Source organism: Chanodichthys erythropterus, chromosome 6 (assembly GCF_024489055.1).
Source record: "Chanodichthys erythropterus isolate Z2021 chromosome 6, ASM2448905v1, whole genome shotgun sequence".
Classification (NCBI taxonomy): Eukaryota; Metazoa; Chordata; class Actinopteri; order Cypriniformes; family Xenocyprididae; genus Chanodichthys; species Chanodichthys erythropterus.
In genome coordinates, this window is record NC_090226.1 from 18,872,501 (window position 1) to 19,355,000 (window position 482,500).

Here is a 482,500-nt window from a genome sequence, read left to right on the forward strand (position 1 = left end):
AAATGGCGACGCCCCGGCATGCAACGAGGTGTGACGTCGGTTCGTATTCTCTATTGCACTTTTGTTCATACAGCAGTACTTTGAAAGAATAAAATTACGCAATACACTACTTTTGATTTCATTATTAATGAAAAATCATGCGATTAATCGCGTTGCCCAGCACTATTATATATATATATATATATATATATATATATATATATATATATATATATATATATATATATATATATATATATATATATATATATATATATATATATATACATACATATATACATACATATATATACATACATATATATACATATATATATATATATATATACATACATATATACATATATACATATATATACATACATATATACATATATATACATATATACATATATATACATATATATACATATATACATATATATACATATACATATATACACACATATATATATATATATATATTACACTTTTTTTTAAGATTCTGCAAGTTTCACAGTATCTCTTTTTTCCCCCCATTGGACCTATATGATGGCTTATTTTAGTGTCAGGCTTGTTCCCAAAAGTAAAAGCAATGTTACATCACGAAAATGCAGACTTGTAGGAAGACCGCAAGTGTTTAGGGTGCCATTTGGGACAGGACCTCTATGATACGACAAATGTCAATAGTTTTATCAAATTAAATGGTGAAATGTTCATGAAGTGGCTCTAAGAGCAGCTCTGCAGATGAAGTTCACGTGTTCATATATAGTGAGATGGCAGACACTGAAATCATCGCAAGCGTCACACGTACTTCAGTAGCCCATGTGTAGTAGATGAAACTGCAGCGCTCATTCACACAGACACGGCAGAACGTACAGACTTCGGATTTCAATAGCAGTCTTTTTGAGCTTTTATATTCACAGACACTAGTCTGTATCAATATCTGATTCATTGTAAAGCCCTCTTTTTGATTTATTTATCCAAAAATTGCCATATTCCATGACGTTCTGCTTTATATAGTAAGTTCTATTTGTGACTTGATTCTCTGATTTCATCTGTTTTTTCTGCATAGCGGAAATCATGTGGCTCTACATGGTATTTGCAGTTTTAAAGAGAGTTTGTTTTCTGAGTTATTTATTGTTGTGTTATAAAGATATTACCATTCGTGTAAGAGGTTCGCGCTCAATCCACTCTACATAGTGCTCTTCATGGCCATTTAATAGATACAGAAGCTGTTTCAGCTAGTACGCACCGGTATGGTGGTTTTTGAAAAATAGGCCTACATATCGGTCACGAAACTGATACCGGTTTACCGCCTAGCACTAGAACTCACCCTCACGTTAAACCTCAAATAGGTACAAAAGTCTTAAAAAAGTCCCTATAAAAGCATCATAAAAGTGGTCTTATATGCCATATATTCAAAGTCTTCAAAAGTCATATAATAGTTATACTGAATGTGTGAGGAACAGACTTGTATGTTATTAATTTCAATGTTATTCATGAGTTTGTTGAACCCGAGAACTGAATCGGTCTGTTTAATAAACAAATCATTCAAACAGGTTTTGTGGAATGGATCAATTGACTCATTGACTCAAAAGAACAATTTCATTCACAAATCAGATGTTGCTACTCTCAGGACCACGAATATGAACAGGCAGATTTATGAGAGGGGGGGGGTGTCAAGATTTTTAGTGAACTTAAATTTCTATTAAATTGTCTGTTCATCACACAAAACTACTGAAACATTTTCAGAAGACAGGGAATATTGGGCTTAATTTTTATGGACTACCTGCTTTTCTGTATGTCTGAAGCTTGAATGCATAATTTCCCTTTCATTTCGAATGCAAAAATGACTGGTAAAATAGTAATAAATTCTCTGTTGTACTCCATGGAAGAAAGTCAGTCACAAAGGTTTGGAACAACATAAGTAAATAATGACCTTTTGTATAACATGACCTTTTTATGAATGCAAGGAGCATTTCTTATTTAGGGGTCTGTAAAATTTCAAGAGCCTCATAGGATTGCAGAAGAATACAGCAAAAGCTCTGTGACAAATGTACATAACAGTGAAGATAAAGTTTAAAATGTATCAGCAATAACACAACACATTTTTCACTGCTCCAGCACAAATTGTAGGATTACAGAGAACTGTAGCGTTTCTGATCTCTCCATGACTCAAAGGAAATGCCACCCTATTGGGCTTCGGTGGAGAAAAATTTCACCAGCAGCTGTAGAAATCAACACAATTTCCTTAACAAGCATGAAATGACCTTTAGATTAAAAGAAGCATGTCCTGTTGACCATAACCTTTATCATTAATCACTCTGTTTGAAATTTCCAATAAACAGTCATCATTTATATGCCATCCATTCTTATCGCTTCTGTTTAAACGCATTCAAATGACATCTTAAAGGTTCTAGTACAGAGACAAACTCAAGGTCATCTCATAGCTTTGAAAAAGACAGAGGAGTTGTGATGGCAGCTGTGAGGTCAAAGCCAGCTCATCATTATGCTAATCATCTCCAAGACAAAAGCTCCTCAGCATTGATCCTTTGTTCAAACATAGCGGTGGACACTGATTGGACAAATTTACACTGTAGATGTGAACGTTCAGCTGAGAGATGTGTGATAGAATGATAGAACAATAAAACGACAGACAGACAGATCGATAGAGCGCACCTCAATTCTCTCTATCAGCACAGTCATAGGCAACTACTTAAATGGCCACCATAAACAAACAAACATGAAAGCGCGGTGGAGTGGGATCATGGTGTCTGCAGAATCAGAGTGATCATTAGGCAAATTAATACCAAAGAAAACAAGACTTCTGTAGTAGTATGGGATTATTTTGGCTTCAAAGTGATAGATACCGAACAAAAATAGGTAATTTGCAAGAGCTGTCGTAGAATTTTTGCCACAACACGTGGGAATACAACAAACCTCCAGTTGAAGGAGAGACTTCAACAAAGGAGTACACTGCTAAAAAGTCAACTGGAAGTACTGCCAATGACACTACGTCTAGCAGCAAAGTACAATTTCAGAGTTGTTTGTGGCTGTCACACCATATGAAAAGACCTCACGAAGGCACCAGGAGATTACTAACGCCATAACCCACTACCTCGCTAAAGACTGAGGGCCTCATTTTAACGATCTAAGTGCATGGTCTAAAGCGCATGGCGCAAATGCGCTTCTGGGCGTGTCCGAATGCACTTTTGCTAGTTTAACGACAGGAAATATGGTCGCCACGTCCAGCGCATGGTCTAAAAGGTCATGAGTAATGGGTCTTTTTTGGGCATAACGTGCAATAAACCAATCAGAGTCTCATCTCCCATTCTCTTTAAAAGCCAGTTGCACTCGTGCCATGGCGGCTTCGCTATTTACATGGCGGAATTTGCAAGCGGAAAAACTGAACGCTTCTCTAGTGAGGAAACAGATCTGCTTGTGCACAAGGTTAAAGCACGCGAGCAGACCATCTAAGGGAAAAGTGGTTATGCACCAAAAGCATTCTACCAAAGCATTTTCATCTTTATGCACACAATAATAATCTTTTACATTGTAATCCTTTTATTTGTAATATTTGACATGTTTGAGTGCTGCTGCGTGTCCTTAAAAAAAAAAAAATATTGAATAGAAAATAGACTGTGCCATTAACCAACTAAAACCAGGTCTAAAGTCAATGGTGCAGTCTATTTCGGTTGCCTTTTAAATAGCAACGCGGCATCAATGCGCCTGAACATACCTCATTTTCAGACCAGCACGTCCATGGCCGCACAAATGGGTGCAAATGCATTTGCTATTTAAACAATGTGGTGCAGGATGTGAAAATGATAACTGCATTGGGCTGAAACTGGCAAAAAACACGAGTCACACCAGCGCCACATTGCGCTGGGTGTATGATAGGGCCCAGAGCGCCTTTTAATGCAGTGACCAAAGAGGGGTTTAAAAACCTCATCAGAATGCTAGACAGAAGATACACAATTCCTTCTCGCACATATTTTAGCCGAGCTGCAATCCCACAGTTGTACACTGAATGTAAGAATAAAGTTGAGACAGAACTGACAAAGTTAAAAGTTCTTTACTAGATGGCACAGGCTAATAGGTTCTTTAACTCAAACTGCTCATAATCACAACATTATCTATAGGACACAGCTGTTTGGTTCCTGCTGTTTCAGTAGCCATGAGCTCACATGCTCAACTTTCACATGGGTAACATCTGCCTTAGCAGTGCAGCGTGCTTTCAGAAACATTCACCTTCCCCAGCTCCACCTGTATAGATCTGCTATGGGTAATTCATGTACACTATATTGTACAGCAGCAGCATGTCTTACTTGCTCACAGTAGCGTGTTGTGTATGTATTGGCAGTGGCAAGTCCCGTACTTGCTCTGCAGCAATAACCTACAGCAGCGGCAGCAATAAAAGCACTAGCAGTGTAGCAGATTTATTCCACCAAGACCAAACATATCAACATTGTCATACCCATTACCAAGCCAAACACTCAAGAGTTGTCATGACATAAATGTGGAATATTATGCCACAACAACAGACTTGTGGTCAAGCAGGACGACCGAACCGTATCTTAGTTTCACTGTGCATTTTATCAATGATGACTCTGAGCTGAAAGCTGTCTGCAAACAACATGCTTCCCTGTACCATACGGGACAGAATATTGCCAATGGACTAAGGGAATGTTTATCCAGTTTCCATCTGAATGAAGAAGAACAGACGTGCATAACCACGAGTTAATGAGTGGACCAGATTTCAGCGTTTTGGCCACAGGCTGCATCTTGCCATTGGCAAGTTGGCAAAATGCAAACACAGCACACCACCCAAAACACACCATACCTACTGTGAAACATGGTGGTGGCAGCATTATGTTGTAGGGGTGTTTCTCTTCAGCAGTGACTGGGTGATTGGTCAGGATTAAAGGAAAAATGGATGCTGCCAAGTACATCCAAATTCTTGAGGAAAATCTACATCCCTCTGCTAGACACCAGAAGATGGACAGGTCATTCACCTACCAACATGTCAATGATCCTAAACACACCACCAAGAGAACAAAGCAATGTATAAGGAGAGGAAGGTGAATGTCCTTGAGTGGCCATCCGAACTGTGGATGGACTTAAAGAGCGCAGTCAATTTCCGCTCACTACAGAATTTGACTGAACTTGAGCAATTCTGCAAGGATGAATGAGAAAATATTTCCAAATCTAGGTGTGCAAAGTTAGTACAGATATATCCAAAAAGATTAATGGCTGTAATTAAAGCAAAAGGTGGCTCTATGAAGTATTAAATCAGGGAACAGATGACTTTTCCAACCATGTTATTCTACTTTTTCAATTTTTAATAATCCTCTAGAATGATTAAAAATGATATTTTCACTTTGATGATGAGGGTTGTGTGTACATAACAGCTCAAAAAAAAAAAAAGGTTGACTTATTTGACTTTCTATAGACAGACAGACAGACGTACTAATTGTGATATGGAAATAGAGTAAGTAGCCCTCAGTGGACATGCAAGCCTGTCAGAGCTTCTCTGGCAGGCGCAGAGAAACAACGGAGCATGTGTCCCGGCAGAGAACCTGGGAGCGCAGAGTTACAGCATAATGCTAAACAGCTCTGCATGTCCCAAATGCCTGCAGCAGAGCCTGAATAATTGATGAAGCGCTGGGAATGTCAAGACCCAGCAAAATCTCTGTACTTGTTCCGTGATCAATGGGAGAGCCCATATTTCTTGACACCCAACTTATCATGTTTACATTAAGAGTCTCAACTACAACTAATGCTGTTTGATGTTGCTCAGCAAAATCATCTGCTTCAATGGTTGCCTCTGAATTAAGGAGCTCCAGTTCCAGGCTGGGAATGTAAAGTGGTCGCAGCAAGCCTTTCAAATGTATATTCCCCCCGGAATGTATGCCGCGGGACCCTGTTGCATTATCTGTCAACGCAAGCAAAAACAGCAGGATTATACAGAATTGGTGGCATAGGTGATCCACCCCCTGGGATTTATTAGACTATTTCATTTTATTAGTTGGTGTTGGATAAGCCAGCTATTAAATTGAGAAACAATGATTCAGCACTGTAAAAGAAAAAAAACAAAACAAAACAATGTTCTATTTAAAGCAGTACATACCCATGCACTTCTGATTGGGACCCGTACAGAGGAGTCCATTTTTTTTATTTATTTTTTTTATTAATTATACAACTGAAGCTGAGAGAAATGTTTGTAAAAATGCAGTGTTGATTAATTTGCTAGAAAGAGAACATCCTTGAACACTATGGAGATTTCAATTACATAATGGCACAAACAGAAGCCCATAGAGAACATGCATTATTTTATCTTTTGCTGTGTGATCTCAACAAAAGTTACCTCAGCATCTGAAAAAGCTCTCAAATTTTTTGTGTAAACAAGACAAAACTGTATATACAGTTTTGCCTCTAAATAATTGTAATTAAACATTATTTAATTGCACATTCAATTATATTTATTGCAATATTTATTAATTCATGCACAAAAAAATAATTGTATTAATATATTTTTTTATAATCAAAAATGTGTGTATATGTACACAAAGTTCTGTCACGAAACTCTAGATGGCGCATGCTAATAGGTCCTTAACAACCTGCTTGCAATCACATCATTCTCTATAGGGCACAGCTGATGATGGCTACTGATACAGCAGGAACCAATGAGCTTACGTGCAACCTTCAAATACTTGGCTAGCATTTGCTGTAGCAGTGCAGCAAGCTTTCAGAAATCCTGTATAGGTCTGCTATGGGTAATTCATGTACGCTATATTATACAGCAGCAGCATGTCTTACTTGCTCACAGTAGCATGTTGTGGCAGTAGCAAGTCCTGTACTAACAGCATATATTATATTATATTATATTATATTATATATATATATAGAATGTGACCCGTCACGGAAACCAGGGACACAAGTCGGCAGCACAACTCTCGAGCAAAATGAGAAAGAAGCTATTTTTTTTTCAAAATTGGTGATTTTCGTTTTTTTGCAGAATCTGTTAGTTGAGATCATGAAGAAGCCTTTCCATGTTTGAGATAGCAGTATTGGTATATTTAAAAGCGTACATTTTGAGGTTGAAATTGGCTTGTTTTTCGGAGATTCTAGCACGCAGTAGGGGCGTGTCATGTCTGTGTGTATTTCCATACTGGGAAGCGTGGCTACTTATTATGCAGCGCTCTGGCCGGCTCTAGCTGATATCAAAATTCAATGAAGAACCGTAGCCGTTAAACCGAAAATGTTTTGAAGTACTTCTTCGACAAGCCGGATGCTTATGAACAAGCGCTCACTGATTCTGAATACGATCTGAGCGACGATGAAAGCGGCATAATAAGACATTTCCTCTCTGGAGTCGGGTAACACGCCGGCGCATTTTGCAGGATTATATATATATATATATATATATATATATATATATATATATATATATATATATATATATATATATATATATATAAAATTATATAATATATAAAGTTATATAATATATAAAGTTATATATATAAAATATATATTGCAAAAGTTGAGCAGATATAATAGTATTACTAGTAATAATATTACTCCGTGCATTGCACGTAAAGCCTCATTAAATTAAAGATTCATGTTGTAAGTTCAAGGAACCCCTCTGTGTATTTGCAGAATATATTTCAAGATATTCCAGTGGGAAATTCAGTCTTGTCAGCTTTTACTGACCAGCTCTGACAACTTTCTTTTACGTACATGTTCATCTGTTTGCCCTGTCAGCTGTTTTCTGAAGAATGAAAAATGTGTTACAGCTCCCACTCCTTCCTAATGCCATCGTGTTTTGTTTGCTGTTAGTTTCTCCTCCACCTGTCTTGCCGTACCCGTGCTGCCATAATTTTCTCTTCCAATGCTTTCAGCTCTAGGGATTCATCGGCTCATCTGCATAATCCTTGCCCATACTGTGTAGCTCAAAAAAAGACAAGCTCCCCAAATTACATCAATCTCAAAACTGGCCGGCACTGACTCAAGCACATTACCTGTTATTAGCCTGTGAGAGCCTGTCTGTTAACCAGCATGCAAATGAGCACATCAAAGTTTGTCCAACACGTCCGGTCCACAAGACCGTGGTTTCAGGGCAGCTGACCCGTTGTCTCATAACATGCAGTTCCTCATAACATCCCATGAGAAGGATGTAATATATTCCTTAAGATGAAGGCTGCTGAAGTAAATAGTGCTGAGTCACCACCTGCTTCAAAAGACCGGTGCTCTGCAAATTCGTATTTGAATAAGGAACAAAAGTTCACTTTCCGGAAAGTACTTCAAAAGTCGCCTTTTCAGTTTTCTTAAGGTTGAACATGTTAACATCTTTGTAAGGTTGAAGACATGGTGCCCATTTACTCTCGATAAAGTCCAGAATATAAAGACGGACGAAGCTGATTCAGAAGTGAGGATTTGGACAATGTCTTTTGGGAAATAATATCAGATTAAGAAAATAGGTGATTTGTGTTATAGCAAAAATTCTGATGTATATTATGGTAAAAAAAAAACTTCCAAAAATGGGAGTGCAAAGATCCTCATAATCTTTGCAAAGCAGAAAATATCGATTGCACCGTCAATCATGCGCAGTGTCCAAATGTTTTACTGAAGTCTCTGGAGTGGACCTGCACTGTAATCATTTTTATAACCCAAACTAATAGAAAACATCATAAATAATAAAAAGATAATTGTGAAAATAGATTTTCCTAGTCTACCTCTCCTTTATTCCCCATTGCAATAAGATGAGCCCCACCTTCAGTCTCAACTGTAATATGATATATTTTCTTCCAATGCTGTTGGATTTAGACCCTTTTTTCTTGGACAAAACTGTTTTTTTCTTCTCTGATCGATATCACTATCGATTCATTCTTCCTCTTATAATGAACATCCCCCCAAAATGTTCACCTTTTCTTCGCTCACACTGTACGGTGGCGCCTGAGCTTCTTATCTGACACTGAATCTGTCTCCAGTGCAAAAGGTGTCGCCGTATCGATATCTGACCCCTCACACATATTTCATCTCTACCAATGTCTATTCATATTTGCTCTCCCTGTCACCTTAAAACCCAATAATAAGGCAGGCAGGTCAGGTCTCGCACATCCATCCATTTCAACCGACATCTCGTCTTCCCCTGGACTCTTGCATTCAATGATATCTCTGAATAATGAATGGATCTCAGCTGTTTTAAGCAGTGCTCAAATGGTTCTGACAAATATTGACCCAAAGTAATACAGAGAGAATTCATAATACATTCTGATTGGCAGACTCATGGCTTCCATCACAGTCAAGTCTCCAACGGCTGAATTATACCATCAGACAGAACGCTTGAGGATGAAGAAAAAAAAAAAAAAAAGATGATGGATGCCAGACTATATTTATCTTGACATCAGAAATATGCGCTGGAAATGTGAGATCAATATTTCACACTAATATTATACTGATAATACGTGATGAATGTTACTTAATATCTTACTTAATACTTAATAACAGTGCATGAACATGCTCTGACCGGAGGTATTCAGATATGTTTAACTACATTATAAGGCAGGGATGGGCAACGTCAGTCCTGGAGTGCTGCTGTCCTGCAGAGTTTAGCTCCAACTCTGACAAAAAACAAAAAAAAAAACAAACAAACAAAAAAAACTCCTGTCTGTAGCCTTAGTAATCCTGATGACATTGATTAGCTTGTTCAAGTGTGTTCGATTATGGATGGAGCCAAACTCTGCAGGACAGCGGCACTCCAGGACCGTGGTTGCCCATCCCTGTGATAAGGCTTTTTGGATTTCCCACTGTTGACTTTTTGTTAGTCAGATTCAGGTAGCAATTAGAGCTTTAGATGAATAAAATGCTTGCTTCCTTCTGCACAACTTTTAGGATTAACTTGTTTTTGAACACCAGTTTCTCAGAGTGAAAAACAACCAAAACACCTCATTGAACTAGTGATTGTTACGGACTTCTGAACAGGATCTTCTGGCAACTGCTGCATATTTGCAAAGGTAAAACAAGTTTTGACAAGGCAGTTAGAACTGTAATTGATTCAAAATTGTCCTAATAGATGTTCAATTGTGACAGCACCATATAGATGAGAAAAAAGGCAACAGTTTTATTCAATATTGCTCCCTATTCTATATATAATGTTTAGTAACAGCTGTTTTCTGAGTGAACAACTTCATCCTCTCCATAGCACACTCTTTTATAGGCACTCTTTTATTATATACATAATAATAATAATAATAATAATAATAATAAAAAAATACGATTCAAAAGATCGGGGTCAGTAAGTTTTTTTTTTTTTTTTAAAGACATGAATACATTTATTCAGCAAGCATGCATTAAAATTATTAAAAGTGACTAATTTTCTATACATCAAAGAATCCTGAAAAAAATGCATCAATGCTTCCACATTAATATTAACAAGCTCAACTGTTTTCAGTATTAATAATTACAACAAATGTTTACTGTATTTAGCACAAAAGCAGAATATTTAGAATGATTTCTGAAGGATCATGTGACACTGAGGACTGGAGTAATGATGCTTTACCATCACATGAATAAATTACACTTTAAAATATACTAACAGAGCAGTTATTTTAAGTTGTAATAATATTTTGCAATATTACTGCTTTTGCTGTATTTGGTCATATAAATGCAGCATTGGTGAGCATAAGACACTTCTTTCAAAACATTAAGAAAAAAGAAAAAAAAAAATCGTACCAACCCCAAACTTTGGAACGTTAGTGTATACTTACAAAGTAAAATTATCGTATTGCTATGATAAAGGATATTTATGTCAGCATCTGAATTTTCTTAGTAATTGTGTTCACTCCACGCTCACCAATGAACGAGTGAACAATTTTGGAAGCAGCAATTACAACTTCATTGTTGGTTAAACTAATCTCTCCTGCCTATTATTATACAATGGATTGATGCATTACCCTAATTTATGACCTGATGGATCAGTGTGTTCATTAAAACTGCTGCACAGGATAATAGTGTGTCGTTTGGTACCAGCGTTTCTGCTCTTGAATGTTGTTCTGACCAGGGAGGCAATGTGTGACCGTCACTGATTCTGACTCATATCACCATTCGAGCATACCCAATATGTAACAATTAAATGTGAGAAAAATAATCTGAATATCTATGCTGTATTTTAAGTGACCACCTACACGTCCACCTCCTCAATGAATGTGCTGCCATCGGCTGCTGTGAGAGTTGTTTTTTGTCCAATTTAATAGTGTCACTAAATTGTGGAATAAAGTGAGAACATTCTCCAAAAAAAAAAAAAAAAAAAAAAAAAAAAAAAACATGAAAAGAACATTGAACTGCCATAAACAACTACTGTTGTGGATTAAATAAATAATATATAAAATAATTAAATATATAATTTATTAAATAAATTTTATATATATTGTGAAAATCATTATATAAAATCACAAGATTCCAAAAGATTCCCACCCCTAATATCTATCTTTTGGAATCTCACGATTCGATTCATATCGATTCTTGGGGTCATCAATTCTCAATTTTGAATCAAATTTTGATTTGATATAAGCATAGACTAGATCTGAATCTAAACTTTAGATTTTTTTATTTGAAAATAAAATGAAACTGAAAAAATAACAGGAAATTATTAATTTAAAGAATTAGATCGATCAATCAACATGCAATGGTGTCAGTGTGCCTTTGTGGAAAGATTGATGAACTGTGGTTGTCCTTCACAGAAACGAGTGATCTAAATTAGAGGTTTCAGAACCTTTGTCATTGCCCCCAACAGATTGAATTATTATTATACAATCTCATCATCAATCAGTTTATAATATCTAAATATTTTATATTAAACTATTTTATTCATAATTACATTTCTGGCCTTTTAACTTTGTAGAAGGCTTGTTTTAAGGCACTTGTTCTGCATTTTTGTGATATTTTTGTGAGCGACTGGGGGTAAGGTGCCTTGCTCAAGGGCACCTCAGTGGTGGGTATTGAGGGTGGAAGAAATTGCTATCAATCCACCAAAAATTTTCTGCTAGTATTGAGGATTGAACCCGCAACCTTCGGGTTACCAGTCTGAAGGCCCTTTCACACTGAATGTGATGCGAAAAAGTGTGGCGAATTGCAGAAGAACAGAACTTTCACACCCAAAGCGAAACGACTGATCATCTTCTGCTAATTCATGCCTGCACGCTAGGTGGCGCCGATCAACAATGCATTTATATGTGTATCGTATATGACTTTAATATCGCCCGCTGTATAATATAGTGTTAAATTAAGATGAATAAAGTTTGGTACTACATTAGAAACACAAACTATAATGCGTACAAGAATACATCATAAAATACAATGAGAGGTACAATTAGGATCAAGCTACATTTCAAAATGTATATGATTATTAATGTCTATGCTCAAAACACACTTCATCGAGTTATAATCTAAAGTGGTTTTTGATTCGATAATGGGCAAGCATGCATTCTTTGTATGTTTTCTCTCAATTTCTATATACGGAAGCTATGATTGACAAGATTACATAATTCAGTGGAAAATTTATATAAATGATATTCTGTAAAAAGAACAGAAAAAATATGTTCTCAGATAGAAATAATAATCTCCTCATGGATACTCTTCTTTGATGTTTTGTAGTTTTCTAAACAGTGCCACCACGCGAAAAAAAAAACAAAAATTGAAACCGGTCGTGCTGCCAATGTTCGCGCCAAGTGTGAAAGGCTCCATAGAGAACAATTGTTGTGATATCAGAGTGTCATCGTGGCAAAAGTTCGCACCAAATTTTCGTGTTCAGTGTGAAAGGGCCTTGACTCTAATGGTTAGACAGTTGACTCGCTAATCACCCCAGTCTGAAGTACTTGCCGTTCACCAGCGAGGGCAAACATAGGTAAAACCACCAACCTGTTCACGCACCTCCACATCTGTTATCTTGCAGATTTGGCCACTGTATAAAGAGTAAGTTGCCATAATTTTGCTACTGTATTCAGGAAACAGGAAATATAACATTAACCCTTTTACTGTTGACACCTTTTTGTTTTATTATATTTACAACCCTCGTGATTTTTAGTCCAAAATTGTGCTTATTTGGATGAAAACTATGGATTATTGTGTTTACTTCAAATATCTTCTGAGAGCAGTATATTTTTTTCTATTTTTACCCAAAATAGGATCATAAATATTATGATAAATAATCATTGCTAAAAGTCAGACAATTTTGTATTTAAAAATCTTTCACAATGTAGCGACCTTTCATTTGGAGCAAAATTAACTGGGGGAGTGACATGTGTCGCTTTGCTCACAGCTAATTGGTCCAATTTCGGTTTGAGATCTTTTACCCCGAACATAACCTGCCCTAACCGAGGGTTGACACAAACTAAACTGAAACATACCTGGCTATCCACCTAAACCGGCTTCATGGTATAGGCCCCAGAACTAACTGGTGCTGGGCTTCTGTAGGTGGTTTGCAGGTAAGCAGCTGTTGCTGGTTGAGAGAGAGTGGTAAAACACCTGTACATCATGTCACTAACTAGAGAGTACAGTGACTGAATCCCCACTGAAGGGCAGTTTTGTAGCAGTGCACACACTCAAGCACTCTGTGGTGTATAATAAACACACCACATGATAGGGATTAGAGGTGGGCTAATTATAGACTCTGTATAACGCACTGACGCTACTCTGGTACAGTAGGCCTCTCATGGGGGGGGGGCACTGGGCGTGTCAATCACTCATCTGGAACTCTCACTGCTTCAAAACCTCTATTTTCCTGTCACTCTCCTGGCTGTGTGTCAAGTAAACTGTTCTAGAAAGATCACATACAATTATGTTTATGTTTTGGGTGGTTGCTTTCTTTAAAGAAAAAAAAAAATCCTTGTTCTGTTGGTTAATAATTACTGCAGCAAATTTATTATAAACTACATGTCTTCTGACACTGTAGATTTTAAATACGATGCGGTTTGGTGTCAGCAACATTTATAAGTGTCACCAGATAAGTGTCAGTTTTCAAAGGGTGAAATTAATTAACAAACATGAATTTTTTGACTACAATTTTACAATAACTTTTTTTTTTTTTTCATGGTTTATTTTTCATGTTTTTTCAACTTACAATTGAGGAACATCACAAGTATTATTACTGGTGTTTGCTAAGGCAGATACATGAATTATATTTATATCTCATATTGTTTGACTTGTTGAGCAGAAGTGTTTTATTATTTTTCTAAGTGAGATAGAATTCTCACTCATGAAAAAATAAAATAGGCAAAAAACAAAAATAAAAAACAAAACTGACTTTCACTGAAATTGGACCATTAAGCAACCACCTAGAAATGCACTCACAGCTTGGGTTCGGAATCGGATACTTAATGTCAATGTCAATGTCAATTTTATTTGTATAGCACTATTCAAACAACACATGTTGACCAATATGCTTTACAACATCTAAGTATAAAAATAAAAAAATAACATTTTAATAATAGCAATACACACATTAACAGTAATAATAAAAAAAGGTCACTTACGGTCAGGAATCAAATACTTGTTATAAAATTTAAATTTAGATTCATCTTATCAATTTCTTTGTGTACTTTTTTAATGACTAAACCTTTCAAGTGCAAGAAGACCCGCAAACTGTTTTCTGTATGTATAGAAACAGTGATTTTAAACCATTTCTTAAATGTCAAAATATTCTCGTAAACACAGCTGGTTATGTGAATGTAAACTAGGGCTGCACGATTAATCGCATGAGATTGTCATGCGTGTCTCGTCAGTAAAGCCGGTTCCCTGATTACCGCTAAATCGCCATCACCTGTTTTTAAACGGAGCGCCTTTTAATAGACGGAGCCGTAGTTCACGGACAAGCCACGCAATATCGCGTTCATTATCGAAGGCGATTCATCTATGATATGAACGCGATATTGCGTGGCTTTTCAGTGATCTACGGCTCTGTCTATTAAATGCTGCTTCATTTGAAAGCAGGTGATGGTGATTTAGCGGTAATCAGGGAACCGGCTTTACTGACGAAATGCGTGTGAGAATAGCATGCGATTAATCGTGCAGCCCTAATGTAAACAGTTGACAAAGAAAACACATAACAGTATGCTATATTTACTGCACATGCCATTGAAAAGACAGAATAAATTAGAGTGCGCTGCAGTTCCATTTTAGACCAAAGATTTACATTGGAAAATTGTGGGGTGCTGTAGAGCTGGGGAGGGCTCAGACACCCTCTGCCCCGTTTCGTATCACAATACATGCCTGTCAAAGCTATACGTTAAATTTTAATATATCCTGCTTTAATATATCCAGAGACTTAAAATAGTTTAGAAAGTCTGGAAAATATTATTTGCAGAATGCTGAATACATTTACAAATTTATTATTGATTCAGTTTATATAGAGGGCTATGATCTGGATGAATATTTTGGTGGGGCACACCAAACCTGACCTTACAGATGAGCTGCGGCTGGTTGCTGGTAATCTGGCCACCCTGATTTCAATCGAGGGGGAACCACACATCCCCCTGTGGTAATCAGGGCAGGGCCGAGAGCTGTGGGAACACAGCGAGTCAGGTGACGCAAGTATTACTGAGTGTCACCTGCATACCACACTGGCCTCGAATCCCACGGAGGCACTCCAGAAAGATAAAATGAGGAGTGATGAGAGCGAGATGAGAGAGGACCAGGCTTGGGACATTTAAGTTGTGTCCATGAGGGGCTGTCACTTTACTTTCGTTTTGTTCGTTTACGTTCGTTTATTTTGTTATTAAAGTTATCGTTCACCCATTCCCTCGACCCCGGCCTGCTTACCACTCTTATTTTGTATGTTTATCCTTTATTGTAATATTGTTACATTTTAGTTTTTTTTATTACTTTGCACTGCAGTTAACTATTATTAAATGAAATTCTTAATACATGTAACATATCTTGGTGTCACTTTTTAGGGTAGATGTATGCATATCACTCTTTGATAAGAGATATTTACGCTAATGTAAACAGAAGGTGCTTTGGAGGTGATATCCAGCACACGAACAGCCAGACACCAGATCTCGTACATTTTCATAAGTAGAGCTGGAGTCTTTCCTCACAAAGGCTCCTTGTAATACAGCACATCTCTGTGAGGCGAAGCATGAAGGTTGCACTCTGTGCAATGCAAATGTCACAGGGAAAGCGGGGACGTCGGAGCTTGAAAACGTCCTCAAAAGAGTGTGTGTTCTGCTAACCCAAACGTGACAGCATAAAAAGAGCAATGTTTACTAACTAGGGTGATGAACCCCCTGTCGAGCCCCCTCCTTCCTCAGGCAGGGCGGCCCTGCTCAGTCTAAGGCAGAAGCTGATGATAAATACATTCCTGTTCAGTTTATTTCATTTTTAACCTACTGTTTTGAGAATGAATGATATGAATGAGGTAATCATAACAGCCATCAAATAGGAAAGATTAATTTGGAAGGCAGCCAGTGAAGCTACAGCACAGTGAGAAGTGGAAATGTAGTAACTCTGTAAACAAACATCCAGCTGATGTACATGTGGCAGCCAAGTGAATGTAATGGGTTAGAGACATGGAGCTGAACTCTAAAGTTGTTCTGATGGTGCACATTACCCATAACACCACATGGAAAGCTTTTGAGAACGTTTCGAGTTGAGGCTGGGATCTTTGTATGCTAACAGATTGGAATGGAAATATTTAGCCTCATTACAAGGTTGGTAAGACTCAAGCAAACCAAGAGGAGTGCCAAGATACAAGAGTGCGCTTGAAAATATTTAGTCATGCATTATTCATTATTGTGATTCCTCTCCTGCCTCTAAGCTCATTTCCAGAGTACCGGCCATAGGCACGAGACACTGCAGAATGATTTTTCACACTTGAGTTGCAACAGTATTGCCAAACACTGTTCACAAGAGAAGGGTTTCTCCCTAAGGGTAAGGTTGTGTCTTTTAGTTCATTGCATTATTTAAAGAAATGGCTCAACCCCAAATTAAAATTCTGCCATTATTTACTCATCCTCATGTTGTTTAATTTAAAGGAAATCATCATGAGATTAAATAATTAATTAAATAAGGACAATACCAGATGGTAGGGCTGCACGATTAATCGGACGGTTAGACAAAAAAACATTGAAATCGAGCTTAAACGATTTGGCTTAGTGTTATTATGAAATCGCAAAGCTGCGATTATTTTTATGTGCGGCTTGTCAATGAACTATGGCTCCAAATGCTAATCCATCTGAAATCCATCAAGTTTGAATCACTTATAATGTGCATTTGAAAAAGCAACATGTGTCAAACATCTTTCCAGACATGAGAAGCATTTATTAAGATCTTGTCCAACAAAAGACAAAATTTAATAACGTTTTTACTCCAGACTCACTTCATAACGACAGTTGAGCGTCCTTCTGTGAAATGATGTGGCTTCTTACACAGAGTAAAGCAGTCGTGTGTTTATTAGTCATGCTTAATCAATCAAAACGTTTCAATCTTCTGTTTATTCAGCTACAGCGATAGTATGGGATTTCTTGGAATGATGCGTGTTCTACTTCGGCAGCAGGGCATATTTGCAGTTTCGGCCCGAGAGCGCCCTCTGGCTTTCAGATGGAGAAGCATTTACTACTGATCACAGAGCCGTACAGCTCTGACAAGCTGTGCATAAAATAATCGCAGCCTTTGCCAAATCGCGTGTGATAAAATGGCGATAAATCGTGCAGCCCTACCACATGGGTGAAATGTGAAAATTTTTTGACAGGTTTTATGAGATTAATTCGAATAATAACAGAATTGTAATACTGTTTATATATAAATATTAAGTTAAAATAACATTAAGTTATTTTAACATAATAACATAAGTTATTAAGTTATTAAGTAACATAAAACTTCTGTGGGTTTGTTTTTATGCTTCACATCCTCTACATAGAGATGCTCAGCATCAAAATGCCTTGGAGCTACTCTCTTGTAAAGTGATAGAATGATCCTAAAGAGAGAGTTAAAACAAAACACAACTTCAACAAATCAAGAGGTCAACAGCAGACATCAATAATGATTCAGACATAGTCCTCACATACACATCTGATTGGAGCATCTCAGGCCTCTCTTACTTGCAAAAAAAGTCAAAAAGCACTTTAAAGTACATGATATCAGAAAGCCCCTACAGTCAATGTTTTAAACACAGGAGAAGCATCTTAATATTTACTTATCATTTAGTATTTATTTTGCTTGCCTTGGGACACAAAAGGCATTTTCTCAGTATAGTCCTATGCTGTGATTGACAATAGAAGCATAAAACTTTGAAACTTTGAAAGTCAAAAAGCACTTTAGAGTACATGATATCAGAAAGCCCCAACAGTCAGTGGCTTAAACACAGGAGAAACATCTTAATATTCTTGGCCTGTCATACATACAAAGCACTACAGACATTTTCATCCATTTCACTCTCACTGGATTACAAGGTTTGTAAAACTGGATTTGAGAAGAACTGGACACTGAATAGAAGATGATTTTATTTACCTTGGTTAGTGGTATCGTCGCAATCTCCCCTGCCTTTCCTGAGCTGCAAAGAAAAAAAAAAATGTTCAAATTAACAGTGGCATAAAGAGAATAAAATAATCTGATAATGTACAATCAGAAACACTATTAGAAGTGTGGTATAAGTGTAGTAATGTGCATTACTGTCAAATGAGTGCTACTTTGACTCTACGACACTAAAATCCAGTTCTTTTATTACTCCAGTCACATTGAAGAACATTCTAGTTAAGCGGTCAAAAGCCTCAAGGCAAGGCCGAAAGGTTGCTGCATGTGGAGCATGGAGTGAATCCGTTAAAGCCTTGGTTAAAAACTTTTCTAGGTTTGGTCCACAGGGTAAAATGTACCTCCGATCTATCAAACAGTCACCCCTCTGGGAATGTGTGGACTGATTCTCCATTCCATTTTCATTCACTGTTGTGTCTTATAAAGTCCTTGCTTTTGGCTCAGTCCCTGTGTCTTTGAAATTCAAATAATTTTTGTCTTTTTTCTTTGTGGCTTTGTAACTAGAGGGCTGCATTTCAGAGGTATTAATCTGCTTTTGGAGAGAGGAAGCCTGCAGTAACACTTGATGTCTGGCCAGTTTCAAATCATCCGGGAGGTTATGTCTGAAAGCAAATCAACGGAAGAGATTTGACCACATACATGGTAAAAATGGCAGAACTACCCTTAAATACATTGTTTTGTTCCTTGTTGGCCAGAAAATCGTTTGTCAAGTGCTTTGCTTCAGGCCAGCAATGAGGGACAGAACTGACTTACTGCTTTCACTTCATCTCAGACATGTTTCAACTTCAACCAAAGGGGTGATACATGTCAAATAATAAAATAGTAACTCACTGCTCTTTCCTTCCATATGGCACACCTAAGGAAGTCTATAATACCTGACTCCAAAAAAAATAAAATAAAAAATAATAATAATAATTAAAATGACCACAAATTCAAATTTTATTATAAAATTTGAAACCTTTACAACCTGCCTGCATTAAACAAGAAATATGCCACTGAATTGCAACTAGGCTCTAATATGATTAAACATTACTAAATGTGGAGAGAAAAAAACAATTGAGGAGTGAAAACTAACAAAACTAAACTGAATTAGTTTAAAAGACAAATAATAAATAATAAAAGCATGTCTATTTCCAGTTTGGTCATTCATATGTATTTTTACATAAAGTGTGATTCTACCACACGTACATTTACTTGCAACGTACTATACTGATGTTGGCAGCAATGTCAAGCAATATTTCAGGGATGCAAACAGGTAGGGGGAAAAAGGTGAGAACATTGCTTACATTTGTAGTTATTTTTTATTACCCTATATGTCCAAAACTGTAATTTTTCAAGAAAATATCCACAAAGTGCTATGCAGGATATTTAAGACAATATTGGCTGATTAGACAGCAATACTGTTTGCCACATCTCAGACCTCAAATACATAAAATATTACCCCTTATAGACAAAGTCATTTTAAAGTAAAGAGTAAAGGAAACACTGTACAGTACTTACTGAAACAACCAGTTCTTTATTTACCCTTGTAAGTTCATAAGTGCCCTTGTAAGACACCCCGCTTTGTAAATCCATATCTTTAGAATCCATACATCTATGAGGAACACGCTCAAATTCAAGCCTTTATTTTAATCTCCATTTTTAGCAAAGACCGTAAAACATAAATTTCCAGCACTCGTTACAAATACAAATATTGCTGCGTCAAGAAGCTTTACGACGCGTTTTATGGCAGTGATATCAAACGCTCATTAGCTCTTACCTGCTGTGTCACAGATTGCAACATGCTGTGTTTTGTGTGCGTTCGAACGAGAAATGCACACCTTCACGGAGTGGATCGGGATAACATTTTCAGCGTTTAGACGTTTTATATTTCAGCATTTTATATTTTCTATAAAATGGCTATGTTTGGTGTGAGGTAGGGTTAAGGGATCTAAAATGTATGTATAAAATAGTAAAAGAGCAATTATACAAATATTGTTATGATATGAAAGTTTCATAAATATTTTATGCTTTTTAGCTGTAAATATGTAATGTTTACAATTAAATGTTGTCAGTATGAACATATTGTACATTAGAAACAATTTTGTTTCATCAAAATACAAAGCTAATTTTGAATGGGTGCAAGTGGAGAAAGGTGTGGGTAGTGCTAGTCACACCCACAGACCGTTGACTGAATGTCTGATGCACTTAACTGGAAACACTTCAGGATTTTCAAAGTCATAATCTGGTTGGTCGAATTCTACAGGATGTCCGGGAGACATGCGTGTCGCGTTCTTTAATAGTGGAAAAAAATGCTGTGACATCAAACCCCCTCGCGGAAAAAGAACGTTGTCGTGTTTATGACTGACAATGAGCACTTATCAGGATTAATTAAACGCTGGATTTTCACAAGTATGTGAAGTTCGCGGCTTCTGTTGCGGTAAACTTGCACAAAGTTCTTGAATGAATTTATTGTAGGGACATCGATTTTATATTTTCACTCCCCTAAACATGACACGGAACAAAATGAACTGATTTGTTGTGTTACATGTCAATCAGACGTCCTCTTGGGTGGTCCTTGGCCTCTGCCGTCAGTCTGAAGGTCTGGCTACACGAGACTAGGGTAGTGCTAACCAACTAAGCCTTGAAAACGTGAGGGCAGGTTGCTTAATACATCCTTTAATTGTGTTTTTTATTAATACCCTTTTAATCACCCGATACATCCTTAAGTCCATCGACAACATAAACTGGCACAGACATATATAACAACCAGGGTAAGGACAATAGATCAATATGAACAATGGCATTATCAAATTCAGACAAAAATAATAAATAATTATAGAAAATACCTCTAGTCCAGTTGTAAAAAAGTCTTAACGACTGCAGACAAATCAATCGCACGACTGACAATATAATTGCCTGCGTGGAAGAAATATCGAGTAGCTCCACTATAGTGCTTTAATTGAATTGAAAAAGCAAAGCTCTGAGTCAGTGCTTAGAATCCATCAGCTGTATATAATCAATGAATCCAGAGGTTATCAAACACAAGGCCTTTTAAAAGGCAACATCTGAGGCAGGCTGACCCTCTAGCTGCGAGGGTAATGCCTCTGCCTGCTTAAGGATATTTCAGTTTCAATAATGGAGGCTGCCGGATGCCGGATGAGAGCCAGTCAGGCCTTTAAAATATTTAACCCCGGCTTTTGTAAAAGAGACACATAATGCAGTGGAAATGACATTCTCTGTAACTGTGGCGCAAATGAATTTCTCTTGGCCTTAATTATTTCTTTCTTCCCACTCCCCGGAGTCCTCCTCTCTGCAGCCAAAGGATCGTGTGAAATGTTTAGTTTCTGACCTCCATTTTTCAAAAAACTTCAACAGTTCTGCCAGGAGACAGAATGCCCCACATTTCCCACCGAAATCCCTTGCGTCCTCACACCCAGGTGTGGACCACATTGTCCCCAGGTCTTTGTGACATTTTTGTGGTGCAGGCAAAAACCTAGAGAACTGTGCGCACATTTGAATAAGGCAAAGGAGTCAAATGCACAGACCGTTCTGTTGTTAGGGGACTATATGAAACAGCTAATTGAATCGAATGGGCAAATGAAAGCCTAAACTGAATGTGAAGCATATTATGAGATGAAATCTACCATTACAGCTTTTGGAGAGCCTCTAGAGAATCTCACTACACATGGCAGCCCTGAGGCGAAGCTTTTACTCATTAGTGAGTTGTAGCTTTGGCGCTGAGAGTGAAAATGATAGCAAGAGAGAAAGCAAAAGAAGGGTATACGGCCACAGTAAAGAAAGACAGATGATGAATAAGGTACTTATTCCTGGATAAACTCATAAACAACCACTCGAAACCCATAAACAAGCAGCTACACATTGATTTATGCGTAATTGCAAGTTAGATGACATGCATCCACAGATGCATCTTATACTATGTGCTTAATGCAAGCAATAAGCAATAACAACGTACTTACATGCAAGCAATACTTTACAACATTGATCACATTTGCTGTGAAGTTCAGCAGATTTTATTTTCAAGGTACTTATGCACCCGATAATGAAGCTTAAGCAGACCAGGCTCATGCAGTACATGTTTTAACCTCCAGGGGCCACTGTTGTTCTGCGGATCTCTCACTCAGAGTCCCATCATTCCCTCTCATAACTACCGCCGACACCTGTCATCATTAAGAAAACATTCACATATTCAAAAAGCAGGGGTGTGCAGACAGCTAAATTAAATAACTGTCAAAATACTGACATGAAAATCTGTTTCACTGCGAACATAAGGGAAATATTTTGTGTTGAAAAAAAAAATCAAGTGGTGGGTGTGTTTAAGAGCAAGCCTTCAATTTTCCCCTTGATGTTGTGTTTTCTAAATTACGGTTGATACATCACCTTTAGATACTGTTTGAATAGTTCAAATAGTGTTAGTGTTCACCAATTATTTTAAGAGTGCCAACAATGGCTTTCAAAGTAAATTACAGAGTAGGAGGACCTCAAGTACAATTGCAGTCTAGTAAAGCTTTACTAGACAAAAAACCATACAGATGAGTGAACTGAGTTATGCGGCTCAATGAATCCCGACAGAGTTGCATCTGAGTAGCACGTACGGCCAAAACACACTTTCATTCTATTCCAGAAATCCATTTCCCTAACTCCATCTTTCCGCTAGTTTGGAGCTGGCCGGATTACCTCAACAAACCCGACTGATATAAACACCGGATGGGAGGGGATGCGGAAAGCAGAACTCTGCAATCTCCAGGTGGCAGAATCCATCCGCAGAGTGCTCGAGGTGGAGGGAGGGGCCTAAAACAAGATCATTTCTGAGGGAAAAGCTTATTTACAGGGTCTTCACCTGCTTAAGTGCTGCTTAGTCAATCATACGACGCTCGGCGCATCACTCGAGGTGTGTTCCGGGGTGAAAATGGCTGCATGAGGAAGCATCTGGGAGCAATGAAACAGTCTCTGCGCTGACTGACGTGTCTAATCATGCTACTCTATCCACCGTCACACAAACAACTCTGAATCATTAGGGCCAGAAATCTATCTGGTTGTATTACACATGACACCCATCCGAACGGAGCTCATTTAAATATTAATACAAGCCTCATACATAAACAAGTACTGTAATGTATGAATCTCTAAAAAAAGACTCCTGCCGAGGATGTTCTCCATTTCCCCCGTCACAGATGAAGCCAAGGAGACAACGATTAAAAGAGCGTGAGCGATGTTCGCATTCAGTCTGACTTGCGTTGTCATTCATTGTGTGACTTGTTTTATTGAGCTGTAATTTTTCGTGACTGGAACCGAACGTGCTTTAATTCGTTATCTGCCGTCTTGTATTACAGGGAGAAGATGTGCTTTTAAACGCAGATACCACATCTCACTGAGTAAAACTAAAGTGGCACAGCCAACCTCAGCTGTTTGAGAAGATTTTCTAAGAGAAACTAGAACTGGCATTCATTAAAAAAAAAAAGACTTTGGCCCATGAAAAACAGCACCTGGTACACTAACTAAGGAAATCATGACAGCAACATGTGAGTATCACATCTCCAGAGATTGTATAATAACCTCAATGCATGAGCATATAATGTTTGTATGTTCATGTGCATGTATGCACTCACTCCTCGAGGGAGATGTTGGAGTAGATAAATGTGTGCACTGGATGAGTCGCCTCTGTTTGTCCTGCACTCCTATTTAAGAGTTTCTCCTCCAGCACTGACTCCACAGCCATCTGGGGAACAATCTCTAAAACTGCCCAACACCTGCAAGTGAGTGGGGGAGAGAGAGAGAGAGAGAGAAAAGAGAGAAGACAAAAGGTGGATTTTCAAATGATGCAAACAGTACATAATATAAATAATACAACAAATATATGGTATGTTATATTAAAGGTATAAATACATAAAATAAATGCAATGTGAAAACATAAAATATTAATTATCACATGCACGATACACCAGCAGCCAAGTGACACAAATAATGAAAAATGTTAGTGCTGTCAATTGATAAAAAAAAAAAAAAAAAAATAATCAAACATTTTTTCTGTGATTAACCACGATTAAATTATTAATTTCGCAATTAAAAACATGTAAAGTTTTTTATACGTTTTTAATATACTTTATAATGTAATAATTTCACAGTTAATCTCCAAATTAAAACAACAAAGAAACAACAAAGACAGTAAATTTAAATACATGTTTAATGACATCTTTTTAGTTTCGCTGATACTAACACTGCTTTTTTTTTTCTAACTTTTAATTTAAGTGACCTGTCTAATAGGAATGTTAGATAGGAAAAATACAGAAATTGAATAAAGATACCAAACAGTCTGCACTGCTTAAGTTATAGCCTAAATTAAAGAACTTTTGTAGCTTTAATAATGATTATCTATATTTAGTCAAGAGCAGTGAGTTATTTTCTCTGTTACCTTTGTTCTTTCATTAACTTCAATGACAGACGGCATTAGTGGTTGCTGTCACTTTAAGAGCTGCCACTGCTGCACGACACGGATCTCACATGCGTCCCACTCTCTCACAACTCTTTAGATTCATTTAAAGTTTAATTTAACTCATTTAAGGCTGCCCTTATGAGGATCCCCACAAAACTGTCATTTTTGGCATTATTTTGTGTGTTATTGTTCGTTCAGGCGTGACGGAGAACTTGATTCTGGCGTGCCGTCCATGCGCACAATACTGGGGCGCATCTTTCTGTGCATTGTGTGTGACAGGACATTCACAGCGCATTCTCTTTTTCTCTTTTGGTGCGCTTAAATTGTTTAAAAGCATTTGCGTTAACTGCGTTAAATATTTTTAACGTATTTTGTAATGTTGACAGCACTAAAATATATACGTTGATGTTAAAGGATTAGTTCACTTTCAAATGAATTACCCCAAGCTTTACTGACCCTCAATCAGTAAGTCTTCTTTCTGATGAACACAATTGGAAATATTTTAGTAAATATCCTGACACATCCAAGCTTTATTATGGTAGTAAACAGTCAGTTCAAACCACGAGTTTGAACTGAAGAAAGTGTTTCCATCCACATCCATCCATCATAAACATATTCCACACAGCTTCGGGGGGTTAATAAAGACCTTCTGAAATAAAGCGTTTGTGTAAAAAAATATATCCATATTTTACAAGTTATTAAGTAAAATATCTAGCATCTGTCAGACCGCCTTCCGTATTCAAGTTATGAAAAAAGCGTAAAGTGCCGTTGCGTCAGTTGCACTTTTTCCATAGTTGAATATGGAAGGCGTAGGACATAGCGTAAGCTTTTTGAACAGCGAGAGTTTTACACTTTCTTCATACCATGAATCTGGCAGAAGCTTGATATTTTACTTTATGACTTGTTAAATATGGATTTTTTTTTTTACACAAACGCATTGCGTCACTTCTGAAGGCCTTTATTAACCCCCCGGAGTCGTGTGGAGTACACGTTTATGATGGATGGATGCACTTTCTTCAGCTCATACTCGTGAACCCGGTTCACTGCCATTATAAAGATCAAATGTGTCAGGATATTTATTAAAATATCTCAGATTGTGTTCAACATAAAGTCATATACACCTAGGATGGCTTGAGGGTGAGTAAAGTAAAATTTTCATTTGAAAGTGAACTAATCATTTAATGTCAATATACTAGTAAAAAAAAACAATCACTATAAAATACATATACTACATACACAAAAACAAACAATCCTCTTACTGTATAGTCTTCACTTAGTTTTTTTGGAAAGGAAATTAAAACTTTTATTCAGCAAGGATGCATTACATTGATAAATGACAGTAAATACATTCATAATGTTACAAAAAATCTACTCATCATAGAATCCTGAAAAAATAAATTGAAAAAGAAAATGTATCACAGTTTCCACAAGTTCTAAGCAGCACAACTGTTTTTAACACTGATAATAATAATAGTAATAAACATGTTTATTGAGCAGCAAATCATCATATTAGAATGATTTCTGAAGGATCATGTGACACTGAAGACTGGAGTAATGAGGCTGAAAATTCAGCTTTGCCATCACAGGAATAAATTACATTTAAAATATATTAAAATTACAATTTAAATTGTAATATTTCACAACTTACAGTGCTCAGAATAAATGATTATTTCCCATTTGAAAAGTAACATTTTAAACTATATCAGTGAACACAAAAACTTCCAAAATGTTGACAAGACTATACGTTTCATATAACATCTGTTTAACTTATAATATAAAAGTAAGGTTAATAATATAACTTAGATACAATTTTCTGTTTTACTGAATTAGTTTACTAATTAGGGTGATGCAAAAATGAGTACACCCCACTGAAAGTCTCTGGAGCAAAGCTACATTTTAGACTACAAATGTCTAATTTAACAAGAATTTTACCACAGGTGAGACTAATTATTAATTACACAGGTGTCCGGCAGACGGTTGACTATAAAAGGGTGTTAAAACCCCTTCCTATTTCATGCTGTCAGCAATGGTACCACATGGAAGAGAAATTTCACAAGACATGTCAACAAAATAATTTCTTTACACCAGAAAAGTGAAGGCTACAAGAAGATCAGCAAAGCTTTACTTGTCAGTCAGAATACTGTAGCAAAAGTGGTGCAAAAATTTAAAGATGGAACTGCAACCATCTCACAGAGACGTCCAGGTCGTCGACGGAAGTTAACACCTCGACAGGAGCGTCTTCTTATAAGAAGGGTTGAAGAATATCGTCATGCAAGTTCACTGCAGTTATCTAAAGAAGTATAAAGCCAAACTTGGGTGACTATGTCCCATGACACAATATTGCGTACACTGCAGTGGAATAGCATGCATGGATGCTGTCCATGAAAGAAGCCTCTCCTAAAGCCCAGGCACAAAAAAAGCCCACCTAGAGTTTGCTAGGGCCCATGCTAACAAAGATGAAGTCTACTGGGACTCTATACTCTGGAGTGATGAGACCTAGATAAATGTTTTTGGAACTGATAGCTTCAAAACTGTATGCTGTTGCAAAGTTGAGGAATACAAAGAAAAATGCATGGTGCCTACAGTGAAACATGGTGGTGGAAGTGTCCTTATGTAGGGCTGCATGAGTGCTGCTGGTGTCGGGGAGCTGCATTTCATTGATGGCATCATGAATTCACAGATGTACTGCTCTATATTGAAAGAGAAGATGCTACCATCACTTCGTGCCCTTGATCGTCATGCACTTTTGCAACATGACAATGATCCTAAACACACATCTAAGGCCACTGTTGGATTTCTAAAGAGAAAAACAGGGTGAAAGTGATTTAGTGGGTCCTGATCTGAACCCAATCGAACACCTATGGGGAATTCTGAAGAGACAAGCTGAGCATCACTCTCCATCCAGCATTCAGTCTCTAAAAGAGGTCATTCTTGAAGAATGGAAAAAGATAGATGTTGCAAAAAGTCACCAACTTAGAAGACTTGGTGCTGTCATTAAAAATCATGGAGGCCATACAAAGTACTAGATGTAGTAGTTTTTGTTATGTGGTGTACTCATTTTTGCATCACCCTAATTTGAGTAAAACTGAAAAATGTGTAATCTAAGTTATATTATTAACCTTTCATGTTATAAGTTAAACAGATATTATATTAAACAGTCTTGTCAACATTTTGGAAATTGTTTGTGTTCATTGAGATATTGTTTAAACTTACTTTTCAAAGGGGGTGTACTCATTTAAGCTGAGCACTGTATGCATTATGTATTTTTGATCATATAAATACAGCCTTGAGTAAAAGAGACTTCTTAACTATTTCCGTGGATATACCCATTTATATACCATGTTTGCATGCCACAAATGCATATTACATGCTAGTGGAAGAAAAACAATTCCATACATCATACAGGAAGATGAGTCTCTACAGCCAGCCATGCTCATTTAAACAGCAGATAGAACATCTTTCTCTCGAATGCTTTGATAATTAGTGCTGAAATACTCAACACACTCTTCAGAAAAAGCTCTGTGCTTAATCAGCATGTGCATCCAACATGTTTTCACAAATCACTGAAGGTTTGGGAGGAGTGTGTTCATGCCAATCGCAACACAGATGTACGCATATATAATTGGTTGCTTGCACAGGATCGCTCCTGTGACAACTTATGCAGCATCCCTCCATCCCACCAGCATTACATTTTTTAGGATTCTTGAGCCCTCCATCATGGGCCACAAGACAAATCTGTCCATCCTCTTCCCACTTAAGGATTATATTAACATGTGAATACAAACATCTTGACATTTTACATATGCACCAAATCTCATGCACCCTCCCTTCTTACTATGTGTGAATCTGCAGTTATGTTCCATCATGTGACTTCCTGCTATTAGCACATTTCATATGCTGGTCACATTTGTGGCAGGGGGACCTGTTTAAATGTGTAATGACTTTGGATTTTGTTGTTATCAGTTCTGGAGGATGGACGAGTATTTCTGAACTCCTGTAGCTCTCATAATCAAAAGTGTGCCGGACACAGAGGAAGTCATTATCCCAGGATATGAGTGCTTGTGTTTTTAAGCAGACCCCCCGTTACCTGGGTGTTCCACGCAAAGCCGATTATGTGCAGGTCTGCGTCTCTCTCACACCGTGAACCTTGCGGTGATATTTCAGTGAGAAAATGGGTCAATGCCAAGCATCAGCAGGCTGCTGTTGCATATTAATGATGAAGCTTGGCTGTGACAGATGAGATTGGCCCACGAGGGTCCTCTCTCTCTTTCTCACACACACAAGAATGCTCATTCTCTTTGACTGCTCTGTTCCGAAAACTAGAGAGCTGCCTCACTATCTTCTGTCTAGTTGACTGTACTAAATGACAAACATATATTGTACGTGACTGTTTTGGAACACACTACATGTGCTCCACAAATAACGCTCCTCACACAAAGCACACAGGAGACTCGACTCGCGACTGATTTGTTTGATCAAAATTTCTTTAAGGTAAATCATTTCACTCTGCGGCCAATTGTTAGAGCAAAGTTAGCAATGTTCATGCAAAAACATGGTATTTACATAAAGACAAACTGTTTCCAATAAATTTCAGATCAAATATAAAATATGACATCCTAAAAGTCTAAAAAAATGTCTGAAAAAAAAAAAAAAAATGCTGAAGAATTTGCAGGACCTGGTAGATTTTTTCTGAAGAATGTTGGTCAGTTTAACTGTTCAAACAAGAGACTCATGAACAACCATCACAAAACATAACAGTTGTGGATCATCCAGGTAATCACACACAGTATTAAGAATCAAGGGTATGTGAATTTTTGAATGAGTAATTTTTATAAATTCAGCTATTTTTTGACTATATGTAAACATCTTTTATGCAAAATATCTTATTCAGGACAGTAATAAATAAAAAAAGAGCACATTTTGCATTATCCCTCTTTTGTTAAAATAATTAACAATTTGCAGATTCTGCAAAGGGGTATGTATACTTTTGAGCACTAATATATATATATATATATATATATATATATATATATATATATATATATATATATATATATATATATATATATATATATATATATATATATATATATAAATAAAAGAAATACTGACCATAAACTTTTGAATGAAAGCGTATATTTGAAAAGCAACCTTTTCTTGCTTTATTCGCCATCATGAATTTTTTTTTTTTTTTTTTTCACTTAATCACATACTTTTTGTCGCAAAGCATTCTGGGATTACAGTCTTCTTAAAGAATGCATTTAATGTTGCTTTAGAATTTGGCATAATGAAACACACCTATGATGCCTTAAAGGTGCTGTAGAACATCTTTTTAACCCTCAGGGGTCTGAGGTTTTTTGGGGCCCTGGAGAAGGTTTGACATGCCCTGACATTTGTGCTTTTTTCAGTTGTTCATAAACATATTAATGGAAAAAGTGTCATTACACTGTATTCAGCACAAACTAGGCTACAATAATATTTGAGGAACATGTACATGTTTGTATTTTTGAAGGAATAACGTTTACGCGTGGTTATTGAAAAAACAAAAAAAAAAACTTAAGTCACTAAAATAAAGCCAAAAAATATATTAAATTTGTGTTCACAAGACTTCTGGGTATTGTAGGCTGTAGACTAGAGTTTTTGCTTCAGAATGAGGTAAAAATTATGCTGCCTGCTTGTTCATATAAAACAATAGAGAGATTTAAATTTTCTAAATCATCTTTGGTCAAGAAACACCGTATGCGTGGAGGCGTGAACCATCATGAATAATGGGTGATTCTCACCTGAGAAGACAAAAGAATCACATAAAGAGCTCTAATGAGCTGCATAAATAATGAGCTTTTTCAGTCAGGTAGGCTGTGAAAAAAATCATGTCTCCGCTCATCATGGTGTAAATCAAACATACAGAAAAAACTGCAATACTGTGAAATATTATTACAATTTAAAATAATGGTATTCTATTATATTCTTTAAAATGTAATGTATTTCTATGATACAAAGTGTCTGAACAGTTATGTTACCTCTATGGCATTTCATATAAGCTTTTAGCTTAAAAGCATACACATTTGGAGAAATATTGATGGATTATCATATGTTTGTCAATTTTCTATACAGAGGAATAATATTTATTCAATATTTATTGTCTTCACTATGAACGCTGGATACTGTTGTCAATTCATACTTGCAGCCGGAGGGCACTCTGTACACCTTTAGTCCACAAATCCATATAAAGAAGAAGAAGAACCAGGAACTAACTGCATGTCTTCTAGAACTCGCTAACCATGGCTTTAACATCCAGACAAACATTAATTAATTAATTTTTTTAACTGCCTATTTTGGGGCATCATTAAATATGAGCTGATTCAGGCTGCGGCCCCTTTAAATGCTCACGCTCCCCACCCATGGTGCTCGCACTTGCCTTTAACAGCATAAACAAAGTTCACACAGCTAATATAACCCTCAAAATGGATCTTTACAAAGTGTTCGTCATGCAGCATGTCTAATCGCGTAAGTATAGTATTTATTTGGATGTTTACATTTGATTCTGAATGAGTTTGATGGTGCTCCGTGGCTAAAGCTAACATTACACACTGTTGGAGAGATTTATAAAGAATGAAGTTGTGTTTATGAATTATACAGCCTGCAAGTGTTTAAAAAAATGAAAATAACGACAGTCTAGTCTCCGTGAACACAGTAAGAAACTATGGTAACTTTAACCACATTTAACAGTACATTAGCAACATGCTAACGAAACATTTAGAAAGACAATTTACAAATATCACTAAAAATATCATGATATCATGGATCATGTCAGTTATTATTGCTCCATCTGCCATTTTTCGCTGTTGTCCTTAGTTGCTTACCTAGTCTGATGATTCAGCTGTGCACATCCAGACATTAATACTGGCTGCCCTTGTCTAATGCTTGAACATGAGCTGGCATATGCAAATATTGGGGGCGTACACCCCGACTGTTAAGTAACAGTCGGTGTTATGTTGAGATTCGCCTGTTCGTCGGACGTCTTTTAAACAAATGAGATTTATATAAGAAGGAGGAAACAACAGTGTTTGAGACTCACTGTATGTCATTTCTCTTGTTATTTAACTATGCCAAGATAAATTCAATTTTTAATTCTAGGGCACCTTTAAAATGCGGTCTACATAGGCAGCTCACTAGGATTTGGAAAAGAGCATATATATTCCCTTTTCTGAGGTTGCATTTATTATTTTTTTCTCTTTCATATCCATTTTTCACTTTATATATCTCATACTGGCATTCACTTTTTATCATCTGGTTCTGTTTCTGTCTCATTCTCCATTTCAGTTTCCTTCACTCCTGCTCTTTCTTTTTCTCTCTGTCCCGCTCTCATATGGTCTCAAGAGAATAAACATAAGATCGACTCTGCTGTCTGAATGCACAGAAAGGCTTTTGGAGTCAGTTCAGAGGAGACCTTGCTATGACTGAGGAGAATGATGGCACACAGTATAAAGCCGTTATGGCTGCTATGCTTTCAATCGTTCCGGCTTTACAGGGCTATCTGCCGCTGTACAGAGTTCAAGGATGAGGTCAGGCCATGAATCGATATCACCACACTGTCTGAAATAAACTACACCTTGTGTGTATCAGTCAAGACCTGTGATGAGTAAAAACTGGTTACTAGATTTCAGAATGTTAATATTAAACATCACACATCTTTCCATTATGTTAAGCCTTCCTAAGTCAATTGTCTTTGTAAGCAAGGTTGTAGATTGATTTAGCTTGTAGAAATCATCAAACTCAATTTCTACTAAACTAAAAAAAACAAAAGGTCTATTTTAGGATGCAAAACATTACTGCAATTCAAGTCACATTTGTGTAATTTCTTCTATGTTAAGCTACTTTTCTCAACCTAATATGAATAGACCACTGTAACACTATAACTAAAGTAGTGTGGTTCCTATAAGGGAGTGTTCACACTTGACAGGTTTGTTTTGATTAACGAACCTTAGTGTGATTACTCTTTTAGTGCGGTTCATTTGAATAAGTGTGAACGCTACCATCCGCACCCAGGTAAACACCAGATAAGTGGGCCGAGACTGAAAATATGGATCCATGGGTTAAAGTGAAAAAAATTCAGGCCATTTTTTTTTTTTTTTCAGGCCAAGTCATATTCCTTTTAACCGACACTATTTAAATAGACCTATAGCGTTTAAAGGGGAGAAGTTTTTTTTTTTTTTTTTTGCCATTATTGCCATATTGAAGTGTCCTGTGGCTTTGGCTACTGTGCAAAGATATATGGAAGCCCATTTCCTCCACAGTTGATTAAAACATAATTCTGTAAGTCATAATAATGAGAAACTATCATAATTAGAAAGTCGTAGCATCTCATAATAATGAGAAACTATAATATGTTAATATGTATCATATTCGGGGGAGAAAAAAAAATCTCATAATAATGACTTAGTTTCTAATAATAACAAGAAACCCCCTTGTAATAATGAGAAACTTTTTTCGTAATAATGAGTTAGTTACTCATAATAACAATAATAATGAGAAACTTCTACGCATGCGCAAAGCAAGGGAGCAGAAGGGCGTGGCATGCTAGCGACATCAGGTGGTCAAAGCTAGGGGTATTCGATTCCAGGTTTTTTGGAGTCGACTCCAACTCCCACTGTATGAGTCGATGGATCAAAACAGGGTCATAAATAAGCCAAGATGGCAGTCCTTACACAATTTATTTTTCCCCAACGCGAAGCCTTAAAATCCCCTCATTAAAACAACACACATTTATCGAGACTGTCCAAATTAGTCCAATTTAGAGATGACTTGATGAGTAGCCTATCAATGTTACTAATTGCCGATACCTAATTTTACTGAGAGAAAAGTGACGAAAAAAATCTGTGGTCAAATATTATGTCAGAATTAAATAAACGAGAAAACAGGGATTCTTTAATGAATTCTTCTCACTATAATGGTCGGGGGAATGCGCTAAACGCACATGATCATTGTCTTAAAAGTGCTTGGACACAAGAGTTAAAGATGCTAAAATTAATACAATACATAAAAAATTCATACAATGTACACTTATTAATGTGTTTATTGTTGATGTGAGTTTTTTATTATTTTTTATTTATGGTTATTTTAATGAACACTGTTAACTATGGAAAATCAAATCTATATTTATTGCAATAATATAAGCTACCATCAATACTAAAGCTGACACGGAGGTATGTATAATTACAAACTAAAGTCACTATGACTTATCTATTTCTAAAGTAAGCTACATAAATGTATGTGACAAAGTTTCTGCGACAGCTCTCCGACGCATGTCCGAATCCCTCGCTTCATTTCGTTCACTCCTTTCTCAGTGCACTTAACCATAGACATTATGCACTTAACTGCCATGCATTATGTAGGCTATGGATTTGAGAATCAGTAAACAAATGAGCGATTCTGGACACAGCAACAGAGTTGACACCGAGAGTCGATTCCTGTGCTGGAGTCGACCCTGACTCTGGGGCTATTCAGAGTCGAGGAATAGACTCTTTTGGAGTCGACTCCCCATCACTAGTCAAAGCCGTTTACATGCGAGAACACAAACATGGCACGTTCTGCAAAAGTGTAATCTATATATCATAAAATAACATTAATAATAAATTATCAGTGTATGAGGCGGGATATAGCCTAGTCTTTTATTCATTTGTAACATTCATTTGTATTTTTGTGTATGAACAAGCAGTAACACAGAAAGGTGATCCATGGATTTCAAACAGATAGAGGATAAGACAGCACACATACATATCCAAGTCTGTTAAAGAACGCGTCATCAGGAAAACTGTCAACAAACACCTGCTAAACATATTTGCAAGCAGTTTTGCATAACTTACAGTCTAATAAGTCATAGACATCTTAAAATGTGTTTTCTGTATGTTTAGGCTAACCTGTACATCAAATAGACTAGACGCATCCGCGAAATACGTGTTAATACATATAAACCAAAACATTTTATGAAGACATTACACAACGAATAAATGCCATATTCCTTTGTTAATCTGATAGTTTTTTTGAAATTCATGCAAGTTTCCACCAGTGACCACAAGCAGGCGTCGGTCATTATCACGGTAACCACTCTGCTTCTGCTTTCCACCTTCTCGTGCGCATGGAAAAGTATGGAAGATATACTGATAATTTATAATTGATGTTATTTAATAATAGGCCTACTATAGATTCCAATTTGTAGATTACACTGACTTTAACAAAAACAACCGTTTTGCAGAACGTGCCATTTGCGGTGTTCTTGCAGCGTGCCACGCCGTTCTGCTCCGCTGCTTTGCGCATGCGTAGAAGTGTCTCATTATTATGAGAAAGTTCTCATTATTATGATTTACAGAACTATATTTTTTACTCAACTGTGGCAGAAACGGGCTTTAGACATATCTGGCTGTTTTTTTTTTGGTTTTTTTTGCCCACGAACTAAAAGCCTTTCTATTCTCACCCGTTTCGCTAAGCCAAGCCCATCTCAGTTTATTTTTTACACTTTTATCGATCTCCAATACATCGGAGCCTTCCTGCAACTGTGTCCATGCTAGATAAAATAAAGTTCTACCTCAGAACGTAACCTGACATGCACTTTTCCATTACTAAGCGGGAATGGAAAACCCAGAGTGGACCAGGAGCAGAGTTATTACAGAACGTATAGAGTGGAGAGAAGAACATGCTTTTGCTCCACTCCAGGCTTTGATCACATCGCCCTTAGCATGGTGAATACGCCTCGTCTTTCCTTAATTTAAGACCCATTAAAACTAAAATTAAGACATTTATCCAGATATAAATCCAGATAATTGGTTGATGAAACATTGATTAAAATTAAGATACAATTTTTACAAAACTAATTCACTTTGAAGAAAGGCTTTCTACAAAACAAAACTTAATGAAGTGGTCAAAATCATGTCTGACCCACTCAATGTTTCCCGATATATTGCACATCTTATGATGTGTCCTATCTTACTCATGTTGTTCACTTGTCATAATCAAATAGATTAATTTAAAACATAACATAGGCCTACTTAAACAAATATTTTTTATTTTATATTTAAGTATTGGGGGCATCAAAGTTAAAAAAAAAAAAAAAAAATTAAGTAACAGTTACTTTCCCTGGTAATTAATTACTTTTATAATGATGTAACTCAGTTACTAACTCAGTTACTATTTGTGAGAAGTAACTAGTAACTATAACTAATTACTTTTTTAAACCCAACACTGGTGTTCATGGTGTGTACGTGTTCAATACTCACTGCTGTCTGTGTGCACTTGGATGGGTGAAATTCAGATCACAAATTGTGAGTATGGAACACCATACTTGCCTACACATCACTTTCAAAAAGCAAAACCATCTTGAGATCTTTGAAAAACTCAGTGTCTCAACTGTCCCTCTGAGAAAGACAGAGCAAGCGAGTTACCTGATGGTGAAGTAGTCTGTCAATCATGTAGTCTAGATTGCGAACACAGTCACTCAGGGTTAATGACACTCCATGAGTTTTGGATGATTTAGAAAGTCCTTACACTCCACACGACCATAAATGATTACAAGCCGTTGCTTACTCTAACGAGCGTTAATAATGACAGCGCCGCCATTCATCCCCCTCGCACTTCCATCAGGACTATGCTGGCGTTTACGCAGCAATGCATTCATATCAATTGCGGTGTCGCTTTTCAAACGTCGTCCGATTTATGGTGCTCCTCAGACGTGATGCGTCACAGCTTGATGGTTTTGAGCTTGTTTTGAAGACTCAATCATTTGACAAACAGGCTGCGTGACGTTCTTGATGCTCTGTCTTACAGGAGTCGGAGTGGGTTCTCATTTTGGTGACAAATCTAGCATGGCGGGATCCACCAGCAATCACTCATCAGTCATAGTCATCACAGCCCAAGCTGCACTGGCTGCAGGGTTCATTAATGCTGTGCCCGCAGGCCAGCTCCACTCCGACCGCTCAGTCACTGATGACTCAATTACGATAGGACAGCAGCCACCCAAAGCAAACTAAATCAGAAGCAGGAGACATTAGCAGCGCCATTCCTCAGAGATGACAAAAGAGTGACTTGTTAAATGACAGAATGGCGATATGTAACACATAGGCTGACAAGAGAGGCGCTGCGGTGGTGATGTATACGTTCGATGAGCCCTATCGCAGAGGATGACATCAGCAGCTGACAAACAACTGTTTCAGAGCAGATACCTGCTTTGGGGTTTAGATGGGGATTGAAGCAGCCATGACTTGAGGTGAAAGTCAATAGGTGCGTCCCAATTTGCATACTTATGCACTATTTTATGGCGTTTTTAAGTATAAATAGTGCAAGTAGCGCATTCACACTGAAAATTCCAAAAATGAAAAAGTACACTTTAAATACCCGGATTATGCACTAAATTAATGGAAAAAACAAAGTGTGGAATGTTGGACACTTCATGCACTCAACTGTTGCAGCTTTAATTACGTAGTGGAGAGGAAGGGGCTGTCAAACTCCGATGTTAAATGACAAAATAACCTTATACAATTCACGCACTACATGGATAAGTACATAGTGTATATGTGCATAGTGTAGCGAGTCATTTGGGATGCAACTAATCATTCTGTACTGTATTAATAAATAAATTCAATAACATTATATATACCATATTATATAAATTACAGTGCTCAAAGCAGATTAAAATTAGTATGTGGTCTTCAACAAAAAGTATTTGACATTTATTTATTTGTAAAACATTGGCTATATTTCAAACAAAACAGTGGCATGAATGTTGCCAGGACACAGAAATTAGTTGATATATTATAGGTAAGTTATATTGCAGGTTTTTCAGTTAGATTAGGTTAAATTCCTAAAAATCACAATGTTTCTGTATAATATTCATATACACTACCATCCAAAACTTTGGGGTTGATAAGATATTTAATGTTTTTTAAAAGAAGTCTCTTATGCCAGACCTGCCAACCTTGGAAAAATGAGTACCAGCGTGACGGGATGGGACACAGGGTTTGAGGGGGTCATACATATATTTTCAAAATTATGAGAATGCAAGACACACACAAACACACGCCTATCTTCAAAAGTCTAATTTCGACTGTTAAAGTTTTTTGGATTTGACCCAATTCAAAAAATTGTACTTACACTGCTGGGTTATATACAGTGAAAGTCAAAAATTTCAATACACCTGCTCAAAAACATTATTTTTTATTTTTTTTCATGATTAATATTGCATTGCATAATGTGTGCTTATACAAACTGACAACCACAAGTGAATTGCATTCAATTATTTAATATAAAATAATTTTTTGTTTGTTTGTTTGCAACTTCAATTATTTACATTAGGGATGTGCGCTACAACTAACCTGACAGTCATTTAATCTGAGGTTTTGTAATGACTAGTCAACTAGTCTAAAATTAGGAAACTCTTAGAAAACAGTAAAAACATTGTGTGTACATGTCATTCATTTAAAATAATATATTATTCAAATATCCAAATATGATACTAAATCCCACAGAAAAAAGGGTTTCCATTTGTGACTTGCTGTCTTTGAATTTAATCATTGCACATTATGAACAAGACAAGCATTAGCAAGCATTGATAACACTGATCTGAACAAATATAGACAAATATCAAACCTCCCATTAGTTGCTAAATTACTTGAGAAGGTAGTTATAGCACAACTGCAGTCACATTTAGAGAGAAACAATCTTTTTGAACCGTTTCAATCTGGCTTTCGTCCCTCTTACAGCACAGAAACAGCACTTTTAAAAGTGGTAAATGATCTCTTTTTGATTTCTGATTCAGTTGCCCATAGTATCCTGGTCCACCTTGATCTCAGTGCAGCATCTGATACTATTTTAGATCTGTACTTCTTTCTCGACTATGTGCAATAGGTATTACTGTCACTGCTTTTCAGTGGTTAACTTAATATCTATCGGATAGACAACAATTTGTTAGGATAGGTAAGAATAGATCTCGTACTGTCACTATTTCACGTGGTGTACCCCAGGGTTCTGTACTTGGTCCCTTTTTCTTTCTCATTTATGTGCTGCCACTGGGTCAGATCATCAGATGTTATGTTCTCAATTTGCATAGTTACGTTGATGATATTCAAATTTATTTTACGGTTAAACCCAACTCAGTCTGTCCACCCCTTTCTGTTATTTCTTGTCTTCAGGAACTTAAAACCTGGATGTCTGATAACTTCTTACAACTTAATGCTGATAAAACTGAAATCCTGCTGGTTGGCCCTAAATCACAGAGCTTTTCCCAGCACGACAACTTTATTGATATGAGTGGTGTCCAGATTAGGCCTTCAACAAATGTGCGGAATTTGGGAGAACTGTTCTACTCTACACTATGTTTTGATTCACATATTGGTCAGATTGTTAAATCATGCTTTTACCAAATTAACATTTGGTTAAATTACAAACATTGTTTGTGTACGTCCCTCACTTAATTTTAGAGATGCTTCAGATTGGACTACTGTAACTTCTCATATAGCAGCTTACCTGCCAAAACAATTAAACGCCTTCAAATGGTACAAAACTCTGCTGCTCGAGGCCTTACATATAACAAAAAATCTGCGCATATCACTCCCATCCTTTACCAACTTCACTGACTTCCTGTGGTAAATCATATACAGTTTAAACTCTCACCCTGCGTTCCAATGTCCATACTATCCATCCTAAATAGTATGTGAGATTAAAATAAGTGTGTCCCAAAGCATAGTATGTTGAAAAGAGTATGCCAAAAGTCCCCGGATGGACTACTATTTCCGGTAGATTTTCGAAGTGTGGATCCGTGCACAGTATAGAGGCTAATATTGCCCACAACCCATTGCGCATTGGACGAGGATTCAGTTCAGAACTACAAACACGAGTAAAAAGTGTTAAAAAACTACAAAACATGGCGGAAATACGCAATTGACGCTGAGAGATTTGAGTGACTAATAATCAGTTTAACCTGATAGAAAATATACATTTAATGTTACCCGTGTTATTTTTCATCTGCAAATACCAATGTGAACTTTTATAAAGATCCGAATGGCCATTAACTTTTAAATGCATCATTATGCATTAATATGAGGAGAGTTCTCCACATGAAAGACCGGCGACTGCAGATCAACGTGCTGTATTTCTCTCCGATACGGTAGGAAATTAACTAAATGAAATGTGGAGGATGTAAGATGATTGACAGGCCAGTTTACGGTGACAGGATGCGACAGAGAGAAAAGACGCGATTGTATGACGTGTTAGTATGTCCCAAAGCTTGTCTACTCTTTTACTACACACTCAAAAGTAAGTACTTTTTGTTCACAGAAAGAGTACATACTTATAGGGCGAAGTATAAGTAGGCGAATTGGAACGCAGCAACAGTCTTAGTTTATAAGGTCTGTCACGGCCTCGTACCTCAATACCTTGCTGAGTTAGTGCAACCATATGTTCCTGCCCAGACCCTCAGATCTAGCAATGATAACTTGCTTGTCGTGCCCAAGTATAAACTCTCTACTGTGGATGGTAGGGCTTTCAGTATTATAGGCCCTAAGCTATGGAATAAGCTGCCCCATAATCTTCGTGCTACCTCCTCTCTTCAGACCTTTAAGTCTCAACTTAAAACTCATCTATTCACTTTGCTCAGTAAATAATTCATTTTCCTTCCTGCTTCTCTGTCTCCCTGTTGTCTGTTTGTATGTTACATAACCACTCTCTTGATATACAGTAGGCTAATTGATGTTTATCATCATTCATAATTGATGTTTGACCTCTCATGTTAATTATCTGTAGTTATTTGTCGTCAACTTCTGTTCTTCTGAATGTCTCTTCAGACTGTTATATTTTTTTTGTTAATTGATTGTATTATGGTTTGTCTATTGATTGTATTAATTTTGTGAAGCGACCTTGGGTTCTTCAAAGAAGCTATAAAAATAAACATTATTATTATTATTTTATTATTAGCTGAATAAATGTTAGCCAATACAAACATTTATAGAAAACTGATTTATAGAAAACAAGCAAAAACCAATTTTAAACCTAGCACTTCAATTTTCATTTTCAATGATCTTCCCTCTCTCTGTGTGTCAGCGCCTTTGTGTTCGCATGAGAACTCGCGCAGCACTGAGACAACAGTACTTTTAAATCCATAACTGACGTGCTAGTTTTCATACAAGATAAATATGTAACATAATTAGGTACTTTAGTTATTATTAACACAATAATGCAACATGTAACATTAGGCTAAGTTTCTCAACACTGAGAATGAATAAATAAACGCCAGACTTGCGCTTGTCAGTCATCCACAAACCACAGCTCTTTCATAATCACTAAGCCATAGCAATTTCAATTTTACTTAGATTTATTGTTCAGCATTAATTGAGCATTTTATACCGTTTACTAGGGCTGCACGATTGGACGATTAGAAAAAAACCCTCAAAAAACATTGAAATCGCACTTAAATGTTTTGACTTAGTCTGATTATGAAATTGCAAAGCTGCGATTATTTTTTATGCACAGCTTGTCAATGAAGTATGGCTCCAAATGCTAATCCATCTGAAAGCACTGAGTTTGAGTCGCCTATAATGTGCGTTTGAAAAAGCAACACGCATCAAACATCTTTCCAGACATGAGAAGCATTTAACATCTTGTCCAACAAAAGACAACATTTAATAACGTTTTTACTCCAGACTCACTTCATAACGACAGTTGAGCGTCCTTCTGTGAGATGATGTGGCTTCTTACACAGAATAAGGCAGTCGTGTGATTATTAGTCATGTTTAATGAATCAAAACGTTTCAATCTTCTGTTTATTCAGCTACAGCGATAGTATGGGATTTCCTGGAATGATGCGTGTTCTACTTCGGCAGCAGGGCATATTTGCAGTTTCTGCAAGAGAGCACCCTCTAGCTTTCAGATGGAGAAGCATTTACTACTGATCACAGAGCCGTACAGCTCTGAAAAGCTGTGCATGGAATAATCGCAGCCTTTGACAAATCTTGTGCGATAAAATGGCGATAAATCGTGCAGCCATACTGTTTACCTTAAGGAGTTAGAAGTACCGTGAGTATTGTACGGTCCTCGCTTGAGAGATTAGTCAGACAGTGTGAGTGGAAGGGAGATTGAGTGGGCGGGATTTTGTGTTGCTGTAGAACAGCAGTCTCTTTTTAATGACAGGCCTTACGCATTTGTTAATCATCCCCGCTTGCTATTTGGGGAAATGAACCCAGCGCTATGATTGGTCGAACTGATTTGGAGTACTGCGCATGCACAGAGCAGTACCAGGTTTTTGTGTAGTTTAGAGTGACAAATTGTACCAGTGGACTTTGAGGTCAAAATGCGCACCTGCTACGCAAAATGTAACATTTTTTCCCCTCAGGATCCTTTGATGAATAGAAAAGTACAGTAAATTTATTTGAAAAAGTACAGAATTTATTTTAAATAGAAATATCTTGTAACAACAAAAGTCTTTACTGTAACTTTTGATCAAATTAATGTATCCTCACTGAATAAAAGTAGTGTTACAGATCCCTTGTCTTCCTGGACTCCATATCCCATGATCCTCCTGTTTCCACACCTGCACTCACTTCCCTCGTCTGCTCCTCATCAGCACTCATCACCTGCACCTGGACTCTATTGTCAGCACTCCCCATATATTGCACTCACTCCCTGCACTCCTGTTCCGTTCTCTGTTTATGTTAACGTGTATGTTTGGTGTTCCTGCTCTTTGTTCATTAAAGTATTGTATCATTGTGGAAATCCGTGATCTGCCTCGTCTCTGCACCAGCTACCGTAACAGAAGAACGGACCTTTACCAACTGGATTTCCACAGGAAAAAAAAAATGGAGACTTTCCCCAGCTCCCTGGATCCAGCTCCTCCATCGCCTCTCACCCTAACAGCCAGCGAACGCCTTATCGGGCTCCTGCAGGTAGGACATTCGCTGGAGAGGTATGTGGAGGAGTTCGTTGAGCTTGCTTACTTGACTAACTGGCCCGACGCTCAGTTGATCTCCCTGTTTTTGGATGGATTGGATGACGACACTATCCGTTTTGATGAACCTGTTTTTTGTTTCTCCTTAAGCGAAACTATCAATTTAATTTTGTGGTTGAATGGCTCCAAATTCTTTGTGGAAGAGGTTCAGGATCAGTGTTGTCGTCCAGTCCATCCAGAAACACGGTTGGCCGGGCCAGTCAGTCAGCCTCCGGCTTCCTCCGCACACCTTTCCAGCGAACTCCCTGCCTGCCCCATGCTGGACCCATATTCCTCTACTGGGCCCAGTAAGCGGAGGAGGAGGAAGAAAGCGGCCCCAGTGTCTCCAGAGCCCGCTCCAGTGTCTCCAGAGCCCGCTCCAGTGTCTCCAGAGCCCGCTCCAGTGTCTCCAGAGCCCGCTCCAGTATCTCCAGAGCCAGCTCCAGTCCCCACAGAGCCAGCTCCAGTGCCTGTGGGGATTTTAATTGTATTTGAGGGGATGAAATGGCCCTCAACCCCAGTCTCCGCCGCCGAGCCAAGTTCTCCAGCCGCCGCCGCCGAGCCAAGTTCTCCAGCCGCCGCCGCCGAGCCAAGTTCTCCAGCCGCCGCCGCCGAGCCAAGTTCTCCAGCCGCCGCCGCCGAGCCAAGTTCTCCAGCCGCCGCCGCCGAGCCAAGTTCTCCAGCCGCCGCCGCCGAGCCAAGTTCTCCAGCCGCCGCCGCCGAGCCAAGTTCTCCAGCCGCCGCCGCCGAGCCAAGTTCTCCAGCCGCCGCCGCCGAGCCAAGTTCTCCAGCCGCCGCCGCCGAGCCAAGTTCTCCAGCCGCCGCCGCCGAGCCAAGTTCTCCAGCCGCCGCCGAGCCGAGCCCTCAGCTCCAGCCGCCGCCGAGCCGAGCCAAGTTCTCCAGCCGCCGCCGAGCCGAGCCCTCAGCTCCAGCCGCCGCCGAGCCGAGCCAAGTTCTCCAGCCGCCGCCGCCTACGAGCCCTCAGCTCCAGCCGCCGCCGAGCCGAGCCAAGTTCTCCAGCCGCCGCCGAGCCGAGCCCTCAGCTCCAGCCGCCGCCGAGCCGAGCCAAGTTCTCCAGCCGCCGCCGCCTACGAGCCCTCAGCTCCAGCCGCCGCCGCCTACGAGCCCTCAGCTCCAGCCGCCGCCGCCTACGAGCCCTCAGCTCCAGCCGCCGCCGCCTACGAGCCCTCAGCTCCAGCCGCCGCCGCCTACGAGCCCTCAGCTCCAGCCGCCGCCGCCTACGAGCCCTCAGCTCCAGCCGCCGCCGCCTACGAGCCCTCAGCTCCAGCCGCCGCCGCCTACGAGCCCTCAGCTCCAGCCGCCGCCGCCTACGAGCCCTCAGCTCCAGCCGCCGCCGCCTACGAGCCCTCAGCTCCAGCCGCCGCCGCCTACGAGCCCTCAGCTCCAGCCGCCGCCGCCTACGAGCCCTCAGCTCCAGCCGCCGCCGCCTACGAGCCCTCAGCTCCAGCCGCCGCCGCCTACGAGCCCTCTGCTCCAGCCGCCGCCGCCTACGAGCCCTCAGCTCCAGCCGCCGCCGCCTACGAGCCCTCAGCTCCAGCCGCCGCCGCCTACGAGCCCTCAGCTCCAGCCGCCGCCGCCTACGAGCCCTCAGCTCCAGCCGCCGCCGCCTACGAGCCCTCAGCTCCAGCCGCCGCCGCCTACGAGCCCTCAGCTCCAGCCGCCGCCTACGAGCCCTCAGCTCCAGCCGCCGCCTACGAGCCCTCAGCTCCAGCCGCCGCCTACGAGCCCTCAGCTCCAGCCGCCGCCTACGAGCCCTCAGCTCCAGCCGCCGCCTACGAGCCCTCAGCTCCAGCCGCCGCCTACGAGCCCTCAGCTCCAGCCGCCGCCGCCGAGCCCTCAGCTCCAGCCGCCGCCGCCGAGCCCGCCGCATGGCAGCCCGCTGCACCTGACCCTCCATGGCAGCCCGCTGCACCTGACCCTCCATGGCAGCCCGCTGCACCTGACCCTCCATGGCAGCCCGCTGCACCTGACCCTCCAAGGCAGCCCGCTGCACCTGACCCTCCATGGCAGCCCGCTGCACCTGATCCTCCATGGCAGCCCGCTGCACCTGATCCGCCATGGCTGCCCACGGCTCCAGACCCGCCATGGCTGCCCACGGCTCCAGACCCGCCATGGCTGCCCATGGATCCGCCCTGGAGGCCTCCGTTCCTGTCCGCTCCTCTCCCTGCACCTGCTTGAGGTCTCCAGGGTGCCCGCCGGGAGGGGGGAGTACTGTTACAGATCCCTTGTCTTCCTGGACTCCATATCCCATGATCCTCCTGTTTCCACACCTGCACTCACTTCCCTCGTCTGCTCCTCATCAGCACTCATCACCTGCACCTGGACTCTATTGTCAGCACTCCCCATACATTGCACTCACTCCCTGCACTCCTGTTCCGTTCTCTGTTTATGTTAACGTGTATGTTTGGTGTTCCTGCTCTTTGTTCATTAAAGTATTGTATCATTGTGGAAATCCGTGATCTGCCTCGTCTCTGCACCAGCTACCGTAACAAGTAGCTGAATAAAATTAATTTCGTAATGACCCCCAATAGCCCAATGCTATTTGAACAATAGCATATAATTATTATTACATTATAAATTACCATTATCATTAATGTTATTAAATTAATAATAATAATAATAATAATAATAATAATAATAATAATATTTAATATTATTGTTGTTCTTGATTTAATAAATTGTTATTTTCTTCTTTAATAATAAAAATAAGTTTTTAAAACATCAATAATTACAATTAGTATGTACAAAAAGTTTCATCAGTAGTTTTAACCTGAAAGTCCTTTTTTCACCCTGAAGCCTGCTAAAGTATCACCTGGGGTAAATGCTCCCCTGGTTAAGAATCACTGCCCTAAACAACTACATTTATAAGTCAAGTGAAACTAGGTTGATACTGTGATTGTAGATAAAAAAGGAAAAAGATAAAAGATCAGCCTGAAACAAAGACTTGAAAAAAGTTGACAAAAATCAAAGGAAAAACATTTGCTTCAAAAGGCAGCAGACAACTTTTCCCTCACTCTCCAGCAGCCACCAGAGATTTATCTTCTAATCTGTACAAGCTATGCTTCAGAAGATCTCAATGCAAACCAGAGAAGCTCTCCTCCTCTGCTCTCTCAATAGATGATGTAAAAAAAAAATTATGCTCAGTTCGATAATTAGATGTTAAAATTATGAGCTGGCAAACTAAGAAAAAGGAAAATCACTCTGCAGTTGACAGGTCAGGCGTGAGAGCACTGATGCAAAGTGCTGATAAAAGCACATTAAATATGGCAGATTTGCCTATAAATGAGTGTATGGGAGTCAAATTTCTTTGGGAAATCTAGAAGATGTGTGTGATATTGAGGCAAATTATGCTGAAATGAATCTACAGTGTTGTGGCCAAGTCATCTATTGTTTCAGAATCAGGTTACAACAGAAAATCTGTACTACTGACTTAAAGAGCTTTTGCTTGGTTGAGTTTTGTAAGAATTTGGTCATAATTTATGCAGTGTTGCAGATACAGTATTACATTACACTATAATTTAAAGTGAATTATGTCTGCATCTGCACTTCTAATATTATCAAGTGGAAATAATCATTTACAGATAAGTTTCCTAAACACTGCCAAAACTGTCACTGGTCAGTCGAAACCGATGGTCACGTCTCCAAACTCATACCATTGGCTAAGACAATGTGGCTCGCTGAAGCGTCCTAAAACGCCACGCCCCTTACCATTAGTTGTTACATGTGCTTCATTGGAAATTCAAATAATGGCGTCTATATTGCCATAATGACACGTAATGCTGCGCGACATGGCCTCGCCCACATGTTGCATGCAATTGTCTGAAATTTGTAAAATCCTTAATATAATGTTAACTCATTAAATTTAGTCCTGATAAGGCATTTTTAAAAATGCTGGTGTTTACACATCTCACAGGAATCAACGAATTATAGTGCCACTGCATATTAAGATGGGATAAGAGAAAGTATTTTAACATCAAAAACTGCAAGAACTGCATCGATTCTGGGCTTGATCTGATGATTATATCCACACCTGTTTAGAAAAAGAAAAATATAAAAGGCTGATAGAAGGATGAAATGTGCAGTAGCCGTCTAATATCTAAAAAAAAAAAAGACCACATGATGCCAATTTGAGCCATAAAGGAGGAAGGCTAAATCTGTCAAGCTTTAGAAGAGAGAATCATTGAGAGAATCATTGAAGCTACAAGAGGAGAATCATTGAAGCTACAAGAGGATCTGCATACTGTAAGTGTAAGTGTTTTGCTGTCGTTTCTAGTTGATTTTAGTGCTGTATAGTTGCTTTACTGCTTGTTTACTGAGGTCACGTGGCAAATCGCGTTTGGTTTCGTTTGCTCTGAGTCAGTAAGGCGTGGTCAAAGCCAGCTTAGTATATAAACAGTTGTTATTTAGCATTCATTAGAGAGAATCATTGAAGCTACAAGAGGATCTGCATACTGTAAGTGTTTTGCTGTCGTTTCTAGTTGATTTTAGTGCTGTATAGTTGCTTTACTGCTTGTTTACTGAGGTCACGTGGCAAATCGCGTTTGGTTTCGTTTGCTCTGAGTCAGTAAGGCGTGGTCAAAGCCAGCTTAGTATATAAACAGTTGTTATTTAGCATTCATTAGAGAGAATCATTGAAGCTACAAGAGGATCTGCATACTGTAAGTGTTTTGCTGTCGTTTCTAGTTGATTTTAGTGCTGTATAGTTGCTTTACTGCTTGTTTACTGAGGTCACGTGGCAAATCGCGTTTGGTTTCGTTTGCTCTGAGTCAGTAAGGCGTGGCCTGCTGAACTAACGTTGTAATAAGCTGGTATAAGTGCACAGTGTACCGCGGCAGCGGACGCGGCAGCCCTCATGTGAAGCCCTCCTCGTGTGAAGACCGAAGAGTGTAAAGACCAGCGACTCTACCTGTGCGACTCCACCGAGCAACGACACCGACAAGGCACTTGAGTATTGCTCTTTTCTTTCTTTCCTCTTTATACCGTGTGTTCTTGTCTGTCTTTTGACTTGTTTTAGATATGTGCTTCCAAATTCCCACTATTACTAACCCTCGTAAATCGCATGCTACACGCTGTAACCAGCGCAACCATAACAACCTGCGTTCTTTACCCATGTCACCTAGTACATTGTTTTCTATTTCGATTGGGCTCTGGAATTGTCAGTCTGCTGTCAACAAAGCAGAGTTCATCACAGCTATTGCTACTTATTCAGATCTCCATCTCATGGCTCTGACTGAGACATGGATCAAACCAGAGGACACTGCCACACCAGCAGCCCTCTCCTCTAATTTCACTTTCTCTCACACCTCACGCCAGATTGGGAGGGGTGGTGGTACTGGTTTGCTTATGTCCAATGAATGGAAGTTCAATCCTTTACCATCTCTCTCTGAAAATGGCTCATTTGAATCACATGCAATTACCATCACCTACCCTACCAAAATTCATGTTGTAGTTGTCTATCGTCCCCCAGGTCAGCTAGGTAACTTCTTGGAGGAGTTGGATGTGTTACTCTCATCCTTCCCTGAGGATGGCACTCCTCTGCTAGTACTTGGTGACTTCAACATCCATCTAGACAAACCTCAGGCTGCTGACTTCCACACGCTGCTTGCCTCATTTGATCTCAAGCGAGTGGCTACCTCAGCTACCCACAAATCAGGTAACCAATTGGACCTCATCTACACACGCTGTGGCTCCACCGACAATACACTGGTTACTCCACTACACACCTCAGACCACTTTCTCATTACTTTCACACTCAACCTGACCCCCAACTCATCACACACCCCACCACACGTCACTTTTCGCCGAAACCTACGCTCCCTCTCACCATCTCATCTATCCTCTTCGGTCTCATCCACACTTCCTCCCGCTAACCAATTCTCATCAATGGACACTAACACTGCTACTGACACTCTCTGTACCACTCTATCATCCTGCTTAGATGATTTCTGCCCCCTCTTAACCAGACCAGCCCGCGCCACCCCCTCTGCCCCCTGGCTCTCTGATGTTCTCCGTGAGCATCGGTCTAGACTCAGGGCTGCAGAGAGGAAGTGGCGCAAATCTAAAAATCCTACTGACCTTAGCTTATATCAGTCACTCCTTTCTTCTTTCTCTACTAATGTCACCAATGCTAAAACCTCCTACTATCACACTAAAATTAACAACTCAAATGTCTCCCGAACACTTTTCAAAACCTTCTCTTCTCTTCTTTGCCCTCCTCCCCTCCCTCCCACATCAGTTCTTACAGCTGATGACTTTGCCACTTTCTTCACACATAAAATAACAACCATCAGCGGCCAATTCTCCACACCACACACTGACAAGAACATCTTAATTGAAAACACACAAATTCTCCCCTCCTTCTCCATGCTTTCTGAGGCAGATGTTTCCAAACTCATTCTTTCCAATCACCCTACTACCTGTCCGCTAGACCCTATCCCCACTCCTCTTCTTCAGGCCATCTCCTCCTCAATTCTACCTGCACTCACTCACATTATCAATTCCTCCCTTCACACTGGAACATTTCCCACAGCTTTTAAGCAGGCTAGGATTACCCCACTGCTTAAGAAACCCACTCTGAATCCAGCTCTTTTAGAAAACTACAGACCAGTATCCCTTCTTCCTTTCATTGCTAAGACACTTGAGAGAGTTGTATTCAACCAACTGTCTACTTATCTCTCACAGAACAACCTCCTTGACAACCACCAGTCTGGTTTCAAGAGTGGCCACTCTACTGAGACTGCCCTGCTCTCAGTCACTGAAGCCCTGAGACTGGCACGAGCATCTTCAAAATCATCAGTACTCATCTTGCTGGACCTGTCTGCTGCCTTTGACACAGTGAACCACCAGATCCTCCTGTCTACACTCATGTCGAAGGGCATCACGGGAACCGCGCTCCAGTGGTTCGAGTCTTACCTCTCAGGTAGGTCCTTCAGGGTATCTTGGAGAGGTGAGGTGTCCAAGTCACATCATCTTGCTACTGGGGTACCTCAGGGCTCTGTGCTTGGTCCACTTCTCTTCTCCATCTACACGTCATCACTAGGATCGGTCATTCAGGATCATGGTTTCTCCCATCACTGTTATGCTGATGACACACAACTCTACCTCTCATTCCAACCAGATGATCCGACGGTTGCTGGTCGCATCACAGCCTGCCTGACAGCCATTTCTGCCTGGATGAAGGACCACCACCTCCAACTCAACCTTGCAAAAACGGAACTGCTTGTGATCGGTGCAAACCCAACACTTCATCACAACCTTTCAGTTCAACTTGGGTCTTCAACCATCACTCCTTCCAGGACAGCCAGAAACCTTGGAGTGGTGATGGATGCTGGTCTAACCTTCACAGATCATGTTGCAGCAACGACCCGGTCCTGCAGATTTGCCTTGTACAACATCAGGAAGATTAGACCCTTCCTATCTGAACATTCCACACAAATTCTTGTCCAAGCTCTTGTTCTATCCAGACTGGACTACTGTAATGCTCTCTTGGCTGGCCTTCCAGCATGCACTATCAAGCCTCTACAACTGATCCAAAATGCTGCAGCAAGACTGGTCTTCAACGAACCGAAGAGAGCGCACGTCACTCCTCTCTTCATCAGTCTGCACTGGCTGCCAGTAGCTGCTCGCATCCAATTCAAGGCTCTGATGTTTGCTTACAGAACGACAGCTGGCTCTGCACCGCTATACCTTAACTCACTACTTCAGACTTACGCGCCCTCCAGAAACCTGCGTTCTGCAAGTGAACGGCGCCTTGTGGTGCCATCACATAGGGGCACAAAATCACTCTCACGGACCTTCTCCGGGACTGTTCCTGGCTGGTGGAATGACCTACCACGCTCTATCCGAGCAGCCGAGTCTCTAGCCATTTTCAAAAAAATGCTAAAGACGTATCTTTTTCGTCAGCACTTGACCCAGTAGTAGTAGCACTTACCTTGACTAATATTCTTCTCCTATCTGTGTATTTATTTATTTAAAAAAAAAAAAAAATAATAATTCGCTATGAGCACTTTACTGACATAACTGTGACTTCACTCAGCACTTACACACTGTTGTTCTCATGTTGATTTAATTGATTCTACTACTCTCATTTGTAAGTCGCTTTGGATAAAAGCGTCTGCTAAATGACTAAATGTAAATGTAGAAGAAAGTGGATGTAACAGCCTTTTAATAATATGTATAATTAAATAATAATATGGATGCAGCGGATGGCTAATAATAAAATAAATAAATAAAAAGAAAAAGAAAACCTTCACAGTGCCTGCACAGTGCTGGAACACGACCTTAAAGGTGCCCTAGAACTTTTTTTTTAAAAGATGTAATATAAGTCTAAGGTGTCCCCTTAATTTGTGTCTGTGAAGTTTCAGCTCAAAATACCCCATAGATTTTTTTAAATTCATTTTTTTATCTGCCCATTTTGGGGCATAATTAGAAATGAGCCGATTCAGGGTATGTGGCCCTTTAAATCTGGTGCTCCACGCCCCAAGAGCTTGCGCTTGCCTTAAACAACATCAAAAAAAAAAAAAAAGTTCAAACAGCTAATATAACCCTCAAAATGGATCTTTAAAAAGTGTTCGTCATGCAGCATGTCTAATCGTGTAAGTACAGTGTTTATTTTGATGTTTACATTGATTCTGAATGAGTTTAATAGTGATCCGTGGCTAACGGCTAATGCTACACTGTTGGAGAGATTTATAAAGAATGAAGTTGTGTTTATGCATTATACAGACTGCAAGTGTTTAAAAGACAGCTCTTGTCTCCGTGAATACAGTAATAAACAATGGTAACTTTAACCACATTTAACAGTACATTAGCAACATGCTAACGAAACATTTAGAAAGACAATTCACAAATATCACTAAAAATATCATGTAATCATGGATCATGTCAGTTATTATTGCTCCATCTGCCATTTTTCGCTATTGTTCTTGCTTGCTTACCTACTCTGTTGATTCGGCTGTGCACAGATCCAGACGTTCTGCCCTTGTCTAATGCCTTTCATAATGTTGGGAACATGGACTGGCATATGCAAATATTGGGAGCGTACATATTAATGATCCCGACTTTTACTTAACAGTCGTTGAGATTCGCCTGTTCTTCGGAGGTCTTTTAAACAAATGAGATTTATATAAGAAGGAGGAAACAATGGAGTTTGAGACTCACTGTATGTCTTTTCCATGTACTGAACACTTATTTAACTATGCCGAGGTAAATTAAAATTTTGAATCTAGGGCACCTTTAAGCGCATCTGGCCAGAAATGATGGCGTGCGAGTTCAGTCGGTTAAATTGGGTGACACCGAATGCAGTTAAATGAAATGAGCATGTTGGCTGAGGAAAGAGAAAATACGTTTGGATTAGATGCAGCAAATCAAATAAAATTAAAAAGAGACAGGAGGACATGTAACCAGGGCATGGGAAGCTGAATTAAATAGCCTGTTACTGTGGCGGCTCAAACTGTGCATCAGAATTAGGCCTGAAGAAGCATGCCAGAGAAAATGCCGGCTAATAATGTGTTTTATGACATAAAAAAAGAAAAAAAAAAAAAAAAGAAAAAAACTGGTTTGCTTAGCATTCATTCTATCATTTTTATGGCATGTATTTTGCGACAGAACTTACCGAACATCCAAAACAATGATGTGTGTCCATATGATGGCATTTTTACCAGATGAGAACTCACAAAAGCTTATAAAATGTGTAAAGGAGTCAAAACAGTGCCAGGAATTTCTTTGTTGCACACACAAATAAAGATCTGCTGCAAGAAAACAGCATTTCCGATGCCTGTACAGAACTGTAATGGGCAACAAGGCTCCAACGATGAGAAAAAAAAACAAAAAAACAGGTATGCTAGTGCATTCTATTTTTTTTTTATGGTTGCATCTTGTGACATTACTCTGTGTTGGGTTTATATATTTCAGGCAAACTGCACCAGATTTCATTTGGAAACAGACCAAAACCTACTTCTTCAGGGGTCTCGGTCCACTTGTTTGGTGTGCACCAAGGTTCTGATAGCAGTGTTCACACTTATCAGGATGTTTTCACACCTATGGATTGTTTGCTTTGTTCCGAAACAGGGACTACATTTGTTACAATGTTGCATTTTCTTCTTGGTTCGGTTCGCTTTCACATGGCAACATTTCAAAGCGTACCAAATGTGTTTATGCAACTCACATGTGAGTACAACTGTCCTCTTATTGGTCAGAGTTTTCTCTGCGTCATCCATCAAAATAATGATTGAAAAGTTCGCTCTATGAGCTTATTGTGGCTTTATATGTAACTGTCGAGACACACGCAAACACTATATGGAAAGTAGCCGTCATTCCTGCTGGTAAATTATATACTGCATTCATATTAATGCTGCGGCAAATTCAAACGCATACGCTCTCTCTGGATCTCCCAGCGCTGTCTAGTATGCTGTGTCAGTGTGTCAAGACCATATATGAATGTTATAATGCAGCAGAGCGGGAATCAAGGCTTTGTCAGGGCAGCATTCTTGCACGGAGAAGTGCAATAACAACATTTAAGATGAAGAGGTGCTCTTTGGTTTTCAGCTATGGTAAATAATGTGCTCATTCATAGAATCAGACACTACTGCTATTTATATAACACATTTCCCGTTATGAATTATGATATCGTTTGGTTCGTTGGTCCGTCGGGTCGGATTGCTTTCACATCTCAAGCGAACCGCTCCAGAGTTCGTTTGAAAGCGTACCTCTTCAAGGAGGTCTAGGCACGCTTGTTTGGTCCGCTTTTGGTGTGCACCCGAGTGCGATTACTGCTTTCACACCTGCCCAAACGAACCGCACCAAAGGGGAAAACAAACTCTAGTGCGATTCAACCGAACTAAATGAGGCAGGTGTGAAAGCACCTTCAAATGAACCATATTAACAGAGCAATTTTAATTGAACCAAACATGCCAAGTGTGAACACACCTTAAGTGGACCATCCCGTCTCTGGTGTGATCATGTGTTGACACAAGTCTTCAGATAACAACCGATTTAGTCGGAATGAATAATGCTTTCCATTCTCAAACACAAGTTGAAACATTGTCTGCCATCAGCAGATGAGCATAAATCTCAGTGATACGAGGGATAGACAAAGTTCTTCCATAGTGGCAGGGCTGCAGCAGTGCATTCTGGGTCTCTGAAGAGGCAGACATGAGATCTCATCTCCTGTAGCCGTCTCCTTTCATCTCATCTGCTCCAACATAATTGCTTTGGGTCTCCTGAGTAACATAGTGCTGATTGGTAACTCAATAACTTCTTTACAGATGATTATATGAAACGTCAGTGTGTTGGAGTTTTTCAGGGTGTGCTAAAATCAGAGAGACATCAGGGATTGAGGACAAGTGGGCAGCTCAGGAGGGAGACGAGCCACGGACGTCTCCTGTCTGCATGTACTTGAGATGGAAGTCGTTCGGTTCAGCTCTTACTGGGTCATTTTAAAAGCGGTAAGTGCTTTTGCAGTGACAAATGAGCAGGGAGGGCTTTGTATTGTCAACTTTGAACTTGACAGTAGTCCTACATTTAAATTAAACGGAAGGACACATCACCTTTGTAACAAAAGATAACTTAGCTGGCTTCATATTGACTCCATCTAGTTGATGGTGCATAATATTAAAAAAAAGCATTATAAGGATAATTCTCCCAAAATCTTTTCTGTCAGATCCTCACACAAAAAATATTATTAAAAGGCTTGGAATATGGAATACAGATGGGCTGCTTTTTTGGTAATTATATGGAGCTTTTTGTCATTTTTGGAGCTCCTTTCATTGAATGGAATAAAAGATGTGTCAATATTCCTTTTTAGTCATACATGCGTGTAACGACATGAGAGTGAGCACATGGTGACAGAATTTCTTTTCTTTCTTTCTCACCGTTTCTTAAAATGATATACATTTAAAATGATTATAATTAAAAGCTAATATATTTGTAATAAAAACACATCAAAACTTACCATAATATATTTAAGAGTGTGCATGTGGCAAGTCCTCCTAGTACAGCTCTTCTGAACCATAAGACCTGTCCAAAATACTTTAATTACAATGTAGAATTCTCATGACACACAGTTTAGTGTACAACAAAAGGGATTAATATGATATTAAGCATAATAATATTACCTGTGTTTTAACATGGGAGATTTCTGAAAATAAAAAAGGCATGACGTTGACAATCCCACCTGATAGAGAGAAACATATTTAGTCAAGATAATGTTGACATTTCTAAACCAATGTAAAATGATTTTAAATAAAATGTTTTAGCTTAATGAACAACCTAAACTTACCATACATTTTTTTTTTTTTTTTTGAAAGCATAACCTATTCAAGCTGATTCTGTTAAATTAAAGATCATTTTTTAATTTAATAAAACCAAATTTAGATGTAACAACATGAAACATTTTTTGTTACCTCACAAAACATTTACAGGGATTTATCAAATGTATTTAATGGCTACAAGGTGTTAACGGGATAGTTCACCCAAAAATGAAAATTATCCCATGATTTACTCACACTCAAGATGACGCTCTACGCACTGTTCTTGAGCTAATCTGACCCTGCTCTGTGATTTTACATGGCCTACCAGTTCATGGCTGAGTTGCTGTTGTTCCCAATCGCTTACACTTTGCTATGATACCGCTAACAGTTGACCGTGGAATATTTAGTAGTGAGGAAATTTCACAAATGGCCTTATTGCACAGGTGGCAACCTATCACGGTACCACAATTGAATTCACTGAGCTCCTGAGAGTGACCCATTCTTTCACATATGTTTGCAGAAGCAATCTGCATGCCTAGGTGCTTGATTTTATACACCTGTGGCCATGGAAGTGATTGGAACACCTGAATTCAATGATTTGGAGGGGTGTCCCAATACTTTTGGCAATATAGTGTACATTCAGAAATATCCATGCTCTCCAAAGATTTATAATAGTAGTGCTCTGGGGGCCTGTTTTGAATCCAAAAATAAATGCATCAATCCATCATAAATATAATCCATCCGGGTCCAGGGGGTTAATAATGGCCTTCTTTAAAAAAAAAAAAAAAAAAAAAACCTTTTACAAATTTTAAACTTTATAATCTAAAAAAAATAGCTTCTGCCAGACGACTGTACGCATACTGCACAAGTCGCATTGCGCCAAATGAGTACCCTGACGCAATGTGTGACGTAGGATGTAGGAGTATCGTAAGCTTTGATGAATCTTGCGGTTTAAACAAATGGGGCTGTACAACAAACTGAAGCGCTTCTCTTTTAATCCTCTTTAAATCCAACATTTCTCTTTAAAATTTCTCGTTTTAAACTTCTAATTCATGACCGGTGTTTTGTTTTCCTCTATCCTCTGTGCGTCCATGTTTGTCATCGATCAGAGTTCACTCATCTGCCGCAAATCGATGCATATGCTTTATTAATACCCTGGAGCTGTATGTATTATTTTTTTATGCTAGATGGATGCACATATTTTGGGCTTCAAAGCACGCCCCCCATTCACTACCATTATAAATCTGATATTTTTAAAGGATTTTTTTTTTTGTTAGTCTGAAAGAAGGGAGGGTGAGTAAATCATAGGATCATTTTCATTTTGGGGTGAACTAACCCTTTAAATAAACACCATTCCAATTCATTCCTCTGGCTGGCTTAATAAATGATAATTAAAACAAAAATACTGCACACAATTATATTCCCTGAACTGTGAATAAGCTTTTCAGGAACAACTTGTCACTAATAAGAAATTGTCCTGTAAAGTACTATTGTTCATTAGACGAACTGTAGGCTGTTTACAGTTTCCATAAAGAAACTTGCCACATTAATTTAAAACGTGTGGTCACAGTTGTGAGTTCACTGACATTTTAAAATGGCTTCAAATGAGGCTCATCCAATCAGAATTGGTCTAAATGAATCTGTCCATTTTAAAAGTCTACTCTCAGTGTTAGTAATAAAAAAAATCTAGGGAATTGAGAGCAGCTCTATAAATGTTCTCTTAAAAGTGCTGACAGTCACAACTGTGTTTTCTCTTGCACCAAATGAAAATCATCAGTAAGATAAATACGAACGAGGAGCAGGGGACTAAACCCAGTACATTACAACAGATGGCGCACAGCGAAAGGTAAGAGCCCTTGTAATTGCAGATGCTCCCAAGAGCCCAGAGCCGGATTTCAGACAAATAAACCAAACGGTAGGCCCTTGTGAGACTGCTCCACTTTTTGTACCTATTCTACAGCATCTGCATTAACCAAGCAGTTACTAACAACCTTGTGACCGCCGCACAGTATGCTGACATGTGCATTGTAAGTGTTTTTTTTTTTTTTTTTTTTTTGAAAAATGCGCTCAGTTTGATACCGGGCCAGCTCATTCCCTTCTTGTCAGCTGGAACGGAGACAGATAGACTCCCCTAGCTGTCACTATAAACAAAGCCTGGCCTTGTGACTCCTTAAAAGCAGACGCCCATTAGGTGCCTGGAGGTTCCACAGGGGCGTGTGCTGGGCCCTTTAAAAAAAGCAGTTGAGCAAGCAGCTGTCTATTCAAAGGTGTCACAGTGGCTTTGGCTGTAAATGAGAGCAAGGAGATGTGTGAGACTCTCGCAGGCGGATTTTGTTTGTTCTGTTGACAGGAGCCTCCTGCAGGCCAGCGGGGTTTGGCTGCCTCAGGACCTTACAGCTCTGAGTGTGGCAGCCAATTAACAGGATTAGAGAGAGGGACAGAGAGAGAATTCCCTGGACTCCTGGCTAACATCTACATTGTCACAGTGATAAGGTTCGAGAGGTACTTTCATTAACTGCTCAGCACACCAGCTGCGATGAACACACACTGGTGTCTCTAGGTTTCAAATCTCTTCACTAAACCAAAACAAACTGACTCGCCACTGCCCACACACTATACGAACAGAGAAACAAAAGATCTTCCTCCTGGAATATACTGGCATCAGAAAGCATTTGGATACTTCAGTTCAACTTAAAAATGTATGAATACCATTCCATTACATAAAATACTAATCAAAATAAGTGCCTATAAAAACTATAATTGTATATAAGTGGTACTAAAATATCTCATGTGAGTGACAGATTGCTGGAGGGGAGGGATTATTGCCTAGTCCTCGCACTGGTGCACTTGTCTTCACAGTAGATAAATAAAATAATGATAAATAATTTATAATAAACACTGCAAAATTGCATTACAAAATAATAAGAATTTTTGATTTTTATTTGATGATGTCCTTAAAAGCCACTTGATGTTTTGTTTCTGATGCAATGAAACTAAGTTTTTGTGTGTGACATAAGTGTCCAAATACTTTTTGGGGGAAAACAACAAGAGAGGTTTGTCTTACCGAGAGCGACTGTTCCCATTAGAAAAGGTTTCCCGATTTGGCTGAAGTCATTCGTGGTCTCATGGTGAACTTCTGAACCCACAACAAATGTCACGGCCACCTTGGGGCAAAGAAATTATGACAGGCTGTAAGACGCACGGCACAGAGCTTCCGATGTAATCCAGCCCACCAATAGATTCTCATTTCAAATGACATTTGCAGGGATATACAAAAGCAAAGAAAAAGTGCAATGACAAATGTCTTGGTAGTTTCTGTCAAGGGTTACTGTGGAAATGCCTTGGGGGAGCACAACCAAAAAGTGTTTTACCACAAATTGATAGTTTTTAATGTCATAACCACTGAAATTGAGAAAGAGATGAGATGCAATATATAATGTGATACAAGATACAATGTGAAAGATGAGAGAGAGAGAGAGAGAGAGAGAGAGAGTGTGAGAGAGAACAACAATAGTCCTTGACCTGGATATTTGTGGTGCATGTCTAGCTCACAGCTGAAATAATATTTACAGACACTATGTGATAAACATGCTGCATCATTGGGATAATTTTTATTAGCTAAATGATTTGAGGTGACACAGCCCTGTCAGTGCAATTTTAATCCAGTACAATTAAATCTATTTGTTTAGTATTTGGGAACACACAAAATAAGCATTCATTTATGCAGCCAAGCAACTAGAAAAGTTGAATGAGATTTGAATCTAGATTTTTTTTTTCACCTTTTATTTATTTATTTATTGTTTTGTTTTTGTTGTTTTCATTCAGAGGGCCAATCATTTAAACCAATGCAATTGTTGATAAGTTAATTCAAAATAATGCCATGTTTTCCAAACTTTTATTTATTTATTGTTTTGTTTTTGTTGTTTTCATTCAGAGGACCAATCATTTAAACCAATGCAGTTGTTGATAAGTTAATTCAAAATAATGCCATGTTTTCCAAACCGTCAATGAATACAATGTGAATATACATTATCATTTTCATTTATAATGCACTAATATAACAAATAATAAAAGTAAAAACCTTTATGCATTTTTTTTAAATTAAATAATAAATAAATAATAATAATAATAATAATTTAATATATATGAAACATGACACGAGAAAACTTTCAATTTTAGGTTGACAATGAAAATCACGACATTTCTGAAACGATTCATCAAGGGACAGTATGAACTGATTCACATAAATGAATCAAACTCTCCAAATCTAACGCAACTTTTCTACTGAAGACGACGCTATTAAACTATCTCTTTCTTAACACGTTCATACTAGTGAGTTGGCATACTAGGAATTGTGGTTGCACTCTCTTTAGTAGAAATAAAAGGCAAATAGAAAGCACATTTCATTCACACTATGCACACCACGCGATTTTAAGAACTGCACGAGTGTCTCAGGCCTACAACCTACATCATTTCAATATGCATGAAATTGATATTTATTGACATTTCAGATAAAGTATTGGCAATTACCTTGTCTATTTTTGCTCCAACAAAGAAACCACAGCAAAATCAACTGTTGCGCGTCTCTGAGCAACACGTCGTGTATTGTTCCTGAATGAATCAGTATCAACGAATCACTTGAGTGAATGATTCCACGATTCTCCTATAATACTCTTGCCGCCACCTACAGGCGAAACGAATAATCACCAGTATTATACTATCGTATGAGACATATTCTAATAAAAGTCTATTATTTGCCAGTTAAATAATAATAGAAAACACATAACTAACAACACTTCTGCGACTTTAAAATAGACTGTTCAAAATGCATCATGAGAATGCCATGTAAACGTGTCTCTTTCCGGTGATATGCAAAATGAGAGATTCGAATCTTATTTGGCGCAGTTATTATTGTGTTCCAGGAAATCACAGGACCTTCCTGTTGTGTTAACCCCAATTCTCACTATAGTCTGATTGCCAGAATACCCTACATGACTGCCCACGGGAGGACGATAGTACAGAGCAGAGGGGCTGCTCTTCTATCGGGAGATGACAGCCCACCTGCGCGGCCAGACTCAGTGTGCAGCCGCGTCCGAGCTGTGAGATTGTTAATGGAATTTTGCAGCACTACGTGCCCGTGAGAGAGCAATGAGAACCTCCTCAGAAACAGCCTGCCTACATCTCACTGCCCACACATGCAGGGCCAGGAAATTACTCCCAATGAAGGCGGACATTTCACTCCCTCTGTAGCTCACTGAAAGGAGACCGACAAATCTATACAGGCAGACTTGTATACACACAAGTCTTAAATTTATACAAAAATAAACTTTATAGGCCTATACACATACATGCATTTAACATATTAAGCAGGCTATTCCATTTGGTTCATGTAATTTATGATACTTTATGATTACTAAACTTTCAAAAATATGAGCAAGGTTGCATGATTTTGATCAAAATACTGTAAAAAAAAACAAAACAAAAAAAAAAAAATCTATTAATATATTTTTAATTGTTTAAAATTACTCCAGTCTTCAGTGTCACATGATCCCTTAGAAATCATTCTAATATGCTGATTTGCTGTTCAAGAAACAATCTCTTGTTCAAAGTTGTGCCACACACACACACACACACACACACACACACACACACACACACACACACACACACACACACACACACACACACACACACACACACACACATACATAGTGCACAACATAAAATGAGTACACTCACTGAACAAATACAAAAGATGTATTTTCTTAATGATTCCTAATACAATTCATGGAAAGATGGTGAAACTGAAATGTATTAAAAATAATTTAATACAAACAGAGAAATATATGTCAATAATATCCATAAAATAAGTAAATTTGTCAAATTTGTTTAGTTCTCCTAAATGGCAGCTGTGAAGTGATAACTCTCTCCAAAAGAGTTTGAAATCTATAGAATGTACCCTGGTTGTGTATTTATTATTATTATTATTATTATTAAATTTTATTTTTTTAGATAAATGCCAAGAAGCGGAATTATATCAGTGTCAGTGTCATTTAAAAGTTTGGTATTGGTAAGATTTTTAAAATGTTTTTGAAAGAAGTCTCTTTAGCTTATCAAGGCTGCATTTATTTGATCAAAAATACATTAAACATAGTAACATTGTGAAATAATATTACAATTTAAAATTATGGAGGACCTACTAGAATATTATACATTTTTTGCATTAAATCTCATTTCTGCAATGCCTCATTTAAACAAAATTGACTAATTTACTTATTTTACAGATATTCGTGACATATATGAAGGATTGCAGAAATGAGTAAACCCTAGATTTGTCACATCTGTCCTGTTTAATTCCTGGAGGATGACCTCCTTAAATGCTCTGGGGCCGTATTCACAAAATATTTTACCACTTATCTTAACACTAAGAGTTCTCCTAAATGGCAGTAAAATTTCTTAGCTAAGAGTTTTCTATTAAAACCTATTCACAAAGCTGCTGAGACCAACTTTTACTAAGGAATAGAGATGCCCACAGTGATTGGCTGATGGGGAGGAGTTTCTGTCAGCGATTTAATCATAGAAATATTGTAGAATAAGGTATCATGTTGCCATATACAAATAAAGATTTTAAAATAAAAATGTTGCCATATTCAATTAAAGGTTTTAAAATGTAGGCTAAGTGTCACTAATTAAACTAGTATATGTTCAGCTAGTTGTCCGCCTCTTACATGTTTGCATCTTGAGAGATTGCAGAATTCGAGTAACAAATTATGTTTTATAAACAAAGTTTTGGAGGAGCGCATTCAAATGGTCTATCTAATCAGCTTGAGTGGAGGTATATATACACAGATGAGAGCCGACTCACATAGTTACCTCGACAGTTTTCTGCATCCGTCCACCACCTCACTTTCGGCTGGCTGGGGATATGAGGAGAACTCTTGATTTGAGCGAAATTCCAAGCTCTGATCCCTCGATCCCCTTGGACAGCACGCCAAATACGCTTATTATATAAACTTTTTTACTTTTACTATTTGATCATTTGTAAATGTGAACTAGTGAAAACAACTGCCACAGGTTATCAGGCATTATTATTTATTTATTCATTAAAGATTTATTTTTGCCTTTTTATAGATTCAAATCTATAAATCAAAATATGTATTGCATTTATGAAGAAAAGGCTTAGCACCCAACGCTCTAACGCTATTGCCTCAATGGTATACAGTGTCTTTGGGTGGATTACTATGGCGGATTGGCACCAACAATCATTTTAGGACTGTTTTTGATTTTGTCTTAGTGACTTAGGATTGCACTTGACTACTCCTAGCGTTTCACAGATTTAGGAGCTAGTTTTAGCGCTAAAGTGCTTTGTGAAATACTCTTAGAGCAAAACATTTAGAGTTTACACGCCCATTATTTTTAAGAGTTTCTCCTAAACCGGCAAGTTAGGAGCTACTTTTAGCCTTAAGATGTTTTGTGAATACGGCCCCTGATCTGTAATGGGGAGTGTTGCTCAACTCGTCTCTACAGAATCCCCTTAAGACTGAGTGAAATACATGTCCACAGAAGGGTTTTCACTTTGGGAAAATTCATATCGTCATTGTCATGTAAAAAAAAAAAAAAAGCCCAACAATGCAGGGAATGAGGATAGGGTAGCATCTTCCATTTCAAGTTTATGTATTTTTTTTTATATACATTCTTGGTCTCTCTCTCTATATATATTTACACATAAACATACATATACACACACATGTGTGTGTGGGAACTTTTTCAGGATTTGACAAAAAAAAAAAAATATATGAAATTGTAATCTTTAACATTATAAATCTTTTACTGTTAGGTTTGATTTAATCCAACCTTGAGGATTAAAAAGTAAAAAGTATTAATTAAAAAATACTGACACCCATCTTGATTCTTGAAATCTTGATTGATTGATAACATTATGTGACGAGCAGGGCGGGCAAGAGCCGTGAGGGAACGGCGCGAGGCCGGTGACGCAAGTGATAACGAGCATCACCTGCAAGGCCTTGAGTCTCTCACGGAGGAGCTCCGGGAGCATAAAGGGAGGAGCGACTACAGTGAAGGACGAGAGAGGACCAGGCCTGGACTTTATCCAATGTAACACAGTTCGTATGTGCGGGAAGGAGGCGGCGGAACCCGGCGAATGTTAAAACAATAATCTTTAATAAAATAAACAAAGAACCAAACGAAAGTAATGCCGACAGACCCTCGTGGACATCTGCCGGCCACACAAACATAATAAAACAAAAAAAAGTCCAGGTCTGGTCCTCTCTCATCCTTCATGGCACTTCCGGTTGAGGGCAGCCGGCAGCGAGTCCGCCGTCCCCTGCTCCTCCCCTTCATGGCGGATGGTAGCAGGCTCTGGCCCACGGTGGACGACGGCACTCCTCTGTTACCTCCAGGATGGCAGCCACCCCACCTCGTCCCAGGAGCACGGCATCCGGGTCTCTGTCCCACATTTCACCAGGCTCCAGTACCACCGCCGGGGGCAGCCTCTCACGGTCTTCACTCCCGCGCTGCCCCGAACTCCACAGCACTGCGATCCCCCTCAGCAGCAAGTGCTCTCAAAAAGCATGTCCCTCCTTCCTCCTGGGTTTCGGCATCAATGCAACACAGTTTGTATGTACGGAAAGAAGGAGGTGGGAACCGGCGAACGTTAAAACAATAATTAATCTTTAATCGTCACACATCTGTTCTGCATTTTTAACGTGTATATGGCCTTAAATTATCTAAGTGGAATTTACGGGTGACAAATATTTCTATAACCATATATTTCAGAATATGAATTAGCTTTTTTTTCCCTGTGAAATTGTAATTCACAGAGGTTTTGAATGAAAACAAGAGGAAAAGCTGGTATAGAGAGTATCTTTTGTTTGTAAGAAATCATTTCACTTTTAAGGACCAGAAACGAGTGACCTGGTTTACTGAGAAGATATTCCATTAGATGCACACATGTGGCTTTGTGCTCTGATGGAAAAAAAAAAATAAGATGACATAAAAGTGGCTTTCTTTTTCCTTTTAAAAGGCTTGGATGGTGGAGGGAGACCAAGCAAAGACTGTGATTAGCCCCTTTCTAACTTGACATTGTCAAAAATCTCAATTGAGGTCTGAGAAAATGAAGTGTAAAAGCACATATTACCCAACAGAGGCTGTTCACTCAAATCTCATGGCTTTGTCTGAGAGTGCCCATCTACCCAACCCTTCAACATCTCTCCTCATTCGCTGTTCACTCCTGTTGTTTTGAGCACTGCTGGAGTCGCAAATAGGGTGGGAAAGGGCAGAGGTCCTTTATCCCGTCAGGATTAACCCCTCATAACTAAGGTTATGCATTAGTGGAAGAGAAGAATGCAATTTCCTTCAATGTTTGAGATAACATCCATAAATACACAAACATTCACTCTCACTATGATAATAGACACAAAGTACACAAACTGATATAGTCAGACAACAATACGCACATCCGTCGACCAAACACCTTTAGCGCTTTCTAAGTAAAGCAAATCCTCTCTAAATGCATGAAGGCCACTTCAGCGGCTCCAATCTTCTAATGCACACAGGGGACCAGATGATGGACTGAGTGAATCCATTTCACGGAGCATCAGACTAGAGGGAGAGATGGTGGAGCAAGAGGACAGGTGGTTGGGGAAGCTGACATCTTAACCCCCTCGTCTGGTACATCGCAATCTTCTCTCCCTCTTTTGTCTGCACACTTTTGAGCGAGAGAAAACATGACACAAATTTGCTTTCGCTCTTCAGCTGAGCCGATATATACACCCTGACAGACCGGAGCAACAGAAGTTGTTCTTCATCATGCAAGTCAAATTACGGTAGTTACACTCACTGAAAAGTTCTACATTGCTTTGCTGTACTGACGGCTGAACACAGCCCGCTGTGAAGTGATAATAACCCTCTCCAAAAGAGTTTGAAATCTATAGAATGTACCCTGGTTGTGTATTTTTTTTATTATTATTATTTATTTTTTTAGATAAATGGCAAGAGGGGGAATGATACATATCAGTATCAATGTCATTTAAAGGTTTGGTATCGGTAAGATTTTTAAAATGTTTTTGAAAGAAGTCTCTTTAGTGAAATAATATTACAATTTAAAAGAGCTGTTTTCTATTTTAACATATTTTAAAATGTAATATATTTCTGTGATGGCAAAGCTGAAGTTTCAGCATCATTATTCCAGTCTTCAGTGTCACATGATCCTTCAGAAATCATTCTAATATTCTTGCTACTCATGAAACATTTATTTTTTATCAATTTTGAAAACAGTTGTGCTGCTTCATATTTTTGTGGAAATCTTGATAAATGAATTTCATATATCAAGGTGAACATTGATAAATTTTGATGAATACAAGTTCAAAAGAACAGCATTTATTTGAAATAGAAATGTGTTGTACCAATGTAAAAGTCTTTACTGTTTTTGATAAATTTAATGAAACTTTGCCGAATAAAAAAGTATTAATATCTTGCTAAAAAGTCTTGATTTAAAACTTGTTCCAAGTTTGTACAACAAGACTAGAACAGGTTCTTACCTTGAAGTTCTAACAGAATTAAGAAAACCCCAACAAAATTAAACTCACTCAAATTAATGAATTTCTTTCTGTTACTAAATGTGATGTAGGCATTCAAACCTCCACTTCAGCACAAAGTTAGCCACAGAAGCTCCAGCATAACAGAAAGTCTTATAAACTGAACACTAAACCATGACTATTAAAATAAAATTTTAAAAATAAATATCAGGAAAATAACAAGAACTACAAACAAACTGTCTAGCTTCAATTGTCAACAAAAATGATTCATTATGGATTAAGGTAACTTCCATTTCACAAATTTAAGTGGATTGAATTTAAAGTCGTGACAAAATGTTTAGGGATTGTGACTATTTAACTCATTAATCAAGTAAAGCAGCAAAAATATTTTTTTTAATTCTTCAACTGTGCTCATGAAAATAAGTGAAAAAGTGACAAATTTATTGTAAAAATTCTCAGCTTGATTATTTTATGAATAATAACATTTTGACTGATTTGCAATATCATGCTTGATTATATTCCAATAAACAGAGACAGAGCAGAAAAAAAAAAAAAAAAAAAAAAAAAAAATGTTCCTAAAAGTGAAAAATGAATGTGGCTTCCCGCTGAGGCAGTGATGCAGTGTAAATGGCCTATTTTATCTTTGCCTCTCAAAGGGTGAGGTATAAATACTCTCTTGACCATCTTGCAAAATGGGACACAAACCACAGGTAAGAGGAAAAGAGTGGATGTTATTTTGAGTTTTTGAAAGAAGCAATACTAAAGAGTGTACAGCTCTCAGACAAAGAAGTCATTTCCGATCTCTTCAAATGATAAAATAAGCAATAAAAAGTGTAGTGAACTTTTCGTGTGTCCATTTTAAAGGACAGCGATTCAGCTATTGCACATTGAAGGCTTTGATGTTTTATTAATAGAGCTGCACAGAGAAACGGGTGTACATCTACTCTACTGGGGCATGTGGGCTGAGCCAGACAGCTGACAGCACAGCAGAGAGTCTGGTCTCCTGACATTGATCTGTTTGGTTTGTGCAGTCTTCTCTACAGAACCGTATCAGCACAGAGCTTCTGTCTTCGCTCCAAAACCAGCACAAATCAATGAGATAAAATGCAAATACATGTAAAATCAACTTTGTTGTTGGTCATAAACAATAGTTTAATGTTGGACTTGTTACTTGAGCTATAAAAAAAATTAATAGAATCACAATTTTACTACTTAACCTTTAATCTGAGTGGTCAAATATTTTTTACTGAAAAATTTTATACATTTTATAGATTTCCATGCCAACATACCTTACCTTAATGAATCCATAAACCTATTAAAGTCGATACAAAATCTGATTCATTCTGAAGTTTTTTTTTATTTTTTTATACATTTTATTAATTTACTGAATTTTTTTAATGTAAAGTTCTGAAATAGTATCAAGTATATATTTTTTTTCAGATACAATTTTGTATTGTGAGAGGGGAAATATAAGTGACTTATATTGGTCTTATATTATCCAGTATTTAATATAAAGGTAATAATAGTAGTATTAATAATAAATACCATAATGCTTTTTTTTTTTTTTTTTACAGTGTTATTAACTGCATAGTCTCAGCCTCAGTCGTTAACGTCCATGGGCAGTTGTCTGAACGTCTAATGCATATGGCACACAAAATTGGAAACACATCAAGAGTTTCAAAGTCGTCATCTGATGAATTTAATTCTACGGGATTTCCGGGAGACGGGTGTCGCGTTCTTGAACAGTCCGCCTGGAAACGATGCCGTGACGCCAAAAGAAAGCCATGCTTGTAATTACTATTGTGTACAGATTACCTTGACACTTCAGTGTATTCAATCTGGTTTAAGCTAGGTAGCGGCGTTTCATCACTTGGCTTTTAGTGTTTGTTTCCCATGCACAAGAGTAAATAACAGCACTTAATATGTGGGGGTGTGGTAGGGTTTTGCCTATTGGCCCAGCGAGAAAGTTCAGGTGCTCCCGATGGCCAGTCAATCTAAGCCTAATCAAAGGCCCCCCTCCTTGCTCGGGCACTGGCACTTTAGCTCTCACCTTCATCTCTAATGAATCCCTCCAGCTCCTAAGCTCTGCCTACGGTGGCCCAGCCCACCTTTTCAGTTCCACTTTTGCCGGTTCCCTTCAGCTCCTCCTTGGGCTTCCTAGTCTCCAGCCTCCTCGGCTCCTCCTTGGGCTTCCTGGTCTCCAGCACCGGCTCCACCTCAGGGCTCCAAGCACATAACTCCACCTTGGCCTGTTGACCCATTGACTTCACCTTGGCTCCATGCTCCCTCGTCTCCACCATGGACCCTCATCCCTCAGGCTCTGCCTTGGTCAGACATCACCCTGGTTTCGCCAAGACACTCCAGGCCTCCAGCTGTCCCTCTGCCTTCCACCCCTTCGATCTTGTATTTAAGACCTCGGGTTTGTCCAGGTCTTTGTGCAGTATTATCTTTGTCTACACTGCATTGCAAAGCTGTTACATTTTCTCCTGCACCTAAGCCTTGTTCTTTATTGGAGAACCTGCTTTGTTTGTGTTTTTGGTTATAATGTAAACTGGCTGTCAGATTCATCTCTCCTCCTCTTCCTTGCCTGACCCACTGTAACACTGATGGCAAAGCTGAATTTTCAGCAGCCATTACTCTTCTTCAGTGTCACATGATCCTTCAAAAATCATTCTAATATGCTGATTTGGTGTTTAATAAACATTTCTTAATATTATCATCAATGTTAAAAATAGTTGTGCTGCTTCAATTTGTGGGGGGGAAACTGTGATACATTTTTTCAGGATTCTTTAACTAGAAAGTTCAAAAGATCAGCATTTATTGAAAATATATATATTTTAACATTATAAATGTTTTTACTGTCACTTTTGATTTTACAGCATCCTTGTGTCACAGTTATGTTCAATTTGTATAGTTATCATGGACTTTGGTTTGTTTTCATTTGTCACTATGGACACCCGTGACACCATGCTGAATACAAGTATTAGTTTCTTAAAAAAAATAAAAATAATCTGACCTCAAACTTTTGAACGCTAGTGTAAATTTACAAAAAAAATTGACTTTATGTCTAGAAAAATTTCTAGAAATGCCCTTGCTTGTCTGAAATGAGAATTGAACAGAAAGGTGTACTGTGCCAGACTTCCACTGAATCTCTCTTCAAATTCCAGTATGGTTAGATTATTTACTGATGTATCATGCTGTGGTGTTAAAACTTCACTCCATACACTATGTGTTTGCTGACAGATGTCATGCATCAATTCTAGGTATTTCTAGGTGTTCTGCTGACAAACTGCGAAAAACACATAACCACGCGAGTTACTGACGGAATAGATTAAAAAAAAACACTTATAATAAAAAAATAAAAACTTATAATAGCAACATTTGCAGAAAAATGTCTCCATATTTTAAGATATCTTATAGTTATTGCTTAATTTCAGAAAATACCCCTAATAGTGTTGTCACAATAAAAAATTTTGACTTCGATATGATACCCAACTTAAATATCACGATACCGATACTTAAACGATACTATGGAAAAAACCTAAAACAGCAGGAAAAGTAAATAAATAACATATGACAGAACTTCTTTCTTCACCAGTGGGCAGGCTGATAATTCTGGATTTGAGCTTCATTGCCATGAAGTTAGAGTTAGATTTAATATAATTTTTAATCTTTATTATTTTCATGCTCAATAAAATTGTTAACTATTTGCTGTTATGCTTTTTTATACATTTAGGTGTTTTAGACAGTAAGATTATTATACAAATTATATTACTGTAAGTAATGTTGTGGAAATTTTAATTTATCATATGCTTTTACCTGTATTCTTGTGAAATATGATGCTTTTGGAACATGGTATGATGTTGGCTTAAGTGGTAATGTTTAACATAGTGTTAACATAGATGTTAGAAATGGAAAGAGCAATATATGGTATGGGGACATGCAAGATGTATGTTAAAAACATGTCTGTGCTAACAATGTGTGGAGTTATAGCCACTAAGAGATGTTCCTAATATGGCAAAAGGACAGAGGCTTCGGCCTTGGAGGTTAGATATATAAAAGTGAAGGGAAACTTTCGTTCTTGGTCTTACACTCTGCAGCTACTTGTGTTTCTGTATGACCTGTCTGACCTTTCTTGCAAGAAATAAAAGCTTTAAAGACATTTGGACGTGTTTGTCTCTTATGCAGCAGAGTCGAGTTGATTTTTTGCCACAACAATAATTAGAGCAATGTTATTAAAGCATAAATTGGTTTAAAATAACTGTATATACCCTTCACATGTTTATGTTTTTTTAAATTAATTTTATTTTTGCAACCAGATATCACTTATTAAACGTACTCAATAATACACCTCTTTGCGAGTTCCGCTTGCACAAGTAAAATAAATAACACTAATTTAATGTTTGAGAGCATAAACATAATGCTGGTATGACACTAACCTGTCGCTCTTTAAATTCTTCGTACAAATTGTGATGTTTTCCAGCAAGATGCTTTTGACTCCCTTCGCTTGCGTTATTTTGTAACATCTTTTGCAGACGGGCTTTGTGGTGTCCGTAGGCTTGCCCTGGATGTCGGCAATGTAAGCAAAATAATGTATGTCCAACTGCATTCATCACTCGATTCGTTTGGTCTGATCGCGCTCTGACAGCGGCAGTGATGTCTCGCTCTCATTGAAGTATATGCGCAAGACATCACTGCCGCTGTCAGAGCGCGATCAGACCAAACGAATCGAGTGATGAATGCAGTTGGACATAGTGGTGTATTAGAGTTAAAAAATTATATAAATACTGTTCGGTTTATCACACAAACCGATCGTTTAGTGTCTTAGGACATCAATGTGTCGTCACGAGCCACAGGGTTTAATTAGGACTTGTCTATGCAAGTTTTATTTACTCTTATAGTAGAAGTTCCCATCCACTAGTATTATTTGACTGACAGATGACAACGGTTAAGTTAAAAATCATCATTTGTGTTCTACTGAAGAAACAAATTCACCTACATCTTGGATGTGCTGGGGGTAAGCAGATAAACATCAAATTTTCATTTTTGGGTGAACTATCCCTTAAACAATTTGTGGACGGTCTGCAAGAGCACCTGTATTTGCAACCATACCTCTCGTTTCGTCACAATGAAAGCCGCTGCGCAGTTGAGAGGAATAAACATGCACTCAATGTGCCTTAGCAGCGCGCTGCACGCACATGCACGCACATGCACGCTGGAAATGCAGCTGGAACTCAAAGTACTGGTACTAATAAAATGAAGAACCAGACCGTTTTTAAAAGCAGGGTATCGCGATACCTTTCTAGTACCGGTATATCGTGCAACACTAACCCCTAATTAATAATTTAGAATGAGACAACATGTTAAAACTTCATGTTCAAAATATAACCGAATGCATAAATGGTTTAATATTCATTTTCACTCAACTCAAAAGACTTGCTAAATAAAATAAAATGTACAAAGAATTGTCTTTTTAAGTACAATGGATTTAAAAATGCAGCACAATTTAAGTGAACTGTGTGGGTTGGTCAAGGATAAGTATTATAATAGAGCCTCACTCTTCTTCTGCGTCTCTCTGTGTCCTTCAAAATTACCTCAATAATGAAAATGATCGATTTCAGATTGTCTCGACAGCAGCTACCCTTGTGTAAAGCTAAGCAGCAGATAGATCTATTGCTTCTTCATATTACAGCTTTATTGTTTCTATTCTTATTTTGTCTGCGGCATGTATGGCACACTGGGGCAGACGGAAAGTCTACTAGTTGGAGGAATTAGCACATCGCCTACAGATCTCGTGTTCGGCTGCGAGACAGGCGGTAGTTGAGCTTAATTGCTGTGTCCTGAAACCCCGGGCCATGAGCCGACAGGGTGACATTTACATGCTTTGAGAGGCACTTTTGATTGTGGTTTTATGAATTACATGATTAGAGGAGATTTTGCCAGCTATTCTAAGACACGCTCGAAGCAGATTGCGCTGATTAGCTAGATAGTGCCTCCCAAAAGTCAGGCCTCATGCTAGCTGCGACATTTAGGAGAAGTGATTTACCAGCTTGGCAGTGAATTGTTATGATGAGGTTACAACCTTATGGATTCCTGGAGTGTGTTTGTGATGGAGTAGTGGAGCTCTTCAGCAGAGACAATAAATAAATCATCATGGAGGGAGAAAATTGATTTTTTTCTCTCTCTCTCTCTGTCTTTCTTTCCCTGACATATTGTGAAATCAAAAAATCATTGGGAATTTTGAGGAAGAAAGAACCGTAAGTAATCAACATCTCTGACATGAGACAAACTTGATTAACCCTGCTTCATAATGCATTTAACTACACAGAGTGGGCAATCATGGACTACACAGGCTCCGTTACAAATCAATTCATTTTCAGCATCTAAAAAAAAGAAAAGAAAAAATGTTATTGGCCTAATGCAGGGCCAGTGATAAAGTTAAAAGGGTGGGCCTTATACTGCCCCCTTCCAAGTAGTAGGTGCAGTCACTGAACAATAGCATAGAGTTAGTTGTAATGAGAAAACTGTGGTGATACAATAGTACATTGATGCCAATAGCATGCCACTGAATCCAAATTTCTATACCTTGGCAATTACATGGAACTTTCCGCAAAGTAGGGTGAATTCAGGTGGATTGGGACACTTTTTCCAATTCTCAATGGCAAAAAGTGCCCCAATCACTCTGAATTCACCCTATTAAACAAACAAACAAACAAACAAACAAACAAACAAACAAACAAAAAACCCACAGTATTACCATAGAACATACAGTATACAAATCATATGTTGACAAGAAAGTAAACTTGTGTGTCATTCTTTCATTCAAACTGATTGCCAAATCAGACTGAATCGGTCATACAGTCACACACCTGACTTCCTTAAAGGATTAGTTCACTTTCAAAAAAAAAAAAATAAAAAAATCATGATAATTTACTCACCCCCATGTCATCCAAGATGTTCATGTCTTTCTTTCTTTAGTCGAAAAGAAATTAAGGTTTTTGATGAAAACATTCCAGGATTATTCTCCTTATAGTGACTTCAATGGCCTCCAAACGGTTTAAAGTCAAAATTACAATTTCAGTGCAGCTTCAAAGGGCTTTAAATGATACCAGACGAGGAATAAGGGTCTTATCAAGCAAAATGATTGGTCATTTAAAAAAAAAAAAAATAAATAATGTATATGCTTTATATAAACAAATGATCACCTTCCAAATGCTTCCGCCAAAACCACACTTTCGTATTCTTCAAAAAGCTTATGCTGTATGTCCTTCGCCTTCCCTATTCTACTTACGAAACAAACGCAGTGCCAGTTACATTTTTTCCGTAAGTAGGGAATGTGTAGGACATACAGCATAAGCTTTTGAACATCTTGGATGACATGGTGGTGAGTAAATTATCAGGAACATTTTATTTGAAAGTGAACTAATCCTTTAATGATTTGGCTTGGATGAGTCACACACTCACCCAACTGCAGGTTATCATGTCCAAATAAAGAAAGAATCATTACTTTGATATCTGTACTTTTTAAAAGCAATAGCTACGTTTACACGGACAGCTTGTATTTGAATAATTTCATTCTGATAGATTGAATCCAAACATGGTGTTTACATGAACGCTATATAAAATGATTGGGTTGATGTGCGTGTTCATGTCACAAGATTTGATCATTTGACGTGCGCACTGCATGAATATACAGTTTCTCACTGATTCAAGATGCATATAGCAGTCTTCCTACCATTGCTTCTTTTCTTTGATTTAAAAAGCAGATTTTATTTTTATTCAGGTCCTAATTTGGAGACGATGAGCACATGAAGATTTATGCCGTGCTGCTTATATTTATCAAGTAGTAAAAATGCCACTTTCCTTGCCCAAAACAATCTGTGGATGAGAGTCTGAAGCAAGGACTAGAGGGACATCGTTGCCCTGCACCACTTCGCAAATGATGAGTTCTGAGTGTCATACATCATTATGCCATTTCTATGTCATTGCACATGTCCAGTTCCAGTTTTCAGTGTTTACATGTCCTATTGAATGGATTAGAAATGGTTCAATACAAATGAAATTAAAATCGAATTTGGCCAATTTATTCCGAATGACATGGTTACATGTGATTTTTATTGGGACTGCACATCTGTAAGATTAGTGAAACTTGAATATAATTACTCATTGGTTGTTAAAGTTTGTGGTGAAAAATATATAAATATATGTGGATTTTCAGATTTCGTTGTTATAAATGATTTGTCATATAAATGTTCAAAACTCATCTAGTAATTATTTATAGTATAGTAACTACTCAGCTGTGCCACAACAAACTAGACAAGGTTACTATTCAACAGCCCTTCAGAAGCAAACTGCAAATACCGTTTCCATTAGCAGGAGATGGAAGGAGGAGTTACTGTAGTAAAACGTATCATGTCTGAGTGTGTGCAACAATCCTTAAGGCGTCTCACCCAAATGATCATTATGGAGAGTGAAGGCATTAATGGATCGTGAGCCGGTGGAGTGTGATAGCCGACAGACTCACATAGCCCTGCAATGCCATGTGCTCTTAGCTTTGTTTCCTAATGTCTCTGACACAGACGGTGATGCAAAGAATCAGTGACCTGAAAAAGGCAGGGCATTCACACACAGTGAGCTCCTGTGCAAAATCTGCCATGCCTTCCCAGCACTCTTTTTGTCAGAAACCCCACAACAGAGGCAAACTGATTAGAGGTAATGGCTATATCCCATCAGCCAACACAAGCTGGCAAAATGCCATTTGCGAGAGTGCCACAGAGGCCTGGCCTACAAACCAGTGGACTTTTCTTCAGCTTTTTGGTGTGATGATGATGCTTAGACATTTTATAGGCTACATGTTTTAGCACAGGCAAATGAAGATCTTTCTCTAAGAACTAAACATGGTAAAAGTGCTCTAAAGCTAAAATATGTAATGCTCTCCCAATACTGATTCTAGTCTAGCACTATGAATCATTTTAACAACAATTGTTCATTCAGCCAGGAATTGTCTTCCAGATGAAATATTTCATGGGCCCATTTGAAAGGCGTGCCATATGCATCCTTAATGAATCTATATTTCAGGTTACAATTCTCTCTCAGGAGTTGAAGGAGGTTGGTCCAACATTAACAATAAATCCTTAGCTAGTGGCAATTAGGGAACAGCATCTGACATCCTCACGCGTAATGCCCACAATCCCAACACACACGCGCGCTACACCTGTTCTTAATTACTGTCGGTCTGCTTTTTAACTTTTATTCATATTATATTGGAAACTTGGCACACACTTTCTAAAACTATTTAACACCACCACAGAAGGGAACCATGGGAAATCTTAATAATCAAAGCCATAGGGTCAAACTTTGGCTGATTAGCTTCCATGGTTTGCCCGTGCTGGCAGAAGTTGTCATATTTCGGCTCAGATGACTGGCTCCAGGACATAATGCCAAGGAAGCAAATGGGTTAATGAAAAAACAAAAGTATGCATGATAAAGAAAATATAATATATATATATATAATATATTTTCAATAAAAGTTGATAGAAGATGTCATGTGATGTAACCATGTACTAAAAAACCTTGTGTGTATATTATATTCAAATATATATTAATAAATAAATATTCAGACCCCCAATATTCAGATGGTAAACTTTGGTGGACAGCCAGTTTTAGGTCTCTCCAGAGATGCTCAATTAGGTTTAAGTCAGGGCTCTGGCTGGGCCATTCAAGAACAGTCATGGAGTTGTTGTGAAGCCACTCCTTCGTTATTTTAGCTGTGTGCTTAGGGTTATTGTCTTGTTGGAAGGTAAACCTTTGGCCCAGTCTGAGGTCTTGAGCACTCTGGAGAAGGTTTTCATCCAGGATATCCTTGTACTTGGCCGCATTAATTTTTCCCTCGATTGCAACCAGTCGTCCTGTCCCTGGAGCTGAAAAACACCCCCACAGCATGATGCTGCCACCACCATGCTTCACTGTTGGGACTGTATTGGACAGGTGATGAGCAGTGCCTGGTTTTCTCCACACATACCGCTTAGAATTAAGGCCAAAAAGTTCCATCTTGGTTTCATCAGACCAGAGAATCTTCAGGTGTTTTTTAGCAAACTCCATGCGGGCTTTCATGTGTCTTGCACTGAGGAGAGGCTTCCGTCGGGCCACTCTGCCATAAAGCCCCGACTGATGGAGGGCTGCAGTGATGGTTGACTTTCTACAACTTTCTACAACTTTCTCCCATCTCCCGACTGCATCTCTGGAGGTCAGGCACAGTGATCTTTGGGTTCTTCTTTACCTCTCTCACCAAGGCTCTTCTCCCCCAATAGCTCAGTTTGGCCGGACGGCCAGCTCTAGGAAGAGTTCTGGTCATCCCAAACGTCTTCCATTTAAGGATTATGGAGGGCACTGTGCTCTTAGGAACATTAGGTGCAGCAGAATTTTTTTTTTTTTTTTTTGTAACCTTGGCCAGATCTGTGCCTTGCCACAATTCTGTCTCTGAGCTCTTCAGGCAGTTCCTTTGACCTCATAATTCTCATTTGCTCTGACATGCACTGTGAGCTGTAAGGTCTTATATAGACAGGTGTGTGGCTTTCCTAATCAAGTCCAATCAGTATAATGAAACACAGCTGGACTCAAATGAAGGTGTAGAACCATCTCAAGGATGATCAGAAGAAATGGACAGCACCTGAGTTAAATATATGAGTGTCACAGCAAAGGGTCTGAATACTTAGGACCATGTGATATTTCAGTTTTTCTTTTTTAATAAATCTCATGTCAATCCAAAAATGTCAACAATTCTGTGTTTTTCTGTCAATATGGGGTGCTGTGTGTACATTAATGAGGGAAAAAATGAAAAAAAAACAAAAAAAAACAAAAAAAACAAATGATTTTAGCAAATAGCTGCAATATAACAAAGAGTGAAAAATTTAAGGGAGTCTGAATACTTTCCGTACCCACTGTATATTATATATGTATGTATGTGTATATATGTATGTATGTGTATATATATATATATATATATATATATATATATATATATATATATATATAAAAAATTAAAAAAATTAACTCGATTAACCACACATTTTTTCTGCTATTAATCACGATTAAGACTTTTTTAATCACGTTTTTAATAAATTTCATAATATAATTTCACAGTTAATCTCCAAACAACATGAAGACAGTATATTTTAAATACTTTTTTATGAAGGCCACTGATCACTGATGCTAATACTGCTACTGATGTCATTCACAGACAGTGCATTCTCTTTTTCTCTTTTGGCACGTTTAAATGGTTTAAAAGCATTTGCAAGAATAAGAGTGTGATCATATATTGTAATACTAGCAAAAGGATGACAGAAAAAAACAGATGCTGTGTTAATTGTGTTAATATTTTTAATGCGTTAAATGGGAAGCACTAAAATTGTGTGTGTGTATATATATATATATATATTTATTTATTTAGGGCTGGGCGATATATCTTGTCACGCGATATATATTGTCACGCATTTCGTCAGTAAAGTCGGTTCCCTGATTACCGCGAAATCGCCATCACCTGCTTTCAAATGGAGCGGCATTTAAAAGACAGAACCGTAGATCACTGACAAGATACACAATGTCGCGTTCATATCGCAGATGAATCGCCTTCATTAGTGTCGTAGTGTCAGTATTTTATATTTATACACGCCTCACATGTACTAAAGGTTTTTTTACATGGTTACACCACATGATATTTTATATCAACTTTCCTTGAAAATGTGTATATGTTTTTCAATATATAAACTTGACAATACTATATGGTTACAACTTTATTTCAATGGTCCATTTTAGCACTTTAGAAATTCTATAATTCTATAAGTAACTTTGCAACTACATGTTGTCAAGCTTAGGCCTGGATGCATTTAACTGCAAACATGAGATTTGCTCTAGTAACTCATGTCTCACGCACTTTATATCCACGAACAGCCACAAACAAACCACACATGGGGCTAATTAAATACCTGAAGCCGCTTTTTTATTAATGCCTTTATTTTATTCTAACTTCTTCAAGTGCTGCAGTGATACACAATGACATGTAAATGTTCCACTCCATTTCTTGTGAAGTGATTTTTGGATGTTCCCTTGTTCCATATGCCATTAGCAGTGTTAGCTGATCATGTACACTCCTTTCGGATTGAAATCTCACTTGATGGCAGAATACCCTGTGAAGCCCACTTCGCAGGGAACTTATGGTCAAATTAAACAGACCTCTGAACTGATAAGAGATACAAAGAAAATGTGCAAAGCAGGGGGGCCTGAGGAATGGGGAGTAGAATAAGTTGACATGTACAGTGCTCAGCGTGAATGAGTACACCCCCTTTGAAAACTTTTTTTACGATACCTCAATGAACACAAACAATTTCCAAAATGTTGACAACACTAAGTTTAATATAACATCTGTTTAACTAATAACAAAGTAAGGTTAATAATATAACTTAAGATTACACATTTTTCAGTTTTACTCAAATTAGGGTGATGCAAAAATGAGTATACCCCACAACAAAAACTACTAGATCTAGTACTTTGTATGGCCTCCATGGTTTTTAATGACAGCACCAAGTCTTCTAGGCATGCAATGAACAAATTGGTGACATTTCGCAACATCTATCTTTTTCCATTCTTCAAGAATGACCTCTTTTAGAGACTGGATGCTGGATGGAGAGTGATGCTCAATTTGTCTCTTCAAAATTCCCCATAGGTGTTCGATTGGGTTCAGATCAGGATCCACTAAATCACTTTCACCCTGTTCTTCTTCAGAAATCCAACAGTGGCCTTAGATGTGTGTTTAGGATCATTGTCATGCTGGAAAAGTGCATGACAATGCCAAGGGCATGGAGTGATGGTAGTATCGTCTCTTTCAATGTTGTAGGGAAGTGGATTTTGTCAACCCACTCCCTGGACGTGTTATGGCCCAAGTTGGGAAAAACAGAAATGATGGCCTAACTCGCAAAGCAGTAATGTGCAAAAAAAGAATAGGTGTTTTAATATAAAGGTGTGCAGTATACAAGGGAGTCTACAACTGCTTAAAAATAGTTAACTCTTCCACCGGCAAAACCAAAAATTAAATAAACAAATAACAATGTGATAACGTATTCACAATACACTGTTTCACAGAGGGAATTAAAGGGTTAAATCGTTTGCGGCACTACAACTGCACGCTCACCCATCGGCCTACCAAAAGACCCTGAATGAATCTTCAGATACTCTTTTATACTGTTGGCTCCTCCCTATTAGAGCCAACCATTTACAAAAAATCAGGGGGAGTATTACATTTTATGGTGCTCGAGTACTACATCAACTCACACCTAAAATCCACATCAAATATAAATAAACCCTTAAAATGCATATCATGATCACATAATATTCTTTAAAGACATAAATTAATACAAACACAACACCATTTCCCACATCACACAACACATAGTATCCTCCGTTCTGTGTGGCGCCATTATTGCAGAGACGTGACAGAGCGCTATAAATAGCCCTCAAACCCAACAACCACGTTTGATCCCATCTCTTCCGCACCCGGATTCACTTACCCCATATCGCCTAACAGGTAATTATCCTTAAATGTATATGTATGCTTGTGTATGAAAAGTGCGTTTATTATAGGGCAATAAGTACGCTGTGTTTAAACCAACAAATGCTATGAGTCTCGTGTGCACCCGCACCATAGCGGTAACAGGAGAGGAGCGGCAAATTAACGTGTGTGTGTGTGTCAGAGCCAGTGCCACGCTGCCGACAGATCAGGTCTCCCTCTTTACAAATATAGAGCAGTACATCTGTGAATTCATGATGCCATCAATGAAATGCAGCTCCCCGACACCAGCAGCACTCATGCAGCCTCACATAAGGACACTTCCACCACCATGTTTCACTGTAGGTACCATGCATTTTTCTTTGTATTCCTCACCTTTGCGACGCCATACAGTTTTGAAGCCATCAGTTCCAAAAACATTTATCTTGGTCTCATCACTCCAGAGTATAGAGTCCCAGTAGTCTTCATCTTTGTCAGCATGGGCCCTGGCAAACTCTAGGCGGGCTTTTTTTGTGCCTGGGCTTTAGGAAAGGCTTCTTTCGTGGACAGCACCCATGCATGCCATTCCTCTGCAGTGTACGCCATATTGTGTCACGGGAAATAGTCACCCCAGTTTGGCTTTCTACTTCTTTAGATAATGCATTGAACTTGCATGCCGATATTCTTCAACCCTTCTCATCGGAAGACGTTCCTTTCGAGGTGTTAACTTCAGTGGACGACCTGGACGTCTCTGTGAGATGGTTGCAGTTCCATCTTTTTTTTTTATTTTTGTACCACTTTTGCAACAATATTCTGAATGATAAGTAAAGCTTTGCTAATCTTCTTATTATTTCTAATTATTTTCTTTCTCAGGTCTTGTGACATTTCTCTTCCATGTGGTGCCATTGCTGACAGAATGAAATAGGAAGGGGTTTTAACACTCTTTTTAGTCAACTGTCTGCTGGACACCTGTGTAATGAATAATTAGACTCACCTGTGGTTGAATTCTTGTTAAATTAAGACATTCGTAGTCTATAATTTAGCTTTGCTCCAGAGACTTTCAGTGGGGTGTACTCATTTTTGCATCACCCTAATTTGAGTAAAACTGATCATTTTGTTCTCTAGGTTATATTATTGACTTTACTTTCATGTTATAAGTTAAACATGTTATATAAAACTTAGTCTTGTCAACATTTTGGAAATTGAGAAATTGGAAATTGTGCTAATTGAGATACTGTTTAAAATTATACTTTTCAAAGGGGGTGTACTCATTTACGCTGAGCACTGTAGTTGTAAAGTTATTTATAGTCAGAAGAATGTCAGGTGGGGTACCATCAAAATAAAGTGTTAGCAGATATTAAACAGGTTATTACTAATACTCTAATGAGAGTTAGTTGACACGTAGTTGCAAAGTTACTTATAATTAGTAGAAAATCTAAACTGTACCATGGAAATAAAGTGTTACCTAATATAATGACAAGAAATTGAACCGGTGTAGTCGTTCTTTCATTTTTTTCATTCAGACTGAACTTTTGAAAGTTCAATTTAAATAAATACATTTCTAAATAAATTGAGAAAAAAAATGTGTGTCAATGAATCAAAGATCACTGTACATCAACCATCAAGGCAATCACCATTGAGATGAATGGGAATGCTAACAGTTGCCCAAACTGGTCACATGATGAAGCCATAAATAATACTATCATACCAACACTTTGGAGCATTTGAACATGTAGGCCTACATTCTGCTATCAAAAATTACTGGCCAATAGCATAATTCAGCCACACCCCACAATTAGCACACAATCAACCCCTCCACACAAGAGACATGAACATTCCTGGCCTCATTTGAGCAGAAGAAGAGCAATTATCTTCTACTTATAGTAAAGCGCTAAATTACACCCACTTTAACTGGTGATTTCGTGGAGGGCATTTCATGGATCACTGTAGCATTGGGAGTGTCATGAAAATATGTCGCCCGCTGTTAAATGGAAGAGCCAGTCACAGATGATATCTCATCAGGGGCTCTTCTGCGGCGTCTAGGTGGCATGATTCACAGTGCGATGCAGGAGGGGCTGTCCACGCACCATAAAACCCTAACTCATAAATGATAACCACCCAAATTATAGATAAGCATGGACATTTCAAACAGGGATAATACATCAGCGAGTGTGATTGATGGGCTAGAATTTGACCACTGATGAGACAGGGCTGAGAATTACTGTCAGCTAGCTTACTGACCAGAGCCTGGGGGCATTCGTGGCACTTGATGAATGGCTGCTGTGATTATACAAAGCATTGCAGTGGAGTGCCAGCCTGGCAGCATAACTTAAAAAGTGAAAGGATTTTGAGGTGAATTTGAGATGCATCCCAAACGAGATGCCCACAGGCCACTTGCAGTCCAAAACTGGCAAAGATTCTCTGAAAATCAGAAGTAACAATCTGGAAATTACAATGTTTTCAAAAAGTATTATATAACAAATGCTTTTGCAAGCTTACATTATACATCTACTATGAATATATAACATTAATACAAGAGAGCTTATGTGTGTGATTTAAAAAAAAAAATGTTGTGCATTTAAAAAAAAAAAATATTAATAAAGTTTGCTGTATGTTTTACAAGAAATTAACTCATTCTAAAAGGAAAAGGAAGTGCTTTTGCAAGTCAGTGACATGCCAATAAATTGTACATTATCATCCAATGCAATGAAAAAATAAAACAACATCATCATTGTGTCGCTATATCATTGTGATAATATAGTTCCCTTTTTAAGTGGAACTCAACTGTCTTGGATTGACGCTATGGGAACACAGCATGAACGGTGTCTGAAACATGCCAATAAACCATTGGCAGATGACAGCCCATAACATCACACATGGAGCGCCAATGAGTATAAAGGGGGCACCTGAATAAACGTCATCATTTTTTTTGTCTTCAGGAGATGCTTGTTTGTATGCTTATTATTATGCATTTGTGAGACTGAAAGAAAGAGACTGGTAAGAATTGATTCTTACCTGAGGGATAGTTGTCAGTGTTTGCACGAGCACGTTTGGCCCTTGAGGGAGTTGAGGACACTCATAGCGATGCATTCGTGGTAGCAGAATGTTCTTGCTTGATTCTCGATAGAGTGATAAGAATCTAGCATTTGAATGGAGCGTGTTCAGCTCTTGGGGAAGCTGAATGCTTGCTTTGTGATGCAGTCGCTGTGAGAAGCTCCACCTATGCTTGACTCTCTCTTGAGAGATGGGAGTTGAGCACCTTGATGTTTGGACCCAGTTCATGACTGAATTGGCACAGGATAAGGGCAGGTTTTTGGCAAAACAGGAATCTGAAACCTCTTTTTGTCAGCCTGTTTCATATGTGTGCTGAGCAGTGCTTAATTTTGATTTACACATGCTGGCACATTTTCAACAAAGACACTTCAGTTTAGGTAGAAGGATGGGCACATGTCTGACATCCTGCCCCCTTCACATACCCCCTAAAGTGAGTGTGGCATGGGACAGTGGCTATGAGCGGAGGTTGATTGTATCTGACATCTATCTTACCCCACTCTGAAGTATCTTGTTTCCGAGGGTTGAGCAATATTCTCCCCTATGTTAGGGTTTAAAGTAAAATTGTCCCCTACAGATGGTTGCTTGGTAGGTATCACCTTTGTGTTGATGCAGGTTGAATGGAGTACGTATGGCACTTACTTTCCCCTACTTCATTACCTCCCTCCCCAACTACTGCTGGGTCTTGATGTAGGGGTATATGCTCCCCTTTGGGTGAGTGCTAGTAAGTGCTGGGTAGCAGGTCTTAGAGGAATGTTCTACCAAAGAAGGTAACATAAGCTTCCCTTGCTTCCCTTTTTAAAAGCAGGGTTCGAGCCACCTTGAAATAAGGATAGGTTCCTCTGTGGCTCCCTTGGGCTTGAGCCTCTCTTGCGTTGAGGCTTTCCCTTGGAGAGGAAGCAACATCTGAGATTGTAGCCACTCAGATTTTTTCTAACAACATTGCAAGCACCCTTTGGTAAGCTGCCCTTTGGGCCATAAGGTTGAGGGATGTGTTATACTCCCTTGTTCCCTTTTTTAAAAGCAGGGTTTGAGCCGCCTCCCCCAGACTCCAGGGGGCTAGGCTCCCTTGTGGCTCCTTTGTGGTTGAGTCTCTCTTGTATTGAGGATCCCCCTTGGGGAGGCAGCAACATCAGACATGGAAGCTGCTGAGGATTTTTTAACAACATTGCTGGCTCCCTTTAGTAAGCTGCTCTTTGAGCCATAGGGTAGAGTGGGGTGTTTACACAATCCCCGACTGTCTTCGGTTTTAAAGTAGGGTTCTTTGCTTCCCCTTTTAAACCCCAGTTACCCATGTATACGATCCTAACAAGCAGAGGCACCTTGCTTAAGTAAGCGGTCCTCCTTGTTATTTCACACTTTTTTTATATAAAATTATGGGAATCGGCCTGAATTCTGGGAAGAATGCAAGCAGAGTATGAGCAGAGTGCTTACCCCTTGTTGTCTTGGGGTGATTAAGTAGAGCTGCAGCTCCCCTGTGGTTTCCCAAGGGGTTTAGTTTATTGCAAAAATCTGTTGCATTAAGAATATATGCAACTCTTCTACTGCATCTTTTTGTATGAAAATCTCCCCCCTCCACTTCAAAAGGGAACGTCTCAGGTTACAACTGTACCCATGGTTCCCTGTTTCCTTTGGGAATGCCTGCATGTCTCCTTCAAACAAAAAAAGATGATGTATATTCAGACACCTCCTTTATACTAAGTTTACTAAGTAAGACTAAGTAAGACTGCCATCTGCCAATGGTTTATTGGTGTGTTTACACTTGCTTCAGACACCGGTCATGCTGATGGCGTTCCCCCCATAGCGTCAATTCAAGATGCAGTGTCTTGTTCCAAGATGCATCTCATTGGTGGATTTACTACAAGCAACCCCGCACAGACTGGAGTAGTGGCTGCTGAAAATTCAGCTTGGCCATAAAAGGAATAAACTATATTTTAACATACTGTACATATACTGAAATAGAAAACGGTTATTTGAAATTGTAATAATACTGTATGTCACAATATTGCAATTTTTACTGTATTTTGAATCAATTATTGCAGATTTGGAGAACATTAGAGATGTCATTCTGAAACATTTAAACATTTTACAGACCTCAAACATTTTAATCATAGTGTGTAACTGTGAAATAATCATATGCTAATTATGCTCACAAAATGTACACACATTATAGCCATTTCTTTTGCAGACTGATTGCATATTGATACTGCACTTTTTCGCAGTTTCGCAGGTATCCACTATTTTACACAAACCCATGTAAAGGCCATGTAAAAATAAAACAAATTGTGGATGGTCACATAACATGTTGGTCAGACAGTCTCTTCCTGTCCAAGTGGGCAGTTTTTGGCTACAATTAGCTGTAATGTGGACCAGACTTCCAATCTGGCTATGTGAGACTAAAACATTTGAAGTGTAACATGTTTGCTCTAACTTTTTACTTCATCGCTGGGTCAAATGTGCTCATTATCAAGGGAAAACTGATAGTTCTTCCCTTTAGCTCAAAAGAGCTCTGGGATCGTTTTCTGCTGTCCCGTGAGGTTGGTGTAAACAGGTCACCAACTCACTGAATAAAGCACAGAGCTCCTCATCTTTAAGGGCAACACATCCCTGGTAGAGAACTCTCAAGACATTGCACTGAAATATGTCAAGGTAAAACCATCTCAATTTTAAAAATTATATGTATAGTAATAAACATTTTTTTTTTTCTGTGTTTTAATAATCCCTCTTCTCCTGCCCTCCAAGACATTTCAATGTACCCGTTTATTGCAGTTCTACATTTGAATGAAACCTCTTGAAGTGTGAAGTGTCACTCACGGATCAGAGTCAGTATATTAAAGGGCATATTGCAGGTTACAGCTTTAGTGATTCAATGTATAGAAAAATAATGTATGAAATAGATTTTCTTGAAAAAACACGCATAAATACACTACATAGGCTTCTGGAGTCGTTTTTTGTGAGAGAATTTTACTTACGCATCTGAAAAATGCCAAATCGGACGTGACGTCATTGAAGGGAGCGCGATCAATATAAACTATAAGAAAACGTACTCCGTTACTAACGTAACCTCAGTTCCCTGAGATACGGAACAAGTACTGTGTATGGGGAAAGGTCTCCTTTTTCCCCGTTACTGAAGCCTTTTTCAATAACGCAGTGTAACTGCATCGTCATTGGTTCACTCATAGACAAGTTGTTGAACCAATGACGGCGCGGCATAGCTGCGCGACCTATGGCGACAGAGCGTGCGAATATTCCCGCCGAAATGGGCGGGGTTTAGGGATATATAAGCGGGCGTTTTGCCATAGGATTTCAGGTCATTCAACTGAAGCGACGACACTGAAGCCGCAGCCTCGTGGCACGGCATATAACGCAGTACTCGTTCCGTATCTCAGGGAACCGAGGTTACGTTAGTAACCGAGTACGTTCCCTTTCGATACTTCACTCGTACTGCGTATGGGGAACGAATTCAACCGCGCCATGCCACGGCAGGGAACAACTGGACTTGTCTTGGGCACCGTGAGGGAACCTGAGGACAAGTGAGAAGGCTGGAGCCATCGAACCCTCTTTACACTACAAAAAGGGAGTTCGGGGAACTACATGAAGCGGGGACTACATGAAGCGGAGCTCGATAGAGGCCGCTGGATCATACCGAGAGGACCCGAGCTTGTAAGGTCGGAATGTCCAAATGATAAAATCTGACAAAAGTAGACGGCGAGGACCAGCCGGCCGCCTCACAGATGTCTTTAATCGAAACTCCACTAGACCAGGCCCAAGAGGAAGCCATTCCTCTAGTAGAGTAAGCTCTAACTCATATGGGGCAGTCGAGGCCCATAGAGGAGTAACAAAGAGCAATAGCGTCGACTATCCAACGCGAAAGACGTTGCTTTGAGACCGAAGACCCCTTGGTGCAGCCACCAAAGCAGATAAAGAGCTGATCAGATTGCCGAAAAGGCTGTGATCGATCAACGTAGGTCCTTAATGCCCTGACAGGGCAGAGTAGTTCCAACTCTCACTCGTCCGACGAGGAAGGAAGCGCTGAGAGGGAAATAACCTGTGCTCTGAATGGAGTCGAGAGCACCTTAGGGACGTAGCCATGCCTAGGTTTCAAAACGACTTTGGAGTCGTTGGGCCCGAACTCAAGGCATGCAGGGCTCACGGAGAGGGCCTGCAAGTCACCAACTCGCTTAACTGATGCTAATGCAAGTAGCAGAGCGGTTTTGAGCGTCAGGGGCCTGAGGTCAGCTGAACGCAGTGGCTCAAAGGGAGGCCCTTTAAGAGCTCTGAGGACCAAAGAGAGGTCCCAGGTGGGAACAGTGAGAGGACGAGGAGGATTTAATTGCCTAGAACCTCTCAAGAAACGCACGACGAGGTTGTTTCGTCCCACTGACTGGCCAGCGATAGGACCGTGAAACGCTGCAATAGCTGCTACGTAAACTTTGAGCCTTGAAAGGGTGCGTCCCAGATTCAAACGCTCCTGGAGATAAGACAGTATCGGGGATACGTCACACTCCACTGGGTCTATGTTGCGTGTAGAACACCAGTCAACAAAGACCGACCATTTCTGGGCATAGAGGCGTCTTGTGGACGGAGCTCTCGCCTGAGAAATGGTATTCAGCACGTCCCCGGGGAGGTTGGCAGGCTCCCGTCGAGGGACCAGAGGTGCAGAGCCCAGAGTTCTGGCTGGGGATGCCAAATCGTCCTGTTTGCCTGAGAGAGGAGGTCCCGTCTCAGGGGGATCAGCCACAGAGCTTTTGTGGAAAGCCTGAACAGCTCTGAGGACCAAACTTGGCTCCTCCAGAGCGGGGCCACCAGGAGGACTCTGTGCTCGTCTTCCCTGATTCGTCTGATGACCTGTGGGATCAGAGCGATCGGGGGAAAAGCGTAAAGGAGGGTGCTGGGCCAGACATGGGCCAGCGCATCCTCCTCCTTCGAGAAATATGTGATGCCCATTCCAGAAGACGCTTCGCCAGAGCGCATAAGCGGCTGGACGAAAGACCGCCCTGGTGATTTATATATGACACCACTGTCATGCCGACTCACTCGAATCACTGCCAACATCTCGAGGCAGTTGATGTGCAGATGGCATTCCTCGTGAGACCACGAGCCGAAGGCCGGTCTGCCCTCGCAAAGAGCGCCCCAACCTGTGTTGGAAGCATCCGTTGAAAGCACCGTCCTTCTGGACACCCCCTGTAGGGGTACTCCTTGGCTGAACCATACAGGGTTCATCCAGGGTTTCAGAGCTGCCAAACAGGCCTGATTGACCCTGAGACGCAGGCGGCCGTGCCGCCAGGCGTGAGGAGGGACCCGGAACTTCAACCAGTACTGCAGAGGCCGCATCCGAAGAAGGCCGAGCTGCAGAACCGAGGAGGCGGAAGCCATCAGCCCTAGCATCCTCTGGAAAAACTTCAGAGGGAAATAGGCTCTGTTCCTGACCGATGCCGCGAGCTGCTGAATGGCCAGAGCGCGCTCTGGAGATACTACAGCCGTCATACGGACTGAGTTGAAAACTGCACCCAGGAACGTTATACGCTGGCTGGGGAGCAGTGAGCTCTTGGCAAAGTTGACCCTGAGACCCAGGCACTCCAAGTGGCTGAGTAACACGGATCTGTGAAGCTCCAGCTCGGCTCGTGACTGGGCTAGGATGAGCCAGTCGTCGAGGTAATTGAGAACCCGGATTCCCATCTGTATCAGTGGGGAAAGCGCCGCGTTCATGCACTTGGTAAAAGTGCGAGGAGCTAGGGACAGTCCGAATGGAAGGACCGTATATTGGTAAGCCACACCCTCGAACGCGAATCTCAAGAATCGCCTGTGATGGGGGGCTATCTGGATGTGAAAGTATGCATCTTTCAGGTCCAGCAAGCAGAACCTGTCCCCGGGGCAAACCTGCGCGAGGATCTGCTTCAGCGTTAGCATCTTGAACTTCCGTCTCATGAGGGAGAGGTTCAAGAGCCTGAGATCTAAGATGGGTCTGAGACCGCCATCTTTTTTGGGAACTAGAAAATAACGGCTGTAGAACCCCGAATTGTTCTCTGAGGGCTCTTTTAGAGCGGCAAGGGCCGCTACAGCAGTGAAAACCGCTGTTGGAAAGCTCTTTTAGTGTGGCAATAAACCGCGGGAAAATCGTTCTTTTAGGCGCGCCGGATGGCGGCAGGAGACGGGCTGGCAGGCGGCCGGAAGCGGACTTCCTCGGCGAGCTCAGCAGTCCGCTGCGGGAGCATCTTCGACGGCGGCGAGAGCTTCTTTCCAGGCGGCGAAGGGTTCAGCCGGAGATCAGCGAGGAGCGATGTGAAGTCGTCGCTGAAGGAGAGAGAACTGAAATCCTATGGTGAAACGCCCACTTATATAGCCCTAAACCCCGCCCATTTCGGCGGGAATATTCGCGCGCTCTGTCGCCATAGGTCGCGCAGCTATGCCGCGCCGTCATTGGTTCAACAACTTGTCTATGAGTGAACCAATGACGATGCAGTTACACTGTGTTATTGAAAAAGGCTTCAGTAACGGGGAAAAAGGAGACCTTTTCTCATACGCAGTACGAGTGAAGTATCGAAAGGGAACAATGGATCGCAATGACAGTTCGGACGCTGAGGAAATTGTAAATGATTATTTATACTCGTATAACTAATCACAGCCATACAATTAGCCTGCTATGTGGTCAAGAGAGCAGGGACAGGCCAGAATTAGACAGAATAAGGGTCAAAAGAAACAAATTGAGCTGTTGTGTGAGGGGAAGCAGTGGAGAACAGGACAGAGACCGGTTTTAGCTTATAGATATAACGTTAGGTAACGACATGTGCTCAGATCACAATATTGTACAGATTATTATCATGAATCAGGCAATAGCAAAGCTATTGGTCATCTAGGGAGTAACTGATTACTAATAACAGAAAAGAATAAACTTTGATCAAGCGTATGTCACACGCGTTAATATCCGTCCACACTAACGTTACGTGATATAGCCGTTTCTCTTCACGACTGATTTGGTAGTTAGCAAATGTAATAATCAAACACAAAACTTAAAATGTGCACCGTAAGTCTTCATCGAGCTGCATCTCTGACGGATCCGTGATCACGTCTCCCGCCGGCGGCCAAACAGTGTTACTGTATGTGTTTCATGTTATCCTTTATTCATTCTGTGTTATGAGTTTATTCCGTGCCCATTCACTGATAGTGTGAGGATGTATATGACGCCGTGATTATGTAGTTGTGTGAACTTGAATGTATAGCCTATATTTTTACATGGCATGAATGAAATCGGAGTATTTACATTACCAGCACATAATTCAAAACTGTTTTGTGTAAGTGTGAGACTGTATGCATGTGTACATAATTTGTATTTATCAGTGATGATATTGATTCAAGTAAAAACGGTGAAGAAGCATAGCATGTGTAAGTTTATTAATTTAATATTAACATTTACAGAAGTATTACAATGTTGAACTCCATCATATCGCCAGGATGATAATCCTCCAGTCTATAATGAACGCGTTTTTCGAAGCAGATGCAGAAGTGAAGTCCCGTCTCTTCACCTGCACAAAACAAACCCCGGCACAGAAGATAGCAGCGTAGTTCTTCTTGTAAGTAAACCTCTGTACTCGATGTCCTGACAGGCTGAAGTTTGTGAAACCTCCACAAACACAATAATTTACCATTACGATGATAAATATAATACAAAAACTACCGAAAACACACTGGTTCACGGCCGCTGCTGCTAAATACCAATATATTCTGCACTGAATCAACACAGAGCTCTGCGAACATCTCCCTGTAGTGACGTAAAATGACGCGACGAAGTGAACGAAGTTGGACATAGTGGTGTATTAGAGGTAAAAATTATATAAATAATGTTCGGTTTCTCGCACAAACCGATCGTTTCGTGTCTTAGGACATTAATGTGTCGTCACGAGCCGCAGGTTTTAATTTTGATTTGTCTAAGCAAGTTTTATTCACTGTTATAGTTGAAGTTCCCATCTACTGCTATTATTCGACTGACAGAGGGCAGCGGTTGCAGTTAAAAATCATAATTTGCGTTCGACTGAAGAAAAAAAGTCACCTACATCTTGGATGCACTGGGGGTAAGCAGATAAACATCAAATTTTCATTTTTGGGTGAACTATCCCTTTAAAGCTTATTGTATTAGCTATGTAGAACTAGAAGATTACTGTGAGAAAGAGATCGATTGAGCGAGTTTATTACCTGCATTCAGATTTAGCATTTTCCTTCAGGTCAGTCCTATGTTCATACTAAAAAAAAAAATGTTTAAAAGTCAGATGTATTATCTTGTCCTTTTTAACAGTTAAGGGGTCTTCCTGTGACTGACAGCGCTAGTCAAAGCATTTGTCAGTTGCGTCTTGTTCCGTGTTCACAACAATTCAATGTAACAATTCTTTTCAATGTAAAAGTCGCTACTGACTGACACACTCATAAAAGACAATATTTGCCACCATCTAATGGCGTAATAATGTAACTTCTGTTCATGGTCAGGGACTATTTTTTCCAGTGGAAGGAATGCTTTTAGTAAAAGTTCACTTCATGAAAGTTGCATTGATACATATTTTTGGCTTTAATATTTGTATTGTGTGGTAACTGTTTCATAAAGCCCGGAACACACCAAGCTGATGGTCAGACGTCGGGCAGTTTTTGTTCGTCAACCGACTAATTTTTCTCAGTGTGTTCCGCACCGTCGGCTGAAGTTGGTCCTCGTCTCCTTTTTTCCGGCTGATTCGACATGTTAAAACGTCGTCGGAGCTCGTCGGTCAGTCGGGCCATCTGATCATTCTGATTGGCTGTTCAGCTACTGCCACCTGCAGGTACGGAAAAGCATTTCATCTTACGCAGGCGCAGAACAGATGTGCTACTTGGCCGTCGGGTGTTGAGCGTCGGTTTGGTGTGTCAGGGCAACTTTGGACCCAGACGCTGCCGACGTCAGCTTGGTGTGTTCCGGGCCTAAAAGCGATAAGGTACTCGAGGCTAGTGCTGTATCATGAATAAGTCACAGCTAAAGGGGTTGCAGGCACTCTGCTTCACGTTGTGCCTAACAACGTCCTTCAGCCGTGACTTATTCACGATACAGCACAGCCTCTCATACTTTATTGCTTACATAAAAAAAGTATATAAATAATTTCCAGATTTTGTTAATCGTACAAAAGAATAACACTGTAATAAATGTGAGCACAAAATCAAAATACTTACTACCAAAAGTAGTTTCATATGTGTAGTTCAAGCAAGATATATATATATATATATATATATATATATATATATATATATATATATATATATATATATATATATATATATATATATATATATATCAGTTTATGACTATTAAACTTACGGTAATAACCAGCAGTATTCCTTTAAGGAGAGTCAGCAGTGACGTGATGGGCTGAATGATGATCTGGGCCAGGAGAATACCCAATGAGAGCGTCCATGTAAATGCAGGGATCACGTAGACATGACTGCAGAATCAAAAATCAGGCAAACAGTCATCTTATCCCCCATTGTTTTAAATTACAGCTTCAGTAACTCTAAATAATATGAAACACCACCTCTCAAAAATGTCAGACTGCAGTGAGAGGAAATGACAACAACACAATACAATTGTAAGACAAGTATTCTTTATAATTTCCCTGCAAAATAGAGACTTGGTATCTCTAATTCACATCCTGAATGAAGAGAGGCACATTTCTCCTCTCTAAAGAAAACAACAGGGGGCAGGTAATTGTTTTGAAGTGTCTGTCTCTATCTGATAAGAGTGCCGTCTGATCCAGAATTCCATAATAAATAAATAATAAATAAATTCACAAATGCTTCTACTATTCTTTTATTGCAAAAATATGCTCAGAAGACTCACACTGTCGAGAAACATATGCATGATTACAAAAAGGGACTCAAGGGCAAGTCTACAGTATTTCTTAAAGTAATAGTTCACCCCAAAAAAGAAAATTTCCATCTTTTCCATATAACTAATTCATAGTGAACAGTGGATGTCAAGCTTCAAAAAGGACTGGATGGATGGGTAGGTTGATGTCAACTACAAGTCAACTAACACTCAGAGTATTAGTAGACTGCAGTAGGATGTTAGTAGAGTGTTGAGGTAAGTAAAATTAGTTAACATAGTTGCAAAGTTACTTATAGTCACTAGAAAGTCTGTTGGGGACCATCAAAATAGTGTTAGCAGATATTAAGCAGATAGTCTACTAATACTCTAATGACTGGTAGTTGCAAAGTTACTTCTTGTCAGTAGAATGTCTGAAGTGGACCATAGAAATCTTACCATATCACTAGATGATAGGTATACCGTTTTACATACTCAGTCCATTTTTATGTTCCCAAAAATGATTAGATGTTCTTTTCATTTCCTCATCACAAAATCTTCCCAGCATGCTTTCATATGATGATATCTGAATTGTTTCATCAATACAATCTTAAATCTGGGGTTTTGAGATATTTCCAGTTGCATATCATCTCCCTAGCTTCCACAATAGAATACATTTTTATAAGGGTAACACATTCTTTGCTATGAAGAAGGAAAACTATGGCACTAAGGGCCTCAGCTACTTTATTAAGTATTTTGAGAGTTTTACACCAGTCTTGTACCCTTGTAACATTACTATCTATGTTTGTGAACAGAGGTCAAATTCTATTGTCCTAAAGCAAAGCAAACTTATTTATGAAGTAAATTCGGCAAGACCACCATATCCCACAGATAAATATGGGTTTTATAATGGATTAAGAGAACTGCGAATACTCTACGAGGGCTGAAATAACCTATTGATTTGTCCTTGCATGATCACTTTACAGTCTCTCTCTCTCTCTCTCTCTCTCTCACTCTCTCATTCCATTCTTGGTCACAGGCATCTGCCTATGATGTGTTCTTAATGAAGCATTCAGCCATTGATGTGATGCAGACCGTCTTGAGTGGATAATTTTCAGGTTAAGTATTTACTGGGGTGTTGCAAAATAAATGACTTTTGTGGCAATAAGCGCAACTACACAGAAATTTTGCAGTAGAAACAAAAATCTCTCTGTTTTCTGCTGACCACTATCAGTTCTTATACTTAATCTTATATGCTTACATAATTGTAAAATGTTTTAATGAGTTTTAAACATTAAAGAAAAAACTATTTAAACAGAGCAAAATAGTAAGAATAAACTGATAATATAATAAAATATAATATTTGGAGTGGTTTATTTGCATGAAATAAAGCACTGAAAGCACTATAAATTGTGTGAAATAGCACTGAAATAATCACAGACAGATGTGGCACAGATGTTCACTAAAGTTGCAGGCATTCGTATGTCTAATTTTTTGAGGTATCTGTGATCTGAGGTAAACAAAAATGCTCAAAGAATGAAGATGATCTGGGGTAACACTTTATAATAACGTTCAATTTTAATTCACTTGTAAATTATTTGTTAATGATGGATTAATCATTTACAAAACATGATTATATGTTCATAAATGATTGTGATATGTTAACATTTTATGGATGTTTTATTAATTCAGTTATAGGTCTGTGACGAGCAGGGCGGGCGAGAGCCGTGAGGGAACGGCGCGAGGCCGGTGGCGCGAGTGTTAATGAGCTTCACCTGGGAGGCGCACCGGCCTTGAGTCCCTCACGGAGGAGAGGGCCGCGAGGGTCTGCCGGCATTACTTTCGTTTTGTTTGTTTATTTTATATTAAAGTTTTGTTGAATGTTCGCCGGTTCCCGCCTCCTTCTTCCCACATCTACTAACCTTGTTACATTGGTGCCGAAACCCGGGAGGAAGGAGGGACATGCTGTCGGAGAGCCCTCGCTGCTGAGGGGGATCGCGGTGCTGCGGAGTTCGGGCAGAGTGAAGACCGCGAGAGGCTGCCCGAAGCGGTGGTACTGGAGCCTAGTGAAAGGTGGGACGGAGAGCTCGAGGCCTTGCCCCTGGGACGAGGTGGGGTGGCTGCCGTCCAAGAGGGAGCGGAGGAGTCGCCGCCGTTCGCCGTGGGCCGGAGCCTGCTGCCGTCCGCCATAAAGGGGAGGAGCAGGGAACGGGGGACTCGCTGCCGGCTGCCCTCAGTCAGAGGAGCCATCGCCGGCCGCCAGGAGGCGGTCGAGGATCGGGCCGTCCACCGAGCGTCCAGTGCCACCGCATGGCACCGCGAAGAAGAGCCTCTCGGCAGGCTGAGGACCAAGCGGCAGTGTGTCGGGGAACCGGACCAAGAATTTTTTTTTTTCTTTTTCCTCTCTCCCCTCTCTCGTCCTGTCGCTCCCCTTGCTTCCATCTCCTTTCTCTCGACTCGTCTGTCCTTACCCCCAGGTGCTGCGGCCGCCGAGACAGGCCCCGGGGGGGAGTAGAGCGCAGTCTCGGGAGTACCCCCCGGCCTGCGAGGGGCGATGGGGGTATGTGACGAGCAGGGCGGGCGAGAGCCGTGAGGGAACGGCCCGAGGCCGGTGGCGCGAGTGTTAATGAGCTTCACCTGGGAGGCGCACCGGCCTTGAGTCCCTCACGGAGGAGCTCCGGGAGCATAAAAGGAGGAGTGACTACCGTGGAGGACGAGAGAGGACCAGGCCTGGACTTTATTTTATGTTTTATTATGTTTGTGTGGCCGGCAGACGTCCGCGAGGGTCTGCCGGCATTACTTTCGTTTTGTTGTTTGTTTATTTTTGAATTAAAGTTACGTTGAATGTTCGCCGGTTCCCGCCTCCTTCTTCCCATATCTACTAACCTTGTTACAAGGTCATTTATAAATTATTAGATAATGTTCAACAAATCATTTACAAAACATGAATATACATTCATATATGATTAATAAGTGATATACTAACATTTTATGAATGTTTTATTCGGCTATAAGTCATTTATAATTTATTAGTTAATGATCAGTGATTAGTTAATGAGTTTCAGTAAATTAGTAAACGATCATTAGTAAATGATCAGTATATGATTTATTGATTTCACTCATCAGCACAGACTTGTGTTCTGTGTGGAATGTGTGGGGTCTAGTGCTGAAGTCAACCTCTGAACCGGTTTTACCTTCCACTGAAGCTCACATCAGGTGCACAGAGTTAAACACTCCATGTGTCAGAGAAGGCAGCAGTCTATACCCTCACCAGTCAGCGCTTACACTGCAGTACACACTACAAAGTGTTCAACACCTGTTATAGATGATGTGTAAATGCATGAATAAATCATTTACAAAGCTTTCGCGATGAACAATTTATACTTTAGAATAGGGGATGCAAAAAGTGTTATAAATGACTTGTATACATATACAAATAATATGTAACAGGTAGGAAAAGTTTACAAATGATACGTAACATTTACAAGTGATGAATAGTTTACACTTTAGCACATCATCTGTAATAGGTGTTGAACACTTTGTAGTGTGTACTGCAGTGTAAGTGCTGACTGGTGAGGGTACAGACTGCTGTCTTCTCTGACACATATGAAGAGTTTAACTCTGTGCACCTGATGTGAGCTTCAGTGGGAGGTAAAACCAGTTCAGATGTTGACTTCATCACTAGACCCCACACACTCCCCACAGAACACAAGTCTGTGCTGATGAGTCAAAGGATTTAATATAATCCACTGGAATCACCCGACTGTAAAGAATTTATAAATGTTTATCCACTTCAAAACAAATAAATTACTCTTCTTAAAAATAGTGCTTTAGCATACCTGCATGTTTGTGTTTTTGAACACAGACCAGCTTACAACTTCATCAAGAAATCATATACTGATCATTTAGTAATGGTTTGTTAAACATTTATTCATGATTAACAATTGTTTATTGAGATAATGATACTAAAACAATTTTGTCAAATACTTCAGTTATTATAAGTAATAATGTCTTAACTAATAACTTATAAACCATCTACTAATGATCTGTTTGATTTAATTTACTTACAACACATTTGTTAACTGTTAGCATAACACGTATTAATCATTTATGCACGTATATTGTAATGTTTTGTAAATTATTCGTTCATCATTGACTAATAAGTGTCTCATAACTGAATTAATAAAACATTCATAAAATGTTAACATATCACTTATTAATCATTTATGAACATAATAGCCATGTTTTGTAAATGATTTGTTCATAATTAACAAATAATTTATAAATGACTTATAACTGAATTAATTAAACATTCATAAAATATTAGTATATCACTTATCAATCATTTATAAATGTGTATTCATGTTTTGTAAATGATTTGTTAATCATTAACTAATAATTTATAAATGACTTATCACATCAGAAAAAAAAAAAAAAAAAAAACTAATTGTATCCAACTGCACATAAATTTCTAATGCTTCTGACTGCCCTCTGATATTTAAGATTCTAGGCTTTTAACTTTTTCTGGCTGACCGAATCAATTTTCATCAGTCCGTCACCTTTGTGGCCCGCAGTTCTCTTAACACCACAAAAAGAGGATCAAATGAATAATCGATACACTTCATCTCTGCATTCTCTGAAGTTTTGAGAACTTCATTAGCACGTTTACTTGGGTGGATTTGGCAATGAAGTGCCCCTGAAGGACTGTGGGAATGGCTTCTTATTATGCTATGGGGTCTTAAAGCTGCTGAGGGAAAAAAAAGACAGACAAACAGGAATGATTCAGAAAGAAAGCAAGAATGAAAGATACGGAATGACAGTATCCTGCCCCAGATGGGAGTACTGACAGTACACATTTGTCTGTGACATCCCCCTCCCTGCAGGCTAGAAACACCCACCCCACCATCCCGACATCATGAGCCAAAACATAACAGAATGAGACTATGATTTTCTGCACACTGAGACTCCATTTGATGCTCTAAAATAAAGCTACTCGATCTCCCTAAAGAAAAAGCTATCTGGCATATTAATATTTTATTATAACGCAATTTTATGTAGTTTGATGCAACCCAATATATTTACTCTCATGATATTCAAAACTAATTTTCCAGCTGCTCTTTTCAATGAAAGTGACTGGTGACCAATGGCTTTCAAACTCTGAAAACAAAAAGGCATAATTAAATTTGCGATTGATTTTTTCTAGTTTTCGTTAAATTTTTTTTTTTTAAAAACGGCAAAGAGGTGGGAAGTGGTTGGAACTAAGATGCCTGGTTGCTGAAACCATGCCCACCTAGCACGACATGATCATGTTAGCAGGCTAAAGAAGCTATCTGTCTTAGACACTATCTAAAATATTATTAAAGATAATTGTACCACCAGTAATTGTAATTTGTGTTGGGTGTGAAAATGACACGCAAATTCAAAATGGGACTTCATACCTTTGTAATGAAATAGCGATCGCGAGATGAATCCAATCCATCACGCTTGGGTTAAATGTCCATGAGCGTCCATTGAAAAACAAACAACAGCACTTTTTGGTCCACAAAACCATTAAATCCATTGTTTGCATCACATTATTTCTGAATGATCTGCTCTCTATCATCGTTCTTCAAGAAATTATGCAACCTGAGCAGCGTTTATATGTTGTAAAACCGTATATGATTGTATACATTAGACTCTCACAAACAAATGAGTCTGCGTCTAAAAAGTAATTTTTTTCAAAATAGTGCAGCAGTTTTAGTTATAATATCCAAGCAGTACTGTGGTGTTACGTGTACTGGTAGAGAGATGAGGCAGATGCGGATTTCCACAATAATATAATGCTTTTAATGTAACAAAGGTAAGGAATGCCAACATACACAGTAAACAACATTCAGAACGGACCAGGAGTGAAGGGAGTGAGTGTCATATAAAGGGAGTGCTAACAATAGAGTCCAGGTGCAGGTGATGAGTGACGATGAGGAGCTGACGAGGGAAGTGAGTGCAGGTGTGGAGAACAGAAGGATCTTGGGAAATAGAGTCCAGGGGAACACGGGATCTGTAACAGTACCTCCCCCTCCCGGTAGGCGGCGCCCTGGAGACCTCAAACCGGAGCAGGGGGAGGAGTAGACTGGAGTGGAGGTCTCCAGGGCAGGCTCAAAAGCCATGGCGGGTCAGGAGCCGTGGGCAGCCATGGCGGGTCAGGGGCCGAAGGCAGCCATGCAGGGTCAGGGGCCGAAGCCTTCGAGGCGTTGAGCCCAGGCGGCGGTGAGGGACCGGCGGGTGATGGCCGAACTGTAGGCTCCGCCGACCGAAGCGCAGCCGGGGCTCCAGAAGGCCGCAGTGGAAGCAGGAGGACAGCCAACAAAACGAACACCGGGGGGAGTGAGGAGGCCAACTGGAACTGAGGGACGGAGTGACGGAGCGGAGACGGAGGAGTGTAGTCCAGAGGGGAGGGCAGGCCGACGAGTGAACAAGGTGTGAGTGGAGGCAGGATGGATACTGGTGAAGCTGGTGGACTGATGGACAACGGTGGAGCAGAGGGAGGTTGGAGCCGGGGTGAAGGTAATCGCCCAGAGGTCCGAGGTGGAGATCTGGGCGAGGGGGCTTGAGGTGAAGGTTCAGTGAAGAAACACATGGGAGGCGGGAGAGGGAGGCAGGGAGGGAACACAGTCCTTACAAAGTTCATAACAAAGGGCTCGGTGGTGGCAGGAGCGGCAGGCTCGGCGGCGGCGGCGGCTGGAGCAGAGGGCTCGTAGGCGGAGACTGGAGAACTTTGCTCGGCGACGGAGACTGGGGAACTTTGCTCGGCGGCGGAGACTGGAGAACTTTGCTCGGCGACGGAGACTGGGGAACTTTGCTCGGCGGCGGAGACTGGAGAACTTTGCTCGGCGGCGGAGACTGGAGAACTTTGCTCGGCGGCGGAGACTGGAGAACTTTGCTCGGCGGCGGAGACTGGAGAACTTTGCTCGGCGGCGGAGACTGGAGAACTTTGCTCGGCGGCGGAGACTGGAGCTGAGGGCCAGTTCATTCCCTCAAATACAATTAAGATCCCCACAGGCACTGGAGCTGGCTCTGTGGGGACTGGAACGGGCTCTGGAGAGACTGGAGCGGGCTCTGGAGAGACTGGAGCGGGCTCTGGAGAGACTGGAGCGGGCTCTGGAGCAGGTTTTTTCCTCCTCTTCCGTTTTCCGGACCCAGCAGGAGAGTCTGGGTCCAACGTGGGGCAGGAAGGACGTTCACTGGAGGGGTAAGCGGAGGAATACGGAGGCTGACTAACTGGCCCAGCCGACCGTGTTTCTGGACGGACTGGAGACCAACACTCATCCACATAGAATTTGGAATTATTCAAAAACAAAATAAAATTGATAGTTTCACTTAAGGAGAGACGATAATCAGGTTCATGGAGACGGAGAGTGTTGTCATCCAGACCGTCCAAAAACAGGGCGATTAAATTAGCATCGGGCCAGTCAGTCAGATAAGCCAGCTCAACGAACTCCTCCACATACCTCTCCAGTGAACGACCAACCTGAAGAAGCCCGATGAGGCGATCGCCAGCAGAAAGGTGAGTGAGAGGCGTTGGAGGAGCGGTAGCCAGGGAGCCGGGGAGTGTCTCCATATTTCTTGACTGTGGAAATCCGGTCGGTTTTGGTCCGTTCTTCTGTTACGTGTACTGGTAGAGAGATGAGGCAGATGCGGATTTCCACAATAATATAATGCTTTTAATGTAACAAAGGTAAGGAATGCCAACATACACAGTAAACAACATTCAGAACGGACCAGGAGTGAAGGGAGTGAGTGTCATATAAAGGGAGTGCTAACAATAGAGTCCAGGTGCAGGTGATGAGTGACGATGAGGAGCTGACGAGGGAAGTGAGTGCAGGTGTGGAGAACAGAAGGATCTTGGGAAATAGAGTCCAGGGGAACACGGGATCTGTAACATGTGGTGTCTTGAGAGGCATATTCTCCAGCCAATGTCATAGTAAATCTCACGAACAAAACTTTTAGCCAATGCCAAGACGATCCAACATGTGTTCTGTTTATCTTCCGCATGTGTGCACATGTACACAGGTGCACATCTGTCTCAACCATATAACCGCACAACAAGCCATATTTAATAACTGTATAAAATATTCCCTAAAAAAGCAAAAAAAAAAGATGCCAAATTCAGCAGCAGGAATTAGCTGAGGTAACATGACGGCTCACAGACAGCAGCTGCAATCCACCTGTCACTCAAGTGACCACACCCTTAATTATGCAGAACTTTAAGGCTTAATATAATTTAAATGAATAAAAAGTTATAAAAAACAAACAAAAAAAAAAAAAACACAATTTGTACCAGCTGCAAACAAGTTTCTTTCTGCTGTAAAGTTAGGCATTTTAACATGAGGGTCAATGAGATTCTGCTCTCTTTTGGAACCTGTCCCTAACTGCCAGTTGATGAATTGCAGTTTAAGTCACTTCCGTATTGGCTTAAAAAAAATTGGGGAAGGTTGCGTTTGGTTGCACATTCAAATATGGCATGCCATGTCATTTATGCAATGTCACTGGTTACAAGACACATGAGGATCAAAATGCACTAAATTTGCATACAGCACAGAGAGGCAAGTGATACTTTCTGGTGCTTTTTTTTCTGTCATTTTTGGAGCTTGAGAGCCCCTGGTCACCATTTACTTTCATTGGAAATGTAAGCATAGACATCAGTTTTTTTTTTTTTGTTTGTTTTTTTTTCATTAGAACCATCTAATGTACTCATCAAACTGAGCTTTTTCTTCACTTTGTTGCCAGTATAAACTCTGGTCCCATGAGTCCTTTCCAAAGTTCACCTAAAGCATGATGAATGTTAAGGCAACATTTATATCCTGATAATATTTTTTTTCCCTCAAAGCACCAATATGTAATTTAACTTTAAACACGGTGATTCATTATTTATGTGAGGGGGAGTTGAATGTACTAGATTTTGGAAATATAAGATAAATTGATTTCCTTTCTCACATAAAGCACTGAATGATAAACCTTTTTACTACTGAATTTGTCTCAAGTGGGTGTTTTTTAAAGAGTGTGGTGTGTTTTAATTAAAATGAAAAACTGTCAGGTTAAGAGGTTCAAATAGCTCAAGGGCAAAGAAAACAGCAACAGCGGCTTGGATCAAATTATAATTTCTGTATGGAAAATGTATGACTAGGATAGACGGTCTGTATCCCATAAATACTTGTTTATAGCATACTTTTCAATAATTAATATGAATGATATTCAAATTATTTTCTTAAAGGTTTCTTATCATATTGTATTCATGTTTTTATTGTTCCAAATGCAATCATACTTTGTAATAGACCATTATCTGACCTAATAATCCAAGGATTTTTGAACTTAAGCAAATTTCATTTCTCTTTCAATTTAAACAATTAATAAGGTGTGGAAAATTGAATTTTTATTTCACAAAAGACATCAAAACAAAATGTCAGAGGTATCAGAAACAAAACTTACTGAAAAGAAAAACAGCAAAATTATGGCCATCTTTTAATTTAATTATGACACCGTATGCTTCGTTTGGAGAGGATCCCATGTCTGCTTATTTAATTTTTCATGTTTACTTCCTGTTCTCAAACTGAATACTAATGTGCACATTTCTCATCACTCAATGAATAGGTCATCTGCACTAATGCAACAATAACAAAAACAGCTTTGCACACTGTTTAACTTTATGAACGTCTACCACTCTCTGTAAAATAAAAATAAAACAAAATAACTCATCACTGAATGATAAATAACTACTTTTACTTTACAATCTTAATAGTCATAAAATGAGAAGTGTCACATTGTTAAGTTTTAGTTCTGTTTTGGTTTCGTTTTAATTCCTTTCCCAGTTCTCTAGTTAGTTTACTCATTTGCTCCTCACCTGTTCTTAGTTCTGTTGATTACTGTTTGGTCTTGTTTGTGTTTACATTGTTGTGTTTTTCTGAGAGTTTATATTGATAAATAAAGTGTTTCTTTGAATCGTGCGATTACTAAAAAATGCTGGGTTAAAAACAACCCAAGTTGGGTTAAATATGGACAAACCCGGCAGGTTGGGCACCTATTATGCCCTCTTTCACAAGATGTAATATAAGTCTCTGGTCTGGTCAAGTTTCAGCTTAAAATATCACACAAATTTACCCCTATTTGGGGGTGAGAAAAAAACATGCCTTTTACTATATTACTATATTGCTGACTAAAAAAATAAATCCAAAATTGGTTGAAAAAAAAATGGCTGGGTGAAAACAACCCAATCCCTGGGTTTGTCCATATTTAACCCAGCATTTTTTAGAGTGAAGGTACGCCTGTCTGGTGATGGTCCACGGGAGAATTTCGGCACATTTGTGGAGTAGGTGCTGGTGAACAACGGATCGGCGTTCACAGTCTGCCCCACTAAGGAGGACATCACCAGCCCCACTCCAGATCCAGAGCCCAGCCAGCCGCCTCCCTCTCCCTGCACTGAGCCTATGTCAGAGATAATCGCAGACACAGAGCCTGAGCCTACCGCGACAGTCTTTCCTGATCCCGTCACTCCCCCTTGGCCCATCACTAGATATTGTTGAAAAGTCGTTATTTTGTTTTTTTGATGCACAAAAAGTATTCTCGTCGCTTTATAAAAATCAAGGTTGAATCACTGAACTCACATGAACTGTTTTCAATATGTTTTTAGTACCTTTTCTGGGCACTGAAAGTGTAAATAAACTTGCTGGCTATAGAGGCCTCACTGAGCCATTGGATTTAATTAAAAAAAAATCTCAATTTGTGTTCCGAAGAAGAATGAAGGTCTTACGGGTGTGGAACGACATGAGGGTGAGTAATAAATGACATTCTCATTTTTGGGTGAACTAACTCTATAATGTTCACATAAGTGCCATCATTCAGGCTGTTCACAATTTGCTATAATGGGTTTAGGCAGCCTAAAATCATTATGGTTTGAAGTAGGCTTGCTGAGAAAGTCGGCGTTGCCGGTGTTACCGGTGCGTATCATATCATCACTTGCCCGGTGATGATACTTTTTATATTAATAAAAATCATTTAGTTCAGTTAGAGAAAAGATTTAAAATGAAATGTGTCTGCTCAATTCAGCATGAGCCAAACAAGAGTTGCAGCTCAGATCAGCAGGATCACTTCGCCTCACACTTCACTGACAAGACGATGGCGGAAGATTTGGTTTCAAAGCTAAATGTAAGCGCTCATTTAAGCGGGTTTGTCATTGTACTGTTTTGTTGTAGTGTTTTCCATTTAGAATAATAATGAACCCACCATTCAAGCAATCGGCGCTTCAGAATTGGTGCTAATTTGAAAGTTAAAGTAAAATGTGCATGGCCACACGGCATTCATAATGGTGCATGTCCACTGGTGCAGAGTGAGCGTTTCCAGTTAATTCCTATGCTCGCTCTGCTCTGCGCTGTTATGAATGGCAGTGCACATTTTACTTTCGCTTTTTTCCCACTTTCTGTTTATATGTGTGTAGCCTATAGATTTGTGCGTGCATGTGGGGAGGGGTGCGATTTTCAAATAATAATCGAATTCCCAGTGATCATCGATTATTATTTTTGCTTGAAATGCCCATCCCTAGTATGCACTAAAAGTATAAAAGTGATGGTAAAGACATTTGTTACAAAAGATACACACACACACACACACACACACACACACACACAGGTATGTTGTACTATCAAAGTGAGGACATTCCATATGCGTAATGGTTTTTATACTGTACAAACATTCTATCCCCTACCACACTACCCCTACCCCTAAACCTACAATCACAGAAAACATTCTGCATTTTTATATTTTTAATAAAACATTGTTTAGTATGTTTTTAAAGCTATTTTTAATATGAGGTCTCATGAGATGTCCTCATATTTCATGTTTACGTCGTAATACCAGTGTAATGCCCATGTCATTATACAACTTTGTGTCCTCATAAATCACAAAAACGTGCGCGCACACACGCGTTCGTTTTTGTGAATTGTGGGGACATTCCATAGGCATAATAGTTTTTATACTGTACAAACCATAATTTCTATCCCCCTACACTACCCCTACCCCTAAACCTAACCATCACAGGAAACACTTTTGTGCACATTTTTACTTTCTCACAAAAACTCATTTTGTATGATTTATAAGCCTATTGAAAAGTGGGGACATGGGGTAATGTCCTCATAAGTCACCTCTTTTTGTAATACCTATGTCATACCCATGTCATTATACACATTTGTGTCTTGATATGTCACAAAAACGCACACACACACCCCTCTACTTGCAGCTAGACAAAGCCATGCTGCTTACACAGGGACCTGGATATTTGGGTGCCAAACTAAATATGAATATATCAACAATTTTCTAGATATCAAAAGTTGTTTAGTTTAATCTTCTCACAATACATCACAGAGAAGAAAAATTTTGCTTGTGTTTTTGCAGAGAAAAGTATTAGGAGATCAAACACCTCACAGGCACGATATAATGAGAGAATTTTCCAGCTCTACTGTAACTGCATTTATAAACATTATTCAAACTGAGGCCATGATTTGACTGACAAGCAGTGAAAAGAAAATCTGGGTTTGAAATTGAACATCTACAGAATAAACAATATGATTGACTAGGTGTCTTTCTTTGAGATAACATAAGAATAAAGAAATAAATGCCCTAAAGTTTAATGGAAGTATAAATCAAAGAAAAGCATGTGCATTTCATCTGACTGAACAAAAACAGTTCTTGTATGCAAGCCTGCTCTTAACATTTATTTTTTGTTTTACATAAAAGATTGCACACTAAGGCAGCTCACCTGGTATGAAAAAGTGCAGCATAGGCCTCACTTCCCGCCAGGACATAACTGATCCCGATGGACACACTGTTAAAGACACAGTAGATTATCAGCACTCATTACAATAATGACAGTTCATATTAATGAGGAGTTGTCACAAGGACAAATCAAACAGTATCTTCCATTGTGCCAACTCAAAGTTGGACAAAGCCAGATATTTCATCTTCATAAGTGCCAATGTTCAATCTTTTGACTAGTGAAACTTGTCTAACTTCTTCAAACTTGTTTCATCAATGTTAAAACATGTATCACATTCTGGAATAAAGATCAACCTCAAAGTGGATTTTGGTATAATTTGTGATGTTCGTGTAGTACGCAACGTGTTTAGCATGTCACACTAGTATAATATTCAATATGGGCCGGTTGATCAGAAGAAAGGTGCGACTACTGGAGAGAGGAAGGTAACACAGCAGGTGAGTAAACAACCAACACTGAGCCTCTTTACTGAATAAAGCTGGATTTTATATTAGAAAATGTTTTTCTTGTTTTTCTTTGAATAAATGAATCACCTATGATTACAATTTGTCAGTGTAAAATGAATTACAATGTTTCCTCTTATTACTCTTTGGAACTTTCTAGGCACTTGGAATTTGCAGGTTGAACAGTTCAACCAGTTGAAACAATTGTCATGCAATTGACATAGTAAGGGAAATCAAATGAAGAATCTTTGAATAGAAAATAATTGAATAGTCTGTAACCCAAATGAAATAAAATAAAATGTAACTTAATACTCAAACAAAATATTACAATCAATAATTCAAATATTCAGATAAACACTCAATATGATTCAATGTACAGAATGTGATTCAGTAAATTATCTTGTAAATTCGATCGATCACTTTTCCCTTTGAAAAATCAATAGCTTTTCAGCTGTGTAAATACTCAATGAATACTCAAGAACCAGTGAATTGGTTAAACGACCAGAGTCCATGAACTAAATGATTCAATTCAGAGAACCGTTGATTCTTTTGAAACAATTTGAGTTCAAAGTTTATGTCCTTTGATTGTGAATCCAGAGGGAAAATAATGAAAATAACAGTTCTCAATGAGTTCAGGTCCCGTTTTTCAAAAAAAATGAAAAGGATTCTCCTACCAGTTTGGTGGTTCAAAACCATAGACTGTAAAAAAATATGGACGTAGCGTCCGTGACGTCACCCATAGAGTTCTGAACAGCAGTTTTGAAGCGAAAATGAGGCCTCGGCCATCTTAACTGCGCGTCACCGCACGTCACTCCCGGATAACTGAAAATGGGCAAAGAGGCGGGGAGGTGGTTTGAGCTGATGTGATTGGTTGCTGAAACCACGCCCGCCTAGCTCGACGTGACCACGTTAGCAAGCAAAGGAGCTATCTATCTAGATACTATCTAAATGATTAATAAAGATAAGTTTTAACATCAGAAAGTTCTAAAGGTTTACTGTCAATTTACGGTGTTTTTTTAAGATATAGATGCTCCAACACCAGTAATTTGTGTTGGGTGTGCAAATAACAACATGGAACATCAAATGGGACTTAATACCTTTATAATGAAATAGAGATCGCGAGATGAATCCAATCTGTGGCACTTGGATAAAATATACATGTCCATTGCAAAAAAAAAAAAAAAAAAAAACATTTCACATTTCTTCTGAATGATCTGCTCTCTGTCATCGTTCTTCAAGAAAGGATGCAATCTGAACCGCCTTTATGTTGTAAAACTGTATCTAACAAACAAATGAGCCTGTGTCCAAAGTATATTTTTTTCAAAATAGTGCAACAGTTTTAGTTATAATATCCAAGCAGTGCTGTCAGAGTTGTATATCCTCCTGGTACTGTCATTGTAGTAAATCTCGCAATCAAAACTTTCAGCCAATGCCACGATCCAACAACATGTGTTCTGTGTCTCTTCTCCATGCATGCGCACAGACACACAGTAGTCTCGAATATTATGCAGCAAGCCATATTTTATAATTGTATAAAATAATCGAGAAAAAAAAGCACAAAAACGGCTGAGATGCCAAATTCAGCGGCAGCTGAGGTAACATGACACCTCACAGACAGCAGCGCAATCTACCTGTCACTCAAGTGACCACGCCCTTAATTATGCAGAACTTTAAGGCTTAATATAATTTAAACAGATAAGTTATAAAAAAATTCACCCCCCTCAGAGTTGTCATGAAGGGCAAAAATAGCAGTATAGACCAAAACCACAATTTGAACCAACTTCTAAACATGTTTTTTCTGCTATAAACTTGGCCAATTTAACATGGGACTCTATGAGATTCTGCTCTCTTTTGGAGCCTGTCCCTAGCAGCCAGTCAATGAATCGCAGTTTAAGTTACTTCCGTTTTGGCTTCACGGGAGAAAGGGGGAGGTTGCCGCTTGTTCAAAACACAGTTCAGCAAAGAAAACTGTTCCGTGGGCGGCTCGCCATGTACAAATTGCACTTCGTGCATCCAGCATGAATTCAGGAAACTCGTCATAGAAGAACTAAAATCTCCCAAAAAAAAAAAAAAAAAAATTGATATATTTCTAAATAAGGACTTTCAATTGTGGCACTTTGATGCTCCGTGCGTCTGCATCGGTCTCTATTTCACAAGCCCCCCGTCTCATCCGCTTCTTAACCCGGCGACAGCTTCTTCACGTTATAGCATCAGCTCAGAAATTCGGGTTTTCTGTTGCATCCGAACACTTTCGTCTCTAAATTAATTATTTAATATGGAAGGGTTTGAAGATCGCTTCGTGCAGCTACCTCGTCTCACTCTCTCCTCTCTTGGAAACAAAGGAGAACTCTCTCTCATGCTGACGGTGCAGCAGCGCCGGCGCAGCCTGTGGGCGGGACTTAAGAGAGTGCTGCTAATACTGGCTCTTAGAAGAGTCAGTCACTGGAGTGAGAGCAGTGATTGGTCCTTCTAGAACTTCTCTCTTTTTTCCTTCTTTGCTTTCTTTAAATGATTTTTAAATCATCCTTTTAATCATCAACTGGTAACCTGATTACCCGGGTTACATTTGGATATTATATATTGTGTGATGGTAAAGTAGTTGTTTACTTTTTTGAAAATAAGTTAGATAAGCCTTGGGCTTGCTAACATAAGTTAGATAGTAGTTAATTAACTGATAAAACCTAATAATAATAATAATAATAATAATAATAAACTCACAAAAATAACTAAAAACTTAACAGGGGAATTTTAAAGTCAGATAGCAGTTTAGTTTGACTATTTTCAAAATAACACCTACTTTACAAACAAACATTAAATTAATAAATAGCATGATGGCAGTGATTTAAAAAGTACAAAGTGTACTCATAAATACAAAATTAACTAAAATTTGATTATAGAGGGGAATTTTTAGTCTCAAGATAGATACAACCAAAACACCAAGAATATAATTTTTGGCGAAATGCAAAAGTAATAAGAGATATTTTAAACTAGAATGACAGCATGCATGCATGCATTCATTCAATTAAAAATGTGACCTTTCAGAATCTTTCAGTTGTGCATTTTGGTACTAACGTATAATGCTGAATGTTACATGTTGAGTCAGGTGGTCTAAAAAAATGTAGCTGTGTGTCTATGAAGTAACTACAGAAGGAAACCTTGAGTTGCACCATCATACGGGATAATGCTGTGTGGATCTGTGATCCTTGACTGGTTAGATAACGCAATCTGTCATGGAAGCACATTGATCAAGCGTTTAAGCCTCTTAAATACAATGATGGAAATCAATTGGATGTGTGTTAGCCAAACCTGTCTAAATGCTGATTACAAGGCTTTATTCCGTTCAGCTGCATGATTGAGCATGCAGAGCACTGCAACAAATGATGCCGTGTTAAGTGTCAAAGGCATTTCTCAGTAATGACCACTGATGCCCTCAGTGCCTTGTTACTCCTTCCCAGTAAAAACCCCCCAAAAATTCATGCATTTTGAATTCTGTATTTAGTTGTGCAATACCATCCACATAGAGGACACAGGTATAGTAGTCACAATGCCAATCGGGGCAGAACAAATCCATTTTGCTTGAAAATATACCAAAGAAATTGATTTATGCTTGTTAAAAAATACTTTATTCAAAAGTACCTCAAAACTTGATATTTGGCTAAAGTAAAGAAAAAGATGAAAAATGACTGGGGAGAGCTAATTTTCTAACATGGGGTAATTAATAATGAACCATTTAAAGAAGAACAGATGGGCGGCCATATTGTCAACTTGTACAAAAAGTGGTCGACTATTATTCCAAAGGTGAATTGTTAAAAATGTTGTTCGAGGCAGTGCTGCTGACATTGTCAACACAGCAATAACACTGCGTTTTATTGTGGCCTAGAGAGCATAACATGGATTTAAACATGGATTCTTACTTAATGCTCAGATCCAGTGAGGATGTTTATGCATGTACCACTTCAATGGAGAGCAGCTCTTAACTACGTTCTCAGTCCCAATGACTTCATTAACCTTTTTTGTTGATCAAAAACTGAACAAGATGCTCTCCTCAGTCTAACTGAACGGGTTCAGTGACATTTTAGTGGATTGCATTTGTGACATTTATTAAAGTGTTCTTCACAAAATCTTCTTTATACTGAACCCTAAAATGAACTAATATCTGAGAATGACCAAGGTCATGTGGCATCAGCTGGTAGTGTTTTTTTTTTTTTTTTTTCAAAAAGAAAAGACTTGTAACATAATTGGGCTTTATTATGCTTTCTGTTGTTGTTTGCAAGCTCTTTATGGGAACATCTATTATTGCCTCTGGTAAAAAATGATAATAGACAGAAAAACAGGAAGGCAATGAGAAAGACAGATTGATGAAGTTCAAAGCCTTCTAATAATGTGAGTGTAGAGTACAAACAATTTTTATGCTATTTTAGTTAGACAAGTCCTCTGTGACTGAATTAATAAATAAGCATTTTACATTTTATAAAGAAATGAGAGCTTTAGCTTAATATCTACTTGGAAGACTTTAATGCCATGTCATTCATTCATACTAATAGGTCTGGCCAATCACTGCTTTACACCTGGAGTACATAGGCACTGAACTCTCCGTTTCACATTTGCAGATGATGACCCTGACATTCCCCTCCATCCTCCCCACCACCACCAGGTTGGCCCTGTCCATCCATTGGGGGTAGGCTCCACCCCTGCCTTAAACTTAAGGCAGGATCAGCCGAATCTGCATCCCACAGGATTCGGACTAAGGACAGGGCCTACGCCAAAACATTTATCTTTATACAATTAAACATGAATCATTGTCGCTCACTACCTCTGTTAATACTTTATGGAATAAATACCAAGCAAACATTCACCTGCGTCTTTCTGGTCAAACTATTTATATTATACTTTTTTATATTTATTTATATGATTATCACTTTATTTCAAAATACTTTGCTGCATCTTGTACATCTATTATAGTCAGAGGAATATTTAAGAATATATATATATATATATATATATATATATATATATATATATATATATATATATATATATATATATATATATATATAGTTTTTTTTGTTTTTTTTTAACTGTACTTTTATATCATAGAACACCTTATATAATATGCATAAATATTTATAACACTTAAACAAAGCTCTTTTCCTTTTACTAATAAAGAGCACAGAAAATAAAACAGGGAAAATACAAGCTGCTTCTTTCCCTCAAGCAGCATCTCTATGAGTTAATGATCGTGTCTGTTTACCTCAGGGCACTCTTTTACAAAAAGAGGTTTTGATTCGGTGCCAGTTCACCATTAACGTGAGCTCACGAGGCCAACATCATGTTAGAACACAATTTAAGAGCCCAACAAAAGTATAATAAGTTTACAGTTCATGGCAAATTACAACCCATAATATCAAAGCTATATGTGAAATTTATGAATGCTGTCCAGTGTTTCAAAGGCTATAAGTTGCGTGATGTCAATACACTGGACCTCTATATAGCCCGATGGCAGCCAACAATGTATGATTCATGATTGCTTCACTGGGAATAATGCTAAAAGGTGAATAATTAAATGAGTGGCTAGAGGTTTTACCTAAATTGGCGAAGGACAGAAACTACATAACACACAATGAAAAAGGTATTTTTGTTTACTATCTAGGATGTACAATATGGACCAAGGAGTAAAAGTTAGCTTGAACCAGGCTGGTTTATGATAGTTTGGTTATGATCTAGCTGGTGGACATCTAAATTAACTGGTTTAATTTACACACACACGCACTGGCGTAGGAACCGGGGGGGACGTGTCCCCCTCAATATTGGAAAATGCTGCATGTGTCCCACCCAAAAATTAGCCTATACACCGCAGGAACAAAAACTGTACATTTTGAACTTTTATTTTGAATACGCGACGGTTTTTGTCAGTCAAACCCAGAGTGATTTCATTCATGTTTGAATAATCACCATTCGCCAATCACCAGCTTCATATTCTTCACTTTTCACCTATAGTCGGACTCGGAGCATCTGATTGGTAGAGAGAAGTCAACATTACACTACGAACATTCAAATACGTTATTGGTGCGCACCAGCTTTGAACGACTCGACTTTGTATGAGGTAAATTAGTCTCAGTCAAGCGGTTTAAATTAACAAGCTTTTTAAAACTGAATTATGGATACGAGGCATGACATTAAATCAACAGTGGAATTTTGTATGGCACGTATGTTATGCTTTGCGAGAGGAGGTTAACGTTACGTTAGGTAGATAGCCATATAGCGGGCAATCGATTTCTCTGTGTTAACCTTAGCAAAAGTAAAACGTTCTGTCATCTCTTTTCAGCATAATGCCACCACAGAAAAAAATAAAACCAAAGGAAATAACGTTGCTGAAGTTTTTTACAAAGAGTAAGGTTAGTGTAAATAGTTATAATACAACACATTTTACACAAGGACAGGGCGACATCATAACCTTCATTTACCAAGCCTATATTTACATTAAAAAATTATATAATTTGTCATCAGGAGAAGGCTGGTATTATCAGGAAAGAGGCAGGTGAGGAAGGAGTGGCACATGAAGTAACAGGTGGAGGTTGTGAGGTGAGGTCTTAAAAGGAATTAATGATGACTATGAAAGTTTTTGCCTTTTATAAATTTTTCACATACAGAAGAGCCCACGATAAACATAACTGACCATGTATAAGTCCACTATTACTTTGTTTGCAATATCATATTGGCTACATTTGTTAATTTATTAGGAGAGCCATGATGCAGCCATGGACGAGACAAAAGGAGAGGCAGGTGGCACAGCAGGGTCATATATGTCGTACCATGTGACGTCACCATACTGTATGTTACTATTATGGTGGCGAGATGGACGTTGATTCATAATGGCCAAAATGTCCCCCCCAATGTCAAAGTGGTTCCTACGCCCCTGCACACACACATACATTATACACACACACACACACACACACACAAACCTGATTCCAAAAAAGTTGTGACACTGTACAAATTGAGAATAAATACAGAGTGCAATGATGTGGAAGTTTCAAATTTCAATATTTTATTCAGAATACAACATAGATGACAAATGTTTAAACTGAGAAAATGTATAATTTTAAGGGAAAATATGTTGATTTTAAATTTCATGGCATCAACACATCTCAAAAAAGTTGGGACAAGGCCATGTTTACCACTGTGTGGCATCCCCTCTTCTTTTAATAACAGTCTGCAAATGTCCGGGGACTGAGGAGACAACAGGCTTCTAGTTGCTCAACTGTCTTAAGTCTTCTTTGCCACATCTTCCTCTTTATGATGCGCCAAATGTTTTCTATGGGTGAAAGATCTGGACTGCAGGCTGGCCATTTCAGTAACCGGATCCTACTTCTTCGCAGCCATTATGCTGTAATTGATGCAGTATGTGGTCTGGCATTGTCATGTTGGAAAATGCAAGGTCTTCCCCGAAAGAGACAATGTCTGGATGGGAGCATATGTTGTTCTAGAACGTGGATATACCTTTCAGCATTGATGGTGCCTTTCCAGATGTGTTAGCTGCCCATGCCACACGCACTCATGCAACCCCATACCATCAGAGATGCAGGCTTCTGAACTGAGCGCTGATAACAACTAGGGTTGTCCTTGTCCTCTTTAGTCCAGATGACATGGCATCCCAGTTTTCCAAAAAGAACTTCAAATTTTGTCTGACCACAGAACAGTTTTCCACTTTGCCACAATCCATTTTAAATGAGCCTTGGCCTGCGCTTCTGGATCATGTTTAGATAGGTCTTCTTTTTTGACCTATAGAGTTTTAGCCGGCAATGGCAAATGGCACGGTGGTTTGTGTTCACTAACAATGTTTTCTGGAAGTATTCCTGAGCCCGTGTTGTGATTTCCATTACAGTAGCATTCCTGTTGGATACAGTGTCGTCTAAGGGTCCGAAGATCACGGCATCCAGTATGGTTTTCCGGCCTTGACTGTTACGCACATAGTTCCAGATTCTCTGAATCTTTGGATGATATTATACACTGTAGATCAGGGGTACTCAACAGGCGGCCCGCGGGCCTCATCCGGCCCGTCAGCATTAAATTTGTGGCCCGCATCATGCTACATATAAATGTATATTTATTATAATTTGCGTCCAAAATTAGCGTGAATATTACTTTGTTTTTTTTTTTACACGTACACAAGGGTAGGCGTACAGTGCGCGTGACGCTGTAATCATCAGCAGAGAACGCGTCTAGTGTACACGCGCAGCACAGTTTTTCTAACCGCAAAGAACAATATAAACTGAAGGCACTTTGCACACGCGCATTGAATAGTTTTTGCACTAATTTAGTTTGTCCACAAGGTGTCAGCACTGAAACGGGCTGTTGTTTCAGTCTGAAAAGAAACGGATAAGACAGAACAAGAGTAACAACAAACACAATAGCCGACCGTGTTGAAGAGCGCTCGTTTGAGGGGATTAAAAGATATCAGCAACTGTAATTTTAAACAAGTACAAAGACATTTTATTGTAACTATTTGAGCGAAAAAGACTAGACAAGCATGAATCTCTCTAGTGCGCATGTGTCAAGCACTTTGTTCGTGAACGCCATCAAAGGCTCGAGACTGTGCGCGCAAGTAAAAAACAAAGTAACCTTATTTTCCCATGATGAAATGCAGTTGACATTCCTCAAACTTTGCAGTGTGTAAGTTGCCGAGCATCATGAAAAACAAACCTTTTATTCTTAATGTCAATGCGTTATAAACAGAAAGCAAGCAGCGCTCCCATTAAAGATCTGTCATCACATCATTGAGCTCACGGAGAATATCTTATTTATCATGTTTACAACGTTGGTTATAGTTAGGTAATTCATGAGATTGTGATTGAACATTAAAAAAAAAGAAAAAAAAAGATTTTTGGATTCTTACCAAATAAAAGGTAATAATAATATAAATAATAAAACGTTTATTCTCTGAGTATAAATAGGTGCTATAAAAAGTGTTAAAAAGGTGCAATGGAGTATAAAAAGACTGTAAAAAAAGTGCAATGTTTTCATCTTATGGACAAACTCTTATCAGCCAGTGAACAACAGCTACCTTAAATTTCTTGTGAAAAGAAATGAAATAAGGATGAATAAGGAATGAATAAGGATTTCTTTTCATCAGTTCTTGTTTTTCTTTATGCATTTGTACATTAAGAATACAGCAAGACAAGCTATTAATCATTTTTTTTTAAATGCCATTTATCATGTTAAGTGACACTTTAAAAAGGACACCATACTATTAAGACTTAGCTAGATAATAAACTGCACTTTTAGTAAATAAACAGTAAAACTACAAATATTGTCTTAAGTAGGCCTAAAAAGTCTTACCATCCAAGTTATAACTTGTGGCCCTTCGCGTTTCATTTGGTTGAAATGCGGCCCTCTTGGCCTCTGAACTTGAGTACCCCTGCTGTAGATGATGATAACTTCAAACGCTTCGCAATTTTGAGAAACTCCTTTCTGATATTGCTCCACTATTTTTCGCCGCAGTATTGGGGGAATTGGTGATCCTCTGCCCATCTTGACTTCTGAGAGACACTGCCACTCTGAAGGCATCTTTACACAGCCGATTTATGGCTGTTCTGAAGCGGGTCTGTACCTGATCAGAATTCAGTGTAAAGACGCAATGCCGTGTTAAAGAAGACCTAAAATACGCCGGGTCTGACCCACCTCAGCCCCTAGTATCAAAGGCGAGTCTGATGCTGTTCTGGTTCAGTGTAAATGAACGCGAAATATAGCCGCTCTAAACTACGTCATTGTCATGACAACCAAAAGCATTCCAGTCAGCTCAGGCGGCGCGAGATTCAAGAAGCAGGAGACGAAACATATAACTTAGGGCAAATAATAAAAATAATGTCTTCCAACAAGGGGCATTGAAGTAAAAGAGTCCTGTACTCACATCGTGAAGCAAACCACCAAAATAACAGCAGAGAATCGTCGTGTGTCATTAATTGGCTTTCGCCGTTTGTAATCTTCCCATGAAGAGACTGTCAGATCAACGCGCTGCTACATTTCTCTCAGATAAGGTAAATGCTTAACACAATCGGCGTCACTTTGATTGTGTACTTTTATATTATATTCCAAAAATCATCTCCTTGAGGACGATATTTCTCCCACGTACACACGACGGTCTGTCTGGTGATCTGCTGCTGCCTGATACACGCAAATGCTAGCATCATTTGTTATTTCTGTCTCTTTGAAAAAAAAAAAAAGTTCGACCTCTTTTAATCCTGTTGTGAACTACCCGGTGTAATAATGAATATTTTTTTGTTGCATCGTTCAATTTTTATTATGACAAACATCAAAGCGTGAGATATAGCATGCAGTTTACTAACTTGTTACTTTAAATGTTCGTATTTTTTTTTTTATTTTGAGTTATATTTCATTGTTTATTATTTAATTATTTTTAAATTAATTTTGTTAAAACTGTTAGTTTTGAAATACTTATGTTCAAAGCATTGTTTCCCGCGATTTTAATTCCTGTGTAAATGCGTTTATGCCGCTTCAGAACAGCATTAAACGTTCTGTGTAAATGCAAATTTTTGTGGTATTATGCCGCTTCAGAGTTGGTTTCTGTGCCGCTTTTTCTGTGTAAAGATGCCTTGAGAGGCTCTTTTTATACCCAATCATGTTGCCAATTGACCTAATAAATTGCAAATTGTTCCTCCAGCTGTTCCTTATATGTACATTTCATTTTTCCAGCCTCTTATTGCTACCTGTCCCAACTTTTTTGGAATGTGTAGCTCTCATGAAATCCAAAATGAGCCAATATTTGGCATGAGATTTCAAAATGTCTCACTTTCAACATTTGATATGTTATCTATATTCTATTGTGAATAAAATATAAGTTTATGAGATTTGTACATTATTGCATTCCTTTTTTATTCACAATTTATACAGTGCCCCAACTTTTTTGGAATCGGGTTTGTATATTACATACATACAGGTGCATCTCAAATTAGTATGTCGTGGAAAAGTTCATTTATTTCAGCAATTCAACTCAAATTGTGGAACTCGTGTATTAAATCAATTCAATGCACACAGACTGAAGTACTTTAATTCTTTGGTTCTTTTAATTGGGATTTTGGCTCACATTTAACAAAAACCCAGCAATTCACTTTCTCAAATTAGAAAACTTCATAAGATCAATAAAAAAAGGATATTTTTAAACAGAAATGTCAGGCTTCTGAAAAGTATGTTCATTTCAATGCACTCAATACTTGGTTGGGCCTCTTTTTGCATGAATTACTACATCGATGCGGCGTGGCATGGAGGCTATCAGCCTGTGGCACTGCTCAGGTGTAATGGAAGCCCAGGTTGCTTTGATAGCGGCCTTCAGGTCATCTGCATTGTTGTGTCTGGTGTCTCTCATCTTCCTCTTGACAATACCCCATAGATTCTCTATGGGTTTCAGGTCAGGCGAGTTTGCTGGCCCATCAAGCACAGTAACACCATGGTCATTGAACCAGCTTTTGGTACCTTTGGCAGTATGGGCAGGTGCCAAATCCTGCTGGAAAATGAAATCAGCATCTGCATAAATCTTGTAAGCAGAAGGAAGCATGAATTGCTCTAAAATTTCCTGGTAGATGGCTGCGTTAACTGTGGACTTCAGAAAACACAGTGGACCAACATCAGCAGATGACATGGCAGCCCAAACCATCACTGACTGTGGAAATTTCACACTGGACTTCAAGCAACATGGTTTTTGTGCCTCTCCACTCTTCCTCCAGACTCTGGGACCTTGATTTCCAAATGAAATGCAAAATGCACTTTTATCTGAAAAGAGGACTATGGACCACTGAGCAACAGTCCAGTTCTTTTTCTCCTTAGCCCAGGTAAGACGCTTCTGACATTGTCTTTGGTTCAGAAGTGGCTTGGTACGTAGAATGTGACAGTTGTAGCCCATTTCCTGAAGATGTCTGTGTGTGGTGGCTCTTGATGCACTGACTCCAGCTTTAGTCCACTCCTTTTGAAGCTCTCCTAAGTTCTTAAATCGGCTTTGCCTGACAATCTTCTTAAGATTGCGGTCATCCCTTTCACTTGTGCACCCTTTCCTACCACACTTTTTCCTTCCAGTCAACTTTGCATGAATATGCTTTGGCACAGCACTAGCTCTTTTAGCAATGACCCTCTGTGGCTTACCCTCATTGTAGGGGGTCTTGATGATCGTCTTCTGGACAACTGTCAAGTCCGCAAACTTCCCCATGACTGCTGTTGGGATTACTGACCTAAACCCAATATTTATACCCTGAGAAAGGTAATTTAATAGAACTTGAAATTAAATATTATAATAATTTGAGATACTGATTTTTTTTATTTTAATGAGCAGCAAGCTGTAATCATCAAAAATGAAAACAAAAAAGTCTGGAAATATTTTACTTTATGTCTAATAAATCTAGAATATATTACAGTTTTACTTTTTCATGATATTCTAATTTATTGAGATGAACCTGTATATATATATATATATATATATATATATATATATATATATATATATATATATATATACACACACAGGGGTGGAAATGGGGGGTAACGCGGGGGGACAGCGTCCCCGGAGTGAATTTCAAGGGGGGACGGCGTTCCAGTTCAAATTGGTTCGGTTTTTTTTTTTTATAGAAATGAAGGGATTTCTGTATTTATTCACTCAATAGCCTACGAAAACGAAACCAATTCAGCACAAAAACATAGCGCAATAAAATTGCATGATTATTCATAAAAAGATCGCAATCTGAATTCAAACACCCACACGATCTTACTCAGTGCTCGAAGTGGGCCGGTACGCACTGGCACTTTAATCTGTAGTACCCACGCTTTGTCTTGCATACCGGCACTTCTCACATGTTGCCGGTACTCGATCTAACCACCACACCGAAACATAGAATCAGGCTATTAATTAATTGTATATAATCGCGCGTTCTGAGCTTTTATAAGCATGAGTGGTGCACCGCACGTGAATCACCGCAGGCGTGTTCACCAGCGAGCTCCAAAAGTGTGATAAGATTAGCGCGAGCCATTCCTATGATAAAATAGAACGTTCTCAATAGAATTCAAATGGGTTTCAATTGAGTTCTATTCAGAATGTAGTAAAACTTTATGGAGAAAGTAATCATGATCTAAAAACAGCCAGTAAAAAGATGAAAAGAGGGGAAAACATGATGATGATGATCTTGCAAGCTTTTTAAACTTCTCATGACTACCTTTACTAGAATTTATCACGTTCTATTGTATTTATTGTGGTACATTTTAACTAACTTGCTTGAAGAATTTAAAATATATAATCTATTAAGGCAATAGATTTTAAAAAGAGAAAAAAAGTTAACATTGCCCTAAGCATGCAATGAGGAGCCATCAATGGTCTAGCTGTAATTATATCCTTATTGTAACAATTACAAGAACTAATTTTTCATAAGGTCAAGTACAAGTTAGAATCATGGATCTTCTTGAATTATTGACTAAACTTTAGTTTTCCTCATGTGTAAAAATGTGTTCTGCTAATATGATAGATATGCCCATTAGGAAAAACCTGGCTGTATTCCAAGAATCAACAAGTTCGGTATAAGAACATTTTAAGTAGATAGTTTGACTTCTCATGGTACTTTGTAAACAAGTAACTGTTAACTATAGGCTGTTACTTTATTGCAGTGTTATCAACCAACTTTGCATGTGTGGACCATTTTTCAAAAATAAAGCAACAAACAAATAAATAAACCTCACGAGGGAGCAAACCCAAACTCCTTGCAACCAAGGAAGACAACCAGTCCCCCATCCCAATTGGAAGTGAACAAAATAGAGTAAATTACCCATTGAAAGTAACTTGATACTTCAAATAAAGATTGCATCAATTACGTCGTTACACCAGTAGGTGGCGACAAATGGTTGTTAAAAATGTATTCGTCATTGAATCATTCATTAAAAAGGATTGTTCAAAAACGTTGATTTATCTATGAAACAATTGACATTTCAGCGAATATTAGAATAAAACTGCATGTTCAGGTAGCAATGTTTAAAAAAAACAAACAAAAAAAACAAAACTCCATGTCTATGGTAACATCCTCATAACAAAAGGTTTTATAAAATGATAAACATCACATTTCAACCCTTGTAACCATTGTTTAAGAAAAGGGATGAGTGAATATTATTGTATTTACATTATTATCCAAATTATTTTGCTTTTTAGAATGCACATCAGCTTCCTTTTGCATTAAAACTGGATTCCCTTTTAAATGTGTAATTGTTGATTTTCAAAGTATACTAAACTGAGCGGTAGCCATCCAAAACATTCAGTTTTTAACCTGAGGACAAATGTATTTAAAATGTTTGTGACCTGTTCAATTCAGTATGCACCACATATGCAAATTCCTAGACAATGTATCTTTAATTTGGCCAAAATCAAACAGGTTATTTTCTCCAAGCAAAGATTATGTTGAATTAACATGTTTGTGCCACACTCAATTCATAAATGTTGTTCATTGACCTTTCAATGTGCTTACTTGATAATTAAGAAAATATTTTTTTGGAGGAAACATGAAATAGGCCTGTTTAATGTTAGCATATTATATAATTGTATAATATTTTATATTTAAATATATCTGAAAAGTCATTGAAAGTAAAAAAAAAAATCCTTCCCATATTGAGTCCCCCCAGTGAATCTCAGCCATTTCCAGCCCTGTATATGTATATATATATATATATATATATATATATATATATATATATATATATATATATATATATATATATATATATATATACAAACTGGAGCACAATTTTCTGGAAAGTTCGCTTTAGCAAGCTGCTTCGAACTACTGAAACAAACTCCAAACATACTTTATTTTTGCCTGATTTTGTTTGAAATGACGTCACACCAGTTTGTTTTTTCCGTTTTGCTTGAAGTATATGGGGGCCTTAAGGTAACAAATGCAGGTTACCACTTCTTACAGTGTAGTCAAGCAGTTCTTTAACCATTGTCTTTCTGGTGAAACTTGTTAAAGGGTTAGTTAACCCAAAAACGAAAAGCTCAACCAAACCTGAATGACGCACAAGAACAAACCTCTTGCAGAAGCTCAAACGTGCAGCGTAACCAATGAGGTTCATTCTCGTGTGTTACGGAGCATGTTTGAGTTTCCGAAAGAGGTTTGTTCTTGCGCTTCATTCAGGTTCTGTTGAGCTTCTGTTTAGGTTCGCTGATCAATGTAAAAGCCTAAATTAAAGGATTAGTCCGCTTATAAATAAAATTTAACTGATAATTTACTCACCCCCATGTCATCCAAGATGTTTGTATCTTTCTTTCTTCAGTCGAAAAGAAATGCAGAACTCAAAGAAAAACAAATGTCCTACACCTTCCCTATTCTTCTTATGGAAAAAAATTTAACTGGCGCTGCATTCATTCCGTAAGTAGAATTCAATTCAAATGGATTAGTTTTCTGATCTCTTTATGAACTTTTTGAAGTGTCAAAACTTCAATTGTGTAGGTTGTCCATGGAGGTAATTCGTAATTTGAGTTAAGTCTTACAGGTTTGGAACGACATGAGGGTGAGTAATTAATGACAGAATTTTCATTTTTGGGTGAACTAACCCTTTAAGCAGCCTTAACATTAGCATGCTATGCAGAGACAAGCATCCAAAATGACAACATGTGCTGGTGGTTAGCTATGCTTTTTAGCCCTCATAAAAGGATATGAATGAAAGAGACTCACAACTGAAAGAGCAGAACAAAGTTGAAGGCACGGCTGGTGTGCTTGCCCAGGAAGAGAACTCCCAGCATGTGCAGATTTGGCTGGAGGTCCTCATCTTGCCTCCGTGCTGTGATACCACTCTGTAGAAGACCTGCATCTACAGAGAATACCACACAGGCAGACATTTTATCACCATCCATCTCAGAGACATAACCACAGACAGAAAAAACAGCAGTATAATTTCAGTTAGCATGAAACAGTTACTGCCCTGATCTCAGAAGTTACATGAAAGTTGAGAAATAGCTATAAACAGGACACAGAGAAACATATTATATCATCTTATATGCTACGTAAACTACCATTCAAAAGCTTGAGGTCGGTTTTATGCTTTATGCTCACCAAGTCTGCATTTATTTGATAAAAAAATATGGTAAAAACTAAAATATTGTGAAATATTAATATAACTTAGAATAACCGTTTTCTACTTGACTATATTTTAAAATATAATTTATTCCTTTGATGGAAAAGCATAATTTTCAGCAGCCATTGCTTCAGTCTTGAGTGTAACATGATTCTTCAGAAATCATTCTCATGTGCTGATTTGGTGCTCAAGAAACATTTCTTATTAACAAGGATAAACAATTATGCTTTGAGCATAATTATGCAATTTTTACTTTTTATTTATTTTTTTTTTTTTTATAAATAGTTTGTACCAATGACCAATCATGGTCATTTCAGATTACAGGAAAAACATTTTATATAATTTTCTAGCAAGAAGGGTAGGGGTTGATTCCCATTTGATCTCAGGGGACAATCTTCGGTAGATTCTTAGGTCTTTAGTATCTCAATCTTAAGTAGATTCACAGAAACACTTTTGGTGCACAAATGTTTGACAAATACTAACTTAAAATTTCAATCCAGTACAGTGGAAGATTTGACCTCTGTAAGTGTCCGCAGAACCTGATTTCACTAAGTGCAACATGTTCCAGGATCAACATTCCAATCACCCAATCAGATTTGAGAGACAAGTTTACAGCTAATGTCAGGGTTAGGTGCTTCTATATCAGCGTTATTCACCTATCATTTCCCTCTGATTTTAGGGATAAGTTATAGGTAAGGTTAGGTTTAGGGGTAGGGATATTGTTAGCCTAAATTTTCCAGACAGGAATGTTGTTCCAGGATCAAACAAATATATTGACACAGGAACACGTCTAACTCAACAAAATTAGGACATGCATAAGTGTCCCTTAAGGAAGGCCACTTTGTTTCCCAAAGGAAACTAATAAATGTTGACAGCATTTGCTGCCCAGTGGCCAGAACGGATGGGCCTGACAAGCTCCAGTGTCTGCAACAGATGAGCAGAACCATCCTTCAACCCCTCTGAGGTGCCACACATCACTCCCAATGTGAAGTTCTGCCACATCGCCACACCATATAATGCTCCACTGTATGACTTTCACACACTAAATAATGAATCTTTGGAGATTTAAGTCTGAGAAATGGAGGGAAAACAGAAGTGAATGAATAAGGACAGAGATAAGAGACGTATGCAGCAGCGAAGAATCAAATCGGAACAGCAGGTATAATTCATACTGCAACCCCCTTTGGAACTCAATACAGCAGGCTGCAGGAGCAGACAGAGGCAAACCCTTCACAACACTAACACTCCCATTATGCTGCACACACAGAGATTAACATATATGACTCTCCTCGTAAGGCAGCTCTGCTCTGTTCACTGGTAATCAAGAGAGTCTAAATGTTGTATAGAATAACAAGAGTAGCTTACGTCAAGTGGAAAACAGAGAGGTGAAGAGAGACAGGGAGGGGAGACTGAGGCTAGTCGTCACAATTTTTACTACACACTCTAAAAAAATCTTGGGTTATTTTTTCCACCGAAGTCCTGGGTTGAGCCTTTTGGGGGGTGGGGTGTATTTTTCCAGTGTTTGGGTAGTTTTTGTGTTACCCAGATCCTGGGACAGACAACAACCCAGGAGTTATTATCACAGGCTTTTTACGACCTCTTCAAGAGAAAGCAGTCAAAGCGAGTCATCTCCGGCATGAGATCCAGCATCATTGCAGTGGAAACAGGACAACAGAGACTGGTCGAGTACACTTATTTTTTCACTTCTAATATCTGTTAAACAAGCTTAAATATAGCTAATATGTATTGAAAAATGATATAAAATATGCTATACTATAAGATATGAGTTTATAGAAAGGAATTATCATGCAAATCAGTGGTTGTGTGGAGTACTTGAAAAATGTTTAGAGGATTTAAGTTAATTTCCATAAACATTAATTCATATATGGGGAAAAAAAGCTATTATTATAGTAAAAATGAATCAAGCCATTATGCTGGGTAAAATTAACCAATTAACCCAACGTGTTCCATCCTATAGTTAACCAGCCCCTATATTATATACAGTGGTGATCAGAATTATTGGCACCCTTGGTAAATATGACCAAAGATAACTATACAAATAAATCTGCATTGTTTACCCTTTTGATCTTTAATTCATAAAATTAGCAAAAATCGAATCTTTCATTGAAGGAAAAGAATTGAAAGTGGAAAAAAAAAAAAAAAAAAAAAAACACATTATGAAATAAATGGTTTTCTCCAAAACACGCTAGCCACAATTATTGGCACCCTTTTATTCAGTACTTTTTGCAACCTCCTTTTGCCAAGGTAACAGCTCTGAGTTTTCTCCTATAATGCCTGACGAGTTTAGAGAACACCTGACAAGAGATCAGAGACCATTCCTTCATACAGAATCTCTCCAGATCCTTAAAATTCCTAGCTCCATGTTGGTGCTTCTTCTCTTTTGTTCACTTCACTCATTTTCTTTAGGGTTCAGGTCAGGGGACCATGGCAGAAGCTTCATTTTGTGCTCAGTGACACATTTTTTGTGTTGGTTTTGATGTTTGTTTTGGATCATTGTCCTGATGGAAGCTCCAACCATGGCCCATTATTGGATTTCTAGCAGAAGCGGCCAGGGTTTGATTTTTTTTTAATCTGATGGTATTTTATAGAAGCCATGTATCTGAACAAGATGTCGAGGGCCTCCAGCAGAAAAATAGGGCCACAACATTAAAGATCCAACAGTATATTTAACTGTGGGCATGGGGTACTTTTTATCCATGTGTGCACCAAACCCATCTGGTGGGTTTGCTGCTAAAAAGCTCTTTTTTTAGTTTCATCTGACCATAGAAGTCGGTCCCATTTGAAGTTCCAGTCTTGCCTAACAACTGAATATGCTGGAGATTGATTCTGGATGAGAGCAGAGGATTTTTCTTGAAACCCTCCCGAACAACTTGTGGGGATGTAGGTGCTGTTTGATCTTGTTTTTTTTTTTTTTTTAGGCTTTCTGAGACTCAAGACTCAACTAATCTCTGCAAATCTTCAGCTGTGATCCTTGGAGAGTCTTTGGCCACTCAAACTTTCCTTCTCACCACAAATTAGGACGATTTAGACACACGTCCTCTTCCAGGCAGATTTTTAGTTGATTGAAACTTCTTAGTTATTGCCCTGATGGTGGAAATGGAGATTTTCAATGTTTTAGCTATTTTCTTACAGCCATTTTCTATTTTTTGAAGCTCAACAATCTTTTGCTGCACATCAGAACTATATTCTTTGCTTTTACTCATTGTGATGAATGATTAAGGGAATTTGGCCTTTGTGTTTCCTCATGTTTGTACTCCTGTGGAACAGGAAGTCATGGCTGGACAATTTCATGTTCATGATTACCTTGGTGTGCTAAAAAAAAAATGTAAATATGAACAGGAATATACTTCAGAGATATTTTACTCATAAATATTCTAGGGGTGCCAATAATTGTGGCCAATGTGTTTTGAAGAAAAAAAAAAAGAAAAAAAGAAAAGAAAAGAAAAAAAAAAAAAATCATACAGCCACTACTGGAAAGGGTTAAAATATGCAAAAATGCTTGAAAACTGATGAATCTGCAGGAGCTGGAGGATTTTTCAGAAGAACAGAGCTCAGTTTAACTGCTCAGGACAAACAAGAGACTCATGAACAACCATCACAAAACATAAAAACAGTCGTGGATCATCAGGTAACCACACACAGTATTGAGAATCAATGGTACACCTACTTATGAATGGGGTTATTTTAATAAATTCAGCTATTGTTTTGTCTTGTGAACTAAATGAAACATCTTTTATGTAAAATATCTTACTCAGGACAGTACTAAACAAAAAATAACATGCATTTTTGCATATATATTATTTATTTATTAATTTATTACACACACACACACACACACACACACACACTCCTTGCACCTGAATAGTCAAATACACACACATACAGATGAATACAGTCAGTCATGGCTTAAGTGGACGTAAACAGGTGGGTAATAACTGGATGTGTCAGTATATTACGTCCATGCATTCAGCAGCCCAATTAAATACCTGTCTGTCATTAACGTTATTCAAAAAACAAAAGATGTATGTTTTTTTAATTTACTATTGTTTTTGTAATTTGCTAATTTGCTTCTGTTCTTTTATATAGCCTAACAAAAATAAATTATAAAATTTCTCATGTTAGCCTATGCTCATATTGCCCACCCCTTGCCCACCTGTACATACCCGCTGATATACAATACAGTCTTGATTTTGGTGGTCAATCTGCATTTGAAAGTGTTTTAAATCTTCTAAATCAAGTAAAATGACTCAAAATCAAGTAATTTAAGCATGGCAAAGTCAACTTTAATCATATAAAATGTAATTTCCCAACAGCAAAATTGTGGCCAGTGAAAATGCTGAGAGGCTAGTAACTTTGGAAAACCACTAGCCACAGTGGCTGGTGAGCTAAAAAGTTAATGTTAAGCCCTATCTCTCTCTCTATTTTATATTATATATATATATATATATATATATATATATATATATATATATATATATATATATATATATATATATATATATATATATATATATATATATATATATATTCCACTTAAGAAGAGACTGATGGAAAGATAAGAAAAACACAGGTTGTTTTTCTGGAAGTAATAAATGGTAAAACTCCGTATTACATTCACCTGTCTGAGTTGATCCTGAGGGAAAAATAAACACAGACCCATAACAGATGTTACATATAATTCTGTTGACACAAGCACCATCAATATGATTATATTTAGTCAGAAATAGATGTGAATTAGAAATATATGGTGCAGAAAACATTCATCTGGATAAGTTTCTAACTCCATCTAAAACAGAGCGCTCAAAAGTATAGCAGAGTTTCTACTTTTCATTAGGATGACGAATCACTTTCCAAATCGTTTATGTCAGTCAGCCACCAATCTCCTTAATGATGCTTTGGCACGCAATCTGATTGGATTTTTTACATTAAGTTAAGACTACTGTACCTGTACGGCACAAATGACAAGGGAATGGGCTGTGGAGAGTAGCCGGCTAGAACATTAATTTCTGAGAGGGACCCATCTGCTTGCAGAAAGGGACGGCCAAGTAATTAGGATCGAGAGCTGCTAGAGCTCAACACCTGTCATGGATACGTTGCAGCTCTGGGTGTGTGTGTGAGTGTGTGAGAGAGAGAGAGAGAGAGAGCGAGCAAGAGAGAGAAGCACAGAAACATCATTATACCAGAGGTGAATTTATGAGGGTGAATCTGCATCATGACAACAGTCTTCAATACTGCCAGCGTGGTCAGACATCCACCTATTGTTAGACAATGATTAGAGAAGCGCAGCACTCGGTTAACCTGCACACACACACACACACACCTCTTAATATGCCATTTCTCAAAGCAACTGTGCACCATAAAATCAAAAGTTGGAGTTTAGTGGCTTTCAGCTGCAGTATTTATTATACATGATTTATCTGTGCACATCATTATTATTATTTTTTATTCATATGCCATCATAATCTTCAATTAAAATAACTACCCCTCCCTCTTGCAGCAACATCTCTTCTCTTCTCTGATGATGTGTTCAATGGCACGAGGGCAGGACAACCTGTCACTCACATGAGATCACAGCAATATCAAACCACAACTATCCTATCAATTCCTGATGGACACAATTATGTCCCAGCCTACAGTTTTTTCTTGTGTGAGAAGCCATTTAACTCGGATATACTTCACAATAGAGAAGAAAAGATTATTGCAACTTATATTTCATGCCAACTTTAAAGATGCTATATGTAAGATTTTCACTTTAATAAAGCATACAAATACCCCAGTATGTTTGCAGATATTTTGGAGACTTGCTAAGTTCACCTACAGTACATGTTTCTCAGAAAACAATGCTACAGCCAGATATTCTACTTTGAAATATGCTTTCCGTGTCGGAATGTCTGTCTTTGTTTTGGTCTGTATCAAACCCCATGCTGCCATTTTATCCAATAGTATTTAGACATCACAGGTTGCCAGTTGGCGGAAAACACTGCGTATTGCAGCCATGGAAACCAGCACACATACTAGGTCAGAGAATCGCAGATTCTACCCGACACAGATAAATCAACTCATTAACTTACAGTGTTCAAGTCTCCTCGGCTTTCATTGTCAATTGCACTCCCTTTTGTTGCGTGTCCTCATGCTGGCAACCCGCGTCTTTGAAGGAGTGGGCAGGGCAAACAATATTTTGAATTTGGACTGCAGTACCTATTTCGACCACTGGGTGTCATTCCTACATATAGCCCCTTTAAGAGATGCAAATACCCCAAAGAGTTTTTGAACAGTTCAGACACTTAAAGGGATAGTTCTCCAAAAAATTATCATTTACTCACCCTCATGTCATTCCACACTGATTTTCTATTGTCGGTGGATTTTTCTCATGCATCCAAGTAGTTTAATGCCATATACCAAAGCACCAATGAGGTATGATGTTATTAATTTGGTGAATTTAAATGGCACCTATTATGCAAAATCCACTTTTACATGGTGTTTGGACATAAATGTTGGTAAGTGTTGGTAGTGAACATAATAATTATTCATAACTCATTATGATTATTAATTAGGATTAATTATGAATATGTAAATCCGTTAATCCGATTAAATGGACGTAGCTACATTCAGATTAATATTACAATCAGTTACCCTGTTCGTCCAGTGAACACTCAGTGTTGATTGTTTATTAATTCTAAAAAATGTTAATTTCCAAGTTATGGAAATATAACATTCTTACCATACTACTCAGAGCACCTAGTCAGGGTCTAAATCATTTAAGAGGCAGTTTATTAGCAGATGTAGTCAGAACCAAACCTGTATTGTGCACAATCTTTATTAACTAACTCACAAACACATAACTAAACTAACAAACACATAGAATAACATACACAAAGGTCACACACATACTGTAGGTAAGAATGAGTAATGATAGGGTTGAACCGGAAGAGGTACTGTTACTAGAGCTATAGGAAACGTCAAAGACAATCTGGAAAGGAATCATCAGTTTCTTCCGCAATAGCAAAGGTAAGTCTTACAAATTAATACTAAATCGCTGTTTAGTGTTAAAATGTACGATACTTGCAAGATGCCCTTAGGCCGAGGAGCTTCGGATCTGTAGGTTGAGGATAAATCTTGAGGTTTTCATCTGAAGTATGTTTCATCGTGTGTGTGTGTGTGTGTCTGTGTTTGTCTGTGTGTGTGTGTCTGTGTGTCTGTGTGTTATAAGATCTAAGTATATGAAAGGTGTGAAAATGAATGTTTGTACATACATTTTTTTTTTTTTTTTTTGTAAATTTTATTACTTATGTATGTTTTGTATATTGTAGCTTAACATCAGCCTGCCCAGGGACTACGGGTGAAAATTAGCTGCTGAGCTAAAACCCGGTATTATGCATCTCTCCCTTTGAGGTTAATGGTTATTGTACGCTATCCCTGTTTCTTTAAATAAATAAATAAATAAATAAATAAAAGTTGTTGCCAGTCTGTTGGGTGATGAGCACATGGCTGGGTGTTGTAGGCCGGGGCCTAGGCCGGCCGCAAGGATATCTGTTCGGTCGTCCAGAAGCAAGGGAAAGAGAGGGAGTGGCATTGTTCGCTGGCTTTTAACCTCTGGTCAAAGCCCAACCTCTTAAGGTTGATGCAGCCAATGAAGGTGTTGTATTTCCGGGTGACAACACACCTCCTGTCCGGGCTTTTACGATCAAGAAAGATTAACAAGCTGAGTCCCTGAATAAGAACTATTAAAGATTCTTGTAATACTGATGTGTTGCACAGGTATGGACATAACATAAATTACCAAATAGGAATCGAAAGTTGGAGTCCGTAGATACCAAACATGATACCCATGTGATTCCAGTTAACTATACATTGCAGCTCTGGAATTTTAATACCAAACTAGTTCAAAAGAGAAAATGATTACATAGAATAAAGCCCATGAAAGAAAAGTCATGAGATGGGAAACTTGGTTACATGTTTATACATTTCCCAAGTGGTTATATAGAGAACACATAGGATTAAAGGAGTTTATTTGACCTTCTCAGAAAGAATGAGTCAATGGTCTCTGCAAAATTCTTCCTGATCGTTGAAGGTCCAAGTATCTGTAACATGACACCTAGTTCTTCCTGTAGTTCAGCTAGTTTGGGATGCTAGTTGTAGTTTTAGGGGGATGGGTTCACAGAGCTTTGATAGAGTGAGTTTAAAACTATTGGTGAACTAACAAATAATTACACATTAGACATGCCGTTTTGATTCTCTGAGCAGTGACATCACACTACTCAGGCCCTGCCCACGGCAGCTGACTGACAGTCCTGCATTACCACAGTTTCCGCTCTCAGAGAGTTGCATCCAAGCCACTGAGGCCGCACTTTATCCACTAACCCTTCAGAAATGTCCAGTTATTCTAAAAGTTGTAACATCTTCCTGAGTCTCTCCATCAATGTCCGATTCCAGTTTGAACAATGTAAGGCTGAATACCGTTACTGACAATCATCATATTGGCTGCGTAAGATTCTCCAGCTCTCCTCTTCTGAAAAGGGGGCTGGAAGGAGAAGCTCATTTGCATTTAAAGGGACACACACAAAAACGGTGTGTTTTTGTTCACACCCAAATAGGGGAAAATTTGACAAGCAATAATAAATTATCTGTGGGGTATTTTGAGCTGAAACTTCACACATACTGTACATTCTGGGGACAACAGAGGCTTACATTACATCTTGTGAAAAGGGGCATAATAGGTGCCCTTTAATCAATTTATAACACTGTACTTTCACTGCATTGGCATTAAATTACATTCTCTCTCTCTCTCTCTCTCCCCCTCTTTTTTTTTTTTCTTTCCTCTTTTGTGAAGTCACAGAAATGCTATTATGGATTTTTATATTTTGTTATTGGGGAAAATGGAAAAAACAAATATTATATTTGTTGTAGTTTCTGTTCACCAAGTTACCCAACTTTGACTTCCTCTTCTGAGAACCCAAGAAATGTGAAAATGGTCCATATTTGCAGTTTGAGAATATTGAGAATATGGACCAAAATCAGTCTCAAATCCTTCACTAGTGACTTTCCTGACCTGTGACATGAAAGGCAGCAGACAGGGGAAAACAAGTTCATTTAACTTTTTTTTCCCTTACAGAAATGCTTTTTGCCAGAATACAAGGCTACTTTTGAATGTCTGTCAGAGGAGAAAGGAGTCTTTTTTTTGTCCAGATGGTGTAGACATGGAATCTACCAGCATGAGTGAACTGCGCAATGATGTAAACTAGGCTTTTGGCTATTTAAAGACAAGAAAAAAAAAAACCTTTTAAATGCTTCAATGTCCCATTTCAATTGGAATTATGTCAACACAGAAAAGGAAATGACATTTGTCAAACCATTTCGAAGTTTGCTGAGGGATCCAGCATCCAAACATTGCTCCTGTCAATGTCAATTTACTGTCCATCAATTAATAAAATTTAGAATGCAATTTTCAGATTAAAAAAAAAAAAAAAAAAATGCAGGTTCTTCACACAAATTATTCCAAAATACCCCCTATAAAACTGAACCAATGTCCTGCTGTAAACATGGAGCAAGACTTAACATTACTTCCCTTCTCAAAAACCTTGTACAAGATAGAAACAGCAGCATGCAAGTCACACCAAAAAGAAACATGAATATTTCAAAACAGTTGTCATCATGTCTATCCCTGAAAATGTAGGATGACAGCAAGTCTTGAGGGAGAGACTGTGATAGGAAGAACGAGAGAAAGAGTGGGAGAGAGAAAGAAAAGTCTAGCTAAAAAAAAACAAAACAAAAAAAAAAAAAAAAACTTTGTAACTTGATATACACTCCATATCAGAGTTGTTGATGCTCCTTGTGGAATATAACACCGTGTGACAAACCTTCCAGATCAGCAGCAAAGCTCTTCTTGGCTAGGTGGCTTTCTTAGAAGGTGCTTTTCTAGAAGTCCAATGGTCAGGATCATATGACCATATATAGAATTGTAAAATAAACTAAACTTCCTGTGGAATTATCTTCCTGTAAGATGCATTTAAGTAGAATTATGACAATTGAAATGGACATAGAAATATGGTTATCAAAATTCAGTAAGTGACTGCAGATGCACTAATGCTGCAATGTAACAATAAAATTCATCTATACATAAAACATATACATAAAAAAACAACATATGTATAAATGTATCAAGTTGTAATGTTTAGAATTATATAAAGAAAATATAAAATGTTTTAAATAAAAGTAAATAAATAAACTCAAGTTTAAACTTTTGCTAGTGATGTAAAAGCCAGAAATGATATTGAAGGAAATGTCATGACAATTTTAACGCTTACAAGCCACAAGACAATGAGGGATTGCAAAAAAGTAATAGAACTTTGAAATTAGTGTGATATTTTGTATCATCAGCAAAATTCGCAGTGGAAAATGCTGGGAATATTAACTATACTGCCAAGCTCTAATGCATACTAGCTGATACTTGGATGAAAATGAGTGGCGAGTCCAATAAAGTGTCCAGTGGGAGTGCTAAAGCAAATGGCACATTGACATTGCATTTTACATTTGGGCACAGTCTGCTTTCAGAGTCTTTCCTGAGCACAACTGTCTTTCTCAAACCAGCTATAGTTTACTATTGCTTAGTATCTATAACAGTTGTTGAGCCATTTGGTGATACATGGCAAGGTCAATGCAATCATAAAACCATTTTATGACAAAAATGACGGCCAAAGTTTCATCAAATGTAACCAAGCAACACTGTGGTAAAGAAACAAACACTTGTACACATTCATGTGAAGGTAAAAAGGCAAAACATTATTTTGTAGATTGTTTATATGACAAAAAGTAATGCTCAAGAAGCAGCCATTGAGAATAAGATCTTAGCGGTGGTGTGCCATTCTTTAACAAACCAAAAGTCATTAGAAAAAAAAAGTGAAGTATTTAAAAATGAGATTACCCAAATCATAGTTCACAGTCATGTATATACTGAAAACCACTCGCACAAACCAGTAAAACAGATTATGTGAACAAATAACAGATCTTTTCTTTTTTCCATTAACAAACGCAAAATATTTGCTCTTAAAGATGAAAAAAAGTGTGTATTAAAGTAGCATTTCATGCTTCATGTAATTTCATGCTACACAATTAATACAAATATATATTTTTTAATTTTCTCAATGTGAATGTTTGATATTAAGATCTGCAATTCCTTACATGTACAGCATACAAACACTAAATACAGACTAGCAGCTATTCTTCACTCTCTTTTGCCTTGAAAATCTGAACTCATAAAAGCTACTGAAAGAATCAAATTAGCAAAAATCAAATTCAGTCGCACAGCTGATCACACCAAACTAACCCTGCATGTCTGGCAGGGCATACAGAAAATGGTCTGAAATGTTACTGTTAAATTTCCTCCATGATGAATGCATATCAGCTCTCTATCGTGTTTTCTGGAACACAGACTCATATTCAGCACTAAGCAGATAGTGGTGTGGAATCATTTACAGTGCATTTCTATGCTCAGAGACATCTATCTTTTTAATGGGCTTCTTATCAAACGCCAGCGAGCCAACCGTGCAGCCCAGGCATGAAAGCCTAATTGAATCATAGAATGCTAGGGCATTGCAAAACCTATCTGATGACACTGTCAACCTGGCATATAAATTAAGCAGGGCTCTAAGAGGAAATAGTGCTCTACACACCCAGCCTGCAGTAATAAAGCAAATTTTTAGCATTAATGCTTTATTTAAAAGTGCATTAACACAGATAGGTTATTAATTTCAAGCATTTTATGAGTTTAATAGCATAGATGGCCATGAAAGGCACCTTGATCATGTAGTAAAAGAATATACCACTGGGCTCAATGTGGGCCTATGGCGGATTTGCCAGGATATGAGCAACTCTCTCTCAAAAAACAAAAAACAAAAAAAAAACAACAACAACAACAACAACAACAACAACAACAACAACAACAACAACAACTCACCAGACCTCAGAATCTGACAATGCATCACCAAATGTATAATGAACGTTAAGCTATTTAACAGAGATTTTGAGTTTGTAGGCCTATTCTTTTCTGCAATTTCTCTTACAAATGTTCACGTTGCTTGTACTATTTTTTTGTCCATTTTGGGTGTTCTTGCTTATAAATAAATGTTAACCTTTTTTATTAATCTATTTCGTTTCCCGTTTTTCACTGTAGTAATTTTTCTGTGTGAGTTTAATTTCCAACTTATTTTTGAGTTCCCTTTTTGACCTAGCTCAGCTGTGTTGCCAAAATGACTCAAATTGGGTTTTGTTTTACCTCACCATTGTTTAGAGTGAATTGTAAATTGAAATAATCACAAATGTACTGCATGCATTTTTTTTACAGTCAATGGCTGTAAAGCAATTTCACAGAACACTGTAGAATTATAGTATATTGCTGGCGACTCTGTTTCCAGTATTTTACTATAAAATAAAATACCGTATTTTGTTTTTACGGTAATAAGCTGTAAAGCAATTTCACAGTATTCATACCGTAGAATTACAGTAGATTGCTGGTGACTCTGAGCCCCACCCACTCTCCCACCTATTGAGTGTGATTGTTTGGCAATCTCACTGGGAAACCGTTTTGATTTTGAAGAGGTTAATTTTCTACCACCTGAATCAATCGGGTATGTCCTGAACCTGCTGGTCCCGCCCAGCCTCCCTCTACCACCATGCAATTGACCCCTTTATTTTTTGTAGTTTTTTTTACTGCCCTCCAAGCTCCTCTATATTCTCCAGCTACTCCAGCCACCAATCATCGCTACCTCCCATCAGTACCTTAATGCCTCCTCTCAGTGGCTAGTCAACACCTCAGGCTGGCTGGGAACCATCTCTTCCTGGATGTGGGAAGCCCATGACTCCAGATTGTACCTCTGCATGCTCCACCACTCCTCGACCCATCACCCCGACTCCTGCGCTCCTTCCTCCCTCAATGCCGGCAGTGATTTTTGGGCATTTGGCCTTGCCGGACCCCCTCAGAATGTTGCCTCCAGCATGCCAGGCATCGTTATGCCTATGCAGCGGACTTGCGGGCCAGTCATTGCTCTCCGGCCCAACACCCCTCCAGCTTCGGACAGCTCCTCCCTCCCTCAGGCTCTGTCTCTGCCCTCGGACACTCCAGCTTGACCTCAGCACTCCGGATCCCTGCCACCATCTCATAAGAGTCCCTTCGTTCCAGCTCTCTGGCTGTGTGGTGGGCTCCTCCCTCCACGTCATTATCACCTCCAGTCATCCTCATGGTGGCATCTGTGACAACATCTCCATGGCTCCTCCCACTGCAATGCCGCTATGGGGCACAGTCTCAGCCGTGGCCTGGATCAGCAACCATCTTCCTCTGCTCAAGGCCCTCCCCTGGTTAGTTCCACCACCTGCGCAACCTTGGACTTTGTTTGTTCATCCTTCTCCCATATTTTTGTCCTCATCAAAACCTCCCCAATCCATCTGTTGGCGCAAGGCCACGCCTTTCGGGAGGGTGTGTACTGTCACAATCTCACTCAGTTAAAACGAACAAAAAAGGTCAAAAGGAATTCAGACGAAGTGACCTATTGTCATTGTAAGCTCTTCTCGATCACTGTGTGATATGTAAAAATTTTTCTGAGCTTATGAGGGGTGCTATGTAGGTTACGTTGTTGTGAGTGCACCTGTTACTCAGCACAAGGTAGTTTGCCAACATCTGCACATCACTAGGACTGCATAACACCAGGACTGCACAACTCAGTCCAGCGTTGTTGCGTTTTCCATAAGGTTCCCTAGTGTCAGCATTCAACACCACGTCAAAGTGACTGACACATAAGGAATTTCTCCCTGATGGAAGGAATGAGACAGGGTGTCCCTCCTGCCACAACACTGGACTGCCCTGCTGAAATAAAAAAATGAACTTATTTATTGCATTTTAAAAAGAAAACGTGCAAATCTAACCATTTTCCTCAAATTATATCCTTCAAATACAGTGGTAATTGTTTGAAGATGCCTTTACACGACATCAACTCCTCCGTGCAGCTGCGGTTATACAGTCAGCTATTATCATTGGACCTTTTCAAACTGCACAACGGACCGTTCAGCCACCAAATTCAGCAGTGTCTTCCATAAAATCCAAGTTAAGTGTGCATCGCTGATCTCGCTAAAATATTTTGTCATAAAATCTGCAGTTTAGTTTAAAGAGGAATTATTGTGCGCCTCTCACTCCTCGCTGTCATTAAAACAGCGTGTCACAAAAAAGTGATCGAAAGTAGCACATCTATCTAAATTCATATTATTTTTTGTTTAACTTGTTTAACTATGACTGCGTGTAATTTCAGTGCTTATCGCCATTAGTGAAAGTGTAATAATAATGTAAATGTGTTTATCAAAATGAGTTTCCATGCGAGTTTAAATCTTTTTTTATTTTTTTATTTAAACTAGGCCTTTAAATTAGGCCTCATAATTAGGATTTAAAGTGGTTTTCTTTCATCTGCCGTCAGTCCCTCAGCTCACCATCGGTGTCACCAAACTGCCCTGTCTCCAAAATGTTCATACGCATGGGTCAGAGTTTGTGTGGAGGTGCACAGATTTTCCAGTCAAGTTTGTTTTTTATAAATAACTTATGCATCGGAAGTGGCAAAGTTTTATAAATAAGGCCCCAAAAGACCACCACAGCAACATGGACTGGTCTGAAAAACTCCACAGTGGACCAGAAGACCACAGCTGTTCAAAAAGGGCTAGAGACCACCACTGTGGATCTGGCGAGGCTGGTGGAACTACAAAAGAGCTCATAAAGGTTAGTGATGGCCCCAGAGGCCAAACAGACAGGCGGCATCTGCCTCCCTGGCCAAAGAAGGGTTCAAGAGTGATCTCTATGGTCCTGTCCAGGACAACAGGATATCAGTGCAGACAGGCAGTTCAGAAATGACCTCAGTGGTCGCATCAGGATAGATAGGAAACTCGGGGATAACCTCTATGGTCGTATTAAGACAGACAAAGTTCACAGGCTGAAACGGATACATGGCTCAGCTTTGGGGCAGGAGTGGGCTCTGAAGTAGACACATGGGCTATAGAGCAATGTGCGGCCCAAACACACAAAATGGCCATGGCTATAACAGACAGCACAGAGGATAACAGCACAGCCTCAGAAAAAGGCAGTGTTACAGTAAACAGGTTTAAGGCTGCAGGCCTTAGAATGCCAGCTGCTCTTGCTGAGATCAGCTGTGGGTCAGCCAAGTTGGACATCAGCTTCTGATGGCCTTGAAAAGCCTGGATGTCTTAAATTGCGACATTCATGAAGGCTGAGGACTCTAGCGTGGCGGCCATGATGGCTGAGGACTCTGGCAGGGCGGCCATGACGGCTGAGGACTCTGGCAGGGCGGCCATGACGGCTGAGGACTCTGGCAGGGCGGCCATGACGGCTGAGGACTCTGGCAGGGCGGCCATGACGGCTGAGGACTCTGGCGTGGCGGCCATGACGGCTGAGAGTCCAGACTCTGGCGTGGCGGCCATGACGGCTGAGAGTCCAGACTCTGGCGTGGCGGCCATGACGGCTGAGGACTCTGGCGTGGCGGCCATGACGGCTGAGGACTATGGTGTGGCGGCCATGACGGCTGAGGACTCTGGCGTGGCGGCCACGACGGCTGAGGACTCTGGCGTGGCGGCCACTACTGCGTTCCTCCTCTGTGACTCCAACAATAAAAAGCAGTAATGCTAAGTTGATGTAAAATGTCCAACCAGGATCATGCAACAGCATAATTGAGCCGAGCGGCTCAGATATCTAAACTGCAGGAAGTGCTTGATATTAAACAATGTTATTAAAAGCGAATTAAGCTACGAAAGAAATACGGTTCCCTAGGCGGCTTTCTATGCACGCACTTCGAGACGGGACGGAATGCACACAAGCAAAGTAGCCTATACTGTGTACTTAGGATCCACGCGTACACAGTCAAATAGCCAATACACAAAGCTGAGGGGGTAAAGTTCATCAATTAAAAGGATGTTCTGAGAACAATCAATTCAATGGTTTATATATAAGATTAAATGGGTTCTTAGCTTACAGGCTTATAAGCAACAATAGGAGTCAATAGCCCTTATAAGTCCATTTGAGAAAATGTTATATTTATACGTTGCACACAGAGCATTATTTATTTATTTTATTTATTTATTTTTTTTTTGTTCAAGAAGCTTCTAAAATGTCTTCATTTAATATAGTTTAACAGTATTTATTTTTATTTTTGATTGTTGTACTGCATTTATCTTTGTGAGCATTACTCAGGCAGTCATAAAATTTATCTTTTCATATAAAAATTACTGCTTTAAAATGCAAAGAAAACAAATCATAACAGGTTGCATTTAATTTAATAATCTCTTAATTTTAAAATTATGATCAAAACCACTGCAAGTTTTATCAGCAAACTCTACAAAAAAAAAAAAAAAAAAAAACTGCTAATAAAGTTGATGCAACTTCTACAGTGATATCCAGATAATAACAATGTTATGGTATGATAGATAATGCATAGAGTTTGTATTGGCGGTATGGTTCTGTTCTGGGCAAGAACTCCCTGTGCATCCATGCAGCCTAGCATGGATAAGAGCAGGGAGAGCAGCAATAAACCCCCCAGGGTAAACAGAACCGGACCAACATGCAGATATCATTAAATGTCATGATTTAACATACACATTTTTCGAGAATTAGTCTGATTCAGGGGAAATAATAAGGACAATCCTGACTGAAGAGAGGAGGAGCTGGGGATAGAGGAGGGTAATTTGCTCCTGAGAAATGCAATAGCTGCTGATAATACTGAGGAGCTTATATATAGATGCCGTAATAGGCGTCGTATTCCTATAGGTAGACGCAAGTCACCTGGGAGTCAGCTGATGCAAGCTTGACTGACGTGACCTGCCAGAACTGACGCTAATGCTAGATTAAAACAAACACGCATTGGATCCAAAATAAAAAAAATAAATAAATTTGAATCATTTAAATATTTTTGAAAAAGAGTTATCATGCTTTGTATATTTTTATTTGTATTATATTTCAAAATAAAACAATAAAACCCCAATTAATATGAATTGAGTGTTTATTATGACTTCATATTAATTACACACATGGAATAATTGTACACATGTAATTGATTTGTCACTGCAGAACTATATTTAAAATGAAGTAGTGAAGGCAAAAAGGTGGTTTAAAAAAGTGAAAATGGACCTAAAATACATTCCTTTATATGCTCATATAAATCAGCTACCCATCTGAAGGTGTTTTGTTTCCTCTTTCTGATGTCTTGCATTACTTTTTTTTTTTTAAACCAAATTCAGTATATTTACAGTAAGTTTGCCAGCTTTTTACATCAGTACCATGTGGGTCAGTCACTTGGAAATGAGCCTTCAATTAGTGTGCCTGTGTCAGATGTCTGTGATTCTCACTGACGTTCACAGGAAGGCCTTTCTCGCCCATCATCCATTCTGACAGGACACCCCCCACTCTTTGCCTCATTCATCTTCATTAGCTGTCTATTTCCTCCATCTCAAGTCAAAAATACTTAATGTCTCTGTTGTGTGGACCAAGACGAGCCCTGATTAGTTAGCGCTAATACTGACGCATTTCAGCATATCCTCTGTGTTCCTCTCTGATCTGGCTCCATTAACAGTCCCTGTAGTCCTTTTAGCAAAGAAACAATACAGCTGCCATCTGTTTCCTGCTATACTTCCTACTGTTTTACGTGGCCCACCACCTCCTGCCTAACCAGTTAAACAGCGGGGAAAACAGCAAGAGTGAAGGCAAATACAACACAAATAAAAATATGTTTACTTTAAATTAGTACCAGTGCCACATTTACCACTGAGCCTTGGCCTCTAAACAATAGTAAAGTAATACAAACAGAAATAGAAAATTTAAAGGATACATAAATCCATTAAGTTATTAAAAACTTTTAGGCTATAAAAATATTATTAGACCAAGTAAATATTTCTAAAAATTGAATCATGTAGCCAGATTCACTTACTATTGAACAAGCATGGTTCTGTGGTTCAGTCCCATTTTCCCATAATTATAGTTGCCTTGTTTGACGGTTTACAAGTTTAATTTACACTGTTGCTGATTTTTGTCACGTTTACTTCTGATGTCAAGAAGAGTTTAGTCTGTACTAAATGATCAGTTTGCTGATAGTTACCGGTTCAGAAAAGACATTTAAAAAAAAAAAAAGTACAGTACGCTGTACTGAGTCTTTCCGAAAACATCGGAGTGCCTGGAGGCATGTCGTTGTGAGCGGAGATGGAGTGACAAGCTATCACGAGCAAACGCAGCTTTTGCGTAGAGATCGGCTGCAGGCCATCAATGGTCAGCTAAACAAAAATATATTTTAAAACACACGCAATACACCATCACGTTATCCATGGATAACCTTTGAATCACTATAATGAATATAGCGTATAGTGAATAATGAATTTATAAATTCACTATGTTCGTATTGTTTACATTATACGCACTTAGGCGCCTATAGAGAATACGAATCTGATGTCACGCCACGTTGAGTTCTGGGTAACTTCTTTGTTTATCCGCCATATTGACAGGATCGCGCAGCCTTTCCGTCATTGAGTTTAGTGCAGTAATTTGTTTTCTGTCATGATTTTGAAAAATGTCACCATTGTATGTCATTAATGCTGTGTCGATAATGACGATAGTAACTCTGATAATCATTCTGAGAGAAAACTGGACAATGAACAACGTTTTTTGCCTTTTCTAAGTGTAAAAACACCAAGGGAAGCAGGTCGAGGAGATGACGAGAAGACGCCGGATGGCAAATCTTTTAGTAATGGCACTGATTAAACCCACTGCTTATCACTCAATAAAAGAATCACATTGCTAAGTGTTTTTTGACAATTACATTTTGCGAGTCTAACTGTCACTCCGCTCGTGAATTAGTAGAACTAGAACGGGGACATTAAAATGCTTAACAAGAATGAAGAAACGCTTAATGCACCGAAACAAACACAAAATTCTGTACATATCTGTTAAAGCATACTGTGTGGAGAATGCGCTGCGTTCATATTCAGGGCTTGTCTGCACATCTTTTAATATATTATTTCACAATACACTAAGCAAGCGTTTTTAAAATGTGCCCTTGCAGGGACTCACTACTTAACTAACTACTAGTAAACAAGCTCCTAGGGTTTTCATTTTGGTTGTCATTTTTTAAATAAATATAAAAATACAGTGTGTTCGTGTCCGTCTGTCCGCTGACTTTGACCCATAATCTCTGATTCTCTGTGATCATGGAAAAGGGGAATATTTACAATGACAACAGTTGTAGGCCTACTCAATATGCTCGTTTACACATCATTTAAACGTTTCCAACAAATAAATTAATCGACTTGAACACATAGATTTATTTGGAGATTCATATGATGGCTGAAGCAACAGCGAGCGTCCAGCGTGCGACACGGTAAACAGATGAACATTGTAAACGAAATTCTACAAAACTTCAGTGATGAAAATAAAAATAATGGGGAACGAAGTTCGTGAGGATTTGGAAGAGTATTTTTGGCACAGAAATATCATATCAATGTCATACGTCCAACTTGTGTTTTGAAACTTTGGCCATGTTTAGCATGATAATCCAACTCTTTAACAGTGTAAATAAGTCAGAATGCATGAAATAGCATTATACCCACAGATTTATTATTAGGTAATTGTGATGTTACTTCATTTATTTCTTCCGATGTAATTTCTTTGTCTAAGAATTGCCTTGCTTCAGTGCTAAGAGTGGTAAGGTTCAAATCAGAAAAGAATTCTTCAATTGCCTCTTGGCTTGCTTCACATTTTGATTCATAAACTTCAATAGAAATCAGCAAAGCAAAGATTAATTTCTTTGGGGTTGAAGGAATGAATTCTGGAATCCACTGCCGCTTCTATATATATACATATACATATATATATATTATATATATCTTTTAAGTTATTAATCTATATATATATATATATATATATATATATATATATATATATATATATATATATATATATATATATATATATATATATATATATATATATATATATATATATATATATGTTAAATTATTTGAATGCCTTCTTCAACGTATGTTAAAGCATTCATTTTCCATTTCAAACACTGGAAAAATTTTTTGGATATTGTCTGTAGCTTTCACTGAGAGAAAATAAGTATGTTTTGGGAAAGTTTCCTGCTCAGAGCAGAGCTCAGATCAACTTCAGCCTTGAAGAAGCTGTGAATCGTGTATCTGTGTATGTGCGCTAAGTGTTCTGTGCAGGTCCCTTGTTACTGGTGGACAACTGGCACTCCAGCAGACGCCATGTCATGACCCCAAAAGGACATCCAGTACCAGCATCGTGACAAACATGCTTCTGACTATCTGTCCATATGTGGAAGATTACCATATTTGTCTATTTTCCTTAGCCAATCAGAATCATTCAACCTGAAGTAATGACGTAGTTAGTTGACTCTGTTAAGAGTATAATTGTTATGAAAATGTGAATGTACGCAGAGCAGCCTACAAACTCCTTGTGAGACTTGAAGCTGGCTTCTGCTGATGCAACTGCAAACTATTCTTTATTAAATTTTTCTTCAATGTATTATTTTTTTTAAACTTTGTCTCCGGGTCTTTATTCGACATATCTGGTCTCAAGGGTCCTAAACTGTTTATCCCCAACAGGGTAAATGGTTATCTTCCCATTATTCAATTTTATTTCATGTATTGCACGGGTTGCCTGAGAATGCTTCAGTTGGCGTGCAAGTAATTTTTGGGGTCTATCACCCATTTCAAACTGCCTCTGTTGTCTTGAAACATTCTTGGAAAGAACCGAGTTGTATTTGCTTCAAAGTGAAGCTATTTCTTATTTTCTAGAATGGTCTCATAACTAGTTGATCTGTATTCACTCTCCAAATGTGTTATTTGTGTATCAATTTCATTCAGTTTGGCTCTATTCTCTGTTTTTAGCTGTTTGATATGCTATAATATCGCCTCTGATAACTGCCTTCGTTGTCTCCCAAAGGACCGAATCAGATACATCTCCTTTATAATTATTTTCTAAAAGCCATGTAAACTTGTTGGAAAGATATTCATAAAATGTAACATTGTTTAATAACATATCAAATTTCCAAGCAAAGTTCCCTCTACTAAATTTTATTCTTAAATTAAGAGAAACTGAAGCATGGTCTGATAACAATCTATTGTGATATTCAGCTGAAAGTACATATTGCAACAATCTGTAATCGATTAGGAAAAAGTCAATCCTTGAGTACGTTTTATGGACTGAAGAATAAATTGAAAAAAAATCATGATCTGTGGGATGTAAAGTTCTTCAGCTATCTATTAAATTTAACTTTTGCATATAGTTGTTTAGTACATCAGCCGATTTACTTGTAATGGTTCGACAGGGATGCGTGACTAAGCATTTAACACACAATTATAATCACCAGGCATGATGACTTGTGAATGCATAAAGTCTGGTATGATCTTGAAGACATTTACACAAAATGAAGGATCGTCTAAGTTAGGACCATACACAGTCATTAAAGTGATGGGTAATGAATTTATTTCACACATACGACCAGGTACCTGCCAGTCCTATCTTTATTAGTTTGCTTAAGTATAAAGGGGACAGACTTAATAATTGCTACTCCTCTCGCTTTAGTGGAGAAATCTGAAAGATAGACTTGAGACATCCATGGAGCTTTAATGCAGAACTTCGCTTAGGGTTTCTACAGGTTTCATCAAATCTAATTTAATGCTTTTTAATGCTTTTTTAATGGCAATTTTTTTTTTTTAATGCCATATGCCCCTAAATGTCGATAGATGACGACATACGGCAATTAGAATATTTATCATGTCATTGTTGCATTCGCATTCTGCCAAGTGTCAGCCCTTTACATTTGTTTGCTTCTCTGCTGCTGGGGGGGGGGGTGACGTTTTAATAAGGTCCTTTTGTGGTCGGGAAAGTAAAGTTCAAGCCCTGACATGTTAATCGAGATGTTGCCTGACAAAAATCACCATACACATAAGGTAAAGACATTTGCTGTGATTTTGGCTATATGTACACGTAAAATGATCACTCAAGTTAGAAGCAATAGTATCCATTTTATTTGTTCTCTGACAGAGCGCACATCCTCAACGATGAACCAGAGAGGCTGAACAGCTGCGGCAGGAAAGCATTCTCGCGCTCGTGCGGCAGTACCGGTGGGTCTCGGAAGTCGCTATATTCGTCACAACGTGCTTTGTTAAAAAAAAAAGTCGCAAAAGGGGCCTAAGTTGGCAACACTGATGCAGCCTTCTGTCTACAGGTCCCAGCCCGCCGCTGTCCAAACCGGCGTTACGGCAGTTTTTGCACTGGCCGGAGGCAATTACCAAATTGGTTCCATGTGTGTATCACACCAATGTACATATTTTGCAACAGCAAATCAAAGTTATTAATTATTTAGGCTTTATTCAAAATAAACTGGTAGTATTCTTTTCCTTCAAAATGATCTAAAAAATGCAATGCCTGTAGAAATGAAATTTAATGCTTTTCAATGGCATTTAAGGCCTTAATTTTCGCAAAATCCATTTAATGACTTTTAATGCTTTTTAATGCCCCGCAGATACCGTTTAATATGCATTTCTTGGAGGAATACTATCTCCACACCCAATTTCTTAAGATGTGCATAAACCTTTCCTCTTTTGACTGGAGGACCATGTCCATGTACATTCCAACTTAATAAATTCAGTGTGCCACCCCCATGAGCATTCACTCCGTTACTCAGTATATGAAATAAACCATCTTTTGCCTGACCCTTTTAAATAAAGACTGTGTATTAAACCTTCCAACTCAAATAAAAAAAAAAGTAATCTCCCCATGAACTTGAACATTACAAACATTGTGAATTAGAACAGACTCCCACTCCCAGCCCCCCAAACATTATGGATGCTCATCATAGAGAAAATAACATTTGCATCTATCAATTCACCCTCGATGCCACCTGGCATTCTTCCGTTAATATAGCCCAACACTCATCTTACAAAATACACAAAATTTATACTTTGCAGTCTTTCCAATATATCAAATAGGTTTGTATACACGAGTCTCTTCTGACTCCGTTGTCCAACACAGTGGTTTGACCATTTCACCAGTCTTCCACAGCGGCCAATAGATATGCTTCAGCTGCCTCAGGTGAGTCAAAAGTCTTCGTTTCTTTATCCCTCACAGTCACAATTAATTTGGAAGGAAAACGGAATCTGCATCTCACTTCATGCTCCCAGCATTTCTTTCATATGCTGTCAAACTTCTGTCTCTGTTTCAAGACATCAGCGGCGAGATCTGGAAAGAGACGTATCGCTTTTCCCTCATATTGCAGGGTTTTTGATCTTGCCAGGCGCAAAATTTGTTCTTTCACTTGCTGGTGATGAAGTCGGATAATAAATGCCCAAGAGTGGCCTTCTCATAGGGGTTGTGGCGAGCGGTGTACCCTGTCAATCTGAATTGGATGGTCAAAGCTCTCCTCGCCCAGCATATTCACCAGATTTGTTACAGTAGGTTTACCGTTTTTCGCGCCTTCCTTTATGCTGACAATTCTAATGTTTTGTCGTCGAGATCTTGATTCCTAGTCACAGGTCTTTTCTTTAAGTTTTTCACATTCGGCCTCCAGGTGTGCACACCGTTTCTCCAATGATTCGATGCGGGTTTCGCGAACTTTTGCTGCCTCTTCAGTTGCCACCATTCTGGTGGAAAATTAGCAAGTGATATGTTCAACTCTGTTAAAGGGATACTCCACCGTTTTTTCATATTAAACTATGTTATTCCCTTAACTAAGACGATTTGATACATACCTCTCTCGTCTCAGTGCGTGCACTAAATCCCTCTGTCTCGCGGCAACACTTTATTAGCACTTAGCTTAGCCCAGTTCATTCAATAGGGGCCAAGCAGAGAAGCTACCAAACACCTCCACGTTTTCCCTATTTAAATACAGTTACTCGAGTAGTGTAACTCGACCTAGGACGGTGACACAAAACAAAACGTTGCGCTTTTCTAAGCGTGTAAAATGGATAACTATTTTGTATGGCGGAATACCATAGCAAGTGCTTGTAAGCACTTCGACTTGGCGCAGTAATATCTTCACTCGTGAAAAGTCCTCTCACCGGCCCCCGCTCCCTCCATAGACAGGCTCCCTCTGCTCCTCCCTCACATTTCCGTCAATAGAACCAACGTGATTTTTACAGGAGAGGGAGCGGAGCATAGAGGAGCGGAGTGAAGATATTACTGCGCCAAGTCAAAGTGCTCCCGATCACTTGCTATGGTATTCCGCCATACAATATAGTTATCCATTTTACACGCTTAGAAAAGTGCAACGTTTTGTTTTGTGTCACCATCCTAGGTCGAGTTACACTACTCGAGTAACTGTATTTAAATAGGGAAAACGTGGAGGTGTTTGGTAGCTTCTCTGCTTGGCCCCTATTGAATGAACTGGGCTAAGCTAAGTGCTAATAAAGTTTTGCCGCGAGACAGAGGGATTTAGTGCACGCACTGAGACGAGAGAGGTATGTATCAACTCATCTTAGTTAAGGGAATAACATAGTTTAATATGAAAAAACAGTGGAGTATCCCTTTAAAGTAGAAAGGACATCAAACTTTGTCGAAGAATCCGTTCAATTTCGCTATTGCTTCCATAATGTCTGTGTTTGCCGGCACCATTGCTTCAACATTAGGTTGATTAGCATTAGCCGGCGGCACTTCATGAACATTATCTGTGCCTCCCGCCTCTTCAGTATTTGATTTCTCAGTTTTCTTATGCTTTGTCGGCATAGCTTAGGACGGTCTGAGTTAACAACTAATGATAATTAAGTGACTGAAGATGTATTGACAAAATATTGCAGACTCATTGAGAGCTATAAAAAAAACTAACAAAAAAAAAAACTAACAAAAAAAAACCTGTTCACTCCATCCAGTGCAGTGGTATAGTTTAGTTTAATTATGGTTATAACTTATATCGTCTTGTTTTTATCCACTATATTAGTACAAGCCTGTTTACCAATGAGTTTTATGTTTATTGTACTTCACACAAAATATGAAGCGTCTGTTTTCACTCTAGAAAAATCACTGTTAGAGCTTAAAACACGGTGAAAGTATGCATTAAAACATTATCCATAAACTCTCTCTCTTTCCCTTGCATTATCATCAACATACATAGCGAAGTACACAGAAACACTTATATAAAGACCTTATGCCTTTTAGGGTGGTGCTTAACCCCCCTCGAGTCGGAGGTCGCACCAGTGATACCACCTTGCTTTTTTTCTTATCAGTATGAAAGAGACTCAAAATAATCCATCAATTTTGCACATACAATTAAGAGTTATACTCCATTTTAATCTGTGAAATATATTCTTTTATTTGTGTACACTCAGAGTAAAAACAAAATGTTGTGCTTTTTGCAAAATAAAACTAAGATGATGCGTGATCTGTCATCACCCTCTGAACGAAGTCCAAATCTGATAGTTGTCAGAAAATGAACTAAAAACACAAAAAATGACTTATGTCTAAAGAAATGTTGACATGTCAGGTTTTAAATTGTGTATGTCAAATCAAAAACAAATATTCTCTGTTTATGTAATTTGGATGAAAAGAGTGACATGTCAGATGTCTGTGAGTCAGCTCATTATCCACTATTCCGGCCATGCCCACGGAGCGAGCGCTATTCAGATGCAAATTCTGCAATACATGTATACATTGTCGCAATTGTGTATTTATTATCTTCAAAAGTGTCTATCTGCATGTTATAACCACAGTTAGCGATCTCTGGAAGCCTCTGTTAGTTCCTGGAATGTCATGTGGTATGCCTGTTCTTCTAACAAGTCATTTGTGGACTAAATGTGCACAGAGCACCCTCCGGCTGCAAATATGAATTGAAAACAGTATCCAGTGCTCATAGTGTTGACAAATATTGAATAAATATTACTCCTTGAGTCTTAGATCTTTTTAATGATGTATAGTTTGTCAACTGCACATTAACATTTAGGCTATATAATATAACAAATATAATAACCTATATGAAATGCCATAGAGGTAACATGAATGTTCAGATGCTTTGCATCACAGAAATATATTATATTTTCAAGTATATTAAAATAGAAAACCATTATTTGGTTTGAGACTTGAGACTTCTTTTAAAAACATTACAATAGAAATGCGTCCAATCTTTTGACTGGTACTATAATTTAAACTATAATAGGCCTATACAAACTTTTCTTCACATTATGTGCAATAATACGTGCATGCATGAGATCACAAAAAAATCATGTTTTTTTGTCAAGAGTGGACATTATATTAACGTTAATACAGCTAATATAATCCTGTTATCAGAGGGTTTTTTCACATGGCATACCTGACTGAAAGGGCTCATTATGCAGGTCATTATGCAGCTTGTTGTCTTCTCAGGTGTGAATCACAGCATTATTCATGAAGATTCATGCCTCCATGCATACTGTGCTTCTTGACGAAAAGTGTCTTACGAAATTTAAATCAATATATTGTTTTATATGAACGAGTAGGCAGGAAAATTTTTACATCATTTTGAAGCAAAAACTAGTCTACAACCTCCAACACCCAGAAGTCCTGTGAACACATATTTCGTATTCATTTTGCGGCCTATTTTCAGTGACTTTTTTTTTTCTTTTTCTTCAATAACCACACATAAACGTTATTCCTTCAAAAATACAAACATATACATACATGTTCCTCACATATTATGGTAACCTAGTTCATGCTGAATATAGTGTAATGACACCTTTTCCATTAATATGTTTATGAACAACTGAAAATGGCACAAATGTCAGGGCATGTCAAAAGAAGGTTAATAAACTGGTAAACTTTATATCCGTTAATCAACTCCAATGAACTGTAATAAAGTGCTGTCTCACTTTCATTACTGCCATATACAGTACCACTCTGGAGGCTGTAAGCTGGAGTATGAACAGTTTGTACAGATCTATCCTTGAGTAACACATTTTTAGCACAACCTCTGTTTTGTATTGTCCCTTTGTATTGATATTCGTTCACAAAGCAGTCCGGTGTGAAATGATTCACGCAGACATAGATTTCAAGAGTAGAGTTGAGGGAGAAATTTCTTCGAAAACAAAATTAATCCACCTCGTCTTCAGCGGCTCAGATTTAGGGAGTAAATGGAGAGAGCTATGTGGATTAATCCATATAGCAACAGAACACCTAAAATGCTTGGGAGATATTCTCGTCAGTGCAGCAGTGGTGGACTGTGTACAACTCGCTGTGAACTCGCTCAGGGCGGTTCTACGTTAAAACGGCAGTGTCTGTCAACATTCCTGGGCGGGGCCTGTGGCTAATGTGACGTCACATTGACAGGAACCTGCAAACTGCTTTTTCTGAGACATTGCTTATGATTTGAAAAAAGGAATGGTTGGATTTTTATTGTTATAGGGTGGTTGTGTACACACACTGCCTACGCACATTTATGTCCAAACAATAGGTCCCCTTTAAGGGAGGGGTCTTTTTCTTACCAGGTGTAAAGTATATTTATGATACAAAGTTAATTTACATAGCATTAATTATTTCATTCACGCATCCCCGCATACAGCCTTCTTACACAAAACATGTCTTACAAATTTATTTTAAATTTATTTTTTATATATTTTTTCATGTCAATGAGTGGGCAGGATGATTTTCACATCGTTTTGAAGCAAACATTATTTTAACTTTTTTCACTTACCTGCTCCTGCACTGCTCTTAATATTTATATAGTATCAACAGTGCAACAATGTCTATACCAGTGGGTCCCAAACCTGTTTTTTTAGAATCCCCAGTCCTGCACATTTTGTATGTCTCCCTCATATATCACACCTGATTCAACTCAAGCGCTCATTAGTAGAGACTGCAAGACCTGAAAGGGGTGTGTCAGAAATAGGGAGACATAAAATGTGCAGGGCTGGGGGTCCTTCAGGACAGGTTTGGGAACCACTGGTCTATACTATTATGAATTAACTTATCTGACATACCTGCCTCTTCCACTTCCTCCCCATCCTCTTCCTCATCTGCATTGAGTGTCGGATGTTCTTCAGAACCCACTTCCTCCATTAAGATCCTCTCTGTCTCTGCAGTCTATCACAGAAAAGCAGAATAATTATCTTCATCAATGCATTTAACTCATTTGGCATTATCATTCTACTAGTAACCTAGCCATTATGCATTTGCCTTATTTGTGATTGCAATTAATTTTTTCATCCTTCGATATAAGACATAAATCAAACATTTAATTACAAAGCTTTAATCCATATACATTACCATTCAAAAGTTTGGGGCTGGTATTTTTATTTTTTAAAACGTATCTTATGCTCACCAAGGCTGCATTTATTTGATCAGTAAAACAGTAAGATTTTACAATATTATTAACATTTAAAATAACCGTTTACTTTTAAATGTATTTTAAAATATACATTTATTTTACATCATCTTTCAGAAACATAAATCATTTTAATATGCTGATTTGGTGCTCAAGATACATTTCTTATCATATGTTGAAAGTATATATGTTGGAAACAGTTTATATTTTATTTTTTATTATCTTTGTGGAAACTAGAATACATTTTTTTTCAGGATTCTTTAATGAATAGAAAGTTCAAAAGAACAGCATTTATTTGAAATAGAAACAATAGAAATGTCTTTACTGTCACATCTGATCAATTTAATGCATCCTTGCTGAATGAAAGTATTATTTCTTTTAAAGAAAAATAAAATCTTACCATCCCCAAACCTTTGAACAGTAGTGTATATTTATAAAGACTGTCATTTTTACCTTCAGTGCCTCAAGTTGGGCTAAACGGCATCGCTGCAGCAAATCTACAAACAGGTATATGAGCAGAGCCTGAAAGAGAATGAATCAACATACATTGTGAATCACTCATTACAGACACAATGCAATATAATTTTGTGAGAAAATCTGGAAAAAAATTAGTTAGTTCGAAAAAATGTTAGTTTTGAAGCCATTCATTTGCCAGTGTGCTCTTAAAGGCTGGCTGATTAATTTCAATTTATACATATTTGTGTAGGTCTTATGAATAATTGTCATTCCAAATCTGTTGAAATCTATTGAACATATTCTTTGGAGTTCTGTGGCCATTGGTTTGGAGTCAGAGTAAACCGGTTTGACGTCAAAGCATAATTTGTTGCCACAATAAACCTGCCACCAAACAATTTGTGTTAAAATAGAACAAAAACTCTAAAAGAGGAACTGAATTTTGAAAAGAATCAAAGACAGCAGCATAAGGAAGTTTTTCAAAGCAGCAAGCGTTTTGATTCAGACATATTTTACAATAAGTCTCTCTTAAATGTCAAACAAGACAAATGTCAGTCGCAATGTCATGTTATTATCAAAACGAAAGATCTGCTTTAGAACTAGATACTGTGAAGTCAAAATCAACTTTATCAAATGTCAGAAAGCAGTTCAATAAAAGAGGATGAAAATATGAATATAAAAAGGAGTCACCTTATAATTTCCAAAAGAAATAGCGCTGTTTTGAAGAGCCATGTCACTTTTGAAATGTTAAACTAGTGTGAAATTAATCTAAGAATGCAAAACTGCCAAACAATATCAGAACAAACTAACACAATAAGGGGAGGAAAAAAAAAAACTTCTTACCTGCACTAGAAAGCCTATAAGAAAGGAGATCAGGAAAGGCACAAGACCTGCCCGAGCAATCGTTACCGGCAATCCTGCAAAAAAAAAAAAAAAGAAACCACATTATCTGATTAGTTTGTCACAGCAGAACTTGCTATATTCTAAATTTATCAGCAAGGCCTTATATTAAAGCAAACATATTCAGTCACTCATATCAGATATTAACCTAGACTGAATTTTTTTGATGGTGGTAATTTTATTATGGCTAGAAGAACACTTTAAAATGATTTAACTCAGATAGGAGGAAATGAAAAGAATAATGTCTTTTTTAACAACTATTAAATCTCACTGAAAATAGAACAATTAAATTCAATGCACCATGTAATTGCAGTGTCTTATAAATATATATATATCTGCTACTGTTCAGACCATAAAGCCATGGTATATCATTAAAAAAACAGAATATAGTCTTACTGAAATAAAAATTATGTTTAACTTCATTTTGCCTGCTAATGGTCTCATGCATGGATTTGTTCCTTCCTCTCCCATTCCAATAGTTAATTAAAGAAAATAAAATCTTCAGCAGTCCTTTTTTGAACTGCTGTGTATCAGAGAATGTCAGTGAACATCTGTCTTATGTGCTGTGCAAAAAACAACGACTCAATGAGATTTCAGCATATTTTTAATTGCACACTGAGCTTTTACATACCCAGGATCCCGGTCCCCAGAATTGTAGCTATCGTTAAAAAATCTGTGGAGAGATAACATGTATTATTTATGTTGAATATAAGAAAACAAAATGAATGTATGTATTTATAACACACATTACCTATGGATAACAGAGAAGCTGGTTTTTGCGTTGTGAACAAATGAACATATTAACAGAAATGATCCCTCTTGATCTAAGGTGAGAACTTTATTAAATAAATCACAGAATTTTCATATGATTATCTAATCTATATTTTCTTTTGGTTTTGTGTTTGTTGTGTTGTTACGGTAAATGTAGTGCTGTGATAAACTATGGTAAAACATACTGTCAGATAAAATTGTTTTAGTTGACAGTTGAACAGCCTTCAGTGTCACATGATCCTTCAGAAATCAATCTAATATGCTGATTTTGTGGTCAAGAAACATTTCTTATTATCAATGTTTTTGTGGAAATGTAATACATTTTTTTCAGGATTGTAGATTAATAGAAAGGTCAAATGAACAGTGGTTATTTGAAATATAAATCTTTTGTAACATCATAATGGTTTTACTGTCACATTTGATCAATTTAATGCATAATTAAAATAATTCTTATTGATCCCAAACCTTTGAATGGTGGTGTTATTTCAGTTATATATTTTCAGCATAAAAGTATTATTTCAGTTTGGGTTCTATTTTGAATGCACAAAAATGAATGAATGAATGAATGAATGAATGAATGAATGAATGAATGAATGAATGAATGAATGAATGAATGAATGAACATTTCTGAAGACTCTATCTTGACTGATCTAAACATGGCAAAATAAGGTCAATTAAGCAGAGAATAATCCACTCTTATTGGTATCTGGACGCATGATCAAATTAGTCAAACACATACGAAGAGAGAGGATATTTATAAAACTTGTGCGCAAAGATTCTGCATGGGTCCAATAATGAGCATGTAGTGAACAGCACATTCCAGGGCCCAATTTTAGTATTATGGAACACTAGAGATCTTAATCCCAAGTGATAGCGTTCTTAGGGGGCGAGATGTCATCCGACGTTGATTAGGAGACACGCTAGATGATAAATTTGTAAGTGCTGATCAGGAGATTTTTAGGGACGTCGATTAGGAGACTAACGCCGACACAGTATTGGCAGACGATGTACACATGAGCAACACGATGCATGCTTGTGATGCTGATGCAGGAGCTGTCCAATAGTGAATGTAGAACCTGGAAGCGCTGCACTACATTTACTACATCAGCAGTGTTGGAGACTGACAGTGGAGAGAAGAAATTGTTGAATAAAGTTATTTTTGTTTTGTTTTTGCGCACAAAAAGTATTCTCGTCTCTTCATAACATTAAGGTTGGACCACTTTAGTCACTTTCATTTTTGGGGGAACTAACCCTTTAAGTCAGGTGTGTACGGGAATTTCCACCACACCTTTTTAGTTCCCAAACAACAGATAAGATAAAGTAAGTCTACCATAGCAACACCCAACTTAATCACTTGATAACAGTAAGAGGCTCTACAAATTAGCCAATAGGTGTGTTCGACATCGGCTGCGGCCGGATGCAACCGATCGGAGTATCTGCGTGCAGGTGGGGAGGAGCTGAAAACGGAGACATGAAGTCAGACACTTTCTGCTTCCCAAAGTGACACTCGCACTGCATTTGCATACTTTATCACAGCTGAAGTGAAATAAATGCAATATTTGACTAATACACTGATGTTTCAGAGACATTTTCATTCAATACTTTATGTACTGCTTACAGCGTCTGTTTATACAAGAATAAAGTTCAACATAAGCATATATTATTTAAATGCCAATGTAGTGGGGTCTACGTTTTTTTTTTTTTTTATCAGTTTTATTTTGATAAACATGACACAATATAACATCACGACTACATGAAAAGAGCTTTAACTGTTATAAAAACAGATTTTTGACTCATTACTGGAACTGAAGGCGTGACAATAAACACGAAACACATGTGATCGTTGTCATGCGGTGAATCCGGCCAATCGTGAAACAGCTGTGTCGTCATCAGAGCTCATGCAGCTCCTCTTTAGAAACTGTGCTGGCTGCCTCAGGCAGCTGATCTCGAATCGCTCTTGTGGTACTTTGAAGCCATACGTCACAGTCACATGGTGTTGGCACTGTCTCAAGTCGGACAAAATTTCTTACCGGCATGCACTGCTTCAAGTCAGCCGCCGATCGGTCTGTGCGGCGCTGTATGAGCTCGAACACACCTTACATATCGCAAAACCATATTGGTCATATGACAAACTCCCTTCAATTTGCAAAATTTTTATTTGTTCAACTAGAGTTGTCAAAAGTACCGACCTGGGTACCACGTCGGTAATGAAATTTTACAAATTTTCGGATTCATAAACATCTTTGATTGGCCATTGTATTCATGGCTCATCGGATATGTCTGTGATTGGCTTCATTGATCAATGCTTCAAAAATGTTGCAAATAGTAAGCAATACCACAGATACAGGTGCTGGTCGTATAATTAGAATATCATCAAAAAGTTGATTTAGTTCACTAATTACGTTCAAAAAGTGAAACTTGTATATTATATTCATTCATTACACACAGACGGATATATATTTTAAATGTTTATTTCTTTTAATTTTGATGATTATTACTGGCAACTAAGGAAAATGCCAAATTCAGTATCTCAGAAAATTAGAATATTGTGAAAAGGTTCAATATTGAAGACACCTGGTGCCACACAGCTAATTAACTCAAAACACCTGCAAAGGTCTTTAAATGGTCTCTCAGTCTAGTTCTGTAGGCTACACAATCACGGGGAAGACTGCTGACTTGACAGTTGTCCAAAAGATGACCACTGACACCTTGCACAAGGAGGGCAAGATACAAAAGAGGCTGGCTGTTCACAGAGCTCTTTGTCCAAGCACATTAATAGAGAGGCAAAGGGAAGGAAAAGATGTGGTTGAAAAAAAAGTGTACAAGCAATAGGGATAACCGCACCCTGGAGAGGATTGTGAAACAAAGCCCATTCAAAAATGTGGGGGAGATTCACAAAGAGTGGACTGCAGCTGGAATCAGTGCTTCAAGAACCACTACGCACAGATGTATGCTAGACATGGGTTTCAGCTGTCGCATTCCTTGTGTCAAGCCACTCTTGAACAACAGACAGCGTCAGATGTGTCTCGCCTGGGCTAAAGACAAAAAGGACTGGACTGCTGCTGAGTGGTCCAAAGTTATGTTCTCTGATGAAAGTAAATTTTGCATTTCCTTTGGAAATCAGGGTCCCAAAGTCTGGAGGAAGAGAGGAGAGGCACACAATCCAAGTTGCTTGAGGTCCAGTGTAAAGTTTCCACAGTCAGTAATGGTTGTTGGTTGTCATCTGCTGGTGTTGGTCCACTGTGTTTTCTGAGGTCCAAGGTCAATGCAGCCATATACCAGGAAGTTTTAGAGCACTTCATGCTTCCTGCTGCTGACCAACTTTATGGAGATGCAGATTTCATTTTCCAACAGGACTTGGCACCTGCACACAGTGCCAAAGCTACCAGTACCTGGTTTAAGGACCATGGTATCCCTGTTCTTAACTGGCCAGCAAACTCGCCTCACCTTAACCCCATAGAAAATCTATGGGTTATTGTGAAGAGGAAGATGCAATATGCCAGACCCAACAATGCAAAAGAGCTGAAGGCCACTATCAGAGCAACCTGGGCTCTCATAACACCTGAGCAGTGCCACAGACTGATCGACTCCATGCCATGCTGCATTGCTGCAGTAATTCAGGTAAAAGGAGGCCCAACTAAGTATTGAGTGCTCTACATGCTCATACTTTTCATGTTTATACTTTTCAGTTGGCCAAGATTTCTAAAAATCCTTTCTTTGTATTGGTCTTAAGTAATATTCTAATTTTCTGAGATACTGAATTTGGGATTTTCCTTAGTTGTCAGTTATAATCATCAAAATTAAAAGAAATAAACATTTGAAATATATCAGTATGTGTGTAATGAATGAATATAATATAATATAATATAATATACAAGTTTCACTTTTTGAATGGAATTAGTGAAATAAACTTTTTGATGATATTCTAATTATATGACCAGCACTTGTACACATGGGAGCATTTGAAAGCAGGCGTCTATCACAGACCAGTCCGCTGATTGATGCCTGCTTTCAAATACTCCTGCTCCCGCTTTCAAAACGCTTTCATATTCAAACACTCCCGTGTGCTTTCAAACGCTCCCATGTGTTGATCATTGTAGCCAATCGCAGACATATCCAATGAGCATGCCAACACAACGGCCAATCAGAGGTGTTTATGAATCCGTTTAACAGCGCTCAAAGCATCACACTTTTAAAATGTCAGTACTGATTGATACAGAAGTCGGTACTTTTGACAACTATATTCAACAATCCCTGATTTTTCTAGATGGTTAAATTCCTAGCTGGTGCCCCACAATCAGAGGAGGAAAGAGTCATCTGACACTCTGATGCACACCTTAGGTGATGTGTGACCAAAACGCAAAACATATTTGGTGCCACATCGTCCCTTTGGAATTATAAGGTTCTATATGACATTTGTCAAAATTAGTTATTCACATATTTATATTCTGTGACAATATATTTACATTATGTGATGTTACTTTTTTAATTTGTGTACATTTTGGCACTTTTTTTTTAGAAAACAAAAAGGTTCTAACTTGGTTCTATAAGGTTCTATCTGCGTGAGCCAACCAGCACTTCGAATGCACACACAAGGACCAATCAGGATCAGAGTTCTTTGTCACCACGATAGCGGAAGAGTGTGCAGATAAACCCTAAATCAGTGAAGAGAACACTAAATAATTTCACACAACACAATGTTTATTAGAAACCTCATGACTATTTTACTTATGATCATGACAATGACCGCAGCCCAAATGACATTATTTTTTGCTGTATCTGTTGCTGAAGAGTTATTTTCAGTTAGACACCACGCTAACATTAGCCAGCAGCGCTATTATGAGGATAGGTTTGGGTTTTGTAGTGTATTTGCTTTTTTCCAGACATGTCACTGTCATATGAGGGAAAATTATGTATATATTAGGTTATGTTTTAACCTTGATCCATCCTGTGTGCTTGTATTGAGCTGTATAGCTATAAAGCTCTGCCCTATGGCATACTGGATTAAAGTGTATACTAGATTAAGTGAGATGAAATGTTAAATTTTACATTGTTGGTAAAAAATTGAGTTGTTGCATAATTTAAGTAATTTAAATATTTTAAATGTGATTTTTTTTTGTTTTTATTATATATGGTCAGTGAAACATTTTTCAATATTTATTAAACTTTGTTAAACACCTTGGCTTTGCTGAAGCATTGTTTGTTTTCTTGCAGTTTTTCAGTCTTAAAATGTCTTAAATGTTTAAAATTGACAATATTAAGTTAATTGATGGGGTCTTGATTACTACAATAAAAGTTAGCATGTTATTTCAGCAATACTGATGTCTAGAGAAAAAGCCATTTTACAAAGTCCCACTTTCTGTGGAATAAAGTCCTGCTCAGTTGTATTACAGTAGCTGTTTTCTGTCTAAAAAAAAAGGAAAATTAAATTACCCATCAAATTCCTACATAAATTTAACATCTGCACTGGACAAAATATTTAGAACAGCCTTTTATGCTTAACTTGAACAAGAAAAAAAATATTAATTTAAAATATGAAAAATGTCATAACCATTCAATTTAACTTTCTCATGCATGTCAACACATTGTTACGACACTAATTTTGTTTTGAAACAAATTATAAGCAAACTGTGAACATTACTGTTTCAAATAATTTTTGGCAGAACCTTATAATTCCAAGCAAAAAGTTTTTTTTTTTTTTTTTTTTTTTTTTAGAATTACAAGGTTCTATCTGCATTTGACACGTTCCAAAAATACCCATTTACAAATATGAGAGGATTTTGCTATTGTATATTTTAGACGACATTTAGGGTCCCTGTCACTTTCATGTTTGAAAGAAACTTGTTCCCCATATAATTTTTGCTATATGGAATGCAAAAACTTTGAAGCTTAATATCTCAAAACTGCTCAGAACGCAGATAGAACCTCATAATTCCAAGGGGACGACATGTGAAAACCTACATAACTGGTGCACTGTATGATGTTAAGTTAAACTGCTACAAGTATAAAAACTTTAATATAATAAAACATCCTCCCTATCAAATCATCACAATGTTACCTTGCCTTATAACAGCTCAACTCTTTCAGCTATAACCTGAGGTGGCAGTCAAGATTTACATGTGTGCATTTATACAGTGTAATGAGAGAGAATCTCACCACAGGTATTGCTGGAAGAACTGTGCAGCGTAGACGAGCAAAAACCCTAAGCATAAACACGCCTCCTCTGGCCTAATTACAAAAATTACACCACGGCTCTTTGATGCATATTAATAAGATGCTTCTGATTAGCCTCTCACAGAGAAATAACAGCGGCAGTCACGAATGAGAAGCCAAACTGAAAAGTTCAAATTGACTTTGCTGACACTACAGATAGCATTTGATTTTCCAATTACAGTGTAAATGTTTGGGCAGGATTAGTTACAGATGCATGAATATCATCGGGGAATAAACACTTATTGTTAAAATGGAAAAATTATCCTTGAAGGCTTTTTATCTGCCTCAAAGTACATCAAACCAGGTATTCTCGGCGGCGAGGAGTGATATTAGCATTTCGAGTCTAAAAATACCACAAAAAAAAATATTATCTGTAAAGCACCATGGCCCATATCATCAGGCCCCTGAATGAACTTTCAGCTTGAGATATGAGTTTGTTGTATAATAATATGACAAGCCAGGAAATGAAATTTGAGAGATGAAAGAGGTTCATCAATGCCATAAGCTAGCAAATAACAGAAAGAACAGAAAGAAGTCCTCCTCATTTCGGTAAAGCTCATAAATGGACAAATTTGATTAATTGACAAAATGCCTGAAATACTGTATACAATCTTTGCAGGCAGAATTATGGGGCAGCTATTTGCAGATTTAAATTACGCCCACACTCACAGTCAAGATGATGGATGACAATAAGTAAGTACAGAAGTAGCAAAGTAACTATGATGGCATTTTAATGACACTGATATCAGTCGCTCTGGCAGCTGGCCAAGTCAAGTAACATTCTTATACGGACGTTTAATCTAAATATCACTCTAGTTTTGCTGGAGAATGCACTTTCCTTCAGGTCTCTTATATTAGGTCTGATTAATGGATGGTTGTTGAAGTTTTATGTACTTGCACTATAAACCTCATTTCTGGAAATCGCAATGCAGACATTAATTGTGTTATCGGCTTGCTAAAATCCACTTAGGGATATAAAACAGGAGAAAAATTGAAGACACAATGAAAATTATACCTGATTCTGTACAAACAACAGGAGCTGTCAGTATATGCATGCTTCTGCTTGATGGCCTGATCGAGCTACAAATTCAAGCAGTTTACACATAAAATAGGCCTAAGAGGTTTATGCAGCTGTCACATAATGCTGCTACACTGCCAATAACAACATCTGCAGGCTTTCTACTAAAACAACAACAGCACGTGCAGCTGTAACCAGAAACATAAAGCAGGGTTAGGCCTACTTTCTATTGCCGTTTAAAAGAATAGTTCAGAAACTAAAATAAACCCCCAAATAAACCTCTATGATTTACTTTCTTGTGATGAACCAGAGAAAATGTAACGGATATTAACGCTTCATTTTCTCACAATGAAAGTAAACAGATACCAGGCGCTATCAAGCTCTGCAAATTACAATCAAAAACCATATAATCACCATATATATATATATATATATATATATATATATATATATATATATATATATATATATATATATTTTTTTTTTTATATATATAATGCTTCATTTAATATTTTTATTAGTGATGCACCCGATTTTTTTTTTTTTTTTTGGAAAGCAAATTAGCCGATTCTGATACTGATTTCAGATTTATTTATTTATTTTTTTAAGCAAATTTATTTATTTGTTAAAAAAAAATGTGTGTAGCTCTTTGATATTAGAGGCAAACACTGCATTTTTATCACAGTCCCAACAAAGATGACACGATGCACATGAGCATGAGCAGTATAATTTCAAGATTAACAGCAAAAACAGCATGGTCTGACTTTAGGTTTGTGAAATTATGCTACATAAGACACCTGCACAAAACAAAATCAGCAGACAGACTGAATAAAAATGCAAATTCAATCTCTGACAGTAGGTGGCGCTTATGGAACAGCAGTGAAAAGACGTTTCCATGGTTACCGCTATACACAAAGCGTCTGCATTGATAAATAGGCAACTACTTTATACAGAGATAAGAGGAAAAGCCATCAAATTTTTTTCCGAAGACAGTTCTCTAAAGAGATACCTTCATAACAACCTCAATTTAATATTATTCTTCCTATTTTTCGCAAACAGTGAACTTGTGCATGGTAGGCCTACAGTATATTCTCTGCTGGCGCGTCTGTTCTCCTCTTTGTGTCCGTATTTAGCGTGTGCCTGTCCTGTTTACAGACATCGTAAATATTTCCAAACAAATGAAATTTTGGGAAATTATTACAAAGCACTTTGTTTGCAAGCCCAGAATAAAGCTTGACCAAAATAAAACTAAAAAACTTTTGGATTTATGACCAGTGGACTAGTGCATTTCTATTTCTTCATTATAGTCAAAGACTATAGAATAACACAAGATGTGTCACTGGTATTATTATGAATGGGAGAAAGTGCAACGGGCAATATGGCAGAATAAGTCCCGCCTTCTAAATAAGAGCCAATCGGCGATTGTTAAAGTCATCGCGTCACTACAGCGTCCGTTAGAAGCTCCAGTTTCTACAGAAACAGTGAGATTCATGCCTCAGAAATTGGACACAAGAAAAGCACATTGAGGACTGAGTATGCGCATTAGGTTGATCCAGCCTGAAAAATACAGCTCGATTCATGACAAAAAAAAGAAAAGAAAAGTATTTTCCAAGCTGGATCAAGCTAATGCACAAGCGCAGTCCTAAATATGCATCTCGTGTCTCATTTTGGAGTCGAGTGTCTGATTGTTTCTATCCACCTGTTTCCGCGGGGCGCTACTGTAAAAGAGAACGTGGGTACAACTTCCGGTAAGGCGGCGGAAGTAGCATACCAATGGTATTTTGTGTGCTAATTAGCGAAGAGGTTAAGTGTTTTTTGGATCATTGTTTACTTTGTAAAGTTGCAAATCTTTATGAGAGATGTCGTTACGGTGTTCAGGGACAACATCTCAGTTTAACAGTTCAAGTTCACACAGCAGCAGAATACCGTTGTCAGTCCTATATTTGAGTCACACACACACAGTATGGTTATTTACGGGTGTGACAACCGCATTTTATAACCGAACTCACACCCATAAATTTTCAGGACTCACACTCGCATTCTCGGAATTTTCGCACTGTGTGAACGGAACCGGACTGGACAACTGGTAGTCTGTCACGTCATACAGTGAGAGAGAGACGGTGTTTTGTGTGTGGTTTCATTTTCGGTAACTTACAGCGACAGGGATATGCATCATCTAAGGCAATGGTTCCCAACCACATTCCTGGAGTACCCCCAACTCTGCACATTTTCCATGTCTCCTTTGTCTGACACACCCATTTCTGGTATTGGAGTCTCTGCTAATGAATTGATGACTTGATTCAGGTGTGCTTGATCAAGGAGACATGCAAAATGTGCAGTGTTGGGGGTACTCCAGGAATGTGGTTGGGAACCACTGATCTAAGGTGTTGGATCCACTGCTCTCCACCAGAGCGGCTCCCGTCAGTTTTGTATTTCTTTTCCAAACTTAAATGCCGTGCCATGCGCGAGACGTCGTAAAGGACATGACGCGAGTTCAACAGTTAAACGCTAGCGCGCGTTTACATGCTGCTGTTGAAGTTTGAATGGATACACTCGCGGTTCAATTGGACTCTTGTCATGTCAAACGTGATGAGACTTTTCAGTTTTATGGACGTCGCCATCTTTAATATTACGTTGGTCACGGTATGGTTACTAGTAAGAGAATACAGACTCTCGTTGCACGTTCATACAGACAAGTTCATGTAAGTTCCTGTGTGAACGAGACATTTCGAGACTCACACCTGTAAGTAAATGCGGTTGTCAATCCCAAAAACTGACAGTGTGAACGTGGCCTATGACTGTCACTGCCGAAATTTTGCAGCGTGTAATTGGTCGTCGCATAAAAAAACTAAACTTTTATTCAGTGGATTATTTAGGGCATATCTCATGCAAAGGCCGCTCCATTTACAATCACTAAAAACCGTCACTGAATCTCTTACTTACATTACATCGTGTCTTTGTTTCTTAATGAAAGTATTCACGAGCGTGCAAAACTCAGCACTGAACAAAAACTCCGGCGTTTTGACCGGTGATCACTCGAGTGGACTGTGACTAAATTAAACACATCTGATTGGCCATTGGCAAGAGATCAACAAACGTCTGTGATTGGCTACATTTCGCCACTGGAAAAACATGGAACGTTTTCTCTAATCCAGAGCACAAACACAAAAACACACTGGAGCATTTGATTTAGCTGCGTTCACGCCATGTCGTAATTACCGTAATCTCAAGATGACAACACATGACGTTCAATTCGGAGCTTTTCACGTCCTTTGGCAACATCCAAAGAGCTTAGAACCCAAGAGGTGACACTTTGATATTTTTTGGGTAACAACCACTAGATGGCGCTCCGGTAGCGCGGCCACCATTATGGGATGAAAATGCTAACTGGACCATATAATCTTTCACATTTTACACACCCAAAATCGGCGAATTTCACTGCCAAATCAGAAGCGCAAAAGAAGTTTTTTTTTTTATTTATTTTTTATTTTTTATTAAGTCACCAGTAAATTGTATGGCACCTACAGTAAATGTTATATTGTCTTATATGTTTTATTTTACCAGTTGTGGAATCCAACCATTCAACCATTTGAGGCAGCGTAGTTAGCCTACTTTATTAAGTATCATCATGTTTGCAGCAAACAATATATTTCAGACCTAGTGGAGTAATAGCAGCCTATAGGGTGACCAGACGTCCCCGTTTTCCGACGGGTGTTCCGTCCCCGACTGGAGCGGTCCCCGGAAATGTCCCTGTTTTATATCTCGTTCAAAATAATCCGCGAATACATTGCAAAAAGTCTGGCCAGTATACAGCATAGAGGTTTCTTAATAGTGCTGTTAATATATATATATTTTTCTAAACATATCTCTCTATTAAAATATGTTAAACGGTTTAATACCGCTTTTCTACAGTATCCAAATACACCGGCAGCGTGCCTGGTTCAAGCACCTGTACAGAGCCAGGCCTCCTGTCACTCAGAGCAGCGGCGGTCTCGAGACTCTCTTTCGGTCCGGTTGAAGGGTTTTTGTTATGATATAACAACTGATATGACAACGTTAGCACATGTGTCAGCTAAACATTCATTCAGTGTTTTCCATTAATGAACCTGTGCGCCGCCACCGTTTCATAATGAACCGAAAATGTAAAACACAAATGGTCTCTACGTTGTATTTTGCCAACGAACTAAAATCGAAACCGTGATATGGCTTTGTGCCTTTATAAAACAGCAAAATACAGTGATTAAGTATATATACAGTCTGTTTGTGCTGCGTGTTTAAAGAGAAGTGCACACATTTGCTCACGCGATCAGCTGGCGATTTGGTGATCATAATTAAGGATATATCTTAGAAATTGGCTACAAACTAGTATTTTAATTTCCCTATACGTTGGGTAAAGTAGCCTAACCAAAAAAATAAAAAATAAATAAATAAATACAAAATATTTTAGAGTGCATTTGTTACAATAGCCTATATGGATATTATTGTCATATGCATAATTATATAGCTAGGCCTAAAACATTATTATATTATTGTTTTAATTGTTTGGCATCCTAAAACACCTAAAACGATGTAGACTTTTTATCACAACTAAAAACATGTTTGAACCCTATTTAATGTCCAGGTACAAGTTAATGCTGCTATTTTTTTTGTTCAATGTGCATGGGCTTAAGCTCTTAATTTTGAGCTTCCAAAGTGCACCAGATTGATGCATTTAACCTTAAAATGTACAACATTTTCTTCCGGGGGTGCATGCCCCCGGACCTCCCTAGAGGAGGTATACCAAACATAGATTTACACATTCCGGTGGGAAATAATGTAGCCTACATTTTATGAACTTTTCTCAAGAATACTACACAAAGCTCCTTTCATGTCAGTAAAGCTGTTAACAGAAAATTAAAATGTCATTGGACAAAAGTTATTTCGTACAGTATAAACAGCTTTTGAAAACTTAAATATTCAATTCAATAATAAATGTATAATGAATAATAAATAATAAATGTCTAAATATTTTGGTGAGTTGCATTAAAACCAGACCAAAAATCCTAATAATAAAATTAAATCATAATATTTATTAATGTAAAATGTGAAACCCACAACAATAAAAAAAAAAAAAAAAAAAAAAAAAAAAATACTGTCCTAATTTTTTAATTAATAGATTATAACAAATGAGATTTTGGTGGTATTTTGACCACTCACATAGGAAATGTCCCCAGTTTCCATTTCAGAAATCTGGTCACCTTATAATAGTAATAATATCTAGGTCTGAATTGAAATAGGCTATATTGTACATTTTAATGGATCATGCTACAATAATAATGATCTTATAATACATGATGCATTGCTGTGTCTGTTATAATTTCCACTTTTGCTTCAATGGACATTAGACAACACTGCAAAATCAAGCTATTCATAATTTTATTGTCCAACATTCCCATGCATGTCCTTAATTTAAATTCAAATGTTGGTAATAATTCAGTGTTTATAAGCCTTTTAAAGAATTTTAACCCAAACTGACTGGGTTTCTAGAGAGCAAAGGTTTTGTGAAAAAAGTGGAAGACTTAAACAGAAATTGTGTAAAATAAACTGTTAAAAGGATTTGATGATCACTAGTGATAGTATTTTATTCTGTGTTGTCATCATTCAGGTTGGATTTCAGCTTTAATGTACATTTTGGTTTAACAAAGCAGCTGATATTGCCATAATAATGGAAATGCAGGGCTGCTGCTGGGCGCCGGTGTTGCAATGGAACGTTCTGTTAAAGGTGCTCTAAGCGATGTCACGCATTTTTAGGCCAATTTTGTCACATACAGCAAACATCTCCTCACTATCCGCTAGCTGCCTGTCCCCTGAACACACTGTAAAAAACGCGGTCTCTGTAGTCGCCACAAGCTCCGAAAACGGCAATAAAAACAAACTGGTGCAGCCTGGACCACCAAACATAATAAACATGCTTCAGCCAATAACCAACAAGAATGATTTTAAATGCGCGTTCATGACTGTTTCAGGAAGCGTGGAAGGGAGGAGGGGGGAGGGTCTAGCTAGCCTCTGTTTTGTTTGATAACACTTCGAACGTCAACAGGAAGTGACTCTGCCCAGGATCGCTTAGAGCACCTTTAAGTGTCGCTTGTTAAGGCAGGAACACACCAAGCCGACGGTTGGCCTTCAGGCAGTTTTTCCTCGTCGGCCGACTAAGTTTTCTCAGTGTGTTCCGCACCGTTGGCTGAAGTTGGTCCTCGTCCGCTTTTTTTCAACCGATTCGAATTGTTGAATCGGTGTCGGAGCTCATTGGTCCGTCAGGCCATCTGATCATTCTGATTGGATGTTCAGATACTGCCACCTGCTGATATGGAAAGGAATTTCATCTCACGCAGGCACAGAACTGACGTGCTATACTTGGCCGTCGGCTGTTTAGCGTTGGTTTGCTGTGTCAGGGCAACTTTGGACACAGATGGTTCCGACGTGAGCCAACCCCGCAGTCTGCTTTCGTCGCCACTAGTTCGTCGGCGTCGACTTGATGTGTTCTGGCCTTTAAGGTATATTCTTTGACGAAGCTGCAGTGGCCAGGTGGTGCAACGGTCACATGGTACAAGTAGGAGCTCTCAGAAATTTCCCATCTTACAAGCTGTAATTATGAGTGATGTTGGCGCCCTCTGTTGGCATTTATTATAAAAATGTACATAAGTTGATTATGTTTTTATATGTGCATATTACATTATGTAGCTATTTTCAGCTATGTTCAATAACACAATATGATTAGGCTACTTGCTTTTGATACTTTATTTTCACCAATTATTATTGCCTCATTGATTGCCTCATTGTTATCATGTGTTTTAAGTCATTTTAATAGCTATATTGTTCACTTATGTCTATTTTAATTACAACAAAAAATCGAATTACTCAATTAATCGTCAAAAAATTGCACAATTATTTGATTACCAAAATAGTTAGTTTTGATTACCAAATCGTTAGTGACAGCCCTATAAATTTCACAAATAAATACAAATAAACAGCATTGAACTGAAATAATTAAATGTGTAATTTTGAATTAGAATTACTGAAATAGTAGCCTATTTTCATGTAAAACATAACACAATATCTTTGTTTTATTTGAAGTTTTTTATTTTATTTTATTTATTTATTTATTTTGTATTTTAGAGTAAATGTTTATTCTTTTGAGTCGATTATTTTCAATTACCTTTCACAAAACCGATCTGAATTCGTTCACGAACAGGACTGATCCGGTTCTTGAGTTCAACTCACTGACTCACTGATCCATTCGCAGTTTCTCATTTTCTTTTTAATGGAAGAAACAAGTCACACGGATTTGGAACAACACAAGGGTGAGTGAAAGATGACAGAAATGCCATTTTGGAAGTACTCTTTTAAATGGCTCAATGGCTGGATTTAATAGAAATCTAATCAGATGCTATTTAACGTTTTATGTAATTTATGAACAACACGAGCTTCAGAAAACAACCATTCATTTAACTTGCTCTGTGACAACAAACACAAATGCATCGAAATAACACTGGATAAGATCATAACTCTTCTCCAATTAAACAGAAAACATGCTTCTCCCATGCAATGTGTGTGATGTGCACGTGAACGGAGCATTCAGCGGAGGAGAATGACGTCATGGTACTGTATCTCTGATCTGGACCCGAAGAAGGCAAATCAGGAGAGCTCTAAAGATATAACGTGATCTGTCCATGATGTAAAATTGTGTTAAACGTTCAATTTAACGATATAGTGCGGGGTGGATATTTTAGACCTCTGCGTTGCTATCACACATCGATCTCTCCCCTTATACTCACAGCACTGCAGATAAATTAGACTCAGTTTCCAGGGTCTATCATGGCTTTTCCTTGCGCTTTTGAAAGACATTGGTGTCTCAGTGTTTTCTGAGATCTCCTCTGCAGCTGTCGCCATCACTGCATTTATATATTCCATCTCTCTCTCTTGCATTCCTACTGGAAGCTCGTGATGCTGCGCGTGCGCGTCGAGTAGCAAAGCGTGCACGTTGTAGTGTCTGCTGCTGTTGAAACAGTAACGTGATGGAATCGAAAAATAAGAATAAAGGAAAAGTGGAACTAAAATAAAATGAAAATATATGAATGAAATCTTTAAAATTTAATTGCTAAATGCAGTTGCTGTGGAATAACTTAATTCATATTCATAATAGTTAATAAAAATAACAATTCATGTAAAACATAGCCTACAATATGTGTACATTAGAAAACAGAAATGGTGTGTTATTGTATATCAAGATTTACTACAGATATTCCAATGAATACATGTATTTGACATTTACATTTATTCCCAAAATAAATGCCTATTTACATTTATTAACAGAAATCATTAAAAAAAATTCTACTTTAAGAGAGTTTCATAGTGATTGTTTGACATTCCTGAAAATTATCATAAAGTTTTGAAAAACTTTAGTGGTACATGAGCTACATCTATATTCCACAAGCATGCTTTCATCTTTATTCCCTTGATTTCTCTTTATAAACTTTACCCTTTTATTAGAGCAATTTGATGTTATATCAATGAGCTTTACAAGTCAGCTTTAGTGTTTTAATACTCTCCCTGAAGAGTTTTTAGGGAAGGCGGTGACCTTTTCCCTTTTCTGTTTATGTCTGCAATGATTAAAGGCAATAATAATAAAAGAGATTAGAATAACTCTCTCCAGGATTATCAAATAACAACAAGTGATTATTATTATATGTGCATGAAACAAATATAATGGAATGACAGCATCTGCATGGAAATAAGGAAAACTTTATCTAAAGAATCATACTTAAATGGCTCGAAGCCAGCATGTCAACAGATATTACAAGACAGAACTTATCATTAAGAGGGTGTCAGAAGCTTATTATGGCAATTTTCTTTCAAAAACTTGTTCCTAAGAGGAAACAAATGAACTCTTGAGGATAATTATGGAGATTACTTTAGCCTAAACACTTATGAAGACAGCATGTGTGCGAGTGCACTAGAACCCAAGTGCCGGTTGCTGAAGTCATTATTGTTTTTATTAAGTGGCCCTATTATACTATTTCAAAGTTTCCTAATTTTGTCTCCTACAATATGTTTACATACATTCAAGGTCAAATAACACTTTCATTTTCTCATAATATATTTTGCTGCATCACCTCTTTTCTCACAGCGTCTGAAACGGCTCAATCGTGGATCCAATCTCTCTAAACCCCTCCTTTCTGAGAGCTTAATCTGCTCTGATTGGTCAGATGGCCCAGTCTGTTGTGATTGGTCTACGGCTTACAGTGCGTGTTGGAAACAAAATCATTACCATATCTAAATTTCATCTCAGGAAGCTTCCTTAGCACTTGTATACACAGTAGCCGCTTTTCCACTGTGAGACCAGTGCAGGCCAGGGTATAAATTTATACCCTGGATAAAATTAAGTTGCATTTCCACTGTCGGGCCAGTATCCCCACAGCACTTCCCTAAAACCATTGATATTTGACCAGTGTTTTACAATTAAAAAAAATAAATAAATAAAAATAAAAAAAATTACAGTGACAGTAATATATTAATTTGTGTCAGTTGTGCACATCAATCATGCTGAATCAAACTAGTATTTAGGCTACCATTTCACATAAAAAGAGAACACATACATATTCAGTTGCCCCTGCTTTCATTTATTTACGATCACAAAAACCCAGTTGAAAAAAAAAGTACATTTCTATAATGTACTTAAAGTGCTCTATTTTTGCGCACTAATTTTGCACTTAATATACTAAAAATTCTTCTTTAGTACTTCTTAAGATCATCTTAAGAACATCTAAGTGTACTCAACTGTGCTATTTTGAGACACCATGAAATATGAACTAAAATGTGCTTTTAATATACCATCTCTGTATTTAAAAAAATGTATTTAGTTACCATTTGTAGTACATTAAGGGCTCAAATGTACTATAAGTAGTATCTAAATACATTTTTTTAAATACAGAGATAGTACTTTAAGAGACAGAGCACTTTAAGCACATTATTGAAATGTACTTTTTTAACCTGGGAATGCACAAAACAACTCCATTAAGGCTTTTAAATCCAAAGGCTTACACATTTAGAAAAATACTGATAAAATATCGTATGTTTACGTCACATTTCTGAACATTTCTATTAATTTTCCTTGAAATTATGTCATGATAGTGATCTGAGGAGGTTTGAGCGATCTCTTCGTCTCTCTATACTGTTATCCTTTCAGCCAGAGCAACAGAAGGAGCTCATGAGAAGAAAACAAGAGTTATAAGTTATACGAGTTCAATCATGACAACTATCGGAGTGAATAGATTCAACCAGCATTTTATTAGCATGGAGCATGGAATGTACATAGGCTTGATTTTGGCGGACGAGATCTGCTTACGCTGCTGCTGCTGCTGAGCAAATACATAATTGTTCAGCTTAGTCAAATATACAAGAAAGGAAAAGCTGCTGCAAAATGTTCAATGTTCAATGTTCAATTTATTTATATAGCACATTTAAAAACAATCGTAATTGACCAAAGTGCTTCACAAGATCCAACAGAAAAAACAAAACAAAAAACTGATTATTATACAGACAATAATTTTACACAAAGTGCAAACAAAATAACCAACAGGTCAAGATATCAAAGCTCAACTAGAATTGAAAGCCAAAGCATAGTAATGCGTCTTAAGCAAGGACTTGAAAGTTTCAATAGTCTGAGCTTTTCTTACATAAATTGGTAGACTATTCCATATATTAGGAGCAGCCACTGCAAATGCTCTGTCACCTTTGTTTTTTAGCCTAGATCTTGGCACATCGAGGAGCATCTGGTCAGAAGACCTCAGTACCTTGGCAGGTGTGTGGACATGTAGAAGCTCCGTCAAATATGGAGGCGACAACCCACTCATACTTTTAAAAACAATTAATGCAATTTTAAATTTAATTCTAAAACAAACAGGAAGCCAGTGAAGTGAAGCCAATACCGGTGTAATATGTTCACGTTTTTTGGTCCCGGTTAGAAGTCGAGCTGCTGTGTTCTGTACTAACTGTAGCCGTCGGAGTGATGACTGATCCAAACCGGCATACAAAGAGTTACAGTAGTCTAATCACGACGTAATAAAAGCATGTATGACTCTTTCAAAGTCTTTACGTAGCATGTATTTCTTGGTCTTAGCCAGAAGTCTCAAGTGGAAGAAGCTAGTTTTAACAACTGAACTAATCTGTTTATCAAATTTAAAAGCACTATCAAAAATTACACCCAGATTCCTGGTAAAAGGTCGAATATGGGAACATAGAGTACCAAGAGCATCTGCACAATCACTTACATGTCCCGCACGACCAAACACAACAATTTCAGTCTTTTTGTCATTAAGACATAAAAAAATTCTGATCCAACCAAATTTTGAGATCACTCAAACAGTCTAACAAAGGTTGGATATTGTTCTTCTCATTGGTTTTTACAGGCAAATAGATTTGTACATCATCAGCAAAACAGTGGAAAGAAACGTTATGTTTTTTAAAAATGGACCCTAAGGGCAGCATGTACAGAGAAAAGAGCATTGGTCCCAGAATGGAACCTTGGGGAACCCCACAAGAAAGAGGTGCAGTAGATGAAAAACAATTCCCAAGGTGGACAGCAAAACTCCTATCTATCAAATATGATTTAAACCATTTCAGGGCCGTACCCGTGACGCCAACACTTTGTTCGAGTCGGGATAAGAGGATAGAGTGGTTTACAGTGTCGAAGGCAGAAGTCAAATCTAAAAGGACTAAAACAGCTGATTTTCCTGAATCAACTGCTTAGAGAAGATCGTTATATGCTCTTAGAAGGGCGGTTTCAGTACTATGGCGAGGTTTAAAACCAGACTGGAACTTTTCATAAATGCAAAAATCATCAAGAAATGATTGCAGTTGATTAAAAACTACCTTCTCCAAGACTTTAGATAAAAATGGGAGTTTAGAAATGGGTCTAAAATTAGATAAAACCGAATGATCCAGATTTTTCTTTTTTAAGAGGGGTTGCACGATTGCATGTTTAAAAGCTACGGGAACACACCCTGAACTAAGAGATGTGTTAACCAAGCTTAAAATACTGGGACCAATAATGTTAAAAACATCTTTGAGTAATCGGGCAGGGATACTATCCAACAGGCAGTTTGTAGGGCGGAGCTGTGTAACTATGTCAGAAAGAACATGTGCATGAAAATAAAGTGGCGCTGGGGAGGAGGTGGGATTAGGAGTTCTCATATTGTGCGGCGTGCTGATCGCAGCTAGGATACGGTATAAATGAAGCCACGTAAATGAGGAAGTACCTCCGATTGGTTGGTGTCGCAGTACTAAAAGAAACAATCAGCGATAGAGTTTCATGACTGAACTTTGTATTTAACCAGAATGTGTGACAGATGCGGATGCATTAGTCTGGTATCAACAAAGGCACAGAGAAGAGACAGATAAAACATTAAACCAAATAAATACACGGTTATAATCTTATATCTTATCATACATCATTATCTTATTGTAAAGTGTTACTGAAAATTGTTTAATGTTTTAAATGTTGAAGTTAGCTGTTAGCCTGATATGGGAAATAAGCAGCGGTGTTGAACATCTCCTGACTCTGGTAAACTCTTTGGAACAAGGTATTCAGTGGGCCAAAAAACCCTGGCTGTTGGCCCTGAGGAAGCACTAAAGAGGCCCGATCACGCCCCGGAAATGACAGTGGGATTGCGACTGTCCTTGGCATGCACTAGCATGCTCGCTTTTGGCCCGACAGTGGAAACGCGGCTAGTGATATAAACAGTAATGATGGCATCAGTTTTACCTGATCAATTCAAGCCTGAGTCCGATAATTAAACATTGGAAGTAGTTGATCAACCTGAACCACCATTGGAAGTGGAGTTGCTTTCACAGCACGAAACAAAAAACTATTTGTTTTTTTAACATAAAAAATAATGTCAAGTCCAGGCCTGGTCCTCTCTCGTCCTTCACTGTCGTCGCTCCTCCTTTTATGCTTCCGGAGCTCCTCCGTGAGAGATACGAGACCAGTGCAGCGCGCACCACCGGCCTTGCGCCATTTCCTCAAGTTTCAGCTAAAGAAGCATGCAACATCCAGTAGGTGACACTTGCTCATTCTCATAGGCTATTGCAGGTATCATGTCAGAGGCAGCCCGATCAAGAGTCGTACATATCAAACATGTTAGATATATTTACAATTTGAGATTCAGGACACTCTGTTGCAATCAGAAGCAGTTAAATAATCCTAATGACACTATACAATAGAGGATTTTTTGGACAAAAAATAGTATGTAATAAGCCTCGAATCAGGCCAAGCCCCCAGATCATTCAGGGGCGCAAATCGGTCTCATAATCGGGCTTAAAATCTTCAAGTGTGTGGCCACTGGAATTACTGAAGAATCATTTCAGGCAGTTCAGAATCGGTTGTTTCTTTTGGGAGAAAATAACACTGTTTGAAACTTTGCAAACCTTTTAAATTCACAAACAGCTATATAACATCACATAAAAAGTAATATCCAAAAAAGCATAATAGGGGCATTTTAACACCGGACATTTCCAGCTGCCATCACAATCACATGTAATACATCTTTACTTGACAGAAAAAAGGCAGATTATCATTCTAAAGGTATTGAAACGGTCTTTCAGTGAGAAATGAAAAGAGACTGAAGATCAAACTGATGTTATTCCAGCACTGGTATTTATTGCTTTAGGATCAGCTTATGTTCAGTGGCATACAAATTAAGCAGAAAAAAATAAAATAAAATAACATGCATTTGAAATCCTCTCTACCCTTATTACAGTTAAGTGCATTTTGAATATCACACATCCTCCATTTTAAATATTCTTTTCTCCAACATACCGTGAATTAAATGAAACCTTCCACCCATTTAAACAGCGACAGCATGTTCACATTGTCCATTCATTAGGTGCTTTCTGACCCATGTGGGTCCACAAGACATCAAACTAAAGACAACACAATTATATTTAATGCCCCACTGGGTACAAAAAGTCTGGATTCAACCTCTGTAGTTGATTGAGACAAAACATAAATGTCATTTAGTGTAGGACACTGAGTGCACTAAAATGTCATTTAGTACGTGTCACCAAACACACTCACATGAATTATGTTCAAAAGTGTCCTTCTCCAAAATGAGTGTTCTCAAGCTTTTGACATCCCATATACAAGAATGATTTTACATGCACTGCATTTACAATAGTACTCATTCCAGTATAAGGTGATGCCAGAACATGGAAAAATACTGGGAAAAACTGTGTACAGATCTACGCTACAACGTGTATTTATTAAACGGCTCTCTGGAATACTTGAATCTGATTGGCATCAGCGGTCAGATATTTTCTTTCCGCTATAGCAATGCTGTATATTAGTCCGCTCATCTGAGTAAAGGTTTTTTAACATTTATTGTCGTTCAACAAATTTCCATGTACCAAATCCAGTAATTTCAATAGGAATCCACAACCCAATCTCACAACAATTCGTACGTTTTTTACGAAGTGGCTAATTCGTACAAATTTGTATGACCTCACTCATATGAAGTAGTAAGTTTTTTGCTAAATCACTATATATATATATATATATATATATATATATATATATATATATATATATATATATATATATATATATATATATATATATTATAATATTATTTATAATATAATATAATATAATATAATATAATATAATATATATATATATATATATATATATATATATATATATATATATATATAATTTATTTATTTATTTATTTTTTGGTACGAATGACCTACCCCTAACCCTAACCCTAAACTCTGTCACTGGGGTTTAGACAAGTCCTATGAATTTGTACGAGTGAGGTCGTACGAATTTGTACGAATTAGCCACCTCATAAAATACGTATGAATTGGTCATGAGATAGCGTTGGAATCCATGAAATCTGGACTTTTTTTTAAAGGCGAAAAATTCCCCACGCAAATTTTGCAACAGGTTTACACAAAATTCAAAAATTGCATGGATTCCTATTGAAATTAATGGATTTCAGAAATTGGTGAACAATAAAAGTGACCGCAACTTAACTTAAACCAATGCCACTTTATTGTTTCATGCAAAACTTGCACCATCTTGTGTCTGGGGGCTGTTTACGTGACACCATTTTCAATTGAAAATGGAAAACTTTTTTGGCCGTTCATTTACACAACAACAGAGTTTTGGTGGCCTGGAAAAAAAACTTTTGAAAAAGGGTTTCAAATTTTTTTGAAAACTATACCGTTGTTATCTCCATGTAAATTGCAAAAACGTGAATCTGTGTAAACAGTGACGGCATGCAAATGCATATTACGTGTTTAGTCTATCCACCTTATTTGTCAATGCAAAAGTAAGATATTTCTGTGAATGTGCGAGACTTCCGATTTATTAACTACTGGAAATAACGAGAGGATATCAAAGTGCAGTAAACTATAAAAATAAGGTGGATAGGCATGCGAGCGCTCTGAATGCTTATGTGCAAAGCCGCGTAATCTTTATTTACAAAGTGACATTGCCAACTACTTGTCTGGCATGCGTAATACAGCGTTTTTAGTCATTTGCGCGGATCCGTGTGAACGGGGATAGTTTTGATAACGTTGTCATCTGTACAAAGAAAAAAACTTTTTCCATTTTTAGTACATTGTTGTTGTGTAAACACACCCTTAGTTGTAGTGAAAATTACATCAGATGACTCAAATACTATTAGTAATAAACTAACATCTATTTATTTATTTGGCTAGTAGCCACGTAAAAAATATGGTAAACAATGTATAGTCAGACAGTCGTTTTCGCATAACAAACCCCTTCCGCTCCACATACAGTAGGGGTCCTGATCACCCTATCAAGGTTTATTTATTGATAACAGCTGGCTGATTTTTTTTTTTTACATTGCCCCTATATATGAGATATTACACTGAGAAACAACTGTATGTGCAATTTCAGAGCCCAACCCATTATTCAGAATGATTAGCCTACTATTCTATATCTAAATAAGTCTAACTTCTTTATCCTAATCTAAATAAAACATTTCATGCAACTTGCAGCTGCAGCTTGAAAAGATTTCACATGATATAAAATTCATACAAATGCTCCACAATACAAATGATTGCAATTCAAGACATAACTGAACCTGAAAATTCTCTTGGGCCAACAGAATATGAGCCAAATTAAATTATCAGTATTTACATATATTTAGAAAATAAAATAAATAAATACAATAGCACGCAAACAAACACACAGGCAGGTTGACAGTTTAACAGTTCATTTTAGTGCAATGCAAATGAGCTGGACTCTTCTAGGTTGTTCAGAGTAGTAATCAGGGGTCCACAGCATTTCTCCACGTACAAATGCAGTATCTGTTTAAAAGGTTTGTCATAATAACTAAGTAAAATGCTGACTACGCTAAATCCAGAAATAATTCACAGCTTTAAATGGCTGCTCTCTAAAAATATGCTCCAGGGGCTTACTAAACAGATTAGAAACAATTTTAAAAAAGCAGAAAGAAAATCATTTAAACTCTACAAACCTTTCAAATAATATCTCCACAACTAAAAAAATATAAATAAGCACAACCACAGTACAAAATATTTTGGTAAATGTTTGGTATTTAAATCTCTGAGTGCAAAATGCTGCTCTAAAAGCATGTATGACTCATTTGAAGGCACGTAAATAAATTAAAGCTGGGTCAAACTAGATTCCCTGAATTTTGTATTTCTAATTGAGCTGTTTTTCGTACTTAAAAGGCAAGTGAAGTAAAAGGGAAGTTATTAGTTGCTCTCAAATCTCTTATTTCCCCCCAAATTGTTACTAGAGAAACAACATTAGTGCAAATGCTGAGAACAAATACACCGGCCACCAGAATCAAAAAGACATTAACATGACATTTCCATGACCCCACACACTCCATTATGACATCACACACCTGCACTGTTTGTCTAGCTTATATATATGCTTTCCTGGCTCCTCATTGGTGAAATATCACCCAATGAGATGCAGACGCATTTCACACCTCTTGTTTGCCTATGGACTATAAACTAAAATTCTAACCCATATCTATGATTATGAGTTTCATTCACAAAACTATTTGTACTTTTCTAATTCTACCACTACTGTATTGCCAGAGAGTTTCAGTTAATAATTACCCTGAATTCATGTTTCGTTGACTTGACCTGTCTTAGTTCAACTTTAATTGGTTTACCTGTTCAAAAAAGAAAAAAAATAATTATTTTGTTCCGTTACTATTTTTCTACAGATTCTGAAACAAATGCTCCTGAGAGACTGTCACAGTAGCACTGGTGCTTCCTTTCAGCTTTTTGTTTTTACCATCAGTACGTTTTGCATTATGAAGTCTGACTCCATGTTGATTGCAAGTCACAGCATTTCCCCTTTTCCTAAGGTAATTGCTTGCCATCTGTAAAAATTAGCAAACAAACAAAAAATATGTTTTAAAAATATTTTGAAACTTTTCAAACATCAAGTTGTTTTAATTAAAAACCTGTTTCGAGTCCTGACTTCCAGTCGTCCTCTGGGGTTTATGTGACCGGAAATGTTGGTGATAAACCTGCTGGTGTTTTTTTTTTTTTTTTCTCAGAACAAAAAGCCTCGACCCTGCAAGTTATAGAGTTTAGCTCCCTGACTCATTTCTCATTAATCTTTCTAGCCTGATGTTAGAAACCACAAAGTCTGAACCTTTGAACAACATTAGAGGAACAAAAACAATAACTTAGTATTGGCCTGAAGAAATTCTTCTGGTGAACATTAGGTTAATAGTGCACTTCATAAAGATATCATCTAGTTCTCAAAGTGTCTTTAGATCCCTCTGAAACGTCTGTGTCGACCAGAAGATCTCAGGGTTTGCATCATATTCTGACAAAATGTGGTCTCTTTCCAGATGTCATTGTGGGATGTCATTTTCATTCTCAAAAAGGTCGAGTCCACTTTGTACGAGTTTCTCAGCTGAACTGATGGCCCTGGACACCAGAGTAAGGGACTGGTTGATGCTGTTGTGCCAGGGGACCTCCAAGGCATCCTTCAAAATAGAGAATTGTGGAGTTTGTCTGCTCAAGCAATAGAGAATGTTCCTGAGAGAGAGAGAGAGAGAGAGAGAGAGAGAGACTGAGACTGAAAAAATCATTTAATTCACAATTAACATTCCAAAATCATCATCATTATTACATTAATCTTACAAAATATTTTAAATTATTAACAAGATAAAACCATCTCTCCATCATCATCAACAACACAAAGAACATTTGCAACAGACCATTTTTCAATAAAGACCTGCAGATTATTAGTCAATTTATAATAAGCATATCCAATTTTAAGACGCGCCGCTAATAGAGAGAGAGAGAGAGAGAGAGAGAGAGAGAGAGAGAAAGAGAGCAGGGTTTTTAAAAGTGTTTAAAGAACACTTTAACCTCCACAAATGGTTCACAGACCTATTTCTCCTAATGTGAATTGATGATTCGCGGTTAAAGGCATTTATTAGGGCTGGGACAATACATAGATTCTCGATTGGATCGATCCTGAACTCTGTTGCGTTAGGTCCCGCGGGAGTGCAGGTCTCTAGGCTAGTGTACACATAAAATAGTATACTTTGGGCTTCAAATGGAACACAAAGTTACAATACAAACAATTGAAATTCATATGACATTAAAGGTGCCCTAGAATTGAAAATTGAATTTACCTTGGCATAGTTGAATAACAAGAGTTCAGTACATGGAAATGACATACAGTGAGTCTCAAACTCCATTGTTTCCTCCTTCTTATATAAATCTCATTTGTTTAAAAGACCTCCGAAGAACAGGCGAATCACAACATAACACCGACTGTTACGTAACAGTCGGGATTATTAATATGTACGGCCCCAATATTTGCATATGCCAGCTCATGTTCAAGGCATTAGACAAAGGCAGCCAGTATTAATGTCTGGATCTGTGCACAGCTGAATCATCAGACTAGGTAAGCAAGCAAGGACAATAGCGGAAAATGGCAGATGGAGCAATAATAACTGACATGATCCATGATATCATGATATTTTTAGTGATATTTGTAAATTGTCTTTCTAAATGTTTCGTTAGCATGTTGCTAATGTACTGTTAAATGTGTTTAAAGTTACCATCGTATTATTACTGTATTCGTGGAGACAAGAGCCGTCGCTATTTTCATTTTTTAAACACTTGCAGTCTGTATAATTCATAAACACAACTTCATTCTTTATCAATCTCTCCAACAGTGTGTAACGTTAGCTTTAGCCACGGAGCACCATCAAACTCATTCAGAATCAAATGTAAACATCCAAATAAATACCATACTTATGCGATTAGACATGCTGCATGATGAACACTTTGTAAAGATCCATTTTGAGAGTTATATTAGCTGTGTGAACTTTGTTTATGCTGTTTAAGGCAAGCGTAAGCTCGGGGGGTGGGGAGCACGAGAATTTAAAGGGGCTGCAGCCTGAATCGGCACATATTTAATGATGCCCCAAAATAGGCAGTTAAAAAAATGAATAAAAAAAATATATGGGGTATTTTGAGCTGAAACTTCACAGACACATTCAGGGGACACCTTAGACTTATATTACATCTTTTAAAAACACATTCTACGGCACCTTTAATAAAATCAATAAGAAAATATAGCTGCAAGAAGCAATGTCCGGCCCAAGCCCTGGTGCCACCGCCACTCCGGAGGCTTTAGGGAGACTGTGCATGACAGGCAATATGCATTTCAACTGGGTGAATTTAAAAGGATTATGTTATGATATGAGACTCTTCCTGTTTCACTTTTTTGACATTAATTTAATCCCTCGCCATGGCAATACCGTTCAAGGTATCCAAAATCCGTTCACAATTTAGCATATTAAGTGTCTTGTTAGTTGCCTTGCTCAAGGGCACCTCAAATGTGAACCCCAGTTTGAGAAATGCTGCTTTAGGAAGGTCTTCTGAGGATGAGAGGTAAGCTACTACAATAAGGGGGGAAATGTATAATGCACTTATATGTCATCTACTGTACCTATGAGAACACATTCAGATATAACAGAGAGCATAAATACATCACAAAATCAATACCAATGTGTCTTAAAACAACCTTGAAGCAACCTCGCATGTTTTCAGCTGTAATCTGCAGAGAAATCACCTGAACTCCTGCATGGCAAAATCAACAGGCTCTGGTCCATTTTCTTCATGGTTCAGGGTCACACATCGATTTCTGTTTTCGGTGTTTTAACCAGCTTCACACATCTAACCTTAATAAATGAAGCAATTCTTTATCTGTAAACAGGTCTAAAGTTGAGAATGAGCCTATGACCTTCAGAGACCAAAGCTTCTATGAAAACCTTATCATGAACTATATATAGCTAAGTGAAAGGTAGAAATCACATGAGAACAGAGCTTGTTCTCTCTTTCACCGAGTGATAAATTTATATCTGCAATAAATGTGTTAGGTTACTGTTTGTTATCATTTTAACAGCTTTAACAGTTATCAACATTATGAAGCTTTAAAAAGACAGAACTGAGAAAGGCCTTGGAGCCTTTCACTGGTATGATTTATTTAAAGTTAAAAACTGAAATGTCCAAAATCAAATCTCAACCATCCTTCTTAAAGAAACGTTCTGAGTTCAATACAAGTTAAGCTCAACTGACAGCATTTGTTGAAAGTTGATTACCAAATGACATTTTGCCTGCCTGCCTGCCTTCTTTAAAGCACATTCTGACCAGTACCCAAGCTTGCGGTCTTGGCCAGAGAGCGCTTGCACACAACTTACAGTGCACAAGATTGTCCCAGATCTAAAAAAAAAAAAAAAAAAAAAAAAAATTATCACACTATCGCTAATACAGCTTCAGAACGGTATTTAAAACTATGCGTGTCCCATCATCCATCGTGTTATGGAATTTACGTGCCTTGAACATTAAGAGATGTCCTACTTAAAGGGGTTCTTCACCACTGGCAAAATGGGCTTTCAAAAAAACTTGGCTGCCTATGCAGTAGAAAGGCTTTTTTTTTTTTTCAGTGCTACCTGACTATAGAAAACAGAGAAAAGGAGCTGTTTTCTCACCTATTTGGCCAAAGGGAAGACAACTTTAACAACCACGATGCACTATGCATTTTGCTGTCTAAAGCCACTCCCAGTCTGCTATAGATGCACTTGACTGGAGTCAAATATCGCCTTGCTTCAGTAGGAAATACTTCTTAGCAAACTTTTAGTCATAATGGTGTCGACTTGTATTGTTCCCAGGTGTAAGAATTCAAAGATTAAACGCTTAGCAGGAGAGAGTTGTTTTCAGTTTCCTGTAAAGGAAGGCAGTGGCTAAAGGCTGCAAAGAATCATAAAAATTGACAGAATGATGTGATGGAAAATCTGAAAAATCCTTGTGTTTGTAGTTAATATTTCAAACTGGACCTCAATGAACACAGTGTTTATTTGTCTGCAAAATCTTCCAGATGGTTTAAAACGCCTGTTCTGGTGGACTTTTGACAGCTCCAAGGTTTTTGTGAAAACTACAAATTGTACTTTAGCATTTTTTATATCCCCACCCACAGACAGTCGGATTAAAAGAGGATTATTAATGGAACTGTTATAGGAAGAGTGGGACAGAGTGGTATATGTAAGAGTGGGTTTATCTTTGAAAATTATATTGTACTTTGTCTACTCTTTAAACAGCAAATGTTTGGTTAAATGGAACACTATGGTAAAAATGGAACACTATGTCATCAGCTTTCTTGTATGCGGCAACCTTTTGCTTCAGGTGGAATTGACAGTACAACATTTTCTTTTAGTTTTTCCCCCTCCATTTGGTGTGAAAATGTGAATTTCTCGGTCCATGTAACCCAGAGAAGGAGTAAACATTGTTTATTTACACATACTACTGACATTGTATCAATACAAAGCGGGTAGAAAATAGGTGAAGTTCCACTTTAAGTGGGTTAAAGGTGCAGTGTGTAAATTTCAGCAAAATCTAGCAGTGAGGTTGTGAATTGCAAACAATGGCACTCAGCCCTCCCTTTCGAAGGACAGGGAAGATACGGTGGCCGTCTGGCCGACACAAGACAGATGTCGTCGTCTGAGACAGGAGAGTAGCCAGTCAAGCAATAAGGTTTCTTCTTCTAACAAAGAACGGTCTCTGCTTCTAATAAACTGGACAACTACTACTACTTCTTCTTCATGCGTATTCAATGTAGTAATGATGCAAGCTGCCTCTAAAAACATGAACAATTTAGAAGAACAACATAGTGACGGAATACACTTTGTAGAGCAGTTTGTCCGTTCAGGGCCACTGTAGAAACATGTCGACGAAAAATGTCGACTTAACATGTAAGGGGACCCGTGGTGTATGTAGATAGAAATGGATCATACTAAGGTAATAAAAACATAATGGTTCATTATGCAATTGTGATTGTGACTGTTAAGCAATCAGTGATTGAGTCATGTCTGTGATGAGAAGCTACACCTGGGAACTTTGTGTGGTAGTAATATTTAACGATTCACTGAAGAAGGCAATTAGCCGAAACGTCTACTTTTTATGTGCAAGGAAACTAGTATAGAATATTGTATTTCACAAGGGAGTACTGTTCTGTGTAAACAGCTGCAAGTTACATTTCCCTCCTTTGTTCCATGCACAAACTTTATGCAGAAGTTACCAGGTTTACAGGTTTTGCGACTTTGCATTGTAATGGCAATGAAGTTAAAACACTTTCACCAAAAGCACAACTTCCACAATCCTGACCTTTAGATGCAACAACAGACTTGTTAAACTACTGATCCACACTATTAAGTAGTGCAGGCTGTTAAATCAAGTTCACTTTCCAAGTCTTGTCCCTTTTTATGATTTCAGTCATATCCTCTCTACACCAACTGTTGCTGGAAGTCTTTTTATAGAACTCACCACGAAATCTTTGATATTGATCTGGGCTCCCGAGTAACACCACATACTTTGTTTTTAATGGAGAAAGAGTTCTCCTTCTCAGCAGCAACAAATCGAGTTTAGCGTACGCAGCAGAGTCCCCCGCATGGGTCCAGATATCATCTGTTCCAATGCCTACTGAATATTGGCGTTTGTTTTATCTGCAGGAACAAACTCTCCAGAGTGTTTGTGAGCTCTATTCTTCCTCTTTCAGCCAATGCGGCCAAACTCTTACCTGATGCCTGACTGCATGAGGAACAGTTACGTTTGACAAGCACGTTCAATAAAGGCACAACAAAAAGTTGATAAAATGCTAATTTTGAAAGATTTACTTACTCTTAAGATTTACTTAAGTAAATCTTACATTTTAAACCCTTAAGATTTTATTGTTCGCATTCATGACATAAAGAGGACATCCATGAAGTTCCAAAAGAGCCAAAAAATACAATAACAACAGCCCATACAACTTGTGTGCTAGACTCCAAGGGCCCTATTTTAACGATCTAAGCACATGGTCTAAGCACATGGCACAAGTGCACTTAGGGCATGTCCGAATCCACTTTTGCTAGTTTAACAACAGGAAAAATGGTCGGCGTGGTCTAAAAGGGATGTTCCTATTCTCTTAATGAGTAATGGGTGTTGTATAGGCGCGTTGTGCAACCGCCTATAGGCGCATATTACTAATGCGCTCTTTAAAAAACAACAACAAAAAAATATTTCAAGAGTCTATTTCAGTTGCCTCAAAATAGTAACACGCCAACAATGTGCCTGAACACACCTTGTTTTCAGACCAGCATGCCCATTGGTGCACGAATGGGTGCAAATGCATCTGCTATTTAAACAACGTGGTGCAGGACAATGATAAAATGATAATTGCGTCGGGCTGAAACTAGCAAAAAACGCATAGCGCCAGGGGTATGATAGGGCCCCAAGTATCCTGAGGAAACAACTAAAACTTTAGCTGTCAAATATAATTTGGTCATAACTCTCGGATAACCAATTTTTATGTTATGATCGGTTATGAAACACACGAGAGCCAATGGAATTTGGCATAAATGTGAAAAGTACATGGCATGACACAGATTGAGGCAATATCTTTGAATATACACAAATGTAAAGGAGACTTAAGGAGAGTTAATGTGCGAAATTTCAGGCGAAAAGGTCCACCGTCTATTGTAAATAGTGTAGCGATGTACAGTATGAAGCTCAGCTCACACAGAAGTCACATTCAAACCAAGCAGCTTTCTCTTAGTCAATGAAGCTGCATGGCGAACTTGAACTTGCTGTGAAATCTGTGTGGGGAAATGTTTCGCCATCATGTAAAATTCCAGATCACAAGGATTGCTATTGAAATGACTGGATTTCACCCAAGAAAATTTGTAGAGCAATAATAAATGTGACAGCACCTTTTCAGTGTTACATTTGGTCTGTGTTTGAGTTGACTTTGAGTTGGTTTTGCATGGTTTTCTGTTCTGTTTCCTTTGTACCTTGTCAACCACTGTGTGACAAAGTGGAGGGGAAGATTTGTTTTAGTGAATAATTAATTAAATTTTGATCTGTTTGTAATGTACTTTTTATCAAATTACTTTGGAATACAGTCATATGGGCCACTTTTTATAGTGTTTTTAATTAGGGCCTGAGCACCGATGGTGTGAGGACCCTATTGTAATTGCTGTCAATAAATCTTCTTCTCCGAAATGAATCGCATTTTTGAGGGCCTAAACATGCTTGAGAACTCATGAAACATGCATCAGAACACACGTCAGAAGTGTTGAATATTTACGTCTGATATGGGTTTCAATTAGGACATCCAAGAAGCACGTATCCATTTTAAGTTGTTGTAACTCGGGCATACAATGTCCGATCTGTCCCAAACTTCACATGTTTTATTAGAGTCCTGACCTGAAGACAATATTCAGTTACAGTCATAGCGCCACCTGTTGGCAATAGGAAATAACATGTTTTACACAGTGAATAACTCATCAAATAAATCATATTTGGTCAGTCTAATCTTAAGGCCTTAACCATGTTAAATTGCAAAGATCTTGAGTTTTCGCTGAAGGGCATGTCAGTGGCGGCCTGACAAAGTCTGATGTTTTACCATGAAAGAGGAAGCTGCTGTAAATCAGGCATACAGTATCCAATCTGCTCCAAACTTCACATGTGTGATAAGAGACCTGGCCTCAAGACATCTATATGCCAATATTCAGTTAGTCATTCAGAGGAGTTCAGTTAGTCAGTTAGTGCTGGCAACAGGAAATGGCATGCTTTGCACTGTAATTCACTCACAGAAACAGTTTAATTATGCCATGAAGTACCAAACATAATAGAAACATGTTAAATCATGCAACACTTGGCTAAGTGCTCAAGTATGCCATTAACGCCACAAAACAGGAAGTTGTTGTAACTCAGGCATACAATGTCCGATCTGCTTCAAACTTCACATGTTTGATAATAGTCCTGGCCTGAAGACATCTACATAGCAATATTCATTTATAGTCAAAGCGCCACTTGTTGGCAGCAGGAAGTGTGGCACGTCGAAATGCCATATTTCTCTTGATTTTACTCGCTTACATGCATGTCACCCACTCCCGGGTGCGAGGGCCCTTTCATCACTGCTTGCAGCTGTAATTATTTTTGAAGTTAGACAACCCTTGGTTACCATTCATTAGCTATGTTTCAATCCAAAATTGCAAATTTAACATGCACAACTTTGGAATACCGCATAAAACAATTGCGAATAAAGCACTGTTTCCATCCAGTGAGTTGAAGACAACAAAATCGTCACTTCCTGATTAAATAGCTCAAAATAGAAAAATGGAAGAAAGATGCAGTAGAAGCCACTGTATATAACAATTTTTGTATATAATAAATTACTTGCACCTCAGAGCATGCAGACAAAACTACAGAATGACCAAAACAGCATTTAGGATGCTGTGCAATGAGATCGATGCCATCCCATCCTAAAGTCTTTTTTGATGTTCATTAAAGAATTTATTTAGTAATAGTTTATTTATTTATGCTCATTAGTTTATTTATTTATGCTCATGTTTTTGAATCACATAAAAAAATGAATTGTGCATACTGGCGTTTCCACCTAGTGTTTTTTTTTTTTTTTTTAAGCAGTATCCCAAAATGTGCATAAAAATAGGTGGATGGAAACAAACCTATTGTCACTACTGAAAATGAAAAACAAGCGAAAAAAAAACAGCATGAATGTTCTGCTGAAGGTCATACAGAGTTGCAGTGACATGAGGGTGCGTAAATGATATCAAAATTGTAATTTTGGGACGAACTACGGTTCCTATAATGGCTCATCCGACACTTTCAAGTTGCTTCTGTGAGTGCCTATTTCGTACAGAGTGACAAAATCTTTTTCCAGTTCATTTTCAATTGCACCATTTCACCGTAGGTTAAAACTGATTAATAAACAGAGAGGCAAGTGTATAAAACAGGGGGTGAAACAGTGAAGATCAGTGAGAGGGTGTTAATTCTCAGGCCAGAACCCAAAGAGAGATAATGAGCAGGTACCCTGACGAGTCTCTCGCACTTCATCCGTTTGCTTCCTCTTCTGTTAATTTAATAAAAACCACTCCAGGACATGCTGATTGCCACTGATTACAATTGCATGATGCTTTGATAATAACAGGGCCCTCTTTCAGTCCAGATTAGCAAAACCAACAAACGTCGTAAGCTGCGTCAAGAGAAAAATCAAAGCAGAAACGCAGCACCCAGGGTGTGTCGTAGACCTTGAAGATTGATGGAAGATCAAATTAGCATTCACCTAAACACAAAGAGGAGAAATAATCAGAGTCTCCATTTCGATTGCATGCTGCTTTGCCGGCCATTCCATTATAGATCCAGTTGCAACACAATTCCCATCAGACGCACATCTGTAAATCCCTGCGGTTGAGGAGTGTGTGAGGACACTGGCTGAAGATCAGCACTTTATTCTTTTGAGCTGAGGACTGAATCACAGTCGACTGAGGGATTTACTTCTATTCCCTGCAAGATGATGATGTGTGTGTACCTGCAATAGTGTTTTAGCACATAATTCTGGCCAAAGTCCTGCAGTATTGAGATCTAGATCCCCTCCACTGAGAAGGTCATAAGAAACCATTAACTCAGTAATACAGGCCTGCACTTCTTAATATTGTGCTTGACCCTTTTTCACTCCTCTTTGCATTTTCTTGCCCCTAATCATGGCCATTGTCAGGAGAAACTACCAGGAACATTTGATTTAAAGAAAGAAGTTGTTTGTTCCTTTAATTTGCTGACCTTAATTGCTTTTGTACATATAAATACTCTTAACTTAGGCTTCACTATGTATTGACCTGCATTGTTGAGTCATGGAAGCCAAGTGCTGTTCTCTGAGATGGCAAAAGCTGATGACATCAGCACAATGGCTAAATGATGGTTACTTCAGTCCATCGACCCATGAATCCCCCTTAGGGGAATCATGGGACTATAGGCTAATAAATTCCTATAGACTCCTATAATCTAATTATGCTAATTATGGTCTTTAACTATGAACAGCCAATGATCTTTATGATCATTCATTTTTTATGAACCTGAAGGCAAATTCTTTAAAAACTATATATGTAGAAACTATATAAATAGAAAATATATAAACTAATATATACAAATACACCATAAACACTCTAAAAAATGCTGGGTTAAAAACAACCGAAGTTGGGTTGAAAATGGACAAACCCAGCGATTGGGTTGTTTTAACTCAGCAGTTGGGTTAAATGTTTGCCCAACCTGCTGGGTAGTTTTACTTAACTCAACTATTGTTTAAAAATTACAGTATTGCTTACTTAAAATGAACTCAAAATATCTTGAAAATGAACATTTATGAATATGTTTAATAAATTAACATTTTAACTTAATTTTAGATTCATTTTAATTCAGCCATATAGTCATTTTCAAACAATAGTTGAGTTATATAAAACTACCCAGCAGGTTGGGCAAACATTTAACCCAACAGTTGGGTTAAAACAACCCAATCGCTGGGTTTGTCCATTGTCAACCCAACTTGGGTTGTTTTTAACCCAGCATTTAGAGTGAAGAGTCAATGCAGCCTTTTCTAAATGCAATATAATAGTCATACTAGGAAATGAGCATTTCTATACTGAATAATGCAACTCTGAGAGGAAGCAGACAATTTTATTTTTCATTCCTTGTTTGTTTATTTATTTATTTTTTAAGTTTCATTTTCAGAATGTGGCAATCTTCTTGGCACTTGCGTCTGGGATAACAAAATTTGACAGAGATGGAAATTAGCATGTCTCTCAGTAACATCTGTCCCAGTAGACTATGGGAACGTAATGTCATCATTCACTCAAACATAAGCATGTTCCTTTTGGAATAGCTCACCCCAAAAAAACATTAGTCATTAGGTGCATTTCAGATAAACAGTCTAACACACTGCCAGGTGCATTCTTATTAGAAATGCAGTCCAACATCCCAAAATACATCAGTATGGCCACTGTTTTCAAAGCAAGGCGCTGAAGTTGCTGTACTCTAGGGGTGTGCAGCTGAGCCAATATTTGTATCCGTATCTGTATCAATCTCAAAATTATTCATACCTGTATCTGTATTTGGATAAAACCAGAAGTGGGTGGGGCTTTAACCAGAAGTTTGTAGAATTACTTGAGAAGACCGTTTTAAATGTATATCTGTTCCCTTTTGTAGTTATCATTTAACAAATATGCCGTGCATAACCCATAAAATAATTACTTTTTTATTAAAATTCTAACATTTATTTATATATCTTCTAATTGTCAAAAATGATAGCCTTGTAGGCAGTGCTTCGAGATGTAGTGTGGTTGTGCTTCGGGTGACCCGAGTTCGAGTCCCAGTGTTGTGCCGAATTCTGTAACCCACCGAATTATGTGACCGTACACATAATATAGTGACAGTAGGGTTAGGATTGGGAATAGGACTAGCTCAATACAGCACCTACTAGGGTCACAGAATTCGGTGGGTCACAGAATTCGACAGCACCGGCTCTGGGACCTTTCCGATGCAGAAAAAAAAATATTTTAAATATCTTTACAAGAACTTTATTTATTTTTTTTTTCCAGAGCAGCGGTTCCTAAACTGGGGTATGCGTACCCCTGGGGGTACGTGAGGTGACAAAAGGGGGTACGAAATGCTGAGTAATTCTACCTTAAAATAATATTAAAATCGAGCATGTATTTCTAAATGCCAAAATGTCGTAAATCCAGTACATTTAATCAAATTACCTCATCATTTGCAGTCAAAAACGACTGTATCCACAGAAGCAGCATGGATATGATAGATTGCGTGCAGATTCTGCTGCCTTAAATCACGCTAAATTACTGCCGTTCTCGACAATGCACCTTTGTAAAAGTGGGGATTTAGCACTTACTCACATGAAGAACAACGTCTCGGTTACAAAGGTAACCCTCGTTCCCTGAAGGAGGGAACGGAGACGTACGTCGGACAGACCGACGAATAGGAATCTCGCTAGAGAGGCCAATCTACTTCGAGTGTAACTAAAACGAGCCAATGCACATTGGCATGCAATCATATGCATCAGCTGCTCGCCTCGCAGCGCGGGCATATAATGAGCAGCAGGTGCGTTGCATCTTCAGGTTTTCGCTGAGGAGCTGAACCGGATAGGCGGCAGCATCAGCGGGGTACAGCGACTGTGGCGACGGGATGTACGTCTCCGTTCCCTCCTTCAGGGAACGAGGGTTACCTTTGTAACCGAGACGTTCCCATTCAGTCGGTCACGTTCGACGTACGTCGGACAGACCGACGAATAGGAATCCCTACCAAAGCGCCACAGGAGCTGCCCCCTTCCAGCGCTCTGTTGTAAGCCACCTGAACCCCCTTGCCTGAGGATGGTGGGACAGGGCTAACACAGAGAGAGTCGATCACTGCTGTTCCCCAAAACCCATCCAGTGAGACTATTGGATAACGCTGGGAAAGCGTACCCTTCGCTGGGAAAGGAACGCTGCGGAAGCAACATCCTTCCCCGAAGGAGTTATGTGGAGAAGTACATATGGACTAACCCTGTAGGGCTGTGCTACATATGGAAGAGTTGGGGTGACTCCAACCCGATGAAGGGTAGGTTCTCCCAGAGGGAAAGACACGGGCTTCGTTTAGGAGCAACCGTGGAACCAACCATATGGGATCCCCGTAGGGTCACACATATGGAACGCAGCCTAAACCCGGTTCTCAAGGATACAACGGAGTATAGGCCTGGCGCCAGACGCTCCGCCACGTCGGCTGCCGAAGGGATATCGGAGGACTCGACAGGGTCTGCCTTGTAGGGACTCTCTGGAGAAAAGAGGCGCATGTAGCGCAGCAAGCAGACACTAAGCCGGGGCCTCTCCGTGCCGCTGACCTGTGGCGAGAACACGGGAGGAGACCGGCTCGACACAAAGGCTATAGTATCTAGCAAACGTGTTAGGTGTCGCCCAGCCCGCAGCTCTACAAATGTCTGTCAGCGAGGCGCCACGAGCCAGCGCCCAGGAGGATGCGACACCTCTCGTGGAGTGAGCATACAACCTGAGCAGGCAGGGCACTCCCTGAGCTTGGTAAGCCAGGGCGATGGCATCCACTATCCAGTGGGCCATCCTCTGCTTGGAGACAGCCTTTCCCTTCTGCTGGCCTCCATAACAGACAAAGAGCTGGTCTGAGGTCCTGAGGCTTTAGGTTCTGTCTATGTACAGTCGCAAAGCGCGGAGTAAAGCCAGGGCTGGGTCTGCCTCCTCCGAGGGCAGCGCTTGCAGGCTCACCACCTGGTCCCTGAAGGGAGTGGTAGGAACCTTGGGCACATAGCCAGGCCGGGGTCTTAGTACCACGTGGCTATCACCCGGCCCGAACTCCAGGCACGATTCGTCGATCGAAAATAACTGCAGGTCCCCTACCCTCTTGATGGAGGCCAATGCCACCAGCAGCAAAGTCTTCATAGACAGAATCTTTAAGTCTGCTGACAGCAAAGGCTCAAAGGGAGCAATCTGAAGTGCTCTCAGCACCAGAGTGAGGTCCCAAGAGGGTATGGAGGGGGGATGAGGAGGATTTAACCGTCTCGCCCCCCTAAGGAACCTGATGACCAGGTCGTGCTGACCAACAGATTTGCCATCTAAGTGGTCGTGGTAAGCGGAAATAGCAGCAGTATGGACTTTGAGGGTGGAGGGGGGACAGCCTACGCTCCAACCCTTGCTGCAAGAAGGAAAGCACGACTCTGATCGAGCATCTTCGGGCGTCTTCCCGGCGAGAAGAGCACCACTCGATGAACAGGTTCCACTTTGAGGCATAAGCACGTCTCGTAGACAGTGCACGTGCCGAAGTGATGGTGTTAAGTACCTCAGGGGGTAAGTCACCTAGAACCTCTGTATCCCGTCCAAGGGACCAGACATGGAGTTTCCAGAGGTCTGGACGCGGGTGCCAAAGAGTGCCCCGTCTCTGAGAAAGAAGGTCTTTCCTCAGAGGGATGGGCCAGGGAGGGGCTGTCGCGAGGAGTGAGAGTTCTGGGAACCAGGTCCGGTTGGGCCAGTAAGGCGCAACTAACAAGACCTGCTCCTCGTCCTCCCTGACTTTGCACAGGGTCTGTGCAAGTAGGCTCACTGGGGGAAACGCATATTTGCGCAGGCCCCGGGGCCAGCTGTGAGCCAGTGCATCTGTCCCGAGTGTCCCCTCGGTCAGAGAGTAAAACAACTGGCAGTGGGAGGTTTCTGGTGAGGCAAACAGGTCTACCTGAGCCCCTCCGAATTCTCTCCAGATCAGCTGAACCACCTGGGGGTGGAGTCGCCACTCTCCTGGCAGCGCAGCTCGTGATAGCTCGTCGGCCACACGGTTGAGCACACCGGGGACATGAATGGCGCAAAGCGACCTCAGATGCTTCCGACTCCACAGGAGGAGATGGCGGGCGAGTTGCGACATGCGACGGGAGCGTAGACCACCTTGACGGTTGATGTACGCAGCGGTCGCAGTGTTGTCCGTACGGACCAGTACATGCTTGCCCTGGTTGAAGCAGGCCTTTGAGGCGGCTCAGAGCAAGGCGTACTGCCAGCAACTCGAGGCAATTGATGTGCCAATGCAGATGGGGTCCCGTCCAAACCCCTGAGACTGCATGCCCGTTGTACGTGGCACCCCAGCCGGTGGCAGAAGCATCTGTGAAAACCACAGCATGCCGGGACACTTGTTGTAGGGGCACTCCTGCCCGAAGTAACAAAGGGTCCGACCACGGACTGAAGGTTCGGTGGCACTCCTGAGTGATTGGCACCCGGAACGTGCCGCGTTGCCACGCCCATCTTGGGACTCGGTCGTGAAGCCAGTGCTGAAGCGGTCTCATATGAAGCAGACTGAGCGGTGTTACAGCCGCTGCAGCCGCCATATGCACCAGGAGCCTCTGAAAGAACTTAAGTGGGACCGCTGTCCTGCCGTTGAACGTATTCAGGCAGTTCAACACCTACCGAGCACGTTCCTCTGTGAGGCGTGCTATCTGTTCGACCGAATCCAACTCCATACCGAGAAAAGAGATCCTCTGCACTGGGGCGAGTTTGCTCTTTTCCCAGTTGACCCGAAGCCCCAACTGGCTGAGGTGACTGAGCACCAAGTCCCTGTGTTCGCACAACTGATCCCGAGACTGTGCTAGAATGAGCCAGTCGTCTAGATAGTTGAGAATGCGAACACCCTGTTCTCTCATGGGAACAAGGGCTCCCTCCACGACTTTCGTGAAGACGTGGGGAGACAGGGCCAGCCTGAAGGGTAGGACTCTGTACTGATATGCTCGACCTTCGACGCGAATCTCAGGAATGGCCTGTGTCGCGGAAGAATCGAAACATGGAAGTACGCGTCCTTCAGGTCGATCGCTGCAAACCAATCTCGGGGACGGATGCACTTGAAAATGCGTTTCTGCGTGAGCATTTTGAATGGTAGCTTGTAGAGGCTCCGATTCAAAACTTGCAGGTCCAAGATCGGTTGTAACCCGCCGCTTTTCTTGGGTACAATGAAGTAGGGGCTGTAGAACCCTGACCTCAAATCGGCTGGAGGGACCGGCTCTATCGCGTCCTTCGCCAGTAGGACTGCGATCTCCGCACGCAGGACAGGGGCATCGGCATCTTTCACTGTAGTGAAGAGGACGTCCCTGAACTTGGGGGGGCGGGCGAACTGAATCGCAAAGCCGAACCTGATGGTCCGAAGGAGCCAGCGAGACGGACTGGGGAGCGCTAACCAGGCTCGCAGAGACCGTACAAGCGGGACCAAAGGGACCACCGGTGTACCCGCAGCAGGGCAGCGAGGTGGAACACAGGGACGCGGCTCGGGGGGCTCTCTTTGTGAGGCGGCCCGAAGCGGCGTCACAGTGTGCTAGGCAACACTTACCTGGCTCCACGGATGGACAGAGGGAGCAGTCGAGGCTTTGGCTGCCCGCTGCTGTCCGCTGGCGACAGAAGAGGGGGATGAGAGTGGTGAGGTTTTTCTCCTCCCACTGCTCTCCAAACCCTCTTCAGACCTGGAAATGGAGGAACTGCTCTTTTAAATTTGGGTACCGCTGCCTCTTGGGTTAGTGGCGGAACAGAAACAAACCTAATAAAAGGATTTACCACCCGGCCCTCCTCCAGGGGTGAGAGAGCAGCCCCACCCATCTCTGGGTCGCCCGTCTCAGGGGTGATTCTCACCAACCACTTAAACAACTGCAGAGACGGGAGGAGTCATCTCCCCGCAATGGATACAGCAGAGCCGACACCCTTGGCGACGAGCAGACTGAGGGGCGGCCCAAGAGGAACTCAATGGTTTGTCATGGGAAGCTCCCCGATCCGCTACTAACTGAAGAGAACCGCTGGGCTCAGTCCTCGACAGTGTCACAGAAAAGGCCACCTCGTAAGATAGGAGCATTGAGAAAGCATTTAGCTTGACAACCTCTCACACCTCACAAGGTAAGCCAGGGGGCACTTCTGGACCACTGAGGTGGACATCGTCTGGCTGAGGGCCTGCGCTGTGACTTTGATCACGGTTAGTCAACAAGCGCAGCTCAACCCCAGCACAGAACTACCCTCATGCAAAAAGAGTGCCTTGGCCTCACATGCAGGGTGGGTGTGGTCTGTGTACAGCCACCCCATCCAAGAGGGTAGTGAGAGAGGAAAAACTTATGCAGATTTTGGCACCTTTGGCATTCCATATTTATGGCACCAATATACCCCCATACTGCCAAGTTTTCCATGCACATCTGGAAGACCCAGGAAAGCATGGCTGTAAACTCTGAATCTGAGTCAGCATAAGCACACACCATTACAGTGGGCAGCGTCACCCTCATTTCAAGAGCATAACAGCACTCTCTCCGATGCTGCGCTCAGCTGGAGCTCTGAATGAAATGCTAGGTTCCCCTATGAGAAGGACCAGCAATCCAATCCAGAAACTGCACAGCTTGCAATGCGCTAGAGAGGGAGGGGCCCTAGGGGGTTGGTTCCCCGAAGGAACCCCTCAAACTCATGTCACCCAAGCCATATCAGCAAAGTAGACCTCTTCTGGTGCACCAGAGAGGGCGCTACAATGGAAGGGAACCGCGCATCTAGAGCGCCGAGCGAGCGCTGGGTTGCCGTGACAACCCGCGCTGCAGCCCGGCAGCTAGACGGCACACGACACGCAGAGGAGCGAGAGGTTTGCTCTCGTTGATCTCCACGGTCTCCCAGAGTGTCGGGCAGACCCGCGGCTGTGCTTTTACACACAAGCGGCAGCTGGCCAACAACAGAGGGGACTCAAGCTTCCCGGAGAAAGAAGAGTCACGACCGGCGTGTCGACGTGATCATGTTCTCATATGAAAACATGAACACCCAAGAACATCATTTCAGCACGCGCCCAGACATGTGAAACGGTGATCGTGGCCATCAGTGAGGACAGGAACGACCGCATCCAGAAACACAAGTAGGATGTCGTCTTTAAAAAGACGCAAATCTACTTGTGTAAGCTCTTTCAGGGACTTTACTCTTTTAGAAGTGCTGAAGCACGCAGGGGAACGGCCACCGCAACACAGACAGGGATTGTGTGCAGCCTGTCGTGTGCTCTCTCTCTCTCTTTGAAGGCGCTCACTCTTACCAGCCGTAAAAACGGCTTTTCAGCGCTCAAAAGCGCACCATACCGGCCGTGAGAACAGCCTTCTGACGCTGTCAAACAGCTATTTGCTCAAAAACGGCAAACGAAACAAAAACAGAAAAAGAGAGGACTTCGACCCCGCTGCTGTGCTGTTCGCCCGCACTCGGAAAAAAAGAGAAGTTCAACCAAAAAGCTTGACTCGTCTTCTAGCAGACACTCGCTTGCAGAGAACAGGAACAAACACCGTTCGGCTCCGAAGCGAAAAGCTGAAGATGCAACGCACCTGCTGCTCATTATATACCCGCGCTGCGAGGCGAGCAGCTGATGCATATGATTGCATGCCAATGTGCATTGGCTCGTTTTAGTTACACTCGAAGTAGATTGGCCTCTCTAGCGAGATTCCTATTCGTCGGTCTGTCCGACGTACGTCGAACGTGACCGCCTGAATGGGAAATATAGATACAGATAGTGGATAGAGTCAATGATTCAATGATTCATTCACAGCCACTTGCTTCGTTACTGAATTAATGACTCGATGACTCAAACAGTGACTTGCTGCCTCCTGCTGGCGGTTTTAGTTTAATAGTTAAAAGTTTTACTTAGTTTTACCATCATTGCATATTTCTCTATTGAACATTTTTTATTTAAAACTTTATTTTATAAAATTATTCATAAAGGTAAAAAAAATGCACTGGAAAATCAATTTAGGGGGCAAATATTGTCCCTTAATGGAAAAGGTGTAACTGCAGTCGAAAAGGGGTACGCAGACGGATGGTAATCCCTTCAGGCCAGGGGGTACTCCAAGCAAAAAAGTTTGGGAACCACTGTTCCAGAGGAACTTTGTGTACAGTTATGTCAGGACAATCATCCACAACTTCAAATAAGAGGAGTCAAACTCTATAAATAGTTGATTAGAGAACATGGAAGATGAAAGAAAATATTGAGTGTTTTTTTGCTAAAACAACTTTACTATGCACGCAGATACAAATCTGAACAAATGATAAAGAATCTATAGCCTAAATGCTTGATGTTTCAGAAAGAGAGAGAGAGTGAGACCGAGAAATAGGTAGACTATCATATTCTACAAGGTTTAAAACATTTAATTAGACACATCAAGTAGTAGAAAATGTATATTATTCAGTATCTTAGTTGATATTACTCTTGACAGAGTTGGAGATGTGCAGAGATGGCATCATGGCTATTAGATTTGCAGCTGTGCTGTGCTTATTTCATTCATTTGTGTATCATATCAAACAAGGTTTAAATAATTTAAATAGATACTTCAAATAGTAGAAAATGTGCATGATGTAGTACTTTAGTTGATATTACACTAGCCAAGCTCTTTTTAAAGACATCATTTTACACTCATTCACTTCACACCCTCATTATTGGGTAGTGGTTTTAGATGTTTATGTATAATACTGTGCTCACCACTGGCTCACTTGTTATCCACCAAACATGAGGAGTGACTGAATTTGATATTCGTTTTGAAGCCATTATCCGTGCCTTTCTGAATAACATATTTGGTGTCAAGCACATCCCTGCTGTACTCAAGCCGACAACGTAGCTTAGCACTCGTTGGTTTAGAGCCTTAGCCAACAACCAGGCCAATTTGTTCTAAATTCTAAAATTAACTGTCATATCATATATCATGTATGTCATCTTGTAAAATGGCAGATTTTGAGGGAACAGTAATTAGAATACTAGATTAATAAAATATTGATTAATTAGAATACTATACTGTTTCATCCCAATTTCTCTCCGTAAATGCATTTAATTTCATCAGCAACAAAAAAGCACAGACGTGACATCTGCCTTTGATTGCATAGATTGCTGGTCCACTGTGAGAAGTGGTATTGTCCAATGTAACAGCTCATTTTTTGTTCCTCTGAATGCAAACAACTTCTCAAAATAAAAGCACTTGATATCTGCTTATGCATATGCATTTAGCTTTTGAAGATGGGGGGGGGGGGGGGGGGGGTTGACTCCTGTTAAACTTTATATTGTGTTTTGCATTCTAAATAATGATCAACAAACTCAAAGTTGTAATGACAAACTTTTTGGGTAAACCTGTGTGGGGAAAAAGTTGGATAATCAGTCCTCTGAAAAAAGGTATTTGTGCAATAGTTGATGCTTTCTTTTCTTAAAGTAATGTGACACTTAATTGGCATGTTTAGCACGTACCATTTTCTTATCTCTTCTAACAAAAAACTTTATTCAGTTTTCATTCACCCCAAACACTCAATAATTGATATCTCTCTGTTTTCAGGTATATCAAAGGTTCCTCCAAATGTTTCACCACTTTTCACTTCCTTTGAAACTTAAGGGCTGTGTGTATGAATATATTATGGTTCTCCTGAAAGACTTCATGTTGTAAAAATGTATGGATTCATTAAACTTTTAGCAACAATGCTGTTTTACACGTTCGTGATCTTGTAAGCCACAGGTGTAAAACAGTTACCTGTAAAAGCCTGGTAAAGGGTTCGGGATAAGGAAGCTTTTTTCCAGATCTCGGAGGACATCATTGAGCATGCGTACATGGGCTGGATCTCTCTCCTTGGGGTCATTGGCAGGACGCATTACCTCAGATTGGAAGAAGGTTAAGTTGTCCCTCAAAGATGCAGCCATGTTCAGCAGGTCCGGCCGACTCAGTGGGTCATCTAAAAATATAAGACATATGAATGATTTTTATATATATATATATATATATATATATATATATATATATATATATATATATATGTACACACACACAGACACACACACACAGCAGTTTGTTCTGGTTCTCAGAGCGAGTGTCATGGGGGATGAGCAAACCCACCATATTTTTATAGATACTACTGTTATTTTGTAATGTATATTTTTTTTAAGTGAGAATATAGTTGCTTAGACCTCAGATATGTGATTTATATGTAAAAATAGCCGTATTTGAAAATTTGTTTAGATGCTTTCCGAGATATGAGCTCCAGGCCGTCAGCGACTGTTCAGCGCTCATGTACCCACAGAGAACAGCTTCATCTCGGCCAGTCCTTCGGGAATTTGCACATGTGGTACTAACTGCAGTGTCTATGATGGCCAGCTCCACCTCTCTGGACGTCCAGTGGGGTGGAAGGATAGAGCTCCCCACCTTTCTGTATTTGGAATGTATTGGAGAGATAGAGTTGTGGGTAGGGTTAAGCCCGGAACACACCAAGCCGACGATCGGCCGCCGGGCAGTTTATAGGGCCAACTAAGTTTTCTCAGTGCTTTCCACGCCGTCGGCTGAAGTTGGTCCTTGTCGGCTTATTTCCGGCTGATTTGACATGTTGAATCGGCGTTGGAGCTCGTCGTTCAGTCAGGCCATCTGATCATTCTGATTGGCTGTTCAGCTACTTCCACCTGCTCGTACAGAAAGGCATTTCTTTTTACTCAGGCGTAGAATGGACGTGCTACTTGGTCGTCAGGTGTCAAGCATCGGTTTGGTGTGTCAGGGCAACTTTGGACCCAGACACTGCCAACGTGAGCCAACCCCGCAGTCTGCTTTCTTTGCCACTAGTTCGTCGGCGTCGGCTTGGTGTGTTCTGGGTTTTAGGGTGTGGTTGTACATTCCTTTAATAACACTGGACATTACACTGGTTAAAATAGCTGATTTCTGTGGATTTAAACATTGTTGGAAACATTTGGAATAATGTAAGTACACAAGTCAACAAAATATATAACATTTAGTGGTTTTTGGATATTTTATTATATAGTGTTATATATAGTGTATATAGTATAGTTATGTTTTTTTTTTTGTCTCTCTCAATATCAGCTCTCTCTCTGTTTTCACACTTTATATATAGTATATTTTTTGCATTCAGTTGCATATTATCTCTTTTCTATTTGAATAAATTTTAAAATGTAATTTATTGAATTCCATTACATTTTTTGTGTCATGGATTTTTGATGAAAGTTCAAAAGAGCAGCATTTATTAGAAATTTTGCAACAATGTAAAAGTCTTTGTAACTTTGGAATAATTTAATGCATTCATAAAAGTTTGACACAATTGCTCCAGGCATTGAACGTCATAATTTTAGTCATTTTAAGGTACAATAACATGGACGGCCAAATTGGGCTTAATGCATTGCAGCTGTTAACCACACCTACCCATCACTCAAAGCAGCTTTTATCCAATTTCACTTCATCCTCATAAACCTAATCGTCTCAGACACACCCCTCGGCTTTGTACTTGATTTCACTTGTAGTTAGCAGCAACTGTTTTGACAGCTTAAGTGCAACCCTTAAAACTCCAGCTGAGCACTGGCCCTCAAAATGAAACAGTCTAGTATTTAACAGCAAATCTTTAGGCTAAATAAAGATGCACTCCTACCATACCTCCATCTGCCCGGAATCAAAAGCTAACAAATAAGTCAAAGCCATGCATATTAATTCATTTCACAAGTATGTCTAAAAATGTGATGTGATGGCAAATATATAGTTTACTGTCAGTATAGCATGACTCCTATTCTAACTCCTCTATTGTAGGTTAAACTAATCCTCAGTTTAAGGGTGTTGAATTTAAAAGAATACATCAAAAAATTCTGACATGCTTCTGCTCGGTCTTTCAACTTGCTTACTCAAGCATGCATTAATCATGTGTTGAGCTGGAGCTGTTAAGAACTCTACATCCTCTCGAAGATAATGCCAGGGCTGTGACAGGTGGGCGTGCATTTAAACAGGCTAGTTCATCGTGTCGCTAAGTTTAAGATTGTTTCACACAGAAGAGACTTTCAATAAAATCTGAAATTTGCTGGTTACAAAAATGTATTTATTTATGGGAAGCCATTCTACTTAAACATATGCAGCGCACCACAAAAATAGTGCTTGAGACTTTTGAGGTAATAGTTCACATGTGTATGTTGATAAGCTAACCGTGTGGTACACTAATAAGCATACCCTTTTTTTTAAAAAAAGAACTTTATTGACTGTGCACTTGTGTACTTTAAAAGTTTATTTAAAAATGTAGATAATGTAATATCAATGAAATAAAAAGACCAATTGGTACACTTCATAAATGTTTCTTAACATACTTCAGTACATTTAAAAAGAGCAGTGTTTTTTTTTTTTTTTTAAATAAAACCACATTTTTATTGTAAAATCATTATGCTGGTGCTCCTCTTCTTGGATTCTTGGATTATTACAATTAATGGCAAAATTAATGTTTGGAAATATAAACTGATAGTTCCTATTGACTGTGTGTGTGTGTGTGTGTGTGTGTGTGTGTTTGTGTGTGCGTGTGTGTGTGCATATGTTTTTATGGTGGCATTTACAAACAGCTTGACAGAGCTCAAAGGAATGCATTTGATTGCAGGGATCTCAAGATCTTTTTAAAAAGATGGGCTATGTATTGACATGCTGTTTTAAAGCAAAAGCTTAAAACAGTGTGAGACTTGATGCAATACCCCAAAAACATCAGTTGGCCTTGTGTGGCTAAAAAAGCAGTGTCTTACAGGAGATTAATTATTTTTCAGAAAGGATTTTATTGTGCATCATATGGCTAAGGCACAACAGGCTATTAGCTAACTGAAGCTACATCTCTACAAATACAATCTTAAACCCTAAAATATTAAAAAATACTTTAAAAGTAAGGTGTTTAATGTTTCCCTTTCGAAGTGGAACTCAACACCACGTCTTGGATCGACGCTATGGGGACGCCATCAGCGTAACCGGTGTCCAATTTTATTGGCTGGCGACAGTCCGTGACGTCATTAGAGGAGTACACAGAAGTATAAGTTGGCACCTGTGATACAAGTCATTCAGGAGTCGTTTGTTTAGCTGACGCATAGTGAAGAATCCTAGCAAGCAATTCAAAAAGTGTGTGCCTCCGTGTCCTAGGTTTCTGACACTCGAGGACAAACACAACCTGTGCATTCAATGCTTAGGTGAGGAGCTGAATGCGCCCATTGTGAGAAGCTCCGTTCCGTGTCCTTATTCTCAAGTGATGCAGGAGAGGCATCTGTGCCTCGCAGCTCGGGCCTTGCTGTTGCCGAGGCACGACAAAGGCTCAAGTCGTGGGGATCACAGGTTGAGCTGGCTGAGGAGTTTGAGAGAGGTATGGCTCTCAGTTGTGGACTTGAGCCATCTTCTGGATCAGGATGTGCTGTCTTTAGCCATCAAGCCAGGAAGAGGCGGATGTGGTTTAAGAGGCCGAAGATGTACATACAGTACAGTCCAAAAGTTTGGAACCACTAAGATTTTTAATGTTTTTAAAAGAAGTTTCGTCTGCTTACCAAGGCTACATTTATTTAATTAAAAATACAGTAAAAAACAGTAATATTGTGAAATATTATTACAATTTAAAATAACTGTGTACTATTTAAATATATTTCACAAAGTAATTTATTCCTGTGATGCAAAGCTGAATTTTCAGCATCATTACTCCAGTCTTCAGTGTCACATGATCCTTCAGAAATCATTCTAATATGATGATTTGCTGCTCAATAAACATTTATGATTATGTTCAATGTTGAAAACAGTTGTGTACTTTTTTTTTCAGGATTCCTTGATGAATAGAAAGTTCAAAAGAACAGCATTTATCTGAAATACAAAGCTTCTGTAGCATTATACACTACCGTTCAAAAGTTTGGGGTCAGTAAGAATTTTTGTTTTTATTTTTTTGAAAAGAAATTAAAGAAATGAATACTTTTATTCAGCAAAGATGCATTAAATCAATCAATCAAAAGTGGCAGTAAAGACATTTATAATGTTACAAAAGATTAGATTTCAGATAAACACTGTTCTTTTGAACTTTCTATTCATCAAATAATCCTGAAAAAAAATATTGTACACAAATATTTTGTACAATTGTAAACATTAAATGTTTATTGAGCAGCAGATCAGCATATTAGAATGATTTCTAAAGGATCATGTGACACTGAAGACTGGAGTAATGATGCTGAAAATTCAGCTTTGCATCACAGGAATAAATTACTTTGTAAAATATATTCAAATAGAAAACAGTTATTTTAAATTGTAATAATATTTCACAATATTACTGTTTTTACTGTATTTTTAATTAAATAAATGTAGCCTTGGTGAGCTTGGTGAAACTTATTTTAAAAACATAATTTTTTACTCTATTGTATGTGTACTCTCAGCCTGCCGGCCCTGCGTACGGGGAACTGGTGGACGTCATGGCCCGCGCCACAAACAGATTGTATCTGGCTTGGAAGCGTAAGAAACGAGAAGTCAATCCTGGCAGGCTGGACAAGCGTTTCCAGTCAGGCAATAATCGCCATTCCCTCATGAGCCTTCCCACTTTTTGTTAGTAGCTTGTTTTGTAGTGAACTACCTTTTTAAAAGAGAATAGCTTAACTTTGTAGTGGCAACTACATTTTAAAGTAGCCTCCCTTCACCAATAACAGCCTTATCAATTTTATCTTGCAGCGAGCAAGTAACTGTATGATTTCAGATGTCTGGCAGTCTTCATTCTTCACTCTGCTGAGTCACTCTAAAATCATCTGAACATCAATGAGCTGTCTGAATCTGAAGGGAACAAAAGATCTCAAAGGTTTCAATTAGCCATGACTCTTTGATCTCACTTGATTCATTATTCCTCACGAATACTGCATTTTTATGTTCCTCTGAAACTCCTACCATAACACAGCATGAGGACAGAAAGAATGTCCCAACCGCAAAGCATCCTTCATTTACTTGACCCAGTCGCTACACACTAGTGTACACTACAAATCAAAAGTTTGGACACATTCTGTGCTGAATTTGTTTCTTTTGATCTTTAAGACCTTCATCTAAATGCTTACATACTTCAAATCACCGTCATCATCATCATCATTATTTAATAATAATATTTAATCAACTGTCCAGACCAGGATGCATGGAAGAAGCTAAAATATAAGACTTTAATTGTTTAAATGTTTTGTTGTTTGGGGTCATTACATTTTGTAATGTCTCTTATCCTCACCAACACTGCATATATTTTTATAAAAAATACAGTAAAAACAGTTACTTTGTGAAATATTTTTACAATTTATAATAACTGTTTTTATAAAAAAAAAAAAAAAAAAAAAAAAAAAAAAGTAATTTATTATCGTGATGGCAAAGCTGAATTTTCAGCATCATTACTCTAGTCTTCAGAGTCACATGATCCTTCAGAAATCATTCTAATATGCTGATTTGGTTTGATGTTGAATAAAATTGTGCTAATTAATATATTTGTAGAAATTATGACTGTTTTCTCATGAATCTTTGTTGAATAGAGAGTTCTAAAGAACAGCACTTATTTAAAATATAAAAAAATAATATTTATGTAATATCATCATGTCTCTACTGTCACTTTAATGCATTCCTGCTAAATAAAAGTACCAATTTCTTTAAAAAAAAAATTAATAAAAAAAAAAAAAAAAATACACATATACTGACCCCAAACTTTATAAAGGTACAGTGCAATATTTATTATAGTCAGGAAATTCCAGTTATGCTTCTCGATTGAATCGGTACCCTTGAACAATCACAGCTTTATAGATCAGCATCTACTGCGTAAACACTGCATTTACCTGAAAAGAGACATTTGGAGTTGACTTCATTCCTTCAAACTCCAAATTACACAGAACAGACTGAACAGAACAGTTATATCTGTCAGGAAACAGCTGGGAGTGCCAATCACCAGTACGCGAAATAATGAGAATATCTGGGATGTTATCCTTTCAGAAGAGTGACAGTGAAAATGACTTCACAAAACATCTGTGGATGATATGGGATTTTCTCAGGCATGCAATGCCGCTGCAGCCAAGACAGGAAAACAAAAGATCGGACACAAGTGTTTGGTGCGTGTCTGATGAAATACCAATACTGTATAGCATTAAGGGCTTTGGAGTCTTCATGTGGCAAGATTATGTGGCAATTACATTTCTCACCTGTCCTCTTCTGTGCGTTCATGAATATTTAAACACAAAGTGGCGAAAGAGAACAGATTCAGAGGGGACGCTTTGAATGTCTCTGCAGTAGTGAAAAACTGGCATACCTGCGAGCCACTGTATAATAATTTAATGTTATTTGAATATCTGAAATACAGTTCTGCAAGTGTTTGAAAATGTATAGAACATTTGAAAAGTAAAACCTGTCAAAAGCTCATTACTACCCCTGGGTTTCTTTTGCTCTAATGAAGTAGAAAGTGTTTTCCTCACATGTTCTCCCTTTTTATTCCACACCTAGAGTTCACACCTTTTTTTTAGTGAAAAGTGCCAGAATGATGGCCAATCAGGTCTGAAGCTTATAATCCCATTTGATCTGAGCACCGGGTCAAGCTGAGAAATGATTCACACCAATTTGTATTTAACAAATGCAGAAATCAAGGTCATTATTCCAACAGCCATATAAACTGTGATAGAAGGATCAATATGTCTACCCAAACAGATGATCCCTCCATAAATCATCTTAATGGGAAGAGTGAACGGTGACACAAAGCTGACCCAGCCTGTAACGCTGAGTTACATCCTCAAACAAACTTCCAGAAAAGTCCTGCCAGCTCTAAATTGATGCGGAACACCATTTTAATTGTGAAATAACTTATGAAAGGTGCATTCTTACCTTTAAGTTTGTTCTGAACATCCAGAGCGATATCCAAAGGGTAAAATGGAAGAACAGGATCCGTAGCAAGTCGCAGGATGGTCTCAGCTGTTATCTAAATTAGCAAAAGACAAAAAGGTCCATCAACATTCTGCTAAGTCAGTTTAGATCCTTGTTCATTGAATAAAATAATAACATTGGATTGTATTACAGCAAACGTCATGTTTTAAATGTTGAAATTGTCCATGAATGCTCCCAATGCTTCTTTCTAATAGGCTCAGATAACAAGAGCATTTGCCAGTCCTTCAGTGCTAAACTATAATTATTGGTTGCATTCAGTCTTATCTTTCTGATGCCATTCCATTGATTTTTACTCCCTTGTTGGATTTCGTTGTTTTCCACCCCCGACACTCCACATTGGCATCTGATGGGTGATTGTAATTGTGCAGACAGTACGATCTGTACTGAGCTTTTCCTGCATTCACAGCGGCCATGGATCAAACATTATGGATTCGCCTGATGTCCCTTCATGTTCTGCATGAGGTTAACACGTGGGCTGGGAAACTGCACAGCATGAACACGTATCGACTGTGGTTTTATCATATAGTGTTTCTTCTGCTTGACCTCTCCTGACCTTTTTGAAAACTACAGTTTGCTGGCTGGCGATATGGGGGTGATCTTCCTCTCAGGACGGACCAAATCTTGACCTGTAAAAGTTCACTGTTACGCACACCTCAAAGGAGCATTTAGTGTCTGACCAATCCTGAATATTTGAACACAAAGTAGCGAAAGAGAACAAAGTGGCGAAAGAGAACTGCCTAAACTAATCAGACCCAGGGCAGGAGTTTGCTGGCTGTGGTCGCATTACAAAACATTAATCAAAACTGTATCAGATTTAGTACCACATATGGAAGTGGCACAAATCAGAATTGAAAAGATCAGATTCCATGTGGTTTGTACTGTTCACCCTGTAATGGGGAAAACATATGCAAGTCACAAAGGCTGCATTTACACTGCAAATCTTAATTCATAGATCCGATCAACATTAAAGCTACCTTTCAGTGAGTAAACGTATCGCCCTTACCTTGTAGTGGCTTGGAATTCCAATGGTAATCAGATATGCGTGTTTAGACGTAGGTCACATGTCCAGAGATCAGATATGTATCGGATTTAAAACCACATTTGGAAGTGGCTCAGATCGGATGCGAAAAATCCAGATCTTGAGTGGATTTTTGTGTTTACACATGTACAACTAATTCCGATCTGTCTCAGATGTGAGCAAAAGATCAGATTTTTGGTGCCAGTGTAAACGTAGCTATACTGTATTGGCAAAAAAAAATCAGATTTGGGCCACATTTATCTGCAGTGTGAATGCAGTCAAAGAAACATAGCCAAAACAGAACATAACTTAATAGGGTAGGTCAGGTAAGTCTAACAGTAGTATTCAGGTAAGAGATACTACAGACATTGAATTAAGGAATCAAATGTAAAATAGCATGGTATAGTCTTCATTGTATAAATTAAATATAGATACATTTTTATTAAAGCTACAAAATGTACTGACACACATCCGATTTTCTCCCAATTCTAAGACCATTTAAGACTTTTTGAGCAATAAAATAACATTCTATATGTGTGTGCACAGAAAGCTGCTTCACAGACAGCATTTCTAAAAACAATGAACATTGAGACATCGAGAGCCATACTTGAACTCAGATCTCCTACATGAACACCATGAACAGACGGACGAGAGCAAGGACCGGGATTGTATCATTATTTTTTATGAATTTATCTTCAGTATATTGTTGAGACATTTTAATGAAGTGCACAATGCATAGTGCGATTTTGATTGATTTAAAAGTGTTCCCACCAATGTTAAAGCCAAACTCTTGATGCTGAAACACCTTAACTGCAATACATCAAAATCATATTTTTTCTTGTTCTCTCTTTTTTTTTTTTTCTAAACAGATTTTTTGGTTTCTTATTAAAGCCCCAAAGTGTAAGTTGGAGTGATGTGGAATCAATCAGAGACTGAGAGATTCCAACATTGATTTCAGCAGAGAGAGCATTAATCAGCACTGCAGAATGTGCCTGAACACAAAAGCTGAATTTTTATTTATAGCCTCATTTCTGGAGTTGCTCTTTAGTTCTTTTGCTCTCTCTTTCTATTGGGTGGCAAAAACTAATACCAAAATAAAAAAAGGCCATGGAGGCAAGAGGACTATCACACATTCAGCTGATTCCAACAGAAGAAACATACATATTTTGTATATAACACATCTACAGTACATTCTATATTTGTTCTAATTAAAGGTACAATTTGTGATATTTTTTTTCCGCTAGAGGTCGCTAGAAGCCTATTCAAAACAAAGGCGTAGTTTGATGACGCCAAGTTTTAGAGCGGAAACTTGGGACATGTGGTCTCCATCTCAACGGACGGTGCAAAAGAATAGGGATTGGAGTCTGGAAGAACTCATGTTCGTGGATGCGATTATTAATGTTACTGTAGTATGAAGCAGAGCAGGGCCGAGTGTTGCGGGAGCTGAACGAGGAGCTGGAGCGATTGATCAACACACGCCTCACGAGCAGCGGGACTTCTATTACTACACAGTCGCCGGCGCCGCTTCCGCTTTTCCGGTCATGAGTTTACGGGAGCTGTCTTTGTCGACAGAACCAGCGGCAGATGGTAAACAGTAATTATGTTCCATAAATAAGTAACACAATCCACCATAAAACGTGCAAGAAGTAAATAAGGAACTGCTTGAAGCAAGCTTGTGGTTTGCTGGACGCTAGACACTACTTCCGCATTTGTCCACGGCACTGTTGTCATGTGGTTTCTACGTCAGTAAAGGCGGTAACAAAGGTAACTGACGTCATTGACAGGCGACTGCACTGCCCCGTGTCACTGTTTAGAATGGGAACTTTCTCATGATTTACAAGTAGTTGAAAACATTAGAGATATTGTTTGTAATCAGATGGACAAAATATATAACACTAGCCTAGTAGTTTTTGGATATTTTACTGCAAAAATTTTACATATTGTACCTTTAATGTTGTTTCAATCCAGAATTTCATCATCAACAACATCAATTGTTATCTTTTGACAAGTGACGAGAGAGAGAGAGAGAGAGAGAGAGAGAGAGCAAACTGAGGCTTTCAAAATGTGCTGTAAGCAGTTACAGTCTTAGCATGCAATAAAACAACATGAACAAGAATCACATTTTCATATAATTTTTCTTATATTTTAAGATAATTCAATTTGATAACTTTTTATTATTCATTTACAGTATCACACAGTTTAATTAATTAAAATGAGCCATACTCCTTGTAGAATGGGCTCTGACAGCTAAGGTAAAGGCTGGCCAGAAACCTCATAAGCAAGATAAGTATCCTCAACTATCCACTTACTGATTACTGTTTGGCCGCAGGGAGCCCCTTCTTAGGCTATCTAAAGCAGACAAACAGCTGATCAGGTTTCCTCTACAGGGCAGCTCTGTGGACATACGTATTCAGCGCTCTCACTGAACATAAGGTTCAACTTTTTGAACCGTATGTCCTGATCTCTGAAGGGAGGAGGGCAGGAGGCTTGCAAGACAATAGGTTGTGGTACATTGGTCAGCACCTTAGGCACATAGCCCGGCTTTGGGTTAAAGAATGCCTTGACCATCCCTGGTGCAAACTTAAGGCATGTAGTGGACACGATAGGGCTTGGAAGTCTCCCACTCTTTTAAGATATGTTATGCCTAGAAGACACACTGTCTTTAAGGTCAGAAACTTTTCTGGAACAGTCTTGATGGGCTTGAAGAGAGCCAAGGATAATTCTTCTAGCAAAATAGCCAGGTCCCAAGCTGGAACTCTGGTACGACTTGCAGGCCTTGCAGGAAATGTGTCACCAAGGGGAGAGCCAAACTGGATTCTGTAACCTTTTTCTACAGTCCGCAGGACCCATTGAGATAAGTTTGGCAGAAGCCTCCACTCTGCCAGATGATTTACTAAGGTAACCAGCCTCTTGAGGCTGGCCTCTGGTGCCCGCTGGAAACCGCTGTTCTCCTAAGCACCGGCTGAGAGTGTTGTCCCGATCCCCATGATTTTTGTGGAGGGACATGGGAAACGACACTCTTTTTGCTGCGCCCTGTATGAGGAGCTTGACGGCTGGGGCTGCTCAAGCCCAGTAGCCCCAGAGGCCTAGGGACGACGAGGGAGGTAGTGCTTAAATGCTGCTGCCTGTTTCTTGGCCTCCTGAAACCTCTCGACGACCGTGTTTATAGTGTCACCAAAGAGGCCAGGAGGTGAGTGTGGAGCATCAAGCAGGAAGGCTCTGTCTTTCTCCTTGATCTCAGACAGATTTAGCCAGAGATACCTCTCCGTGGCCACCATAGGCCACCCAAAAGCTCGGGTGTTCTCCCCAGTGGCCCAGAGAGACAAATCTGTGGCCCGACACAGCTCTCAAACAGCATCCGGCCCTACCCCCTCGCCTTCATCCAGGTCCCTCAGCAGGTCTGCCTGGTATGCCTGCAGAACACACATGGTGCCGGACATGCACCAGCCTGAAATGCTGCTGTGTACGCTTTATCCACAAGTGCTGAAGATGTTCTTAGAGGCTCTGTTGGGGGCTGCATCATTGGGGCCTTCAGGGATGATGCCATGCTAGGGGACAGGTGACATACTATTTTATCTGTTTTTGTCAGTAAAGGGAAAGACATGTTAGTGTTTAATGATCAGTTACATTGGGCATCGGGCATGGTTTTAGGCTCAATTTTACTCACCGACAGATTTTACGAAATCGCAGGCAAATCAGCGCTCATTCATGCGAGTGACAATCACGCAGTGTGAATTATCAAAGATGCGATCTGAGAGAATCGAAGATGCATCGCCGACACCCGTTAGATATTTGGTGTGCTAAATATCTGGACCTGACTACAATTCAAAATCCTGCAGTGTGAAATGTGACTAATAATGACATGGGCGATGACCTACAGCCAATAAAAGAGCAAGATACAGGGCAGCGGGAAGTTCGGGGAGGAGTTATAGACCCGCGTCTCCCCAACCATTTCCTACTCCATAATCTTTTTTTCGCTGCAAATTAGCGCACAGACATTTGGATAGCAAGATTCTTGCAGGCTAACATTTTTTAGTAACAATTCCAGTCTCCTTGCATTGACCTTGCATTTTTTTTCTTCATCACTTCTCGCGTGTTTGGTTGTGAAACTTAGTTTGCAGACTATACAGCATTGTAGATGATTCTTTCTACTGTAAAGTCATGCAATATGTAACCCCCTGTTGCTGATCCATCATGCAATGTTCACACAGCAGCGACAATGCTACACCAGATAGTAGTGCAGTGTGAAAAGAACTGTGATCTGACAACTGAGAGTGTGAACTGCATTATTAAATCTGCAGATACAATGTTTACATTTTGAGATCAAAACCCAAAAATCTCACATAAATGCTCCAATTTTCATAAACAAACAGGTTTATGAGACTTAGCAGCATTTTCCTCTTTAAATCCAGGTGTTATTTTTAGCATTAGAACCTCTTTTTGTCCTCTGTAATCTCTTGTGGCATTTACAAAGAGTGTCAATGTGTATTTGTGTGTGAGTGAGGACATATGTGCACGGGTGTGCACTCTTGTTTTTCAATCTTCGGCTTGCCTTTTGTTCCAGGACATGTTGGTACTGCAGAGCTTTGCAGGGGAATATATTTGTGTACATTAGAGACAGGTGGGTGCATTGGAGGCAGGGGGTTATTGACAGCAGAGGGCTCCCTTTGAGCAGCTCAGCCAGACTGATGAATCGCTGAACACTGATTCACAGCACAGAGACAGGCCTGTGTCTGATCTGAACACCAGACTGAAGGGTATTTGTTTCCCGTGTCATGTTGTCTGTTAGCGGGGCGAGTATTAAGGCATGTATTAAAGCATGTCGTGATTTGGAAGTGCACATGTACTGTGGGATTTGCATGTCAGATTTGACAGACAAGAGGAAGATTTGAAAGCTGACTGAGGGGAAAATACACATGCATGTACAGTGGATGTACAGCGCAGCAATGACAAATACACTACAGGAGGAAATTACAGTATTTAGGAAACAAAAATGTCTATTGCATGGGTAAAAGTGTCCAAAATGTCCAACTGTCCAAATGAAACCTACTTTACTGATTTTGAAATAAAATAATTATGATTCAGACTTATTACTGTTTTAGAGGGTCTGCTGCGCATCTCAGAGCAGGGTTTCGTTAAAGGGGAGGTCTAATGCTATTTCATGCATTCTGACTTATTTACACTGTTAAAGAGTTGGATTCTCATACTATTTTTGGTTGTGAGGGAAAGATAACCTTGCTTCCCAAAGAACCCAGTGTTAAGTGGAGTTGAAAGATTTGTGCTCATGCATTACATTGATGCGCTCTCGATATTTGTCATTAAAATAACCACAGAAATCGCCTTAAATTAACTATTAAAATAAGGATAAAGTCGTGTCTGATAGTTGTTGATAATTTTGTTTTTCTGTGGCTGCTCGAGCCCTCAGGATCCACGCTTATGGTTTCATAAAGGCCCAGTTCGATGCTGGATTTACAGATCGTTTGAAACTGAAAGATGGAGCAGTCACAGCGATAATGATCCCGGTCATGAGTCGGAACAGCAGGTGGTGAGTAAAACTGCATTAAATGTCTGTTTTGTTGGCAATAGGCACCTAAGTGCATATAATGTATACAAAACGAACATAGTGAATTCATAAATTCATCATTATTCATCATTCACTATACACTATATTCATTATAGTGATTCAAAAGTTCTCCATGGATAATGCGATGTTGAATTGTGTGTGTTTAGATACATTTGTTTAGCTGACCATTGATAGCTTGCAGACGATCGCTACGAAAAAGCTGTGCATGCTCGTGACTCTTTAGCTTTGCCCAAGGCACGCCTCCAGGTGCTCGGCTGCACAGGACTTGCTCGAGAAAGATTTGTTACTTTGTTTTTAGACCATGAAATCAACAATGTCACCAAAGAAGTGTGTTTTTGGTTGTGAGGGAAAGATAAGCTTGCTTCCCAAAGAACCCAGTGTTAAGTGGAGCTGAGAGTTTTGTGCTCACGCATTACATTGATGCGCTCTCAATATTTGTCATTAAAATAACCATCAAAACTGCCTTAAATTAACTATCAAAGCAAGGATAAAGTCATGTCTGATAGTTGCAATCACTTTTTTATTGGTTAACATGGATGGAGAATATTTTGTGTTTTTCCGTGGATGCTCGAGCCCTCAGGATCAGTGCTTATGGTTTTATAAACAAGGCCCAGCTCTACACTGGATTTACAGATTGTTTTAAACTGAAAGATGGAGCGGTCACAGCAATAATGATCCCTGTCATGAGTCGAAACTGCAGGTGGTGAGTAAAACTGCATCAAATGTCTATTTTGTGTCCTTCTTTGCCACCTCTTCAGTGCAAAGATGAATTTTGTTGATACTGATTTAATTTGATTAGTAACTTATTCTGCCTGATTGTGTCTTACTATTCTAACTGAATTTATTGTTTCAATTAAAATTGTTTAATAAGTTTTAAGAATGACATAAAAGATGACATAGGCTACTGAAAAAAGAACCTGGAAATCAATTTAAAGACTCAAATATACTCAAATATCAAGATTAATTTTTGTTATTGATCAGAAGGTGCTCCTATTTTTTTTGACTGTGCCCTAAGAACAAATAGAGACAGCCCTGTCTATAATATGCTGAAGGACCCACATCTTTTAATAGCTTCAGACTCTAATAAAGCCAGGAAATTATATTAATTAGGTCTCATGAAGTATTCCAAATAAGATGCCCCAAGGTTAGGAAGTCCCAAGTTCCTTTAAGGTGACGCAACTTTGACGCAAGTTTTATTTAAAATGATGACGTTAAAAATCCATGTAAACGTAAATCATCTTAATTGACAGTGCTGAGATTTGTTTTAATCTAATTAATGAAATTAGTGATGAAATTTGTATTATTATTTTTAAAATTATATTTTATCAATGATAACAAAGACCAGATGAAAATGTGCATTGTGATGATAGTTAAATTATTTTAATTAAAACATACTGTTGACAAAAATTTAAGAAAAAAAAACAAAAAACAAAAACAAAAAAAAAAACACTGCAAGATATTTATAATAAAATAACAATGTTTTTGAAGAAGAAAAAAAAAAAAAAAAAAAAAAAAAAATGGTTTTAATGGTTGTTAATATTGTCAGCGACTGACTCGCTTAAGATGTGAGAGTTGAAGCTAAACAGATAATCTTCCAAAAATTCACATTCAATTATAACAACTCTTGGAGTAGTTTTGGCATGTTATTGAATTGTAACAGTTATGCTCAGTTTTGGTTTCATTTTCACTGTGTTCTGTTCCTGTTTTACCTGCCTTAGTTATCTTATTAGTTTTCCTTTGTCTCATTTTCCTGCCACTAGTTAGTTTCCAGTTATTCACTATATGATAAATTAGATCACACCTGTTTGCATTCAGTTCATTATCTTGCGTATTTAAGCCTTTCAGTTCTTTGTGTTTTGAGCATGGATGAATCTGATGTTTTGAGGAGTATGTGTAGGCTGTCAATCACCGTACCAGGGTGGATACTGTACTTCAGAATTACAGATACTACGTCTTGGAAGTATGACCAAAATAATACGTTTTACCGGAAACGGAAAGTAACATGTCTGCCACTTTTGTTCTGACCAACTGAAAAAAGTTCTACAATAAATCTGATCTTGTTTGTTTGTTGACTTCCATGGCTGCAATAGACTGTGTTTTCCGCCAACTGGCAACCTGAGGTATTGAAATACTATTGGGTAAATTGGCAGTGGGCAGACTCACACAGACCAAAACAAAAACAGACATTCCGGCACGGAACGCATATTTCAAAGTAAAATAACTGGCTATAACCTTGTTTTTTTGAGAAACGAGTATGTGAACTTAGCATGTTTCCTAAATATCTGCAAACACATTTGTGACAAGCAGGGCGGGGCGAGAGCCAGGAGAGAATGGCACAAGGCCGCTAGCGTGATTGCTAAGGAGCGTCACCTGCGCACTGCACTGGTCTCGTATCTCTCATGGAGGAGCTCTGGAAGCATAAAAGGAGGAGCGATGACAGTGAAAGACTAGAGAGGACCAGGCCTGAATTTGTTATGTTTTTATTATGTTTGTGTGTGCTGCAGTCCTCTGTCTGGGACTGCCGCCATTTTACTTTCGTTTTGTATTTGTTTATTTTGTATTAAATTGTGTTGAACGTTCGCCAGTTCCTGCCTCCTTGTTCCCGTATATATAAACTCTGTTACAATACTATTGTATTTTATAAATAATATATAAAAGTAACACTTTTATTCTCTATACAAAGAGCCAACATGACAGATGCTTCTAGAGCTTCCCCTTTCACTGTTTCCTATGAAAGAACAGCCTCACTGACCCTCACAATTCAAGCAGCTCTTAAAGATTTGCACAGCAATGAAGCACTAAAACTCAAAATCTGACCACATGGCATTTAATGAATCAATGCCTTAATGACCTGTGTCAGTCAAATTTATTTCTGCAATATGTCTGGGAAGACAAATCTCTCATCAAGCAGCCTTCTGCTTCAGTCATTAAGCTTCCAGATGGTATTGTGTGTCAAGAGTTAACTGTGAACAAAAAACATCTCAATATGCAGGTAGAAAGAGTCTAATGTGAACATAAAACATGCTTACTTTGGGTATAAGAGTATGATCTTGAATAATCAATATATAAAAATGAAAGCCACTTACATACCAATTGTTATACAGCAACTTAGTGACATGCATCATTGTGTATTACGAGTCTTGAGGGTGTATGAGACATTTGCTTTACATTATCTTAAATTCTCAATGACCAGAATGATCATCAAGCTGTAATCAGCAGAAGCGTGTTTGTTTTGAGCCTGTTGTACTGGCGGGTTATTCATCCATGTTGTTGTGCATGAATTCAGCCGTTAAGCCTTCGTTTGGCTAGGAACTGACAGATTATGAAAATTGTCACCTATGAATTGAAGCTCTGTGATTTCATATGTAAATAGGTAATTAGAGGGCATTGAAAAGGAGCTTAAGTAATGTTTTATTCAGCCAGTCAAAATTTAAACAAACACACAATGAAGGTCTTGACTGAAGAAGTGCAGAAGTGACCAGCGAAAAGTGTGTAGGTGTGTGTGCGTATGTGTTTACTGAACAGTAAACTGAGGAGAGATTAATTCATGACAAACATCTGCCAGATGCTGGAACCAATTAAACTTTCTGCTAGCAAAGTTTCATTTCAACTTACAAGCTTGCAATTTTCCCATTCTGCAAGCATGTTTTTGATTATTAAAAGCTAATTAGGGCATTGTACGTTTAGTGGAGTGCTGTGTTTGGATTCAAAGAATAAAAATGGGCTTAAATGATCAGACTGGTTCATCAATGTTACATGTACTGTGTCCTGTGACCTAGTTTTTCCCCAGTCTGTCTGATTAGTTAATTTCATCCACCTGTGTCTCGTTTATTATCCCATCACCTTGTTTAGTTCCTTTGTTAGTCACATGTATTTATACCCTGTGTTTGCCTTCTCCTGCTCCAGGTTTCCCCTTGGCTCCTCCCTCTCTCCCTCCACTCCCCATTGGACTGTTTTTGTTTTCTGTGGACTTTTGATTATTTTCTTTGCCCTTCAAGTACGCCTCCAAGTACGCCTCATCTCTCTAACATACACCAACTGTAACAATCAATAAACTAAATGTGCTGTATATATTAATGCCCTTGTTTATGAACCATATACAGTTTTAATATACATTTGAGGCATTTCTTAGAAATAATAATAATAAATTTATTGCTCAAACTGAAAAAAAACATTGTTTGCTTTTTATCATTTATTTAGCAGAGACATAATCCAAACAGATGCAAATACTGATTGTTTCTGTTTGGGTTTGAAGTCAAAAACAAACAAGCAAAAATTTTTTACAGTGTCCTTGTACTTAACGTTACAGTAGCTCACAAAAGTGAGTACACCCCTTACATTTTTGTAAATATTGTGGCCAGCGGTTTAGACATTAATGGCTGTGTTGAGTCATTTTGAGGGGACAGCAAATTTACACTGTTATACAAGCTGTACACTCACTACTTTACATTGTAGCAAAGTGTCATTTCTTCAGTGTTGTCACATGAAAAGCTATAATACAATGTTTACAAAAATGTGAGATACTGTACATGTACCTACTGTAGTAACAGCAGTAAATTATGCATAATTATATGCAACTAACCTAAACCAGTCCCTAAAACTAATCCTAAGCCTATAGTAAGTACATGTTGCTAATTAATATAACTTGGTACATGTATAATTACACTGTAAATATGACACCTTAACAGGGTTTCCCTTTCGATACTTCACTCGTACTGCGTATGGGGAAAGGTCTCCCTTTTTCCCCGCTGCTGAAGCCTTTTTCAATAACGCAGTGTAACTGCATCGTCATTGGTTCACTCATAGACAAGTTGTTGAACCAATGACGACGCGGCATAGCTGCGCGGCCTATGGCGACAAAGCGCGCAAATATTCCTGCTGAAATGGGCAGGGTTACGGGCTATATAATCAGGCGTTTCACCATAGGATTTCAGTGTTTTCTCCTTCAGCGACGACCTCTACATCTCTTCGCTGATCTCCGCCTGAAGCCGAAGAAGCTCGCCGCCTTCCTGACAGCTCTCGCCGCCGTCTGAAGAGGCTCCCGCAGAGGACAGTGCCGGCACCCTCACTGTCTGCAGCTCCAGCGCCGTCGTTGTTCCGCCGCCTCCCGCTCCCGGCCGCTTCCTGTGTGTCCCCTGCCACCATCCGGCGCGCCGCCTGAGAGCTTCACCCGTGGCTTAAACGCCGCACTAAAAGAGCAATTTCAGCGGTTTTCACCGCTTCTAAAAGAGCTTCCGCGGTCCTCGCCACTCTAAAGAGCCACCCAACTGCCGTTTTCACGGCACCGGCGTCTCACGATGCCCCGTCACTCATGTGCTACATGCAGGGCCCCCCTGCATGATAGCGACGGTCACGCCGAGTGCGTCACCTGCCTGGGCAAGCCCCATGCGGACGGCGTGCTTGCTGGGGACTCATGCCCGCATTGCGAGTGCATGAGTCTCAGTTCCCTGCGCTCGCGGGTCGCCTTCTTCACGGAAGGCGATCTTGCCGCTCATGCCCTCCCGTCTGGCCAGGAAGAGACAGCGGGGTAGAGCGACTCAGCGCCCGGAGTCAGACGAGCTCACGCCGGCCCAGCCCCCGCGTGCCTCGCTTTCTCCTCCGAGGGAACCCTCTCCCGCCCTGAGCAGTGTCCTTCTGCCGAAGCAAGTGACCTCGTCTCATTTGGAGGAACAGACGACGAGCAGGATGACTCCATGTCACTTGCAGCTTCCGAAGCGGAAGCATGGGCTGGCGAGCCGGAAGACATTGCTCCGCCTCCCTTGGAGCCCGTTGAGCACGGCCAGGGCATGGATGCCGAGCTTTTCCGCGTCCTGTCCAGAGCCGTGGAAGAGCTGGACCTCGAATGGGCCCCCTCCAGAGGAGCCGTCTCGCAGCCGCCTGGACGAATGGTGGCCTTCTTAGATGCCCCGGTCTCTCCCTCTGGTCTCTTCGGGCCTGCAGTGGACGGCTTCACTGAGCGCTTCACTGCTGCGCAGAAATCGTCTCAGGCTATGAGACATTTCTTGCCGAAGCGCTCCAGCTCTGCTTCTGCGTCCAGCCGCCCCAGGACTGCGCCGGCTCAGCAGAACAAGCCAGCCCCACCCGTAACACAGGCGGCGCCACCCCAGGAGAATCGTCAGCACTCACGCCCTGCGAAGCGCCCTCCCTTCCCGAGACGCCAGGGACCCCGGCCCAAGATTGTGCTGGACCCGGTGCCTCCGAAATCGTCCTGATTCGTCAGGAAGGAAGAGGGTGGGGGATCGTCCCGTTCCGACCGGACAGCCCCAAAAGCTCCCACGAGTAATTTCCCCTCCGCCTCGTTTAATTCCGGGCGTGGGAAACATGCTCCAAGTGATAGATGGGCCCACACCTGTTGCGCCCACCCCAAACGCCGTTTTCACGGCGAACATAATTTTACCTCATCTCAAAAAGAGCAAATTTCCTCTTCCACCCCTCTCGGTGTACGACCCCCTCAACGGCGGTCTGTCACCGGATATCATTCAACCCCTTGCCACTCGGGCCGAGGCCTGGTGGGCCATCCCCGATGTGTCAGATTGGGTTATGGGGATCGTAACCCAGGGCTACTCGCTCCAATTTGCAAGACGGCCCCCTCGCTTCGGCGGGGTGCTTCAAACCTCGGTCAATCCGGACGACGTGCATGTCTTCTGGGCCGAAGTTATGACATTGCTAAAGAAGGGAGCTGTGGAAATAGTTTCCCCGACAGAGAGCGAGTCAGGCTTTTACAGCCGCTATTTTCTGGTCCCCAAGAAGGATGGTGGTCTCAGACCCATTCTAGATCTCAGACTTTTGAATCACTCCCTCATGAGACGGAAGTTCAAAATGCTGACGCTGAATCAGATCCTCGCGCACATTTGCCCCGAGGACTGGTTCTGCTTGCTGGACCTGAAGGATGCGTACTTTCACATCCAGATAGCCCCCCGTCACAGACGATTCTTGAGATTCGCATTCGAGGGGGTGGCGTACCAATATACGGTCCTGCCCTTCGGGCTGTCTCTGGCTCCTCGCACTTTTACCAAGTGCATGGACGCTGCGCTTTCCCCTCTGAGGCAGATGGGAATCCGGGTCCTGAATTATCTCGACGACTGGCTCATCCTAGCCCGTGCGCGAGTCGAGCTGGAACACCACAGATCCGTGCTCTCAGCCATTTACAATGTCTGGGTCTCAGGGTCAACCTAGCCAAGAGCTCGCTGTGCCCCACCCAGTGAATTTCGTTTCTGGGGGCAGTTTTCGACTCAGTCCGTATGACGGCAGTAGTCTCGCCGGAGCATGCTCTAGCGATTCAGCAGCTCGCGGCCTCAATCAAGAACAAAGCCTGTCTCCCTCTGAAGTCTTCTAGCTCTGAAACCTTGGATGGACCCTACGTGGTTCAAGCGCAGAGTGCCCTTACAGGCGGTCTCACGAAGGATGGTGCTCTCAACGGATGCTTCCAACTCGGGTTGGGGCGCTGTGTGCGAGGGCAGACTGGCCTTCGGCTCGTGGAGTCACGAGGAAAGCCATCTTCACATCAACTGTCTAGAGATGCTAGCAGTGATGAAGGCCCTTCAGTCTTTTCAGACTCACTTGACAGGACGTCATGTTCTAGTCCGGTCGGACAGTATGACGGTGGTGTCATACTTAAACCACCAGGGCGGTCTCTCGTTCAGCCGCTTATGTGCTCTGGTGAAACGTCTTCTGGAATGGGCTCTTCCGAGGCTTCAGTCGCTCAGAGCGACTCATGTTCCTGGCAGGAACAATCTGGGCGCAGACATGTTGTCACGGAGCAACATCCCCTCCGACGAGTGGATGCTCCACCCCCAGGTAGTCCTCAAGATTTGGGAGTTCTTCAGGAGGGCAGAGATAGACCTCTTCGCCTCAGAAGACAACTCTCATTGCCCAACATTTTTCTCGAAGGAAGTCGAAACTCTGGCCCATACATGGCCCAGCACACTCCTTTACGCTTTTCCTACGATCGCACTGATCCCTCAGGTTATCAGGCGCATCACAGAAGACCAACACAGAGTCCTTCTGGTAGCCCAGCTCTGGAGGAACCAGGTTTGGTCCTCGGAGCTGTTCAAGCTCTCCCTGAGAGCCCTGTGGCCTATCCCCCTGAGACGGGACCACCTCTCTCAGGCAAACAGAACGATCTGGCACCCACAGCCGGAGCTTTGGGCTCTGCACCTCTGGTCCCTCGATGGGAGCCGTCCAGCCTCCCCGGGGACGTTCTAAATACCATTTCTCAGGCTAGAGCTCCGTCCACGAGACGCCTCTATGACCAGAAATGGGCGGTCTTTGTTGATTGGTGTTCCTCACACAACATAGACCCCGTGGAGAGTGACGTATCCTCCATACTGTCCTTCCTCCAAGAACGCTTGGAAATGGGGCGCACCCCTTCTACTCTTAAGGTTTATGTAGCAGCCATTGCGGCTTTCCATGCTCCCATTGCTGACCATTCAGTGGGACGTAACGGCCTTGCGATCCATTTCCTGAGGGGCGCTAGGCGATTGAATCCTCCTCGCCCCCTCACCGTTCCCACTTGGGACCTCTCACTGGTCCTCAGAGCCTTAAAGGGACCCCCCTCAGACCCTTGACGCTGAAAACCGCTCTGCTGTTAGCACTAGCATTGGTTAAGCGCGTTGGCGATTTGCAGGCCCTCTCTGTGAGCCCTGCATGCCTTGAATTTGGGCCAGGAGACTCGAAGGTTGTTCTCAAACCTAGGCATGGCTACGTTCCTAAGGTGCTCTCAACCCCGTTTAGAGCTCAGGTCATCTCGCTTTCTGCTCTTCCTCCCTCGGTGGACGAACAAGAGCTGGAGCTACTCTGCCCAGTTAGGGCATTGAGGACCTATGTGCAGCGATCGCAGCCTTTCAGGCAGTCGGATCAGCTCTTTGTTTGTTTTGGTGGCCGCACCAAAGGGTCTCCGGTCTCAAAACAGCGCCTTTCCCGTTGGATAGTGGACGCTATTAACCTGTGCTACTCCTCACTGGGTGCAGACTGCCCCATAGGAGTCAGGGCCCACTCCACTAGAGGAATGGCTTCCTCGTGGGCTTGGTCCAACGGAGTTTCCATTCAAGCTCGGGTTCTTTCAGTGTAATTTAGCGGCCTCTAGTGAGTTCCGCCTCACACAACCCCAGGAATTATTTCCTTAAGTGTAACCAGAGGGTTCGATTAAGGCTTTGCCTTCTCGCTTGTTTTTCTTGGACCCCCTTCCATGTGTCCAAATTCAGGCTGTATCGTTCCCAGCCGTGGCACGGCGTGGTTGAATTCGTTCCCCATACGCAGTACGAGTGAAGTATCGAAAGGGAACGTACTCTGTTACTAACGTAACCTCGGTTCCCTGAGATATGGAACGAGTACTGCGTCACTTGCCATGCCACGAGGCTGCAGCTTCAGGGTCGTCGCTTCAGTCGATTACACTGAAATCCTATGGCGAAACGCCTGCTTATATAGCCCGTAACCCCGCCCATTTAGGCGGGAATATTTGCGCGCTTTGTCGCCATAGGCCGCGCAGCTATGCCGCGTCATCATTGGTTCAACAACTTGTCTATGAGTGAACCAATGACGATGCAGTTACACTGCGTTATTGAAAAAGGCTTCAGCAGCGGGGAAAAAGGGAGACCTTTCCCCATACACAGTACTCGTTCCGTATCTGAGGGAACCGAGGTTACGTTAGTAACCGAGTACGTTTTCCTGGGTCAAAAATGGTCTTCAGTGGTGGCTGACAGACATGGCCATTGACACAAACAGTAAAAAGTACCCTAGCCACGTGATCTGCGAGCCCAATACTGACAATAAATTACCTGCCACACTCACTGTAATCCTTTCTTGCCCTCTTTGCAAAAAAAAATCTGTGATTTCATAGCTTTGTGAGAGAAGATGCTTCTTTGCTAGGAAATTATTTTGGTATATAATAATAATAATAATTTATAGGCATAGTCAGTATTAAAAAGTAGCATTAAAAGTTTAATGTAACTAATAGTGTAATTTTCTACCATATACAATTGAATGCACCTAGCTAAAAACAACTTTCTTTGTTCTGGTTTCACCTCACTCCAGTCTAAACTAACTGATGGTTAGTTTATAACCTGAAAATACTGATTTTTATCAAGGCTAAATCTTACTAACCACTTTTGCTAAATGGGGTAAGCACACTTACGTTCTCATTTCAGAGGTGTTCTGAGTAAATGATTTGTTATACACCAATTCAGACAGTGACATCTTTTTTTGAGTCTATTGAAAGTGTGGTCTATGTCAGCTGCATGTGCGGGATGCCTCTCAGGGAAGCTGAGGTGACGTTCTTTTGAGCACTATTCACAACCAACGGTTATTCAGGAAAAAAATCTTGGAATGCGCCACGTGAAACATGGATTCGGTCTTCCGAACTTTTAGCATCATGCCAGTTGTGTTAGAATAATATGTGTGAAGGAGAGAGAGAGAACAAAGACAGTGCTTAGTTTGAAGACAGAGAGAGTTTGTGTGCACAAGGGAGGAGCTCTATGCTCGTTCTCTCCGTCAGTTAACATGGTGCCTTATCACAAGCGTCATTCATAAATCACAATAACTGATCAAATAAGGCTTTGGTGGGACAAAAATTTGTTTTGGTAGCTGCCAAAATGTTTTCAATGTAGGAAAAACCCTGCTTAAAATAAAGTATAACCATATATTTATACATATTGTTATACCAGCATATACTTTTTTTTTGTGCTTTCTGACATAGAACCCAGAAGTGCTGCACTGTGTTATCAAAATTAGCAGCATAGGAGAATGACAGAGAAGAGAAGACATTGTTAAATAAGGTCATTATTGTGATCCGAAGATGATTGAAGGTCTTACGGGTGTGGAACGACATGAGGGTGAGTAATTGATGACAGCATTTTTAGTTTTGGGTGAACTAACCCTTTAATCTTTGTTTCCACACACACACACAAAATGTATATGCTGGTATAAAAATATTTATAAATATTTGGTTGTACTTTATTTTAAGGTGTCTGTTACATAACTACCCGTCTAGGGGTGGGGATAATTAATTTGTAATATATAATACAATGAAGAATCAGCCTTTAAACTAATCTGATCTGTATAACTGAATAACCAATTCAAATTCACTTTAAATTTATTTATCAAAATTATTTCTATAACATTTTTATCATAAGGGGATGAAAACGATTTTAGTCCGACATCTAATATCTGGAATCAATCAAGTAAACATTGAAAATTTCTGTGATTGCATCCATATTGTGTTATGTTTAGTTATGTTTAGTGTCTTTGTGTTTTAATTTAGATTTGGTTATGTTCCTGTTTGCCCGAGTTCCCTGTCATTGTTAGTTTCTATAGTTGTTAATTAGTTAAACACTTGTTACCTGTTCTGTTGATTGTTTTCCCTTGTGTATATATACAAGCCTTTAGTTCATTTGGGTATTTGTCCATTATCGTCTTAGTTGTAATGTGGTTATGCTATTCTGTTTTTGTGGTTGATCTCCTGTTTGTTATTTTTGTTTATCTCCTTCATTGTATGCTGATTGCAGCAGCCACACTGTAAATGATTTCTGTTGTTTTCACAGTAATATACTGTGTTCTCAACAGTTCCCTACTGTTGAATCTGAGTACAGTATGTTACTGTACATTTTGTCTTTTTTACATTATTACTGTATTCTTAACATTTTCAAACTGTATAAGCCATGTACAGTCTATGTTTCTGTAGATTTACAATGTATTCTGGGAAAATATTAGCCTATTGTAAATCTAAATACAGTACTAAATGACATCGAAAAACAACCAAACACCTCATCATATGCAACAGCTCTGTGACAGACTCGTGAAGATTAAAGGTAACAAGATTATGGTAGGTTAACTTTTGATTTTTCCTCTTTTTTCGATATGTTTTATTCTGATGATATTTGCAAGATTTAAAGCTGCGTTTTAGTAAATACATTTCTGTAAAATCTGAGCAAATTTTCTGGCCTTTTCCTCCCGCAGCGTCGTGAAGATAAAAAAATTCAACTACAAATACATTTGAGTTAATAAATATCTGTACGAACACTGGAGCGGGTGCTCAGACCAGCTGGACCATCGTGAGACAGGCGGGAAGACTCGCTGTGAAGACGAAAAGCCCACTACGTGAAATTGGTAGGTCAGTGTTAAAACACATGTAATCACCGTTTTTGTTTTGTACCAATGTTATTTGCAATTAAGGTATAAATACGTTTCAGTTAATAAATGTCGAAAGTGGGTGTTCATTTCACATTTAGACCGCACTAACTAGCACTTTTCTTCCCGCAGCGGCACTGGCAGAGACCGACTGGACCGTGAGACAGGCGGGAAGATGTGTCGCAGTCCATAATGTGGTTTTATGATATATATGTGCTGGTTTATTAAGTACTTTAACTCTTCAAACTTTTATTTTTATATTTCCAACAATTATATTCCACTGGCACAATGTGTTACTGTGTATTTTGTTCATTGATGAAATATGGTGAACATGCTGGAAAATCTGTATATTCTATTGAAGTTCAGCTATGAAATGTAATGATGACACCAGAATAGCTGCTGATGTGAAGCAATAACTTGTGTTATTGAATATGTAACAGTAAAATAAAGAAAATAAAAATAAATAAATAATAATAATAATAATAACAACAGCATAATACTATGTTTTATTTTACATTATGCTTAAAACTATTGTAGTTATTTTTACGGTAATTTTACTGTGGTATGAAATACAGCAACTACTGGATAACTGTTGCCAGTAAGTTACTGTTAATTTGACAATAAACATTTTACAGTGCACTAAATATGATGAACCAGAAATTATGAACCCTGTGCCAAGTAATACTGAATAAATTCTTTTGTACTGATGCACTGTGAGGACACATCAATAGGATGTGATGTTAAAGCAATGTTAATAGCTTTCTCAGAATTAAATTGTCTGTTGACATGCCTGTGATAACTGTTCTTTACAGCTCAGGAAAAGACAGGTACTTAAATGCCAGAACTGCTATTCAGTTTCATATGGAAATAATTTGAAATTAAAAGGATGAAATGCACTTTGAGGTTTGCTGATAAAATTAATGTACTATTTATTTCTCAAAACCATGGTATTAGGAATAATGTGTAAAGGTTTTGGGTGGGGGGTAGGGGCATTAAGGCCTTTAAAAGTTATGATAATCTTTGTTACAAATATAGAATGTTCTATGGTAAAAGCATAAACCAACCCTCACTATTATGACTGCTGTGACCCTTCTCAATATAAGATAATATAATTAGCCTATAATGTGTCTAAGACAGTATGCCTAGAACACAGATGGTGCCTGTTTCACTATAGGGTAAAATGGTAAACGTGATTCCAAAAATAATCTGTTACAAAGACACAGATTAGCTGGCTCGGTGTGTTGTGATGTGTTAATTTTTAATTACTGACGTTCTCAGAAATTGTGCATGCCTCAAAGCTGTAAAGACAGTGAGAAACTGCTCTCCCTACGGAGTACACGGATTGCATACACTCATGACTGCATTTTAGATTTGCATTTGTTTTCTAACAACTTCAAATTACGTGCCATTTTGCTTCATTATAGATGCATATCATATGCGCTTAATTGGCTTTTGTGGGACTTCAAAAAACACTACAGGGTCCATTTCCAAAATGACTAACAAAGTAAAAAAGGACAGCAGAAAAAAGACAGAAAAGTTCTAGTTTATCCTGCTTCAAAGGGCTTCTCTGCTCAGAAATTATTTATACAGCATGAAAAAAAATATATATTGGTAGACCTGACAAAATACAAGATGCAATGCTATGTGGTTGCATTTGAAAAAGCCCCCGAAAAAAGTTGAAAATGACATTTCAAACCAGAACTACTCAGTATGAAGGTCAAGTGAGGTTTCCTGAGTTTCTGCTTGTAAACAGCATTGAAACTGAACTTGCTTGTCAACAGTAATAACATTACTATGCTGACAATTGTTAAGGTCCCTCTAGCCAGAACTGCATGCCAGAACTGTCAATATTGTTTGAAATTTTACCTTCTTTTATATTTTTCTGTTTATGATAAAATGTCACTTCAAGTAGTATATATATAATTACTAGTATAAAATATATACTGTATGCTATTACTACTACTGCAAGAGCCATAGGCCACAAAGAACTTATGAAGCATCAGTGGCATTCATGAAGCATTCTTTGTTGAAAGATATTGCTCAGGTGAGAGCTACAAAAAATAAATATAGCGGCAAGCAGCAATTACAGGGCCAAGCACAAAGAAGGTACAACAAGTCAAACCAACATGTTCGGGAGCAGCAGACCAACTGCAATAATGAGCAAGTAAAGACCTATTAAAGGGATAGTTCACCCAAAAATGAAAATTTGATGTTTATCAGCTTACCCCCAGTGCATCCAAGATGTAGGTGACATTTTTTTTTCAGTCGATCACAAATGATGATTTTTAACTGCAACCGCTGCCCTCTGTCATTCAAATCATTGCAGTAGATGGAAACTTCATCTATAAGAGTGAATAAACCTTGCTTAGACAAATCCAAATGAAACCCTGCGGCTCGTGATGACACATTAATGTCCTAAGACACGAAACGATCGGTTTGTGAGAGAAACCGAACATTATTTATATAATTTTTTACCTCTAATACACCACTATGTCCAACTCCGTTCAGCTTCCTGCTAGTGAGGTCAAAAAACACGTTCTGAAGACGGAAGTGATGTCTCGCCCATATACTTCAATGAGCGCGAGACATCACTTCCGTTGTCAGAGCGCGATCTGACCTCACTCACCGGAAGCTGAACGGAGTTGGACATAGTGGTTTATTAGAGGTAAAAAATTATATAAATACTGTTCGGTTTCTCACACAAACCGATCGTTTCGTGTCTTAGGACATTAATGTGTCGTCACGAGCCGCAGGGTTTCATTTGGATTTGTCTAAGCAAGGTTTATTCACTTTTATAGATGAAGTTTCCATCTACTGCAATGATTTGAATGACAGAGGGCAGCGGTTGCAGTTAAAAATCATCATTTGTGATCGACTGAAGAAAAAATGTCACCTACATCTTGGATGCACTGGGGGTAAGCAGATAAATATCAAATTTTAATTTTTGGATGAACTATCCCTTTAAGATCATTTAGACCCAAAATAACTGAAAAATCATAAATACAGTTAATAATAAAGATTTACTGGTTTATCACTTTCAACCAATAGGTGGAACTGTGACCAAATTAATGGGGTATGGTCAGAGTGAGGTGGCAATGACACTCGCAAAGTTTGGTGTCAATATATCAAAGCACTGCAGAGCTACAGCTTTAAGAGTCATTTTGGCATGAAGCCTCTACTTCATTGCTGTGGTATATGAAAACGGTTTTGTCTAACAACACGAAATCCATAACTATTTGCAGGCATGGTCTAAAGATATGATATTTATATAAAGCTATAAGCATTTTTTTTGTTTAAAAATTCATTATAACATTTCACCACAAGGAGGCACTGTCTCTAACTTTTTAAGTACTTTCAGAGCATGGTGCCGATGGCTTATACTGAGTTTAGTAATGGTACATCAATGCATTCATAAAATTTTGATGTTTTGTTCAATTATAGTGCCACCAAGAGGCACAATCCCACCACTTTTTTTTTTTTTTTTTTTGTCCTCAGAGTGAGCCCATACATGTGTGTCAAATTTGGTGAAAATTTTTCATTTTGGAGTTACAGATTATATGTATGAGAACATAAAAAATTACCCATGAGCGACTTTGATTTTATTTTTTTGTCACTTCCTATACAAATTTTGACATTTGGGCATTAGTGTTTAGTTAACCAACTATGGTTCTCTGTTTCCTATGCTGGTTTCGTCTCGATCGGACTAGCGGTTTCAAAGATATCTGCAAAAGTTTTTTAAGCGCTAAATCACAACGTTGCACAAACCATAAGGCATGTTTGGTATCGCTGGACTTGGCAGGGATTCAGGAGTCTAAGTAGATGACTCCTGTATAAATAACTCAACCACATCCAAAGTTATAAGCATATAACTATTTTTTTTCTCCACTAGGTGGCACTGGTCTGAAACTTCTCAGGCTCCTTCAGGGTACCGTGCTGATGACCCATACTGAGTTTTGTAACAATTCGCTAATGCATTCATAAAACACAGCATTTTAGCACAAAATTAAAAAAAACCCAATGGCCAAAATGGCCGACATGGGAAAATTGGATATCATTCGACTCGGTATGACACCCCGAATCTAACGAGACCAGATTTTCGGACAAACCCTTCAGAAGTTATAAGCAAAATAGCCATTTTTTAAAATCTCCAGACTAGTAGGTGGCGCTGTCCCGAAACGTCATGCCTCAGGTCATGCTTGTGACACGTACCAAGTTTGGTCTGAATACGATAAAGCATTGCAGAGATAAAGCCTTATGTCTATTTTCACAAGTGCTACGTAAAATTGGTTTGTGCGTTTTCCGACAATGGTTTGAGAAATCGACTTGAATTCCATAACTTTTTGTTGACATGGTCGAAATCTGATTCCATTTTCATGAAAATCAGAGCAATGGCCTAGGAGGAGTTCAAAACAGAAGGTTTTTCTAAAAAATCTAAATGGTGGAAAAATGTTCATGATGGATGATGACATAGACAATGGCAATGACATTTGATTGGAATTGTCTTGAGCCAAGGAATCCAAGGAAAACATTTTTGTTTCTAGCCCTTACGGTTCAAAAGTTATTAGCATAAACGTGAGTGAAAATTTGGACAGCTGGTGACGCTAGAGGGATTGAGTTAGAGATTCCAAATTTGCTATGGCCACAGTTCAGACTAGCCCCTAACTGTGTGCCAAATTTCAGAAGTTTCCCACAAGCGGTTCTGTGGGCTACCATAGACTTCCAGAGCGGAAACGGAAGAATAATAAGAAGAACGCCAACGGATAGAATATGTGCCTATGCACCTTCAGTGCTTGGCCCCTAATAATAACCCCAAGGCATTAGATATACCATGGTGTGAAGACAGCCATCAACAAGTGGAGAAAGTATTGCACAACAGTAGTATTATCAAGAACAGAGAGTCCGTCCAAAACTGATGAGAAGACAAAGAGAAAACTGGTCAAGAAGGCATTTAAGTGGCCTACAGTGGTTGCTCCCTACATATGACAACTATCTCCCATATTCTCCATCTGTCTGGGATATGGGTCAGGGTGGCAAGACGACACAAGCCTTTTCTGAGCAAAACCAAATCAGGTTAAACTTTGCAAAACATATATCCCAAATATATTCCCATGTGGGAAATGTGTTATGGTCTGATGAGACCAAGATTGAACCTATTGGCCAAAATTATAAAAGGTATATTTGGCGTAAAAACAACACAGCACATCAGCAAAAGAACACCATACCCACAGTGAAGCATGGTGGTGGCAAAATCATGCTTTGGGGCTACTTTTCTTCTGCTAGAACTGGGGCTTTAGTGAAGGGAATCATGAATAGCTCCAAGTACCAGTCAGTTTTGGCACAGAACCTTCTGGGGTCTGGTGACTCTCACATTTTAGCATTTCAATAGATCTCTAAATCTATCTCTCAATCTATTAAATATTATTATATAATACATAAAATTCCTATATACAAATGCATTTAAGATCCATAAACCAACTTTTTGGAAAAGAAATAAGGTGAAATGGGGGCAGTCAGGGCAATAACATGCTCAAATTTGTCCTCAAAAAGTGTCAGGCAGGATCCCAGATGTTTTGCTGTCTCGATTTTAAGTTTTCAAAGTTTCAGCAAAAAGGCCTCAAAAGTACAGAGGGCTTTTTAATCAGCAGCAGTGATGGATGAGCTAAGAGTCCTCACCACGCTTGGGACGAACCAGCCAATGTGAAGCAGAGACACTCGGACAGCTTTCGCTCTATGGACAAATTACACTCCCCTGTTAAAATGCGTGTCAAACGACACTCACGTCAGCTCTCATACAATGAGACGCCAATTGTGTAAGCCAGGTGATAAAGGAGTATCTCTGGGAGAGCGCCATCCAAACACGGAGTTAAACCCAGGAGTGTCTGGGAAAATTACTCCTTGACATCTCGTCATGTTATGTATTAGGCGGCGATAAACTCTTCCTGATGTGCTGCCAGTGTTGTTGGGGTGTAGAAAAGGCAGATGGAACCAATAACACGCCTCGATTGTGGAGATAAAGTGGAAATGTCTGCATTTTTTTTTGATCCACCAGTGACAGCGAAAATGCAGATTTCTCCAATTGGTCTAGCTGTACTGTAAACCATCCATTTCAATACATTCAAAAGTTAAAGGCAAACAGATGAAAAGTCCAGTAATTTGCCCTTTCATAAACTTCCAAAGAAGAAATCATTCATATTTATAAAAGAAACGTTTAACACATCAAGTTCATCTGCAGGTCAACAATTTATTTGTACAAAAGAGGGAAAAGCACAGTCAAGTGTGAAATTCCTTTGTATGTCTAACTATTCAGAGTCGCCCTGACTGAGAAACCAATTAATGACAGCAAAAGTGGTCAAGGAGAGCAGATGTCCCATGTTAACAGAACCCAGAGAACCTGAGTGAAAGACGTTTTGTTGCTGTCTACACGAGAGACTGCTGTAGTCTACAGTATGTTTACTGAGATGGTTTGCGACAGTGACTAGGTATTATTAAACATCCCGAAGGGAACTTCAAATAAATACATTGCATATTTGTGTCATACAAGAATCTAAATGCCAACCCAGAAGAAACTTGTATTACTCAGGGGTTGATTTATTTTAAATTAATTTATAAACATTATAAGCTGTTTTCTTCGTAGGGACTGGAATTTTTTCCCCAATGTCCTTTAAAATGTCACTTGTGAGCAGAATATTGTTGTACTTAATTTCCAGTCAAGCTGTATTTGTCAAATAATGGCATACATATAAAATGCTTGAAAATTTGCCCTAATGGGACAAAAAAGTTTCGAATTTCAAAAAACGTAATTTTCATCATTATAATTTTCATGAATCTGTGGACATAAAACTGTGGTGGGAATTTTCAATACAAGAAAAAAAAAAAGAAAAAAAAAAAAGAAAAAAATCTAAAACTCTAAAGGACCAAAAGTGCTCATAAATTAAAGCCACAACTTTATTTTTGGCATGTGGCAAAATTATAGATATTTTACAGCAGTGTTAATATCGTTAACAAAAACTATGACGGAAAATGTTTGTTTTCCATGACTAAGACGAGATGATGAGAGACAACACCAATGTCATTAAACGAAAACTGTGACTAAAATAACATACGCAATATCGTCGACGAAATTTTGTCGAATAAAGGATACAAAACATTACAGACTGTTTTTATGAGCGTTCATGCTTACTGTTGCCAGATTTTCAGAATTTAAACCCCAATCAGAGCCTTTCTGTTAAAAGAACACGTTTTACTTAATCTTTGCAATATGGCACACAAACGCGCACACTCTACACTGAGGAAGAAGCGCGGATGATCTGAAAACACAGACAGGTAAGCTGGAGTTCAGCGATCCTTATTTGAGATTTTCTACTTAAATTAAAGTTGGTCTAAATTGCGCTGCTAGTTTGCTGACTAAATCTGCGACCAAAGTGCAGGCTGATATCCAGCAGTGGCTCTCAAACTGACGTACGTGAACAAAATGTTGAGTTTTGCTATTCATTTTATTCTACCCCACCTTAAAATAACATGAAAACTGAACATGTATTTCTAGCAGGTAAAATGCCGTAAATACACGACATTCAGTCAAATTACTTCATATTTTGCGGTCAAAACTGACTGCACCCATGCCAGCAAATCGTGCTACATTAGTGCTGTTCTCAACAATATATCTTTGTGAAAGTGGGGATTTACCACTGCATAGAGATTTAAGATTAACAAAATGAATGATTCAATGATTCATTCGTAAATACAGCCGCTGGCTTTGATATTGAAAGAATGAATGACTTGATAATTCACTCATAAAGACAGTAGAGGTCTTCACGGGTCCAAAAATTCATACCCGAACCCGAAGAGACCCGTAAATGTGCTACACGGAACCGACCCGGCCCGACTATTATTTTGAAAGTTGGACTTTCAACGAACCCGTGCAGAACCGAGAAATGCCATAAATGTACTACCCGGACCCGTCTAAACTGGACCCGAACCCGACCGGACCCGTCTGGACCCGATCAGCACATAGGTCTATTCCACATCAAATTGCTATTAATAAGTCAATAAACAAGTTGCGAAAAAAAAACGTGTCGTCTTATTAGTAGGCTATAGCTTTCTCCCTTGTACCTGACTGTGATGCACTTGCCAAGAAAGTTCATCCGTTATTCCTCTCTTGAAATGCTTAATCCACTCATTATTCCAGCTTTAAAAGTTCACTTGCTGTCACGATGACAAATGCGACTTTGCAGTTTTGCATTATTTCGTTGTATCTCGAGACTCGAGTCAACTCACATAATAAAATAACTTTGACTGTTTGCCCTTTTGAACTATAATAACTATTGCTTGTTCAGTGACATGGCCGCTGACGTTAGCATTACTTATTTGCGGTCATTTCTGTGCTTTCTGAGCCGAGTCTGACCAAAACTTTAGATATAACAAGACGGCATAATGTTATTATAAAAACAGGAGAAAGAAAGTGCGCTCGCATGAGACATGCGCGTTAGCTGGAGCAACCTGAAACATAAGCTTTAAGCGTCACAGAAAACATTTGTTGGATAGTTCATATTTTGTTAATGATTTGAAATAGCTAGGCTATGTTATTTAAATGCGAATGTGCAAGGCTACAAGCAGTTCTTGAGATTTGAAGTTTGTTTGCATTACTGTTGCACACGATAGGAATAGTAAAACTCGATGATCACCGTTTGCTTGCATTAACTCACTCGTGATTTTTCACCTTATTTCCCGGTTCATACTTTGCAAGTTACAAAACACACACAGCGCTGACTGACTCCCAACACGGCCGGGTGATCTCCGAATCAAATCGGCTCGGGTATACACACAATGTTAATCAGACCCGGGAACCGAAGTAATAGATTAGGACCCGACCCGGACCCGGCTGACCATTTAAAATATAGTCCCGAACCCGTACAGGTCCCGGGTCCTCGGGTCTTCTTTGTAGACCTCTAAAAGACAGTGATTTACCACCACCTACTGGCGGTTTTAATTTAATATTTAAAATAATCACTTCATTTTTATCATTGAATTTCTTAAAACAATTTAAGCATTATTTATTTTAAAAGGGTATTTATAAAGGTAAAAAAAAAAAAAAAAAATGCACTGGAAAAATCGATTTAAGAGGGCAAATATTGTCCCTTAATGGAAAAGGTGTAACTGCAGTCTAAGTGGAAAAGAGAGGGTACGCAGAAGGATGTTAAATCCCTCAGGGGGTACGACACTAAAAAGTTTGAGAAACACTAAAAGAGGAAATGTGCTACGGCTAAGAGTGCAAAGTCCATACAGCCTGTTACCTTGATTGAAATTTTTCATAAGCAAATGAATTGGTCTAAAGAGAAAAAATATAATGACTATTTTGTCTAAAGACTACATATAAAATAGCTATCAAAATTAATGTTGGTAACTGTAGCTTGACTAAAAGTAATGACTAAAACTTGACAAAAATGTAATGACTTTTCGTCGACTAAAACTAGACTAAAATATGAAAGACAAAAATGACTAAAATGTGACTAAGACTAAGGAGCATTTTCGTCTGAAGATAAAGACTAAGACTAAATGGCAAATGAGTCTGTCAAGCTACCATTTTCAGCAAATTATTACTTAAATTTCGATTGAGATATTAAAGAGATCTTATTTGCGATTTGTGTCTCCTGGAAATAATAAAAGCCCAGTTCAAAACAGCAGAGCAGGACAGAAGATACCGACCGACTGAGGTGTTAAGCAGTGTTGGGATCTTTCCATTACCTCATCACCTCATCCCTCAGTCTCTCACGCCCTGTCTCTCATCCCTGTGGACAAAAGCCACATCTGTTACAAATGGAGTGAATGCAGCTATACAGGGACTGCAAAGCTGAGGCTCAGGGCAGTGGACTCGAGTTTGCACATTGTCTTTCATGATTAAATCATCCCAATGAGCTTTGAAATGTCCTGTGCTGCAGCCTTTCCATATGTAATTCATTAACTTATGGTGGCCTTTTCTAAAGAACCAGAATAACATCTCTCTCTGTATTCACACTATTGGTGTTTAAAGATGAAAACCTCACAAAAGAAGATATTCTGATAAACTGTTTTTGTCCATATTGTTAGTCAGTTGGGTCCAAAACCACCACAATAGTACATTTACAACAGTAAATGAATATTAATTTTCTGTGAAAGATCAGAAAGTCCACTTTTTCCTTCAAGATCTTTTTCCTCTTTACATATCTAGAGTTTTAAAAACACAGAATTCTCAATAGCACAGCTTAATTGAAGTTCAATTCAAAATCGTTTGCTAGTCTAATTCTACAAGATACGTCAAAGCCAGTAATTTCTGGGAAATTAGTGCTATCTTATCATTTCAGACCTTATATTAGGAAAAAAAAAGAGCTTTCTCTGGCAATTCTTCTGTGATTCTTTATCCTCCAAATGGTGAATTCATTTTATTACAACTGCATAGAGCAGATGGTCCATTTAAGCAATTAAAAGGCTAAAACATTAGGAACTGAAATGAGGGTGAATTCCGACAATAGACAGCTGATGATCCCGTGCCACCGCATTAGTGCTGATGGACTCAGAACAATGCGATCCATAAGTCATTCCCAAATGAAACACCCACACTCATTCATAACTCGTTCGTCTGAAGGTCTCTGGATGGGGATCTCTGGACACCCTTTTAACAGATGAGTTGATTCAAGGGCAGGAAATGTAAATTGAGATGCTTCTCAGGTAGACGTTCCCCGCGGAGTCCATCAGCAGATTTCTGCCCCTTCCAGGTGCCATGTAAGCAAAGCTGGCAGAATCTTTCGTTCACCCTTCTTCCCCTGCCCGGCTAGTGTCACTCAGCCTGTCAGAGTACAATACCAAGCCTTCAGTCTTCACCGCCACCACTGTTTCCATCTGACACATAACAATGGCTGTCCTGGGACATTCAATCACACCAGCAGCTGCTCTCAACCTCACAGCTTCCTCTCTCTGGCAGCTTGTGTTCTCTCATGCTTCCTACTCTCCGCCGTTTCTGGTTGACTGAATCCCAGGGCAAGCGACGCATGGCAGGTTAATTTTGAAAGAATCTCTGGGTGGCATGAGTCTATCTCTATTGTAAGTTCTGCCTAGAACAGAGGCACATTTCTTACAAGTACATCTGCAATCTTTCCATTAGTGAACGTTCCGCTGGGCATCATACTCAAAGGTCTATTCTAGAAAACTTCACTTGAGACACTTGCATTTAACACAGTTGTTATCCAGGTGAGATGAACAGTGAACTATCAAACAATCAGATGATACCCATTATGCACTGCACGCATGTATGAGGATATCAGTTAAAGTATGTGGTATGCATGTGGTAAGTCTAATTTCACTTAATCATCCAATCAGGAAATATTATTATCTCATATAGACTAAGGGGCAGGATCATTCACGCAAACACAAATGCCCCATCAGGGCAGTACACATGGCACTAAAATTAATTTATAAACAATTTATATATACATAATAATTTAATAAATAATATTGGAAAAATTGAACCTTAATGTCCATACAAAAGTTTAAAAGTTTGGGGTCAGTAAGCTTTTAAAATATTTTTGAGGCCTTTCATTTTTCACAGCTGCATTTGTACTTTTTCAACACATATTGTAATGTATCTTAGTTTTTGCTTTATTTTTTTTCCCGTTTTACGCTTTAGAAATATTAACGTAATTAATATAGTGCCTGTTCTTTTCTGTTATCCTTTGGCTAGCATTACAATATATGATCACACTCTTATTCTTGCAAATGCTTTTAAAGCATTTAAACGCACCAAAAGAGAAAAAGAAAATGCACTGTCTGTGAATGTCCTGTCACACACAACACACAGAAAGACGAGTGCCATCGAATCGCCAGAATGAAGTTCTCTGTCACGCTTGGAAGAACAATAACTCACAATAATGCCAAAAATATCTGTTTTGTCGAGTATCCTCAAGATGAGTTAAATAAAGTCTTAAAACGAAAGTAAAGGGGGACGCGTGTGAGATCTGCGTCATGTGCAGCAGCGGCAGCTCTTAAAGTGACAGCACCCACTAATGCCGTCTGTCATTGAAGATAATGAAAGAACAAAGGCTAACAGAGAAAAATACTCACTGCTCTTGACTAAAGAACTTTTGTAGCTTTAATAATCATTTTATTTAATTTAGGCTATAAATTATGCAGTGCAGACTGTTTGGTAACTTTATTACATTTCTGCGTTTTTCCTATCTGTTAGACAGGTGGAAAAGGACCAGGTAAATATGACATATATTATGGGTTTATGTGAGGATTGTTCTAAGTTCACTTAAATTAAAAGTTATATTTTTGAAGCCTAATAAATGTAAAAATGATTTAGCTTTCAATTACACTGTAATGTTAAATGGCTATAATTCATGTTTAAAATTGGGGAAAAAAATCAATTTCATCGAGACATCAGTAGCAGTATTAGTATCAGAGATAGTGGCCTTCATTCATAATAAGATGCCATTAACCAAGTATTTAAAATATACTGTCTTCATGTTGTTTCTTTATGTTGTTTTAATTTGGAGATTAACTGTGAATTTATTACATTATAAAATATATTAAAAACATATGCAAACTAAAATGTGATTAATCGAGTTAATTATTTAAGCGATTGACAGCACTATATATATATATATATATATATATATATATATATATATATATATATATATACACACACACATTTTGCTGTTGTTTTTACAGTGTAAAGTTTCTACAACTTGCATAACCAGACTTGGCATTGTCTTGTTTATAACATAAAAAAGTAGAAAAAGGGGAACAAGGCAAAAAAAAAAAAAAAAAAAAAATCATCACAGCGCTACAGTATTGCAAATGGATCTGCAATTCTAAAAGGAGGGCAAACTATCCTATTAAGGGAATGAGCGACTTTAGATCTAGATCTTTAAAGCAGTGCTCTAGGTAGTCAGCATAGAGGCTCTGAGCCCTAGAGAGTTGGTATGCTGCATGTGGGCCCTGTAGGGGTGATGGATGTACAGTATGCATACTTGTGGCTCAAATGATCGATGCCAGGCTTCCATGCCAGGCTGCGTGGAACTGACTCAAGTACTACTCGGCCCCTCTGTCCTCCCCGTCAACCCAGCCCAGCTGTGGTTGTATAGGTGGGGTTGAAAAATGAGCAGAGGATGTGATAAGCTTCGTGGAACGAACTCCCAAGGCTCCTCAGCCTGCAGAAAAAGAGAGTTCGGCCCGAGCCAGAGGTCCTATGGGACCTGGAGGCGTAGAGAAGCGTGACACCACAGATACAACAGCGCTAGCCTTACAGAGGGACCTGGGGATTTCATGTGTGCTTGTACTGCAGCTGGAGACTATCAGACAGCGCCGGTACCCAACTCTCACACCCCATCAATTCACGTCTGCCTCTACCGATTTAAGCTGGCATCGGGGGGCTACTTGAGTTTAGTTTTCGTATGAAATCTGGATCACCAAACTAACGATGTCGGTAGCTGTTATTTCACTGGACCGCCAACTTGGGAAAGGCTGGCAGGTGACTACAGGTCACGTGATATTAAGGAAACTCTCAAGAGGCATTAGCATTCATTAATATTGGCTTAAGAGTCACGCCGAGCTCATGGCAGGCAGAAAACGGCAACCCTTACGGCATCATTACAGGGCCAATGTGACTAAGAACTCATACTGAAAGTAGGGCATATTTATACAAGACGTCCTCTAGAGTATTAGGTGACTGTAAGTGTGAAAGTTCTGAATGTTGTCAGAATAAATCAAATTTTTTATGCTCTATAACATACATGACAGAACTATGAATTATTAACAATCAGCTATCCTTCCTTTTGTATTCACCAAAGAATATTTCACTGTATCAACAAATCACTGCATGCATTTACAAATGACTTTTTAAATGTACAGTATTAGTTAAATTGTCAGAATCACACTGAATTAATCAAAGAATCAATTAACTGACTCAAAATGCTATGTGTCTTATTGATGGAGTGCTAATTTTAAATTCATGAAAAGTAGATTTCTGCTTGTTTTAAGGAAAAGAGAAATTTCATTTTTATAGTAAAGAAACATTACGTCCCAAGAGCTGTTGACTGAGCTTAACTTGTATTAAACACAGAATTCCCCAATTCATTTATTACATGAAACATGAAATACCAGGTTCTGTCATTAAACTCAAAATGATGCAGGTCCTTAAAGCAACCTGCTGACAATCACATTGTTAAATACATGGCATAAGCTGATTGGTTCCTGTTGCATTTGTAGCCAATGATTTTAATAATTAATTTAACTTAATATTAAAATAGCTGGTCAATGTTTGCTGTAACAATTTGCGGCACACTTACAGATTTCTTCTGAAACCCCCCACCTTCCCCAGCTCCACTTTCATAGATCTGCTATGGGTAATTTTATATATGCTATTTGTGCAGCAGTAGCATGTCTTACATGCTCACAGCAGCGTGTCTATATATAGGCAGTAGCAAGTCTCTGTACTTGCCGTGTGGCAGCATCAATAATCAACAGCAGCAGAAATATCATCAGCAGCAGAAAATTCTTGTTGTGGACAAGAAACATGTCAGACTACATGTTACTTCACGACCAATCATCACTTGCCATCTTTAACAAAGTGCGTGATGTCATCAAGTAGGCGGAACAAGGTCTGACTTACTGTATGGAAGCAAGAACGTAAACAAACAGGCTACCGAATTGGTGTATTAGCTTAATGCTGATTCCAGTACTTACTGGGTTTCTGTTGTGCCTCAGCAATCATTCACCAGCATTTATCTTTTTTCACTGTCATTGTAGTCCCTCAAGGAAACATCATTAAGGCAGTACTATTGTTGCCATAGCTTCACTAACCTTTCCTCCATTGCACAATTCCACCTAGCAGCACCAATACCATCATATCTCTTTCATTTGCCACGTCTGAAAGCTGTGTACAGATTAGTTTCTGCGCTCCTATTGGTCAGCATCATAGATGTGACAGACCTCAGGACTGAAAAATATTAAACATGCTAGTTTTTCTGTTTTGACGTTGAGAAGCTTTGTAGATGTGGTGTTGGTTGTTGTCCACAATGACACACTATATGGTATAAAAATATTTTTTTGCATCCTAACACCCATTGTCATTTACGAATCATCATGACACCCTAGGTCAAACAGATCATGCCAAAATGGGGCTGATATTGTGTAGTTTGTACCTGGCATAACATTGTTATATCAATTACCATGCTAAACTCTTGGTAATGGATCTGACAAAAATCCTGCTGAAAGAGGCCACAGTCACCAGGGAATACCATTTCCATTAAAGGGTGTACATGGTCTGCAACAATGCTTGGGTAGGTGGTACGTGTCAAAGTAACATCCACATGGATGCCATGTGTTCCCCAGGTAAGTGAGGCACATGCACCAGGCCATCCACGTGATGTAAAAGAAAACGTGATTCATCAGACTAGGCCACCTCCTTCCATTGCTCCGTGGTCCAGTGCCCACTATTGGCGCTTTTGGTGGTGGACAGGGGTCAGCATGGGCACCCTGACAATGCAGCCCCATATGCAACAAACTGCAATGCACTGTGTATTCTGATCCCTTTCTAACAGAACCAGCAATAACTTCTTAAGCATTTGAGCTACAGAAGCTCGTCTGTTGGATCAGACCACACGGGCCAGCCTTGGTCACCCATGACACTGTCGCCGGTTCATCACTGCTCCTTCCTTGGACAACTTTTGATAGTTACTGACCACTGCAGACCGGGAACACCTCACAAGAGCTGCAGTTTTGGAGATGCTCTGACCCAGTCGTTTAGTCATCACAATTTGGCCCTTGTCAAACTCACTCAAATCCTTATGCCTGCCCATTTTTCCTGCTTCTAACACATCAACTTTGAGGACAAAATATTCACTTACTGCCTAATATATCCCACCCACTAACAGGTGCCGTGATGAAGAGATAATCAGTGTTATTCCCTTTACCTGTCAGTGGTCATAGCTGACCTACCTCTCCCACGACAGTTTTCTAGCATCCCTCCACCATCCCAGCTCATCACTCTTAAAAAAAAACCTCTGGATTCGGGCCAAATTCTGAGCTTGGAGTCCTTCCCTAGGACAGCACCCCGAATTTGCAAATCTGACACAAGTGTGTGAGAGTGCGTGTGTGTGTGTGTCTTTGTATGCTTTTCACAACCTGAGATCTTACCCTTTCTATCTTGTTTTGTTATTCAGGGAAGTTTCCCAACCTTTCTGCCCATTGTTCTGAGAAATATGATATTTTGACACTTCCAAAACTGCTCACTGAATTCAAAACCACACTAAATATTTACCTTCTCAGATTCTGCAGACGCCGTATCTAATGTTCCTGTATATATTGTTTCGAATGTGTAGTTAGAGGAGACAAGACAATGAACGGACACTTTGAGAGCCGTTCATCTATTGTAGCATGCGCTGTTGTGCCACAACTCTTTGTGTCATTGCCAGTGTGTCTTCAAGCGGCCTGAATAATTCATGGTGCAGAACAATATTCTCCTTGACTGTGATGAGGAACTTTAATGATGCTCATATTTCTTTCTGCCGTTAATGCTGTGGCCATAACTGGCAGAGAGAGAGAGAGAGAAATGTTTATAAAATCTTCAGCCTGTTTCATCTATATTTCATAACATTTTCACAGGGTTTGTTGTTGAATCTAAGCATGCGTGCTGTTCCTCTACAGAGTGCCGGGGTGGGAAACAGGCTGTCAGAAGCCATGCAATCAGTGTCTGTGGACTGAAACACTTCTGGGGTTTCATAACGTGACCCAGGAGAGCGCAGGACACTAAATTTTTGTCCTGTCTGGAAGTCTCACTTCTCCATATGATGATTGGACAAGCTCTCCAATGAGCAATACTTTGCAAAAGGACATCAATGGACGTCAGTGCAAATTGACTTTCTTCATACACATTCCTCACATAATGTGAATGATTAATCAGTGCATAAAAATGTCTGACTCCATTATCTTCACTTCTTCTTTCTGTGCAACAAATTACTAAGTTGCTTAGACTGCGTGAGTTTCTGGATAATATTAATCATTAGCCAAATAGCTATTAGCCAAAACACATTCAGTCTGGATTGTAATGCCCATTTTGTGATCCAATCAATTCCTGAATTTTTAAACAATCTAATTTAAACCTAAATTCAACACAAGTAACAGTTAGCAAATCAGAATTCATGTTGTCTACGCATTTTCAAGGTATAGTAGTAGTGGCTTTTGAGAGCAACACTGCAGACACCAAAATAAATAAACTAGATTTACATTTTAGCATTGATAAGTGACATCTTTCTTTCTTCTATTATTTTAATGTAGTGCTTATAAATTATCACACAGAAACTTTTTAAATTATTAAACAAATTCAACTTTCAATCCTGCCACCAAAATGCATACATTTATTGAGAGAACAGAATGTTCAGGTTAAAAATTAATATCTTAAAGGAATTAAAGCAGAGACTAAGAAAGGTTTGTTTATTTGCATAAACTTGAAAAATGCAAAAGATTAAGCATAAACAACCTTCCAATAACCAGAAAATATGACTTTTGAAGTTATTTGTTTTGTTTTCTCACTGCATTTGTCTCTTGAGTTATGATTTTTGTAGCTGTGCAATTAACACTTGAAAGCTGAGCAAGAAAGTCTTCCACTCAAAACGAAATCCTAATGACAATTATAGGCATACAACACTGCAGTACCTGATGAACCAGCCAGCCAACAACAAACAAACAAACAAAATAATCACTATTGGACTTTTGTAGTGAAAGGAGGAGGATAGTCTTACCTTGGCAATAGTCTCATGGAGTTTGAAGGCTGGATCCAAGGTCTCTCCTAATGAAGACTCAGGAGGGAAAAAGGCCTCAGAGAGAAAAAATGCTCTCTAGGTTTAAAAAGGAGACAAAAAACATGAAGAATCAAAAATTAAAACATACACCCATACAAGGCTGTCAACAAAGGTAGGCTTAACTGTCATCATAATACACATCTGAAATAGAAATATTGGAGTAGAAGATCCTTGAACATGTCTTTTAAAGTCAAGTTTCCTGTCTAACAAGGATGACTGTAAAACAAATAGGTAGCACTGACCATTTGTTGGCTGGAATACAGTTGGCTGATTATTTTATTCAGTGTGAAATAATTGAAGGCTTTTCGGTCATTTTTGACCATTTTCATTTTCTTTTCTTTTTTTTTTCTTTTTTTTAATAGAAATGATGTCCTCAATCTGAGTGGTGCAAAACAGTGCACAGTTCATTTGGAGAAACTAGGAGGAACGGGCTTTTTGTTTTATGTTTATTGTTATTATTGTTTACCCTTTGCTTAATTAGTGTAAAATCACATAGGATTCTGTGAGCTGCTGCATCCCTGTAGGTAATGAAAATATACAGGGATAAAGCAGCCCTGAGTAAGAGAAAGAATGACACTCAAATATAAATAAAATATAATCTATTCTAATTAAGTTAAGCAAAAACACTTTGAGCTGTGGGAAAAAAAAAACAAAAAAACAGATGCCAGCATATTAAGTCATAAAATTAAGAAACAGGAAGGCAAAATACTAAATCCCAAGGATATCAATGACTGTTTAAGACAATTTTATGAAGGACTATTTGAATTCAAGCTCTATACTCAGCCTGCAGCAATTTCTGTCTTCCTTTAATCAGCTTCCCCTTCCAAAACAGAGTAAATCTGACCAGAAAGCACTGAAATCTGAAATGACTATTCAAGAGATACCTGATGCAATCATTGTCATTCCTATTGGGAAGGCCCCTGGGCCTGATGGATCTGGAATTGAATTTTATAAAAAAATATGCACACAAAAACTGCACCTCTTATGCTAAAGATCTGAAAGACAGCAATTGCCTTTATCTACACACTCTGTCAATATTTTCTTACTTTCAAAGACAGACAAAGATGAAACTTATTGCTCTTCTCAAAGCACATTTAAAATCACTAAAAATAAAATCCATCAAGAGATACTCAGTCAGATCAAACAGGCTTTCACTCAGATCTTTAGGCTTTGCTCCTAACATTAACATTTGTAGAAGTATGATTATTCAATACATTTATTAAAAATTGGCAGCGGCTATTTGCACTAAGTGCAAATAGCAATAGATGCTATTTACTCTAAGTGACAATAGTAGCATTTTCTTAGCAATATGCTATTTACACTAGGTGAAAATAGCAGTAGATTTCAATAGATAAAGTTCTTTGCAATAAGAGTAAATAGTAATTAGATGCTATCTATACTTTATATTGGCAGATACTATTTGCACCTCAGTATTTTTGTACATTAACAGGATGCAATAATACCATAGAGTGTAAATGACTATATTTATTAAAATTATTAAATGGATGCCTTATTGGAAGAATAAAATCCCTCCCTACACCTTCGCCTAACCCTACCCAATAAATACTTTTAATATTATTAAACAATTGTTCACAGTTTATTTCTACTTTTAGAACATTATTTTAATTTTTATTGAAAGTGAATGCAGGCTCAGCAAAAGGTGGATTCGAACCCGCGTCGATCGTGTTAAAAGCCAGGTCTGCGAGCCTACTGCTGCACCACTGAAGACATTGAATTCCATGCGTCTTCTTTAAAACTTGAGTGGCCCAACCAGATATTGTTGGGTGGAGCTAGCGTAAATAGCGTTTGCCAACAAGGGACGCTATTTGCACTTAGTGTAATGATCCAGTTTTTTTTTTTTTGTTTTTTTTTAACGTAGAAAAAAACTGAAAAAAAAAAAACAAAACAAAAAAAAAAAAAAAACGTTAACTTCTATGGATTTTGGTTTGTCACTTGGGTAACAAATTAGCCATTCTATTTTATACACTGACACTTCCGAAAATTAAAAAAAAAAGAAAAGAAAAAAAAGAAAGAAAAAAAGAACCAAACAAGGTAACACTTTATAATAACTGCAGGCTGTGAAGCATTAGTAAATAGTTAATACATCATTTATAAAGCATTAATAGACATTATTAAGCAGTTTATAAATACAGCTATACAAGGTTTATTCTTGATTTATAAGCATATCTATAATGTGTTTAATAATTGTATTTTAAATCCCCTTTGTTTACAAGGCATAAATTGTCTACACTTAAGATGAGCTCACAAAAATAGTTAACTGACAACTACTAAATGTTTTATAACTATCTTAATCATGAATTACAGTAGGAATACATTAATAAAGCATTTATTACTGTTTAATTATTAATATATGTCTAAATAAGATGTATAAATGTACATTTAAATAGTTTATTAATCATTTAGTTACACTTTCTAAATGATCCTATAAACCACTGACAACTCCCAATTAACTGGTTTTTAAATAATGTAACACTTAATTTAGAAATGCTAAATTGATCATTAATAAAGTATGAAAATAGCTATTAAACACATGATAGATATGCTTATAAATCAAGAATAAATCATTTATAGCTGTATTTATAAACTGCTTATTAATGTCTATTAATGCTTTATAAATGATGGATTAACAATTTACTAATGCTTAACTAATGCTTCATAGCATGCAGTTATAAAATGTTACCTAAAACGAAAATACAAAACAAAAATATAGCTGCAAGCAGCAATGAGGTGTCCAAGCCCCGGTGCCAACACGATCCTAGTGGCTTTAGGACAACTGTTTATGGCGGGCAATGTGCAGTTAAAGCGGTTAAATGTAAAAGAACTATATCCCACATTTACTGCAGCCAGATGGTGCCATCTCATGACCATAAACCACAACAGCCACACCCATGAGATTTAGATGAATTAATTTAGATGAATGTCATGTCATAGGATGTTCAAATGAGTGTGAAGTGATGATTATAGTTTATAAAGTTTTAAATATGGATATTTTTCTTACAAAAAGCCATCACTTCGCTTCAGAATGCCTTTATCAATCCTCCATAGACATAGTGATTTTTATACTGTACAAACTGTATATTTTATCCCTTAACCCTAAGGGGCCGTTTACACAGAACCCATTTTTTCCATTACAATGTACTACTTTTCCATTATTTTTATATGTAAACATGCGCTAGCTAGACGGATGTTTTTGACCGGTGCACTGACATCTTGCGTCTTTTGCGGCATCTTGTGCATGACGCCATTCTAAAAAATGTGGCACTAAAATTAAAATAAGTTAACTTCGAAAAGACGCAGCCCAAGTCTCGTGTTTTTCAATGCAAAAATGGATTCTGTGCGAACAGGCCTAACCCTACCCCTAAACCCACCCTTCAGAGAAAAACTGAATTTTTACCTAAAAAAAAAAAAAAAAACAAACAAAAAAAACTCCTTTTCCTAAAAGGAGTTAGATATTGCCATTTTTGTGGGACAATGTGTGTGGTTCAGGTTTTACACACACACACACACACACACACACACACACACACACACACACACACACACACACACACACACACACACACACACACACACACACACACACACACACACACACAGTTTACCGATGGATTTGATTACCCTTTGTTATATATAATTTCACAAAGTGTGGCTGAGAATGGTTTGAAGGCCATCAGTGAAAAAAAAAAAAAAAAAAGGAAGGAAGAAAAAAACATCTAAACCCATGCAGGCCAAAAGTGAGAATGTCATGAATGTCATTGTCAAGCTGATGGCCGCTGTTTGTGTCTTTCTCTTTATAGTAGCTGCACAGAGAGGCACAACAAAGACTTATTCGCATTGAAGATTAGAGCCATTACACCCAGAGCCTGTATTCCCACACATCTTTTCATCTCACTTGAGAGCAGACCCTGCTGTTTTGAAGCACGGTAGCCTCGCCAGGGGTTATTACTTTGGCAATTGTGTGGCAGTCTTCAGTAAGTTGGTTTGGGGTGAGCTCACACAAGCTAAATGTGAATGTAGATTATTTTCATCTGTGTCTCACCACTCTTCACCAGTCTAATGAACAAAAGTCATTTTCCACACAAAGTGGGTCTTCTAATACAGGTGTTCGGTTACAAGAAGACAAGCTGGGCTATTCATGTAGCCATCTGAATAGAACCCGGCAATTTTGCTATCTGACAGTAGGCCAGCGCTCTTCACATAGATAAACACATAGCTCTCAGGATAATAACCTAACCTCCAGACCTTGAGTACATATGAATGTGGCTGTGCTTAGGTTACTCAGGAATGATTTCTCAGGCAGGTGAATGGGTTTCTCTTGACTGGGTGAGCAAGAAACCTCAAGGCTCACCTTGGGAAGAGTCTACAGGTTTAAATGTGATCTGACAGTCAAACCCCAACCAGCTAAAGCTACCGTACGTCAGGGAAAGGCTTCCTGTTTATTCTACACACACAAAACAACCTTGTTACGACTGGAGTGGCCAGTCCACAGGCAATTCTGAAACAAGCAATTAAAATTCAACAGCCGCATATTACTGTTTAGAGACCCAATAAAAGTAATTTGCAATACAAAATGCTTTTCTCACAAATAAGATAATAAAAATTCCTGGATGTCTTTATTCAGTCATTAAAACTAAACAGCAATAAATATGTGAACAAGGTCTATTTTAATCCCTAGTAAAACTTTACAAATAATTAGCTTAGTTTGTGCTGGAAGTCTTAAAGGTTATTGAGTTAAATAAATAAATAAATAAATAACACTTTAGCTTACTGTAGGGTCCAATTCTCACTGTTTACGTGTTGCTTATTAGCGTGCATATTACTAGGATATTGGCTGTTTATTAGTACTTATAAAATAATAATGCCTTATTTTGCACGACCATATTCTACATCCCTTAATCCTACCCAATTACCTTAATAACTATTAATAAGCAGTAATTAGGAGTTTATTGAGGCAAAAGTCGTAGGTAATAGTTAGTTAATGAGAACTGGACTCTAATCTAAAGTGTTAAATCACTATCCACCATTTTAAGTCAAGTCAAGTCAAATTTATTTATATAGCGCTTTTACAATTGGTAATTGTTTCAAAGCAGCTTTACATATTAGAAGCACAGAAAAAAGGGAAATGGTTAAAAATAAGCTGTACAAGCAAGCGTGGTAATATGTAACATATACAAGATGGTGCTACATTAAGCCAATGTCGGCTGACTCCCAGGGGTGGAAAAAAACCCCTAGGAGAAAAACCCAGCGTGCTAGCACTGGGAAAAAAGTCCTAGGAGGGAAAAAAACCCTTGGAAGATATATATAATATATGTAAATGGATATGGAGATCAAAATCTGAATTATACATTTTATCCACAATTTATCCACCCAAAAACACCCACATAGAAAAAATAAACAGCATGCACATTATTTTGTAGCGTTTTAAGGGAAGATCATATAGACATTGAATATATATATATATATATATATATATATATATATATATATATATATATATATATATATATATATATATATATATATATATATATATATATATTATACACACAAACACACACACAGAGGGTGGATTAGAACCCAAACCTCTCTGACATGCTTAACAAAAATTCTACCATGAGGCCATTGAGGCACACAAGCATCCATGTGAATCTACTTATTTATTCACAGGCGTGAAGAATCTCAGGACTAAAAATATATTAAATTATAGAAGATGGTAAGGTTACCATGGGTAAGTTAGTGACAGGTTTCGTAGTATGGGTAGGTTTAAGGGTGAGTTAAGAAGTGAAGGAAAGCTCAGCAGAGAAGTACAATGTAAAAACATGTATGTACGCAATAAGTGCATTGTATCAAATGATTAATTTACAGTAAAAGTTAGTACAAAGTAGTTAAAGACACCTAATATAAAGTGGGACCAAACATTTTTATTTCTGTCATGACAACTCTCTGAGTGTTTGGCTTGGTAATGGGTATGACAATGTTGATATGTTTGGTCTTGGTGGAATAGATCTGTTACACTGCTGCTGCTTTTATTGCAGCTGCTGTTGGTTATTGTTGCTGCAGAGCAAGTACGGGACTTTCTACTGCCAATACATACACAACACGCTGCTGTGACACATGCTGCTACCGTATAATATAGCATACGTGAATTACCCATAGCAGATCTATACAGGTGGAGCTGGGGAAGGTGGAGGGTTTCTAACAGAGTTTTGCACTGATAAGGCAAATGCTACCCATGTATTTAAGTTTGAGCATGTTAGCTCATTAGCTACCGATACAGCAGGAACCAATCAGCTGTGTCCTATAGATAATGATGTGATCATGAGCAGGTTGAGTTAGGGGCCGTTCACATATCGCGTCTAAAAACTTGTGGAAAGCGCGGCCGTGGCGCTTTTTCCTTCTTTCCAAAACACTTGCGCCCATGGCATCTGTTGTTGCTAGGCAAATATGAACTGCGCTCTCCACGATGATGAGGAAGTTTCAGCAAAGGATAAATTGATTTCTAGCCCTCGCATTAGCTCTACTACTAAATATATATATATATATATATATATATATATATATATATATATATATATATGAAGATGAGATATAAAAACCACCCTGTACAGCTATGATCAGCTGTTTGTCTGAACTTACAATGTTTTGTTACAGAAAGGCCGAAGTTGAAAATACACATTTTTCATCTTGATGCACCTGGAAAATGCACTGCATGCGTGTCGCATTATGAGCATGCCTGCCGTGCGGTTACATTTGAAATAACGAATTTGAGTGTGCAAAAGACGCAATATGTGAACGGCCCCTTAAAGCACCTATTAGCCTGCACCATCTAGAGCAGTGGTTCTCAAATTGGGGGGCCACCAGATGGCTCCGGGGGGCCCTCACAAAAGTCCTAGAACTTTAAGCTATTTTGAAAAAATAACAATAATAATATTTTTTTTTATTAAATATATGTAAATTAAAAGTTAAGGGCTGTGCCGGTCACCATGGCAACTTGCCCACCGCAGTAGCTGAGCACCACCGGCAGTAGTGTACCAATGCTCATTTTTGCACACGTGAATGCTGACAATACATTCTTACATATCTTTCTATCGCTCTTCCACAACAAGCAACTGTGTATTTACAGTTTATACATAACATTTCTACAAAAACAAACTGCTGCTGCTGTTTAGGGATTTAGGCATTCCTGCAAACTCCATATATATGGGCAAACTCAATATACAGTAGCCTACTGTATGCTTCCAAACTTGACTGGTTGATTGGTAAGATTGTTATTCCTACTTCCTTATAATGGCAGGCCATTTGCCAATTTAGCAGACATTACTAATATTCCATATCATAGGCATTTATGGAATTTCATGCATGTCTGGCAGATTTTGATAACTGAATGGATCATTTTGCATGTGGAGGCTCACACGATGAAAGAATCAGTTTCACTGAGAATCAACTCATCAGTTTTAATCAACAAGCCATGTGCATTGTGCAAATTGATGCCAATTGTTGCTTTTTTTGACACGAGTAAAAACACATACAAATTGTTTAAATCAATAAGAAATCCAAACCTGATGTGAACAAGAAACAAATTGTTATTGTAACAAACTTATTATTTTGAGAAAAAAGTTTAAGTCAAGAATTGAGCCAAAGAGATTGTGAAAAACTGTAATACTTTTATTCAGCAAGGATGTGATCCAAAGTGAAAGTAAGGGCATGTTTTCTATTTCAAATAAATGCTGTTGTTTTGAATTTTCTATTCATCAAAAAATCCAGGAAAAAATGTATCATGGTTTCTACAAAAATAATAAGCACAACTGCTTTCAAGATCAATCTAATAATAAATATGTCTGGTGCACCAAATCAGTATATTAGAACAAACTGCTACTTTAAATTGTAATAATATTTCAATATATTACTGGTTTTCTGACTTCAAGAATTCTTGACAACCCCAAATTTTTGGACGCTATGTACAGTCACAATATCCACCATTTAAAAATTATCCATTTAAATGATTGAGGGGAGGGGACAACAACCAAAGCACATATACTTGCGTGTGTGTGCTTGTAAGAGAGAATCCGACAGAAAGAGGACTAGTTTGGCAGAACGCAGGAGAAATAATCACAGTCTCACTGTCACTGCAAGAGGGACACACGCTGTTTATGTAAGCTGGAAAATGAGGCTTTGAATGCAGTAATCAGCGTGTGGCTGGATATCTGCCTGCTCTGAAAAGCCCGGCCCTGACGTGCGGGACAGTCTCTCCGAAATCGTTCAGAGCTATTTAGTGTGCCATCATCTCCCAGTAACCAGAACTAATGGTCTATTGTTGGCAAGGAGCAATATGAATATTCATTGACAATGAGCGAGCGATAATAAGACACAGTAAAATGCAGCGACAGGCTGAGGGCTGACAGAGGATGATCTCAGCTGCGGTTTCGCACATCTATCACTGACTTAATCAGCCATGTACCTCTCAGGAAGCTCAGGTGATGGAAGGATTTCACTGTAGAGAACACACTGGAAACGCCAGTTATTGTACAGCTAATTCCCAAGTATACTCATGCAGAAATGCATTCAGTAAAAAAAAAAAAAAAATTAAACACATTAAAAAAGAGCGAATAAATTGACCGGACGATGTGTGAATGAAACGACTAATCTGCTGTGAGCAAAAACACAACCGCAACCTAAACCAAAAAAGTCAGTCAAATCATTACAGGCAAACAGAGTGTTCACTGCTGCCAAATGCATCTGTTTGTGTGTGTTTTTACAGCAATGAAGGATAAATGGAGGATCTGGCAATGCTACAAGGGAAGGATAGCTGATGAAATGTCCCTATTTGATGAGGAAAAGCGATTTAACCAACAAACTTGTTTTGTTTGTCACAGGCTTGGTACACACCGAAACTATCAGCTGACAACCATCACAAACACCAATCAATCCCACATCACCAGATCCGCCCACTCGTTCACTTTCCCCGGAGTTCTGATTCGTCACACTTTCACCTTCTCATCAAGTCACCCCATATAAGCCGTCACATCCTGCACTCCATTGTCTGGTCTTGTCGTTCATACGCACGTACCCCTTACCTGCTACTCACCCGAGTACTTACCTGATCCTCCGCGTCCCGTCCTCAGTCATCCGCCTTCTGTCTTCTGCTCAAAGCCTGCTGTGTGTCCATTCTCCTCTGCCAGTGTGCATCCTTTCCTGTGTTTTCTACAACCCTGTTCAATAAACGTTTTTTACGCTACTCACCTGTCTGTAATCTTCTGTTCTGTGACATCAGCGAGTCAGTCAAAAATATTTGCACATGTGCAAGTTAACAAGAACTTCGGAATTTATTCAGAACATCACTCGTTAGCTTCATAAACAGACACTTTTAATAGTCGATTCTTAATGCTTTTCAACAATGCTTAACTTCCAATACAGTTGTTTGGTCTTACCATCTAAACGCTGCAGCAATTATAATAGCCTCTCATAAATACTAATTAATCATAATTAATTAAATGCCTGTTAGTTCAATCACACTCAGAAGTTGTGAACATGGGTGTGAAGAATTCTGAAATAAATCAGCTCTCTTTGATTTTGCTCGTCTTCATGGAAGATGGGCTGTGTTTGTGCTTGCACATTTTAAACAAGTGATAAAAAGAAAGAAATTGAAATCATTAACTGACCACAGGACGCCATCAAAGATGACTATTAACTGTTTATTATCTGATCAATAGAAGTGAGAGTGTAGCATTTCAAATGATTTTCTATTGGAACAGATGAAACAGGGTGTCATTATTGAATAAGCCTGTGTGGGACTTTTGAATCTGATAAAAAGGTGATAATATTTCAAAGCGCTACACAAGATACTTTACATGAACAAGCTGCCAAATTAATGTTATCTCACTATTATTTGAATGTAAAATGTGGTTCAAATATATTTTACAAAAAATAAATAGAATTAGAAAATAAATTGAATAAACAGAATTCTTTGAGGTTCATAGACACTTTTTTTTAAATTAAATAATTAAAAGTATAAATTAGTTTCAGGTAATTTCATTCTTTTCTGTGATTTCTAAAGACTGGTTGGAACAATTGTGACAAAAATCATTTACAAATCAGTAAATTATTAAAATCCTAACACAACAAATCCTAAAACTTAAAGATGTAAAAAAGACGTGTTTTCTCTCTCTTTTTTGATTCTTTCTTGGTTTGGAAGCAACAAAAGCCTTTTCTAAGCACAACTTATTGGATGAGTGGATTGTTCTTTACTTCAATCCGGAAATCAGGAATTAGTTCTGTCTGTGAGTGACAGACACTTCCAAATCAATCCCCGACATGTGAGATAGAGGATACAACTTTATCATTGTAGACAGTATAGTGAGTGTGAACATGTGTTTAATTATATTGCCAGCCATCTCAAGGGACCAGGACATCTGCAAGGTAACAAAATGATATTTGACAGCTGCTGGTTAAATGATTTGCAGCTGTGTCTATACAAAAATCAATGTGAATTTTTTTTTTTTTTTTTTTTTTTTTTTTTTACAAATTTCGAAATTTTCAAATATGAACAAGTAAATCCTATAGCGACATTGAATATAAGGCAGAGTTAAAGGGTTAGTTGAAAATTATGTCATTAATGACCCTCATGTCGTTCCAAACCCGTAAGACAGAAACACAGTTTAAGATATTTTAGATTTAGTCTGAGAGCTTTCTGTCCCTCCATTGAAAATGCATGTATGGTAGACTGTCCATGTCCAAAAAGGTAATAAAAACATCATCAAAGTAGTCCATGTGACATCAGTGGGTTAGTTAGAATTTGTTGAAGCATCAAAAATACATTTTGGTCCAAAAATAACAAAAACTACGACATTTATTCAGCATTGTATTCTCTTCCGGAATCCTTTCCATTTAATTGATTCCAATGAACTGATTCCACTGAATCATTTCATCTTTCTGTGTTGGTAATGCACTTTTACGTCGCTGTGGTTGTTTTTGGCGATTGGGACATCCGCAACATGCACACTTATGCACCATTTTAAAAAAATATAGCAATACCAAAATACAAACAATGTAGAATAGCTTGAATACAGCGTGCGTCTCCCTCAGACTGTAAACGAAGCTCTGGCGCACCGGATAACACGTCAGCAGCGTCTTACGTCAGCAGCGTCACTGCGGAGTCGTGAACCACACTCCGGAGCAGAAGGGGGCGGTAATGCACCAATAAGCTGGATGCCAACCGCCATAAAACAGGAAAGAGGAAGAAGCGGAGTTGTGAACACGAATTGACAACAGACCCAGAAGAGAAGACAATGCTGAATAAAGTCGTAGTTTTTGTTATTTTTGGACCAAAATGTATTTCCGATGCTTCAAATTGTTGCAGATGTCCTAATCGCCAAAAACAACCACGGTGACGTAAAAGTTTATTACCAACGCCGACAGATGAAAGGATTCAATGGAATCAGTTCAATGGAATCAATTCAATGGAAATGATTCCGGAATGCTGAATAAAGTCAAAGTTTTTGTTATTTTTGGACCAAAATGTATTTTCGATGCTTCTACAAATTCTAACTGGACTACTTTGATGATGTTTTTATTACCTTTCTGGACAGTCTACCTTACATACATTTTCAATGGAGGGACAGAAAGCTCTCGGACTAAATATAAAATATCTTAAACTGTGTTCCGAAGATGAACGGAGGTCTTACGGGTTTGGAACGACATGAGAGTCATTAATGACATAATTTTCATTTTTGGGTGAACTAACCCTTTAGCCTATTGGGAGATGCACAAACCAAGTGAGATTTCCACTTGGGACACAGTGCCATGGGTTATCCTGAGCCACTGAATTGCCAAATCTATTAGCATCCAGCTAGGAGCAGTTTTCCTCAGCAGAAGTCTTCACTCTAGATGAAGCAGATGCAGCATCTGCATTTCTCAGTTTACAGCATCTGACAAGCACACCAACAGTCTAACACATCTGCATGCGATCACATTACATTCTAACTAATAAGTTTATATTTAGATTTTGAAGTTTATGCAACGTAAGTGTCAGGTTCAATGTGTACTCTGATGTTAAGTTGAGAATTTCTTGCTTTTCAAGTACCATATGACAAAAGATGAAGTAGAACTTTTAAAAATCAATGTGACATGAAATATTCAACATACTCATTTGCCAACACAGTTTTGTATAGACTTTATTTTCTCTCAGCTATAACAGAATGATACCTCTCAAACTAGTCTCTCAAACTTCAGTGTCCCCTTTGTATGTGTACCAACAGATCCCTGTCATCATTTCAGCAAAATGGTCACAATTTAAAAAGGGAGAAAATGAACAAAAAGCACCTTCAAATGAGAAAATAGTAGTATTACTGAAAGGATTGCACTGACATGAGTACTCATCCATAAAGACAGGACCTTGGTGAAAAATGAGGACAGGTGGTACAAAAAAAGAGAAGTTTTTCTCCAGACACCAGTGTTGAAATGCAAACACAGTGCATCTCGTCACTATATCAAGTTAACTGTTTTTACAAAAGTAGTGATATACACTACCGTTTAAAGGTTTGGAGTTTTTTTTTTTTTTTTTTATATTTAGTCTCTTATGCTCACCAAGGCTGAATTTATATACTCAAAATACAGTGAAAACTGTAATATTGTGAAATATTATTACAATTTAAAATAACAGTTTTCTATATTTAATATATTCCTCTAATCATATGGAAAAGTTGAATTCTTGGCATCCATTACTCTAGTCTTCAGAGTCACATGATACTTCAGAAATCATTCTAAAATGCTGATTTGCTACTCAAGAAGCATTTCATTTTTTTTTTTTTTTTTTTTTTTTTTAGAATTCTTTGATGAATACAAATAAATCAAAAATTGTTTGTATTTTGTAATATTTTGTAACATTCTAAATGTTTTTAGTGTATCATTTGATCAAATATATTACTCTTAAATTACTATTTCCATTATGTCTTAACTTTTAAAAACATTATTAAGTTAATAACACTGTAAATGTAATCTTTAAAATCTTAAATCTTCATTTTTCATACTGTACATTATAATGTATTGCCTATATTCGCTTGAAGTATTTAAAACAGTGTTTTATTTTTATTTAATTAAGTGTCTTGGCAAGATCTCATTTATCCTTGGTAACTTGTAATCTCTTTAACCCCCACACAACTATTAGTAGGCTTTTAAAAGCAAATAATATATTGTACATTACATGTGACTTGATCTTAGACCCTAGATACTACTGGCACACAGAGATGTCATGTTGATGAGGCCTTACTATATGCATGTGCATGTTACACCCAACATTTTTTTTTCCCCCTAAACAGTCACCGCCAACGGCAGAAACCAGATGGTGGGCTTGTGTAGGCTAAGGCAAGCCTAGCATAGCTGTCAGTTGTGAGTAGAGAGTTAGCTAGCAAAGGGAACTGCCATATGATTTTGAAGCGTAGAGACCCTACGGATCTACCACATCCAGCTGCCGCTGCTTCACACTGCTAATTAGATTAGTTGTGCAGACACTAATACAGCACCTCGGGCCAAAAAACTTGAACATGCTGTCTGTTCACGGCCAACAAACCTCCGACTTTCCAGGACAAGAACCGGATGGTAACTCTGGGTCGGGAAAGCTCCCAGTAAACAACTGGTGACAGATTTTTGCATGGTCAGGCAGATTTCTGAGATAGCGTTCAATTTTGACCCTCAGCCGCAGGGCTGGAGACAGAAACAAGACATGAAGACCATCTGGAGAGGGAGTTGCATTATCATGGGTGGAGATAGACTCCCTGATCTGTCACTCTGCATTAGACTACCGTCTTTAGTGCCCAAAACCAGAGGAGATTAAAACGTAAAAACGTTTGATTTATGAAGATGGTAATTTCTGCTAGAATCTGTATCGGTCTAGTTTAGTTCCCTTACTCTGCTTGGTACAGATTCAACTGATGTTCAGTTGAAACAATGCACCGTTATTTCAGGTAAATCACACAAATACTCTACTCAAAAATACAGTGTCTAAAAAGTATCTACAAATTATATTTATATAAAATTATTTACAGTAAATTAAAAATACAGTTAATAAACACCAAATATAATTACCATGGATTGGCTGAGGATGAAGACCAGGTGAGGTGATGGTTGTGATCTGGGGTGGTAATAATTTGCCCTCCTCAGATTGGCTGAGGATGAAGATGAAGTGAGGTGAGGCAAAGCATATCTATTTAGCAGCATAGTCCTTATTTAACAAAACAAAAGAGAGTAATCCAAATGAGAAGGCAAAGTAACAGTGTGCTATGCACAGACAACACCAGACAATGAGGAACTGAAACTGAGGGGATCAATACACAGCAGCTGATGAGAAACAGGTGAGAAACAGTTGTGTGATAATCAATGATAAAATGAATAATCATAGCAGCAAGTGTAAACACAAGGGAACACAGGAAATGACAAAATAAATAAATAAATAAAAGTCCTTGAAAACGAAACAGAAAATACATCAGATTGTGGCATTACACCATAATAGCTCCATACAATGAGGGTGAGAGTCTGGACCAGCAGAAGAAGACACCATCAGGGTGGAGCAGGTGGAAACCAGGTGACACTGAAGGACCAGGAGGCCTAGGTGGAGCCATGGTGATGATTGCCCGAGGTGGAGCTAGGCTGTCGGAGAACTGAGGTGGAGCCAGTGTGAGTGAGGACTGAGGTGGAACAGGAGGGAGGGAGGAGCCCGATGAAGCCAAAGGGGTAGGGGAACGAAGTGCAGCCAAGGGTCCGGAAGTCTGTGGCGGAGGTAGAGTGATGACTGACCAAGGTGGAGAGCCGGAGGGACTGGTTGACAGGCCAAGGTGGAGTAAAGAGCTCGGAGGACAGAGGCGGAGCCAGGGGATCATCACACCAAGGCAAAGCTGAAGACTGGGAGGCTCAAGGCATTGCAGCAGAATCAACAGAGGGGGAGGAGCTGAACGGTACAAGAAAAGCTGACACAGAGGAACTGGATGGTTTACTTGGAAGAGGATGAGTGAATGGGAAGACTTGAGGCTAGTCTGAACCAGCAGTGACGAAGAAGACTTGAGGCTGTGTGTAAACAGTGGAGGCGAAGAAGAAGACTTGGAGCTCTGCGTAACAAGCAGCGACAAAGAAGACTTGAAGCTGGGCGGAAACAGCAGAGGAGGAAGGGCTTGGGCACTGGATGTTATCAGAAAATCGCACACTTCAGACTGGGGAAGAGATATCTTCAATGCTGGAGAATGAGGGTGACCACTCACTTCATCATACAGCTCCACGAGAACTCCCATTGGCATGATGTATAAATCAGCTCACACACCTGGTCGGCAGGTGTTGTTTCCAGGATGGATGAGGCTGCAGGCTCTGGCTCTGTTGCAGGCATTGGCTCTGGTACAGGGTCTGTGGCTCTGGCTCTCGGTCTACAGTGGGCCCAAGCTCTTTATCCACGGTAAGCGTGATTCCTGGATCTGCGGTGGTTTTGATTGACAGTGGGTACAAACATTCCAGACACCGGAGAATGACTTCTCTCCATGTTTCTTCATTCACATTTTTTCATATTTATTATTATTATTATTTATTTATTTATTTATTTTTTAAATATGTCTACATGGTTAACTATAATAACCCTGGTTTAACTTACATTAAAGTTAACTGACATTAAAGAGTCTTTCTCTTTTTACAGGCACTGTAAGTATTGTTATCATATGAAGGCCCAGATGTCATTTTGATTTTGCTAGCTGGGAGAGCAACGGCTCCTGGGGTGGAGGCACGTGGCAGAGAGCAGAAGCAGGGATGCTGGGAGCTGGATGTCACAGCACAGACCGTGTTGTTCCCAAACACACCAGCCACCCCCAGTGCTAATGTAGCCTGATGGCTTGAATGCCAGGAAAAGGTTACACTCACAGTTTAAGGCACACCAGCATTGCACTGCAAATGCTTAGCCAGGCATGTGTGCCGGATGAGACAGATGTACAAGTCAGCATGTAGAAAGTGTCAACCACCACAGCGTGAGAGAGAGGCTGAAAGATGTACAGAAAGAAGAAAAAAGTCACTTTGTGTGTGAAATGTTTAACTCTTAAATTGCTACATTGTGTTCATGAACCCAGGGACTTGCAGTGGATCTAACTATCTCCACTGTGGTGAGGAAGTACAGTACAAAGATGCGCCATAAAAAACTTGATGATGAAGGATGCTCTCAAATAAAGTGCAGTGAAAATGAGGACACATATGTATGCAATTTAGCAGGCAAGCTTCCTGAGTGTTTATTTTAAAGGAAGAGAGAGCTTGTTTATCTTGGTATACGCTCACATATGTCATCTGAAAAGACAACGGATAAGACATCAGGGCCGTGACAGATGGAACGCAACATTGATGCAGCTTGTAAAGGAGTCCTGGGGATTGACCGTGCTTCTGTGTGATGGAGGAACATGGAAGGTAATTTTATATGACAGGAGACTGTTCCTCACGTATCATAATGAGGCAAAGAGGGTGCAGGGGAACAATGTGACAGCCTGTGCTGAACCAGAGAATCCACATTGAAGTGTAGGAAAGCATTAGGGTCACAGTGAGCGAAAACTCATCTTGCGGGTTTCTGGGAATGCATGATTTATCCATGAGTGAAACCTGTTTGAGTTTTAAAGTGATCCCATTGGACTGGATCACTCAAGTCAAAAGCAAGAATTGTAGCACTGTATACATACATATAAAACAATAAGGTTTCAACATTGGTTTGTATGATTTTTTTTTTTTTTTTTTTTGTATAGGGCAAACGTGGCTAAAGGCACACAGGGGTAAAAGGCGCATTTGAATTAATTTTGCTCTAAACTTTTTACTCTAGATGACACAAAAAACATTTTTTAAGCATCCAAGTTTCACTATGCGAGTGCACATTTGACTGATCCTTGACATGAAAAGAGAAAATGGAATAGAATGGAATAGAAAATGAGTGTTAAACTTGCCATACATAATTTAAGACTTTAATTTAAGGTTTTGTTCAAAGTAATCAAATCAACAGTTTTTAATAACTACAGAATATGTAAAAGGGTAAAAAATGCCCCTAGTGTTAGGGCTAAAGGCACAATATTTGATGTGATAATAAATAACTGGCAAACTTTTCCATTTGTTGGCATGGTTAGATTCAAATGTTCAGCATAATTTATTAAGTTGGATGTCTGAGATAATCACCATACTGTATCTTGAAAGCATATAAAATATAAAAGACATGTCCTGATGCTCGTATTGGAAATTGTTGAGCATTTGAAACATACGGGGCCCTATCATACATGCTTTTGTGGAATCCGGCTTTTCCCGTAGATGGTCTGCTCATTAGCTTTAACCTCGCGTACGAGCAGATCCGTTTTTCAGCTAGAGAAGCATTAAGTTTTTCCGCTTGCAAATTCCGCCATGTAAATAGCAAATCTGCCATGGTGCGAACGCAACTGGCTTTTAAAGGGAATGGGAGATGAGACTCTGATTGGCTTATTGCACGTTACGCCCAAAACACACCCGTTACTCATTCAGAGAATAGGGACAACTCTTTTAGACCATGCATGCGCGGGGCGCTCTGACCATTTTTCCCGTCCTTAAACTAGCAAAAGTGGATTTGGACACGCCCTAAGTGCACTTGCTCCACTTAGATCGTTAAAATAGGGCCCATGTTGTCCATTAGGCTATTATTTGTCGGCCTCTTGAAAACATTTTCCCCATCTGTGGACAGTGGTGCAGGGAATGCCTGCTCACTGTTAACATCTTCTAGACTTACAGTTCATGTAATAAATGATTGGATTGTCAATGTGCTTATATTGCACACATTTGCATGTGTATGTTTCATGTACCTCTGTTTTAGGAAACTCTGAGTATGTGAACTCCACTGTGGGGACAGCAAGCTGATTAGAGAAAAAGCTGGCATCTCCAGGTGTCTGCAGTGAGCTGACATTCGGACCAGGACAACCACCTCCCCGACTGCAACTCATTGAATGTTTCTGAAAGATAAACATACATGCATGATAACAATTTGACATTGTGAAGATATACAGCAATCTACAATGTGATCTTGTCGCCTACTATATTACTATATTAATCAGAATAACTCGAGTAGACCTTCAACAATGATCTATACAGATAAATACAGTTATGAACTTGACTTGAGTGATATGTGAGGAATGCATTTAAGTGAGGAGCTTTTATTAAAATGTTCTCACTATAAGAGATGTATTGTGAGAGGGGAAATGTATGGGATTGAAAAGAGTTTTTCACTGGCATGTGATTTGAATGTGTACAAGTATGTGATGAGTATTAAGGTATTCTAAATATGGTCTTCATTAAATAGCTAAGCATCCCACCAATAGGATTGTTCTTGTTTTCACACAACAATAATGTGCTTTTAAATCTCATTTGTAGTTGCGTATAATTGTGCATCACTAAAGCCCTGCCTAAATCCTAAACCGATATTGATTTCTCATTGAGTGATGGTTTAGGATTAATCTGTTTTGGTTGAAACTGGCCCTTGGCTATTTAATAACCTACAGATTGAACTGCATTGATCGCAAAACTGCTGTTAAATGAACAGATTCTGTTCTGTTGTACAGCAACTGACATGTGCTGCAATATTGTGTATATATATAATACTGTTTGTCAACGTTCACAGAAATACATGCAGCTACGTAAACCTCAAACAAGTGCAAATGATGACTGGCAGAGCCAAAATCAATGTAAATCTACACAAACATAGGTTGAAAGCATAATGCAGGGAAAAATACAGTCTGCAGTGTTACAATCAACTGTGACCAACAACAGTCATCAGTGTAATTCATATCAGACAGGCCCTAAAAAACAAAAATAAACATAAAAAGCAGCTGCATTTGGACTTACAGTGTCTACCCTTGAGGAACAAAGAACATTTTTGTTACATGCTTCACAACACATCTTTTTAACACACAGTCACACACAAATTGCATCCAAACTTCTTGGTGAAAGAAAGAGGCCAGACTTGGGTTCCAGGTGTAGAAATAAGAAGAGATTTGTCAGAGGTTTAGGGAATATTTCTAATAAATCTTTCACTATGAAAAAGGCATTTTGATACAATATTATTTACATTTTTAAAAAAATAAATAATATTTTATTAATAAATGAATACATACAGTATACTGTATTTATTAATTTCTAAAAATTATTTATTTGGGGAAAATATGTATAAGTAAAATTACATCATCAGGAGAGTGTTGTTTAAATCTTTCTGAAATCAACTGTAAAAAAGTGGATATGTATAACCTAATTTCCACTGAAGGAATTTTCACCAGGAACTGGGGACTTTGAGATGGTACTCAGCGTGTTTCTACCGCAGGGACCAGGGTCTAAATGAAGTTCCGGGTAAAAATTGTTCCCCCCAGAAAGTCCCTGCTCGCGAGGTACTACTTATTCAAAGTTCAGGAACTTTCGGGGGTGGGGCTTGGGTGCTGAACATGCTGATTGGTTGAGTTCATGCAGCATTTTATTTCCAACACCATTTTTAAGTCTGTTGCGGTGTGTGCAGTAAGAGTTGTTTGCTATTCAAATCAACAAAGGTGCTTAAAAAATATGACCGAAGGACCGACAACGAGGTTCAGGCTTTGTTAAAAGGTTAGTTCACCCAAAAATTAAACTAATATAATTTTTTACTCACCCTCATGTCGTTCTACACCCCTAAGACCTTCGTTCATCTTCGGAACACAAATTAAGAAAATTTTTTATTAAATCCGAGACAACAATGGTTCTTCCTCTCTCAAGATCCATAAAGGTACTAAAAACTTGTTTAAATCAGTTCATGTGAGTACAGTGGTTCTACCTTAATAATATAAAGCGACGAGAATATTTTTTGTACGCCAAACGAAACAAAATAATGACTTTTTAACAATATCTAGTGATGGCCGATTTCATAACACTGCTTCATGAAGCTTCGGAGCTTTATGAATCAAATCAGTGAATCGGAGCATCAAAGTCACATGATTTCAGCAGTTTGGCGGTTTGATACGTTTTTTTTTGGCGCACAAAAAATATTTTTGTCGCTTTATAATATTAATATTGAACCACTGTACTCACATGAACTGATGTAAATATGTTTTTAGTACCTTTATGGATCTTGAGAGAGGAAGTACCATTGCTGTCTATGCAGGCCTCACTGAGCCATCGGATTTAATCAAAAATATCTTAATTTGTGTTCCGAAGATGAATGAAGGCCTTATGGGTGTAAAAAGACATGAGGGTGAGTAATAAACAACATTCATTTCATTTTTGGGTAAACTAACCCTTTAAGCTTATATGCGGAGGACGAAATCCAGCAGGAAAGCTGCGTGGAAAAGTAAAAAAAAGCTACCGGAAAGTAGCGTGTAGTCTTAAGTCACCAGACTAATTTGTCTAATGTTCACGGTACTTTAGACTGCAATGGAAATGCAGACAGCAACAGGTCTGGGGGAAAGAAGTTCCTGGGACAAATTGTTCTGGGTAATTTTGGTGGAAACGTGGCTTACAACGTTTTTTTTTAGTTTTTTTTTTTTTAGGAGTTACTCCTACTTTTGTGTAACTCAACAGACTCAAGTTTATTTAGTAATATTAAGCTTTTTTTTTTTTTTTAATTTGATCAAAACGAGATGTTACCACACAAAGAACTTTTCAGTTACTAGACAAAACATTTTAGTGTACTACAATTATTTTAATTCAACATAGTCATATTTTGGCCTTAAGCAATCAGTTCAAGCTATCATGTTATTCATTTATATAAACGTTCGAGAGGTATAACTATATACTATATAGTTATATATATATATATATATATATATATATATATATATATATATATATATATATATATATATATATATATATATATATATATATATATATATATATAGTTATTTGTAATGTGCTGAATTTCATACTTGTATTCTCTGATTGATATTATACCAATGAAGATCCTTACCCAACAGATTAGTATGCCTGATTAAAGTTCAACCAAACAAAAACAAACAAACAAAAATATAAAAACAAAGAACGGGAGCAAACCCACTAAACAATCAAGTAACACATATTTATTGTTCCAAAAAATAAGAACAAGTCTCTGTATTTGAACAATAAATGGAATACAGTATATTCAATGCAATCTATTCAGATGTTATTTATTTAACTGTTTTAATTCTATAAATCCTGTAATAAGATGTAAATAATATGATATACCTTATAATTGTTGTAGTTGTATGTTTTTGTACATAGTTTGCCTGACTAAACAAAACACTTGTTTTTCATTCATACATGGTTTGGGCCACAGGAACAAAGTGGCCTGAAAAGTAGGTGGGGCAGATTATAAAGTGCATTATCAGCTTTGACTTATTAATATTACTTATATGACATAATGATTTAAGCAATAGTTATACCTGCCCTAGAATATAACACATTATTCTTCCTTGTGTGTCTATTTCTGCGCTGTGCATGGATTACTGTAACATCCGGTGCTTCATTCTGAAAAAAGTGGACTCCTTCATCTTCATAGGCAGCAAAAGCCATTAAAGTCAAAATTAGCCACAAATTCCTGAGGTAAAATGTGACAGCAGAAACAGCTTGGGAGCAGCAAGAAAGAGGGAGAATAGGTAATTTCTGCACTGCAATTCCTTTTCCCCGTGAGGAGAATCAATATTTAATTTCTCTGTCTGCAATGATAACGAGATAGCAAAATCATTGTTTATATATTTGAGCTTGAATAGACCTGTGGGTACTGAGGAAAAAGAGATGCACTGGCAGAAAGCCACAGCAAATGAAGCTGCTCGTCCACTCAGCTGATGTGAAACAAACAGCATTGCCTGCTAAAGACCATTAGCAAATGAGCAGGCTTTTACCATGCCATTGTAAGCACTGTGATCCAGTGAATGAGAACTTCCACATCACATTACATACCACCCCACATGATCAGAGGCAGCAAAAAGAAAGATTGTACATGTGCTCAATAATTTGAGAAAGATCAGAGGCATAGACAGAGTTTCTTCAACAACGGGCAATAGTCCTAGCATTTCAGGCCAATTTAATTTCAATTTAAACATTTTGTTATATGTAGACATTTTTTATTTATTTTTTTACTGTGCCTTCATTTATTTTTAAGCTTATAACTGTGCAAAAAATAAAATAAATAATAATACAACTAATAATAATGAAGTAATTATATTATTATTATTATTATTATTATCAGTTGTATTATTATGTTTAATTTTATTTTTACACAGTTTGAGTTATTTCAATTTTGTTCACTATGAACAACAATTGTGCCACCATTAAAGTTTTATTAAAAGTTAGTGGATTTGGATACCAAGTTTAATTATCAGTGAAGTGTATGAAATACGAGATATGAACATGAAGCACATAAAGAAAAATTACGTTTTTTAAATAATGTCCAATTATGCAAAACATGTAAAAATATTTCAAAAAAAAAAAAAAAAAAAAAAAAAAAAAGGAGATTGCCATTTTATTACAAAAATGATTTTAAAATTCAATTTCCATAACCAAATGCCATGAAACTCTACTACATAATTGTAAAGGGTTAGTTCACCCAAAAATGAAAATGTTGTCATTTATTAATCACCCTCAAGGTGTTCCACACCCGCAAGACCTTTGTTAATCTTCGGAAGGCAAATTAAGATATTTTTTGTTGAAATCAGATGGCTCAGTGAGGCCTGCATAGGGAACATTTCCTCTCTCAAGATCAATAAAGGTATTAAAAACATGTTTGAATCAGTTCATGTGAGTACAGTGGTTCAATATTAATATTATAAAGTGACGAGAATATTTTTGGTGCACCAAAAAAAAAAAAAAAAAAAACGACTTATATAGTGATGGGCGATTTCAAAACGCTGCTTCAGGAAGCTTCGGAGCTTTATGAATCAGCGTGTCGAATCAGCGGTTCGGAGTGCCAAAGTCATATGATTTCAGCAGTTTGGCGGTTTGACACACGATCCGAATCATGATTCGATACGCTGATTCATAACTCTCCGAAGCTTCCTGAAGCAGTGTTTTGAAATTATTTTTATTTATTTTTTTATTTTTTTTGGCGCACCAAAAATACTCTTGTCGCTTTATAATATTAATATTGAACCACTGTACTCACATGAACTGATTTAAATATGTTTTTAGTACATTAATGGATCTTGAGAGAGGAAATGTCATTGCATCAGGCCTCACTGAGTCACCGGATATATATATATTTTTTTTTTTTTTTCTTTTTTTTAATGAATGAATGAATGAATGGAAAAATCACTGCATACAGTAAAAGGTAGTAATTATCAGTTCACATCTGTACTTGACAAGACATGCCAACAAAATGAAATTTCTCACAGTACAAAAATAAAATGACAGCGAACAGAGAGAATGCTGTATAGAGAGAGAGACAGAGAGAGAGAGAGAGAGAGAGAGAAGGGTCAGCAAATATGCGAACAAAACTGTTATCTCGTTCTGAATGCGCTGGAGACGGAGAATGACCTTGCATTGTGGAGATAATTTATTCTCAGAGAAGGTGACCTTTGGAAATTACATTTGCAGAGAAGTGGAATTGGAACTGCTGATACATTTATAAAAAGAAGAGACAAAATAGATGAATAAGACTGAGATTATTTAAAAAAACAACAAGATGGGTGTCACTGTGCATAATGTGAGCTGTTTGCAGTCGCTGCACAGATGGTGGCGCACTGGGGCCTTTTAAAATGAGAGGACATACAAATGGATGAGCTACTTTCTTGCCTAATGCATCCATTTAAATTGAAATAGTAATACTGAAATCATTTGAAAGTGTCTCCAGTGGCAATTACACATAAATAAGACCAGGGGTGGCGTTTATATATGACGGAGTATGGCACTTGCAATACCCTGGCATTCAGACAAGATGGGGGGAAGCTCATGATGATGCTTGTTAAAGATCTAAATATTTTTTAGAAGAATAGATCTGAGCATTGGTAGGTTCCTAGGGACAATTCATAGGAATATAGGAGGTTTCTCATGATGGTGTACTTCCTGGTGTAGCACAGTTGCATTTAATTTCATCACTTAATCACATGTCTTTTGGATTAGCTGTCAACATACTAAAATCACTTAATGTTCATGTCTGTGGAGAAAGAGTTGGTGAAATGTTTTGATTTGAATGAGCTTGTCACCGACTTTGCACTGCTCCGGCCTCACCACTATGCACTTATGGAATAAAAACTGTAATGCGACAAAAAGTAAGACATATGTTTTTATTTTTAATGCTCTTAACTTTGTGGGCTTTCAAACCATTTTAAAAATCTGTCATGACAACATCTGGCTGGTGGGTTTGGACCATAGATATGTATTGTATATGTAGATGCCACATTCGACTGCTCCAGACACATCGACTTGGAATGGTCAGCGTGTCATCGCTCACAGTAAGAATCAATGATGCCAATTGGGCCACACTGCACAGCTTCTGGTTGTGTAACCACTGAGATTTAAATTCCTGAAGAAATGGGATAACCTTTCACAGGTGAGAATGTGTTGGTTCCCTTTCAAAAGGGAACTTGCGCTGCACCCCCTAGGGGTCACTATGGGGAATGCCTCTGGCATTACCTGTATCTTAAGCATGAGTCTAAACACGACAATATACTTGATATTGGCAGGCGGCAGCCCAGGACGTCATCACCGGTGCGACCGTGAGTGTAAAAGGGCACCTGGGAAATACATCATCCTCTTTCTTGTCTTCAGGATACCTGTTTGTTTGAGGTGATTATGGCTAGAACTAGCACTAAGTCTTTTAGGCAGTGTGTTCTTCTGTGTCAGCATTATCTGACACCTGATAACACACAATATGTGCATTATGTGCATGGGCGAGGAGCATGCGTGCTCAGCCCTTGAGGGGAGTGTTTGTGTGCATTTCTCATTCATCTGCGTCAGATGAGAGCAAGCTAGATTGTGATGACGTGTTGACTCTCAAGCCATCCGATCCGGCAGCGAGCGTGCTCCTGGCTTCAAGCCATGACGAGCAGGATGAGGCTGATGAGTTCAATGATATTCCTGAGCGCTCTCATCCTGCCTGCTAGTAGAGCATGGAGGAGGTGTGAAGCCAGGGGGAGAAGAAAAGACCTGAGGGAAGTGATCCAAGATAAACACGATCAGTTTAGGGTCCCAGAGGCGAAATAACATCTGCCTCCTTCCCTGTCTACTAACCTTCAGTATGGAGTGTTGCTAAGCCTCCTCTCATTTTGAGAGTCATTGTATGGAGACCTCCACTCTGTGGAGTTTCGCGAGCCATTATTTTGAGAGAGCTTAGCTTTTTGAGCCTTCTCGGTTGCCTAGGCCACCCTTTTGAGGCCTCCATTCTTCGCAGTAGTCCAACACAAGTTCCGAGTGTTAGGCCTCCTTCGACGCTGGCCCAAATTTGAATGTAGTTAGGCTTCCTCTCTTTAGAGTCTTCCTGTTGAGGCCACTGTTCTTGAGAAGCTCTGGTCTGTAATTGTTGCTGGTGCACCTTAGGGATGAGGACTCCTTCAAGTCCTTTGACTTAGCTAAGCCAATAAGGCACTCATCCCTTCTGCATGGCAGCATGGGCATTTCACATATGCCGTTTTATACTCACGGTCATACCAGTGATGACATCATAGGCTGCCGCCTGCCAATGTCAAGTTCATTGTCTTGTTTAGACTGATGCCTCAGACACTTGTCATGCAAAAGACATTCCCCATAGTGACCCCTAGGGGATGCAGCGTCTCCTTTCCTATTCACAGGGAACCATGGTTGCATGCGTAACCTGAGACGTTTGTGTTTTTATGTGTATTAACACAATATTACAGGTTTTTACTATGGTAATGTTTTTACTTTTACTACGGTAACATTTAAAGTCTATTGCAGATATAGATATTATAAATCTGTCTAACTACAGTTTCAGACACTCAGTCAACTTGAATGTTTACAGACAGGGATTTGACCATTCCAATAAATAAACGGTCTGTCACAATATGAATGGCAAACAGTTTTGTGAAATGGGTTGATATTATCAGTAGAGATGCATTAATGTATCGGCCAACAATCGGTATTGGTTTTAAAACCGCAGATGATCAGGGCCGACTATATCCTGTCAATCAAGAGGGTGCTGAAAACCGTGTTCAGACTGCAACTCATACATACTGTGTGTAAAGAAAATCACTCGTGTTGAATTTTAATGCATTAACAGTTTAAAAACATTGAAGTTAAAGCAGGCTCTTTCTGACTCTATGAATCACCCGAAGTTCAAGCCAGGGTTGCCTGGTTTGCGTTTTTTTCCCTACATCAAATATTGTTTGTAGTGCCTCCCATCCAATAATCGCAAAAAGCTTTGTGCTTTGTTACTGCTGATGAGAATAAAAATTTCAGTTTTCAAATTCTGTCCATTTTATCATGAAATTCAAACAATAAATGGTGTTTTGAACGACACATGTCAGATCGCTGTAATATCTCAGTTCAGGTGGCAGTCTTTTCTTCCTCTTCAATACAAGTTACATCTCGAAAAACATGCATTATCATCAAAGGTATGTTGAAAGATATAGTACAGCTTACCCAAATGTATCATGTCTCATGTAATCACTTTATTTGTGTTTCAACCGCAGAAAGACGTCAATAAAACAGCTTGTGAACACTGTCAAATCATGTCACATTTACCTCAGGAATGTTTTCTAATGTTCATAGCTTGTGTTTGTGTACATATGCTATGAAGACAACAAGTGTTGAAAATTACCTTATGTGATACTTTTATATTCAATTTTTATTTGAGTGTATTTATTATATCTGAAAATAAACAACAGCTGAATATAATACCTCTGTTGTAAATTGTAACCTCTAATATTGAAGTGTACCAAATGAGAGGGTTCCCTGTATAGTTTGCAACATTATTTGGGAGAGATTTTTTTTTTCCCTTAAGTAAAACCAAACTGTCGGTATCGACATCGGCCGATATCATTCTGAAAATAATCGGCTATCGGTATCGGCAGAGAAAGTTAGTATCGGTGCATCTCTAATTATCAGCTTAATGAACTGTCTAATTTTAGTAGTTCTGTTGCTGAAGTTGGACTTTGGCAGAAATTGCAGCTTTTAAATCAAATTTTAAACAACTTTATTGTTGTTATCTGTAAGTCTGTGCATGTCCTTGGACTCTTTTGCATTCTTTTAGTATGGTGGATTTTTGTACACATTTTGTTAAGATATAATGTGGTTATTTGGGAAACTTGTTGTTGTATGGTCAGAGGGAATTATGCCATAGCCTAGTGAAACGCAGCCACCGAATAAGACCTTTTGAAATATGATCCTGATGCTACGAAGCTCAATTTCTCCTGTTTTACAGCAACTAGTTATTATATTCGAATGACAGAAATTGATGTCACTGCTTTCTAAATGAAAACCAGTAATTAACAGCTTTTAGCGTCAGCTCTGTTTTGGTGCCTCTGTCATACATCCCTCTAAGTGACCCTTTTTTAACACACAAACATCTATTTGTCTATTACTGAAAAAGCTCAGATGTTTTTTCTCTTAAAATATTTGGTTAACACTGTATAAAAATGTAAAACTGTAAAATTTAAACTAAATTCTAATAAATTAAGTGAACGCATTAAATTAGAGAAGCGCAATAAAAGACCTAATGTATTACACCTTAACCAAATTATTATTGTTTAATTAGCTCATATGTAAAGAGTTAGATGATGCTTATCCATTTATTTATTTTTATGCTTTGTTAACATGTAAATAGTTTTTTTAGATTAGGTCACGGAAAATGGGAAAATGTCATTAATTAAGTGCTGTAAACCAACCTTTATGAGACATTAATTGTATTAGTATTAAGTGCCCCTTAAAAAAAAACAAACAAAAAAAAAACATAATACACACACACACAAATTTACAAAAATAAATCAATGCTAATATTACAAAATGTGACATTAAAAAGTGTATAAATCACACGTTTTTATAAAGTAACACTTTCCAACAGCGACACTAGCAGGTAAAGTTACAGCAGGATGCCGCTTCTCTCATGCCTCTCCTGAGCCCACTGACTTTTAACAGACCCCCTAAAGTGTGCGATGGGTTAAGTGGGGGGTAACTGAGAATGAATTAACACTGTAATTGTGTTAATTACATTGACAATGAATGAAGAACTCAATATTTGTATATAGCCTATTAATATACTAACAATGAAGAGACTACAGTATATTAACTATGAATTAACTATAAACATAGTTTATTAATGATTTGTAAGTACTTTATTACTGTATACTTCTTATAAAGTGTTACCAATATTTGTTTACTTAAACACCTGGATACATGTGGCAAAACTTGCCAGCGGAGCAGGTTAGATTCCTGATGAAAAAACAAGTTCACAGGATAAACAAGTGTAGCGCGAGTGGGGAGAAGCCGCTAATTTGTTGCCTGTTGGCCAGCGAGAGGCTATTGATTGGGAACTAATTGATTGCCAGCTGAAGTGATAAACCATGTGCTTGTGCAGACAGCATTACTAATACAGGAATGGAGCGCCTGAAATCACATTGGCCTCCAGTGTGGGAGAAGAGCCGGGCCGTTCCGCACATGCTACGGTGATGAATGCTCTCCAACATCTGTGATCAGGGCCTGTGCTGTGCTCTTTATTCAATCGATGAGATCTCTGTGTGGTTAAGCACAAATCTAAGATGGTTAATGCAAGGAAATTATTTAATCTAGTGAAAGGCACTGTGGTGTTTTGAATCCAATGCATTTGGCTGGAAAATGGTCCACAAATTGCTACAAAACTCATTATAGAAGTAAAACATGTAAATTTTTTTTTGGCCAGTCATGATTATAGTGAATGTAAGCAATCAAATCTCAGTGAATGCATGACTGATGTAACACAATGTGAGCTGCATTTACTACAGAAGTCATTTCATTTCATTCTGCGAGGAAAACACCCTCGGTTTAATGACTACATTTTAGCGTTTAACGCTTGCAACTCATATAAGACACAAACAGGGCAGAAGCTCTTTTTTATTACTGAGAAATGGGTACTGGATTGTTTTTAAGTGAAGTTAGACACAAAAGTGAAACTCTTATATGAAAGATTTTTTTTTTTTTTTTTTTTTTTCTGCCAGTGGCGAAACGGCAGAACTCTGTTTTTCAAACTAAAAAGTGCTAAAACACAAAAGACACAATTAGGAATGCAAAATGAGATGTTCAGACTTCAACTACAGTAACTATATTTGTGAGTACTATATCTCAAAGTTATTGGTAGAACCAATCAAATAGCATAGTCGAGACTTCCAGATGCTCAATAATTTATGATACTTTTTCAGTGCTCATAATACTCTCATAGACTTGAACAGAATCACAGTATATATACATATGTACAATATAGATACAAACACATATACTATTGCACAAACACATATAACACATATTTTATGTTACACTTCAAATGACAAGGGAATTTATACCAATTTATAGTGTAAATATTACAGTTTTTTTGTATTTCTTACGCACAGTTTCTGAAACTATGGCTCCTTTTCTCGAAACTCTACACTCAAAACATGCACAAATTAACATGCAAAAGGAAACACTTATTTCAAAACTATGTTAACTCTTCTAAAACTGGTGTTTTTGCATAGTAACTCTACACACAAACCATCAAATGATTAGCCATTTACATACCAAACAACACACGGATATGACAAATATAAAATAGTACTATATTCTGTCTTTTGCTTGTTCAGTGAGTCCACAGGAGTTTGTCATAGCACTCACATGTACATGTATGTGCACAAAAGCACTGTATATACAGTATGTATGCACAGTTGATTACTTTACAGTTGATGAACTTTACAGTTATTGAACTGAATCAACACTGGACTGTCTTGAGCTGAATAATGACATTTTGAATAATGACACTGGCTTGATAGAGCTGCTTTACTGCAGAATTTGAATTTGTTACTACTGTGAAGCTGCTTTGAATCCATCTGTATTGTTATTATTAAGCACTATAGAAATAAAGGGGCTTAGACTTGTATGCATATTCAGTAGACTATACATTTACAAAATATATATTTACAAAGCAGATAATGTGCTTGTAGTTTTATAGACATGGGGCCAGATTTACTAAATGGGGAAAATTAGCATGAGAGCGCAATTCCACAAATGTGCCGTTGGGATTAGCAAGTTTTGCGCATGATCTACAAATCATTTACATAATGACCAGTGCAAATTAGCATTGGGTCACAAATAAACAGAGCTGGTGCTCATCAGGTGCATATACACACACACACACACACACACACACACACACACACACACACACACACACACACACACACACACACACACACACACACACACACACACACACACACACACACACACACACACACACACACACACACACACTATATTGGGATCCTTGTCTTTATGTGCACATGAACTTCAATGACATCTCATTCTTAATCCGTAGGGTTTAATATAGAGTTGGCCCACCCTTTAACAACCTCAACTTTTTTGGGAAGGCTTTCCACAAGGTTTAGGGTGTGTTTATGGGAATTTTTGACCATTCTTCTAGAAGCGCATTTGTGAGGCAGTGTGTCAGGCAATGATGTTGGCGAGAAGGCCTGGCTCACAGTCTCCACTCTAATTCATCCCAAAGGTGTTCTATCGGGTTGAGGTCAGGACTCTGTGTAGGTCAGTCGAGTTCCTCCACACCAAACTCGCTCATCCATGTCTTTATGGACCTTGCTTTGTGCACTGGTGCGCAGTCATGTTGGAACAGGAAGGGGCCATCCCCAAACTGTTCCCACAAATTTGGGAGCATGAAATTGTCCCAAAATGTTTTGATACGCTGAAGCATTAAGAGTTCCTTTCACTGGAACTAAGGGGCCAAGCCTAACCCCTGAAAAACAACCCCACACCATAATCCCCCCTCCACCAAACATTACACTCGGCACAATGCAGTCAGGCAAGACAGAGGATTGCTAGACAGAGAAGAGTGATTCGTCACTCCAGAGAATACGTCTCCACTGCTCTAGAGTCCAGTGGTGGCGTGCCTTACACCACTGCATCTGATGCTTGCATTGCACTTGGTGATGTGAGGCTGCAAGCCTAGGTGCTTGATTTTATACACCTTTGGCCATGGAAGTGATTGAAACACCTGAATTCAATGATTTGGAGGGGTGCCCCAATACTTTTGGCAATATAGTGTATATATTGGCAAACGATATATTCAGATAATGTCTTCCTCTGGCATTCCGAAGAAATTAATACGAGTGGAAAATATTTTCTCCCTTCTACAATGAGCTATCTGTTCCCTGCAGTGTCTTCTCCTAGCAGCAACAATTGCAGCCATATCGCAAAATGGGTTAAGATTTTTTTGGGTGTTAAATAATGGCACAATTGCCAGTAAATCAGGGGTCTCAAACTCAAACTGGCGGGGGGCCATTTCTGTGATTGACACCTCATGGGAGGGCCATATTAACATTCAAGCGCAAGAAAGCGCAACATTTCCGAAAATGTACTTTCCTTTGCATTATTTCTCACTTACTTTCATTAGGCCTACTAAAATATTTTTATACCTATACTATAAATATTTTATTTACCATACTAAATGTAAACAGCAGTGTCTCTCTCATTGTTACAGAGTGTAATATAATTATATAATACTATTACTAATATAATACTACTAATATACTAATACAATACTAATAATTGCAATAGTCTGGTGCAACTTCTCACATCCAACAAGGTGCATGGAATAAAAAAAAAAATAGTAATTTAGGAACAAAACCAGCAACACTTGTGGCGTGGAGGGGTCAGAAATAAACAAAAAACTGGAGCTATATATATCTATATATAACTTTATTTTGCTATAAAATAAAAATATCTCATTGTTACATACATTATTAGTTTTTAACATTTAGTGGTAGTATTTTCCCTTACTTTATGTTAGCTTAAATAACATTAAAATCTTGCACTGAACAACACTGTATTGAACAAATACAATCCCTGAATAAATTTGTGCACTCTTCTGTTTCTTGACAGACAAGTGGCAGTGCTTGTGCTCACACAGCTGAGACACATTTGTCCAAGATGCCGTTTGAACATCGGTAACGTTTAATGGTTGCATCGGACGTGTTTCGGTGGTTTTTTAAAGTCGAGTGCTTTTACTGTAATTTAGGCAAGCACGCTCATAATAGAAGCGACGCGGTTGAGAGCGCGGCTCATGGTTGCATAACAACGACAGACGCCACTGGAGCAAAAGCGCATTGGAAAGAAGGAAAATGTGGCGCGGCCGCTTATGTGACGCAATATGTGAATGCCCCATAGAACGGCGACTTTTTCTTTGCATATCAGACAGGTAGCAACTAGGGAATAATAATAATTTAGCGGGCCGGATTATGTTTTATTTTTTAGATCAGTTGCAGGCCGGGTAGAGGGGGAGGGCGGGCCGTAAATGGCCCGCGGGCGGCAGTTTGAGACCACTGCAGTAAACTGATGAGCGCAAATATTAGTAAATTGCATGATTCATTTAAATACTCTCCTAAATTTTGCGTCTGAAAGGGAAACACCTACAAATGCATATGCAATAAGGTCAGCCTCAGACCACACCTTTTTAGCGCTAATTTTGCGTGTCTTTAGTAAATCCCGACAGTAGTTTTTTTAACACCAAAAGAGGGTTTGCACTGGTGCAAGCTGTTAGTAAATCTGGCCCTTGGTCTGAAGATTAGGTATATGAGTGAATGGTTTCATTGAGCAATAAAAAAAAAAAATTGACATGATGTCCTTCATTAATCACAAAAGAGTAATCTATCTTCCTTTCATTCAAACAACAAATACAGGAAGATACAATTGTTGGCAACAGGAAGCTCCATTTGTGTTGAAAAGAGTGGGGTGACAATGAACTCACTGTTACAGAAATCTAAGATTGTATGCATAAGACGCCTTCCTCTAAAGCCTGCCAAATGCTTTCACTAATGGCTTGCAATTAGCGTGTCATGGCACGCACACAAGACATGCATTATCTTGATGAAATCCCAGTGAAAATGGTTTGATCTAGACAAAGGCGGATGATGTTATCGTGCTGGGGACCCGACCGGGTTTTTATGAAGTGTTGAGTGACAGAACCATGGCGCCACAGGATGAAGAGTTACAGCCCAAAGGACTGCTGGGGGCAGCTGCGCATTCGGTCCTGCCACATGATTTCCACAGAAGAGTCCACCCTTGGTGGCCTTGCCTTCTGTTCATGTTTGTATGTGTATGATTGGCTATACTGGGAGATTAATTCAAGTATGATCTGTAGCTCTCGGTCAGTGCAGAGGGAGGAATTCAAGTAACAGTATGTATGACAAAAGCATGCTGAGCTGCATTATACGATGTAGGGGTTATCAGATGAAGGCGAGTCTAAAACACAATCCTTGGTTCTTTCGATTGGTTTTTTAAAGTATTGATCACAGCTTTGCTAAGGTCAGTAATCTATCATTCACAGGGTTTCCAAGAATGTCAGACTCATGTTTTTCAGCTACACTTATTTTGTTGTAGTCAATCACTCAGATGTTTTGACCAGCATTTATAGCGAGTCTGAGGCAAAGCTGAGCTTTTCAGACCATTTCAAACAGCATAAACACTAGTTTGTTTTTAATCCTGAGTCTTTCAAAGAGTATTTCATCTTGACAAGTCATGAAAAAAGCCAGTATGCATTGACAGAAAATTAAATGCAACACATTTAGGTGGCTTGTATTCCAGTTGTAAAATGCTGAGATAATGTTGTTGTGTATGATATGTGCAGGGCAACAATTCACCTTTGGCTAGATTATTTTTTTTATTACAAAAGTCTAAACAATAAAACTAAATGTACTTGGTGAACCCTGCAATGTGAGAGAGAGAGAGAGAGAGAAAAAAAAATAGACATTTACACTATAGAGATGAAGCTCAGATAAGATATCTACTACTATAACGAATGGGAGAAAAAGGAATGCCTAAAACCCAATATGGCATCTCTAGTAAAATAAGTCCTGCCTTCCAAATAAAACAGCCAATCCCCAGCCTGCAAAGTCATTGTTTGATCTTGTTTGGCGAAACTGGCTGCATCCAAAATTGCATACTCTCTTTAGTAGGTACTTAGTTTGAACCACTAAAAAGTATGTTCTATATAGTATGAATGTGTGTAGAAGGTAATCTGGACATATTATATACGGCATGTGACCTACCAGCATCAGTTACGTTGTCCATTGTTTACACACTTCAGAATCTCATCGGAAGTAGTAGGTCTACCTTTTTGTCTACTTTTCTATGAGTACCGTGAGTTTCATATACTGTTTTTCGCCTATTATATAGAAGGAAATGCGATTTCGAATGCAGCCACTGCTCTTGGAGCTCCAGATAGAAACAGCCATAATATGGTTGCCATCGTGAAACTTGTGCTTAGCTTTCATTCTTTTTTTATTTTTTTTATACCTTAAGTTAAATGAAATTAGATAGGAGCTGCACTTGCATGACTAAAAATAGCTGCCCGAGTGCATTCCCAAGATGGGAACTGACTTGCTCTGAAAAGGGACTTTGGCTCTGAACCTGCACTTGAAGCGAAATTAAAATCAAGAGGGAATTGAGCCTTCAATTTATGGATTATCACTGCATTGCATTTTTTACTCCATGTCGTTGAGATGCAACATCCATTGTAAACTCTAGCATGCATGGGGCATAAAAGCACAAAAGCAAAAATGGTTTCCAATCTCAAAGATAACCTTGGCTTTGATAAACACACTCTGATTGCTTGTATAGCAATCTGGATTTCTCTATAATCAAAATGTACTTTTTCGAAGAGGATTACATGCTTACTGATTTTCTCTAAAATATTTTAGATCTGAATACAATTCTACTGTAAGATTATATATAGGTCAGATTTATGTGAACTAATATGAGGTGTAGCATGGGAGGGAATGCAAGGTGGGCCAAAACAAATCCCAAGGTTATTACTAAGAGCACAAGATGTGGTGTCCTTTAACTGTCAGAGATAACAGTATGTGTTGATGTATAATACTTAGGACAAAAACCTTTATGATCATAGTGAAATCCAATTTAAACTAAAAAAAACAAAAAAAACAAAACAAAAAAAAAAACATTATGACATTCTGTTTGTGGCATAAGTTGTGTATGTGAATGTGACCTACATTTGGAGCTCTGCGCTGTCTGAATAAATTATTATATGAAAGAGACTACTGACTTTTACTTGGGTGCAGTAGACATGGATTTTAAAGAGGATTACTCAAAGCTTAACAGGTTTTAAAACACCTAATCTAGAAAAAAAAAAAAAAAAAAATTACATAAGAGTCAGCTGGTTATGAGAGCAGGTTTGAGATTAAATAAAACTATTGAGATCACTACCAACGTAAATCATACTATGCAATTAATTTTCTTAGATAGTACAGTGCATTTTCATAATAAATTGAATAATCTCAATTCTTAAAGATGAAAATTATATTAGTTATATCACAATTAACTTAACAGGGATATATATATTTTTACAATATATATATCCCTTTACAACTTGTTTTGACGTTTTTGGTGATGTGAGCTCCAGGCCGTAAGCGGCCGTTCAGGGGTCATGTATGCGCCAAGAACTGCTTCATCTCGGCCAGTGCTTCGGGGATTTACCGCTGGCACTTATAGTGGTTAAACATGAGACATAATTCAATTTGAGTACATAAAACGGGCAATCTTTGGTCTTATTAATCTATTATTTGTTCCAGAGCAAGTCGAATTGTGCTATGTTAAATTTGATAATTAATGTTACCTTACACCCTTTATTTAGCATAATGGCTACAACTAGATGGGAAATACCAGACGAAGACTCTTTTCCGCTCTTCAAATACGTAAAACATTAAACTTTATAGACAGTGTTTTTTGAGTAAAAAATAAAACGCTTTACATTTTTTTTCAAACAGATCTTTATTTATCTTTGCATTGCATAGACGATATGTCCAAACTGTGTGTGCGCTTCTTTCATGAGGTGATTGATTGAGGTTTGACTGACAGTTTGAGGATCCAGTGGAGTTACAAGGTTTTGGCACAAACTCTTTAAAATCCTCTTCATTCGTTAAATATTTGTAAAAACCCACATACAAGCGTAAAGGGTGACCTATAGTTTTTTTTTTTTTTTTAAACAACTAATGCTTTACGATTGACTGAACTGTACAATTGTGTTTATTTGTTGTTCAATAAATATTATTTTATATAATTATGTCCATTAGTGCGTAATATGGATTAAGTGAAAGTTACATAAATACGCCATTAGATGGCGGCAACACTTTACAGGAGAATGAGTCTGTCAGTCACTAGAGACTTTTAAATTGAAAGGAACTTTTGCAAAGGAAGTTGTTTTAGCGCTGTGGTGTTATGGATGTTTTGGAAAATTCCGATAGCTGAAAAAAAAGGACAAATACAAGATCGCTTTCCTCAGCGGACATTCAAACTGACTTTTATTATGGATATAATATTATGGAGATCGACTTGAAGAATAAATGTAATGCAATATATCAGACAGGTAATACTCTCTCTCTCAGGCGATCTCTCTCTCTCTTTCTCTCTCTCACTCATACTGTACAAAATTCAATGAGTTTCAATGAAGCGACTGAACATTCCTTCGTTACTAGTTCTAAAGTGACGTTTTAGAATTAGTAACAGAGGCTTGGTCAAACTGTCAACTTGAGATTTGAATCCGTGGCGAAAGGAAGTAATGCTGCACGAAAGAGGGTTTTAAAGACACTCCATTGTTGTTTTTATTTGTTTACACACTCGTGCCGTTGAACTGTTGTATAACCCAATATCACACTCGTAGCCGTGCGATATGGCTGTATATCAGCATGCTGTGATTACCTACGGCACTCAGCCTGCGGCCTCATGCCTACGGACGAATCACAGCCGTGCTGATATACAGCCATATCCCATGACTACGAGTGTGATATTGCTCATATATACTGTTTGTTTCCGTTAGTTCCTGTTTCCCAACACTGTTTAGTTTTGGATTCTTTGGTTTCTAATTATGAACTTGTTTCTGTAGTTTAGTTCTCAGTGTATTTATACTCTCCGTTTGGATCGTGTCCTTTGTCGGTTATCATCATAATTTAGCCTGCTTAAGTAAAACCTGTCATCCAACGTATTCATTAAAGACATGGTTTGTTATTTGTGCCCCACGTTTGGATTTAGACAAACATACACATTACAAAAATAGCCTCTCTATTTAAATGTTTCAAATGAAACATTTTCTTGGGAATACTATTGTACATTTAATCCTGTTAAAATAATAAATAGGTATATTACACATTTTAAAACGCTAAAGATATGAACATTTACTTCAAGATAGTATATAATTTTCATGAAATTACAGGCAAAGACATATTCAACTTTAAAAGTTTCAGAGATGAAAAGGCACTGAATATTTTATGAATTTAAAAAAAATCACTGAAATGCGGGATGGTCAAATAAACACGCTTTCTTCAAAATCAATTTACATCAATCAATATCATGGCAAAACTTGTAGGTTACTTACAGCTCATTGTTTGTCTTTTCTCTCAGTGTAATTTCAGTTTAAAATAGACAGGCACGCACACCCTGCTACAACAATACCCAATTAAACAATGAAAAGTCTCTCAATTTACTTTGTGTTTCACTCCGTAATCCCAAAAGAAGTACTTCCTTTATTCTAATTGGTTCCAGAGCACCCATTCAAAACATCACCGCAATGGCATCTCTATTCCAAAGACAGCTGCAAAGCAAGATAAGTGGAAAGTATTACCTCCATAGCTCTAACATGATTTATAGTGTTGTTAAAATGTCTCAAAATATTGAAAGTGTTGTGGATACCAGATGCCTCCAAGAGAGCATCTTCAAACGATAAATTGCACAATTGCAGCAATCCAAGATGACTGGAAAAAAACTGCATGTACAATTAGAGGCAAGAGGTCACATAACAAAGTAAGTGCAGGCGAGAGATTTAATGGCACATAGGGACAAACAGTGATGACTGCAATGAAAAACCTAACGTTTGATCCATTTAGTTAATAATATATCACTGAAGCACTGGGATAAAAGCCTGTGATACTGATTTGGGCAGAATAAAAGCTGGTTTATATATATAAATCAGCTTTAATTGTGACTGTTTAATCAGTCAAAGTTTAACAAAACAGCACAAAAAAGGAAAACAATCATAAAAATAAAAATGAACCTTTCTTTTATCGTGCCTGGCAATTGGAAGTCATTCATCCAAGTCATCCGCAAACAGTCCCTGTGCATCTTTGATTGGATGGTATTCCATTCAATTAGCATGCTAATGAGGGCATCTTGTGTCTCATTGCGCTGAAGGCTCTGACAGGACAACACCAATTAGCATGAGCCACTATCAATTTACTGAGAGACAGAAAATGATTGGTGGGGAGGTATAAGGCCACAGAGCTGGACTTTTAGACAATGTGGGAATGCAATGAAAGGGGTCAAGAAAAGAGCTGATGCTAAACAGTTTTCTTCTTTGTTGTGATCACACTGCAGGATAGGGGATAGAATAGATTTAGCATATCAGAGAAACAGGAGGTTGTGCATTCACATTTAAGGTGCTTTGGATGTAGGATATTATTAATGATTTGATTAATATTTACATTTTCTTAAAGGATCTTGGGAGTCTCACATAACCAATATTTTATTTTTTATTTTTTTATGGTCATTCAAGCATTGTCCATCAATTTTTCACAAACCACAAAAGTGTTTCATGGACCTTCAATGGCGTCTGAGGTGAATAAACATGATCATTAAAATGCTTCAGCATTCAAAATCATCTCAGATTTGTCTCAAAGAAAGTACTTTATTTGAGTGTGGATAAAAGATATATAAACTAAAAGATTATGCAATAATAAATGAACAGAATCAGTTGTTTGACAAATTATTTGTGATTGTCACGATCACCATCGGCCCCTGTCAAGTTTCGACTACATTTCCCATCATCCCCCCTGCCGGTCACATGCTCACACTCCTCTCCAATCATCATCTGCGACATCCACCCTTGCACACCACACTGATCACCACACCCAGCTGCAGCTCATTTACAGGACTATAAAGGACTGTCACATACACCACCTCACCGCGAAGTCTTGATTACATTGTGTGTCATTTCCGAGCGTTTATATCCTGTTTACCTGTTGTTACTGTTCCTGTCTGTTACCCGTTCTTGACCCGTTGCTGCCTGTCCTGACCCTTGCCTGTTATACTGTTCTGTGAATGATATCCGCCTGTCCTGACCATTGCCTGTTTCCTGATTACAATTCTGCCTGTCCCTTGCTGTTCTCGTCTGATCCTGATTGACCCTGCCTGTATGACTATGACATTCCTAATAAAGCTGCAAATGGATCTTACCATGAGTCCGCATTCGTTACAGAAGACTTCGCCGCCACCACGATCCAGCAGCTTTCCCGGAGGATCTCTACACGGTATGGACATTAATCAATTGTTGTTGTGGAGTATGCAGGGCACACGATCACTGGAGGATCACATCACAGAATACCTGAACATTGCATATTATTCAGATCTGCCTGACTGTGCACTTATTGACTTTTTCTGCGAGGGTGTTAACCAACCACTCAAAGAACAATTAATTTGTGAGGGACCCCGTTCTTCTCTTAGTCATTTCCTGGACTATGTGTTATTGACTGTTGGTTCTCCGTTTATCGTGGGGGTCGCGGAGGAATGCGACACCGAGGTAAATCACGTAATGGCCGCCGCGCCAAAGGACATTCACAAAATGGCGGCTACCACCATAACAACACCGAGCCACATCTTCGATGATCACCCAGAATCACGGCACATCACTGGAGAACGGAGAGGATTGCTTTCCAGTGTGGCCGATCCATCGCTGATTTCAGCGTGAGCGGCTGGTATTCCCAAACATCAGCCGGCCGCTTCGCACTTCAGCCTGTCAGTCACTTCATTCTCAAGCCAGCCGGTCGCTACGCTCTCAAGCCAGCCGGCCGCTACACTCTCAAGCCCGGTGGCCGCTTCACCCTCAAGCCCGCCGGACGCTTCCCTCTCAAGCCCGCCGGACGCTTCCCTCTCAAGCCAGCCGGCCGCTTCGCTCTCAAGCACAGCGGTTGCAATGCACTCAAAGCTGCCGAGGGCAACACATTCTAATTCACCGGTTGCTACGCACTCAAGCGCCCTGGACGCGAGGGACAAGATGGCCGCTCCAGCCAGTGAGACCGTTCCAGAATCCGCTCCAGCCAGTGAGTCCGCTCCAGAGCCTGCTCCAGCCAGTGAGTCCACTCCAGAATCCGCTCCAGCCAGTGAGTCCGCTCCAGAATCCGCTCCAGCCAGTGAGTCTGCTCCAGCCACGCATGCGCTTCCTGTCAGTCCCGTCATGGCCAGAAGGGCTGTGCTCACATTCTATGTTCTGGCTGTTTTGCGGGCCTGGAGGATGCACTCAGGCTTCTTTGACCATGGACCAGTTTGCCAGCCCGAGCCCGCTGCCGTCCCGGAGCAGCCCGAGCCCGCTGCCGTCCCGGAGCACCCCAAGCCCGCTGCCTTACCGGAGCAGCCCGAGCCCGGTGCCTTCCCAGAGCTGTCTGCTCTCCCTGATACGGCCATGGAGGCCGTCACCGAACCGCCCGCTCTCCCTGATACGGCCACAGAGCAGCCTTGGTCGGCCCTGCCACTACCGCCTGGACCATTTGCTCTAACGCTGCCGCTCCGGTCATCTGCCCTGCTGGCGCCACCCGAGCTCCTTGCCCATGAACCCGCCAATGCCTCCCTTGATTTCCCCAAGAACTTTTTTTGGGGGGGGCAGTATACCTAGGGGTGGGGAGCTGGGGGGTGGGGACCCTGCCCAGCCACTGCTGTCATGGCCATTCATGGACTGTAGGCCACTAGGGCCATATATGGACTCTGACCCCCTGGGGTCACCCATGGACTCTGCCCTGCCGCGGCTGTCTAAGCCCCCTAACCTGCCGTGGTTACCCAAGCCGCCTGACCTGCCGTGGCTGCCCAAGCCGCCTGACCTGCCGTGGCCGCCTGACCTGCCGTGGCCGCCTGACCTGCCGTGGCAGCCTGAGCCACCTGACCTGCCGTGGCCGCCTGAGCCACCTGACCCGCTGTGGCTTTCTGACACTCCTGACCCGCCGTGGCTGCCCGTAGCACCTGACCTGCCATGGCTGTTCTGGAACCTGCATTGGAGATTCCGTTCCTGTCAGCTGTTTAATCTCCAAAGCACCAACCCCTCCCTTATTGGTGTCATCTACGGCGTGAGGTCGCGCCTTCCGGGAGGGGGGCGTTATGTCACGATCACCGTCGGCCCCTGTCAAGTTTCGACTACATTTCCCATCATCCCCCTGCCGGTCACATGCTCACACTCCTCTCCAATCATCATCTGCCACATCCACCATTGCACACCACACTGATCACCACACCCAGCTGCAGCTCATTTACAGGACTATAAAGGACTGTCACATACACCACCTCACCGTGAAGTCTTGATTACCTTGTGTGTCATTTCCGAGCGTTTATATCCTGTTTACCTGTTGTTACTGTTCCTGTCTGTTACCCGTTCTTGACCCGTTGCTGCCTGTCCTGACCCTTGCTTGTTATACTATTCTGTGAATGATATCCGCCTGTCCTGACCATTGCCTGTTTCCTGATTACGATTCTGCCTGTCCCTTGCTGTTCTCGTCTGATCCTGATTGACCCTGCCTGTATGACTACGACATTCCTAATAAAGCTGCAAATGGATCTTACCATGAGTCCGCATTCGTTACAGTGATGTTCCTTATCTGTAGTGATGTAAAAAAGTACACACATTAAGTAAAAGTACAAAAACACTAATAAAATATTACTCCAGTAAAAGTATACTTTTGAATTTGAATGTACTTTTAAGCTTAACTGCTTTAAATACAAATATAATTTCACTCACCTATTGTTGGCAATCAAATCAGCGCAGCGGTCGCAGTTCAAAACTAATATCACATTATTCACGAAATGTACGTCTCTGTGATAATTGGCTAATATACCAAGGGAGGCTAGCCTCCCCTGCGATGTATCTTTTCTCAGGCACTTAATGTAAAGCACTTGATGGTGATTGGCAATTGTTTTTACAAACCCTTCCCTTCCCCTTCTCTATCCTCTTCATGAAGGAACAGCAGTGCTTTCGATTTCAGTAACATATTATGGTGTTACAGCGGTGAAATTACAAACAAAAAATACACACTCTGAGATATGAAAATGAAACGAATAACTGTGAATTAAATCATCCTTTCTCCCATTTTCTAGTCAAAATTTTGGGTAGGCTGTGCCTTGCCTCCCCTGATGAGCCGCCACTGGGGGCAAACCACTTTCTTCAATATTTTGAATTTGATTTAATGATTAAAAGTAGGAGGCACTGATTGATGAGCCATGCTTTTATATCACCTGAAACTGCTATGGCAGCAAAGAAGATAATTTGCATTATTATAATGTTATTTATCATTTTTACCTATTCACATTAAAGAAAAAAAAAAAAAAGGAAAAAAGAAAAAGCTCATTCATGATTCCCACAGGTTAATTGAAAAGAATCAGTTCATTCATGAATCAGACATCTCTTTTGTGTCTTAGAGAGGATGTCAATTTCTTCAGTTTGAAATAGCATGGAAAAAAATTATATTTTTTTAGGACAGGTAGTGGAATAAAAAAGTATAATATAAGCATAAACAATAAAAAAGTCAGCAACATAAATAAATGTACATTTAAAAATGTTAGCTGGGACATTTTCTAAACACGTTCCACTTCTTTTGTTATGCATATTAAGATTTATGACGAATAAACTAAACCCAAAGCCCCCTATTTCAAAGAAGAGCTATAAGTTCATCCATAGAAATTCCATTTCTACTTTTCAAACATGTGCTTAGTGTTATGCAAAGCATCCCGAAGCCATTTGCAAAACTCCATCCTGAGTCCTCTCTGCCTATTCACTTCAAATCACAGTCTCATCAGTTCTTCTTTTTCTCCCATTGAACTACTTTCCAAACATTATGGCCAGACTGCTGATGATAAGGGAAATAATTATTCCAATGAACTTATGCCATTTCTCTCTTATAAGTTTTGCAGGAGAGATTTCGATAGCTGCAGTGGTGCAGGTCAGAGCTTACTTTATTGGGCTGAAATGTCACAGGAGGACTGGCATTTAGGTTAATGAAGAAAATTATTGTCTGGTTAAAAATAACAGGACACATGGTCATCGGATCAGGGCCTCTGACCTACAGGATGCTATACAAAGCAAACGATACACTGGCAATATTTAAATGTATTAACCTTTACTGTTGCGCCATTTGCATCTTGTACAATTATCTGAAACTAAAGACGCTGTCAGTTTAAGTTAAAATTAACCGAAAGTTGCCTTAAAGTTACACAGAGTAATAAGCAAGGTGATCCTGATGTGTTAAATAGTTTAGTCATAACTTCAGACAAATTACAATATAGTCACACAAATCCAAAATGAACCTGTCAGAATGAGTAAGGCGCTCTACATATCTGGAAACTTGAGCAGAACACAAGAGCTATATTAAGGTTAAATAAGTTAGATGAGTTATATCTCACATTATTGGAAATGCCATTTGAATGCATAACTCAGACTCAGTGTACATTGTAAATGAGATGCAGCAGAGAGGTTTTATGCAAGACGTGGTGTGCAAACTGCTCAAATACCAACCTCTTGTTGAGTGAATTAACAGTCTAGGATAAGTCTCAATTCTGCATTCACTGGCGGGGACATTTAAACTGAAATATTCTCAACAACTTCAAAGAGTTCCAGTAAATCATATGTCAGTTAAAATATAAACAAAACAAGATAGCACCCTTTACCAAGAAAAAATAATTTTCTTTTCTGTTAAAATGCTTGTTATTGCTATATAAAATACTGTACTCGAATATTTGGGCTCATAAAGAAGAATATTTGAATATTTGTTTATTAAAATTCCGTGAAATATATATATTTTTTTTATTCGTTAAGTTTTTGTCACCATTTCCGAACAAGCTTACAATGAGGCAATATATACACAATAAGCTTACGGTATATATTATGGTTTCCTTTAGTTGAAAACATTAAACAATATGTCTAATCAAAAATATAAAGAACAAAAGCATTTAAAGGGATAGTTCACCCAAAAATGAAAATTACCCCATGATTTACTCATCTTCAAGCCATCCTAGGTGTATATGACTTTCTTATTTCAGACGAATACAATCTGAGTTATATTAAATAATGTCCTGGCTCTTCCAAGCTTTGTGAATAGAGGATGAGATTTTGAACCAAAAAAGTGCAACCATCCATGATAAAAGATAACCACACAGATCCGGAGGGTTAATAAAGGCCTTCTGAAGCGAAGTGATGCATTTGTGTATAGTGTATAGAAAAATATACATATTTAAAACTTTAAAAACTAAAATAACTAGCTTCCGACAGACGGCCGTACGCACGTCGATTCATGCCAAAAGCTGACATGATGTAGGAGTAGTGTAAGTTTTGACGTTAAACAGCTAGTAAGATACTCTTCCGCATCATTAGGGCCTGAGCACCGATGGTGTGAGGACCCTATTGGAATTGCTCAGCCAATTATTCTTCTTCTCCAAAATGAATCGCATTTTTAAGGGCTTAAACATTCTCAAAAACTCATGAAACTTTGCACACACGTCAGAAGTGGTGAAAATTTACATCTGATATGGGTTTCAGAATTAGGTGTGGCAAAATGGCTCGATAGCGCCACCTACAAAATTTCAATTAAGCACCCTTCGTGCTACGTTTCACGTACAGTTATGAAACTCGGTAGACAGATGTAACAGCCCAATACCTACAAAAAAGCCCCTGGGGGGAAAAGTTTGTAAACCCAACAGGAAGTGAGATACTTTGAAATTTCTCTACAAAATTTTGGCAGTTTTTGCCATTTCCACATGTTGTACTTTAACGAACTCCTCCTAGAGCTTAAATCAGATCAACATCATATTTGGTCAGTCTAATCTAATGGCCTTTGAGACGTTAAATTGCGAAGACAAAGTTTGATGTTTCGCCATGAAACAGGAAGTTGTTGTAACTTGGGCATACAATGTCTGATCTGCTCCAAACTTCACATGTTTTATTAGAGTCCTGACCTGAAGACATCTATATGACAATATTCAGTTACAGTCATAGCGCCACCTGGGGGCAACAGGAAATTACATGTTTTACACTGTGATTAACTCCTCATAGAGATTAAACCAGATCAACATCATAATATGGCCAGTCTAATCTTAAGGCCTTTGAGATGTTAAATTGCAAAGATCTTGAGTTTTCGTTGAAGGGCGTGTCCATGGCGGACCGACAAAGTCTGATGTTTCGCCATGTAAGGTGAATCACTTTTTTGAGGGCCGAAACATACTTGAAAACTCATGAAACTTTGCAGATGCGTCAGAAGTGGTGAAAATTTACGTCTGATATAGATTTCAGAATTAAGTGTGGCGAAATGGCTCAATAGCGCCACCTAAAAAATTTCAACGAAGTGCCCCTGACACTACGTTTCACGTACAGGTATGAAATTTGGTACACACATCTAACAGCCCAATACCTACAAAAAAGTCTCTTGGAGTGAAATCTGAAAACCAACAGGAAGTCAGATATTTTGAATTTTCTTTGCAAAATTTGTGCAGTTTTTGCCATTTCCAGACTTTGTACTTTAACGAACTCCTCCTAGAGCTTTAATCAGATCAACATCATATTTGGTCAGTCTAATCTAAAGGCCTTTGAGACGTTAAATTGCGAAGATCTAGAGTTTTCGCTGAAAGGCGTGTCCGTGGCGACCTGGCAAAGTTCGATGTTTCGCCATGAAACAGCAAGTTGTTGTAACTCGGGCATACAATGTCTGATCTGCCCCAAACTTCAAATGTTTTATTAGAGTCCTGAGTACATCTATATGACAATATTCAGTTACAGTCATAGCGCCACCTGCAGTCAACAGGAAATGACATGTTTTACACTGTGATTAACTCCTCATAGAGACTTAACCAGATACACATCAAATGTGATCAGTCTAATCTTAAGACCTTAGCAATTTTAAATATCAAAGATCTTCAGTTTTCGCTGAAGGGCGTGTCCATGACGGACTGACAAAGTCTGATGTTTCGCCATGAACGATGAAGCTGTTGTAGCTGAGGCATACTATGTCTGATCTGCTCCAAACTTCACATGTGTGATAAGAGTCCTGGCCTAAAGACATCTATATGACAATATTCAGTTAGCCATAGCGCCACCTGCTGGCAACAGGAAATGGCATGCTTTACACTGTAATTCACTACCAGATTCACATTTCATTATGCCACAAAGTACCAAACATGCTAGAAACAAGTTAAATCATGCAACACTTGGCTGAGTGCTAATTTATGCGATTAACGGCACTAAAGAAACAGTAAGTTGTTGTAACTCAGTCATACAATGTCCAATTTGCTCCAAACTTCACATGTTCGATAAAAGTCCTGGCCTGAAGACATCAACATAGCAATATTCAGTAAGTGTGGCATTTCAAAATGACTTTGGCATAATTCTCCTGTATTCACTCGCTTACATGCATGTCGCCCACTGATCACTGTTCCTAAGGCCAACATGTGGCGGTGAACCCGGGTGCGAGGGCCCTTTCATCGCTGCTTGCAGCTTTAATTCATTATTAGTATTCCTTTATTTAACCAGGGGAAGTCATATTGAGACTATAGTCTCTTTTTCAAATGATCCCTGGCCAAGAAAGGCAGCACTTAAAATGCATCAGCACCCCATAAACCATACTACAACACCTAACAAGGACAAAAGTTAAATACAACAACAAACAAAATATGACACAATAACATAACCAGGGCAGGCAGAAAACAGAACAGAACAGAACAGAACAGCAACCTATATATAATCATACTTATAGTTGAAGGTTTCTGCGACATATAATTTAAAATTATTATGTGGGATTATATTGCCTAGCTTCAACTGTTTCTGCAAAGCATTCCAGGTTGAAGGGGCATTGTAACGGAAGGCAATTTTACCAAATTCAGATTTTACAGCAGGTACAGTAAAAAGAATGCTATTTCTTGACCTGAGATTGCATCTATTGTTTTCTACCAAAGAAAAAACTGATAAATAAGAAGGCAACAATCCTATCACTGCCTTATAAATAAAAATAAGCCAGTGATGCTGTCTACAAATTGAGAGTGGAGGCCAACCTGATAAACTGTACAAACTATAATGATGTGTAAAATACTCAGCTTTAGTAACAAAGCATAAAGCAGAATGGTAAATAGAATCCAGTGAGCATAAAACAGACTTTGCTGCATGCATGTACAGAATATTTCCATAGTCTATAACAGATAAAAATGTAGCAGCAACAAGTTCCTTTCTTACTTTTAAATTAAAACAAGCCTTATTTCTTATTTCATTATGGGTAGAGATGATCTGGTTTTCTGTAGGTTTTCAGAAAGTGTTCTGTAACATGTGAATCTACTCTATTTAAGTCCTAATTGCAAGTATCTTGTTGAGTGATATACAAGATTTAAAAATAAATAAATAAAATAAAATACCTTTTGGGTGTCAGTTGCCAGTTGCAGAAGAGAAGGTGATGCTATGGACTGAAGGGATCCAGGGGCTCTGACAGGACTGTGGAGGCTGACATAAGCAACTGCCCTGCTCTGAAGAACCACCGCGTTTTCCTGTACAGAGACACGGAACACAACTGTCTGCTGCCAACTGATGAAATGCCAGAGCGTTGATTGATATTTTGACATAAAAGCCTGAATAACCCCCAGTGAGACACTACAATTTTATGAAATCAGCATTGTGAATAATAGGAACCATTATTGTCTTATTCATACTCAAAAACTATAATTGTATTGTGACATTATTTGGGGCTTTTTAAGATTAATGATGACGTTTCTATTGTACTGATTAGAATAAAGTCCTTTGCCGAACAGAATAATTTCATTAACACTCCAAAATCATCCATCTGTCTGATTGAATCTTCATGGCTTGCTGATCATGTTAGCAAGCTTTTGTACGGCTGCTCAAGGCTAATCTGTACTATTTTTGTTTTTCCTCCTTCACTTGAGCTGTCAAACCGAGGAAGAGGAAAAGATAGTGCTTATGACCTCCTGCTAAACTCAACTTTGGGTGTTGCCAGAGATTTCTATAAGCTATATTGTTTATGTTGTGTCAAAACAAATCAAGTAGAATTTTTAAATATAAATATGCAAGTTATATACATAAATTGTAGACTACAATATGACCCAGATGCCATGTAGGACTAATACTCATTCGTCTTGTTATTACACCTGATTTAATGAGGCAATATGATAACAGGCTGATTTCCATGTTGAAATTAATTGAGGATATTCAAATACCTGTAGGTGGAATAGTCCAACTGCAAAAAATTACCTACACAATTAACTGCAGTTTCCAGCTGAAATGAACAGTAGTGGCTGTAAATGGCAAAAACTTTTTTCGTTTCCACACAAATTGTGATTACAGGGGCAGATTATCTATTATGGAAGACTTATTTTTTGCGTGCTTCCTTGCACCATACTATGTTATGACCTCAAAACACTTTTACCATAGTGTAGGATTTGTAAACAAATTCACTGTTATGCATCACATAACCAGATCCATATGTACGGCTTTTCTGACGTAGTAAACTTGCTTGGAAGCTCACCTGGTACAGCACTGCAATGCAGAGTGTTTGGCCATGAGTTCTGTAAATCTTGAGTAACGGTAAAATAGCTCAAGGACTCGTACAAGCAAGTGAAAATAGCATGGTTGCTTCAGCAAATGTGTTTTTATGTCATTTTTGCTTTTGTTATCTAGTGTAGGTGATACATTATTTTTAAGAGTAATAAAGCCTTAACCTTTTAGCACCACTCACCCGACATTCATTTCCGATCTGACACAATATGTCCAACAGCTAACATAATAAAACTAATTGCTAAAATCAAATTCATTGGTTTTAATTCCACTCACTGGACGTTTCACTTTGAAAGTGTTGCGAAATGTGCAAGAAGCAATGTAATATCATTTAGCAGAAATGTCACCATAGAGATGTGGAATAGTCAAATATTACCTTTCCCCACTCATATGAGCCGATGTTGCCCAGTGAGGTTCCCCCCCAAGAACAGAAGACAATGGTGCGATCGGGCAGCCAGCCTGCGCGGGTTTGAGCCGCCATGGAGGCGATGATCTGAGTCATAACTGCAGAGCCGTTCCCCCAGTCCGCCAACGCACCTTCGTACCAGCTGCCATGACGACTGCCAACCAGTACATATCGATCTACAAGGGGAAACAGAGCAGGAACACTTACACACAAACAAGAAACAAACAAACACTCACACACCAACAAACATGTTCACACAGGCAGAGGGTCAATCAACTGTGGGGTAAAGACTATGTGCAGTGTATGTAGACAATGAATATTTTTTTTTTTTTTTGTTTTCTATTTTAAACTATTTCTTAAATAGATTTCCTGTCATCTGGATCCTTATGTTCCATAGGAAATGTCTTAAATATGCAGGTGGATTTTAAAAGAAACTTGTTAATTGTGTACTTTACTAAAACAGTGTAAAAAGAATGTGGTAAAGCAGCTATTTCTACTTAATATGGTCCTAAAATTTAGTTTGGTTGGAGTAACGTATGTGTCATTGACGAATAAGGTTTTTTTAAAAGCGTTAAAAAAAAAAAAAAAAAAAAAAAAAAAATATATATATATATATATAATGGAGATCTACTTAATTTTGTTTTATTAAGTGTTAACAATGAGATTATGTGGTTTTTATAATCAATTAACACTGCTTTTGTCATTTTTTTACAATATGGACAAAATTTGTCACCAAATAAGTCATTCGGTTTAACCAAAAATTTTTACCGAATGACACTTTTAGGTTTTTTTTCAAGTTAAAAGAGAGTTAGTTATTTTGCTTCACGATCATGTGGTCCTTTATAGGTGTCTGAATGATGTCACATCCTGTCACATGATACTGACCGCATGACTTGATCCAAAATGGTCCCTTTGTATTGGTTACTCCAAATTAGAGCCCTGCGCGGGACTGTTTTCTTCATCCCGCTCCCGCCCGCGCCCGCCGAATTTCTGACCATTACCGCCCGCTCCCGCAACGTATGTGTTACACTCCCGCCCGCTCCCGCAATATGTGTGTCCACTCCGGCCCGCACCCGCAAAACTCTGAGAATTTATTCACGCACAATAATAGAGATGCATTGATTTTGACATCAATGAAATAAATTTTTCTGGACATTGTTTCTCATAACAACACAATGACTTCTACACATAATTTTAATACCATTTTGCATTATGTTGATATATATATATATATATATATATATATATAAAACATTTATTACATGTTTAGATATTTTAATCACAAATGAAATGGCTGTATTGGCCTTTCGACTATTAAACCGAATGACCTTTTGACATTTCAAAATCTTGAAAATACCTTTAAATGTAGCAAAATATAATTAAAACCTTTTGGATTCAATAAAAGAGATCTAGCTGTACTACCTTACATACTTTGGATGTCATAGCTTTGTTTTGCATTATTATTAAGGCCTATAGACAAAAAAAAAATTACCTGTCATGTCACTGACCCATATATTAATGTTGATTCAGTGAAGTTAAATAAAATGTATGACTTGAAAAAACAATTAAAATATATATTACCACATGACGCACAATTTTAGGTTAACATTTGCACTGCATATACAATAAAAAGTTTAAGGTTGAATTACAATTATTTATGTATAAAATCTATATTATTTTCACATTCCAACATGTACAATTTTAAATCAAATTATTTGAAACCATAGTGGACGTTATCGAGTGCACTCAATGAATCCCATAATGCACCACTATAATGAGTGTACAACTGATGTGCACTCAACAGCTAGAGAATAGCTATAATGCACTGTAAGGGTCACCGCCGAATGAATTCCTGTCTCGCCAAAAGATGACGCCCACAGCTGAATCATCCATCCATTTTCCAAACCACTGGTCTAATGTGGGTACAGCATAATATCATACAGACTATAAATTCCTTTTTAATTGATTATTACATAGTTTAATTAAGGTTTGTACATAGTTTCCACGCCAGAGTTCAAGATAAATCAGACTATGCAAAAGTGGCAGCCCTTCCGACGCATTCAGTGTCCGAATTCGCTCTCTCGTTTTCCTTCACTCCTTCAAGTGGACTATATTAGTGGACTTATGTAAGGAATAGTGAATGAGGGAATGGGGGAGATTTCGAACACAGCCTTTGACTCTGGTAAGTGCATCCATAGCAAACTGGTGGGAGTGGCCTTGGACAGCAACATGCCCAGTGCATTATGGGTATTGAGGTTTTACCTACCTATTTGGCAGAAGGGTGTCACGGTTTGAGTTGTTTCGTTCTGTTTAGTTCATGTTTAGAGTGCTTTTCTTTGATCACATGTTCCCCTTTGTTCTCAGTTTCCCGCCACTTGTTTGTTGTCATGGTTTCTGATTTGATTAGTGTTTGAGTTCAGCTGTGTCTTGTTAGTTAGTCTCTTTAGATCCTTCTGTTCACCTTGTATTTAAGCCCTGTGTTTGTTCAGTTCCTTTGTCAGTTCTCTGTTGCGTATAATTTGTTGTTCTGTTCTGGTTACGCGAGTTTCTGCTTTGTTACAATAAAAGTACTGCTGCAATTAGATCCATCAATCTCATCCTTTGCTGCAACCAACTGTTACAAAGGGAAGACAACAATCTTTTTTTTCCCTGTTTTCTCTAGCCAGGTAGCACCAATTTCACTTTTTTCTTTTACTGTACAGGCACCCAAGTCTTATTGAAAGCCCATTTTGTCAGCGAAGTACCAGTTTAAAATAGAAAACAGTAATTTTAAATTGTAATAACATTTCACAATATTACTGTATTTTTCAATTAAATAAATGCATCCCTGGTGAGCATAAGAGTTTTTTTTTTTTTAATTATTATTTTATTAAAAAACCTCACCGACCCCAAACAGTAATGTTTTTGCACAGCAGAAAGTCATACTATATGCACACATGATCACTGTGGCCAGAGCAAAGTTACACTTTTTCCTGATTTAAACACACTCTGCCTTACATACACAAAACAAAATCCCCCACACACATCCCCACCAGAAAAGAAGCAATTTCTCATGTAATTAGCCCTGGGCTATAAGTGGCACTGGGTCACCTTTGACTGACAGCTAGCGAGGGTAGAAACAGACTCATCGAACTGACAAGAGCCAAGAACTAAAGAACATTGTAACCCACCTGTACTCGAGTGCCGCAGCGGTCTTAAGGGAAGTTATTAAAATTACATCAAATGATAAACAAGACAGCCAACTGCCAGATAAATGAAAGGTAAACACATTATAAAAAGACAAAAGTCAAGGAGAAGAACGCCTCCGTATGATTTGTGATATGTAATTAGTGACTGGGCGACCAATTATGACAGGAAAAGAGGGCTGTAAATCTCGAAAGTAAATCATGGAGGACTTAAATGCATAGACACAGTGACTTTTACAGTCATAGGGGCGGGGGTGAAAGATTAAACGCTTTCATTACATCCGATGTATGATTAAATCAACCTGAAGGTGAAAATAGTGGTCCGCAATTAAAAGCCTATTTTCGGCAGCCAAGTGACCTGCATTTGGACAGTGGTGCAAGACGTTGTTTTAAGAGATTAGTTTGTCATAGCGCAAGGAGGAAAAAGGGCTGGTTCAGCACGTGGGCTCAGATTTGGCTTTATTCACCCCCCGGACTCTTACTTTTTCAGCGGATGAAGAAGAGAATGCTTAGATTGCACTCCTGTTTCACTCTACTATCACGAATACAATAAAGCACTGTGACAAAGTACTGTGTCTTTGTTATGTCAGACCGAAGAGCACAGCAGTTTAGGACCATGCCTTGGACACACTGCCAATATTGCGCAGTTAAAATGTGATGTGATTTGTAATTTAAATTAAATAATCCTGCATTAACAATGACAAAAAGCCCTTTGGGTTTGTAAAATGATAATTTGGTTTTATGTAAGAGCTGTCTTGGTTTTGTGCTGACCTACCTGGATTTGTCTTGCCTTTGAGATATCCCATAACATTGGACACTGTCTTGAAAGATGCTTGGTTTTCAATGGTGAGATTTATGATTTTTCTTGCTGAGGAACAAACAGAAATTTCAAAAGAATTAGTCAGGGGCATGAAATATTGACAAAAACATAGCTCTAAGAAAATGGCAAAGAGATGGAGAGGCTGTGTCTTTAGTCTATCCAAAAGGAAAAATAATGTGTCATTGTTTTTCAGTTTTAAAATATTGGTACTGAATTCAACACTAAATATATTTTTATTTAATTAAAAATGTATAAAATTAAAGGAGGTATTACTAAAGTTTAACAACAACAATAAATCATTCAAAATTAAAACATGCATTTTACATATTATGCAAAAATCAGATTTTCTTTTATTTACAAAAATAATGTGCTAATAATTTTGTGCTTATGTTTTGATAACATTATTAAAGACTAAATAACTTTGAAAAAATGTTCTAGTAACATTACTGGAAGAACATTTGTTTAACTTTGAGAGAACCTTGCCAGAATGTTAGCCAAAGTTCTGAGAACATTCCCTGTTAGTTGGGTTTAAACTTTGAAATGTCAGTCTTATTCGAAATCTTAACCACTTAAGTATATAATCAACATTTAAACATTAAAGGTGCCGTAGAATGAAAAATTGAATTTACCTTGGCATAGTTGAATAACAAGAGTTCAGTACATGGAAATGACATACAGTGAGTCTCAAACACCGTTGTTTCCTCCTTCTATTGTAAATTTGATTTGTTTAAAAGACCTCAGAAGAACAGGTGAATCTCAACATAACACGGACTGTTACGTAACAGTCGGGATCATTAATATGCAATATTTGCATACGCCAGCTCATGTTCAAGGCATTACACAAGGGCAGCCAGTATTAACGTCTGGATGTGCACAGCTGAATCATCAGACTAGGTAAGCAAGCAAGGACAATAGCGGAAAATGGCAGATGGACCAATAATAACTGACATGATCCATGTTATTTTTAGTGATATTTGTAAATTGTCTTTCTAAATGTTTCGTTAGCATGTTGCTAATGTACTGTTAAATGTGGTTAAAGTTACCATTGTTTCTTACTGTACTCACGGAGACAAGACTGCCGTTATTTTCGTTATTAAACACTTGCAGTCTGTATAATTCATAAACACAACGTCATTCTTTATAAATCTCTTCAACAGTGTGTAATGTTAGCTTTAGCCATGGAGCACCATCAAACTCATTCAAAATCAAATGTAAACATCCAAATAAATACCATACTTACGCGATTAGTCATGCTGTATGATGAACACTGTGTAAAGATCCATTCTGAGGGTTATATTAGCTGTGTGAACTTTGTTTATGCTGTTTAAGGCAGTCGCGAGCTCGGGGGCGGGGAGCACAAGAATTTTAAGTGGCCACAGCCTGAATCGGCGCATATTTAATGATGCACCAAAGTAGGCATTTAAAAAAAAAAACGAATTAAAAAACATCTATGGGGTATTTTGAGCTGAAACTTCACAGACACATTCAGGGGACACCTTACATCTTTTGAAAACTTGTTCTACGGCACCTTTAAGCTTTGAGTAATAATAATAGTAATAGTAGTAATAATAATGCATTTTATTTCTAGGCACTTTTTATGATTCTCAATAAGGACACCTTATAAGCAAATGAACATATTAAACATAAAACAACAAAAGGCCACCAGTTTGCCCTAAAAACACAGAAGCCCTAAATGCGAGCTTAAAAACACCATAAACAATAAAAAATACATGGACAGTCACAAAAAGGTACATTTTGAGACAAGACTTAAAAACAGAAAGATTTTGTATATCCTGTGGATCCAAGTTTCATAGAAGAAGGCCAGCGTAGCTGAAATCTCGAGACCCGATGGAACTCAAATTGATGTGTGGAAGAACTAAAGTGAATTCAGAAGATGATCTAAGAGTGTGGGTTGGAGTGTATAGTTGGAGTTATAGTGCAGTGCCTTATAGTTTAGCTTTGGAGCACAGGGGAAACGTATTCTACCGAAGGAGATCTGAAAATTATTTGTGCAGTTAAGTTCTGGACTAACTGAAGTTTATGTAAGAGCTTGAGAAGAAGACCATAAAGAAGAACATTACAGTACTGGAGCATTACAATGCATGACGTGACTAGAGCATGGACCATAAAGGCAGAAATTGAATGTTATGTATATGGAAGTAGGCTATCTGAGTAACATTGTTAATGTGTGCTTCAAATGAAAGAGTATTATCAAAGATAACAGCTAAGCTTTTGACCTGCATAGAGAGGGAGACTGGAGAATCATCGATACACAGAGAAGCCATTAGACTTTTCCAGATTATTTTTGAACCCATCAAGATAATTTCTGTTTTGCTCCTATTAAGTTTAAGAAAAATACTTGAAAACCAGGACAGACAATTAGAGAGACAAACAGAAGTAGGCTTAGAGGACAAGTAGAGCTGGGTATAATCAGTGAAAATGAATGCCATATTTTCTGAAAATGCTTCCAATCGGAAGTAGATAAATGATAAATAGCAGAGGGCCCAAGACTGATCCCTGAGGGACACCAGAAGTGATTTGGGATGTCTTTGATCGAAACTGCCATAATTGCACAAATTGAGTGCAAGATTTAAACAAAGCCAAGGAAGTACCAATAATTCCTACACATTCCAACCTATCTAGTAGGATATTGTGCAAGATAAGGTCAAACGCTGCAGTTAAATCAAGAATTATTAATATAGATAGAAGACCCGAGTCAGCCACTACCAGTAAGTCATTAGAAATTGCAACAAGGGCAGTCTCAGTACTGCGATGCAAATGAAAGCCAGATTGAAACTGTTCATATAGATTTTTGTCAGAGAGATGGTCATGTAACTGAGCCACAACAACCTTTTCCAATAGTTTAGATAAAAACAGCAAGTTGGAAATTGGACAGAAATTATCAATTAGAATTTAGTTACTTTGATCAGCACCTGGCTTCTTGAGTACTGGAGTTATTATTATTGCAGTTTTAAGTGAATATGGAACAATACCAGAAATAATCAAATGATGAATGATATCACTGATTAACAGAGAAAGATGAGTAGATCAACAAAAGGGTTTTAGATACTGACAAGGCTTTGGGCCCTGAGAACATCCCTCATTAAACCCCTCTCATTATGGAACTGTAGAACGGAGAGCAGATAGCCTTTGCTTTCACCGGCCATTTGCGTGTTGCAGAGAAAATGTACACTAACAGAGCTCCAAAGCCACAGCTCAAAAAGGTGACACCACTATTCCCTCATACTCTTACCAATTACACATAAAGGCTCAGTGTGATGGAGAGAATATCAATGAGGCTGATATCCCAGCAGATAAAAAGAAGAAACACCTGGTCCTGATACACATCCTCAGCCACTCTATCTCCCGCTCGCTCTGTCTCGCTCTTACAGCGACATCGATGAGCCAACGTGGAGGTGTGGAAATCCCGCAGTGGACGTGCTCCTGGTTTAAGAGATAGAATTGAAAATTCCTTTTCAAGAAAGCCCCGGGATCACAGGCAGATGTGCCGGCCTTGGGGTGCAAGGTATGGAGTTCCTGGAGATGTGAATATCATTGGAAAATAAAGATGAGGTTTGCTACCTCAAATGTACTAAGATGTAAACACCGCTGATGTTTACAGATGTGTGTTTTTTACTCTTTGAGAGTAATCAAATTCACTCTTTAAATTCTGTAGGCTTCACACAGCCCCCCAAACTCCATTTATCACTCTTGACAACAGCACAAATGACTTTGGGTAAAGAGCAGAAGATGTATATGCGGTTCTAAGGGAGTGTTTAAAAGTGCTGCTGTGCACATGGGTCATGGTGTGACAGATTTGCCCATTAATCATCAATAGGTATGAGAGGTTACTGGCTATTGAGAGAGGTGAGCGCCTCTGTATGAACAAAGTGAAAAAGTGATCTTGTAGGAAAAGAATGAAGAAGTTGACATCTGCAGTGGCTCATGATTTATAAATGATCCTGAATACAGATATTCTGTACAAAAAAGAGCACGTATACCACGAAGGACACAATCTACAGACCAGAGAGGAAGTTGATTCACAAGCAGGGATACATGTACACCATGGCCTATTTAAGCATGTTCTAAGGGGTATTAAGAGGGGGAAAAAACAAACAAAAAAAATCTATAAATTCATAAACACCCTTTTAGCTAGAAAACGATGTCATTCAATGCAAAACATTACTAATTAGTTTGTAGTTTGACACATTCACAAACTCATCTATTTTATTCAGCTTCAGCTTGGAGACTATCACAGAAAACCAAAAGTTTGGCTTCAAAATGGATGCACAAGATCAATGAATGTAAAATTTCTCAGTGGGAAAGCAGCACTGGCAATAGAAGCAAAGATCACATCCATTAATTGGCCAATCAGGCTCAGTTACAGCTGTGTTATAGTCCCTAAAGCTAACAAAAGCAGCACACAACAAGTAAATTATTATTATTAAAGTGCAGAACATTACTTCATGCCATATTTCATACCATAACGCCATCATTCAGAGTTTAGATCACTGCATGAATGTGTTTTATTTCTCATGAGTTGGGAAAAGGAGAGAGCAAAACCGATATGGGATGGGTTACCTACGCACCTCAATCAATAGCGTCATAATTAAAGGAGCGGGTGTGTTTCGATAAAGCTATTCCACACAGTTTTCTGCCAGCCAGCTGTAATTGCATAGAAATTTATTATACTATGAGTTTTCATCTGGAACACAGCGAGGAGGGGAACACGAGCTCAGAGACATTCATAGAAAGTACTAATGTATTTGGACCCCTTTCGTTCTCTCTCTCGATTAGATTTCTTTACGGTGAATAAATGGATGATGAATCTGGCCGCCTGATCCACTGGAACAAAACACACACTCACACACAATAATGAATAAATACCCTTCAGGACTATAGAGAAACATTCAAGACCCTTTCAAAGCCGTTGACAATGGATTAGTCTCCTAAACATGGGTGGTACAATGCAAGAATTTGCAAAAAGATGTGGGAAAGTTTGTGGCTCACAAACGTACTTTTGCGGCTAATGTCTCATTTCCCTGGCAGGGAGATGCTGGTGCAATTAGAGCATGTTGGAGAGATACAGTGAGCCTTAATTGAAAGGGAATGGAATGAAAGAGGGGAGACAGATGGAAACAAATGATTTGAAACCTCTGGAGTGGTCAAAGCTTGGCCCAATCAATAGAGCACAGATTACTAGCTTCGAAGCGTTTGATCCGGTTAATGGAAGAGAGGTGCAGGCTTGGGACCAGGCTGAAGCGGGTCACGGCTGGGAGCTTTCAGACCGTGAAGAGATCGGGAGGAGGGGGAGAGTACCGGGGGAGTCTTGCCTCTCTGCGGGATCGATGACGTTCGTGTTGCCACTGTAGGTTTTCAGTGGACATTGATCGCTGGACATTGGGCTGGTGACAGAAGACAGGTTGTAGTAGCCAATGTTCTAGTCAGTGCTGGAGAGAGACACACACTTATACACACATAATGTAGGGCCCAAAATGTGTTTTCTAATGTACAACAATTTTATTAGAAATCTAAGTGAAAAGTTTAATTGAAAATTTCGTATTCGTTTCACGTCATAAAATAATGTAAGGTTCAAAATTATGTTTATAGTTGGCATTTTCTTCTGTTATTTAGTTTTTTAATTATAAATCTAAATGAAAAGTGTAACTGAACAATTAGAATTTATTTTAGAAAGTATTTATGTTTCCTTATTTTGAAGTAGCGCTGAAACAAATATTTTAGATATAATTCCTACTTGTTTAACATCTGAATATGCACAGATAATGTAAGGTCCAAAAGTAAGCTTATAATTAGCAAATGTGTTCAATTTTTTATTTTAAATCAAAGTGAAAAGATAAACAGAAAAAAAAAAAAAAAGCATGATTTTATGTCCACTTACTTTGAAATAGCGTAGATATATTGTAAATATTCATAAATATTCCTTATTCATTTTACTTCATGGAATGTTTTATTTAAAATTGTTTTAAATACTAAAACATTATTTCCAAATTAAATTATATCTTGAAATCCACTTTTTTTTTTTCTTCTTTCCCAGAAAGTCAGGTGATAATTTGTGCTAATCATTTGTATAAGAGAGTACTACTTATCAAGTAGGGTTATCCTAACCTTAACTCAATAAAACAAATGTTAGCTCATGAAAATAACTTCAATATGATTGTCTTACTATATATTAGCTCTCTAACTACCTTCAGAGATCATTAGCAAATAGAAAGACATTTGACACTATAAGCCTATAATCATCCCAGTATTCCTTTTAAAATCTCTTTAAAGGGAAAGTTTAAATTCTGTTATTATTTATGCACTCTCATGTTGTTCCAAACCTGTATGACTATCTTTCTTCTGGGGAACATGAGAAAAATGTAATATCGTACTTGTCAGTTATGGAGACAGGAGCTTTTATGATTTATAAATGATCTTTCTTTTTTCTTTTTCTTTTTTTTCAATTGGTGGATCAAGTTTATAAAAACAAGTCTAAATGATTTATTCACAAATTGGACGGATCTAACACTTGTGTTCAACTCAATGACTCATGATCTAAAGATTATTAGTGAATAACAACTTAAACTTCTGTCTGTTTACCACATAAAGCTATGATATGAATTCTGAAGACATGGAATACAGCGTATGAGTCATATTATGCACCACTTTTATGATACATTTATGTGCTAGTCAGTTTTGAAGCTTGAAAGCAGTGGCATATTTTTTTTTGTGGGTGGGACAGGAATGTGTGTGTTGGGGTGGGGTGGGGGGTGTATTGTATTTGTATCATTACAATAACAAATGCACAAAATTTATTGACATAGACCTCATAATGAATATGATAGTTTTGTCCTTACATCTACTAATACAATATATTGTTAGTCTTGAGAGTATTTACATTAGCCAATAAATACATGGATCCGCATTTAATATTAGATTGTCTTGATGGACTAGGGGTAGAACTTTTGTTCAGCGTGCCAGAGGTTCTGGGCTTTAATTTAATTTTTTCTCATTCAAACCAAAGATGTTCATCAGTGATTGTATATAAAGAGCAGGGATAGGTTTATGTGCAGACTTTCTACTGACCAGACTTTCTACAAAATTTCTCCTTGTGTTTCACAGCAGAAACAAAGTCATACAGGTTTGGAACAACATGACAGTGAGTACATGATGACAGTAGTCTGTTTTGGAACTTGAAGATTTCTCTTTAAGCCCATTTCCTTTCATTTTGTCACTGCGGCTGTAAATCCTTTACTTATCAAGCCAAGACAATGGCTCAGTCACAGCAACGGGGTCTCCTGGGAGACCATGCAAAGATAAGAAACGATTTTCACTCAATAGCAGGAATTAGAGACTAACAGCCCCTATTAAAATTTGTAGCAAAAGTGTCACTTTACACACATGCGGAGCTGAGGGAGAGACTGAGAGCTGACTCGGAGCTCAGTGTGTTTATACGTGCGCATGTGGGTCGGATGTCTGCGTGACTGTGACTGTGACAGTGACTGTGCGCGTGCACTCGTGCATAGGCATGTTCTATATGGACAGAATTGCAGGATCTGACACCTATGACGTGATGAATCTTACACACAAGTGTCGGTATATTCACACACATCAGGAAACATCACAAACATTCTCTGGCATAATGCCACTAATTGTGATACTGGTATCTCATAACACCAACGGTGAGAAATATTTTTCCGTTTTTTTTCTGACAGCGCAGGCAGAGAGACATCTACCTTCATTTGGGAGCATGTTGTACAGTGTGTTCCATCATTCCGTCACTGAAACAGAAACTGATGCCATGTCTGATTTACAATGTATCATATATCAAATGCTTGTCTTTAAGCCCACATACATATAAAGTAGTAGGATGCTTGCAGATAGTTCAATACCATTCAGATCTAATGCTCACCAATTCTGCATTTACTTGATCAAAAACAGTAAAAACAGTGAAATATTATTACAAATTAAAATAAGTGTTTTCTATTTTAAAATATATTAAAATGTAATTTACTTATGTGGTGGCAAAGCTGAATTTTCTTACAGAAATCATTCTAATATGCTGATTTAGTGCTCAAAAACGTGTGAGCCGTAATATTTTTTTTCAAGAACCCTTGGTCAATAGAAAGTTCAAAAGAACAGTATTTATTTGAAATGGAAATCTTCTGTAACACTATAAATGTATTTACTGTCACTTTTAATGTGTCTGTGACGAGCAGGGCGGGCGAGAGCCGTGAGGGAACGGCGCGAGGCCGGTGACGCGAGTGATAATGAGCGTCACCTGCGAGGCGTGCCGGCCTCGAGTCTCTCACGGAGGAGCTCCGGAGGCATAAAAGGAGGAGCGACATCAGTGAAGGACGAGAGAGGACCAGGCCTGGACTTTATTTTATGTTTTATTATGTTTGTGTGGCCGGCAGACGTCCGCGATGTTTATTTTATATTAAAGTTTTGTTGAATGTTCGCCGGTTCCCGCCTCCTTCTTCCCATATCTACTAACCTTGTTACATTGGTGCCGAAACCCGGGAGGAAGGAGGGACATGCTGTCGGAGAGCGCTCGCTGCTGAGGGGGATCGCGGTGCTGCGGAGTTCGGGCAGCGCGGAAGTGAAGACCGCGAAAGGCTGCCCGAGGCGGTGGTGCTGGAGCCTTGTGAAAGGTGGGACGGAGACCCGGATGCCGTGCTCCTGGGACGAGGTGGGGTGGCTGCCGTCCTGGACCTGGAGGGAGCGGAGGAGTCGCCGCCGTCTGCCGTGGGCCGGAGCCTGCTGCCGTCCGCCATGAAGGGGAGGAGCAGGGGACGGGGGACTCGCTGCCGGCTGCCCTCAGTCGGAGGAGCCATCGCCGGCCGCCAGGAGGCGGTCGAGGATCGGGCCGTCCACCGAGCGTCCAGTGCCACCGCATGGCACCGCGAAGAAGAGCCTCTTGGCAGGCTGAGGACCGAGCGACAGTGTGTCTGGGAGCCGGACCCAGCATTTTTTTTTTTCTTTCTTTTTCCTCTCTCCCCTCTCTCGTCCTGTCGCTCCCCTTGCTTCCGTCTCCTTTCTCTCGTCTCGTCTGTCCTTACCCCCAGGTGCTGCGGCCGCCGAGACAGGCCCCGGGGGGGAGTAAAGCGCAGTCTCGGAGGTACCCCCCGGCCTGCGAGGGGCGTTGGGGGTATGTGACGAGCAGGGCAGGCGAGAGCCGTGAGGGAACGGCGCGAGGCCGGTGACGCGAGTGATAATGAGCGTCACCTACGAGGCGTGCCGGCCTCGAGTCTCTCACGGAGGAGCTCCGGAGGCATAAAAGGAGGAGCGACATCAGTGAAGGACGAGAGAGGACCAGGCCTGGACTTTATTTTATGTTTTATTATGTTTTTGTGGCCGGCAGACGTCCGCGAGGGTCTGCCGGCATTACTTTCGTTTTGTTTGTTTATTTTATATTAAAGTTTTGTTGAATGTTCGCCGGTTCCCGCCTCCTTCTTCCCATATCTACTAACCTTGTTACAGTGTCATTGCTGGATAAAAGAAGGTCTAAAATCTTACTAACATAAACATACAGGGGCGCCGCTAGCAATTTTGGGCCCTATGGAAGAATATGAGATTGGGGCCCCTACTGCACCAAACATAGAAGTCAACCTAGCTATCCAAAATCTTTGTCTGCAATTTAATAATAATGACCTATTACTTTTGCTATTGCTTTTGACCACTATCAGTATTTAGTCAGAGACCTCCCATGGCTATAGCTAGCAGATGATTTATTATCCAAATGTAAATGTAATAGAAAATATACAGTACAGTAATCAAATATTCATTTTCATACATTCTAAACAAAACCAACTGTTTAGACAAATATTCAAGAAGGTCCATATTTTAAAGCTTTTTCTAACTTGTACTCGGCCTTAAAATAACATAGTTCTTGTAATTGTCAACTATAGCATTTGATTACAATAAGGATATGATTACAGGTAAGACCATTTTTCCATTCTTTCTTTTTATAGCATTTGTTATGTAAAATAGCTACAACATGCCCCAGTTGTAATATAAATCTTTAATGAAAAATATATTCCCTTAACAGATCATCTATTATAAATTCTACAAATAGTCAATTTATACAATAGAAGACATTAGATAAATTATGATAAATTCTAGTAAATGTGGTCTTCATGAGTTTAAAAAGCTTGCTGGATGATGTTTTCCCCTCTTTTCATCAGTCATTTTAGTGGCTGTTTTAGATCATGTTTGACTTTCTCCGTAGTGTTTCGCATCCAAATGGGTCGCACATTTTATCAGCGTCGCATAGAAACGGCTTGTGCAAATCTTTACACTTTTGGAGCGCGCTGGTGAACGCGCTTATTGTGATTCGCGCACCACTCATGCAAAATTAAACAACTGGGCTTCAGTCACAGTCATATTGCGCAGAAAGTTGATCCATTCAGTTCGTACAGCTTATAAAAGCTCCGAACGCGTGATGTATACAATTAATTATTAGTCTGATGATTGTATGTCTCGGTGTGTGAGAGTACCGGCAACATGTGAGAAGTGCTGGTGCGTAGCGGCCCACTTCGAGCACTGCCTGTTACTACTAATAAAACCAATCTCTGGGGGCCCCAAAAGTGCGTGGGCCCTTAGAATCATCCTAACCCCCAAGCCCCCCACCCCCTTAGCAGCACCCCTGTAAACATATACAAATTTTGTTTCAATTGGTTTAACAAACTGATGTCAGTTTGATTTTTAGTCAGTTCACAGATGCATTACAGGTGAAGTTCATTACATAAACTATAAACATCAAAGGGCTGTATAACTGTAATGACACTCGAGACTGAGCGAGTGAACCGCTGCAGAGGCGGTGCCACGCTCGGTGCGTCATCGACAGTTATATAGTGTTACGGGAGGGGCTATGCTCGGGGGTCCAAGTGTGTCATCAGACCCCCATTTTAGCTCCTCCCAAAAAATCCTGAGCAGAGACTTGGTGAAAAACTGTTTAACGCTCTAACTTCACAATTAAGCATTACACAATTCATAGTCTTTGTTATGTGTTTCAGCAATACATTTGTAACATTTATAAAGTGTTTAAAAAGAATTCTCAGAATTGACTTTACAGGCACTTTAAGTGTGAAAATGCATTCCAGCATAAACAAGCATTTTCAAATATTAGAAAACAAATGCAAGGTGCATGGCAGACTGCTCATGATATATGCTCAAACATCTCAAGGATGCATAAAACACATTAGTTATATAACTGTTGTATAACAAAGTTGCATAAAAACTTTGGCCATCTTCACTTGAATCTTAAAAATGTGAGTGTGCCAAAGACTTTTACTCTCAGATGAAGGTCAATGAGTAAAACTACATTTGTACATTCTTTGTTGGTCGATGAAAAACATCATCCCACTTGAATGACCTTTCCCCGGAGGTCTGTTCACATAAATTCAATTATCTTCTGATACATGTCAACTCCTCCATCTGTCATCTTTATTTAGCCTGCAGCACTGTGGCTCATGTGACCACATTCAACGTTACATCTGACCCCCCTGAAAGCTTTACATGAGAGAGTGCTGTAAGATGGCTGACCAGCTTTACTCTCATGGTTTCAATTAGGTCCCATGGGCACCCAATGACTGATGTGTGTAATGGCCTTGGATATGGGCGGCCATAGCGAGGGCAACCTTAAGATGATGTGTAAAGCCTGTGTAATTTACCACACTCAGGAGTTACACTCGCACCACAGAGCATAAATCAACCAGCCTTGGCTTTCTGAGCACACAACCCTTTCATCTGGAGCTAAAGAGTGTCATACCATCTGCCGCCAGCAGGTGGAACACTGACGTCATGTGCTAAGAGCTGCTTTTTATGGTAAATCCCCAGAAGAAGCATGAGACTGAAGAGAATAATGAATATCTCAGGCACAAAAGATTCTGTTTCAGAGCTTAGTGGAGACATAAGGATTAACTCATATAAGGAAGAAAAGGAGAACATCACAAAGCATGAGAGACACTAACAGGATGGAAGAATAATCGGTTTCTTGAAATAATGAAAAATGCAATCATATGATTCATTGTCATTAAACAGTTGAAGCATTCTTCAAAATACCACAGAGGAAAGAAAGTTATGTAGGTTTGGCGTCTTAATGCGTTTATTGCAACTACATTCAATCTCTTTCTCATTAAACAGCCAGATTAACGAATGGCTTGACACATACCGTACCAGAGCCTAGACAAGGTTTTCTTCTGTGTGTCTATAAATTCGGCAACCTAAGCGTGTTTATCTCAGAAATATTATTATTATAGCCTACTAGTTTATCTAGTATAAGTAATAATTTACTTCGCACCTGCACTCACAACTACCTAATAGCAAACACCTTTCGCACACTGCCTGTTTTATTATTGCTGACCACCTATCAAAATCTGTGTGGCAGTGTTGCACATATACAGTATATAGTAGTGAAACCCAGACCAATATCAATTTAAGTAATACACAGAAGTCATAACTTTTGTTTTAGGCAATACGATGAGATTTGGACAATGGAGGAACTTGAAATAATATGACAGATATGAAAAGAAATGTCATCGTATCGGAGTTTATGTTCACAGCACATCTATTATAGCTCTATTATGATTTTTATTCATACAACACTTTGTTGTATGTGTCAAGCCATTCATTAAAAAGAAAAAGGTGCGTTTTTTTCTTTTTCCGATTTCTATATTTTATCAAAAAAACGAATGACCAAAAGATACAGGGACCGTTTGGAATGCCTGCCGGTCAAAACAGAGTAAATGCAACAAAACCCCAGGCCAAACGTACATAAAACATCTTTTAAAAACCAATTTCAAGTGTTTTATTGAAAATATAATCTATCAAATACAATTAACTAATCATCTAATATCATTAAATATTAAGTGTCTGTGAATTGTGTGTATTTTTTAAATCAATTTTCAGGTCTTGTTTTGCTTGTTCTATGGATGGCTCAGCTTAAAAGGAACAAGAGACCATTAACTTGAATCAATGATTTGAAACAAAAGAATCATAAAGGTTTTGAAGCTTCATGAAGCAGTGTTTCGAAAGCACCCATCACTAGTATGATCTATTGGTATGTTTTATCAATTTATCATACCAATAGATCATATACATTATAATCATGACATTTCTAAATGTATAATGATCTAATGATCTGTTTTGTATTTTAAGGGAGTTGAGGGATAGTTGATCCTGCCACGAAACAGCCTATTTATAATATTTTTTTGTTTGTTTGTTTGTTTTTTTGACAAAATATATATATATATATATATATATATATATATATATATATATATATATATATATATATATATATATATATATATATATAATAAGTTAAAAACATCAAGAAAACACTTGAAGAAAAATAAATGTAAAGGTAAGATACAAAAATAGTAAATCATTAGCTTACCAACAGCAATTATATATATATATATATATATATATATATATATATATATATATATATATATATATATATATATATATATATATATATATATATATATATATATATATATATATATACACACCATAAGCAAAATAGTATAATGAATAATAATTTAATTTATAATTTTAATAATTATTTTGATTGGTCAATAGCTGTTTTATTCACAATAAAACATGGCTATGACTGCTTCACCCAATGGTTACCCCCTTGCAACCACTCTTAGCAACGTAAACTGTTCTCAGTTTATATTGTTCATTGAAGCTTACTGTATTAAGTAGAAGAGTGTTGTGAGAAAAAGATTGAGTGAGCGAGTTTATTACCTGCATTCAGATTTAGCATTTTCCTTCAGGTCAGTCCTATGTTCATAATAAAAAAATTCAGTTTAAATGTCTGATGTATTATCTTGTCCTTTTAACAGTTAAGTGGTTTTCCCGTTACTGACAGCACTAGTCAAAGCATTTGTCAGTTGCGTCTTGTTCCGTGTTCACAACAATTCAGTCTTTTCAATGTAAAAGTCTTCGCTACTGACTGACACATTCATAATGCCATCTAATGGCGTAATAATGTAACTTCTGTAACTGTTCACGGTCAGGTACTATTTTTTTTTTTTTTTACGGCGGAATGAAGACTTTTAGTGAAAGTTTACTTCATGAAAGTTGCATTGATGCATATTTGTGGCTAGAAAATTAAAACAAATTAAATATGACAACTTGCCCTGAAATAACATTTCAGACAAATAAGGATCAATAATAACGTATCACTATAACAATCAGCCCCGGGTGTCCCATATAATATATTATCATTTAAAACACTGTTGTAAGTCTGTAAGTCTGTGCAGCAGGCATCGTTTCTAGCCTTGGGCTCACCTGCGGTTGAGGGCATGATCATAGGGACACAGGGTCTTCCCTGCCCCATGGCGGGGGCAGATAGCAGCATTTTTGCTAAGGAGGCAGAGATGGGCTGAACTAGCAATGATGTCGGGTTGTGGCGACTGTCTCTCTCAGCTGTAAAAGAGGGAACAGAAACAAAAAGTATTTAGAACAGCTATATCAAAATTAAAACACTAAGAACACAATTCCATTCTCAGAATTCCTTCCTCAGAATTTCACCCTCAGTATGCCATTTCCATTGATCATTATTTTGTGAGCATTTAGAGCACTTCATGGGGATGTTAACGCCACACATGAGCAAACCAATTACCCAATCAAAGAGATGTTCTATTGGTTAACACCTCCACTGAGTCTTCTCCCACATCTTCATCTACGAGGGCAGATGAACAGCATTACTCTGTTACGTGCTGCATAAATATAGTTGCAGTGGGGCCAGGCAGAGATGCATCTAGTGATGTGAGGTGAGTGAGAAGGGGTGGGCAAGGAGGTTCTTAATGTGCTGTAAATCAGATAGAAAGAGAAAGAAGAGCGCTGAGAGGTACCTGCACAGCCAGGCAGGGACGTATCAAAGCCCTTCCTCGGCACTGATTGCAGCTCATGGGCGGCAAACTAATAGGCCCGGAGATTTTAAGTTTGAAGAAACGGTTTCTAGCAAGCCAATGGGGATTTATATGGACGAAATGCTCCATTGATTCAGCCTCATTAAAACGGAGAAACGGTGAGCCTAATCCTGCTTTAGGAGCAAATTTATTTAGGAGCTTCAATTTTCCAGCAGTGCTCCTGCACCGGAGGGATGGGGTACAGTCATCCACGAATAACAATCAGTAGACCTTTCTGTTACACAACACTCTATTACCTTCCAAAGATAAACGTATTCACAAGCCGCAATTATTTTACAGCAGTTATGTGGGAATGAACGCAGAGGAAGGTCCCCTTAGAATGAGCTTTATTTTTTTTCTTGGTCATAGGGGGATACAGGGAGTGATTATTGGGCTTAAAGTGGGGCTTTTGAAGTAACATGGTATATGTAATTATCTGCTTAAATGTCACAAGGGCCAAGGTTCTGTTTAGAGAGAGTATATTATCTGAACTCATTATCTTTAACCTTTTAAATGTGATTTTATCCAAACTTTAAAGGTGCCCTAGAATTAAAAATTGAATTTACCTTGGCATAGTTGAATAACAAGAGTTCAGTACATGGAAATGACATACAGTGAGTCTCAAACACCATTGTTTCCTTCTTTTTATATAAATCCCATTTGTTTAAAATACCTCAGAAAAACAGGCGAATCTCAACATAACACTGTCTGTTACGTAACAGTCAGGATCATTAATATGTACGCCCCCAGTATTTGCATATGCCAGCTCATGTTCAAGGCATTAGACAAGGACAAGAAAGACAAGCTGAATAATCAGACTAGGTAAGCAAGCAAGAACAACAGTGTAAAATGGCAGATGGAGCAATAGCAATAGCTAATGTACTGTTAAATGTGGTTAAAGTTACCATTGTTTCTTACTGTATTCACAGAGACAAGACTGTCCTTATTTTCATTTACATTCATACACTTGCAGTCTGTATAATTCATAAACACAACTTCATTCTTTATAAATCTCTCCAACAGTGTGTAATGTTAGCTTTAGCCTGTTAGCCACACATAGGCTACTATCAAACTCATTCAGAATCAAATGTAAACATCCAAATAAATACCATACTTACGCGATTAGACATGCTGCATGACGAACACTTTGTAAAGATCCATTTTGATAGTTATATTAGCTGTTCCTATACCTTGAATACTACTTTTGCATTCGTAACTGAATTGCAATTCTGCATCCTGTTTTCTATCTCAAATTAAATGCAATTCACATTCATGAATAGTGAATCATGGTGTTCAGTGCAGAACTGATGTTGTAGTACTGCATATCCAGACACAACAGAATCTGATAATGGCTGCAGAGTGAATTGAATAAAACGAGAGACATGAAGTGAGAACTTTTCAGTCTAATGCTGTCAGGACATGTTTAGACCACTCACTTTTTTTTTTTTTTTTTGCCATCCTAAAAGTACTTTTATTCGTCTAGATAAATAAAACACAAACAAGGTTGTGGTCAATAGCGCTCATACTTTCCTGTTAGTTCTATCTGTAGTACAGCTAAAAATGAACAAACAACACATTTAAAGGTACAAGATGCCCTAAAAACCCATTAGGTTGCGCTCCATCTGGAGATATTACAGGGCTGGAAATAAAGTAGTCCTGACCTTGATGAACTCCTGGAGAGGGTATGCACTCACTGTTTCAGCCTTGTAGATACTGAGGAAAGATGGCTGATATAGTGGAGTCCATACTACATGGGTGCAGGAGAGGAGCATTTAATACATCATGTCAACTAACATGCTAAGCTCTCGGTAAGAATGATTCATGGTGCCAGTGAAAGACACACCCCTTTATCTCCAGAGGACAGACAATGCTATGCCTTCTATAATGGATCCAACAGGAATGGCGCGCCACACTTATGCAAGTAAAAAAAAAGTTTGGTAACACTTTATTTTAAGGTCTTTTAATTAGTTGCTTATTAGCATGCATATTACTAGAATATTGGCTATTTATTAGTACTTATTAAGCAAATATTAATGTCTTATTCTGCATGAACTTATTCTACACTCAATCCTACCCAATACCTAAACTTAGCAACAACCATACTAAGTATTAAAAAAGATTATAACACAAGACGCGTCACTCGTACTGTTTTGAATGGGAGAAAGTGCAACATGCAATAAGGTGGAATATGTCCTACCTTCTAAATAAGAGCCAATCACCGATTGGTAAAGTCACTGCATCACTGCAGTGGCCGTTAGAAGCTCCGGTTCAGTTAGACGCGCGTCTCCAAAATGAGACACAAGAGACGCGCATGTAGGACTGTGCATGCACATTAACTTGATCCAGCCTGAAAAATGCAGTTTTTTTTTTTTTTTTTTTTTTCATGAATCCAGCGTTTAGAAACAAAATTTATGGGACAGTTGCTGTCAGATTTCGTTGGTGATTGCAAATATGAAGTTTAACCGAAAGCTTGGCAAAAAGCTTTGGAGAATTTGATATTTCCCCATTCAAAGAGATAGCTGCACTTGAATGTCGGAGAGGCATTTCAAAGATGACCGCCGAGTGAAATGACTTGTCTTAAAGGGACTTTGGTATTAATAAGCAGTAAATTGGGATTTTATTGAGGGAAAAGTCATAGTTAATAGTATACATGTGTTCCCTATACTAAAGTGTTACAAAACGTTTGATATGTATGGTTTATGTATCTAACCAAAATCACCAGTGACCAGTGATTTCTGATACGTAAAGATTCATGTAGGCCTACAGTCAGATGTTCTTTGTCACAGAATTGTTTATTGTCAGTAAATCAAACCAGTACTAAACGGTCAACTTCACATAGTTTCTTTTAGTAGGATGAAAATAATCTGTTATTTAAACTGTGATTAAAATGTATATCGAAAGCGATCTAAGAACCCTTTACAATCGCTGTAGCTGTCAATCAAACGGTGATGTTATCAGTGACTAAGTTCTGGACTCTTGCCAAAACTCCCATTAGAATCAATGAATCTCTTATTTACATTATTGTGTTTGAACTGTTAGTTATAATGAAAGCATTCATTAGTGTGCAGAAATCGAATTACAATGACGAGATCACTACATTCATGTGCTCAACATGTTTGTGATCAGCTACATGCTCATCACTGCAACCTTTCATGCCACAAACACATTATAATGCTATAATCAACACTTTTCATGATTAGTAAACCTTGAGAACTGTAAAAACGTACTAAAAGTTTGAGAGCTCCATATGCAATAATTAGCTATTTTCATATGTAATGATGTTAGCCAATCACAGCAGTGGGCGTTTACACTAAAATCTCAAAGCAGAGCATTCGAATCAGAGGACTAAAATCAGGGCAGGAAAAATTATAAATCCTCAATTTAATACAGCAATTCACCTGCAAGGCTAAAATCTGTCTAGCTCACTTGTTTACAACCCCCTAATTGCAAAGTGTCTCTATTTATTGTCCAGTATGAATGGTTGTTTTTATTCATTTATGTCACCATTTATTGCACTAACAATAACCAATTCGACCCAATGTGTGTTGCTAGGGCTTATTGTGTTTAATTTCTCCTAAAATCTGCAAATAACTCATTAACATGTTTGTTTAATTGTCCTTTTTTTGACTTGGTTGTGGTATTAGTATAAGTATTACATCAAATTTCAGCATACACATTCACAAAATGCAGAGCTCTCTGGGGGAAAAGAAAAATAGATATATCTATATATAGATATCTAGATATATTTTCCTGGATGATATATGCATGCACAGTCACACTCACAGTGAGCCTTTGCAACATCTTGACATCTTGTACTTTACTTGATCTTTTTTAAGGTTCAAGCAATGTTCCTTCTTCACTGTAATCAGCACAAACAAAGCTCCCTTATTCCACACAGAATTACTCACCTGAGCTCCCTGTGAACTTTGTTCAGTAAACAGATTCACATCACAAATCAATTAGATACAGCATGCTCAATGCCATAGATGCCTCCCTGCTGATGCAACGGGCTGCGTGTTTAATTTTAGTATACTTCATTACATTTCAGTAAGCAAGATAAATTTAGACAAAGATTAACTAATGGCCTTATGATTAAAGTAGAAGACAAGGTAGTGCTAATAGGACACAGTCACAGTACTACACTATACAGTACAAACATCAGCACTTACAAAAAAATAAAAAATAAAAGAGCTGAAGATGATCCAAAATAACTGCGAGAACATCAATTTTTTTTTTTTTTTTTTTTTTTTTTTTTTGAGCAAACAAGCCTCCCAGGAAGAGTTATTTGCTGAAGTGCGATTACCCACAGGGCTTAGACTCATTCCCTCCACACAGAGATGCTCATGAGATATATATTACACGCCTGTGGTGGTGCCATATGTGCAGTGTTCAGATTACAAACACGTCAGTAGCTCACATACAAACTTATTCATTCAGTCTCGATGTGTTACAAATCATATCTCTGAGAATGACTGTATTTGGGACAAGCTCATGTTGATAAACAACAGGGGTTGCTTTCATCCTGAAGAATGTAGCGTAAGATGCACACATATATGTGCTGTGTTCAAAATATCATTATATCAAACTACTGGATGTGCACTTCATTATAAATGTTCATTATGCAGTACAAAGTGTACACACATATATTCTAGAATATTGTGTGCTCAAAATTCAATTGTATTCTATTCAGAAAATCATGTAATATACAGTTTCCACTTAAGTAAGCAGTATGCAGTCCAACAATATTTTATTTACAATACAAATACAGACTTTATGTTTGTTCTGTGAGTCATTTAAAGCAAATTAAATTGATCTCGCCATATTTGTTTTTTTATTCGCTTTAAAATATGTTATGGAGTTGCACATTTAGATGCAAATTGATTTTCAAAAAAGCAGGTCATTAATTTCCATAAGAACAATGGCAGCAGTTTTCATGACGAGAACTCACTCATCTCTTTTGAGTTCAAGTGATTGTACAGTCCTGCTTACATCCCTTCAAGTCTTTCATGTGTTAAACCTGAGGTCACACAACCATAAATTTGTTTACTTTTTTGCAGTGAATATAGCAGCTTAACACTGAAAAAAAAAAAAAAAAAAAAACTAGCCTAGTATAAGATCATGGGTAAATTACATTGTCTTTCCTGGAAACTGAATAGCAAATTAAGTATGCTTTAGTGGAGATACTTCTTATTAATTAACATCCTTCCCATCGTTGCTTTTTTTCTTGAGTATATTTTGTTTCAGAGAAGATGAAAAGGTGTTTTATGATAATTGAGGGGGCTTGAACTACTTGTTGCATAATATTGATAATCTTTGAATATATTATCAAAAAAGCTGCATAATTACAACATGTCAGTCTAACGCGATATTAATAACATGATCAATTAGAAAACACTAAAGTAAATGAGATACAGTACCGTTCTGAGGCCAGAAAGATGTTGTTTTAAAGACATTAATATTTTTTCTTCAACAAGGCTGGATTAAATATATCAAAAGTGGCAATAACGACATTGACTTTTGAAGGATCATTTGACACAGAAGACTGGAGTAATGACTGGCAAATATTCAGCTTTGCCATCACAAGAACAAATTATACTTTAAAATAAATTATGATAGAAAACAATTATTTTAAATTTTTAGTAAATAATGGTAATATTGATATTGACTTGGCGAGTGTAAGAGACTTCTTAAACATCTTAAACTTTTGAACAGTAGAGTATATGACAAATATGTGTCATATTTTTCTCTTAAAAAAAAAAAAAAAAAAAAAAAAAACCTAAGCTCCATCGCCACTTTGCTCTCTTCTCCTCAGGGAAGTCAATCTATCTTTGAAAGAGGCAGAGAGGGGGATTAATGTATGTATTACTGTAGCAGTTGAATTCAAGGTACTAATTTGTGAATGGGTGGCTGGTGAAATGAAAAGAAGAAAGAGCAAAGGACAGAGTAATGAAGCAGAGGTGTCTGTAAAGGAAATGCAGAGATCAGCTCCAATGATCAAAGGTTTCATTTTCTTTGAAATGCACTAAGACAGAAGCCATAGAAAAGAAGCTCATAATAGTCTTAATGTATATATGATTGATGTCTAGTAAATAACTTTACAGAAGGCTTTTTATCTATACAGAAGGCTTTTTTTTTATAATATGTCCTTGAGAAAATTTCTGATGTTGATACTGTAACTATGGAAATGCGTCATCACAGTCTGTGAAAAGTCCGTCAACTCATCAATGCTCATTTTTATTTCTTACAGATGGCAGTTTGAGTGTCTAAGGCAACCTTATGCTGTTTGCATGTTTGCTGTGTGTGTGGGTTTGTGAGTGATGTTTGGATTCGCAAGTCGTTGACATTCAGTTCCACAGCTGATAAAGAAGGTTGGAACCAGTAAATACAGTAGCACAATGTTCTTCACCAAAAAGAAACCTGTTATAAGGTGACAGTGTTCCAATCTCCTTGGGCCTGCTAGTCAAGTTCCCAAAGGAAATGGCCGATCTGACACAACAATACATTATGGAATAATGCTGTGTTTCAAAATAACCTCAAACCTTTTGTAGCTGAAACCAAGCTTTATTTGTTAGACGAATGTGTGCAAGTGTATTTGTTCAGACCATCCTTTATATCTTTCCCCAGTAACAAAATCACACTCTAGATATGACCAAACCAATATATTATCTGTTATCCATTAGACAGTATTCAGTGAGTGTGTGTAGCTCCATTGCTCTGCATCAAATGAAAAATTCACAGACTGCATCCATGCAGATGGAAAAGTACACAAGAAGCCAACAGTCACCCACCACAGACTTGTGGGCCAAAAAAATAAATAAAAACGGAGGCATCCAGAGTTTTTAAAATGACATAGTTGCTTAATTGACCTTTATTATGTTTTTTATGATTAGTTGCTGGAGTATCAGCAGACCAGGGGGATGGCAAATTTACGTTTAATGATGATTAGGTTTTAATGACAGCTTAATAGCTTCTCTCTTTGTGTTCTCACCTGCAGGAGCCTTACATAACACACAGATCATTACAGGTCCTCAATGTCACAAATTTCCTCATATTTTCAATAAACAGAAAAAAAAAAGAGTAACATTTCAAGTTTGGCACACTAAACAGCAACTTTTAAATATTTTTCTCAGTAGGGTATGGTTGCTAGCTGCTTTACTACAGATAAATTAAACGTTAAGATTTCAGTTAGGATCAATTTTGTCCTCAGACAAACCCAAGTATCAGAGAAAGTCCTGCAGCTGTGATTTCTCTTCTTTCCCCTAAAGTTATGATATACAGTGCTCAGCGTAAATGAGTACACCTCCTTTGAACAGTAATATTTTAAATCTCAATGAACACAAAAACAATTTCCAAAATGTTGACAAGTTTATATAACATCTGTTTAACTTATAACATGAAAGTAAGGTTAATAATATAACTTAGAGAAAAAATGTTTCAGTTTTACTCAAATTACGGTGATGCAAAAATGAGTACACCCCACTGAACGTCTCTGGAGCAAAGCAAAATTTTAGACTACAAAAGTCTAATTTATCAAGAATTAAACCACAGGTGAGTCTAATTATTCATTACACATGTGTCCAGCAGACAGCTGACTATAAAAGGGTGTTAAAACCCATTCCCATTTCATGCTGTCAGCAATGGCACCACATGGAAGAGAAATGTCACAAGACCTGAGAAAGAAAATATTTTCTTTACACGAGACAGGTGAAGGCTACAAGAAGATCAGCAAAGCTTTACTTATCATTCAGAATACTGTAGCAAATGTGGCACAAAAATTTAAAAAAGATGGAACTGCAACCATCTCACAGAGACGTCCAGACCTCAACAGGAACGTCTTCTGATGAGAAGGGTTGAAGAAAATTGGCATGCAAGTTCACTGCAGTTATCTAAAGAAGTAGAAAGCCAAACTGGGGTGACTATTTCCCATGACACAATATGGCGTACACTGCAGAGGAATAGCATGCATGGATGCTGTCCACGAAAGAAGCCTCTCCTAAAGCCCAGGCACAAAAAAACCCGCCTAGAGTTTACCAGGGCCCATGCTGACAAAGATGAAGACTACTGGGACTCTATACTCTGGAGTGATGAGACCTAGATAAATGTTTTTGGAACTGATGGCTTCAAAACTGTATGGCGTCGCAAAGGTGAGGAATACAAAGACAACTGCATGGTGCCTATGAAACAGGATTAAAATGTTACTGTAAAAGTTTATGACTTTCATCAAAATTACTGTGTTTTTGTTCATTTATTAATTGTTTGGAGACCCCTTGTGGTGACATTAAGTAATTAGTGGGTCATTTGTCTTACTTGTGAAACCACGCCCCATCCCCAGCTGAGCGGTGGTAGGTAAATGTGCTCTGGTAAAATGAGATTTCTTTGCAACTTAGTACTTGTTAATTTATAATATTAAATAATATTAAGATTGAAGTTCAGTGATATTGTGAAATAAGATGTTAAGTGACTGTGATTGTATTTAATGAACTTTGTAGAGTTTAGATGCAATTTTCTCACCATGTGCATTGCATGGCTGACACCATCTTTTTGAATCAAATGCAAGTGAATCTCTCATTTCTTTTGCTCTTTTAGATGCATATGAGTGTAAATGCCGACTGTCTACGTTTCTCCTTGTCTCCTTGTCGTGTTACAGGTATGTTTATTTGTTTGAATCTTGACTGTTAAAACTGTTCTATTGAGACAGATGCGCACTTCGTCGTGTTCAGTTGTTTGTTTAAAGCAACAGCAGAGAAGTTTATCTGATGCTGAGAGGTGATGCATATGAGTGTAAATGCCCACTGTCGCCAAAGGATATATGTTTATCCTTGTCTATTTGTTGTGTTACAGTAAACAACGCATGAAACGCAGTTCTCTATGTCCGCCTGTGACTTATGTGCTGTCATATGAGAAGCGTTACACCTAGAGTGAAACATGGTGGTGGCAGTGTCCTTATGTGGGGCTGCTGGTGTCGGGGAGCTGCATTTCACTGATGGCATCATTAATTCACAGATGTACTGCTCTATATTGAAAGAGAAGATGCTACCATCACTCCGTGCCCTTGGTCGTCGTGCACTTTTCCAACATGACAATGATCCTAAACACACATCTAAGGCCACTGTTGGATTTCTGAAGAAGAACAGGGTGAAAGTGATTCAGTGGGTCCTGATCTGAACCCAATCAAACACCTATGGGGAATTCTGAAGAGACAAGCTGAGCATCACTCTCCATCCAGCATCCAGTCTCTAAAAGAGGTCATTCTTGAAGAATGGAAAAAGATAGATGTTGCAAAAAGTCACCAACTTAGAAGACTTGGTGCTGTCATTAAAAATCATGGAGGCCATACAAAGTACTAGATGTAGTAGTTTTTGTTATGTGGTGTACTCATTTTTGCATCACCCTAATTTGAGTAAAACTGAAAAATGTGTAATCTAAGTTATACTATTAACCCTACTTTCATGTTATAAGGTAAACAGATGTTATATTAAACTTAGTCTTGTCAACATTTTGGAAATTGTTTTTGTGTTCATTGAGATATTGTTTAAAATTTTACTTTTCAAAGGGGGTGTACTCATTTATGCTGAGCACTGTATATAGACATTAAATAATAAATTATTTCAAGAAAATATATAATATAATATCATATAGCAGGCCAAATATTTATAAACAATGCATGCATAACCATAAAACCACATAAAAAGCCATTTAGAATAGTTTTAAATGGAGTATAACATATCACACTGCTGTCACATTATGATTTGCTTGCCAAATGCTTGTTCATGTTTATAGATATAGGCTGTTTCTCAATTCCAAGAACGCAGAGAACAGACTTGCGTTATCATGGAGTCCGGTCTTGCCAGGTGACCTTGAAAGAACGATCTCGGAAGGACGTGAGGACAGAGAACGCATCATTTGAGAATTGAGATGTCCTGCGATCTTGTTGCTCAACTGACCATCCCAACATATTATAATTGGCTAATGCACAATAAATACAACATAACATCACAAACAATTGTCATAACCTGTTAAAAAAAATCTTTCATATTATTATAGACATTGTTTCATATAAATTTATATCTTTTTATTTCACCGCGCGTATTTGAAAATGAGTAGCCTTTGGCTGTTATGCTTTGTCAATGTTAAGATTATTTTTTATATGCCAATAAAAATACTGCAGGCTTTCTGGTTATAACTTTATTAAAATTAAGCAAAACAAACAGTTTACTTTCACGAGCCGTCTCGTATTTGCGAGCTTGTAGCTGGAATCTAATGAGAACTTTAAAGCTTACAGGCTTCTGTACGTCGACCGCCGCAGCGTCTTCTGGGATTTTTAATGGTTCGATCCCTCAAGTTTGCATTCGATGGATCCTCGATATCAAGAACACATCCGGGTACTTTCATGCATCTTCTGTTCTTGCGTTCTTGAGTATTGGAATGAACTTCGACGGTTGATGATGACGTAAAGCAAGAACACAAGGATGCAAGATCGCTGAAGAATGCATATTGAGAAACAGCTATAGACTCTAGTGTTGAATACAGACTCTATAAATGTTGAATACAGCTGCTCGAGGGCCAACCCCCAAAAACAAAAAAACAGTTGCAGTCTGAACTTAGACCACAGGGCATCAGACCATAAGGCTTCAGTCGATTGCACATCTCACACCAATGTCGTTAAAACTCCCTCTTTCACACAAACACATACTATCTTCTTCATTACTGCCCATTTGTGAGATACAGGCATGTGTAAATTCTGCTTCTGGCTAAAGCCATAATCGCCACACACACTCAGCATGCTAAGAGAGGAATGGATTCAAAGCCAGAGGGCTTGCAGAGAGGCACAACTGTAAATTCTTGTCTGGTAAAATTATTCCCTATTTGCAGAGGCTAAACTGTGGCCATGTCTCTTAGGATATATGGCAAGGGCCAGGCCCTGCAGGGGAGGTTCATGAGTGAGAGGCGGCTCGACAGCAGCAGTGCTGGACAAAAGTAAATAACATTAGGATTAGGTGATTCTATAAATACTGGGCCAACTTTTGCGCTAAAAGCAGAGAAAAATTGTTACCAAGAGCAAGAGCAGGGTTGTTCTCACAGATTTATAACATTAAAGCAATGTTCGACAAGACCAAGTATATATTTTTCTACTCTGATAAGCTTGAGGCAATTTGAACTATAACAGCCAAATGCAAGAATCAATCAATCAATCAATCAATCAATCAATCAATCAATCAATCAATCAATCAATCAATCAATCAATCAATCAATCAATCAATCAATCAATCAAATCAATCAAATTGAAAACAAACAAATAAATAAATGATTATTCATCAATTATTGATTAATTACTGATTAATAAATACTTATTTGAACTTTGAAATTAATTGTCCTGAATGCTTAAAATCGAAGATTAACAGTAGTCAAGATATTTTACGGTTAAATCTTTCTTATTAATCATCAAGAAAAAGTCAGCATTTGATGGGTTTGTAACTGTGATAACAAAAGAAAAAAAATAAATAATTGTGCTTGAATGGCTGCTATCTGTAATGCTTTTGGACAATTTCTCATTACAAAGTGACAAACACTTCTAATTAGTTTTTATGTGAAAACTGTGAATGATAATAATAAAACTCTGAAATGTTTGACATCAAGTAGTGTATGTCAAGAAAGTAAATTAATATGAACCTCTTATAATATTAAATATATTAACCCTCATGTGTGTTGAAATTTACTTTATGTTAAAGGTCCAAGAGACCCTAATGCTGCATGTTTGAAAATATTATTATTCAGTCATTCAATATTAAGTCTTTTTCTCTATCTCATCTCTTCCACAAGCACTTAAATCAAAACTCATAGGCACGTACAATAATCAAGTCTGGATGGATGGATATTTGGAATATTTGGATGGACGGACAGACAGGCATATACTGTGGATGGAAGGATACTGCAAATAAATCAGTCAGAGACTGTTAGAATGTTAGATAATTCATTGCATTTATTTGTTTTCTACCTGGGGTCTTTAAGAACTCAGATATACATAATGTAACATTTGTCATATTGTATTATTTATTTATTTTGTTTATAAATAGTTTTCAAAAGATGATGAAAAATCATAAATAATCAATCTGATGCTTAAGTGCAAGTGTGTTTTTGAGCTAGTAAACAGGAGTCTTTCACAGTCCAAACAGAACATGAGAGTTAGTTTTCTGTCATTACTAATATTTTCTTGTGTACCCCTATAGCAAATCTGCAGCACTAGAGGATCTGGCTTCATTTAAAGTCCTGGGTGTGTGAACTGTGTCCATGGTATATGTGCTAAATACAGCTATTTATATATCATTACGTTCCTTTATCTGTGCAATAAGGGCAAACTTACAGCCAGCTGACAGGGGCCACATTTCTGGCACAGTGTTCAACAGCAGGGGTCCGAGCAACAGGACAAACTAAGCAGCCCTCCCACCCTCTGCAGATGAGAGAAGACAGTCCTAGCCGGCCCAGGCAGGGGGCAGCCCCGACCTTCTGAAAGAGATGGCAGGAAGCTTATGGCCTGCAGTGCTGCTGCCCACCCATCCTCCATCAATAACACATCTAAACCTCCAAAATGTCATTCTCATATTCTTAAATGTTGTGAGTGACAGTCCTTTATTTCAGTAGAAACCTTATAAAAACTTTCTCATGATACATTGAAATTGTCACCACTTTCACACCTCTACTCAAAAACGCATTACATCGACGATGACGGCAGGACATGCAGTTCAACACGAGACTGACGTATTAATCACGCCAAATGGACAGAAGTGCCGCTATAGAGAAAACGTAGACAGCAGAGTAATTTCCTCAACTTAAGGCCCTTGTGCACTTTGGCAACAGCGATATCAGGCTCACACAAAGAGCTGAAGAAGTAGAAGCAACATTTCCATAATGTTATTGACCAAGTGCCACATTTCTGTCTGAAGTGCAATGCACCCTCTGTTTTATTTGCATGTCTATTAGCTGGAATACCAATCAAATGATAGCGATGGTAGAAAAGGCAATTTTCAGCCTGAGTGCATTCCAAATGCTCATTGGTTTTAGGGGTAGAAAGGAAAGAGAACACATGAGGATCAGCTCTGAGATGCGGGAAAGGGCGTCACTGCAGTAAAGCATTCCTATAATGAACGGTGCCTTAAAAAGCGCCTCGAGCCCAAGTAATCAAGCTACTCATCAAGTAAACGAACCACTGCTTGAAGTATAATTACTATACAAAAAAGTTCCTCAAATGTAATCATACGTTGCAGCGCTTTATTCTTATTCTGTTGTGATGGTTTGTGTCTTTCTGCATGGATGCAAGGGAAAAAAAGTACCTAATAGGACCGTACTAATGGATGCAAATGATCAAAAGTGGTAAGTCAAGTTAAAGACTGAGTAACTGTAACATGAAGTTGTAAGCTGTAACTTTAGTGAATAAAAACCAAACTGTGCCATCAAATTAGTTATATTTTCATGGCACAAATTCATATCTGACACATTTACAATATATACGTACCTTTTTAGGCACAAAGGTTTTGTGCTTGTTCAGTTTTGCAAACTAAACCACTGGTGAAAGCATTCATAATTAAGGAGATAAGTACAGTATAGATATATTCAGATTAATATATCCTGGTAAGGAATATTTAGGCTGCCGTTCAAAATTTGGGGTCTGTAAGATGTTTTATTTATTTATTTATTTGTATTAAATGAAAGCAGCTTATGCACACCAAGGCAGCATTTATTTGATCACAAATATAGTAAAACAGTACTGTGAAATATGATTAAATATGACCAAACTATAAAATGCATAGTTCTGTCATTAATTACTCACCCTCATGTTGTTCCACATCCGTAAGATCTTCGATCATATTTAGAAAGTTTATTCATGCCTTAAAATAGCTTGAATGTAACCCTACACCATTGCCTAATTTAGTATTCGGGGATCTATGGATATGCTAATTAGCCTCGCCTCCACTCACTCACACAAGCTCAGAGGTCAACTTACTGAGGTAAATGCCGCACAATTTAATCACTCTTTACAACATCGGACACAGAAGGGTAATTGCTTGACTATGTTATCAAACAGCACCAGGTTCCCGTTTGCCATCTCAGAGTCAGACAGCTGACGTCTAACAATCAGTATCCTTACAAACGCTTGGAACAACTCAGAATGTCGGTGGAGAAAGGCATATAGTTCATCAAAACATTGTAATATACATCATACACCTGCCATATTGCTAAATCCACACGATTTTTCATATCAACAGAAAAATATACCAGGATAATCTGGCTTCTCTCGAGACTTGCTGACATTATTGGTTACAAGGTAGTTTGTGATGTCACAGACACCAGCAAATTCAAACCACGGGTTTGAGACTGTCTTTTTTTTGGGGGGGGCTGCAGTTTTAAGGAAAAAAAATACTCAGCAATGGTGTTGACATATGAATTTGCACATGTTTGTATTAAAGCTTATTAAAAACACCATATAGACATATATATATACAACATTAAAAACTTGATTTTCACTTGATTCACTTTAAGTGCATTTTTCTGCAGGTTACATTATTATACCAGTAGGTGGCAAAAAATGATTGTCTTTATGATTGAGTCATTGAAACATTGCAATGACTCAAGCAACTCAGCAACTGGTTCAAAAGCACTGATTAGTTCAGGAACAAAACATCACCAATGCGTGTTACCTGGAAGTGCTGCTGTTGCTTCATTTGGAAAATTTTTATAGTTGTTCTCAATCGATTTGACATATTTCTCCAAAGTAGGGCTGTCAAATGATTAATCGCGATTAATTGTATACAAAATAAAAGTTTGAGTTTGCATAATATATGTGGGTGTACTGTGTGTAATCATTATGCATATATAAATACACACAAATTAATGTATATATTTAAGAGAAATATTTTATTTGTGTACAAAATATTTTTATTTATATATAATATAAATTATATAAAAATATAAATATATACATATAAATATTTCTCAAATATATACATGAATGTGTTTGTATTTATATATATACACATAATAATTACACACAATACACCCACATATATTAGGCAAACTCAAACTTTTATTTTGTATGCGATTAATCGCGATTAATCGTTTGACAGCCCTACTCCAAAGTACTGTAACTGTTCTCAAAACAGTTAACACAGTGATCTAAACACACTCTTACCTGAGCCAAACAGTTCAACTTTACTGTAAAATAAAACACTGCATTTTTTTCTAGTAATGCATTTATTAAAAGTAAATACTAACATCAAAACTACAGGCGTATTGTCTATTATTTTTAGAACATTTTCAGCTGCTGATGTACAAATACACTTACAAGAATACAATGTGCAATGTTTTTCCAACAGTTTTTGTTGTATGGGTCATTGACAAATAAAGCTTCAAAAAAAGGGCATTTAAAAAAAATTAATTTCAAAACAGATGAAATTCATATTTCTGAGTCGTGAACAATATGTTTAAACAATTGTCAGTTGTTACATAACATTTCAAAGTGTGTAAATTCATTTTTTACTTTTTTGACAGACAGTACAACCAAATATATACTGATATTTATATAAAAAAAAATTATATTCAAACATAAAATGATGCCAAAGTATTTTATTTTGAATTTCTTATAAAAAAAAAATCACCATTCGCATATTCTGTTCTCCCTCTATGTATGGTTCCCTTTTATTACTTCCCTGTTACATTATGCAATTATGATAAATGTATAAACAGATAGGAAAACTGAATTTCTTGTGTTGTGTGAAATTCAACAACACAATTCCCAATTTATTTATTTATTTATTTTTTTAAGAAATTCAAACAATAAAACTTGTTTGTGACTCTTTATTGTGTCGCGACCATGGTCGTGACAGATTGCTGTAGCGCCTCAGCTAAAGAGGCTCATAAACCGATCATCTCTTCCGACTAGTTTATAGCATCAAATAAACATGAATGAACATGAGAAGGAATGTTGTTTCAAATGCGGAAAGACCACATTTTTCAAGTTTAAGTCCACCGAGGTTAATCTTCTAACTCCTGACTGCTTTGTCGGACAAAATGGCGGATTCGGCATTCTGATTGGTTAGATCGCTTGTCAATCAAACTCCCAGCGAAGGGTCAATTAAAAACATTATTTTAAAAACATTTGCATTTTATTATATGACAAATCCCAGAGTTTTGTTTATTGTGTTTGGACAAATGGTACATAAATGTTTGTGAATTGTGTAAAGACAATTTTTTTCCTGATTTATTAAAGTTTTGGTTGGATGTATCAACTATTATGAAAACATTTGAGAACTTTGTGAATGTTTTGAGAAAATGATTCACATGATTTGCAATTTGAGTGAAATGAATGAAAACGTGCAATCTGGGACAATTACAAAGTGTTCAGATCACGGTGTTAACTGTTTTGAGAACAGTGATCCGAGTTTGGAGAAATGTGTCAAATAGATTGAGAAAAACTAATTGCCAAAGCACAAAATTACTGGTAATATGAATGAACAGACAATAAATTACTGAACAAGCTAAAGATCAAGCGAAAAAACAAACCAACAAACAAACACTGAAATCTGTAACACCTGCATTTCAGTGAGTCCTGCTGTCTTTCCAAAGTAACCTTGTCAGTTTTTCTTCAAACAAATCAGCTGCTATCCTTGTAGGACATTGTTCATTGTTTACATCTATTGATGGTTTTTTTTTTTTTTTTTTTGACGGTAGGTGTGACTCCTGCATAAATAGAAGCAGCAGGAAAAGTGGGCGTAAAAACAGAGATACCCACAGGACAAGCCAGACCAAGGGGAGAGATGGGACACATTGTGATGGTTTTGAGAGACATTGCGCAGAGGACGCTTCTCTTCTTGACAGCAGTGGTAAGCATTTGTTCATAAAAGACTCATACATGGGTCCCATAGCAGTGGCGTATTTAAATAAATATGCAAATGACTACATCTCTATTCAGGCTTCTTTTCACTTCAACAAGGTTTCTAAATAACCCAGAGGACACAATTCGTTCCATGTGAATAAAACCACCTGTCAGCAACTTGAAATTAACATGTAAAAATTATTTGAAGTTGCCCACATATTTCACATACCTCTCCCTCAGATATGTGCCCGCTTTAAAGGTTAACAAAATTATGTAATCAAAAAAAAAAAAAAAAAAAATGCAACGAGCCAGCAGTGCATAAGGCTAATAAAGAAAGCAATGCTTTTAGATGTCAGTGCTCCCTTTATGTCCTCCAGTACCTTATTGACTCATTTCTTAACCAGGAGGATGGGAGAATTTATCCAAAATAAACAAAATAAATAAGATAGAGTCATGGCTCAATAAAACTGCACAACACTTGTTCTCCAGAGGCCACAATTTAGGTACATAAAGCATTTGCTCTGATACAATCAATGCGGTTGACCTCCTCTTTTACTATTTGAGGCAGATGTTTCCACGAGAGCCTTAAAGGCATCACGTTATTTGTTTTGTACACAAGTCATAAGTAAACAAGATCCTGGAATGAATCTTGATATCTAAAGACAGGTGCACACAATTTTGTTTATGTTGTGACCAATGCCGTCACAACAATTCATCGAGCCAGGTGCAATGAGTAGGCAATAGCATGGAGGATCTTATGAGAGGGTTCTTGTCTTGACTGCAAAATAATGGCAAATAATAAATAAATTAATAAATAAATTAATTAATTAAAATGAAATTTAAAAAAGCCGGGAGTAAAAGTAAGTACAAGTAAAGCTCATTTGACAGCATTTGTGGAATAATGTTGATTGACAAAATATTTTTTGTTTCGTCCTGTTTTCTTAACCCCCCCCAAAAAAACATAAATTTTATGAATTACTTTTTTCAATTCTATCTAGCTTTATTTTTATTTTAGTTTTAGTAATTGTATTATTTCAATTTTATTTCAGTTAGTTGCTGAGGCAACATTTCATCTAATATTTATATTTTATTTCTGTTAGTTCACAATAACAAGTAAAGCTCATTTGACAACATTGGCATAATGTTGATAAGCACAAAATATTTGTGTTTTGTACTTTATTAAAAAATTATGCTTAGCAATTTTGTTTTTTATTCTATTTAGCTTTTTCAGTTTTAGTTGTAATAATTTTAGTACTTCAACTTTAACAGTTAGTTGCTGAGGCAACATTTTGTTTACAGTCTTATTTTCATTGTTTTGTGTTGAAGGACTCTTATGCTGAAGTGTATTCTCCGTTCCAATTGTTCTGCTGTTTCACTACCTGTGTTCAGTTTCTGTTTGCCTTTGTTTCCTAAGCTCCCTCATAGTGTTGTTTTTGGCGGCCTGTTTTAATTTTAGTTTTAGTCTAATCTTTGTGTCAAGCTGTCTTTTTAGTCTAGTCAAGTTTCAGTCGACTAAAAGTCTGAGCATTTTAGTCTTATTTTCGTCAGAATTATCCATAACTATTTTCATCCAGTTTTAGTCAACGAAAACTGATGACATGTAGTCTAATTTTAGTCAATGAAAATTGTATTTTAGTCACTTTTTAGTAATGCAATTCTATTTATCCCAGTCAATACAGTATAAGTACCTAGTGGTATAGACAAAACCAAAATGTTCTTTAAGCCAAACCCATTTCAAACAAAGTTATCTTACTATATTGTTACCTTATAGAAAATACCTTATAATGCCTTGAGATTTCCCTTAACCTTTTAAGACCTGAAGGCTTTTTTTTTTTTTTTCTGAGCGACAAACACGAAAGTAAAGACTCATAATTCCAAAACTGTAGAAAGGAGAGTCAATAGGTAGGTATCATTTGACAGAACAGTTTCTAATGTTCTAGAAAATATAAATTGTATTACATTTGGACATTTTCATGCTGAAAACACACACACACACACACACATATATATATATATATATATATATATATATATATATATATATATATATATATATATATATATATATATATATATATATATATATATATATATATATATATATATATATATATATATGAGCTGCATCTTTTTCAAATTTTGTGGCGATAAATTGTTATTCATTTTTTCACAGCTAGATGGCGCCCACGGGCGGTAAACTCTGATTTAGATGCACCAGAGTTTTTTAAAATGATTAGATGCATTAAATAGCTGAGTTTCTAAGTTTTAAGATGAACATGGATGGGTCCAGGAACACTGGATACACGCATCCCGGAAAGATGAGAGACATGCTTTTAACCAAGTATGTTACATCATTCCATGAGTAATAACTTGTGATCAACGCAATATATTATGTTGATTTTGGATTCATTTTAATTGTAAGAATCTGCTTTAAATAATGATGTGCATTTTCTATGATCTGTATTTTTCATGCACGTGAAATCTACATATTTCTCTACATATCGGTCTCTTTCTCTGTGTCAGAGGAAGTGACGTCGCCTGTGTCTGCGCAGTGCAACCTGATGCAGCCCCTGAAGTGAGACACAGGAAACAGAAATACTGCAAAATAATGATGATAATGCGACTAAACGAGACAAATAACAACCTTTCGTCTCATCTCGTTTTGGTTAACGAAAATGAATAGACATTTTAGCTATAGTTTTTATTTTGTAAACCACATTAAGTCTCGTTTTTATTTGTCAATAATATTGCGTTATACATTTAATTATAGTCATCATCATATGACCAGCATTTATGTTGCGTCTCGTCTCGTTTTCATCACGTGATAAAAGGTCAGTTGACGACGATATTTAGTCATAATTTTTGTTAACGAAAGCAACACTACTCCCTCCTTTGTTTCCATATTTACCCTTGTTTGTCCCCATAACGATTAATTTCCCTCACCTGTCCCTTGTTAGGCCAAATCCAGAAGTCACTGTAGAAACAGACGCTAAGAAGAAGCATGCCATACTTCTTTCTTCTTCTTTTGTTTAATGCCAATTTACAATTTTATTGCATATCGCCACCTACTGGCCAGTTGTACAATCATTTTTCAATCTTATATTTTAATCTTTAATTCTGCAAACAAGAATAATATTGTTTGTTTCAATTATAAAAAAAAAAAAAAAGGACTGAACTAAAAAACAGTATGTGCTTGCAAATATAATATGATTCTATATAGAGAATTTCTATAGAGAATTAAACTGAAGGGGCTATAGAGAATTTAAAATTTAGACGGGGAGTTTTGGTCTATGGAGTCTGAGCCATACTCTTCAGACGTGCAGGTTCAAGATGCTAACCGTCAAACTAATAGTGCAACAGTTCAATTTGAGGATTGATTTGTGACTATATATCGGAAAGATGCATATTTCACATTAAAAGTTTGCCAGAAAACAGGAACTTTCTCAAGTTCGCTATCGGGGGCAAAGCATGCCAATATTGAGTAATTCCTTTTGGCCTAGCTCTGTTCTCATGCACATTTAACAAGTGCATGATTCTCTCTTGCTTCTCTGTGACTCCAGGCCATCTGTATATATAAATCATTCATTTATATCGATGACAGGTTGATAGTAGCCAATTCGAAGGAACAAGTAGCACAGCATCGAAATGTTGTGCTTGCTCACACAAAGTGTTTGGAACTCAGGTTGATCCCAAAAGAGGTCCACTTTTCTAGGTGTAGTGTGGTATTTGACTACAATGCAGGCACATCTGTCTCATGAATGTATCAGTTCCTTTCTAACTATGGTGAAAGAAACATCAGGCTAGGCCAGAATCTCTCGGTTCTGTAATTCAGAGACTGTTAGGTCTAATGGCATCTTCAGCTAGCCTTATTCCACTGGGCCTGAAGCACACAAGACCTTTCCAGTTCTGGCTCAAGAGGTTTCCGCCCTCTGTATCTTTCTGCCAGAGTTGTAAGGGTCACGCACCATGGGCTGCATAGGCAGTGTTCCTCAACAGAGGCCTGGCTCTAGGGGCACTTGCTGTTGCCAGTCTATCATAGCGAACATCTTCCTCTCTGGCTGGGATGCGGTTCTCGATGGCCAACCACCCCGTGGCTTACGTGGTTTGTCTTGAGATGTTTGTCTTTTAAGTTGTCTTGAGATGAGAACAGTGTTTCTAGAGCTGAAACACTTCCATTACATTCCGCACGGACAGCACTACAGTAGTATGTTACATCAATCACCAGGGCAAACTGTTTTCACACCCCCTTTTTAGGCAGGCACAGCAGATCCTGCTCTGTGCAGAAAACAAATTTCTGTCTCTGAGAGGCTCTTTACATTCACAGGGCATGCAAACATGGGGGCAGATATCCTGTCAAGGCAGGGGCTAAGGCCCGGGAAATAGTGACTCCATCCACAAGTAGTGGAGTCCACATGGCAGAGATACGGCCAAACGGAAGTGGACTTGTTCGCTTCCAAGGAGAAGACCCACTGTCCCCTCTGGTTCACCCTCACACCTCCAGCTCCTCTGGGGATGGATACCATGGCACAGATGTGGCCGAGGCTGCATCTGTATGCTTTTCCTCCGATAGCTCTGCTTCCAGGGGTTCTAGCTATGGTTTGCCAGGACCGAGTCTACCTTCTCCTAGTGGCTCTGTTCTGGCCAGCCCAAGTATGGTTCTTGGACCTTATATATCTCCAAGATAGCATTCCAATGGAGATTCCGTTTCAAGGAGATATTCTGTCTCAAGTGCAAGGGATTATACCACCCCAATCTAGATCCTATCTAGGTACTTTAGGTCTGGCCCCTGAGGGGAACCAACTTATAGACTCTAGGCTCTCAACCAAGGTTATTTAGACAATTCTGAGTCCTAGAGCCCCTTCCACTAGGAAGCTGTATTCCCTAAAATGGCAACTCTCTGACACATATCATAGTGCGAGCAGCGCCACCTGAACTCAGTCAACTGCCCTGTTGATTCAGTGAATGAGTTTCAAGAACGGCTTTTAATTGGTTTGACCCCAGCTACACTAAAGGTCCATGTGGCCCTTTGAGGGAGAGGAGCTTATTATAAATGGTAACATAGGCTCAAGACTGAACAATAAAGAATGGCACAAACCCACTTAAATAGGGGAAAACACAGGTGTCACACATCAGGCATAATGAGTGGTACTGTTCAGCAGGATCTTGGTGAGAGGCGCCACCTGCCTACCAGGAGGAAAATAGCAGTCCAGTGATGAGTTCTTACAAAAACAAACAGACAAGTAAAACTGTCTGGAGGCCAGGTTGAGTTCCAGGCTGGATAATAAGAGACATCTAAACTTCTCAGAGCTAGATGACTGTTTCATCGTTTAATTTCACATAGTTAAATGCAGCCAATAAGACAACCAGATGAGTATGTAATGGTCTGGATGATATAGGCTGAATATAGCATATTAATATAGATTACAGTCAAATGTACATTTAAAAGAATCTTGAGATTATCGCTTGCAAACACACTTTATCCATTTGTACATAGTCGGAAGAAAGATAGAGAAATGGAAACTACCGTCTGCTAAAAGTTTCCCCCGGAATTATTTTGTTGCTGATGCAGACCCGTAATCTACGGGATGCCTTGGCAAACGCGAGATCCGAGCCACAAGATACTTTTGTTCCGTATGACTTTCTTCCCTCAAGAAGGGAAAGGAGCAGAACTTAATTTGAAACTCCTGATAGTGCATGTACTGTACACGTTGGGACATTTCATTCACAGCTCGCTCCTGAACATATTGTCACAGGACGCAGATATCTGACTCTCATTCCTCGAGAAGAGAGCCAGACGGGAGAGGAGCTTATTATTGATGCACTCACATGAATACAGCCAGCCCCCTCAAGAACTGACAGAATGTGCTCCACTACGCTCCCAAACAAACAACACAGAGATGGTGTGAATCGTCCTTGCAATATAGCTGAGGCACATTCTGATATTCTGATTCCTGTCATTATACAGTCTACCCACTGTCACTAATGTCATTCACGTAGTTTTACAATTTTTTTGTTTTTCACAGACACATGCTCAACAAACATACGGATTCTGAAGACAAAGAAGCTGACGACATGCAATTCGGACGTCTATGTATGGTTTCGGTGATGCATCACACTATGTCACGACGTCCATATGTTCGGTCAATCACAGATTGGCATGTATAGAAGGTGGCGTGCTTCAGGCACCAGCTTATGCAATGTGTTCCCTTAGCATCAAACCATGACGCAGCATTGAGTTCCACTTGAAAAGGAACAATCAATTAAGTTTCTATCACTTAAAATGTCATTTTTGCAGATGTACTGTAGCTGATTCTTTCCATAGAAAATGTTTATCTCAGTGGAGCTACAATAATTTTATCTAACAGGGGACTAAGTAAGAATCTTATCAAAGGCCTTCGCTTTAATTTAACTTCTTCTGTCTCAGTAGAGTGCCAGTACAACAAAGATATTTCAAATTAAAATGCAAATAACACAGCTATTACAGTACAGCAGATAATTAAGCCTAAACAAAGCAAAGATCAACCAAAAATCAAGCTGTTACAACCAAAACACTTTTCATCAACTAGGTCTGATCGATACAAGTTCACCAGTAGGGGGTTTGAATAATTATTATTCATAATTAATTCATTTTAGAAAAACCAAGAAAGCAATATTTCAGGAAATTTTATCAACATCTATCAAACCTCTTTATGATGAAATCTTTGTTTTTGATTAAATGTTACAAAGTCATGGATTACACCTACAGCCACTAATTATGCTGCACTAAAATCTGCAGCATATCATATAATAAGCACACAAACAGACACAATAGTGCCAAAAGTACTAAGCAAAATGTGAACTTACATTATAGATCATAAAGGCAGCATAAAAAAATAACAAGAGTCTGACCTCTGCTGTTCTGTGTATTGGTTCACCAGGACACATTGAATATATTATCTCATTGCCAAACAAAACAATTGCAAGGACAATAGTCCAGCTGAATAATTTATGCTATGCTGAACCATCACAGCAACTTCACCAGGTTCTCGTTTCCTGCAGAGTGCTCTGACAAAGGGCTTTGCTGAAGAGAGAACAGGCAAGAAACATCTGCTAAGACATCTGTTTGCAGGCCCCGTCGTGCCCTGACTCCGCGGCCTGCTGTAAGCCCACGCTATCACTCCAGTAATGACACGTCCCAGTGATCCTGCGCTGCAGAGAGCCAGGGTCAGCCAGTGCTGCACTGAGGTCTTCTGTCATGGGCAGTACTCTTAAATATAGTAGTTTCGGTTTCAGCACCATGGACAGCTGCACATACACAGTTTACTTTCAGCACCATGGACAGCACACACTATACGTTTTAGATTTGCTTGATGCTACACTCTACAGTGAATTTTAAATACAGCAAAACATATAACTTCTTTAAACTGTAAGACATTTGATTTCAGCACCATGGAGAGCACCACAGCTGCATGCACGTAGATGACTTTGAGCACCATGGACAGCACACACTGTTGCTTTTAGACTTGTGCAAATGTGCACTGTATATATACTATATGTATACTTTAAGTTATTCTAAATTTCATAAAAAAAATAATAAAAAAAACTAGTTATGTCATTTTTTTTCATCATTTAAAAAAAAAAAAAAAAATTCTGAAAAGTCTGAAATGGAACATTTTTAATTAGCATGGAGGTCGTCCAAGTACAGGCATCATAGATGTTCAAAAACAGTAATTATCTTTCGCTTACTCACTGTAGCCTTATGTGATTTCTTTCTTGTTGTGAAAATTATCAGCATAATTAAAAGTATTTGCCTTGAAAGTAAATCTGGACCACCTGAGTACTAAAGATATGAGATTCTATTATTATTTTTTACCATTGAAGCAAGACTCTAATTTGAAAAGGAAAAAGGATACTCTTTTATTGATTTATGAGTTTCTCCATAACCACTCTGGAAATGAGTTAATGACTGCACAGTCAAGCAAAATGATGCAATATAACAATCTATTTCTCTCCACTTGTCTAACTGCCCTATGCCATTCATTGAGACTGTCCTCCTCCAAAAAATGACCCTATAGGTCATTTTTTCAAGCACCTTATTATGGCCTATATTTACGTTTTAAAGTCATGCGCCCTCTAGCTGGCGTAAAAATAATAACAATGTTGTGTTACGTCTGTCGTCACCTACACCTACACCTACCCCAACCCTAAACCTCCCTCAGTGATTTATAGTGCATATACAATACGTTCCCTGGGATCGAACCCACAATCGCATGATCACATGATTGCAATGCTCTACCAATTGAGCTACGCAAAATACAGCAAGGGTACAATGCATTAAAATGAAGTGTCCTGTTGCCGATAGGGGCGTAACTTTCATAAACACTCCTATGGGGCGTATTTCATGAATTAAAATGAAAGTGTCCTGTTGTCAATAGGGGTGCAACTTTAGTTAACGCTCCTATGGGTCGCATTTCAGGGAAGTGACAAACGACCTATATGGGCGTATTGGTTGGAGGACATGTTGCATTCATTCATTGCAACCCCTGATTACTTTATGGATGATCTATATAAAGTTGTTTTATGATGAGAGTCTAAAGTGTTAAAATCTTAAGAAGGTTAGAGTGTCACAGTATAAGATACACTGTTGAAGATACTTACCACTTCCAGGGTTTTCTTGAGAAAACAGGTTCCCACCTGGGTTCAGGGTCACTCCAAAAGTCTTATTCCCAAATGGGGCATCACAGGGATCCACATAGAGAAGAGAGCCACCAAACCCCACCTCTGCCAGCAGAGAGAGCTGTGGAGAGATGAGCAAACTCTAAATGCAAGGTCAACAACTGTTTGAAAGTTTGGGGGCAGTAAGATCTATTAATGTTATTGGAAGAAGTCTCTTATGTTCAACCAAAGCTGCATTTATTTATTGTACTTATTTGAGTAATTACAATGTAACTACGGCACTGTAAAATAAAGTGTAACCGTGTTTTCTATTTTAATAGAAAAATTACAATTTTAATATATTTTAAAATATAATTTATTCCTGAGATGGTAAAACAGAATTTTCTGCTGCATATATATATATATATATATATATATATATATATATATATATATATATATATATATATATATATATATATATGATAGAATCATTTTCACTAGTGGTTGCAGACCTTTGGACCCCACAGGTCATGAATATAACATTTGGCACTGTGCTTCTCTCAGAAAAAAGAAAGAAAAAAGAAAAAAGTGCATTCCAAATAGTTTGTGAGAGTCAGTGAGTCAAAGTCTCTTGAGGTTACTAGTTCGCTCTGGCCCCTGGTGTGGGTGGACAATATCATAACAGCCAGAGTAATTAATGATTCTCCCTGTGCCATCTCAGTCTGTGTGAGTATTTGATTTGAGTGTGTTTGGTGTTTGGTGTAACAGCTGGGAGTGCTGGGCAGCTCTTCTCACTAGAGCTTCCAACTGCTCTGCCAAATTAGCCAAACCACAGTATCTATCACATCAACTCAACTAGTCACGAATGGAGGAATACAAATTTCTTTAATAAAGCTGCAAAAACCACAATATAACATGGCATATTTATACAGTGGGTACGGGAAGAATTCAGACCCCCTTTAATTTGTCACTCTTTGTTATATTACAGCCATTTGCTAAAATCATTTAAGTTCATTTTTTTCCCTCATTAATGTACACACAGCACACTGTATTGGCAGAAAAACACAAAATTGTTGACATTTTTGCAGATTGATTAAAAAAGAAAAACTGAAATATCACATGGTCCTAGGTATTCAGACCCTTTGCTCAGTATTTAGCAGAAGCACCCTTTTGATCTAATACAGCCATGAGTCTTTTTGGGAAAGATGCAACAAGTTTTTCACACCTGGATTTGGGGATCCTCTGCCATTCTGCCTTGCAGATCATCTACAGTTCTGCCAGGTTGGATGGTAAACGTTGGTGGACAGCCATTCTCTCCAGAGATGCTCAATTGGGTTTAAGTCAGGGCTCTAGCTGGGCCATTCAAGAACAGTCATGGAGTAGTTGTAAAGCCACTCCTTTGTTATTTTAGCTGTGTGCTTAGGGCCATTGTCTTGTTTACTTTTGTCTGTCCCTGCAGCTGAAAAACACCCCCACAGCATGATGCTGCCACCACAGTGCTTCACTGTTGGGACTGTATTGGACAGGTGATGAGCAGTGCCTGGTTTTCTCCACACATACCACTTAGAATTAAGGCCAAAAAGTTCTATCTTGGTCTCATCAGACCAGAGAATCTTATTTCTCACCATCTTGGAGTCCTTCAGGTGTTTTTTAGCAAACTCCAATGCGGGCTTTCATGTGTCTTGCACTGAGGAGAGGCTTCCGTCGGGACACTCTGCCATAAAGCCCCGACTGGTTGGTTGCAGTGATGGTTGACTTTCTACAACTTTCTCCCATCTCCCGACTGCATCTCTGGAGCTCAGGCACAGTGATCTTTGGGTTCTTCTTTACCTCTCTCACCAAGGCTCTTCTCCCCCGATAGCTCAGTTTAGGAAGGGTTCTGGTTATCCCTAACGTCTTCCATTTAAGGATTTTGGAGGCCACTGTGCTCTTAGGAACCTTAAGTGCAGCAGAATTTTTTTTGTAACCTTGGCCAGATCTGTGCCTTGCCACAATTCTGTCTCTGAGATCTTTAGGCAGTTCCTTTGACCTCATGATTCTCATTTGCTCTGACTTGCACTGTGAGCTGTAAGGTCTTATATAGACAGGTGTGTGGCTTTCCTAATCAAGTCCAATCAGTATAATCAAACACAGCTGGACTCAAATGAAGGTGTAGAACCATCTCAAGGTTGATCAGAAGAAATGGACAGCACCTGAGTTAAATATATGAGTGTCACAGCAAAGGGTCTAAATACTTAGGACCATGTGATATTTCAGTTTTTCTTTTTTAATAAATCTGTAAAAATGTCAACAATTCTGTGTTTTTCTGTCAATATGGGGTGCTGTGTGACCCTTCGCAGGGTCTTTGACTGACAGACGATCTAACCAATCATAACGTCGAATCTGCCATTTTGTCCAACAAAGCAGTCAGGAGTTAGAAGATTAACCTCAGTGGCCTTGAACTTGAAAAATTGTGTGTACTTACGTCTTTCCACGTTTGAAACAACATTCCTTCTCATGTTCATTCATTTTTATTTGATGCTATAAATTAACTAGTAAGAAGAGATGATCGTTCACGAGCTGCTTGAGCTGAGGCGCTACAACAATTTGTCAAGACACATTAAAGAGCCACAAAACAGTTTTTATTGTTAGATTACACAATTTGAAAGCTAGGACTTTGTTTAATATCATAAGTAACCTGTTCTGTCTTGTCTGTCGATGTGTTGTCAGTGTCATCTTTGCTCCGCGATGTATTTTTCACTGTGGCATGTGGCGTGACAGCACCACGGCTTGTCAGGCAAAGCAACAGTAACTAAGGGAGGCAGGTCTTTGCGACGGGTCAATTGATATTGTTCATTGAAGCTTACTGTATTATGTAGAAGAGTTTTGTGAGAAAAAGATTGAGTGAGCGAGTTTATTACCTGCATTCAGATTTAGCATTTTCCTTCAGGTCAGTCCTATGTTCATAATAAAAAATCAGTTTAAATGTCCGATGTATTATCTTGTCCTTTTAACAGTTAAGGGGTTTTCCTGGACTGACAGCGCTAGTCAAAGCATTTGTCAGTTGCGTCTTGTTCCGTGTTCACAACAATTCAGTCTTTTCAATGTAAACATCTTCACTACTGACTGACACACTCATAAAGACAGTCTTTGCTGCCATCTAATGGTGTAATAATTAACTTCTGTTGCTGTTCACGGTCAGGGACTATTTTTTTTTTCCTGGTAGAAGGAAAGCTTTTAAGGCCGGAAACAAACCAAGCTGACGGTCACTATAATCTATATAACGATCGCGTCAACACAAGCTTCAGACACACCCACTGTCAAGCGTTGACGCTGAATATTGCCAAATTATGCAAAAAAAAAAAAAGCTGTTTTTAATAGATAAAGGTTTTAAAACTGTCACTTATTACATAATGCCATTAAACATGATACATAATTTAGTTTTTTTTCAACTGCTTACACACATTTTTAAATCTTTACCTTTTTTTTTTTTTTTTTTCAAAATTTTACACACAAATCCAATAACTGCACACACAAAATGCCTCACATCTCTTTGAAAATGAAGCACTGCATTCCAAATATCACAAACACTCTCAAAAGCATTGTCTTGCATTGCAAACAATGAAAACTGAGTTGAAAGCTGAGAATTAGTGCATGGTTTTGCAGATTTGGTGTGTGGTTCTGGTGTAAAGTTTCAGAAATTGTGTGAGAAATTTTGTGTGTAAGCAGTTGAAATAAACTGTAAGATGGGTTGAAATGACATTAAGGTAGATATGTTCATCATGTTTAAAAAAAAATAAATAAAAAAAAAGGCAGAAGTTTCCTATGATGCCTGCATATCCACTATTAGTAGACAAATGAAATAAAATAGGGAGAGTGAAAAGAGTTTATTTTCTAAAAGTCCACAGGGCCAAAAGTGCCCATAGTTGAAGAAACGCCTACATAAAAATCAATGATCGCAATGTAGTGCAAATAATTTCCAGCTTGACTAAATTTGAACTGCATACTACTTCAGTAAAGAATGAGGATCTTGCCTTTACTTCGTAAAGAATGAGGATGTTGCCACCTTACATGGCAGAAGACATTTATATCATCTGAGTCACTATTCAAAGGTCCCTGTTTGCCCTGAACATATAGTTGACAATCTCACTGTGACTGCTAATGGCGGCGTATACCATATGCACAGCGACACATCATTTATGCTGATCGTGCCAGCCGTGTCAGCGGTTAGATTGTGTGTCAAACAGACTTACACATTTGGTGCGAAGGCAGATGCACCACTGGGTGTTGTGCAAATGAAACTCCCTAGCACCTGACATCCATATGAAAAGTCAGCCAGAACCCGGTCCCTATGCACGATAAAGATAAACACTCTTGTAATAGGCTTGGAAATTCTTTTCTTTTCAATACGGGAGTTGTTCACAGATAGCAATCAACACTTGTATGTATTTCGGTTGCTTGGGAGCATCAGATGATGTTGCTGCAAGGATCATGCCTTTTGCTAAATGCCAACAAGAGCCAACAACTTGTCCTTCACGGGAATACAAAGGAGCACAACTAAACACAGCACTTGACATTTACTTACAGTCTCCAATACACATGTCTCAAAGAGGATAAGAGGAAATTAGCCAATAATCTTCCTGCTACTAATTTTTTAATTACTTTTTGTAGGATTGCCATTAATAAATTAACTGAAATTAAATCCATTCATGTTAATTTGTTGCATTATTGCTTTTCCCAAAATGTAATGACAACTGATCACTAGTACAACCCAAACAGATTCTTAGAGAAACTAAAATCGTGAGTATGAGATTGTGCTAATAAATGTTAAGGAACTATATTTAAAGAGATAGTTCACCCAAAAATGAAACTTTTCTGTTAATTTACTCACACTCCAGGCCATCCAAGACATATGTGACTTTTTTTTTTTTTTTTTTTTTTTTTTTAAGTTGAACGGTAAAGAAGATTTTTGGCTGAAGCCATGGTCCTTGGTGATTCATATAATGCAAGTCAATGCCTAATGTCACTTTGAGAGTCAAAAATAAATAAATTAAATAAATAAATATTACAGGCAAAAAGTTATTACCGGTGGCTCCTGATGATACATTAAGCAAAATTTTAATAAGCAAAAAGTTCAATCTGTGTAAAAAAACTACATTATTTTCAACATTATCGCCTATAATCCACAGTCTCAGCAAACAGTCCTGAGTATGAGCTTCCTGTCACATGATGATGTACATGCAGGAGCTCAAACTTTAAGAGTACTAGTATCAGTATCGGTCGATACCAAGCTCATGTACTTGTACTCGTACTTGTAAAAATACCCCCGATACCAAAGACCAATACTTCACGTGACGTAACTGACAGAATGTTCCGTGCACAGAGACATCGACGGCAGCAGCAGAAACAGTGTGGAAATACTTAAAAATTAATGATGACAACACACACACTGCGAACTGCATGCTTTCAATCAAAATGTATTATTGATTAGTGAAGGCGGGATAGGCGGAATCGCGCTGAATGACACAGACCAGAAGTGCTCTCTCTCTTTCTTGCGCGCAATCAGTTCTCCTTGCGCCTGAATGGTCAAATGCACACATAGTTATCAAAATGTCCATTGTGTGGAGTATCTCATGTAAATACAGTCAGTTATGGCTTAAATGGATGTAAACATTTGGGTGAAAACAGGACATGTGTCAGTATCCATGGATTCGGTCTTAAAGGGACCATAGCCTCTATTTGTCATTAATGTTAATAAAACAACAAAATATGTTAAATAAATGGATACATTTACACAATAAACCTACTGTATCTGAAAAACAAGTTTATTTAATTTGTATCTCTATAGCATTTGTTGTATTGTTTGTAATTTGTTTGTAAATTTCTTTTTATATAACAACAATTATATATACTAGTAATTATGCCATTTGAAGGTTATTGGAGAATTTTTTTTATTATTATTATTTTTTTTTTAGTTTGTGACAAGCACATAAAATTATTGGAAATTACTTGGAAAACTGCAACATCACCAAAAAAAAAAAAAAAAAAGAGAGAGAGACAGAGAGAGAGAAATTAATAAATGTATAGGCATCAGTATCGGTGAGTTAAATATCGGTACTCGTCCTCGGTCCTTAAAAAATGGTATCGGTGCATCCCTAGTTAATAATCTGTAAAAAAGTCAATCTTCCCGACTGACATCATGCATATATAGGTTGCTGCATCCAGTATAAGCACAAGTCAGTACAATTTTGATGAACAATAAAACACACGCGTCCTCCCTCTCTGTTTTAAACAAACAGAGTCAGCTCACAAGAGTTTGCTACCACAAAAATACATCATTATGCAAGAGGAAGCTTGAACAGACCGATCATTTCAATTCATAAGACCTCAATGTATCATCAGGAGCCACAGGTATTAATTTTGTTTTGCCTATATATATTTTTTGACAATCAAAATGACGATAGCCATTGACTTGCATGTTACGAATCAACAATGACCACAGTTTCAGCTAAAAATCTTCTTTACTGTTTTATCGAAGAAGAATTTCTTGATTTATTTTTACTTAAAATAAGAATTTTAAGAATCTTAAAAAACATAAAAATATCCATATACATTTCCACAATTATATATATATATATATATATATATATATATATATATATACACATTTTTTTTTCTTTACTCTATTTACATTATTTTATTTTTATTTGCATTTAGTGCAAACTGTTTCTGCTGCCCTAATTGAGACTTTTTGTCCTATATATGTACCTGTACTTTCTATAGCCTTGTTTCAAAAGCTAATTTTGAGGGTGACAGAGTTATACGAGAAAAAAAAATCAGTTCATATCTGTTGATTTACTCTGGGGAGATATTTACAAAAATACAGTAAATGTATATACTCCTAAAATATTTCCATTTCAGCACCTTCAGGGAAGGACAGGAACTTTCGTGCACCCTGGGGAAATCTGCTGGGGAAAGTAGGGAAAACAGAGAAGCAAATAGAACGACACCATCAGAACCAAGACAGTGACGTTGAAAAGGCTTGAAAAAGGCTGTTCTCTGCTACATATATCCTTGTTGATCACATTACGTTAACGGCAGCATCTCACTTGGACACATTCAAAACCTGCACTGCACACATACACTACGCAATTAGTATTATTTATTTATTTTTTTTCATTAAACAGCCTGTTTTGATGCTATATGTGATTTTGAGACAACATTCTAAGGATTTTAAGTACAATTCTGAGATCAGGATTTAAAATTGAAAGGGTTTTTGAAGCTACTTGAGATATTGTCATATTATGCTGTTTGTTATGAATGTTGCATGCTGCAAAGCATGACATCATGAGTCATAATTCTTGTTTTACTGTGAAGGGAGACAAAAAAAAAGTACCCTATAAACCTTTTAAATCTTTATAAAAGTGTTTCTGCCAAAACTGAGCCGAATGCTGTGAGTTAAATTTGCATTATTATCTACATTTGGACTGTGAGAGAGAGAGCTGCGTCAGCACAGGAGTGTGCGTTGCGACAGAGATGGTAGATTAAGGTCTCGGATCAAAAGTGCCATCATTCTCTAGGCTAATTATCTGAGGAGGAGCAGTCAAAAAGCTTGATCCTCGCAGACTGAGAGTAAGCACTCGCTTTAAAGAAAATCAATAACTCTTCCCAAACAAATGACAGCTAAGAGTGCCTGGTACAGGGCTAGAATTCAAATCGAGTCTAGTGGTCCCAAAGGTCACAGTTACCTTCATCATACAGTCATAACAATTGAAACCGATGAACGTACATGTACAAAAGGCACGTTCTGTCGACATTCAATGAGTTTTAATGAAAAATAACGCAAATAATAATAATTAAAGGAATATTTCACCCAAAAATGAATCAAGTGAATCATCAGTTACTCACCCTCATGCAAAAACTGTAAGTACACATGCAGTTTTGATAGTTTTCTTTTGTATTCTGCAGACTAAATTATTAAAAGGTTTTAACAAAATAAAAAGTTACACTCTTGCATGTTTTGCAAAAGAAATGTATCAGTGCATCTTTGTGAATTATGAATTATGTGGTTTCATTTTGATATGAGATACTGTACGAGAATATCACTGATGATCCATTTAAATGAATGCACAAGAAGTCATGGACACTTACTATTTTGCATTGCTACACTTATGTAAAGATGTCAACAGCAAATTGTAGATGTAATGTCAAAATGTTCTTCTCTGTATTCAGATTCTAAATGCTTTTATTCTTGTGTCCTTGAAGATGGAAAGCAGATTTGTGCCATTGAGTACATTGAGTTCAAATCATTCATCATTTACAATTATTCATTTAGCTGAATTCCACAACATATATTATATACAGGGCAGAATTCAAATATTTATTCAATCGTGTGTTCAAAAAGTGCAGTTTGCGCATTCAACTCCATATAAGGACGAGAAGGCAGAAAAGAAACACGGTACTTGCATCATCAACAAATGAACAAGATTTGAAAAACAAGTGAAGTCACTTTTACAACACAGACTTTGAAAACCCCTGCTAAATCCCTGAAAACGATTGAGGGAAGAACATTCTATTGAGAACATGAAAGACCAGCAGGTGTCTTTCTTCAAATAAATGAATTATAGGGCATTACCTTTTCTTTACCCACTATTAAATATCAGTGATCCCCATTACTCTAAAGTATTTGTCTTGATGGAGGTTTTCAGAGATGGTTTACATCATTAAGTAATTATAAAAGATATGACTTGAGCTGTACCATAATTGTTTACACATTAATCACATATAATTATTTCCCTAACAGCTGCACAGTGACTTATTTATAAGAAATAACTTGCTTAAATTTCTGTCATGATTAAATGCAGATTTAATAATCATGGTTATTTGTTGGTTTAATGAGACTAAGTCAATCTAATTTAGTCGTTAATGAATGACTAGCATCTCTTTGAAGGAATTAAATGAATCTACTTAACAATGATCAAGAATGAATGTCAGAAAATTGTTAATTCCTTTGTCCTTAAAAGTTCTGTGATTTGTCATACAAAAATTGGTATGTGACACTTTGATTTAATGGGGTCAATAAGCAGCAAATAATTCCACATACACACTACTATTTAAAAGTTTGAGGGCAGTAAGTTTACTTTGTTGTTGTTGTTGCTGAAAAAAGTTTTTCGTGCTCACCAAGGCTGGATTTATTCAAATCATTCAAAAAGCTTATGCTGTATGTCCTACTCCTTCCCTATTCAAATTAAGGAATGAACACATTGCCAGTTACGTTTTTTTCCGTAAGTAGAATAAGGAGGGTGTAGGACATACAGCGCAAGCTTTTTGAAGAATACGGAAAGCGGAAGCAAGTGCAAGGTGATCGTTTGTATTTATAAAGCATATAGAGTTGTATTTTTTTCCGAAAATGACCGATCGTTTTGCTAGATAAGACCCTTATTCCTTGTCTGGTATCGTTTAAAGCCTTTTGAAGCTGCACTGAAACTGTAATTTTGACCTTCAACCGTCTGGAGGCCATTATAAAGGAGAATAATCCTGGAATGTTTTCATCAAAACCTTAATTTATTTTCGACTGAAGAAAGAAAGACATGAACATCTTGGATGACATGGGGGTGAGTAAATTATCAGGAAAATTTTATTTAAAAGTGGACTAATCCTTTAACAATGTAAAAGTCTTTCATTTCACTTTTGATCAATAGGTTGTTTGCACTCTTAGCCCGGATTTTATATTTACTTAAACTATATAATTACAATATACTTAAAATATTTAAGTTTGATTGCATTACTTATAAAATATAAGTATATTCTACTAAATTGTGGATGTAATTAGAATGTTTTAATAAATTTAAGTTAAATGCACTTAAATTATTAAGTTTTTCTCCTGACCACGCCTCTTACACATTGGTTTACGGCAGGTAATGACGCCATTTTGTCGTGGTGTGTGTGAATTCAAGGAGCTGTTGATGAGAAGTTGGAACATTTGTTCTACAGACATTTTTTTTCCAAACATTTGCCTTTTTATCTTTGTCTTCCTCTACTAGGTTGCAGCTGACAAGGACTCATACAGGCAAACTTCAGTGAGAATCCTCTGTGTTGATCTATAAAGTGCTCAGCTAAACCCATCATGAGTGATCGTCTTGGAAGGATGTTTGGTGAAGGATGAACCGACCAACCTCAGGACTTCTGTGTCCTTTTTTCTGACTGATTTATGCCCTGCAACTGGACTACCCTAACTGTATGAAAAATACTTTATATTTTATTCAGCAGGTAATGCTCAACCTAGGAAAATGTGAGCTGGCACCTAAAATGGAATACTGCCACTATTGTGAACTCAGGAGTGTGAACAAACCATATAGTTTTGATGCAATTTGTTGTGATTCTGAGATAGACTATTTATGTGCTTAACAATAAGCTGATTTGTTAAAACTATTTTTTTTTTTTTTCACGTTTTATAAGGAAATGTTTTCAGGACATAAAATGTTGTTGTATTTGGAATTGAATTAAAATAAAACATAAAATTGAATTATTGTACCTTTTATTTGCTTTTTTTGTTATAAATTAACTTGCTTAGTACATTGAACTTACCTATACTATGTGTAATAACTACAAAGTAATTAATATTACAAAAAAATTTAAGTTAAATGAACTTTAATTTTTAAGTTCACATTACTTAATCATTACTTAATTTTTTTAGGGCAACCAGTTTCCTGAATTTTTTAAAGTAAATTCAACTTATCAGGGCTAATAGTGTGCAATCATGTGGTTCTGGTGACGTGCAAAGTTCCGGTGAAGGGCAAGAAGCGAAAATTAGATCCATACTGTACTAGTTTAGAAAGGTATAAACAGAAAATCACAACATATGTTTTCTACTGAATTAAAAGACTTCCCTGCCATCGAGACGGTAGACATAGAGAATGTGAAGCTGCCGTCATGAGTTCTAGTCTGGTTTGTTTATATCGCGCTGCCTTTCTCCTAGTGACGTTAAGGGCAGTATTTAGATTTTCTGTCGTGATTGTGAAAAATGTCACCATTGTAGGTCATTTATGCTGAATCGAGAATTGCAACAGGAGCTCACATCATCATTCAGGGAAAAAAATGGATGGTGTAATACAATTTCCGCCTTTTCTACGTGTAAACACACATTAAGGGAAGCAGGTTGACGAGAAGAAGCCGTACAGCAAATCTAAGAATGTCACTGATTGAACCCACTCCCTATCACTCAATAAAATCACATAGCTGAGTGTTTTTTGAAAGTTTTATATTTTGTTTTGGTTTAATGATTAAAGGTGCTAAAGAGGATTTTTTCGTCGACTGAGAAACCAAAGACTGTTAGTGAGTTTTTGAAAGGAGCGCATGCGTAAGAACAACCCCCCTCCTTCACAACTAATTTCAAGGGAACGCCTTCCAAAACTTGTGTATTGGAACACGAGTATTGGAACACAAGTGTTTACCACCGGCATTCGCTGTGTCGTGTTAGTGGATTCATTATGTCGGACTCACCGCAGGTAACTCATAATCTGCAGTTGTTACTCCTGTCTCCTGACAAAAACATTGCATGCGGCGCCTGTGGAGTGTGGAAAGTTACTGGAGCGCGCAACCGCGCACGTCCCTCACAAGGAACATAATGGCAGTGATTGACAAACCAGAGGGCCAATCGTTTACACGATGATCGTGTAAACGATTGGCTGATGTTTTTAAAGCCCTTAAGGCCTAGATATTGTTGAAAAGTTATTTTGTTTTTTTGGTGCACAAAAAGTATTCTCGTAGCTTCATAACATTAAGGTTGAACCACTGTAGTCACTGAACTGTTTAAAATGTGTCTGTAGTAGCTTTCTGGGCATCTGAAAGTGTTAATTATCTTGCTAGCAATAGAGGCCTCACTGAGCCATCGGATTTCATCAAAAATATCTTAATTTGTGTTCCAAAGGTGAACAAAGGTCTTACGGGTGTGGAACGACATGAGGGTGACATGACAGAATTGATGACAGAATTCTAATTTTTGGGTGTACTAACCCTTTAATTTCATCAAGCATAAACATTAATTTAACAACATACCTTGTAAAGCAAAGGTGCTTGTCCAAGTTTTAGCAGTGCGATTTTATTGGTCACATTTGTACTAGCTCGAACTTGTTTCAAATCCTCAGGGCTCCCATACTGAACGTCCACTACCTCCGCCTGAAAAAAAAAAAGAAACATTTTTAACCATTTACATTTTAAAAATGGTTCAGGGTAGAGTCTGCCCCAGCCTTCTGACCCCTCTCGCTATCTGTGTGTGTGGAATAACAAGCCTCTGATTTGTAATGTTGTGACTAACGTAACTCACCCTATAAAGATAGTTGTCACATTCATTACAGATAGCAAAGCATGAGTGAAAACAAAGTGAACATGTCAGGCTGTGTATAATGGGGGGCAAGTACATATATTAGCCACTGTGCTATAAATCAAACATAGACGCAGCATAGATGTCACAGCTCTGAAAGAATTCAAGGCAGATTCATGGCAGCTGCAGGCCGTGGCATCCTTTTTGTCATTTCATTTGCACTATTAAATTAGAACCCGGTTTGTGAGTTTAAGAAAAGTGAGTACGTCCAACTGACAAGGGCTGATGAGGTGGGGTCAAACTAAATGCTATTTAAGGCCTGGAGACACAAAGTGGAAATACATTACCTGAGCTTGATTCATTTTTTAGTGGGCTTGGAGGAAAATGAAACATGATTCCGGGCAGGAGAGTACATCTCGCCGGTATCACAAAACCAGTGAAAGATGGGATTCATCACTAATGTCTGCATTTGCATTATAAAAGTGTTCTGTCTAACCCGAAAGAAGTGGCAGAAAATTGGGAATGGATGAGATTTTCACTGAGAGGCTGTCATTAAGGTAATGAAATTAACGAAGGCACGCATTGTGGAGAACAAATCGCTCCTCTAGACGAGCGAAGGCTCCTTTCACGAGTCATCTCACCCCCGGCGACTCGAAGCAGCTAGAGGAAAATAACAATTGTTTTCTCATCTACGTGATTGAGGAGCACCCTGTAATTAAACATTATTTTGAGGAGAATGTTAAATAACACCCCGATCACATGGTGCGATTAGAGGACAAACGGCGAGAGCGGCTACATGTCCTGTGTGTATAAAAATTCAACACTTCTTCAACGCTCAAATTAATTTTGCATTTCAAATTTAAGTGTTATTACAGTGAGAACCTTTTGAAATTTCAAAGGAATTTAAAATGCCCTCCTTGTGTCCATTTGATTGAACTTTTTGTAAATATCCATGTAAGATAACAATTCGAACTATGTTAACACACAAGCTTTATCTTTGTCGAGGTGTTGCAGAAACGTTTCATCATTTCACAGCTTTACTTTTTATATAACAAAATCAATGTTAAATGAATACAAATGACCACTCCCAACAGTATAGCTCACGTATCAAAGGAAATGCTCAGAACAAGATGTTTCATGCAATGCATATAGAGCAGGCATTTTCCCCCTCTCTCCACTCCATTATAGAGTAGCTATGGGATCAAATCCACTGCGTGGCTTACATGTTCTAAAACTGCAAAGTCTGAACAATATGCAATTCTTTATTTATCAAAATGGCTTAGTGAAGAGGGGTGCATGGGAGCGCTGAAGGGTGTCTGACAATTATTATTTGATCTCAGAGGTTCAAAAAAATCAACAAAAATAAAATAGCACCTTCAACCAAAGCTAAAGTCAAGAAGCTGAAGTATGAAGAAAAATGTATCATAAGTCATGGAAATAAATAAAATCTTAAAACTCTTCTTGTGGTAGACTATTGTAAAGCTATTTATTGAAGTTAATATACACCGATCAGGCATAACATTACGACTACCTTCCTAATATTGTGTTGGTCCCGCTTTTACAGTTCTGACCCATGGAGGCATGGACTCCACTGTAACGAAATGTAGCGGTTATTAACCAATTTATGGATGAAATATGAATATAATAATTCATAAGATTATGAATAAATTATGATTCATATATCGACCCAACGGGGAATTAAACATATATTGTGAATCAATTACAACGAATTATAATCAATTACATATATGATTAGTTCTGGTATAATAATTATTTAGTTTGTCCAGCAAACTAAGTCCCTCACAGAATATTATAAACAGAGTTATTATCTGGCCATGAAAATAACTTGCTATTATAACATCAAAGCATAAAGCGATCGAAAAACGTTAAAGTGACTTGGTTTTCAGCTGAAAGAACAAACAGAACAATCAAACGTGAATAACGTTTTAATATATGCAAACTACGAATACAGAGGTTATACATCTAAATATGTATACACAAGAAAATACACACCTATGTACAAGAGTGGAAGTAGAGAAGGAAAGAGAGAAGGCAAGTAGCAAACTCACAACCAGTCCTAAGCCAGCACGGAAATCAGTTTCATCATCTAAGATATGTATACAGTATACTTGCATTGGTTGCGTGTGTCGAATTTCAGGTTAGCGCTGGTGCAGTTCGTTGGCTTCCTCCGTTCAGCGGGAAGGTTTGAACTGAGGACGAGAGTGAGTTTCGCTGGAAGATGGCGATCCTGAAGCTGAGCGCGATGGCAGCGCGTGGTCACCGGAGAGGTCCGGGAAAAACGTGCACGAGATGCTCGTGAGACAATGCTTTTATGACAGATAAGCCGACACACCTCCTTGAGGTGGGGTAGCCAATAACATGGGTGCAAAGTTGGCGGGAAAGTTTTCCCTTTGTTTGGCCTCACGACTTAATCCAATGATTTATGACTATCAGATCAGATCTCCAAAGGGAGTGTGTTCTTCACAGTATCATTAAACACATAGAAAAATGCATTTGTCAGCTGTGTGACACATCTCAGTGAATAGCTCGTGTCCGGAGCTTTACGGAGAGACCAAACTCGACAGATCACAAAGGCATAGACAAGAAATTATGGTTTACAGACAGAATTCCACTATTAAAATGCACACTAGCACAAATACACTCATTTAAACACTAAGAAACATGCATAGGCCCCTAAAATATATGAAATATATATTTCAGCATAGTGGTAGTTTACAAATACAGTTCAAAATGTATGATTGTGTGTTTCTGTGTGTGTCTGTGTGTGTGTTTTTGTGTGTCCCTGTGTGTGTGGGGTGTTGGAATGTGGATCTGGTCAGTCTCTGGGGGGGGGGGGTCACCAAAGTGAGGAAGTTCCCGTTTTCTGTTTACTCTCTCAGGTCCACAAACCTGCCCAAAGTCACAGTCGTCCGGAGCCGAGTTAGTGATTAACAAACAAAGTTCATCAGGTTAAAAGCGTTCTGAAAACTCCAAAGTTTGATTATCCTGATACGTGTGCATACGCTACAGATTCCCCCTTTCGGCCAACGAAGTTCCTGTGCGGACTTCGTTGGACGGTAACCAAGTTCGATGGCACATGGATCCGTATGGTCACGCAGCAGGTGGTTCCTACTGGTCCTTGAGGGAGAGCAGATAAGCACCTGTCCATGGATTCTTGCATCCCTTTGATCCCTTGGGATAGGATGAAGGCCAGGCCCAGGGCGAGTGAGTACTTGATTGCCATGGAGAGGCAACGGGTTGTGTTGGCAGGAGTCCAAGCTTGGGCTTTAGGTGAGCTGGTCAGGACAGGCAGTCGTGAGAGTGCTTGGAGGGCTGCATCAATAGGAGTACTGTCACTTAGCTGGGACCCCCCTTTGTCAATCCTCAGTTCCATTCCTGGATCTAAGGTGTGATGGTGATCCCTGGGGGAAGATGGGATTTCCAGTTCTGACTGGTCCTCTTTGCTTGAGAGACAGTGCACCGCCAGATGGCTGCGGTGAAGGGTGGAACCCAGGAGTGCCTGGATCCACTTACCTGGATTGGGCAGGTTGACACGAGTGGCGGTGTTGTGTTGATTGTAGGTTAGGGTGGCAGCATGAGTGGGGGTGTGGACGAGCAGTCGATCACCCACAATCTCGGCTTGTGTTCCGATGACTGGGGTGTGAGGCTTGGCCTCGGCAGGGCAGCGTGTGTCGCTGGTCATAAGCTGCAACCGGCCCATTCCTTCAGTGGGGTTTCTGAGGAAGAGCTGGTTTGGGCAGAAGGACTGAAAGTCTTTGGTGAAACTACGCCTGCAAAAGTCGGGAGCCAGGCACAGCCGTGGGTTGCTGTTGTGGTGGGCTACCACATCTGAGGTGTGTTTCTTGGCATGGGTGTTACATTGCCACCACCTGATATTGACCTTGTCTTTGGGTCTGGAGATGTTATCTTGTTCACCGCTGGGTAGATTGAGAAGGGCGGCCACCTCATTCTGCTCAGGGTCGACGTGCAGTAGGACGGCAGCACCAAGGGAGTCAGTGAAGTGGGCTGGAACAGTCTTGGTGGGTCTGCCAGTAGCAAAGTCCAGCACACTTTGTGTAGGATACTGAGGGATCCTATTCATAGCCACTCTGTCCATAGAGACTCTAACTTCTCGCAGCAGGTCTGTCCGAGCTATGACCAGCTGATTTTGGGCAAAGTCATTTGGGAAGGCTGTAAACAGTTGCTTCATTGAGTTCGCCGTTTGGATCAGCAGGAAGCTGTGATTACAGAGAACCACCACAATACCTTTCCGGGATTTGCAGGTGATTTGCAGGGTTTGGCTCTGTGTTGCGAGTTGTTCTTTCAGTTGTAGGCGGACCTTGTTGCGATGCTGATGAGGGGAGCAGGCTGTGATGAGACTCGAGTCTCCTGGTTGGTACAGGTGCAACGACAGTGGCACCTGCCGTGCCATCAGTAGTTCCGTGGGGAACACCTGAGTTGACTCCTGTATGGTGTCTGTGATGGCCATGAGCATCAGAGGAGGTTTTGCAGTCCAGTCTTTCTGGTCAACTGACCGTGGAAACGTGACTTCTCTGTTTTGCAGTGGAGCTCGATGATTTGCGTTTGCAGTCTGGACTTGACAGCAAACCTGACATTTTCTGACATACTCTGCCACATCTTTCTGCATGCTGGGCCAGTACGGCACTTGTTCCAACATCTCATAAATAGTTCTGGTGCCATGGTGTTTGGCGCATGGTGTGTCGTGGGTGTATATCAGTTCACCCCCCTTTTGGCCCTGTGGCAGTACAAGCTTTGGCGCTGTGAAGACATCAGGGACATATTTTAGAAAGTTCACTCCCACACGCAGCATGTGGTTGGTCTCATGTAGTCGTTTGTGGCCAGGGGCCGTCATGGGACCAGATGCCGTGAACGGGAGGTTGGAGGGGTATGAGTGGTGGTGCAAAACATTTCGCATGGAAGTGTTGGCAAGTTTGGTTGTCCGTGGCAGTGGCAGTGAGGCGGGAAATGTTGCAGGAACAGTCCGCTGGCTGCGGGTTGTTGTTGCCACACTAAGGGTGGGTGAATGGGGTGGGTGTGACCATAGCTTGTCATGCAGGGTGCCAGTCTTGGCAAGGGCATTAATTTGGTCGTTCACGCCTTTGTCACGCCCTGGTTGCTTTAAGCATCTTTTCACCTTTTCCCAGTAAACGATCATGTCGTGTGCTTGGGTGAGGTGATCACGTGTCTGGAACATGTGTTGATGTTTCACTTGCTTGTTGCATTCAGTCTTGAAACCAGTTTGTTTCCAGCCCAGAAGATGGCATGTGAAACAAGGTCTGGCAAAGTGTGAGTCTGTGCACATGAGTTCTCTGATGTTATGGACAGAGGAGACTTGAAGGGTTTTGAAGGTCGCTGCTGCTTCACCATACTGATATGACTGGGGACCCCACCTGCTGTTCTGTGGTTGGAAGGGTTGGTTGTTTAACCATCGTGCCCCTGCACTTGCCTGTGGGATGCCCTTGTGGATGTAGAAACGTCCATCACCGTAGGCCGTGGGCATTCCTTGGCACGCATTCTCTTTGAGGTACCTGTGACAGGTTGGTTGCTGTTGTTGGGGTACCTTTACCTTAAGTATCAACGCTGGTGTGTTGTTATAGCAGATTTGACAGGCAGCTGAATCTCCGCTCTGTGCAGACTTGTGCTTTCTGGCACGTCGTGGCAGTGGCACCTGCTGGTTCAGCCTCCTGAAGTCGCTGGTGGGTCACCACTTGCTGTCTGGTTTGACAATGGACCAGGTAGGGATTGAATAGGTGCTGTTGCATGGGCAGATAACACCTTTTCCTTCTGTTGAATGAACAACCTCCTGTCCTGGTTCATGTGGGGCGATGTGACCTTTGTACTGCCTGATTAAGGTGGGAGGAGCATTTGGGTGTGTTGCACTATGCACTGTGTGAAGTTTAGTGAGACCACAGCATAAAAGGTCTTTGTCAAATGTCACTTTGAATTTGTGCAAGACGTTTCTGAGTCTTTGACAGTCTGCATCATTCTTTAGCGCACTTGCATCTTTCTGGATCTGTTGGCCTTTAGAGTCAAACCTGGGGAATGGCTCCTCTGTTGTGGTGACAGCCGTCAGGTTGGCTGTCAGAGGTGAAAATCTTCCTCCATCGCTGGCTGACCACGTGCTCTAAAGCAGGCCATTTGCTGTTGGCTGTAGCAAGTGTATGGGTTATTCAGTCTGCCCCGTTTTAGGTCCATGGCAGCAGGGAGCCCTTGATCTGATGCAGGGTCAGAAAGCTTTTGGATCAGAGCCTGTCGCAGGTGCTGGCAGTTGGATGTGACAGCTGCTGGCAAAGGTTCTTGGCCGCTGGACATTTTGGGCAGTGGACTTTCAACCCCATTTTGAATTAGGGCTTCTTGACTGGTTATGGGAAACTCGGTGATGTGTGTTTCCCCTCCCATGCCACTTTTCAGTACTCTGTAACCAGTGTCAAGTTCATTCACATAGTCTCTTTGTTGTTTCGGAGCCATAACTCCTTTCTGGGCCTGTTTGAGATGATTTTCACAGGTCAGGGCTTTAGTGTGTCTGTCTTTCAGCTTAGTTTCTGCTTTGGCTAGGGGAGCTTCGCTGTGTTGGAGTTTTCCAGTCAGTTTTCTACGCTCCACCTCCAGGTGGAGCTCTGCAAGGGCTTTTTGAAGTCTTTGCAGCTCCTCCTGCAGCTCGGGTTTGGATTCGTCCGCTGTCCAACGCTGATCCTGGGTCTCGACGAGTCGCTGATCGTGGTGACGATGAATCTGGGCCTGATTCCTCCGGGTATCCTCCGCCTGGAGCTTGAGGTTGTGGGCGATGGCTCGGATGACTCTCGCCCATTCTTTGTAGCTCGGCGTTGGATCGTGGGCCATTAGTCGATTCAGGTTGTCGTCCAGCTGCTTGTTGCTTAGGTGCTGGGGATCCACAGCGTCGTTGGGCAGGATCGTGCTGGTCAGGGAGCCCAACCCGGTCTTGAGTCCGTCCCCATGGGTGCTGGGGCTGGCTGCTCTGAACACGTTAGCTTGCTGTTGGCGAGAGAAAGACAGCACAAACAGAACCAATGCAAGCACGCGCAGGGCTAACGACTTATAATAATGCATGATTATATAATTCTTTGGTTTGGTTCCAGTTAACTGGTGCAGACAGTTAGTGGAATGTAGGCTAGACACTTAATTGTCGATAGCCAAAAGGACCACGCGGGTCAATTTGTGTGGGTGAGTGCCGGATTTGAATAAAGATTTTGACAGGCGGTAGCCCTAAGAGTCCTTTGATGACTCTCGCTGCTCGGTCGTCTATCTATTACTCAGTTTTCCGTGATGGCTCTCACAAGCTCTGCTTTTACATGAACTGAAAGAAACACAGTAGAGAAGCAAAACAGAACAGGGTGGATGCAATTAAATGAGAAATAGAGCAGTAAACAAATAGAAAGGAATAAAAATAGAATCGCAATAAACTAAAACAGAAGGGCTAGAGGGGAGAAGTGAAACTTAAACTTCCTATTCCAGCTGGGTTTATGACGGTGTCAGGCGAGTGCACTGTTGCGTCATAAAACCTAGAGGGATGGTATGGATCGAGAGCCTAAGGGTTGGCCCACACCTGAATAATTGAAGAATATGTAATATTCTGTGGCTTTCAATTAGGTGAAGTGACTGTATGTCACTAATTTAGGCCTGGGTGAATCGTGGGTGCTCAGATAAGAACTCAATGGCAGGCAGCCTTTCCTAGACGTTCAAACATTCTCCTGCGGTGTCCGTGGCCACCTGTCCCCTTTGTACCACGGTGCAACCTCTCAAACGGGGAACACCAGCACAATTGCGCACTTTGGCAAGGTATTTGCGCCAACGGCCCGAATGACCGGTCAAAATTGAGTTTTCCCTAAACTCAGAGTCTGTCCCCTTTACGGGCAGTTACTCCAAAAGGGCGGTTCTGTCGTGCAGAAGCCTGAGCCGGGAAATTAAACGAAATTGCCGTTTGGGGTCAACTTGGACTCGTTGCCTCCCTTTACCTGATACACAACTCGCTGATGTCCTTGCATGTTGCCCGTAATACGAGGCCAGAATGTCCCCGATTCACACACAATTAATGCAAGACCCGCCAGGCTAGGCAGTTCCACTCACTGGAACTCACTGGAGCAACCGTCAGCTCACCACAGTGAGCTGCAAGTGCACAAACATTCAGGTAAACACGACTTAATTGTAAATTTAAATCTCAATTTAAATCTTGTCTAAATAGAATTTAAATAATTAAGTGTGTAGGATAAAAGAGTAGGGGTCTAAAATGAACTAGCTAGAAGCAGAACAAAAGTAAAAATAAAATAAAACAAAAACAAATCAGATGCACTTGATTCAAATTTGAATTAAACTCTGTTCAATTAAATTTAAATGAGTGCATAGAATAACAGAATGGGAGAAAGAAAAGAGAAAGCCTTCCCTATTTGCAGATTTTTCCTAAAGAGAATTGCTTGTTGATAGCAAAATGCCAACTGATTGACACTACTTAATTTTAAAATTGAATTAAATGTTATTTAATTAAATTCAAAATAAGTGTATGAAATAAGGGAGGCTTGGGTGTGCGTGAATATTATTGCCAGCCAATAACACACAGGACCCAGAACTAAGAGTGAATAAAATAAAACATTAAGTAATAAAAGGGAATGAATTTCCAAAGTAAAACTAAAGAAATAACTTGAGAGAAAGAGAGAGAAAAGACTAAAAGGGAATGGATGAAATAACACAAAGTAGAATAAAAATAAAATAAATAAACTGAAATAAAATAAAATAGAGTAGATCTGTGAATACAGGAAAAAGAATACAAGGGAAAAAGAATTGACTTATCTGGTAGTGTCCACCAGGGGCGCACTCTCAGAAAGTGAATTCCCTTGTTGGAAGGGAAACTTAATTTAAATTAAAAATTTAAATGTGTTTAAATTAAATTTAAATCAGTAAACCACATTCCAACAATGATTGGAAAGCATAACCACCAAAAGCAAATTACTTTTACAACTCCCCGCAGTATAGAGAAGCAAAAGATAACTTGGAGATAATTTCAGTTCAAAGTATGGAGCGGCTTTAACTCAGAACGTCCACGCGGTGGCGTCACTGAGTCCACACACCCGATAAGTAGGGAGGGGTGGCACACCTGAGCAGACTGCCCTTTGGCGTCTGGTCAGAGTTACTGCATCCCCTTTCTTTAATTTGTGATATAAAAACGAGCGCTTTGTGGGGTTCTGACCCTTACGCTGTTTTAACTGCACGGTCACGATTACAACTATAGAACCTCAGCGGATTCTTTCATAAATATATGTGTACCGTTTTACTCACGGGTACACAACTCTGGGAATCAGTCCCTTTGGTGCAAACTTTAATGCACGCGAATATGTAACTTTTGCGGGATTGCTTCGCCGCTGTTACTAATCAACATTGGATCAGAATGCTGATATGAGCTCCAAATTATTACACATCAATCGATAAACCAGGTGAACTGCTCTCCGATTAGATTTGTAAGGGGGATCACGTGGTTTGGGTAGCTAGGCCAAACGGCGTAACCCAGGAGCGCCAGCTATACTATGAATTTTTGGACGACACAAATAATTCAGATAAATAGTGGCAAATATAATAAGGCCTTTTTTACAGATGGGAGAAATAGTCCCACAAATCTTTCAAAGCGCTGAATACGACTCAATTAGTTTATTCAAGCGGAAATTAATATTCAAAACTGTAACTTACTGCAAAGATTGTCGTCCTTCACAGATACGAGCTTGAAATATCAATAGACTGCAGTGTATTTCACGGTCAACCAAGGCTAGGCCTGCAGTGTTTTTAGACACAAACAGCAGCTTGTTAACGGTGCGTAGAGTGAGGACCAGTGCGTCTTCTCACTGAATAAAGCGCGCATGTACATTAAGTCACACACAAATTATTCTACATTGCTCTTTTACCAAAAGTTTAAAACGTGCCCGCATTCTCCACCAAATATTATGTAACGAAATGTAGAGGTTATTAACCAATTTATGGATGAAATATGAATATAATAATTCATAAGATTATGAATAAATTATGATTCATATATCGACCCAACGGGGAATTAAACATATATTGTGAATCAATTACAACGAATTATAATCAATTACATATATGATTAGTTCTGGTATAATAATTATTTAGAGAAACTGTTCGTTTGTCCAGCAAACTAAGTCCCTCACAGAATATTATAAACAGAGTTATTATCTGGCCATGAAAATAACTTGCTATTATAACATCAAAGGATAAAGCGATCGAAAAACGTTAAAGTGACTTGGTTTTCAGCTGAAAGAACAAACAGAACAATCGAGCGTGAATAACGTTTTAATCTATGCAAACTACGAATACAGAGGTTATATATCTAAATATATACACAAGAAAATACACACCTATGTACAAGAGTGGAAGTAGAGAAGGAAAGAGAGAAGGCAAGTAGCAAACTCACAACCAGTCCTAAGCCAGCACGGAAATCAGTTTCATCATCTAAGATTGAGAAACAGCAGTATACTTGCATTGGTTGCGTGTGTCGAATTTCAGGTTAGCGCTGGTGCAGTTCGTTGGCTTCCTCCGTTCAGTGGGAAGGTTTGAACCGAGGACGAGAGTGAGTTTCGCTGGAAGATGGCGATCCCGAAGCTGAGCGCGATGGCAGCGCGTGGTCACCGGAGAGGTCCGGGAAAAACGTGTACGAGATGCTCGTGAGACAATCGGGAGAGAACACACAAGAAAATTGTGCGTCTTTGCTTTTATGACAGATAAGCCGACACACCTCCTTGAGGTGGGGTAGCCAATAACATGGGTGCAAAGTTGGCGGGAAAATTTTCCCTTTGTTTGGCCTCACGACTTAATGCAATGATTTATGACTATCAGATCAGATCTCCAAAGGGAGTGTGTTCTTCACAGTATCATTAAACACATAGAAAAATGCATTTGTCAGCTGTGTGACACATCTCAGTGAATAGCTTGTGTCCAGAGCTTTACGGAGAGACCAAACTCGACAGATCACAAAGGCATAGACAAGAAATTATGGTTTACAGACAGAATTCCACTATTAAAATGCACACTAGCACAAATACACTCATTTAAACACTAGGAAACATGCATAGGCCCTAAAATATATGAAATATATATTTCAGCATAGTGGTAGTTTACAAATACAGTTCAAAATGTATGATTGTGTGTTTCTGTGTGTGTCTGTGTGTGTGTTTTCGTGTGTCCCTGTGTGTGTGGGGTGTTGGAATGTGGATCTGGTCAGTCTCTGGGGGGGGGGGGGGGGTGGGGGGGGGGGTCACCAAAGTGAGGAAGTTCCCGTTTTCTGTTTACTCTCTCAGGTCCACAAACCTGCCAAAAGTCACAGTCGTCCGGAGATGAGTTAGTGATTAACAAACAAAGTTCATCAGGTTAAAAGCGTTCTGAAAACTCCAAAGTTTGATTATCCTGATACGTGTGCATACGCTACACACTAGACCCCTGAAGGTGTGCTGTGGTATCTGGCACAAAGATGTTAACAGCAGATCATTTAAGTCCTGGAAGTTGTGAGGTGGGGACTCCATGGATCGGACTTGTTTGTTCAGCACATCCCACAGATGCTCGACTGGATTGAGATCTGGGAATATGGAGGCCAAGTCAACACCTCAAACTCGTTGTTGTGCTCCTCAAACCATTCCTGAACCATTTTTGCTTTGTGGCAGGGTGCATTATCCTGCTGAAAGAGGCCACAGCCACCAGGGAATACCATTTCTATGAAAAGGTGTACATGGTCTGCAACAATGCTTAGGTAGGTGGTACGTGTCAAAGTAACATCCACATGGATGGCAGGACCCAAGGTTTCCCAGCAGAACATTGCCTAAAGCATCACACTGCATCCACCAGCTTGCCTTCTTCCCATATTGCATCCTGGTGCCATGTGTTCCCCAGGTAAACAACACACATGCACCCAGCCATCCATGTGATGTAAAAGAATATGTGATTCATCAGACCAGGCCACCTTCTTCTATTGCTCCGTGGTCCAGTTCTGATGCTCATGTGCCCACTGTTGGCACTTTCAGCAGTGGACAGGGGTCAGCATGGGCACCCTGACTGATCTGTGGCTATGCAGCCCCATAAGCAACAAACTGCAATGCACTCTGTATTCTGACACCTTTCTATCAGAACCAGCATTAACATCTTAAACAATTTGAGCTAGAGTAGATCGTCTGTTGGATCAGACCACACGGGCCAGCCTTCGCTCCCCACGTACATCAGTGAGCCTTGGCCGCCCATGACCATGTTGATACACCACTGTTCGTTCCTTGGACCACTTTTGATAGATACTAACCACTGCAGACCAGAAACACCCCACAAGAGCTGCAGTTTTGGAGATGCTCTGTCCCAGTCGTCTAGCCATCACACATTGGCCCTTGTAAAACTCGCTCAAATCCTTACGCTTGCCCATTTTTCCTTCTTCTAACACATCAACTTTGAGGACAAAATATTCACTTGCTATCTAATATATCCCACCCACTAGCAGGTGTCGTGATGAAGAGATAATCAGTGTTATTCACTTTACCTGTCAGTGGTTATAATGTTATGCCTGATCGGTGTATGCTGAAATATTATATGTGGTAGTTTTACAAAATAAAAGGGGCCTGTAGAAAACTCCTGTCTTTGAGTAGGCCAGAAACAAACATTCTTAAACAAAATGAAAAGAAATTGAACTTTCATTCTCACAGACTCACACTGACCAGATTTTCTTCTTAGAGAAATTAAGGGCAGTAATTGCCCAGCGCCTGCACCTGATCATCACTAATATGCTGTGGAGAGAAATAGCCAGGGAGCATTGAGCATTGAGTATTTAACTCATCAAAACTTATTACCCTCGGGGGCCCTCTCAAACTTATTACTGACCAGAGGTAAAGCCTCCACTGAAATGACCACAAACTATCAAATTACCCGATTTTTTTTGTTTTGTATTTTTTTTGTTGTTGTTGTTGTTTTTAGACTCTAAATGATTTTGCCATCTGAATTAAGCAAAGAAAAAGGGAACAGAGTGGCATTTGATCTTGAACTGAAACTGCACAATGGGATTGCTTTGTTGATCGAGCTTTAGTATATATAAAAATGCCATTCTTTGTTGGTAAAAGTGATCATTTTCAGCATCATTTGATTGATAATTATCTGTTTCCACATGGTTGACTCAGTGAAGATGTCAATATCTTTACTACTGTTTTGGGTAGAAAACATAAAAGATATGCATTGATGCGATATGCATGAAATGCTCCCCCATTTATATACAAATTCCTGGTATTATTGTGCATTCATCAGTGCATGTTAATCCAACAAACAAACAAACTAACTAACAAACAAACAGACAGAAACGTATCAGATTACAGATGTAATATAGGTTGAGAAAAGCATTTTACTCTCAAAAGATGTAAACAAAGAAGATCTAAATCAATAAATAAGTATTATTTCCAGCAAAATAATAAGTGTAGAAGACTCAATGTCATTTTCAATTAAATTAAGTTTTATACATCTCAAATATTAAACCTTCAGTTTGTTGCTTCTTTGATTATACTCAATTCACTGGCTTATCGGGAAAAGGACACATTCTTAAAATAGGGCTTGATTAAACTTTTTTTTTATTACTTCATTATTACTTTTCAATTAGTTATTCTGCTCTGACCACGTCAAACCTGCCTGTGACATTTACAGCCAAACATCTGTGGATATGTTACTGTGGTATCTCTGTGCATCTATATGTTTTCATTGGAAAACAAGGTGAATTTTTTAGCCCAGCTGTGGAGCTGGGAGTTGGTAAAAGTACATAATGTAAAATGCCCAGTGACCCATGAGTGTCTCAGTATAGCTGGATGAATCTCTAACGCCTCAGCACGAGATCCCCAAGCATTTCATCCATCAAGCCAGTCATATTTGTTTTTCCCTGCTGATTTTTAGACATTGCAAATGCAGTTTAATTTACATCTGAGCCTTGAGTATGTGCAGCCTTATGATGGATGACTTTGACCCCCCTTGTGGAGGACGACATGAAAGACCGACTGCGACTAACTCTGAGAACTTTTTACAGAAGCTTATCCCTGTTAGATACAGTGTGTCTGTCTTGAAACGGATAATGGCAATGCATCTTCCTTCGACATTTCCTGTTCCCTTCAGAGACAGAAAGCATAACCTCTAAAAATAACTGGAGAATATATCACACATGTGTGTGAAATGGGTTCAGTCTTGCATAATGGATTTGTTTTAACCTTCAGACAGGATGAAGCGTTCAGGGCTGTGAAAGTATAAGTGTGTTTGCATAAAAATTTCTGACGCTAATTCAGCTGCAGCTGCCAATGCAATGCATTTATTGTGCAGTACAGTCAACAATATAACAACTTTGTGTTCAATGATAGTCAATTGATGTGATTACATTTATAAATGTATAAATTACTACATTTAGTGTACGTTTACACGACAACGATATGCTTAAAATGGAGAACTTTTTCCTTTGAGTTTTCCTCGTACAGATGACACCACTGTCAAAACAATCCCCATTCATACAAATCCCTGAAAAATGCTGTATTCTGCTGGCAGGCCATTAGATGGCGAAGAAACACTATAAACTGAATGTGTAATGTGCATGTGCATGATATCATCATTTTCACAGATTCGTGTTTCTGTTGTTGTGTAATGGCAAGTTTACACTACAGGATTTAAAGTTCGATTTAAGCCCGATTTGCAAGTTAATGAGCTTGCCGAGAGGTCGGGCTGTGATCAGGGGAAAATCAGCGAGTGAACGGCGCATGTAACCCTTCTACCCAGGTCCAACCCACCCCACTCTGCGCGGGCCTCAAACCTGGGTCTCTGGCATGGGAGTAGGATGCTCCAATGAAAAGGCTAAAGGCTGCAACCTCTAATGTCAGTTGCTAGAGCAACTCTTGAAATCAGAGGAGTGAGGTTTACTTGTACAGTGACTACTAGCTGGCCTCCATAACACTCACCCCCCGAAACCTCACTCCCATCTGGGTCACGGCCCAATGTAACCCCTCTACCCATGTCCTACTCGCCCCGCTCTGCACGGGCCTCGAACCTGGGTCTCCGGCGCGGGAGTAGGATGCTCCAACGACGAGGCTAAAGGCTGCAACCTCTAATGTCAGTTGCTGGAGCATCTCTTGAGATCAGAGGAGTGAGGTTTACTCACACAGCGACTACTAGCTGGCCTCCGTAACACTCACCCTCCTAAACCTCACTCCCATCCGGGTCACGGCACCAACGTAACCCCTCTACCCAGGTCCTACTCGCCCGCTCTGTGCGGGCCTCGAACCTGGGCCTCCGGCGTGGGAGTCGGGCGCTCCAACGAGGAGGCTAAAGGCTGCAACCCCTAGCGTCAGTCGCTAGAGCATCTCGAGTTCGGAGGAGTGAGGTTTACTCGCATCGCACAGTGACTACTAGCTGGCCTCCGTTACACTCGCCAATCTTTATGTGTGAACTACTCAACGCATCAAAGAGGCTCGCTGACGCATCGCCGACACCTCTCAGACGCCAGACAAATATCTAGCATGCCAAATATCTGAAGCTGTCGGCCGACTCGATATCCTGTGGTGTTACGTGTCGATGAGCTTCAGCCAATGAAATATACACTGATGTCTATGGAAGCAGCAATAACAATCAATTCAAATATAATTTGCCAATGTTTATTCATATCAGATACACACTGTGTAAGTAACTCTAAAGCTCACTCACTCTATTGTTCCCCCAGTTCACTGGCCACATGTATTTCAGGACAGATGGATGAATTCACGTTTTTTAATATATATATATATATATATATATATATATATATATATATATATATATATATATATATATATATCAAGGTCATTACATAGGTTTTTAAATGACAAAACACTCACTTGTACATATTTGAGAAATGGAATATCAGATAGTTGATGACATGGTGAGAAAAGCAATACATATGTCATAACAGTCGCCTTAACTCTGGGAGGTCAGCCAGAATATTTTAAATTTATGTGTAAAAGGGTTATTTTTATTTTAATTAAATTGAATTCAAAATTTAATCTAATTTCCTCCCAACATCTATTTTCAAATAAAGTCATTGGGTGACAGTTGTCGTCAGCTCGTGTAGGGTGTAACCCCCTGTTGTGGATCATTTACATAGTGTCACATAGTTTGAACACCACAATGACTTCAAGACTCCACAGCAAGTCACGTAGTCTGAACAGCACAGCGTCATTTAATTTTATTGTCTGAGAGGCATTCTATCAGTGCTGATATTTATTATAACTGATATTTATTTATTTGGTGTTTGCAGACAAAATGAAAACGAGGGCTATAAACACACAGGGAAACACTGAGACTAAACGAGAAAATTAACTAGACACAGGTATAACACATGAGGGCAAATCAAAAGCCATGGCAACAGATTAATTAACACTTTAAACTGAACTGGGAACAGAGCAAAACTAAACACAAAGTCCAACTCAAGCAAAACATGAACAAAGATCAAACAAGACAGTGAGTAGTGTGAAGTGAAGCAGAGCAGGATTTTTTATTTATTTGTTTATTTTTATTTTATTTTTTTTAGAGTGAGGAGCAAAAATGTGAAAGTTTCACCTGTAGTGTGGGGTGGTTGGGTGATCACTTGGATCAGGATTTCACTCACCATTGGGCGGGAAATGGAAAACCAGGAATGGAAAAGGAGTGAGTTCTTTAAGCGTAAATATTGCTCTTGTTCCATTCACATATTCTGTTCCAGTCCATGTGTTGCAAACTTGCAAAACTTGATGCTTTGACTTTTTTTGCCATCATTTTCATTGGGTAAAATTTGGTAAAAAATAATTAAGAAACAGGAACAAACTTAGGTCACTAAAACGTACACTACTACTTTTATTCTCAGTTTGCATTTATTTGATCAAAAGGTACATTAAAAACTGTAATATTGTGAAATATTACCAATTAAAATATTTAAAAATTGCTAAAAATTTTTTTATATATATATATATATATATATATATATATATATATATATATAGAAAGCTGAAATTTCAGCAGCCATTACTTCATTCTTCAGTGTCATATGATCCTTCAGAAAACAGTATTATTCAGTATTATTATTATTATTATTATTAATTTATTTACTTATTTACATGATTCTTTGATGGACTAAAATGTATATATTATATATATATATATATATATATATATATATATATATATATATATATATATATATATATATATATATTATTTTATTTTATTATTTTTGTAACATTATAAATGCCATTACTGACAATTTTTTTTTTTTTTTTGCATCCTTGCTGAATAAAAGTATTAATTAATAATAATAAAAAAATATTAATGACCTCAAATTTTTGAACAGTAGAGTAAATTTCACTTCTTTTTTTGACAGTACAAAATATTTTTTAGGTAACCTAAACACAACATCTAACATCTAAATTCTATCAAGTGGTTCTGTCCCTGCCGCTCACTCCGTGCGACTCATCTTCCTTGCCTCAGGCTTCACCTTCACCAGATTGGCTTGAGGCCGAGTCCCCACCTCCACTTCGGGCCTCCAGAGCCACGTCTCCACCTCGACCTGTTAGCCCGTCACCATCGTCACCATCGCCTCCTCTGCCCATCTGCCCGGAGACTCTGCGTGGCTCCCTCGTCACTCCAGGTTGGCCTCTAGCGGGTCAACGTCCAGCTTCCACCATGGACTTCCGGGGTTTCAGCTATGCCTGCATCCTGCACCCTTACACCGTCATTGGGCTCCTTCCTCCCTACGACCTCCCCGTCATCCTCACTCACTCCAGCTTCGCCCGGTCATCCAAGTCATCATCGCCGCTTCTGTCCCACGAGCCAGCAGCTCAGTACCAGGCTTCCAGGCATCTAGTCATCGTTTAGTAGTCATCAGCTGTGTATTTAAGTTCCTGTCTGTTCTCAGTTCATGGTCAGTAATTGTTGTCGTAACGAGTTATGTTGTTTGATGTAAGCCTTCTCTATTTTTATCACCAGTAAATGCTATTTCTATCGTATCCTGTGATCACCATCTTCCTTCTTGGACTAAATGTTACAATTATCACATTATAATGTTTTTAATTCTAAGTTGTCAAGTCATCTGATATTTCTAGTACAATCGTGAGTGTGGTATTGATCTTTTGAATAGATAGATACTTGAATAACTCACCACTAGACTTCCCACAGCAGAGTAGGCTGCAAAGGCAAAGGGTTCAGTCGTGGATGTGGATGGCTGGCCACACCTCGCTCCGCTGGGCAGGTAACACTGGTTTCCAATCTTATCGACAATCGTGCTGAGGGCGGGTCCGGGATAGCTCAGAAGAGCCGTGTGATTAGTCACCTGGACATGTTTTAATCCGAGCTCCTCCCAACGCTGAGCGATGTACTTGACCTTGGACTCTTCTGTGAGATCAGACAAGCTGTCAAAGTCCCTGTGTCAAAGCAGACACAACAGGAAGGAAACATAAATAAATGCATCTAGTATTTTGCAAAGGCACCCCTTTACAACCTCAACGACAAGAAGACACTTAACAAAGCATTGATGAATATGTGCACAACTCATTATCATTAGTGTAATTAGCACATTGTTGACTTTAGGTTAACATTTGTTTTCCTCAAAGGTATTTACATGGTCTATTGACATGAAGCTGCAGCTAGAAATGTGGGACAGAAATGGAGAGAAGGCCTTCATAATTCATATTCTGGACAAGCTTCAGTTAATGTAACTGATGAATATGGCGGTGCAGGGAATCAATTGTCTTCTGAACAAACGGATGCACTATTAAAAAAGGATTGCCTGGAGAGAAAGTAAATTAGCAACAGACGGTTAAACATGAGAGTGAGAAATGAAGCGCTGCTAAGGTGCTCTGGCAGCTCGGCTTCGCTTATTTCTTACCCGTCACGGCACGAGGAAGGCACAAAGAGAAACACATTGTTATCTTGTAACTTGAAAACTTTGAGAGCTCTCAAGCCCATCAGCATGCCAAAGCTCACTCAGTGATTTTATAGGAGAAACACAGCAGGCCTGCCCATTCTCTCAATCTTCAAAACAAAATTAATTGAAGTGTAAAAGTAAGCCAAGAGCCTCCCGAGACTATAAATCATTCAACTGCATTTTTCCTTTTTATCCTCTATGATGAATTTGCAGACGTTGATCATTGCCACATGACAATAACAATATCCGTAACCTAAACACAAACTGGGACAGATTGTTCCTCTTCTCTGCTGACAAACAGATCTCTCATTATACTACTTTTTCAGGTGAAAGAGGTTAAATATTTTACAACAGTTCTAATTTTGACAGCACAAAAAGAAAACAAGAACATCTTGTCATATTTGTACTGCCTAATATGAAAAGTACACACTAAATCAACAGTATCTGGTCTGCTTCATGCTGAGAGATGTTTTATATGCACAACAAATATTCTGTATTAAATTCTAATCTGTTTTGTATTTGTATTGTTTATTTGCAAAGTGCACTGTGTAAAAAAGGGGTATTCATTGAATCTACAAATGAAAGCAACAATATGCATGTTATTTTAAGCTAACTTTATTTACTTAAGTACATTTCTTGACTGAACTTTGACCAATTTATTATTTAGATTTTACGTATTATTTCTTATTGAGTAATGTATTCATAAAAACAATGGAAATTAGTATATTGTTAGATTCATCTAGTGTTTTATATGAGAAACATACATGAAATATTGTAGAGTCACATACAGACCTCAATGAAACAACTGATAACAGGATCACAATTCAACAAACTACTAAACTTGACAGCAAAATCAACAAATAAGTTATGTAAATATTTCTGACAAAATATCAAATTACCATAATTATTCATGCCCCAGCCAAAACAAAACAAAACAAAACAAAACAAAACAAAACAAAACAAAACAAAACAAAACAAAACAAAACAAAACAAAACAAAACAAAACAAAACAAAACAAAACAAAACAAAACACAGATAAAACACAGATAAAAGCAGACAAAAGATAAAAAGCAGACATCTGATGTATGGTAAATGTCTTGTATGCATAAGGAAAACAAAATTCTACCAGACATTTAATCTAAACATCTAGACGCTTCATAGTAAAGGACATAGATAAACTCTAGACAATGTTCTTTCATATGGACAGGGTGGACAGAAAAGTTTTAAATTCCAAATTTCTGTCCAAAAATACTTCCGTTACAGAAGCAAGTAGTTTTTCGAGTTTTCTTCTAACATCTCAAGCACAAGACTCAAGCAGTGATTCAGGAGAGCGGACAAGCAGTCCAGCCCCACATTGAGCCACTATGACCTGACAGAGTGTGTCCAATCCCTCACGGCTGTGCTTGGGTGCCTGGGTAATCTAATTAAAAGCGTGCTCTGCATGAGTGGAGAGGATGATTCCTAACCTCTCTCAGGTAATGCTTCTCCAACCTCCACCCCCACTACAGCTGGCACAAGACTTAAATAGTAACCCAAGACATTACTTATGGACGAACCGTTCCTTCAAATGATTGTGTGACCAATTTTAGAGTGACTAGTTCGAAACAAATTACAAAGAAATGTCACTTTGTGGTGAATTAGAATGGGCCTACACTTAAAAGTCTAGGATAGGTGCTAAATAAAATGGGCTCAGTATAGAATTACTTTTATCATTAACAGCTTTTGCAATACCTTTCAAAAAAAAAAAAAAGATCTGCAAATTAATGTAAAAATAAAAACAGATCATTTGTTAAAAAAAAGGAATACATAAAGTATTAAAGGGTTAGTTCACCCAAAAATGATAATTTACTGACCCTCATGCCATTCCAAACGTAAACTTTCAGACCTTTGTAACACAAATGAAGATATTTTTACTGAAAATCTGATTGAATTGAGTGGTTTAGTCCAAATTTTCTGAAGAGACTTGATTGCTTTATATGATGATCAGATTTAATTTAGGCTTTTATTCAAAAAATCTAACATTTGGACTAAACCGCTCAATTCATATGGACTAGTTTTAGGATCTCTTCATGAACTGTTTGAAGCATCAAGTGGTAGTTGCAAAGCTGTCAATGGAGGGACAAAAATAACTTTATACATATGTTTCGAAGATGAACTAAAGTCTTACGGGGTTGGAACGATATGAGGGTGAGTAAATGATGACAGAATTGTCATATTTATGTGAAATATCCCTTTAAAATTCATCAATTCATGTTTAATTGCATTTCTATTTGAAATTAAAAACTTAAGCATAAAGTGTTATCTTTGATCTTTGAATAAAAATAAAGATAATTTAATCATTTTAGTTTTAATTAACATTAATAACCCATGGGCCCAGAACAAATTTCTCAAATGGAGTTTGAATGCAGTCTGTATGGAAATCAGGCTCAATTAACTGCAGAAGTGTAATACTCAGGAAAAAATGGTTTAGAACAAACCAGCGCAGAATGATTGAATAATATCAATATAGCACTGCCTTGCAACCACTATAATTGATGTAGAAAATGAACAGCTACACTTTAATTAGTGTTAACATAAAACTAACCAAGTTTTCCAGAAATCTATATTGCCATAGTTACATGGCTACCATTTATTCCAGCAACCAAATCAACAGAAAAATATTAGGATTGCTTTGTGGCAAAGCTCTGAAAGGAATATGTATTTACTATTTACTTTAAACTCTTCAGAATGAGCCTATTAGATGTACTTAAGATATTGAAAAAATAAATAAATAAAGAAAAACAAAGGAAACTCTGCCTGGATTCATTTCAAGTTGCCTTACATTCATTTGTGCGGCATGTACTTGCATAGCAAAACACTTGACTTAAAGGTGCAGTGTGTAAATTTTAGCAGCATCTAGCAGTGAGGTTGCAAACTGCAAATAACGGCGCACACCCCTCGCACCCCTGCTTTCAGAGAAGCTACGGTAGTCTGATCGACATGTCATTGTCTGATAGAGCAGAGAGTAGCCTGTGTGAAGCAATGAGGTTTCTTCGTACTTCTAACAAAGAACGTTCTCTGCTTCTAATAAACCAGACGATGACTACTACTACGTGCATATTCAACGTAGTGACGAAGCAAGCTGCCTCTACAAAAACAAATTTTGATTTAAAAGAACAGCATAGTAATTAAATGCACCCTGTAGAGTGTTTGTCCATTTAGGGCTACTGTAGAAACATGCCGGCACAAAATGACGACTTGACATGGAGGGGGACCCATGGTGTATGAGACAGAAATTACTCATTCTAAGCTAATAAAAACATAACGGTTCATTATGTAGGTCTTTATGTACCACTGAAAACGTAGTTGTATATTATATTGCATTTCTGTCAATAGTTCCTCCCAAATTTTACACATTGCACCTTTAAATGATTAGTTCGCTTTAAAATAAAAATTAGCCCAAGTTTTACTCACCCTCAAGCCATTCTATGTGTATATGACTTTCTTCTTTCTCATGAACACAATCAGAGTTATATCAATAAATATCCTGACGTGTCCAAGCTTTATAATGACAGTGAATGGGAAACAATGGGTATGAAGCTCAAGAAAGTGCATCCATCCATTATAAACATACTCTACATGGCTCCGGGGGGTTAATAATGGCCTTCTGAAGCGAAGTGATGCATTTGTGTAAGAAAATTATCCATATTTAACAAGCTCTTCCGTATTCAACTCTCACAGTTGGAAACGCTTACACTACGTCCTACGACTTTGTCAGTTATGCTTTCTTCCTAAGTTGAATATGGAAGGCGGTCTGGAGGAAGCTAGATATTTTACTTTATAACTTGTTGAATATGAATATTTTTCTGACACAAACAAATTGCTTTGCTTCAAAAGGCCTTTATTAACCCCCCGGAGCCATGTGGAGTACATTCATGATGGATCGATGCACTTTCTTGAGCTTCATACTCATTGTTTCCCTTCACTGCCATTATAAAGCTTGGATGCATAAGGATATTTATTAATATAACTTTGATTGTGTTCATCAGAATGAAGAAAGTCATTTACATCTTGGATGGCTTGAAGGTGAGTAAAGCTTGGGGTAATTTTCATTTTAAAGTGAACTAATCTTTTAAGCAGTACAGGTGAAACAAATAAGATGAGTGAATCCATAACACATGGTGGCATACATTACCTCATTACTCAGTCACTCAATATTTTCAATAAAAGATCAAACCAGTTAACTCTGGGTCCATTTATAATAAGGACATATCCTCTACTGTCTCTCCACTGACCAATCCCAGGAGAGATCAGATCAGAAGACAGTGAAGATAATCATTGCTCCTACCGTTCACAGCTTGACCAAATCCAACCTCTTGCTGAGCAATGTTTGTTCATGCTCTTCACAGCACAACCCAATGACTGATGCTGCTTCTTCCATCTGGAGAAAAGATCAGTCACTACCTTGCACAATCCAGGCTCATGGCTGACGCCGCTGGCTAGGAACAAGAGAAGTCTGCAAACCCTTAGACGGCAGATCCTTAACTCAGCACCATCTGTTATGGAGACTAATACAGACATCAGGAGAGAGGCTCTGCTCTCCTGTCAAGCTACAAAAATCAGCCATTTCCACACAGGAAGCCTGTCAACAAAGCAGCCAGATGAGGCATTATTTCTCCAAGTTTCAAAGCAATTCTGCTATCAGAATGAATAAACTGGTGTCAAACTACTACAATTTCCTTTGTTAGAAATATACCTCTAAATTGTGCTTTTGTGCAAGTGATTCAATCTTTATGTTGAGCAAATATAAGTAGATGAATGAATCCCTAGCCTTTTTAATTAAATACGGTTGAGTGGAGATGACTGACAGCTGATGCATCTTGTCTAAGACTGCAGGTGGCCACCTGGGTTTTGCTTGGGGTGAGGCCAGTGTGCCGCCAGGATGGCTATTGAACTGTGGCGGTGCTATTATGGATGATAATAGTGGCGGTACTGAGTCTCAGACCATATAAAGGTGCTTGGCTTTTTTTTGTCCCCCAGGGTCCTTCAAGGGGCTGTAGTGTGGTAGGTGAACAAAGAAAAAATATAGATAAATATCTGTGGAAGCTTTCACACCATTGAAAATGTCTGACCCTTCTGTCCTTCAAAGGAACATTTTAAAAGTGGTGATGCAGGGGGAATATATATTATATATATATATATATATATATATATATATATATATATATATATATATATGGGCCACATTTGACTCTCGAGTTAGGGGGGGCAAGAATTTTTTTTTTTTTTTTTTTTGCAGGTAAACATCTTTTTGTACCTGCATCAGCAAATTATTCGCGGAAGTTTTAAGCAAACAAGTTTAAGTTTGCTTGTTCTTTTTTTTTTACTTATTTATTTAATAATTCACTTAATTGTATTATCACAGGAAATGACGCGGACGATATCTGGAATCAGAGTTCATCATTTTGCGAGCAACTGATGATAAAGAAAAATGTCACGTCGCAATATTGATAATAGGTATTACGATTTTAAACCATGAAGCCGAGCCAGTTGATATCACACAAACAATGAGCAAACTTTGCATGAGAGTTATGCGGATGAAGTCTCACTAGAGAACAGTAGCGGCTCCTTGCCATAAATATAGGTAGGGCAGATTCTGGGTGTTAACGCTAGTTTATTATAAACATTTTGCAAGCTTTATATTCTAATCGCTGAACACATCAGACACACTTTTGGCAGAATTCGAATGTCCTTGCGTTATTCAGCCTGAGGGTGGCGCTCTAATGATGATTGACAGACTTTAGTACACACAACAACACATAAAATCTTAGAATTGTATTTATTGCTTTTGTTTTTAGAATATTGTTTTAGAATAGTTATGTAGCAATTCGAGAAATGAGCACGTTTAAATTAAAGGGTTTATACCCTTATTAATGTTATACGCTACTCCACATAGGAAGAACAGACATGACAAACAGTTACTGACCTGATGACACATATCTGAAGCGGACTGATATCGTCTTGGTCTGGAGCGAGGTGTACGTGAGGTGTGTTTAACCTGGAAATAAGCGGGGCAGCCAGAAATCTGCCACTATGGCTCTCTATGAGAGGGTGCTGCAATTCCATTTTTCACCACAGATTTACATAGGAAAGTTGTGTGGCGCTGTAGAGCTGGGATGGGGCTTCCCCGCTTAGTATTATGAATCCATGTGCTACAATTTAATATATCCAGCACACTTTACGACTTAAAGTAGTCTAGAAAATCTGAAAATTATTTGTTGCAGAATGCTGAACACATTTATAATGTATTATTAATTCAGTGTACATAAGGGTAGGCCTATATTTTAGGATTAATAATTTGTAAGGCTCTGCCCCACCTGCCCATACAGAGCCGCGGCTGGTACAGAAACTGAAAGTAAAAACCATAGACTGTGGTAAAAACTGAGCTTTTGGCATCTGTCGGCACATATCCTCTTAGAGACTATTAATTTATTTTCTTAATATTTCTCTTGTGGTCCATAGTGAGGAAAAAAAATGTAAAATTTTACGAAAATAAACTAGTTGTTTTTTAAATGAGGAGTATCCAACTAATCTTTTATCCTCACTCACAGCGCATCGGTTATGCGGTGATGCGCTATGATATTGTGGGGAAAATTAATTACAATATTATCTGAATAATAAAAGTAGCATAATAATAATAAGAAGAATTTAATAGCCCTGCGTGCCCCGTCCGATATACGCCACTGTGAAGGGATAAACGGCGTTCGGGCACGGCATCAAAGCGATTAACTGTTTTATCCAAATCCACATGCATGGACCGTCCAATGTTCAGTACTGCATGTCTCCTGTATCTGATGTTTATCATGTGTTTTCAGAAACGTTTACTAGACGGTGGACTAGCTTTGACTCTCTGAATAGTGGCCGCGTTTTTTGTGACCACGGTCTTTCCGCGCTCACGGGCAAAGGACTCGGAGTAGGCTATCTTTGAAAAGCTCGCGCTCAACTGTGTGCGTGAAGGAGCGATGGAGCTGTAGCCTACCCGAGAAATTTTTATATATATATATATATATATATATATATATATATATATATATATATATATATATATATATATATATATATATATATATATATATATATATATATATATATATTAACCGCTCCAAATTGTAGTGGACGAGCTGACGGCTCACATCGGGAAAAATTATGGGGGGGCAACTGTGTATATATATATATATATATATATATAATCCATTTGATTTGCTCTTTCAGTCCCTGAGAAACTGAAATCTAATTTGCATGTGGCATATCAATTACAAAGACAATGATCAGCGACAACATTAAAACATTGATGTTTCTTGAGCACCTAATCAGCATATTAAAATAATTTCTGAAGGATCATGTAACAATGAAGACTGAAGTACTGATTACTACTGATACATTAAAATACAACAGTTATTTTAAGATGTAGTAATATTTCACTATATATTATATATACATATTTATTTTTATTTTTTATTTTTTCATCAAATAAATGCAGCCTTGGTGAGCATAAGAGACATCTTTCATAAACAAAAACTGCACTGACCCCAAAATTTTAAATGGCAAAATTCTATTAAAATCAATCAATCAATCAATCAATCAATCAATCAATCAATCAATCAATCAATCAATCAATCAATCAATCAATCAATCAATCAATCAATCAATCAATCAATCAATCAATCAATCAATCAATCAATCAATCAATAAATCTTTTTGATGCTGTGTGATGCAAATTTGTTTGCCATGGCTGGGAATATTTGGCACATGTGGCATATCAGGAAAACAAAAAAGAAAATACAGATTAAAATTTTTATAAAGCAAAATGAAAACATGAAATTAAAATACTATGAATATGCACAAACAACATTTACAAATGCATTTAGGTCAATGACTCTTCAACATCCATTTAACACAAGCTCTCATGTAAAACACCAAAAAATTAAGCATAACATCTAAACAACTCCTATAATACATTGTTGTTGAATTTCTGCAGTTATGAGGAAAACAAAAGATGCTGAACTTTCCTTGAACTTAGAAAGGAGATAAAAGAGACGTTTGTCTGGCAAGCTGGAGGCTCTGAACGGATTTCTGATACAGAGAAGACATCTGCATCAGTAATGCAAAGTGATGCTCAAGTACGTCGGTGATCACTCCCTCTCTCCAAGTGGATCCATCCTAAAGGAAGCAGTGATATATAACTGGGTAGCTAGCAGCCCCGGGAGTCTGAGACACACGTTTAACAACTTACAACCAAGGCCTACAAAGCACTGTAGGATGAAAGGAGAGTGAAATTAATAAACATCGGACACCATTTTTTAGTTAGGAGTGTATAGTATTCAAGAACTGAATACACATTTTAAGTCATTGTTTTTTAAAACACCTACTCCTAATTCTACTGCCTCTTACCTCTGCAGTCAACAAAAGCATTGAGAAAGGCACTCATGGATTGCGTTTACTACAAACAGTACACAGGAAATGTGCAAGTAATACAAAATGGCTCAATGTATTGTGGATTTGTGGATTTAGTGCCTTTGTATAAAGCAGGGTTTCTCAAAGTGGTATTTGCAAAACCTTGGAGGTTCATGAGGAACTGCAGGGGATTGTGAGCTAATGAAAAGCTAATAATTAATGAAATCATAAAAAAAGCTAAATTAAAATAAATAATTTAAATATAAAACAATCAAAATAAAACACTTTAAATAAGATTAAATATTTTAAGAGCTTACCAGCATTCATTTGATCATTTATTTATTTTTATTTATTTATTTATTTTATTGAAATATTAAAGGGAAAGTTCACCCAAAAACATGTTTATCTGCTTACCCCCAGGGCATCCAAGATGTAGGTGACTTTGTTTCTTCAGTAAAACACAAATGATGATTTTTAACTCCAACCGTTGCGGTCTGTCAGTCGTATAATGCGTGTCAATGGCAACACCATCTATGAGAGTCAAAAAGCAGCTCTTGATGACATATTGATGTACTAAGACACGAAACGATCAGTTTGTGCGAGAAACTGAACAGTATTTGTATAATTTTTTACCTCTAAAACACCACTATGTTCAGCATCCAGTTAGTAAAGTCAGAAAACACGTTCTGATGACGGAAGTGATCTCTCGCGCTTATACTTCAATGAGTGTGAGATATCACTTCTGTTATCAGACCTCACTAGCCGGATGTGCAGGGCAGTTGGACATAGTGGTGTTTTAGAGGTAAAAAATTATATAAATTAGGACGTCTTAGGACATCAATGTGTCATCACGAGCCACAGGGTTGAATTTGCATTTGTCTGTACATGTTTTTTTTTTTTTTTTTACTCTTATAGATGGAGTTCCCATTGACACGCATTATATGACTGACAGATGGCAACGGTTGGAGTTAAAAATCATCATTTGTGTTCTACTGGAGAAACAAAGTCACCTACATCTTGGATGCCCTGGGGGTAAGCAGATAAACATCAATTTTTTTTATTTTTTTTGGGTGAACTTAAAATCTCAGGGGATTCTTTAAGTATATATTTTTGGTCAACATGTGTTCGCTCACAAAACAATTTGGCAATCCCTGTTGTATATTTTTTTTTTTTTGTAAAGTACTTTTAAATGATACATGCACACAATCACCATTAATATTTAAGAAACTTTTCCAAGAAAGTACCTAAAAGAACAAGATGGATAAGTACATTATTTAAATATAAAGCCTGAATAAAATAACAATAACTAAATAATTACAATTATTTTATTAAATATTCTAAATAAATAAATAAATAAACAAATAAATAAATACTGCATCCTTCAGAACTATGCAAACTGTATAAATTTTTTGTGTGTTTTGCAGCATTATTTCATAAAGCAATAAGCCCCAAGAAGCCGTGGTTTACAATGAATTTATAACAGCAAAGGGGGTTTTAACAATGCCCCTTATGCCGAGTTCAGACTGCACGATTTTCAAAGTAGTCGGGTCACTGTTCTTTTCACACTGCATGACTATCTTGGCCAGCATTCAGTCGCTGCAGTGTTCAAACTGCACGATGGATCGGCGACAGAAGGTTTCACACTGCATGACTTTACAATAGGAAGAATCGCCGACAACTCTGTCTGGCACGCAAACTACGTTTCACAACCAAAACACACGCGAGACATGACAAGGAAACAACGCGCGCAAGACCAGAGTTCTCACGTGAGACAGGCTCTGCGTCTCAATCAGCTCCCTAGCTCCCTAGGTAGTGAATCAGTACATAATAAAAGTGAATGTGGCTGATACCCTGATCAGTGCCTTGAACTAGGGAGCTGATTGAGACACACGGTGGGATTATTATTAAAAATAGTAGCCTGCATGAAGCTTGAAATACGAATTGCCTGTGCGCTGATTTGCAGCGAAAACAACAAAGAAAAGAAGAATATGGAGGAGGAAATGTTTGGGGAGACGCGAACAAGGATTGTGTGTTCTGCAATGACAGTTGGAGCTGCCAACATAACTTTTCAATGTGCTGCTGTTGCGGATGGTCAAGCAAATGTTTGTGCTTTGTTTCTGTTTGATAGTAATGTTTATGTGAATGAAGCCATGCTTGCTGATATTGTGGTCTATAACTCCTCCCCGAACTCCCCGCTGCTCTGTATCTTGCTCTCTCATTGGCTGTCAGTCATCGTCAATGTAGTTTTCAGTCAGAACACTTTTCACACAGCAGGATTTTGAATCGCCGACAGGTCCAGATATTTAGCATGCCAAATATCTCACGGGCGTCGGCGACTTGTCGGCGATTCTCTCAGATCGCGTCTTTGCTCATTCACACTGCGTGATTGTCACTCGCGTGAACGAGCTCCGATTTGCCTGTGATTTCGGGCATTTGTCGGCGATTTCTCAAAACCTGTCGGCGAGCCAAAATCGGGCCTAAAATCGTGCAGTCTGAACTCGGCTTTAGCTGTTATAAATTCACTGTAAACCATGGCTTCACGGGGCTTATTGTTTTTATATAAAATGGTTACCATGCAATACAAATATTAAAGCCAAAAAATATGTATCAATGCAACTTTCATGAAGTAAAATCATTAAAAGGCTTCCTTCTGCTGAAAAAAAAAAAAAGTGAACCTGACCGTGAACAGCAACAGAAGTTACATTTATTATGCCATTAGATGGTGGCAAAGATTGTCTTTATGAGCAAGTCACTCAGTCGCAAAGACTTTTATTTTGTATATTGAAACTTGTTGTGAACATGGAACAAGATGCAAATGACAAATGCTTTGACTAGAACTGTCAGTGTCAGCAGAGCACGGGAAAACCCATTAAATGTTAAAAGGACAGGATCGCAGCAGACATTCAAATGGATTTTTTATTATGAACATAGCACTGACCTGAAGGAAAATGCTACATTTGGATGCATGTAATACACTTGGTCACTAGATATCTCTCTCACAATACTCTTCTACATAATGCAGTAAGCTTCAATAAACAAAATCAATAGAGAACAAACATATGTTTACGTTGCTAAGAGTAGTTGCTAAGACAGACGCAACATACACTTTCAGTGGCGCAGCTATACTTATGTAATGCAGTCAGCTGTATGTTTTCAGGAGTTTTACAACAGCTTAGAATGTGGCTCAACCAATCAGAATCAAGGGGCGGAACTATTGTTTTATAATTTTAATTATAAAATAATAAACCAGAGGCAAAAACAGCATGTGCAAATAAATGTGCTACCAGTTGATGGAACTCATTCTTAGTAAATCCTCCTTATATCAACCTACGGTCTTCATTCATCTGGAGCGTCTTGGTAAGAGGGGACAGCTTAACGTAAGCACAAACAAGAATATAAAGGAGTCAAACAATAAAAAAGACAGAGAAAAGGAGATTAGAAGTTGAGTAAAGGACGAGCAAGAAATGAAAAAATAAAGAGCAAGAACGATGTGAAGTAAGAAGATAAAGTCTGAATGTGACCAGTATAATGAGATTCCTTTAAAGACTCAGCACTCTCTAGTCAGTTGATGGTTAATAGATTTATTTTGACCTTCTTCTACTCAATACCACCATTACACAGCTGCTGAACGGCAGGTGTCTTTAAATTACATCTAACGTTCTGAACATGAGAGCAAGGCCATGCGAAAAACACAAAGCCACTGTGAGAGTGTTCCAGAGTGGCCTCCTCACCTCACAGCCTCACACTACCTGGCCTCCTTAACAAACTCCTTTTGGCAAATCAATCGTTTTTCAGTGAGACACTGTCCTTTCACACAGATCTCACTGTTGCTCAAAGAACAGCCTGTACTGGCATCCAAACAAGCCAGTGTGTGAAAGGAAGAGGTGTTTCAGACCTTAATCCAGGGATTACTGGAGCTTCTGCCCTTTGGCTGAGCTTTGGCTCACAGCTTTACTCTTGTCCCGTTCTCTCACTTTCTCCCATATATTGTTTTTATAGAGCCCAAACAACTAATCGATAATGAGAATGATCGAAAACGAATGTTTTATTCGTATAACAAACAGGTCTTTAAAAAAAAAAGAAAAACAAAAAAAAGTAGTTTACTTTTTATTTTTTTTTATTAAATTTTAAATCAGTTTTAAAATGCATAGCATACATTTTATTCATACATACACTAGCGTTTAAAAGCTTGGGGAGGTAACATTTTTAAAAAGTTTATGAAATATAATTACAGTTTAAAGTAACTCTTTTGAATTAAATGTAACTTCAGCAAAGCTGAATTTTCAGCAGCCAATAATCCAATCTTCAGTGTCACATGATCCTTCAGAATTCATTCTAATATGCTGATTTGGTGCTCAAGAAACACTATTATCAATGTTGAAGCAATGTGGAAACTGTGACATGTTTTTGTTAGAGATTTTTGAGGAATGGCAAGTGGATAATGAGGTGACTCGCAAACGACTGACATATCTCTCTTTTCAAACTACACAAACATAGATTATTTGTTTTCGATTTGACTTGACGTTTTCAACGTTTCTTTGGACATATGTCTCATGTTTCTGAGGGAACATCAGAATGGACTTCATTCAGATCACACATCATGCTAGTTTTCTTTATTTTGCAAAAAGCACAACATTTAGTTTTTACTGTTAATGTGCACCAATAAAAGTAGACATTCTGTAGTTTCAATCGATGTATTACTTTTGTCTGTATGACAAAAAAAAAAAAAAGTATTTTAAGTCGATTTTGCTGCTATGTGAAGAAAATCCAGCAAAACGTGCCGGCGTGTTTCCCGACCCCTAAGTGTTAAAAGAATAAAATTGAAATCTTACTGCCCTCATGGACAAATGTACAAAAGTATTGGGGTACACCAGGGGTAGGCAAGTTCAGTCCTAGAGAGCCGCTGTCCTGCAGAGTTTAGCTCCAACCTTAATCAAATACACCTGAACAAGCTAATCAAGCTCTTCGGGATTATTAAGGCTAAAGGCAGGTGAGGGTTTTTTTCAGGGTTGGAGCTAAACTCTGTAGGACAGCGGCTCTCTAGGACCGGACTTGCCTACCCCTGGGGTACACCAATACTGTGTGTATAAAATAAAAAACAAAGTTGCATATTGTTTGAATGGAATAACTGACAGATTTTTTCAATTATCAAAAAAAAACTTTTCCTCCAAAAGTTTTTTTTTTTTTTTTTTTTTTGGTCATGACCTATAGCCTTTGCTTACAGTTTGACACTGAGAAAGTCTCATGGAAGCTTTTGAATCAAGTCAACTCTGTCTCAGTATACTGGCTAGTAAAACTGGGCCAGTGTCCTTCAGTAGCGGTACAGCCGTAACATTGTGTCCGGCCATCTATAACACCAACAGTAAGAGTGGATAATGGAAAGGTATAAACCATTTTTGAAACATAGAACATTATATAGTATATATTTATATTATATTATATTATATTATATTATATTATATTATATATCACACAGATTTTATTATCTGTTCATTAAAGTAAAAACAAGAATCTATAGTTAGAAATACAAGAGGTCATGTAATTGTATAGGTGACAGAGTAAAAAAACAAACCTCAAAATCTGAACATGGGTCTGGAGCCAAAAGTCATGGACATCATTGGCATCAAGAAAATATTTTTTGAAGAATGTACAGGTGTTGGTCATATAATTAGAATATTGTGAAAAACTTTGTTTTTTTATTGTAAATTATTTAAAAAAAAAAAGAAACTTTCATATATTATAGATTCCCTACATGTAAAGTAAAACATTTTAAAAGTTTTTTTTTTTTTTTTTTTTTTTATTAGAGTGTACAGCTCATGAAAGTCCAAAATCCAGTATCTCAAAATATTAGAATATTTACATTTGAGTTTCATTAAATGATCATCCCTACAGTATAAATTCCGGGTATCTCTTATTCTTTGAAATGAGTAGAATGAAGCCGGAGTCAGCACATCAAGAGTCACCACCAGGGCCTGAAGTTAACTTTTTTGACCACCTGCCACAGTAACTTTTTACTAGCCAGTTTTTTTGTTTTGTTTTGTTTTTTTGCCTCATAAAGGTGAAAAATAGAAAATCACACAAACATTGTTCTTTAACTTGTAAGAATACACATTTAAGTGCTGTCAAGTTATTAACGAAATCATTAAAAGTAATAACTCAGACTATATTTTTTAAAATCTTTTTAATTAATTGATTTGCTGTGTCACACAGACATATTCATATGTCAGTCATATATACTGACTCCAGCGCATGCACGCACGTACACACACACACACGTCTGGTTCACTATCTTTGTGGGGACTCTCCATAGACTTAATAGTTTTTATACTGTACAAACGATATATTCTATCTCCTTACACTAACCCTACCCATCACAGAAAACTATGCATTTTTACATTTCCAAAAAAACTCAGCTTGTGTACCCATGGGGACCTCTATTTAGGTCCCCACTGTGACACGACTCGAGTCCCCATGAGTCTGTGTGCATTCAGGTTGAGGTCCCCACCGGGATAGAAAAACGGGCACACACACACACACACACGCACACACACATACACACATACACACACACACACACACACACACACACACACACAGTGCTAACTCAACATATATAAGTTAGACCTAAATTACCGCAGCTCGTATGTAAACAAATCACACACGGCTGTGTTGATGGCTGATTTAGTCAGTAGACAGTTCCTGGCAACTGTTAATTACAGCCTTCAGGAACCGTTAAGCAGAACTAAATTAATATTAATATTAATATTAATATATTAATATTACTATATTAATATTTCTGGTAAAGTTACCGGGTACCGGACATTTTCTCACTGGTTCTCAACTCCCAATATACACACGCACACACATCTGTGTAACTGTCATTGTACAGCAGGGATGGACAACTCCGGTCCTGGAGGGCCAATATCCGGCAGAGTTTAGCTCCAACCCTAATCAAACACACCTGAACCAGCTAATCAAGGTCTTTAGGATTAGTAGAAAGTTATAGGCAAGTGAGTTTTTATCAGGGATGGAGATAAACTCTGCAGGACACTGGCCCTCCAGGACCGGAGTTGTCCATCCCTGTTGTACAGTAACCAACGTCCACTTTGCTTTATCTCATCTCATCCCATCTCACCAACAGTTTAATACTTCCTCGCACATCCAAACGTAGTCAGAGAAGGGCCTCATCTTCTTGCAGATCGCGTGAACGTTCCGAAATTGGAGTCGCATCCTCTCAAACTGCGCTGCTTTCATGGACGTCAGTGCCTTGACCGCAGCGGTCTCCTCCGGAAGTGCAGTCTTTGCTATTTTGCAACTTATCGTGTGTAGGTGGCTTTTTGATGACTCGTGTTCCTTAATTGCTTCTAATTTTAAGTTTTTAGTCCCGATTACAAAAGGATTTGACTTCGCTTTCTCTTTCTCATCAGACGCAAAAAACGCAAAAAACAACAACTAATGAACCACTCAATTCTCACTGGATACCCGCCAATGGGGCAGGTAGATTGACAGTTTTACCCGCCAATTGCAAAATTCACCCGCATTTGGCGCGTGGTCGGGTGTTAATTTCAGGCCCTGGTCACCACACTCGGACATCTTCAGGAAAAGGACTACCAAGCCACTTCTGAAACAGAAAAGACGTCAGAAGCATCTTACCTGGGCTAAGGAGAAAAAGAAATGGACAGTGAAAAGTGGTCGAAAGTCCTCTTTTCAGATAAAAGTAAATTTTGCATTTCATGTTGAAATCATGGTCCCAGAGTCTGAAGGAAGACTGGAGAGGCACAGAATCCAAGCTGCTTGAAGTCTAGTGGGACGTTTCTGAAGTCAGTAATGATTTGGGGGGGCTGACGTCTGCTGGTGTTGGTCCATTGTGTTTTATCAAGTGCAAAGTCAATGCAGCCATCTTCCAGGAGATTTTGGAGCACTTTATGCTTCAATCTGCTGACAAGCTTTATGGAGATGCTGATTTCCTTTTCCAGCAGGACTTTAGCACCTGCCCACAGTGCAAAAACCACTTCCAAGTGGTTTGCTGACCATGATATTATTGTGCTTTATTGGCCAGCCAACATGCCTGACCCCTGAATCTATGGTATATTTTCAAGAGAAAGATGAGAAATAGTTGATCCAACAATATACAGATGATCTGAAGGCTCAATAGTGCCTCAGTAGTGCCACAGGCTGATCACTTCCATGCCACACTTCACTGATGCTGTAATTTGTGCTAGGAGCAAGTCATTTGCTGTAATATGTGCTGCCGACCAAGTATTGAGTGCACAGATTAACATACTTTAAAGAACTTGAACTTTTCTGTTTTTCAAATCCATTTTTTGATTGATTTTAGGAAATATTCTAATATTTTGAGATACTGGATTTTGGACTCATGAGCTGTATGCTATAATCATCAAAATAAATAAATAAATAAATAAATAAATAAATAAAACTTTTGAAATGATTTACTTTACATGTAGGGAATCTAGAATATATAAAAGTTTCATTTTTTTTTAAATAATTTACAATAAAAATAACTTTTTGAAGATATTCTAATTATATGACCAGCACCCTGTATGTTTTTGTCCATAATATGCAAGTCAGTAACATAACTTTTATCAAACGTAAACAAGAACCACTGAGGATTAAACTTGGTTGTTTAATGACCATGTCGTCATATCTGATTTTTGAATGGATTCATTGATCAATGATTCGATTTGAGAGTGCGTGAAGGTGTACATTTTGATCTGTTCATCATACAAATTGATATTGCTACTTTTAAGGTTTTTTGGAGCTTGAAAGTTTTAGACCCCATTGACTTTCATAATATGGACATAAAAAGATGAAGCATTCTTCAGCATTTTAGAAAGTCAGAGGTTTGAAACAACACGAGGCTGAGTAAATAATTAATTATGCCTTTAAACTGCGCAGATTGGCTTTGTGCACACAATTTTCATAATTTCAAAACTATTCTTTAAAAGAAAAAAAAAAACATCTAAAAACAATATATATATATATATATCTATATATATATATATATATATATATATATATATATATATATATATATATATATATATATATATATATATATATATATATATATATATATCTATATATCCATATCCATGAACTCATTGCTATTAGGCCTACATGTGACAATACACACAATTCTGAATAAACAAATGAAAAAGATTAAAATATGTCTTTTAAACAATCCAGGCAAACGTTTAGAGCTTAATCGTTCGTTTCTTTTCTTAGAACAGTTATCTGGCACAGCTCAGATCAATAAAACAACCGTCAAACCAGCAAAACTTTTGGGCCTCTAATTACTATTATAAATCAATTGTTCATGAGCAAAAGCTCCCTCCACAGTGGGTCCCGTTCGGCCCTTCCTACATCTTCATTCATCTTTATAAGAATGCTGTAATTGGCTTAATTTTGGAGCAACTTTGCAGTAGTTTCAGCCACTAATCACAGAGAACTGTACTGTACTGCACACAAGGGGATAGAAGGGGCAAAGGAGGACAAAATAAATGAAAAAAAACATTTATCCAAGCTCATATCTTCAACAGCAGGCTTACGTTTCAATGGCTTCACAAGAAAATTAAGTTATTTCTAAGTTACTATGGTACATGGTACACTTCCTTTAATAACAGTCATAAATTATAAAAAGGTTATCAGAAGTGTGCCATTGAGAACTATAACAAACTTCATCATCATGAAATCCATGAAAGCGCCACATGCACAGAATATTACACCATCAAACCCTCAGAGAGCTTAAGTGCTGATGAGAATCCAATGCATAGACTTGCAAACAATGTTATAAATCATTTTGCACATTCTTAATCATGAGTATTTTCTTGGGAATAAGCAGTGTGAACGATTGTAGAGTTAATAAGATATAAATTTTGTATTAATTGTCTTAATTGCACAAACAAAATGAAAGGAAACACTGAAAATTGACTGTGGTAAGAGGAGTCACGACTGGTGCATGTTGATGCCTCTATAGGCTCCCACAGCATGTTAATGTGGTAGAGGTGGGTGTGCGTGTGTGTTTAAGTGTGCGTGTGTGCATGGGTGATTGATGGTCTCAAAACCATAGCCCTGTGTGCAATGCCCTGGGGACCCAACCATAAACACACAACCTCGGCTCAGCAATGTATCTGAGCCTCTGACAACCCTCTTTCCCTCTTTCCCAGAACTCCTGCTAACCTTCCCTTTCTTTGCCACCATCTCATTTTTTTCTCTTTTCTAAGCTTAAGTACAGGTCTCCACCGCAAATATGCAGTAATTGTCCTCACTTTCCTGCATTCTGCCACATTAGCACCAAGCACCACATTAAACCCGGTATGTGTAACAGAGAATGCATTATGGATCAATGAATGCAAAAGGGGATTTGTGAGGCTATTAGCACTTCAAAGGGCCAAACAGAGGAGCGGCGATGCGGTACAGCGTAAACACAAAATGGCGGTGGAGATCAGACGACCAGGTGAGGAACTTCCAGTGTAAAGGGTCACCGTTATCACTCCCAACACACATTGGCGGTCTTTGTGATAAGTGAAATATTATTTGCAAAGAACTGACTGACTGAGAGCAGAACTGGTTTTTACAGAGACTGGCAGAGAAGGAAAGGGACTTGAACACTTGAGATTCTGAGGGCAGCTGGAGGATGGAGAGGTCTTTTCTCCCTGAACTCACAGCTGGTCTTCCCAAGGGCCTTAAAGTGTGGAAGTGACACTCCATTTAAACTCTACACTGTGAGTGTGTGTCTGTGGTCATTCAGTCTCTGTAGGAAAGGCTGAAGATTATTAAATGTGAGTACAGAAAACAGTGGGCCAGGATTCTGAACCCTGACGGAATGTGAAATTAGGGTTAAAGAGACATTTGAAGATGTAATTCAAATCTCTGATGAATGATTCTTTGTAGGGATACACTGATATTAAAATTCTGGCCGATATTCAATCAATGAATCAATGAATTAATTAATTTATCAATGAATCAATCAATGGTAAACGAAAGTTCAAACAGGTTTACTTGAGACACAATAACCAATGAAGTTGGTTGAAGCACATTTGAGTTTCAGTTGACCATGATGTGCTCTATGTATGTGTGTTGATCTGTGTTTGTAATGTATGTTAAATGTTACCCAAGGTTAAGCATAATATAAAAACCCAACATGTTTATTTGTAGACTTTGTGGTCTAAATTTATGGCCATTCAAAATATTATTTCAAATCCACTGATTATTTCTAAATCAAAAGGGCTCGTTGTTTCAAACTGGTATGTTGTAAACACGACTCCACTGGTGCTCCCTGAGTGCCAGAAAATTGTGTGGAAACCACTCAACTGGACTGAAACTTTTGATTTGTGGATAGTGATTGCCAGTTTTGTTTGCAGTTTTGATGATTAATAAACAACTGTGGGCGGTTTGTGGGCATGAGGAGACACTAAACTTAACCTTGTTAGCAGCAAATGCAAATATATAATCTAGACCTTACCCTAGTTCACCGCTCTGAAATAGAGAAAAAAATTTGCCTTCCTATAATGTTTATTAAGATGTATTATTATTTAATTAAAAGCATAAACAAAAGGTAATGCACTTTGCTCTATTAAAAGAAACACACTTTCTTGATAAATGTGCATTTCATATAGAATTTGTTTTGTATTTGTTTTCTTATGCTCAAACGCCTCTATTAGTTCCAGATACTGTGTGCTAATCTCTTCATCATTTTAAAGGAACTCATTTGGCTGGGTTTGCGGCACACTACAATTGCTCAGAACCCTCTGGGAACCTGCTCCAGCATTGCAGAGGATTAATCAATGTCATCATCAGGGGGAAGCAATTAAAACCCAGGGCTACGAAAAGCAACTGTGTAGCCCAGATGCAGAGATATAGGGAATAGAAGAGAGGGTTCACTACAGTTAGATATGGACACAATTTCTCTGTCCCAAAACATAGGCAACATTTAAGGCATTACATACTCCTGACAGAGGCTTATCCAAATAGTACCAATATACCTAGTTTAAAGCTGCAGTCCATAACTTTTTTTGGTTAAAAATGATGCAAAATCAATTTTTGAGCAAGTACTTAACCAGCCAGTACTCAAAACTATCTCCTCACCTTAGCCTGATTCTCAACGGTAAGCTTGTAATAATATTTTTTCAGCAGGAAATTCGAGTATGCCGTCGTTCGTCTTTGCGTCATTATGTCACGTCTGTTTACATAAAGGAGTCCCAGCTAGTAGGCTATATCGTGAGGATGCTGCAGGTGACGGATCATTTTTAGCCTTTTCTCACAGCAGCTAGAATAATTAAACTTTTTGATTGCGGATTGTATGGTATGGCAAATTAACGTTAGTGATTACACTGTACAGAAATTGAAATCTACAGGTAATGTTAATACACACTAAATACACATAGGGCCAGTTTCACAGACAGGGCTTAGGATATTTAAGTAGCTTTTATAAACACCCTAGAAAAAACAAAAAACAAAAACATTACTAGTGTACATCTTGACACAAAACAATGGCAATAATGTTAACGTTAACAATTTGAGAAAAAGTATGAAAATAATAATTGCATGGTTTGATGTGATATGAGCTAAGCGATCGTTAGATTTAATCACCATTGGTAGCACGATTTATTGTAATGCTTTTTTTGTTTTTTCCTCAATTGGTCAGAACAAAAGTGGCAGATTTTTTACTTACTTGTTCAAATGATTTCTGGTGAAAATTATTATTTTGGTCATACTTCCAAGACTACAATCTGTAATTCCGAAGTATAATATCCTGACAGCCACACATTCTTCTCAAAACATTAGATTCATCCGCGCTGAGGAGACATGCCGATGCACAACCCACGTAAAGATGATGGCCTCATGGGCAGCGCGCCGACATGTAGCGCCAATGCGCTTCGGGCGACCCGAGTTCGAGTCCCGGCTCCTGTTCCTTTCCCAATCCCGTCCCCCCTCTCTCTCCCACTTTGCTTCCTGTCTAATCACTGTCCTATCTTAATAAACGGCAAAAATAAATCTTTAAAAAAAAAGATGATAATTCCGCAACTTCAATTGCAGGTTTCAAAGAGAAATGGTGATGAAGAGGAAAACCTTACAGACTGCAGCTTTAAGCCAAAGTCTTTATTCTAAGCATCCCATGTATACTTGAAGAAGGCAATCCCAGAAAGCAGTGTGAAATTTCGACAAAATGCAGGCATTGTCTATTATCAACAGTGTGAAGCACAGCTCACCCACAAGTCGATGAAACCAAACAGATTTCTGTTTATCAACACAGCAAATCCATGTGACCAACTTAAACATGAAATTTGTGTGGGGAAACCTTTTCCATCATGCAAAACTCTGGATAGCGTCTATTGAAATTCTATTGATGCCTATTGAAATTACTTTGCCAAGCAACAGTTAATATTACCACACTTTTAGAAGTTTAAAAATCAACTGTGAATCAAGTTTCTTGTGCAGTTTGCCATTTGTTTCTCCCTTTAACATTCCAAATAAATCACTTGTAAGGTTCCACAATGTTTACAATGGTTTCTCAGAAGGCAGCTGCCAATGTATGCAGCACGCTAGCTTTCCGAACAGAGCAAGTATGTCCTGTGCATTATAAAAAACAAACAAAAAAAAAAATCTCCAAGGCCTTTATGTCAATATCATTAAAAACTACAGAAACAACATCCCGTGAGCCGAAGGTCCAAGGTACAAGAAAAGACCTTGCACGCTCATTATAGCTTTGCCTAGCCAATGAAATAGCATCTACGAGGCTAATGAGGTCAGTTCTGGAGCGTTAGACCACATCTACAATCTTCGCCTCTCCACACTGTTTCATCTTCAGCCACTTTTGCATTAATGGAAGTAAGCATTCACGCCTGAGCCCTGCTTGTGCCCTCTCCATCATAAATATGATTTGGGTTTTGTTTTTTTTTGTTTTTTTTCCATTGAAATAAAGGTCAGGTGGTCTCTAAGACATACTCATGCTATGTTTTAGAGGGAGAGGGAGCAGCTGGGGAACGTACGTGGAAACACTGCATGCTCTTGCGCAAATGACACTGTAGAAGCAAAACGCTTATGGAAGGTTCTGTCCAACAACACAACAAGGGTGGTGAAGTGTCTGCTTGGTGATGTAACAAAAGCGTAAGTCTTGTTAAAATGACTGTCTTGGAGCGCAAGTCTTGTTAAAATGACACTGAGAGGTACAGTTTTGACCTCATTATGCCTTTTGGATGCGATCACTCACGCCCTGATTCGTACAAGGCTAGATGAAAGCATGCTTTCTTGGGCTAGTTATAACAAGGAGAACACTTCTTAGTCTGGAAGCGTACAGAAAGTGTGACTTTGATTAAATGACTTCTGAGTAAATCTGGGCTGCTGAGGGAACAAGTACTGGCTTGTCTGTAGTTTTGGATAATCAAATTAACTGTCAAAGCTATTTCACAAGCTACAGTTTAAGGTAGCATCCCATGTTTTGTATCTCAAAAAATAAATAAATAAATAAAATATTAATAGGTGAAGGGAATAACACTAATTATCTCTTCATCACGGCACCTGTTAGTGGGTGGGATATATTAGGCAGCAAGTGAATATTTTGTCCTCAAAGTTGATGTGTTAGAAGCAGGAAAAATGGGCAAGCGTAAGGATTTGAGTGAGTTTGATAAGGGCCAAATTGTGATGGCTAGATGACTGGGTGAGAGCATCTCCAAAACTGCAGCTCTTGTAGGGTGATCCTAGTCTGCAGTGGTCAGTATCTATCAAAAGTGGTCCAAGGAAAGAACAGTGGTGTTCTGCCCATGTGGACAAATCCATAAGATGAGCTACTGTTGCTCAAATTGCTCAAGACGTTAATGCTGGTTCTGATAGAAAGGTGTCAGAGTACACAGTGCATCACAGTTTGTTGCGTATGGAGCTGCATAGCAGCAGATCAGTCAGGGTGCCCATGCTGACCCCTGTCCAGCGACGAAAGCGGCAACAGTGGGCACACAAGCATCAGAACTGGACCACGGAGCAATGGAAGAAGGTGGCCTGGTCTGATGAATCATGTTTTCTTTTACATCACGTGGATGGCCAGGTATGAGTTTGTCACTTTCCTGGAGAACACATGGCACTAGGATACACAATGGGAAGAAGGCAAGCTGGCGGAGGCAGTATGTTATGCTTGATCAGTGTATATATAACCAACATCTTTAAGTCTGTAGTTTTATATTTAACCATTGTTTGTAATTCGATTATGTCTTTCACAATGCCTCAAGGGAGTGTAATTCTTTCCCTCATTGAAGTTGTTAAGTACACAGTCTTGTATTTTTGTCAATTTCCAAATCCTTTTTTTTTTTTTTTTGCTTCAATTAAATTGTAGTATGTTGTAATCACCTAACAACTGGTCATCTTGGTTCATGGCTTATAACTTCCTATATGAAAAAAAAATCCTATGGGAAACAACAAATGGGAAATATACTTCTGGAACCAAGGCCACTGAAATAGTCGGTGTGGTAGAGCACAACAAGTAGGGCACCATTTAGTTTAGTAATCTACCAAAAATGTGGACAGTAACTGAGTGAACAAGTGCCAGTTTGTCTGTAGCTTTGAAAAATCAAAAGAAACTTTCAAAAGCTATTAGTTCTACAAACAGGGCATAGAATGTATTTAGCCATTATTTAAATCTAAATTATATATCATATCTCTAACAAACAGGTTTTCAAGCATGCTTACACCCTCCGTCTTACTCAAATGAGCAATGCTGACCTTTATTTGACAAGATAAGGCAGAGAATACTTCCTGCCTTGATGGCCTAGATAGATATTTTTGTGTGTGGCAATCGCTATCAATCTCCACAGCCCTTAAGCAATGCACACTTCAAACGAGAGCGCTACATGGGGTTTGTCATTGTAGGAGCACAGAGGATATTCAGGCCCTGAGGTGAAGGTTGCCTCTCTAGAAGTAAGAGAACCACCAAGATGTTCATTTGCTTCAGGCACCTTAACAACATTTTCTGCAGATACAGAGATCCCAACCTTCCACACGTGTGATGTGGGCGAGTTTTTTTTTTTTTTTTTTTTTTTTTTTTTTTTAAATCCTCGGTAAGTCTTTGCACTTATGGAGAAGTTTAAAAAAGCAGATTTTAAATCGGTTAATGCCATTTGTGGGAAGCAGCTCAGAGAATGATAAAAATTCGATTCCTCGTGTGTTCTTCCTATTTGCCAAAATCAGAATCAGGCTTGCTACTGTCTTAAATAAATGATAAAATAAAAATAAAATAAAATAAAAACTAAAATAAAAGAGTTAAAATATTAAAATTATGTCACAATTGTATTGCCTGTATGTCTTTCCAAACACATGTGATTTTATTTCTTCTGTGAAACACAATGAATGAGACACTTTTTATCCATGCAATTACAATGAATGGGGCTGGAGCTTTCAAGCTTCAGAAATAATGTAAAAAACAACATAAAAGCATAATAAAAGTGGTACATATATCTCTCGCACATTATATTCCAAGTAAAGACGTATGATAACTTTATGTGAGGAAAAGACTGAAATTTAATTATTCACTGAAAATCTAGCAAACCATTGTGAACAGATGATTGAGTCAGTAAAATGAATTTGAAAACAATCTGACTTAAATAATGATTCATTTACAAATCAGGCCATTTGTCACACAATGGCAGAATCATATGGCTTCAGAACACTAAAATTGTTGTGCATATTGGCTGCTTTTATGGTTCTTTTGTTTCATTTTTTAAGCTTTAGAGCTCTATTTATTGTATTGTTTGGAAAAGAGCAACTAGCACATTTTTCAATATATATAATTTTGTGTTCCACAGAAGAAATAAAGTCATAAAGGTTTGTAAAAACTATTTCTACTGAACTATTTCTTTAATTCATATCATGTATTCGTTCCAGTTGGCTGGAGAGTTGTGTCCGTGTGTGTTTGTGTGAGCCAATCTGTGTGGAAGAATGGCAAAAAGAACCTCTCAAGCAGCATTTTACAATTTTACTTCTCAAGACAATCCCTATTCTCTTCCTCATGTCTCCCAGGTACTGAACACAATCAGACTCTGTCCTGCTGCATTTCACAGCAGTGGCTCTGGGGATATCTAAATATCTCTCTCCAAATCTCCATTCTCCAACAACATACAAGAGAATTTGATCCAAACTCCTAAATCTACCTCTTTCTTTCCAATAATACTTGTTAATCCCAACTCCCAAAAACATGAATTGCATCACTTAAAAGCACATCCCTGCTTAGCACATATCTAAAATTTAAAAAAGGACACCTGCAGTAGAAAATATCCTCCACACCCTGGCAGGATTCACCATAGTGCCCTCTAGTGAGTTTACCACATAATACAGTTAAAATTTAAGCTCATAAGCCTAATGTGGGGCATGAGAGATGTTGCCTACACAATTAACATGGGCAAAAGTAAAATATTTTATGAGAACGTGTATATTTAAAAGCAACATATGTGATACCAATCAGTCTGTGCTCCCTAAATTCCAAAAAATAAATATAATTCATGTAGAATAAATAACCATTAATTAGATCCTCAGAATGTGCCCTTGAGGACTGGCTTATCAAAACCTTTAACATGTAGCTTTCCCACAAACAGAAAATAAATAAAATAAAATAAAACTAAAACATTATTGCACTTTTGTGAGATCTAATTAGCAGAACCCAGCAGCTCCACAGAACTTTAATAAAGATGATTAAGAAATGCACCCTGCCATGAAACCGTTATAAATAAACAGTTTTTATGGCATACCTGAGATTTCTCTGTAGAACAAATCCTCAACGGCCATTTTTAGTGTAGTGTCATACGTGCAAATGGTTTGCATATCTCCCTCTTTTAAACTTATAAGGAAAATAAGAAATATAAAACAATTGCCATTGGAAAATAATGGAAATCAAATCATCGCATTAAAGTACTAGGAAATAAAACTTAAAAATAAAAATTTCCTCACCCCACACGCATTGCACATCAACCAGAATTGCTAAATAAAGTGACGATTAACATCTGTGAATTAGAAATGAAGAAGAAGAAGAAGAAAAAAAAAAGCGAAGAGCCTTTAGTTGGTTAATATCAGTGGACTGTTGTCATGTGAAATGTAATAAATGCATGTTGGCCTGGAGCACGTTGGCTGGGTGCAGTGGCTCGGCAACTGTTAATATGACAAGCCAGCGATTCGGCTGACATACAAGAGCAATGAAAAATGGATACACAATCTGTTTGTTGCTGGCGAAGGTCCACCGGTCCCTTGTTTCTCTCATTTCTGTAAGGACAACTACCAATGCTTTGTGGCACAACGAAAACTTGGTTTGATAAAAAAAAAAAAAAAAAAGAAAAAAAAAAAGAAGAAGAAGAGAGCAAAGATCCTGCTTTTCTTCAGCAACCTTTTGACCAGCTTATTAAGACTATACCACCAAAATCATGTAGCTGACTCACTGGGGACAGGGAGTGATGATTCTATTAGGATGACCTTTAACCTGTGTTTCCCCCAGCCAGCAGTAATCCCAAAGAGGGTAATCAGTAGAGAACTGTAAATCCAATGTGTCCATTTTCTGAACCAGACATCTCTCAATCACCCAGTGAGGATTTAATGGGGTGATGAGAGTAGGGCTGTCAACTTCAGGAAAGTAATGGACACTGATTTCATAAGATAAATGTCACTGTAGTGACCTTTATCTTGGACCACCAAACAGTGCTCCTGTGACATTTTTATCTTAGAATGGAGGATTCTGTTAAAGGCTTGACAATCTTCAGATATTAGCATGTGTTTGAAAACAAAACGTTATTAAAGGGTTGTTGCAAAGTGTTGCAAAAATTTAAATTTGTTCATTATTCTGTCATTATTTACTCACCCTCAGGTCATTCTAAACATAAGACTTTTTGTTCATCTTCAAAACAAAAATGATGATATTTTTAATATTCTCTTATAATTTTTTTTTTCCATTCATTGAAAGGGTAAAAACAAACAAATAAATAATCCAAAACAAAAATCAAAACAATAAAACCTTGATTAAAGTGCAGTCCTCTGAGGCAATCTGAATAAGGCACAAGAAGCACATCTGTAAATTGGCACTAGAGTGACATTTTCTGATTTGAGATTTAAGTAAACCATTGATGGCAGGAGACTGACCACAAAAAACAAAACCAGAATACAGTCACATTGTAGTCTTCCAGCTAAGTATGTGTATAAAAAGTATGTATACAACTGCTTGGCTGCATTAAATGCTAAATTGCATTATAAAACCAAACCAAAACAAAACAAAACTTGAGTAAAGTGCAATCTTCTTAGACAAGCTGAATAAGGCACAAGACATACATTTAAAATATGGCAAAAAAAAGTGATGTTTTTGTGGTACAGGAGGAAAAATCATTAGAATGACGTTTGAGATTTAAAGGGTTAGTTCACCCAAAAATGAAACTCTCATGAATTACTCATGTCGTTCCACACCCGAAAGACCTACATTCATCTTCAGAAGACAAATTAAGATATTTTTATGAAATCAGCTAGTTTTTTTTTTATTTTTATCCTCCATTGAAAGCAACAAAATGAGTACATCAATGTCATCGACATTGTTAAAACCATAGACATCATATAGGTAGACGCCCTATCGAACGCTACTGCCTATTGGCACGGACGAGCCGTGGAGCCGCCATCTTGGACCGGTCGCCAGCTCCACTCAGTGTAACTTGTTTGACAGGTGTAATGAGCTGTCAGCGCATTTAATTAATCATATCTCACTGAATACCTAACTGATTTAGACGCGGGTTTTTTTGCTGTAAAGGTCATTCATGTAGCTATGATACAGGACACATTGTTCAGTGTATTTTAACATTCATAGTAGGCTTAACAGTTATATAATATTCTGATATAAGATATAAAAAGTGACCAGACGTCCAAAATCAAAATATGTGATGTAGGATAAGGTAATTTATAAACCACACACTATAAATATGATAAAGAAGAAGAAACAGATAGTTGCAGATAAATAAGATTAGTAATATTAGTCAGTAATATTAGTCAGTAATATTAGCAGAAGTGGGAGGGGTAACTCGATTTGCGCTTTGCCGTCATGTGTGTATACATTGCTTCCTGATATCACGTGCACAAATAACAGTTATGTCCGGTCGAACAATGTATGTATAATGCTGCGTTCACGTCACCTCGTATTTACCGGATTCTTGAAATGACAACACGTGATGTTATATTCGGAGCTGTTCACGTCCTCAGACTGGGAGTTATGCGTTTCCATGGCACCACTATCAACGCCTAAATGAATCTACAGCGGTCAGGTGGTACAGCGGCCACGTGGTACATGTGGGAGCTTTCAGAAAACTCCCAGCTTACAAGCTGTAATTACGAGCTCTATGAGGACGTGAATGCTTTTTACAAGCTAGAATCTCGTAACTACAGGAATTACGAGGCCACTTGAACGCACCTTTAAATTCAGATTGGATTGTATTGATAATAGGCACTTAATGTTACCTAACGCTAAAAGAAAGTTGTGCATTGAGCGCATTCTAACAAGTGCTTTCGAACTTCTTTCTGATCTGAAATAGTAAGTTATGTGGAAAACACTTGCGAGGTCCGACGGTTAAGATAAAGGGGCTTGAATAATTAATAATCAATATAACCTGACGAAAAGATATTTATTAGCCTAAATGTTATCCACATTATATGTCATCTGCAACAGCATTGTGTACTTTTATAACTTTTGGTCATTAATTTTTAAATGCATTATGCAAAGATGAGGAGAGTTCTCTGCATGAAAGACCCATGACTGGCAGATCAACGTGCGACTACATTTCTCTCCGAGACGGTAGGAAAATAAATTTAATTCAATGTGGAGGATTTTAACTGTGACAAGATGATTGACAGGGTAGTTTAAACAGTTACAGTTTGAGTAAATAAGCGACAGAACGTCCGTTAAAGACGCAGTTATGAGGTAGTATGTCCCAAAGCTTGTCTACTCTTCTGCTACACACTCAAAAGTATGTACCTTTTCTTTACAAAAACAGTAAATGCTTTTAGAGCATAGTATAAGTAGGCGAATTGGGACGCAGCTTAGGAGTACGACCGGTCTAAGATGGCGGCCGCAAATCTCATCGCCCAGCGGCCAATAGGGCGTCTACCTATATGATGTCTATGGTTAAAACCGTCAATGTGACTATGGTGGTTCAACCTTAAAGGGGACCTATTATCGTCTCAGGATATGTATGTAACCATGGTTCCCTGAGAACAGGGAATGAGACTTTATCCAATAACTCCAATGCCCATTGGCCGGCGACAGCCTATGACGTCATAGGGCGCGACCCGGAAGTATAAAAGCGCACCTGTGAAAGCAGTCCTTCATCCATCGTCTTGAAGGGACTGCCCAGCAGGCAGCCCAAAGCATGGCAAGGAAACGCAGAGTCTCGTTCCCTGTTCTCAGGGAACCATGGTTACATACGTAACCTGAAACATTCCCTTTTTAAAGAGAACTTCAATTCTGCATTTGCAAACACTATGGGGAACGATATACCCACGCCGCCATGCTTGAGAAGAGTGCCTGCCAAGAAAAATGGCTGAGACAAAGGCTCCAAAAAAGTTCGGGAACTGCTTGGCAACTTCCCCCTCGGGTCACACCAGGCTGTCAGTGACAGCATTCCCTTTGGCCAACAGCCCAAACTGAACCTCAAGAAGGCCTTCCTCAGAGGGCCTACAGAAGATGCTAAGGCATCTGGAACAAACTTTTCCGCACAAAAAGTGGTCCCTTTAAGGGAATGTGGCCAAGGAACTAAAGGGAACCTCGACCAATCACTTAGAAGGGAACGAAGTCACCCTCAATGCCACCAGGGAGAACGACCTGGTCTTGTCATGAAACAGACTTAGTTCTGGCCAACCCTGTCTGAATACAGAGCCTCTAAAAAGCATTCTTCTAGAAGATAGTGAATAAGAGTGACTGCAAAGGGGCAGAAACCAACTCAAACCCACGTGTAGAGATGGGCATCCTGGAGAGCAGAACTCAGCTGAGTGCTATGGACCCTCATATCGAGGGGAGATAATCCGCTCATCCTAGGATCTACTCAGTGCTTAATTAACGCACTGAGGATGTGGATGAATTCTGGCCGAGTATGGGTTCTTCAATGCCTTCTTGATCTCAAAGTGCAGATTGGGAAGGAATGGAAGGCTCACCGGAGCTACGGGGTTGTGGTCAGAAAGAAACCTTTCGTCCAACCTGCCGCAAATGGGCTCTTTCCTCATGCGCTCCAATGGCAGCTGGAGCCTGCTGGGGGTGTGCTCCACAACCTCCAGCAACTCAGCATATGCTGGGCAGGGAGGCTTGGAAGAAGCAGCAGCCTCGACCACTTCTTCCTCCATAGCCATCTCCTGCTCATGGGGGCTAGCAGCCAGAAGAGCACTTGCTCCTGGATGTGATGATGTCAAAGATAAGACATCCTTGTCATCCAGGAGCTCATCCCCACCAGCCGCCGCCTGAGGTTGAGAGTCTGTTGCACCTCTCTCAATCTTGGTGCCCCATGAGTGCAGCCGCCGCTCTGCCTCAGCACGAACAGGGCCGGACCCACCGGGCACAGATGCTGACACCTCTTCCCTCAAGAAGAGAGCCAGGCGGGAACGGAGCGTTTTCATGGGACACAAACCTCACAGCCAGCGGCCTCAAACGCTGACCGTGCATTTGTACGCCTCGGGCAAACTTTCTAAAACGCTTGCTCTTGTCCTCAGATGTAGCTTCAAGGATATACTCACAGTATAAGTGGAGTGAAATTGACAATCATCAAAATTGTGGCAATCGACTCAAACAGTGAGATGAGATGAATGACTGCTTCCACAGGTGTGCTTTTATACTTCTGGGTCGCGCCCTATGACGTCATAGGCTGTCGCCGACCAATGTGCATTGGAGTTATTGGATAGTTGGCTTACAGACATAGAGTCACATGACGTCCCCCATAGCGTTTGCAAACGCAGAGTTGAAGTTCCCTTTCGAAAGGGAAGCCCCCTTTTACAAGATGTAAAATAAGTCTCTTATGTCATGAGAGTGTGTATGTGAAGTTTTAGCTCAAAATACCCCACAGATACTTTTTTTATAGCATGTTAAAATTGCCACTTTTTGGGGTTGAGCAAAAACACGCTGTTTCAGTGTGTGCCCTTAGGCTGTGCTCTGCCTAAGAGGGTAGAGCTTCAAGAGCTCGTTCTCCCCTGTCAGGATTTAGTCAGGATGCACTATAATGTCAGAAACTGTGTATACATGCTACATGGAGATAGAACAGGTATAGTTTAGTTTATTTATGATTATAACTTACATTGTCTTCTTGTTTTTATCCACTATATTAGCACAAGCCAGTTTACCGATGAGATTTATAACGTTTATTGTACTTCACACAAAAGATGAAGCGTCCGTTTTCACTCTAGAAAATCACTGAAAGGGCTTAATAAAACACAGTGCAAGTGTGCATTAAAATATTATCCATAAACTCTCTCTCTTTCCCCTGCATTATCATCAACATACATAGCGAATTACACAGAAACACTCGTTACAACTAACAGTAACACCTCGTCTTCAGCGGCTCAGATTTAGGGAGTAAAGGGAGAGAGCTATGTGGATTAATCCATCCAGCTACAGAACAACTAAAACGCTTGGGAGACATTCTCATCAATGCAGTAATAGCAGACTATGTACAACTCGCTGTGAACTTGCTCAGGGTGGTTCTATGTTAAAACGGCAGTGTCTGTCAACATTTGTGGGCGGGGCCTGTGGCTAATGTGACATCACACTGCCAGGGATCTGGAAACGGTTTGTTCTGAGACACTGCTCATGATTTATGGGGATTAAGCATTTGTAAATTAAATGTACATCTAGGCCATCAATTATTTCATTAGTTCATTTCGATGTTCTGCATATTTTATTTGAACCTGAATTTGGCACAGCATAGTAAAATGAATTGCTCTTTTTATACGTATTTGTTTATAAAAGAAAAATGCCAGTTTTTAAAGGTGCCCTAGAACGTTTTTTCACAAGATGTAATATAAGTCTAAGGTGTCCCCTGAATGTGTCTGTGAAGTTTCAGCTCAAAATTTTAATTAATTTTTTTAACTGCCTATTTTGGGGCATCATTAACTATGCGCCGATTCAGGCTGCAGCCCCATTTAAATCTCATGCTCCCTGTCCGCCGAGCTCTCAACTATAATACAGTGCATAAACAAAGTTCACACAGCTAATATAACCCTCAAATTGATCTTTACAAGATGTTCATCATGCATGCTGCATGCATGCTTCGGATCATGTGAGTATAGTATTTATTTGGATGTTTACATTTGATTCTGAATGAGTTTAATGGTGCTCCGTGGCTAAAGCTAACATTACACACTGTTGGAGAGATTTATAAAGAATGAAGTTGTGTTTATGCATTATACAGACTGCAAGTGTTTAAAAATTTGTTGAAATAGCGACGGCACTTGTCTCCATGAATACGGTTATAAACGATGGTAACTTTAACCACATTTAACAGTACATTAGCAACATGCTAACGAAACATTTATAAAGACAATTTACAAATATCACTAAAATATCATGTCAGTTATTATCACTCCATCTGCCATTTTTTGCTATTGTTCTTGCTTGCTTACCTAGTCTGATGATTCAGCTGTGCACATCCTGCTCGTCTAATGCCTTGAACATGAGCTGGCATATGCAAATATTGGGGGCGTACTGTACATATTAATGATCCTGACTGTTACGTAACAGTCAGTGTTATGTTGAGATTCGCCTGTTTTTCAGAGGTCTTTTAAAGGTCCCATGGCATGAAAATTTCACTTGATGAGGTTTTTTAACATTAATATGAGTTCCCCTAGCCTGCATATGGTCCCCCAGTGGCTAGAAAAGGCGATGAGTGTAAACCGAGCACTGGGTGTTTTGCTTTGTGTTTGAGAAAATGAAAGCTCAGACGACCCAATCTGGAATCTTCCCAAAGGTTAGAAAGGTTACCTCCCCTTTCTCTGCTTTGCCCGTCCATGAGAAAATGAGCTACTACAGTGAGATTCGAGCACAATATTTTGTTTCCCCTCGAGAGACACATCATGGCTTGCAAACAAGCGAATCATGGCAGTAACTCAGTGTCTGGATGTACAAATGAACACCTTTTTAAACATTTTTTTTTAATTCCTTCATTCGAGCCTATGAAGAAACAGTGGGTTAATTTTATTTTCACCGATACAACTTCCCAAAGTTTTGTATGTCTGCGCCACACATTTCACCATCACTGTCGCTAATGAAAAGGTGGACAGCATCAAGTATGTGTGTGAATACACACACTGTAACGCGAGTGTTGTTCATTTCTTTGTTGTTTGAATAACCGTACTGCTGTCATGGCGCACACGATATCCAGATTTCCAGAATGCAGAGCTTGATGTAATTATAAAAAGATTGTAAAAACTTTTAAGATTTCTGAAATATAAAATATGTAAACAGATAAATGATGTTGGCATGGTAGCACATTTTCCACAACGACACCTATCCGAAAAAGGTATTTGTAATAATGGCAGAGGACTAATTTAGTTGATCAGATTCTCGGTCAATCTGAAAACTTGAACGACTGCATGTCTACAAGCCATTGGATAAATCCACTGTCAACATTAGTGCATGGTACCATAGCTGCAAGCTGGTTAAGACCACACCCACCCTCCACCTTGCCCCACCTCTCTCCTCCTCATTTGCATTTAAAGCTACAGACCCAGAAACGGCATGTCCTAAGGAAAGCTCATCGTGGGACTGGCTTGTAGTGGCTGAAATTCTGCACCAAGGCTGAATTTCGGGAAAGAGACTTCAGATACAGCACCACGGACCACTTAGGCCTATATAAAAGCATCCAAAAAGTAGCATGTCATAGGACCTTTGGTCAGGTTGGTTTATGGAACATGGTGGCTGATCAAACAGCTAGTGACCAGTTTGAATTAACTGCTAATAATTAACTGCTTTTTTATATAAATTTGGTGCACTGTGTATATTATTTTGCAAGAAAGTCTATCTGGTCTGCTGATTCAGTCTGAGTGTTAAAAATTAAGCTGCAAATGTTTTATCAGTGTCTCTCCTCCCAGGTATACAGTCATTCATGGAGGCAAACATCACACACACATAAACACACACGTATGTGCCTTCGTTTCTGTCAGGTCAAACCATACATAGCCCCTGTTCTCTAACACTGTTACAACTTGACAAGACAGACAGGCATCAGACAAAAGGTCAGAGCCGTGGGCCAGCAGACAGCTGAGTGGAAGTGATGTGTCCTGCAGGTGGCTTTGAAAGAAACTCCCCCACAGAATCTCTTAAATAGCCTAAAACCAACTGCTCACACAGGTCCACAAACAGACCGGTCAACAACACTCAAGCAAGCTCCCCGCAGGCCCCATGACTTTACAGAGGAGCTCAATAATACCTGGAGAAAGTTATTCATTAGCATTTCTGTTCCTCTCAATGGCAGTTGCTCAGCTGGTGTGTGACCCCTCAGAACTACGCAACCTGCTCGCTGCCATCTTTCATCATAAGCGCTGAAGAAAACGTGAGTGCTGTTTGATGTGAGGATGCTGTGGCCACCAGGTTTAGTTAGATTTTTAGTTATGGTGTTGTGTGAAGGACTAAGCTAATCTTGTGTACATTGTAAACCCTAACACTCAAAATAATTAATTGGTTTGAGTAGGACAAACTTAAATTAAACAAATTAGTTAAGTCAAATAAAATTAACTTTTTTTTAAGTATTTAGCACTTTCTTTTTTTTCAAGTTCACAGAACTGATATATTTTAAGTCAACTGAACTGTTTCGAGTTTTATGAACTTGTTTCTTTTAATTTAGACAACCTTAAGTTTAACTGAAACTGGGCTGGGATTTCTATTTCCCAGCATGCTTTGCCCATGGCACACAAATAGTACATGTGTTTTAGTTTTCATTTTTATTTTGTGCCAGATTAATGTTAAGTGTGAGATTTAGTAATGAGTAATGTTTTGTTATGCTAATTTAGAAGCATTTCTGTGGGTTTTTTGGTGAGTTACCATTATGGTGACAAGTGGCACATGCAGCTTGATTTGAGCAGGTGCTATACCATGCTATTGTTAACATGTTAGCAAATTAGCATTTTCTGAATTAGCCTGTTATAGTTAGCTATGTTTACACTAACAACATTGAGGTTACATGAAAATTAAGATAAATGTATGCATTAGTGTCCTCAAACATCTCAAGTTAAGAACAATTAAAATGTATGAGTACAAAATAAAAATCTGCCAGTTCTGCTTACTAAATTTTCAAATATTTTGAGTTTTTCCAACTTATTCAGGTTTACAGTATATGTACTTCAATTACATCCAATTAAATGGTCTTGCCTTTTCTATGATAATGAATGTGCAATTTTCACATGGTGGACAATAAAACAGTTGAAAATAAGCCTTTTATCTATATTATACTGTAGATGTGACTCAGGCCCTTCTTTCATTGTAAGTCTTCTGGCATTTTTTCATCCGTTTTATAGTCCATGTAAAAATCACACATTTTGTATGTTTAATCCATAGTTGGTGGCTATCATATTGAGGAAACTGCATTTATGAGTCTAAAGGCTCATGTTCTGCATGTTTGATTCAACAAACACTGACGCAGAACCAGGCAAAATGTCTCTCTGGTGCTCAGCTATGGTCTGTCATTACATACGCTGGCAAATGCTACACTCTTCAACCAAGATTTATACCACTAACTCACATTACACAGACACACACATTAACACACCCACAGATGAACACCTGCGTAAACAGATGTTTCACAGCAAGAGAACTGGTGCAATTCCAAAAAGTTATTTTTGAAAACCTCCACTCACAAACATCAACATTTAGTCAAGGACAATTGAATCGCTCTCACTAAACAAACTGCAATTACCACAAAAGTATGTAATCACAGTAGGATCAAAAAAGATATCTCAGTGAGTTCATTTCCATTGCACTTTGAGGTTTTTACAGAGCCTGAGGGTCAAGGATTCAATATGAAATCTGTTTAATTTGCACAAATAACAAATAATATGTTGAGTAATGTCAATGGTTCATCTTATAAACATTTCAACAGTCAAAATTCCAGTTGAAGTCTGCAAAAACAATTTGGAATAGACGGGAAACGTGTGATACAAGCATCAAACTGACATTAATTTGATATGAAGGTCGTAAAAGGAAAAGAGATAACTTCATGTTGTTGAAAACATTATACTGTTATCTGGGTGCTATATCCTGTGCACTTCTGTTTATCAGAGATCTGTGGCCACAGCTAAATAAAGAGGTAAGTATAGGGATGACATTGCCCCGGGCTGATCTGGGGAGGCTCTCCTTATCAGAACACTGCATATCTGATCGCTGTTTCTGACTGCAGGAAAACCACAAAAACAAATGATTAAAAAAAAAAAAGTTTCTTAGATGTTCTTGTTGGTGGAGAAGGTACACAAAAGGAAATATATTTAGTTAGGGTGATAGTGGGTCTAGATCTTCTTTATATCAGTTTTTTGGTTAAATTATTCTGATAAACCAGTTGCAACCAAATAAGTTCCGACAGTCAGGAGGAATTTCACTAAGAGTTGCACTTAAAGATAGCAACATTTTTTTTTGCTTAGTTTTAGTGCATGATTGATTTAAAAACTGAAAATCAGGTAATGGCACAATTCATGCATTCCCTACAAACTAAACACATGACCATGTTATTGCCATGCCTTATTGTTTAAGCCATTTTTTTTTTTTTTGCCACGGACCCCCAAATATGATGATTTCCTCATGGGACACTCCTAAAATGTAAATGCAGCTATATATTTTCATGTACAAATAATCATTTATACTGTGAAAAAGATTTTTTTTTTTCTCCCCTGTATTAGGGTACTGTTGTATGTTTAAACTTTAAGAGAAATATAAAACCATATTTCTGACAATACAACAAAATAAATGTGATTAATCTTATGATGTTAACGTCTGTTCTGGGTTTGTGTTTTTGTGTGAGTTGTGATCTTGTTTGATTTGCACTGTTTCCTGTTCAGTTGTATGTGTTAGTTCATGTTTCCTTTGTCTTTTAGTTGCCATGGTTTTTGATCTGCCCTCATGTGTTACACCTGTGTCTAGTTAATTATCTTGTTTTGTCCCTAGTGTTCCTTTGTGTGTATGTATATATATATATATATATATATATATATATATATATATATATATATATATATATATATATATATATATATATATATATATATATATATATATACACATACACACACACACATTATTATATGTGTTACTACAACAGTTCTTTCTATTTCTCGTATCTGATTGTCTGAGAGGTCTTTCCAGCCATGCCATATTCAACCAATATCATCATGGGAACGGTTTCAAGGTTTGAATCACTCCGCTGTCAGCATTGACACAGCGAGTGTCATGGCCGACGAGCAAGCCCACCACATTTTTATAGATTCTATTGTTATTTTTTTAACAGAATAAGAGTTATATTTTAGGTGAGAATATAGTTGTTTAGACCTCAGATATGCAATTTATAAGTAAACAGTGCCTATTTGAAAATATGAGATGAGAGCTCCAGGCGGTCAGCGACTGTTCAGCGCTCATGTACCTGCAGAGAACAGCCTCATCTCGGCCAGTCTTTTGGGAATTTACTGCTGGCTCTTATGTACATAGTGTTTAAACATGAGGTATTATTTGTTTTGGGTATATCAAACGGGCAATCTTTGGTCTTATTAATCTATTATTTGTTCCAGAGCTAACAGATTTGGTTTAAGCGCTATATTAAGTTTCATAACTTTATATTTACATTGAAATTAAATCCTGTACTAACTACAAGCACTGGTTTTGTATGTTTGACTGAACTATTTGCTTGTGTTTATTTCCGATTTCACTTCTTATACTGTTATAATGGCTACTGTAAATTTAAATGTTATTGTTCAATAAATAATATTTTATATAAATTAGGGCGGCACGATATATCGCACGATACGAAAAATAACACTGAACTTGAACGTGATTATCACTTAAACACGATTCTTAGTGCGATTATGAAATCGCAAAGGCTGCGATTTTTGTCAATGAAGTATGGCTCCAAATGCTAATCCATCTGAAAGTAAATGTACATTTGAAAAAGCAACACGCATCAAACTTCTTTTCAGACACGAGAATCATTTATTAACATCTTGTCTAACAAAAGACAACATTTAATGTTTTTACTCCAAACTCACTTCATAAAGACAGTTGAGCATCCTTCTGTGAGATGATGTGGCTTCTTACTGTCATGAATATGGCTCCCTCGGCTCATCCTCCGGACCACCGGAGGGAGCCATCACCCGAGTATTGACGGGTTACCATTCGGACTCCATTACCCATAGGCCCTCATTCCTGGGACTGATGAACCTTGCACCTGCGCCATATCACACACACACACTATTTAAGATGCTCACACGCACTCACACACCGCGAAGTCTTGATTTGCTAAGGTGATCATTTCTGAGCGGTTTTCCTGTGGACTGATTCTTGTTATTACCTGGACTGTTGACTCTGTTTGATCCGTCGCCGCCTGCCCTGATTACTGCCTGGACTTTGTACCTTGTTTGCTTGCCGCCTGCCACGACCATTGCCTGTGACCCGACTCTGATTCTTGCTGCCAGCCCTGATCCACTGCCTGTCCCTGACCACGGTACTGTCTTTGCCCATTGTATTATTGTATCTTTAATAAAAGCTGCAAATGGATCCGCACTCCTCTGACCCTTCATTACACTTACACAGAATAAGGCAATCGTGTGTTTATTAGTCATGTTTAATTAATCAAAGCGTTTCAATCTTCTGTTTATTCAGCTACAGCGATATGATACGTGTTATCTTCTTCTACTGCAGGGCATATTTTGAGTTTCTGCGCAAGGGCGCACTCTGGCTTTCAGATGGAGAAGCCTTTACTACTTTGCCATATCGCGTGCGATTTTATCGCAATAAATCGTGCAGCCCTAATATAAATAACATGCTGTAATTTTCGGTATGAGAAAGAGTCTGTTAGTGATTTCAACTTCAGTGAAAATTACATTAATATGCCATAAGATGGCAGCAAAGACTGTCTTTATGAGTCAGTCAGTCAGTCAGTCACAAAGACTTTTATACTGAAATGGACTGAAACAAGGAAACTAGGTTGTTGTTTTTACTTTAAACATCTTACGAAACACAACTGACAAATGCATTGACTAGCACTGTCATGGGAATGTCTTAAATGTTAAAAGGACAAACACAAAAGACATCACTTTCCTCAGTGGACATTCAAACTGATTTTGTGATTATGAATATAAGATTGACCTGAAGAATATCAGCTAGAAGCAGGTAATACTCGTTCAGGCAATCTCTCTCTCATAATGCTCAACATATTACAGTGAGTTTCAATGAAGTGACTCAACGTTCCTTTGTTACTAGTTCTAAAGTGATGTTTTAGAATTAGTAACGGAGGCTTGGGCTCAACTGTTAAACTGTCAACTTGAGATTACACACGTGCCGTCAAACTGTTGTATAAACGCAATATCACACTTGTAGTTGTGCGATATGTTTCCATTTGTTTCAACTTCTTGCTGACACGGTAATTTGGTAAACTTTTAAATTTTAACTTTTATTATTATTATTATAAATACATTTAAAAAAACAATCAGTTGCACATAGAACTGAGTGTTGTGAATAGCACACAATCTATAATGAGCCTAATTTACATACAAAGATGGCGTGTTTGTGCTGAAATAAATTAAAACTTGGTAGTTAGTATTTCAGGGCCTTTAACAGATACAATAGAGAGGCAACTGTTTAGTGAATTTCTCCCTCAAACTTCACTAATTTACATTTATGTAGCATGATAATGAAGCAGTTGCACTCTGTCAGGGTCATTGTGGGTGAGAACTTGTGGAGGCCAGCATGAATTATGGGATATTTGCCTGCATGTGGCATCCATTTGGAGCCTGTGCCTGTGTGTCACCTTCCTCTTTAATAACTCCCACGACCTGTAGAGAGTCACTTTGGTAATCCTCTGATAAATCAGTGTTAAATGTCATGCGCCTTACAAGCAGAGGGTGGTTGAGTGTGTCTGTGACTTCTGATAGCCCACAATGCTCTATTACACCTCCTCGCACACTCCATGTCACAAAAATTAACTTTAAGCATTTTTTTTTTTTTTTTTTTGGTGGGGGGGATAGAAACGCTTTGGTTTAGGCCACATGCTGAGTCTCATTCGCACTGCTGCTCCAGACATAAAATTTTTAAAAAGTTCATTACTTAAAATAGCTGTTCCCCTGCCAGGCTGCCAGCCATCAAGATATGAAGGAAATCAACTGCACTGTAGTGCCAGAGATGTGAGGAAATGTGAGAGGGTGAGCTTAATATCTAATTTAATAAGTGCAGAAAGTCGCTAACCAATCATTTCTGTTTTTCTCAGGTTATTTGTGTATGACTGAAAAAGATTTTGATTCTTTCAGAGCAATTTTACAAATTGGTCCAAATGCTCCATCCCTCACAAAAATGACTTTTCCTATTAACGGCACATTCAGTCATGTTGTTTCTGCCCATCAAATATACATTTTTGATTAGTGTTAAAAATGAAAAAGCTTTCTGTTGCTGTGGTTAACAGTCCCCTGAACTCACACCATCAGTACTGTCTCAGCCCACAGTTCATCTGACACATAATGAAGAGGTGGGGGCACTTCTGATTGGATGGCTTCACACAACATACATGAGTAAAGCAAATTTGAGTAGTATTTTTACTTTTTGAATAATTTATCGCAAAAGGAGTACCCGAATATTTGACTAGTCATGCCCACCCCTAGTTTATTTATTGTGCTAAGAAGAAAATTGGCTCATAAGGAGCATTTGAGCAAGTTTGCAAGGTTAGTGGCTGCATATTGCATTGTTTTCTATGTCTATGAAATAAAGTTATGTTTTTCTATTTAAAGGGATAGTTCACCCAAAATGAAAATTTGATGTTTATCTGCTAACCCCCGCGCATCTAACAAGTAGGTGTCTTTGTTTCTTCAGTAGAACACAAATGATGATTTTTAACTCCAACCGTTGAGGTCTGTCAGTTGTATAATGGGAACTTTGTCTATAAGAGTAAATAAAACTTGCATAGACGATTCCAAATTAAACCCTGCAGCTCGTGACGACACACTGATGTCTAAGACACGAAACGATCAGTTTGTGCGAGAAACTGAACAGTATTTATATAATTTTTTACCTCTAAAACACCACTATGTCCAACTGCGTTCAGCATTCGGTTGGTGAGGTCTGATCGCGCTCTGACAACAGAAGTGATGTCTAACACTAGACAACGTCTAACAGTGATGTTTCTCACACAAACCGATCTTTTCGTGTCTTAGGACATCAATGTGTCTTCACGAGCTGCAGGGTTTAATTTGGATTTGTCTGTAGATGTTTTATCTACTCTTATAAAAGAAGTTCCCATTGACACACATTATACGACTGACAGATGGCAACGATTGGAGTTAAAAATCATAATTTGTGTTCTACTGGAGAAACAAAGTCACCTACATCTTGGATGCGCTGGGGGTAAGCAGATAAACATCAAATTTTCATTTTTGGGTGAACTATCCCTTTAAGACAGGATTCTGTGTAGATTTCTGTGCAAATAATCTGATATAAACAAAATTAACCATTTCTTTCATCTGTTTGATTGAATTGACACACCATTTCATTTCATCCCCCTCCATCCCCAAGTGCTGAAAATATAGCTAGAAGCAAGCAACATATAAGCTTAATTTGTACTAATATTAAGACATTCAGACTTTTTTTTGCTCAGGGTAAGTACAGACAGAGGCACCATAGTCTTTGAATGCCAGCGCACAACTGTAAAGGGTTAGTTCACCAAAAAATGAAATTTCTGTCATTAAGTACTCACCCTCATGTCACTCCACACCCATAAGACCTTCGTTCATCTTCGGAACACAAATTAAGATATTTTTGATGAAATCCAAGGGTATCTATCTGGCCGGCCAAAAATATATTAATTTGTGTTACAAAGATGAACGAAGGTCTTATGGGTGTGAAACGATAAGAGGGTGAGTACTTAATGACAGAAATTTCATCCGGTTCCGTTCACACAGCACGAAAATTACAAGAATGTGGTTGTGAGTCCTGAAAATTTACGGGTGTGAGTTCGGTTATAGAATGCGGTTGTCACACCTGTAAATAACCGTACTGTGTGTGAACTTAACCGTATTAATGACTCAAATACAGGACTGACAACTGTATTCTGCTGCTGTGTGAACGTGGCCATATATTGTTTGTACTGTAAATCCCCTTATGTGTGTAACAAGGTTTATAGATCAGGCCTGTCTGGTCAGCACAAATTTATTTTGTGTTACATGTAGGAATTAAATTATGAAGAATGACAGATAGATATAAATATTAATGTCACATAGTCTCTTAAGGCCTTTGCACACTGAGTCCGAAATTCACATGCAAAATTTCCGCACGTTAAAAAATAAATTCGACCTTGCGTTATGTCAATCATGTTTGTACACTACCTCCAAAACTTTCGTCCATCAAAAAAATATGCAGATCAGGTTCGTTTTTCTGCGTTTTTCGCATCCGTGGCACGCATTTTGAGAGACGTTTTGACAATTCAGAGCCACCGTACGCGAATGCAAAAATCCTGAAGGCCATCTGTCAAGTTGATCCACGTTGCCTACAGCACAAAATAGCAGCACTGAATGACAAACAACGTGCGGAATACAAAGACAGATTGTGCCAGTAGCAAAGCATCAAACTGAGCCACTGACATCCTGAAGTAAACTTTGAAAGGCTCGGGATAATCACGCAGCTCCTTGATGAGGTGAAACTCTCCTTTCTCTCTATGCAATCGCGAAATTGGATGGACTCAATATTTCCAATATTTTTTTTTTTCCGCAACGCATTCATTAATACGCATCGGACTCAGTGTGCAAGGTCTCTGTGTGTGACGAAGTTTTAGGATTAAGAATACGAAAAAAAAAGCATGCAAAAATTTCGGTCTCAGTGTGCAAAGGCCTTTACTGTCTAAGTGGGCAGTTCTTGAGCAGTAGTAAGGACCTATGAAATAATCAGGTTTGAGTTTTGGACCTGGAACAACATTTAAACCCTTAACCCAACCTTAAAATCAAACTGTTGGATAAGAATGTTGTTCCAGGACCAACAAGTATACATACTTTGGTAAATCAATCGTTGTGCCCTGTCAGATAAAAAAAAAAAAAAAAAAAACAACAGGAAGATGTCAAGAAATCCTGAACAGTCATCAAGATGAGGTTTTTTTTTTTTTTTTTTTGCCTTTAATAGGTTTGTAAAAGAGGCAGAAAGCACCCAGAGGAACCAAGACGAGAACGTTGCAGACCACTGTTATTTCACAGCTGACTACACTTAGAAAAGGATCAAACCTGCTTGGTGAAAACAAGTGAAAGCCACAACTACGAAGCATAATTCAGCTGTCCATTTGAGTTTAACTCCACCTTTAACATGGGGAGACCAGCATCCTATTTTCCGGGAAGTGACAATGGGAAGAGGTTACAGTGCTACTTATTAGATGGCTGTTGTAGCACACAGTTATTAATATTGATTTCCTCCTCAGGGAATATCAATTTTGTTCAGCCGCTGCATACATATCGTAATGATGGGACTTAGCCTTCAGAGAAAGGCCTGTTGCAGAGTCAGCAAACTGCAAGGAAAACAAAGACATACTCTTATATAAACAAGATAATGTTGCAGCACAATCATCCTGCCTGATACACACATACACCGCTTGTGACAAATCCACACCGGCTATATCTCTGTGTTCCCTTATTGCATTTCCTCTTTACCCACAATCATTCGCAACAGCAAACATGCAATTATTGATACTTCTGTCACACAATAATAGCATTGTTCTGTCTCGAGAATGGGACATGTTGACACCCAATTGTATCATTATTCAATTCCCATGGTGTTTCCCGACAGAAGTAATGCAGGCGACAGCAATTCTTAAAGTTGGGCGCAATATTCCCAAGACGGTGTGCGGCGCTATTTATTCAAAAGCATTCAATCATAATGTCACGGGTGTTATAGTATGCGTTATTTCTCGAGGTTTCCAGTCTGTGTTAGAATGAGAGGTATTCCATATTTTCCTTACAGATGAGAGCAGTTTATCTCACTTTATGAAAATCATTCTGAGGGGAGAATTTTATCATATGGAGGAAAGGTGATAACTGCTCTGAGGAGGCTGGAGGTTATGATTAGCTGTGGTATTTACTTGTGGCTATATGTGTATCTTTGTGTATTATATTTTAAGAGATAAAGTGATATTATAACACTTTATCATCACAATTACAAAAAAAGCACATGGGTAGCATACTCAATACCAAAAGCAATATCTAGTACTATATTTAACTCAGTCAGAGGGCACAGGCTGATAGGTCCTATAGATGCAATCTGGACGTAATCACAGTATTACTGCATGGCACAAGTTGACTGGCCTCTGCTGATCTTGCAGCCAATGAGATTGCTTGCTCAACATTCAAACGGTCTGGTTCAGTGTTTACTTCAAGCTAGTCCTGTGAATCAGAGTTCCTGTGAAACCTTCCACCTCCTCCAGAGCCACCTGTCTAGATCTGTTACAGGATTTATGCATGTCTGTTTATCTATCTGCAGTAGCAAGTCCATGCTTGCTCTACAGCAGCAATAATCAACAGCAGAAGCAGCAGCATAGCAGATCTAGTCCGCCAAGACCAAGAAATTTTTATTTAATAATACTTATAGTCTTATACTTAATACTTATAATACTTATAGTCATATTGAATATGTCAAAAACAGTGGGAATGTGTACTATGAAAACTAAATAAATAAATAATATATGCTATGAGCAAGTGCTGTTACTTTGATTACAAGAAATAATAAAGAATAGACTACCGCTCAAAAGTTTTGATGTTTTTATTTATTTATTTATTTACTTACATACTTGTATTTCCATATATTTTAAAATGTAATTTATTCCTGTGGTGGAAAAGTTGAATTTTCAGCATCATTACTCCAGTCTTCAGTGTCACATGATCCTTCAGAAATCATTCTAATATGCTGATTTGTTGCACAAGAAATATTTTTTTATTAGTATCAGTGTTGAAAACAGTTGTGCAGCTTAATATTTTTTTGAAAACTGCTAAAACTGTGTTTTGTTTTTCTCCAGGTTTCTTTTTTATGTATAAAAAGTTTAAAACAGCATTTAGGTGAAAAAGACATTTTGGAACATTATAAATGTCTTTACTGTTTTCTTGAATAAAACTATTAAAGTATTAAATTTCTTTTAAAACAAATACTGAATGGAAGTGCATTTCTGAAATATAAATTCCCTTCTAAATAAATGACATTATTAAGGTTATCAGTTGTTGGTTAGTTTAGTTCACAATCACAGCTTCTCAAAGTTTCTGTAAAAATTTCATTAAGATGCGAAACATCCTTTTAACATGCCCTCATGACCTCAACCATAGTTTTTATGAGTGTCTATTCCACATTTTAGAGGGATATAATGATTTCTAAAAGCAGCCCTTTGTTCTGTTTCATTAATGACTGGCACCCCACCAGCAATGCTAATATGACTTAAGTTGCATTGATTAATGGATGATTGCATACATAAATTCAATTTGGCAGAGACCCAAAACAGATTTGATTCTCTAGTGCATGTATTAGGTTCTACACTGTCCTCCAACAAGAGTAAAATGTGTTAACTCATATATAGAAACTACAGTACAAATAAATTCAAGACAAGTGATTAAAATGTGTGGGGGAAAAATTCACTTTATGGACACTTTATTTCTTTTATATATTACTAAAGTCATACAAATGAAAAAAAAAAATAATAAATAAAATAATAAAGTCCATCTGCATCATGTATAATTCATGCTTATTTACTAATGCAGCAGAATGTAACAACAAAGAAGTCTTTGGGCCTGTCCCAATACTCACATATGTTGTCTTGGCCACCTGAGAATGGACAGGAAGTATGTGTGCAAGACTGTCTCAGGTCAGGAAAAAATGCCAAAGCTCAGTGCTAACATTTTTATGCACACTTGTGGTCTTTTCACCCACTTGAACATTTGGTCCAAATACAGTCATGTAAGTAGACAAGTGGTCAATTGCAGAGACCGCAAATGTGGATATTGGGACAGGCCCAGAATCTTTACCTACAATACTTTGCCTGTCTAATTACTGTGCTTTTACCCCTAATGACTGAATTGAAAATTGAAAATGATGAATCTGACCCAAGATGAAGGCTGCATCACTGTCTTCACAGAGACTCACCTCTATGCCATGGTCCTAAATCTGACCTACCTCTAGGACCCTAGATTTAAGCAGTCCTGGATAAGAGTGTGTACAATACGAATTACATCCAGCAATTAAGAGTGAGTGTCAACAGGAGATAAAGAGCACCATTAGAGAGACGCAAACAGTGGGAAACACACTTCTTCTTCATGGGATTTTAGGCTAATCTCATTTTACTGGAACTGTTCTTCCCCCGCACTCACGTTTGATGTGTAAATTATGCCAGAATTGAAGAAATAAACATGGTCACAAGCCAAAAGAAAATGGAGGCTTTGGCAGAGCATATATTTTTTGGGGAAAACAAAACATAGCATGAGTACAGAATTTTTGCTTCATCATGATTGAATGTTACTTAAAAGGGATGATTTTCAGCACCAGCACAATGGCTGTAGCAGTTAGAATGTGTCTCCCAGTGGCACCTCCAGGAAATGTTTTATGGGGCAGCCAGATGGGGAAAATAATAAAAAAAAATCATAGGGTGGCACATCAAAAAGACTATAGTGTGGCTGAATCTTAGGATATGCAACTGCAGGCTGAAGTTCTGACAAATATCTGCATGTAGTCTAATTGCATTCCCACTTTACATGCAATCATTATGCAACAGCAAATATGTAATTATTCATACTTCTGTCACACAATAATAGAATTGTTCTATCTTGAGAATGAAACATGTTGACATTCAATTATAGGTGGTGCTGATTTGCAAAATGAATTTACACAAATTTAATCGCAAATAATAGTACGTTTATTTGCCTGACAATTGAAAAACTATAATTTACTATTAATATAATAAATGTAAAAAGAAATTTCACCTCAGAGTGATTCTGTACAGATGCTGGTTGAAGTGAACTAAAAATATATATTCATGTGACCCGTGCAGGCAAATGCGCTCGGAATGCGCAAGGGTTAATTTCGAGCTACAGGCAAAACAAGTGAAAAGTGTAAATTTTGGTCGAAATTGAAGTTTTTACAAAAATGTTCATTAAGCCCTCGTCTAGCAATCCCAATGCTCCAAATAGCAATAAAACATCTAAAATTATCTTTACTTGTAGGTTTTCTGAGAGGAGTACCTTTCTGTGGCGACCAGGGCGGGCGAGAGCCGTGAGGGAAGTGTACACAAAAGAAAGATGATATTCCACAGATTAAAATGGTGTATAACTCTTAATTGTATGTGCAACATTGATGGAGTATTTTGAGTCTCTTTCACACTGATAAGAAAAAAACCACGGTGGAATCGCCGGCGATACCGTCAGACCTCAGAGTGTTAATGAGCTTCACCTGGGAGGCGCACTGGCCTTGAGTCCCTCACGGAGGAGCTCCGGGAGCATAAAAGGAAGAGCGACTACAGCGAAGGACGAGAGAGGACCAGGCCTGGACTTTATGTTATGTTTTATTATGTTTGTGTGGCCGGCAGACGTCCGCGAGGGTCTGCCGGCATTACTTTTCGTTTTGTTCTTTGTTTATTTTACATTAAAGTTACGTTGAATGTTCGCCGGTTCCCGCCACCTCCTTCCCACATTTACGAACTACGTTACATTGGTGCCGAAACCCGGGAGGAAGGAGGGACATGCTGTCGGAGAGCCCTCGCTGCTGAGGGGGATCGCGGTGCTGCGGAGTTCGGGCAGCGCGGGAGTGAAGACCGCGAGAGGCTGCCCGAGGCGGTGGTGCTGGAGCCTAGTGAAAGGTGGGACGGAGACCCGGATGCCGTGCTCCTGGGATGAGGTGGGGTGGCTGCCGTCCAGGAGGGAGCGGAGGAGTCGCCGCCGTCCGCCGTGGGCCGGAGCCTGCTGCCGTCCGCCATTAAGGGGAGGAGCAGGGGACGGGGGACTCGCTGCCGGCTGCCCTCAGCCGGAGGAGCCATCGCTGTCCGCCAGGAGGCGGTCGAGGATCGGGCCGTCCACCAAGCGTCCAGTGCCATCGCATGTGGCACTGCGAGGAAAAGCCTCTCGGCAGGCTGAGGACCGAGTGGCAGTGTGTCTGGGAACCGGACCCAGAATTTTTTTTTTCCTCTTTCTTTTTCCTCTCTCCCCTCTCTCGTCCTGTCGCTCCCCTTGCTTCTGTCTCCTTTCTCTCGTCTCGTCTGTCCTTACCCCCAGGTGCTGAGGCCGCCGAGACAGGCCCCGGGGGGGGGAGTAGAGCGCAGTCTCGGGAGTACCCCCCGGCCTGCGAGGGGTGATGGGGGTATGTGGCGACCAGGGCGGGCGAGAGCCGTGAGGGAACGGCGCGAGGCCGGTGGCGCGAGTGTTAATGAGCTTCACCTGGGAGGCGCACCGGCCTTGAGTCCCTCACGGAGGAGCTCCAGGAGCATAAAAGGAGCACCAGGCCTGGACTTTGTGTTATGTTTTATTATGTTTGTGTGGCTGGCAGACGTCCGCGAGGGTCTGCCGGCATTACTTTCGTTTTGTTCTTTGTTTATTTTACATTAAAGTTACGTTGAATGTTCGCCGGTTCCCGCCTTCTCCTTCCCACATTTACGAACTACGTTACACTTTCCTTTGTCCATGAAAAATTATGTTTCATGACTGGCGCTTCCTCTCAGCACAAGTTAGGTTTCGTTTTAAAGCGCAGCATTCCAACTTTGTGAATATTCATAGCGAATTCTTGACGGCATGAGTCTGTACCAATGAAATCTGATTTTCAAACTCATACTGATGTAAACAAATAGATCTTACTCGCGCTGACTGACACATCCGAAGCTTGCACACAAAAACGCCTCAGACAGCGCGCGATCCCGATATACACAGAATTACAGTATTTCCAAAAAAATCAGTCTTGGCGAGCATTCATGCAAACATTATGTGTTATGTCTTAAAGGTGCTAAAGAGGATGTTTTGTTTTATACTTTTTCGCAATATTACTTGAAACTGTCTTTACTAACTGATAAAAGACTATTTATTAGGTGCACTGAAAGGAATAATATTAATATACATCATCTGTGCACGAGGTAGGGCCTTAAAAAATATCAGCCAAACGTTTACGAGATCATCGTGTAAACGATTGGCCCTCTGGCTTGTCAATCACTGCCATGACGTTCCTTGTGCAAGACGTGCGCGGCTGCGCACTCCAGTAACTTCCCACACTCTACAGTGATGTGTAACACTATATACACTCACATCTGATGTGTAACAATATATTAGATTCGTGCAGGACAGTAGGTCTTAATATATCTATAGGCTGTCTGTTTCAATAATGTTAATCAAACAATTGTGGAATCATGGAAAAAAAAGTTGAATATATATTTCTTCCTCAAAATTACGGGGTTTTGACGTGGTTTGCGCCAAATTTGGTGGTATTACCAGGGATTTTAAGGTATGGTTGCTAGGTGATTTTGTTTTGGAACCTTCAGAAAACTTTAACTTGATTTTTCTCAAAATTGACTTTGCTGACTCTATTGAATTCAAACAGGTGTAGCTCATTCATTTTTTTGTCAGATTCCAACAACTGATTTACTGACACCTCATTTTTAAAAATTTGCTCACTGAGACTCATTTTATCACCATGTGTCTCTCTCTCTCTCTCTCTCTCTCTCTCTCTCACACACATACACGTTTCCTGATTTTTTTTTTTTTTTTCCTCCCCAATGAGCTTATTAGAATGTGTATTGAAGCAGTTAGCAAAGGTCTTCAAAAGATTTTCCAGGGCTCCATCTCAGACATTCTGAAGGGAGGCCTCGGCTTAACATGAGGGACAAAGAGATTTACAGTGAGATTTGGAGTTTAATTCAACTAGCAATCCCATCTTCTTTAATCTCTGCACGCCACAGAGCTTTCTTCTATAGGGCAACCATTTTCCAAAGTCGACTGAAACAATTTCTGCTTCATCTAAATGGTAAATAATTATCCTCACACATATTCTTTTTTCCTCAAGCTTCAGTGTGAATATTAAGAGGCTGCATGAATGTGAGGTAAATAAAGCCATCAAAATGTTTAGACTTCTCGCATTTGCAGCCTCGCTGCATTGTAATATCGCCTGCTCTTCCCCGCTCGAAAAAAGATCTGAGATGAGCTGTTGGTGCTGCAGTCTGAAATATAAATGTGACAAAATAAATTATAAATTGACACTACCGCAAAGCCTGTTTCAGGAGTCAGGCAGTTTTGGTTCAGAGGAAACAGAGTTATCTTTTTTGACACGAATATACATGCTCGCCATGATCCGTGCTCCAAAAACAATGTGTTATCGCTTGAGGTTTGTCTGCATTTAATTTTAACATCAGTACCTGCTTGCGACTTTAGTCTGCCTGTCAGAGACTACACAGCTGGGCTCAGAGTGAACAAGGCAGCTTTGTCACTATGGGAATAAGCTGTGCACAACTTTGGCTGTAGGACTGCTTTTTCAAAGATGAAGGTCCCAAAGAGCCTGTCCCAGGAAACACTGTCCCTGCATCTGCTTCCTCAGTATGGTTCACTTCTCCTCACAGGCTGGAACGCCCTTGAAGTTTCAGTCTGATTCCTCACCTCACCCTCTGAGTGTCTATTAAAAGATCTCGATCCACCTGTACAACTTTATAGTTTTCAGCTCCCTGACATACCTTCTCTTATCAGCCAATGCACACATATTGTATATACGGTGTGTATGTGTGTGTCCACAGCTAGTGGTGCATTAAATAAATATATATAAAAACAAACTGTTTAATGTAATATTTTGTGAAAAACATTAATTATGACCAATAATTGTGTCTGTGATGATGATTTTGATTTAAATTAGTCTTAGATTAATGATGATGGTCTGACCACAGTTCTGAAACTGCCCATAGTCAAAGAAACACCCTCATATGTTCATATATTATAATGTTGACATAATGGAAAATCTGTTGTCACCATCTTCCTCTGAGTACAAACCATTAGAGCAGACATTTTTGGCAAACTATAGTGCAAAACCTTTCTGCAAAACCTGTTTTCCTTAATTCATTTATTACTGTAAAGGATCCACTGTACATTTCCACTTTCATTATTAAAAAAAAAAAAAAAAAAAAAAAAAACTGAGTGTACACTAGATGGAAAGGATGAAACATTTACCTCTGCAGTGCTTGTATCTTCTCTGCTGTGATTCCCTGAACAATCTTCTCCAGCACGTCTGTGTCTGCACTTGGCTCTACCTTCACTTGCTCCCTGCTGAATGCATATCGTCCAACGAGCAGCCCCAGAGCAAACACACCCACCCCTGCTAGCAGGTATTTGGCCAGGCAGGTCCCATTCCATCTCTGGCCCTTGGGTACTGCCCGGCTGAAACGAGAAACGTAATTAGGGTCCTCCTGGAGACGCTCAAAACGTCCGTGAGGGGAGACGGAGGGTTGAATTGGTTCCAAATCTGGGTCCATGCCCCCGCCAGAAGAGCTGCTCACGGGTTGATGCTCCACACACTCCAGCTGGAAGCGGTCCAGGCCCGGTTCCTCCAGCTCCTTCTCCATGTCCCATTCCAGTTCCAGGGAAGCTGTGTGAAGCTCTTCACTCTCCAGATCCCGCACACGGAGAGAACCATGGCCAGCACGCACTTTCCTATATGCCATGTCTGTTACTGTAGAGAAACAGAGAAACACACACAAATTTAAATAAAATTGATCAATGAGTTTATTTTTGGAATTCATTTTCTGTGTAGACACCTTCAGTTTTCTGCATACTACAGCTGCAACAACTAATGGCCTAGGTCGCGGGTTCGAGTCTCAGTACCAGCAGGAAATGGAGGTGGGGGAGTGCACGAACAACGCTCTCTTCCACTCTCATTACACACAACTGAAGTGCCCTTGAGCAAGGCACCTAACCCCCAATCACTCCCCAGATGGCGCAACAAAAATGGCTGCCCACTGATCCGAGTGTGTGTGTGCGCTTGGGTGAAATGCAAAACACAAATTCCAAGTATGGGACAACATTATGTAATTTTGCAAACAGGCTTCTACTGACGTCAAGTGGTTCTCTGTTAAACTTCATAGACGTCAGCACTTCAAACAAATGGAGTGCAACGGTCCCTCAACAGACATTCTACTGATTAAAAGTAATTTTGCAACTACGTCAACTTATTCTACTAGCCCAAACCCTAACATCTAACATCTTTTCCACTGCTGTTACTATTCATCTCGGCTCCTCTTTCAATACGGCACAGCTCAGCTCGCTTTATTTCCGGGTTGCTTTTCCATTTTCCATTTTGATTCAAAGTGGGTGGGATTTTATAGACTGATCGTTATAGTTGTGCCGCCTTATTGGCCTCACCTCTCAGTGAGTCTGCACCTCATCTACTGACCACAATAAAGCCATTTATTTTTTCAAGTTGTGTGTGACAGTCCTTTAAAGCAAGTCGTTTCGCAAATAAATGATACTGCAGTGGCTGTTACTGACTATTTAACTCCAGTGGGTTTGGAATCTCATGTTTCAAATCCAGTGACGTGGGTATTTCCGATTCTCTCTGACCAATCAGTGATCTGCAGTGTTTACACGTCACATTTAGAACCTCAACCAAGGTGGTACTACTTAAGCGTGCCATACCGTTCTGTACCGAGCCGTCCCATGCAGTGGGAACACTCCAAAACGTTATTGAGCCGTACTGAGCAGTGAAAAAGTGCCATAACAGTCTACTAACATTTGACTACAGTTACTACTAATGCTCTGAGAGTTAGTTGACATGTAGCTGCAAAGTCACTTAATTGTTAGTAGAATGTCTAAAGAGGACGTCAATATAAAATGTAAATGACTTTACATAAAAATTCTACATGTAACAAGTAATTCGTTCACACTCGCTCACAAATGTAATATGTTCACACAAGTTTGAGTTCCTGTACCTCTTACTGTGCTTTTGTTTTTCTTTATTATCATTTTTAATTAAGTGATTTTACCTTCTACTTTCCAATAGTATGCAATTAAATTTTAACCCCTTTTTTACACATGATGGTTTACTGTACATAGCCTACACAGATGTTCACTATATTCCACATGTTTAGAGATATGGTGGACAACATGGGAAATTTTGTGAATAATGACTTTAAATTTATTAATCTTTTAAGTAATTCAATATTTGAAATTAAATTAAATTAACAAAATATTTGAAAAATTAACTTTTTATCAAAATAATCGTTAGTTGCAGCCCTATTGTCTACAAAGAGCTTTTGAAAATTTCCAACTGTATTGTCCATGAACGTCTTTAAAGGTTTCTAGTTATTCAGCTCATTATAAAATAAATATAAATGGCCAAAAGTGATTTCCTAATAAAATTATCTTTATTTAAATACTATTAAAAATAATTGTTCAAGATTTTGCATAGTTGTCTCAAATTGTGCAGACATCATTTTTGGCTAGGCTGTCATTCAAATAAATTATGAACAAAATGCAAAAAAAAAAAAATGTTTGTTGGGTTTCCAAGTTTTATGGGGACTTTGCATAGACATAATAATTTTATACTGCACAAACTGTATAGTCAATCCTTAACCCTCAACCCACCCATGACAGAAAACATTCTGCATTTTTATGTGTGTGTGTGTGTGTGTTATTTTATAATATATATCATGTGATGGCAACCGTGGAAACCATGATAGATTTTAAAAGAACAGTGTGTATTTTATATTATTTTTAACAACATAAAAGTCTTTACTGTAACATTTGATAAATTTAATGTATCTTGCAGAAAACAAGTAATTTCTTTAAATAAAACCACAGATATCCCAGACTTTAAAAGCACATTAAACTCTCCATGGTTGTTATTAGCCAGTGTTTTGTGCCAGTTGGACACACATCACTCTCTACACAGACACAGGACACTCTCAGGGAGGGATGTACAAGCTCACAGTTTGAATGTTGCTGCTAAAAAAGGTCATTAAGGGTGATGACTTGGTTCAAATTCATAAAAGAGAAGCCAGTGTCTCAGTGTACCATCAAATTTAACTATCCCTTTAACAGACAACGGCATCAAACTCAAAACAGCCCAATCGATAATGACAAAACTCCAAACCGCTCAGAAATTCCAGACTGCACGAAGGACCATTATCCAGTCAAACCGAGTCCCTGAAATAGGTTGCCTTTAAAAAAAATTACTGAGAGAAATATCTGCTGTCGGCACTAGGCAGAGCGAAGGGAGCTGGAGAAGCCTTTGATAGTCACACTTAAAATAGTCATTTGGAGGTGGGGAGAAATTTGCTCTGATAGAGGGAAATAACTTTGTAACTACTAAACATTACCATTCGACACACGTTTTGTCGAAAATGGCGCCGCCAAGGATTTTGCAACACATTTTGCACATTCACTTTGAGCATTTGCGCTCCCCCTAGTCTTTTTATATCAGATGCAGAACCAAATTTTTGATCATCTCAGAGTTTTATAGGAATGAAGGGACTTGAATGATTTTGTCTGCTTTCACTTTTAAATAGGCCTCACAGAATGTGAGAAGGTGGAAATGATGTGCTGTTGTCTCTCAACATTAATCTTCAGTGATCCACAAAACTTCCATTATTCCAGGCCGCCGTTCAGGAGGAGCGATCCGTACCGGAGCTTCATTTACTCTCTGACCCCGGCAATGATATGGGTTGTCAAACTCTCAGGACAGCGCTAACCCTCATCTCCTCTCCACTCCTCCTACACCCGTGCCTTCGGCTCTTTGCTCACAGACTGACAGCTGACGTTCAATCACCAGAAACATCAGTAATTTAACGCCTTTCGACTACCCAACAGAGCCATCAATTAAAGTAGAGGGGAATGCACCATCTTTGGCTTTTCCTCTGTGATTGATGTCACCGTGAAAGTGGAAAAGATGCTTCTTCACATCCTCCGCTCCCACTCTAAACCTGCACCTAATGGGTCAATAACATGATGTGCATTTTTTGAGCCAGGTTTAAAATTATATACATTTCTAAGAATTTGTTACATGTTTTAAACTGCAATTTTAGAAAACATTTTCCTTTTTATTCACCATGGACACTCTTATTTGTTATTGACCCATTGCAATATTGACAATACAATGAGTCTCACTGACTAATAATAGCTTAATAGTTCTCTTGCTTAAATTCAGACTGCATTTCAGCTGGATTCACAACAGGACCATAACCACATTAGTTTGTTCATGGCCTCATTCTATTTGATTTAAGTAAGGACCAACACTGTTACTCGCTGAACTATGGCTAGTGGATAGCAAACACCTTGTGTTTCTCGATTTATCTTATCAATATTTATGAAACCTGTCAAAACAGCATTTATGTTTCCCTGGAATATGTATAGACAGGCTGAGTAGATCATGTCACCCCCAGTGGTGGAAAGCCCAGGTACTGCTTGGGGCAGCTGAGAGAGCATGCAGGGAAAAGCAAGAGTAATGGCACCTATCAGAAGATGCCAGAAGTTTCTTGGCCTTACTCCCACAAGAATCCTCCAGCATGGATGGTGTCCTCTCCATTACAACCCCTAATATACCATGGGCACCTCATAGATGTCACAAGTTGTTAGACCAATAGCAAATTGTCTGCACAGAGCACACTGTACATCGAGTTAAAATGATCTGCTGCACTGGGAGCGAGAAATAGCCAAAAATCAATATATATCTGCCAAATTTGTTTTTAAACCACAGTCTAATTCACAGTCTAATATCAAAGATGCATTAAAATTCTATATTTATTTTAGATCTAAAATACTAACTTTACACCACTGTCTATGTGCACATGTAGATAATATTCTCAGACAATCATATTTGCAAGGATTCTAAATCTAATGACACCAAATCATATTAAAGCATTAATCAAATTATTAGTGACCATATTTCTCTTTTATTCTGGATAAAAAAACAAACAGATCATTTGACCAGATTATCAAAACTTTCTGTGATATTAAGGCTTTTTTTTTCAGAGAATGTAACTTGAATGTGTATTTTATCAAAAAAAAAAAAAAAAGATTGTTTTCCCACTTGTTTATGCTTAAAAGAAGTGCAAATATCTGCTGTTCTCTGAAAACAAGCCATATCATATTACACAGTTTTGCTTCTCAAGTAAATTCATCTTGTTTTATGGATGTTTAGACATTTTTACTGGTAAACAAGACAAATATAGTCATTAAGAATATGATTTTCTTTTTTTCTCTCTGTGTAGTGTTGATAATTATAAGAAATAGATATTGTATGCGCACTAATTAAACAACAAAACTAAACTGCAACGGCACAGCAAATAATAATAATAAAAGAACACAGATGTATTTGCACTCAGTGCTTATTCTCATTTTCTTTTGTCTTCACAGGGGGTGAAGACGAGGGAATGTACAGAATCAACGAGCAGGGAATGAGAAGCGAGACATCTCACAGTGTTGTCTCGCTTACCTGTCATCACTTCTGACATAACCTTGTCAGTTACCTTAGTTAGAAGGCATGAAACTAGCTGTCAGTCATCTTGCATTGGGCCAACAACAAGTCCAAAAGAACAAGTTTGCAGCTAATGAAAACAGACATCCTCCATCCTCATACACACCTCACAAAACACTTATTTTACAAATAGTTTGATCAAAGAAATTTCTTGGAAATAAAGTAAATTACCATTCAAGATTACCAGAGTTTACACCATATTTCAAATTCTGACAGTTTTCATAAGGATGACAACTTTAACCATGTCAGAGATGATGGATTTCGACTATACAGAGCTAGACATTGACAAAACTTACAGAGATGTGTCGTCATTACCCTATAAAGATAATTCTGAATTCATACAAGTTGAAACACAACATAAGCCTGTGGCAGAAATGGGCCATGCCACAGAAAGCATCACCAGGCCCTAGACACCTTAGAAAAGCACTATTTTCATATGACATATGAATAAAATATGCATCCTCAGGGGTACATGCTACATGTCTCACAGACCTCATTCAAATTAAATTCTAAAATATACAGGCATTTCCAGGAGGTCAGACAAGTCAACAGTGATATAGGAGCAGATGTGTTTTTTCTGGGTACTGCAAGGTGAATGTTCAATATTGCTTTACTGGTGACCTCCTCCAGCAATTTCTGTTAAAACAACACTTCTGCATGTTTTATGTTTTCTCAAAAGGGAAAACTGAAAGAGAGAGAGGGGAGAAAAAAAAAAAAACATTGAGAGAAATTAGATATTATTTGTAGTTGTTACAAGTTGCTTGCGCAGGAAACACACGACAAAGGAGATAAGCTACAAAATAAGTCTTTACTTCACAGATCCAACAGGTACAAGCAGAAACACAACACAACTCACTAAAGACGAGACCGGACAATGAACATAGGGAAAACAGGAACTTAAACACACAGAGCAATTAACCAAGGTGACAAACAGTTGTGATAATCAAGTAGTGTCCATAGTGACTGATGATGGCGGGAAAACAGAACAAAGGAGATCATGTGACACATGACAACAAACAGAATGTGACTGAGTCCGTAACAGTAGTACTGAGGAGAATTTTCTATTACAGTACATACTAGAATAGATAGCTCACCAAAACATCTCCTCCTGCCAGAGACGGGCTGCATTCCAAAAACTTCCCCAAGCACTTCCCTTTTGGGGGAATGCCTGCCGAGGGAAGCGAGGGATGCTACCTGTTTCCTGTGTTCCTTTGTTCCCACCAGTCCTTAGTTGCCATGGATATTCATTTAACGATCAAACCTGTTAGTCACTGATTTCATTATCTTTGTGTATTTGAGTTTCTCATTTCCTTCTGTTCGTTGTCCAGTACTGTTTGTGCTATGAACGCTGTCGCATTGTGTTTTAACACTTTTGGATACCTGTTCGTCTTTATTTAATAAACCTCACTGCTATTTGGAACTGCCTTGCCTATCTTCATCATCTTTGGACAGTAACAGGTACACAGTATCTAAAATGTGAACACTGTATGTACAACTTTAGAGCTATACAAACCTTATTGAAAAAGTTCATTTACAGGTTTATTTTAATTTATTTACAATAAACTGGATTAATATTATAGCAGTATCTATTCATTAAATGCATTTAACACATTTAGTACTTTAATTTTATAATGGTTGCATTCTCTTTATTAAGAAAGCACATCTCATTTTATTTATATTAAAGTGTTTCACTTCAATAATCCGTAATTGTAGACATTTGATGATAATTCAATTAATCTACAAAAAGTAAGACAACTTACTTTAGTTCTATCTGGATTTCATTTATAAATTTGCCATTTAACGAGTTCTTTGAAGGCCCATCTTAATACATGTGAATAATTATTTGATAAATTTTAACAGAAAATAATTACATGTTACTATTTTTACTATTTAACTAGTAAAATTACTTTTATAGGTGTAACTTCATGTAGACAAAAACATGATAATTTTCTAAACACATTTTACAGTGTACTGAACTTGTTCAGTGCTTCCCTCGTGTCAGAGGATTTGTAAAAATTTCAATGTAGTATATACACAAAAACATTTGCATTTTAAATATTGGATTGGATTGGATTGAACTTTATTGTCCAGTCTGTTTTCACAGAGAGGAAATTTTTCTTTGACACTGTAACATACATTCACTGCTTAGAAATCACATCACACATCAACAACACAATTCTATAATTAAACACTGTAAGAAAGAAAAATTAAAAATATCAACAGCCGTTCTATTGTTTCAATTCAAATACTGTACGATTCAAGATAATCACTGCCAATGGAAAAAAAGATCTTTTATAGACATTTTTTTTTTAGCCAAGGGAATTTTTAGTCTACGTCCAGATGGGAGCAATTCAAAAGCAGAGTGAAGAGGATGTGTGTTATCTTTAAAAATCGCAATTGCCATTTTACCCATGAAATGATCAAACAAGCTCTGAAGTGGCTGTTGTTTTTGTCCAGTAATCTTATTTGCTTGATTAATTATTTTTGAGAGTTTGTTCTTTTGTTTTTTGTTTATGTGAGAATACTCTCGATCATTGATCGATATAATATAGTTAGGGTTTGCTGACCGATATTAAAACTTCTCAGTTTCCTGAGGAGACCCAGGCGTTGCCGTGCTTTTTTATGAATGTACTCCACATTACTTTCAAAATTAAGTTTCTCATCTATAATTGTACCCAAATATTTAAAATTTGAGACCTGCTCTACAGTTTTTTCCTTTATGACAACTGGTTTATATTCAGATACGGTATCTACTCTTCTCAACTGATTTCTCAAACATAGCTCTTTTGTCTTTTCAATATTAAGATGTAAAAAACTACTCTCAAACCAACAGATAATACTGTCAATGTACTCAAAATATGAGGTGCAGTTCATTTCTTTCTGACATGAAACCAATGCCATATCAAAGGGTAAGGTTATCGTCATTGCACTTCAGTTCATTTATGTATACAAAAAAAAAGTATTGGAGACAGTACACATCCCTGCGGTACCCCAGTATCTAAAACCAAGCAATCCGACATAACATTATTAACACAAACTCGCTGAGGGCGACCTTTTAAAAACTCCTTAATCCATAAAATCATCCAACTACTAGCACCTAACTCATAGAGGCGCTTTAAAAGAAGATGAGGTTCGAACATAGGAATTTGAATTATCTAGATGATTTTGAACCTTATTTAAAAGAGTGAGAGGCGCATCCACAGTGCTCCTATTTGCCCTATAGGCAAATTGCATGGGGTCTATGCATGTCTCGATTTGGGATAACAGTTCCGTACATACTATGCGCTCCATACATTTACACAGAATAGATGTGAGTACGATTGGGCGAAAGTCTTTGAGAGATTTAGCATTAGGTATTTTCGGCACCGGGATCATGTAAAACCTATTGTGTCTCTGTCTATCTAAATGTATAACATTATGACCACTAACAGGTGAAGTGAATAACACTGATCATCACTCATCATCACAGCACCTGTTAGTGGGTGGATATATTAGGCAGCAACATTTTGTCCTTAAAGTTGATGTGTTAGAAGCAGGAAAAATGGGCAAGCGTAAGAATTTGAGCGAGCCTGACAAGGGCCAAATTGAGCTACTGTAGCTCAAATTGCTCAAGAAGTTAATGCTGGTTCTCATAGAAAGGTGTCAGAATTCACAGTGCAGCACAGTTTGTTGCGTATGGGGCTGCATAGCCGCAAACCAGTCAGGGTGCCCATGCTGACCCCTGTCCACTGCCGAAAGCGCCAACAGTTGACACGTGATTCATCAGACCAGGCCGCCTTCTTCCATTCCTCCATTCCTCCAATTTTGCAGTAATCAGGGAACCGGCTTTACTGACAAAATGCGCGTGACAATCTCATGCGATATATCGCCCAGCCCTAATGTGAGGGACAGAAGAATGTGTACATCGTTAAATTTAAGTCCACGGAAACTCGTCTTCCCTCCGCTGCAGCTGTCAATCATTACCTGTTCAGCACTCAAACAGCGCATCACATTCGGTAACGACAGTCAGCATGGTAAAACTCTGTTAGATCGCACAACACAGGGACTATGAATTGGCGTCACACACACATTAACTGGAATGTAAAAGTGAGCAGAAACATATGATCAATAAACTGTTAGATGTAGATATAGGCTACACTGGGTTTCTCATTGTGTTGTGAACTTTTCAATGCACAAAAACAAAAAAGAGAAAAAAAAATTTTTCATTGATCTAGTCTCTTAATTTTGCTCTCAGAATGCACCAGATTTATGCATTTAAATTTAAAACATACAAAATTTTCCTTTGGGGGGGTGGGGGGGGGGGTGCATGCCCCCGGACCCCCCTAAAGGGACCCATGTCCATCCACCACAGTCTCACAAAATGCTGTGGGAAACACTGTGGTATCAGTCTGAAATGGCACACTGTAAGTTAAAAAAAGATGTTTTTTGCATTATTCTGCAACATTCTTAAAACGAGGGAAAACACCAGTGAAACTAATGCTGCCCAGCGGTGAATCTGTGAATAAGGTGTCATTTGTGCAATCAGATCAATGCACACAGTTGAGAAGGATACCGAAACAATGAAGATAAAGACAAATCAAAAAGACAAATCACTTGTTGCAAAAACACATCGGCCCCCAAGCATCCAATCAATTACCCATGTCTATTACGTTCACTACAAAGAAGACGAAACAGACAGGGACCATTTTTTTTGAATGGCTCGAAAGCAGCATCAGGGTTATTGAGGACATCTATCACACTAAAGTACACAGAGATATTGTATCTGCCCGTATTGGCTGAAATGCTGGATCAGAAACATTTGCTAAAAAGTCAGGCAATACAGCTTGTACCATTTCAAATGGATTATGGCTAACACTCAGATCATTAAAGCCAGAATTAGACTAACAATCATTCATTACAATTCTATGAAATGCAGAAAGAAGGAATGGTTGTCTTCCATAGAGGCACTCTGCTGCTAATGGTGGAGGCGGAATGACCAAACGTCCTCTGTTTTGTAGGTGTAAATCAATAGCACTGTAAACTGGAGCATAAGGCATCTAAGACCTCTATCTAAGACCAGGTGATCCAGAGACTCAAAGTTTTCCTCTTTCTCCCATAGGTCCCTATTATAAACAGAGACTTAAACTGGGAATTTGAGGAGACGCACTTATGGGCTTAGGGTTTTATAGGATATTGTAGTCACCAAGTGTTCCTTGAAAAACAAACAGTAAAAAGCCATTGTTTAGCTAATTAGTATCATGGGGCACAAAAGGACGAGAGCTGGTTTTTCAAACACCTCATCTGGCCAAGAATTAGCCCTTAGAAATGACAGTGTGTGCATACAACTTCAAAGGAAAGATTAAAAGTATTTAGTCTGTGTTTATCTGGTAATGTGCAATTGCTAAACAGAATAATTTATCAAGGCTAAGAAATATACAATGTAAACTTAAGGGAAAAAAAAAAAAAATCTCTCTCCAAAAGCCTGCGGCTGACTTGTTTGAAGTGCTCAAAGCCAATGCGTCAACAGAGATGCAAAGCATGTATGCGGGTGTTTGTTAACCCTATTTCGAGTAAGCCACTGACTCCTACAGGATCAATCATGATGCATTGCGTTTTAAAAGAGCACATTATTGATTCTGTGCTGATATGTTGCTAGACATGAAAAACATGTGAACTTGAAGACAATGGTAACACTTTATTTTAGGGTCTTTTAACTAGTTGCTTATTAGCATGCATATTGCTAGAATATTGGCTATTTATTCGTACTTATTAAACACATATTTATGCCTTATTCTGCATGACCTTATTCTACATTCTTAATTCTATCCAATACCTAAACTTAACCCTCTGGAGTCTGAGGCTGATTTGGGGCTTGGGGAAGTTTTGGCATGCCCTGACATTTGTGCTTTTTTCAGTTGTTCATAAACATATAAATGACAAAAGTGTCATTCCACTGTATTCAGCAAAAACTAGGCTACAATTATATGTGAGGAACATGTATGTAAATGTTTGTATTTTTGACGGGATAATGTTTATGCGTGGTTATTGAAAAAACAAAAAAACTTAAGTCACTGAAATAAGGCCAAAAAATATATATTAAATCTGTGTTCACAAGACTTTTGGGTATTGGAGGTTGTAGACTAGAGTTTTTGCTACAGAATTATGTAAAAAATTATGCTGCCTACTCCTTCATATGAAACAATATATTGATTTAGTTTTTGTAAGACACTTTTTGTCAAGAAACACAGTATGCATGGAGGTGTGAATGATCATGAATAATGGGCCCTTTACATCTGAGAAGACAAAAGAATCACATAATAATGACCTGAAATGACTTGCATATTAATGAGGCCTTTCAGTCAGGTAGGCTTTGAAAAAAACCCTCTGTAATAATGTCTCAGCTCATCATAAACAGCAATACTGTGAAATATTATTACAATTTAAAATAATGGTATTCTATTCTATTATTTAACATATAATGTATTTGTGTGATGCAAAGTGTCTGAACAATTATGTTACCTCTATGGCATTTCATATAGGCTTTTAGCTTAAAAGCATGCTTTTAGCTTAAAAGCATGCTGGATACTGTGTTTTTAATTCATACTTGCAGCCGGAGGGCGCTCTCTGTGCACATTTAGGCCACAAATTCATATAAAGAAGAAAAGGAACTAGGAACTAACGGCATGTCTTCTACAGATCACTAACCATGGCTTTAACATCCAAATAAACACTTTTCAAGACAATAAATACACGATTGAGACGATGTATGCATGTATTGCCTCTGAATTTGCGTCTGAATAGCGCTGGCTCCGAGGGCGTGGCCGCATTAGCGGGTAATGAGCTGAATCACGGACTTCTGACATGGCTCTCTTTTCATACAGATTACATAAACACAGAATGTTTGTTTTCGATTTGACTTGCACGATTTAAAACCTGACATTTCAACGTTTTTTTAGACATAAGTGTCTTTTTCTTGTCATTAGTATTCATAAGTTACAGTTCATTTTCTGAGAACTATCAGATTGGACTTCGTTCAGAGGGAGAGGAGAGATCACGCATCATGTTAGTTTTCTTTATTTTACAAAAAGCACAACATTGTGTTTTTACTCTGAGTGTACACAAATAAAAGAAGACTTTTTTTTGGTTTCAATTGATATATTACTTATGTCTCTATGACAAGAAATGACGGAGTATTTTAAGTCTGTTTTGCTGCAATGTGAAAAAAATCCTGCAAAATGCGCCGGCGCGTTTTCAGACCTCAGGGAGTTAACAACTACCTTACTAACTAAGAGTTAAAAGTTTGAGGGAAAAGTCAGTTAATAGTTTATATGTGTTCCCTATACGGTAACACTTTATAATAACTCACGCTATGAAGCATTAGTTAAGCATTAGTAAATAGTCAATTAATCATTAATAAAACATCAATAGACATTAGTAAGCCATTTATAAATACTGCTGTAAATGCTTTGTTCTTGATTTATAAGCATATCTATAATGTGTTTAATAATTGCATTTTCATACTTTATTAATGATCAGTTTGTCATTTCTAAATTAAATTTCTAAATGCTTTATTAACACATATTCCTAGTGTCAAATCTACCTCAGTATACTTTAAAACATTAGAAAACAGCAGTGCAGAAGATCACTGAACCTTTGAATCTCATTTATAAAAGCTTTACAAAGCATAAATAGTCCTCACTTTAGATGAGCTCACAAAAATAGCTAACTGACCACTTCTAAATGTTTTATAATTACCTGAATTAATCATGAATTACAGTAGGAATATGTGTTAATAAAGCATTTATTAACACACCAAGTAACTATTACTATATGTCTAAATAATAAGATGTATAAATGAATGTTAAAATAGTTTATTAATCATTTACTTACACTTCCTAAATGATTTTATGAACCACTGACAACTCAACCCAAATAACTGGTTTGTAAATAATGTAATACTTAATTTAGAAATGATAAATTGATTATTAATAAAGTATGAAAATACAATTATTAAACACATTATAGATATGCTTATAAATCAAGAACCAAGCAATTATAGCTGTATTTCTAAACTGCTTAGTAATGTCTATTAATGCATTATAAGTGATGAATTAACTATTTACTAATGCTTAACTAATGTTTAACTAAGTGTTACCGTGACAGTATCTAGTCATCAGAGAGCACAAATCTACATTTACAACAATTTATCATTTTAAGCATGTTTGACCAAACACTGAAACGGCGACCTTGAATCCCATTTAATCTGAAGGTCATATCCCAGCTCAGTTATCTGCCAAAGAACACACTGCGGTCACTTCTCATTGTGATTTAGAAAGGGTTTGATCTTTGCCATTTATGACAAATGGACACTGGTACATTAAATGGAAATACAAAACATGACATTGGGCTTCATTCTTCCAAATTGTATACACACATGTCTGAGATGAAGCCAGCCTATATATACTGCTTATTAATCTCAATAGCTTCATTAGTTAGAACTGACCAACAGTATAATAAGATGGCACTGTTTTTTTGTTTGTTTGTTTTTTCTCGAGACTCAATAGCTAAGGATGGATGCCTAATTGGGCATCCAGTCTGTTTATCACATAAATTTGGTTCAAGTGTTGATTTGTATAACCAGGTTTGATGTGAAGGCAATTATAAAGACAAACAGAAAATGCTTCCTTTCCTCTCGCCCAATCCAGTCCAATTCAACAATTGCTATCATCTCTGAATATTTATTAATGACCATAGATAGACCACTGATCAAAGAGGACAGCACTTGCATTGCCTACATTTGCCAAGAATTCAAGTCTTATCAAGTTCCTCTTTGTTAAAGTCACTCAGAGCCACGGAGAGAGTGTCTATATATAGACAAAACCATGCCGCTGTTCCTGTGTACACAGATCAGTCATTATCTTCCTACCCTGTCACAAACAGAAGTCACCTTTTGGTGCAAATAAGGTCTTTCCCATCTGTAACACACTAACAGATGGACACAGAGCCTGTCAAACATCACTGGCAAACACATACAGAAATAATGAAGGAGCTTTTTGATTCAGCAAGACCAACCTCTAGGGTTTTTATAACAAAAATATATCTTACACCCGGGCAATCATGCACAAAGACAGTATACACAAACATGATGGACATGACACACAGGCAGTTGAGTCAACTGTGATGTGTTGGGCAGGTGTAATTGGCCGTCATCTTACGGTGCTCACTGGTGACTGGTATTTCAGGGTTCTGACGAAGAGATCGGACAAGCTCTTCTCGTCAGAGCATACGCTACGTGTCCCAGAATTGTCTGAGGCTAAATGGAGCAACGAGACAGCTTGGTCAAAAGCATCAATGTCTCTCAACTTTGCAAGCATCTTAACTTTAACTTTATTTTTATGCTAATTTCTCATTGATTTCCTTTTATTTGTTTAAATAAGTGCACTTAAACACAGCTACTTACAAAATAAATAACTATCTTGGCATGAAATATATAATTTTTGCTGTATGCTGCCATGAAAAAAAAGTATTATAGAGTTTAGTGCTTGTAATGTAATATAAAGTTTAGTGCTTATGCGAAAATATTTTATTGCTCAATGCTGTGCTTGTTGGGACTTAGAGAGGTATAACAGCTTGTCACTGGGGCAGTATCCTTAAAGGTTCAACCACTGTACTCTTTAACATTCATAAATATATTTGGACCAGACTGCTGTTGTAGCAATAAGACCGGACTCTGTCTTGAGTCCTTCTCAAGTCTCAAATCCATCTTTTCATAGTCTTGTCACTGTTACGTCCAAGGACGTAATTTATTTATTATTTGAATTGTTTGCATTTGTGTATCTTGTGTTGTGTTTTCCTTTGTTTTTTCTGTTTCTCTCTCTGCGCTATTAACAGGTTGAGGGGTACCACCTGTGCTTCATTAGTCATGTGAGAGCTGTGTGCGCACTGATTGGTGTATTTCCTGATTACCATCGTATATAACTGCAGAAAGTGCCGTGATGAAGGAGAGAGACAACACGGCGTGTGAGGATTTGTTTACTCTTCAGTCCCAGACGGTAGCGCTGGTCGCGCTTCTGTTGTTCTTTGTTGCGTTGGGTTGTAATATATTATGTGTTTTGAGTGGATAATTTTTTTTATATATATACATTTATGGGTAAAGTAGGGTGGAGGATTCCGATATCTTTTCTCCTGGTTGTGGTTTAGTTAAGGAGGGAGGGAAGTTAATTGTTGTTTTGTTGTTTTCTTTTGGTGACAGGTAATTTAGTATTAATTCTTTTAGGTAGAGGTTTAATTCTTTTTCTTTTATATGGGTCATCCACCTGAGGTAATGTTTTGTTTGTTTTCTCCTATTTTGTGTGGAACATTTCTTCATGATTATTCTTTATGTCATAGCCTACTCCTGCATTACAAAATAAAAGGCAAACCTGCCACTTAAACTGCAACCCAGCATTTAGTATTTTTTTTCAATTGTGACTCTGGGAGTGAAGAGTAAGAGATCCTCCAAGTCTCTCCACTTTTATTTGTTCGTTCGACCCCTGTTTACCGGGGATAGAAAAGGGAGAACGTAACAATTGGGGGCTCGTCCGGGATTTGAACCCGGGACCTCTCGCACCCCCAGACCCAAAAGCATTTAGACTGTATCTTGAATTGTACTTTATGTTGTGTATTTGCTCTCTGCAGTCATCTCATGGTTGCTTGAGGTTCACACAAAACCAAGTATCATTCACCACAAATGAAATCATATGTACACTGTCTGAATCAGAATTTACACTGGCTGAATTCAGACCCTCTTTAGGTCTCTGTCTTGACTTGGACTCATCCTTCTTCTGGCCTTAGTTTTGACTAGGACTTAACCTACTCAGATCTCAGTCTGGACTCTGACTCAAATACACTGATTTTTACTTTATCTATCCCTAAATGTTCATAGTAGTTCCTTACAGATGGCAGAAAAACAATGTATATAATAAAAAGTAGCATTTTAAGTGTCTAAACAGTAGTACAATAGGATTTGCTCTGAAAATTTCCTTTCAGCTCTGCATTTTCACCACAAGAGTTGCAACCTATCTTTAAAAAAGCTCCTGCTGAAATAGACTGAACTCTGTATTTATATTTTGAGAATGCACTCTTAAATATGTTCAGGGCCATTTGGCAATGTGAGGAGGCTGGCGTCCCTGGCCATCTGGTTAGTGGGCACACTCCTCTACCCCCTTCTACTCTTGCCCTGCATTACAGACCCTTGCGTTTCAATCCAATTCAGTGCTCCAGCTACCTGGCAGGCATCTCCCTCAGACCTTGCCAACAGATGGCTCTGCAGCAGGTAATAATGACCCAAGACAAACTCTTAAATTGATTATGCCATCGTTAGGGCATAAATACAAAGTATCGGCCCTGCAGAGTGGAAAGATGGCTCAGAGTCAACAGGCACTCACATCAGAGGCAGATACTGATTCTGAAGTGCACATGATGGGGGAAGACATACAGGAAGATGAATGTAGACTGATTGACCTAGCTCACAAAGGGTCCGCTGAATAACCATGTAAGGGAATAATTAGCAATCCTAATCAAAATTCTAAACTTCCAAATAAAAAAAGACCTTGAAATGGGATTTGTGTTAATGGTGGCCCTCTGAGAGGTTCACATGGGCATAAGGCTCAGCCACAGAATGTTCAATAACTGATAAGTACCTCCTGCCATTTATTGAAATGCAAAAAAGCTACTGTATTTTCTACTTGGATACCAATCTGGGCTGGTAGCCAAAGGGTTACTAGTTTGAATCCAACATAGAGTGATCCAAAGTTTCTCCAGGGGGGACTGAGTTTATGAAATTTACTTTGGGGAAGAAAATTGACTACTTCAGAGATGTCCAATCCTGCTCCTGGAGGGCCACTGTACTGTATCCTGCAGTTTTTAATCCTAATTAAACACACCTGAACTGAACTAGTGGGTAGGATTAAGGGATGTAGAATGAAACATTAATATGTGCTTTATAAGTACTAATAAACAGCCAATATTCTAGTAATATGCATTCTAATAAGCAACGAGTTAAAGGATTAGTTCACTTTCAAATAAAATTTTCCTGATAATTTCCTCACCCCCATGTCATCCAAGATGTTCATGTCTTTCTTCAGTTGAAAAGAAATGAAGGTTTTTGATGAAAACATTCCAGCATTATTCTCCTTATATTGACTTCAATGGCCTCCAAATAGTTGAAGGTCAAAATTACAGTTTCAGTGCAGCTTCAAAGGGCTTTAAACGATACCAGACAAGGAATAAGGGTCTTATCGAGCGAAATGATCGCTCATTTTCGAAAAAAAATACAACTGTATATGCTTTATATAAACAAAAAGCTTACACTCTATGTCCTACGCCTTCCCTATTCTATTTATGGAAGGAATGCATGCGCCAGTTCAATTTTTTTCCGTGAGTAGAACTCGTAAGGCGATCATTTGTTGTCATTTTTTGGCAAACAAAAATTTTCTGCATCGCAGAAATCAAAGGGCACTTCTGAACCAGCAACGTCTTCGGGATTACAAGAAAGAATAAAATAAAGGCAAGTGTGCTGTGGTAAATTCTCCAGGAGCAGGATTGGACACTCCTAGACTACTTAGGGCTAGCAAAGACCAGCTTGGTTGCTACAAAGCAACAAAATGGTCACCATTTTCACACTGTTTCCTGGCAAAGCCATTTGCTGAGTATTTCACTTAAAAACAAGGGTTACAGCACTATGATCCCAAGAACCATCAATAGGTTTCAGTATTTGCATAACTACCTTGTAATATGGAACAATGATAAATACTTTGTTGTATGAGAGGGCCCTGTAGGGAACGTACAGCTTTTCTTTATCACTCCTCTAAAGCCCCTTATGTGTCACAGTTCTCTCACTGCTCATACTCTTAGAGATCGAGAATGATACAGGGGACAGTCATATTTCAGAGCACTAAACATGTCTTTAATCATGAGGAGAGTCCTTCTGCTTGGAAAGCCATGATTTGAAGCTCCAGTGTCAGAGCTGATAGCTCCTCTCTGGGTGAAGAGTGTTGGATCATTTAGAGAAATCTATATTCTCTGGCCATTCATTTTGCTCCAGGAATGAAGCATTTCCCCAGAGGGAGAAAGAGAGAGCACTCTCAGCAAATAATCTCCATGCAGCCACTTCCTGCGCACAAGCCCCCTTGGAGTATTTATCTTCTTCTGAAGGAAATGTTTGCATGGGTGTCATACTGTACATAACCTGACAGCATAACCTTTGGTATATATTTCTTTCCCACCTGTAAAATATTTGCTAGTCTAGTCAAAATTCAAGATGCACTCAGTACTTTTAAGTTGCGCTGGTCATCATGGCTTCTTGGACTTATACTGACACCTAGTGGTGTGGATGTAGCATCATGAAATCTAAAGTTTTCAAATGTCATTATACTGTAGATTATCTACTAGGTGTTTGGAAATTAGCCAAAATGAATGTATTCCGTGACAAAAAGTGCTCAGCAACTTGGATGTTACAAAGATAGCTTATTTGACAAGTCATGTGATCTCAAAATGGCCGCCCTCACATGGAGACCTAGTCCATGTCCAAAAGACAGCTTTTATTAGGCTGTTGATCTGTTCATCTCATATGAGAGTATGTCATTTAAAATGTATCCATCAAAAGTAATATTCATCTTATGTAAAACTTTTTAATAAAAAAAAAAAAAAAATCTGATTGCACCTTTCAAAAGAAAATGGAAAACTAAAAAGGACATATATGAGGCATATCTACTCTATTAATTAATCCTGACAAATTCTTTATCTCTATCTTTTTTTCTTAATTCCCCCAAGGATTAAACAAGTTGCTGGGGTGGCAATGAACCCATGTTGTGCAAATGAAAGACGGCAGTGGGAATAAAGAGCTGCCATGGGGCTTCACTGACCTTGCGTTTATTCAGAAGTACATAATGCAATAATCACCTCCGCATGTGTGATAGATTTTAGCCACCTCGCTCCATTAATCATCAGCCACGGATGGGAATAAATTGAATTAGTGCTATGAAAAGCTCACTTCTCTCAACTGCAAGCAATGAAAAACAATTAGTGCGTTTGAAAATGAGCTTGAATCTAATGCAATTGATTAACAGATTAATAAATATTTGATCTCTGCAACTAAGAGCTTCTTGTTCAACGTATTATTGTGGCCGTTTTATAATTAACCTCTACACTGTGATTAATGTGAATGTGATGAATTTCATAGCATTTACATTGTTCTCATGTACATCTAAAGTATAATAGTATAATAATTGAAATTATTTGATTAATTCTAAAAATATTACAATATGAAATAATATGTTTCTGTCATTTAAAACAGGTGTAGACGTTAGGTCTGAGCAATATACGAGGGGTCAGAGGTAACCATTATCAGTGTTGGGGAAAGTTACTTTTAAAAGTAATGCATTGCAATATTGCATCATTTCCTAAAATAAGTAACTAATCAAGTTATTTTTTTTTTTTATTAACTTTAATTAATTTGTTAATTACGTTTTATGGAAAGTAATGCATTACTTCAAAAGTAATGCATTACTTCAAGGCCATACATAAAGGCCATGTCACACCAAAAGTGAAATGAATAAGCTTCCAGCTGAAGGAAATGCCAATTCATGCCTTTTCAACTCAAACAAAACTTTCAGCTGTGCTGCCATTCTAGGTCGCAGAAGAAGAAAGTTCAACACTCTTACTTCAGTAATGAAAAAAACAAAAAAACAAAATGAAAGACACGTGGGATGTTTATCTAAAGTCATTTTTGCTTGTTGCTATGGTAGAATTGGTTCATCGAAGGTCAGCAGCAAATACATTGGTTAATAAATTGAGATTAAATACATATAGTATTTTTGTATTATTTAACGTTTGATTGATTGATTGAACTTTATTGATTGAACTTTATTGTCCAGTCTGTTTTCACAGAGAGGAAATTTTTCTTTGACATTTGATTATTACAGCTTTAGATAATATTCTAAGTTTTCATTTCACTGTTTTTATTCATTTTGAGGAATACTGAATGTTTTTGTGCAAATGAGATGAGTAAATGCATGCTCACGTCTAGAACTACAATAACCATCATGTTCATACAGCACCTGCATTATGTATTTTAAAAAGTAACTCAGATATTTTGTCGTAAATTTAAAAGTAATTTGTTACTTTACTAGTTACTTGAAAAAGTAATCTGATTATGTAACTCAGATTATGCGTTATCCCCAACACTGACCATTATTATTACTGCAGATATGATGACATGAATAAGAGCCAGAATTACTTGATGTTTGAAAAATGTCATCTTGCATCAACCTGGTGTAAAACCCATCATAACATCATATGGGCATAACCTAACAGTGTTATATCATCATTTCAGACACAAAGTTTATGTGTTGGAAAATTCAGAGCATCTGTCTCAATGAGATGTGAACGCAGAGAGGAAACCATAGTATTTAATTTCATGGCTCCTTAACTTTCATACAGTTAATTTCTCCAGCACCTTGCAGTGTATATGCCCACTCTTTGTGTGGATTTTTAACCCCTCAAATTTCCAATGGAACAATTACTAATAAATAATGAGTTAAAATTAATTGTGCCTGAACAAAGTCATCCAAAAAGTGAAAAAAGGAAATCTGCGAAGGAATGTATAAGGTGGGACAACTACAATGAAAGGGGGGCTTCGTTAAAGTTTCACAATGTAGATTTTAGGCTAGTCTTTTTTTTTTTTTTTTCCCAAGTCTGCTACCATAACGACTACAAATTGCTTAATCTATTCATGATCATAACATCACAAATGGAACAAAGGTGGAACCGCAAGCTGTACATTTTCAGAGGTGATAATGAGATCCCAGACAAAAACTTTTTACAGCAGAAGAAATAAATGATTGTACTCCAAAGATTGTTTCAGAAAATGAAAGAAAAGAGAATCTATAAGGAAGGTGCAGATGATAATAAAAGCAATATATACCGCAGTCATGCACACTATATCTTCCAGCCACAATCCACATGCATTACTGAGTTCAATCTTTGTATATTAAAACATTTTGTACCTCGGTCAGTTGAGCTATTACCATCTTCTGTCAACAAACCAATCCAGGCATGACAATTTCTTAAAGAAATTCAGACAGATATGATTTGATGATAGTTATGCTTGTTTGTTTATTTGTTTGTTTGAGTATTAAATTCAAAAACATTTCTAAGTATTTCTGAAGTATTTTTAAAATTACAAGTATTGGCAGCCTAAACAAATACATTGTAAATTTTTTAGGGTGGCCAAGGCTCATTGATGCACATGGGGAGTGAAGGCTTGCCTGGTGTGGTCCAATCCAACAGATGAGCTATTGTAGCTCAAATTGCTTAAAGTTAATGCTGGTTCTGATAGAAAGGTGTCAGAATACACAGTGCATTGCAGTTTGTTGTGTATGGGGCTGCATAGCCAGGGTGTAGACCAGTCAGGGTGCCCATGCTGACCCCTGTCCACCACTGAAAGTGCCAACAGTGGGCACGTAAAAATCAGAACTGGACCACGGAGCAATGGAAGAAGGTGGCCTCGTCTGATGAATCACGTTTTCTTTTACATCATGTGGATGGCCGGGTACGTGTGTCACTTACCTGGGAAACACATGGCACCAGTATGCACTATGGGAAGAAGGCAAGCCGGCGGAGGTAGTGTGATGCTTTGGGCAATGTTCTGCTGGAAAACCTTGGGTCCTGCCATCCATGTGGATGTTACTTTGACATGTACAATACCTAAGCATTGTTGCAGACCATGTACACCCTTTCATGAAAACAGTATTCCCTGGTGGCTGTGGCCTCTTTTAGCAGGATAATGCGCCCTTCCACAAAGCAAAAATTGTTCAGGAATGGTTTGAGGTGCACAACAACAAGTTTGAGGTGTTGACTTGGCCTCCAAATTTCCCTGATCTCAATCCAATCGAGCATCTGTGGGATGTGCTGAACAAAAGTCTGATCCATGGAGGCACCATCTCGCAACTTACAGGACTTAAAGGATCTTGATGGGTCTAGTGGAGTCCATGCCTCGACAGGTCAGGGCTGTTTTGGCTGCAAAAGCGAGTCCAACAAAATATAACGAAGGTGGTCATAATGTTATGCCTGACCAGTGAAATAAAGTGAAATAAATTTTACAAATAAATAAATAATACAATATTTCACAAAACAGGTTGTTTGTTACAAAATGTAATAGCAATACTTTGTAAAACTATTAACAATTATTATTAACAATAGATTTAGAAACTCAAAATTAAACTTTATTGCATTTTAAGCTGCTAAGATTTGTAATATTTATGTATGCAAAAAGTGCGATACAAAACAGGCGAGGAATTGTGGATTTAGATGTGGGGGAAAAAAGCCCTATCTGACCCTAATTTGTGAAGGTAATTTACATGTCTCAAAAGAGATGCTGTGTCGCATGAGGGGGGCTCATAAATTGGTTCGCTATCACCAGACTGCAAAGCTCAAACAGGCCACTGGGAGAGACCAGAGCTCAGCATGGCAGCAGAAGGGGGGTTGAAACGGTGTACAAGGCAGTCGGCAGCAGAAAGGCCAGCGAATACTGTACTGCAGTTCTGCGGTCTGGGGGTAGATTGCGATCTGAGGTGTATGCCCCAGGTACGGGAAAAGTGGAGCGTGATGTTTATAATACCTGACTGAAGCAGCCGTGGCTAAGAGACTTTCACGGTTGTCTGCCTACAGCTGAGACCACACGTCTGATATTCAACCATGGCCTGATGCTAAAAGAAGTTGAGAAGTAAAAAAAAAAAAAAGTGGCTGACTTAAAGAGATGGTTCAACTAAAAATGTTGTTTTTTTTGGACCCCAATGACTTTCATTTTACGGGGCAAAAACAATTGAAATATTTATTTTGTTTTCTACTGAAGAAATTCAATTATACAGGTTTGAAATGACACAAAGCTGAAAAAAATATGACATTTTTATTTTTTTGGTGAAAAATCCTTTTAACAGTATAGTTATTGGATTTTTTTTTTTTTTTTTTGGTTCAGATGACAATTTTAGTGCTTTCTGATAGTGTCAAGTCTCTGAAAACCAACTGCATCAAGTAATATCTACAGCTCTTTGTGAACAGATAAACATCTTTAAGTCCTATATCACATTCCTCAGATCTAGTAGTGGCATGTACTTGACATTTAGCAGTGATAAGTCAAGTGAAGCATTTACGAGAAAAAAAATGGAGGATCTAACAGGCTTCTGAGGTGGTTCATGTCTTGTAATACAGCCGCCATTAAATACGTGTTGTTAATCACGCATCAACACTGCACCCTGTTTATTACCAATCACGAACAAATGTCTTGGCGCCTCTGCTGTTGTGATTTAAATATTCCCCTTATTAACTTTATAGACAAAAGTAATTGCTCACTCAATAGCATTTTGCTGACTCATGCAGAAGACAGGGACCACTGGTTCACACCAGGGAGTTCCTAACTGCAAACAATCAATTAACTATCCTTGGGGGATGAAGAGAACTGGAAGAAAAGATGGGCTATTTGAGACACTTTTCAAGACTTTTTCCCTTTTGGTTTATCCCTCTTTTATTGGCGTTTCTTTTGTGATTAAGACCCACAATTATGTGCAGGAAAATTCAATTAAAAGATACTGGATGAGGTAAATTGTAACTAGGAACACGCAAGCACTGCAGTGTAAATATACTGTATACTGAAGACTGATCAAATGTATTATTGATCAGGAAATGAATGAGCATGGCATATAAAGCAATCATGTTCATAAGGAAAGTTCATAGTCCAGCATTCTCACACACACACACACACACACACACACACACACACACACACACACACACACACACACACACACACACACACACACAAAAGTGTGTTCAAGGAGAGTCATTCATTTAGTGTGGAGCATAAAGGACCATTCACACAGAACAGTGTTTTGCTTTGAAAAAAAAATAAATAAATAAATAAATAAAAAATAAAAAATAAAAGCAAGATGCACAGCATTGGAATGAAACAAAAAAAGTTTTTGAACTTGAGGGCTTGTTTTTTTAGAATGTACAAGATTCTGCAAAAGACAAGATATGCAAGCACAAGTGTCAAAAATGTTTGCCCAGCACATGTTTGCATAGAAAAACAATGGACAAGCAGCACAGCAGAATTAAAAAAATGTGTGAAAGGACTTTAAATATCCCTAAGAACTTCTGCAATATGCTGCTTGAAAAAAACTGTGTCATGGCTTTCACAAATATACGCACACACCAATGAGCCAAAACATTATGACCACCTGCCTAATACTGTATGTTGTTGATCTTTAGAGTGCTGCCAAAATAGCACCAACCCACATAGTGTTACAATGGTATACTATCAAAGACGAGGAAGGCAGGATAAGAAACAATAACGTAGTTTAATCTCAGAGAGGAGTCAGGATTCATAGAAACACGTAACATCAAACAATACCGGACGCTGGACTGAAGACAGGGAGGAACTTAAATACACAGACTAATAACAAACAGCTTAGGGTGTAATTAGGGATGCACCGATACCGATACCGGTATCTGGTATCGGCCTCGATACCACATTTTCTAAAGTACTCGTACTCGTTAAAAGTCCCCCGATACCGGGGACCGATACCACGGTCTGAGAAATGTCTATGTTTGAGCGGCGTGTAAGGGGTTAATCAAAGGCGCCGAGTGCCCGCCCCCAGGCTCCGCCCCGGCTGCAGCTCAGAGCGGGGAGAAGGCGAGGCGAGACAACATGTCAGCCGTGTGGAACTATTTCAAAGTGAATGAAGACGACAAAACAAAGGCGGACTGCAAATTGTGCTCAGCGAAATTGTCCAGAGGAGGCTCAAAAGGTAGCTCATTTAACACAAGTAATTTAATCAAGCACCTAAAATCCCAACATGACAGTTAGTACAAAGAGTTTACCCACGCTTCTAAACCAACACAACCCACGCTGCAGCAAACTCTTGCAAGACGAGAGAAAATGTCCAGAGACAATCCACGTGCTGTGAAAATAACACAAGCAATTATCGAGTACATTGCATTGAGTGACCAGCCACTCTCAGAGGAAGAAAATGTGGGATTCCTGCGTCTCCTCCATGTTTTGGAGCCCAGATATGATGTCCCAAGCCGCCGCTACATGACTGACACAGAGCTGCCTAAACTACACGACTCCGTGAAAAAACATATCCACAGCCTACTGCAAGCCTCCTCTGCGTTTAGTTTCACCACGGATATTTGGACAAGCAGTGTTAGCCCCGTGTCGCTAATTAGCCTAACCTCCCAGTGGATAGACGAGAGTTTCACGCCGCAACAACATAAACATATTTATCCAAATATTGTGCACTAAATAGCTAAACATCACTAAAAAGATGTTTATGAATGCCCCTTGTGTTGTCCAAAGCGGCAGAGTTTACAACAAACTGAAAAAAATACTTGAGTTGCACTGTCACTTTTTAATTATTTTTTTATAATTATTTATTCTGTAATATTTTGCATACAACATGCTTTTCATTTTAAATAAATGTTCTTAATTCCAAACTAGTCCCTTGTTTTTTTGTTAAATTTATATGACTAAAGCTGTTACCTGTAAATTGAAATCATGTTTTTTTTTATTAAGTACTCGGTATCGGTATCGGCGAGTACTGAAATGCAAGTACTCGTACTCGTACTCGTACTCCAAAAAAGTGGTATCGGTGCATCCCTAGGTGTAATCAGTGTCCATGGTGAGTGATGAGTGGCGGGAACAGAACACAAGGATCACATGACAGTGAAAGACAACCTAGACGAGACGGATATGTAACATTAGCTCCCCCCTCCGGCAAGGCGCGTCCTCACGCCGTGGAAGAACATCATAGGGGTGGCCGGAGTGATGGTGATGGAGTGATGAAGGGAGGATGACGATCCCCTGGCAGCGTAGGTGGAAGACCGCTGGCACAGACCCAGAGCTCCCCAGATCTGACAGTCCACGGCCGAGTAGATAAAGGGCGGAGTCCAGATGCTGAAGGGCAGACTGACGGCATCTGGAGGACGACCAGCGGAGACTCGGCAGGTGGATTCCGGGGCACAGACGGAGAGCTGGCGAACTCCCGCGACGTCGCTGGTCTAGGAGGCCCCGGCGATGTACTGGCTACGATCGGCGGAGGTGGAGCTGGAGATCCCGAGGGCTGCGGTGACGTCGGCTCGACCAAGGACAGAGGCAACTCAGAGGGGAAGGAGGAGCCCTCGGTAGCTGAAGGGGTGGAGGGACTGAGTGTAGACGAAGTCTCGTAAGTCCGTTGCGGAGGAGGAGGGACGACTGACCAAGGGGGAGCCGGCCGGACGAGGGAGACCGGAGGAGCCGTCAGCCGGAGGGTCTCCGGCGGAACCGTAGATGGGCGGAGCCTGGACGGAGCCGGCAGGTCGATGGGCCGAGATGGAGCGACGAGGACGGCAGCTGGAGGCGGAGCCACCGGAACCTCTGGCTTACGTGCTGCTGGTGGGAGTGTGACCTGCGGCTCTACGTCACAGGGGTTCCCCGGAGACGGCGCAGGACAGATGACATCCAGCAGCGATGTTGTAGGAGGACTGGCTGAGCGAGGTGTTGACAGCGTCGATAGGGAATCTGTAAATAAAACACAGTCCATCGTAATGTCTCTGTTAGATGACAAAGGTAAACATGACGGGTGGGTTTGGGTTGGAGTCGACTCATCGCTGAAGTCAATCAGCCAGTCCTCCCTCTCCGTAGTCGATTCTCCCTCGTCCGCAGATGTTATGGGCTCACACCCCTGGTCAGACGTCAGTTGGAGTTCCACTTCCTGGGCGCAGGTCACCTCTGTCCTCGGGGTCTAGGGATCTGGCTGACCTTAAGCTGCCGGTGGTAACTCTCCGTCTGCGGGGGGCTCGCACGAGTGCTCGTGGGGAAGATACAGGCTCTGGGTCTGGCTGTGCTCTGGATCGGGGACGAACACTCTCCATACACCTGAGGATATGTTCCATCCAGCTGAGTCCGGAGGTGTCTGGGAGGTCCACGGGATGATGGTAGTTTGCCCCGATCCAGAACAACGACTTCAGGGTTTCGTCGTTGTAGGGGCAGGCGAGTGCAACACTGATGAATTCATTGGTGAACGAACAAAAATCGGGGTTATTCCTTGCAACGAGTGTGAACATGCCGCCGAAATCCATTTTCAGTATTTGGTCCAGTATTCTGTTACAGTGGTATACTATCAAAGACGAGGAAGGCAGGATAAGAAACAATAACGTAGTTTAATCTCAGAGAGGAGTCAGGATACATAGAAACAAGTAACATCAAACAATACCGGATGCTGGACTGAAGACAGGGAGGAACTTAAATACACAGACTAATAACAAACAGCTGAGGGTGTAATCAGTGTCCATGGTGAGTGATGAGTGGCGGGAACAGAACACAAGAATCACGTGATAGTGAAAGACAACCTAGACAAGACGGATATGTAACACATAGGTATGGACTCTACAAGACCCCTGAAAGTCTCCTGATGGATCTGGCACAAGAGCCTTCAAGGACTATGTAGGTTGCGAGATGGAACCACCATGGATTGAACATGTTGGTCCAGGACATTCCTCAGATGCTCACTTGATTGAGATCTGGGGAATTTTGAGGCCAGGACAACACCTTGAACTCTTCATCATGTTCCTCAAACCACATGAATGGCCGGACCCATGGGTTCTCATCAGAACAGTGCCCAGAGCATCACTTTCCTTCCACCAGCTTGTTGTTATCCCACATCTGCAACATGCCAACCAAGTCAACATTGACCTCTAGTTTCTTTCCATATATTCTTTAACAAATTTCCTCCTCATATTTATTTGAGCATTTTTCCCCCTGGAAACAACCTAATATCTTCAAATATGTTTGATTTATAGTGATGTCTACTGCCACAAAAAAACACAAGTAAACGGTTCAAATATAATGATAGAGAAGACAGGTATGCATATATTCTCTTTACTGCTTTCAAGGGTAGATGTTATCCTATTTCAGAGACGCACATTGTACAGGATATTTAGGCAAGTCTCTAAATCATCTTGGGTCTATGCCTCAACACTTTTATTCTCAATTCCACTGCAATGAGAGTACCACATTGCATCATGGGAGCTTGTCTGTGTTTACCGTCCCTTTAGACAGACCATTCACTTGGCAACCATCAGTCACTGTTGAACTCCACTGACTTTATTCACAGAGGTCTAGCTGCACTAAAATACACAACACAGCAAGATTGAGACTTCTCTTCAGTGAATATGGTGGAATAATGAGCGGTGCGTGGCATTTGATTGTGAGAAACCTTGTGAGGCAAGATCTGCTGATAGATGGTACGTGTGAAGGGAAGTGTTGCTGCAGCTAAACACAGACACTGTCACTAAGTTCTGTTTCATGTTACTGTGTTACCTTTGAGGCGCTGGAGTCTGTCAGGAGATTATAAGTGTTAGAGCGCCACTTCAGCTACGTTCACACTATCACTGTTTGGGATTGACAAACGTATTTGCTAACAGATGCGAGTCTTGGCTTGCCGAACAACTTACAGAAGGGGATTGAATGCTGAATCTATGAGGATCAATGACAAAGATCTATTATGACATTATGACATATATTATGACATAACAGATATTGATCAATGACAGATCTATTCATTTCTTTAAAAAAATAATTTCATACATACAGTGATTTGGAATTAAAAATCATTTGAATGTTTTGTTTTTTTTTTTGTTTTTTTTAATGTTTTTTTTATGTTTTTTTTTTTTTTTGGCATTAAAGTGATAGTTGACCCCAAAATGAAAATTATCCTGTGATTTACCCACCGTCAAGCCATCATAGGTATATATGACTATCTTCTTTCAGACAAACACAATCGGAGAAATATTTAAAAATATCCTTAGTCCTCCAAGGTTTATAATGGAAGTGAATGTTGTGAATGGAAGCACAAATTTGGAAGACAAAAAAAACAAAACAAATAAAACAATCCATACGACTCCAGAGGGTTGATAAAGGCTTTCTGGAACTAATTGATGCGTTCGTGTAAGACAAATATCCTTATTTAAAACTTTATAAAGTAAAATAACTAGCTTCCGGCGCAACAGCCATACATATTCGGCATACATCCAAAAAGTGTTATCGTCTGCGATGTAGTACACAATGACATGACGCGTTATAGTGTAGTACATCATGCTGTAGTGTAAAACGTCACGGAAGTTAACACTTTTTGGATGTACGTCAAATGCATATGGCTGTCACGCTGGAAGCTTGTTATTTTAAGTCAAAAACATCAGGGTGATTATATCATATAGAAAACTCAATAACTGTCAGTCAAAAATATCAGATAATTTGGCCTTTTCAAGATATGACTCCCCAAAAACTTTTAGGTAATGATATTTATTAATTATTCATTAATGTCCACTGTTCCAACTTGAATTATTCATATTTACTAAAAAGTGATACATTTTATTTACCTTGAAAAATAGATGTATTTATTTATTTTTTTTAATTATGTCTAAGATAATGCTTGCATATTACATAACATATTTCAAATAAACTAACTTTTTAGAAATAAATCTATAAAAGTTTCTTAAAAACACATTAAACCACCATGAATACAAATTGTATATTTCTAAGAACTTAGCACATGTGTGACTAGATTTTAAAATAATATTAATTTTCTTTATAATGGACACATATGTCATTAAGCCATAAATTAATAATTGAAGTCAAGTAAATATCAAAAATTTTCTATTTTAAGTCAAGTAAATATCAAAAATTTTCTATTATCTTTTCTATTTTTCAAAATTCTAAAACTTTGTGTATTTACAGGTTTTAATTCATAATAATAAAAAATAATTAATTAAAAATCAGTGTGTTTATGTGTTTGTTATATATATGTGAGTTATAAATGTATAAAGTTATATATCTTTTTCTTTATCATTTTCTCCATAGTTTCAGTGTTCACCCAAAGCTTTAAAAAAAATCCACCCAGAGCTGATCAAAAAAAAAAAAAAAAAAAAGTGTTTAGGGAAGGTAAATGATGTTGACTGGAAACAAATACGTTATCAGGAACTGTATTCATCCATCAAGATGGGCAGAAAATACACAGTGGGACATGACTGGGACAACAAATTTATGCAGAAGGAAAAAGAGGCCAAACTGAGAAAGAGACAGACAGAGGACAAATGCAATCCTGCTTTAAATCAATGTAAGACGTCACTGAAGTGAGGAGCTGAGAAAGAAGAAAGTGTTTATGAAATGGATCGGGAAGAAAGTGTTTTGGGGGGGAGGGGGGGTGGATCAGATCTTTGGTAGCTTTAATATTTCACTGTGCTGATAAGGAACCTGTCATATCTCCTTTTCTGCCTTTCAGCAGCTGTTGCCATGACAATGGGTAGACGGCTGCGCCATGTGTGAGCGTATGTGTGTATTTCAGGAGTATTAGCCAAATGATGACTGGCAAAGACAATGACATCTGTGCAATATGGGGGAATGAGATACCAATTAATGTGTGATGAAAATGGATATACAGGGGGAAATTATTATATATATGGGATGAAGCTCACATCATATTCCAGTACTTCCTAGACAAATGTTCTGTCTGGTTATAAAAAAAGTCCATAATTTTAATTCCAAGCAAATATTTCCCAACCACAATCTTCAAAAATCACATTAGCTCTATCAGTTGTGTTTTATAAAGCAGAGGATTATAGTTTAATATCCAACTTTGAAGATAAAGAGCTACCTGAGAGAAGAAGTCTTCAAACCCCCAGGCCTTATTTTGCAAATCACAGGCTGCTCTTTTAAAAAAATTCCAGATTCAATACAAGTTAAACTCAGGTGACAGAATTTGAGGCATGCTGATTACACTAAAACAAACAAACAAACATAAAAACAAACAAACAAACAGGAGCTGTGGTCACCAAAACTTTACAGTGAAAAATATGGTAGGAACATTTTAGGTTATTTCAAAGAAAACACAACAATTGTGAAGTGTAGAGGGAATTCTGAAAATGTATTTTTTATTTTATTTTTTCACTGTAAATAATATTATTTGTTCTTTTTTAATTTTCAAAAAGTTAAACAGTATTGAAATGTCCTGTTAAATTTGTTACAGTGTTACACTGTATAGTAAGTGAACTTACTATTTACTATTTAACAATTAACAGATTTTTTCATTCCTTTTCCCCTCCTTTTCTTCAAAAAAAAAAAAAGCAAAAAGCAAAAAAGCAGAAGGGCCCATTCACACCATGAATGATAACTATACTGCTAACCATAATGATATCTATATTGGCATCCACACCAACAAATGATACCGTCTGTTTATTCTAAAAATGTGCTGCAGTTTAGGTCGTCTGTTGGTTTAAATGCTTGGGGCCTTTAAAACAGAATGGATTCTGATTGGTTGTCAATGTTTTTAGCGTTCATCAGCTGGAAAAAAAAAAAAAAATTCTGAAAGTGATTCTAATGATATAGCTCCTCTGTGCCATTATTGTTATCGTTATTGTTGCAGACTCCGCTATTCTTTCACATTTAGAGTGATTTTTAGAACTATATCTTTACCATTATCATTGTCTTTGGTGTGAATGGGCCTTTTACAATGAGACACTTACAATGGAAGTGAATTGGTCAATCTGTAAGCATTAAAATACTCACTGTTTCAATAGTACAACCACAAGACATAAACAATATGCGTGTTAACATGATTTAATTGTGAAAAAACCTAAACTAATCTTTTTTGTGTAAAGTTATATACATTTTTACAACTTGTACAATGCAATGCCTAAAATCCTTTTTTGCTTTTTTTTTATATTCCTTTTACATTATCCAAAAATTGGCCCCACTCACTTCCATTGTAAACTCACCGTAAATCTCATAGATTATGAATCAATTTTGTATTTGTAGTAATCTACATTTTGCCACAACTGCTGTTGATTGAGCTTTACTTAAAGGTTTAGTTCACCCAAAAATAAAAATTATACTATGATTTACTCACCCGCAAGCCATCCTAGGTCTATATGACTTTCTTCTTTCAGATGAACACAAGCAGAGATCTATTTAAAAATATCCTTAGTCCTCTGAGGTTTTATAATGGTTTTGAATGGCAGCCCAAATTTTGAAGACAAAAAAAAAAAAAATATCCACCCAAACAAACAAACAAACAAATAAATCCATTTGTCTCCAGGAGGTTAATAAAGGTCTTCCTGGAGTTGTATGGATTCATTTTTTTTAATGGATGGATGCATTTTTTTGTCTTCAAAATTTGGGCAGCCATTCACAACCATTATAAACCTTAGAGAACTAAGGATATTTTTTTAAATATATCTCTGATTGTGTTCATCTGATCAAGAAAGTCATGTAGACCTAGGATGGCTTGAGGCTGAGTAAATCATGGGATCATTTTCATTTTAGGGTGAACTATCTCTTTAACTTATTGAACTCGGAATGTAATATCATGATAACCAACTGGTCCAAAATTAAACTTCAGAAAGGCATCTTGGGTCCTGCGCACAGGGCCACAGGTAACACATTCTGTATGTACTTCTTCATATGGGAAATCTTTACCACTTAAATCATTATTACCATGCCTGGGGCTGGTCGCACGACAGAATTGACCTTGATTTGGACACTTTAATCGTATACAATTATTTTCTCTCACACCTGCTGGAACCTATTCGCTAATTTAGTAATTATTGCCAAATCTCGCAAAGAATTGATTCTCTTCGCTGTGCTAAGCCACCAAACTTCACCGTGCAGATAAAGAAAGCTCTTAACTCTGAGCTAAATGTGAAGTCAAGGTTAGCAAAAAGGAGAGGACAGATCTGAGGAAAGGGGAATCACTTCATTCATTATGTAGTGGACATCTTTCCTTCTGAGCACAGTAGAACAAATCCTAGTAAAATTTGTACATTACTAAAGAGGGATTTCTGGCTCTTAAATGCAAATAATAAAATGGAATTTATATGCATCGCATAATTGTCTATGGTTAAGAGGATAGAAAAATAAATACGCTTTTCAACTTGTAGGTGTTGATGTCAAAGGCTTTGTGTTCAAACAACCAATGCAATCAACTGTCACCTTTTTTTTTTTTTTGCAGTACATACATGATACAACTAATATTGTTTTTAATATTTTTGAAAAAGGTGTAGTGTAAAATAAACTGAGGCAGAAGACATACAGATACATTTGAAACAAGGTTAAGGTCTGGCGAGCAAACCTTAACCCTCATCTTAGGGAAGTGTTGCCTTAATCTCCTTTCATTGTGTTTTGGAAAACAACTACAATTAAAGAAATTAATGAGAAGTCATCCTCCCTCAAGAAAATCAACTACTTCAGCTATGTTCAAGTACAGGAAATTACAAATGTGGTAATTGCAATCACTGTGATAACATGCTCACTGTGATAACATGCTCAAGACAAATTTGTTTACAGATATAATATCAGGCCATGAGTTCAAGGTAAAATAATTTATTAATTGCAATACTTTAATGTTGTGTATCGGTTGGAGTGTCCATGTGGTTGCTTTTACATAGGGATGACTACGAGAATATTAACGATTAGATTAGCAAAACATAAGAATTCCATTTGAGTTTGCAATCCTCAATATCCCATGGCCCTACATTATAGAGATCCAAGTACATTGAAAATAGTTGATATTGAACATGTCCCTAGATCAAAAAGAGGAGGAGATAGGGTAAACAAGCTACTACAGAAAGAGTCTTTTTGGATATATATACACTGAAAGCAACTTAATTTCCAGGTTTGGATTTACTAAGGACAGAGTAAAAAATTAGCACGCGAAATTGGACAAATCAGTTATTTTTGCAGCTGACCTTATTGCATATGCATTTGTAAGAGTTCCCTTTCAGATGCAAAATTTATGGAAGGAGAGTATTTAAATAAGTCATGCAACATGATTTACTAAGGTTTGTGGTAGTCAATTTAGTGGTATTTGCGCCATTATTTACCGTCCCCCTAAAAGCATGTCTTAACCCATTTTCCACTTGACATGGCTGCGGTAGTTGCTGCTAGAAGGAGGCTCTGCAGAGAATAAAGAGTGCATGGTAGAAGGAAGAGAACTTTCTACAGTTGGGTTCATTTATTCATTCATAAGCTGCTCTTTCTGTGTTCTTTAATTTGTCAGTAGATCACCTGCAGAACTTTCCTCTCTCATCTGTGCTTTTATTAGATTGCGGTCTCACGCTAATTTGCCCTGTTTAGTAAATCTAGCCCCAATAACTGACCAAGGTCATTTTGTTGACTATACTGGGTTTCCAATTGATGTACAATGACAAATCTAGGTCCTGGAAATAAACTATATGAGAACCACTGCTGTGAAGCATTGTTCAATACCAGTCCACTTTCTTTTCATCTTTTCATGTTCAGGCCTTAAGCTGAACATCTTTTACACAAATAGGACATGTTCCTGGATCAACAACGTGCCTATTCGCCAATCATTGTTCTCTCATTGTATTAGTATCAGGACAGGGCTATGATGCAACTATATTCCAAGAATGAAACATAACATTGATCCAAGAACTTGTTCTTCATTTACCAGATGTCTCTATTGCCACAGTGAAGAAGTACAGACCTAAAGCAATGCATTGCCACACCAAGTAAATCTCAATAGTTCTGTTTGTGTTGTTTACTCTCAACCAGCTAACTCAATATTAAGTAATGGGAAACGATCACTCTGAGAACAACGGCAGTTACCTATCAGCAATCTTAGCTGGCTAGATTACCGCTGCTAATCTGAATTGACAGGCTGTCAACGCTTGTTTTTATCACATTACTGCAGTGATAATGCATATTTTTGCATTGATTCCAATTTGTTTAAATTATATGCCAGAATATCAATGGTTAGCATATAGGAATCCCATGCATGTTGAATACTAAGCAGTGCCCGTGATGCTGATGCAATCAAAAAAACTACTAGCATTCTCATTTACACAGGAACTGAATGTTTTCTGTCCATCATCATATTCCACTCTAGTGTGTGTGTGTGTGTGTGTGTGTGTGTGTGTGTTTACAACCTACTCTATCAGTTTCATTACTCACTATCATTACAGCCATTTAGAAAGAGAGTTTGATGTGTGGATGTGTTTTTGTTTTTTAAAGTCTCCATCTGAATGCCTTATGACATGCCACAGTGTGCAGTAACGATACTGAAAAATCCCAGCTCGTTTGCTCCTCCAGTGGCCAATGAAGGAAACCGTTTAACGGAATGATGCTGCATAATTAAGAGAAATCATCAGGTTTGCATGACTTTTCTAATATTTCCCAGTCCATCCTTTAATGATGCAGACCTAATGAGACCATTAGTCTCCTCTGAGGGGCACGAAAGGTTTTGCCAGATGTTCCATGACATGAATAAACAGCATCTGCTCTGCCTTTAAGCTTTCTGGTCTATTATTATTATTATTAGTAGTAGTAGTAGTATTATTATTAGCATTAGTATTGAATATTCCACACATTTTAACAAGTAATCCACACAAAGCAACAAGTTTTTTTTTTTTTTAACTCTACAGTTCATGTTCAGTTCAAAGCCACCACATCCCCCCTCTCTGAATACAAATGCCCAGCATGTTGAACAGAGTGATGCACATTTAAATCCCTCTAGACCAGTTGTTTAAGAAAGAAAAGCTTTGTGTTCTCATCATGTAGATGAAAATGTAAAACTGACATTCCTGTGCAGAAGAGAATAGCTATGACCGTAGACAAAAAGGTGTAGTTATATTCAGATTCTGCCGGGTTAAGTATTACAATACAACTGGCCCCAACTCAATAGAACAGAAATTAAACAAAGGAGGAAAGACAAACTGCAATGCAACAATGAAAAGACCAACTGGAACATGGCAGTATAATATTTGTAAAGCATTAAAGGGTTAGTTCACCCCCAAATGAAATTGCTGTGTCATTATTTACTCACCCTTACGTCATTCCATACCCGAAAGACTTTTGTTCTTCTTCGGAAGACAAATTAGGATATTTTTGATGACACAATGCTGTCAGATTTCCTTCCATTGACTGCTTTTGCAACTACCACTTTGACGCTTCAAAAACTTCATAAAGAGATCAGAAAACTAATCCATATGAATCGAGTGGTTTAGTCCAAATTTTCTGAAGAGAATCAATCGCTTGTCATGACGAACAGAATTTAGGCTTTTCCGACAAAGAATCAAAGTCTTTCATGTGTGGAACGACATGAAGTTGAGTAATTAATAACAGAATTTTCAGTTTGAGTTGAACTGACCATTTGTGACTCTGGACCACAAAACCAGTCATAAGTCGCATGGGTATATTTGTAGCAATAGACAACAATGCACTGTATGGGTCAAAATTACTGATTTTTCTTTTATGCCAAAAATCATTAGGATATTAATTAAAAATCATGTTCCATGATATTTTGTAAATTTTCTACCGTAAATATATCAAAAGTGTATTTCTGTAAGTAACATGCATTGCTAAGGACTAAGGACAGTTTGCGTGTCTCACTTTAAGAGCCAATAGAAACTGAAACCAAGTAGGTAGCACAATAATTCTTTTTGCATACAAAATCAGAGACTTTACACATTCAGAGCATGCTTCCAGCATGCTCCTGTTGTGTTATTTTCACCCTCTAATGAGTCTGCACAAATTGAGTTTACAATAAAAACTGTAAACAAATGTTGATTTTACATGGCGATTTGCTCAAAACTTCATGAAAATTGCACATATATATATATATACACACCTTTTGACTCTCCTTGCTACAGTTTTGGAGTTACTTTACTTTTGTGTTTGTCACTGAAAAAAAAAAAAAAACTCTAAAAAGGCCTTTGATTTTCTCAATGTTTTGATTTTTTGCACCCTCAGATTCCAAATTTTCAAATAGTTGTATCTCGACCCTTTTGGTCCAGGGTCACATTTCAGCTATCAAATAAACAATTGTGGAAAAAATATTTTCACTCAATGCATTATTGTAGACTTTTCAACATGGAAACTTGACATTTAAAGTCTAGTCAAGACATTTGTGATACTTCAAATAATCAAATAAATGAATTCAACCAACAAAGGCCATTGCTCTCTGAAAACCTCACTTTTTTCAGTGCAATTTTTTTTCTGCAATGAACGAATTTTCTTGATTCTTGAGCACTCAGACAAACAGGTTTTATTTATTTTTCCATTCAGTGTTTCAGCATGTCTATGTTTCTAGATTCATTCTACGCTTTAGTGGTGATGTGCACTGATGACTGAAAATCTCCACCCATTACTCAAATCCATCCAACACTCAATTAACAGTCCATTTGCATTCTGGCAGCGCTCTGCGTCTAGCTCTTGATAAATAACTCTTTTCCTCTCGTGCTAGTCAATCATGAATCATCCCCTCATCTGCGGTGTGGCAGCCAAAACCCCACAGGGTGTGACTGACGACTGTTCTTAGCATCAGCGTCTCTTATAGAATTCAACTTTTATGATCTTAATGAAACCCTACAGATTCCTACTGCAAAGAGCCCAATGAGTTGTGACCAAGGTATTCATACATGAAGTGTACATGTACATTTTTGCAGTCACGGAACCGCATAGTATCAATGTAATGACAGAATATACAAGATAATCCCATTTACATATATACAACTTCAGAGATACAAATCTTTACAAATCATAATTAACAAATCAAATTAGTAAATGATTTAATATGACAACATTAAACATGATAAATCTTATTTACTATAAATATAATTAGTTTAAATTGCATGATGCTCTTTTTTTTTGTCATTAAGTGATCATATGCATGGAACGTCCTTAAGAACTGCAATAATATAAGCCAACTGGAAAACCTCTAGTGAAATGTCACTTGTTGGCGTGTCGGTATCTTCAATGTCTTGAAGTAGCTTTAACAGCATCAATAGCACAATGCTAAGTTTATAATCAGAATATAGTCACATACATAGTCATGCCTAACATTAATTTAGTTATTCAAATGTAAGACAACATTAAAACTTGTCTCAGTGTTCCTCCTCTGCAAAATTCAATTTGACCATCAGTTTTTATACTTTCATATAAAAAAAAAAAAAAAAAACATCAACACACTAAGTTAAAGATTTATCGTCCACTTTAGTTAGATTCATTGAATAAAATGTGAGTTTTCACAAGTGTGCCAAAATTATGGCGCTTGCGCTGACAGTTAATTCATTCACAAGAAAAGTTATTGTTTTTCATGAGATTTTGAGAGTACTTCATACTTCTTGACAAAATGTATTTTTAAACCTAGTGATTTTATAATGTTTAATATTTATTCAAAAGCTTAATTCAGTGAACAACTATTACAGAAAATGGCTAATATGAGCCAACAAATCCTCCACTGCCATCTGCTGGTTATAGTGGTATTAATGTCTTTTTTTAATTATTATTAAATAAAAGTGTTTTCTATCAAATGTTGGATTTTCTACATCTTGAAACGTTCGGTTTTACAAATGGGGATAATCTCAGAAGGATGAACAAATAATGTTTGTGGTCATTACATTAAAAATAGCATTTGACATGCTGGAAAAATGTGTGCATCTAATTTCAGATACAGCGTTTCTTATTCAAATGTTCACATTAGCTTTGTCTTAATTGCAATCAATAAAACTGGTTTATTGGCAAATTAGGCAAGTGTGATAACTGTATTAAAATATTAGTCCAACATTAAAATCAACCACTGATGGTTTTGTGTGGATGTACAGCGAGTACAGAATGGCAGCTAACAGTTCACCGGAACTGCCGTAGCTGGCTGAAAGAAAACCAGGAAGTACAGTACTGTGCAAAAGTCTTAGGCACGTCAGTATTTTCACCCCCCAAAAAAGGCTTTAAGGCAGTTATTCATATCTTTTGCTGTAGTGTGTCAATAGGAAATATCTGTTCACATTTCAGACATTCATTTTGCCATTAATTGTAATAATCCAGTGAGATTTTTTAATACACAATAAGACTGATAACAGCCGGTGCTCCACATGGAGCTCACCATCATCAAATCCATTTGTGATTACATGAAGAAACATATGAAACTGAGACAAACCAAATCCAGAAGAACTGTGGCCGTGTCTCCAAGAGATTTTAAGAAACCTGCCTCCAAAGCTACCTGAAAAATGATGCTCAAGTGTACCTGGACAAGAGCTGTTTTAAATGCAAAGGGTGGTCACACAAAATATTGTTTTGATTTAGTTAATATAAGTTAATTGATAAATAAAATCTATTTATAACAGTATTTTTTAAAAACATCCTCACTTTACAGCATTTTTACACAAGTGCCTAAAACTCTTCACAGTACTATATCTTTGCAGGAAGGTTTCTTCAAGCATCTTAGAGACACGGCCACAGTTCTAGTGGATTTAGTTTGTCACAGTTTCATCATGTAATCGCAGACGGATTCGATGATGGTGAGATCAGATCGCTGTGTGGAGCACCGGCTGTTGTCAGACTCCTTGTGCAAAACGAATGTTTGAAAATGAGAACTGATATTTCCTACTTACACACTACAACAAAAGATATGAATAACTGGCTTAAAACCATTTTTGGGAGTGAGAAAATACTGAAGTGCCTAAAACTTTTGCACAGTACTGTAACCGTGCATATGGTCAATTTATTTAGAATGATGTTACCATTTCAATTTAAAATTTCAATGACTTGAATACACATCTACTACGATGAGTATTTTTTTTACATTTTGGATGGATGGATAAATGGATGGATGGATGGATTCACACTCCTAAAAGTGTGAATACATTATGAATTATGTTAATATATATTAATAAGTCAGGATATAAAAATTATTTTTACCTTGAATTTTGTATTTGTTTTTGTTTGTTTGTTTGTTTTACTGACTGACTGATTGATTGATTGATTGATCAATTGACTTACTGATTGATTACAAATAATTAAGATGTAGATGTGTTTTTGAAGAAAAAAATCAAAACCGTATGTAATCAACATGAATATAAAGTGTACATTTTAAAATTCAAACTGTAGGCAGTTATGTCGCTATGTGACCACAAAAAAACAAACAAACAAACAAAAAAAACAACGTGTTGTTCAGGACCGCCTAATGAATGGGAAATAGGCAAAAATACAAAAATAGAGAATTTGTTGTATGTACAATCTACAAATCAGCCATGATGCAGAAAAAAAAGTGCACAGCAATGAAGGGGTGACACTCTAAAATATGCAGAGTGCAAATTACAGCAGACACATTCCACCCACAGACACACATATATGAACTGGTGTGACTGTAACACAAAGCAAGTTTTTCCAAATGCGTGAAATAAAATCAATAATTCAGCCACAATGCTGTAAAAAATTGAGCAGCTAAAAGAGGTTATACTCTAAAACACTGTGAGTACAAAACAGACACACTATATACACACACACCCACCCATGCACACACACACACACACACACACACACACACACACACACACAGCATGTGTGTTAAAACAACACTATGTAAAAAACCTACAAATACTAATGAGACCACACTGGTGTGACGGGTGAAGAAAGGAGGAAAAGGTTTTGAAGATCAAGAACGAGATCAATGTCATACAGTGCATAAACAAAGACTGCAAATTGGAAAACAGGAGAACGCAAGGCAACAAGGTCCCAAGGCAACATTTTTATTTCATATAGCAAGTATGTCACATCCCATATGTCTGAATTAAATTATTCGAGCAATACATTAAAGATCATGACACAAATTAATTCAGATATAACATATGTTGTTTTTGTTCCCTGTTCAGAGGGGGAAAAAACAGCTGAACCAAATATTGATGAACTGCCATAAAAACTCTACCTACTAGGTCCCTGGCCAATCACTCCCATCCATTTCCTATATTTGACATCTGGTAATTTTTTTGTCAGTCCTACCTGAACACAGCCAGGTGGAAAACCCCAGAGACCCAGCAACAAATTCAATTGCATCAGACACTTGAGTGTTTAACTCATTCTGGTCTCCCCCTCAAAACTTGGCGGAGTGGAATAATGACCTATGCATCAAATGAAAGGCCTGGATCTTTGAAACTCCTAAAAAGGCCTCATCCTAATAGTGCTCTGACACATAATATACTTTTGCATAAAATATGGACACATTTCACCACCTCCAGAAGAGTAGATGGGAAACTAACAGCATAACTAAATAGCATAACTGCAGACCGCAAACATCCACAATTGGCAGTATCTCTTAATTGCTTTGAGCATTTGGCCTTACATCTATTCTACTTGTTAGGGATTTCCAATCTTAGATGTTTTTGGCGGTAGGGTGCTGAAGTAGACTCTTTGTGACAAGGAGTAAATTACAAGCATTAATCATGCAGAGTCATTATCAGGTTTTGCCAGGGAAAAACCAACAAAAACTGTTTATTTCACAAACCCCACCACCCCTCCCTAATTTGGGACGGCTTGCAAATTAATGTTATAATGCCAGAGATTGTGACAGAATTTAATGGAACTGATTCATATATACTTCAGTGGCATTATATGTTTTTTTAATAACCAATAAGCAAATGTATGCAAGTTCACATATTGTGGTGTAGTAACTCGTGCCCTAACGACTTGCTGAGTCTGATAATTTGCCCAGAACACCCAGTGTGCATATCACTCCATGAACAAACTGGGGTCTGCAGCTCTGCGAAAAACTGCCATTGTGATTTTATAATATGAATGACAGAAATGCAAACATTAGTGGGAAATATAAAATATTTATTAGAAATTGAGATGCAAATAACTACTGCCACAGTTAGACTTTCTATTTGGTGGGTTTTCATTGCATTCAATAAAACCCAAAATAAAATTAATCCAACATGGGCTAACAAACATATGTAATTTAAAGATGTAAAATCAATCAATTAATCAATCAATCGATCGATCAATCAAGAGTGAAGTAATATTTAATTGAGCAAGAAAGAAAAGAAGAAAAAAATAAATAAGAAATCCTCCAAGCCACATTGAGTTATCAGACAGAAGCTTCCTAAGACTGAATCTTCCCTAAATACACAAGCAAATGATTTCCTCCTATGGCATTAAATCTAAAAAAAATCATTGGATGTCATACCTTATTTATTTTAGCTGTAGTTTCAAAAGGTCTGTGGCACATTTCTTGAGCACTTACTTGTAATTTGATTGCATTTCTCAACCCATTCCGCATGCCAGTGGAGAGGGGAATTGATTCTGGATAGCAAATCTATCTAAAGTAGAACTGACAATGATTGTAAGTGAGATGCAGAGTAATTCGATTCCTAGTCATTTTTTGTGATATTCTACAAGTTTCATCCTGACAGGATAAAACATTTGCAGATAATCTTTTGCTCCAACCTCCCCAGATACAAAATGTCAGTGAAGGACAGATAAACTTCCAATTGTAATTACATAAAACAATGAAGTAGTTTGTGCAGTGGGGGAGAGAAAGGTTGCATTTAGGTTGGATAACAGGTCCAAAGGTTTCCATAAAAAGGTCAACAAATACAAAACCCAAGGTTTCAGAAGTAGAGAGGTCAAAATCAGGGGCACAGGAACTGTTTTTAGCCGCCTCCACTTTAAACCCACTCAACCAAACTTAGTCAACTTATATTTCAATGTTCCTCTGTTTACTTGCATTATAAGCACATTTCTGATAACATTTTTATCCAGGATTTTTGAAACATTTTGATGCCATGGACCCTAAATTTTAATAGTCCTCCTTCCTAAAATGTAAAAGGCAGCTATACCATTCCAAAAAGTGTGATATTCTAAATACAATATATTTAAATAATTAAATAAGATTAAATAATTGCCATTTATATTGTTACTGAAGTAAAGCCAATGCAAAATTTAAAAAAATATTGACAATAATAATATTGGATCATATTTCCTTTGTATTAAAGGGGACCTATTATGCAAAATTCACTTTTTAAGGTGTTTTAACACATATGTGTGTCCACAGTGTGTGTAAACAACCAGCCTATAATGGTAAAAATCCTCCCAATACTTTTTTTATAATCCCCATTTATCATTTTCAATCTCTCAGAACAGGCTGTTTGATATTTCCCCCTACTCAGACGTAAGAGTAGGGAAACCCCTCCCATGACTGGTGACGATCTGCTCTTTTGGCATAGACACACCCCTGAGTGGGAAGTACAGAGTCCGCCATTTCTGTGTACTTGCTGTACCAGCTAGAGATATACAATGTCTCAGCCAAAAAAAAAAACAATACAAATATTCTGTTCTTGGATGTACCAATGAACATACAAAGCTTCATATACTCCTGCCATCTGAGTCACCGAGGACACCATGGTTGAGGTTATTACTCAAGGATGGTTCAGTACAAACTGTAAGTGATCCTCTCCGGAGCGATACTGGTCACGGCAGAGAGAGAGCACGTACACTTTATTGCAGTCCATCGGAGTTGTTTTACGGATATAAAGTTTACCAGTTTATTAAGCACCCTCGAAAAGGCATAAGGTAGGTCTGTATATATTTGTTTACCGTTAGTTGTAACGAGTGTTTTTGTGTAATTCGCTGTGTATGTTAATGATAATGCAGAGAGTTTATAGATAAAAAAAAACTTTAATGTGTACTTCTTGTACGGTTTTAGTCCTCTTGTGGTGATTTTCTGGAGTGATAACGTACATGTCATCTGTTGTGTGATGTGTAATAAACTTCAGAAACTCATCAGTGAAGATATGGCCATCATTTGGACGGGTTCGCTACAACAGGCTCGTACTAATAATGGATAAAAGCAAGATGTCAACATAAGATATAAACGCAATTAAACTAAACTATACCTGTTCTGTCTCCATGCAGCATATATTCTCTGGCTCTGTAGGCATCATTTTCAGACTCTGATTCGAACTAAACACTGCTTCAGAGAGTTTCTGACATTAATAATGTGTAAGATTGTTCTGTCACTGGAGCTCATAGCATCAGCTCTTGAAGCTCTGCCCTCTTAGGCCATGAGCAGCAGCTCATTTGCATTTAAAGGGACCCACACTAAAATGGCGTGATTTTGCTCAGCACCAAAAAGTGGCAAGTTTAACGTTATATAAAATTCTCTGTGGAGTATTTTGAGCTCAAACTTCACATACACACTCTAGGGACATCAGAGACTTATTTTACTTCTCTTAAAAGGGGGGCATTATAGGTCCCCTTTAAACATATCATTGCTTTCAGAGAAATGCCAAATGTTTAAACTCGAAAATAAATATTTCAATTACAAATTTAAGCACAGTATAATAAAAACTGTTCCAGTGCAATGATGCAATTACCTTGACAGACCTATTCTTTATTTGTGATGCGATCTGGGAAAACCCGTCGGATGTCGCGATGGAATGTTTTCAAAAAACAGGTTGAATTTCATTTTTTTGTCAAAATTGGGTTTTCATTAAAGGGGTGGTTCAATGTTTTTTTTGTTTTTTTTTTCTAGGCTTGATTGTGTTTTTGAGGCACAGTTTAACATGTCTTAATGCTTTGTTTTTTTTTTGTTTTGTTTTTTTGAAAACACTGTATTTTTCATATATTTTACCTTTATTTTACACCTCTGTTTCCATTGTCATTCAAACGGCTCATCTGACTTCCTGCTTCTTTGAAGCCACTCCCTCCGAAATACGCAATGTGTTCATATTGGTTAGCTGGCCCAGTGTATCCAGAGCCATCGTAATTCGATGAAGCATCCAGAAAGCGTCCTTACCATTTGTTACCGGTTACGCGCATTTTGGTTATATTGTATGCTCAATTTGATTATATTGCTGTATCAAATCGAGCCCGAATCAGACCCAGATGAACAGCAATCACAGCTTTTAAAGGACATTTATGAATGGTATTTCATTTAGTATTTGTGGCAAAGTGTTTAGATATGCTGTCACTGCTGTTTGTTAGCGTTCAATATACAGTTTTATCCTGATTAAAGCTTTACTGTAGCCGAATACATGACTGAGTAATGTATTTTTGTAAAGGTAGCGTTTAATTTACAGCATGAACAACTGTTTGTCTATGAACATAGAAGTTTGTTGGTGTTTGTTGGAGAAGTATACACTATAATACAGCTAACTGGCTAGCGAAGCAAAAACTAGTTGCTCTTTGTATATGTCCTTGATGCAACCATAAATAGCAACAGAACTATACGTTTAAAAGACATGTACAAACAATAAAACGTACTTTCAGTTTGGGGCGATAAACAGCAGCTTCTGCTTTTAAAGTGGGAACTGCTTCTTTCAGTAATAGCCTTTGTGCATTCAGTAATAGCCATCCAGCATTAATATCGTGTAGATTCTGGGAGCTTTCTTCAGCACTGCATCCAGTGTAGAAAGTATCACAGATTATAATGGGTTCTATAATCTATTGATGCGTCGTGCCGCTCGTGTCCAGTGTACACAACTCCTCCGCTTCCATTATGCTGCGCCACATGGCCTCGCCCACTTTGCTGCGTGTTCCCGGGGCGTGTTTTGCAGGGTTTATGATTTCACCAACCCGGGAAGAAGCTCGTTGTAGTCCAAATCTTGTAGGCATTAAAATGCCATAACTTTAAAAGACAATATCTCCATTTGCATTGAACTTTCAGCGCTGTAACTTTGCAGATATTGTTTATGCTCAAGCAACAACATTACACACTAACTAAAGTAAAAAAGTGAACTTGCATTGAACCACCATTTTAAATTATTATTCTATAACATCTTGTCTATTATCTCTGAAAATATCTTGGCAAAATTTGCCTGTTAAGTGCAGAAAAATATAACAATTTATAGTGGCAAGCTGAAAAAACTGTCTTTTTCTAACATTACCGTTTAAGAACACACCCGACAGAGGTGCAAAGAAATTGGCCATTCCGTTTGCTTTCCCTCTCTTAACACTACAAAGACCTATCAAAATAAAACACATAACATGTAGAATAAAGGTGTATTAATGCAAAAAAGTCCTGTATAAAATACAGCACACAAAGATTTTTTTCTAATTCAACGTTATCGTGAGAAAGCGGCGCACAAGAGAACAACGGAGCTATAATGCACATACATGTTCTAATGTTCTTATGTGTTTATTAGAGGTTGAATTCAAATCAAATACTGCCAAAGTGCACATACTACTTCTGAATAGGATGTCTACTTCATAAAATGTATGAAAATATGGTTCAGATAACGCAAATAAATGGAGGCGCCCTTAAATGAGCTTGGATGTCATCTAGTGAAAAGGTTTGGTACTGCGCCCAAACAAAATCTTACTGAAAGCTAATTTTTTTAAAATATGAACATAAAATTTGGAATGTTGACATTTTTGGCTTTGATTTTCTTGCAGTTTAAGAGTAAAACATGTTTTGTAATATATTATTATGAAATATAAACAATTATATTTTTACATGTTCATAAACACACACACTATATATATATATATATATATATATATATATATATATATATATATATATATATATATATATATTTTTTTTTTTTTTTTTTCCACTTTCCTAATTTATTTCACTTCTACAATAATCTGACAAGCATTCTTTAATTACAAGATTGCATTTTCATGACTATGCGAAAAAAGGGGGGTGGCAGTTAATTAAACCTGCTTTTCTCAAAATTCCATTCCTGAAAATCACAGCGATCAGCTGACTTCAGATAACCATAACTTTTGTTACAAACAAGCTATGAAAGAAGTAATTTGGAAAGGGCTCAAATCCAGCTTCCATGTGGTATTGAAACCTGTGATAGGTAAAATTTCACAATGTGATGGGTTTTTGCAGATCACAACACATTTATTTATTTTTCAAATTTCCCACAGGCCTCGCAGAAACCCCTGGAGACCCCATGGTCTCAAGAATGGAATAAAAATACATTTGTTACACAAATCACAGTGATTTCAGGAGAACAAACTAGCATTTCATATCAAATCACTGTGCATTTACCACAGTTTTCATAAATGTATACTATGTATTTCCATATCTCAAAGTTCTATTGTGATTTTCCCCATTTTTTCGACAGAATTGATCACTGATTAATTATTAATAATAAAAAGTAATGTTACAATATCTATGCTAATGTAAAACTAGCACAAAATATCTAAATGCCAAAATGAGTGAGAAACATCTGCAACGTCATCACAAGCTAATTAATATTCATGAGCTCAGACTCCTTTATACACTGACATCATAAGCTGCCAGTCCTTTGGCCTCTCCAGTCAACTTGATCCGGTGCCACTGGCCAACATGTTTTAGGTCTACAGTCGCCATCACTCCAGGCCTCACTAATGAAGACAAACCAGTTAGAGGAAGAAATTAAAATTTTAATTGCTGTCCTCAAGATCCCAATATGTTGCCTCTCACCCAGGGGTCTGCGATTAAGTGGGTAAACTGCATTCTGTATTGATGGCTCTGTGCTCTTGTGGATATTAATCCTTGCCATGTGCAAATCACCCCCATATTGTCATTTTGATGGCTCCACAAGGTGGATTATAATGCGTCTCCATATGGCTCGGCTTTGCCACATAACCGTGAATGTGAGCTTGTGAATTATAAATATTCTGGGAGAAATTGGAGTGATTCAGTGCACCCTCGACAAAAGATACATTTGGGGTGCTAATTATTGCACTTAACGTGCATGAGCATGTCCTGCGGGATGGAGAGCCATGCGAAAGTCATGGTCCCTGCAGAATTAAGCTAATAATTAGCATGACATTGGGGACAATCAAACTGTGATTACATAGATGTATGGCCTCAGTTTACTGTGTCACACACTTACAGCATTGAACTGTAGTGTAATATCAGTGACATCATGGACTGGAGTGCATTAATACTAGCCTGAATTCTGATCTCATCTTCCCATTCAGGGATAACATGAATAACATGTTACTGTTAGTGCCTGCTGGTAGATGTTGTAAATGAAGAGTTGGTTCCAAAACGCGACAAACGTTTTTAAATTTTTTTTTTATTGAGTTTCCGCCAAAATCAGTATCATATCTGGTCGATATATGAAAATTAATTTTGCGCAAAATGCGATATCCGTCGTGTTATTCTGTCTTATTTTCTCCCTTTCTTTCCAAAACGCGACAAACGCCAGTCTCCCTTCTCTGCAGAATGTGATATATCCGCTCAACCAATCACAGCGCACCATTCCACGCTCTGTAAACCGTAATGGCGGCGCTCTGAATACACCGGCAACCTAGTTTTCCTTATCTACTTTGTGATCAACAAAAACAGAAAAATTAATAATTTTGACGGCATTGATGAACCTGTGGTGGTTTCTGCGGTGGGGAAGAAAAGTCAGTCATCGAAATGTAATCATTTACGTGAGGAGATTAATAAGATGAGGCACTCGGGAGGAGGAAAAATGCTGGCTGTTGCTTGTTCCACGACAGCATCAAACTTGTGTCACGGTCCCCAAAACTGAATCATAAACAGTTTTTAATACCAATGTACTCAGCAAATGTGTTTATTTTAACCGTGTGGTGGCACCAGATACTCTTTAATCGGTAAAGACAAACGGAGACATAATTAATTTATAACATTAACAAGATGACTCGTTGAATTCATTTTGGGAGCGATGACTGAATGTATTTTTAGTCAAACGCCTGTATATAAGATTAGTATTGACAAAGTTCAGAGGCTGTCATATATGTGAATCAACTTACTTCGTTGTGTATTTTCAATATGAAAAATAACTTTTATATTGATGGATTAATTGCATTTTTGAAAAACAAAAACAAAAAAAACATGTCATGGATTTATTGCATTTTGGGGAAAACATGTATCTGTTTTTATAATAAACCCTTGAAAATCAAAATCTAGATTTTAATTTTTAATGTTTTTATAACTAAAAGATATTATGTGAAAGTTTGAAACATAAAATAGTGGTTTTCATCTTTCCGCTTTCTAAAAACAAATTTTTAATAAAATTAATCAAAATGAATGTATGGCGTTTTGGAACCAAACTCTTCAAATACATCTTTTATTTCTAAAAGCAACATTCTCAATTGATGGTCATTTAAATGTATTCTGAATAAATACTTTTTTGTTTAATTAATTAATTTATTTATTTTGCAAGCAACATATTTACATGTATGGTAATAATATAGATAATGCTATATATCAGTGGCATTTTTTTTTTCTTCTGCAGACTATAATAACTGTGAAATATACCCTTTTCCCCTAGCTGCCTTTCACATTACATCTCAGTAAAGTCTCTAGTGAAGAGAGTCAACAATAAAGAACCTTTTTTTTTATTTCATTTTTGACTACATTTTTTTTTTTTTAAAAGAAGAGTTTAACTATTTTAATTGTTTTAACACATTTTTATTTCAGTTTAGGTTATTTTGAATTATTAATTAGTAAACAGCATGAGTTACACCACATGATATTTTACAACCTGATGTACCCTGATGTAAATTATTTGATATTTTAAGATACTTACTGACCTTGACACACAATCATCCAGGGGTCCTCTCTATAATATCATTTTCAGATTTATGTTTCCCCCCTACACTTCTCTCTCATATGTAGCACTGAGAAGTCTGATTTATTCCCGCTTCATGCGTCCAACTCTTGACTGCTGTCAACAGCCCATACGACACTTTGGTAAAATGACAGGCTTAGGGGATAATGCCCACAGAAGGTGTAAGACTGATGTAGGTTTATGTTGTGCTGTCAAACAGAGGCTTCCTGCCGAGAAGTGGATGCACCGGAGTCGAGGCTTAACGGAAGGGGGCGAGGAAAAAGAAATCAATTTGCCAACGTTTAAGTGACCCGCGCAGTGAAGACACGCCACAAGCACAACCAAGCAAACTCCCCCGAGCGGCAAAACATGATCTGTCATCCCAAGCGAGTGCATAATTCCAGATCAACATTCGACCTGACAAGAAAACATGCTAGAGTGCACCATCTCATATAAAAACAGCAGCTTTTGTTTTTGAGGGAAACCAAGTAGATCTTTTACGGTTCTCTCAAAGTTCTTGGTGTTAAATTTGCCAACCACGGAAGGGCATCTTGAATAATTTCTGGGTTTTTTTTGTTTTTTTTAGATGGACTAAGTGTACTCTTCATGCTTTACTGGCTGTATGCTTTAGCATGCAATCTCTGCATTTCAGCACAAAGAGGCTCTCTAGGTTTTAAAGCCCAGTGCATTTTCAAGCTAAAAATTACACACACTTGTTAGTTTATGAGTGATAGACAGTATGAATAAATAAGCAGGGTGGATTGACGACCCCAGAAATGCACACGACTCTCCAGACACATGATCACGATACTTGACTGAGCTGAAAGTATGTCTGAAGTACACGGCAGCATGGATTTTGTCTTGTCTAAAGGTCAGCGTGACCCATAAATAAAAGGGTTACAATTACTGCCATCCATGTGGAAGACACTCAAAAGCAAATGTTATGTTTCTCAAAAACAAAAACAAAAAAAAAAGATTTCAGTAAATTGTATTTCTTGTTTTTGTATATAACCATAGATAGGAGTGGGACTTGAATATTTTTAATAAATCTCTAATTTTTTTCCCCATATTTGTATATATTAATTGCTTTTTCATGCTTGGTAATTTTCGTCACTGGAATTTTAATACTGCTGTACACTTCAGACACTCTAGCAACTAAACCTGACTTTTGTCATCAGCATAAAGTCATAACTAGTCACAGGTGAAGCAAATATCATTGATCATCTCCTAACAAGTCCACATATTAAGGTCTGTGTAGATTAAATGGTAAGCAAACAGTTAGTTTGTGTTGAATGCAGGAGAAATGGGGAGGAATAAAGATCTTTGACAAGGACCAGATTGTTATGGCAATGCAACTGGATCAGAGTATCTCTGAAATGGCAAGGCTTGTGGGTTGCTCGCATTCCACAGTGGTGAGAATTTACCAACAGTGTCACAAGGAGGGACAAACCGGCGACAAGGTGTTGGGTGCCCAAGGCTCATCAATGCACGAGAGCAACAAGGCTTTCACGTCTGGTCTGAGCCAAAAAAAAGGTCTACTGTGACAAAAGTCACATAAAATTTTAATGATGGCTATGGGAGGAATGTGTCAACACACAGTATGTCGCACCCTGCTGCATATGGGTCTGCGTAACCACAGATCAATCAAAGTGCTTATGACAACCCCTGTCCACCATCGAAAACCTACAATGGGCATGTGAGTGTCGAAATTGGACTTTGGAGCAGTGGAAGAAGGTTGCCTTTTCCGATGAGTCCCGTTTTCTTTTATATCAGGTGTACGGCCATGTACATGTGTGCTGTTTACCTGGGGAAGTGATGGCACCAGGATGCACTGTGGAGCGACGACAAGCTGTTAGAGGTGTGATGCTTTAGGAAATGTTCTGCTGGGAAACTCTGGGTCTGGTCATGCATGTGGATGCACCTTATATACACGTGCCACCTACCTAAACATTGTTGCAGAGCAGGTACATACCTTCATGACAATGGTGTTCCCTCTCAATGGCCTCTTTGAGCAGGATAATGCACCCAACAGCATATTAGGCCATACTGTCTTGGTTCATCATTGTAAATATACATATATACAAAAAATATGTATAATTACCAAGTATAAAATATAAAACACTTGCAACAACTTTCCCAATATTGTCTTGGTTACTCTGGAACGAAAACGTTGTCTCAAACTGGCATTAGTGGTCACACTTGGGAGGCCCAAACACCATGATATTACATTACAATTCATGTGGAATTTGCATGCCTGGTCACACTCCCAGACATATGGCTATATAAGGCCACTGGTGTGCATCACAGACTTCAGGTTTGTGAAATACGTTCCTTGCAATCTGCCAATGCCCAGGATAACTCCTCAAAACCTATCAACACCTCTCCTATTCTGTTTTTCAAAAGATTTTTTTTTTTAATATATTATATATATATATATATATATATATATATATATATATATATATATATATATATATATATATATATATATATATAAAAAGGAATTTAACATGTGGAAAAATACATCCTATGGACTCACCAGTGGAGAGCACAACATAGGATAGAGACCCTGTGGTGGGCTCCACCTGACAAGGGGGAGACTATAGGCCACAGCGACTAGTGACAGAGCTAGCTCCGTCCAGGGGAAGACACTGGGTTCACCGACAGAAAAACTGAACAGTAGAAGAATACATCATATGGAGTCACCATTAGGGAACCACTACATATGGAACACTAGCCAGATTACAAGGGCTCACCTGAAAAAGGGGATACCATGAGTAATGGGCCTGGTATTGAGTTCTTCCGCCAAACTGATTAATGATGGAGAATGGTGGTCCAGGTTTCACCATTCAAGAGAAACTCTAACTGGACCTAAAAAGCACACGTTACCACCTGAGAGAGGGGGAAGGTACCTGTGCAACACTACACCCAATCAGTTGTCCAAGACTCAAGACAAAACTTGTTCCATACAGAGATTATATCATTTGATGAAGGTGTTGGGTGTAGCCCAGCCCGCAGCTCTACACATGTCTGTTAATGAAGCACCAGAGCCGACATGGCTGCAATTCACTAACATAGAAAGCTTGTAAGTCCCCCACCCTCTTGATGGAGGTGAGCACAACCAAGAGGGTCGTCTTCATAGAAAGGGAACTAAACTCATTTGATTGTAAAGGCTCAAACAGATCTTCCTGTAAAGCCTGTAGGACCAAAGAAAGATCCCAAGAAGGGATGAGGCAAGGTCTTGGATGATTCAACCTCTGTGCGCTTCTCAGTAACCTAATGATCAGGTCATCTATTACAGCTGGTGATAGGCCTCTGAATTCCTCCCTGTCCTGTCCAGGAACCAGAGGTGGAGGTTCCAGAGATCTGGGCATGGGTACAAGATTGTGCTCTGCCCTTGAGAAAGAAGGTCCTTCGTCAGAGGAATCAGCCAGGGAGGAGACAACACAATCATTGTGAGCTCTGAGAACCAAGTCTGGTTGGGCCAGTACAGCGCAACCATTAGGACTTGTTCTTTTTCCTCCCTGACTTTGCACAGTCTGCATACTTGTGCAGGCCCCGGGGCCAGCTGTGAGCCAGTGCGTCCATGCTGAGGTGGGCCCGGCCAGAGAATACTACAGTGGACAGTGGGAGGCTTCCTGGGAAACAAAGAGGTGTACCTGTGCTTCCCACGAATCGACTCCATATCAGCTGGACCACTTAAGTCACTGCTGACTCCAGAGGAGAAGATTGTGGTGAGTTGTGACATCTGTCAGTTGTGATGCTGCTCTGGCAATTTTTTGCCCTGGATCAATGGCCGAAACCTCCTCAGGGCTAACAGCACTGCCAACAACTTGAGGCAGTTGATGTACCAGTGCCGCCCTGTCCAAGAGACGCTGTGCTTACGCTCTGGAGAACAAAGCTGAAGTGTGTTATGCACAATGGCTGCCTTATATATACGTATGTTCAAGGGCGTGGCCAGGCATGCAAATTCCACACACCAATTCCATTGGTCTTTTCTGAAAATGTCAGAGGTGTCAGAGTGCTCCAAAGTGTGACACTCCTAGTGTCAGTACGACACAACATCGAAAAGTGACAGACAGAACAGGAACAAAAATTAATGCTATTTTGTTCGGTCTACAAAATGAAGAGACTTCAGAATGAGGGCTTTGAAACTAACATATAAAATTTCTTAAACTTACCTTATGGTTACTGAGACATTGTTACCTTGTAACAATCCTATATGACAACTAGCCCCGGCCCCCCCTTTTTCATAAAAATGACTTTTTGAGCATATTTAAAACAATAATTCTATTCTATTTATCAATTCTATTCATTAATTATATTATATCTCTTCTAGTCTATCATATTCTAATATTACATCAAAGGATGACCCCGAATATATAACCAATGTTGTCTAGTCTAAGGCCCAGAAATCCTCTAGGCCTAGAATGACCCCTGCATATAACTGGGATATTTTTACACTAGTTACAATCATTTCAGCTCAGTTTTCGGGTCCTGCATAATAGCATGTAATTCAATTATAACAATATGAGTGCCTTTTAACTATAGCTTGAGCCTAACCCAGTTCTAAGAATATACCCTCCTACTCTCAACATCAGAGCCTGAACAAACCTCAGCTATGGAAGCTGGGGCTGGTAGGCATGTAATTGTACTTGGCATAACTGTGAAATAGCACTTAAACTTCTGCCTCTAAGAAGACACAACAAGTTCATTACTCTTTCTTTCTTTCTCTCTTTTTCTTTTTCTTTCTTTCTTTCTTTCTTTCTTTCTTTCTTTCTTTCTTTCTTTCTTTCTTTCTTTCTTTCTTTCTTTCTTTCTTTCTTTCTTTCTTTCTGCCCCTCCTTTCCCACCTGACAGACAGATCAGGGTAATGAACTTCCAACATTAATGGGAGAAGAGTCAGGAGGATGGTAGGAGCTTGGTTTCAGGGTTGGGTTCACATACAGACAGCCAGTGCCAATGATGATAACATACACTGACAGCATTGGAGGCAAAGGGAAACCCCTGCATGAACATGTGAAGCTATTACAACTGCAGTTAAGCTTCAAATGTACATATTTAATAAGCAGTGTCGGGAAACTTACTGAACTTTTTATACATATACGTTGTATACTTAAATATTATAGAATAGATACTGTATACATACAGTGCTCAGCGTAAATGAGTACACCCCTTTTGAAAAGTAACATTTTAAACAATATATAAAAATGAACACCAAAACAATTTCCAAAACGTTGACAAGACTAAGTTTAATATCACATATGTGACCAGTCACGGAAAGTAGGGACACAAGTCAGTTCTGGGGCATTTTGAGTTATTCACGGATTCTGAAAGTGTAGTCTCCAAGCTTTCCAACGATGTGTGACACATGGAAATCTGATAATGTTTGGAGAAGTTGTGGCCATTTGAAGGTAGGCATTCAAGAAAGCTCTATAGGGAGAAAAATGCCTCTAAAGTTGCAGTTCTCACCTGTTCTCACCTGCTGGGAGTGACAATAGGGCTCATTTACATCTCATTTAGATAAACCATACCCCCTGTAAAGCTGCATGGACCGCATACTATTAATAATAAAGGTTAATGTGCATTATAAATGTCAGTAATTTATATTTTTTGACTTTTATAAAAATGATTTAGAGGCTGAAATATGTGACTTTTTTTGTCAAAACTCTATTTGAACTTGTGCATTGTAGATTGTTGTAAGACACTCCTTTAAAATCTGCCCATCATTTTTAATGTTATTATTTTAATGTTTATGTAAAGAAAAAGTACATATTGATGCTAATTTTATTTGTTATTTTCTGGTTTTCCACATGAAACTTGGTGAATTTACTTTTTGAACAGGATTCTGTGATAACCGTGATCATTTTGGTCACTATAATCATGAAATTAAATTTTCTCACCTGAGAAGCCTGTTAAAGAAGAATAGGCAATCCAGGAACTAACTGGACTAACAGAGGCCAGAGATCGCTAACTATGGCTATTCAAAACACTTTTCAAGACAATAAATACACGATTGAGACGATGAATGCATGTATTGACTGAATTTGTGTCTGAATAGCGCTCCCTCCGTGGGCGTGGCCGCATTAGCGGATAATGAGCTGAATCACAGACTTCTGACATGGCTCTTTTTTCATACAGATTACATAAACACAGAATGATTGTTTTCGATTTGACTTACACGATTTAAAACCTGACATTTCAACGTTTTTTCAGACACAAGTATAATTTTTTTATGATTAGTATTCACTAAGTTACAGTTCATTTTCTGAGAACTATCAGATTGGACTTCGTTCAGAGGGAGATGCGAGATCACGCATCATGTTAGTTTTCTTTATTTTACAAAAAGCACAACATTTTGTTTTTACTCTGAGTGTACACAAATAAAAGAAGACATTCTATAGTTTCAATTGATATATTACTTATGTTTCTATGACAAAAAATGACGGTATATTTTAAGTCTGTTTTGCTGCAATGTGAAAAAAATCCTGCAAAATGTGCCTGCGTGTTACCCGACTCCAGAGAGGTAATGTCTTATTATGCCGCTTTCATCGTCGCTCAGATCGTCTTCAGAATCAGTGAGCGGTTTTTCATAAGCATCCGGCATGTCGAAGAAGTACTTCAAAACATTTTCTGTGTAACGGCCACGGTTCTTCATTGAATTTTGATATCAGCTAGAGCCGGCCAGAGCGCTGCATAATAAGTAGCCACGCTTCCCAGTATGGAAATACACAAAGACATGACACGCCCCTACTGCGTGCTAGAATCTCCGAAATACGAAACCGAAATCTCAAACACGGAAAGGCTTCTTCATGATCTCAACTAACAGATTCTGCAAAAAAACAAAAATCACCAATTTTGAAAAAAAATGCTTCTTTCTCATTTTGCTCGAAAGTTGTGCTGCCGACTTGTGTCCCTGGTTTCCGTGACGGGTCACATATGTTTAACTTATAACATGAAAGTAAGGTTTATAATATAACTTAGAGAACAACATTTTTAGTTGTACTCAAATTAGGGTGATGCAAAAATGAGTACACCCCACTTAAAGTCTCTGGAGCAAAGCTAAATTTTAGACTACAAATGTCTAATTTAACAAGAATTCAACCACAGGTGAGTCTAATTATTCATTACACATGTGTCCAGCAGACAGTTGACTATAAATGGTGTTAAAACTCCTTCCAATTTCATGCTGTTAGCAATGGCACCACATGGAAGAGAAATGTCACAAAAACTGAGAAAGAAAATAATTTATTTACACCAGAAAGGTGAAGCCTAAAATTATGTGCAATACAAGCACTATTTAACTGGAGCGAATGAGACAAGAGAAAGTGCCTGTGTGGGTGTGTGTCACTTCACCATGACAGAGAAGAGAGCGAGAACGCGCAGCTGACATTATTGTCTGTGCTGCTGGTAACAAAACGGATCGGCTCGGAATCGGTAAGAAGTGAGACTGATAAGGTCAGGGGTAAGGTTAGAGTTAGGGGATAAAATATACAGATTGTATATAGAGATGCACGCATCGATCGGCCAGGGATCGGAATCGGCCGATTTCCCTCATGATTGGCCCAGATCGGTGATTCTGATCCCTGGCCGATCGATGCGTGCATCTCTATATACAATCTGTATATTTTAACCCCTAACTCTAACCTTACCCCTAAACACAAGCCTCAAAGAAAACTTTCAGCATTTTTACATTTTCAAAAAAACTTTTTTTTTGTATGATTTGTACGTTTTTTTGTGTGTGTGTGTGTGTTTTTTTTTCTCAAGTGGAAATTTTTTTTTTTCTGATATTGCCATTTTTGTGGGCCCCACAACAAAGGGTTTACCAGGAACAGCACACACCCTGAACCATTTTAAACCAGTCACAAAATCATTATATTTTGAGAGAAACAACTAAACAATACCTTCAGAGCCAGGATTCACAGCCACGAACACTTCTATTGAAATTTGATAAACATGCCATCACCACCACAAAATAAATTACTCCCTAATGGCAGCCTGACAGTCACAGGAAGTGGATTAAAAACTTTGTTGCCTGTCATAACATTCACAAACTTTTCGGAGGTTTACAATATCTGTACGCATATCCCTGCTCAGTAGATGATATTTAACCATCATAAGGCAGAGAAAGAGGCAGTGTGGTATACACCTCAACATGTCACCACCAATTTAATTATCTAGGTAACAGCTGCTATAACCAGGCTACCACGGTCCTTATCACCTCCTCACATGTGTTCAGTATTCGTAATGCCAGCACGACAACTGAACCGAGAGTTTTACTATACCGAATGTTGCTTCACATAAGAGATTACAGCAATTACAGAACCATTACAACAATGAGTGCTACATTGTCCAGATTAGCACAAGTGCCACAAACACATAACAATGACACATGCACTGTAAAACAGGCGTTGATTGTTTGTAGATGACAATTTCATTTTGATCATTAATTCTCAGGACATGAACTGGCATGCATTTTTGAGGTCAGTGTCTTTGTGGCATTCTCCCTGTTATAGTAAGTAATGAGAGTTATTAAGACCAATGGTAAAGTGATTTTTTTTTTTAATGAACATATCAAAAATTACAATGCAATGGTGATCCTGTGAAGCCAGTATAATTAAATGTGAACTTTACAAATGAAAATGAGCACAGTGTAATTTCAAGTTCAAATTGAATGTCCGGCCTAAACTCAAACTCATCAAACAACATTTTCTGCAGAATAGATACACGATACTAGCTGCGCTTTCTCGCTCTCTCATCTCTCTGACAGCGAGTTGACACATAAACATGCCTCCCCTCACTCACTCGTTTTGATTTGCTCCAGATGAATATTCTTGGTGTTACAGGGCTTGAATTTTAGCATGGGATTGCTCATTTTGCACTTAATTTTACTAAATACTGCAGATTGTGTTCACGCCCAAAGTGAGTGCACATAAAGCTGCCTCTCTGTACTAAATTGACTTCTTTTTAGCTGCTTTTTGTGCTTAAACAGAAACACAAAATAATGTCATGATGAGTACTCATGTCATGATGAGTACAGAAAAATATACTTGAAGTGTAAGTTCAGTTTATTTTTTAAAAGTGTATTTATTTGCACTTCATAAAAATATATTTGAGGTATATTTTAACAGTGTGCTGAAAATGATCATTGTAACAATGCACTGAAAGTATATTTAAAAAATACATTATTTAATATCCTGAAGTTGTAGTTTATCTAAAGTTAAATTTGAGTATATTTTTTTAAGTTTACTTCTTCATCCTTGGAATTCATTATATTACTTGTGCTATTTATTTCAGTATGAATGCATTACAAGCCCTTTTAGTATATGCAGTGTAGCCTATACAATTTTCAAATATGGGTAAATTTTTATTAAGCTTACACTGGCAGAATCATTTTACAATCGTACACACAAATCTATATTAAACAACACACCAGCAGCACAAGTAATGTCAAAAAATATGTTGAGTGGTTAAACTTATCGGAATTCAAATGTCTCTTCAACTTGGTCTGTGACCAATCAGATTTTGTTGCTCACTGCCTTCAGCCAATCAGAGCTGCTGACGTCACAGTCATCATCTGAATCACTTCGCTAAGTCACTCAGGTGAAGTATAATGTTGCAATGTATAATTTATTTAATAAAACACTGAAAGCGCAATACATCACTCAATCTTGGGGATTCTGACCAGTTCAATCAAGTGACATCGCAGACTGACCGTGATGGCGACGAGAACTAGACACTAGACTTTGAACGTGCAAATTTTTTTCGGATGCTGTAATGGTCGTGATATGACGTCACGGTCTACAGCGTCTTTTTTATAAACATGAATTCAACACATAACTTAAAGTAATACATTTAAAATGTAAAAATATAGAACCTACTCGACTTTACTGCAAAAATATAATTCTTTTAATTCAGCCAAGAGGTCATGCCGTCGCAGGGCAGAGAACACCAAACTTGAACTTTGGAATGCCGCGAAATGCGGAATTTTTCGCACGAGCTTGCGTTTCCGGTCTGACGCATTCACATGCGTTTGAATGGAAGTCAATGGAACGAAAAGTGCAGTGTGACCGCACCTTAATCTAATGGCCTACGCGATCCTGAAAGAACCGGAGAAAAGTGCTGCTATTGGGAGGTGAGTTGTAGTCTACCAGTTAACAAACTCTATTTTATTTTCTTTAACAAACGGAGAGCGATATTTCGGCTTGATATCTCCTTTTTGAGTTTTTGTGTGGTGGTTTATGGCACATGTTTGTATGCAGCACCAAAACATTCATATGATTGTTAAAATCGGCCCGTATTCTGTACGATATTAATTCATAAAGTGTTTTATGCTTGACTATGTACCGAAAACAATATCGACATGCCATTCTGATACAGTTCCTTGCTGCTAATCCTCATTTACTGTTCAAAAATAGTATTGGTTCAATGTAGGATTTAGACAGACTACTGTAAACGTGAATAAAGTTGAACATGCTGTATTATATCTTTGGTATATTCTGTCAACAGATGCTGTTCTTCACAAGTCTCTGCGGTCACCATTGTGCCATCAGACACAATGAGAAGCTCATCAGAAAATGGAATATAATGTGTTATTTGTATTTGTGTATAGAGGGTCACCATGGTCCAATTTTTTTTTTCTTTAATGAAAAACATGGGAAGTTTTGCTGAATCTAAGTTTAAATAAAAACTATTGGATTTGTCAATATGTCTCTTCATTAGTGATGTTACATTTTATTTATTTTAATGGCCTTGAAAACAAATGCATTCAACTTTGGGAGAATGTGTTAAACTGTATTTAAATAGTAGCAAAACTGTATTGTGTGAGATTATGTAATTCAAAGTACAGTAGTCAACATTTGAAGTGGATCAAAAAAGTTAGGACAACTTTGAAGATTTTGATCCACTTCAAATGTTGACTATATTATACAAAGTATAAGTAATAAAGTGTATTGTTATTGACTGCAAAGTTTGTAATGTTTAATATTTGAAATAAGCCAAAGGTACTGAGCATACAGTATATACTATTACCTGTAAAATAATATATTCAGTGTATATTGCTTGTGTTTTCTGAAGACACTCGTAATTATTTTGTAATGTACTTAAATCACAAATAAAGTGTACTCATAACACAAAGTGTACTCATAACAGAAATAAAGTATACTTATAATACAACGTATATTATAACAAAAAATATACTTTTAACACAAATAAAGTATACTTGTAACACAAATTAAGTACACTTTAATATCACTAATCAAGCATGTAATTAGTCCCTACACAGACATAGGGCCCTATTTTAACGATTCTAAACACAAAGTGTAAAGCGCACGGCGCAGGTGCACTCAGGGCGTGTCCAAATCCACTTTTGCTATTTTAACGACGGAAAAACGGTCCGTGCACCGGGGCGCATTTTTGAAATGGGTTGTCCCTATTCTCTTAATGAGTAATGGGTGTAATGTTCAATAAACCAATCAGAGTGTCATCTCCCATTCCCTTTAAGAGCGAGATGCGCTCGCGCCATGGCGGATTGCTATTTACATGGTGGAATTTGTTGGCGGAAAAGCTGAACGCTTTTCAAGCGAAGAAACCGATCTGCTCGTGCGCGAAGTTAAACATTTAGTTAGAAGGTAAACGAAGTTAAATTTTTATATTTATGTAGCCTACACAATAATATTCTTTTACACTGTAATCCTTTTGTTTTTAATATTTGGCATGTTTGTGTGATGCGCATCCCTGTGTGTAATGAGCAAAGTCGACGCGCCCAGAGGCGCAGTTTCTACCAATGCGCTCTAACAAAAAAATATTGCGCCATTGGCTTTAGACTTTAGACCAGGTTTGAGTTGGTCTATGGCGCAGTCTATTTTCAGCTCCTTAAAATAGCAATGCGCCGGCAATGCGGCTGAACACACCTCTTTTTTAGACCAGCACGCCCATGGGCGCACTAACTGGCGCAAATGCATTTACTAATTTAAGGACGTGGCGCTGAACGGGAAAACGCGAACGGTGCCGGACGCAAACTAGCAAACACACTTGCGCTGCACCTTGCGTCGCATTGCGCCAGGTGTATTATAGGGCCCATATACTTAAAGTGTACTAAGCATACTTGAAGTTGTTCCAATTTAGCACACATAAGTATACTAAATATACTTAAAGTTGTATTTTAATACTACTTAATTTCAACTTAAATATACTTAGTAAAAAATTAGCTATTTCAAAATAGCACACTTTAAATAATCTAATCATTAACACACTTAAAATATACTAATAATTAGTCTTGCTGCAAGTATACTTAGTATACTTTTTTTTCACTAGGGATGTTTTAAGTGAATGTGAACAAGTGAGAAAGAATACGCATGTGTAACGGTATAATAGGTTCATGTGTCAGGTCTTAAAGTGACAGCCGCCTAATTTGCCTTCTGCCAAATTATGAGATAATATTAAAAATATCTATATGGCAGTTTTTCCTCATGCTATCAATATCAAAATTGTGGCCAGTGAAAATGCTACTACTTTGGAAAACCACTAGCCACAGTGGCAGTTGAGCAAAAAAAAGTTTATGTCAAGCCCTGCATATAGCATATATTATAGCATATAGCAAATATAATACACTTTTATTTTCCACTTTTTAAATGTCTGTTGTGAACACTAGTCAAGATGGCATTCCAGGGGCCAGTTTACAACAGGGCCCCTTCTCTAACTGCTGGTGTGTAAAAAGATGTGCCACACCGTGATTGGATCTTTGGTGAATGAACATAAACAAATGTTCAGCAACATCAGATAAGATGTTGGGACAACTACCAGACACCTCTTCCAGAACAGGAAGGGGGACCTTCTGCACCCACCAAAACCAAGGAGAGGACTTCTCATTGGACGACACACTGACTAACCACCAAACTCATTCCTAAGGTCTAGACAAGGACTGCCATTTTTCATTGCTTCCAGCTGCACTCTAGCTGCACTCTAGCTTAATTCAGTATTCTCCTTTGATTATTATTTTACTATCTTTTAGAAGTGCATATTCATTATTTTATTATTAATCGTTGTGGTATTTACTCTTGCATGTTTATTGTTAATAAATTTCATTGATTTTATTATAACTGTCTTCCTTGTGTTGATGACCAAAGATTCTACTAGTTGACCAGACTCACAAATCCTTCAGATAAATCAGTTGACGACTCCCTCCATTTTATATTAATTCTGAATTATTGAACAGCTCTTTTGGAGTGTTCTTAAATTGTTAAGATAGTATTCTTAACTGGTGCCCCGTAATACAAAAGGAGGAAGAGGTCATCTGATACACTCATAACCACACCTTAAGTGACACATGATCAAAAATCACTATGTCACAGGTGAATGGAGTAGAAATCACTACATGTCTATCTTTAATATTTTAAACCGTTTGAACAATATATACAGTATGATGTTGAGGCAGAGTCCTGCACGGGTCCCTGTTTGATGAACCTGCCCTGCACCCGCAGTAATTAACAGAACACCTGACCCAATATCTGACAGAAACATTCATTTTAGTTCGTACCTGACCCATTTGACATAAAAACCGTGACCAGGACCTGACCCGCATTAAATATCGTACACGAAGTAGACAAAAATCATTTTCTCATGTAACCTAACATGAGCAATAAAACCAACATCAGGCATTCTGAGTTGATGAAATTAATTAAACATTGCATTAAACATCATAAGTAAAATAAAAGAACAAAGAATGTTTTAGCAGGCCTATTTAAGCTTAAATCTAGTAATACTGTAGCAGATTCACTCAGCATTTAAACTCGGTTGTCTCTTCTGAACCTCAGCAGTGTTTACCTCTTTGTAGCAGCACAAAAAATAGGCCAACACTTTTATTCAAATTGAGTTATAGTTGGCTACTGGACCCGCAGTCCACCCGTGTCTATCACACATCCAACCCGCACCCAACACATAAATATTATTCTACCCGTTACATGAAATATTAGCGGGTCGCCTGCATGCAGAACTGTGTGTTAAGTCGATGGAGGCGTCTTGTTTTGTTTATGCTTGTATAGCCAGTTTCAAACAGCGCTCTTTCTGTGTGGCCATGATCACTCATTATAAGTGTTTTGGGACTGTTGTTTAAGCTCGTCTCATAAAGCAAACGGGTCTATGGAGTTATTAAATTGAGCAGACGTGAATCGCGATTTTCAGCATAAAGCATTTGGATAGGCTTGTACTTTTTCCTGTGATTCGCCGCACATACACGAGAGACACACGTTACACCGGTGCACGTAAACGTCATTAACAACTAGTTGTTCAGTTCGGTTTCGTATACACTGCATAGAATTTCAGTAAATGTGGTTGTCACTACCTGTATTTTTCGGGAGTTAATATGGTTGTAGAATGCGGTTGTCACTCCTGTATTTTACTGAACTGTGTGTGTACAGAACGCGATTAAACACTAAAAGGTGAACTGACAACCAAATTTAGCTACAGTGTGTATGTGGCCACAGAGTACTGGGTAATATAAGGTAACTAAATGAGGTTAAGGTTAGGTTTAAGTGTAGCTTCAGGGTTAGTACCTAGCTATTACCCAGTTATTACAATAACTGTAATAAGTACATCACATGTACATGGGGAACAGGACTGTAAAATAAAGTGCTACCCTTCATCTTTATCATCTGGACTGTTTGCAGATTTTTTTCTATTATTCGGTAGAATTCATTATTTGTTTTAAAGCCAGTATTCATGCAGATAATGTTTTCACTGCAGTAACAGTCATAAAATACCCTGCAAAAGTTTGAAATACGTCTCTAATGCTCACTAAGGCTGATTTATTTTTTTAAATAAAAATATCATAAAAATAGTAATATTTTGAAATATAACTACAATTGAAAAACATGTTTCACTAATTACATTTTCAAATCAACAGCCTTTACTCCACTCTTCAGTGTCACATGATCCTTCAGAAATCATTCTAATATGCTGATGTGGTGCTCAAGAAACTTTTCTTATTATTATCAATGTTGAACAGTTATGCTGCTTAATATTTTTGTAGAAACCATGATACATTCTATGATGAACAAAGTTTAAAAGAACAGCATTTATTTTAAATAGAAATCTTTAGTAACTTTATAATTGTTTAAAAAGAAAAGAAAAGAAAAGAAAAGAAAAGAAAAGAAAAGAAAAGAAAAGAAAAGAAAAGAAAAGAAAAGAAAAGAAAAGAAAAGAAAAGAAAAGAAAAGAAAAGAAAAAGAAAAGAAAAAGGTTCACCCACATCAGGAAATGCCTGAGAATGCATGGACCCAACAGACTAAAGCAGACTGACTCTTGCACCTGATGCACCGAGGCTGTCAACTGCAAATTCTTAAGCACATAATGGCGAGCACACAGCACAGCATCTAATGTGCTGACACCTCTTAATACAGACCCCTATGTGCAGGCCACAGCAGAGCAATCTAATCTCAAGGAGCTTTGCATCTCCGGCCAGGCCGTTATTGACTGTATTGGGGGCCATAAATCATGGTGGAGACATGTAGTGTACGGCCTGGTAACTCAGCCGATGTGAGCCCTCACAAACTGCTTTCAGGCCTCTGATGCAGTGGAGCGTGGTCAGATCAGATGCAAGTAACCATTGTGTACTAAACATGCGCACACACACATATGCAGATGCTCTAAGGAAACCCACATACACCAATCTCTCAAAGCACTCTAATTCCACCTCTCTGTCAATCATTGGAGGTGAGGAGGGGCAAAGGGAGAGAAATAGAGTCATTTACTGGAAGTCATTGACTCTCTTATGCATTACAACTAGACCTCTAGCCAATAGTTTTTGCAATATGGGCTACCAGGA

The 482,500-nt window shown here is 38.5% G+C and overlaps 3 protein-coding genes and 1 long non-coding RNA gene across 6 annotated transcripts in view; 1 reads left to right on the forward strand and 3 right to left on the reverse strand.

Moving 5' to 3' along the window:
- Nucleotides 1–121,170, reverse strand: part of si:ch211-51h4.2 (uncharacterized) — a 136,560-nt gene extending 15,390 nt beyond the window's left edge. Inside the window, exons 1-8 of the mRNA XM_067387355.1 lie at nt 121,094–121,170; nt 104,923–104,988; nt 91,656–91,779; nt 58,242–58,341; nt 55,043–55,101; nt 54,880–54,944; nt 24,120–24,260; nt 18,490–18,532 (exon numbers count right to left, since the gene is read on the reverse strand). Coding sequence (XP_067243456.1) covers nt 18,490–18,532; nt 24,120–24,260; nt 54,880–54,944; nt 55,043–55,101; nt 58,242–58,341; nt 91,656–91,779; nt 104,923–104,988; nt 121,094–121,161 — 666 coding nt within the window. The 5' untranslated portion in view covers nt 121,162–121,170. The remainder of the gene's footprint in view (nt 1–18,489; nt 18,533–24,119; nt 24,261–54,879; nt 54,945–55,042; nt 55,102–58,241; nt 58,342–91,655; nt 91,780–104,922; nt 104,989–121,093) is intronic.
- A 52,819-nt stretch (nt 121,171–173,989) lies between these two features.
- On the reverse strand, nt 173,990–417,505 carry LOC137021626 (inactive N-acetylated-alpha-linked acidic dipeptidase-like protein 2). 2 transcript variants are annotated; one of them, XM_067388346.1, is made up of 14 exons: nt 417,015–417,505; nt 364,452–364,713; nt 345,997–346,116; nt 333,961–334,099; nt 329,069–329,074; nt 307,834–307,971; nt 293,482–293,574; nt 289,492–289,697; nt 287,963–288,091; nt 258,226–258,372; nt 240,326–240,421; nt 203,767–203,860; nt 196,663–196,861; nt 173,990–177,308 (listed from the first exon to the last, which is right to left on the reverse strand). In XM_067388346.1, exons 1-14 carry the CDS (start codon nt 417,503–417,505, stop codon nt 177,122–177,124), a joined length of 2,307 nt encoding a protein of 768 aa, XP_067244447.1. In that variant the 3' UTR covers nt 173,990–177,121. The 2 variants fall into 2 exon arrangements, 1 of the variants encoding a protein (XP_067244447.1); XR_010895341.1 differs by lacking the exons at nt 173,990–177,308; nt 240,326–240,421; nt 258,226–258,372; ... (7 more) ...; nt 364,452–364,713; nt 417,015–417,505 and adding an exon at nt 224,777–224,999 and having other exon boundaries at nt 196,820–196,861.
- Nucleotides 225,143–258,723, forward strand: LOC137021627 (uncharacterized). 2 transcript variants are annotated; one of them, XR_010895342.1, is made up of 3 exons: nt 225,143–225,216; nt 225,350–225,466; nt 258,237–258,723. It is a non-coding gene; the product is annotated as an uncharacterized lncRNA (long non-coding RNA). The 2 variants fall into 2 exon arrangements; XR_010895343.1 differs by lacking the exon at nt 258,237–258,723 and adding an exon at nt 239,232–240,304.
- Nucleotides 417,506–443,135: 25,630 nt separating the features above from the next.
- On the reverse strand, nt 443,136–443,909 carry LOC137021871 (uncharacterized). The gene has a single exon (XM_067388847.1). It carries the CDS (start codon nt 443,907–443,909, stop codon nt 443,136–443,138), a length of 774 nt encoding a protein of 257 aa, XP_067244948.1.
- Between the last annotated feature and the right edge of the window lie 38,591 nt (nt 443,910–482,500).

Coding starts and splice junctions, on each gene's coding strand:
- LOC137021626 (XM_067388346.1), bottom strand. CDS start 417,505: ATGGCATATAGGAAAGTGCGTGCTGGCCATGGTTCTCTCCGTGTGCGG. Junction 258,373..287,962: donor TGGCAACTGACACCCAAAAG/GTATTTTATTTT, acceptor TTTATCTTTCAG/AAACATTCAATGAGTTGCAG. Junction 203,861..240,325: donor TCCATGAGACTATTGCCAAG/GTAAGACTATCC, acceptor TTGCTAATTTAG/ATAACAGCTGAGACCATCCT.
- LOC137021871 (XM_067388847.1), bottom strand. CDS start 443,909: ATGGACTGTGTTTTATTTACAGATTCCCTATCGACGCTGTCAACACCT.